This window comes from Pelophylax lessonae (assembly GCF_965119305.1).
Source record: "Pelophylax lessonae genome assembly, chromosome: 1".
Taxonomy (NCBI): Eukaryota; Metazoa; Chordata; class Amphibia; order Anura; family Ranidae; genus Pelophylax; species Pelophylax lessonae.
The window spans coordinates 102,735,850-103,312,565 of NC_138768.1; the positions used below are offsets into that span (position 1 = coordinate 102,735,850).

The window sequence follows — 576,716 nt, forward strand, 5'->3', positions numbered from 1 at the left end:
AAGAAAAAAAAAAACAGATGAAGTTTACAGTTCTTCATCAGTTGCTCATCAGCTTTTACATCCACGATCAATGCAAAAACAGACTGTTTGTCCGTTTACATCTTTTTTTTTTTTTTTTTTTTAACGGAACAAAAAATAGGGCTTTGATCCATTTCAAAAAGTGTATGTAAATGGATGATCATTAGTTTACATCCGTTTTCATAGAGATGCATGGATGTCCGTTTTTTATCCGTCAACGGATGGATGAAAAAAAACGGAAAAACAGTGCGTATTTGTGAAAGGGCCCTTAGGCCCCATGCACATTGGATGTTACAAAAACACCAGAAGCTGTAGGATGCCGCAATAAAAACACAAGTTTTGTTGCGTTTTGAAGAGTTTTTTTAGCAAAATGATACTCCCACAAAATCTTACGGCTCAAAAAACGCAGGCGCGTTTTTCAGCGTTTCAAAATTAGAGAGTCTTTAAAGCTCCTCTTTAAACACACTATATCTGGGGTTATTTTTCCAGCCAGAAAACAGCCGTGTAAAAAAAAAAAAACGCTAGTAACAGCCTATGTGTGCATGGACACATAGGATAACATGCTGGGGAGTTTACTGGCTGCAGAAAAAGATGCCTGAAGCCAAAAACAGCAGCTGTGAAAATGTCCAGTGTGTAGGAGGCCTTCCATTGGTGGTGATAAGTGGAAGGAATGGCTCCTTACAGGGGTAGCCAGAATGACACCCTTGCATTCATGCACCTGGCTCTACCAACAGTTGGTGAATGTGGAACTATTCAGGAAGCATCTGATGGAAGATAGCCATAGCTCGAGGAACCCCTCACCATCACTGCAGGAACCCTAGGGTTCCACAAAACCCTGTTTGGGAATGGCTGCTTTATAACAAATAGTGAGCTATAAAGAGTTATAGTTACAGTTAATACCAGAATATGATGGCCCAGAAAATGACTAACAAGTTCTAATAGAGGAAGAGTGATGTACTGTGGTGTCAGCTGTGAGCTATACAGAGGATGTGGTTTCTACCTACAGTACATTATTGACTGAAATCTCTGTCTCACATTCAAAGAAGAACCGAAGAAATACATTTCCTGTGAGCCCATCCACCTACAAGACAAAAGCTGAAGCCCAGAGACAACCAATTATATGGCAGTGTACGGTCAAAGGAGCCCCTCTCTGGTGAAACCAATAAATACGAATCACTGGCAACCTAAGGATTGTAATTTTATCTCTGAGGGATCCAGTGTGATTTATATATGATATGTAACACACACGCCTTCCGTTTATCTCAGAATTCTGAAGGACAATCCAGGACAACCAATAAGATAAAAGTCACACAATACATGGCAGTCACCACTTGCTTTCTTTTGGGTAAAACAAACAGGAGACATTCAATCCAGCAAATCAATATTACAGAATTTTATCAATATTAAATCTGAACTTCAGGCTGATATAAAAATGGGATTTTTGACTTACCGTAAAATCCAATTCACTGATGTTCATTGACGGACACAGCTCCTGATCATCTTAACCATTGGGTTATAATGCCCCCTACAGGAGTAGGACACTAGGCAGAAAAAGTCTGGCTACATCTATGGGCAGTCACAGGGGGTTATAAGTAGTGTCAGAAGAATTAAAACTTCCCAGAGGGATGGGTGCTGTGTCAGTCAATGAACATCAGAGAAATGGATTTTACGGCAAGTCATAAATCACATTTTCCCTTTCGTTCATTGACGGACACAGCTCCTGATCTTCTTAACCATTGGTATGTCCCAAAGCAGTGTTAAAACTTGAGGGGTGGGAACAGTGAAAAACAAATTCCCAAGGCTAACTATAGCCAACCAGGTAAACAGGAGCTTAACCAAAACTGGAGCTCACCTGGAAAAAACAATACACCCTCAAAGAGGACCAGGTCGTCCAAACAGCAGCCTACAAAAACCTTGCGGCCAAAGGAAGCATCCATAGATGCCAACACATCCACTTCATAGACCTTTGAGAAAGTGTGCACCGACGACCAGAAGGCTGCCTTGCAAATTGAGCGCCCAAAAAGGATGAACCTTGAATGGGAAAGGAGTAACCTGACCCTTAATGGAATAGACCTGAACCATAGTCCATCTGATCCATCGGGAAATGGTCACAGAAAGGACAACCCTTTCCTGACTTCCTAAAAGACTCCATAGCTGCCAGGTACACCCCAATTGCCCGGACCTTTTTTCTGCCTAGTATCCTACTACTGTAGGGGGCAATATAACCCAATAATTAAGAAGATTAGAAGCAGTGTCTGTCAATGAACGAATGAGAAAATACAAGTTTAATCCAGTTACGTTTAGGTCAAACTGGAACTTCCCTCAAAAAGTAAAGCCCAGCTGGTTCACTTCCTCCCCAGCCTGTAACTGAATTAAAGGTGATTGTTTGTTTTTGGACGGGGGACGGGGGTTTGTGATAGTGTTATAAAAAGATCAGTGGTTCTCAACTCCGGTCCTCAGGGCACACTAACAGGCCAGATTTTAGGTATTACCTTGGAGAGATGCAGACTAGAATACTGCAATCACTGAGCAGCAAATGATATCACCTGTGATGTATTTCAGTTATCTTGCAAACCTGGCCTGTTAGTGGGTCCCGAGCACTGGAGTTGAGAAACACTGCACTAGATGGAACTGAGGATTCTAGGAAATAAATACATTGTGGTAGGAAGAAATATTATGTAACAATTCTAGAAAACGCTGGAGGGAATTGGCAAAAAAAAAAAGAATCCTTTATTACCATTGGTTACATTTATTTGCCATTTCCCTCCAGTGTTCTCTAGCCACTTCCCGACTGCAATACGCATCTATGCGTTGCGGATTGCAAGTGGTTGACCCGGGTTATGGCTGAAGCTTTCTGCCACTAGATGGAACTGAGGATTATAGGAAATAAATACATTGTAGTAGGAAGAAATATAATGTAACAATTCTACAGAACGCTGTAGGGAATTGGCAAAAAAAGGATCCTGTAGTAGCAGTGTTTACATTTAGTTGCCATTTCCCTCCAGCGTTCTCTAGCCACTTCCCGACCACAATATGTATCTATGCGTTGCGGTTTGCAAGTGGTTTACCCGGGTTATGGCTGAAGCTATCTTCCACTAGACCAGTGGTTCTCAAATCCTGTCCTCAGGGCACACTAATAGGCCAGATTTTAGGTATTACCTTTGAGAGATGCAGACTAGAGTACTGCAATCACTGAGCAGCAAATGAGATCACCTGTGATTTATTTCAGTTATCTTGCAAACCTGGCCTGTTAGTGTGCCCTGAGGACCGGAGCTGAGAAACACTGAGTTAGATTACTGGCATCTCATCTGACATCACAAAGAAAATCTTAGGCTTGAATTGTAAATTACACCTTAAAGTAAAACTACTGTATAGGCAACCCCCCCCCCATTTTGGATAGAGTAAGGGAGGGTTATAAACCCTGTCTTTTTGATTAAATTAAGGGAATCTCTTGCCCCTCCCCCCCAAAAGGTCACCAGAACTAATGTCCCCATTGAAAGATTTCCCCTCTATTCCTGTTTTGGGGCCATTTTTTCGAGGGGGAATGGTAAACAGTACAAATAGAGGGGGGAATGGCTGACGCCTAGTAAGGAAAAACGTGTCGGAGGGGAGGCGCCACGCCATCACGCCACGTGGACCGCGCTGCAGGCGACCACATTTTGCTACAGGAACCTTGTCTTATCCATTCGATATCATGTAAGTGCAATATCGCATTTACAGTGCCTTGCGAAAGTATTCGGCCCCCTTGAACTTTGCAACCTTTTGCCACATTTCAGGCTTCAAACAAAGATATAAAACTAATTTTTTGTGAAGAATCAACAAGTGGGACACAATCATGAAGTGGAATGAAATTTATTGGATATTTCAAACTTTAACAAATAAAAAACTGATTAATTGTTAATACTTTTTAGCGCCACCTTTTGCTGCGATTACAGCTGTAAGTCGCTTGGGGTATGTCTCTATCAGTTTTGCACATCAAGAGACTGAAATTTTTGCCCATTCCTCCTTGCAAAACAGCTCCAGCTCAGTGAGGTTGGATGGAGAGCGTTTGTGAATAGCAATTTTTAAGTTCTTTCTAGAGATTCTTGATTGGATTCAGGTCTGGACTTTGACTTGGCCATTCTAACACCTGGATGTGTTTATTTGTGAACCATTCCATTGTAGATTTTGCTTTATGTTTTGGATCATTGTCTTGTTGGAAGACAAATCTCTGTCCCAGTCTCAGGTCTTTTGCAGACTCCATCAGGTTTTCTTCCAGAATGGTCCTGTATTTGGCTCCATTCATCTTCCCATCAATTTCAACCATCTTCCCTGTCCCTGCTGAAGAAAAGTGGGCCCAAACCATGATGCTGCCACCACCATGTTTGACAGTGGGGATGGTGTGTTCAGGGTGATGAGCTGTGTTGCTTTTACGCCAAACATAACGTTTTGCATTGTTGCCAAAAAGTTCGATTTTGGTTTCATCTGACCAGAGCACCTTCTTCCACATGTTTGGTGTGTCTCCCAGGTGGCTTGTGGCAAACTTTAAACGAAACTTTTTATGGATATATTTAAGAAATGGCTTTCTTCTTGCCACTCTTCCATAAAGGCCAGATTTGTGCAGTATACGACTGATTGTTGTCCTATGGACAGAGTCTCCCACCTCAGCTGTAGATCTCTGCAGTTCATCCAGAGTGATCATGGGCCTCTTGGCTGCATCTCTGATCAGTCTTCTCCTTGTATGAGCTGAAAGTTTAGAGGGACGGCCAGGTCTTCGTAGATTTGCAATTGTCTGATACTCCTTCCATTTCAATATTATCGCTTGCACAGTGCTCCTTGGGATGTTTAAAGCTTGGGAAATCTTTTTGTATCCAAATCCGGCTTTAAACTTCTCCAAAACAGTATCTCGGACCTGACTGGTCTGTTCCTTGTTCTTCATGATGCTCTCTGCGCTTTAAAACGGACCTCTGAGACTATCACAGTGCAGGTGCATTTATACAGAGACTTGATTACACACAGGTGGATTCTATTTATCATCATTAGTCATTTAGGTCAACATTGGATCATTCAGAGATCCTCACTGAACTTCTGGAGAGAGTTTGTTGCACTGAAAGTAAATGGGCTGAATAATTTTGCACGCCCAATTTTTCAGTTTTTTATTTGTTAAATTTGAAGTAAGGGAATAATAACCGCGCTAAAGGAACAAGTAAATTGGGACAGCAGCAACTTCAAGTGTGACCACACCCTAATAGATATTGTATAAATAAGTCGCGCTAAATATATTAGATGGAGATGTAAAGTCCATAAAAAGTCCAAAAATGTATTATTGATAAATTCCAGGATCAAGCTCCCTTGAGGGTATGTGCTTACCAGATGAAGGTAAGAGAAAGGCAGTCTCGCTGCGTGGAAACTTGTCACCTTGACAGTAGATCCAAGCCTCTATGATCAATCAACTCAGTGGACATAGGATCATGAAAAGCAAAAAATAACGCAATAGCGTCAAACCCAACAAACAAATTGTGACTGTCACCACAGGTGTGGGTAAATAAAGATTGTGATGTGAAATGACCTCCACCACAATAATAATAAAATAAATTAAGTCATGCAAAAATTAGGGAACTTAGGGTAAATACCCCTTACCAGAAAGGTTAAGGGTTGACGCCTTAAGTGATTAAATGTGTATCGGTTGGAGTAGCCTCTTACCAAACATAAAAGTAATAACACAGTGAAGAAAACGTTGAAAGAAATAATCGTGCTGAACCACCACCAGCTGGATTCGCCTCTTACCCTGGATAGATATAGGTTAGCCAAAGTGTACTATACAAATCCAGTGTACCACTCAGGAGCCCGCAATATCACACCTGTGAGAGAGAGTCTCACAGGTGTGATATTGCGGGCTCCTGAGTGGTACACTGGATTTGTATAGTACACTTTGGCTAACCTATATCTATCCAGGGTAAGAGGCGAATCCAGCTGGTGGTGGTTCAGCACGATTATTTCTTTCAACGTTTTCTTCACTGTGTTATTACTTTTATGTTTGGTAAGAGGCTACTCCAACCGATACACATTTAATCACTTAAGGCGTCAACCCTTAACCTTTCTGGTAAGGGGTATTTACCCTAAGTTCCCTAATTTTTGCATGACTTAATTTATTTTATTATTATTGTGGTGGAGGTCATTTCACATCACAATCTTTATTTACCCACACCTGTGGTGACAGTCACAATTTGTTTGTTGGGTTTGACGCTATTGCGTTATTTTTTGCTTTTCATGATCCTATGTCCACTGAGTTGATTGATCATAGAGGCTTGGATCTACTGTCAAGGTGACAAGTTTCCACGCAGCGAGACTGCCTTTCTCTTACCTTCATCTGGTAAGCACATACCCTCAAGGGAGCTTGATCCTGGAATTTATCAATAATACATTTTTGGACTTTACATCTCCATCTAATATATTTAGCGCGACTTATTTTATTTGTTAAAGTTTGAAATATCCAATAAATTTCGTTCCACTTCATGATTGTGTCCCACTTGTTGATTCTTCACAAAAAAATTACAGTTTTATATCTTTATGTTTGAAGCCTGAAATGTGGCAAAAGGTTTTATCACCACTGTGTGGTTCAGTATCACTATATGATTTATTGTGTTGGTTGTATACACTCCATTTCATTTTTTCACTGTTATTTTCACCTTTTCTAGTGCAGCTGCATATATTATTTAGGTTAGCACACCCTTATTAATTTTTTCAGCAATAAAAACCTGACAGGTATTCTAATCCCTCTCCACTTTGTTAAAAACTAAAAAAAAAAAAAATTTGCCTTTAGTTATACTTTAAAAGGAGATCTCACCTTTCCAGAAAAAAATAAATAAAATGCAGGTAAAAAATTGTGCATTTATTATTTTTTGTTGCAGAATCCTGGAAAACATTGCACCAGCAATAAGCAGATCACTGATGCCACGCAGGTGTCCTGCAGATCTGTTGCTGTATTTGTGTATTTTGCTGATGCATGCTGACAGGAAGAATAAATGAATTACCACAGCGCCGTGGTAGTTCGTTGAAAACTACAAGCCGACAGCCGCAAAGGCTGCTGGACCTTGTAGTTTTCCATTTACAGAACACTGTGAATGAGTGAACCGACCTGGAGGGCGGAGCCCCGCACAGTCACTTTTTTTTTTTTTTTAACCTTTTGATAGCTAGCAGGTGGAGAAGAACCCCCTCTAGCTGGCACAGCGGGGATCAGTGCATTCATAACATGTTACACCCCGAATATGGGTGTAACATGTTATGAAATGTAAACTTTCCTGAGAAAAGGAAAAATGAAAGCATTACATAGAGTACATATACAAATGAAAAGGTGTCAGCCCTATCTATCCTTCTATAGCTTTAAGAGTTTACATTGTGAGTCAGTGGCACAGGTTATACATGCACATAGGTGCGCACGCTATTTTCTGCTATACATTTCTATGGGCAAACACTGCTGCAGCCATGGATTCCGCACGCCACAATAACAGCAGTATTTTACTCTGTACATCCGTAGGCTGTCAATTACAGCCAAAGACAAGAGCCCTAAGTGACATATGTCCAATCACTTGAAATCCACCTTAATTCAGCTGTTCATTTGGCGAAGCCGAGGATTTGGCTTACTAAAGTCAAACAGACTGTGCACTCTGCAAGTGCAGTTCCTCCAGAGCTTAGTAAATGAGGGGAAGCTCTGGTGATTTCCATCATCCAATCATGTGCAAGCAAAAACACATTTTGTTTTTTCCTTTGCATGCGATTGGGTATTCTTTGCAAAGTGAAGCTTTGCAAGCTGGAGCAATTGCACTTGCAAAGTGCACAGTCCATTTGCCTTTAGTAAATCAAGCCCCGAGTTTCCCTGCATGCACTCCTTCTTTCAAACAGGCTGCAGTCATGTCAAAGGAGATGCCAATGTACAACCCAGGAAACCATTAAAAAAAAGGTTGGGCACAGCAAAGGGAAGGCACCTAAAAAAACATTGCAGCAACAGTAAAAATAAAAAACATGTGACACACATCGGGCAACCTACTCACTTGAAATGTACCAAAGAAGCTCCAGAACCTATTCAGGCATGGCTTTGGCACATTTGTTGCACGTCTATTAAGCATGCTTCAAAGGCCATTAGCAATTAAAAGGCACATTTGTAGTGCATTTCTGCAGGTTTCCTGAAATGTATGAAGAAATGCGCATTCCAGAAACACACGTGTGAATGCAGCTTTACTGTGTATTATAATTGTCTCTCTTAGGCCTCTTTCAGTCCCGGATCACACTGGTGCGATGTGGGAAACCCTGCGATTCAGTGCCGGTTCCTGCATTGCACCAGAATCGCGCAGTGGTTCACACTGAGATCTGCAAATCGCTGAAGGTGTCAATGTATAGTTAATGACACCCCCAGATTGGTTCGCAGGTCGCAGTGCGAACTGTGAAATGGTGCGGAAACTGAATCGCATGGGTGTTCACACTCATGCGATCCGGTTCCAGTGCACACCAAAAAAGGGTCCTACACCATTTTGGTGCAAATGCGATTTCAGTCAGTTTGTATGGCTAAAATCGCATCGCGCAGACATCGCATGTGATCTGAACAGCAATGCAGTGCAAATCACATGCAATGTCTGGCATCGCACTAGCGTGAACCGGCACTTACACTTGTATGACCTGAAAGCCACGTGACTTGAAGCAATGTCTTTGTAATCTTGAGGTCTATGGACCTCAAGTCGCATTAAAGTCGGACCAAAGTAGTGCAGGGACTACTTTGAAGTCGCACAAAAATGAATGGTTCTAACTGGAAATCATGGGGTACGACTTGTCATGCGACTTTGCAGTCTCAAGTCGCAGGAGAGGTCGCAAAAGTATGAAAGGGGCCTAAGTTTTTTTTTTTTTTTTTAGCTTTCCCCCCTCCTCCTTTCCAGTTCATTCAGCTCTGCAGGTAATATCAATTAGAGAGAGGCAGACCACAAGACCATATTATAATCTCCTTATAACCAATAGGGTAAATATATTTCAGCCAATTAGCACAAAGTTCAGTGAAGATAACAGCTATTTCACAACACAATATTTATTAACCACATTACTCAACAAAGACTTATTTCCAAGCTGCAGCGGCCATAAACTATCAGCAGATATTGCACATTGCTGTTCTAGATTAGAGCGCTAACCTACCTGTTTATAAACAGGACTTCTAATGACATGATTCACCATCAGAACTTCCTCCATGAACACACCCTGGTATCTACCAACAATATAAGGACTAAAAATAAAACAGAATATTTCTGGAATGGGTTCCTGGATTAGAAAAAAAATTGCGTGCTTCCTCCGATTCATTTCAGGAAACGTAAATAAAGTGAATATACTAATTGGCCTCATGCACACTGTAGGTAAAATAAAAATATATGAATGTTATATAGATTTTTGATGTTTTTTCTTCTGCCTCTAAACCCCTCTACAAGTACACACAGGCATTTACAGGATGGTAAAGGCAGACAAGAAACTCACTGCCAGGAGCAGCAGTACTTTTACCAAATAAAAAAAAAAAAAAAGCCTGGTGCACCTAAACGCATATATATATATATATATATATAATATATATATATATATATATATATATATATATATATATATATATATATATATATATATATATATATATATATATATATATATATATATATATATATATATATATATATATATATACACACACACACACACATACATACATACATACATATATATACACACATACACACAGGTCTTAACGCGCATAAGCGCTAGGCACGACAAGTGGTTGAGCGTTCATTCATTTCAATGGCCAGAATAAATTAAAGTGGTTGTAAACTCTTGTACTTTAAAAAGTTAGGTGCATAATCCACTAATTTTCATCGACTTACCTGAAAATGAAACCCTCCAGCAGCACGCTATTACTGCTGACAGGGCTTCCATCTTCACCGGCCTTCCTTCTGGGTTCACGGACTCTGGCCGTTTAAATGGCCGAGCCATAATGATGTCACTCCTGCACGTGTGTGGAAGTCACGGGCACAGCACAGAGCTCTGAAGTGACGACATGGGTATGCTGTGCCTTGACATGCCCCAGTGACGTCACCGGCTGGAGAAACGCTGAATATCTCCTAAACCAGGGGTCTTCAAACTATGGCCCTCCAGTTGTTCAGGAACTACAATTCCCATCATCCCTAGTCATGTCTGGGAATGTCTGAGTTTTACAATGCCTCATGGGACGTTTAGTTGCCCAACAGCTGGAGGGCCGTAGTTTGAGGATCCCTGTCCTAAACGGTTCACATTTAGGAGAGATTTCTTGCATCTGCAGGTAAACTTTGTTATAAGCTTACCTGTAGGTACAAGTGTTTAAGCAGTTTTAACTACCACTTTAATATTCCAGCCAATGAAATGAATGAACACCCAAGCGCTTGATGCACCTAAAACGCATTTGCAAAAACATGGCTTTAGGCTTTTCTGTAACGCTGCTTTTCTCCTGGCCTTCAGAAGAGCTGTGCTGTGTACACTCAGTATGTATGGGGCCTGAATGTCATTTTACTTTTTGAATAAGTAATTTACAGGTCAAACAACTAAAGAGTGTATCCTGTAAATGAGTAACTTACACTAAAGGGCAACTTCATTTATAGTTCTATTGATTACTTTGTCTAGTAATCAGTAGAAGATGGAGCTTCATAAATCAATAACTTTATTTATTACAGGTATTTACCACAGGATAATGTGCAGTAACCCATGACATACCCATACCACTCTGCTAAAGTCTGATTGGTTGCTAGAAGATAACCACTCTCTCCATTTAACACAACTAAAAAGGCTTCAGCGGATTCTACCACAGTATGTCATGGCAATCAATCAGCTCCTGATAGTAAAAGGTCAGACATCATGCTTTTGACATGGCAGGATTTCAGGCAACCTTGGACCTCTGAAGATGATATTTAGATTCTCGCATAGGCCCAATCCTGACAGGTTCTCTTCAAAGTGGACGGTTCTGTCTTTTTTCAAGTCCTCACCCCAATAAATCTGACAAATCACAATATACTGCACAAAATATAACGACAGCATCTTAAGAAAAGCTCCTCTATGTTTTATTATTAAAGTAAGGTTTCCATCTCTACATTGTGGTAACTCGTTATTTGTACTGCAGTGCCATTTATTGGTTTGTACTGATGACAATGGTCACCAGTACAAACAGAAGGGTTAATCTCGATAATGGAGACACAGCCACCAATAAACAAAAAAAAAAACCCACACGAGGGTCTAACCCTTCCAACCTCCATCCAAAACGAACTCCATCTATAAAAAACCCAATAGAATCTGATTGCCATGGAGAATCACAATATTTTTCCCATCAGACTCATTAAAACGCAAGGTCAACAGTCTGATAACCACCCAAACATCTTTATCAAGCATGCTTTTATGGCCTTGCATGGTTACCATTACTACACCTCACCGCCCCTTGGCTTAGTATTTCCAGTGTCTGCCCATTACAGTGCCATGGTATTTGGAAGGTTTCTCCTCCCAGTAGATGGGAACATCCAGGACAAGTGCAGTCTCAGTGCAGATATAACGCTCCTTTACAAATCATTTATAGATTTAATTATAGAGTGGGAGTCTCAGCAGACCTCAGGGCACTACACATGAAAAGACCTGCAAAGTCTGAAGAACGGGCTGCTCTATAATTGTGGCTATTAAACTCTCAGGCTGCCCGTAACCCTTCTGCTGCTGAGTGGCAGACAGATACCTAAAGCCCCGTACACACGTACCGATGGTCGGCTTACAAATGTTCCTCTTTTCTCCCCGGGATGTCGGTGTCTGCTGAAAAGTGCAAAGACAGCACAAGGACAGCACAAGAATTTTGTCCGCCGACTGCAGAAGTGATGTCATGTAATGGTTAACTTTCCCTGTGTTTTCTATTTTCTGAGCATGCCCAGTCTTGCAAATCTGCGGTCTGTCGGCCGAATTGTGTACTGACAGGCGAACAATCGTCCGTTCTGGTGTCGGCATACAAATATTTTCATGTTTGCACGAAAGACTTTTGTCCGCGGATTGTGCGCAGACATCTGTCGGAGGCACCATACTAACACGCGTACAATCGGCAGATCCTTCGTCCACCGACGTTTGTATGCCGACGATCGGTACGTGTGTACGGGCCTTTAGAAGCAAATAACAGGGGCCTAGTCAAGCAAATGTGCTTCCATGATGCACCTACTAAAAGCCACATTCCTGAGTGGAGCGTACTAAAAGGTCCAGGTTAGACACTATTCCTTTCCTACCTCAATATCGTATTGGACTGTTAAGCTTAGGCATCTTAAGACCCCTTTGTTTGACACTCTTGCCAACTTTGGGCCCGATCACACTTGTGTGTTGTGGTAAGCACTATACAATAGCAGCCAGTGCACCACATTACATATACCATGCGTTGTGGTGCTCTGCATTGCTAAAAGAGGTTGTGTGCATTTTTTTGTTCATTGGAAGACTATTCATACTGAATCAGCTAACACAACACCCACTAAGGCATCACAAGGGACTGTGGTAGTCTGAACAGGACTTTAGGCTGGGTTCACACTAGCTGCAGCCACGGCTCACAGCAGGGGGTCCTGTGCGTCCCAGTTCTCCGTTTCAGGTCCAAATTTTTGACTGAATTCGCACCTGAAATGGACCAGAAGATGCACAGGACCATTTTCCAGTGCGGATTTCAACGTCCCCCCCCCCCCCCAAGATGTGTGAACCAACTCCCATTGAGAGCTGGTCACAAGCTCCTGTCATGCTATTTGGATGTGGGGAAACCAGTGTGAACCCAAAATCAGTGTGAACCCAGCCTTAAAGCCACCTATAAAAAAAAAAAAAAAAAAAAAAAAAAAAAAAAGTCAGCAGCTACAAAAAGTGTAGCTGCTTACTTTTAAAAAACAGCCACTCACCTGTCCAGGGTCCAGTGGCGAGCGGCTTCACAGCCGGGTGCCCACTGCGCATGCGTGAGTTGCGTGGTGCATCCTGGATTGGTGGATGCAGTCTCCTGGGATCTGTCAGTGTCCCAGAAGACTGCAGGGGCGGGAGGAGGGAGGAGAACTTCCGTTCCCAAGCGCCAGAAGTGGGAGCAGGTACCTGTCAAAATCAGGCACCTGCTCCTCCCACTCCTCAAAAGTGCCAATTGTGCAAGAGGAGCGGTGGACAAGTCCTTAAAGCGGAACTTCCCCTTTTGAGTGGAGTTCCGCTTTAAAGGTCATATTCACACTTTTGTGTACACATTATTGCATTAAAATTCATGGTACAATAATACAGTTGGGTAGTCATTGATTTTCATTTCAATGGATATCTCAAGGCCACCATACAAGGCTTGATTTTCTCTCATTAAAAATCCGTCCCCAATTAATGCTAACAGTGTGGAAGAATCCTCACTGGTGGCTATTATTTTGTGGCTGCCTGAATACGCAGGTGCTGCAGGACAGCGACTGCATCTGACAGGATCTAGTTATTGTTTGGCTGACTAATGCGTGCAAGGCCACCCATGGCTTGAATTTATTTCGAGAAGTCTTTAGGAGCCTTAAGCCAAAGTTGGGCTTTGCATAGAAGAGTGCACTTTGCACTCATTCACACTAGAAGCTTTTGGGTGATAAAAACTACAGGTTGAGCCACACTTTTAACCCCCCAACCACTACCCCCTTTAGCTGCAAAGGCAGAGGAGTGTACACATACCACGGGCCATTATGCTTTGCAGGCGCAGCAGGAATTATAGACCTGGTCCCTTTTGGCGGATGTAGTGTCCGCCAAAAGCGACCCATTAGGTAGATGGGGCCACACTGCAAGGCCCCCGCAACCACATGCAATGCACACGGTTGCGGTGCGCTAGTGAGGGGAATCAAGGGGTTAAAGCAGGCAAGAAGTAGGGGATACAATGCCTCACCGCCTGTCAAATGTTCTTTAAAAAGAGCAATCTGAACGCAGATCACTCTTCAGAGACAAAAGATAGCATGAACAAGCCCTTATGCCTCGTACACACGCAACGACAGTTGGCCGTGAATTTTCGGCGATCGGCCGATTTTCGGCTTGTTAGTATGATGCTTCCGACAACCGACTGTGACTTTTCAGCCGAACAAAATCTGGTGTGCATGCTATAAAATTTTTGTTGGCCGTCAACAGAACGGCCGATTTTCCGTCAGTCAGTACAGATTTCGGCAGGCAAAAATGTGATGAGCAAGACTGGGCATGCTCAGAGAAGAAAAAACACACGGAAAGTAAACCAACACATGACATCACTTCTGAAGTAGATTTTTGTTGGCCGTTAAAATTTGTGTGCAGTCTAGAGCACATTTCAACCAACACAACAACACTGGACAAAAGACGGCCGATCGGTCGGCCGATAATTGTTGCGTGTGTATAAGGCTTTAGACTTTTAGGGGCCCAGCTCAAACAAGCACTTATAGGCACCTTTGTTAATCTCCTGATTGCAGTTCTGTATGTATCTGATATAACAGGCACAATTTAGTCCTTACCTAGTTGGGGGACCTTATTACACTACAGCACACTATAAGAACTATTACTTCTCAATGGTCAGTTATGGTGTTCTAGTGACCATAAACATGAAGATCTGATCATTTAGAAATGAGACGCTCAGACGATCCCCATGTGTCCTGACATGCACTTCCACCGGTCTCTACCAATTAGGAAATCCACCATTACTTCCCCAAAGGCAATACCACGCCACTTATGGCAACACAACAAAACAGAAAATCAGATTACTAACTTGCTTGACCGTTAGCATAGCCAACAATGGTCTGCAATGTGATTGACTGCATACCATACACAGTGAGACTACTACATTGTTTACATATGGCCAACTTTAGGTCACAGCACACCAAGATTCAAATAAGGCCGGCCATAGACGGTGCAAATTTATTTCCTGCAACTACGGGTTGCAGGAAAGAAATTTGCACAATTCCCCCATCAACACAGGACAATGCTGACAGCAGGGAATCCCTCCTGCCGAGCAATTGTCTGCTCCCAGCAGAATAACGAAAAGTGAATCCGGCAGGTGGGTTGTACCCAAGTTGATCGATCCATCAACTTGGTACATTCAGGCTGCCTACACATGGTTCGGATCTCGGCCACCCTCTATTGCCAGCCTTAAGGGCCATACACACTATAAGATTTTCTAAAGACTTTTTGCTTTAGACTTACCAAAACCATATAATATGAGGTCAAACCTCAACACTTTGAATTTGTATGCAATCTGGCAGGCCCTGCACTACATAGAAAAGGTAAATCTGAAGGAAATCTAACCACAAAAGTTGGATAGTGTGTATCCAGCTTTAGGCCTCTTTCACACAGCGGATATGATCAGGTTCACCTGTTAGGGCTCTTTCACACGGGCGGTCCGATCAGATCCGCCTGTCAGTTTTTTAGGCGGATCTGATCGGATGCCCCATTCAGCCCTATGGAGCAGCGGATGTCAGCGGTGACATGTCCGCTGACACCCGCTGCCATCCGCATCCGATCCTGTCCGTGAAATCCGGATGGATGGAAACCCTATTTTCCATCCGTCCTGGGGTTCGGATGAGAGCGGACAGGTGGTCCGCTCTCATCCGATCCCCCATAGAGAGCAGTGGGAGCTGTGACACCTCCCTCTCCGCTCTGCAAGCAGAGACGGAGCTGTCATCCGCCGGCTCAGCGGGGATCGCGGATCGATCCCCGCTAAGCAGCACAGATCTGCCTACGGAGGCAGGCCGTGTGAAAGAGCCCTTAGTTTTTCTCTTCTATGGAGCAGTGGATGTCAGGGGACACATGTCCGCTGACACCTGCCGCAATCCGATCTGATCCTGTCCGCCAAAAGCAAACGAATGGGGGACCTATTCCCGATCTGTCTGGCGGATGATATGGAAATGGACAGGCAGTCCGTTTCCATCCGATTGCTCCACAAAGGAGAGTGGGCTGTGTCCGTGTCCACTCTACATAACGGAGCAGACACAGACCTGTCATCCACCTGCTCAGGAGGGATCAGCAGACAGATCCCCCACTGAGCAAAAGGATCCCCCTTCACGGAGGGACCTTAGAATACACATGCCCTCATATATTTCGATAATTTTTGCTTATCCTGGATTTAAAAAAATAAATAAAAAGAAGAAGAAAGAATTTTTTTAAAAAAGAAAACCAAATGTAGCAAGCAAAACTGAAAACTAGTAAACTGCAATGTATTCTAATCTTGAATTTAGGCATACAGTTCATTAAAGCAATCTCTTACACCACATCATTCTTTTGCAATATTTTGTTAACTTTTTACACTATTTGGCAACTAGAAAAAAAAAAAAAACACCTTTTGTATCCACACGAACTTCACTTTTTTTAATTTCTTCAGTTACTTCCTGGTTTCCTGCCTAGGCAAATGATGTCATACACCCTAGGAGTCTTTAGGAGAGGTGGAGGGGTTTTCTCAGCTAAGCACACTCTCCTGCATGCAGAGCTTGAAAGCTAGAGCTAAGGGCAGGAAGCGCATGAATCATTTGCCCTAAAGCTGGCCATATATTATACAATTTTCCTTATTCAATTTCCTTTAGATTTACCTTGAACGATGTAGTGCAAGGGCTTGCCTGATTGCATATAAATTGAAAGGGTTTAGGTTTGACCTCATATGATTTTGGTAAATCTAAAGGCAAATTGTAAAATAGAATTGTATAATGTAATTGTATAATGTGTTTTTCAAAGAGATTTTTCACCAAAACAAAGCATGGAGACATGGATGGGGAAGTTTGCTATGAATAGTAAAAATAAATTAAATAGCGTTTTTGGTTTGATGTGGTCAGGTGCAGTGAAGATCTGCTTTGAGACCCTGTTACCAGCCTAAAACACTGCAGGCAGAAGGGAAGCGGGATAAACCTTTTTGCTGCCGCCAATGGTTGACTGTTGGCTGGCAAGTTAAAGCAATTGGGCAGCTTTAGAGCCAACTGATTGCTTCCATGTGCACCCTCCCCCACCAAGTTTCCCCGGCTCCTCTGTCCCTCCAGAAGATCTAGGATCCTCATGGCATGTGTTGCTGGGTAGACGGGAGAGAGACCAGTGAACTTCCATTTGCTGATCTCCCCTAGATAGGATGAACATGGAAGTGAAGGGCATTATGTCACGTCTGCATTCAGAGAAGGAGTGCAATCTGTGCTCCATTACCTTCAATTGAAAGCAGGTAAACCATCAGGGATCAACTAGACCCCTGATGTCTCATTAAGGCCCCTTTCACACTTGTGTGACCTTTTACCCAAATTTGGCTGGACTTAAAGCAATGCCCGTGTAATCTTAAGGTCTAAAGACCTTAAATTGCATCAGAGTCAGACCAGAGTAGCGCATAGACTACTTTGAAGAAGTCATTGCAACTTGAAGTTGCACAGATATGAACGGTACTCTTTGGAAATCATGGGGTAGGACTTGTCATGCGACTTTGCAGTCCCAAGTCACAAACGTGTGAAAGGGGCCTAAAGTAAATCTGACCAAACAAAATGGACTTTGGTCCCTTATGTGGTTAAAATAAAGTTAAGCCAGGAAAAAAATAAAATAAATAAAGTTACACTCAAGCACTAAACCCCCCCAAATAAAATTTAGAGCCGCGCAGCCCCCACCTACATGAAACATACACAAACCCGCTGGGTCACTTATATACAAAAAGCATTGACTGCTCTACACATTACATATGGCCACGCCCCCTGGCGTCACCTATGGAACATTTTGCACCCTAAAATAGAGCCTCAGGGGTGCACAATTTTAGGGCTTGACGTGTTTGGCATCCATTTACTCGGTGCAACCTCAGCTTTTATGTTACAAAAATAATATTTTAATGGAACATTTGTGCTTGATAAACTGTTATGTTAATATCTTTAAACATTTTTTTTTTTAAAGGAAGTTAATTAAAAGGAAAAGCTTTCTATACACCTTAGGAGTCTCTAAGGCACATTGGGGACACACGGTCATTGGGTCAAACTGAGGGGTCTGGCAAGCTTTGCAAGGTGCCAATGCCTGCCAAACATTGCTGGTGAGATCAAAAACAATGGCTGAGTCCTATCCAGAACTGCGTCTGCATGGAGTTTGCAAGTTCTCCCTGTACTTGTATGGGTTTCCTCCAGGTACCTGTGGTTGCAGGAAAGAAATTTGCTCTGTGTATGGCTGGCCATACACTATACAATTTTCTTGTTCAATCTCCTTTAGATGTACCTTAAACTATGTAGTGCAAGGGCCAGCCTGATTCCATACAAATTGAAAGTATTTAGATTTGACCTCAAGGAAAATTGATCAAAAGAATTGTATAGTGTATGACCAGCCTAAGTTATCTCCTGTCTAAATTGTCCCTAGTATATGTATGTGTGACTGTGAATGTGAGACTTTAAATGTAAGCTCCTTGGGGGTAGGGACTGATGTGAATGTAAAGTGCTGTGTAAATTGCTGGTGCTATATAAATAGTTGTAATAAATAAATAAAAGGGTATTGGAGCAAAGTGAAGAAAACGCATTCTGAATTGGAGGTGTGTACCAAACTGTTCACTTTTGTTACAAAGCAGGAATTGGACTTAAATGGCATTTGCAAATCTTCAATAGGCAGGCAGGGCGGTGATAACACAATTTCCGCCTCGTCCAATCAGAGAATACTTTGCATTCATTAAAAAATTGCCAAGTGCTCTCTGAATGGAGCCCATGCTGAGCGGCCGACCTCCTGTGTTCACAATGTAACAGGGCAGCCGTTCAGTACAGAACCTGGAAGTTAGTGGAGATCACTGGAATAGCAGTGTCTACTTCAGTGATTCCAAAAGGATCCCACAGGTATGGCACATACATAACTTACACGGATTCAGGCTGGGCCAATGTAACTATGTCCAAAATCCCATACCCAAACTTCAGCTTTAAAACTCAATCCGCTGCCTGTGTCCCCATCAAGGAAATTCAACCTCTCTTCCTGTCCTGGCGACGACACGTGGTCACCTACATCAAAGTGAAACCTCCTTAGGAACAGGTACAGCCAAATTATCGCTGTTTGTGTCCTATTGGGAAGATTTACTCCCACTTCCTTTACTGGTGACTACTTTGTCAGACATAGAATAGGGCAGAATCTTGCCAATAGGAACACAGACCGCTAGAAACACCTGACAGACGTTATTGATCGGGAGTTAAACACTACACTGTCTGTGCAAATCCCGTTGCATTGCTTGCAAATACTGCGCTTTGTACAGTCGCCTTAAATTGCGACATTACACAGCCATCAGGTAGTTAGATCCTCATCTCAGATTGGAGTCAATTATTTAAGATGGAGAATGGCCTGTGTGACTGCACACCCTGCCAGGAACCAACAAAGGATCAGAGGAGGAGGAGAATACAGGGGGGTTAGTATGTCATGGAGGGCATGCAAAGCAAAGGACTGAATCTGACACATATGGAACGGGAATATCAGGTTACATGCTCAGGAATGGGGGCCCCTGCAGGAAGCTGAAGAGGGCCCCCTGCCAGGATAGGGATAGAAGAAGGTGCATGCGGATAATGATGGCAGGAGACATACCCAGGATCACACACACTATGTCCAGAACCACAAAGGGGATCCTCCGCTTGTCAAACATTGTGCTTCCTCTGCTCTGCTACAGGTGACCAACGAATGAGACCAGTCACTGCTCCACACCTCTCATCTGATGGACAGTCCCAGCTGTGAGGAGCTCTGGATCAGGACAGCTCCAAGTGTAGGGATCAGATCTCAGAAGTATGACAGATCTCAGAAGTATGACAGCTCAAGATAATGGCAGTCCCAGATGTAGCGATATAACAGTCCCAGGTATGAGGATCTGAGGACTAGGTATCACAGGATTCTGACAGTCCCAGGTGTAGGGATCTCAGGATTCTGACAGTCCCAGGTGTATGTTGATGACTGGATTATTTCTGACAGTCCCAGGGATAAGGATCACAGTCCCAGGTGTAGGGATCGCAGGATTCTGACAATCCCAGGTGTAGGGATCGCAGGATTCTGACAGTCCCAGGTGTAGGGATCGCAGGATTCTGACAGTCCCAGGTGTAGGGATCGCAGGATTCTGACAGTCCCAGGTGTAGGGATCGCAGGATTCTGACAGTCCCAGGTGTAGGGATCTCAGGATTCTGACAGTCCCAGGTGTTGATGACCGGATTCTTTCTGACAGTTCCAGGGGTAAGGGTCACAGTCCCAAGTGTAGGGATCTCAGGATTGCATTGCAGCTGCTTGTAGATGCCAGAATGCAGGTTGGTTGATGTGCCAGTCCTGTCTCGCACACACACACCGTGGTAGGTCCTGAAGGGTGGGTGATCTTTGGCACAGGACAGTCCCAGATGAGCCCGGCAGCAGGTTGTGGTGGGGGTGTCTCTGACTGGCAGCCCAGACCCGTGTGATGATGGCAGGGTGCCCGGTCTGCAGATGACGGTCGGCACAGCCCTGTCTGCAGCCTGCTGCTCCTCTGCACCCGCATGGGGATCTCTGTTGTTATGTTTCTGGGCGGAGTGGGAGGGTCTGGGTGGATGACACCAGCTCTGGAATTACCATGAAAGCCAATGGGAATCCTCATCTGTAATGGGTGTTTAATGAGGGTGTGGCTCTAAAGATTGACCAATCATGAGTTCTCCTACCCGGATGTGACTGACAGCGATCGGACTATTAGACACAGGGGAGGAGGGCGGTATACAGTGGTGGGCGTGACACAAGAGGGCGTGGTTTTGCTGCTAGTCTAGTTGAAGAGAAAAAACGAAAACCCGCCCATACGCTACAGTGCGAATGTCGCATCGTGACGTCAAAGATATGCGGCGGAGATGTGTAGTACACGTGGGTGGCGTGTTCTCTGCACTCTTCATGCCATGAGAGGCGAATATCTCCGGCTGGGTCCTTCGTGTCAGATGGGCCATTCATGGTGACAGTCCATTCATGGGCACTGCTGATCGGATCGCTTGTCTGACTTTTAGAATGGCGCAGGGTGTGGTCCCATCAATGTGTGCAGTGTTGTGGTCACGTTTAGGTGCCCTCCCTTATCAGAAATGGCAGTGGAGGGAGGTTTACATGTCATAGTTGATGCTCCCACCTGTGGCAAAAAACAATGCTGCTGTACACAACCTATTCAAGGGATCGCCGCAAACACCCCACAACCGCATACAATGTTTGTAGATCTGTAAGCCACTTTCCTTTGACCGCCCTTAGAAATTCAGATTGTACCAATGTGTCATTTTGAATTTTTTGCCCATTTAGCGACCATAGCTGGTCTTTGACCAACCTTAACCCTATCAGATCTGGTTGGTATATGCCAGTGGTCCCGTTGCTTTTGCCAAACCCTCCCATTGTGCCCCATACCTCAGAATAATCCTTATTGGGGCCTCAGAGGTTGCCGGGGTGGATGGTTTGAGATTTAGAAGATTTCTTGTCTTTCTACCGTCTATTTTAGCCCTTCTAAGGATACGATGTGAGTATCCCCTCTCCCAAAATCTCCTATAGAGGTCATCTGCTTCACTTTTTGTCACTGATTGGTAATTTTTTAATAAAAAGATTTTTAGTATTAGATATCTTTGTCGGTTCTCTGCATACAACGACTTTTTCAGGGTGACTCCGTCCCCCTGAGTGTGCTTTTTCCTGTCCAGTTGTGGAGGTACCCCGTCCGCACAGGACGAATCGGTGCCATTACTCCTTTCATTAACTCTCCCACAGTGCTCTCATGGGCTGGGGCCGCAGCATTTTTATTATTTTCATCACTGGCACCGCTATGTTTGTGTGGGAAGCCAGCTGTGACTCCTTGTGGCTTCACAACCTCCTCCCTGCTGCGCATGAGCGAGCCGTGCTGCGCTTTGTGATTGGTCCCCTAACTTTCTAGGACCAGTGGCATGTCCCAAGAGGCTGCAGAGAGGGAGGTGAATTTCCGCTTGGATCACCTAGGCCAGTGATGGTGAACTTTGGCACCCCAGATGTTTTGGAACTACATTTCCCATGATGCTCATGCACTCTGCAATGTGGTTGAGAATCATGGGAAATGTAAGGTACCTGCTTTAACCACTTGAACTCCGCTCACGTTGCTGCTACTGCAGCAATGTGGCTCGTTATCGTCCAGCGACGTAGACCTACGTCGCTGGACTCCGCCCCTTCCCCAATCATCGGGGAATCAAGTTTGGAGATCCGCCCGCCTGTGTAAACGGAGCGGGCGGATCTCCTCAGTGACAGGGAGTGACAGATCGGAATGTTCAGCATAGCTGAACATCCGATCTGTCCATGACTTACTCAGTCCCCTCCCCCCCCCCCCACACGTCAGTAAGCACCAGGCATACATTAACCCCTCCCTCTCCAATAAAATTAACCCCTTCCCTGCTAGTGTCATTTTTACAGTAACAGTGCATATATATAGCACTGATTACTGCAGTAATGTCACTGGTACCCTAAAAAATGTCAGTCAAGGGTCCGATCTGTCTGTCCGCCGCAATGTCGCAGCCCCGCAAAAAAAAAGCAGATCGCCTCCATTACGCGTTAAAAAAAAAACACCAAAAATGACAGAAATCTTTCCCTTCGTAAACGCAATAACTTTTGCGCAAACCAATCAAAATACGCTTATTGTGATTTTTTTTTTTTACCAAACATAGGTAGCAGAAAACAAATTGGCCAAAAATTTAAAAAAATTTTGATTTTTACATTTTTTGGGGGGGGGAATTTCATATAAAAAAATGTTAAAAATATTGTTATTTTTTCAAAATAAACGCTCTTTTTTTGTTTATAGCGCAAAAAGTAAAAATCGCACAGGTGATCAAATACCACCAAAAGAAAGCTCTGTTTGTGGGAAAAAAAAGGACGTAAATTTTGTTTGGGTACGGCGTCGCACGACCGTGCAATTGTCAGTTAAATTTGCACAGCGCCGAATCGCAAAAAGTGGCCTGGACGTAAGACAGCAAAATCCTCCGGTGGTAAAGTGGTTAAAAAAAAAATGGGAAAGGATGAGGCAGAAAAGCAGAACTTCCCCTTTTGGGTAAAGTTTTGCTTTATAGTATCTGCTGTTGCTCTCAGACCCTCCAAATTCCTTTTTTATAGCTGTGATCCAACTTCCTGCTAGAGGGTGGCTAAGTTCATTCTCCATGGTCCCACTGAATGTATGAATGTAGCCACCCTTTCTTGTCTGCTACCAAGACAAGACGGACTATGGAATGTGTAGTGTGCATGGAGCAGAGCCCCACCAAGTACATGGGTGGACCACAAGTACTCCAGTCCTCATCAGGAGTCCTTCACCCCAGGGGATCAGTACCTAGGACCTAGTGCACACCCTGTGCACTTTTTTTTTCCACCTGATGTTTCAAGTGTGCACACTGCATCGCCAAGCTTAAAAAAAAAAATATATATATATATGACTGCAAGCGTAACATGCACTGTTCATTCCATATAATTGAGTGAGGAAAGCTCAGGAGCTCACAGAGTAAAAATACTATTTCATGACAAATAGATTATAGGAATATTAGGTAGCAGGTGTGTATAGATTAGTTTAGGAGAAAAAGGATATTATTCAGAATCAATTTATTTCAATCCTTTTAAAAAAATAAAAGGGTCTCTCAGATGTTCATAGTAGTAAGGCACATGAGTCAGCCATAACCAAGTATATTTGAAATCAAGCATCAGAGAAAATAGTTGTGACGGTTTTCACTGTCACTGGAAGAGAAAAACAGATACTTAATGGTTTGAATTGCTTCAGATGGGACAGTAATATTTGTCAGCAATATCTTCTTATAGAAATATGAAGATTTATCCCCACTTTACACTGGGAGACTAAAGGGCCATACACACTATAAGATTTTCTGAAGACTTTTTCCTTTAGACTTACCAAAACCATATAATATGAGGTCAAACCTAAACACTTTCAATTTGTATGCAATCTGGCAGGCCCTTGCACTACATAGAAAAGGTAAATCTAAAGGAAATCTAACCACAAAATTTGGATAGTGTGTATCCAGCTTAAAGCCCCGTACACGAGTCGAAATTTGGCCGGGAAATTTCGTCCGACGACCGATCTGCGGATTTTCGGCTTGTTAGTATGATGCTTCCGACAACTGTCTCTGACTTTTCGGCCGAAAAAATTCTGGTGTGCAGGCTATAACATTTTTGTCCTCTGTCAAAAGATGTCCGATTTTCATGCAGTCAGTACAGATTTCGACAGGGAAAAATCTAATGAGCAAGACTGGGCATGCTCAGAGAAGAAAGAACACAAAGAAAGCAAACCAACACATGACATCACTTCTGAAGTAGAATTCTGTCGATCAACAAAATTAGTGCGCCGTCTAGAGCACATTCCAACCAACAAAACACCACTCTGGACAAAAGATGGATGACCGGTCGGCGGAAATTCGTTGCGTGTGTACTAGGCTTTAGACTGTTATAGACCATTGCCATGAAGTCTGACTTCTAGATAATGTGTATTATGTGTACGTGTCTGTGAGAGAGACACAGACTGTCATTGGCAGACTTCCCTATTGTTTGTGTATTGGGAGGGAATGTGGATTGTGTCTGTCCCATTGTTAAATGTTAATTACCTCACATTGTTCTGTCCAGATGGCTAGATAATTAGTTCTTGTATACACTTTCATCTGCTTATGATACTGTAATCAGCCAGAGGGGAGGGATTGTGTACACTGTATGGGAATGACTGAGTGTAAAACCCTGTTTTTATTGGATTGTGAATGTCCTGTCCCCAACAAGGTCCACCTGGGTGGTAAACTTGTGGGGGGAAACTGTATAAAAGAGCAGCTTTTCCATTAAAGTTTGAGTTCTATTTCACCCTCAATCTAGAGTCCTGTCTCCTCAATGGGGAAGCTGCTACAAGGGATTGCTATGATCTTCATACTCCCTCGGATAATCACTAAGCTCTTGTAAGAGCTTGTTTCTGCTTCACTCTCTGGGGAAAGAGAGGTTCACCCACGGGAACCTGGAGCCTCGTCGAAGGTGGGTAGGAGACGGCGAGACCCCAACCAAGCTGCGGCGGTTCTTGGGGTCTGACATGGTTATGGTGTCTGGTGGAGTGCTTGGAGCCCTCGGGAAGCACTAGGAGCATCCGTCAACGGAGGTACCCAGGCCAGGGTTCCGGTTGATCAGTTACAATAGTTAACTTGTACACCAATAAGTCGACAAAGAAGAATGTTTGAGTAATGATCATCAGAGAACGTATTGTAGTAGTGGTAGATAAACTAAAGAGCAGAACAAGCCATAACATCTATACTGGTGGGCATAATAGAAGTGTTGCATCTAATATGATCTAAAATAGGCACAAACCATAAACATTACAGGGAAAAGAAGAAAGAGGGAAAAAAAAAAGGAATTCGGGGGTAGAAGCCAAAGAGGCCCAGTATGCATAGCTGAGGGCACAAGTCAGTGAGTAAAGGAGGAGAAAGAAGATTGCCAACTGCAGTAAGGGTGTAGAGTAAAAGAAAGTAAAGAGGGTTGTCCCAGGACCCGCTAGTCCATGGGAAAGTAGTTGATCCATAGACCTCATGCTTTTTCAAATTTCCTGGTGTTTTGGAGGGTGCAGGTGAACCTATCATTAACCATGATCCAATTCAATTTTTGTTTAATGTAATTGAGTGGAATCATAGGCTGCTTCCAATGTTTTGCAATGGCGATCCTGGCTGCTAAAGTCATATACAGAATCAACCTTGTGGATTTCTTTTGGACCTCAGGAGGTAATTTGTGAAATAAAGCTAGTTCAGGAGATCTACGACTGTTCACTTCCTTTACCGAAAGTACAAGGTTAAAGTGATACTAAAGTCTCCTTTTATTTTTGTTTAAAAATAAATGTTATACTTACCTGATCTGTGCAGTGGTTTTGCTGACGTTCCTGGCCCCTCCCACCTGTCGAGTGCCCCCACAGCAAGCAGCTTGCTATGGGGGCACCCGAGCCGCTGCTCTGTGTGTCCATTCAGACACGGAGCAATGGCTTGGCCCCGTCCCTTCTCTCTCCTCATTGGCTCACTGACTTTTACAACAGCAGGGGCCAATGTTACCCAAGTCTCTAGTGCAACATTGCTGGATCAAGATGGGACCCAGGTAAGTATTATCTTAATGCATACGCCAATAATGAGGTGCTATTGCTACTCCCATTGCACTGGTATTAAGCACCGAGCCTTCTAGTGCACACCAGTGGTTGTACACGTGACGTGATGAAACATGCAGGTGTAAATGAGCCTTTGTGCCATTAAATAATTGACCTAAACCAAAAACAAATTTATAAAATTGCAGTGTAACAATTCTTCGATATGGTGGCTGCATTATGTTTTCCTTTTTAGGCTTTTTTTGTTTTGATTTACTTTCACCTATTGGTCCGGCCAATAAATAGCAGTTAGAGGTTTGAGACAAACTGCTTACCACTGACATGAATGCTTATCATGAGCAGATTTTAATCATTTATCTATAACCTAAAGTCCAAAAAAAATTGGGACACTGTAAAATATATATAAAAACAGAATGCAATGATTTGGAAATCTCAAACATTATTATATTCATATTAGAAAATTGAAAACCTATCACATGTTTAAACTGAGAAAATATACCATTTTAATAAAAGAAAAATTAATTTTGAAATTAATGGCGGCACTACGTCTCAAGTTGGGACAGGGCCATATTTACCGTGGTGTAGCATCTAGGGCTGTGCATCTTCACTTACCTCACGATTCGATGCGATTACGATTATTAGGGTCGCGATTTGATACGATTCGATTCCACGATGCATCACGATTACTGCCCAGCCCACTGCCCAATGGTTTTCAAAACTTTATAAAAAAAACAAACAATCAAGCAGTCACAAATAAAAGAATCCTTTTTATTTTCATTTGCTTCAAAGGACACTTTCCTGGACCCTGTCATGGCCTGCAAGCCCCAACATATAGGAAGGTCTGAAAATGCAAACAGCAAAGCAGAGACAGACAACAACACTAGTATTTTACTAGAAGTAACAGTAAAATTAGTAAAAAACTGTAGTAGTGCAGTTTACTGCTTCATAAAAGAAAATATTAATATAAGCCAGGCCTACCACCATTTAAAGTACAACTAAAGGCCAAACTTTTTGGATTTTGGATAAAGTTTGGCCTATAGTTGTACTTTAAGGCAAGCCAAGATAGAAGAAGCCAGCCAGCCAAGCTAATATTCTTGTGAAAATGGTCATCATAAATTCCCACAAAACATTATATATAAATCCTTTTATGTGAATATGCATTGCAATAAATTCCAGGTGTGCCATAACCTGTCCTCTACAAAACAGAGCACTTCCTGACTAGTAGCAAACATCAAGGGTGAACCTGGCAATAGTGCACTGCTGCATAACTTCTATGTTCACCGTGATGTTTGTTTCCCTCTGCAACTGCCAGTCAACTCAAGTGAGTTGATGGATTGGCTGCTAGAGGGGAGTTACAAATATAAGCTTTAAGCTTATCAATTCACTTATGTCACTTTTATGTCACTTACTTTACAGAAAACGTTACCTGTCCTGCAGACAGTCTCTGTCTCTACCACGATTAAACCCAACTGAAGCCAAGCCAAAGCCACCATTAGAGGAAGGAAAACCCTTGACAGAGTAAATCATCAACTAAAGCTTAAACCTTGAGTAAATCTTCATGGGATCACAAAAAAACACACAACACGATTGTCTGCATCAGAATCATGAGAACTGAAGAAAGGTTTGGCATTGCCACACTGGTACAACTCAAGGCATATAGGTTAGGTCAGGTTTGTGTGTATTTGTGATCCAGTAAAGATTTAATCAAGGTTTTACGCTTCAATGTATGATTGATTTAATCTTTCAAGGATGTCCTTTCCTGTACCGTGGCTGCCTGGCTTGCCTTCAGTTGTCTAGATACACTTTTACCTTTAGTATTTGTTTGGTTGAGGGAACCCCCTACACTTGCTATTGCTACAGAGTACAACAGACCAGCAGACAGACATGCGTTGCAATAATTTCCAGGTGTGTGCCATAACCTGTCCTCTACAAAACAGAGCACTTCCTGACTAGTAGCAAATATCAAAGGTGAACCTGGCAATAGTGCACTGCTGCATAACTTCCATGTTCACCGTGATGTTTGTTTCCCCCTGCAACTGCCAGTCAACTCAAGTGAAGTGAGTTGATGGCTGCTAGAGGGGAGTTATACAAATATAAGCTTAAGCTTAAATAATTATCAATTCACTTATGTGAATGGACCATTTTTGAAAACAAGCCATTCTCCATCTCTCCAGTGCTAGAAAAGCTGTAAAAAATATAAAATGTTCCAGGTTCACTGCGATTGTGTTTGCCCCTGCCATTGCCAGTCAACTAAACACAGTGAGTGTGTGTGTGTGTGTGTGTGTCGTGACTACTCAAAAGCTTATACGCAGCCTCATCAGCATCAACTCAACACACACACACTCTAGTGCTGCGATGAAAGAATGTGGATATTCGTCGCACTCTGGCGAGAAGCCTGGAGAGCGTGGCCCCTTTCAGTGCCCGCTGACATGCAAGATTGAGTGTATGGGCAAAACATTTAACATGAGGAAATTTACCAACTTGAGCTGCAACTATCATGTTCGCCGCGTTGTCGGTCACAAGCACTACAGATTTATCAGACAGCTGCCATTCTTCCACAACATGAGACAGTAGCTCTGCCAGATGAGCACCTGTGTGAGACTCATAAATGGCTCTTGTTTGCAACACATGTGACAAGACCTGCCAGTCCCTAGTAACGTAATGTGCTGTTATTGTAACATAGGACTCCGTTGTGACTGACGTCCATGAATCACACGTTATTGTGACTCGACTGGCTTGGTTCATTGACGCAAGTACCTGAGCTTTGGTGTCGTGGTAGAGTGCAGGTATAACGTTTTCTGTAAAGTGCCTGCGTGATGGGATCTTATAACGTAGCTCTAGCGTCTTCACAAGGTAGCGAAACCCGGCGTTGTCCACAACTGAGTAAGGTTGTAGGTCCTTGGCGATGAAAGCTGCCACAGCTTTGGTTAGTTTCTTCCCTTTTTCTGAGTTGGGCGGATAAGTTGACAGTATGGCATCAATTCTTGGCTGATCTGGGTCTAGCAGTCTTTCCTTGGCAGTGGTGGCACTGCTGGTGGCGACAGGTGTTACTAACTCAGAGTGAAAACGGCTAACATGGTTTCTCAAGTTCGTAGTATTCCCTAGGTATTTAATTTTTGTGTGACAGGCTTTACATACGGCGTGTGTCTTGTCCAACTCACGCTTCCCTGTGTGTTCGTAAAATCCGAAATGTGCCCAGATGTTTGCTCTTAAAACGCTAGGTGCATTTTTTATCTCTCAATCTTCTTCTCCTTCTGCCATATTTACCACCATACTACCACGTATGTGACGGAGACGGATGACGTAAGTTGCCAAACTCTGTCAGTGTTTAAAAAAAAAATAAAAAAAAGAAACTTATAAACTAAGCCGCAACAAATCAACCAAGCAACATCTTTCATAAAATATGACTGTCTGTCTGTCTGTCAGACTCCCTTCCTTGCATGCACTGAGCCAAAACCCCCGGGGCCCCCCCTTACCCCACAGCTGCCTGTGACAGTGACACTGACAGAGACCCCCCTCCCCCCACAGCTGAGCTGACTGCAGCCTGACACACTGACAGAGACCTGGGTGGATGTCCCACACCTTCCCCAATCCCCCACAGCACTGACAAACACTGAGAGTGAGTGAGTCCCCCCCCCCTTGCCCAGACCCCCACACTGACAGAGACCTGGAAGTCCCACACCTTCACCAATCCCCCACAGCACTGACAAACACTTGAGTGAGAGTGAGTCCCCCCCCTTGCCCAGACCCCCACACTGACAGAGACCTGGATGTCCCCCACACCTTCCCCAATCCCCCACAGCACTGACAAACACTGAGTGAGTCCCCCCCTTGCCCAGACCCCCATAGCTGACTGACACTGACAGAGACCCCCAGGCCCCCACTGACACTGACTGACCCCCCTGGCTGCCAGACTGCCACAGCAGAACAGTACCCCCGGGCCCCGACCGACCGTCCCCTGTCCCAGGCCCCCCCATCACAGACATCCCCCAGAGATACAGACGAGAGACCCCCATGAATGATTACACAATTATTTGTTCGGACATACCTGCTGTGTGACTGTGTGGGTTGTTGTGCACTGCATTGCAGAGGAGGACAGGTGCTGTGCTGCTCTCTGGGCTCTGTGGCGGGCGGCTGGCGTCACTGGCAGTGGCGTGGCGGCTGGGCCTCCAGGGCCTGTCGGCTACGGTGAGGTGAGGTGAGGCTGGCGGCGCTGGCTGGCTGCGATGGGGACGCACTTGGGGCTCCTCGCTCCTGTGTGTGGACTCACTGGACTGGCGGCTTCTGGCTTGGATGGCTGGCTGGCTGGCTTCTAGGCCGCAGGTGGGACGCCGATACACGCGGGGGATGTCTTGCTGCGCCTCGGCCCGGGTCAAAGAGGCGGAAGGGGAGGGGCGGACCCTTTTTATTAAGCTCCCGCCACTAACCCACCAATCAGCTGCCGATCCTGCGATCTTGTGATTTTTTTTTTCCCTTGCGCGATAGGGCGTGGCCGCGGCTGATGACGTCATTTCGTATAATCGATTATGCCGGCAGCCCGCATCGATGCAGAATCGCGAAGGGTCGAATCGCGATGCATCGATCTTTCGATTATATTCCCCAGCCCTAGTAGCATCCTCTCTTCTTTTAACCACATTCAGTAAACTGAGAACTGAGGAACCCAGTTGCTGGAGTTTTTGGAGAGGAATGTTGTCCCAATCTTGCCTGATAGAGGATTATATTGCTCAACAGTACTGGTCTTCTTAGTTGAATTTTTGGTTTCAAGATTTGCAAAATATTTTCAATTGATGAAAGGTCTGGACTGCAGGCAGGCCAATTAACCACTTCTTGATCGGAAGGTTTTACACCCTTAATGAGCAGGCAATTTTTTGAAATTCAGCACTGCGTTACTTTAAAAGACAATTGTGCGGTCGTGCGACGTTGTACTCAAAATTAATGTCCTTTTTTCCCCAAAAAAGAGCTTTCTTTTGGTGGTATTTGATCAGCTGTGCGATTTTTATTTTTTGTGCTATAAACAAAAAAAGAGCAACAATTCTGAAAAAAAAAAAAAAAACAATATATTTTTCTTTCTGCTATTCCCAATAAAAAAAATGTAAAAATCTAATTTTTTTTCATCATTTTAGGCCAATTTGTATTCTGCTACATATTTGTGGTAAAAAAAAAATCCCAAGAAGTGTATTTTAAATGGTTTGCGCAAAAGTTATCGCGTCTACAAACTAGGGGAAAGATTTGTCATATTTTTTATTTTTTTACTAGTAAGGCCTCTTTCACATGGTCCGCCTCCGTAGGCGGATCCTTGTTGCTCAGCGGGGATCGATCCGCGATCCCCGCTGAGTCGGCGGATGACAGCTCCGTCTCCGCTTGCAGAGCGGAGAGGGAGGTGTCTCAGCCCCCGCTGCCCTCTATGGGGGATCGGATGAGAGCGGACCGCCTGTCCGCTCTCATCCGATCTGATGTGATTACTGAACGGATGGAAAAATAGGGTTTCCATCCGTCCAGATTTCACAGACAGGATCAGATACGGATGGCAGCGGGTGTCAGCGGAGGTGTCTCCTCTGACATCCGCTGCCCCATAGAGTTGCATGGAGGATCCGAACAGATCCGCCTAAAAAACTGACAGGCGGATCTGATCGGATCGCCTGTGTGAAAGAGCCCAAATGGTGGCGATCTGCGATTTTTAGCGGGACTGCGACTTTGCGGCGGACAGATCGGACCCCTGACATTTTTGGGGAGACCAGTGACACTACTGTAATCAGTGCTAAAAATATGCACTGTTATTGTAATAATGACTGGCAAGGAAGGGGTTAATCCAGGGGCGATCACAGGGTTAAATGTGGGCCTAGGTGGTGTCTTCTAACTGTGAGGGGGGTGGGCTTGTGGAATCAACACAGAGACCTGTGATCCTAAATAGGAGGATCACAGGCGCTCTGTGTTCATTCCAGAGAGAACGGTCAGCTTTGTTTACAACAACAGACTATCGTTCTCTCTCCACGGGGAGCGATCGCAGATGCCCGGCAGCCCCGTGGATCTCTTTCCCTGCTACCCAATGGGGAGGTGCGCTACAGAAAACATACCTATACATCGGTTCACGCAGCTGAGCCAGCCTGCTGCAGTATATCTGCCACGGGCGGTCGGCAAGTGGTTAAGCACCCGGACTCTTCTACTATGAAGCCATGCTGTTGTCGAAGATGCAGAATGCAGTTAACATTGTCTTGCTTTATCGTGCAAGGTCTTCCCTGGAAAAGACATAGTCTGGATGGGAGCATATGCTGCTCTAAAACCTGGATATATCTTTCAGCAATGATAGTTCCTTTCCAGATGTGAAATCTGCCAATTCCATATGCATTTATGTACCCCTATACCATGAGATACAGGCTTTTGAACTGAGCGCTGATAAAAAGCTTGAAGGTTCCTCTTCTCTGTAGCCCGGAGGACACGGCACCAAAGACTGCCATGAAGAATGTCAAATTTTGATTAGGCTGACCACAGAACAATTTTCCACTTTGCAACAGACCATTTTATATGAGCTATGCCCAGAGAAGATGGTGACATTTCTGGCTCATGTTTAGATATGGCTTCTTCTTTGCATGATAGAGCTTTACCTTGCATTTATGGATGGCACTGTGAACTGTGTTCACAGACAGTAATTATTGGAAGTGTTCCCGAGCCTATGCAGTGTTGTCCATCACAGAATCATGACTATTTTTAATGCAGTACTTTCTAAGGGCCCGAATCTCACTGGCATCAAATATTGCGTATCAGCACAGATTTCTCAAAATTTTCTGAATTTTGAATTTGATGAACTGTATAGTGTACTCTAGATGAAGATATATATTTAATGTCTTTGCAATGTTCTTCCAGCTCTTCCCTGTTAGTACCATTTACTTTGCCAGGTTTTTGTTGCTCTGTCCCAACTTTTTTTTTTAACTTAAATGTGTCACTGCCATAAATTTCAAGATTACCTTATTTTTTCTCTTAAATTGGTACATTTCATTAGTTTAAAGATTTGATATGTTTTCTATTGTAAATAAAATATAGATTTGAAATTTGCAAATTGTTGCACTCTGTTTTATATAGATTTTACACTGCGTTCCAACTTTTTTGGAATTTGGCTTGTAAAACATTTATCCCAAAAGAAAACTGCTGTAACTGCTGGTGTTTTGGCTTTTATTTATCAGTCAAATTAATTTATATCTGCTAGTACATTTAACACTACCCTCTCCCCAGATTGACAGTGCTACTGTCCAAATGTGTTTCCATTGCTCCCCCTTCCAGTGTGGGTACACCATAAGACAGGAAGTACAGTATCTCACAAAAGTGAATACACTCCTCACATTTTTTTAAAAAGTGTAGCTGCTGACTTAAAAAAACTCTCTCACCTTTACCACGATCCAGTGATGTGGCCACTCAAAGTCTTGGTTCTCTCCCTCGGCTCTCCCCAACACCGGCATCATTAGTGTGACCACCCGGCTGTGACATCTTGCAGCTTCACAGCCATGTGCGCACTGCCCATGTATGATTGTCGCGCTGCACGTCCTGAATGGCTGGGCAATCTTCTGGGAAATGTGACGTGTCCCAGAAGATTGCAGGGAGGGAGGGGGAGAGGAGAACTTCCGCTTGAGTTGCCAAGGCGGGAGAAGGTACCTGTCAAAACTACATACCCGCCCCCCCCTCAAAAAAAAAAAAATGACATGCCAGAAGTGGCATGTCAGGAGTCCTTAACCACTTGCCGACCGCCGCACGAATATTTACGGCGGCGGTCAGCCCCTCACAGGCAAAGCGACGTAGGGCTACGTCGCTAGCCTGTGAGGCTCTAGGGAGCCAGCACGCGGTCACGGACTCTCCCGCCGGGCACTCACGATCGTCCATTACACCGGGAGAAAGGCAGGCGGCTAATGTAAACAAAGCCGCCTGTCAGTCTCCCCTGTGTAAGAATGGAGATCAAACGGTTCTGCTATGTAGGACCGTTGATCACTGTTCTTACACATCAAGCCACAGCCAATCACAGTTAGAAACACGCCCCTAGGGACACACTTAACCCCTCCCTCTCAAAAAAGTTAACCCCTTCACTGCCAGTGTAATTTTTACAGTAACGGTGCATATGTATAGCACTGATTACTGTAGTAATGTCACTGGTAACCCCAAAAGTGCCAAAAATGTCAGTCAAGGGTCCGATCTGTCCGCACCAATGTCCCAGTCCCGCAAAAAAATTTGCAGATCGCCGCCATTACGCATTAAAAAAAAAAACAACAAAAATTACAAAAATCTTTCCCTTTGTTAGTAAACGCAATAACTTTTGCGCAAACTAATCAAAATACACTTTTTGCGATTTTTTTTTACCAAACATATGGTAAAAAATTAATTGGCCTAAAATGTTAAAAAAATTTGATTTTTACATTTTTTTGGGGGAATTTCATACAAAAAAATATGAAAAATATTGTTATTTTTGCAAAATTGACGCGCTTTTTTTGTTTATAGCGCATGATCAAAACATCCCACAGGTGATCAAATACCACCAAAAGAAAGCTCTGTTTGTGGGAAAAAAAGGGCGTCAAATTCTTTTAGGTACAGCGTCGCACGACCGCGCAATTGTCCGTTAAATTCACGCAGTGCCGAATCGCAAAATAGGCCCTGGTCAGGAAGGGGGGTAAAATCTCCCGGGGCTTTTGGGTGGAACTCTGCTTTAACTGTAAACTGGGCCTTTCATGTGCTTTATTTTTAAAAGCTGGCCAGTGCTTTCCTGCTGAACGCCGCCAAGTGCCTCATACCGAGGCATTGGCGGAGTTCCGCCTGCCCCACGCTCTCTGAATGGAAAAAGGAGGTCAACCTAGTGATGGAAGCCGAAAGACGTGTTCTCACGTCACAGGGTAGGGAGGAACGCTTTAAGGACACTTGGACGGGGTGGATGTATTACTCTGATGAGATCTCGGATGAACACACTCCTAATATTAGCGGCTGAACTCTAGGACTCCTACCTGGTCTTCTCCAGCCTGGGGCCCGCGCCCCCTGCCCGGACCTCCCTTTCCCTACCTGTTTTATCCTTCATGTTTGTCTTTTCCCCTATACTATCTCTCCCCCCCCCCCTTTTTTTTTTTTTTCCCTTTTTTTTTTCTTGTCTCTCTGAGGCCAGTAGTCAATTCTGCGGCTGTATAAACTGTAACACGGACGTTAATGTGTACAGATGCTGGAACTGTGTGTGGTGTCTGTCGGGCCCTCCGGCCTCCTCTGCGGGGATCCCTTTTTTTGGGCGGCACTGACAGACACAGCGCATCCTGGGGGTCCATAATTGTATTTGCTGTTTGGCCGATATTGGCACACGCTTTCACAATGACTGATTAATTGACCCCTATGGACTTTTTTTGTTTCACTAATGATGTCCGGACTGAACATAATGCCGATTGTGCCTTTTCTGTGTTTTTTTTCTCCTACATGCACTTATGCACTTCTTTGCTATTTTATATTTCTGTATGTTGTTTTGAATTTGTTAAATAAAGATTATTTAAAAAAAAAGCTGGCCAGTGCTGTGCTCACCTTCATTATAAAATTCTTATAAACGAACTCCATAACGTCACTGGAAAATAGGCATAATGACCTCCATCATGGGAAAACTAAAAGTTTCTTAACTAATTGCTCTTTGGTATTTCTGATATGCTGAGTAGTTATCAGGATAGATAAATTATGGCCTAATAAAGCTGTATTGTGAAATCTCATTACATCACACAGTTTGAGGGTGAGAAGAATGGCGCTAAGCACTTTTTTTTCATCTAAATTGACCACATAATATGAACCATATGTATGTTTTGATAAACAGCATTGTTGGATTCAACAACCATATACATGTGGAAGGCCTAAAAATAGGACCTGTCTGTGGCCTATCCTCAATTTGTCATAGCTGAGCGGGTCTAAACCCAGAAAAGCAAACTACTCAAATGTACCAAGAGAACCATTCCTTTTAGTGCTACATGTCAAGTCATGGGTGCCACCATCTAGGATGTGATGTAGGCAGCCGCAGTAGACTTCAGTCCTCCCTTGGCAGCTACATAAAAGGTTATGAGGGAGGAGGCAAAGATGCTGGGCCAGCACAGACAGTAGTTAGTCACTCCGAGAAGAGAAGAGGAGGGCAAGGTGGGGGTTGTGCTATAAAATTGTAATTTTCAGAAGAGTGAATTCCCTAGCAAATTCAGGGGCTTTTTTCAAATGCATAAAAATAATTTATGGAAATGAAAACTCTGCAAGTAATTATTTAAAATACTCGATTTTTCTGTGCTTTTACCTGTAGTTTAAATTGGTGGCATGTTCATTTTAAATTGATGCATGAGATTGTAGATCAGTTCTTTTCTTGACCACCTTTTTTTTATGGACTTCAGCTCCAATAAAGCTCACTTAAAAATATTAAACTCCAGTATTTAAATTAAAAAGCATGGGCAGCACAGTGGCTAAGTGGCTTGTACTTCGGCAGCACTAGGGTCATTGGTTCAAATCCTAACCACAGCACTACCTACCTGGAGTTTGCATGTTCTCCCTGTGCTTGCGTGGGTTTCCTCACACACTCCAAAGGCATGCTGGCACATGCTTCATCTTTAGAGACATTTTTCACCCCTCCTTCATGCACTGCAACACCCCAAACAAATTACGAACCACTCTTCAGCTTTTGAAAAAGTGCTTCCTTTGTTCCTGAAGGCCATACACAAACTGTCTGCAAAAACTCCAAATGGGAAACCTTCGTCAGACAATAGAAGTGCATTCCCTACACCAAAGACTCAAGCACGCCAGCTTGCTCAACCACCACACATGCGCAGTGTGCGGGAGATTGGATCTCAAATTATCTAAATCAATTGGATCTCAAATTATCTAAATCATCTAAATTGACCACATAATATGAACCAAATGTACGTTTTGATAAACAGCATTGTTGGATTCAACAACCATATACATGTGGAAGGCCTAAAAATAGAACCTGTCTGTGGCCTGTAACAGGACCTGCTACACAACCTGCCATTGCTGTAATGTTGGTATACCAAACCTTAGGGGAATGGACTAAGCCAATGTCCAGCTACTATCTTATGGACCCTTTTCTTTCAGAGCTCTTAGAGCTTAAGCTCACAGCCCTATATTATGGCAATGGTGGATTAGTCATCATCACTGTCTATCTTTTTTCCTGAATGAGTCACCTATTTGTGACTATGCAGAGAACTCTTTTGCTGAAATGTTGGTCTGCAGAACAACAATGTAAAAAGAACTTGTTACACATGCCCTTTTGATGGTTAATGCCTTTTTGTGAGTCTCCGGTCACCTTCATAAAGGAAGTCACTTGGTATAAAAATAGTAATTTGCCCCAGCAAAAGAAGCCTAAGCCTCTAAATGGTAAGACTCCTTCCAATCTGCCTCCAAGAAGGGTTTCTTTAGTTACTCCCAGGCTTCAACCTCCAAACTAGGAGCATTGTTTAATGGCAAAGCCAGGGCCCCTAAATCTCCCAAATCTACAGACAAGTATACTTCAGCATTAAGGGACATGCCCACTTTCCAAAGTGGGGAAACAGCTTAGCAGACCTCCACGCAGCTCTCTTGAACCAATGAGTTATTGCCATTATTCCAATAGCAGAAAGTTTTCAGGGTTTTTACTCTTTTCCACTTTTCTAAAATAAAAAGGGAGCATCTCCCATCTTGGATCTAAAGTTTTTAAAGCATTTGTTACCCTAAACCTAAAAAAAAAAAAAAAAAAAAAAAAATCATGAAAAAGATCATGTTCCCTATAAGCATGTTATACACAGTGCTTGTAACACCTAAAAAACCTGGCTGATCCTGCCAGTTTTTGCCCTCCTCCCTGTACACTGACCACGGTGTATCATGGCTGCTGAGCCCTGACACCGTGGTCAGTGTACGTATCTCCATCATCCGCAGCCCTGCACTGTCCTCCTCTCCTCCCTGCCTGTCTGCTTGTCAGTGCCCACCCTTTCCCCTCCTGCTGCTCTCATAATTATTTTAAAATTATCTAATCCCCTCTGTAATAGAACACTAACTGCCCCTGGTCCTGTGTGATAGAAAAAATATGCAATCTGTACCTAAATCCAAGTGGCTCCCGGTGATCACATGACCACTTGGGTCTCTCTGTCCGCTCTTCCCCTCCTTCCCAGCTGACGTCAGCTGCATTGCTCAAGCCCGCACACTGGAACGGTCAGCCGGGCAGAGGAGAGTCCTGAGGAGTCAGTTGAGCGCTGGGAGCCGCTCGGATTTTGGTGCCAATCTGCATATTTCTTCTATAACACAGGCACAGGAGCACTTAGTGTTCAATTACAGAGGGGATGATTTAATTTCATATAAGTGCCTTAACAACCACTTTAAATATTTTTGTGTTTAAAGATTTTGCATGGAATGCACCAGGTCCAAAACTCCTTCCTAGTCTACTCTGCAGAATTAAGATGCAGGACTATTTTGGTGATCCTCATAGATGCACACTGGCCCAGGTAAATGTGGTACTGTGAACTGATCAAACTTCTGGTAGACATATCTTCTGGCTCTCCTCTCACAAATGCCATCCCACTTCACAGTCACTGGCTTTAATGGCATGACAGTTGAAACCCAAGTCTCAAGAGACAGAATTTCTCTGATTTGGTAATTCCCAGGTTGTTAAAAACTAGGAAACCTACAACTCGTATAGTGTACATTCAGACATGGACAGACAAAATTTGCTTGGTGCAAGGAAAGATTTTACTCCAGGAAACAGTCCTTGGGAAGAATCCTAATCTTTGCCTTGAGTACCATCTTGGGACACATTTTAGCCCTTGTGATCCAAATCCAAAGTCTATTAGCCTCCCATACTCTGTTGCACAAGGACAATATGTTATTAAGGCCTACAGCCTCCTTCCCTCTTAATGTAGCTTCAACCTTTCACTTTCTTTCAGCCTCAAACAGAATATTGTTCTTCCACCTCTTATCCAGCTCTAGTGGATCAGAAGAAACTTTCCCTCCATTGCCTAGATTTAGTTTGTGCTGGGTGGGTTTACCTCTCAGGCACTACTTCCATTAGAAAGGCCTACTCTATTTTTGTCTTTCCTGATGGTCCCTGTAACAAGGGAACCAGCTTCTAGTTTTATCATTTCTGTCTGGGCACACTCTACTAGGTCCTCTTGGGCTTTTCAACATCAGGCAACTGTTTCCCGTATTTGCAATGCTGCCACCTAGTCTTCTGTTCAGCCGTTCTCAAATTTTTATGAGGTGGATTTTCAGGCATCATCTGATTCCAGCTGTGGGTGCAAAGTCTTTCAAGCAGCTCTTTGAGATGCAGGCTTCCTTCCCCCAATTCTATTTGGTTTGTTATGTGGGCCTGTTAGTGTTTTGGTACTGTTGTCAACCCCTCAGTTGGACTGGTTTTGAACATTCCTATTGTCTCTAAATTCGGATTCCTCTGTCCCGTATTGAATGAGAAAGGAACAGGATTTTTGTTCTTAACCACTTTCCAAACGGCCTATTGTGAAAACACGGCCGCAAAGTGGTTGTCTAGTTCTGGGAGGGCGTACATGGACGTCCTCCCAGAACCGCGCTGCCGCGCCCCCCCTGGGGCGAGCACACGGGAATGTCCGTTCTCGCCTGGTCCCGGGGACCTGATGCAACACGGATCGTGGTAAAGGGCCAATGAGAGCGGTCCTTTACCACGTGATTTCTCCGTCCAATGACGGAGCGATCACGTCACAACAAACCGGGGCATGTCCGGTTCATTTCTCTCCTCGGATGCTGTACACAGCAATCGGTACAGCGTGCGAGGAGAGGAGAGAAACTGCAGCTGCACGCCTCCTCTGCCTCAACTGTGCCCAATTAGTGCCCCATCAGTGCCTCATTCGTGCCCCATCAGTGCCTCAGCTGTGCCCCATTCATGCATCATCCATGCCCACCCATGCCACCTCAGTGCTCATCAATGCCACATCCATGCCCACCCATGCCACCTAAGTGCTCATCCATGCCACATCCATGCCTCATCTGTGTCTGCCCATGCTGTCTCAGTGCTCATCCATGCTCATCCATCCCACAAATGTGCCCACCCATGCCACCTCAGTGCTCATCCATGCCACATCCATCCCACATCTGTGCTCATCCGTGCCACTTCAGTGCTCATCCGTGCCACATCCATGACACTTCAGTGCTCATCCATGCCACGTCAGTGCTCATCCGTGCCACATCCATGCCACGTCAGTGCCACATCCGTGCCACATCAATGCCACATCAGTGCTCAGCCGTGCCACACCCATGCCACTTCAGTGCTCATCCGTGCGATGTCAGTGGTCATCTGTGCCACATCAATGCCACGTCAGTGCTCATCCATGCCACGTCAGTACTCATCCGTGCCACATCAATGCCACGTCAGTGCTCATCCGTGCCACATCCATGCCACGTCAGTGCTCATCCGTGCCACATCACTGCTCATCCGTGCCACATCAATGCCACATCCATGCCATGTCACTGCTCATCTGTGTCACATCCATGCCACGTCAGGGTGCTCATCTGTGCCTCATCCATGCCACGTCAGTGCTCATTCATGCCACATCAATGCCACGTCAGGGCTAATCCATGCCTCATCAGTGCCACATCCATCCCACGTCAGTGCTCATCAGTGCCACATCCATGCCACGTCAGTGCTCATCCGTGCCACATCAGTGCTCATCCGTGCCACGTCAGTGCTCTTCAGTGCCACATCCATGCCATGTCAGTGCTCATCAGTGCCGCATCCATGCCACTTCAGTGCTCATCAGTGCCACGTCAGTGCTCATCCGGGCCACATCCATGCCACATCAGTGCCACTACAATGCTTATCAGTGACCTACAGTGTCTCACAAAATTGTAATGTGAAGTCAGGAAATGACGGTGCTCCCTTCAGGTTGGGCCTCTGTATGGGGGCAGGCTGTGGAAAAGTGTCACATATGTGGTATCGCCATACTCAGGAGGAGTAGCAGAATGTATTTTGGGGTGTCATTTTTGCTATGTGCATGCTATGTGTAAGAAATGTCTTATAAATTGACAACTTTGTGTAAAAAAAAAAAAAAATGCGTTTTGGTTTTCTTTCCACATTTTCCAAAAACTTGTGGAAAAAAATGACATGTTCAAAAGACTCATTATGCCTCCTAGATCATGTGTTGGGGTGTTTTCTTTCCAAAATGGGGTCATGTTGTGGGTAATTCCATTGTCCAGGTGCTTCAGGACTTTCAAAAGTGTGATAAGTCGTCAGAAAATTATATGTGTAATTTTTGCTTCTAGAACACCTGACGGTGCTCCTTGGATGTTGGGCCTCTGTATGTGGTCAGGCTGTAGAAAGTGTCACACATGTGGTATCGCCATACTCAGGAGGAGTAGCAGAATGTATTTTGGGGTGTAGTTGCAAGTATGCCTGTACAGTGTGTTAGAAATAACTTTGTAATATGACCATTTTGTGAAAAATAATTTTTTTTAAAAAAAAATCTTCATTTTGCAAAGAATTGTGGGAAAAAATTACAACTTCAAAAAACTCACCATGCCTCTTACTAATTACCTTGGAATGTCTACTTTTCAAAAAGGGGTCATTTGGGGGGTATTTGTACTGTCCTGACTTGTTAGGGTCTCAAGAAATGAGATAGGCCGTCAGTACTTTAGGTGTGATCAATTTTCAATGATTGGCACCTTAGCTTGTAGACTCTATAACCTTCACAAAGACCAAAAAATGTATACTTATTTGGGTTATTTTTACTAAAGATATGTAGCAGTATAAATTTTAGTCAAAATTTATGAAGAAAAATGACAAAATTTGCAAAATTTTAAACCAAAACGAAGAAAAATGCATTTTTTTACAAAATTTCTGGTCTTTTTTCATTTATAGCGCAAAAAAATAAAAAACCCAATTATGATTAAATACCACCAAAAGAAAGCTCTGTTTGTGTGAAAAAAGGATGAAAATTTCATATGGGGACAGTGTTGCATAACTGAGTAATTGTCATTCAAAATGTGAGAGCACTGAAAGCTGAAAATTGGTCTGGTTAGGAAGGGGGTTTAAGTGCCCAGTGGGCAAGTGGTTAAAATACATCTAAAGGCAAAACCTTTTTCTTTGGTTTTCAAACGAGTGGGGATGGAATAGAAAACGTGTCCGTTTTTTTTCTCAGTCTGTGTCCCCGTTAGAGAGATTCACCCTCTCTATTTGTCCTGTTTACCATTGAAAGAATGAAAAATTATCATTGAAAGTGAAAATAAGAAAAAAAATTTAATATAGTGGAAATCTTCCAATGGGAACAGTAGTTCTGGTGAACTGAGGGTCTCCAAGAGATTCCCTCAATTTGCAGGGATTTTTTGCTCACTTCCTGTTGTGGCAATGGAACAGCAAATTAAGGTAAATCTCCGCAATTGGACAAAGATGGCAAAAATAAACCTTACAGGTGTTATAATCTTCCCTTACTCTATCCAAAATGAAAAAACAAAAGTTTTGCCTATAGTTCTACTTTAATGTTGTAACAACAAACTTCCTTTTACAGAAAGCACAAACAGCCTGGGGGGAGCTGAACCTGGGCTTGGTGTCCCTATGAATTAAAGTGAGATGATACAAATTAGGTGGTTGTATAAGTGTTTCTTTGTACAGTATTGCAGTATGAAGTTGTATAAAGATAGTGGACTTAACTTTAGACTTTAGACAATGCCCTTCCGTGTGCTCTATTTTTGAAAGCTGGCCAGCGCTGTTCTCACTTTCTTGATTATGTCATTATTTCAAAGTAACTCTTTCCATAACATCAGTGGAAAAAAAGCTGTATCTGTATTAATTTTCACAAAGGTAACAATTTCATTACTAATTGATCTTTGTTGTCTTGTATTTATGGTACAGTTATCAGGAAAGGTATGTTATGGCATGATAGAGTTGTATTGTGAAATCTTATTACATCACAGTTTAAAGGAGAAGTATGGCCAAAGCTTTTTTTGGTCATACTTCCCCTATGGATCACAGTACGTTATGCACTCATGACCCGATTTCAGCAGACAGCGAGCTAAAGCCCACTGTAGGCTGACGTAACTTAACTGAGTGTCGGAGGGGAGAGCAGAAAGCTGCTGACTGACAGTCACAGCTCTCTGCTCAGAGCGGAGGGGGAGAACTGAGCGATCAGTGGTGTTTGATCACTCAGTTCTCACTGCAGAGCCAGCAGGGGACACATGCTGTCTCTACCTAGGCAAGTGTAATTGTTTTTTTGTTTTTTTCAGAGGATAAGTTAACTTTAAAAAAAAAAAAAAAAAATTACCATTTTGTTGCAGGTAAAAAAAATGTGTATTTGCTATTTTATTTTTAAGAACCCGGAAAGCATTGCACCCACGATCGTCAAGTAGTTTCACACCAACAGGAAGACTCAATTAACTACCACAGCGTTCAACAGCGCCATGGTAGTTCATTGAAAACTACAAGCCAACAGTTCCAAAAGATGTCGGAACTTATAGTTCATTAATACACAGAGCTCTGTGTGTGAAGAGCCCTGCATGGCAGCACACTTTTCAAAAAGTGGCAGCTAGTACGGGGAATTTCTCCCCTTACTTCTGTCACAGGGAGAGAAGGCAGCGGGGATCAGCTGCAAGCAGTGGGAACATGTTACATTTGCTTTGGAGGCTTCCTGATGACGCCCTATGTGCGAAATGTATTGAGGCTGTGCCACTGCTAATACTTTCGTCACCTGATGTCAATTCCGGTAATTTTCTGCACGCTGACTCTAAATTACGAGCAGCGGTGTTGGGATTACATATGGAGGCTGTACATGCTGGTGATAAATGCAAGTAATTTTTTTATATATGCATTTATTCTGATTTTTAATAAAAAATACTATACTATGAGAGTATTATTTTATTCTGCTTGTGACTCTTTTTGGCTATGAGAGGATAATGGGGCTCATTTATCCACACACATTTAAGAGGCATTTGAGAAGCGAGTGAGGTCCTGTAGGGCCATATATATGGTTGGTGAATGTGCACGTGGTGGAGCACTGTTATAAGATTTCATTGCACAGGAGAATTTAAAGGCACAGTGTCTGGGACAATTTGGATATTAACTAGTGATGAATTAGAAGATGATGCATTTCATATGTTTATTGGAAGATTTAAACACTGTTATTATTATGATGTGTATATTCTGAATATATACAGTATCTCACAAAAGTGAGTACACCCCTCACATTTTTGTAAATAGTTTATTATATCTTTTTACTGTATGTGACAACTTTGCTACAATGTAAAGTAGTAAGTGTACAGCTTGTATAACAGTGTAAATTTGCTGTCCCCTCAAAATAACTCAACACACAGCCAATAATGTCTAAACCACTGGCAACAAAAGTGAGTACACCCCTAAGTCAAAATGTTCAAACTGGGCCCAAAGTGTCAATATTTTGTGTGGCCAGCATTATTTTCCAGCACTGCCTTAACCCTCTTTGGCATGGAGTTCATCAGAGCTTAACAGGTTGCCACTGGAGTCCTCTTACACTTCTCTAAGTTCTCTATGATGACATCATGGAGCTAGTGGATGTTAGAGACCTTGCGCTCCTCCACCTTCCGTTTGCGGATGCTCCACAGATGCTCAATAGGGTTTAGGTCTGGAGAGATGCTTGGCCAGTCCATCACCTTTATTCTCAGCTTCTTTAGCAAGACAGTGGTTGTCTTGGAGGTGTGTTTGTGGTCGTTATCATGTTGGAATACTGCCCTGCGGCCCAGTCTCTGAAGGGAGGGGATCATACTCTGCTTCAGTATGTCACAGTACATGTTGGCATTCATGGTTCCCTCAATGAACTGTAGCTCCCCAGTGTCGGCAGCACTCATGCAGCCCCAGACCATGACACTCCCACCACCATGCTTGACTGTAGGCAAGACACACATGTCTTTGTACTCCTCACCTGGTTGCCGCCACACATGCGTGACACCATCTGAACCAAATACGTTTATCTTGGTCTCATCAGACCAGAGGACATGGTTCCAGTAATCCATATCCTTAGTCTGTTTGTTTTCAGCAAACTGTTTGCGGGCTTTCTTGTGCATCATCTTTAGCAGAGGCTTCCTTCTGGGACGACAGCCATGCAGACCAATTTGATGCAGTGTATGGTCTAAACACTGACAGGATGACCCCCACCCCCTCAACCTCTGCAGTAAGGCTGGTAGCACTCATATGTCTATTTCCCAAAAACAACCTCTGGATACGACACTGAACACGTGCACTCAACGTCTTTGGTCGATCATGGCGAGGCCTGTTTTGAATGGAACCTGTTCTGTTAAACCGCTGTATGGTCTTGGCCACCGTGCTGCAGCTCAGTTTCAGGGTCTTGGCAATCTTCTTATAGCCTAGGCCATCTTTATGTAGAGCAATAATTCTTTTTTCAGATACTCAGAGAGTTCTTTGCCATGAGGTGCCATGCTGAACTTCCAGTGACCAGTATGAGAGAGTGAAAGCGATAACACCAAATTTAACACACCTTCTTCCCATTCACACCTGAGACCTTGTAACACTAATGAGGTACATGAAACCGGGGAGGGAATATGGCTAATTGGGCCCAATTTGGACATTTTCACTTAGGGGTGTAATGGCTGTGTGTTATTTTGAGGGGACAGCAAAATTACACTGTTATACAAGCTTTACACTCACTACTTTACATTGTAGCAAAGTGTAATTTATTCAGTGTTGTCACATGAAAAGATATAATAAAATATTTACATAAATGTGAGGGGTGTACTCACTTTTGTGAGCTACTGTAATACTGAGTGATGGGATTGAAGGGAAGGAGTAGTGCCTATCTTTATTGTTTGTATCACTTTAGAGTATATTTATCGATTTAAAAGTTTCCAAAATAGTTACATGGGCATGCTGTGAATAGCTCACAGTTGCTTGCATAAGTGTGCCCATCCTTTTGCATTAGGGTGTGCACCCCAAAGCTCAAACACATATGCCTTTCTCTGGAGCCTCAGCTGCACTGGAAAGTGAATGAGCGGGATAGTGCTCAGTACTGAGCGGCTTCCAATTCATTCACAAACAGTTTACTATGCTTCAGTTATGAATGAACCAGTGCTTTTTTTCAGCTGGAACTTGGTGGAACTCAGTTACACCCACCTCTGGCTCAGGTCATCTGCTTTCTGCTCAGCACTATTAATTGTACACACAGAAGTCCAGCTTTTGTGTTTACAAGTGACAGCTTGTTTCCAGACGGATCCCACATATCTGAACTCCTGAGCAGCTCCCACTTAATGCAGGATGGGGACAAGGGAGATGTAGGTACCCAGAGTGCAGTGCAGACGATGACACCCCCACGGATGATCTCCCTGCAAATGAAAAAGGTGGAGCCACCTACAGTGTGCAGGGAAGAACTAGAGCTAGCTTGGTGCTTCAGCTTAATACAACATAAGTAAGATGTGGAAGATGGTGGAGCTTTTAAGGGGGGGGGGGGGGGGTTGCATACAGAGGACAACCTGAAGGTGGGTGAAGGTGAGATGTGGATGGGGGATGCAGAGGTTAGCAGCTGTGGAAAAAGGCTTAACTGTTCACTCTGTGTACAGCGCACCCCTGAACCCTATACTCTGTGCATAATGCATTCCAGGTATTTAATGCTCCTTTAAGACTGCTACAGTGTGATGAGCTTCGAGCACCATATAAATGTAAGTGCAATACTTTGTTTTAATAAAGCACATATTTTATCCAACATTATTTGCACTATGGATACCTTTCTTTTCATCTATATGAGCCACCTCTGAGGACCAAGAGCACCGAGGCACCATTACATGAGAGGCATACCAGGACAACAAGCATATCACTTACCAGGCTTGATTGTGAGAAAACAAGGTGAGGCACCCACCTGAGGGGGGAGCACAAAGCATTGAGGTGAAATTGTACCTGTTCACTATCAGGAAACCTCCAGGCACTGGTGATTGGGATACACTTCGCACACAGGAGTATTTGATTTTGGACTCGCACACTTTGAGATTGGACACTTATTTAATGTGATACTATTACATTTATTTTTTGCACAATTGTCTTATTTAAATCCACCTTTTTGGGATACTTTTCAATGTATCAAATATGGAAATGATTAATTATTGATGTTCATTGTGTTATATTTCATTTTCACGATTGTCACAGCAACATAGCTTCTATGAGTATATTTATTACATAAAGTGTATAGTGCAAAAGTATACCTGCGCTGCTAACAAAACAAACTAATAAATAAATCTCAATAATTATTGTGTATAAATAATCTGTGTAAAGTGCTAGTGCTCAACTCAAAAATACACAATCCTATATCTTAAATACCAATCAATATAAAAATATACATAAATACAGATTTTATATACGTGAAACAAATGAATGTGAATAAAAATCCTTCAATTAAAGATGTGCTAAAATAGTGACAGTCTTTGTGCAAAGTATAAGTCCAAAGTGCTGCGTGCTCATACAACAAGTGCCGGTGCTCTCTCTACATGGGTAGGTGCTCCCCTCCTGGACCCCTACTCACCAGAAGCCAAATAATACACCGCCTTCAAAAAAATTTCCTTAGATAGGACGAGCCTTATTGGACCATCAACTCAATAGCTTTACTGTAGATCACATCATCCAGGTATTTGCTCAAAAAAGAAAGAAAAGAGATGCTGGCATCGTGAAGTATGTAACTACTTTATTCGATGCACACAATACAAGATACACTTACAATATGGCAAAGGTTCAAGCGCCTAAAAGTCATCCCACGGGTTGCCAATCCAAACGACTGTACTTACTCCCCGTGTCCCCGTAACTCAGAAGGTGGATGTATTCAGGTGCAGTACGTACTCGGACGAACGGCTTGACGCGTTTCGCTCCTCCCACAGAGCGTTATCAAAAGCTTTTGATAACGCTCTGTGTGAGGAGCGAAACGCGTCAAGCCGTTCGTCCGAGTACGTACTGCACCTGAATACATCCACCTTCTGAGTTACGGGGACACGGGGAGTAAGTACAGTCGTTTGGATTTGCAACCCGTGGGATGACTTTTAGGCGCTTGAACCTTTGCCATATTGTAAGTGTATCTTGTATTGTGTGCATCGAATAAAGTAGTTACATACTTCACGATGCCAGCATCTCTTTTCTTTCTTTTTTGAGCAAATACCTGGATGATGTGATCTACAGTAAAGCTATTGAGTTGATGGTCCAATAAGGCTCGTCCTATCTAAGGAAATTTTTTTGAAGGCGGTGTATTATTTGGCTTCTGGTGAGTAGGGGTCCAGGAGGGGAGCACCTACCCATGTAGAGAGAGCACCGGCACTTGTTGTATGAGCACGCAGCACTTTGGACTTATACTTTGCACAAAGACTGTCACTATTTTAGCACATCTTTAATTGAAGGATTTTTATTCACATTCATTTGTTTCACGCATATAAAATCTGTATTTATGTATATTTTTATATTGATTGGTATTTAAGATATAGGATTGTGTATTTTTGAGTTGAGCACTAGCACTTTACACAGATTATTTATACACAATAATTATTGAGATTTATTTATTAGTTTGTTTTGTTAGCAGCGCAGGTATACTTTTGCACTATACACTTTATGAAGGTACATCACCTTTTATACCAGCAGCAGCCTACTATACAGTGGTATCAGTATATTTATAATCCTCAGCGCTAGCCTGTAATCCATATTTATTACATAGTCAATTTAATACATCTGTTTTTCGCACATCCATCATTATAAATAGTGATCGTATAGACAATTGATTTTACAATCACTTCTTACATAGGATGCACAGTTTTGCGCAGCACAATCTTTATCATTGTTTCCTGGAGTAGTCAAATGTTCTAGCAATTCAAAGTGAATACAAATGCTTGATTTCATACAGCCATTGGGATAAACTATCTAGTAGTTTATATTATCTACAGTACCATCTCTGGAAGCTGGTGGACAGGAGAAACAATGGAAGTGCAGGTCTAATAGATACCTCATTGTTCAAAGTGTTTAGGAAGACAGTGGGCAGCTGATTAGACACAAAATTAACATACAGTGAGCCCTAAATCTGCTACAGTGAAGGAAAAAATATTTGATCCCCTGCTGCTTTTGTACGTTTGTAGACTGACAAAGAAATGATCAGTCTATAATTTTATTGGTAGTTTTATTTTTCAGTGAGAGACAGAAAAACACATTTCAAAAAAAGTTATAAATTGATTTGTATTTTATTGAGTGAAATAAGTATTTGACCCCTTCGCTAAACATGACTTAGTACTTGGTGGCAAAACCCTTGTTGGCAATCACAGAGGTCATACGTTTCTTGTAGTTGGCCACCAGGTTTGCACATATCCCTTTGCAAATCCTTTCCAAGTCATTATGGTTTCGAGGCTGACGTTTGGTAACTCGAACCTTCAGCTCCCTCCACATATTTTCTATGGGATTAAGGTCTGGAGACTGGCTAGGCCACTCCAGGATCTTAATGTGCTTCTTCTTGAGACACTCCTTTGTTGCTTCAGCTGTGTGTTTGGGTCATTGTCATTCTGGAATAGCCATCCAAGACCAGTGGCGGCTGGTGCTCAAAATGTTTGGGGGGGGGGGGGTGCAAACAGAAAAATGTAATAGGCATTGCTTTGCGGCAAAAAACGCTGTAAAAAATTGCGCGACTTTGAGGTCACAAAGTGTGAAAAGGGCCTTCAGTAATTAAGGTATAGTGTGCCCCCTTTCAATGCAGAGAGACCAGCGTGCCCCTTTCAATGTACAGTGACCAGCGTGCCCCCTTTCAATGCACAGTGACCAGCGTGCCCCCTTTCAATGCACAGTGACCAGCGTCCCCCCTTTCAATGCACAGTGACCAGCGTGCCCCCTTTTAATGCACAGTGACCAGCATGCCGCTTTCAATGCACAGTGACCAGCGTGCCCCCTTTCAATGCACAGTGACCAGTGTGCGCCCTTCAAAACAGTGACCAGCGTGCCCCTTCAATGCAGTGACCAGCGTACATGCCCCCTTCAATGCAGAGACCAGCGTACATGCCCCCTTCAATGCAGTGACCAGCGTACATGCCCTCTTCAATGCAGTGACCAGCGTACATGCCCCCTTCAATGCAGTGACCAGCGTACATGCCCCCTTTCAATGCAGTGACCAGCGTGCATGCCCCCTTCAATGCAGAGACCAGCGTACATGCCCCCTTCAATGCAGAGACCAGCGTACATGCCCCCTTCAATGCAGTGACCAGCGTACATGCCCCCTTCAATGCAGACACCAGCGTACATGCCCCCTTCAATGCAGTGACCAGCATACATGCCCCCTTTCAATGCAGTGACCAGTGTACATGCCCCCTTTCAATGCAGTGACCAGTGTACATGCCCCCTTCAATGCAGTGACCAGTGTACATGCCCCTTCAATGCAGAGATCAGCGTGCGTGCCCCTTCAATGCAATGAACAGTGTACATGCCCCCCTTCAATGCAGAGATCAGCGTACATGCCCCCTTCAATGCAGAGATCAGCGTACATGCCCCCTTCAATGCAATGAACAGCGTACATGCCCCCCTTCAATGCAGAGATCAGCGTACATGCCCCCTTCAATGCAGAGATCAGCGTACATGCCCCCTTACATAGTTACATAGTTAGTGAGGTTGAAAAAAGACATCAGTCCATCCAGTTCAACCTATGATGTGTGTGTGTGTTTGCTGTTAACCGTACATTGTATACCCCTGTATGTTGTGGTCTTTAAGGTGCCCATCTAATAGTTTTTTGAAACTATCAATGCTCCCTGCTGATACCACTGTTTGCAGAAGAGAATTCCACATCCTTACTGCTCTCACAGTGAAGAACCCCCTGCGTATTTTAAGGTTAAACCGCCTTTCCTCTAGTTTTAGTGAGTGGCCACGTGTCTTATTGTATTTCCTTTCTCTGAATAGGTTTTTCCATATGCTAGGGTTGCCAGTACAATATTTGTACATTGATTTCATATCCCCCCCTCAAGCGTCTCTTCTCCAGAGAGAATAAGTTCAGTGCTTGTAGTCTTTCCTCATAGCTGATGTCCTCCATTCCCCTAATTATTTTTGTTGCCCTTCTCTGGACTTTCTCCAGTTCCAGCACATCCTTCCTGAGGACCGGTGCCCAGAACTGGACAGCATACTCCAGATGTGGCCGGACCAGAGTCTCGTAGAGTGTGAGAATAATCTCTTTATTTCTGGAGTGAATCCCCTTTTTTATACATCCCAGTATTCTGTTGGCTTTGCTTGCAGCGGCTTGGCATTGCATGCCACTTCCAAGCCTGTTGTCTACCAGTACCCCCAGGTCCTTTTCCATCCTAGACTCACCCAGAGGTCCCCCCCCCCCCCCAGTGAGTATCTTGCTTTCTGGTTTCTGGCACCCAGGTGCATTACTTTACATTTTTCAACATCAAACCTCATCTGCCATTAGTAGCCTACCCCATAATTTTGTTCAGGTCCGCTTGTAAGGTTTCCACATCCTGCCCAGAAGATATTGGCCTGCTTAGTTTAGTATCATCCCCAAATACTGAGATTTTACTCGATATCCCCTCCTCTAGATCATTTATGAATAAATTAAACAGGATTGGCCCCAGGACAGAACCCTGGGGGACCTCGCTTTCCACACCCGCCCAATCTGAGTACTCCCCATTAATCACCACCCTTTGCAACCTCCCCTGGAGCCAGTTCTCTATCCAGGTACTCACCTTATGGTCCATACCTACCTTCCTTAGTTTGAACAGTAAGCGTTTGTGGGGAACGGTGTCAAAGGCCTTTGCGAAGTCCAGGTACACCACATCCACAGGCTTACCTTTATCTAGGTGGCAGCTCACTTCATCATAGAAGGTTAATAGATTGGTTTGGCAAGAACGATTTTTCATGAATCCATGCTGATTACTACTAATAATACCGTTTTCATTACTAAAGTCTTGTATGTGGTCCCTTAACATCCCCTCCAAAATCTTGCAGACTACTGATGTTAGGCTGACCGGCCTATAGTTACCCGGGATATATCTCGGCCCCTTTTTAAATATTGGTACCACGTTGGTTTTTTCCAATCAGCTGGCACCATACCCGTCTGTAAACTATCCTTAAAGATCAAGAATAATGGTCTGGCAATCACCTGGCTGAGCTCTTTAAGAACCCTCGGGTGCAAGCCATCCCGTCCCGGTGATTTATTTATGTTAAGTTTCTCTAGTTTAGTTCTAAGTCTATCTTCTGTTAGCCATGGCGGTATTTCCTGAGGTGTGTTGTTTAGTTTGGCCTTACAAGCTGGGTTAGTGTAGCCCCCCAATTCTTTTGTGAAGACTAAAGAGAAGAAATTATTTAACACTACCGCCTTTTCCCTCTCCTCTGTGGCCAAAACTCCCTTATAGTCTTTTATGGGGCCAATGTGTTCTGGTGTCGCTTTCTTACTGTTTATATACTTAAAGAATTTCTTGGGGTTTTTTTTTACTCTCTTCCGCTATATGTCTCTCGTGTTCTATTTTTGCCCCCCTGATTTCGTCTTTACATTTCTTATTACACTCTTTGTAATGCTTGAATGCTGCCAATGACCCCTCAGTCTTGTATTTTTTGAAGGCCTTTCCTTTAGCACTAATATGCATTTTTATGTTGGAGTTTAGCCACCCAGGGTTTAGTTATGCTCTTTTAAATTTATTTCAATGCAGAGTTCAGCGTGCGTTCCTCCTTTAATGCAATGAACATTGTGCCGTGCCCCCATCAATGCAGAGTTCAGCGTGCGTGCCCCCTTCAATGCAATGAACAGCGTACATGCCCCCTTCAATGCAATGAACAGCATACATGCCCCCTTCAATGCAGAGTTCAGCGTGCATGCCCCCTTCAATGCAATGAACATTGTGCCGTGCCCCCATCAATGCAGAGTTCAGCGTACATGCCCCCTTCAATGCAGAGTTCAGCGTGCGTGCCCCCTTCAATGCAGAGATCAGTGTACATGCCCCCTTCAATGCAATTAACAGCGTACATGCCCCTATCAATGCAGAGTTCAGCGTGCATGCCCCCTTCAATGCAATGAACATTGTGCCGTGCCCCCATCAATGCAGAGTTCAGCGTACATGCCCCCTTCAATGCAGAGTTCAGCGTGCATGCCCCCTTCAATGCAGAGATCAGTGTACATGCCCCCTTCAATGCAATTAACAGCGTGCATGCCCCCATCAATGCAGAGTTCAGCGTGCGTGCCCCCTTCAATGCAATGAACAGCGTACATGCCCCCTTCAATGCAATGAACAGCATACATGCCCCCTTCAATGCAGAGTTCAGTGTGCGTGCCCCCTTCAATGCAATGAACAGCATACATGTCCCCTTCAATGCAATGAACAGCATACATGCCCCCTTCAATGCAGAGTTTAGCTTGCGTGCCCCCTTCAATGCAGAGTTCAGCGTACATGCCCCCTTCAATACAATGAACATTGTGCCGTGCCCCCATCAATACACAGTTCAGCGTGCGCGCCCCCCCCCGAGAGCAGTGCACTTACCTGGAGCAGCCCGCCCGGGCGACGGCTTCTCTTGTCTTCAGTCCCAGACTCCCGGTGGACGGCTTCTTCTCACTCCGGCGGCGCGTCTTCTCTGGTCCTCCCACTCTCGCCTCCTCCTCAGCCAATGGCATGGGGTTTGCCATGCGACCAATCAGCCAGGAGGAGGATCGGTGTGACAATAGCGAATTTTAATTGCTCTGCACCCCTGGACCACCCTTTGCATCACCCTATGAGAGCCTCTGGCTCTAATCAGGTGATTTAAAAAAAACCCATTAAGCTCCATACGTCTGGCGCTCTGCATGCAGATTAGGGGGCCGGACGCATGGATGGGGGGTATACACCAGCCGCCACTGTCCAAGAACCATTTGCAATGCCCTGGCTGAGGGAAGGAAGTTTTCATCCAAGGCTTGAGGGTACATGGCCCCATCTATCATCCCTTTGATGCAATGAAGTTGTCCTTAGCAGAAAACACCCCCAAAGCATAATGTTCCCACCTCCATGTTTTACAGTGGGGATGGTGTTCTTGGGATCATAGGCAGCATTCCTCCTAATCCAAACACGACAAGTTGAATTGCTGTCAAAGAGCTCAATTTTGGTCTCATCTGACCACAACACTTTCAACAAGTTCTCCTCTGAATGATTCAGATGTTCATTAGCAAACTTCAGATGGGCCTGTACATGTGCTTTTTTGAGTGGGGGACCTTGCGGGCGCTGCAGGATTTCAGTCCTTCACAGCGTAGTGTGTTACCAATTGTTTTCTTAATGACTATTGTCAATGATCTCAAAGCAGCTGGAACCAGATTGTAGATGTAGTTCTGGGCTGATTCCTCACCATTCTCATGAACATTGAAACTCCACGAGGTGAGATCTTGCATGGAGCCCCAGACTGAGGGAGATTGACCATTTTGTGTTTCGTCTATTTGCGAATAATCACACCAACTGTTGTCATCCCAACACTAAGATGGTCTACAATCTTGTCCTTGACATCTTTGGACAGCTCTTTGGTCTTGGCTAGATTGGAATCTGATGGACTGATTGCTTCTGTGGACAGGTGTCTTTTATACAGGTAACAAGCTGACATTAGGAGCACTCCCTTTAAGAGAGTGCTCCTACTCTCAGCTCGTTACCTGTGTAGAAGACACCTGGGAGCCAGAAATAATGCTGATTGATAGGGGATCAAATACTTATTTCACTCATTAAAATGCAAATGAATTTATAACTTTTTTGAAATGTGTTTTTCTGGATATTTTTGTTGTTATTCAGTCTCTCACTGTTAAAATAAACCTACAATTAAAATTATAGACTGATCATTTCCTTGTCAGTGGGCAAAAGTACAAATTCAGCAGGGGGTCAAATATTTTTTTCCCTCACTGTAGCCGAGTTAGGGCCACTTTAGAAGATGGATATTTTGGCAGGTGACAAATTTAGCTTATGTTATAGCTACTTGAATTCACTCTATTGCTGGTTCAGGCAGCGAAGGAAAGATTCTATGAGATGATTTGAATTTTAGCAATTCAGTCAGTGGCAAGGTTTTATCACCAACAGAATTGCCCATCTGACAGGTCACACCACCATTAAATAAAGTCTCCATCCTGTTTTTTATCCTTGTAACTATTACTGCAGAAATGAGAACTGGGATTTTCTATCAGGGGAAGTGTGTCCCATCTTTGCAGACAGAGCTGTTATTGAACTGTACAGTGTGAACTACAGGGAGAGTTGTGCTTCCTCTTCCTCATATCCCTGAAATGAATAACATGTTCTACTGCAGGCAGCATGTCACATGCTTTACATTTGTGTTCCCATTGTAATGTGCTGTCTGTATGAATTGCAGAGAATTTTATGATCCCTCTGTGCGGTACTCCTAGTTCGCTCTCTTCTTTTACCAATTTCACCCGCAGCTCTCCTACAGTGGCCAAACAAGAGTAGAAAATAGAAAAGATGTAAGTGTATAATTTGAACATTAGTGGTGCCCATTTACCCGATGTAGCACCCTCCTAGATAGGTGCTAGGTAAAGGCATCTAATGCTCTTGCTGCTTATCAGGGGAGCCTGATCTTTAGTTAGGCCTGCTCTCTGTGCTCAGTGTGTATTCATCTAGTCTGGGGGAGTGTCCCCACTGTATCCAATAGGGAGGCCTGTTGGACAGTGGAGGAGACCTGGCCAATGATACACAAGTTTTTGTAACTGTCTCAGTGGGTTGGAGAGGTGCATTATGGGATTGGTGATAAAAGCGGGGAGCGCATGAGGCAGGGTGTCTTTGGTGGGAAGAAGAGTCCCAAGAGGAGGCAAACGACTGGTCACCTAGTGAACCGGGTGTGGAGCTGAGCTGCAGAGGATTCAGAGTGCTGACAGTGGAGTTGGTGGCAGAGTCTCTCAGGAAAAACAGTGTTGTGAGTACTCGGGAATTTGCCAAAGGGTTTTCCTAGGAAAGGGGACCACTCCAGAGAAGTCAGGGGATCAAGGAGCTAGCTCACACAGGAAGTTTAACAGTAAAGGTTGACCCTGAAGAATAGGAACAAAGGGGGTGCCAGGAAGGGCCCTGACGATTGTTCTGCAGTACAGTACAGTTTACCTCAGGAAGTTCATTCAATTCTTATTCACTGTTTATGACAAGGTGAAGCAGCGGCCTAGCCGTGACTAGCCAGCCTAGCCCAGACTAGCGTTATACAGTGCTACTCAGAATTAATCAGCATTAATCACTCGTCCTAGCTAATCGTGCATAGTTATACAAGTTGGAGTATCTCACTCATTCCCTTCTCCCATCCAAGTTCTCAATAAAAACACAAAAACCAAAGCTCCTAGAATATTTCCTGACTGAGCCAAAATTACTTGGAGAATGTTGAACTGTCATGTTGTTGCTAATGATAACCCAGGGGAACCCGTTACCAGCAGCTCCCAAGGGACTAGTTTTTTTTTTTTAAAGCCCGTGGTGTGTGAACACACTCAAGACTATCACCCGGTGCATAAAAAAGTGCACACTAGTAAACGTGAAGAAAACAAAAAGAGGAGGTTGGATCCTGACCTTGATCCTCCAGGGCGCAAGACTCCTGACAGGGACTGAGGTACTTCCAATGGTCTGCCTGGCCAAAACCAGGTAAACACCGTTCTCCAGGGGGACTGCCGAAACAGCCCGCCCCTAGTACTAGGTGGGGCTCCCCCGAAGGGAAGACCCCCATGAGAGAGGGCAAACTAAGCCAAAAGGCCATATCCATCCCCTCCCAAGACTTTCAAGGCTGGCCCGATGACCCACACCCTACTCGTCATGCAGGAAGAAACGGTGAAAGTGCAGTGACACTACAACAAAGAAAATACGGTGGCCCAGTCAGAGTCCTGACCTCAACCCAATTGAGATGCTGTGGCATGACCTCAAGAAAACGATTCACACCAGACATCCCAAGAATATTGCTGAACTGAAACAGTTCTGTAAAGAGGAATAGTCAAGAATTACTCCTGACCGTTGTGCATGTCTGATCTGCAACTACAGGAAATTTTGGTTGAAGTTATTGCTGCCAAAGGAGGTTCAACCAGTTATTAAATCCAAGGGTTCCCATACTTTTTCCACCTGCACTGTGAATGTTTACATGGTGTGTTCAATAAAAAATATGGCAACATTTCATTCTTTGTGTGTTATTAGTTTAAGCAGACTGTGATTGTCTATTGTTGTGACTTAGATGATGATCAGATCACATTTTATGACCAATTTGTGCAGAAATCCATATAATTCCAAAGGGTTCACATACTTTTTCTTACAGCTGTATATCTGAGTTACCGTTCAGACACTGTTGGAGTGCTCCTTTAAGAATTCAAGAGAAGGATTGGCTTTCCTCCGTAAATGGATGAATTGGATTGTGGAAGATGTAGTCTGGTGAGGAAGGTGAAGTGTTATATGGATGGCAGGCAGAGCTATACTCCCAGGGAGCTGTGGGACTCGTGGAGGATCATGGCAGAGTGAATATACTTCTGGGCGGGGCCAAGCGCGCGCTCTCTTGCTTCTGGGACTCGTGGAGGACGGATCAAGGGGAGAGAGCTGCCGGAGGACAGTCAGTGACGGAGGCCTGAGAGTGCAGCCTAGAGCGAGTGGAGCCCGTCCTCATCGGAGTGGATGCTGGTGGTCACAGGGAGGTGGCGGATCCAGATGAGCTAAGAGGAGAGCGGGTATCGCTGAACTGACTAACCGGAACAGTGAGAGCTGAGCATACCCAGTGATGCAGCATCGTGAGGAGAGGTCCTGCCTGGGGATCGGACAGTCACATGTGGACACTGCCGCTATGCAAGAGTGCCTAGTGACACCTGTAAATCGCAAGTATAACCTTGCATCCATAATACACTGACAGCAGTTAGGATTTTATAGACACTATTACACCTGGATTACAAATATAGCATAGAAGAGTGATAAAGAACTCCAACTGCCGGCAAAGATTTTGCAAGGCCGTGCTAGAGCAGGAACTTCACGTTTCATAATTCTTAAAGGGGAGTCCTTGACATATGATAGAACCTCATTAGTTAAGCATAAGATAACTCTAGGCCTGATTTTAGTAGAAGCAGAGTAAGGTTTATGACTATTACATTTGATCAAAGCTCTGACAGTTAAAGCTGATAATTACTTCAGTTACTCTCACTTATTTCTGTGTTACTTGTGAGTCAAGCATTTATTTCCTGCGGTGTCAGTCTTCGGGGCCCCTTTTTGCACTATTGAAGGTTTGGTGGAGTGACACAGCACTAATTGTTATTACAACATTTTATTTGTTCTTCCCCAGTTGTTTGATTTACCTTCTTATCCCAGTAAACAGATAAACTGGTATTTTGTGGTGTCAAGTGTATTCTTAAAGAATCCTCCAGAAAATGTCTGAACCTATAGTGCCTAGCGGGTTGGACGCTTTTCAGGGTCAGGTGAGTGCAGAGGATATCCCACTAACCAGCAGCCCTCAAGGGGGTCGTGCTACATATACAAAAAGTTTAAAAGAGATATGTGCGCTGTCTGCCTGCCCGACGCACAGGGGCCACTCCCCCGATTACCCTGGGGGGGGTTGGCCTCCCAGTGCCAAGCTTAGGTGTGTTAGCTTTCCACCATGCCTCGTTTTGAGCTCTGCCTTTTGTCCTGGCACTTGACTGCGTCAGCAGCATTGTGACACATGATGTCATCGCACCCAGGTGGGCAGGACAGTGGCGTAGCGTGGGGGGGGGGGCGTGGCCCCAGGCACAACATCTGGGGGGGGGCGCATCCCGCCCAAGTGTGTGTCACTTTGTCTTAATATTTAATTTTGGACTGACTGTCGCTCGCTTGCTGCGTTCCAGCCGCCATCTTCAGGCTCAGCGATGACCGGCGGACGCCCTGTGATTGGGCGAAGGTGGTCATGTGTGGCGGTGGGGCTGCCTGTGCCTGTCCAATGGTGTAGGGTGGGTGGTTGATGGCTTGTGGAGCCCCGCCTTGCCATCTTCGCTCCGGTCTAATCGTTGATATTTTCCTCCCCGTTGTGGCAGGCTAGTAGGACAGAACTGAGCAGATTGAAGAAAACAACGGTGGTGAGAGTCATTTTACTGGCCTGGGCGAGAGAGTGGACATGGTTTAGGGAGGAGGGGGCAGCCTGGAGCAGACAGAGAGCACTGCAATAACTTTACAAGCAGTATAGGAAAGGTGCCAGTGCGCCACATGTGGCTTGCAGCAAGCAAACATGCCTGAGACCCGCATCTGTGCATGCACAGGTAGGCTAAAGTTCTCACATGCCAAAAGCCCTGAGAGACAAGCAATGGTGCATTACATAGGCAGGATTTCTGCCTATGTAATGCAACATTGCTTGTCTCTCGGGCTTTTGGCATGTAAGAAGTTAGCCTGCGTGCACAGATGCGGGTCTCAGGCATGTTTGTTTGTTGCAAGCCACATGTGGCGCACTGGCGCCTTTCCTATACTGTTTGTAAAGTAACTGCCACACGAATAATCATTTAACCCCTTACATGTGGAATGCCCAGGCCTGAGGGACCTGCATTTCATTGCAGGATTCATAATTTAGCCCCTTGCATGCCAAATGCTCGGTGGGGACAAATGCAGGAACATCGCTTAACTCCTTACATGCTGAATGCTCAGCAGGACATAGCCATAATCACTGGACTCATTACATGCGTTCAGCATGTAGGGAGTTAATTTATTGTGCCTGTGTCCTGCCGAGAATTTGGCATGTAAGGAGTTAGGTGATGATCCTGCATTTGTCCCCACCAAGCATTTGGCATGTAAGGAGTTATGCGATGATCCTGCCAATGTTCCCACTATGTGTTCTGCATGTAAGGGGTTAAGTAATGTATTCATAGACCTGCTGAATATGTGGAGATTGTGTAATGCATTTTCACACTCAAAGTGTTTGAAAATAAACTTGTATAAGATGCTTTTTATTTAATTATATCAGTATTTTCATAACATGCAATACATGTGCTTAGGGGGTGAGGTTTTTTTCACTGTACTAGTGGAAGAGACTCGTAGAGTGCTAAAAGCCCATGGGTTAGGGGGAGCAAATTACTTACCTTGCCCCGGGTGCTGACAACCCACACTACGCTACTGGGGCAGGATGATGGATCACACCGCGTGCCTTCGGCCAGGAGGCTCTCCTGGGCCACCACCACTCATCTCTCTGTCACGCCTTGGCCACACTATTGGGCTCACACACTATTACAATTACACTATTGCACACTATTCATCTCTCTCCAATCCCTGCTTAACTATTGGTAGTTTTTCAATCCTCTGCTGCCCATGTATATATACTCCCTTTGTGGGAGTTTGTGCTGCTGTGTTCAAACCGGCATGTCAGTTTAATCACACTAATGCGATCACAGACATCGCATATGATTCGGAGCGCACTGCTCCTAAAATCACATGCGATGTCTGTGCGGTGCAAATTCAGCCATACAATTTGTATGGCTGAATTCGCACCGCAATCGCATTGAACTCGCACAGGACCCTTTTTTTGGTCCGCAGCAGAATCGGATCGCATAGTGGTTCACACCAGTGCGATCCGATTCATTTGTGAACTGTCAGATCGCACTGCGACATGCGACCTGATCTGGGGGTATCGTTAACTTTGAATTGACACCCACAGCGTATAACATATGGCAGTGTGAACTGCCTGTTTTGCAGATGCGATTCAGGAACACACAGTATATTCGCAGTGTTCCCGCATCGCAATAGTGTGAACCGGCCCCAACAGTCCTTTTTATACTCTAATGCAGCAGCACCTTTAAATATTCATCTTACTGTTGTTTTTTTACTTACAGTTCTGTAGGCACGGGGAACTACATATTTATTCCTGCATATCTTGATTGACTGACCATCAGAGAGAGAGCCTGGCCACTTTGGCACTAGTATACCCCTACACTTTCCAGTGTTCTTTGAAATGTAAGACCCTTAATATATTTCTCAAAACACTTGTCCGGATTTGGCCAAATTGAATATGGCCACATGATACAACACATATATTTGAATTTAGAACTGGTTTTGATCATTTATTTTTTTTTATACATCTTAATAGCATTTCACAATAAAACATGATGGTATTGTACGTGGTCCTCTGGAGAGATCTCAGCAGCTATGCCACTGTGACACGGCGATGGCAACAGTAAAAATTCCTGGCTTTTAACCACTTGCCGACCACCGCAAGTACATATACTGCGGCGGTCAGCCCCTCACAGGCAAAGTGACGTATGGGTACGTCACTAGCCTGTGAGGCTCTGGGGAGCGAGCACGCGCCGCCGGAGGCGTGCTCCCGCGTGGTCACGGACCCCCCCCCCCCACGCGGATGCCCGGGGGACCCGATGTCCGCCGGGCACTCACGATCGTCCGTGACAGCAGGAGAAAGGCAGGCGGCTGATGTAAACAAGCCGCCTGTCATTCTCCCCTGTGTAGGAACAGTGATCATACGGTTCTACTATGTAGGACCGTTGATCACTGTTCCTTCACCTCAAGCCACAGCCAATCACAATTAGAATCACGCCCCTAGGGACACACACCACCCCTCCCTCTCAAAAAAAGTTAACCCCTTCACTACCAGTGTCATTTTACAGTAACAGTGCATATGTATAGCACTGATTACTGTAGTAATGTCACTGGTAACCCCAAAAGTGTCAAAAATGTCAGTCAAGGGTCCGATCTGTCCGCCCCAATGTCGCAGTCCCGCAAAAAAAATCGCAGATCGCTGCAATTACGCGTTAAAAAAAAAAACAACAAAAATGACAAAATTCTTTCCCTTTGTTAGTAAACGCGATAACTTTTGCGCAAACCAATCAAAATACGCTTTTTGAGATTTTTTTTACCAAACATATGTAGCATAAAGCAAATTGGCCGAAAGTGTTAAAAGATTTTGATTTTTACATTTTTTTTGGGGAATTTCATATAAAAAAATTTGAAAAATATTGTTATTTTTGCAAAATTGACGCTCTTTTTGTGTTTATAGCGCATGATCAAAAAAAAAAAAAAAAAAATCGCACAGGTGATCAAATACCACCAAAAGAAAGCTCTGTTTTGGGAAAAAAAGGACGTCAAATTTGTTAAGGTACAGCGTCGCACGACCGCGCAATTGTCCGTTAAAGTCACGCATTGCCGAATTGCAAAATACCCCCTGGTCAGGAAGGGGGTAAAATCTTCCGGGGCTTAAGTGGTTAATATAGCTGCATCCTTGCTCTATATACAGTATCCTAAGTTGATGGGTTTGTAATATAATATTCCTTATTGTATGAGCCTTTAGAGGCTCAACTTTTGGTCTTCTTACACACAGTATAAGTGTGATTATGTATCTATATTATATTTACATTCCAGGCAGTTTTTCTGCAATATCCAGACAACTCTGAAGAAGAATCCTCGAAATGGGTCAGTGGCTCACTCTTCATCATAGTTGGATGAATCCTTTATCTGTTATCCATATTTGTATAGAAACCTCTTTGCAGCAAAACAGTATTTTTGTATATTTGTGTCTTTTAAACGTTTTGTAAAAATTATATTTTAATTAAGGTTTTCTCTTACAGGTCTGTGCCTATATAGTCCCAACAAAAAGAGGGGTTGTGCCTTTATTCCTACTACTGTATCCAAGGGATGATGGCACTACTAAACATTAGGTCACCTTTCCTTATTTAAAAAAAAAAAGAAATAAAATGAATAAATGATACTCACCTAGGTGGATGCAGCATCTGAACCTACACTGAGAACTGAGAGTGATATTGTCATTTGTTTGAAATGTCCTGGAAGATCAGAAGTGCAGAATGAATAGACTGATGTACACAATGAACTCTGCGTGAAGCAGGAACTATTTCACCATAGAGGCAATAAAACCATATATGATTAATAGCCGTTGTATTTACTCCAAGTAGAACAGTTACAAGTATCAAAGTATTCTGGATACCTTTAACATATGTCAAATGTGAATCTGCTGTACAACCTTTTTCTTGGCTTTGAAGCCTTGGATAAGACTTCTGTTTGTACAGAGAGTTCCCTACTTTGCCTTGAAGGGGTATGATCCACATCTGCATCCCATTTTTTGTTCTTTAGTGGTTATCTGCTGGACAGTACATGGTAAACAATGACAAGCCTCATGGTGAGGAATGAGACGTGCTGTAACAATAAACAGCATACACATGTGATCAGTGTCTCAATTACATTTTTAGATCATTTATTCATATCATATGCTGATCATGAGCAATATACAGCATTTATTTACTGATAAAACCAATAATTGTATGTATAGAGCTTTAAACTCTCAGAGCTGAGATGAAAACTGTAATGTTCTGCAAAAGGGCAGGCAAGTCCACGTACTGTCAAATACTGGTCCCCTAGACACTCTTAACCATTTGCCAACTGGGCTAATTCTGAAACTTCTCTCCTACATGTAAAAATCTACATTTTTGTTGTGCTAGAAAATTAAATAGAACTCCCAAACCTTATATATATATATATATATATATATATATATATAGTCAGGTCCATAAATATTGGGACATCGACACAATTTTAATCTTTTTGCCTTTATACACCACCACAATGGATTTGAAATGAAACAAAGATGTGCTTTAACTGCAGACTTTCAGCTTTAATTTGAGGGTATTTACATCCAAATCAGGTGAACCGTGTAGGAATTACCACAGTTTGTATATGTGCCTCCCACTTTTTAAGGGACCAAAAGTAATGGGACAATTGGCTGCTCAGCTGTTCCATGGCCAGGTGTGTGTTATTCCCTCATTATCCCATTTACAAGAAGCAGATAAAAGGTCCAGAGTTCATTTCAAGTGTGCTATTTGCATTTGGAATCTGTTGCTGTCAACTCTCAATATGAGATCCAAAGAGCTGTCACTATCAGTGAAGTAAGCCATCATTGGGCTGAAAAAACAAAACAAACCCATCAGAGAGATAGCTAAAACATTAGGTGTGGCCAAATCAACTGTTTGGAACATCCTTAAATAGAAAGAAAGCACCGGTGAGCTCAGCAACACCAAAAGATCCGGAAGACCAAGGAAAACAACTGTGGTGGATGACCGAAGAATTCTTTCCCTGGTGAAGAAAACACCCTTCACAACAGTTGGCCAGATCAAGAACACTCTCCAGGAGGTAGTGGTATGTGTGTCAAAGTCTACAATCAAGAGAAGACTTCATCAGAGTGAATACAGAGGGTTCAACACAAGATGTAAACCATTGGTGAGCCTCAAAAACAGGAAGGCCAGATTCGAGTTTGCCAAACAACATCTAAAAAAGCCTTCACAGTTCTGGAACAACACCCTATGGACAGATGAGGCCAAGATCAACTTGTACCAGAGTGATGGGAAGAGAAGAGTATGGAGAAGGAAAGGATCTGCTCATGATCCAAAGCATACCACCTCATCAATAAAGCATGGTGGTGGTAGTGTCATGGCATGGCCATGTATGGCTGCCAATGGAACTGGTTCTCTTGTATTTATTGATGATGTGACTGCTGACAAAAGCAGCAGGATGAATTCTGAAGTGTTTCGGGTAATATTATCTGCTAATATTCAGCCAAATGCTTCAGAACTCATTGGACGGCGCTTCACAGTGCAGATGGACAATGACCCGAAGCATACTGCGAAAGCAACCAAAGAGTTTTTTAAGGGGTAGAAGTGGAATGTTATACAATGGCCAAGTCAATCACCTGACCTGAATCTGACTGAGCATGCATTTCACTTGCTGAAGACAAAACTGAAGGGAAAATGCCCCAAGAACAAGCAGGATCTGAAGACAGTTGCAGTAGAGGCTGGCAGAGCATCACCAGGGATGAAACCCAGCGTCTGGTGATGTCTATGCGTTCCAGACTTCAGGCTGTAATTGACTGCAAGGTATTTGCAACCAAGTATTAAAAAGTGAAAGTTTGATTTATGATTGTTAATCTGTCCCATTACTTTTGGTCCCTTAAAAAGTGGGAGGCACATATACAAACTGTTGTAATTCTTACACTGTTCACCTGATTTGGATGTAAATACCCTCAAATTAAAGCTGAAAGTCTGCAGTTAAAGCACATCTTGTTTGTTTCATTTCAAATATATTGTGGTGGTGTATAGAGCCAAAAAGATTAGAACTGTGTCGATGTCCCAATATTTATGGACCTGACTGTATATATATATATATATATATATAAATGGATTTTTGTAAAATCTTACCGTAAAATCCTTTTCTCTTAGCTCATCGACAGACGTAGTCCTCGGTGATACACCACCTTCGGGTTATGTTACCTCCGCAGGAGCAGGACTAGACAGGAAATTAAAAAGCTCTGGCCACACCCTAGGGGCAGTCCCAGAGGGTATATCCTCTCTCTCTCTGCCTCAGCAAATCAGTTATGTGAAAAAGCAGTGCTTAGAGAATTTAACCCAACCCAACTCCAAAACAGAGGGGCGGGGACTACGTCTGTCGATGAGCTAAGAGAAAAGGATTTTACGGTAAGATTTTACAAAAATCCATTTTTCTCTAGCGCTCATCGACAGACGTAGTCCTCGGTGATACACCACCTTCGGGACGTCCCAGAGCAGTATCACAACTGAGGGGTGGGAAAATGGAAATCAAATCCCAATCTAGAAGGCCCAACCGGTGCCAACTAGAAGTTTACAATGCTCATCCTTAATGATGAGACTCAACAAAAAAAATTTTCAAACAGAAAAAAAAACTCTCGAGGTAGACCACCGGTCTCCTCAAATTGCGGCCTGCAAAACCTTGCGGCCAAATGAGGCATCCGCCGATGCCGTCACATCAATTTTATAGAATTTTGTAAAGGTATGTACCGACGACCAGGTGGCCGCCTTACATACCTGGACCACTGACGCCTGATGGCGAAAGGCCCAGGAAGTACTGAGCGCTCGAGTGGAGTGCGCCCTAACAGGGAACGGAGGACTCTGACCCTTAATAGAATAAGCCTGTACCACCGTTTGTCTAATCCATTTGGCAATGGTCGCGGCAGATGCAGGCAAACCCTTTCTGGGGCCATCCGTGATCACAAAAAGTGAATCCGTCTTACGGAATGATTCCGTAGCTTTCAGGTATACCCTGATTGCCCGAACCACATCTAAGGAATGCAACGCATGTTCCCGATGATGCTTGGGCTGAGGACACAAGGAAGGTAGTACAATATCTTCATTCAGATGAAAATCTGAAACCACCTTGGGAAGAAAAGATGGTTTAGGATGAAGTACTACCTTATCCCTATGAATCACTAGGTATGGTGACTGGCATGATAATGCAGCCAGTTCTGACACCCTGCGAGCAGAAGTAATAGCCACCAAGAAGGCCACCTTCTGGGATAAAGTAAGCAAGGGAATCTCCCTGATGTTTTCAAAGGGAGGTTTCTGTAGAACCGACAAAACCAAATTAAGATCCCAGGGCGGTAAGGGCGCGCGGACTGGAGGAGCCAGGTGCCGCACCCCCTGGATGAAATTCCGCACCAAGGATTTGGTAGCTAAAGGCTTCTGAAAGAAGATTGCTAATGCTGAAACTTGACCCTTGATGGTGCTCAAGGCTAGCTTCTGCTCAACCCCTTGTTGCAAAAAGGCCAATATTCGAGTTACCGAATAGGTACGTGGAGGAAATCCTAAAGATTCGCACCACGCAATATAAGTCTTCCATGTGTGATAATAGACTTTGCTGGAAGTCGCTTTCCTTGCTTTAATAAGGGTAGGAATGACTGAAGCTGACAAACCTCTGTCCTTCAGTACTTGGGTCTCAATGGCCAGGCCATTAAACCCAGCGACTGTAAAGCATGATGGTAATTTGGTCCTTGAGACCACAGACACTCCCTGAGACGAAGTTCCCACGGAACGTCTACGACTAACATGTCCAAGTCGGCCAGGCCGGCTAGAGGAGGCCAGCCTAGAATTTCTAGGACCACTGGCGCTGACTGGATCTGAACCAGGCGTCCCTAGAGGTATCTGGCCCCGACCATCCGAGAAAGTCTGGTCGTTTTCTGTTCCCACACATTTATCAGATACCTGATAGTTATCAGGAAAGGTGATCTTTTCTGGTTGAACCTCAGGGACCGAAGTCACCCGACTAGAGGCTACTTGGCCTATCTGGTCAACCAGATCCGATTCCTGTGAGGTATCGGGACTAATCTTAGGAAAAGGTAAAGGAAAAGATCTATTCAGGGAACGGTAATTACCGCTTCCTGTAGTACTTAAATGTTGGAAGGGAAGAATCGCACCGGTAGTAGTGGTTGATGCTCGATCTAATGTCCTGAATACCGGTGAAAACGTCCCCCCACCCTGAAACCGGGTGGGGGCGCACCTTCAGGCTGTGTACTCCTTTGCTTCGGGTTTGGCTGGGTTGGTCCTTTGCTTGTCCGACCAGCCCTTCTTGAACCCTCCTGGAGGAGTCTTGCCTTTCCCGCTAGTACCAGCCAGGCGCCCTTTATGGGCGGTAAAGAAAGGTCCTCGCTTGTTGCGAGGTCCCTTAGCTTTAGCAGCCTGTGGCAAAAAAGTGCTCTTGCCCCCAGTGGCATCCTTAATGATTTCATCTAGGTTGGCCCCAAATAGACGATTCCCCTGAAAGGGGAGATTTGTCAAGGTCTTCTTGGAACCTAGGTCAGCTGACCAGCATTTTAACCACAGCACACGTCTGAGGATCACCGCTGTCTTAGATGCATGCCCTAATAAGGGAGTAGTGTCCAAGGCTGCGTCACAGATAAACTGTAGCCCTTGTATAATCTGTTCCATCAAATCAGATGTCTCCTGGGGAATATCTTTTCCCCTAAGATCTTGGCGTACCATTTTCGCCCATTCCGTAAGTGTCTGGGAAACTAGACCAATAACAATTACTGGTCTAAATGCTGACCCTATCAGAGAGAAGATGGTGCGGGACTCTGCTTCCATCTTTCGATCCACCGGATCCTTAAAGGACGAAGTGTCCTCCACTGGAATAACCGTGGCTTTATTCAGCCTGGCAATAGGCGGATCCACGACTGGTGGTACCGTCCATTTCTTAATGATGGATTCCTCAAACGGATAGCGTCTAGCAATACGCTTGGAAATAGTAAAGGTACGTTTAGAATGCTCCCATTCTCCTTTAATCTGATTACCGAAACATTTAGGTACAGGAAAAGCCTTCATCGTCTTGATGGGCTTATTAGTACCAAAAGGAATCTCTGTTTCAGTTGCCTCTGCCGGTAAAGCCTCAAGTTTTAAGGTTTCCTGCACTGCCACAACTAGTGCGTCCACCAATGCTTCTTCCTGAATAATAGCAGGAGAAGAAGCATCCTCCTCACTGTCTGAGGGGGCTTTACCTGGGATAACAGCCCTTGCAGAGGAACCTGCAACTGCCGTGACCACCTCTGAATCTGAGTCAGAGGTGTCAGATGGTATAGGGGTAGGCGGGGGTCGCTTCCTTGACCCCCGTCCCTGACAGGCCGCCTCCACCCGAGCCACCATAGACTCCAAAATTGCTGTAAATGACTCTATACTCTGTGCACCGGCGGGTCCCGTGGCCCCCTCGAGGGAAACAGGTGGGGGAATATGTGTGGCAGGGTCCATGATAACTCCAGTTACTTCCTGGATAATATAATTCAAAAATAAAACGTTTTTTTTTTTTTTTCGACCCCCAGCGCCACAAAAGCCCCTTAGTGTTACCTGCTAGGGATCCCTATCGATCGAGAGAGAGAGAGAGATAGACCCCCAGGCTCACCACTTGATGCTCAGAGTTTAACTGCAACAGGTTACAGCGCTGTCTTAACAAACAGGAAGTCTTTTGGCTGGCTGCCCAGGAAGAAAGGAGGCGGCTCCGCCCCTCTGTACGCCTTCCGGCGCCTCCCCCAAGCTCCACGAGGTGTTTGGATCACCTCAAACATGGCCGCCCCCATGCTGGAGACACGAGGCTCCGCCAAAATGGCGGCTCGTGCGATCCAGCAAAAAAAATGGCGGCGGCCCGTACTGAATAGCGGTGTGCTGCAGGGCACACAACACTCTCACTGCATGGGGATATGGCGTGGTTGGCGGTACCGGCCCTGGCGGACCGCATGGCCGTTCGGGAGGCCTGCTAATAGCTGGAGATCTGATTAGGAAGGCAGTCTACATGTCCGTGGCTTCTGACTGGTAGGTAGCTTATTCTTAACCCATAAGATTCCCAGAATGCCACAGATTACATCTTTAAGACATGTATACAATTAGATTGTTAGCTCCCAAACCAAGCCTCCTGGCTTTTTTGCACACATAAAATCACACTCAAAATAGGAGGATCTGTGTCATGCTGTAGGATAGAAAGGGACTCTATCTTACCATACAGAGAGGGGCCCGCGTTCACCACAACACCCGTCAGGGGGAAAGGGGGAACATACTACTCACCATACCGGAACCAGGCGGGCACCAACTCCTGACAGTACCCCTCTCCACCGGGGCGGGAGGGCTGTCGACCGATACGGACGCCGTGACTCATGGTCTTTGGCGTTTCGGCGAGACATTTAACTCGCGTGGACAGTCCTTTAATGGGACTTTGTCGCGGCCGACCCAGCGCGGAGCTATGGCCTGCACGCGCTCGTAGGCTGAACTGGGGTGACCACCGGATCTCAACATCCAGCCCGTCGCCCAGTTCAGCTTTCTTGCTTGAAGATCTCACAGGAACACTGGAGAAAAAGCTGTCTAAAAAAAAAAAAAAATCCTTTAAGAAAAAAATTCTTGCCAGGACCCAAGATCCCAGCAAGGTGTCTAGGTCCTTACTCCTAACTAGACAGAAAATAACTGATTTGCTGAGGCAGAGAGAGAGAGGATATACCCTCTGGGACTGCCCCTAGGGTGTGGCCAGAGCTTTTTAATTTCCTGTCTAGTCCTGCTCCTGCGGAGGTTACATAACCCGAAGGTGGTGTATCACCGAGGACTACGTCTGTCGATGAGCGCTAGAGAAATTTTTTTTTTAGCAGAGACCCTAGAGAATAAAAAGGCGGTCATTGCTATATTTTTTGTCATACTGTATTTGTGCAGCAGTCTTTCAAACACCAATTTTATGGGAAAAAATATATACTTCAATGAATTAAAAAAAAAAAAAACTAAGCAGTAAAGTTAGCACAATTTTTTTGTATGATGTGAAAGATCATGTTATGCAGTGAATTGTGAGAGAATCGTGATCTTTATTTTAAGCAAAAAAATTGTAATTCTCAGTTTATCCAGAATCGTGCAGCTCTAGTTATAACCCATGTCATCTGTGTCCCTGTATTTTTGCCATCTGTGTCCCATAGCGGAGATTTCTCTTCATTTCCTGTCCCATAGCCAAACAGGAAGTGAGAGGAAATTACTGCAAATAAGGGGGGTTTCTTAGGGACCCCCAGGTCACCAGAACTAATGTTCCTATTGGAAGATTTCCCCTTTATTACTTTTCAGGGGACAACCCAAAATTTGGGATTTTCATTTAATTTTGTCAGAATGTTTATACTGCTCTGATATAACAGTGTCTATTTATACAAATAAGCAAAGATCTGTAAGTTAGGAGAATCTCAACTTATTTCTATAAATCATAAAAATGCAAGATCGTTTTAAGTGACACTAAACTGAAGATAGAGGATACAATTCTGTGCAAAAATATATATATTTATTAAATACTTCAGTGCAAAATAAATGTCAAAAATATAATTGGTGATTAACACAAAGTTTCAATAAAATGCAATAATATATCACAAAGGTAATATGAGAATAAAATCAAAGAATATTATCTCAGAATAATAAAATGATCATAACCAAAGACTTTTAAATATAAGTGACAGTCTACATAAAAGATGGCAACCAATATGACAGGTTTGACATGTGACTTCTCTCATCCAACAGATATTCAATTTCTATGTTTTAAATACAGTTGCATGGATCAACATTGTTGGACCATGCCTTAAAAAGTCCAGATTGTATTGATAAAATATGTTTCTATTTTCTTAACCTACCATAAAGAATACATCACAACTGAACCCTTTTACTAAAAGCCAGAATCAGCTTAAATCCCAAGATAAAAGAATTAAACCAATCATACTGCAGTTAGAATGATTTAACTTCAAATCTTGATGCTACAGATTAGGTGATGGGTCAGTTAAGTGCATCTAAATAAGGCAGATCAAATATCTATATGAAGAATAGGAACATACTTTACCAGCCAAATTCTATTGTCTGAGAAGTCACGTTGTCTTGGTTATAGGATCAATGGTCACCCATGAGTTTCAGAACTCCCTCACGATCTTTTCAGTCCTCAGCTCTCCCCCTCTCTTAGCCGACTAGGATTTTTAAACCCCCCCTGGAGTATGGGCGGGGATCTCATTACCATATAATCTCCACGTCACTAAAAGCATCTAATTACTATAATCAATTATTGGAAATTAAAATTAAACATCCACTAGGGGCAGTGTTGCATTACTTATTAAATTTTGTTTTAACATACGTCATAACATACAATGGCCTACTATTAAAAGTGACCTTGATGACCTGTTGACTAGTGAGAGCCCATTAAATCACTTGTCTGTGTCTTACACTGTCAATTAAGATGTCTGGCCTGTAGGATTTACAACACCTTGATCAGTCCAAGGTAATTCTTATATAAACACTCCTACCACATGCCTTGAAATGAAGTAATATGTTTTTAAGACGCACAAGTCCTTACACATCATAGAAAAGTATACTTATGTATATATATATATATATTATATATCTAATATTATATAAGTATCAAGTTCACACTTCTATATTAATAAGAATACAATGTACTATCGTTAATATACATCTTACATATGATGATGTTTTCTATAAAAACTTATATGGTTCATCTTTAAATGTCTGCTAGAATATACTGGGGTATTGTCCATTGTTATATACAGATAAGATAACAAGCCAGACTAGCCATGAGTGACTAGTACGATGTCTCGCCAATTGATTCTTATCTGATGAGATGTGTAAAGGGGTCTTATTTATGACTGCAGACTTACAAGGATTTTCTGTAGAACTTAAGACTATGTAAAGGCATCTTGTAAAAGAACATGAACTTCCCATGAACTCCTAACAAAATGGATCCTGTCTTGTTCAGAATCTTATATGCATAATATGGCATATACATGGCTTTTAAAATCATTTTTATTCTATTAGTTAATTACACCCAATAGTCCCGACATATCCCCCCCCTTTCTTCCCAGTAGGCAAGTGAGCAACTTAGGCATATCTGGGGAGAAAGCTTTTTAAGGAGTAGTAAAAGAAAAAAAAAAAATGTCTTGTTCTCTTTTTTTAAGAGAATAGCTCATATTGGGAATTGTTCATAACTTTTAAGTAAAGCGATAAAAAAAAATTGAGAAAGAAAAAAAAAAAAAATCAGTTCAAAATGTCAGTTCGTAGCGACTTTGCTAGTGTTAGCTATGTCACAAACTGTTCCTTGTTAGTCTCTTTGAATTCTGATCTCCTGGTAAAGAAACACAAATGTTCCTTGAAATCTGCAACATCAGCTTGTAAAGTCTTGATGGAGACAGAAGTTAACTGCTGCAATGGCATTGGCAACTACCATTCAAAGTGCAGTAAAACAATGTTTGCAATCAGGAATCTGAGAAATCTGTTTGGACGTTCAACCTTGGATATTGGTTGGATAATGAATGGTTTCAGCATGGCCTAGAGTGTCATACACCTAGACTGAGGTTTGCTCACATGTGCAATGCACCATTCTCACATCTCCTTCAACTGAAAACAGGAGGTAGTGCGATTCCTCTCAATGGATTTCCTCGGATCAAATGCACAAAGATCTGTAGAAACAAATCTTCCTCTCTTTCAACAAGAATCTGTGGTGTCTCGCAGCTTGATTCCTGAAGAGGGACCTGATGCAATGAGAGGTTCCGTCCTGAGCTGTGCTCTAGGGAGAGATCCATCCGATCGCGGTGTCTTTGGCAAACATCATCGTCTGTACCAATCAACGACCTGGCATGGAAGGTTAATCTCTTCCTATTGGATGAAACATACAGTATGAATATATATATTCCCCTCAATTGATATTTTTCAGAATCACGCAACAATAACGAAACTTTGCATGTAAAGATCTGTTAAGTGAGAGAAAATATCACAATGTCAAATCATTAAGTACATTAGGTTTCTTCTTCAGCCTCACTGTCCAGCATTCTCAGTTGGGACCTAGGATGACAAGCACGTAATTGATTGACATGAACCCATTTTTCTACAAAACCATCATTCTTGACAATTTTTATCTTGTAAGCCACAGGTGAGATCTTATCAATGATGGTGTATGGACCCTTCCATGAAGGAAGAAACTTCTTTTCCTTTACTCGATCCCGAGCAAAATTGTACAGATACACCTTATCACCTGTTTCATACTCCTTCTTGGTGGTTTTGAGATCATAATAAGTCTTGTTACTTACAGCTGCTTTCTCGAGGTTCCTCTGCGCAAAAGCAAAAGCATGTTGGAGATGTTGACGTAGGTGCTCCACATATTGATGTGTCGTGGCTGCATTGATCAGATTGTGATCTGATGTGCGATACAACAAATGTTGTGGAAGAATCATTTTCCTACCTGTCATCAGTTCAAAGGGCGACATCTTGGTGGCAGCGCTTGGTGTGGCTCTAATAGCCATGAGCACTAGAGGCAATTTTATGTCCCAGTCTTTACCTGATTCTTTGATGAATTTCTTAAGGATGTTGACAATGGACTGGTTATAGCGCTCCACTGCTCCACTAGATGCTGGACGGTATGCAATGTGCAACTTTCGTTTAACCCCCAAGATTTTCCATAGCTTAGACATTACCTCACTGGTGAAGTGCCGGCCCTGATCCGACTCGATCCTTAATGGCAGACCAAATCTGGAAAAGACATGGTTAACAAGCAAAGTGGCACATGTTTCAGCAGTGTTATTATGAGCTGGTAAACATTCTACCCATTTGGTGAAGAGACAAGTGACAGTCAACATATAACGGTTACCTCGGGACGACTTTGTGACAGGACCTATAAAGTCAATCTGGATATCAGACCATGGCAATGAGAAACCCTTTCTTTGAAGCGGGGCACGATGCGTAGGGCCTTGAGGTTGGAATTGAGCACAGACCAGACAACCCTGACAGTATGTTTGGACATCTTTCAACATATGAGGCCAGTAAGCATAATCACGTAGTAACTCATGAGTAATCTTTTCACCACGGTGACCTGCTGTGGGTGCGTCATGGGCATGTTGTAACATTAGGCCTCTAAATGTAGTGGGAACTACCCACTGTTGAAGACCATTCTTAGATGTCCTCATTAGTAAACCATCCTGAATTTTGAACTGAGATTTAGTTCTCACAAGTAATCGGAGATCTTCCTTTTGGGCATAATCTTCCTCCGATAGGGGGTTGTTAATAGGATCCTCAATGTGTTTATAAAAGATTCCAAGTATAGGATCATCTTTTTGGCTTTTAATTAGATCCTCACTTGTGGATTCTTGACTCCATTGTGCCACATTATTTGTAGTTTGAGCGTTAGCTCGTTGTCTAGTGACAGCTTCAATGTGTATCAGTCCTAATAAATGATCTATGTCCACATTTGTTCCATTTATGGCACCTTGTTTAGCAAGTTGATCGGCTAGATCATTACCTTCCTTGTCCATGTTCTGGGTTTTAGAATGACCTTTAGTTTTCTTCCAATAAATGGTTAGACCATTACTTTTGACTAATTCATCAATGGCACAGAATAGCTTGGCGTGTTTTACAGGTTTGTTATTGGACCGTGACATGTTATTTCTTTTCCAAGTAGGCAGGTATTCAACAAAACTATTACGTACATAATTGGAATCGGTGACTATAACAAATTCTGTGATGTTGTGCTCTATAGCAATTTGAACAGTTTTGTATACAGCTGCTAATTCGGCCACTTGGCTGCTCTTAGCACCAATGCTGTATCCCACTGAAATATCTGGAAATCCACTGGTCCAAGCGATTCCAATACCTGCTACTAGTTTTCTCTCCTCCCCTGTGGTGGTGTGATAAGCACAACCATCAATATACACACATGGAAGTAAAGGACAGTAATCCTCATCATATGCTTTGTAAGGGGAAGAGATTTGTTCCTCTAAGAAATCCTCTATTGGCTCCTCTTTATGAGAATGAGCCGCACAATCATGAAGTTCGGCAAGTCCTTGAGCTACTGGACTCTTTTTATTTTGTTTATACCGAATTTCTAATGGCCAACCTTGTAAAGATAACGTCCATGCAGTTATTCTGCTGTTGGACAAATTGCCATCTCTAATTTTGTCACTTTGTAAATATTGTAGTGGTTGGTGTGCCGTTTCAACAATAATTTTCTCACCCTGAATATAACTTCTGAAGTTTTGAAGGGCCCAGACTGTGGCTAATAGGGCTTTTTCACAGTCATTAAATTTTACCTCTACAGGTGACAGGGCCTTGCTGGCATATGCGATGACCTTGTTTAGTTTGTCTTGTTTTTGACACAATACAGCACTAATGCTGAGATTTGTAAAACCAGTTTCCAGGTAAAAGGGTTTACCCCCCTCTGGATATATGAGACATGGGGCTTGGGTGAGTCTCTTTTTAAGTTCAACCATGGATTGTTCCTGGTCTCCCCCCCATGTCCATGGTACATTCTTCTTGAGCAATGTCAACAATGGTTTACTGATTTCTGCATAATTATCAATAAACTTACGTGAATAGTTCATCATACCCAAAAATGATCTCAATTCACTGACATTGGTAGGTGTTTTAGATTTCAACACAGCATCTACCTTCTTCTTTTGAGGATTTAGGCCTTCGGAAGTGACCTCATGTCCTAAGAAGTTTACCTTGGTACGACACCACTGGGCTTTCTGTAATGAAATTTTAACACCTGCCTCTCTCAACTGGTTAAGCACATATCTAATCTCCTGGATATGCTGTTCAAAGGAGGTGCTTTTCAACAAAATGTCATCCACATATGTCAAATTTCCCCTTTCGGTAGCATCAGGCATCGCCTTATGCAAAAATACAGCAAATTCATGACCTGCATTTATATAACCAAATGGCATACGATTCCAGGTGAACTGTTCCTTGCCAAATGTAAATGCTAGTTTATATTGGTCTTCAGGACTTACCTTGATGGTCCAATAGCCTTGGGCACAATCCAGTGCAGTGAAAATTTTGGCTCCTTGCATTTGTGCCAAGCATTGGTCAATATATGGCACGGGCCAGCCGGACATATATACACGCTTATTGAGCTGTCTGAGATCAGCACACAAACGCCATTGACCATTCGGTTTGAGGATACCAAGGATAGGATTATTATAAGAACTGTGCACCGATCTTATAATGCCTCTCTCCTTGAGATTCCTTATTATTTCCGCTAGCGAATCGTAACAAGCTAGTGGAAGACGATATTGCTTGACATAAACGGGAGGTGCCTCTGGATCAGTTTGAATCCTAGCAATGTGGATATCTGTTTCACCACAATCATAGGAATCTTTGGCAAAGATGTCCTGACACTCCAGGAGAACTTCTTTTAATCTCTGGCGCTCTGAGTCATTAGAGCATCCATCAGCTAAGGAGACTTCCTGCTGGACCATTTCTAAAAACCCTGGAAAAGCTTCAGGTTGACCTATTTCATAGGCTTCTTCAAGTTTGTCAGTGAGGTCATGACTTGGCTTATTAGTCTCACCGATAGACACACTATATTCCTTTGCTTCCTGCTCATTAAGTGGATGATCAAAGGTAAGGGAAGATTCCTCCACCTGGCAGGTACTTCTTTCAGGATCAAAAGGATAAATTGAATTAATGGTGAACAATCCTTCAGGAGAAGAATTAAATGTTTGTTCGACCATCTGTTCCTCGGTGAGATATTGTTCAGGAATTAGGCCGATGACTACATTTTGAAATCCAAAAGTATAATAATCTGAATCTAAGGCCAGACAAATTACAGTGTCTTTTGACAAATGGATTTCATTGGGAGTACTGTTGTTGACAATTATTTGAGTTTTGGATTGGTGAATATTTACCATGGGGATAGGACTTACTGAAATTCCCAGTTGTTGCATCCTATTTGAGAGGCATATTAATGCATCAAGGTTCTTTAATTTTTGGCCTTTTGGTACCTGAACAGGTAATAGGAAATTATTGGAACCTGGAGGAATGACAACATTTTGTGGTACTAATACCTTTACTGCATATGGCAGTATCTGGGATGATCTGAGGGCCTCATATTCATTCATGAAAGCACATGGATCCTCTTTTAATCTAGTCCACAATATGGAATTCACCACATCCACGTGTATGGCAAACCGATGTAATATATCATTGCCAATGTACATTTGACACCTTGGCTCATTGAGTACCAGGAATAAATGAGTGGCTGTTTTACCCCCTATGGAAATAGATAACATGCATCTTGCAATGACATTGTGACTTTCAGAGTTATCATCCAATTCATGGACCCAGTTATCTTGAGGGTTAGGATACTTAATTACTTTAGGAGTGGCCACTTGTTTTAGCAGATCCCTACTAATGTAACTGTGTTCCTGGCGCAGATCCAGTTTAGCCCTTTTAGTTCTTCCCAGGTCATTAACCTGTAGGGAAAAGAACATGTCATCATTCACCCTTTCAATTCCTGCTAAGAATTGTGTATGATCACTAAACCCAGTAGGGACAGGATCTTCGGGATGAAGGTGAATGGTCAGAACATCACTTTCCAAGCAAACATTTTTAACTCTTTCAGGGGACACACATATGGTGTTATCCTCCCGTCCACCAACTGTACAGGTGGGAGTGGCTTGTAGGAATGAGATGTCTGGAATTTGGGAATTCCTGAAATGGATCTCAATGGAGTCCGGTCTTTCTTCAATTACATGGCAGTTACGTTTACTGCGATAGGACTGGGAGTGCTCATAATTAATCGGCATTTTTGCTTGGGACCAAATAACCTTATTAATGAAATCCACAATGGGATTCAATCTCTTAAGGAGATCCATGCCAATAATCAAACGATCATAGGGCAAATCAACTATCAATATGGGATGGCAAATTATTTTATTTCCCAAGTTGATGGGCAACCAAGCTTCTCCTCTGACCTTTAAAGCAGTGCCTGAAACACTTATGAGGTTAGCTTTAACACTTTTCAGCTTGTATTTCTCAGAAGATAAATCCTGGATTTGTTGAAAATATTTCTGAGATAATATAGTTGCATGGCTACCTGTATCTAATAAAGCCATTATTTGTGGTAAATCATTATGCAATTTAATTTCCAGATAATACCTGTCATCAATTTCCTGTAGTGAACACAAGTATTTAGAATGATCAGTGAAAAGAATGTCATGTTGTCTCTTACCCCTCGACCCCCCTTCCTTTTTCACACAGGATTGCGTGCCTGTCAGTTTCACAGAGGAAGTTTTGGAAGTCTGCAAAATAGAGTCACAGACAAGTCGCCCCTCCTCCTTGCCATCTGGCATTGGAAGGGTTAAATTCTTTTCAGGCATACAAACAACAGGTTCAATGATTTCACTTTTAGACATTGATACAGTACAGGTATTTACATGACTGGAAACTTCTGTTATTGGGGGTTGCTTTCTGCAGCATTCGGTCCTAAAAAAGGATTGTTGGATTTGTTACTGAGAAGCTGGGATATTTTGTCCATCTGTTCTGCCATAACTCCCACTTGGTTCTGCATCTGATCCATTCTATCATAGAGATTATTTCTATTTTTCCAGTGAACTCTGGTGGCTGGATTTTTGGGATTAGCAGTCTGAGACTTGTCAGAACCTTCTGATCCAGAACAATTATTTTGATTTTCTTCAGGGCCATTTTGATAATTCCTAAACTTCCCTCTCGGGTATCTTTTAAATGGAGGATTGCGTCTTTTTACCCATTGATGCTTTTTATCTGGTGCACTATCAACAACTGGACCCTTTTTATCATCTGGATGGGGTTTAGCCTTATTTAATTTGGGAGTATTGGGGTCTTTAACCACATCTGCATAACTCCTTTTTGGGGCTTCAAAGTGTCCCTCATCTCTTTTATTATGAACCTCAGAAATTTCATTATTCGGCTTTTTAAACCTCTTATCCTGAGTCTCCTCACTATTTTGCAATACAGCAAAAAGGGTTGTACTTTCTGATAGTAACCAATCTAGACCCCATTTGGGATTATATTCCCGGGCCAGAATAATTTTGATTTTATTTGGCAGAGCATCGTAGAACAATTGGATAAATTCAGGGTTTTCAAAGTGGGGCTTTTCCTCAGTCAGGCTATAGGCATTTTTGAGAATGGACAAAAATTCCCTAGGGCTTTGATTTGGCCGACATTTCAAAGTAAACATGGCCTTTCTAGCAGCTGTGGCTGTTTGATAGGGACCGAATTCAGTTTTCACTTCTGAAACAACTTCAGACCAGGTATTTTTGCCCATATCTCGTAGGGAATTAAAGAAAAACCTGTATTTTGATTCAAACACCCATGAAATGAATTGGATCTTCTGCCTGTCACTGTTTAAATTCAGGGTCAGCATAGCCTCCTCGTAGGCTTCCAAATGATTAATTATAGAAGGAGAACCTTTCTTGGTAAACAGACCTACTGTTTCTTTTAAGAATTTTATCACCTTTGGGCTATCACATACAGGCTGAGAAGTCCTTCTTTCACTTCTTTGAGACTGTTTATGAGATAAGGTTGAACTCGCTTTGGGAAGAGAATGTCTTTTGGGTCTAAAAATCTCTTCCTCAAATGTGTTATTGGAATCACTCTCAGAATCTGACATTTGAGTTTTTGTGGGATGTTTAAAAACATTATGTTCAGCAGAGGTTCGGCTCAAAAATTCAGGGACATTTTCTCCCTTCCAAATAGAAGGTGTAACCTTTTCACTGCTGGTATGTTTTTCCAGCACTGGATACAGATAAGCCGAATCCTCTAACTCCTGTTGCATTAATTCTTTAGCAAATTGCAACTGGTCACATTTGATTTCTAAAGCAGCCCTCTGTCTGTCACATGTTACCAATTCACTATGTTTTTGACTCAGTTCTTTTCTTAGGGAATCAATTATTTCTTTGGTCTGATTGCTTTGCTCCTGATGACCTGATATATGATCAACCAGTTTCTTATTTTCATCAACCAAATTTTTAACTTGATTTCTACAGTCACGAATTATTTGTTGTGATTGTTCCACAAGCTTAACCTGAGATCTCAGTTCATTTTGAATTTTGTTCAATTGAGCAGCTAATGCATCAATTGTGTAAAGAAATACTGGCCATGATCTATATATCAGTCCATCTTTATCTTTCTTATGTTTAGCAACAGCAATTTCACAAAGAAATGAAGCTACCCATGATCCTTCACTCCATATATCATTTACATATCCTGCAATTCCTCGTTTCATTTCAACTACCCAACTATTGAGTTCATCTTTAACATCCAATCTATCTTTGACATAAGACATCACATTAAATTTGACTGTTTCTCTAGTCTGTTCATTGTGCAGACCCATTTCTGATTCTGGTTCTGTTTCTGTGTCTGTGCCAAGGGGCAGTATTGCATCTGACACACCTACAGATTCAGCCATGTTCAATATTGTAACCAACAATAGCAACAATCAATTAATGTGAATGGCAATAAAATATATATTTTGCACAATTATAACCCCTATTTCACTAGGTACTTATCTCGCGCTCGGGCCTCCAATTATGTCAGAATGTTTATACTGCTCTGATATAACAGTGTCTATTTATACAAATAAGCAAAGATCTGTAAGTTAGGAGAATCTCAACTTATTTCTATAAATCATAAAAATGCAAGATCGTTTTAAGTGACACTAAACTGAAGATAGAGGATACAATTCTGTGCAAAAATATATATATTTATTAAATACTTCAGTGCAAAATAAATGTCAAAAATATAATTGGTGATTAACACAAAGTTTCAATAAAATGCAATAATATATCACAAAGGTAATATGAGAATAAAATCAAAGAATATTATCTCAGAATAATAAAATGATCATAACCAAAGACTTTTAAATATAAGTGACAGTCTACATAAAAGATGGCAACCAATATGACAGGTTTGACATGTGACTTCTCTCATCCAACAGATATTCAATTTCTATGTTTTAAATACAGTTGCATGGATCAACATTGTTGGACCATGCCTTAAAAAGTCCAGATTGTATTGATAAAATATGTTTCTATTTTCTTAACCTACCATAAAGAATACATCACAACTGAACCCTTTTACTAAAAGCCAGAATCAGCTTAAATCCCAAGATAAAAGAATTAAACCAATCATACTGCAGTTAGAATGATTTAACTTCAAATCTTGATGCTACAGATTAGGTGATGGGTCAGTTAAGTGCATCTAAATAAGGCAGATCAAATATCTATATGAAGAATAGGAACATACTTTACCAGCCAAATTCTATTGTCTGAGAAGTCACGTTGTCTTGGTTATAGGATCAATGGTCACCCATGAGTTTCAGAACTCCCTCACGATCTTTTCAGTCCTCAGCTCTCCCCCTCTCTTAGCCGACTAGGATTTTTAAACCCCCCCTGGAGTATGGGCGGGGATCTCATTACCATATAATCTCCACGTCACTAAAAGCATCTAATTACTATAATCAATTATTGGAAATTAAAATTAAACATCCACTAGGGGCAGTGTTGCATTACTTATTAAATTTTGTTTTAACATACGTCATAACATACAATGGCCTACTATTAAAAGTGACCTTGATGACCTGTTGACTAGTGAGAGCCCATTAAATCACTTGTCTGTGTCTTACACTGTCAATTAAGATGTCTGGCCTGTAGGATTTACAACACCTTGATCAGTCCAAGGTAATTCTTATATAAACACTCCTACCACATGCCTTGAAATGAAGTAATATGTTTTTAAGACGCACAAGTCCTTACACATCATAGAAAAGTATACTTATGTATATATATATATATATTATATATCTAATATTATATAAGTATCAAGTTCACACTTCTATATTAATAAGAATACAATGTACTATCGTTAATATACATCTTACATATGATGATGTTTTCTATAAAAACTTATATGGTTCATCTTTAAATGTCTGCTAGAATATACTGGGGTATTGTCCATTGTTATATACAGATAAGATAACAAGCCAGACTAGCCATGAGTGACTAGTACGATGTCTCGCCAATTGATTCTTATCTGATGAGATGTGTAAAGGGGTCTTATTTATGACTGCAGACTTACAAGGATTTTCTGTAGAACTTAAGACTATGTAAAGGCATCTTGTAAAAGAACATGAACTTCCCATGAACTCCTAACAAAATGGATCCTGTCTTGTTCAGAATCTTATATGCATAATATGGCATATACATGGCTTTTAAAATCATTTTTATTCTATTAGTTAATTACACCCAATAGTCCCGACAATTTCAATGATAATGGTAAACAGAACAAAGAGAGAGGTTAAATCTCCTTAATAGGGGCACAGACAGCAATAAAAACTGACAGGAGTTTTAATCCTCCACTCTATCCAAAAAAAAAAAAAAAAAGTTTTGCCTTTAGTTATGCTTTAAAGTGTGGGTTTAGCTACCTTTTAGTCAATTTGACCAGTTTAGTCAAATTATTTACCTGTATTGAAGGATGTCCAACATCCTGCAGGCTGAGGGATGCTGGTCCTCTCCCTGACTCTGAACTTCTGGAACTGCATGGGGTTAACAGCTTCGGGTTGAGGTGCAATGAAGATGATCTGATGGGGACCTGCCCCATCATCCATTGAGATAGGTTATTTTCTTGCTACACTTGGTCTGGCCTTAGGGCCGGGGTAGAAAAGGCCCGTAGTGTATGTGCCCCTGGGGTGGCAGCCCAGGGGTGCCTTAATTCTCACTGGTGAGGGGCAGCTCGCCTTGAGTTTTTCGGCACCATGGACACTGCACCTACGCACACTTTTTTAAGCACCTGCCTCTTGGGCAAGGCCTTTTGGCTTCGACCAGAGGAACTTTTATTCCGGCCGGAAGGCCTGCCCTTGTATTTTCACAAGGGCACTAATTCACCTCTCCACTTCCCCTCCCCCACCTTTTTGTTTGTGTGTGCCTTTTCTTTGTAGTTTGTCACTTTCTATCACCTTTTTTCACTTGCACGACTTGTAGGGTGTGGGTCCTCGGGCCCTACCTTGAGTCTTGGGAGGGGGTGGATATGGCCTTTTGGCTTGGTCCGCCCTCTCTCATGGGGTCTCCCTTCGGGGGAGCCCCACTTAGTACTCGGTGGGGGCTGTTTCGGCAGTCCCCCTGAAGAACGGGGTCAGTCTGGTTTCGGCCAGACAGACCATGAGTACCTTAAATCCCTGTCAGGAGTCTTGCGCCCCGGGGGATCGAGGTTCGGGTCCTACCTCTTCGGAGGGAAGACCATTTGTTTGCACACCCTGTGCACTTTTTGTGTTCCTCACGTTTGTGTGTGTGCACTTTTTTATTCACCGGGTGAAGTCTTGAGTGTGTTTCACACGCTACGGGCTTAAAAAAAAAAAAAAAAAAAAAAAGAGATAGGTTATTTTATTGCTTTCACTGCCTGTAACACCATCTGTGAATGAGAGAAATATAGAGTCTGGTGACTCACAGGATTCTTTCCCCCATTCACAGATTGTGTTACAGGAAGTTTTATTCAATGAAAAAACTTCAGTGGAGGTTGTTCGTCCGATCATTTAGTGCAGATCAGCCTGAAGCTGTTAACCTCTGCAGCACTAGATGTTTAGAGCCAGGAAGAGGACTGGCATTCGTACAGTGAATATTTCTACAGGATACAGCTGTCTCATGGGGCAACCATCATTGTAGGCAAGTGTTGTGACCAAAGCTGTGGAGATAATAAATGTTAGCTCGGCTTCAGCTTTAAACAGTTTAACTACACCATGTGCCACTTCTTCATCACCCTAAAAACTGTTTGCCCAGTTTGACATCTGAAGCCATCTTCGATTACATCTTTGCTCCACTACTTAGGCCGGCCATACACGATTCGAATCTCGGCCAGTTCAGCAAGATTCAAACTGGTAATGGGCAGGCTGAAAGTACCAAATTTTCTGATCGATCAACTTGGGTACAACCAGCCTGCCGGATTCTCTTGTGATTATTGCTAGTAACTGCTATAGCCGCTATCAACAATCACTGTCTTCTCCTGCACGGTCTGTCGAACCCGTGGTTGCAGGAAAGAAATTTACTCCATGTATGGTGGGCCTCAGTTACAGACCTGGTACAGCCATGTTGGTATTAGTTGTCCAACTCCTGATACCCACCATGCTTCTCCTAGATCTGGGACTTACCAAGTATTTAAATGGACCCTGTCAGCAGCCTGTATCTCCCACATCCCTTTTGTTAGATTACGGAAATGTCAGAAGCACATATCTGCACTGTAGAGTTGTGGCGCTTGGTTGCAGAGCGGTACAAGTCCTACTGCCTCTCTGCACAAACTTAGGAAGTTAGAGTGAGGCTTTCTGTTTAGGCCGGGCCCTCTGTTAATGTGTTACGGTTTTGTCTGGAGTTTGTAATCTGCACCCAGTTATTTATTTCTTTTTTTTTAATCAGGTAGTTTTTATTGAACACGGTTTTTGTTATTACAGGTAAAACAAACCTGACCAATTCCCTGTAACTCACTGTTCTCAGCCCAAACACCAGTCCCCAGTACAAAAAATAACAATAACATTTAACATGCATTCGCGACTGCTCATCTGTTCTCTGCAGCAGAGACTGAATGGTTGATGCATGTCATGTTCAGGCCTCACACATGGCATACACATTTGACAGAAGAAGAATGAGACATCATCATAGGAGGAACAAACAAACATGGTTTGCGTAACAAAATCCAGCTATTACAGTACTTACATAAAATGAGCAATAGGAGAGGAGCCCTCAGCCCCCACCAGAAAGCTGGTGAGTAAATAACAGGCGGCAAGATGATATATACTAATTATATATCATGGCATTAAAAATAATATGTCTATTAGGAACGAGCTGAAATTGGCATGTAAATAAGTGAATGGATTCCCTTCATACAGCAGGTAAAATAAGTATTTAACACATCACCATTTTTCTAGGTAAATATACCACTCAAAAATATTAAACGAACACTTTGAAAATACATCAGATCCTAACGGGGAAAAGTATCATGCTGGATATCTATATTGATATGGGCTGGGTTTCAGGAAAGAAAGGATGCCACATCGTTTGATGGAAATTAAAATTATTAACCTACAGAGGGCTGAATTCAAAGACACCCCGGAAAGTGAGTACAGGGCCCACTAGAGGACGTCGGGCCTTCAGGCAACCCTCATGAAGTTGATTTCTGATTTTTTGGTCAGAGACAGTCACACCAGTGGCCTGTTGGAGGTCATGTTGTAGGGTTTTGGCAGTACTCATCCTGTTCCTCCTTGCACAAGGTAGCAGATACTGGTCCTGCTGATGAGTTAAAGACCTTCTACGGCCCTGTCTAGCTCTCCTAGATTAACTGCCTGTCTCCTGGAATCTCCTTCATTTTCTTGAGACTGTGCTGGGAGACACAGCAAACCTTCTGGCAATGGCACATATTGATGTGCCATCCTGGAGGATTTGGACTGCCTGTGCAACCTCTATAGGGTCCAGGTATCGCCTCATGCTACCAGAAGTGACACTGACCCTAGCCAAATGCAAAACTAGTGAAAAACAGTCAGAAAAGAGGAGTTGGGGGGAAAAAAAGGTAATTGGCTCCACCTGTAAAACTGTTCCTGTTTTGGGGGCAGTCTCATTGTTGCCCATTTAGTGCACCTGTTGTTAATATCATTAACACCAAAGCAGCCAAAACTAATTAACAACCCCCTCGGTTACTTAACTGACCAGATCAATATCCCAGGAATTTAAGTGACCTGATGCTATACTCTGATTAAAAAGTGTTCCTTTAATTTTTTCTTTGAGCAGTGTATATTTCTAAAGGTGCTATTGACTTGAAATTTTCACCACATGTCGGTAAAAACCCATGTAATCCATACATACAAAGAAACCAAAACAAATGAGATCAGAAATTAGGCTATGTGTAATAAAATTGAATGACACAGGGAAAAAGTATTGCACACGTGAAAAAAAGGAAGTGCAAAAGGGCATGGTAAGCCAAAAAACTAGCTGAAATGAGTAATTAGAAAGTAATCCTGCCTCTTGTCAGTGCAAATGAAGATCAGCTGGTTCAACTTCTAAAAGGGTGTTTTATTACCAAGCAGTGGCGGCCCGTGCATAGGGGGCGCCAGGGCGCCACCCCCCCTAAAAAAAGGAAAGAAAAAAAATGGCAAAAAAAAAACAAAGTTATGGCAAAAAAAAAAAAAAAAAGACAAAAAAATCAATAAAGTTATGAAAAAAAAAAAAATCGGTTCGCCGGCCTATGTGGTGGGCTGGTGGCTAAAGGGGGGGGGGTGGGGTTATGACCCAGAAGAGGCGCCAATTGGCTGCCTTCTGGGGGCGTAACCTGGGCGCAGGAAACAGCGCTTGGCCACCCCCACCTTCGTGATATCCTGGCTGTGATTGGTCCAGTCTCCAGCCTGGACCAATCATCATCCAGGACATCTGACGTCGCAATGGGGGCTGTGCCGGGGCATGCGTCACGCACCGTCACCGCTTCCCGCCGCCCGGACCGATCGGAAGACAGAAGACTGAAGAGGACGAGACGAGCAGCGCCGTGGACGGTTCCCGGAATCCCGCCGCCGTCACAAGGTAAGTGATTGAAGCTGACCTGTGCCATGCCTGTGCCATCACCTGTGCCATGCCTATGCCATCACCTGTGCCATGCCTGTGCCATCACCTGTGCCATGCCTGTGCCATCACCTGTGCCATGCCTATATCATCACCTGTGCCATGCCTATACCATCACCTGTGCCATGCTTATACCATCACCTGTGCCATCACCTGTACCATGCCTGTACCATCACCTGTGCCATGCCTATACCATCACCTGTGCCATGCCTATACCATCACCTGTGCCATGCCTGTGCCATGCCATCACCTGTGCCATGTCTATACCATCACCTGTGCCATGCCTATACCGTCACCTGTGCCATGCCTATTCCGTCACCTGTGCCATGCCTATTCCGTCACCTGTGCCATGCCTATTCCGTCACCTGTGCCATGCCTGTACCATCACCTGTGCCATGCCTGTACCATCACCTGTGCCATGCCTGTACCATCACCTGTGCCATGCCTATACCATCAAATGTGCCATGTCTGTGCCATGCCTGTGCCATCACCTGTGCCATGCCTATACCATCACCTGTGCCATGCCTGTACCATCACCTGTGCCATGCCTATACCATCACCTGTGCCATGCATATACCATCACCTGTGCCATGCATATACCATCACCTGTGCCATGCCTATACCATCACCTGTGCCATCCCTATACCATCACCTGTGCCATGCCTGTACCATCACCTGTGCCATGCCTATACCATCACCTGTGATATGCCTGTACCATCACCTGTGCCATGCCTATACCATCACCTGTGCCATGCCTATACCATCACCTGTGCCATGCCTATACCATCACCTGTGCCATGCCTATACCATCACCTGTGCCATCCCTATACCATCACCTGTGCCATCCCTGTACAATCACCTGTGCCATGCCTATACCATCACCTGTGCCATGCCTATACCATCACCTGTGCCATGCCTATACCATGACCTCAAAGTCACGCAATTTTTTTACCGCGTTTTTTGCTGCGAAGCAATACCTATTACATTTTTCTTTTTGCGCCCCCCCAAAAATTTTGAGCACCAGCCGCCACTGTTACCAAGGTGTCACACAAGAAACATGTCATGATGGGTAAAAGCAAAGACCTCTCTCAAGACCTTTGCAACCTTACTTTTTTAAAACATACTAATGGCATTGGTTACAGAAGGATTTATAAACTTCTGAATGTTGCAGTGAGCACTGTTGGGGCCATAATCCAGAAGTGGAAAGAACATAATTTCACCATAAACTGGTTACGACCAGATGCTCCTCCCAAGATCTCTGACAGAGGAGTGAAAATAATCAGAAGAAGAGTTGTCCAAGAGCCAAGGACCACTTGTGGAGAGCTTCAGAAAGACCTAGAATTAGAAGGTACAGTTATTTCACAAAAATAAGTAATACACTCAACTGCCATGGCCTGTATGCATTCTCACCATGCAAGCAGGGCTGGCCCAAGACATTGTAATGCTGCCCCTCCCTAAAAAAAAAAAAAAAAATGTCACACCCTCCAAGAGGCCCCCACATTCTATAGGACTATGAAAGCAGTCAGAGGGGTGTGAGTGTGTACGAAGTGACAGCAGGAGCAGGACAGAGCAGTAGACACTGGGCAGATGAGCGCACCAGGCTTTCTACTGTCTATATGCCACAGTGCCCTGCAGGGCTGCAGGCATGGCACAGGAAAATGCAGTGCTGCGGGCATGGTACAGGAGAATGCAGTGCTGCGGGCATAATACAGAAGAATGCAGGGCTGCGGGCATGGTACAGAAGAATGCAGGGCTGCGGGCATGGTACAGAAGAATGCGGTGCTGCGGGCATGGTACAGGAGAATGCGGGGCTGCGGGCATGGTACAGAAGAATGCAGGGCTGTAGGCATGGTACAGGAGAATGCGGGGCTGTGGGCATGGTACAGGAGAATGAGGGGCTGCGGGCATGGTGCAGGAGAATGCGGGCATGGTGCAGGATAATGCGGGCATGGTACAGGAGAATGCGGGCATGGTACAGGAGAATGCAGGGCTGCGGGCATGGTGCATGAGAATGCAGGGCTGTGGGCATGGTGCAGGAGAATGTGGGCCTGTGGGCATGGTGCAAGCGAATACAGTGCTGCGGGCATGGTAGAGGAGAATGCGGGTCTGCGGGCATGGTAGAGGAGAATGCGGGTCTGAGGGCATGGTGGGCATGGTAGAGGAGAATGCAGGTCTGCGGGTATGGTAGAGTAGAATGCGGGTCTGCGGGCATGGTGCAAGAGAATGCAGTGCTGTGGGCATGGTAGAGGAGAATGCGGGTCTGCGGGCATACTACAGGAGATGCAGTGCTGTGGGCATGTACCATGCCAGCAGCACTGCATCTTCTGTAGTATGCCTGCAGCCTCGCATAATGGGAGGTAGTGTGGCTGTGGAGCGGTCTCATTTACCTGTTTCTAAAGGCGCCTTAGCATTTAAAAATGGCGCTGCCCGGGGCGCCAACACGTCACCGCGCATGCGCCGCTCGGGAAAGCCTGTACTTGTTCGGCTATTCCCGGAAATAGCGGAACGTTTACGGGCTTTCCAGAGCGGAGACGGCGCATGCGCATGTCAGGCCGGCCGCGGACCTTTTTTTTTTTTTAGCAATACCTGAAGAAGGGAAGAGAAGGCCGGAGGCCACCCCTCTCTAAGTGCCGCCTGGCTCCCATGGTCTCACCGGGACCCATGGTAGGGCAGGCCCTGCATGCAAGACTCCATTACTGAAGAAAAAGCATGTTGAAGTGTGTTTAAAGTTTGCTGCACAACAATTAGACAAGCCTCTGAAATACTGGGAGAATATAGTCTGGTCAGATGAGACAAAAATTTAACTCTTTGGATGCCATAATACACACCATGTTTGGAGGTCAAATGGCACTGCACATCACCCCAGAAACACCATACCAACAGTGAAGTTTGGAGGTGGGAACATCACAGTACTGGCAAACTTCATCTCATTAAAGTATGGATGAATGGAAAATGTACCGAGACATTCTTGATAAAAATCTGCTGCCATCAGGTGACAGAATGATATACTGTATATGCTGGCGTATAAGACGACTGGGCGTATAGGACGACCCCTAATTTCCCAGTTAAAACATAGGTTTTGGGCTATACTCACCGTATAAGACTACCCCCCTACCCCATGATGGGGTCTTGTCTAGCAGCCATTTACACCCACTAATCAGACAAGAGTATAAAATGTGAACCTTAAGAGGAAGAGGACTCCAGGTTTAGGACTACCAAGCTGGCCCAAAACGAACGTTCCTAATTTGTCAGCCCGCTGGATGTGCGGTAATACTGTATGTACCGTAGCTTCGGCTACGTACAGTATACTGTGCTGAGTCAATCACGCTGAGTGATGTATACTTTTAATGAATACAAAGCCTGCTCAGATTGGCGGAGTCAGAGAGGCGGGCTGATAATGTTACAACCTCTGACTCAGCCAACCCGAGCTGGCTTTGTATTTATTAATAGAATTGTATACTGTATACTGTATGTAAACCTGGAGTTCTCTAAGGTTCACATTTTATACTCGACGTATAAGAGGAACCCCCCCCACCATTTTTGGGGGATGTTTTAAGGTTAAAAACGCCAGCATATACAGTAGAGAAAAACGAGGGTGGACATTTCAGCAAGACAATCTCTGAACAAAAGCCCAAGAAAAGATAATAAAGCTGCTAGAATGGCCCAGCCAACTACCTCACTTGAATCCAATAGAAAATCTATGGAAAAAACTAAAGATCTGAGTTCATAGAAGAAGCCCACAAAAGATTTGAAAACTGTGTGGAAGAATGGGCCAAAATCGCACCTGAGCAATGCATATTGGTCAGGCAACGCACTGACACCTTTGCTGCCATTGTGCTATGTGCTGGGTGTTCAGAGTGACCCTGCGCCTTTAAGGAGGGGTGGGCTCCCTCCAGTCACCTGTCCTCCATCTATCTCATCAGAATGCATGTGCTTTCATTGTGGAGACTCTTTAAACGTAGAGTTAGGGACTGCAGATATCAGGGTGCCTTGGCGCGGCCTGCAGCTTACGCATGTATTTGCAAATGTGTGCAACTAAACCCCTGTTTTTAACGCATACTGTTAGACAGGTTAATTTGGCTGGTTGCTGGCTGGTTGGTAAGTAGTGACTGGAAATCTCTTTGCTTTTTTGATCTGCGTTTGCCCTTCCAGTGCTCCTTACTATTAAGACCAGTTATAGGTGGGGGAGGTGGCCACTTTTTGCAATATCGTATAACGTTTATATTGGTCAGGCAACGCACTGACACCTTCGCTGCCATTGTGCTATGTGCTGGGTGTTCAGAGTGACCCTGCGCCTTTAAGGAGGGGTGGGCTCCCTCCAGTCACCTGTCCTCCATCTATGTCATCAGAATGCATGTGCTTCCATTGTGGAGACTCTTTAAAGGTAGATTAAAGGACTGCAGATATCAGGGTGCCTGCCTGCAGGCAGCGCACGCATGTATTTGCAAATGTGTGCAACTAAACCCCTGTTTTTAACGCATACTGTTAGGTTAATTTGGCTGGTTGCTGGCTGGTTGGTAAGTAGTGACTGGAAATCTCTTTGCTTTTTTGAAATGCATGAGACTAGTTTCTCCATATAGGAGGTGTCTTGAAGCTGTCATTACCAACAAAGAATTTTGTACGAAGAATTACAGTATCTCACGAAAGTGAGTACACCCCTCACATTTTTGTAAATATTTTATTATATCTTTTCATGTGACAACACTGAAGAAATTACACTTTGCTACAATGTAAAGTAATGAATGTATAACTTGTATAACAGTGTAAAAATTGATTTTTGTAAGATCTTACCGTAAAATCCGTTTCTCTTAAGCTCATTGACAGACGCAGTCCTCCTTGATTAATATCAACTCGGGTTATACTGCCCTCTACAGGAGTAGGACTAGACAGGAAAGAAAACGTTCTGGCCACACCTTAGGGGCAGTCCCAGAGGGTATATCCTCTCACTTCCTGCTACAGGATATCAGTTATGTCACAAAGCAGTGTCAGAGAATTTAACCCAACCCAACTCAAAAACAGAGGGGCGGGTACTGCGTCTGTCAATGAGCTTAAGAGAAAAGGATTTTACGGTAAGATCTTACAAAAATCCATTTTTCTCTGTCGCTCATTGACAGACGCAGTCCTCCTTGATTAATATCAACTCGGGATGTCCCAAAGCAGTGCCACAAATGAGGGGTGGGATAACAGAAATCAAAATCCAGAAGGCCCAACTGGAGCCAACCAGAAGCATCTAGGACTCATCGAGCAAAAAGATGAGACCTAAGTGAAAAAACCCAACAAACCCTCGAGGTAGACCAACGGTCTCCTCAAATTGCGGCCTGCAGAACCTTGCGGCCAAAAGAGGCAACCAACGATGCCATCACATCAACTTTATAAAATTTTGTAAAGGTATGAACCGACGATCAAGTAGTCGCCTTGAAAACCTGGACCCCTGACGCCTGATGGTGGAAGGCCCAGGAAACGCTAAGCGCCCGAATAGAGTGCGCCTTAACAGGGAACGGGGGATCCCGCCCCTTAATAGAATAAGCCTTAATAGAATAAGCCTGTACCACCGTCTGTCTGATCCATCTAGACATGGTTGCAGCCGAAACAGGTAGCCCCCTTTCTAGGGTCATCCGTGATCACGAAAAGTGAATCCGTTTTACGAAACGAGTTCGTAGTAGTCAAATGTACTCTGATTGTCCGAACCACATCCAAGGAGTGTAATGCAAACTCCCAAGGATGGCTAGGCTTAGGACACAGGAAAGGTAACACAATATTCTCATTCAGATGAAACTCTGAAACCACTTTAGGAAGGAAGGATGGATTCAGACGAAGAACCACCTTATCCCTATGAACCACCAGATATGGGGAACAACAAGATAATGCGGCCAGTTCTGACACCCTGCGTGCAGAAGTAATGGCCACCAAGAAGGCCACCTTCTGGGATAATGTAAGCAAGAGAATCTCCCTGATATTTTCAAAGGGAGGTTTCTGAAGAACCAACAACACCAAATTAAGATCCCAGGGTGGTAAGGGCGCGCGCACTGGCGGAGCCAAGTGCCGCACCCCCTGGATGAAATTCCACACCAAGGAAAGAGTAGCCAGAGGCTTCTGGAAGAAGATTGCTAACGCTGCAACCTGACCCTTGATAGTGCTCAAGAAAAGTTTCTACTCAACCCCCTTTTGCAGAAAAGCCAAGATTCGGGTCACCGAATAGGTACGTGGGGAAAAACGATTCATACCACACAATATAAGCCTTCCATGTGCGATAATAGACTTTGCTGGAAGTCGCTTTCCTTGCTTTAATTAGAGTAGGAATAACTGAAGCTGCCAATCCTCTGTCCTTCAGTACCTGGGTCTCAATGGCCTGGCCGTTAAAGCCAGCGACTGTAAAGCACGATGGAAGATCGGTCCTTGAGACCGCAGATCCTCCCTGAGAAGAAGTCTCCAAGGAGCGTCCGCGACTAGTCTGCCCAAGTCGGCGTACCCGGCTTGACGAGGCCAGCTCGGAATTACCAGGGTAACTGGAGTTCCCTCCACCTCTATCCTGCGGAGAAATCTCAGCAGTAACTTGAGAGGGGGGAAGACTTACAGTAGCTGATACTGCCCCTACGGGGCGCTCAGCGCGTCTGCTGCGTCCGCTAGAGGATCGCGGGCGCGAGCCCTGTTGAGCCGACATGCCAACAGATCCATATCCGGGGTGCCCCAATGAAGGGACAGCTGGTGAAATACCTCTGGATGAAGAGACTATTCCTCTTAATCCAGAATCTGACGGCTGAGATAATCTGCCTGTCCACCCCCGGGATGAATATCGCGGAGAGAGCTGGAACAACTGTTCCGCCCAATAAAGAATGTTGGCCACTTCTATGGCCGCCAGGGCACTCTTGGTGCCCCTTGGTGATTGACATAAGTCATGACCGTGGCATAGTCCGATTGGATCCGAACCGGGCTGCCCTGGAGCTGCTCGGTCCAGTAAATCAGACAGTCTGATCGCTCTCAGTTCCAACACATTTATCGGTAACCTGGAATTTATCAGAAGAAATTACTTCCCCTGGCTGAGCATCGGAGACCGAAGCCACCAGACCAGAGCCTCCCTGGTCCGCTCGCTCAATCGGATCCGATTGTCCACTATTGGTGGTACCGTCCATCTTTATAATGAGGGATTTCTCAAACTGATAGTGCCTAGCAATGCGTTTGGAAATAGCAGGGGTTCGTTTTCGGACGACCCCATTTGGGCAAGGGAAACCCTTCGCCATTTTGGTAGGCTTGCTAGTACCAAAAAAGGAATATCAGTCTCAGCTACCTCTGCCGGTGTAACCTCAAGGTTTAAGGTTTCCCGGACAGACACAACTAGTGCCTCCACCAACGCTTCTTGTGCTATGGCGGAGGCAGAAGCGTCCTCCTCACTGTCTGAGGAGACCGTACCTGAGACAACAACCCCAGAAAAGGGGCTGCAATGACCAGCTCAGAATCCGTATCTGAAGTATCAGATGAAAAAGGGGTAGGCGGGGGTCGCTTTCTTGACCCCCGTCCCTGACAGGCTACCTCCACCCGGGATACCAAAGACTCCAAAACTGCTGATAATGCATCATCACAAGTGGAGTACTGGAGAGTCCTGCGGCCACCTCGAGGGGATCAGGTGGGGATACATGTGTGGCAGGGTTCATGATTAACAAGACACTTGCCAGCAAACACAAAAAATTAATTGCAAGAAAAAACATTTTTTTTTTTTACTTAGTCCCCCAGCGCAATAGCGCCCCTCAGTGCACCTGCTTGGACCCCTCAGAGAGAGAGAGAGAGACCCCAAGGCTCACCTGATGCACAGAAGTTTCATATCAACCTGCTTCCAGCACTGTCTGTTACAGACAGGAAGTCTTTGGCTTGCTTTCCAGGGCCAAGGAGGCGGCTCCGCCCCTTTACACGCCTTCCGGCGCCTCCCAATTACTCCTCGAGGTGTTTGATCACCTCAAACATGGCCGCCCCCATGCTGGAGACACGAGGCTACGCCAATATGGCGGCCTCGTGCGATCTGCAGGAAAATGGCGGCGGCCTGTGGAGGATAGCGGCGGCTTGAGCAAAGTAGCAGCGGCCTGCGGGAGTGTGCGCTCGGCCTGTGCGGCCTGCGGGAGTGTGCGCTCGGCCTGTGCGGCCTGCGAGAGGCTGTGCGGCCTGCGGAGGTGACCGGCTTTATGGAAGGATGGCGACCTGCGGATGCGGTAATCCAGGCATAGGCATCGGCCTGTATACACATTATGTCAGGTAGGATACCTCTATACCTTAATAGTAATGCCTTTTAGTAGTCTGCCACTGACTTCAGTCATCTCCCTTATAGTGTCATATAGTGACTATAGATAGTCAGCTCCCAAACCAAGCTCTTAAGATGGGGATCAATGACACCTGCTAGGATCACGTCCATCCATCCCAGAGAGGGGCCCGCGTCCACCAACAAACCCGACAGGGGGAGAGGGGGAACATTTTACTTACCATACCGGAACCAGGCGGGCGCCAACTCCTGACAGAACCCCTCTCCACCGGGGTGGGGGGGCTGTCGACCAATACGGACGCCGTGACTCAGTTTGCAACTGGTCATTGGCGTCCAGGCGAGACGTTTAACTCGCAGGGTCAGTCCCCGTCCAGTGGGACTATGTCGCGGCCGACCCAGCGCGGAGCTATGGCCTGCACGGGCTCGTAGGCTGAACGGGGGTGACCACTGGATCTCAACATCCAGCCCGTCGCCCAGTTTCAGCGTACTTGCTTGAAGATCTCACAGGAACACTGGAGAAAAAAAGCTGCCTAAAAAAGTATTTCTAAAAAATCTTGCCAGGACCAAAGATCCCAGCAAGGAACTTAGGTCCTTACTCCTAACTAGACAGAAAAAAAAACAAAAAAAAAAACACTGATATCCTGTAGCAGGAAGTGAGAGGATATACCCTCTGGGACTGCCCCTAAGGTGTGGCCAGAACATTTTCTTTCCTGTCTAGTCCTACTCCTGTAGAGGGCAGTATAACCCGAGTTGATATTAATCAAGGAGGACTGCGTCTGTCAATGAGCGACAGAGAAATTTGCTGTCCCCTCAAAATAACTCAAAATACAGCCATTAATGTGTATTCCACTGGCAACAAAAGTGAGTATACCCCTAAGTGAAATTGTCCAAATTGGGCCCAATTAGCCATTTTCCCTCCCAGATGTCATGTAACTTGTTAGTGTTACAAGGTCTGAGGTGTGAATAAGGAGCAGGTGTGTTACATGTTGGTGTTATCACTCTCACTCTCTCATACTGGTCACTGGAAGTTCAACATGGCACCTCATGGCTGCAGCACGTTGGCCATGACCATACGGCTGTTTACCAGGACAGGCTCCACTCAGAACAGGCCTCACCATGGTCAACCAACGAAGTTGAGTGCACGTGCTAAGCATCATATCCAGAGGTTTTCTTTAGGAAATAGATGTATGAGTGCTGCCAGCATTGCTGCAGAGGTTGAAGGGGTGGGGGTCAGCCTGTCAGTGCTCAGACCATACGCCGCACACTGCATCAAATTAGTCGGCATGGCTGTCATCCCAGAAGGAAGCCTCTTCTAAAGATGATGCACAAGAAAGCCCACAAACAGTTTGCTGTTTGCTGAAGACAAGCAGACTAAGGAGATGGATTACTGGAACCATGTCCTGTGGTCTGATGAGACCAACATAAACTTATTGGGTTCAGATGGTGTCAAGCGTGTGTCGCGGCAACCAGGTGAGGAGTACAAAGACAAGTGTTTCTTGCCTACTTCTAGATTGTAAGCTCTAACGAGCAGGGCCCTCTAGTTCCTCCTGTTTTGAACTGTATTGTAACTGTATTGTCTTCACTCACATTGTAAAGCGCTGCGCAAACTGTTGGCGCTATATAAATCCTGTATAATAATAATAACAATAATACAGTCAAGCATAGTGGTGGGAGTGTCATGGTCTGGGGCTGCATGTGTGCTGCCGGTACTGGGGAGCTACAGTTCATTGAGGGAACCATGAATGCCAACATGTACTGTGACATACTGAAGCAGAGCATGATACCCTCCCTTCACAGACTGGGCCACAGGGCTGTATTCCAACATGATAACGACCCCAAACACATCTCCAAGATGACCACTGCCTTGATAAAGAAGCTGAGGGTAAAGTTGATGGACTGGTCAAGCATGCCTCCAGACCTAAACCCTATAGAGCATCTGTGGGGCATCCTCAAACGGAAGGCGGAGGAGCGCAAGGTCTACAACATCCACCAGCTCCATGATGTCATCATGGAGGAGTGGAAGAGGACTCCAGAGGCAACCTATGAAGCTCTGGCGAACTCCATTCCCAAGAGGGTTAAGGCAGTGCTGGAAAATAATAGTGGCCACACAAAAAAATTGACACTTTGGGCCAAACTAGGACATTTTCAATCAGGGGTGTACTCACTTTTGTTGCCAGACGTTTAGACATTAATGGCTGTGTGTTGAGTTATTTTGTGAGATACTGTAAATAAACTTCAGTTAACGTGTTCAATACTTTTTCCCTGTGTCATTCCCTTTTATTACACATAACCTAATTTCTGAACATATTTGTTTTGGCTTCTTTGTATGTATGAATTACATGGGTTGTTACCGACATGTGGTGAAAATTTCATGTCAATAGCACCTTTGGAAATATATTTACTTAGACAAACTGTGACGTGTTCAATACTTATTTTACCCGCTGTATGTAAATAACAAGAGTTTAAACTTTTCCAGAAGAATCTAATTTAAATGTAAATGTCTATAAAAAATAAGAAAAAAAAAAAAAATAGAACTCTGCAATACAAGTCTCTATGAAAATGCTGCAAGTACAGAAAAATACTTGTTCATCTGCCAGAAAACCCAGAGAGCTCCTCTCTCTGCGCAGAAATCCAAAGCAGTTCTATCAGCCTTGGCCAGCTCTCTCTTATGGGCTACACCTCCCCTCTCAATCTCCATAATATTTGGAGGTGGTGTTCTGTAGTCCACACTGGATAACTCTATCTGACAACACTTGGGACTTTCGGTGCAGCAGAGGCAGGGTTTACAGGAGTTTAGGAGCTCACTGGATTTTTGTCAGGAACAACAGGTATTTTTCTGTACTTGCAGTGATTTACAGAGACTATATATGAGCAAATGTACATGTACTGCAAAGATGTACTAAATTAGATTTTTTTTTTTTTTTTTGCACAAACACTTAAAAAAGGCTTCTATAAATTTTGATGTCAGATTTCCTTTTAATTTGCTCATCTCCATGAAACTGGCATTTTGTTATGGTAATAATCTGAAATAACATCACAGATCATTAAAAGGAAATCCACCAGTCATCCAGTACCAATACTGCCAGCTAGTGAAATGACTCTCTTCCATTCATCCAGATGTGGCTTAAAGTGTAAGTACACTGCATCTGAGCACCACAATCCAAAAACGCTATTTGATTGATTTTTAATATTTAAAGCAAACTCGCCCATCTCTCCATGTCGTCATGCTTTTTTTTGCTGAGAAATCACTTTGAAAAACACCCCCTAGCATTTATGGGTGTAGACATCTTAAGGCAGATGATTCATGTAGCATTAACATTTACTTCCTCGAGTCCATCTGTCCTTAGCTCAGGCAGAAGGGTGTGCCCATCTCAGAAAACCCCACCTAGAGACTCCTAGGATGTAGGACATTATTTGCCTAGGCCTGGAAACCAGAAAGTAATTGAAAGTGTAAAAAAAATAAAAATAAAATAAAAAAGTTTAAAGCAAGTAATTACGATATACTTTTGTATCTTCTCGCTAATGCTAGCAGCATAGGGATTTAAAATAGTCAGTGTTGATTAAGAGTGAATTTCTGCTTTAATAAAGTAGAAAGGAATAGGAAAATTGAAGACTTAATCCATTCACAAAACAATACCTGGATACCTTTCATAAAACATGGCAACTCTGGCAAATATTCATATTCTTGGGGGAAGGGAAACGTCTGTTAGCTGGAGTTGAAGGAGTAAGGATTGCTTATACCAACAACTGTCACTACCTCTCTTTTACACTGATCATAACTAACATCTGTTCACCTCAGTGGCCCTTCAACTCCATCTCCACTTGGTCCAACTATGTTGAATATATTTAGAATACTTGATTTACATTAGTAATGTTCTGTGGTGATAAAGCAGATTATATATACTTGATGTGATAAAGATCTGAACCAACGTGGATTGTGCATACTTATGCAACATTGTCTTTGCACTTTCTACTGCTGTATTTGTGATTTTGTTGTTTCCTATAAATAAATTTGAAAAAACAATACTGCGGAATGAACTGCAATGTGTGACAGAGTGACCTCTGTCATCAGAAATTATTTACAAAACAACGTGCCATCTCTTCCATAGTGTTTTTTTGTGCTGGAACAGGACATGCTACATGGCTGCTGAGTTCATCTTCCAAAGAAGTGTCTGTAGAGATTGCAGCTGTTGATACAGATGTATAATTTACATGAGAAACTGTGCAACAAGGTTTCCAACACCTAGTATGATTATAAAGGTATGTATGACCGTAGAATACCACGTGAGCCGCTGGCTGCGATAGAGAGCGATCATGTGGATCAGACAAGGGTACACAAAGACAAACGCAAGACCACAAGCAGCTCCGGAAAACCTAGGAAGATAAAATCAGATCATCACCATGCTGTTCAAATGAAACTACAACATTATTTGCATTAGGAGGGAGGACTGCCGGTAGGATACGTCTTATCAGCAACTGGCTGGGAAAATCTCTCTTAATGTTGATCTATTCCCCCCCCCCCCCCAGAAGGGTCATCCAGGGATGTCTGGAGAGCTCAATGAGCACCACAGACAAATGATCAATCATAACTGGACCAGCATGGTCTGATGTCTGTGGGCAACATTACTGAAGGCTGGAAAAACCACAGGTGGCTTTTTTTGTCAATGCAAAAACACATATCCCTCGAATGATTGGGAGAGAAAAGTTTGTAAGATCAACTGTGGGTAAATGATGGGTAAAATTTTTTTTTAACATTGATGAGTTTGATTCTCCCTAAATGAGCTATCACTATATAGGAATGCAGTCAGCATCATTGCTAAATTACTGCAGAGTTAAGTGGGGTACACACAATGAGAAAATCGGAAGAAAAACTCCGTACAAAGCAAAATTGTTTGATTTTCGTATAGCGTGTACACAACTTTCGACATCTGATTCAGACTTTGCAAATAAAAATTTCCGAAGTGACGAACTCCAAAATGTTTGTCGTACGTGACAAGAACTAACAATTTTTGTTTAATGTGTACCATTTTCATACGTGAAGAAACAGATACGAAAGACTGTGGATGCTGTGGATGAAGAGAAACAAAAAAAATAAAAAAAAGACTGTCGTACGAGAATTTTCATACATCATTTCCTTCCTCGGTTCCAACTTGCTGTGAAACATCGAGAAAAAGCAGATGATCGTTCGCCCGATTTTCTTATAGTGTATACCCACCTTTAAACTGACTTGCTAAAATCAAAATGTAAAATATACTCTCTCCTGCAAAGAAGACATTTAGTAGTCCTCTTGCCTGTTGCTGGCACTGTAGGTAGATGCACTGTAAATGTCGGCTGAAGAATCTGCATAATCTGCCATGTCTGCAAGTGTCCGTTTCTTGGTTCCCCACTGTGTGAAGTGGCTTGACCAGTTCGCATTTATGTCACTGCAAGACACGGTAGTGATGTAAGGGCCAGTGGAAAGAACCACTGAGTGCAGCAGGGAACTAGAAATCTGACAGTCCTGAATATGTTGGTAGCCTATCCAGGACTGGACTAGTAGCAGAAGAGCTATATGTCTCCTTTAGAGGGAAGAATTAATTTTAGCTTTTGGATTTAGTGACAGAGATGCTTTAAAACTCCAGCTAAAACTAAAGGCTTTCTACAAGCATTGGATAGGGTGGGGAGGGTTTAGCACCTCTATGGGGTTTCTAATATGTCCGAATCAAGGGAGAAGAAGATGCATGTCACCGACACATCAAAATGCTCACCAATATTGCTAGTGATTCTTTATGTAATGAATATAAGCTGATAGCAATACATTTTGGGGTGTCCCACTGCCAGGCATCTTTTTCTGGGTTTGACTACAATGGAGCCAAGCATTGGTTCATTATGCACTGTATAGAGTGCACCTCAATATACAGTATATATGTTTCAATTGTGGAGATTCTCCCCCTCACTTCCTTTCCCAAAAACACAATAAGTGAAACAATGGTTACCAAGAAAAATATGGACATAAACATCAGGAAATGGTGTTCTTGGATATACAAATGGTACGCCACTTGTGCTTAGCCAAGTCATTTTATTTTTTACTTTGTGTGAATAATATATATACTCATACCTAATAATTCCCCCTATGTTGGGGTAGAATTTCGCCATGACAACTCCCACGGCAACAACGGCTATGTTGAGTCCCAAAACATGTAGAATACTAAAAAAGAATGTACAAATAAAAAATAGATATATAAAGACAGTTTTAAACATCTCAAGGTGTCTAGATAAAAGTATCTATTTACATTTTCTAATATGTAAAGGTCTGACGCCTAATACACTGTCCCATTATCTCCAGGTTTGCTTAACCATGTAGCAATTGCAGACCATTTGAAGAAACTCCTATATTTTCTTTATATCTTAGAAACATATGAATCTTTTGGAATGTGGGTACTCCAACATTTGGTAAAGAATTTAGACTCTGTTCATACACATCTATTTTCCTGCAGAAAAACTGCATCGGAAAAAGAAATGATTTTTATGCACTGTACTTTGCATTTAGGTTTTAAATATAGGACATGCTGCATTCTGTCGCTGTAGTAAATTTTCAAGAGCCATTCAGATAGACACATCATGTTCTACCATACAATATTGTACTGTGTTGTAATGCGTCCATTATGGTTTGGGGTGTTGCAAAACCCCTGATGATGTTAAGTATAACGAAACATGTTGGGAGGAAGTTAGCTGCCTGATGCTAGTGCCATACACGACTGGAGGTCGGCCATTTTATCGGTTGGAAACAAGTCCATGCCTTTTTACTAAATGTTTATGTTTTAAGGAGAATATGTGAGTACCCTGTATGCCTTTTATATTTGGTAATAAACTTGCATACGATGTTTGCGCAATGATCTCCTCTTTTTAATTTTTTTGGGGGATTATTTGGATTGAGTTTGATAATTATCGTTGGATTTATTGACTGGACAACAGAAGCACACAAGCCTTGATGTCTGCTTAGTACATAGATCTGGTAAGAGGCTGTGTTTTTATTTCCCCTTGGTGGTGGATCTATCTTCACTTCACAGTGTTTTGATTCCATCTCACTGAGGGATTACGTCTATGTTCCACACATCATCTCTTGTCTTTCACCAAGACATGCATAAGATATTTGCGCAATGATCGTTTGTTTTTTATTTTATTTTCAAAATACATCTTACTGTTGGAGTCGGTGGGATCCCTTTTGTCAGAACTGGTGCCCCATATCAACAAGCTCCTTATTTGGATGGCTGTTTTATTACTTTCATCTGGTAAGAGGCTGATTTTTTTGGGCTCCTTTCTCATGGTGGATCTTCTGAAGTCTTTTTCTTATAGTATTCATCATATTCCACTTGGGACTCTGTTCACTGGAGGACTCTGTTCACTGGAGGACTCTGTTCACTGGAGGACTCTGTTCACTGGAGGACTCTGTTCACTGGAGGACTCTGTTCACTGGAGGACTCTGTTCACTGGAGGACTCTGTTCACTGGAGGACTCTGTTCATGTTGTTATATTTTGAGCGCTGCTGTTTTTATTTTCCCTGGGGTGTTGCAGTGCCATTCATTTTAGCATTAAGTATATAGTGTAGCGCAACTTACAGACATTTACATAACACACACACAACCTCAATGTAGATTATTAATCAAAAATAGAAATGAAATAAACCAAAAAATTGTGAAAATTATAAAGTTGTGCTATAACAGTTCACAGATCTCCATAATCAGATCTCTATCTTAAAAATGTGTCAATCTTGTGAATTTAAAGAAACACACAAGTGCCTTGTATTATTATTCAAAACGTATCCTTCACCAGGTGAAAAACTTGCTCATGTCCAAAAATAGAGAAAAGCGAATATATTCTAGAACGCTCAGAATCCCAGCACATAGAAATCAGCTCTTCTCTCCTCTGCCCCTTTTTTCGGCTGGCTGCTTCTTACAACTCCTCCACACAGCTTATATATCCACAGCCAGATTATATAGAAAACATAAGGCACAGAAACATAGTGTATTGTACAGTGCTAAAAAACACATGTATTCCCCCACAGCAAATTAACGTACTAAAAACAGACTTGGACAATGTTCCAAAAGAAATGTTCATCAGTTGACTAATTTCTGGGCAATATAGAATATATGCGATTTACCCTATTTTTGGAGGTGAGCAGGTTTTTTACCTGATGAGTAAGCACGAAGCTTTGAATATTAACCACTTAAGCCCCGGAGGATTTGGCTGCTCAAAGACCAGGGCCTATTTTGCGATTTGGCACTGCGTGACTTTAACAGACAATTTCGCGGTCGTGCGGCACTGTACCCAAATGAAATTGACGCCCCTTTTTTTCCCACAAACAGAGCTTTCTTTTGGTAGTATTTGATCACCTGTGTGATTTTTACTTTTTGCGCTATAAACAAAAAAAGAGTGAAAATTTTGAAAAAATAATATTTTTCACATTTTTTTTATATGAAATTCCCCCCCCAAAAAATGTAAAAATCTAAATGTTTTAACATTTTAGGCCAATTTATTTTCTGCTACATATGTTTGGTAAAAAGTTATTGTGTCTACTAACTACAGGAAAGATTTATGTCATTTTTATTGTTTTTTTTTTTTACTAGTAATGGCGGCGATCTGCGATTTTTTTTGCGGGACTGCCACATTGGGGCTTGGCTTGTGATGTAACCACAGAGACATACGATCCTACATAGCATGATCGTATGATCTCTGCAGTTACACCAGGGAGAATGACAGGCGGCTTTGTTTACATTAGCCGCCTGCCTTTCTCCCTCTCCAGCAGGAGATCGTGAGTGACCGGGGGACATCGGAGCCGCCGATCACTCGCGCTGAGATGTTAGTTAACGAGCGGGGGCGAGCTCCCTAGAGGCTCGTGGGCGAGCAATGTAGCCCTACGTCATTTTGCCTGTAGGGGGCTGACTGCCGCAGTAAATAAGTCGTGCGGCGGGTCGGCAAGTGGTTAATGGAAGACACTTGGGTGTTTATTTCACTTCATGAAGATTGACATATTTATAACTGGATTTTTGACTTACCGTAAAATCCTTTTCTCTTAAGTTCATTGACGGACGCAGTTCTCTCTGATTCATATCAGTAGGGTAATACTGCCCCCTATAGGAGTAGGACACTAGGCAGAAAAAAGTTCTGGCTATGCCTATGGGCAGTCCTGGAGGGTACACCCTCTCTCTTCCTGCATAGGATGCCAGTTTTGTATCAAAGCAGTGTCAGAAAAGTAACACCAACCCAACTCAACACCAACCCAACCCAACCCAACTAGAGGGCGGGTACTGAGTCCATCAATTAACTTAAGAGAAAAGGATTTTACGGTAAGTAAAAAAAAATCCAGTTTTCTCTATCGTTCATTGATGGACGCAGTTCTCTCTGATTCATATCAGTAGGGACGTCCCAAAGCAGTGCCATAAAATGAGGGGTGGGAACAGCAGAAAAGAACATGTCCCCAAGGCCAAACATAGCCGACCAGGCAACATAGGACTCATCAGCACAAAAGATGAGGCCCACCTGAAAACAACAGTAAACACCCTCAAGGAAGGCCAAAAGCCCTCCAAACAGCAGCCAGCAAAAAAACCTTTCGGCCGATGCCAGCACATCCACCTTATAAAAACGTGGTAAAGGTGTGAACAGACTACCAGGTAGCCAACTTGCAACCTGGAGCACAGATGCCCACAAGACGAAAAGCCCAGGAAGCACTAGGCGCCCGACTAGAACGCGCTGAAAAAGGGAAAGGTAGGACATGACCCTTAATTTAATAAACCTGCAGCACCGTCTGTCCAATCCAACCCGGGAATAGACGCAGCAGAGGCAGGCAGTCCCGTTCACGGGCCATCCGTAAATACAAAGAGCGAGCCTGACTCACGAAAAGACTCAGTAGTCGCCAAGTACACCTTGAGTGCCCGCACTCTAAACAGAGTAAGCAATGCACATTCCTTAGGATGTGAGAGCTCAGGACACAAGATGGGAATACAATTTCCCTATGCAAGTGAACACCAGAAACCACCTTCAAAGGGAAGGAAGGATCCGGACGAAGTACCACTTGGCCCCATGATCAACATATAAGGAGAACGACAGGACAATGTCGCCAGTGCCGACACCTGCACGCAGAGGGATACTCTCGAATACTCGCAAACAGAGGGTCTAAAAGAACCGACTGCACCAAATCAAGGTCCCCAGTGGGTGACGGAGGTCGCACCGGAAGCACCAAGTGTGGCACCCCCTGGAAGAAGTCACGCACCAGGGCACAGGCGGCCAACGGCCTTCGAAAGAAATTTGCCAAAACCCAAACCTTGACAGTACTAAAGGCCAACTTGTGATCAACTCCCCATTGAAGGAAGCCAAGATCCGGGCCACTGAGTAAGAGCGAGGGGGAGCCAAGCAATATACGACTCTCGTATGATGAACAAAAATCACCCTAGAAGTTGCTTCCCACGCTCCAAGCAGGGTGGGAATCACTGAAGCAGCCAAACCCCCATCCTTCAGCACCTGGCATTCAACAGCCAAGTCGGCAAAGTCAGCAACCGCAAAGTCGGACGGGAGATGGGTCTGGAGACAATAACTCCTCCCTGAGAGGAATTCTCCAAGGAGCGTCTGTGGCCAGCCTGACCAGGCCGGCGTACCAAGGTCGGCGAGGCCCGTTCAGGGCCACGAGAAAGACTGGAATCCCTTCCGCCTCGATCCTGCAAAAAATTCTTGCCAGCAACTTGGGAGGAGGAAAGGCAGACCGCAGCTGAGACTGACCTTGGCCCATCCATGAGCACGCACACACGACCATGCCGGCGGCAGCCGTGCGTAGGTGACCATGCTAAACTCCACGGCATCGTTCAAGTTGAACCTAGCGAATGTTCTTGCCCACGACAGAACCCATGGTGCCACCATTGCACCCGCCAGAAGGTCCCAGGAGCGGGACACAAACCGCAGCACTATCCTGTAGATGCGACGCCAACAGGTCCACGTCTGGAGTGCCGCCAACGAAGGCACATCTGCATAAACACCTCCGGATGAAGGGACCATTCCCCTGCATCCAAGGCCTGTCGACTGAGGCAATCCACCCGCCAAGGTTTCCACACCTGAAAAGGGAACAGCGGAAGGGCTGGAACAAGGCACACTGGCCAAAGAAGAATTGACATATCCAAGGCCGCAAGGACACCCTTGGTGCCCCCTTGGTGAATGACATAAGCCACGATCGTGGCGTAGTCGATTGAACGTGCAACGGGCAGCTGCAGGCGTCCGATCCAGTGAACCAGGCAAAGCCGGATCGCTCTCAGCCCCAGGACATTGATCGGTAACCTGGATCCTCCAGGGACCATACTCCCGAAGCAGAGAACCTGCCGAGGACTCCTTCCCACCACAGGCTAGCATCCGCGGTGATAAGTGTTCAGGAAAAAGGGGAGGGAGAATTCCAGCTCAAGACTTCCTGGTCAGCCAGCTCAGCCGGATCCAAAAGTCCAGATAGTTTGGATTCTAGTCCCATTCGAGAAGGATTGCCTTCTGGGGGATCCCAAGGAAGGATTGAGCGAAAGAGAACGTCTCGAAAGATGGCACCATCAGTCCCAGAACTCGCATACTGGTCTGAAGGGACGACCATGTGCGGTTCATGAACCGCAGTCTAAAGTTCCAAGAGTCTTTTCCCCGGAGGGAGAAAACACCCTGACTAAGGGCGAGTCCAAAGTCAGGCCAAGATAGTCCAGTCTCATGGAAGGGACCATGGATGACTTCTGAAGGTTCAGAACCCACCTGAACTCCCCCAGAGTTCTCATGGTGACTTCCAAATCCGTTTGTCAGCAGAGTAGGAGACTCCACACGGAGAAGCAGATCGGCCAGGAACCCCAGACTGATACGCCCTGCTGCCTCAATGGCGCCAGGACCGGAGCCACACCTTTGTGAAGACCCCAGTAGCAGAAGCGAGACCCAAGGACAACGCCACAAACCGATAGAGATCCTTCCCCCACGGCAAAAAAAACAGGGAACCCGTAGCTGCCCAGAACATAACAGGATGTGAAGGTAGGCAGCTTGATGTCTATGGAGGCCAGGAATCCCCCTGATGCAGGGAAGCCACCGCCGTGCGAACCGATACCAACTTGAATTTTTGATTTGCACGGAAGCATCAAAGGACCAGTTGGCCTAGCTTGTTGAACCAGAGCCTGAACTGCCCCACGGAGCGCCAGTAAATTGGAAGGGAAAAAACCTTACCGGAAATAAACAGATCGGGACTCGATCTTGCAACTGGACCGCATGACCTCCTGAACCCAGCAGCCTGGGATCCGGGCAAGCCACAGGTCCTCGACCGGCAAGGACCTCCCCTCCACCCCCTAGATGGGCGAGGAAGCACCTTCAGGCAGTATAGGCCTAGTCCGCAGGTCTGGAAAAAAGCAATCTCATGTTCTCCAGACCAAGGTCATTTAGAACCACACGCGGAAGTCTGGAAGCACTTCGCCACATCGACCGTCCCCGAGGGACGAAGAAACTGTTTGCGAGCTGAAAGGGAAGAACCCCGACTGCGACGAAGGCCCTTACCCTTGTTAGCCTGTGGAAGAAAATACTCTTCCCCCCGTGAGACCCTTATTTAATGTCATCCATTGCAGTACCAAACCGGCGATCCCCCTGAACAAGGAGATCCATTAAGACCGTTGTAGAAGTTTGATCCGCAGACCAACACTACGGTCAAGTAGACGCTGGATAACCACAGCCAAAAACGACAAGGTGACCCATACAAGGGAGCCTCAACCAGCGCAGCATCGCAAACAAATTGGAGCCCCTGCACCAGCTGGTCCAACAGCTCCCCCAGGGCAAGAGCGACATGCCCCACACCAAGTCACAGCGGTGGAACTCCGCCCATCAGGCAGAGTCTGCGTGTCAAGGGAAAACATAAACACTGTTCCCAGTGCAGACTACGCCAGGGAGTACAGATCATAGGCCACAACCAACGCCATCCTATCCCCAAGTCCTTACAGGACGGGGATTCCTCCACTGGAACAACGGTAGTCCCATTCAGCTAGAGACCGTACGTCCACCAAAGGCGGAAAAGTCCTCTGTACCAGAGACTCCCCAAAAGGGCAACGTCTAACAGCCGCTTAGACACCCCATGGGAACGTCTCAGGACGGTCCCCTCCTACATGAGCAGCCAGCAAAAAGAGCAGCTCCAGATGGCATGTGAGTTCTTAGATGCCACTTGCGACCCCCAAATCGCAGGGTGTCACGCACCGAAACAGCCAGTGCATCCACCAGCGCCTGTCGCGGCAGGGGAGGTAGAAATGTCATCCTCATCATCCGAGGAGACAGGGTGCGAGGTAACAGACCCGGCAGAGTGGCCCCACGTCTGCGGCTGCTGAGCCAGACTCAGACTCCGAGACATCAGATGAGGCAGGGGTAGGCGGAGAAACGTCTCAGCGCATCTACCACCTTCACCCGGGCCCAAGTGCTTCCCGAACAGCCGAAAAGGCATCAACGGACAGTGGAGATCTGGGAGGCCCTGCGGCCTCCGTGAGGGGGTCAGGTGGGAACAAATGGCCAGTAGGGTCCATACTGAACCTGAGGAACCCGCCAGCAACTTTTAAAAAAAAAATTACAAAAATTTAATTTTTTTTAAAGCGGCCCCACAGTGCCCCCCGGAGGTCAGGCGCGCGCTAACAGACCCTCACAGAGAGGGAGAGACCACCCTCATGACACACTGTCCTCCAGGCAGGGGAGGACTGGGAAGGGGGGCAGGGTGGCAATTGCCCCCCGGGCCACTAAAAACTGGTAAAAAGGCCGCACTCAGGGCTGGAATAATGTAGGGGCCAGACACTGTATACAGCTGTCAGTCACCACTACACAATAATATATTTGCATAGCTGCAGCGGAGTGGTATGAGTGTGCAAAGTACGCTCCTGAATCCGGCTGGAACAATACTAACACAGTCACTTCCCTGTCAGGCAGAGTGATCTCTGCCTGACAGGAGCGTCCTAGGCCCCGCCTGGCGTGATGTCATGTATTTTTGTTAAAACTCCTTTGTTGCTATTAACCTTAAATTATGTTACCACATTGCATTGCGTTATGTGTCTTGCTTCATAACATCAATATCCATTATAAAACCAGGTGGCATGGATGGTGAGCTGATTCGATGGTTCAATGGGCCACTTGACTGGACTTGCCCCACAGGCCTAAGGCTGCCAGCCCTCCCCTGCCTCCAGGCACTCCCACCGGCCTCCACAGCAAAAATCTACTGAAAAATGGCTGAAAACGGGTGTACCAAGAGGGCCACTCCCATAGAAGCAGACAGAGGCTACAACAAAATGGCAGCCTCACGCGAGAATCGGGGCCCACAGGTGGACACCCCCAAACACCCATCAACAGCAGAAAACCACACCACCGGGAACACAGGCGGGCACCATCTTATGACAGGACCCCACACCACCGGAGTAGGGGGGCTGTGGGCCAAATAGGAATGCTGCAACATCAGCCTAGACCCTGTCGTGTGCGTCCTGGCGAAACGTTTAACTCGCGGGGCCAGTCCCCGTCCAGCGGGACTATGTCGCGGCCATCCCAGCGCGGAGCTAAGGCCTGCACGCGCTCGATGGCCAGACTGGGGTGACCACTGGATATGGGGGTCCAGTCTGCTGCCCAGCCCGGCATAATTGCTAGAAGATCTCACAGGAAAAATGATCGAGAAAAAAAGGCTAGCTAAAAAAAAAAAAATCGACATAAAAAAATTACTTCTATGTCAGGATCAGACATCCCAGCAAGGAACTAGGTCCTTACTCCTGACTAGGCAGATAAAAACTGGCATCCTATGCAGGAAGAGAGAGGGTGTACCCTCCGGGACTGCCCATAGGCGTAGCCAGAACTTTTTTCTGCCTAGTGTCCTACTCCTGTGGGGGGCAGTATTACCCTACTGATTTGAATCAGAGAGAACTGTGTCCGTCAATGAACAATAGAGAAATAGAGATTTGCTAACAGAGATCTGTGGCATTTTGGATTTCTGTGGACTGTTATAACACAACTTTATCATTTTCACTATTTTTTGGTTTATCTAATTCTTCTTTTTGAATAATAATCTAAATTGAGGTTGTGTGTGTTATGTATATGTCTGTAAATTGCGCTACACTATTTACGTATGTGATTAGTTTGTTACATGCGGTGGGTGAAATCACTGTTTAGTGTTTTAGCTGGCAACTTGGTGTAGAGAAAACGTTCTTACACTTATTAATAATATAATCGGTTTAGAAACGATTTGATTGCACTGATTGACCTATTTTCACTTGATTCATTTTACCATGCTTTGTGTTTTTTAAATTGCTGCATACCTGACTTTCAAGGTGCTCTACCAGCCCATTAAAAATGAATAGGATGCAGCACAACATAATGTACATAAACGCGTTGCATCAACACAGGTAGAATAATGCAAGGCATAGTCTTGAGGGCCCTTAAACCCAGCTTCAACAGTAAGAGATGTATGTGAATACTTAACTTCCCTGTGACCTGCACAACCTCACTTTGCTCTGGTTCAGAAATGTTTTTTTTTCTGCAGATGGTCAAAGGGTGTTTGACACTTTCATGGGTGTTGATCTCCTAGGTTCCCATATTGGATTCTCCCTCTTACCTACACATTACTATTGTTTCTTGTAATGGGTGGAGGTCAGAGAGAAGAAATAGTGAGAGCTGAGGGGGACACAGGAGACAGACACTTTCAAAAGAGTAAATTTTAACACAGAAATTAGCAGATCAGGGTGGCAATCAATGACACAGGCAGCGGGAAAGGTGAGTGTTCAAAGACTTCTTTCACTCATATTAACTAAAGTGATAGGTTTGCTTTAAGTACTCATTAAATTAACAAAAACATGTGTCATGCATGCAAGTAGATCTCTATACTAAGTGTTACTCCATCACCTTGCAAAATGCATAAAGACATTTTAAAAAGGAAAATCTAAAAGGCACAATAATGAAAAAAATGGTATAGAAATGTGCAAGAACATGGGTATAAAAGCCACATTACCATATGCATTTTTAAAATTATATTTATTACAGGTATAGCGCCTTAAATTTACACATCGCTTTACATATATATTGTAGGTCCCTAACTTACATTCATACACATACAGGAGCCAATTAACCTACCAGTATGTGTTTGGAGTATGGGAGGAAACCAGAGCACCCAGAGGAAACCCATGGAGGCACAGGGAGAACATGCAAACTCCAGGCAGGTAGTGTGGTGGTTGGCATTCTAACCGGTGACCCTAGTGCCACTAGCATTAAAAACACTTGTTCAACACATCTATACGGGCTGGATACATATTTGGCTTACTATTTTATCTGACAGTACAATGGCAGGAGCGAATACAAAAAGAACTTCAGGATCAGTGGAATGTAATTTCCAGATCTACCACACAGACAGCAGCATTCCTGTGAAAAAAGCTTACAGCAGGAGTCACATGTAAACATCTTACCCACCTTGGATAAGTGTCTCCAAAGATATGTCCCAGGAGTTGTACTCTGACCAGATACCCTAGCAGGGGGTACACTGTCATCATTTGAAATAGTAAGAATATTCTTGCAATGAATGACAGGATGTCATTGCTGGGAAAATTATCTAGAAAGTTCTACATGGGAAATAAAAAGATAAAGAAATTATAGGCTTACCTGGTGCAAATTAATATACCTTATATATATATATATATATATATATATATATATATATATATATATATATATATATATATATATATATTACTGAGACAAAGGGTTAGGGAAGAGAGGGCATAAAGTCCTTGTTGTTCTCACAGAATGACATTTAAAGAGTAACTCCACTTTTGTTGAGAAAATTAAAAAAAACATTCCCTTCTGGGTGATCTATGCACATTGCAAGGATTTTAACCACTTGCCGACTGACTAACGCCGATCTACGTCGGCAGTCAGCCCCTCACAGGCAAAGTGACGTAGGGCTACGTCACTAGCTTGTGAGGGTCTAGGGAGCGAGCGCGCGCCCCCGGAGGCGCGCTCCCGCGTGGTCACGGACCCCCCAGCGCGTGTGACCGGCGGACCCGATGTCCGCCGGTCACTCGGCGATCGGCGGGGGAGAGGGAGAATGTCAGGCAGCTTGTGTAAACAAGCCACCTGTCATTCTCCTTGCTGTTAAGACACTGATCACTCGGATCTAGTATGTAGATCCGTTGATCAGTGTCCTTACAGCTGAAGCCACAGCCAATCACAGTAGAAAGCACGCCCCTAGGGATACACACAGCCCCTCCCTCCCAAATAAAGTTAACCCCTTCACTACCAGTGTATTTTTACAGTAACAGTGCATATATATAGCACTGATTACTGTAGAAATGTCACTGGTAACCCCAAAAGTGTCAAAAATGTCAGTCAAGGGTCCGATCTGTCCGCCCCAATGTCGCAGTACCGCAAAAAAAAAAATCGCAGATCGCCGCCATTACACGTTAAAAAAAAAAACAACAAAAATGACAAAAATCTTTCCCTTTGTTAGTAAACGCGATAACTTTTGCGCAAACCAATCAAAATACGCTTTTTGCGATTTTTTTTACCAAACATAGGTAGCATAAAACAAATTGGCCGAAAAAGTTAAAAAATTTTGATTTTTACATTTTTTTTGGGGAATTTCATATAAAAAATGTGAAAAATATTGCTATTTTTGCAAAATTGACGCTCTTTTTTTGTTTATAGCGCGTGATCAAAAAATTGCACAGGTGATCAAATACCACCAAAAGAAAGCTCTGTTTGTGGGAAAAAAAGGACGCCAAATTTGTTTAGGTACAGCGTCGCACGACCGCGCAATTGTCCGTTAAAGTCACGCAGTGCTGAATCGCAAAATACCCCCTGGTCGGAATGGGGGTAAAATCTTCCGGGGCTTAAGTGGTTAACAAACTTTGTTGTAGATTCCTACCTTTTGTTGTTCTGAAGAAATAGCTGTTTGGTTGTCTGTGTCCATGTGCAAAGTGAATCTAATGGGAATGGTTTTAGAACTATCAATCAGCTGCTGCACCTGCAGGGCTCTAATGAGGAAAATGGCAGAGTCTGCATCCCTTTAAATGTGATTTCCCCTTGGAAGTACCTCATCAAAAATGGCATTTTAGTTGCAGTGATGCCAAAAATCTGACTTGTATTTTAGGTCTGCCATACATGGTTCGAATCTCAGCCAAGATTGGAATGGTTAACGGGCAGCCTAGATGTAACAAATTGATTGATCAATCAACTTGGGTACAACCGGCTTGCTAGCTTCTCCTACGATTATCGCTAGTGGCTGCTATAGCTACTAGCAATAAATACTGTCTTCCCCCGCTGGAAGCAGACAATAGCTTCGCAAGAGGCATTCCCCTGTCAGCACTGTCCGTGTTGATGTGGGAATCGTGCACATTTCATTCCAGCAACCCATGGTCGACCTTAGTGCAGACTACCAGGAAAATTAATAAGCCAATCACACAAGGAAAAAATTATATTTCAGCGGAGATTCTGTACAGTACACCATCGGTGTACAGAACACCTCCAGGTTGCCAAGAGGCATTGCATTTTATAGAAAATTACAGTGCTGCACATTAAAAAAGAAAGTCACATTTTTGATAACATTCAAATACAATATGACACGAGTCGTAATTGTATATGTTATATTTTATTTTTTATTTGCTGTTTTATTCTCTCACAAAAGTGCTATTACCCTTTAAGTGGCTCAGGCCTACTATTACCAATAGGCAGCCCTTTACTAAATGTGTCCTTATTTTAAAATACACTGAAAGCTGAAACTGCATCTTTGACAAAATTGTGTAAGAATGCTGACCCAGCATTGTGTAAGAATGCTGACCCATTCAAGTTATCAGAAATCAAATGCTAACATAAGGATAAACTGTGATTCCTGCTTAACTGAATAGCAAAACAAATCAATCATACATATAGCCAAAGCTTTCTAATCACTAATTAATCCAGATCCTTGTCTAAATCCTCCCCCAAATGCCAACTGAAATGTAGGATGCCAAAAGAACATGTTATGTACTGGGACAGAGCCGGTCCACGCTCATGTATGCCATATGGCATTCACGCTCATCAATGAACGTACAGATTTATTTTTAAGTAAGAAGGTGATTGGATTGGTGGATCATTGGTAGCACCACATGAAAGCTTCATCGTGAGACTACAAGATGTATGCAAAATGCGTTGAATAAAGCCAGCTTTATTTTGCTATGGAAATTTCAAACATATGGTGAATTATATATTATATATATATCTCTTGAGAGAATAAAATTGTGTGTGTGTTTTCCCAAAGGTAGCCACCTCACTTTGCGTATGAGGTCACTCACCCAAAGAAATCCATACAAATTCAAAACCGGTATAGAGGCACTCATAGATCTTGCAGAGGAGATAGATCAAAACAGTAGCATTTTATTCTTTGACGTTTTGATGAAGCACAGTCCATCTAGGACTGAGCTTCATCAAAACATTCACAATAAAACCTTGCTGTTTTGATCTATCTCCTCTTCAAAATCCATGAGTGCCTCTACACTTGTTTTGGATATATATGATACAAGCAGATGTGACTTATCAGAGGTTCCAATTTGATGGACATTGTTAAATACAAGGACAGATGAAATTGTGTGACATGGTGTTTAATTTGTTATACGTTACAGAATAAATAAGATAAACTTGTAACGAAAATCATTGTTCAGTGTTTCCAGTTATAGGTAGCACTGAGAGAGCCCACCAGAAAAACTTGTTCTGTTTAAAATCTGAACAGATATACTTGGTTTTACACCTACTTGTTGAATGCATTCTTTTGCCAATGGAGGAGAAGGAAATAAGCCAAATATCATGACACCTACAAACATATATGTTAATCCAACCAGGAGATAGGCAACTGAGAGGTCTCTGACCTGCAAGAAGAAAACAAATAATGTAATTCAATTATTCCCTATTTCCTACAATAACAACTGCAGCCCCTCCTCCCTCCTCTTAATTGGGGAATTCTCCCAACAATGCCATCCAACACTTACACTAATGTACTAATCTTTAAAAGCAAAGGCAACCATCCAAACAGGCCATGTTATGATCTGATTTATAGCACTTGCTGCTTAAAGCCAAACTCTGGAAAAACAACGTTTTTCTTTTAGTTTTTGACAGAGAGAGGAAGACTTTAAAGGGGTTGTAAAGTCAGAAGTTTTTTTTATCTTAATGCATTCTTATACTCACCTGAGATTCATCTAGATCCAGCGATGTTGCACGAGACACTCGGCTGTCCAGGACTCCCCTTCTCATTGGCTGAGACAGCAGTGCGGCACCATATGGGTCCTGCTGCTGTCAAACCAAGTCAGTGAGCCAATGAGCAGAGAAAGGGGCCGGGCCTGAGTCTGAATGGACACAGGGAACTGTGGCTTGGGTGCCCCAATAACAAGCTGCTTGCTGTGGGGCCACTCGACTGGAGGGGGGGGGGGGCAGGAACACAGAAGAGGGACCCAAGAAGAGGAGGATCTGGGCTGCTCTGTGCAAAACCATTACACAGAGCAGGTAAGTATGACATGTTTGTTATTTTTAACCAGAAAAAAAAAACCAAAAGAAAAAAAACAAGACTTTAGCATCGCTTTAACTGTCTGCCAGTTATTTATTTCAGTCTGTGACCCCAGTGGGGAATGTTCCCCTCATGTCATATCCCTTGATTCCTACGCAAGGGATGATGAGTGCTATAGTCATTGGAAAAGGAAAGCATGGACAGCAATAACAGCATTAGGACAAGTACTAAGCCTTCCCGTATCTACCAAAAATATGTTTTGCCTTGCATTTAGAAATATTTCTCATAACTTCTTCCAATAGAAAATAGGGCGAAAATCTCCCCAAAGAATAGCAATAAAAATCTCACAGTTCTAACTCTATAGCCAAAACAACAAAATTAGCTGAAATGGGTCTTTTAAAACAGAAAACCCATTGATTTACTGTCAAGGAGGTGTGACATCACTTGCTTCACTAGTCATGATTGGACGTAATTGTAATAATCAGTCTTCAAATATTATAACTCTGCCATATGACAGATTTCTTCTTGCCTTTAGAGTCAAACTTTTAATTTTGAGGGACAGAGGTCACCTGAAATCTGACATCATAAATTCAGAAGCTGGGAGTTTGGGAGGTGGGGAAAATCTAAAGCTGCCCCTCACAAGACGTTGATAGATAGGGCAAGTGAAGTTAAGTCTAGCAAATATAAATCTTTCATAAAATTGTACACTAAGACTGCTTTCACACTGATTTGCTGCAAAAAAACACGGCAAAAACTCATGTGCATTTTTTATTGCCTTTTTGCCACATTTTCCATTGCCTTCAATGTGACGGTGTGTTTTTTTTTTTCCAACTCCCCAAACCTAACAAAATCCTGAAAGCAGGATTTTTTTTCACTGCAACAAGAGTGCACTGCCCCAGCATGAACAAATTCATTGCTTTTAAAAGGGAAGCATTTTTCTTGAACTTTTCAGGCCCTTTTTTTTTTTTTCTAACGCAAAAGCACATGAAAAACTCCTCAGTGAGAAGCCTTGTAGTCGTTTATGTGAATATTCGGAATCATACTCAAGTCTAGTCTAGATTAATGCTCTGGTAACTGGTTTCTGGTGATTACCATCTTGTTTTTACATTTTTTAGGTTAGAAAACTTACATTATTTTCAGGGTTTTTGTTGTTCTTAAGCAGCGTGATGACACAGTTGTGAATGAAGAAAGCAAGTGTAAGGATTCCAGTTAATTGAGGAAACGACAACCTAAATTCTAAAGAACAAGGAATAAAATACAATAGTTAGAATTTAAGACTATTTACATGAATAGGAATAATTAAATAACTAGTTTATGCACTAATTCCCTTTAACTGGTAATATGACATGACTCCAGAGATATGGTAGTAAAAAAAAACAAAAAATGTTGGTAAAATAAAATAATGAATCGAACACTCATATAAATGGGAGGTTTTTAAAGGTTAGGAGCTATAAGTGGCCTCCGAAGTAGGGGTGGGGACAAGCACACAGTGGTTCCTACTGAAGCCAATGGATATAAAAAGTCTACATGCCCCTGTTAAAATGTCAGGTTTCCTCCACGGGTATTAGTGCTTTGAGAGATTGTGATGGCAAGACAGTTACCACTCAAGAGCTGATCATGACTGAACTGGTCAATTAATATTCCACCCTTTACCTCTCTAAACAATTCCACTCAGAGGACCAACTGGTACTATATGTGGATGCTGTCCCTTTGCCATTGCTTTCTTCGGTGGACCGAGACATGTTAGATGCACCACTGATGTTGGGGGAGTTGAGGGGAGTGACTAATCTGTTCCCTAACTCGAAGGCCCCTGGAGAGGATGGGTTGCCAAAAGAGATGTACAAGACCTTTTGGAATGAGATCTTACCTAAATTGCTACAGGTGTTTAATGATGTTTCTATTCCTAAACTTACAATCTCCAGGGGATAATGTGGGTGACAGAGCGTTGCTGTCGCTTGATGCTCATAAGCCCTTTAACAGCATTGAATGGAAGTACTTGTGGTCCGTAATGCGTAAATTTGGCTTTGGCGAAGTGTTTATCTCATGTATTCAATTAATTAGAAAAAACTGAATTTTTGTAAAATCATACCGTAAAATTCGTCCTCTGACAGTTGCCGCCCACTCATACAGTCTTCACTTATGGGTATTGACCTCTTATCCACAGGAGTAAGCTAGGCAGAAGATTTTGTTAAAAACACAAAACTTTGCATAGACACACCTACAAGGGGCTGTCCCTCTGGTCCAATACCCCCGGCTAGCCTCATTCCCAATTCAGTTTGGTAGCAAGCAGTATATAGTCCATGAACCCCAAAAGAGGGGTGGGGGTGGCAACTGTCAGAGGACTCAGAGAAAGGAATTTTACGGTAAGATTTTTCAAAAATTCAGTTTTCTCTTATGTCCTCTGACAGTCGCCGCCCACTCATACAGTCTTCACTTATGGGATGTCCCAAAGCAGTGTAGACATGAGGGGTGGGAAACGCAACCGTCTCAAGGTAACAAAGCACCCAAGGTCAGATAAAAGAACCTTATCTGAACCAGAAAGGTAACCCACTGGGTAACAGGAAAGCTCAACAGGAGCGAACAAACCCAGGAAGGTAAAATAACCAAGGGGGAAAAAACCCCCCACAGGAGGGGACAGGCTAAAAACACCATGTCTCCCCCAAAGTACTGCTGCACTCAGAACTTTGTGGCCAAAGGAGGCATCTGCCGATGCCGAAAACATCAAGTTAGTAAACTCTGTAAAGGTGTGCAGGGACGACCAGGTCGCCGCATTGCACATCCGGGACACCAACGCCTGATGGCGAAAGGCCCAAAACGCACCCTTCGCGCAGAAGAGTACGCCGTGACAGGGAAGGGCAGAACCCGATCCCTAGGCGAATATCCTGTACAATCGTCCGTCTGAACCAGACAGGAACGGTTGCCGCAGACGCAGCCATACCCTTCCGAAGCCCTCAGGAAGGACAAAAAAAGAGAATCCGACCTTCTGAAGGATTCAGTAGACGACAGGTAACCCTGATCGCCTTGACAACATCCAAGGAATGCAAGGCAAAACTCCGTAGGATGCGTAAGATTCGCACACAGCGAAAGCAAAACAATGTCCTCATGGAGATGAACATCAGACACCACCTTCGGAAGGAAGGACTGATGAGGTCGCAAGACCACCTAATCCCTATGAACCACCAGGTAAGGGGAGCGGCAAGATAAGACCACCAACTCCGACACACTGCAAGCAGATGTGATCGCCACCAGAAAGGCAACTTTCCGTGACAGTGCAAGCAGAGGTATCTCCCGGATGTTCTCAAAGGGAGGACGTTGCAAAACGACAGAACCAAAGTCAAGTCCCAAGGGGTTAAGGGCGCCCACCGAAGGGGCCAAATGACGCACCCCTTGAATAAAGGTGCGGATCAAGGAATTTGACGCCAAAGGGCGCTGGAAAGAATGGCCAGCGCAGATAACTGACCCTCAACAGCGCAAGACGTAGGTCCACACCGGATTGCAGGAAGGCTAACACCCTTGCCACCGAAAAGTAGCGAGGAAGGAAACCCTGCGATTCACACCAGGCGAAGCAAGCCTTCCAAGTACAATAAGAAAACTTACTGGACGAGGCATCCCTAGCTCTAAGCAAGGTAGGAGTGACCTCCGAGAGACCCCGATCTCTCAAGATCTGGCTTTTAACAGTCACGCCGTCAAGGCCAGCGACTGTAAAGCAGGATGGAAGAACAGACCGAGACAACAGATCGTCTCGTAAGGGGAGCCGCCAGGGAGGCTCGACGACCATTTGCATGATGTCCGCGTATCAAGACCGGCGTGGCCAGTCCGGGCCCCCAGGACCACCAATCTCGGTTCCGAGACCAACCTGCGAAGGAACCGTGACAACAACTGGATCGTGGGGAAGGCATAAATCAGGCGATACTGATTACAAGACACCACCAGCGCGTCCGAAGCGGCTGCCAGAGGATCGCGTGTACTTGCCACGAGCCTTCCCACCTTGTTGTTTAGAGGAGGCGCGCCATCGCGCACACAACATCTGAAACACCACCGGGTGTAGGGAGCATTCCCCCTGGTCTGGGGTCTGGCGACTCTGATAGTCGGCCTGCCAGTGTTCCATACCCAGAATGTGAACTGCCGAAAGCGCCAAGACCCGCATCTTGGCCCAAGGCCAAATCTCGGCCACTTCCTCGGCCGCCCGGGCACTCCTGGTGCCCCTTGGGGAGTGATGTACGCCACCGCAGTGATGTTGTCCGCCTGCACCTGCACAGGGTGGCCCTGAAGACGATCCCACCAACGGAGCAAACAGAGTCTGATCGTTCTCTGTTCCAAGGCATGTATCGGTAGGGAGGATTCCTCCTCCAACCAAGTGCCCTGGGCAGACAATTTTACCCAGAACGCCACTCCAGCCCGACAGGCTGGCGTCCATGGTGAGCACCTTCAATAACAACGGCCGGAAGGATTCCCCTCCTGCAGAGTCGGAGACTGGAGCCACCACAGAAGGTCCGGTCTGACCCAGTGACTCAAAGATATCCTCCTGTCCAAGCACTGAGGATGCCTGTCCCACCTGGCTAGGATCTCCACTTGCAGAGATTGCGTGTGGAACCGTGCAAACGGCATCGCCTCGAAGGCGGATACCATCAAGCCTAGGGACCGCATGCAGGTCCTGAGTGATGAGGATTCGTTGTCCCTGAGGGACCCGACCTCGGTCAGCAGAGTCTGGAGCATGTCCTCCGGCAGGAAAAACTCCTGCATGGGCGGAGTCCAGGACCATTCCCAGATAAGGGAGACGAACAGAAGGGAGCAAATCGACTTCTGAAGGTTGATGGCCAACCTGAACTCCTGGAGCGTCTGAACCGTGGTTGACTGATCGCGCAACAGAGTTAAACTGGAACTCGACCTTAACCAGAGATCGTCCAGATATCCAAGGATTGCGATCCCCTGCGCCCGCAACAGGGCCAGAACAGGAGCCAAAGCCTTGGTAAACACCCTTGGAGCCGAAGCGAGACCGAAAGGTAACGCCACAAACTGATAGCGCTCCTCCGCGATTGCGAATCGGAGGTACCTCTGATGACCCTCGAATATAAGGATGTGTAGAAACGCATCCTTGAGGTCGATTAAAGCCAGGAATCTCCGGGCTCAGAGAGGCCACCACCGATCAGAGGGATTCCATACGGAATTTTTTAACGCGCACAAAGAGGCTTAGAAACTTCAGGTCCAGAATCGGACGCACATTGCCCTCCTTTCAGGGCACCGTGAAAAGATTCTAGTAAAAACCCCCGAAAACCTGTCCCGATGTGACACCGGGACGATCACCCCCCGGGCGAGGACATCCTGAACCGCCCGTTGAAGACCGTGAAAACGATATGGAGTCAATGAAGATTTGAGGGAAAGAATCTGTCTACTGGGCACGATCGAATTTCGATATTGCACCCCGACCGAATGAGTTCCTGAACCCATCTGTCCTAAATGGCGGATGGGGCCGCCGTGCCAGAGTGGGCGGCTACAGACTTGTCCGCCCAAGGCTCCTTCTGCCCACCAGAGGCCTTGAAGGATTCGCCCTTGTGATGTATCTTAAAGGCACGAAAGGACTCCTGGTTAGGATTAAAGGAAGGGCCCCGCTTACCGCGGAAGAAACTTACCCTTGGACACATGGGGCAGCAGAGTGCTTTTACCCCCAGTGACCCCCTTCACCAACCCATCCAGGGAGTCCCCAAAAAGGCGATTCCCTGCATAAGGGATGTCAAACACCGTCTTCCTGGAAGTCTGGTCGCCGACCAGCTCGACAGCCACACAAGGCGACGGATTATCACTGCAATAGCAGAGAAGCTTAAGGCTAAAGGGGCCTCATGCAAGGCCGCATCACACAGGTATAAAACCGCCTGAACAATTCGGTCCACCGTCTCCAAAGTAGCAGGAGGGGCGGAATCAGCCACAAGGGTGCGTCAGAGCACCTCAGTCCACTCCACCACAGCCTGAGAGACCATTACTGAGGCGAACACGGGCTTCAGCAAGGAACCTGCCACCACATTGGAGTGGCGGGCAAGAGATTCCACCCGCCCATCCGCCGGGTCTCTAAGCACCGGATAAGACTCCATGGGCATCAGAGTGGTCTTGTGTAATCTGGATACCGTGTGGTCCACCTTAGGGGCCACAATCCAGTGCGAATCCATTGGAGATGCGAAGGGATAATGGTACTCAACCGCCCAGGTACCACAAAGTTGCGCTTCATTGTTCATTCACCATTGCATGAAAGTCGGCGTGACAGGAAAAAACCTGAACCGATCTCTGGGTTCTGCGGATCCCAAAGGATGACCGCGTACCCTGCTGGTGGGGCTCAACCTCCAAATGCAGCGTTACTTTGACAGAACTAATGAGCGCAGCCATAGCAGCGCGATCTCTGGCAGCCCTGACGGGGGAAAACTTCCCCCTCCTCCACTTCCCCTTCCACCTCCGACTGAGAGGACTGAGACCCCTCAGGGGGGTACCTGTCTGTGACAACCATATCAGAATCTGAATCAGAAGAAGCGAAGGCTGGACCTTTTTCTAAAAGACCGCTCAGACATCAGCAGATCCACCTTTGATGCTAAAGTCGCAAGTGCAGCGCTAGGAGAGCTCTGCTCAGAGGACCCAGGCGTACCTGAATCCTCCACCAGAGCTGGGGGGAATTTGCTGTCCTGGAAATCGATATCAAAATGGATGAAGGTTTTGAAGGCGCTGGCCCTTTAAGACGCAACCGCTGCGGACCGCACCGCGAGGTTCCGCAATAGAAAGAAATAGTGCTACAGGCAAACCGCAGGAAAGTGACTGCAAGCATGAAAAACGACCCAGGAGAAGTGAAAAGACCCCCAGAAGTGCATACATACAGACTCTACGCTAGCTGGAACGATCTGCAGTCTGAGGAAAGGAAGTGATGTCATCAGCTAGAAGACACAGACCAAGGGAAAATGGCTGCCCATGTAAAATAATGAGGAGGCTACAGGAAAATGGCCGCCGAACACACTGTGAAGAGGACTGTGCCACATCCAAGGTGGCACCGAAAGGCGCAAATTTGCTGCAGGGAGGAGTGCAGAAGCCCGTATATGAAGCTGAAATGCATGCCCACACCAAAAATGGCGGTCCGCGAATTGTCGCAGCGGGCCGCACGCACATGTCTGGTACCCCAAATTGTACACAAAAAGCACACATCGGGGAGAGGGACCCCCCGCGACCCCCCCACAGCGTGGCATAACCGCCATAGTGCCCTCAGGGACAGGGAGAGACCGGGAAGCACACCGACTGACAGGAGGGGAATAACACAGACATCAAAGACAGACTGCCATTCCCAACACAGAGGCCCCACAAATAGGGGGTTACTCACCGACCAGCGATAGTGTGGGTGCTGCCGTGAGACTGGAAGCCTCCCATCCCGGGTGGGGGTACCGTCAGCCGAATAGGACGCTAGCTACTAGCGGCGTACCGCAGTAGAGACATCCTAGCGAAGTGGCCACTTTGCGGGCTTTGTCCCTGAGGACAGGGACAGGTTGTTTGCGAGGCCTGGGCGTACGCATAGCCTGCTAAACGCTCGATGGCAGGCTGGGATTCCATATGGTTCTCTGTCCTGGGACACCAGGACAACCAGTCCGATTCCCAGCTCCGCAACGCTGTAGTCTTCCGAAGTCTGACTAAGCGCAGGAACAAATAAAAAGCTATTAGTGCAAAGAAAAAACACTTAGCAGAAAATAAAATGTAATAAAATAGAGAAAAGGCTGAGACTGTAGCCCCAGCACAGGGAAGCCTGCCTACTCCTATCTAGGCAAAAGACAAACTGAATTGGGAATGAGTCTAGCCGGGGGTATTGGACCAGAGGGACAGCTCCCTGTAGGTGTGTCTATGCAAAGTTTTGTGTTTTTAACAAAATCTTCTGCCTAGCTTACTCCTGTGGATAAGAGGTCAATATCCATAAATGAAGACTGTATGAGTGGGCGGCGACTGTCAGAGGACGTAAGAGAAAACGGAATTTTTGTAAAATCTTACCTGTAAAATTCCTTTCTCTGAGTCCTCCGACAGTCGCCGCCATCTTCATATTCGTCACAATGGGGTATTAGACTTTGCTCCGAAGGAGTAGCTAGGCAACAGAATATGTTAACATTAAAGATTTTAACATATCCCACCCACAGGGGGTGGTCCCCTCAGTCAATACCCTCCTACTTCCTGCATCCATATCTCAGTTTCAGTGGAATAGCAGTAGAGTATACAACCAAACCCCAAAAGAGGGGCGGGGGCGGCGACTGTCGGAGGACTCAGAGAAAGGAATTTTACAGGTAAGATTTTCCAAAAATTCAGTTTTCTCTTACGTCCTCCGACAGTCGCCGCCATCTTCATATTCGTCACAATGGGGACGTCCCAAAGCAGTGCAAACATGAGGGGTGGGAAACGCAGCCGCGCCGTAAGGCAACGCAGTCTCCACATCAAAGAAAGGCACCTTACCAAAGGAAGGAAACCAGCTGGGCAACATGAAAAAAACTTGCTCAACAGGAGCAACAACCCAGGAAAAGCAAATAACCCAGGGATAAAAAACATATCCCAAACAGCCAGGGGTCCAAAACAAGGGACCCTAAGGAACTGCCGCACTAAGAACCTTGCGGTCAAAGGAAGCATCTGCCGATGCCTGAACATCCACTCTGTAGAATTTTGTGAAAGTGTGTACGGTCGACCAGGTCGCCGCCTTACACACCTGGGCTACAGAAGCCCCATGACGACAGGCCCAAGACGTACTCAAAGATCTAGTAGAGTGCGCCTTCACAGGCATAGGGGGAACTTTTCCCTGCAAAGCATATGCCTGTTCAATGGTCTGTCTGATCCATTCGGCGATGGTAGAAGCCGACGCCGCCATGCCCTTCCGAGGACCTTCCGGAAGAACAAACAAAGAATCCGTCTTGCGAAAAGACTCATTCGATTTAAGGTAAACCCTTATCGCCCGAACAACATCCAAAGAGTGCAACCTCCCCTCCTTCGGATGTTTAGGCTTCGCGCAAAGCGAAGGCAAGACAATATCCTCATTGAGATGAAATTCCGAAATTCGCTTCGGAAGAAAAGAAGGATTAGGTCGCAAGACCACCTTATCCAAGTGAATGACCAGATACGGAGACTTGCAGGACAAAGCGCCAGCTCCGACACTCTGCGAGCCGAAGTGATCGCCACCAAAAAGGCGACCTTTTTGGACAACATAGCCAACGAGATCTCCCTGATCTGTTCAAAAGGAGCACGTTGTAACACAGATAGAACGAGATTCAAGTCCCAAGGAGGCAGAGGTTCCCTCCTAGGAGGGACCAGATGCCGCACCCCTTGAACAAAAGTGCCAACCAAGGAGTTAGAAGCCACGGGACGTTGAAAAAGAATGGCCAGCGCAGACACCTGACCTTTGATCGTAGCCAGCGCCAAACGCTGGTCGACACCCGTTTGAAGGAAGGACAACACTCGAGAAACCGAGTATGTGCGAGGCGAAAACCCCCTGGACTCACACCAGGCAAAATAGGCCTTCCAAGTACAGTAATAGACCTTCCCTGAGGAAGATTTCCTCGCGTTGATCAAAGTGTGAATGACCGCAGGGGAGAGACCCCTATCCTTCAGGACCTCGGTCTCAACAGCCAGGCCGTCAAAGCAAGCGACTGTAAAGCAGGATGGAATATCGGCCCTTGAGACAGGAGATCGTCTCGAAGAGGTAGACGCCATGGGGCGTCGATCGCCAGATTCACGAGGTCTGCGTACCAGGACCGGCGAGGCCAGTCCGGTGCCACAAGAATCACCGTGCCGCGTTCCGAGTGCAACCTGCGAAGGAACCTGGACAGCAACTGAATCGGTGGAAACGCATACATCAGTCTGTACTGATGCCACGGGACCACCAACGCGTCTGATGCGTCTGCCCGAGGGTCGCGCCTCCTTGCCACGAACCTTCTCACCTTGTTGTTCAGACGAGACGCGAACAGGTCCACATCTGGAAGACCCCACTTCGCGCACAACATCTGGAAGACAGCTGGGTGGAGAGGCCATTCCCCCTGATCCAGGGTCTGGCGACTCAGATAGTCCGCCTGCCAGTTCTCCACCCCCGGAATGTGAACTGCCGTTGTCGCCGGGACATGAGTCTCGGCCCAAGACAGAATGTCGGCCACTTCCCGAGCCGCTCGGGCACTCCTGGTGCCCCCTTGGTGGTTGATGTAGGCCACCGCCGTGGCATTGTCCGTCTGCACCCGAACCGGATAGCCCTGCAGCCGGTCCGTCCAGCGACGAAGGCAGAGATTTATCGCACGCAATTCCAGAATGTTGATCGGAAGGGAGGACTCCCCCTCCGACCAAGTTCCCTGGGCGGACAGAACGCCCAGAACACCACCCCAGCCCGACAGGCTGGCATCCGTGGTGATCACTGTCCATGAGATAGGACGAAAAGACTTGCCCCCCGATACCATCGGGGACTGGAGCCACCACAGAAGATCCCTTCTGGTGCGATGGCTCAACGAAATCTGAAGATCCAGAGATTGAGGTCGCCCGTCCCACCCGGACAGGATCTCCGCTTGGAGACCCCGCGTGTGAAACTGGGCGAAGGGAATCGCCTCGAAGGCCGAGACCATCAATCCAGACATCTCATGCACGTCCGCAGAGACGAGTGCGGAACGTCCCTGAGGGACCCGACTTCCTCTTGAAGAGTCCTGAGTTTGTCTTCCGGTAGGAAGACCTTCGCCTGGACCGAGTCCAGGATCATCCCCAGGTAGGGAAGACGAACCGACGGACTCAGCGTCGACTTTGGAAAATTTATCGTCCAACCAAACTCCTGCAGAGTTTGCATCGTGACGGACAGGTCCTTTTCCAGACCCTGGCTGGACGCAGACCGAACCAGAATGTCGTCCAGATACCCCAGGACAGAGATGCCCTGGGCTCTCAACAAAGCCAGAACCGGTGCAAGCACCTTGGTGAAAACCCGTGGAGCCGAGGCAAGACCAAAAGGTAACGCCATGAATTGGTAATGATCCTCCGCAATGGCGAATCGAAGGTACCTCTGGTGACCCTCGAAAATCGGGATGTGAAGGTACGCATCCTTCAAATCGATGGAGGCCATGAATTACCCCGTAACCAGGGCAGCCACCACCGACCGCAGGGATTCCATGCGGAACTTGCGAACCCGCAACAAAGCGGTTCAGAGCCTTCAAGTCCAGAATTGGACGAACCTTGCCCTCCTTCCTGGGCACGGTGAACAGATTCGAATAAAACCCCCGAAATCTGTCCCGATGAGGCACCGGAACCACCACTCCCTGAGCCCTCAGGTCCCGCACCGCTAGGTGCAGATCCCGCAAACGCTCCGGAGACAGTTGAAGATTCGAGGGAAAGAATCTGCTCTCCGGCCGAGAGAGAAACTCGATCTTGTAGCCAGATCGAACGATTTCCTGAACCCACCGGTCCCGCACGCGGGCCAGCCAGGGTTGAAGAAAACCGAGCAAGCGTCCCCCCACCCCAGAACTGGGTGAGGGCGCCCCTTCAGGCCGCATTGTTATGGGCAGCGGGTCCGGACTGACCGGACTTTTGTTTGCCAGACCACGGCTTCTTTTGGGAGCCTTGGCCCTCTAACGGTTTGCCCTTGTAGTGCGACCGAAAGGCACGAAAGGACCCCTGAGAAGGCCGAAAATTAGTATGCTTCTTACCAGGAGCCCCCTTAGCCTTGGGGAAGTGGGGCAAGAGAGTGCTCTTGCCCGTGATCCCCTTTATCAACGTATTCAAGGATTCCTCCAAAAAGGCGAGATCCATCATAAGGCAGATTGGCTAAGGTCTTGCGCGAAGACTGGTCCACAGACCAACACTTTAACCAAACCAGGCGGCGAGACAACACCGCCACGCTTTGTACACGTGCAGCCAATGGCACTAAATCCAAGTCCGCATCACACAGATACATGACACCCTGATGGATTTGATCCACCATATCCAATGTCGCCGGTGAGGCCGAATCAGCCACTAAGACGCGCCTAAGCACCTGCGTCCAACTTGCGACAGCCTGGGCTGCCATAAGAGAGGCAAACAGAGCTTTTAGCATCGAACCTGTAACAGAATAAGTATGACGGGCAAGAGACTCCATTCTCCTATCCGTGGCATCTCGGAACACCGGAGTATCCTCTGCGGGAATCGCAGTGGATTTATTCAAAACCGCAATCGCGTGATCCACTGGGGGTGGCCCACACCAGCGTTCATCAGTGGCAGGCGTGAAAGGATAACGCAGCCTGAACCTACTTGGCACAGCAAAAGGTTTGCGTAAATTGCGCCATTGTTCCTTAACAGTGCGCTGAAAATCATCAGTGCAGGGAAAGACCTGCGATGTCTTGCGTCTTTTCTGCGTCCCATAAGCCGCCAGGGCAGCAGGAGGACACAGTTCATCCTGCAAACACAGCGTTTGTTTTATAGAAGCAACCAATTCATCCATGATTGCAAGCTCTTCAGGCGAGCCAGGGGGAGAATTATCAACCCCTTCAACCTCAGCCTCCACCTCGGACCCCACAAGATCCAGGGAGGAACGGGACCCCGACAAGGAGACCCCAGCCATAGCAGCCCCATCACCCTCACCCTCAGAATCAGAGGAAACAGAAACTCTGGGTCTTTTAGTGGATTGAGCAGCCACCAGCATCTGCACCTGAGCAGCAAGGTTAGCCACCACTTCAGCTAAATCCCCCCCTGGGGGGGAAACCGCAGTCCCCTGGCTTCCCACCAAGGTGGCAGAAAATTTGCCCTTCTGAGAATCCATTGCCCCAAAAAAATATGCCGGAGAATAAAGGGTTAACTGCCCCTTTAACAAGCGCGGTGAGCGCAGCCCACCGCACACACACACAAGCACAATGAGACCCCCACAGGGATAAAAAACCGAACACAGGCAATGGAGATAGGAAGAATAGAGGATAAAACCTGAAGAGACCACTGCTGCTGCTGCCGCCTCGATCGGTGCACCCAGGAAAGAGGAAGTGATGAAATCAGGGCGCTCTATTAAAGCCTATGGAAGGCTACAAGAAAATGGCCGCCCGCAGTGAAAACGTGCGGCCGGAGCGATCGCAGTCAAAATGGCGCCGTTTGGCGCCGAAACCGCTGCTCCCCCACTACTGTGAGAACCGCAGTATAACACTACACATGTAAAAAAACATGGCGGATTGCCGCAGCGATCGCTGTATTGTGCCCAAACATGACAAAAACATGCCCCACAGCACACAGCCTGTCACACATCCCACAGTCTGACACAGACAGTGCCGCACAGCCCCCCCTTGCAGCCCACAGCGTGCAGCCAGAGCGATAGGGAGCTAAACAGTGTGAACAGAGGCAGGTTACACAGTCCCAGACTGACACCCCCCCAACAGACAGGTCCCCACATAGATACACTTACCTCCTAATGGCGTGGGGAACCCGCACAGGCAAACAAGCCGCTGCACATGTGGCAGGGAGAGTCGCATCCAGGACGCAAAAAATCGGGGTTAAGAAACCGCACAGCGTCCAGTGAGGTAGCCACCTCACCAATCATCCCTGCAGTCGTTCACTGTGCCAGGAGCGTTTCCTGGCTGAACGCTCAATGGCAGGCTGGGAAGCCACTGACCCACAACCTGCGACCAGGGGGATCAGCCCGAGACCCAGCCCGCACGAATCCTCTTCATCAGAAGAACTAACTAATGCTGACAAAAAAGAACAGCTAAGTAAAGAGAGAGAAAAAACTCAAACAAAAAATCAAAAAAGAAGAGAAAGGCTGAGGCAAAATGCCCCAGCATAGAGAGATCCAGCTACTCCTGACAAGCTAGACATTGAAACTGAGATATGGATGCAGGAAGTAGGAGGGTATTGACTGAGGGGACCACCCCCTGTGGGTGGGATATGTTAAAAGCTTTAATGTTAACATATTCTGTTGCCTAGCTACTCCTTCGGAGCAAAGTCTAATACCCAATTGTGACGAATATGAAGATGGTGGCGACTGTCGGAGGACGTAAGAGAAATCTATTTTCAGCACAGAGGCTGCTATGATAAATTCAGTAAACAATGGGCACCTTGGTTAGACACACGTGGTCTAGCACCAGTGGACTTGACTATGGACCGGCTGGTCATTGGTAGAGGGTAATTACAATTTGGTTTTAGAGGTTACCCTTGGGTAATGGGGTGTGGGGTTATGGGCATATTCATGCAAGTCGTGTATCTGGTAATGGTTATAATTTATTATGTTTCTATGGATCAAATACTTTTATGCTTTTTAATCTGTATGTTGTATTGTATTTTGACTGAGCTGGAGACTGTACTGCTGGCACAAATTTTCAATTCTTCATTAAATAAAATTTTATTTGAGATAAAAAAGGTCAGGTTGCTGTGGTGTAAAAAAAAATGAGACAAAGAAAAATTATTTCAGAACTTTTTCCACCTTTAATGTGACCTATAAACTGTTCAACTCAATTGAACAAACTGAAATGTTTTAGGTGGAGGGAAGTAAAAATAAAATAATGAAAATAATATGGTTGCAAAGGTGTGCACACCCTTAAACGAATACTTTGTTGAAGCAACTTTTGGGTATGAATTACTATCAGCATGGCACATCTTGATTTGGCAATATTTGCCCATCATTCTTTGCAAAAAACACTCCAAATCTGTCAGATTGCAAGGACATCTCCTGTGCACAGCCTTTTTAGATCACCCCACAGATATTTAATCAGATTCAGCTCTGGGCCATTCCAAAACTTTAATCATCTTCTGGTGAAGCCATTCTTTTGTTGATTTGGACGTATGCTTTGGGTCATTGTCATGCTGAAAGATCAAGTTCCTCTTCTTGTTTAGCTTTCTATCAGAAGCCTGAAGGTTTTGTGCCAATATTGACTGGTATTTGGAACTGTTCATAATTCCCTCTGCCTTGACTAAGGCCCCTGTTCCAGCTGAAGAAATACAGCCACCACCATACTTTACTGTGGGTATGATGTTCTTTTGGTAATGTGCTGTGTTCTTTTTGTGCCAAACATATCTTTTAGAATTATTGCCAAAATTATTGCCAAAAAGTTCAACCTAGGTTTTATTAGACCATAACACATTTTCCCACATGCTTTTGGGAGATTTCAATTGTGTTTTTGCAAAATGTATTTGCAAATTTACTTTTTTTCGTAAGAAAAGGCTTTCATCTTGCCACTCTACCCCATAGCCCAGACATATGAAGAATAGGGGAGATTGTTTTCATATGTACCATACAGCCAGTACTTGCCAGATATTCCTGCAGCTTCTTTAACCACTTGCCGACCGCCGCACGACTATCTACGGCGGCGGTCAGCCCCTCACAGGCAAAGTGACGTAGGTCTACGTCGCTCGCCTGTGAGGGTTTAGGGAGCGAGCGCGCGCCGCCGGAGGCGCGCTCCCGCTCCCGCGTGGTCACGGACCCCCCCGCGCGTGTGACCGGCGGACCCGATCGCCGCCGGCCACTCTGCGATCGGCGGGGGAGAGGGAGATAGTCAGGCAGCTTGTGTAAACAAGCTGCCTGTCATTCTCCTCTCTGTATGAGAGATGATCACATGGATCTACTATGTAGATCCATTGATCACTCTGCATACAGTTGAAGCCACAGCCAATCACAGTTAGAATCACGCCCCTAGGGACACACACAGCCCCTCCCTCTCAAATAAAGTTAACCCCTTCACTACCAGTGCATTTTTACAGTAACAGTGCATATATATAGCACTGATTACTGTAGAAATGTCACTGGTAACCCCAAAAGTGTCAAAAATGTCAGTCAAGGGTCCGATCTGTCCGCCGCAATGTCGCAGTACCGCAAAAAAAATCGCAGATCGCCGCCATTACGCGTTAAAAAAAAAAACAACAAAAATGACAGAAATCTTTCCCTTTGTTAGTAAACGCAATAACTTTTGCGCAAACCAATCAAAATACGCTTTTTGCGATTTTTTTTACCAAACATAGGTAGCATAAAACAAATTGGCCGAAAATATTAAAAAATTTTGATTTTTACATTTTTTTTTGGGGGAATTTCATATAAAAAAAAGGGAAAAATATTGCTATTTTTGCAAAATTTACGCTCTTTTTTTGTTTATAGCGCGTGATCAAAAAATCGCACAGGTGATCAAATACCACCAAAAGAAAGCTCTGTTTGTGGGAAAAAAAGGACGCCAAATTCGTTTCGGTACAGCGTCGCACGACCGCGCAATTGTCCTTAAAGTCACGCAGTGCCGAATCGCAAAATGCCCTCTGGTCGTTTAGCAGCCAAATCCTCCGGGGCTTAAGTGGTTAATGATGATGTAGGCCCCTTGGCAGCCTCCCTGACCAGTTTTCTTATCGTCTTTTCATCAATTTTGGGGATGACGTCCAGTTCTTGGTAATAGCACTGTTGTGCCATATTTTCTCCACTTGATGATGACTGTGTTCCATAGTATATCGAATGCCTTGGAAATTCTTTTGCACCCTTCTCCTGACTAATACCTTTTAACAATAAGATCGATCTGATGCTTTGGAAGATCTCTGCGGACCATGGCTTTTGCAGTACGATGCGACTAAGAAAATGTCAGGAAAGAGCTACTAGAATAGCTAAACTTTATTTGGGGTTAATTAGTGGCACTTTGAATGATGCACTGACTCCTATTTAACAGGAGTTTAAATGTGATTGCTTAATTCTGAACACAGCTACATTTTTACTTCCCTCCCTAAAAGATTTCAGTTTGTTTTCCAATTGAGTTGTACAGTTTACAGGTCACATTAAAGGTGGAAAAGTCCTGAAATGATTTATCTTTGTCCAATTATTTTTACATCACAGTAATCTGACATTTTAACAGGACTTTTGATATCTACTGTAAGTATTCAATCATATTACATATATCTTACAATCTTACCAGGAACAAAATATTTTTGTAGTTCATCCCACTGAAAATGAAAGTGGAATCCAATATGAGCAGCTTTATATGTAACTAGTGATACCAGGTATATTACAGATGCAGTGCCTATAATAAAAATAATTCAGGTTATACATTTCATTTGAACACACAATAAAACAACATCCTGATTTTCTTCCTAGCACACTGTTATAATGGTCAATGTCACAACTGTACAGCAGTGGGGTTCTGGATTCATGTCCTGGCAGTGTGTCTCTGCATGTATACTAATGCTGGACATACACTAGCCAAAAAATTGTTTGAAAATCTGTCATTTGTTCCGTTCATTCGTTTTTCGTCCAGTTAATGGGCAGAAATAGAAAATCAGTTTTCACTTTTCAGAGCTGAAAAATTGAAGGAACAGTTTGGAAAATTCCACAGGGCAAACGATAAATTGAAAGGTTACTGTGTTTCTTGCCCAAACGGTTTGCACTAGGTATAAGTGACAAAGCGAACGAAAAACTGATTAATTCATGTCCACTGAACAATTCATTGATCCAAATTTGGTCCTTACATAATGGAAAAATTGTTTGCGCTCACGGCCAAGTCTTCGTTATTTGAAAACGAGTTTGAATGATTTTTCGGATAGTGTATGGCCAGCATTGGGAAGCTCCATGTCCACCATCTTAAAATATACTGGAGGATTAATTAGTTCAGTCTAATTTTAATTTGATCAACAGTCATTTACCAATGGAGCCTGCCTGATTGGATACCAGATGGATAGATTGCTTAGGTAAATATTCAAATTATTGCTGAGAGATCTAGCTAAGATTACACAACCAATTGAAACCTGTATGGCCAGTTTTTTATGTCTCAGAAAATTCAGCAGTGTGATTTCCCTGCAGTAGTGTGTCTTCTTCGCTCACAAATCCTCTGCCACGATTATCTGGCCTCTCTGATTTATTTAGTGTAAATAATGAAGAATTCACAGAGGAAACATGGAACACCATTATTTTGCTTTTATATGGCCCTGGTAGATGTATTAGTGAGGATATCACCAATCTCCAAAATATATATCAGAATAATACTCAACCTGACAACAACCATGTTTAGCCCTCGTTCACATTAGAGGCGGGTTTGAAATTGTGCGTGTTCAGCGGAATGCACACAATTTCAAACCTGCAATTCATTACCAGTTCAGGGGCAATTTGAAAAACATCCGTGCGGGGACATGCACAGATGTCCATTGAAATCGCCCCCAAAGTCACCAAAAGTAGTGCAGTAACTACTGTTGGAAATGGGTGTGGCGCCGCAAAGTTGGCATCGCACCGATTCAGACGGTGCTGTTGCTGGCAATAGGCTACAATTTGACATGTCAAATCGCCCTGATGTGAACAGGGGGCTTAGGTTTTTTTTTAGGTCACTGATTAGAACAAGATTGTACACAGTATGACAGTCTACATGTGAGCAGTGAATTAAATATCAGTTAAAATGGATAAGAACAATGTGGTATAAGGAAAATGTTGCATAGAAGATATTAGCTACCAACAGATGATTTGGGCAATGTCTCATTTCAACAAGTGGGTCACAGGTAGACAAGTCTGTGGTAAGATTTGAGCTTATAGTATCAGGAAGAATATGGGGGGGGAAAGGAGAGTGTATGGCTCCTTTCAGATGGAGCAGAAGCGGGTGCGCCTGCTCAGTAGGGGATCTGTCCGCTGATCCCTGCTATGTAGAGCGCACACGGACACAGCTCGCTGTTCTCTGTGAGGCAGTTGGATGGAAATGGACTGCTTGTCCATTTCCATCCAATTGTGATCCGAAGTAATCAGATGGGGAACGGCACCCAATCCGTCTGTTTTTAGTGAATTGGATAGAATGCCGGCGGTCCGCTGACATCCGCCGTTCCATAGAGAATAGTTTGTCCAATCGGGTCGGCCTGAAAAACGGACAAGCATACCTATTCGGTCCGCTGGTGTAAAAGGGGCGTATAAAATATTGTTTTAGGAAAGTTTTACAGAGTTAGGAGTGGTGGAAGCGGGACAGGGAAGGGGAAAGGGAGATTGTAGAAAAAAGCAGAGAGAGAAGGAAAAATAAAAGTCAAAGGAGGTAAGGATGGGAAGGACATTAAAACTTTTCAGGTTTATACCTAAAACATTAAATTTGGCAAAAAAGGACGGCGAACGGAAGTTGAGAAGAGGCAGAAGTATGATGATCAGATAAAGTGGAACAGTATTTGTTTTATTCCAACACATTTGGAACAGTGTGAATCCTGTAGTATTTCCAAAAACAAAATCCACTGTTTCATTTGATGGTGTGGAGTCTCCATTATTTGGGCAAATGACTGTAGAGAAACAAAGAAAATGCACATCATACATCTTTATCTATCCAATATACTGTAAAATGAAATATCTCAAATGCAGACTGAAAATAAAATTAAAGTTATGGCTTTGTTAAATAATTATTTTCCATAGTTGGTGCAGAAGTGTTACATAAGCTTGTCCATGTGATATCCCATGTAGCCACGCCCCTCCACTTCCTGTTACCATCACCCAGCTAAGAGAGAAGTGCTCATTGGAGAAGCAGCCATCGTGCTAGACCCAGAAGCCGCTGCTGCCTAGGTTCCAGCTTGAAGCCTGACAGCTATACTTCCACCAAGAACTTCGCTAGTTGCGTGCCTGCCAAGCTCTGCAGGCTCAGGGTGAACCTTTGGAGATCTATATGGGTTTAGGACAAGCCTTGTTCTACTTTTAACTAGTGAGTGCATTTTTATTGTCTTTTATTCTTTTTAATTAATTGCTACACCTAGATGGAGGCGCCCTCTTGTGTTTGTTTTATACATCTATAGGGATAGCCAACACCTTCCTTGTTCTGGCCATATATGTTCGGATTTCTCTCCTTCGGCCCTGGGTCTAAATGAGTGAAGTAAGTGTGAATGGACAAATCTACACTACTAGCTATTGTATTCTGACAGCTCACACACACAGCTGTCAGCATACCTGAACAGTGTCTGTATCTGATTGCATGCAGGCGCTGTTCGACTGAGAATTTTTCTTTTTGCTCCCTCCAATAGGTGCCAACAAGGTCACCCACAAAAAATTTTGGCCAAATTCAGCAAGGATCAGTATTCCTGGTGCTTTTGAAGCACTTTTTCAGGCGTTTTATAGGCATTTTGCACGTTAATCAAGCTTCAGAGAAGGAAAGCAGTTTTAGAGGGGAAGAAGCACAAACATGGGTGCAAAAATTTATTAAACTGCGTTGATCGTATGCTTACAGGCACTCCCATTGCAGTGTATGGAGTCAAAAATGCCTGAATATTTGCCTCAAAAATAAGCTTATGTACTTTTTTGAGCATACGGCATAGAGCGACTGAGCCTGAAGTGAGAACAGAGACAATTATCAGGAATGTAAAGAATCACAATGTTTCTGTGTGACTTCAGTTACAGAACACTTTTCTAGTGCAGGGTCAGACAGTGGAAAAAAGTAATAAAATGACATTAAAAAACAAAAAACACTAAATTTAAAGCGTTTGTTACCCCCAACACTTCATATTTAAAGCATATGTAAAATAACTGGATTTTTGACTTACCGTAAAATCCTTCTCTCTTAGGTTCATTGACGGATGCAGTTCTCTCTTATTCATATCAGTAGGGTTATACTGCCCCCTACAGGAGTAGGACACTAGGCAGAAAAAAGTTCTGGCTACGCCTATGGGCAGTCCCGTACACCCTCTCTCTTCCTACATAGGATGTCAGTTTTGTATCAAAGCAGTGTCAGAAAGTAACACCAACCCAACTCAAAATAGAGGGGCGGGTCCTGCATCCGTCAATTAACTTAAGAGAAAAGGATTTTACGGTAAGTCAAAAATCCAGTTTTCTCTATTGTTCATTGATGGATGCAGTTCTCTCTGATTCATATCAGTGGGGAAGTCCCAAAGCAGTGCCATAAAATGAGGGGTGGGAACAGCAGAAAAGAACAAGTCCCCAAGGCCAAACACCGCCAACCAGGCAACATAGGACTCATCAGAACAAAAGATGAGGCCCACCTGAAAACAAACAGTAAACACCCTCAAGGAAGGCCAAAAGCCCTCCAAACAGCAGCCAGCAAAAAACCTTGCAGCCCAAAAGAGGCATCTGCAGATGCCAGCACATCCACCTCATAAAACGTAACAAAGGTCCGAACGACCAGGTAGCTGTCTTGCAACCGGAAGCACAGATGCCTGTATGGCAAAAAACCCAGAAAGCACTAGGCGCCCAAGTAGAAAGCGCCAAAACAGGGAAAGGGACCTGACCCATACATGAAGAAGCCTGCACCACCAACTGTCCGATTCACCTGGAAATAGTTGCAGCAGACACAGGCAGCCCTGTCCTTGGGCCATCCATGAGCACAGAGAGTGAACTTGACTACGGGAAGACTCAGTAGTCGCCAAGTACCCCTAAAGTGCCCGAACTCCATCCAGAGTATGCAGCGCACATTCCGTAGGATGAGGGGCTCAGGACACAAGATGGCAACACAATGGCCCCGTGTAAGTGAACGCTAGAAACAACCTTCAGAGGGAAGGACGGATCTGGACGAAGTACCACCTGGCCCCATGAACCAACAGATAGGAAGAATGACAGGACAATGTCGCCAGTGCCGACACCCCGTGTGCAGAGTGACAGCAATCAAGGCCACCTTCGGCAATAAGGTAAGCAGGGGATACCCTCCATACTCGCAAAGGAGGGTCTGGAAGAACCGACTGCACCAACCAAGGTCAACAGTTGGCGACGGAGGTCACACCGGAAGAAACAAGTGTTGCACCCTCTGGAAAAAGTTACGCACCAGGGAACGGGCGGCCAACGGAATGTGGAATAAAAATTATCAAAGCTAAAACCTGACCCTGGACAGTACTCAAAGCCAACTCAACCCAACCCCCCCGTTGAAGGAAGCCAAGATCCGGCCACTGAGCAAGAGCGAGGGGGAGCCAAGAAGACTCTCACCACGCAATACGCGACTTCTCATATCATGAAAAAAAAAATCATCATAGAAGACGCTGCCCACGCTTTACACAGGGTGGGAATCCCCGAAGCAGACAACCCCCCGTCCTGTGGCACCTGGCTTACAACAGCCAAGCCGACAAACCGTCGACCGTAAAGCCGGACGGGAGATTAGCCCCGGAGAGAAGAAACCCTCCCTGAGAGAAAGCCTCCAAGGAGCATCAGCGGCAAGCCTGACCAGGTCGGCATACCAAGCTCGGCAAGGCCAGTCCGGAGCCACGAGAATGACCGAAATCCCTGTCGCCTCGATCCTGCGAAGGATTCTTGGCAGCAACTGCAGAGGAGGAAAGGCAGACTGCCGCTGACACTGACCTCGGCCCATCCGCGAGCACTCTCGCATGATCATGCCGGCGTCAGCCTTGCACAGGTGACCACGTGTCACGGAACCATGAACCAGACGTACAACAACAGATAAGTGAAAATAAGAAAGCTTTATTGAAAAACAAGCTATAAAGCAAAAGTCCAAACGGGTGGCGAAACCGATGCAGAGTCTTTGCGAAGCCAGGGGTCAGGAACCAGGAGGGTAGTCAGACGAAGCCGGGATCAGGAACCAGCAGGGTAGTCAGACGAAGCCAGGATCAGGAACCAGCAGGGTAGTCAGACGAAGCCAGAATCAGGAACCAGCAGGGTAGTCAGACGAAGCCAGGAACAGGAACCAGAAGCAGCAGCAGTCTTAGAAGCATGTGAACACAGGAGGACCAAGCAGGGAACTGAAGCCACAGACCTCCTATATATATGAGCTAGGCATCCAGCTCCTCCCAGTGGGAAGGAGGAGCCGCAGGGTGGGAGGCTACAAGAAACCCAGAAACCAAGATGGCCGCCAGCACATGTCAAACGAAGGAGAACAGCAAGAAGGTAAGACCATGACAGTACCTCCCCCTCAAGGGCCCCTCCTCCGCGGAGTAAAGAACGGTTTCTGAGGGAAGCGTGCGTGGAAGGCTCGGAGCAAGGCAGGAGCATGGACATCTGCGGAGGGAACCCAGGAACGCTCCTCTGGACCATAACCACGCCAATGAACCAAAAACTGCACCCGACCGCGGACCAGGCGTGAGTCCAGGATATTGCTCACCTCATACTCCTCACGATTGCCCACTCGGACCGGACGAGGCCGAGGAACCGAGGAAGTGAAACGATAACACACCAGTGGCTTCAACAGGGAGACATGAAACACGTTGGAGATCCGCATGCCAGGAGGAAGCGCAAGGGCATAGGCTACCGGGTTTACCCTGCGAAGCACTCGGAAGGGACCAACAAAGCGAGGCGCCAGCTTGGGAGTGGGCACTCGAAGGTTGAGGTTGCGGGTGGACAACCATACACGGTCTCCAGCCTGGTAGGAAGGAGCAGGCGCTCGTCTGCCATCAGCCTGAAGTCTCTGGCGCTGCGCAGAGACCTCAAGGGACTTCAGGATCTGTACCCAAGAAGCACGTAGGACGGAAAGGTGATCCTCCACAGCCGGAATATCCTGGGGAGAGAATACCTCCGGTAACACGGCAGGATGGAACCCATAGTTGGCCATGAAGGGAGACGTCCCAGAGGAAGAGTTCACCGCCGTGTTCCTGGCAAACTCAGCCCAAGGCAGGAGGTCAACCCAATTGTCTTGGTGATCGGAGACATAGCAACGAAGGAATTGCTCCAAGGCCTGATTGGATCGTTCCGCGGCCCCATTGGACTGAGGGTGGTAGGCCGAGGAGAAGGAGAGATGAATCGCCAACTGGGAGCAAAAGGCGCGCCAGAACCTGGACACAAACTGACTCCCCCGATCCGACACAATCTCCTTGGGCAAACCGTGCAACCGGAAGACCTCCCTGGCAAAAATCGTGGCCAACTCCTGTGCAGAGGGTAACTTCTTGAGAGGAACACAGTGGCACATTTTGGAAAACCGATCCACAATCATGAGAATGACCGTATGGCCTCGGGATGCAGGTAGGTCCACAATGAAATACATCCCCAGGTGTGACCATGGGCGCTCCCCGGTGGCTAAGGGTTGCAGAAGGCCCAACGTAAGGTGCTGAGGGGACTTACTCTGGGCACAAACGGAGCATGCCGCTACATATGCGGCGATGTCGGAACGTAGGGAAGGCCACCAGAACAGACGTGAAACAGCCCAGGACAGCTGATTCTATCCAGGATGCCCCGCGGTCTTGGAGTTATGGTAGGTTCGCAACAACCGAGTGCGCAACTCCTCAGGCACAAAACATCTGCCGTTGGGTCTCCCAGAGGGAGCACCAGATTGAGCCGCCAAAATCTGCTCACCCAGGGGAGAGGTCAGGCTGGTGCGAATGGCGGCCAGGATCTGATTCGGAGGTATGACCGAAGTCGGAATCGACTCCTCTCTGGACAGGTCGGAGTACTGCCGTGATAAGGCATCCGCCCTGATGTTCTTGGAACCGGGTAGGTAGGAGACCACATAATTAAAACGTGACAAGAACAGAGCCCATCTGGCCTGACGTGGTGTCAATCTCTTGGCCTCAGAGAGGTAGGTCAGATTCTTGTGGTCCGTCAGGATGAGGACCGGAACCACCGAACCCTCAAGCAAGTGCCTCCATTCTTTAAGAGCCTGCACGATGGCCAATAACTCCCTGTCACCAATCTGGTAGTTGCACTCCGCGGAAGACAGTTTCCGGGAGTAAAACCCACAAGGAAGCAGAGGACCCTCAGGTGTTCTACGCTGAGACAGAAGGGCGCCTACTCCCGTCTCAGACGCGTCCACCTCGAGGACAAAGGGCAACCCAGGGTTGGGATGCGACAGAATCGGAGCCGACACAAAGGCGGACTTTAGAGCCTCAAAAGCTCGGATGGCCTCGGGCGGCCAGACCTGGGAATTACTGCCCTTCCTGGTCAGATCCGTGAGAGGCTTGGCTAGCATGGAAAAGTCCCTGATGAACTTCCGATAATAATTGGCGAAGCCCAAAAAGCGCTGCAGGGAGCGAAGACCACTGGGCTGGGGCCACTGTAAGACAGCCGAAACCTTCTCAGGATCCATGGAGAACCCCTCAGCGGAAATGATGTAACCTAAGAAGGTTACCTGGGATCGGTGAAATTCGCATTTCTCAAGCTTACCGAACAGCTTGTTCTCTCGTAACCGTTGCAACACTCGTTTGACATCCAGAATGTGGGTCTCCATGGACTCAGAATATACCAAGATGTCATCCAAATAGACCACCACACACTGCTGCAACAGGTCACGGAAAACATCGTTGATTAATTCCTGAAAGACTGCGGGCGCATTGCACAGCCCAAAGGGCATAACCAAGGATTCATAATGACCGGTCCTGGTGTTAAACGCGGTCTTCCACTCATCGCCCGCCTTGATCCTTACGAGGTTATATGCCGCCCTCAGGTCGAGTTTGGTAAAGACCGTGGCCCCTTTAAGGCGATCGAACAGCTCGGAAATCAAGGGTATCGGGTAAGCGTTCTTGATCGTGATGCGATTGAGACCCCTGTAATCGATGCAAGGCCTCAACTCACCGCCCTTCTTTTTCACAAAGAAAAATCCAGCCCCTGCCGGGGACGAGGATTTGCGAATGTGTCCGCGTGAAAGCGCCTCCCTCATGTACTCCTCCATGGCCTCATTCTCCGCTACCGACAGTGGATAGACTTTGCCACGAGGAGGAACGGCACCAGATTGTAACTCGATGGCACAATCGTATGGGCGGTGCGGAGGTAGGGCAACCGCGCGCACCTTATCGAATACATCCCGGTACTCCTCGTATTCAAGGGGCAACAGAGAGTCCGAGGAAGTACACAGCAACTTGACAGGCCCATGGATGCAACTAGCCCCACACTGCGGTGACCACGAGAGGATCTCGGCCGATCTCCAATCGAAAATCGGATTATGCTTCTGGAGCCAGGGGTACCCCAAGACCACCGAGTAGTGTGGAGACGAAATAACCTGGAAGCAGACCGACTCTCTGTGGAAGGCACCAATGGCTAACCCCACTGGAAGGGTCTCATGAGTCACGTGTGGCGGCAGAAGGGGTCTGCCGTCTATCGCCTCAAGAGCCAGAGGAGAACCTCGAGCCTGCAGAGGAATGGAATTGGCGGCAGCGAACACACTATCAATGAACAAACCACCAGCACCAGAGTCCACCAACGCCTGGGTCGTCACCGAGCCCCCGACCCAGGAGAGGACAACAGTGATCAGTGGTTTGTCAACACGGGAAACCGGGGACGAGGAGACTCCACCCAAGATCTGCCCCCGACAGGATCTCAGGTGCGAGCGTTTCCCGGACGGTTCGGACATGCCAACCGAAAATGCCCACCGAGACCACAGTACATGCATCGGCCCTCGCGTCTCCGGAGTACCCTCTCCCCCTCGGACAGGCGAGCAAACCCCAGCTGCATGGGTTCACCCCCAGACAAGTCATCCCCAGGAGGCGTGGGAGGAGAGAGAGGCACGGGTGGGACAGCAAAGGTAGGCGCCAATCTGTTAGGAGGCCTCCGCAGACTCTCCTTAAAGGAAGGTCTCTCCCTGAGTCTGGTGTCAATCAAAATCAGGAAAGAAATAAGAGACTCAAGCTCCACTGGTAGGTCCTTAGCTGCAACCTCATCCTTCAAGGCATCCGAGAGACCATGAGAGAAAGCAGCGACCAGAGCCTCATTATTCCAGCCCACCTCTGCTGCCAGGGTACGAAACTCAATGGCGTATTCAGCTACGGATCGTGAACCCTGTCTGATGGACATAAGGAGCTTCGCAGCAGAGGCAGCACGAGCCGGCACATCGAATACCTTCCGAAGAGAAGCAACAAAACCGGAAAACTCGGCAACCACCGGATTGTTGTTCTCCCATAAAGGGCTGGCCCAGGCCAAGGCCTTGTCCGAGAGCAGCGAGATTAAGAAGCCCACCTTTGATTTTCAGTAGGAAAGGCATGTGGCAGCAACTCGAAATAAATGCCCACCTGGTTAAGGAAACCTCGGCACTGAGTTGGCTCTCCCCCAAAGCGCTGTGGAAGGGGGGCAGAACCGGACATACCCCGAAACACCGCAGGCGCAACAACAGGTGTCGGGGTAGACTCTGGCGCAACAACCGGAGCAGCAGTAGGAGCGGGCCCAGGAGCGACAACCGACCCATCGGCAACGGGAGCGAAATGAGCCGTGCGTTCAAGCAGGGTTTGCAACGCCACGGCGAACTGACCCAACAGGTGATCCTGCTGATCAAGTCTGGCAACCAGCGTGGGTAGTGAGGATGGCCCTGTACCGTCAGAATTCATGGCCTGTGGTACCGTGCGTTCAAGCAGGGTTTGCAACGCCACGGCGAACCGACCCAACAGGTGATCCTGCTGATCAAGTCTGGCAACCAGCGTGGGTAGCGAGGATGGCCCTGTACCGTCAGAATTCATGGCTTGGTCCTAATGTCACGGAACCATGAACCAGACATACAACAACAGATAAGTGAAAATAAGAAAGCTTTATTGAAAAACAAGCTATAAAGCAAAAGTCCAAACGGGTGGCGAAACCGATGCAGAGTCTTTGCGAAGCCAGGGGTCAGGAACCAGGAGGGTAGTCAGACGAAGCCGGGATCAGGAACCAGCAGGGTAGTCAGACAAAGCCAGGATCAGGAACCAGCAGGGTAGTCAGACGAAGCCAGAATCAGGAACCAGCAGGGTAGTCAGACGAAGCCAGGAACAGGAACCAGAAGCAGCAGCAGTCTTAGAAGCATGTGAACACAGGAGGACCAAGCAGGGAACTGAAGCCACAGACCTCCTATATATATGAGCTAGGCATCCAGCTCCTCCCAGTGGGAAGGAGCCGCAGGGTGGGAGGCTACAAGAAACCCAGAAACCAAGATGGCCGCCAGCACATGTCAAACGAAGGAGAACAGCAAGAAGGTAAGACCATGACACCACGACAAACATCTCAGCATCGAACATGTTGAACCTAGCGAATGTTCTTGCCCATGACAGAACCCATGAGGCCACCATTGCACCCGCCAGAGGGTCCCGGGAGCGGGCCACGACCTCTGCACTATCCTGTAGATGCGATGCCAACAGGCCCACGTCCGGAGTGCCCGCAAACGAAGGCACAACTGCTGGAAGGACTCCGAATGACGGGACCAGTGCCCTGCATCCAGGGCCTGTCGACTGAGGCAAACCGCCTACCAATTGTGTTGTTCCCCCCTGGAAAGGGAACAGCAGAAAGAGCTGGAACAAGGCGCCCTGCCCAATGAAGAAACATCACTTCCAAGGCAGAAAGGACACTTTTGGTACCCCCATGGTGAATGACACAAGCCACGGTCGCGGCATAGTCAATTCAAAGTGCAGCGGACAGCTGCAGGTGCCTGATCCAGTGAACTAGGCAAAGCTGGATCGCTCTCAGCCCCAGGATAATAAGCGGTAACCTGGATCCTCCAGGGACCATACTCCCAAAGCAGAAAACCTGCTGAGGACTCCTCCCCACCCGGACAAGCTCACATCCGTGGTGACAATTGTCCAGTAGACGGGGAAGAAGGATTCCAGAGCAAGACTCCCCGGGCACCCGGCCCAGCCGGATCCGCAAGTCCAGAGAGTTTTGGATTCCAGTCGCCTTCGAGAAGGATTGCCTCCTGGGGGATCCCCAAGAGGGATTGAGCGAAAAGGACCGTCTTGAAAAACAACACCATCAGTCCCAGAACTCGCATGCAAGTCCAAAGGGAAGACCATGTGCGAAACAGCAAAAGTCGACCGCAGTCTAAAGTGCCAAGAGTTTTGACCCCGGAGGGAGAAACACCCGACCGAGGAGTCCAAAGTCAGACTCAGAAAGTCCAGTCTCATGGAAGCGACCAGGGATGATTTCTGAAGGTACAGAACCCACCTGAACTCCACCAGAGTTCTCACGGTGACAACCAACTCCGTCGTCAGCACCATAGGGGACTCCAAACGGAGAAGCAGAGCCACCAGGAAACCAGGGCCGATACACCCCGCTGCCGCAACAGTGAAAGAACTGGAGCCAACACCGTCGTGAAGACCCTAGCAGCATAAGCGAGACCAAAGGGTAACCACAAACCAAGAGATCCTTCCCCATGGCAAAAAACGGAGATCCGTAGCTGTCCAGAACATACCGGGACGTGAAGGTAGGCAGCTTGATGTCTATGGAGGCCAGGAAGCCCCCTGAGGTAGAGAGGCCACCACCGTGCGAACCAATACCAACTTGCATTTGTGATCTGCACGGAACCATCAAAGGACCAGTAGGTCCAGCTTGTTGGACCAGAGCCTAAACTGCCCCACAGAGCGCCTGTAAGCGATCCGGAAACAGCCTTACATAGGAAGGGAAAAACCTTACCGGAAATAAATGGATCGAAACTCGATCATGCAACTGGACCGCATGACCTCCTGAACCCAGTCAGCCTGGGATCCGGGCCAGTCGCAGGTCCTTGACCCCCTAGATGAGAGAGGAAGCACCTTAAGGCCGAGTAGGCCTTGCCCGCAGGTCTGGAAAAAACCAAACCCATGTACGCCAGACCAGGGTCGTCTGAAACCCACGCGGAAGTCTGAAAGGACTTTCCCACATCAACTGTCCCCGAGGGACGAAGAAACTGTTTGTGGGCCAAAAGGGGGGAACCCGACTGCGACGAAGGCCCTCACCCTTGACAGCCTGTGTCAACCAGGGCAGCGCCAAACAGGCGATCCCCCTGAAGAGGGAGATCCATTGAGACCTTCTTAGAAGTTTGATCCGCAGACCAACACTCCGGTCAAGTAGACTCCGGTCAACCACTGCCGAAAAGGACAAGGTGACTATACAAGGGAGCCTCGACCAGCGCAGCATCGCAAACAAAATGCAGCCCCTGTGCCGGCTGGTCCAACAGCTCCCCCAGGGTAAGAGGGACATGCCCCACACCAAGTCGCGGTGTTGGGACTCCGCCCATCAGGCAGTGTCTGCAGGGCCAGGGAGCACAGAGTGCAGGCCACAGCCCGCGCCATCCTATCCCCTAAGTCCTTAAAGGACAGGGATACCTCCACCGGAACAACGGAAGTCCCATTCAGCTAGAGACCGTACGTCCACCAAAGGCGGAAACAGTCCTCTGTACCAGAGACTCCCCCAAAAGGGGCAACGGCTAACGGCCGCTTAGACACCCCAGGGGAACGTCTCAGATGGTCCCCTCTTACATGAGCAGCCAGCAAAATGAGCAGCTCCGGGTGGCATGCAAGTGCCAGATGCCACCTGCGCCCTAGGCGCAGCCGCCGCTGTGACCCCCAAATTGCAGGGTCCTCATCATCTGAGGAGACAGGGCGCGAGGTAACAGACCCGGCAGGGAGGCCCATGTCAGACTCTGAAACATCAGATGAGGCAGGGGTAGGCGGAAAAAAGTCTCAGTGCACCTACCACCGCCCCCTGGGCCCAAATGCGTCCCTTACTGCCGAAAAGGCATAGACGGACAGTGGAGATCCGGAAGGCCCTGCGGCCTCCGTGAGGGGGTCAGGTGGAGAAAAATGGCCTGCAGGGTCCATACTGAACCTGAGGAAACCGCCAGCAACTTTTTTTAAAAGAATGAAAAAAAAATCACTTTTTTTTTTGGTAAACGGCCCCACAGCGCTACAGCACAGCACCCCCCTGAAGTCCGGTACGTGCTAACAGACCCCCACAGAGAGGGAGAGACCACCCTCAAGACTCACTGTCCTTCAGGCACTCCCACCGGCCTTCACAGCAAAAAATCGACAGCAAAATTGCCGAAAATGGGTGTACCAAGATGGCCGACTCCATAGAAGCAGAGGCTACAACAAAATGGTGGCCCCGCCCGAAAATCACGGTAATCGGGACCCACATGGGGACACCCCAAACGCCCATCAACTTCAGAAGAACCCCAGCAAGGCCCCCCCCCGCACCGTGGAGCTAGGGCCTGCACGCACTCGTTGGCCGGCTGGGGTGACCACTGGATCTCAACATCCAGCCCGTCGCCCGGATCCGGCATAATTGCTTGTAGATCTCACAGGGACAATCCGGAGAAAAAAACTAGCTAAAAAAAAATTATCTAAAAAGGCTAGGCCAGGACCAGAGATCCCAGCAAGGAACTTAGGTCCTTACTCCTGACTAGGCAGATTGAAACGGACATCCTATGTAGAAAGAGAGAGGGTGTACCCTCCAGGACTGCCCATAGGCGTAGCCAGAACTTTTTTCTGCCTACTGTCCTACAGGGGGCAGTATAACCCTACTGATATGAATCAGAGAGAACTGCATTCGTCAATGAACGATAGAGAAAAAGCATTTTAGAATGAGCTGACTAATTTTTATATAAATACAGCGCAAGTTATACTAAGGCAAAAATCAATGCGGTATTTACCCCTTTGTGAATTGACCACCTCCCCGTTCCCACATCAATCAGTTACAAACATATTTCCAATAGGATGTCACATCCTGCTACCTTTCATTATGTATCCAATATCCTTGGAAAGGCCTCCCCAGTAGTAGTAGAGTTACTGCAGACGAGTATTTTTATTCTATTTATTTTTTGTAGCCGAGTGCTGCATAAATAACAGTGATATAATAGCTGGAAAAAAGAGCAGCAGATGAGACCAGCATAGGCAGGCAGGAACCTGACCCTTCCAGATGTGCAGGACTCCAACCAAATTTGCTTTAGTCAGAGCCAGTAAAGTGCAGATATGCCCTCTACTGCCAAGAGATATAGGAAATTACCAGGTGGTTTTAACTCTCCAGCATCTACAAAAGCAGGAATGTCAGATTTTCATGGAGAGATCTACTTTTCACAATTTTAAAATAGCTTGTTGAGATGGTGGTACAGTATTTGATATCTAGATATAACTAGAGGAAGTAATGTTAACAGTTTCATCTTACCTTTATCACTACCATTTGTACTTAGTCCCATCTCCGTTACATTGACATGATTTACGTAATCTGAAACAGACAATCATCTTAAAACATTACAATTCACGTGAACTTAAAAAAAAGAAAAAACACATTTGTGTTGTTTCCCTATCTAATAAACGAAGGTGACTGAGCTGCAGGATTAGTGACAATCAAAAATAGCTATTTATCAGTAGCACATTCATGTCTATAATCTGAGGTTAACAATTTCGTCATTATTAGCTGTTCACAATTCATTTTTCTGTGGATATTTGAGCTGATTGACTGCATCTTCCTATTGAAGAATGAGGAACATTAAGACTAAAGCCCCGTACACACGTACGGATCGTCGTCATACAAACGTTCGTCTTTTCTCCCCGGGATGTCGGTGTCTGTTGAAAAGTGCAAAGACAGCACAAGGACAGCACAAGAATTTTGTCCGCAGACTTCAGCTGACTGCAGAAGTGATGTCATGTAATGGTTAACTTTCCCTGTGTTTTTTATTTTCTGAGCATGCCCAGTCTTGCAAATCTGCGGTCTGTCGGCTGATTTCTGTACTGACAGGCGAACAATCGTCCGTTCTGGTGTCCGCAGACAAAAATTTTCATGTTTGCAAGAAAGACTCTTGTCCGCGGATTGTGCGCAGACATCTGTCGGAGGCACCATACTAACACGCGTACAATCGGCAGATCTTTCGTCCGCCGACGTTTGTATGACGACGATCCGTACGTGTGTACGGGCCTTTAGGCTGACCATACAGGGAGCAAATGTATTTCCTGCCACTACAGACAGTATTGACGCGGGAATCCCTCCTGCTGGGCCGTGGTCTTCTCTGCTGGGAGAAGACAGCGATTATCGCTAGCGGCTATTGCAGCCTCTAGCAATAATTGCAATTCCAATCTCGCCAGGTTCCTGCTGAACTGGCCGAGATTCAAGCCGTGTATAGCTGGTCCTAAAGTGGATTTCAACTTTGGGGAATCTCCACTATATTCTGTTTAGTGTGTTATGTGTTCTCATTCACACAGCATGTCTAAACATTTTTTTTTTAAAGTATTTATTTTTTAGATGTTTCTCAGAAGAAAGTGTCATGGCTGACTGCAAGGTTTTTTTAAACCATGTTATGGCACTTTTCCACTGCAAGTACCGGCTAGTACCGGCTCGGCTCTACTCAGCCCTGCTTGGCCCGGTTTGCTTTTCCACTGCGGTACCGCATGGTATAGTGTTGGAACGGTTCGGTACGGTACGGTATAGGTTTGCTTTTCCACTAAAGTAGTACTAAAGTTAAGTGGGTGGGATAACAACGGGGTGGGTGTGATTCTCTGACCAATCAGTGGCTAGTAGTGACTGCATGCAAAGGATTGTGGGATATGGTACCAGTTTGGTACCTGTTGGAACCACAATCGAGTAGGTACTGTTTTTTCAGAGCCGTACCGTACCGTACCGTTCGGTTCCATGCAGTGGAAAAGCAAACCTATACCGTACCGTACCGAACCGTTCCGACCCTATACCATGCGGTACCGCAGTGGAAAAGCACAAAAGCGGGCCAAACCGGTACGGTTCCATGCAGTGGAAAAGCGCCATTAGAGTGAGCCTATCCCAAGCCTGTCTTCAGTAATATTCAATACATCAAGCCCAACTTCTACACCTTTAACCCTTTGTTAGGACCGACTGTACTCAAATCGAATTACTGATAGTGAAGATCAACCTGTACAGTACAGACTTAGTTAAATTATTACTAAAGGCAAAACATTTTTTTTTGTTTTGAATAGAATGGAGAGGGATTGGAATCCCTGAAAGGTTTTTATTGCTACAAAAGAACCAGGGCAATGTATGTGGAATCAAGGTGTGGGTCAGTCCCAAAAATGTACACAAAGAGAGAAAATAAGGGCCAACGGGACTTTAAGGAGACACACACCAAACATCAAAAATATATGATTTTATTACATGAAATATACATATAAAATTGAATCATGAAAAATCTTTACAATGTAAATTCATCAGTAGAAACAGAGCAAAAAATAAAGTATACATTTTTACAAAATATGACTTCAACAATCCCCAACATTCTGTGCTATGTCAGTATCAATCTCAATATACTCTGCTGTATCGATCTCAACGTGTTTCGCAAAATCTGTAGCTCGCTTCATCAGGAGAAACACAGATATGAGATGAGTAATCAATGCCATAATCAGGGTCCTCTCATATATCCAATAAATGTTCCAATAAATTCAGTCAACTGTTCCAATAGTTAGGATAATTGACAAGGAATGGAAAAAGCCCCTCCTCCTCTTAATAGTCCCTGGAATATGGAGTAATATGACACAGATGCAGATGACCGCACCGATAGAGTGCAGTTGGTTCATTTGTATCAGATCACCCCATTTTCCAGAGACTCAGAGTCCTAGGATTTCCTTCCATCTGGTGGCACCGTTTGCCCTTCCGCGATTTGGCTCCCCCTTACTCCCCAACTCCCGGGGGAAGAGTTGCTCCTTTGAGAGGAGGAGGGGCTTTTTCCATTCCTTGTCAATTATCCTAACTATTGGAACAGTTGACTGAATTTATTGGAACATTTATTGGATATGCGAGAGGACCCTGATTATGGCATTGATTACACATATCTGTGTTTCTCCTGATGAAGGGATTTCACGAAACGCGTTGAGATCAATACAGCACAGTATATTGAGACTGATACGGACATAGCACAGAATGTTGGAAATTGTTGAAGTCATATTTTGTATTAATTTATACTTCATTTTTTTGCTCTGTTTCTACTGATGAATTTACACTGTAAAGATTTTCCATGATTCAATTTTATATGTATATTTCATGTAATAAATTCATATATTTTTAATGTTTAGTGTGTGTCTAAAAAGTCCAATGGGCCCTTATTTTCTGTCTTTGTGTAGGTTTTTATTGCTGTTTGTGACCCAGTTTGGGAGATTTACCCTATTTGTCCTGTTTACCATTATTATCAAAAGTGTAAGATTAAAAGAAAATAATGAATTTTGGGTTGTCACAAGAACAGTGATAGAGAAGAAATCTTTCAATAGGACACTAGTTCTGGTACAACTCCCTCAGCATGAAGGGATTTCCTCTCACTTCCCTATTTGACCATGGGAAGAAGTGAAGGGAATAGAGATGGCAAAAAAAAAAAAAAAAAACCCTAAACAAAAAGAAAAAAAACAGGAGTTATAGTCCTCCCTTACTCTATCCAGAATGATAATTGCCTTTAGTTCTACTTTAATTATTGAAAATACAGGCACCCTCAGACAAAAACAAAACCAAAAAAGCACTATGTCGGATTTTTCCTTGCTGAAGGGTGCAGAATCAAGCATTCAAAAAAGGTAAGCTGCAATTCTTACACAATTTTTTTTTGTTAGGCTATGTGAATAGGTAAAAAAATATAAAGTATGTGTTATCCCAATTTAGTTGCAAATGGAAAATACACTTTACACATAAAACTGGAATGTCTGAAAAGAAAACCGCAGCATTGTCCAGTGTGACCAAACTGTTACTTTGACGTTTTTAAAGTGTGTAACAAAATAAAAAGCCAAAAGGTGATTGACTGAGAGGTCCCAGGACAGGTTAAAGGGTGGGGACATCTAAAAGGAGACACAGACAGCAATAAAAATGACAGGGGTTCCAAAGCTGTCCTATTCCATCCACAAAAACATTTTGGCTATACAGAAACTTTAATGGAATCACTCCCTAGCTGGCCTAAAAATGATGCTGCAACTGACTTGCGAGACAAAGGCATCTTACCATTCTGGCTAGGGAGGCAGTGACACAATAGCAAGAGTGAAGTGTCTGTGTGCAGGCTTTAATACAGGCCAAATCAGACTTCTACACTGTGGTAAGACAAGGTACATGCATCGCTGTAAACTGATGGCAAAAATATTGGCTGCGTGTTGCATTACAAAAGAATATTTGTATATGAATTTAGATATGTTGGGGTGCCTTGGCAGCCCATTCAAAATTATTGCAACGCAGGTTAACAGCAAAACACATGTTGACATGAATAAGTTATCACACCACACAAATAAAGACGGGCCGTTATACTTTGCGTGGATGGTGGAGGGGCCACTGTTCGATTTTGAATGATTACATCATCTGTAAGGCTAGCATGTAGTTTAGAACATTGAGAAGCAGCAATTTGTCTAAAATGGGCTTTTTAGATCCATTAATTTCATGTAACAATATGCTTTCTTCCAAAAAATGCAAAATACATCCAATATAAAAACAAAATGGCAACTAACTCCTCCTGTCTGGTGAATCTCTTCCCAACCCTACCCTACCTAACGTCCTTCCTACCATCTCCCTCCCCCCTTTTTCAGAATGGATTCCTAAATCTGGTTAATATTACTTTTATACATTATAAAATACAGTAAACCCCCCCCCCCTCCATCGCGGGGGGTTACGTTCCGGACCCATCCGCGAAAAGTGAAAATCCGCGAAATAGAAAAACCCTATTAAAATACGCTGTAGGCATGTTTTTTTTTACTGTCACTGTACTTTTAAAAGCTTTTTAAGGTCGTTAAACACACTTTTAAGACAATAGAAACTCATTTAAACACATAAAAGATACTGAGAGACAGAGCAAAAGCTATGGAAAAAACAAAAATATTTAATTTTCAATGATTTAATTAGTAAAATAACATTACAGAAAAAAACGCAATATACCAGGACCCCAAAAACTGAACCACGATGGAGCGGGGGTTTACTGTATTCCCAAATCAGTACTCATTTATATACCCTGAATAAAAGGGAATCTTCACAGACGCATTCAATTATTACTTACTATAAATAAATTTCCCAGTATTAAATAGAAAATTGGACATTAGCACCCAATAAACAATCATTGCTCCAACAAGTGACACCAAAGAAAACAGGAGGCTGGACCACCGTCCAAATGAGCCAAAATAATACTGGCAGACATCTGGAAACTCCCAAGTCGAGGTGTCAATAGAGGCTGCAGAACGAAAGAAAAACAGAAAATCATGTTAAGTAATTTAACTTGATATATGACTGGTTCAAATATCTCCAACCAGTGCTTGAGGAGTGATCTACGTCAAGCTTGGGATGGCTATACAGATCTTTCAGCAGACTGGAAAATCCTTATCAAAGATCTTACAACTGTTCTCATATTTCAACAAAAAAAGATTATCCTCTACTGGATCAAATGTAAAGAAAACTGTAGTACACGGGTGGAACTGTCACTGGTATCTAGTGTTTGATATGAAGATGGCAGATGTCCCTTCTTGGACAACATAACAAATGTTTTAACTTTAGTGTGTATATGTGATATTTGTACATTTATAAAAACGGTAAATATAGCTATTAAAAGGTCTCATACTGAACACTTGTTCTACATTCTATGAATACACAAAATTTACAAACCAATTAAAGCACAATCCAGCCAAAAATAATCAGATAAAAATGTATACCCCATTGAAAAATAAAATAACAAAACAATCTTTTGCCTCCATATTTACCTTCAATCTAGAAAATTCCCCACAGTACATTTATCTTCCTCTAGATGTCCTCAGTTTGATGGTCTGCATTATTCAACCCACTTCCTCAGAAACCAGGCTGTATAGGTCCTCCCCAGCCTATGACTGGGCAGTGGAAGAAGTGATTAGCTCATCTCTCTCTTTTACTTTGCTTTCTCCTCCTATTAGCATGCTTATCAGAACATATAGTGATTAACTGCTTCTTTTTCTTGACTTCCAATCCAGACTAGTGATGTCCGGTTCATGAACGAATCGTTCTTTTGAATCGATTCTTTTCAGTGAGCCGGATGACTCGGTTCTTCTTACTGAATGAGTCGGCAGGAAACGGTTCAGTATTCAGTGAAGGAGAGCTGAGAGCTGCTCTGGGCTGATGGTAATATGATCCTAGAGTGAGGAGCTCAGCTCCTCCCTCTAACCAATCAGCGTCTCCCAGGCCAGCACACTGAATAGCTGGCCAGAAACAAAGCCTGTAATGAACCGATCAGGGAGAAGAGTCGAATCATTTCCCTGATTGGTTCAGTGCAGCGGTTACTGAGTCTAAAGAATCGAAACCTATGAGTCGGTCTCTGTTAGCAGCACACAGTACACTAGAAGAACCGTTCATCACCAGCAGCACATACAGCTGTATAAATCAAAAGCAGGTTTCTGTGCATGTGAACTGCATTCTGATGGGCAAACTTCACAGTTAACATTGCCAGCTATCAGATTTGCACAGTTTTTACAGATTATGCACAGGAATAAAAATCTAATTTTATTACTGTGGCTGAAGTACCCGCACACAGTAATAAAATCTGATCGTTATTCCTGTGCATAATCTGTAAAAACTGTGCAAATCTGATAGCTGGCAATGTTAACTGTGAAGTTTGCCCATCAGAATGCAGTTCACATGCACAGAAACCTGCTTTTGATTTATACAGCTGTCACCTGAAGTCCTGAACATGATAATGCTGGCTAATCTGATAATGTGTATTGTGTCTGACATATACCGTAGGCATGAGAGAGCTCTGAGGAGCCAAGAAGGAGTTAAATAAAAAAAAAAAAAAACATCCCTAGAGAGCTGCCGAACCTATGAGTCACTCCTCTGATTCAGCTCATTTGTATAGAGTTGAGTCGGAGCTCCGGTTCACTGCTTGTCAGTAGACTCAGCAAGTGAACCGAAGATTCGATTCAATGAATCGGTTCATTTCAGTGAGTGAGTCGAAATGAACCGATTCACTTCAAAGAGTCGAACTTCCCATCACTATTCCAGACATGCAGTACATGAACTGCAAGAGGCTGATACCAGATCAAATTTAGGTACTTACACTGCTTGCATTTAAAGTGTAAGTCCACCCCAAAACTAAAATCCCTGCATCTATAGCCCTCCACGATCCAACACTAAGCTATCTAGCCTGGTAAAGAACAAATCGGTATACATGCCTTTTTTGAAGGGGATTTGATCCGGTCTTCAGCGGCTGAATTTCTGCAGAGGACACAGCCGACAACGGCTGTGAAATGAATGAGTAGTGACATCATCCATAGACTTACTATGTGGCTTCTGTTGTCGGATGTGTCCTCTGCACCCACCTCCACAGTGAAGCCACGGCTGACAGCTCAGCGTGGGATCGGGTCAGATCGACTTAAAAAAAGGTATGTATACTTTTTTATTTACAGGGCTAGATAGGTTAGTGTTAGATCGTGGAGGGCTATAGATGCAGGGATTTTAGTGTTAGGGTTGACTTCTACTTTAATTACGGGATGGTAGGCTTGCCAGCATGGCGGTTTAGTTACTTACGCCTACTACACATGAACAATGTTTGGCGGTAATTTCTGAATAAGATCCCAGCCTATAAGACCAGCCATCCTACAGTCATGCTTTTGGACTTTTGATTTTTGAACCTCAGGTAAACCTTTACGACAAAAAGAACTTCTGTACGCAAACATTTTTACTCTAAATTGTGACTGCGTTTTACACCTTTTGTGTACCAATACCTAAGATTTGTGACTGACCTAAACATTGTCCACAGCCTTTGGATTTGCATCCATCTATTGTCTACTTTTAATAGAAATATCACAATATTGAAATATCACACACATATATGTGATGGATACAGGTTCTGATGTGAAATAGCACTACGTGATTTGATGGACACATTACAAGATGTCCAATTAATCATAAGGATTATTGATACTGAAAATCTGCCATAGACTATTCTTTTATTGATGGGTTTGCACTGAGTGGAAGTTTCTTCTTATACTTTCTACAAGGAATATGAATGTACCCTGGGTTTAATTCCATCAACAATTGTGATGTGCATGCTATAGTCCTCTTTGCATAATTCTTTACCAATAATATTTAGCAGGAAAACTGGCTGTACGAGTACCTGCCCTGATGTGAGTCACCTAATACCTGCCCTGGGACCATAGCAGATTACCGTTAACTTTGTGGTACACCATTTTTTGCAATTATCTCAGACTGGACAGTTGTTTACTTTCACAGGCGAATATGTTCTCAATTAACTATCATACTTATTTCTATTAGCTGAATATGATTTGTGCTTGCACTATATCACTACACCTGGGAAGCACTGTTTTATTTTATATATCTATTTCCATTGCATTATTTTTTTAATACAGGAAAGCCAGTACATTGTTAGCTGTACAGCTCCAATCTACCTTGATGAAGGATTCTTCAGTCTCTTTTTTTTTATAGCTTAGTATATTTATATGTCCTGTTAACCAATTTGGTTACCTTGACAATGGAACACTTGTTCATTTTGTTAAATAACGTAATGCAACATTTTTACACAGGAATCTATATACAGTTTATATATATGTACAAGATAGCTGGTGGCGTGCCTCTGTATACAGTATGTACAAACCAGAATGTGGTCCATTGCACCTTCAGGGGAAGATGATTTTTCTATGGTTTTTAGCGTTCCTATATACACTCACCAGCCACTTGCTTGGTAACTCAAATTGCTAATTAGCCAATCACATGGCAGCAACTCAATGCATTTAGGCATATAGACGTGGTGAAGAGAACTTGCTGAAGTTTAAACCGAGCATTAGAATGGGGAAGAAAGGGGATTTAAGGGACTTTGATAATGGCATGGTTGTTGGTGCCAGACGGGCTGGTCTGAGTATTTCAAAAACTGTTGATTTTCAGGAACAACCATCTCTCGGGTTAACAGAGAATGGTCCAAGAAAGAGAAAAACTTCAGTGAGTGGCAGCTGTGTGGACGAAAATGCCTTGTTGATGTCAGAAGTCGAAGGAGAATGGGCAGACTGGTTCGAGATGATAGAAAGGCAATCAGTAAATCAAATAACCACTCGTTACAACAAAGGTATGTAGAATACCATCTCTGAATGCACAACACATCAAACCTTGAAGCAGATGATCTACAGCAGTGGTCCTCAACTCCGGTCCTCAGGGCCCACTAACAGGCCAGATTTTAAGTATTACCTTGGGGAGATGCAGACTAGAGTACTGCAATCACTGAGCAGCAAATGATATAACCTGGGATGTATTTCAGTTATCTTGCAAACCTGGCCTGTTAGTGGGCCCTGTAGGCCAGGGTTGAGGACCACTGATCTACAGCAGCAAACGACCACACCGGGTGCCACTGGAATTGGGTTGGAAAAATGTTGCCTAGTCTTAGGAGTCTAGATTTCAACTGTGACATTCAGATTGTAGGAGCAGAATTTGGCATAAACAACATGAAAGCATGGATCCATCCATTCTTGTATCAACGGTTCAGGCTGGTGGTGTAAAGGTGTGGGAGATATTTTCTTGGCATTAATTGGGCCCCACCGATTGAGCATTGTTTAAACGCCACGGTCTGAGTATTGTTGCTGACCATGTCCATCCCGTTATGACTACAGAGTATCCATCTTCTGATGGCTCCTTCAAGCAGGAAAACGCACCATGTCACAAAGCTTAAATCATCTCAAATTGGTTTCTTGAACATGACAATGAGATCACTGTACTCCAATGGCTTCCAAAGTTACCAGATCTCAATCCAATAGATTACCTTAGGGATGTGATGGAAAAGGAGATGTGCAGCTGACAAATCTGCAGCAACTGCATGATGCTATCATGTCAAAATGGATCAAAATCTCTGAGGAATTAAGGCAGTTCTGAAAGCAAAGAGATCCAACCTAGGACTAGCAATGTGTACCTTTTAAAGTCACCAGTAAGTGTATATTTAAATATATATTTATTTCAATGGTCACCCAATTTAGGTGTTCCTTTTCCCAATAATGAGATTGTTAGCTAAAGCTGAATTTCAGTAAAACTAAAAGCGCTCCCCCTTACGATGGGGATTTGCCCCACACTGGAGGGGTTAACTGCTTGTTTATGTATAGGGAGAGAGCAATTTTACTGACCTGATCCTGTGCTCTAGCGGTCTAAGGTCCTCTGATGCCATCAAGACCAATGCAGACCCACAGCCCTGCACCAGATGTGAGGACACCAAGTGTCAGTCTACCACTACAGTGTAGGAGGGTGCCGTCTGCCTAGGTAGCAGAGGATCACGCAAGTAAAAGTGCTTTCCCATCCTCTAAACAATAATGAGAAATTAAACCTGTCTTAGTGCACAGTCCTGCTGCAATGGAGGACTTTCAATTTTCCCAGAGTTGGGCTTTATATTTTGCGTGCTTATCGGCATTCGTATAAACCCTAAACATGTATGCTTTATATATTTTTTTTATTATTATTGAAACATTAGCTCAACAACAATTTTTGATTTTACAAAGATATGCTTGTTGCTCTATATTTTGACATAAAACATAATAATTACAGTGGGTATTGAAAATAATCACTCCCTTTAAAATAATCACATTTTGTTGCTTTGCAGCCTGAAATTAAAGGGGTTGTAAAGGAAGAAGGTTTTTTATCCTAATGCATTCTATGCATTAAGATAAAAAGCCTTCTGTGTCCAACAGCCCCAACTCTATCCAGCGATGTTCACGAGTCCCTCGGCCGTCAGGGACTCTCCCTCCTGATTGGCTGAGAGACAGTAGCAGTGTCATTGGCTCCCGCTGCTGTCAATCAAAGTCAGTTAGCCGAACAGAACAGGGATGGGGCGGGGCCCAACCACAGCATCCTTGTCTGAATGGACATGCAGAGCTGAAGCTCGGCTCGGATGCCCCCATAGCAAGCTGCTTTTCTGTGGGAGCACTCGACAGAAGGGAGGGGCCAAGAGCAGCAAAGAGGGACCTGAGAAGAGGAGGATCCGGGCTGCCCTGTGCAAATCCAACTGCAAAGAGCAGGAAAGTAGAACGTTTGTTATTTAAAAAAAAAAAAAAAAGCAACATTTTACCATATCTTTAAGACAGACACAGTTTTTGTTTTATCCAGTTGTATTTACTAGTGCAACTTATAACATCCAAGTGAAAGATATAACTCCAACATGTTAGAAAAAAAAAATCAAACACAGAATCACTGAGTATGAAAAAGGATCATCCCCTTGTGTCAGGATTTTGTTGAACCACCTTTTGCTTTAATTACAGCCTTTAGCTTCAACCACTGTGTGGTCATTTTCTCTGTGTGATTTGGGTCATTGTCATGTTAAAAGGTAAACCTTCTTCTCATTGAAAACTTTCTGGCAGAGGGCAGCAGGTTTTCCTCAAGAATTTGATGGTATTTTGCCTCATCCATTTTTTACTTCTATTCTGACAAGTGCTTCAGTACCTGCAGTAGAGAAACATCCCCATAATGGGACATTACCACCTCCATGCTTTCCTGTAGGAATGGTGTTATTTGAATGGATTTCCACCAGACGTATAGCTTGCTGTTGAGGCCAAATCATTCAATTTTAGCCTCATCTGGCCATAACACCTCTTTCCATGTGGCCTCAGAATCTTCAAGGTACGTTTTGGCAAAGCTCAGTCATGACAGCATGTGGCCTGCCTTGAGGAGTGACTTTTTTCTTGCACCCCTCCCATACAAGTCACATTTGTGGAGAATTTGTGATATTGTTGTCACATGCACACAATGACCACTCTTTGTCATCAATTCCTGCAACTGTTTCAGAGTTGCTGTAGGCCTCTTGGTAGCCTCTCTGACCAGTTTCCTCTTTCATCCAGTTTGGAGTGACGTCCTGATCCAGGGAGGGTCTGTGTTGTACCAAATACCTTCCACTTCTTAATAGACTTCACTGTACTTAGGCATTGATAAAGCCTTTGAATTTTTTTTGTATCTATCTCCTGACTTATGCCTGTCTACAACTTTATCCCGGAGATCTTTTGACAGTGCCTTGCCACCCATAGAGGATCATTTGCTTCAGTTGCACTACCAAGGAAGTTTTTTCATACTGAGCTAATCAAAATGACCACAACTGATCACAGTTGAAAGTCAAATGGCTTTGTGTGACACTGAGGTGGCAATTAACTACACCTGATTGAGTTTACAAGTCATTTTAAGGAGGGGGTGATCCTTTTTCCAACTCAGCGAGTCGGTTTTTTAATTTTATCTTTTTCTGACATGTTGGTGTTACAATTTATAACATCCAAGTGAAAGATAGGTGTCTGTCTTAATTTTAGGCTGCAAAGCAACAAAAAGTGATTATCTTAAAGGGGGGTGATTCTTTTCTATTCCCACTGTATCTCCCTGTGCATTATGGATCACTGGATTATTACATGATGGGTGTGTATCTATTAGGGATGCACCGAAATTTCGGCCGCCGATATTTTCGGCCGAAAATGCTACTATTTCATTTCGGCCGATAGGGGGTTAAAAAAGCCGAAAATGTATGGCCGCTGATCTGTGAAAGTAGTGAGTCATTGACTTCCCTGTCCGCCGTGATCTGATGCCGGTGCCTTCATTGTAATTTACAGCTTGCTTGCTAGACCAGTGGACGTCCCGGGGGAGAGGGACCCAGAATGCACAGTGACAGTTTAGGAGGATCTCATTCTCCTCCGCGCTGATTGCTGCATCGCTCCACCGCTCCACCCACCTCCTCCCTTCACATGGTGTTTGCTGTGGAGGAAGGTAATGTTATGTGCTGTGCGGTAAAAAAAAACTGTTTCTCCCCTTTTCTACTGCATAAATGTCAGTAGTAGAACGGATTCACAGCCTAGTGCAGTGCTCACCCCCTTCTAATTGCAGTGCACGAGTTAGTCAGTGAGTAAGTGTCAGTGAGTGACAGTCAGTGAGTGAGTGACAGTCAGTGACTGAGTGACAGTCAGTGACTGAGTGACAGTCAGTGAGTAAGTGTCAGTGAGTAAGTGTCAGTGAGTAAGTGTCAGTGAGTGACAGTGAGTGAGTGTCAGTGAGTGAGTGTCAGTGAGTAAGTGTCAGTGAGTAAGTGTCAGTGAGTAAGTGTCAGTGAGTGAGTGACAGTGAGTGACAGTCAGTGAGTGACAGTCAGTGAGTGTCAGTGACTAAGTGCCAGTGACTAAGTGTCAGTGAGTAAGTGTCAGTGAGTAAGTGTCAGTGAGTAAGTGTCAGTGAGTGAGTGACAGTCAGTGAGTGAGTGACAGTCAGTGAGTGAGTGACAGTCAGTGAGTGAGTGACAGTCAGTGAGTGAGTGTCAGTGAGTGAGTGTCAGTGAGTGAGTGTCAGTGAGTAAGTGTCAGTGAGTAAGTGTCAGTGAGTAAGTGTCAGTGAGTGTCAGTGAGTAAGTGTCAGTGAGTGTCAGTGAGTAAGTGTCAGTGAGTGACAGTCAGTAAGTGTCAGTGAGTGACAGTCAGTGAGTGACAGTCAGTGAGTGTCAGTGAGTAAGTGTCAGTGAGTAAGTGTCAGTGAGTGAGTGTGAGTGAGTGTCAGTCAGTGAGTGTCAGTTAGTCTGTCAGTTAGTCAGTGAGTGTCAGTGAGTGAGTGTCAGTCAGTGAGTGAGTGTCAGTCAGTCAGTATCAGTCAGTGAGTGTCAGTCAGTGAGTGAGTGTCAGTCAGTGAGTGAGTGTCAGTCAGTGAGTGTCAGTCAGTGAGTTTCAGTGTCAGTCAGTGAGTTTCAGTGTCAGTCAGTGAGTGTCAGTCAGTCAGTGAGTGAGTGTCAGTCAGTGAGTGAGTGTCAGTCAGTCAGTAAGTGTCAGTCAGTCAGTGAGTGTCAGTGAGTGTCAGTCAGTGAGTGTCAGTCAGTGAGTGTCAGTTAGTCAGTGAGTGTCAGTCAGTCAGTGAGTGTCAGTGAGTGTCAGTCAGTGAGTGTCAGTCAGTGAGTGTCAGTTAGTCAGTGAGTGTCAGTCAGTCAGTGAGTGAGTGTCAGTCAGTCAGTGAGTAAGTGTCAGTGAGTCAGTCAGTGAGTGAGTGTCAGTGAGTCAGTCAGTGAGTGAGTGTCAGTCAGTGTCAGTCAGTCAGTCAGTGTCAGATAACTTATTTAAAATCATTTGGGGAAAAAAGTCATTTTCGGTTTCGGTTTTCGGCCAAGGGCATCCTGAATTTTCGGTTTCGGCCCAGAATTTTCATTTCGGTGCATCCCTAGTATCTATATTTCCTAATTGAACCCTAATATATTCTGTATGAATATAAAAAACAAAAACATTTCTTTTGTATCAGCTGTATCACTTATTAATAAATCACACTATTAGAACTGGACCAGAGTTAGCCATTTAAAAAGCAAACCTATCCTTATAGATATATTTACTATTGGGTAAAAACTGATCTTATATCACCAAATAATACTATATAATAAAGTGATTAGCTCTAAATAAAGAGATATGTGATAGAAAATCTATTAAGGGTCAATTATAAAGGAAGTTTGTCCGGGTTGCAACATATATTCATTTTGCCATCATCTTCCCTTTGTTTATGCTATTTAGGTTAGAGTGATTGTAAAGGATCTTACCTGCTTTGTGCAATACTTTTGCACTGAGCAGGCCTGATCCTCTTCTGGGGTCCCCTGCTGGTGCTCTTGGCTCCTCCTGCCTTCCAAGTAATCCCCTAGCAAGCTGCATGCTAGAGAAGTACTTGCGCAGGCTCGATCCCAAGCCCCACTGTGTGCACCTATTGACACACACACGCACAGTTTGGATCGGGCACCCCCCCCCCCTTCTCCCTCATCACTGGATCTGATTGACAGCAGCAGGAGCCAATGAGTCCCTTGAGGAAGGAGAGAGAGAACAGCATGCATCTCTGCTTTCAGGCACAGCTCTGGGTTGAGCTTGGGCTCAGGTAGGTGTAGCACCCTCCTAGGTAGGTGCTCGAGAGTGAGTATAGTTTTTGGCTCTATCAGAAGAGCAGCAGGTAAATTCTATATTGCACTCTGCTTAACAGAGAGCAGGAACTGTGAGATAGGTCTGCTCAATGTGCTCAGTGTGTGATTCATGTGGCCTGGGGGGGGGGGGGGGGGGGGAGTCCCAACTGGTCCAATGGGGAGGCACATTGGACAGTGGAGGAAACCTGACCAATGTGAACACAGACTTTGATACAGCCCCAGTGATTGGCACAGACTGCTGTCTCGGTGCATTGTGGGGTGTAGTAAAAAAAGCCAAGGGCACATGTGCTTGGGGTCTTCGGCTGGTGAGCAGAGTCCAGGAAGGAGGGTTGCAGCTGCCTACCCTTCTGCAGCGGTTGGTGTATGGTCACAGGCAGTCAGCCTGGTGAGCCAGAAGTGAGGAGCTGAGCCCAGGTCCAGGAAGAGCTGACTAGGAGGAGTTGAGACACTGGAAAACCTGAAAAGCAGTATCATGAGTATAGGGAATCATGTCTAAGGGCCTGACCAGGAAGGGGGCCACTCCGGAGTAGTATAGTCAGAGGACAGGTGTCAGCTGGTGGATAGAAAGGGGGTGCTAGGCGAGTACCCCGAAGATAAGTGCTTCAAGAAGTTTACCTCAGATTCATCTAGTTGCAGGATGAAGCTGTGGCCTTGCTGTATTCTCAGATAGAAGTCCTCAGCATTGTGAATAGTTCAAGTACGGAGTACCCCACTCTTCCCTTCTCCCATCCCCATATAAAATAAAATGACAAAAACAACAACCCCTAGACTGATCATTGACTGAGCTGGAAAGTAAAGTGTTCAAATTCTGCATGCAGTTGCTATCGGTAACCCAGGGGGACCTAAAAGGTGAAAAATCCAGCAGCTCTCAAGGGGGCAGTGCTATATAGGTATTTGGAGGGGGGGGGGCTGCACCTAAAAGGTTTTTTACTTTAATGCAGACAATGCATTAATGTAAAAAACCTTCAGCCTTTACAACCACTTTAAAAGGCATAACGTGGTAACCCACTGGAGTTCTTCAGATTTTTTTTTTCTTTGCCATGTTCATGGATTATCCCCTGGACTAATAAGTTACAGTAAAATACAACGTTTGTCTCCCAGACCAAAGGTAAACATTTTGTGCTTGGCAAGGCGCGGGTGCGTGAAACATGTTGCCATAGTGAGAGGATCAATTTGAATCGGCTTGCCCTCCACGCTCCTCAGGCTGATGTCCGGTTTTCTGGCGCGGTGATTGATATCCCCACCGGTCACCCTGTTTACATCTGTTTCCTCAGTGCTTTCCGCAGACCCGGAACGCTGCCTTCATCCCTCCCTTCAGCTCTTATCCATCTACCGATCTGTCTCTTCAGTGACTTCTAGAGTTTCCCCTGTCCGGAGCTTCATCCCAGTCACTGCCGTTTCACCAGCATCCGTGGTCATCTCCCTCTGTGTGACAAGGAAGCAGACGCAGCCCCAGTGAGCAGCAAGGTTTTCCATCCAGGCGGCCAATATAAGGTTTTTATCTGTTGTTTTATCCCTGTTTATATTGGCAAAGAAAGACTGGATTTTTTATGATAATCATCGTGGGGCTTCTTGCGGTCATTGCACCATTTATCAGTGATCATTGACCATTGGGCTTTCTTCACTGACAGGCCTGATTCTAAGGCGCTCTTCTGTTTGTGTGTTATTGACTAAGTGACTCTCCTTCCCGTGGAGGTTTTTACGAGCAGCTAAGACATTCAAGGGGGCCTTGAGGGTCCAAAAAATGTTTAGGCCTTAGAGGCACTTTAATGGTATGAACATGAAAACTTAGGATGATGTCATTTGGTACCAATGATATTCATATATAAATATCAAAGACAATGGATGAAGTCACGTAAAGCATAATACTCACGTATTGTCCCTCGTGATTTCAAAACTCTATAGCAGCAGTAAAGTGTTAAAAGGCCCATCAAAAAGATTAGAACAACTCCAGAAGTGAATCCAGCCTGAAATATAGGGAAAAAAGATAATTTTTGACTTATCAATAAAATCTGTTACTTGGAGTATAGTACAAGGACACAGGATCCTTAGCCTTTAAGCATGGGTTATATACAGCTAACTTCAAGTGACTGAAGAATAACAGAATACAAAGCTACAGGGCAAAACACAGGAAATAACTAGCAGAAGCCACCCGGGAAGCACAAAGAGTGAATTCAATTAACTAAAGGAGGCTGTAAGAATAAATCATATACAGTACTTTGCAAAAGTTTTAGGCAGGTGTAAAACAAAAGGCTGTAAATTAAAGCGGTAGTATACTCTGCTTTTTTACTTTTACCTACAGGTAAGCCTATAATAAGGAAGTGTACAAACCCAAATAAAATCAAAATTTGGTGTGACTACCCTTTGCCTTCAAAACAGCATCAATTCCTCTAGGTACACTTGCACACAGTTTTTGAAGGGACTCGGAAGGTAGGTTGTTCCAAACATCCTGGGAGAACCAACCCCAGATCTTCTGTGGATGTAGGCTGCCTCAAATACTTTTGCTTCTTCCTGTAATCCCAGACCGACTCCATGATGATGAGATCAGGGTTCTTTTGGGATCCAAGCCCTCACTTCCAGGGCTCTTTGTTCTTTACACTGAAGATAGTACTTAATGACATTGGCTGCATGTTTGGGGTTGTTGCTGCAAAATAAATTTGGGGCCAATCAAATGCCTCCCTGATGGTATGGCAGGACAGATAAATATCTGTATTTCTTCGAATTGGCAACACCATTGATGATTGAACCAAATCTCCCACACCATTTGCAGAAATGCAGCCCCAAACTTGCTGGGAACCTCCGCAATGCTTTACTGTTGCCTGTAGACACTCATTGTACCACTCTCCAGCCCTTCGCGAACAAACAAACTTTTGCTACAGCTAAATAATTCAAATGTTGACTTATCAGTTCAGAGTACCTGCTGCCATTTTTCTGCACCCCAGTTCCTATGTTTTTCTTCAGGTGACATGGAAACAAGGCTAAGCGACTCAACTATGCAATAAAAACATAGGAACCTGTCCAGTGTGTTGTTAAACCTGGATGACAGAAGATCCATGTCTGGCTTCCCTCAATTCCCCAAATTCAAATAGAAACCCTGAACCATTCCTCATTCCGAGCTGGGGCGATGACCCACACCTTACAAGAGTATCTGCTAATTAGAAGAAAGAAGATCCGCCATCTTTGCAGGGAGAGAGGCAAATTTGAAAGCATGAAGTGGGGAGGAAGCAGAGTCTGAAACTCCAGTTTGTAGCCGAAGTAAGTAAAACTATAGACCGACAAACGTCCCCCTACTTTGACAAGTGGAGTGTCCCTATCACTGAGAAATGGGCCTGGAAAATTGTTAATGAATCTAATGGCAACGAAAACATTTCTGTTTGTTAAACTGCTTCCCAGTCGAGAAATATCATAACTAGTGTTATATGCATATATTTGTTAAAGATAATCCGGATCATCAACTGAAAATGGAGATATTGACTTGGTATTCAAATGAATGGTTGTTCCAAATTTGTCAAGCCACATTTGGATAAAAACTTGATAAATATCTACAGGTGTAAAGCCAGCTTTAGACTTGGAACTGGAAGCCCGAGAAAGACAAAAGGCACTTCTAGCCTGCGAAGTAGAAGATCTACTTGTGGAAGGGAGGAGAGTACTGTCCCCCATTGTGATCTCCCAGCTCACAAACTCTGTAGCTGCGGAGAGGAAAGGATGAAGATTTCTATGCGAGGCTATAGGTTTCTGAACCAAGTTAGGCATCCAATGAATGCAGTAGGCGGCTGCTGGTGCTGGCCTATAGAAGAGGATCCAAAGAAAGAAAAGTGGCGCTTGTGCAGTAAATCAGCTAAAATGGCTGCACAGGTGCAGATACACCAGGCTTTTGCCAAACCACCAGAAAGATTGGTGCCAAATTTAAATAGACAGCAGCCCTTCTACTCCATAGTTGCGACACATCATTTAAGTGTCAGCCCGTATTCCTACACTAGAAAAAAATCGGATGCTAGCTGGGAGTGGAAGGGGTTTTATTGAAGATGTTCCTGCAGCTTTCTTCTTTTACCAGTGTCCAATTATCTGAAAGTGGCTGCATATAATACATGGTTATGAGTAATTATCCTGTGTCCTGTACTATAAGACTAGGAAACAAGTTTTAGGACAGTGTGATTCTGAAATATAAGCCAGTTTCTGTGCCCTGCTCTACACATTTACAGCCACAGGCCAAACATTTTCATATCATATGTTTTGCAGTTCTTTTGGCCTGGGTTTAAACTACTCCATATACGATTAGAACTTCTTGCTGCCTTTAATACAGTTGACCACCTACTACCCTTAAAAAAAAAAAATTCTACCTTGCCCTCCAAGACTCTGATCTTTCCTGGGTCTCTTCCTGCCTATTTGACTGCTTGCCGACCATATAACTTGCATATACTGCGGCAAGATGGCTCAGCTGGGCAGGATAACGCACCTAGTACATGATCTTGCACTTCTTGGTCTGGGACGCGCATGCCACCACTGGCCTGCTGCTGCTGTGATTATACATAGTGGGAGCTGATTATACTGGTACTGCGGACTCGATGTCTGCCGGCACCTGCCGATCATTCACCACAGAGGCAGAACAGCAATCTCCCTTTGTTAATAAGGCAGTATGCCGTTCTGTCAATAGAGAAGGCATGGATCCTGTGTTCCTGCAAAACAGGAACATGGATCAATGCCTTTACCTAGTAAAAGTAGTAAAAATAATCTCTTTTACATATAGCTTAAATGATTGAAAAAACTATACATTTCTTTTAACCACTTGGATCATAAGTGCCATTTTAATATGGTACTGAGATTCAACATCTCCTACGGGTCCTAGCCTGGTTCGGCATTATAACCACCTGTTGTCAGTGACAGCTTGGGTCCAGTACTAAGCCAAGGAAATTAAACAACCACTCCATAGAAGCACTCTATAGCAGGGACTGTAAATACAATGCTTCTAACCTTGTATAGCATGTGAAGTGACAGACTGTAGGGTACAGACAGCTCTGTCTTGCTTGGCACTGAAGCAATATATTACTGTGGTGGTTCATTGCTGGCTGATTGCCATAGATTTTAATAGATGCGAGGGGAGGTTACATTGGTCAAGTCTTTATGGAACCCCCAATAAATAAAATTAAAAAAAAAGGATTTTTGTTTTACTGTAAAAATAACTTTTCTTGATCATTTTTTTCATTTGCATTAGGGGCTCAGGGTAAAATTAATTTTGAGACACTGAGTTATGTTGCTGTAGGCTGGACACTGGAAAACAAAGCTGTAAGCCAGCAGGGTATAACCCCACTCACCTCCATCATGCTCTAATTTTGTGGGAAAACCAAATGAAAGGGTGAATAGAAAGCCAGTTGGTGAACTGAATTGGCATGATACTGAATGAAGCACTCTCTCATTTAAAAGGTACACGAATGGGTCCTTGAGTCTAAGCGCTTGAATGATAAGCAAAAAAACCCACATAAAGATAGTGGAAAAGGAAGCAGGCTGTCCCTGCTGGACCTTCAGGAATGACAAAAAAAAGGAGTCAGTCAAACTAAAGGAAGCTGCAGCTGAAAGATAGAATTGAACAGTACATACCACATCCAGGCAATGGAGGTATATGTCAAATAAAGGAAAAAAAAAACAACTTAAGAAGAAAAGAGGCCTGAGGCCTTAAGGCAAGCTTGGCTCTTTGTAGCACAAGAAAGGATTCTACATAGGTTAAGGCTGCCAACTTAGAAACTCTCCTCGCAGAGGTGATGGCAATGGGGAAGGCAACATCGAGTGGTGCTTGTACATTCATTGTCGAAGGCAAAGAAGTCAACGCCCCAACCAGATATTAGCCAGAGGATCAGGAATACACTTGTCCCTTTTTAGCAGGGACAATACCTCTTAATCACTGAGTAGCTGTCTAAATAGCTGAAACAAAGGATTACAGGCAGAGCAGAATACACATACCATACAGCCTTCTCTTCTGGCAGGCACACTGCCGAGGGAGTCTTCAGAGACATGATTCTATGGTTGTATCAAGGCCCTGAATCTGTAAAGCACTCTGCAACTAACTCACTCAGTACACCAAGAGTGCCACAGCAAATCCGAGCAGTCTGCAAGTCAAAATATAGATTACCCAAAGTCATCCTTGTGGGGTTCCAGGTTCAGCCTCCATGACTAAGATTAGCCAATCCAGAAAGCTGCAAAACCAGCTCTACATCAACTGGAGAATTTTGATGGAAGAAAAGGGAATCTTGATAAAATGAATAAAAAAAAAAATGGATTTGTTTTTCTGAGGAGAGAAGTTGCTTGTTCTCCTTGGGCACTATAAAAAAAAAACCTGGGGCATTGATACCTGGCCATATTAAAGCTTTGTTTGCCAGCGTCCAATCTCTCTTAGGCAGCAGCATAAACCAGTGGCTCCAATTTATTTTTACCCTGTGTCCATTAAAGTACAATTAAGAAAAAAAGGTTTTTCAAAAATAAATGTATATATACAGTACAGTACTTCCTGACTACTGCAAGTATTTGACAGGTCAGATGGATGGAATACCTGTTTCCCCCTCTGCAATGCTGTGGTTCTTCCTACTTGTTTGTATGTCCTGTAGTGACCTAGAAGCTAGCAGTAGAATCCACAGCTTGCAGCAGGGGAGCAGGTATTCCACCCACCTGGAGGAGTGTTATACATGCAGTGGCCATGGACAGTAAAAAATGTCTCATTTTGGGACCTGGACCATCAGAAAAGGAGGTATATTTCCTATTCTTTTACACATAAAGTGACCCTATGCTAACAATTTATAATTAAATTGCTAATATAACCCTAATGCAAAACCAGAAAAACTTTTCTGTTAACAAAAAACAATGCTAATAATAAAGCCCTTTAAAAGCTATAATACTATTTAGAGAGTTAAAAAAAAGGTATGAAATTATTCCTCTGTCCACATGTTATAACTGTTAATGGCTAGCATAGACAAATAATAGGTTTGGTAAATGACTTAAAAGAAGGGCAACCAAAGTAATTCCAGGTGTCTGGCTTTGCAGATCAAATGATATCACAAGTATTGGGACGCCTGCCTTTACAAGCACATTAACTTTAATGGCATTCCAGTCTTAGTCCATAGGTTTCAATATTGAGTTGGCCCACCCTTTGCAGCTATAACAACTTTGAATCTCCTAGGAAGGCTGTCCACAAGGTTTAAGAGTGTGTCAATGGGAATGTTTGAACATTCTTCCAGAAGCCCATTTGTAAGACCAGGCACTGATGTTGGAGAGAAGGCCTGGCTCGCAGTCTTCGCTCCAATTTATCCCAAAGGTGTTCTATCAGGGTCTTGTCAGGATTCTGGCCAGTCAAGTTCCTCCACCTAAAACTCACTCATAAATGCCATCATGGACCTTGCTTTGTGCACTGGTGCGAAGTCATGTTGAAACAGGAAGGGGCCATTTAAAAAAAAAAAAAACATTTTAATGTATTGTCATACCCAGATAAGGAATCTAGTACTGGGGCTTCTCATCATACAGAGCTTTTGTTATTCTAATGGAGGAAGGTTTTTCATGTAAATGTAGGTATGTTTTTTGTTATTACCTGTTTTATGCCCCAGGGAATACTGAGTATTGATGTTCCCATCATGGTATTCCAGATCATAAATCTAAAAAAAAAAAATAATAATAATTATTGCTGAAGTTATAAAGACATTGCCATATAATGCCATTTACAGGGCTATAATATAAAGACTGACAGCAATAATTTTAGATACTTGGAACCTTCTATTTCCTTTCATAGAAGCAGAAGTAAAGCTGGCCATACACATTTTTTTTTTTATTCAAAAGAAAAAAAACAAAAAACAGATTGTATGTATGGAGGAATCCCACTGTGGAGACATTGTATTCCGACAGCGGCATATACTGTAGCTGCTGATCAATGAAAATTTTCCCTTCTGTCGAGAAAGGATGGCCACACAATGATCGAAATCCAGCTTGTCCTTGCTGAACCGGCCTATTTTTAAGCAGTGTATGGCCAGCTAAAGTCAATCAGTAAGGGTTAATAAAAATCATAAGCCCTAAAGTCAAGTGTCCTATTTCAAAAAAAGCCTTCAGTTAGCACCAGGGAGCCCTGCAAATAATTAGAACTTCACAAACAAAACTGTTGAACTGCATGGCCTAAATGCACAGATAATACCATCACTCCTTTTAGTACAGACAAATAGGTTGGGCTGCCTGATACTGGACCTTTTTTTTTTTTTTACAATCATTTTTTAAATGCCAAGTTTACAAACATACATTGTGACAATGCTGGAGTTCTTTTCTGAGTTGTCTCCACCAACTTTCAAAGCACTTCCAAAGGGACTGTAAACGTAAATCTCTTCAGGTGCAGGGATGACATGATCGGGAGCAATCTAAAAAAAATAAAAAACAAAACTTTAAATATAATATACAGCATCACAAAAATCAGGATCCATGCTGATGGGAATTTGTTCCCACCAGAACTCCTCTTCTCCTCGTATAAGTCAATGGGAATGCAAAAGCAGCTTAAATCAGGGTAAAGCAGCTTAGAAGGGGATGATTTCACTTCAGGTGGAGAAGTGTGAATGATCTTGATTACAAGCAGCATGTAACTAAAAAGGAAGCTGAATTTGTCCATCAACACTAACCCCAAGATTAAGAATTGGAGCTCATGCCATATAGAGTTGGTATCCTGGGCTCATAAGCCGCTGTCTGCACCAATACGAGATCCGCATTTTTCCTTATGTTTGTGTGGCTATCCTCTGATCACTTCACTTTTCCTTCAAAAAGCTTACAGGTAGGTCCCACCATGCATATGGGTGCTTGAATCACTTTGGTAAAGCCCAGAGCTGAGTTTTAGACGGTATCTGTTCTTTTATTTAAGAGGACAAGGACCCAAGGCTCATAGAGGACTCCGACCAGCACTAAGCAGACTAACCCAACAATATGCATTAGGAAGGCTGAGCCAGTGTTGTGTACAACAGAAAATACACATTATGAATGTACTTGCGCTTTCCACAGGGCCGAAAACCATAAATGATAAAGCAAAAACCATACATATATATTAAGGGAGATAACCAGGAACCAGTAAAAAAAAAACACAGTTGAAGTTATTTCCAATCAGACATGCTACGTCTGAATGAAATCCCAGACAGTGCCATACTGAAAGAGGATGAGGTGTCACTGCCTAAATCATTTACTTGTTTGAGTACATTTTCCTTCACTTTTTGTCCTGTAGACTCAACAGAAAGTAAGACAGCTTTCCTTTGTGAGGGAAATGCCCTCCCAAACAGCTGTCACAGGAACCAGTGTACCCATTGGATGATTTCCCCTCTTTAGATTCGTACTCACGTTCATTACCAGTGACAATGATAATCATAACAATCAAAGATATGTTCTAAACACCCCCAAACAAGTAAGAAAAAAATATATATTTTTGGGTATACTTTAAACCTCTCTTTGCCTTCGGTCACACAGAACGCGGCTTTGAAACTGTGCGACTTCACTTGAAGCCGCACAATTTCTAAACCACGTCAGTGCGACTTGGAAGACATCTGTGTGACTTCATGTCAAATGTCTATGCAAGTCGCACCCGAACTTGCAAAAAGTAATGCAAGAAATATTTTCAAAATCAGTGCAACTTCGATGAAGTCGGAGTCCCATCATTTTGGCCGTGAAAGGGGGCTTACAGTCCTAAGTTTATCATTAGGTCAATCTGAATGGGAGTAAAAACAACTTCTGACCAATGCTGATAAAATACAATAAGAATTTAGAGCCCAATTTCAAACAAAATATTTTCTTTTAAGCATAGAGGACAAAACTCAGGTTTTTATTGCTGTCCATGTCAATATTGGGGAAAATGTGAATCATTTGCTGTCCCTGACACTAGAAACAGAACAGAGCAGAAAAAGCATCAGCAGGACAGGTGGAAAACAACAGCAATAGAACACGAACAAACATGGCAGAATCACAAACTATATTGCAATATAATTAAACACAAAAACGTACCAAAGAAGGTTCTGAGGGAGGACCCAGCCTTGCATAGTAATGAATACGTTTGTTCATTGCTGAGGCGTGGGATGTAACTCTTGGAGGGTCATCATTGACGCTGGTAATGTAGGAACGGTCAATAAAAAAAGGCCTAGAAAATAAAAGAAATAACTTTTAAATCATTACAAAGTTTTAGCAAATAAAAGAAAGAAAATGTTATTAGTACAGTGGCTAGTGGTTAGCACTTCCGCATGGCTGCACTAGGGTCGTTGGTTCCAATCCCAACCACGGCACTACCTTCCTGGAGTTTGCATGTCCTTCCTGTGCGGGTTTCCTCTGGGTACTCCGGTTTCCTCCCACACTCCAAAGACATGTTGGTAGGTTAATTGGCTCCTGTCCAAATTTGCCCTAGTATGTGTATGTATGAATGTGGATAAGGGACCTTAGACTGTAACCTACTTGAGGGCAGGGACTAATGTGAATGTATGACATACAGTGGGTACGGAAAGTATTCAGACCCCCTTAAATTTTTCACTCTTTGTTATATTGCAGCCATTTGCTAAAATCATTTAAGTTCATTCTTCTTCCTCATGAATGTACACATAGCACCCCATACTGACAGAAAAACACAGAATTGTTGACATTGTTGCAGATTTATTAAAAAAGAAAAACTGAAATATCACATGGTCCTAAGTATTCAGACCCTTTGCTGTGACACTCATATACTCATATACTCAGGTGCTTCCCATTTCTTCTGATCATCCTTGAGATGGTTCTACACCTTCATTTGAGTCCAGCTGTGTTTGATTATACTGATTGGACTTGATTAGGAAAGCCACACACCTGTCTATATAAGACCTTCCAGATCACAATGCATGTCAGAGCAAATGAGAATCATGAGGTCAAAGGAACTGCCTGAAGAGCTCAGAGACAGAATTGTGGCAAGGCACAGATCTGGCCAAGGTTACAAAAAGATTTCTGCTGCACTTAAGGTTCCTAAGAGCACAGTGGCCTCCATAATCCTCAAATGGAAGACGTTTGGGACGACCAGAACCCTTCCTAGAGCTGGCCGTAAGGCCAAACTGAGCTATCGGGGGAGAAGAGCCTTGGTGAGAGAGGTAAAGAAGAAGCCAAAGATCACTGTGGCTGAGCTCCAGAGATGCAGTCAGGAGATGGGAGAAAGTTGTAGAAAGTCAACCATCACTGCAGCCCTCCACCAGTCGGGGCTTTATGGCAGAGTGGCCCGACGGAAGCCTCTCCTCAGTGTAAGACACATGAAAGCCTGCATGGAGTTTGCTAAAAAACACCTGAAGGACTCCAAGATGGTGAGAAATAAGATTCTCTGGTCTGATGAGACCAAAATAGAACTTTTTGGCCTTAATTCTAAGCGGTATGTGTGGAGAAAACCAGGCACTGCTCATCACCTGTCCAATACAGTCCCAACAGTGAAGCATGGTGGTGGCAGCATCATGCTGTGGGGGTGTTTTTCAGCTGCAGGGACAGGACGACTGGTTGCAATTGAGGGAAAGATGAATGCGGCCAAGTGCAGGGATATCCTGGACAAAAACCTTCTCCAGAGTGCTCTGGACCTCAGACTGGGCCGAAGGTTTACCTTCCAACAAGACAATGACCCTAAGCACACAGCTAAAATAATGAAGGAGTGGCTTCACAACAACGCCGTGACTGTTGAATGGACCAGCAAGAGCCCTGACTTAAACCCAATTGAGCATCTCTGGAGAGACCTAAAAATGGCTGTCCACCAACGTTTACCATCCAACCTGACAGAACTGGAGAGGATCTGAAAGGAGGAATGGCAGAGGATCCCCAAATCCAGGTGTGAAAGACTTGTTGCATCTTTCCCAAAAAGACTCCTGGTTGTATTAGATCAAAAGGGGGCTTCTACTAAATACTGAGCAAAGGGTCTGAATACTTAGGACCATGTGATATTTCAGTTTTTCTTTTTTAATAAATCTGCAACAATGTCAACAATTCTGTGTTTTTCTGTCAGTATGGGGTGCTATGTGTACATTCATGAGGAAGAAGAATGAACTTAAATAATTTCAGCAAATGGCTGCAATATAACAAAGAGTGAAAAATTTAAGGGGGTCTGAATACTTTCCGTACCCACTGTATATGTAAAGCGCTGCATAAAACTGTCGGCGCTATATAAGGAACTGTAATACATACAATTTTATATCAGACCCCAATATTTGTACACTTTAAAAATATGTGCACAAAAGGATGGGCTCTGCAGTATGAATCGCTGAAATTCTTGGTTTCAAAGAGCGGCACAACAAAAGACACAGCGCCCAAAAGCGAAGGCCATGAAGCTTCCTGAAAAGGTTGCCATTGGCCATACTGTTGCTGCACTGAGGGGAGAACATGTAACCAGCAACAGGAGACCTGCAGTCAACAGGCAAGCCATAGGTATAACTCAGTATAGTCCAGCAGAATGTCATTCCAGGGCAATTTTAAACAGGAGCTAATTAACCTACCAACATGTCTTTGGAGTGTAGTAGAAAATCAGACTACCCGGAGGAAGCCCATTCAGGTACAGAGAGAACATACAAACGCCATACAAATAGCGTCTTGAACTAAAATCCTGTTCTGAAAAGGCAGAAGAACTAGCCTTGCCCTTCATACAGCCCTTTTCTGGCAAACTAGCTCTCAGAAAAAAGGGGATTGGCAAATCACAACCATTATAGACACCCCCTAAAAATCTACATAATATGCAAACTTGGTGCAGAAAGGTGGCTCTGAAAATATTAAAGTGGAACTTCACTCTCTCAACCAACATTGACTATTTTAATATTTATGCTGCTTGCATTTAGTTTTTATTTGTCAAATGTCATCATTGAATATACAACCAAATGGCAAGTATATTCCCATTATACTTCTCAGGAGTCCTCAGGTGCGGTTTTCTTAGCCAAGCACACCCTCCTGGCTGCATGCCTGAGCTCAGGCCAGACACATTCCAGGAAGTAAATGCTACATGAATCATCTGCCCTTACACTGCTAGGGTGTGTTTTGTTTTTAAAGTGATTTCTCAGCAAAATAAAGCATGGAGACATGGATGGATGGCTGCATTTGCTTTAAATATTAAAAATAATTGAAATTGTTTTTTTGGGTTTGTAGTGTATAATTGTAGTGTAGTTCCAACTAAACACACATGGAAAGTTGTAACCACACTGGGTTGATTTCCATTCATGTCTATATAACTCACAGTGTCTCATGACACTATGATCTAGTACATGGTAGAGATCAGTCAGAGACCATATTTGTGGGTATAGAGAAGTTTACACCCCACTGGAGCGGGAGTGGCAAAACTAGGGAGGCATCCAAAATTGAGACTTAATAGATTTTTTTGCTCAAAAGCAATACCTATTATGAATTAAACATTGATTGGGATGTTAATGCATTTTTAGATAATGGTTGAATATTTCAATTTTTGTTTTCTGTTTGCTTTAATGATTGTTTTGCACCTAGCTACATGGTCACCTCAATGTATGCGGCAGTTTTTTATATATTCTTTTTAATTTATGGGTTAGTTTGATCAAGCCCAAATTTCTAACAGGAACTGAAATTATTCCTGGTGTGGCCTCATGGCCTGTGTCTTTCCTGGTATGGGAATGAGGTTGGATAGCACTGGAGAGGAGTTTAATTTCAATACTTTTGCTGTTGGGAGTGAGGCTTAGTTGCTGACTATGCCCGTAATGGTAAAATTTTTAAAGAGAGGCTTGGAAAACGTCGCCTGACATTGAGGTTCAAAATGAGGCTTGGTTGTTGCTAATGGGTAGTTAAGCAATGATGTGACACGGGGCCCATCCCCCGGAAGAAGTCCTATAGTGATGAAACACGTAGGGAAAGCAGCTTGGTCACGTCACTGCATCACCTGGAAGTGGAAGCAGACGCCAACTTCCCTGTCTGGGATTATTCACTGTGCATGAATCTTTCATAAATTGTGAGAAGCACTGGTTTTTAATAAAGGAAATGTCAAAGGGTTTTACACTAGCTAGTGTCTTTTTATCCATATGCATTACACCTTTTGGAGTCGGTGGTGTCTATCTTGAGATGTATGCTGAGACATTGTTCCTGTGATTGGTTGGAATCGGCTGGAGCATTTTTTTTTTTTTTTTTTTAAGCCCGTAGCGTGTGAAACACACTCAAAAGACTCCACCCGGTGCATAAAAAAGTGCACACACACAAAGTGAGAACACAAAAAAACACAGGGTGTGCGAAAACGTATGGTCTTCCCTCCGAAGAGGTAGGACCCGAAAACTCGATCCCCCGGGGCGCAAGACTCCTGACAGGGATTTAAGGTACTTGTGGTCAGTCGGCCGAAACCAAACTGACCCCGTTCTTCAGGGGGACTGCCGAAACAGCCCACCCCAAGTACTAAGTGGAGCTACCCCGAAGGGAGACCCCATGAGAGAAGGCGAACTAAGCCAAGATGCCATATCCACCCCCTCCCAAGACTCAAGGCTGGGCCCGAGGACCCACACCCTCCAGTCGTGCAAATAAAGAAAACAAAGGTGATAGTGCAGGTGACGGACTCCAAAGGAAAGGACAAACAAACAAAGAGGTGGGGAAGGGGAAGTGGGGAAAGTGCAATGGTGCCATGTGAGGAACCAAGGCAGGCCTTCCAGCCGGAATAAAAAATTCCTCTGGTGCAAGCCAAAAGGCCTGTCCCAAGAGGCAGGTGTGAAAAAGGTGTGCAGTGACCAAGGTGCCGAAAAAACTCACAGCGAGCTGCCCCTCACCAGTGAGAAATTAAGGCACCCCTGGGCTGCCACCCCATTTTTTCTCTTTAAAGCCCGTAGCGTGTGAAACACACTCAAAAGACTTCACGGTTCCATAAAAAAGTGCACACACACAAACGTGAGGAACACAAAAAGTGCACAGGGTGTGCGAACACAAATGGTCTTCCCTCCGAAGAGGTAGGACCCGAACCTCGATCCCCCGGGGCGCAAGACTCCTGACAGGGATTTAAGGTACTCATGGTCTGTCTGGTCGAAACCAGACCGACCCCATTCTTCAGGGGGACTGCCGAAACAGCCCCCACCGAGTACTAAGTGGGGCTCCCCCGAAGGGAGACCCCATGAGAGAGGGCGAACTAAGCCAAAAGGCCATATCCACCCCCTCCCAAGACTCAAGGCAGGGCCCGAGGACCCACACCCTACAAGTCGTGCAGTGAAAAAAGGTGATAGAAAGTGACAAACTACAAAGAAAAAGCACACACAAACAAAAAGGTGGGGAAGGGGAAGTGGAGAGGTGAATTAGTGCCCTTGTGAAAATACAAGGGCAGGCCTTCCGGCCGGAATAAAAATTCCTCTGGTCGAAGCCAAAAGGCCTTGCCCAAGAGGCAGGTGCTTAAAAAAGTGTGTAGGTGCAGTGACCATGGTGCCGAAAAACTCAAGGCGAGCTGCCCCTCACCAGTGAGAATTAAGGCACCCCTGGGCTGCCACCCCAGGGGCACATACACTACGAGCTTTTTCTATCTCAGCCCCCGGCCAGACCGAGTGTAGCCTATCCCCACCAGCAGACATCAGAACCTGGACAGCTTAGAGAGAGCTTACCTACCACTGGGGACAGGCCCTTTGCAAGGCCAGATCAAAACCCAGGAGAGAAAGCCCTCCCCTCGCCATCCTGTTCCTCAGCCCATTACATCCAGGAGCAGTTCCACCGGCCACCCAGTCAGACCGGCTTTCCTGCCCCCTTCAAACTGGTTAGGACAGTTCAACCCATTCGAATCAGAAGGCGGCGGGCCCCACATGCTTTCCCAGATGACCTTCTCCCCATACCTCAATGCTTAGAGCGCTCCGGGTTTTCGGTCACACTGGTACTAGCTAAGGCCCATACCAACTGATAAGAACAGATACTACACTTGATCTTAGCCAAAAGGCCGAGAAGCGGAATCGGCTGGAGCATTGCTACAGGGCAAAAGTCCCCAAAAGCTTGTTTGACCTGCCTGTTTTCAGGGGGTCCTTGAGCTCTGGTAAGAGGACATCTTATTTTAGTGTTGGTGATTGGCCTTTATAGGGAATTTCACCAATCTTCTATCTTAGCGGTTTGGATGGGTATATACACACACATTATATATATATATATATATATATATATATATATACACACACACACACACATATATATACACACATATATATATACACATACAGTGCCTTCACAAAAAATTACAGTTTTATATCTTTATGTTTGAAGCCTGAAATGTGGCAAAAGGTCGCAAAGTTTAAGGAGGCTGAATACTTTCGCAAGGCACTGTATATACATACACATACATACTTTTACTTATTTACTGTTATTTATTATATTCTAATTTATGATTTTGTGTTTCAAACTTTATCATACCTGAGATGTTATGTTATAAGAAGAACGCACAGTAAAAAAAAAAAAAATCATATGTAAATAGTTGGTTTGGGCTGCTCGTTCTTAAGAATTACATGCAAAATAATGGTACCGCTTTCAGTACCTAAAAATCAAACCGCCAGGGAGGTTAATTAATATTTCTGGTAGCACAACACGTTTTATGCATATGTCTATACAAATAGTAGCACTAAAATTTAAGAGGCCAGAAAGGGGCTTGAAAACCTGGTTGATCCTGTCAGTTCCTGTGACCCCCCTTGACTCTGCTGACCACGATAATCATGGCTGCTGAGCACTAATTACTTTGGGTCAGCTTACGTGCATCGTCATCAGGAGCTGTCGTCTCTTCTCCGACAGTCTCTCTCCCCTCCCTCCCTGTTGCCAATTAAAGCTCTTTGATCCCCACCCCTCCCTCCTATATTCAGCTGCATAACACAGCACATATTAAAGTGGGGTCCCCCAGGGTTCTGTCCTGGGACCATTCCTGTTTAATTTATTCATAAATTATCTAGAGGAGGGGATATCTAGTACAATCTCAGTATTTGCGGGTGATACTAAACTAAGCATGCCAATATCTTCTATGCAGGATGTGGAAACCTTACAAGCGGACCTTAACAAAATAATGGGGTGGGCAACTACATGGCAGATGAAGTTTAATGTTGAAAAATGTAAAGTGATGCACTTGGGTGCCAGAAACCAGAAAGCAAGCTACTCACTAGGGGGGGAACCTCTGGGTGAATCTAAGATGGAAAAGGACCTGGGGGTACTGGTAGACAACAGGCTTGGCAGTGGCATGCAATGCCAAGCCGCTGCAAGCAAAGTGAACAGAATACTGGGATGTATAAAAAAGGGGATTCACTCCAGAAATAAAGAGATTATTCTCCCTCTCTACAAGACTCTGGTCCGGCCACATCTGGAGTATGCTGTCCAGTTCTGGGCACCAGTCCTCAGGAAGGATGTGCTGGAACTGGAAAGAGAAGGGCAACAAAAATAATTAGGGGAATGGAGGACATCAGCTATGAGGAAAGACTACAAGCACTGAACCTATTCTCTCTGGAGAAGAGACGATTGAGGGGGGATATGATCTCAATGTACAAATACTGTACTGGTGACCCTAGCATAAGCAACAAACTATTCAGAGAAAGGGAATACAATAAGACACGTGGCCACTCACTAAAACTAGAGGAGAGGCGGTTTAACCTTAAAGTACGTAGGGGGTTCTTAACTGTCAGAGCAGTAAGGATGTGGAATTCTCTTCCGCAAACAGTTGTATCAGCAGGGAGCATCGATAGTTTCAAAAAACTATTAGATGGGCACCTTAAAGACCACAACATACAGGGGTATACAATGTACGGTTAACAGCAAACACGCACAAACACATCATAGATTGAACTGGATGGACTGATGTCTTTTTTCAACCTCACTACGTAATGTATCCCATGCAGATATGATGCCATTAACGAAAGTGTAAGTGTTTGTTAGAAATGAAAAGGCTAATACCGTTTATGACACTGCAGCTGTGCGGTCACGTGATCCCCGTGTGCTGGCCGGCCTCAATCTATGGAGTGAGGTGGGAGGGGTTGAGATTACCTCTGCTGGCTTCTAGTGGCATGAGCCTTTACTTGAAAAGGCAAAGCCTTACCCTTCAAGTCATAAGGCTTGGGTAATAAGCCAATGGATCCACCTCAAACTGGTCGACTTCTAAACTCAGACTAATGAAGTCTCAAACAACGAATTACCAAAAGAGGGCCCGGCAGTGTAACTTCAAGCTAATATATAATTTCAATATAATAATATTTAAAAAAAAAAAAAAAAGTCCACAAAACTCTAGACATAATACTTCCACCATTCACCAATAGCCGGTTCACACTGGTGCGATGCGAGAACCATGCAAATCCACTGCGGGTTCCCGGATCGCACCCGAATCACAGACAGTTGTTCACATTGCATATGAGAACTGTTGGAAGTGTCAATACAAAGTTAATGAGAACCCCAAATGAGTTTGCATATCGCAGTATGAACTTTAAATTCGGACAGGAATCGGATCGCATAGGTGTAAACACCAATGCGATCCAATTCTGGTGCAGACTTAAAAAAAAGGGTCCTGCACGACTTTGGTCCTGAATGCGATGCAAATTCAGCCATACAATCTGTATGGCTGAATTTGCATCACACAGACATCGCATGTGATTTCCATAGCAATGCAAATCACATGCGATGTTTGATATTGCTTTAGTGTGAACTGGCACTAAAAAAACAACCAATTTGACCATCAATTGCTCACGCGTACAAGAAAGTCCACAGAGAAGCATGGATCAATAAGGGAAAACTCCCTTAGTCACGTGGAGGTGTAGACTTTCCTCCTACCAGTTCCTTGGAAAAAAACACATACCCAACATACTTATTATATAAAAATTGCAATGTAGCACGATCAACAGTTGTACTAAATAAGGGAATCTGCAGTAGTAGCTCAGGCTGCAAACCAACTAAACTTATTGAAAAAAGAACTCACTTCTCAAGGTGGTATAGAAGCCTGATGACACACACCGGTGCACGCCCCGGCTCGCCTCCGTGGGAATTCAATGAGAGAAAAAGGAATTGGCAGCACTCCAGATGAGGTCAAAATCCAGATTTATTGACTGGACATCCAAACATGACAATAGTGACAAGGTAGACACTATACTGTGTGCTTAATCATTACTAAACTTATTGAACTATAAAATCAATAAATGTCACAGAATGCATGAAAGCTGGGTCATAGATCTCCATAATAGGTGGTTTCATAAAGTCAGATGGGACAAAGTTACCTAATTGTCCATAAGCTACATAGTTACATAGCTTGTGAGGTTGAAAAAAAGACATCGGTCCATCCAGTACAACCGATGGTGTGTGTGTTTGCTGTTAACCGTACATTGAATAACCCTATTGTGGTCTTTAAGGTGCCCATCTAATAGTTTTTTGAAACTATCGATGCTCCCTGCTGATACGGCTGCTTGTGGAAGAGAATTCCACATCCTTACTGCTCTGACAGTGAAGAACCCCTTACATATTTTAAGGTTAAACCGTTTCTCCTCTAGTTTTAGTGAGTGGCCACGTGTCTTATTGTATTCCCTTTCTCTAAAAAGTTTGTTCCTTATGCTAGGGTCATCACCAGTACAGTATCTGTACATTGATATCATATCCTCCCTCAATCGTCTCTTCTCCGGAGAGAATAAGTTCAGTGCTTGTAGTCTTTCCTCATAGCCGATGCCCTCCATTCCCCTAATTATTTTTGTTGCCCTTCTCTGGACTCTCTCCAGTTCCAGCACATCCTTCCTGAGGACCGGTGCCCAGAACTGGACAGCATACTCCAGATGTGGCTGGACCAGAGTCTTGTAGAGTGGGAGAATAATCTCTTTATTTCTGGAGTGAATCCAATTTTTTATACATGCCAGTATTCTGTTGGCTTTGCTTGCAGCGGCTTGGCATTGCATGCCACTGCCAAGCCTGTTGTCCACCAGTACCCCCAGGTCCTTTTCCATCCTAGACTCACCCAGAGGTTCCCCCCCCCCCCCCTAGTGAGTATCTTGCTTTCTGGTTTCTGGCACCCAGGTGCATTACTTTACATTTTTCAACATTAAACCTCATCTGCCATGTAGTTGCCCACCCCATTATTTTGTTCAGGTCCGCTTGTAAGGTTTCCACATCCTGCATAGAAGATATTGGCATGCTTAGTTTAGTATCATCTGAAAATACTGAGATTGTACTAAATAACCCCTCCTCTAGATCATTTATGAATAAATAAAACAGGATTGGTCCCAAGACAGAACCTGTGGGCCCCCCACTTTCCACACCTGAGTACTCCCCATTTATCACCACCCTCTGGACTCTCCCCTTGAGCCAGTTCTCTATCCAGGTACTCACCCTATAATCCATACCTACATTCCTTAGTTTTTACAGTAAGCGTTTGTGGGGAACGGTGTCAAATGCCTTTGCAAAGTCCAGATACACCACATCCACAGGCTTACCTTTATCTAGGTGGAAGCTCACTTCATCGTAGAAGGTTAACAGAATGGTTTGGCAAGAACGATTTTTTATGAAACCATGCTGATTACTACTAATAATACCGTTTTCATTACTAAAGTCTTGTATGTGGTCCCTTAACATCCCCTCCAAAATCTTGCAGACTACTGATGTTAGGCTGACCGGCCTATAGTTACCCGGGATATATCTCGGCCCTTTTTTAAAATCAGCTGGCACCATACCGGTCCGTAGACTGTCCTTAAAGATCAAGAATAATGGTCTGGCAATCACCTGGCTGAGCTCTTTAAGAACCATCGGGTACAAGCCATCCGGTCCCGGTGATTTATTTATGTCAAGTTTCTCTAGTTTAGTTCTAAGTCTATCCTCTGTTAGCCATGGGGGTACTTCCTGAGGTGTATTATTTAGTTTAGCATTACAATCTGGGTTAGTGTAGCCCCCCGATTCTTTTGTATAGACTGAAGCCATCCTGGTATATGTCTCAATCGGTAATCATGAAAAGTCCTGTGTCCAAGATATCAAATGCAGTCCACTTGGCTCACATACAGTCACCACAGTTAGGACAATAGGCAAGAGTAGCGGCAATGAAAAGGCAGGACCGAGGTAAGCCACATGCTCAACATAAGCAGCAGGAAAAAAACTAGCACAGCAGTTGAAGAAGTTGTAGAAGGCAGTTTCAAGTCCCGTAGTCTTACACCATGGCAAGACTGAGCACAGCAACAAGCCACAAGGCAAGTTCTACTGCATCAGCTAGGTCTCTCCCAGGCAAAGATTTCAAAGCAGACTGTGGTTTCAAGGTGTGCTGTTCAAGCTCTTTTAAAACGTACTAAGTACTCAAGGTCAAAAAACTAAGCACGCAACTAAATTTCATCAGTGCAAACAGTTACATCGGCCAAAAACATTTAGAATTCCCTGCACCCTTAAAACTCTGCGGGGATGCCTAAAGGGTATACAGTTCTGTGCAAAAGTTTCAGGCAGGTCTAAAGAAATACTGTAAAGTAAGAATGCTTTCAATTTTAATGGTTTCTTTTTTTTTTTTAATCAATTCTCAACGCAAGCTTACAGAAGAAAAATCAACGTTTTGGGTGACTACCCTTTGGCTTCAAACCGGCATTGATTCTTACACTTGCACACTCCGTACACCTGACTCTAATCCTACAAAATCCCTGACTTTGTGCAAGTGTACAATTAACCAATTATGCCAAGCAGGGGCAAATGATCATCAATATATACGTAGGTCATTAACTGGACACAGAAACGGCTGCGTAGGAGGCTTAAAACTGGGCGAACAACAGCTAAAGTCTGCAACTAAGGGGAAGTTGTAGAAGGCAGTGTCAAGTCCCGGAGTCATACACCATGGCAAGACTGAGCACAGCAACAAGCCACAAGGCAAGTTCTACTGCATCAGCTAGGTCTCTCCCAGGCAAAGATTTCAAAGCAGACTGTGGTTTCAAGGTGTGCTGTTCAAGCTCTTTTGAAGGTGCACAAAGAAACGAGCAACGTTGTGGATCGTAGACGCAGTGGTCGGCGGCAGGAACCTAACGCAGCAGATGAAAGACACATCGTTCTTACTTCCCTTGGACATCGGAAGTACTCCAGCAGTGCCATCAGCACACAGAACTGTCGGAATCCAGTGGGACCCAGGTATACCCAGCTACCGTTTGCAGAAGTCTGGCCAGAGGTAACCTTCATGGAAGAATTGCAGCCAAAAAGCCTTTGGTGTCGCCAACGGGTGACGACACGAACTATTGATTTGATTTGGATTTCTCTTCTGTTCATTTACTTTCCATTTTGTGAATTGATAAAAACGATTACCACTTCTATTTCTGAAAGCATTCTTACTCTACAGCATTTTATTCACACCTGCCTAAAACGTTTGCATAGTAGTATATATGGAGGGGAAGAGAAAAGAAATTAAAAAAAGCAAACACAAAAAGGAAAAAACAAAGACCCTGAGTACATCTCTCGAACACCCGTACATTCCTGAAGTCCAGCAGGGTAGAAATGGTTGGACAAATCTGTCCCATTTGCTACGCTCCCCTTAAAGAAGAAATCTTCGGTGATGACTTGCTTTGGTCTGGGATTTAAAGGCCATGATCGGGAATGATCTGGAGAGGCCGACAGGGGGAGAAGAGTAATTGTGAAGCCGCCTAATGCAAGCGTGTTGAAGGTGGAGAAGGAACCCCCATATGCTACATGCAGGGGGATGAACGGGCGTGTCCAAAAGAGGAACATGTTTGGCAGTGATGAGCTTTTAAGCATTGCTGCTTACAGAGTGGAATGGCGTAGGGGCCTGTAGCGGATACGAGTAGCCAGGAAAAGCCGTTGATAGGCAAAGCAATAGTGTAAAAAGGGTGGCGCGCTTAGAGCGTGTGGTAAAAAGGAGAGGGCTGCCTGTAAAAATATAGGAAAACAGCCGAGGTGTCGCCAAGCACAAAAAGTGTGCTGTTGAAAGCTGTCTTTAACCAGGAATAATCAGGGGAAAGCGCGAACGCAGTCCCCCACTACCACAAATTATGCAGTCGAGTTTCCCGCATTTGGGGAAATCGCAGGGGTCAGCACACCCGGAGTGCAATGGATGAGCCTCGCCCTGGGAGAACCACCTTCATGATCATGGTATCTCCCCTGCCAGGTAAGTATGAGTTGGAATTGACCAGCTACTGCTCCCCGGTCGGGGCACTCCTCCACCAAGTTATGGGGGCTTCCCGGACGTAGGATAAACTAGCCTTGTTCAACACTAGACCACAAGCCAGCCATGTCCCTCTCAAACAGTTAAGAGTCGTTAATCCACCCCTAATAGACAAGATGTCCCCCGACTGTCCCGATTCTACGAAAAGGAATATAAAAAAACCCCAAACAAACAATCTCAGCGCGCACTGCAGCAGCAGCATATATATTTGCATCATACTGGGAGGGCCCCTTAGGCACCCGGGCCGCAGAGCAGCGTCCTTCCACTAAACAAAGCTCGTAGCCTATTGCATATCAAAAGGGCACAGATACTACACTGTTCACAAGCCAGTCTGCTCTAACTCACTCACGAGCCAGTGATGTTACTCACTTGTGACAGTATGAAATGGCTGAACGCTTGTAAAACGTACTAAGTACTCAAGGTCAAAAAACTAAGCACGCAACTAAATTTCATCAGTGCAAACAGTTACATCGGCCAAAAACATTTAGAATTCCCTGCACCCTTAAAACTCTGCGGCGATGCCTAAAGGGTATACAGTTCTGTGCAAAAGTTTCAGGCAGGTCTAAAGAAATACGGTAAAGTAAGAATGCTTTAATTTTAATGGTTTCTTTTTTTTTTTTTAATCAATTCTCAACGCAAGCTTACAGAAGAAAAATCAACGTTTTGGGTGACTACCCTTTGGCTTCAAACCGGCATCGATTCTTACACTTGCACACTCCGTACACCTGACTCTAATCCTACAAAATCCCTGACTTTGTGCAAGTGTACAATTAACCAATTATGCCAAGCAGGGGCAAATGATTATCAATATATACGTAGGTCATTAACTGGACACAGAAACGGCTGCGTAGGAGGCTTAAAACCGGGGGCGAACAACAGCTAAAGTCTGCAACTAAGGGGAAGTTGTAGAAGGCAGTTTCAAGTCCCGGAGTCATACACCATGGCAAGACTGAGCACAGCAACAAGGCAAGTTCTACTGCATCAGCTAGGTCTCTCCCAGGCAAAGATTTCAAAGCAGACTGCGGTTTCAAGGTGTGCTGTTCAAGCTCTTTTGAAGGTGCACAAAGAAATGGGCAAAGTTGTGGATCGTAGACGCAGTGGTCGGCGGCAGGAACCTAACGCAGCAGATGAAAGACACATCGTTCTTACTTCCCTTGGACATCGGAAGTAGTCCTGCAGTCCCTTCAGCACACAGAACTGTCGGAATCCAGTGGGACCCAGTATAAACCCATCTAGCGTTCGCAGAAGTCTGGCCAGAGGTGACCTTCATGGAAGAATTGCAGCCAAAAAGCCTTTGGTGCCGCCAATAGGTGGCGACACAAAATATTGATTTGGATTTCTCTTCTGTTCATTTGCTTTCCATTTTGTGAATTGATAAAAACGATTAGCACTTCTATTTCTGAAAGCATTCTTACTCTACCGCATTTTTTCACACCTGCCTAAAACGTTTGCACGGCAGTATATATGGAGGGGAGGAAAAAAACTAAATAAAAAAAAAAAAAGCAAAAAACACAAAAAGCAAAAACAAAGACGCTGATTACATCTCTCAAACACCCGTACATTCCTGAAGTCAAGCAGGTTAGAAATGGTTGGACAAATCTGTCCAATTTGCTACGCTCCCCCTAAAGAGTAAACCTTCAGTGATGACTTGCTTCGGTCTGGGATTCCAAGGCCACGATCGGGAATGATCTGGAGAGGCCGACAGGGGGAGAAGAATAGTTGTGGAGCCGCCTAAGGCAAGCGTGTTGAAGGTGGAGAAGGAATCCCCCATATGCTACATGCAGGGGGATGATCGGGCGTGTCCAAAAGAGCCAAAATGTTTGGCAGTGATGAGTTTTTAAGCATTGCTGCTTACGGAGTGGAATGGCATAGGGGGCTGCAGCAGATATGAGTAGACAGGGAAAGCTGTTGATAGGCATTGCAAAGGGTGGCGATTGTAAAAGGAAGAGGGCTGCCTGTAAAACTATAGGGAAACAGACGAAGGTGTCATTGTTGCAAGCTGTCATTAACCAGGAATAATCAGGGGAAAGCGCGAACGCAGTCCCCCACTACCACAAATTATGCAGTCGAGTTTCCCGCATTTGGGGAAATCGCAGGGGTCAGCACACCCGGAGTGCAATGGATGAGCCTCGCCCTGGGAGAACCACCTTCATGATCATGGTATCTCCCCTGCCAGGTAAGTATGAGTTGGAATTGACCAGCTACTGCTCCCCGGTCGGGGCACGCCTCCACCAAGTTATGGGGGCCTCCCGGACGTGGGACAAACTAGCCTTGTTCAACGCTAGACCACAAGTCAGCCATGTCCCTCTAAAACAGTTAGGAGTCGTTAATCCGCCCCTAATAGACAAGATGTCCCTCAAATGTCTGTTTTTTTTATATTCCTTTTCGTAAAATCTAAACAATCCCAGCGTGCACTGCAGCAGCAGCACATATTTTTGCATACTGGGAGGGCCCTTAAGCACCCGGCGGCAGCGCAGCGTCCTTCCACTAAACAAAGCCCGAAGCCTATTGCATATCAAAGGGCACAGCCACTACACTATTCACAAGCCAGTCTGCTCTAACTCACTCACGAGCCAGGATGTTAACTCTCACTTGTGACAGAATGAAATGGCTGAACGTTTGTAAAACGTACTAAGTACTCAAGGTCAAAAAACTAAGCACGCAACTAAATTTCATCAGTGCAAACAGTTACATCGGCCAAAAACATTTAGAATTCCCTGCACCCTTAAAACTCTGCGGGGATGCCTAAAGGGTATACAGTTCTGTGCAAAAGTTTCAGGCAGGTCTAAAGAAATACTGTAAAGTAAGAATGCTTTCAATTTTAATGGTTTCTTTTTTTTTTTTAATCAATTCTCAACGCAAGCTTACAGAAGAAAAATCAACGTTTTGGGTGACTACCCTTTGGCTTCAAACCGGCATTGATTCTTACACTTGCACACTCCGTACACCTGACTCTAATCCTACAAAATCCCTGACTTTGTGCAAGTGTACAATTAACCAATTATGCCAAGCAGGGGCAAATGATCATCAATATATACGTAGGTCATTAACTGGACACAGAAACGGCTGCGTAGGAGGCTTAAAACTGGGTGAACAACAGCTAAAGTCTGCAACTAAGGGGAAGTTGTAGAAGGCAGTGTCAAGTCCCGGAGTCATACACCATGGCAAGACTGAGCACAGCAACAAGCCACAAGGCAAGTTCTACTGCATCAGCTAGGTCTCTCCCAGGCAAAGATTTCAAAGCAGACTGTGGTTTCAAGGTGTGCTGTTCAAGCTCTTTTGAAGGTGCACAAAGAAACGAGCAACGTTGTGGATCGTAGACGCAGTGGTCGGCGGCAGGAACCTAACGCAGCAGATGAAAGACACATCGTTCTTACTTCCCTTGGACATCGGAAGTACTCCAGCAGTGCCATCAGCACACAGAACTGTCGGAATCCAGTGGGACCCAGGTATACCCAGCTACCGTTTGCAGAAGTCTGGCCAGAGGTAACCTTCATGGAAGAATTGCAGCCAAAAAGCCTTTGGTGTCGCCAACGGGTGACGACACGAACTATTGATTTGATTTGGATTTCTCTTCTGTTCATTTACTTTCCATTTTGTGAATTGATAAAAACGATTACCACTTCTATTTCTGAAAGCATTCTTACTCTACAGCATTTTATTCACACCTGCCTAAAACGTTTGCATAGTAGTATATATGGAGGGGAAGAGAAAAGAAATTAAAAAAAGCAAACACAAAAAGGAAAAAACAAAGACCCTGAGTACATCTCTCGAACACCCGTACATTCCTGAAGTCCAGCAGGGTAGAAATGGTTGGACAAATCTGTCCCATTTGCTACGCTCCCCTTAAAGAAGAAATCTTCGGTGATGACTTGCTTTGGTCTGGGATTTAAAGGCCATGATCGGGAATGATCTGGAGAGGCCGACAGGGGGAGAAGAGTAATTGTGAAGCCGCCTAATGCAAGCGTGTTGAAGGTGGAGAAGGAACCCCCATATGCTACATGCAGGGGGATGAACGGGCGTGTCCAAAAGAGGAACATGTTTGGCAGTGATGAGCTTTTAAGCATTGCTGCTTACAGAGTGGAATGGCGTAGGGGCCTGTAGCGGATACGAGTAGCCAGGAAAAGCCGTTGATAGGCAAAGCAATAGTGTAAAATGGGTGGCGCGCTTAGAGCGTGTGGTAAAAAGGAGAGGGCTGCCTGTAAAAATATAGGAAAACAGCCGAGGTGTCGCCAAGCACAAAAAGTGTGCTGTTGAAAGCTGTCTTTAACCAGGAATAATCAGGGGAAAGCGCGAACGCAGTCCCCCACTACCACAAATTATGCAGTCGAGTTTCCCGCATTTGGGGAAATCGCAGGGGTCAGCACACCCGGAGTGCAATGGATGAGCCTCGCCCTGGGAGAACCACCTTCATGATCATGGTATCTCCCCTGCCAGGTAAGTATGAGTTGGAATTGACCAGCTACTGCTCCCCGGTCGGGGCACTCCTCCACCAAGTTATGGGGGCTTCCCGGACGTAGGATAAACTAGCCTTGTTCAACACTAGACCACAAGCCAGCCATGTCCCTCTCAAACAGTTAAGAGTCGTTAATCCACCCCTAATAGACAAGATGTCCCCCGACTGTCCCGATTCTACGAAAAGGAATATAAAAAAAACCCCAAACAAACAATCTCAGCGCGCACTGCAGCAGCAGCACATATATTTGCATCATACTGGGAGGGCCCCTTAGGCACCCGGGCCGCAGAGCAGCGTCCTTCCACTAAACAAAGCTCGTAGCCTATTGCATATCAAAAGGGCACAGATACTACACTGTTCACAAGCCAGTCTGCTCTAACTCACTCACGAGCCAGTGATGTTACTCACTTGTGACAGTATGAAATGGCTGAACGCTTGTAAAACGTACTAAGTACTCAAGGTCAAAAAACTAAGCACGCAACTAAATTTCATCAGTGCAAACAGTTACATCGGCCAAAAACATTTAGAATTCCCTGCACCCTTAAAACTCTGCGGCGATGCCTAAAGGGTATACAGTTCTGTGCAAAAGTTTCAGGCAGGTCTAAAGAAATACGGTAAAGTAAGAATGCTTTAATTTTAATGGTTTCTTTTTTTTTTTTTAATCAATTCTCAACGCAAGCTTACAGAAGAAAAATCAACGTTTTGGGTGACTACCCTTTGGCTTCAAACCGGCATCGATTCTTACACTTGCACACTCCGTACACCTGACTCTAATCCTACAAAATCCCTGACTTTGTGCAAGTGTACAATTAACCAATTATGCCAAGCAGGGGCAAATGATTATCAATATATACGTAGGTCATTAACTGGACACAGAAACGGCTGCGTAGGAGGCTTAAAACCGGGGGCGAACAACAGCTAAAGTCTGCAACTAAGGGGAAGTTGTAGAAGGCAGTTTCAAGTCCCGGAGTCATACACCATGGCAAGACTGAGCACAGCAACAAGGCAAGTTCTACTGCATCAGCTAGGTCTCTCCCAGGCAAAGATTTCAAAGCAGACTGCGGTTTCAAGGTGTGCTGTTCAAGCTCTTTTGAAGGTGCACAAAGAAATGGGCAAAGTTGTGGATCGTAGACGCAGTGGTCGGCGGCAGGAACCTAACGCAGCAGATGAAAGACACATCGTTCTTACTTCCCTTGGACATCGGAAGTAGTCCTGCAGTCCCTTCAGCACACAGAACTGTCGGAATCCAGTGGGACCCAGTATAAACCCATCTAGCGTTCGCAGAAGTCTGGCCAGAGGTGACCTTCATGGAAGAATTGCAGCCAAAAAGCCTTTGGTGCCGCCAATAGGTGGCGACACAAAATATTGATTTGGATTTCTCTTCTGTTCATTTGCTTTCCATTTTGTGAATTGATAAAAACGATTAGCACTTCTATTTCTGAAAGCATTCTTACTCTACCGCATTTTTTCACACCTGCCTAAAACGTTTGCACGGCAGTATATATGGAGGGGAGGAAAAAAACTAAATAAAAAAAAAAAAGCAAAAAACACAAAAAGCAAAAACAAAGACGCTGATTACATCTCTCAAACACCCGTACATTCCTGAAGTCAAGCAGGTTAGAAATGGTTGGACAAATCTGTCCAATTTGCTACGCTCCCCCTAAAGAGTAAACCTTCAGTGATGACTTGCTTCGGTCTGGGATTCCAAGGCCACGATCGGGAATGATCTGGAGAGGCCGACAGGGGGAGAAGAGTAGTTGTGGAGCCGCCTAAGGCAAGCGTGTTGAAGGTGGAGAAGGAATCCCCCATATGCTACATGCAGGGGGATGATCGGGCGTGTCCAAAAGAGCCAAAATGTTTGGCAGTGATGAGTTTTTAAGCATTGCTGCTTACGGAGTGGAATGGCATAGGGGGCTGCAGCAGATATGAGTAGACAGGGAAAGCTGTTGATAGGCATTGCAAAGGGTGGCGATTGTAAAAGGAAGAGGGCTGCCTGTAAAACTATAGGGAAACAGACGAAGGTGTCATTGTTGCAAGCTGTCATTAACCAGGAATAATCAGGGGAAAGCGCGAACGCAGTCCCCCACTACCACAAATTATGCAGTCAAGTTTCCCGCATTTGGGGAAATCGCAGGGGTCAGCACACCCGGAGTGCAATGGATGAGCCTCGCCCTGGGAGAACCACCTTCATGATCATGGTATCTCCCCTGCCAGGTAAGTATGAGTTGGAATTGACCAGCTACTGCTCCCCGGTCGGGGCACGCCTCCACCAAGTTATGGGGGCCTCCCGGACGTGGGACAAACTAGCCTTGTTCAACGCTAGACCACAAGTCAGCCATGTCCCTCTAAAACAGTTAGGAGTCGTTAATCCGCCCCTAATAGACAAGATGTCCCTCAAATGTCTGTTTTTTTTATATTCCTTTTCGTAAAATCTAAACAATCCCAGCGTGCACTGCAGCAGCAGCACATATTTTTGCATACTGGGAGGGCCCTTAAGCACCCGGCGGCAGCGCAGCGTCCTTCCACTAAACAAAGCCCGAAGCCTATTGCATATCAAAGGGCACAGCCACTACACTATTCACAAGCCAGTCTGCTCTAACTCACTCACGAGCCAGGATGTTAACTCTCACTTGTGACAGAATGAAATGGCTGAACGTTTGTAAAACGTACTAAGTACTCAAGGTCAAAAAACTAAGCACGCAACTAAATTTCATCAGTGCAAACAGTTACATCGGCCAAAAACATTTAGAATTCCCTGCACCCTTAAAACTCTGCGGGGATGCCTAAAGGGTATACAGTTCTGTGCAAAAGTTTCAGGCAGGTCTAAAGAAATACTGTAAAGTAAGAATGCTTTCAATTTTAATGGTTTCTTTTTTTTTTTTAATCAATTCTCAACGCAAGCTTACAGAAGAAAAATCAACGTTTTGGGTGACTACCCTTTGGCTTCAAACCGGCATTGATTCTTACACTTGCACACTCCGTACACCTGACTCTAATCCTACAAAATCCCTGACTTTGTGCAAGTGTACAATTAACCAATTATGCCAAGCAGGGGCAAATGATCATCAATATATACGTAGGTCATTAACTGGACACAGAAACGGCTGCGTAGGAGGCTTAAAACTGGGTGAACAACAGCTAAAGTCTGCAACTAAGGGGAAGTTGTAGAAGGCAGTGTCAAGTCCCGGAGTCATACACCATGGCAAGACTGAGCACAGCAACAAGCCACAAGGCAAGTTCTACTGCATCAGCTAGGTCTCTCCCAGGCAAAGATTTCAAAGCAGACTGTGGTTTCAAGGTGTGCTGTTCAAGCTCTTTTGAAGGTGCACAAAGAAACGAGCAACGTTGTGGATCGTAGACGCAGTGGTCGGCGGCAGGAACCTAACGCAGCAGATGAAAGACACATCGTTCTTACTTCCCTTGGACATCGGAAGTACTCCAGCAGTGCCATCAGCACACAGAACTGTCGGAATCCAGTGGGACCCAGGTATACCCAGCTACCGTTTGCAGAAGTCTGGCCAGAGGTAACCTTCATGGAAGAATTGCAGCCAAAAAGCCTTTGGTGTCGCCAACGGGTGACGACACGAACTATTGATTTGATTTGGATTTCTCTTCTGTTCATTTACTTTCCATTTTGTGAATTGATAAAAACGATTACCACTTCTATTTCTGAAAGCATTCTTACTCTACAGCATTTTATTCACACCTGCCTAAAACGTTTGCATAGTAGTATATATGGAGGGGAAGAGAAAAGAAATTAAAAAAAGCAAACACAAAAAGGAAAAAACAAAGACCCTGAGTACATCTCTCGAACACCCGTACATTCCTGAAGTCCAGCAGGGTAGAAATGGTTGGACAAATCTGTCCCATTTGCTACGCTCCCCTTAAAGAAGAAATCTTCGGTGATGACTTGCTTTGGTCTGGGATTTAAAGGCCATGATCGGGAATGATCTGGAGAGGCCGACAGGGGGAGAAGAGTAATTGTGAAGCCGCCTAATGCAAGCGTGTTGAAGGTGGAGAAGGAACCCCCATATGCTACATGCAGGGGGATGAACGGGCGTGTCCAAAAGAGGAACATGTTTGGCAGTGATGAGCTTTTAAGCATTGCTGCTTACAGAGTGGAATGGCGTAGGGGCCTGTAGCGGATACGAGTAGCCAGGAAAAGCCGTTGATAGGCAAAGCAATAGTGTAAAAAGGGTGGCGCGCTTAGAGCGTGTGGTAAAAAGGAGAGGGCTGCCTGTAAAAATATAGGAAAACAGCCGAGGTGTCGCCAAGCACAAAAAGTGTGCTGTTGAAAGCTGTCTTTAACCAGGAATAATCAGGGGAAAGCGCGAACGCAGTCCCCCACTACCACAAATTATGCAGTCGAGTTTCCCGCATTTGGGGAAATCGCAGGGGTCAGCACACCCGGAGTGCAATGGATGAGCCTCGCCCTGGGAGAACCACCTTCATGATCATGGTATCTCCCCTGCCAGGTAAGTATGAGTTGGAATTGACCAGCTACTGCTCCCCGGTCGGGGCACTCCTCCACCAAGTTATGGGGGCTTCCCGGACGTAGGATAAACTAGCCTTGTTCAACACTAGACCACAAGCCAGCCATGTCCCTCTCAAACAGTTAAGAGTCGTTAATCCACCCCTAATAGACAAGATGTCCCCCGACTGTCCCGATTCTACGAAAAGGAATATAAAAAAACCCCAAACAAACAATCTCAGCGCGCACTGCAGCAGCAGCATATATATTTGCATCATACTGGGAGGGCCCCTTAGGCACCCGGGCCGCAGAGCAGCGTCCTTCCACTAAACAAAGCTCGTAGCCTATTGCATATCAAAAGGGCACAGATACTACACTGTTCACAAGCCAGTCTGCTCTAACTCACTCACGAGCCAGTGATGTTACTCACTTGTGACAGTATGAAATGGCTGAACGCTTGTAAAACGTACTAAGTACTCAAGGTCAAAAAACTAAGCACGCAACTAAATTTCATCAGTGCAAACAGTTACATCGGCCAAAAACATTTAGAATTCCCTGCACCCTTAAAACTCTGCGGCGATGCCTAAAGGGTATACAGTTCTGTGCAAAAGTTTCAGGCAGGTCTAAAGAAATACGGTAAAGTAAGAATGCTTTAATTTTAATGGTTTCTTTTTTTTTTTTTAATCAATTCTCAACGCAAGCTTACAGAAGAAAAATCAACGTTTTGGGTGACTACCCTTTGGCTTCAAACCGGCATCGATTCTTACACTTGCACACTCCGTACACCTGACTCTAATCCTACAAAATCCCTGACTTTGTGCAAGTGTACAATTAACCAATTATGCCAAGCAGGGGCAAATGATTATCAATATATACGTAGGTCATTAACTGGACACAGAAACGGCTGCGTAGGAGGCTTAAAACCGGGGGCGAACAACAGCTAAAGTCTGCAACTAAGGGGAAGTTGTAGAAGGCAGTTTCAAGTCCCGGAGTCATACACCATGGCAAGACTGAGCACAGCAACAAGGCAAGTTCTACTGCATCAGCTAGGTCTCTCCCAGGCAAAGATTTCAAAGCAGACTGCGGTTTCAAGGTGTGCTGTTCAAGCTCTTTTGAAGGTGCACAAAGAAATGGGCAAAGTTGTGGATCGTAGACGCAGTGGTCGGCGGCAGGAACCTAACGCAGCAGATGAAAGACACATCGTTCTTACTTCCCTTGGACATCGGAAGTAGTCCTGCAGTCCCTTCAGCACACAGAACTGTCGGAATCCAGTGGGACCCAGTATAAACCCATCTAGCGTTCGCAGAAGTCTGGCCAGAGGTGACCTTCATGGAAGAATTGCAGCCAAAAAGCCTTTGGTGCCGCCAATAGGTGGCGACACAAAATATTGATTTGGATTTCTCTTCTGTTCATTTGCTTTCCATTTTGTGAATTGATAAAAACGATTAGCACTTCTATTTCTGAAAGCATTCTTACTCTACCGCATTTTTTCACACCTGCCTAAAACGTTTGCACGGCAGTATATATGGAGGGGAGGAAAAAAACTAAATAAAAAAAAAAAAAGCAAAAAACACAAAAAGCAAAAACAAAGACGCTGATTACATCTCTCAAACACCCGTACATTCCTGAAGTCAAGCAGGTTAGAAATGGTTGGACAAATCTGTCCAATTTGCTACGCTCCCCCTAAAGAGTAAACCTTCAGTGATGACTTGCTTCGGTCTGGGATTCCAAGGCCACGATCGGGAATGATCTGGAGAGGCCGACAGGGGGAGAAGAATAGTTGTGGAGCCGCCTAAGGCAAGCGTGTTGAAGGTGGAGAAGGAATCCCCCATATGCTACATGCAGGGGGATGATCGGGCGTGTCCAAAAGAGCCAAAATGTTTGGCAGTGATGAGTTTTTAAGCATTGCTGCTTACGGAGTGGAATGGCATAGGGGGCTGCAGCAGATATGAGTAGACAGGGAAAGCTGTTGATAGGCATTGCAAAGGGTGGCGATTGTAAAAGGAAGAGGGCTGCCTGTAAAACTATAGGGAAACAGACGAAGGTGTCATTGTTGCAAGCTGTCATTAACCAGGAATAATCAGGGGAAAGCGCGAACGCAGTCCCCCACTACCACAAATTATGCAGTCGAGTTTCCCGCATTTGGGGAAATCGCAGGGGTCAGCACACCCGGAGTGCAATGGATGAGCCTCGCCCTGGGAGAACCACCTTCATGATCATGGTATCTCCCCTGCCAGGTAAGTATGAGTTGGAATTGACCAGCTACTGCTCCCCGGTCGGGGCACGCCTCCACCAAGTTATGGGGGCCTCCCGGACGTGGGACAAACTAGCCTTGTTCAACGCTAGACCACAAGTCAGCCATGTCCCTCTAAAACAGTTAGGAGTCGTTAATCCGCCCCTAATAGACAAGATGTCCCTCAAATGTCTGTTTTTTTTATATTCCTTTTCGTAAAATCTAAACAATCCCAGCGTGCACTGCAGCAGCAGCACATATTTTTGCATACTGGGAGGGCCCTTAAGCACCCGGCGGCAGCGCAGCGTCCTTCCACTAAACAAAGCCCGAAGCCTATTGCATATCAAAGGGCACAGCCACTACACTATTCACAAGCCAGTCTGCTCTAACTCACTCACGAGCCAGGATGTTAACTCTCACTTGTGACAGAATGAAATGGCTGAACGTTTGTAAAACGTACTAAGTACTCAAGGTCAAAAAACTAAGCACGCAACTAAATTTCATCAGTGCAAACAGTTACATCGGCCAAAAACATTTAGAATTCCCTGCACCCTTAAAACTCTGCGGGGATGCCTAAAGGGTATACAGTTCTGTGCAAAAGTTTCAGGCAGGTCTAAAGAAATACTGTAAAGTAAGAATGCTTTCAATTTTAATGGTTTCTTTTTTTTTTTTAATCAATTCTCAACGCAAGCTTACAGAAGAAAAATCAACGTTTTGGGTGACTACCCTTTGGCTTCAAACCGGCATTGATTCTTACACTTGCACACTCCGTACACCTGACTCTAATCCTACAAAATCCCTGACTTTGTGCAAGTGTACAATTAACCAATTATGCCAAGCAGGGGCAAATGATCATCAATATATACGTAGGTCATTAACTGGACACAGAAACGGCTGCGTAGGAGGCTTAAAACTGGGTGAACAACAGCTAAAGTCTGCAACTAAGGGGAAGTTGTAGAAGGCAGTGTCAAGTCCCGGAGTCATACACCATGGCAAGACTGAGCACAGCAACAAGCCACAAGGCAAGTTCTACTGCATCAGCTAGGTCTCTCCCAGGCAAAGATTTCAAAGCAGACTGTGGTTTCAAGGTGTGCTGTTCAAGCTCTTTTGAAGGTGCACAAAGAAACGAGCAACGTTGTGGATCGTAGACGCAGTGGTCGGCGGCAGGAACCTAACGCAGCAGATGAAAGACACATCGTTCTTACTTCCCTTGGACATCGGAAGTACTCCAGCAGTGCCATCAGCACACAGAACTGTCGGAATCCAGTGGGACCCAGGTATACCCAGCTACCGTTTGCAGAAGTCTGGCCAGAGGTAACCTTCATGGAAGAATTGCAGCCAAAAAGCCTTTGGTGTCGCCAACGGGTGACGACACGAACTATTGATTTGATTTGGATTTCTCTTCTGTTCATTTACTTTCCATTTTGTGAATTGATAAAAACGATTACCACTTCTATTTCTGAAAGCATTCTTACTCTACAGCATTTTATTCACACCTGCCTAAAACGTTTGCATAGTAGTATATATGGAGGGGAAGAGAAAAGAAATTAAAAAAAGCAAACACAAAAAGGAAAAAACAAAGACCCTGAGTACATCTCTCGAACACCCGTACATTCCTGAAGTCCAGCAGGGTAGAAATGGTTGGACAAATCTGTCCCATTTGCTACGCTCCCCTTAAAGAAGAAATCTTCGGTGATGACTTGCTTTGGTCTGGGATTTAAAGGCCATGATCGGGAATGATCTGGAGAGGCCGACAGGGGGAGAAGAGTAATTGTGAAGCCGCCTAATGCAAGCGTGTTGAAGGTGGAGAAGGAACCCCCATATGCTACATGCAGGGGGATGAACGGGCGTGTCCAAAAGAGGAACATGTTTGGCAGTGATGAGCTTTTAAGCATTGCTGCTTACAGAGTGGAATGGCGTAGGGGCCTGTAGCGGATACGAGTAGCCAGGAAAAGCCGTTGATAGGCAAAGCAATAGTGTAAAATGGGTGGCGCGCTTAGAGCGTGTGGTAAAAAGGAGAGGGCTGCCTGTAAAAATATAGGAAAACAGCCGAGGTGTCGCCAAGCACAAAAAGTGTGCTGTTGAAAGCTGTCTTTAACCAGGAATAATCAGGGGAAAGCGCGAACGCAGTCCCCCACTACCACAAATTATGCAGTCGAGTTTCCCGCATTTGGGGAAATCGCAGGGGTCAGCACACCCGGAGTGCAATGGATGAGCCTCGCCCTGGGAGAACCACCTTCATGATCATGGTATCTCCCCTGCCAGGTAAGTATGAGTTGGAATTGACCAGCTACTGCTCCCCGGTCGGGGCACTCCTCCACCAAGTTATGGGGGCTTCCCGGACGTAGGATAAACTAGCCTTGTTCAACACTAGACCACAAGCCAGCCATGTCCCTCTCAAACAGTTAAGAGTCGTTAATCCACCCCTAATAGACAAGATGTCCCCCGACTGTCCCGATTCTACGAAAAGGAATATAAAAAAAACCCCAAACAAACAATCTCAGCGCGCACTGCAGCAGCAGCACATATATTTGCATCATACTGGGAGGGCCCCTTAGGCACCCGGGCCGCAGAGCAGCGTCCTTCCACTAAACAAAGCTCGTAGCCTATTGCATATCAAAAGGGCACAGATACTACACTGTTCACAAGCCAGTCTGCTCTAACTCACTCACGAGCCAGTGATGTTACTCACTTGTGACAGTATGAAATGGCTGAACGCTTGTAAAACGTACTAAGTACTCAAGGTCAAAAAACTAAGCACGCAACTAAATTTCATCAGTGCAAACAGTTACATCGGCCAAAAACATTTAGAATTCCCTGCACCCTTAAAACTCTGCGGCGATGCCTAAAGGGTATACAGTTCTGTGCAAAAGTTTCAGGCAGGTCTAAAGAAATACGGTAAAGTAAGAATGCTTTAATTTTAATGGTTTCTTTTTTTTTTTTTAATCAATTCTCAACGCAAGCTTACAGAAGAAAAATCAACGTTTTGGGTGACTACCCTTTGGCTTCAAACCGGCATCGATTCTTACACTTGCACACTCCGTACACCTGACTCTAATCCTACAAAATCCCTGACTTTGTGCAAGTGTACAATTAACCAATTATGCCAAGCAGGGGCAAATGATTATCAATATATACGTAGGTCATTAACTGGACACAGAAACGGCTGCGTAGGAGGCTTAAAACCGGGGGCGAACAACAGCTAAAGTCTGCAACTAAGGGGAAGTTGTAGAAGGCAGTTTCAAGTCCCGGAGTCATACACCATGGCAAGACTGAGCACAGCAACAAGGCAAGTTCTACTGCATCAGCTAGGTCTCTCCCAGGCAAAGATTTCAAAGCAGACTGCGGTTTCAAGGTGTGCTGTTCAAGCTCTTTTGAAGGTGCACAAAGAAATGGGCAAAGTTGTGGATCGTAGACGCAGTGGTCGGCGGCAGGAACCTAACGCAGCAGATGAAAGACACATCGTTCTTACTTCCCTTGGACATCGGAAGTAGTCCTGCAGTCCCTTCAGCACACAGAACTGTCGGAATCCAGTGGGACCCAGTATAAACCCATCTAGCGTTCGCAGAAGTCTGGCCAGAGGTGACCTTCATGGAAGAATTGCAGCCAAAAAGCCTTTGGTGCCGCCAATAGGTGGCGACACAAAATATTGATTTGGATTTCTCTTCTGTTCATTTGCTTTCCATTTTGTGAATTGATAAAAACGATTAGCACTTCTATTTCTGAAAGCATTCTTACTCTACCGCATTTTTTCACACCTGCCTAAAACGTTTGCACGGCAGTATATATGGAGGGGAGGAAAAAAACTAAATAAAAAAAAAAAAGCAAAAAACACAAAAAGCAAAAACAAAGACGCTGATTACATCTCTCAAACACCCGTACATTCCTGAAGTCAAGCAGGTTAGAAATGGTTGGACAAATCTGTCCAATTTGCTACGCTCCCCCTAAAGAGTAAACCTTCAGTGATGACTTGCTTCGGTCTGGGATTCCAAGGCCACGATCGGGAATGATCTGGAGAGGCCGACAGGGGGAGAAGAGTAGTTGTGGAGCCGCCTAAGGCAAGCGTGTTGAAGGTGGAGAAGGAATCCCCCATATGCTACATGCAGGGGGATGATCGGGCGTGTCCAAAAGAGCCAAAATGTTTGGCAGTGATGAGTTTTTAAGCATTGCTGCTTACGGAGTGGAATGGCATAGGGGGCTGCAGCAGATATGAGTAGACAGGGAAAGCTGTTGATAGGCATTGCAAAGGGTGGCGATTGTAAAAGGAAGAGGGCTGCCTGTAAAACTATAGGGAAACAGACGAAGGTGTCATTGTTGCAAGCTGTCATTAACCAGGAATAATCAGGGGAAAGCGCGAACGCAGTCCCCCACTACCACAAATTATGCAGTCAAGTTTCCCGCATTTGGGGAAATCGCAGGGGTCAGCACACCCGGAGTGCAATGGATGAGCCTCGCCCTGGGAGAACCACCTTCATGATCATGGTATCTCCCCTGCCAGGTAAGTATGAGTTGGAATTGACCAGCTACTGCTCCCCGGTCGGGGCACGCCTCCACCAAGTTATGGGGGCCTCCCGGACGTGGGACAAACTAGCCTTGTTCAACGCTAGACCACAAGTCAGCCATGTCCCTCTAAAACAGTTAGGAGTCGTTAATCCGCCCCTAATAGACAAGATGTCCCTCAAATGTCTGTTTTTTTTATATTCCTTTTCGTAAAATCTAAACAATCCCAGCGTGCACTGCAGCAGCAGCACATATTTTTGCATACTGGGAGGGCCCTTAAGCACCCGGCGGCAGCGCAGCGTCCTTCCACTAAACAAAGCCCGAAGCCTATTGCATATCAAAGGGCACAGCCACTACACTATTCACAAGCCAGTCTGCTCTAACTCACTCACGAGCCAGGATGTTAACTCTCACTTGTGACAGAATGAAATGGCTGAACGTTTGTAAAACGTACTAAGTACTCAAGGTCAAAAAACTAAGCACGCAACTAAATTTCATCAGTGCAAACAGTTACATCGGCCAAAAACATTTAGAATTCCCTGCACCCTTAAAACTCTGCGGGGATGCCTAAAGGGTATACAGTTCTGTGCAAAAGTTTCAGGCAGGTCTAAAGAAATACTGTAAAGTAAGAATGCTTTCAATTTTAATGGTTTCTTTTTTTTTTTTAATCAATTCTCAACGCAAGCTTACAGAAGAAAAATCAACGTTTTGGGTGACTACCCTTTGGCTTCAAACCGGCATTGATTCTTACACTTGCACACTCCGTACACCTGACTCTAATCCTACAAAATCCCTGACTTTGTGCAAGTGTACAATTAACCAATTATGCCAAGCAGGGGCAAATGATCATCAATATATACGTAGGTCATTAACTGGACACAGAAACGGCTGCGTAGGAGGCTTAAAACTGGGTGAACAACAGCTAAAGTCTGCAACTAAGGGGAAGTTGTAGAAGGCAGTGTCAAGTCCCGGAGTCATACACCATGGCAAGACTGAGCACAGCAACAAGCCACAAGGCAAGTTCTACTGCATCAGCTAGGTCTCTCCCAGGCAAAGATTTCAAAGCAGACTGTGGTTTCAAGGTGTGCTGTTCAAGCTCTTTTGAAGGTGCACAAAGAAACGAGCAACGTTGTGGATCGTAGACGCAGTGGTCGGCGGCAGGAACCTAACGCAGCAGATGAAAGACACATCGTTCTTACTTCCCTTGGACATCGGAAGTACTCCAGCAGTGCCATCAGCACACAGAACTGTCGGAATCCAGTGGGACCCAGGTATACCCAGCTACCGTTTGCAGAAGTCTGGCCAGAGGTAACCTTCATGGAAGAATTGCAGCCAAAAAGCCTTTGGTGTCGCCAACGGGTGACGACACGAACTATTGATTTGATTTGGATTTCTCTTCTGTTCATTTACTTTCCATTTTGTGAATTGATAAAAACGATTACCACTTCTATTTCTGAAAGCATTCTTACTCTACAGCATTTTATTCACACCTGCCTAAAACGTTTGCATAGTAGTATATATGGAGGGGAAGAGAAAAGAAATTAAAAAAAGCAAACACAAAAAGGAAAAAACAAAGACCCTGAGTACATCTCTCGAACACCCGTACATTCCTGAAGTCCAGCAGGGTAGAAATGGTTGGACAAATCTGTCCCATTTGCTACGCTCCCCTTAAAGAAGAAATCTTCGGTGATGACTTGCTTTGGTCTGGGATTTAAAGGCCATGATCGGGAATGATCTGGAGAGGCCGACAGGGGGAGAAGAGTAATTGTGAAGCCGCCTAATGCAAGCGTGTTGAAGGTGGAGAAGGAACCCCCATATGCTACATGCAGGGGGATGAACGGGCGTGTCCAAAAGAGGAACATGTTTGGCAGTGATGAGCTTTTAAGCATTGCTGCTTACAGAGTGGAATGGCGTAGGGGCCTGTAGCGGATACGAGTAGCCAGGAAAAGCCGTTGATAGGCAAAGCAATAGTGTAAAAAGGGTGGCGCGCTTAGAGCGTGTGGTAAAAAGGAGAGGGCTGCCTGTAAAAATATAGGAAAACAGCCGAGGTGTCGCCAAGCACAAAAAGTGTGCTGTTGAAAGCTGTCTTTAACCAGGAATAATCAGGGGAAAGCGCGAACGCAGTCCCCCACTACCACAAATTATGCAGTCGAGTTTCCCGCATTTGGGGAAATCGCAGGGGTCAGCACACCCGGAGTGCAATGGATGAGCCTCGCCCTGGGAGAACCACCTTCATGATCATGGTATCTCCCCTGCCAGGTAAGTATGAGTTGGAATTGACCAGCTACTGCTCCCCGGTCGGGGCACTCCTCCACCAAGTTATGGGGGCTTCCCGGACGTAGGATAAACTAGCCTTGTTCAACACTAGACCACAAGCCAGCCATGTCCCTCTCAAACAGTTAAGAGTCGTTAATCCACCCCTAATAGACAAGATGTCCCCCGACTGTCCCGATTCTACGAAAAGGAATATAAAAAAAACCCCAAACAAACAATCTCAGCGCGCACTGCAGCAGCAGCACATATATTTGCATCATACTGGGAGGGCCCCTTAGGCACCCGGGCCGCAGAGCAGCGTCCTTCCACTAAACAAAGCTCGTAGCCTATTGCATATCAAAAGGGCACAGATACTACACTGTTCACAAGCCAGTCTGCTCTAACTCACTCACGAGCCAGTGATGTTACTCACTTGTGACAGTATGAAATGGCTGAACGCTTGTAAAACGTACTAAGTACTCAAGGTCAAAAAACTAAGCACGCAACTAAATTTCATCAGTGCAAACAGTTACATCGGCCAAAAACATTTAGAATTCCCTGCACCCTTAAAACTCTGCGGCGATGCCTAAAGGGTATACAGTTCTGTGCAAAAGTTTCAGGCAGGTCTAAAGAAATACGGTAAAGTAAGAATGCTTTAATTTTAATGGTTTCTTTTTTTTTTTTTAATCAATTCTCAACGCAAGCTTACAGAAGAAAAATCAACGTTTTGGGTGACTACCCTTTGGCTTCAAACCGGCATCGATTCTTACACTTGCACACTCCGTACACCTGACTCTAATCCTACAAAATCCCTGACTTTGTGCAAGTGTACAATTAACCAATTATGCCAAGCAGGGGCAAATGATTATCAATATATACGTAGGTCATTAACTGGACACAGAAACGGCTGCGTAGGAGGCTTAAAACCGGGGGCGAACAACAGCTAAAGTCTGCAACTAAGGGGAAGTTGTAGAAGGCAGTTTCAAGTCCCGGAGTCATACACCATGGCAAGACTGAGCACAGCAACAAGGCAAGTTCTACTGCATCAGCTAGGTCTCTCCCAGGCAAAGATTTCAAAGCAGACTGCGGTTTCAAGGTGTGCTGTTCAAGCTCTTTTGAAGGTGCACAAAGAAATGGGCAAAGTTGTGGATCGTAGACGCAGTGGTCGGCGGCAGGAACCTAACGCAGCAGATGAAAGACACATCGTTCTTACTTCCCTTGGACATCGGAAGTAGTCCTGCAGTCCCTTCAGCACACAGAACTGTCGGAATCCAGTGGGACCCAGTATAAACCCATCTAGCGTTCGCAGAAGTCTGGCCAGAGGTGACCTTCATGGAAGAATTGCAGCCAAAAAGCCTTTGGTGCCGCCAATAGGTGGCGACACAAAATATTGATTTGGATTTCTCTTCTGTTCATTTGCTTTCCATTTTGTGAATTGATAAAAACGATTAGCACTTCTATTTCTGAAAGCATTCTTACTCTACCGCATTTTTTCACACCTGCCTAAAACGTTTGCACGGCAGTATATATGGAGGGGAGGAAAAAAACTAAATAAAAAAAAAAAAGCAAAAAACACAAAAAGCAAAAACAAAGACGCTGATTACATCTCTCAAACACCCGTACATTCCTGAAGTCAAGCAGGTTAGAAATGGTTGGACAAATCTGTCCAATTTGCTACGCTCCCCCTAAAGAGTAAACCTTCAGTGATGACTTGCTTCGGTCTGGGATTCCAAGGCCACGATCGGGAATGATCTGGAGAGGCCGACAGGGGGAGAAGAGTAGTTGTGGAGCCGCCTAAGGCAAGCGTGTTGAAGGTGGAGAAGGAATCCCCCATATGCTACATGCAGGGGGATGATCGGGCGTGTCCAAAAGAGCCAAAATGTTTGGCAGTGATGAGTTTTTAAGCATTGCTGCTTACGGAGTGGAATGGCATAGGGGGCTGCAGCAGATATGAGTAGACAGGGAAAGCTGTTGATAGGCATTGCAAAGGGTGGCGATTGTAAAAGGAAGAGGGCTGCCTGTAAAACTATAGGGAAACAGACGAAGGTGTCATTGTTGCAAGCTGTCATTAACCAGGAATAATCAGGGGAAAGCGCGAACGCAGTCCCCCACTACCACAAATTATGCAGTCGAGTTTCCCGCATTTGGGGAAATCGCAGGGGTCAGCACACCCGGAGTGCAATGGATGAGCCTCGCCCTGGGAGAACCACCTTCATGATCATGGTATCTCCCCTGCCAGGTAAGTATGAGTTGGAATTGACCAGCTACTGCTCCCCGGTCGGGGCACGCCTCCACCAAGTTATGGGGGCCTCCCGGACGTGGGACAAACTAGCCTTGTTCAACGCTAGACCACAAGTCAGCCATGTCCCTCTAAAACAGTTAGGAGTCGTTAATCCGCCCCTAATAGACAAGATGTCCCTCAAATGTCTGTTTTTTTTATATTCCTTTTCGTAAAATCTAAACAATCCCAGCGTGCACTGCAGCAGCAGCACATATTTTTGCATACTGGGAGGGCCCTTAAGCACCCGGCGGCAGCGCAGCGTCCTTCCACTAAACAAAGCCCGAAGCCTATTGCATATCAAAGGGCACAGCCACTACACTATTCACAAGCCAGTCTGCTCTAACTCACTCACGAGCCAGGATGTTAACTCTCACTTGTGACAGAATGAAATGGCTGAACGTTTGTAAAACGTACTAAGTACTCAAGGTCAAAAAACTAAGCACGCAACTAAATTTCATCAGTGCAAACAGTTACATCGGCCAAAAACATTTAGAATTCCCTGCACCCTTAAAACTCTGCGGGGATGCCTAAAGGGTATACAGTTCTGTGCAAAAGTTTCAGGCAGGTCTAAAGAAATACTGTAAAGTAAGAATGCTTTCAATTTTAATGGTTTCTTTTTTTTTTTTAATCAATTCTCAACGCAAGCTTACAGAAGAAAAATCAACGTTTTGGGTGACTACCCTTTGGCTTCAAACCGGCATTGATTCTTACACTTGCACACTCCGTACACCTGACTCTAATCCTACAAAATCCCTGACTTTGTGCAAGTGTACAATTAACCAATTATGCCAAGCAGGGGCAAATGATCATCAATATATACGTAGGTCATTAACTGGACACAGAAACGGCTGCGTAGGAGGCTTAAAACTGGGTGAACAACAGCTAAAGTCTGCAACTAAGGGGAAGTTGTAGAAGGCAGTGTCAAGTCCCGGAGTCATACACCATGGCAAGACTGAGCACAGCAACAAGCCACAAGGCAAGTTCTACTGCATCAGCTAGGTCTCTCCCAGGCAAAGATTTCAAAGCAGACTGTGGTTTCAAGGTGTGCTGTTCAAGCTCTTTTGAAGGTGCACAAAGAAACGAGCAACGTTGTGGATCGTAGACGCAGTGGTCGGCGGCAGGAACCTAACGCAGCAGATGAAAGACACATCGGTCTTACTTCCCTTGGACATCGGAAGTACTCCAGCAGTGCCATCAGCACACAGAACTGTCGGAATCCAGTGGGACCCAGGTATACCCAGCTACCGTTTGCAGAAGTCTGGCCAGAGGTAACCTTCATGGAAGAATTGCAGCCAAAAAGCCTTTGGTGTCGCCAACGGGTGACGACACGAACTATTGATTTGATTTGGATTTCTCTTCTGTTCATTTACTTTCCATTTTGTGAATTGATAAAAACGATTACCACTTCTATTTCTGAAAGCATTCTTACTCTACAGCATTTTATTCACACCTGCCTAAAACGTTTGCATAGTAGTATATATGGAGGGGAAGAGAAAAGAAATTAAAAAAAGCAAACACAAAAAGGAAAAAACAAAGACCCTGAGTACATCTCTCGAACACCCGTACATTCCTGAAGTCCAGCAGGGTAGAAATGGTTGGACAAATCTGTCCCATTTGCTACGCTCCCCTTAAAGAAGAAATCTTCGGTGATGACTTGCTTTGGTCTGGGATTTAAAGGCCATGATCGGGAATGATCTGGAGAGGCCGACAGGGGGAGAAGAGTAATTGTGAAGCCGCCTAATGCAAGCGTGTTGAAGGTGGAGAAGGAACCCCCATATGCTACATGCAGGGGGATGAACGGGCGTGTCCAAAAGAGGAACATGTTTGGCAGTGATGAGCTTTTAAGCATTGCTGCTTACAGAGTGGAATGGCGTAGGGGCCTGTAGCGGATACGAGTAGCCAGGAAAAGCCGTTGATAGGCAAAGCAATAGTGTAAAATGGGTGGCGCGCTTAGAGCGTGTGGTAAAAAGGAGAGGGCTGCCTGTAAAAATATAGGAAAACAGCCGAGGTGTCGCCAAGCACAAAAAGTGTGCTGTTGAAAGCTGTCTTTAACCAGGAATAATCAGGGGAAAGCGCGAACGCAGTCCCCCACTACCACAAATTATGCAGTCGAGTTTCCCGCATTTGGGGAAATCGCAGGGGTCAGCACACCCGGAGTGCAATGGATGAGCCTCGCCCTGGGAGAACCACCTTCATGATCATGGTATCTCCCCTGCCAGGTAAGTATGAGTTGGAATTGACCAGCTACTGCTCCCCGGTCGGGGCACTCCTCCACCAAGTTATGGGGGCTTCCCGGACGTAGGATAAACTAGCCTTGTTCAACACTAGACCACAAGCCAGCCATGTCCCTCTCAAACAGTTAAGAGTCGTTAATCCACCCCTAATAGACAAGATGTCCCCCGACTGTCCCGATTCTACGAAAAGGAATATAAAAAAAACCCCAAACAAACAATCTCAGCGCGCACTGCAGCAGCAGCACATATATTTGCATCATACTGGGAGGGCCCCTTAGGCACCCGGGCCGCAGAGCAGCGTCCTTCCACTAAACAAAGCTCGTAGCCTATTGCATATCAAAAGGGCACAGATACTACACTGTTCACAAGCCAGTCTGCTCTAACTCACTCACGAGCCAGTGATGTTACTCACTTGTGACAGTATGAAATGGCTGAACGCTTGTAAAACGTACTAAGTACTCAAGGTCAAAAAACTAAGCACGCAACTAAATTTCATCAGTGCAAACAGTTACATCGGCCAAAAACATTTAGAATTCCCTGCACCCTTAAAACTCTGCGGCGATGCCTAAAGGGTATACAGTTCTGTGCAAAAGTTTCAGGCAGGTCTAAAGAAATACGGTAAAGTAAGAATGCTTTAATTTTAATGGTTTCTTTTTTTTTTTTTAATCAATTCTCAACGCAAGCTTACAGAAGAAAAATCAACGTTTTGGGTGACTACCCTTTGGCTTCAAACCGGCATCGATTCTTACACTTGCACACTCCGTACACCTGACTCTAATCCTACAAAATCCCTGACTTTGTGCAAGTGTACAATTAACCAATTATGCCAAGCAGGGGCAAATGATTATCAATATATACGTAGGTCATTAACTGGACACAGAAACGGCTGCGTAGGAGGCTTAAAACCGGGGGCGAACAACAGCTAAAGTCTGCAACTAAGGGGAAGTTGTAGAAGGCAGTTTCAAGTCCCGGAGTCATACACCATGGCAAGACTGAGCACAGCAACAAGGCAAGTTCTACTGCATCAGCTAGGTCTCTCCCAGGCAAAGATTTCAAAGCAGACTGCGGTTTCAAGGTGTGCTGTTCAAGCTCTTTTGAAGGTGCACAAAGAAATGGGCAAAGTTGTGGATCGTAGACGCAGTGGTCGGCGGCAGGAACCTAACGCAGCAGATGAAAGACACATCGTTCTTACTTCCCTTGGACATCGGAAGTAGTCCTGCAGTCCCTTCAGCACACAGAACTGTCGGAATCCAGTGGGACCCAGTATAAACCCATCTAGCGTTCGCAGAAGTCTGGCCAGAGGTGACCTTCATGGAAGAATTGCAGCCAAAAAGCCTTTGGTGCCGCCAATAGGTGGCGACACAAAATATTGATTTGGATTTCTCTTCTGTTCATTTGCTTTCCATTTTGTGAATTGATAAAAACGATTAGCACTTCTATTTCTGAAAGCATTCTTACTCTACCGCATTTTTTCACACCTGCCTAAAACGTTTGCACGGCAGTATATATGGAGGGGAGGAAAAAAACTAAATAAAAAAAAAAAAGCAAAAAACACAAAAAGCAAAAACAAAGACGCTGATTACATCTCTCAAACACCCGTACATTCCTGAAGTCAAGCAGGTTAGAAATGGTTGGACAAATCTGTCCAATTTGCTACGCTCCCCCTAAAGAGTAAACCTTCAGTGATGACTTGCTTCGGTCTGGGATTCCAAGGCCACGATCGGGAATGATCTGGAGAGGCCGACAGGGGGAGAAGAGTAGTTGTGGAGCCGCCTAGGGCAAGCGTGTTGAAGGTGGAGAAGGAATCCCCCATATGCTACATGCAGGGGGATGATCGGGCGTGTCCAAAAGAGCCAAAATGTTTGGCAGTGATGAGTTTTTAAGCATTGCTGCTTACGGAGTGGAATGGCATAGGGGGCTGCAGCAGATATGAGTAGACAGGGAAAGCTGTTGATAGGCATTGCAAAGGGTGGCGATTGTAAAAGGAAGAGGGCTGCCTGTAAAACTATAGGGAAACAGACGAAGGTGTCATTGTTGCAAGCTGTCATTAACCAGGAATAATCAGGGGAAAGCGCGAACGCAGTCCCCCACTACCACAAATTATGCAGTCGAGTTTCCCGCATTTGGGGAAATCGCAGGGGTCAGCACACCCGGAGTGCAATGGATGAGCCTCGCCCTGGGAGAACCACCTTCATGATCATGGTATCTCCCCTGCCAGGTAAGTATGAGTTGGAATTGACCAGCTACTGCTCCCCGGTCGGGGCACGCCTCCACCAAGTTATGGGGGCCTCCCGGACGTGGGACAAACTAGCCTTGTTCAACGCTAGACCACAAGTCAGCCATGTCCCTCTAAAACAGTTAGGAGTCGTTAATCCGCCCCTAATAGACAAGATGTCCCTCAAATGTCTGTTTTTTTTATATTCCTTTTCGTAAAATCTAAACAATCCCAGCGTGCACTGCAGCAGCAGCACATATTTTTGCATACTGGGAGGGCCCTTAAGCACCCGGCGGCAGCGCAGCGTCCTTCCACTAAACAAAGCCCGAAGCCTATTGCATATCAAAGGGCACAGCCACTACACTATTCACAAGCCAGTCTGCTCTAACTCACTCACGAGCCAGGATGTTAACTCTCACTTGTGACAGAATGAAATGGCTGAACGTTTGTAAAACGTACTAAGTACTCAAGGTCAAAAAACTAAGCACGCAACTAAATTTCATCAGTGCAAACAGTTACATCGGCCAAAAACATTTAGAATTCCCTGCACCCTTAAAACTCTGCGGGGATGCCTAAAGGGTATACAGTTCTGTGCAAAAGTTTCAGGCAGGTCTAAAGAAATACTGTAAAGTAAGAATGCTTTCAATTTTAATGGTTTCTTTTTTTTTTTTAATCAATTCTCAACGCAAGCTTACAGAAGAAAAATCAACGTTTTGGGTGACTACCCTTTGGCTTCAAACCGGCATTGATTCTTACACTTGCACACTCCGTACACCTGACTCTAATCCTACAAAATCCCTGACTTTGTGCAAGTGTACAATTAACCAATTATGCCAAGCAGGGGCAAATGATCATCAATATATACGTAGGTCATTAACTGGACACAGAAACGGCTGCGTAGGAGGCTTAAAACTGGGTGAACAACAGCTAAAGTCTGCAACTAAGGGGAAGTTGTAGAAGGCAGTGTCAAGTCCCGGAGTCATACACCATGGCAAGACTGAGCACAGCAACAAGCCACAAGGCAAGTTCTACTGCATCAGCTAGGTCTCTCCCAGGCAAAGATTTCAAAGCAGACTGTGGTTTCAAGGTGTGCTGTTCAAGCTCTTTTGAAGGTGCACAAAGAAACGAGCAACGTTGTGGATCGTAGACGCAGTGGTCGGCGGCAGGAACCTAACGCAGCAGATGAAAGACACATCGGTCTTACTTCCCTTGGACATCGGAAGTACTCCAGCAGTGCCATCAGCACACAGAACTGTCGGAATCCAGTGGGACCCAGGTATACCCAGCTACCGTTTGCAGAAGTCTGGCCAGAGGTAACCTTCATGGAAGAATTGCAGCCAAAAAGCCTTTGGTGTCGCCAACGGGTGACGACACGAACTATTGATTTGATTTGGATTTCTCTTCTGTTCATTTACTTTCCATTTTGTGAATTGATAAAAACGATTACCACTTCTATTTCTGAAAGCATTCTTACTCTACAGCATTTTATTCACACCTGCCTAAAACGTTTGCATAGTAGTATATATGGAGGGGAAGAGAAAAGAAATTAAAAAAAGCAAACACAAAAAGGAAAAAACAAAGACCCTGAGTACATCTCTCGAACACCCGTACATTCCTGAAGTCCAGCAGGGTAGAAATGGTTGGACAAATCTGTCCCATTTGCTACGCTCCCCTTAAAGAAGAAATCTTCGGTGATGACTTGCTTTGGTCTGGGATTTAAAGGCCATGATCGGGAATGATCTGGAGAGGCCGACAGGGGGAGAAGAGTAATTGTGAAGCCGCCTAATGCAAGCGTGTTGAAGGTGGAGAAGGAACCCCCATATGCTACATGCAGGGGGATGAACGGGCGTGTCCAAAAGAGGAACATGTTTGGCAGTGATGAGCTTTTAAGCATTGCTGCTTACAGAGTGGAATGGCGTAGGGGCCTGTAGCGGATACGAGTAGCCAGGAAAAGCCGTTGATAGGCAAAGCAATAGTGTAAAATGGGTGGCGCGCTTAGAGCGTGTGGTAAAAAGGAGAGGGCTGCCTGTAAAAATATAGGAAAACAGCCGAGGTGTCGCCAAGCACAAAAAGTGTGCTGTTGAAAGCTGTCTTTAACCAGGAATAATCAGGGGAAAGCGCGAACGCAGTCCCCCACTACCACAAATTATGCAGTCGAGTTTCCCGCATTTGGGGAAATCGCAGGGGTCAGCACACCCGGAGTGCAATGGATGAGCCTCGCCCTGGGAGAACCACCTTCATGATCATGGTATCTCCCCTGCCAGGTAAGTATGAGTTGGAATTGACCAGCTACTGCTCCCCGGTCGGGGCACTCCTCCACCAAGTTATGGGGGCTTCCCGGACGTAGGATAAACTAGCCTTGTTCAACACTAGACCACAAGCCAGCCATGTCCCTCTCAAACAGTTAAGAGTCGTTAATCCACCCCTAATAGACAAGATGTCCCCCGACTGTCCCGATTCTACGAAAAGGAATATAAAAAAAACCCCAAACAAACAATCTCAGCGCGCACTGCAGCAGCAGCACATATATTTGCATCATACTGGGAGGGCCCCTTAGGCACCCGGGCCGCAGAGCAGCGTCCTTCCACTAAACAAAGCTCGTAGCCTATTGCATATCAAAAGGGCACAGATACTACACTGTTCACAAGCCAGTCTGCTCTAACTCACTCACGAGCCAGTGATGTTACTCACTTGTGACAGTATGAAATGGCTGAACGCTTGTAAAACGTACTAAGTACTCAAGGTCAAAAAACTAAGCACGCAACTAAATTTCATCAGTGCAAACAGTTACATCGGCCAAAAACATTTAGAATTCCCTGCACCCTTAAAACTCTGCGGCGATGCCTAAAGGGTATACAGTTCTGTGCAAAAGTTTCAGGCAGGTCTAAAGAAATACGGTAAAGTAAGAATGCTTTAATTTTAATGGTTTCTTTTTTTTTTTTTAATCAATTCTCAACGCAAGCTTACAGAAGAAAAATCAACGTTTTGGGTGACTACCCTTTGGCTTCAAACCGGCATCGATTCTTACACTTGCACACTCCGTACACCTGACTCTAATCCTACAAAATCCCTGACTTTGTGCAAGTGTACAATTAACCAATTATGCCAAGCAGGGGCAAATGATTATCAATATATACGTAGGTCATTAACTGGACACAGAAACGGCTGCGTAGGAGGCTTAAAACCGGGGGCGAACAACAGCTAAAGTCTGCAACTAAGGGGAAGTTGTAGAAGGCAGTTTCAAGTCCCGGAGTCATACACCATGGCAAGACTGAGCACAGCAACAAGGCAAGTTCTACTGCATCAGCTAGGTCTCTTCCAGGCAAAGATTTCAAAGCAGACTGCGGTTTCAAGGTGTGCTGTTCAAGCTCTTTTGAAGGTGCACAAAGAAATGGGCAAAGTTGTGGATCGTAGACGCAGTGGTCGGCGGCAGGAACCTAACGCAGCAGATGAAAGACACATCGTTCTTACTTCCCTTGGACATCGGAAGTAGTCCTGCAGTCCCTTCAGCACACAGAACTGTCGGAATCCAGTGGGACCCAGTATAAACCCATCTAGCGTTCGCAGAAGTCTGGCCAGAGGTGACCTTCATGGAAGAATTGCAGCCAAAAAGCCTTTGGTGCCGCCAATAGGTGGCGACACAAAATATTGATTTGGATTTCTCTTCTGTTCATTTGCTTTCCATTTTGTGAATTGATAAAAACGATTAGCACTTCTATTTCTGAAAGCATTCTTACTCTACCGCATTTTTTCACACCTGCCTAAAACGTTTGCACGGCAGTATATATGGAGGGGAGGAAAAAAACTAAATAAAAAAAAAAAAGCAAAAAACACAAAAAGCAAAAACAAAGACGCTGATTACATCTCTCAAACACCCGTACATTCCTGAAGTCAAGCAGGTTAGAAATGGTTGGACAAATCTGTCCAATTTGCTACGCTCCCCCTAAAGAGTAAACCTTCAGTGATGACTTGCTTCGGTCTGGGATTCCAAGGCCACGATCGGGAATGATCTGGAGAGGCCGACAGGGGGAGAAGAGTAGTTGTGGAGCCGCCTAAGGCAAGCGTGTTGAAGGTGGAGAAGGAATCCCCCATATGCTACATGCAGGGGGATGATCGGGCGTGTCCAAAAGAGCCAAAATGTTTGGCAGTGATGAGTTTTTAAGCATTGCTGCTTACGGAGTGGAATGGCATAGGGGGCTGCAGCAGATATGAGTAGACAGGGAAAGCTGTTGATAGGCATTGCAAAGGGTGGCGATTGTAAAAGGAAGAGGGCTGCCTGTAAAACTATAGGGAAACAGACGAAGGTGTCATTGTTGCAAGCTGTCATTAACCAGGAATAATCAGGGGAAAGCGCGAACGCAGTCCCCCACTACCACAAATTATGCAGTCGAGTTTCCCGCATTTGGGGAAATCGCAGGGGTCAGCACACCCGGAGTGCAATGGATGAGCCTCGCCCTGGGAGAACCACCTTCATGATCATGGTATCTCCCCTGCCAGGTAAGTATGAGTTGGAATTGACCAGCTACTGCTCCCCGGTCGGGGCACGCCTCCACCAAGTTATGGGGGCCTCCCGGACGTGGGACAAACTAGCCTTGTTCAACGCTAGACCACAAGTCAGCCATGTCCCTCTAAAACAGTTAGGAGTCGTTAATCCGCCCCTAATAGACAAGATGTCCCTCAAATGTCTGTTTTTTTTATATTCCTTTTCGTAAAATCTAAACAATCCCAGCGTGCACTGCAGCAGCAGCACATATTTTTGCATACTGGGAGGGCCCTTAAGCACCCGGCGGCAGCGCAGCGTCCTTCCACTAAACAAAGCCCGAAGCCTATTGCATATCAAAGGGCACAGCCACTACACTATTCACAAGCCAGTCTGCTCTAACTCACTCACGAGCCAGGATGTTAACTCTCACTTGTGACAGAATGAAATGGCTGAACGTTTGTAAAACGTACTAAGTACTCAAGGTCAAAAAACTAAGCACGCAACTAAATTTCATCAGTGCAAACAGTTACATCGGCCAAAAACATTTAGAATTCCCTGCACCCTTAAAACTCTGCGGGGATGCCTAAAGGGTATACAGTTCTGTGCAAAAGTTTCAGGCAGGTCTAAAGAAATACTGTAAAGTAAGAATGCTTTCAATTTTAATGGTTTCTTTTTTTTTTTTAATCAATTCTCAACGCAAGCTTACAGAAGAAAAATCAACGTTTTGGGTGACTACCCTTTGGCTTCAAACCGGCATTGATTCTTACACTTGCACACTCCGTACACCTGACTCTAATCCTACAAAATCCCTGACTTTGTGCAAGTGTACAATTAACCAATTATGCCAAGCAGGGGCAAATGATCATCAATATATACGTAGGTCATTAACTGGACACAGAAACGGCTGCGTAGGAGGCTTAAAACTGGGTGAACAACAGCTAAAGTCTGCAACTAAGGGGAAGTTGTAGAAGGCAGTGTCAAGTCCCGGAGTCATACACCATGGCAAGACTGAGCACAGCAACAAGCCACAAGGCAAGTTCTACTGCATCAGCTAGGTCTCTCCCAGGCAAAGATTTCAAAGCAGACTGTGGTTTCAAGGTGTGCTGTTCAAGCTCTTTTGAAGGTGCACAAAGAAACGAGCAACGTTGTGGATCGTAGACGCAGTGGTCGGCGGCAGGAACCTAACGCAGCAGATGAAAGACACATCGTTCTTACTTCCCTTGGACATCGGAAGTACTCCAGCAGTGCCATCAGCACACAGAACTGTCGGAATCCAGTGGGACCCAGGTATACCCAGCTACCGTTTGCAGAAGTCTGGCCAGAGGTAACCTTCATGGAAGAATTGCAGCCAAAAAGCCTTTGGTGTCGCCAACGGGTGACGACACGAACTATTGATTTGATTTGGATTTCTCTTCTGTTCATTTACTTTCCATTTTGTGAATTGATAAAAACGATTACCACTTCTATTTCTGAAAGCATTCTTACTCTACAGCATTTTATTCACACCTGCCTAAAACGTTTGCATAGTAGTATATATGGAGGGGAAGAGAAAAGAAATTAAAAAAAGCAAACACAAAAAGGAAAAAACAAAGACCCTGAGTACATCTCTCGAACACCCGTACATTCCTGAAGTCCAGCAGGGTAGAAATGGTTGGACAAATCTGTCCCATTTGCTACGCTCCCCTTAAAGAAGAAATCTTCGGTGATGACTTGCTTTGGTCTGGGATTTAAAGGCCATGATCGGGAATGATCTGGAGAGGCCGACAGGGGGAGAAGAGTAATTGTGAAGCCGCCTAATGCAAGCGTGTTGAAGGTGGAGAAGGAACCCCCATATGCTACATGCAGGGGGATGAACGGGCGTGTCCAAAAGAGGAACATGTTTGGCAGTGATGAGCTTTTAAGCATTGCTGCTTACAGAGTGGAATGGCGTAGGGGCCTGTAGCGGATACGAGTAGCCAGGAAAAGCCGTTGATAGGCAAAGCAATAGTGTAAAAAGGGTGGCGCGCTTAGAGCGTGTGGTAAAAAGGAGAGGGCTGCCTGTAAAAATATAGGAAAACAGCCGAGGTGTCGCCAAGCACAAAAAGTGTGCTGTTGAAAGCTGTCTTTAACCAGGAATAATCAGGGGAAAGCGCGAACGCAGTCCCCCACTACCACAAATTATGCAGTCGAGTTTCCCGCATTTGGGGAAATCGCAGGGGTCAGCACACCCGGAGTGCAATGGATGAGCCTCGCCCTGGGAGAACCACCTTCATGATCATGGTATCTCCCCTGCCAGGTAAGTATGAGTTGGAATTGACCAGCTACTGCTCCCCGGTCGGGGCACTCCTCCACCAAGTTATGGGGGCTTCCCGGACGTAGGATAAACTAGCCTTGTTCAACACTAGACCACAAGCCAGCCATGTCCCTCTCAAACAGTTAAGAGTCGTTAATCCACCCCTAATAGACAAGATGTCCCCCGACTGTCCCGATTCTACGAAAAGGAATATAAAAAAAACCCCAAACAAACAATCTCAGCGCGCACTGCAGCAGCAGCACATATATTTGCATCATACTGGGAGGGCCCCTTAGGCACCCGGGCCGCAGAGCAGCGTCCTTCCACTAAACAAAGCTCGTAGCCTATTGCATATCAAAAGGGCACAGATACTACACTGTTCACAAGCCAGTCTGCTCTAACTCACTCACGAGCCAGTGATGTTACTCACTTGTGACAGTATGAAATGGCTGAACGCTTGTAAAACGTACTAAGTACTCAAGGTCAAAAAACTAAGCACGCAACTAAATTTCATCAGTGCAAACAGTTACATCGGCCAAAAACATTTAGAATTCCCTGCACCCTTAAAACTCTGCGGCGATGCCTAAAGGGTATACAGTTCTGTGCAAAAGTTTCAGGCAGGTCTAAAGAAATACGGTAAAGTAAGAATGCTTTAATTTTAATGGTTTCTTTTTTTTTTTTTAATCAATTCTCAACGCAAGCTTACAGAAGAAAAATCAACGTTTTGGGTGACTACCCTTTGGCTTCAAACCGGCATCGATTCTTACACTTGCACACTCCGTACACCTGACTCTAATCCTACAAAATCCCTGACTTTGTGCAAGTGTACAATTAACCAATTATGCCAAGCAGGGGCAAATGATTATCAATATATACGTAGGTCATTAACTGGACACAGAAACGGCTGCGTAGGAGGCTTAAAACCGGGGGCGAACAACAGCTAAAGTCTGCAACTAAGGGGAAGTTGTAGAAGGCAGTTTCAAGTCCCGGAGTCATACACCATGGCAAGACTGAGCACAGCAACAAGGCAAGTTCTACTGCATCAGCTAGGTCTCTCCCAGGCAAAGATTTCAAAGCAGACTGCGGTTTCAAGGTGTGCTGTTCAAGCTCTTTTGAAGGTGCACAAAGAAATGGGCAAAGTTGTGGATCGTAGACGCAGTGGTCGGCGGCAGGAACCTAACGCAGCAGATGAAAGACACATCGTTCTTACTTCCCTTGGACATCGGAAGTAGTCCTGCAGTCCCTTCAGCACACAGAACTGTCGGAATCCAGTGGGACCCAGTATAAACCCATCTAGCGTTCGCAGAAGTCTGGCCAGAGGTGACCTTCATGGAAGAATTGCAGCCAAAAAGCCTTTGGTGCCGCCAATAGGTGGCGACACAAAATATTGATTTGGATTTCTCTTCTGTTCATTTGCTTTCCATTTTGTGAATTGATAAAAACGATTAGCACTTCTATTTCTGAAAGCATTCTTACTCTACCGCATTTTTTCACACCTGCCTAAAACGTTTGCACGGCAGTATATATGGAGGGGAGGAAAAAAACTAAATAAAAAAAAAAAAGCAAAAAACACAAAAAGCAAAAACAAAGACGCTGATTACATCTCTCAAACACCCGTACATTCCTGAAGTCAAGCAGGTTAGAAATGGTTGGACAAATCTGTCCAATTTGCTACGCTCCCCCTAAAGAGTAAACCTTCAGTGATGACTTGCTTCGGTCTGGGATTCCAAGGCCACGATCGGGAATGATCTGGAGAGGCCGACAGGGGGAGAAGAGTAGTTGTGGAGCCGCCTAAGGCAAGCGTGTTGAAGGTGGAGAAGGAATCCCCCATATGCTACATGCAGGGGGATGATCGGGCGTGTCCAAAAGAGCCAAAATGTTTGGCAGTGATGAGTTTTTAAGCATTGCTGCTTACGGAGTGGAATGGCATAGGGGGCTGCAGCAGATATGAGTAGACAGGGAAAGCTGTTGATAGGCATTGCAAAGGGTGGCGATTGTAAAAGGAAGAGGGCTGCCTGTAAAACTATAGGGAAACAGACGAAGGTGTCATTGTTGCAAGCTGTCATTAACCAGGAATAATCAGGGGAAAGCGCGAACGCAGTCCCCCACTACCACAAATTATGCAGTCGAGTTTCCCGCATTTGGGGAAATCGCAGGGGTCAGCACACCCGGAGTGCAATGGATGAGCCTCGCCCTGGGAGAACCACCTTCATGATCATGGTATCTCCCCTGCCAGGTAAGTATGAGTTGGAATTGACCAGCTACTGCTCCCCGGTCGGGGCACGCCTCCACCAAGTTATGGGGGCCTCCCGGACGTGGGACAAACTAGCCTTGTTCAACGCTAGACCACAAGTCAGCCATGTCCCTCTAAAACAGTTAGGAGTCGTTAATCCGCCCCTAATAGACAAGATGTCCCTCAAATGTCTGTTTTTTTTATATTCCTTTTCGTAAAATCTAAACAATCCCAGCGTGCACTGCAGCAGCAGCACATATTTTTGCATACTGGGAGGGCCCTTAAGCACCCGGCGGCAGCGCAGCGTCCTTCCACTAAACAAAGCCCGAAGCCTATTGCATATCAAAGGGCACAGCCACTACACTATTCACAAGCCAGTCTGCTCTAACTCACTCACGAGCCAGGATGTTAACTCTCACTTGTGACAGAATGAAATGGCTGAACGTTTGTAAAACGTACTAAGTACTCAAGGTCAAAAAACTAAGCACGCAACTAAATTTCATCAGTGCAAACAGTTACATCGGCCAAAAACATTTAGAATTCCCTGCACCCTTAAAACTCTGCGGGGATGCCTAAAGGGTATACAGTTCTGTGCAAAAGTTTCAGGCAGGTCTAAAGAAATACTGTAAAGTAAGAATGCTTTCAATTTTAATGGTTTCTTTTTTTTTTTTAATCAATTCTCAACGCAAGCTTACAGAAGAAAAATCAACGTTTTGGGTGACTACCCTTTGGCTTCAAACCGGCATTGATTCTTACACTTGCACACTCCGTACACCTGACTCTAATCCTACAAAATCCCTGACTTTGTGCAAGTGTACAATTAACCAATTATGCCAAGCAGGGGCAAATGATCATCAATATATACGTAGGTCATTAACTGGACACAGAAACGGCTGCGTAGGAGGCTTAAAACTGGGTGAACAACAGCTAAAGTCTGCAACTAAGGGGAAGTTGTAGAAGGCAGTGTCAAGTCCCGGAGTCATACACCATGGCAAGACTGAGCACAGCAACAAGCCACAAGGCAAGTTCTACTGCATCAGCTAGGTCTCTCCCAGGCAAAGATTTCAAAGCAGACTGTGGTTTCAAGGTGTGCTGTTCAAGCTCTTTTGAAGGTGCACAAAGAAACGAGCAACGTTGTGGATCGTAGACGCAGTGGTCGGCGGCAGGAACCTAACGCAGCAGATGAAAGACACATCGTTCTTACTTCCCTTGGACATCGGAAGTACTCCAGCAGTGCCATCAGCACACAGAACTGTCGGAATCCAGTGGGACCCAGGTATACCCAGCTACCGTTTGCAGAAGTCTGGCCAGAGGTAACCTTCATGGAAGAATTGCAGCCAAAAAGCCTTTGGTGTCGCCAACGGGTGACGACACGAACTATTGATTTGATTTGGATTTCTCTTCTGTTCATTTACTTTCCATTTTGTGAATTGATAAAAACGATTACCACTTCTATTTCTGAAAGCATTCTTACTCTACAGCATTTTATTCACACCTGCCTAAAACGTTTGCATAGTAGTATATATGGAGGGGAAGAGAAAAGAAATTAAAAAAAGCAAACACAAAAAGGAAAAAACAAAGACCCTGAGTACATCTCTCGAACACCCGTACATTCCTGAAGTCCAGCAGGGTAGAAATGGTTGGACAAATCTGTCCCATTTGCTACGCTCCCCTTAAAGAAGAAATCTTCGGTGATGACTTGCTTTGGTCTGGGATTTAAAGGCCATGATCGGGAATGATCTGGAGAGGCCGACAGGGGGAGAAGAGTAATTGTGAAGCCGCCTAATGCAAGCGTGTTGAAGGTGGAGAAGGAACCCCCATATGCTACATGCAGGGGGATGAACGGGCGTGTCCAAAAGAGGAACATGTTTGGCAGTGATGAGCTTTTAAGCATTGCTGCTTACAGAGTGGAATGGCGTAGGGGCCTGTAGCGGATACGAGTAGCCAGGAAAAGCCGTTGATAGGCAAAGCAATAGTGTAAAATGGGTGGCGCGCTTAGAGCGTGTGGTAAAAAGGAGAGGGCTGCCTGTAAAAATATAGGAAAACAGCCGAGGTGTCGCCAAGCACAAAAAGTGTGCTGTTGAAAGCTGTCTTTAACCAGGAATAATCAGGGGAAAGCGCGAACGCAGTCCCCCACTACCACAAATTATGCAGTCGAGTTTCCCGCATTTGGGGAAATCGCAGGGGTCAGCACACCCGGAGTGCAATGGATGAGCCTCGCCCTGGGAGAACCACCTTCATGATCATGGTATCTCCCCTGCCAGGTAAGTATGAGTTGGAATTGACCAGCTACTGCTCCCCGGTCGGGGCACTCCTCCACCAAGTTATGGGGGCTTCCCGGACGTAGGATAAACTAGCCTTGTTCAACACTAGACCACAAGCCAGCCATGTCCCTCTCAAACAGTTAAGAGTCGTTAATCCACCCCTAATAGACAAGATGTCCCCCGACTGTCCCGATTCTACGAAAAGGAATATAAAAAAAACCCCAAACAAACAATCTCAGCGCGCACTGCAGCAGCAGCACATATATTTGCATCATACTGGGAGGGCCCCTTAGGCACCCGGGCCGCAGAGCAGCGTCCTTCCACTAAACAAAGCTCGTAGCCTATTGCATATCAAAAGGGCACAGATACTACACTGTTCACAAGCCAGTCTGCTCTAACTCACTCACGAGCCAGTGATGTTACTCACTTGTGACAGTATGAAATGGCTGAACGCTTGTAAAACGTACTAAGTACTCAAGGTCAAAAAACTAAGCACGCAACTAAATTTCATCAGTGCAAACAGTTACATCGGCCAAAAACATTTAGAATTCCCTGCACCCTTAAAACTCTGCGGCGATGCCTAAAGGGTATACAGTTCTGTGCAAAAGTTTCAGGCAGGTCTAAAGAAATACGGTAAAGTAAGAATGCTTTAATTTTAATGGTTTCTTTTTTTTTTTTTAATCAATTCTCAACGCAAGCTTACAGAAGAAAAATCAACGTTTTGGGTGACTACCCTTTGGCTTCAAACCGGCATCGATTCTTACACTTGCACACTCCGTACACCTGACTCTAATCCTACAAAATCCCTGACTTTGTGCAAGTGTACAATTAACCAATTATGCCAAGCAGGGGCAAATGATTATCAATATATACGTAGGTCATTAACTGGACACAGAAACGGCTGCGTAGGAGGCTTAAAACCGGGGGCGAACAACAGCTAAAGTCTGCAACTAAGGGGAAGTTGTAGAAGGCAGTTTCAAGTCCCGGAGTCATACACCATGGCAAGACTGAGCACAGCAACAAGGCAAGTTCTACTGCATCAGCTAGGTCTCTCCCAGGCAAAGATTTCAAAGCAGACTGCGGTTTCAAGGTGTGCTGTTCAAGCTCTTTTGAAGGTGCACAAAGAAATGGGCAAAGTTGTGGATCGTAGACGCAGTGGTCGGCGGCAGGAACCTAACGCAGCAGATGAAAGACACATCGTTCTTACTTCCCTTGGACATCGGAAGTAGTCCTGCAGTCCCTTCAGCACACAGAACTGTCGGAATCCAGTGGGACCCAGTATAAACCCATCTAGCGTTCGCAGAAGTCTGGCCAGAGGTGACCTTCATGGAAGAATTGCAGCCAAAAAGCCTTTGGTGCCGCCAATAGGTGGCGACACAAAATATTGATTTGGATTTCTCTTCTGTTCATTTGCTTTCCATTTTGTGAATTGATAAAAACGATTAGCACTTCTATTTCTGAAAGCATTCTTACTCTACCGCATTTTTTCACACCTGCCTAAAACGTTTGCACGGCAGTATATATGGAGGGGAGGAAAAAAACTAAATAAAAAAAAAAAAGCAAAAAACACAAAAAGCAAAAACAAAGACGCTGATTACATCTCTCAAACACCCGTACATTCCTGAAGTCAAGCAGGTTAGAAATGGTTGGACAAATCTGTCCAATTTGCTACGCTCCCCCTAAAGAGTAAACCTTCAGTGATGACTTGCTTCGGTCTGGGATTCCAAGGCCACGATCGGGAATGATCTGGAGAGGCCGACAGGGGGAGAAGAGTAGTTGTGGAGCCGCCTAAGGCAAGCGTGTTGAAGGTGGAGAAGGAATCCCCCATATGCTACATGCAGGGGGATGATCGGGCGTGTCCAAAAGAGCCAAAATGTTTGGCAGTGATGAGTTTTTAAGCATTGCTGCTTACGGAGTGGAATGGCATAGGGGGCTGCAGCAGATATGAGTAGACAGGGAAAGCTGTTGATAGGCATTGCAAAGGGTGGCGATTGTAAAAGGAAGAGGGCTGCCTGTAAAACTATAGGGAAACAGACGAAGGTGTCATTGTTGCAAGCTGTCATTAACCAGGAATAATCAGGGGAAAGCGCGAACGCAGTCCCCCACTACCACAAATTATGCAGTCAAGTTTCCCGCATTTGGGGAAATCGCAGGGGTCAGCACACCCGGAGTGCAATGGATGAGCCTCGCCCTGGGAGAACCACCTTCATGATCATGGTATCTCCCCTGCCAGGTAAGTATGAGTTGGAATTGACCAGCTACTGCTCCCCGGTCGGGGCACGCCTCCACCAAGTTATGGGGGCCTCCCGGACGTGGGACAAACTAGCCTTGTTCAACGCTAGACCACAAGTCAGCCATGTCCCTCTAAAACAGTTAGGAGTCGTTAATCCGCCCCTAATAGACAAGATGTCCCTCAAATGTCTGTTTTTTTTATATTCCTTTTCGTAAAATCTAAACAATCCCAGCGTGCACTGCAGCAGCAGCACATATTTTTGCATACTGGGAGGGCCCTTAAGCACCCGGCGGCAGCGCAGCGTCCTTCCACTAAACAAAGCCCGAAGCCTATTGCATATCAAAGGGCACAGCCACTACACTATTCACAAGCCAGTCTGCTCTAACTCACTCACGAGCCAGGATGTTAACTCTCACTTGTGACAGAATGAAATGGCTGAACGTTTGTAAAACGTACTAAGTACTCAAGGTCAAAAAACTAAGCACGCAACTAAATTTCATCAGTGCAAACAGTTACATCGGCCAAAAACATTTAGAATTCCCTGCACCCTTAAAACTCTGCGGGGATGCCTAAAGGGTATACAGTTCTGTGCAAAAGTTTCAGGCAGGTCTAAAGAAATACTGTAAAGTAAGAATGCTTTCAATTTTAATGGTTTCTTTTTTTTTTTTAATCAATTCTCAACGCAAGCTTACAGAAGAAAAATCAACGTTTTGGGTGACTACCCTTTGGCTTCAAACCGGCATTGATTCTTACACTTGCACACTCCGTACACCTGACTCTAATCCTACAAAATCCCTGACTTTGTGCAAGTGTACAATTAACCAATTATGCCAAGCAGGGGCAAATGATCATCAATATATACGTAGGTCATTAACTGGACACAGAAACGGCTGCGTAGGAGGCTTAAAACTGGGTGAACAACAGCTAAAGTCTGCAACTAAGGGGAAGTTGTAGAAGGCAGTGTCAAGTCCCGGAGTCATACACCATGGCAAGACTGAGCACAGCAACAAGCCACAAGGCAAGTTCTACTGCATCAGCTAGGTCTCTCCCAGGCAAAGATTTCAAAGCAGACTGTGGTTTCAAGGTGTGCTGTTCAAGCTCTTTTGAAGGTGCACAAAGAAACGAGCAACGTTGTGGATCGTAGACGCAGTGGTCGGCGGCAGGAACCTAACGCAGCAGATGAAAGACACATCGTTCTTACTTCCCTTGGACATCGGAAGTACTCCAGCAGTGCCATCAGCACACAGAACTGTCGGAATCCAGTGGGACCCAGGTATACCCAGCTACCGTTTGCAGAAGTCTGGCCAGAGGTAACCTTCATGGAAGAATTGCAGCCAAAAAGCCTTTGGTGTCGCCAACGGGTGACGACACGAACTATTGATTTGATTTGGATTTCTCTTCTGTTCATTTACTTTCCATTTTGTGAATTGATAAAAACGATTACCACTTCTATTTCTGAAAGCATTCTTACTCTACAGCATTTTATTCACACCTGCCTAAAACGTTTGCATAGTAGTATATATGGAGGGGAAGAGAAAAGAAATTAAAAAAAGCAAACACAAAAAGGAAAAAACAAAGACCCTGAGTACATCTCTCGAACACCCGTACATTCCTGAAGTCCAGCAGGGTAGAAATGGTTGGACAAATCTGTCCCATTTGCTACGCTCCCCTTAAAGAAGAAATCTTCGGTGATGACTTGCTTTGGTCTGGGATTTAAAGGCCATGATCGGGAATGATCTGGAGAGGCCGACAGGGGGAGAAGAGTAATTGTGAAGCCGCCTAATGCAAGCGTGTTGAAGGTGGAGAAGGAACCCCCATATGCTACATGCAGGGGGATGAACGGGCGTGTCCAAAAGAGGAACATGTTTGGCAGTGATGAGCTTTTAAGCATTGCTGCTTACAGAGTGGAATGGCGTAGGGGCCTGTAGCGGATACGAGTAGCCAGGAAAAGCCGTTGATAGGCAAAGCAATAGTGTAAAAAGGGTGGCGCGCTTAGAGCGTGTGGTAAAAAGGAGAGGGCTGCCTGTAAAAATATAGGAAAACAGCCGAGGTGTCGCCAAGCACAAAAAGTGTGCTGTTGAAAGCTGTCTTTAACCAGGAATAATCAGGGGAAAGCGCGAACGCAGTCCCCCACTACCACAAATTATGCAGTCGAGTTTCCCGCATTTGGGGAAATCGCAGGGGTCAGCACACCCGGAGTGCAATGGATGAGCCTCGCCCTGGGAGAACCACCTTCATGATCATGGTATCTCCCCTGCCAGGTAAGTATGAGTTGGAATTGACCAGCTACTGCTCCCCGGTCGGGGCACTCCTCCACCAAGTTATGGGGGCTTCCCGGACGTAGGATAAACTAGCCTTGTTCAACACTAGACCACAAGCCAGCCATGTCCCTCTCAAACAGTTAAGAGTCGTTAATCCACCCCTAATAGACAAGATGTCCCCCGACTGTCCCGATTCTACGAAAAGGAATATAAAAAAAACCCCAAACAAACAATCTCAGCGCGCACTGCAGCAGCAGCACATATATTTGCATCATACTGGGAGGGCCCCTTAGGCACCCGGGCCGCAGAGCAGCGTCCTTCCACTAAACAAAGCTCGTAGCCTATTGCATATCAAAAGGGCACAGATACTACACTGTTCACAAGCCAGTCTGCTCTAACTCACTCACGAGCCAGTGATGTTACTCACTTGTGACAGTATGAAATGGCTGAACGCTTGTAAAACGTACTAAGTACTCAAGGTCAAAAAACTAAGCACGCAACTAAATTTCATCAGTGCAAACAGTTACATCGGCCAAAAACATTTAGAATTCCCTGCACCCTTAAAACTCTGCGGCGATGCCTAAAGGGTATACAGTTCTGTGCAAAAGTTTCAGGCAGGTCTAAAGAAATACGGTAAAGTAAGAATGCTTTAATTTTAATGGTTTCTTTTTTTTTTTTTAATCAATTCTCAACGCAAGCTTACAGAAGAAAAATCAACGTTTTGGGTGACTACCCTTTGGCTTCAAACCGGCATCGATTCTTACACTTGCACACTCCGTACACCTGACTCTAATCCTACAAAATCCCTGACTTTGTGCAAGTGTACAATTAACCAATTATGCCAAGCAGGGGCAAATGATTATCAATATATACGTAGGTCATTAACTGGACACAGAAACGGCTGCGTAGGAGGCTTAAAACCGGGGGCGAACAACAGCTAAAGTCTGCAACTAAGGGGAAGTTGTAGAAGGCAGTTTCAAGTCCCGGAGTCATACACCATGGCAAGACTGAGCACAGCAACAAGGCAAGTTCTACTGCATCAGCTAGGTCTCTCCCAGGCAAAGATTTCAAAGCAGACTGCGGTTTCAAGGTGTGCTGTTCAAGCTCTTTTGAAGGTGCACAAAGAAATGGGCAAAGTTGTGGATCGTAGACGCAGTGGTCGGCGGCAGGAACCTAACGCAGCAGATGAAAGACACATCGTTCTTACTTCCCTTGGACATCGGAAGTAGTCCTGCAGTCCCTTCAGCACACAGAACTGTCGGAATCCAGTGGGACCCAGTATAAACCCATCTAGCGTTCGCAGAAGTCTGGCCAGAGGTGACCTTCATGGAAGAATTGCAGCCAAAAAGCCTTTGGTGCCGCCAATAGGTGGCGACACAAAATATTGATTTGGATTTCTCTTCTGTTCATTTGCTTTCCATTTTGTGAATTGATAAAAACGATTAGCACTTCTATTTCTGAAAGCATTCTTACTCTACCGCATTTTTTCACACCTGCCTAAAACGTTTGCACGGCAGTATATATGGAGGGGAGGAAAAAAACTAAATAAAAAAAAAAAAGCAAAAAACACAAAAAGCAAAAACAAAGACGCTGATTACATCTCTCAAACACCCGTACATTCCTGAAGTCAAGCAGGTTAGAAATGGTTGGACAAATCTGTCCAATTTGCTACGCTCCCCCTAAAGAGTAAACCTTCAGTGATGACTTGCTTCGGTCTGGGATTCCAAGGCCACGATCGGGAATGATCTGGAGAGGCCGACAGGGGGAGAAGAGTAGTTGTGGAGCCGCCTAAGGCAAGCGTGTTGAAGGTGGAGAAGGAATCCCCCATATGCTACATGCAGGGGGATGATCGGGCGTGTCCAAAAGAGCCAAAATGTTTGGCAGTGATGAGTTTTTAAGCATTGCTGCTTACGGAGTGGAATGGCATAGGGGGCTGCAGCAGATATGAGTAGACAGGGAAAGCTGTTGATAGGCATTGCAAAGGGTGGCGATTGTAAAAGGAAGAGGGCTGCCTGTAAAACTATAGGGAAACAGACGAAGGTGTCATTGTTGCAAGCTGTCATTAACCAGGAATAATCAGGGGAAAGCGCGAACGCAGTCCCCCACTACCACAAATTATGCAGTCGAGTTTCCCGCATTTGGGGAAATCGCAGGGGTCAGCACACCCGGAGTGCAATGGATGAGCCTCGCCCTGGGAGAACCACCTTCATGATCATGGTATCTCCCCTGCCAGGTAAGTATGAGTTGGAATTGACCAGCTACTGCTCCCCGGTCGGGGCACGCCTCCACCAAGTTATGGGGGCCTCCCGGACGTGGGACAAACTAGCCTTGTTCAACGCTAGACCACAAGTCAGCCATGTCCCTCTAAAACAGTTAGGAGTCGTTAATCCGCCCCTAATAGACAAGATGTCCCTCAAATGTCTGTTTTTTTTATATTCCTTTTCGTAAAATCTAAACAATCCCAGCGTGCACTGCAGCAGCAGCACATATTTTTGCATACTGGGAGGGCCCTTAAGCACCCGGCGGCAGCGCAGCGTCCTTCCACTAAACAAAGCCCGAAGCCTATTGCATATCAAAGGGCACAGCCACTACACTATTCACAAGCCAGTCTGCTCTAACTCACTCACGAGCCAGGATGTTAACTCTCACTTGTGACAGAATGAAATGGCTGAACGTTTGTAAAACGTACTAAGTACTCAAGGTCAAAAAACTAAGCACGCAACTAAATTTCATCAGTGCAAACAGTTACATCGGCCAAAAACATTTAGAATTCCCTGCACCCTTAAAACTCTGCGGGGATGCCTAAAGGGTATACAGTTCTGTGCAAAAGTTTCAGGCAGGTCTAAAGAAATACTGTAAAGTAAGAATGCTTTCAATTTTAATGGTTTCTTTTTTTTTTTTAATCAATTCTCAACGCAAGCTTACAGAAGAAAAATCAACGTTTTGGGTGACTACCCTTTGGCTTCAAACCGGCATTGATTCTTACACTTGCACACTCCGTACACCTGACTCTAATCCTACAAAATCCCTGACTTTGTGCAAGTGTACAATTAACCAATTATGCCAAGCAGGGGCAAATGATCATCAATATATACGTAGGTCATTAACTGGACACAGAAACGGCTGCGTAGGAGGCTTAAAACTGGGTGAACAACAGCTAAAGTCTGCAACTAAGGGGAAGTTGTAGAAGGCAGTGTCAAGTCCCGGAGTCATACACCATGGCAAGACTGAGCACAGCAACAAGCCACAAGGCAAGTTCTACTGCATCAGCTAGGTCTCTCCCAGGCAAAGATTTCAAAGCAGACTGTGGTTTCAAGGTGTGCTGTTCAAGCTCTTTTGAAGGTGCACAAAGAAACGAGCAACGTTGTGGATCGTAGACGCAGTGGTCGGCGGCAGGAACCTAACGCAGCAGATGAAAGACACATCGGTCTTACTTCCCTTGGACATCGGAAGTACTCCAGCAGTGCCATCAGCACACAGAACTGTCGGAATCCAGTGGGACCCAGGTATACCCAGCTACCGTTTGCAGAAGTCTGGCCAGAGGTAACCTTCATGGAAGAATTGCAGCCAAAAAGCCTTTGGTGTCGCCAACGGGTGACGACACGAACTATTGATTTGATTTGGATTTCTCTTCTGTTCATTTACTTTCCATTTTGTGAATTGATAAAAACGATTACCACTTCTATTTCTGAAAGCATTCTTACTCTACAGCATTTTATTCACACCTGCCTAAAACGTTTGCATAGTAGTATATATGGAGGGGAAGAGAAAAGAAATTAAAAAAAGCAAACACAAAAAGGAAAAAACAAAGACCCTGAGTACATCTCTCGAACACCCGTACATTCCTGAAGTCCAGCAGGGTAGAAATGGTTGGACAAATCTGTCCCATTTGCTACGCTCCCCTTAAAGAAGAAATCTTCGGTGATGACTTGCTTTGGTCTGGGATTTAAAGGCCATGATCGGGAATGATCTGGAGAGGCCGACAGGGGGAGAAGAGTAATTGTGAAGCCGCCTAATGCAAGCGTGTTGAAGGTGGAGAAGGAACCCCCATATGCTACATGCAGGGGGATGAACGGGCGTGTCCAAAAGAGGAACATGTTTGGCAGTGATGAGCTTTTAAGCATTGCTGCTTACAGAGTGGAATGGCGTAGGGGCCTGTAGCGGATACGAGTAGCCAGGAAAAGCCGTTGATAGGCAAAGCAATAGTGTAAAATGGGTGGCGCGCTTAGAGCGTGTGGTAAAAAGGAGAGGGCTGCCTGTAAAAATATAGGAAAACAGCCGAGGTGTCGCCAAGCACAAAAAGTGTGCTGTTGAAAGCTGTCTTTAACCAGGAATAATCAGGGGAAAGCGCGAACGCAGTCCCCCACTACCACAAATTATGCAGTCGAGTTTCCCGCATTTGGGGAAATCGCAGGGGTCAGCACACCCGGAGTGCAATGGATGAGCCTCGCCCTGGGAGAACCACCTTCATGATCATGGTATCTCCCCTGCCAGGTAAGTATGAGTTGGAATTGACCAGCTACTGCTCCCCGGTCGGGGCACTCCTCCACCAAGTTATGGGGGCTTCCCGGACGTAGGATAAACTAGCCTTGTTCAACACTAGACCACAAGCCAGCCATGTCCCTCTCAAACAGTTAAGAGTCGTTAATCCACCCCTAATAGACAAGATGTCCCCCGACTGTCCCGATTCTACGAAAAGGAATATAAAAAAAACCCCAAACAAACAATCTCAGCGCGCACTGCAGCAGCAGCACATATATTTGCATCATACTGGGAGGGCCCCTTAGGCACCCGGGCCGCAGAGCAGCGTCCTTCCACTAAACAAAGCTCGTAGCCTATTGCATATCAAAAGGGCACAGATACTACACTGTTCACAAGCCAGTCTGCTCTAACTCACTCACGAGCCAGTGATGTTACTCACTTGTGACAGTATGAAATGGCTGAACGCTTGTAAAACGTACTAAGTACTCAAGGTCAAAAAACTAAGCACGCAACTAAATTTCATCAGTGCAAACAGTTACATCGGCCAAAAACATTTAGAATTCCCTGCACCCTTAAAACTCTGCGGCGATGCCTAAAGGGTATACAGTTCTGTGCAAAAGTTTCAGGCAGGTCTAAAGAAATACGGTAAAGTAAGAATGCTTTAATTTTAATGGTTTCTTTTTTTTTTTTTAATCAATTCTCAACGCAAGCTTACAGAAGAAAAATCAACGTTTTGGGTGACTACCCTTTGGCTTCAAACCGGCATCGATTCTTACACTTGCACACTCCGTACACCTGACTCTAATCCTACAAAATCCCTGACTTTGTGCAAGTGTACAATTAACCAATTATGCCAAGCAGGGGCAAATGATTATCAATATATACGTAGGTCATTAACTGGACACAGAAACGGCTGCGTAGGAGGCTTAAAACCGGGGGCGAACAACAGCTAAAGTCTGCAACTAAGGGGAAGTTGTAGAAGGCAGTTTCAAGTCCCGGAGTCATACACCATGGCAAGACTGAGCACAGCAACAAGGCAAGTTCTACTGCATCAGCTAGGTCTCTCCCAGGCAAAGATTTCAAAGCAGACTGCGGTTTCAAGGTGTGCTGTTCAAGCTCTTTTGAAGGTGCACAAAGAAATGGGCAAAGTTGTGGATCGTAGACGCAGTGGTCGGCGGCAGGAACCTAACGCAGCAGATGAAAGACACATCGTTCTTACTTCCCTTGGACATCGGAAGTAGTCCTGCAGTCCCTTCAGCACACAGAACTGTCGGAATCCAGTGGGACCCAGTATAAACCCATCTAGCGTTCGCAGAAGTCTGGCCAGAGGTGACCTTCATGGAAGAATTGCAGCCAAAAAGCCTTTGGTGCCGCCAATAGGTGGCGACACAAAATATTGATTTGGATTTCTCTTCTGTTCATTTGCTTTCCATTTTGTGAATTGATAAAAACGATTAGCACTTCTATTTCTGAAAGCATTCTTACTCTACCGCATTTTTTCACACCTGCCTAAAACGTTTGCACGGCAGTATATATGGAGGGGAGGAAAAAAACTAAATAAAAAAAAAAAAGCAAAAAACACAAAAAGCAAAAACAAAGACGCTGATTACATCTCTCAAACACCCGTACATTCCTGAAGTCAAGCAGGTTAGAAATGGTTGGACAAATCTGTCCAATTTGCTACGCTCCCCCTAAAGAGTAAACCTTCAGTGATGACTTGCTTCGGTCTGGGATTCCAAGGCCACGATCGGGAATGATCTGGAGAGGCCGACAGGGGGAGAAGAGTAGTTGTGGAGCCGCCTAAGGCAAGCGTGTTGAAGGTGGAGAAGGAATCCCCCATATGCTACATGCAGGGGGATGATCGGGCGTGTCCAAAAGAGCCAAAATGTTTGGCAGTGATGAGTTTTTAAGCATTGCTGCTTACGGAGTGGAATGGCATAGGGGGCTGCAGCAGATATGAGTAGACAGGGAAAGCTGTTGATAGGCATTGCAAAGGGTGGCGATTGTAAAAGGAAGAGGGCTGCCTGTAAAACTATAGGGAAACAGACGAAGGTGTCATTGTTGCAAGCTGTCATTAACCAGGAATAATCAGGGGAAAGCGCGAACGCAGTCCCCCACTACCACAAATTATGCAGTCGAGTTTCCCGCATTTGGGGAAATCGCAGGGGTCAGCACACCCGGAGTGCAATGGATGAGCCTCGCCCTGGGAGAACCACCTTCATGATCATGGTATCTCCCCTGCCAGGTAAGTATGAGTTGGAATTGACCAGCTACTGCTCCCCGGTCGGGGCACGCCTCCACCAAGTTATGGGGGCCTCCCGGACGTGGGACAAACTAGCCTTGTTCAACGCTAGACCACAAGTCAGCCATGTCCCTCTAAAACAGTTAGGAGTCGTTAATCCGCCCCTAATAGACAAGATGTCCCTCAAATGTCTGTTTTTTTTATATTCCTTTTCGTAAAATCTAAACAATCCCAGCGTGCACTGCAGCAGCAGCACATATTTTTGCATACTGGGAGGGCCCTTAAGCACCCGGCGGCAGCGCAGCGTCCTTCCACTAAACAAAGCCCGAAGCCTATTGCATATCAAAGGGCACAGCCACTACACTATTCACAAGCCAGTCTGCTCTAACTCACTCACGAGCCAGGATGTTAACTCTCACTTGTGACAGAATGAAATGGCTGAACGTTTGTAAAACGTACTAAGTACTCAAGGTCAAAAAACTAAGCACGCAACTAAATTTCATCAGTGCAAACAGTTACATCGGCCAAAAACATTTAGAATTCCCTGCACCCTTAAAACTCTGCGGGGATGCCTAAAGGGTATACAGTTCTGTGCAAAAGTTTCAGGCAGGTCTAAAGAAATACTGTAAAGTAAGAATGCTTTCAATTTTAATGGTTTCTTTTTTTTTTTTAATCAATTCTCAACGCAAGCTTACAGAAGAAAAATCAACGTTTTGGGTGACTACCCTTTGGCTTCAAACCGGCATTGATTCTTACACTTGCACACTCCGTACACCTGACTCTAATCCTACAAAATCCCTGACTTTGTGCAAGTGTACAATTAACCAATTATGCCAAGCAGGGGCAAATGATCATCAATATATACGTAGGTCATTAACTGGACACAGAAACGGCTGCGTAGGAGGCTTAAAACTGGGTGAACAACAGCTAAAGTCTGCAACTAAGGGGAAGTTGTAGAAGGCAGTGTCAAGTCCCGGAGTCATACACCATGGCAAGACTGAGCACAGCAACAAGCCACAAGGCAAGTTCTACTGCATCAGCTAGGTCTCTCCCAGGCAAAGATTTCAAAGCAGACTGTGGTTTCAAGGTGTGCTGTTCAAGCTCTTTTGAAGGTGCACAAAGAAACGAGCAACGTTGTGGATCGTAGACGCAGTGGTCGGCGGCAGGAACCTAACGCAGCAGATGAAAGACACATCGGTCTTACTTCCCTTGGACATCGGAAGTACTCCAGCAGTGCCATCAGCACACAGAACTGTCGGAATCCAGTGGGACCCAGGTATACCCAGCTACCGTTTGCAGAAGTCTGGCCAGAGGTAACCTTCATGGAAGAATTGCAGCCAAAAAGCCTTTGGTGTCGCCAACGGGTGACGACACGAACTATTGATTTGATTTGGATTTCTCTTCTGTTCATTTACTTTCCATTTTGTGAATTGATAAAAACGATTACCACTTCTATTTCTGAAAGCATTCTTACTCTACAGCATTTTATTCACACCTGCCTAAAACGTTTGCATAGTAGTATATATGGAGGGGAAGAGAAAAGAAATTAAAAAAAGCAAACACAAAAAGGAAAAAACAAAGACCCTGAGTACATCTCTCGAACACCCGTACATTCCTGAAGTCCAGCAGGGTAGAAATGGTTGGACAAATCTGTCCCATTTGCTACGCTCCCCTTAAAGAAGAAATCTTCGGTGATGACTTGCTTTGGTCTGGGATTTAAAGGCCATGATCGGGAATGATCTGGAGAGGCCGACAGGGGGAGAAGAGTAATTGTGAAGCCGCCTAATGCAAGCGTGTTGAAGGTGGAGAAGGAACCCCCATATGCTACATGCAGGGGGATGAACGGGCGTGTCCAAAAGAGGAACATGTTTGGCAGTGATGAGCTTTTAAGCATTGCTGCTTACAGAGTGGAATGGCGTAGGGGCCTGTAGCGGATACGAGTAGCCAGGAAAAGCCGTTGATAGGCAAAGCAATAGTGTAAAATGGGTGGCGCGCTTAGAGCGTGTGGTAAAAAGGAGAGGGCTGCCTGTAAAAATATAGGAAAACAGCCGAGGTGTCGCCAAGCACAAAAAGTGTGCTGTTGAAAGCTGTCTTTAACCAGGAATAATCAGGGGAAAGCGCGAACGCAGTCCCCCACTACCACAAATTATGCAGTCGAGTTTCCCGCATTTGGGGAAATCGCAGGGGTCAGCACACCCGGAGTGCAATGGATGAGCCTCGCCCTGGGAGAACCACCTTCATGATCATGGTATCTCCCCTGCCAGGTAAGTATGAGTTGGAATTGACCAGCTACTGCTCCCCGGTCGGGGCACTCCTCCACCAAGTTATGGGGGCTTCCCGGACGTAGGATAAACTAGCCTTGTTCAACACTAGACCACAAGCCAGCCATGTCCCTCTCAAACAGTTAAGAGTCGTTAATCCACCCCTAATAGACAAGATGTCCCCCGACTGTCCCGATTCTACGAAAAGGAATATAAAAAAAACCCCAAACAAACAATCTCAGCGCGCACTGCAGCAGCAGCACATATATTTGCATCATACTGGGAGGGCCCCTTAGGCACCCGGGCCGCAGAGCAGCGTCCTTCCACTAAACAAAGCTCGTAGCCTATTGCATATCAAAAGGGCACAGATACTACACTGTTCACAAGCCAGTCTGCTCTAACTCACTCACGAGCCAGTGATGTTACTCACTTGTGACAGTATGAAATGGCTGAACGCTTGTAAAACGTACTAAGTACTCAAGGTCAAAAAACTAAGCACGCAACTAAATTTCATCAGTGCAAACAGTTACATCGGCCAAAAACATTTAGAATTCCCTGCACCCTTAAAACTCTGCGGCGATGCCTAAAGGGTATACAGTTCTGTGCAAAAGTTTCAGGCAGGTCTAAAGAAATACGGTAAAGTAAGAATGCTTTAATTTTAATGGTTTCTTTTTTTTTTTTTAATCAATTCTCAACGCAAGCTTACAGAAGAAAAATCAACGTTTTGGGTGACTACCCTTTGGCTTCAAACCGGCATCGATTCTTACACTTGCACACTCCGTACACCTGACTCTAATCCTACAAAATCCCTGACTTTGTGCAAGTGTACAATTAACCAATTATGCCAAGCAGGGGCAAATGATTATCAATATATACGTAGGTCATTAACTGGACACAGAAACGGCTGCGTAGGAGGCTTAAAACCGGGGGCGAACAACAGCTAAAGTCTGCAACTAAGGGGAAGTTGTAGAAGGCAGTTTCAAGTCCCGGAGTCATACACCATGGCAAGACTGAGCACAGCAACAAGGCAAGTTCTACTGCATCAGCTAGGTCTCTTCCAGGCAAAGATTTCAAAGCAGACTGCGGTTTCAAGGTGTGCTGTTCAAGCTCTTTTGAAGGTGCACAAAGAAATGGGCAAAGTTGTGGATCGTAGACGCAGTGGTCGGCGGCAGGAACCTAACGCAGCAGATGAAAGACACATCGTTCTTACTTCCCTTGGACATCGGAAGTAGTCCTGCAGTCCCTTCAGCACACAGAACTGTCGGAATCCAGTGGGACCCAGTATAAACCCATCTAGCGTTCGCAGAAGTCTGGCCAGAGGTGACCTTCATGGAAGAATTGCAGCCAAAAAGCCTTTGGTGCCGCCAATAGGTGGCGACACAAAATATTGATTTGGATTTCTCTTCTGTTCATTTGCTTTCCATTTTGTGAATTGATAAAAACGATTAGCACTTCTATTTCTGAAAGCATTCTTACTCTACCGCATTTTTTCACACCTGCCTAAAACGTTTGCACGGCAGTATATATGGAGGGGAGGAAAAAAACTAAATAAAAAAAAAAAAGCAAAAAACACAAAAAGCAAAAACAAAGACGCTGATTACATCTCTCAAACACCCGTACATTCCTGAAGTCAAGCAGGTTAGAAATGGTTGGACAAATCTGTCCAATTTGCTACGCTCCCCCTAAAGAGTAAACCTTCAGTGATGACTTGCTTCGGTCTGGGATTCCAAGGCCACGATCGGGAATGATCTGGAGAGGCCGACAGGGGGAGAAGAGTAGTTGTGGAGCCGCCTAAGGCAAGCGTGTTGAAGGTGGAGAAGGAATCCCCCATATGCTACATGCAGGGGGATGATCGGGCGTGTCCAAAAGAGCCAAAATGTTTGGCAGTGATGAGTTTTTAAGCATTGCTGCTTACGGAGTGGAATGGCATAGGGGGCTGCAGCAGATATGAGTAGACAGGGAAAGCTGTTGATAGGCATTGCAAAGGGTGGCGATTGTAAAAGGAAGAGGGCTGCCTGTAAAACTATAGGGAAACAGACGAAGGTGTCATTGTTGCAAGCTGTCATTAACCAGGAATAATCAGGGGAAAGCGCGAACGCAGTCCCCCACTACCACAAATTATGCAGTCGAGTTTCCCGCATTTGGGGAAATCGCAGGGGTCAGCACACCCGGAGTGCAATGGATGAGCCTCGCCCTGGGAGAACCACCTTCATGATCATGGTATCTCCCCTGCCAGGTAAGTATGAGTTGGAATTGACCAGCTACTGCTCCCCGGTCGGGGCACGCCTCCACCAAGTTATGGGGGCCTCCCGGACGTGGGACAAACTAGCCTTGTTCAACGCTAGACCACAAGTCAGCCATGTCCCTCTAAAACAGTTAGGAGTCGTTAATCCGCCCCTAATAGACAAGATGTCCCTCAAATGTCTGTTTTTTTTATATTCCTTTTCGTAAAATCTAAACAATCCCAGCGTGCACTGCAGCAGCAGCACATATTTTTGCATACTGGGAGGGCCCTTAAGCACCCGGCGGCAGCGCAGCGTCCTTCCACTAAACAAAGCCCGAAGCCTATTGCATATCAAAGGGCACAGCCACTACACTATTCACAAGCCAGTCTGCTCTAACTCACTCACGAGCCAGGATGTTAACTCTCACTTGTGACAGAATGAAATGGCTGAACGTTTGTAAAACGTACTAAGTACTCAAGGTCAAAAAACTAAGCACGCAACTAAATTTCATCAGTGCAAACAGTTACATCGGCCAAAAACATTTAGAATTCCCTGCACCCTTAAAACTCTGCGGGGATGCCTAAAGGGTATACAGTTCTGTGCAAAAGTTTCAGGCAGGTCTAAAGAAATACTGTAAAGTAAGAATGCTTTCAATTTTAATGGTTTCTTTTTTTTTTTTAATCAATTCTCAACGCAAGCTTACAGAAGAAAAATCAACGTTTTGGGTGACTACCCTTTGGCTTCAAACCGGCATTGATTCTTACACTTGCACACTCCGTACACCTGACTCTAATCCTACAAAATCCCTGACTTTGTGCAAGTGTACAATTAACCAATTATGCCAAGCAGGGGCAAATGATCATCAATATATACGTAGGTCATTAACTGGACACAGAAACGGCTGCGTAGGAGGCTTAAAACTGGGTGAACAACAGCTAAAGTCTGCAACTAAGGGGAAGTTGTAGAAGGCAGTGTCAAGTCCCGGAGTCATACACCATGGCAAGACTGAGCACAGCAACAAGCCACAAGGCAAGTTCTACTGCATCAGCTAGGTCTCTCCCAGGCAAAGATTTCAAAGCAGACTGTGGTTTCAAGGTGTGCTGTTCAAGCTCTTTTGAAGGTGCACAAAGAAACGAGCAACGTTGTGGATCGTAGACGCAGTGGTCGGCGGCAGGAACCTAACGCAGCAGATGAAAGACACATCGTTCTTACTTCCCTTGGACATCGGAAGTACTCCAGCAGTGCCATCAGCACACAGAACTGTCGGAATCCAGTGGGACCCAGGTATACCCAGCTACCGTTTGCAGAAGTCTGGCCAGAGGTAACCTTCATGGAAGAATTGCAGCCAAAAAGCCTTTGGTGTCGCCAACGGGTGACGACACGAACTATTGATTTGATTTGGATTTCTCTTCTGTTCATTTACTTTCCATTTTGTGAATTGATAAAAACGATTACCACTTCTATTTCTGAAAGCATTCTTACTCTACAGCATTTTATTCACACCTGCCTAAAACGTTTGCATAGTAGTATATATGGAGGGGAAGAGAAAAGAAATTAAAAAAAGCAAACACAAAAAGGAAAAAACAAAGACCCTGAGTACATCTCTCGAACACCCGTACATTCCTGAAGTCCAGCAGGGTAGAAATGGTTGGACAAATCTGTCCCATTTGCTACGCTCCCCTTAAAGAAGAAATCTTCGGTGATGACTTGCTTTGGTCTGGGATTTAAAGGCCATGATCGGGAATGATCTGGAGAGGCCGACAGGGGGAGAAGAGTAATTGTGAAGCCGCCTAATGCAAGCGTGTTGAAGGTGGAGAAGGAACCCCCATATGCTACATGCAGGGGGATGAACGGGCGTGTCCAAAAGAGGAACATGTTTGGCAGTGATGAGCTTTTAAGCATTGCTGCTTACAGAGTGGAATGGCGTAGGGGCCTGTAGCGGATACGAGTAGCCAGGAAAAGCCGTTGATAGGCAAAGCAATAGTGTAAAAAGGGTGGCGCGCTTAGAGCGTGTGGTAAAAAGGAGAGGGCTGCCTGTAAAAATATAGGAAAACAGCCGAGGTGTCGCCAAGCACAAAAAGTGTGCTGTTGAAAGCTGTCTTTAACCAGGAATAATCAGGGGAAAGCGCGAACGCAGTCCCCCACTACCACAAATTATGCAGTCGAGTTTCCCGCATTTGGGGAAATCGCAGGGGTCAGCACACCCGGAGTGCAATGGATGAGCCTCGCCCTGGGAGAACCACCTTCATGATCATGGTATCTCCCCTGCCAGGTAAGTATGAGTTGGAATTGACCAGCTACTGCTCCCCGGTCGGGGCACTCCTCCACCAAGTTATGGGGGCTTCCCGGACGTAGGATAAACTAGCCTTGTTCAACACTAGACCACAAGCCAGCCATGTCCCTCTCAAACAGTTAAGAGTCGTTAATCCACCCCTAATAGACAAGATGTCCCCCGACTGTCCCGATTCTACGAAAAGGAATATAAAAAAAACCCCAAACAAACAATCTCAGCGCGCACTGCAGCAGCAGCACATATATTTGCATCATACTGGGAGGGCCCCTTAGGCACCCGGGCCGCAGAGCAGCGTCCTTCCACTAAACAAAGCTCGTAGCCTATTGCATATCAAAAGGGCACAGATACTACACTGTTCACAAGCCAGTCTGCTCTAACTCACTCACGAGCCAGTGATGTTACTCACTTGTGACAGTATGAAATGGCTGAACGCTTGTAAAACGTACTAAGTACTCAAGGTCAAAAAACTAAGCACGCAACTAAATTTCATCAGTGCAAACAGTTACATCGGCCAAAAACATTTAGAATTCCCTGCACCCTTAAAACTCTGCGGCGATGCCTAAAGGGTATACAGTTCTGTGCAAAAGTTTCAGGCAGGTCTAAAGAAATACGGTAAAGTAAGAATGCTTTAATTTTAATGGTTTCTTTTTTTTTTTTTAATCAATTCTCAACGCAAGCTTACAGAAGAAAAATCAACGTTTTGGGTGACTACCCTTTGGCTTCAAACCGGCATCGATTCTTACACTTGCACACTCCGTACACCTGACTCTAATCCTACAAAATCCCTGACTTTGTGCAAGTGTACAATTAACCAATTATGCCAAGCAGGGGCAAATGATTATCAATATATACGTAGGTCATTAACTGGACACAGAAACGGCTGCGTAGGAGGCTTAAAACCGGGGGCGAACAACAGCTAAAGTCTGCAACTAAGGGGAAGTTGTAGAAGGCAGTTTCAAGTCCCGGAGTCATACACCATGGCAAGACTGAGCACAGCAACAAGGCAAGTTCTACTGCATCAGCTAGGTCTCTCCCAGGCAAAGATTTCAAAGCAGACTGCGGTTTCAAGGTGTGCTGTTCAAGCTCTTTTGAAGGTGCACAAAGAAATGGGCAAAGTTGTGGATCGTAGACGCAGTGGTCGGCGGCAGGAACCTAACGCAGCAGATGAAAGACACATCGTTCTTACTTCCCTTGGACATCGGAAGTAGTCCTGCAGTCCCTTCAGCACACAGAACTGTCGGAATCCAGTGGGACCCAGTATAAACCCATCTAGCGTTCGCAGAAGTCTGGCCAGAGGTGACCTTCATGGAAGAATTGCAGCCAAAAAGCCTTTGGTGCCGCCAATAGGTGGCGACACAAAATATTGATTTGGATTTCTCTTCTGTTCATTTGCTTTCCATTTTGTGAATTGATAAAAACGATTAGCACTTCTATTTCTGAAAGCATTCTTACTCTACCGCATTTTTTCACACCTGCCTAAAACGTTTGCACGGCAGTATATATGGAGGGGAGGAAAAAAACTAAATAAAAAAAAAAAAGCAAAAAACACAAAAAGCAAAAACAAAGACGCTGATTACATCTCTCAAACACCCGTACATTCCTGAAGTCAAGCAGGTTAGAAATGGTTGGACAAATCTGTCCAATTTGCTACGCTCCCCCTAAAGAGTAAACCTTCAGTGATGACTTGCTTCGGTCTGGGATTCCAAGGCCACGATCGGGAATGATCTGGAGAGGCCGACAGGGGGAGAAGAGTAGTTGTGGAGCCGCCTAAGGCAAGCGTGTTGAAGGTGGAGAAGGAATCCCCCATATGCTACATGCAGGGGGATGATCGGGCGTGTCCAAAAGAGCCAAAATGTTTGGCAGTGATGAGTTTTTAAGCATTGCTGCTTACGGAGTGGAATGGCATAGGGGGCTGCAGCAGATATGAGTAGACAGGGAAAGCTGTTGATAGGCATTGCAAAGGGTGGCGATTGTAAAAGGAAGAGGGCTGCCTGTAAAACTATAGGGAAACAGACGAAGGTGTCATTGTTGCAAGCTGTCATTAACCAGGAATAATCAGGGGAAAGCGCGAACGCAGTCCCCCACTACCACAAATTATGCAGTCGAGTTTCCCGCATTTGGGGAAATCGCAGGGGTCAGCACACCCGGAGTGCAATGGATGAGCCTCGCCCTGGGAGAACCACCTTCATGATCATGGTATCTCCCCTGCCAGGTAAGTATGAGTTGGAATTGACCAGCTACTGCTCCCCGGTCGGGGCACGCCTCCACCAAGTTATGGGGGCCTCCCGGACGTGGGACAAACTAGCCTTGTTCAACGCTAGACCACAAGTCAGCCATGTCCCTCTAAAACAGTTAGGAGTCGTTAATCCGCCCCTAATAGACAAGATGTCCCTCAAATGTCTGTTTTTTTTATATTCCTTTTCGTAAAATCTAAACAATCCCAGCGTGCACTGCAGCAGCAGCACATATTTTTGCATACTGGGAGGGCCCTTAAGCACCCGGCGGCAGCGCAGCGTCCTTCCACTAAACAAAGCCCGAAGCCTATTGCATATCAAAGGGCACAGCCACTACACTATTCACAAGCCAGTCTGCTCTAACTCACTCACGAGCCAGGATGTTAACTCTCACTTGTGACAGAATGAAATGGCTGAACGTTTGTAAAACGTACTAAGTACTCAAGGTCAAAAAACTAAGCACGCAACTAAATTTCATCAGTGCAAACAGTTACATCGGCCAAAAACATTTAGAATTCCCTGCACCCTTAAAACTCTGCGGGGATGCCTAAAGGGTATACAGTTCTGTGCAAAAGTTTCAGGCAGGTCTAAAGAAATACTGTAAAGTAAGAATGCTTTCAATTTTAATGGTTTCTTTTTTTTTTTTAATCAATTCTCAACGCAAGCTTACAGAAGAAAAATCAACGTTTTGGGTGACTACCCTTTGGCTTCAAACCGGCATTGATTCTTACACTTGCACACTCCGTACACCTGACTCTAATCCTACAAAATCCCTGACTTTGTGCAAGTGTACAATTAACCAATTATGCCAAGCAGGGGCAAATGATCATCAATATATACGTAGGTCATTAACTGGACACAGAAACGGCTGCGTAGGAGGCTTAAAACTGGGTGAACAACAGCTAAAGTCTGCAACTAAGGGGAAGTTGTAGAAGGCAGTGTCAAGTCCCGGAGTCATACACCATGGCAAGACTGAGCACAGCAACAAGCCACAAGGCAAGTTCTACTGCATCAGCTAGGTCTCTCCCAGGCAAAGATTTCAAAGCAGACTGTGGTTTCAAGGTGTGCTGTTCAAGCTCTTTTGAAGGTGCACAAAGAAACGAGCAACGTTGTGGATCGTAGACGCAGTGGTCGGCGGCAGGAACCTAACGCAGCAGATGAAAGACACATCGGTCTTACTTCCCTTGGACATCGGAAGTACTCCAGCAGTGCCATCAGCACACAGAACTGTCGGAATCCAGTGGGACCCAGGTATACCCAGCTACCGTTTGCAGAAGTCTGGCCAGAGGTAACCTTCATGGAAGAATTGCAGCCAAAAAGCCTTTGGTGTCGCCAACGGGTGACGACACGAACTATTGATTTGATTTGGATTTCTCTTCTGTTCATTTACTTTCCATTTTGTGAATTGATAAAAACGATTACCACTTCTATTTCTGAAAGCATTCTTACTCTACAGCATTTTATTCACACCTGCCTAAAACGTTTGCATAGTAGTATATATGGAGGGGAAGAGAAAAGAAATTAAAAAAAGCAAACACAAAAAGGAAAAAACAAAGACCCTGAGTACATCTCTCGAACACCCGTACATTCCTGAAGTCCAGCAGGGTAGAAATGGTTGGACAAATCTGTCCCATTTGCTACGCTCCCCTTAAAGAAGAAATCTTCGGTGATGACTTGCTTTGGTCTGGGATTTAAAGGCCATGATCGGGAATGATCTGGAGAGGCCGACAGGGGGAGAAGAGTAATTGTGAAGCCGCCTAATGCAAGCGTGTTGAAGGTGGAGAAGGAACCCCCATATGCTACATGCAGGGGGATGAACGGGCGTGTCCAAAAGAGGAACATGTTTGGCAGTGATGAGCTTTTAAGCATTGCTGCTTACAGAGTGGAATGGCGTAGGGGCCTGTAGCGGATACGAGTAGCCAGGAAAAGCCGTTGATAGGCAAAGCAATAGTGTAAAATGGGTGGCGCGCTTAGAGCGTGTGGTAAAAAGGAGAGGGCTGCCTGTAAAAATATAGGAAAACAGCCGAGGTGTCGCCAAGCACAAAAAGTGTGCTGTTGAAAGCTGTCTTTAACCAGGAATAATCAGGGGAAAGCGCGAACGCAGTCCCCCACTACCACAAATTATGCAGTCGAGTTTCCCGCATTTGGGGAAATCGCAGGGGTCAGCACACCCGGAGTGCAATGGATGAGCCTCGCCCTGGGAGAACCACCTTCATGATCATGGTATCTCCCCTGCCAGGTAAGTATGAGTTGGAATTGACCAGCTACTGCTCCCCGGTCGGGGCACTCCTCCACCAAGTTATGGGGGCTTCCCGGACGTAGGATAAACTAGCCTTGTTCAACACTAGACCACAAGCCAGCCATGTCCCTCTCAAACAGTTAAGAGTCGTTAATCCACCCCTAATAGACAAGATGTCCCCCGACTGTCCCGATTCTACGAAAAGGAATATAAAAAAAACCCCAAACAAACAATCTCAGCGCGCACTGCAGCAGCAGCACATATATTTGCATCATACTGGGAGGGCCCCTTAGGCACCCGGGCCGCAGAGCAGCGTCCTTCCACTAAACAAAGCTCGTAGCCTATTGCATATCAAAAGGGCACAGATACTACACTGTTCACAAGCCAGTCTGCTCTAACTCACTCACGAGCCAGTGATGTTACTCACTTGTGACAGTATGAAATGGCTGAACGCTTGTAAAACGTACTAAGTACTCAAGGTCAAAAAACTAAGCACGCAACTAAATTTCATCAGTGCAAACAGTTACATCGGCCAAAAACATTTAGAATTCCCTGCACCCTTAAAACTCTGCGGCGATGCCTAAAGGGTATACAGTTCTGTGCAAAAGTTTCAGGCAGGTCTAAAGAAATACGGTAAAGTAAGAATGCTTTAATTTTAATGGTTTCTTTTTTTTTTTTTAATCAATTCTCAACGCAAGCTTACAGAAGAAAAATCAACGTTTTGGGTGACTACCCTTTGGCTTCAAACCGGCATCGATTCTTACACTTGCACACTCCGTACACCTGACTCTAATCCTACAAAATCCCTGACTTTGTGCAAGTGTACAATTAACCAATTATGCCAAGCAGGGGCAAATGATTATCAATATATACGTAGGTCATTAACTGGACACAGAAACGGCTGCGTAGGAGGCTTAAAACCGGGGGCGAACAACAGCTAAAGTCTGCAACTAAGGGGAAGTTGTAGAAGGCAGTTTCAAGTCCCGGAGTCATACACCATGGCAAGACTGAGCACAGCAACAAGGCAAGTTCTACTGCATCAGCTAGGTCTCTTCCAGGCAAAGATTTCAAAGCAGACTGCGGTTTCAAGGTGTGCTGTTCAAGCTCTTTTGAAGGTGCACAAAGAAATGGGCAAAGTTGTGGATCGTAGACGCAGTGGTCGGCGGCAGGAACCTAACGCAGCAGATGAAAGACACATCGTTCTTACTTCCCTTGGACATCGGAAGTAGTCCTGCAGTCCCTTCAGCACACAGAACTGTCGGAATCCAGTGGGACCCAGTATAAACCCATCTAGCGTTCGCAGAAGTCTGGCCAGAGGTGACCTTCATGGAAGAATTGCAGCCAAAAAGCCTTTGGTGCCGCCAATAGGTGGCGACACAAAATATTGATTTGGATTTCTCTTCTGTTCATTTGCTTTCCATTTTGTGAATTGATAAAAACGATTAGCACTTCTATTTCTGAAAGCATTCTTACTCTACCGCATTTTTTCACACCTGCCTAAAACGTTTGCACGGCAGTATATATGGAGGGGAGGAAAAAAACTAAATAAAAAAAAAAAAGCAAAAAACACAAAAAGCAAAAACAAAGACGCTGATTACATCTCTCAAACACCCGTACATTCCTGAAGTCAAGCAGGTTAGAAATGGTTGGACAAATCTGTCCAATTTGCTACGCTCCCCCTAAAGAGTAAACCTTCAGTGATGACTTGCTTCGGTCTGGGATTCCAAGGCCACGATCGGGAATGATCTGGAGAGGCCGACAGGGGGAGAAGAGTAGTTGTGGAGCCGCCTAAGGCAAGCGTGTTGAAGGTGGAGAAGGAATCCCCCATATGCTACATGCAGGGGGATGATCGGGCGTGTCCAAAAGAGCCAAAATGTTTGGCAGTGATGAGTTTTTAAGCATTGCTGCTTACGGAGTGGAATGGCATAGGGGGCTGCAGCAGATATGAGTAGACAGGGAAAGCTGTTGATAGGCATTGCAAAGGGTGGCGATTGTAAAAGGAAGAGGGCTGCCTGTAAAACTATAGGGAAACAGACGAAGGTGTCATTGTTGCAAGCTGTCATTAACCAGGAATAATCAGGGGAAAGCGCGAACGCAGTCCCCCACTACCACAAATTATGCAGTCGAGTTTCCCGCATTTGGGGAAATCGCAGGGGTCAGCACACCCGGAGTGCAATGGATGAGCCTCGCCCTGGGAGAACCACCTTCATGATCATGGTATCTCCCCTGCCAGGTAAGTATGAGTTGGAATTGACCAGCTACTGCTCCCCGGTCGGGGCACGCCTCCACCAAGTTATGGGGGCCTCCCGGACGTGGGACAAACTAGCCTTGTTCAACGCTAGACCACAAGTCAGCCATGTCCCTCTAAAACAGTTAGGAGTCGTTAATCCGCCCCTAATAGACAAGATGTCCCTCAAATGTCTGTTTTTTTTATATTCCTTTTCGTAAAATCTAAACAATCCCAGCGTGCACTGCAGCAGCAGCACATATTTTTGCATACTGGGAGGGCCCTTAAGCACCCGGCGGCAGCGCAGCGTCCTTCCACTAAACAAAGCCCGAAGCCTATTGCATATCAAAGGGCACAGCCACTACACTATTCACAAGCCAGTCTGCTCTAACTCACTCACGAGCCAGGATGTTAACTCTCACTTGTGACAGAATGAAATGGCTGAACGTTTGTAAAACGTACTAAGTACTCAAGGTCAAAAAACTAAGCACGCAACTAAATTTCATCAGTGCAAACAGTTACATCGGCCAAAAACATTTAGAATTCCCTGCACCCTTAAAACTCTGCGGGGATGCCTAAAGGGTATACAGTTCTGTGCAAAAGTTTCAGGCAGGTCTAAAGAAATACTGTAAAGTAAGAATGCTTTCAATTTTAATGGTTTCTTTTTTTTTTTTAATCAATTCTCAACGCAAGCTTACAGAAGAAAAATCAACGTTTTGGGTGACTACCCTTTGGCTTCAAACCGGCATTGATTCTTACACTTGCACACTCCGTACACCTGACTCTAATCCTACAAAATCCCTGACTTTGTGCAAGTGTACAATTAACCAATTATGCCAAGCAGGGGCAAATGATCATCAATATATACGTAGGTCATTAACTGGACACAGAAACGGCTGCGTAGGAGGCTTAAAACTGGGTGAACAACAGCTAAAGTCTGCAACTAAGGGGAAGTTGTAGAAGGCAGTGTCAAGTCCCGGAGTCATACACCATGGCAAGACTGAGCACAGCAACAAGCCACAAGGCAAGTTCTACTGCATCAGCTAGGTCTCTCCCAGGCAAAGATTTCAAAGCAGACTGTGGTTTCAAGGTGTGCTGTTCAAGCTCTTTTGAAGGTGCACAAAGAAACGAGCAACGTTGTGGATCGTAGACGCAGTGGTCGGCGGCAGGAACCTAACGCAGCAGATGAAAGACACATCGTTCTTACTTCCCTTGGACATCGGAAGTACTCCAGCAGTGCCATCAGCACACAGAACTGTCGGAATCCAGTGGGACCCAGGTATACCCAGCTACCGTTTGCAGAAGTCTGGCCAGAGGTAACCTTCATGGAAGAATTGCAGCCAAAAAGCCTTTGGTGTCGCCAACGGGTGACGACACGAACTATTGATTTGATTTGGATTTCTCTTCTGTTCATTTACTTTCCATTTTGTGAATTGATAAAAACGATTACCACTTCTATTTCTGAAAGCATTCTTACTCTACAGCATTTTATTCACACCTGCCTAAAACGTTTGCATAGTAGTATATATGGAGGGGAAGAGAAAAGAAATTAAAAAAAGCAAACACAAAAAGGAAAAAACAAAGACCCTGAGTACATCTCTCGAACACCCGTACATTCCTGAAGTCCAGCAGGGTAGAAATGGTTGGACAAATCTGTCCCATTTGCTACGCTCCCCTTAAAGAAGAAATCTTCGGTGATGACTTGCTTTGGTCTGGGATTTAAAGGCCATGATCGGGAATGATCTGGAGAGGCCGACAGGGGGAGAAGAGTAATTGTGAAGCCGCCTAATGCAAGCGTGTTGAAGGTGGAGAAGGAACCCCCATATGCTACATGCAGGGGGATGAACGGGCGTGTCCAAAAGAGGAACATGTTTGGCAGTGATGAGCTTTTAAGCATTGCTGCTTACAGAGTGGAATGGCGTAGGGGCCTGTAGCGGATACGAGTAGCCAGGAAAAGCCGTTGATAGGCAAAGCAATAGTGTAAAAAGGGTGGCGCGCTTAGAGCGTGTGGTAAAAAGGAGAGGGCTGCCTGTAAAAATATAGGAAAACAGCCGAGGTGTCGCCAAGCACAAAAAGTGTGCTGTTGAAAGCTGTCTTTAACCAGGAATAATCAGGGGAAAGCGCGAACGCAGTCCCCCACTACCACAAATTATGCAGTCGAGTTTCCCGCATTTGGGGAAATCGCAGGGGTCAGCACACCCGGAGTGCAATGGATGAGCCTCGCCCTGGGAGAACCACCTTCATGATCATGGTATCTCCCCTGCCAGGTAAGTATGAGTTGGAATTGACCAGCTACTGCTCCCCGGTCGGGGCACTCCTCCACCAAGTTATGGGGGCTTCCCGGACGTAGGATAAACTAGCCTTGTTCAACACTAGACCACAAGCCAGCCATGTCCCTCTCAAACAGTTAAGAGTCGTTAATCCACCCCTAATAGACAAGATGTCCCCCGACTGTCCCGATTCTACGAAAAGGAATATAAAAAAAACCCCAAACAAACAATCTCAGCGCGCACTGCAGCAGCAGCACATATATTTGCATCATACTGGGAGGGCCCCTTAGGCACCCGGGCCGCAGAGCAGCGTCCTTCCACTAAACAAAGCTCGTAGCCTATTGCATATCAAAAGGGCACAGATACTACACTGTTCACAAGCCAGTCTGCTCTAACTCACTCACGAGCCAGTGATGTTACTCACTTGTGACAGTATGAAATGGCTGAACGCTTGTAAAACGTACTAAGTACTCAAGGTCAAAAAACTAAGCACGCAACTAAATTTCATCAGTGCAAACAGTTACATCGGCCAAAAACATTTAGAATTCCCTGCACCCTTAAAACTCTGCGGCGATGCCTAAAGGGTATACAGTTCTGTGCAAAAGTTTCAGGCAGGTCTAAAGAAATACGGTAAAGTAAGAATGCTTTAATTTTAATGGTTTCTTTTTTTTTTTTTAATCAATTCTCAACGCAAGCTTACAGAAGAAAAATCAACGTTTTGGGTGACTACCCTTTGGCTTCAAACCGGCATCGATTCTTACACTTGCACACTCCGTACACCTGACTCTAATCCTACAAAATCCCTGACTTTGTGCAAGTGTACAATTAACCAATTATGCCAAGCAGGGGCAAATGATTATCAATATATACGTAGGTCATTAACTGGACACAGAAACGGCTGCGTAGGAGGCTTAAAACCGGGGGCGAACAACAGCTAAAGTCTGCAACTAAGGGGAAGTTGTAGAAGGCAGTTTCAAGTCCCGGAGTCATACACCATGGCAAGACTGAGCACAGCAACAAGGCAAGTTCTACTGCATCAGCTAGGTCTCTCCCAGGCAAAGATTTCAAAGCAGACTGCGGTTTCAAGGTGTGCTGTTCAAGCTCTTTTGAAGGTGCACAAAGAAATGGGCAAAGTTGTGGATCGTAGACGCAGTGGTCGGCGGCAGGAACCTAACGCAGCAGATGAAAGACACATCGTTCTTACTTCCCTTGGACATCGGAAGTAGTCCTGCAGTCCCTTCAGCACACAGAACTGTCGGAATCCAGTGGGACCCAGTATAAACCCATCTAGCGTTCGCAGAAGTCTGGCCAGAGGTGACCTTCATGGAAGAATTGCAGCCAAAAAGCCTTTGGTGCCGCCAATAGGTGGCGACACAAAATATTGATTTGGATTTCTCTTCTGTTCATTTGCTTTCCATTTTGTGAATTGATAAAAACGATTAGCACTTCTATTTCTGAAAGCATTCTTACTCTACCGCATTTTTTCACACCTGCCTAAAACGTTTGCACGGCAGTATATATGGAGGGGAGGAAAAAAACTAAATAAAAAAAAAAAAGCAAAAAACACAAAAAGCAAAAACAAAGACGCTGATTACATCTCTCAAACACCCGTACATTCCTGAAGTCAAGCAGGTTAGAAATGGTTGGACAAATCTGTCCAATTTGCTACGCTCCCCCTAAAGAGTAAACCTTCAGTGATGACTTGCTTCGGTCTGGGATTCCAAGGCCACGATCGGGAATGATCTGGAGAGGCCGACAGGGGGAGAAGAGTAGTTGTGGAGCCGCCTAAGGCAAGCGTGTTGAAGGTGGAGAAGGAATCCCCCATATGCTACATGCAGGGGGATGATCGGGCGTGTCCAAAAGAGCCAAAATGTTTGGCAGTGATGAGTTTTTAAGCATTGCTGCTTACGGAGTGGAATGGCATAGGGGGCTGCAGCAGATATGAGTAGACAGGGAAAGCTGTTGATAGGCATTGCAAAGGGTGGCGATTGTAAAAGGAAGAGGGCTGCCTGTAAAACTATAGGGAAACAGACGAAGGTGTCATTGTTGCAAGCTGTCATTAACCAGGAATAATCAGGGGAAAGCGCGAACGCAGTCCCCCACTACCACAAATTATGCAGTCGAGTTTCCCGCATTTGGGGAAATCGCAGGGGTCAGCACACCCGGAGTGCAATGGATGAGCCTCGCCCTGGGAGAACCACCTTCATGATCATGGTATCTCCCCTGCCAGGTAAGTATGAGTTGGAATTGACCAGCTACTGCTCCCCGGTCGGGGCACGCCTCCACCAAGTTATGGGGGCCTCCCGGACGTGGGACAAACTAGCCTTGTTCAACGCTAGACCACAAGTCAGCCATGTCCCTCTAAAACAGTTAGGAGTCGTTAATCCGCCCCTAATAGACAAGATGTCCCTCAAATGTCTGTTTTTTTTATATTCCTTTTCGTAAAATCTAAACAATCCCAGCGTGCACTGCAGCAGCAGCACATATTTTTGCATACTGGGAGGGCCCTTAAGCACCCGGCGGCAGCGCAGCGTCCTTCCACTAAACAAAGCCCGAAGCCTATTGCATATCAAAGGGCACAGCCACTACACTATTCACAAGCCAGTCTGCTCTAACTCACTCACGAGCCAGGATGTTAACTCTCACTTGTGACAGAATGAAATGGCTGAACGTTTGTAAAACGTACTAAGTACTCAAGGTCAAAAAACTAAGCACGCAACTAAATTTCATCAGTGCAAACAGTTACATCGGCCAAAAACATTTAGAATTCCCTGCACCCTTAAAACTCTGCGGGGATGCCTAAAGGGTATACAGTTCTGTGCAAAAGTTTCAGGCAGGTCTAAAGAAATACTGTAAAGTAAGAATGCTTTCAATTTTAATGGTTTCTTTTTTTTTTTTAATCAATTCTCAACGCAAGCTTACAGAAGAAAAATCAACGTTTTGGGTGACTACCCTTTGGCTTCAAACCGGCATTGATTCTTACACTTGCACACTCCGTACACCTGACTCTAATCCTACAAAATCCCTGACTTTGTGCAAGTGTACAATTAACCAATTATGCCAAGCAGGGGCAAATGATCATCAATATATACGTAGGTCATTAACTGGACACAGAAACGGCTGCGTAGGAGGCTTAAAACTGGGTGAACAACAGCTAAAGTCTGCAACTAAGGGGAAGTTGTAGAAGGCAGTGTCAAGTCCCGGAGTCATACACCATGGCAAGACTGAGCACAGCAACAAGCCACAAGGCAAGTTCTACTGCATCAGCTAGGTCTCTCCCAGGCAAAGATTTCAAAGCAGACTGTGGTTTCAAGGTGTGCTGTTCAAGCTCTTTTGAAGGTGCACAAAGAAACGAGCAACGTTGTGGATCGTAGACGCAGTGGTCGGCGGCAGGAACCTAACGCAGCAGATGAAAGACACATCGGTCTTACTTCCCTTGGACATCGGAAGTACTCCAGCAGTGCCATCAGCACACAGAACTGTCGGAATCCAGTGGGACCCAGGTATACCCAGCTACCGTTTGCAGAAGTCTGGCCAGAGGTAACCTTCATGGAAGAATTGCAGCCAAAAAGCCTTTGGTGTCGCCAACGGGTGACGACACGAACTATTGATTTGATTTGGATTTCTCTTCTGTTCATTTACTTTCCATTTTGTGAATTGATAAAAACGATTACCACTTCTATTTCTGAAAGCATTCTTACTCTACAGCATTTTATTCACACCTGCCTAAAACGTTTGCATAGTAGTATATATGGAGGGGAAGAGAAAAGAAATTAAAAAAAGCAAACACAAAAAGGAAAAAACAAAGACCCTGAGTACATCTCTCGAACACCCGTACATTCCTGAAGTCCAGCAGGGTAGAAATGGTTGGACAAATCTGTCCCATTTGCTACGCTCCCCTTAAAGAAGAAATCTTCGGTGATGACTTGCTTTGGTCTGGGATTTAAAGGCCATGATCGGGAATGATCTGGAGAGGCCGACAGGGGGAGAAGAGTAATTGTGAAGCCGCCTAATGCAAGCGTGTTGAAGGTGGAGAAGGAACCCCCATATGCTACATGCAGGGGGATGAACGGGCGTGTCCAAAAGAGGAACATGTTTGGCAGTGATGAGCTTTTAAGCATTGCTGCTTACAGAGTGGAATGGCGTAGGGGCCTGTAGCGGATACGAGTAGCCAGGAAAAGCCGTTGATAGGCAAAGCAATAGTGTAAAAAGGGTGGCGCGCTTAGAGCGTGTGGTAAAAAGGAGAGGGCTGCCTGTAAAAATATAGGAAAACAGCCGAGGTGTCGCCAAGCACAAAAAGTGTGCTGTTGAAAGCTGTCTTTAACCAGGAATAATCAGGGGAAAGCGCGAACGCAGTCCCCCACTACCACAAATTATGCAGTCGAGTTTCCCGCATTTGGGGAAATCGCAGGGGTCAGCACACCCGGAGTGCAATGGATGAGCCTCGCCCTGGGAGAACCACCTTCATGATCATGGTATCTCCCCTGCCAGGTAAGTATGAGTTGGAATTGACCAGCTACTGCTCCCCGGTCGGGGCACTCCTCCACCAAGTTATGGGGGCTTCCCGGACGTAGGATAAACTAGCCTTGTTCAACACTAGACCACAAGCCAGCCATGTCCCTCTCAAACAGTTAAGAGTCGTTAATCCACCCCTAATAGACAAGATGTCCCCCGACTGTCCCGATTCTACGAAAAGGAATATAAAAAAAACCCCAAACAAACAATCTCAGCGCGCACTGCAGCAGCAGCACATATATTTGCATCATACTGGGAGGGCCCCTTAGGCACCCGGGCCGCAGAGCAGCGTCCTTCCACTAAACAAAGCTCGTAGCCTATTGCATATCAAAAGGGCACAGATACTACACTGTTCACAAGCCAGTCTGCTCTAACTCACTCACGAGCCAGTGATGTTACTCACTTGTGACAGTATGAAATGGCTGAACGCTTGTAAAACGTACTAAGTACTCAAGGTCAAAAAACTAAGCACGCAACTAAATTTCATCAGTGCAAACAGTTACATCGGCCAAAAACATTTAGAATTCCCTGCACCCTTAAAACTCTGCGGCGATGCCTAAAGGGTATACAGTTCTGTGCAAAAGTTTCAGGCAGGTCTAAAGAAATACGGTAAAGTAAGAATGCTTTAATTTTAATGGTTTCTTTTTTTTTTTTTAATCAATTCTCAACGCAAGCTTACAGAAGAAAAATCAACGTTTTGGGTGACTACCCTTTGGCTTCAAACCGGCATCGATTCTTACACTTGCACACTCCGTACACCTGACTCTAATCCTACAAAATCCCTGACTTTGTGCAAGTGTACAATTAACCAATTATGCCAAGCAGGGGCAAATGATTATCAATATATACGTAGGTCATTAACTGGACACAGAAACGGCTGCGTAGGAGGCTTAAAACCGGGGGCGAACAACAGCTAAAGTCTGCAACTAAGGGGAAGTTGTAGAAGGCAGTTTCAAGTCCCGGAGTCATACACCATGGCAAGACTGAGCACAGCAACAAGGCAAGTTCTACTGCATCAGCTAGGTCTCTCCCAGGCAAAGATTTCAAAGCAGACTGCGGTTTCAAGGTGTGCTGTTCAAGCTCTTTTGAAGGTGCACAAAGAAATGGGCAAAGTTGTGGATCGTAGACGCAGTGGTCGGCGGCAGGAACCTAACGCAGCAGATGAAAGACACATCGTTCTTACTTCCCTTGGACATCGGAAGTAGTCCTGCAGTCCCTTCAGCACACAGAACTGTCGGAATCCAGTGGGACCCAGTATAAACCCATCTAGCGTTCGCAGAAGTCTGGCCAGAGGTGACCTTCATGGAAGAATTGCAGCCAAAAAGCCTTTGGTGCCGCCAATAGGTGGCGACACAAAATATTGATTTGGATTTCTCTTCTGTTCATTTGCTTTCCATTTTGTGAATTGATAAAAACGATTAGCACTTCTATTTCTGAAAGCATTCTTACTCTACCGCATTTTTTCACACCTGCCTAAAACGTTTGCACGGCAGTATATATGGAGGGGAGGAAAAAAACTAAATAAAAAAAAAAAAGCAAAAAACACAAAAAGCAAAAACAAAGACGCTGATTACATCTCTCAAACACCCGTACATTCCTGAAGTCAAGCAGGTTAGAAATGGTTGGACAAATCTGTCCAATTTGCTACGCTCCCCCTAAAGAGTAAACCTTCAGTGATGACTTGCTTCGGTCTGGGATTCCAAGGCCACGATCGGGAATGATCTGGAGAGGCCGACAGGGGGAGAAGAGTAGTTGTGGAGCCGCCTAAGGCAAGCGTGTTGAAGGTGGAGAAGGAATCCCCCATATGCTACATGCAGGGGGATGATCGGGCGTGTCCAAAAGAGCCAAAATGTTTGGCAGTGATGAGTTTTTAAGCATTGCTGCTTACGGAGTGGAATGGCATAGGGGGCTGCAGCAGATATGAGTAGACAGGGAAAGCTGTTGATAGGCATTGCAAAGGGTGGCGATTGTAAAAGGAAGAGGGCTGCCTGTAAAACTATAGGGAAACAGACGAAGGTGTCATTGTTGCAAGCTGTCATTAACCAGGAATAATCAGGGGAAAGCGCGAACGCAGTCCCCCACTACCACAAATTATGCAGTCGAGTTTCCCGCATTTGGGGAAATCGCAGGGGTCAGCACACCCGGAGTGCAATGGATGAGCCTCGCCCTGGGAGAACCACCTTCATGATCATGGTATCTCCCCTGCCAGGTAAGTATGAGTTGGAATTGACCAGCTACTGCTCCCCGGTCGGGGCACGCCTCCACCAAGTTATGGGGGCCTCCCGGACGTGGGACAAACTAGCCTTGTTCAACGCTAGACCACAAGTCAGCCATGTCCCTCTAAAACAGTTAGGAGTCGTTAATCCGCCCCTAATAGACAAGATGTCCCTCAAATGTCTGTTTTTTTTATATTCCTTTTCGTAAAATCTAAACAATCCCAGCGTGCACTGCAGCAGCAGCACATATTTTTGCATACTGGGAGGGCCCTTAAGCACCCGGCGGCAGCGCAGCGTCCTTCCACTAAACAAAGCCCGAAGCCTATTGCATATCAAAGGGCACAGCCACTACACTATTCACAAGCCAGTCTGCTCTAACTCACTCACGAGCCAGGATGTTAACTCTCACTTGTGACAGAATGAAATGGCTGAACGTTTGTAAAACGTACTAAGTACTCAAGGTCAAAAAACTAAGCACGCAACTAAATTTCATCAGTGCAAACAGTTACATCGGCCAAAAACATTTAGAATTCCCTGCACCCTTAAAACTCTGCGGGGATGCCTAAAGGGTATACAGTTCTGTGCAAAAGTTTCAGGCAGGTCTAAAGAAATACTGTAAAGTAAGAATGCTTTCAATTTTAATGGTTTCTTTTTTTTTTTTAATCAATTCTCAACGCAAGCTTACAGAAGAAAAATCAACGTTTTGGGTGACTACCCTTTGGCTTCAAACCGGCATTGATTCTTACACTTGCACACTCCGTACACCTGACTCTAATCCTACAAAATCCCTGACTTTGTGCAAGTGTACAATTAACCAATTATGCCAAGCAGGGGCAAATGATCATCAATATATACGTAGGTCATTAACTGGACACAGAAACGGCTGCGTAGGAGGCTTAAAACTGGGTGAACAACAGCTAAAGTCTGCAACTAAGGGGAAGTTGTAGAAGGCAGTGTCAAGTCCCGGAGTCATACACCATGGCAAGACTGAGCACAGCAACAAGCCACAAGGCAAGTTCTACTGCATCAGCTAGGTCTCTCCCAGGCAAAGATTTCAAAGCAGACTGTGGTTTCAAGGTGTGCTGTTCAAGCTCTTTTGAAGGTGCACAAAGAAACGAGCAACGTTGTGGATCGTAGACGCAGTGGTCGGCGGCAGGAACCTAACGCAGCAGATGAAAGACACATCGGTCTTACTTCCCTTGGACATCGGAAGTACTCCAGCAGTGCCATCAGCACACAGAACTGTCGGAATCCAGTGGGACCCAGGTATACCCAGCTACCGTTTGCAGAAGTCTGGCCAGAGGTAACCTTCATGGAAGAATTGCAGCCAAAAAGCCTTTGGTGTCGCCAACGGGTGACGACACGAACTATTGATTTGATTTGGATTTCTCTTCTGTTCATTTACTTTCCATTTTGTGAATTGATAAAAACGATTACCACTTCTATTTCTGAAAGCATTCTTACTCTACAGCATTTTATTCACACCTGCCTAAAACGTTTGCATAGTAGTATATATGGAGGGGAAGAGAAAAGAAATTAAAAAAAGCAAACACAAAAAGGAAAAAACAAAGACCCTGAGTACATCTCTCGAACACCCGTACATTCCTGAAGTCCAGCAGGGTAGAAATGGTTGGACAAATCTGTCCCATTTGCTACGCTCCCCTTAAAGAAGAAATCTTCGGTGATGACTTGCTTTGGTCTGGGATTTAAAGGCCATGATCGGGAATGATCTGGAGAGGCCGACAGGGGGAGAAGAGTAATTGTGAAGCCGCCTAATGCAAGCGTGTTGAAGGTGGAGAAGGAACCCCCATATGCTACATGCAGGGGGATGAACGGGCGTGTCCAAAAGAGGAACATGTTTGGCAGTGATGAGCTTTTAAGCATTGCTGCTTACAGAGTGGAATGGCGTAGGGGCCTGTAGCGGATACGAGTAGCCAGGAAAAGCCGTTGATAGGCAAAGCAATAGTGTAAAAAGGGTGGCGCGCTTAGAGCGTGTGGTAAAAAGGAGAGGGCTGCCTGTAAAAATATAGGAAAACAGCCGAGGTGTCGCCAAGCACAAAAAGTGTGCTGTTGAAAGCTGTCTTTAACCAGGAATAATCAGGGGAAAGCGCGAACGCAGTCCCCCACTACCACAAATTATGCAGTCGAGTTTCCCGCATTTGGGGAAATCGCAGGGGTCAGCACACCCGGAGTGCAATGGATGAGCCTCGCCCTGGGAGAACCACCTTCATGATCATGGTATCTCCCCTGCCAGGTAAGTATGAGTTGGAATTGACCAGCTACTGCTCCCCGGTCGGGGCACTCCTCCACCAAGTTATGGGGGCTTCCCGGACGTAGGATAAACTAGCCTTGTTCAACACTAGACCACAAGCCAGCCATGTCCCTCTCAAACAGTTAAGAGTCGTTAATCCACCCCTAATAGACAAGATGTCCCCCGACTGTCCCGATTCTACGAAAAGGAATATAAAAAAAACCCCAAACAAACAATCTCAGCGCGCACTGCAGCAGCAGCACATATATTTGCATCATACTGGGAGGGCCCCTTAGGCACCCGGGCCGCAGAGCAGCGTCCTTCCACTAAACAAAGCTCGTAGCCTATTGCATATCAAAAGGGCACAGATACTACACTGTTCACAAGCCAGTCTGCTCTAACTCACTCACGAGCCAGTGATGTTACTCACTTGTGACAGTATGAAATGGCTGAACGCTTGTAAAACGTACTAAGTACTCAAGGTCAAAAAACTAAGCACGCAACTAAATTTCATCAGTGCAAACAGTTACATCGGCCAAAAACATTTAGAATTCCCTGCACCCTTAAAACTCTGCGGCGATGCCTAAAGGGTATACAGTTCTGTGCAAAAGTTTCAGGCAGGTCTAAAGAAATACGGTAAAGTAAGAATGCTTTAATTTTAATGGTTTCTTTTTTTTTTTTTAATCAATTCTCAACGCAAGCTTACAGAAGAAAAATCAACGTTTTGGGTGACTACCCTTTGGCTTCAAACCGGCATCGATTCTTACACTTGCACACTCCGTACACCTGACTCTAATCCTACAAAATCCCTGACTTTGTGCAAGTGTACAATTAACCAATTATGCCAAGCAGGGGCAAATGATTATCAATATATACGTAGGTCATTAACTGGACACAGAAACGGCTGCGTAGGAGGCTTAAAACCGGGGGCGAACAACAGCTAAAGTCTGCAACTAAGGGGAAGTTGTAGAAGGCAGTTTCAAGTCCCGGAGTCATACACCATGGCAAGACTGAGCACAGCAACAAGGCAAGTTCTACTGCATCAGCTAGGTCTCTCCCAGGCAAAGATTTCAAAGCAGACTGCGGTTTCAAGGTGTGCTGTTCAAGCTCTTTTGAAGGTGCACAAAGAAATGGGCAAAGTTGTGGATCGTAGACGCAGTGGTCGGCGGCAGGAACCTAACGCAGCAGATGAAAGACACATCGTTCTTACTTCCCTTGGACATCGGAAGTAGTCCTGCAGTCCCTTCAGCACACAGAACTGTCGGAATCCAGTGGGACCCAGTATAAACCCATCTAGCGTTCGCAGAAGTCTGGCCAGAGGTGACCTTCATGGAAGAATTGCAGCCAAAAAGCCTTTGGTGCCGCCAATAGGTGGCGACACAAAATATTGATTTGGATTTCTCTTCTGTTCATTTGCTTTCCATTTTGTGAATTGATAAAAACGATTAGCACTTCTATTTCTGAAAGCATTCTTACTCTACCGCATTTTTTCACACCTGCCTAAAACGTTTGCACGGCAGTATATATGGAGGGGAGGAAAAAAACTAAATAAAAAAAAAAAAGCAAAAAACACAAAAAGCAAAAACAAAGACGCTGATTACATCTCTCAAACACCCGTACATTCCTGAAGTCAAGCAGGTTAGAAATGGTTGGACAAATCTGTCCAATTTGCTACGCTCCCCCTAAAGAGTAAACCTTCAGTGATGACTTGCTTCGGTCTGGGATTCCAAGGCCACGATCGGGAATGATCTGGAGAGGCCGACAGGGGGAGAAGAGTAGTTGTGGAGCCGCCTAAGGCAAGCGTGTTGAAGGTGGAGAAGGAATCCCCCATATGCTACATGCAGGGGGATGATCGGGCGTGTCCAAAAGAGCCAAAATGTTTGGCAGTGATGAGTTTTTAAGCATTGCTGCTTACGGAGTGGAATGGCATAGGGGGCTGCAGCAGATATGAGTAGACAGGGAAAGCTGTTGATAGGCATTGCAAAGGGTGGCGATTGTAAAAGGAAGAGGGCTGCCTGTAAAACTATAGGGAAACAGACGAAGGTGTCATTGTTGCAAGCTGTCATTAACCAGGAATAATCAGGGGAAAGCGCGAACGCAGTCCCCCACTACCACAAATTATGCAGTCGAGTTTCCCGCATTTGGGGAAATCGCAGGGGTCAGCACACCCGGAGTGCAATGGATGAGCCTCGCCCTGGGAGAACCACCTTCATGATCATGGTATCTCCCCTGCCAGGTAAGTATGAGTTGGAATTGACCAGCTACTGCTCCCCGGTCGGGGCACGCCTCCACCAAGTTATGGGGGCCTCCCGGACGTGGGACAAACTAGCCTTGTTCAACGCTAGACCACAAGTCAGCCATGTCCCTCTAAAACAGTTAGGAGTCGTTAATCCGCCCCTAATAGACAAGATGTCCCTCAAATGTCTGTTTTTTTTATATTCCTTTTCGTAAAATCTAAACAATCCCAGCGTGCACTGCAGCAGCAGCACATATTTTTGCATACTGGGAGGGCCCTTAAGCACCCGGCGGCAGCGCAGCGTCCTTCCACTAAACAAAGCCCGAAGCCTATTGCATATCAAAGGGCACAGCCACTACACTATTCACAAGCCAGTCTGCTCTAACTCACTCACGAGCCAGGATGTTAACTCTAACTTGTGACAGAATGAAATGGCTGAACGTTTGTAAAACGTACTAAGTACTCAAGGTCAAAAAACTAAGCACGCAACTAAATTTCATCAGTGCAAACAGTTACATCGGCCAAAAACATTTAGAATTCCCTGCACCCTTAAAACTCTGCGGGGATGCCTAAAGGGTATACAGTTCTGTGCAAAAGTTTCAGGCAGGTCTAAAGAAATACTGTAAAGTAAGAATGCTTTCAATTTTAATGGTTTCTTTTTTTTTTTTAATCAATTCTCAACGCAAGCTTACAGAAGAAAAATCAACGTTTTGGGTGACTACCCTTTGGCTTCAAACCGGCATTGATTCTTACACTTGCACACTCCGTACACCTGACTCTAATCCTACAAAATCCCTGACTTTGTGCAAGTGTACAATTAACCAATTATGCCAAGCAGGGGCAAATGATCATCAATATATACGTAGGTCATTAACTGGACACAGAAACGGCTGCGTAGGAGGCTTAAAACTGGGTGAACAACAGCTAAAGTCTGCAACTAAGGGGAAGTTGTAGAAGGCAGTGTCAAGTCCCGGAGTCATACACCATGGCAAGACTGAGCACAGCAACAAGCCACAAGGCAAGTTCTACTGCATCAGCTAGGTCTCTCCCAGGCAAAGATTTCAAAGCAGACTGTGGTTTCAAGGTGTGCTGTTCAAGCTCTTTTGAAGGTGCACAAAGAAACGAGCAACGTTGTGGATCGTAGACGCAGTGGTCGGCGGCAGGAACCTAACGCAGCAGATGAAAGACACATCGTTCTTACTTCCCTTGGACATCGGAAGTACTCCAGCAGTGCCATCAGCACACAGAACTGTCGGAATCCAGTGGGACCCAGGTATACCCAGCTACCGTTTGCAGAAGTCTGGCCAGAGGTAACCTTCATGGAAGAATTGCAGCCAAAAAGCCTTTGGTGTCGCCAACGGGTGACGACACGAACTATTGATTTGATTTGGATTTCTCTTCTGTTCATTTACTTTCCATTTTGTGAATTGATAAAAACGATTACCACTTCTATTTCTGAAAGCATTCTTACTCTACAGCATTTTATTCACACCTGCCTAAAACGTTTGCATAGTAGTATATATGGAGGGGAAGAGAAAAGAAATTAAAAAAAGCAAACACAAAAAGGAAAAAACAAAGACCCTGAGTACATCTCTCGAACACCCGTACATTCCTGAAGTCCAGCAGGGTAGAAATGGTTGGACAAATCTGTCCCATTTGCTACGCTCCCCTTAAAGAAGAAATCTTCGGTGATGACTTGCTTTGGTCTGGGATTTAAAGGCCATGATCGGGAATGATCTGGAGAGGCCGACAGGGGGAGAAGAGTAATTGTGAAGCCGCCTAATGCAAGCGTGTTGAAGGTGGAGAAGGAACCCCCATATGCTACATGCAGGGGGATGAACGGGCGTGTCCAAAAGAGGAACATGTTTGGCAGTGATGAGCTTTTAAGCATTGCTGCTTACAGAGTGGAATGGCGTAGGGGCCTGTAGCGGATACGAGTAGCCAGGAAAAGCCGTTGATAGGCAAAGCAATAGTGTAAAATGGGTGGCGCGCTTAGAGCGTGTGGTAAAAAGGAGAGGGCTGCCTGTAAAAATATAGGAAAACAGCCGAGGTGTCGCCAAGCACAAAAAGTGTGCTGTTGAAAGCTGTCTTTAACCAGGAATAATCAGGGGAAAGCGCGAACGCAGTCCCCCACTACCACAAATTATGCAGTCGAGTTTCCCGCATTTGGGGAAATCGCAGGGGTCAGAACACCCGGAGTGCAATGGATGAGCCTCGCCCTGGGAGAACCACCTTCATGATCATGGTATCTCCCCTGCCAGGTAAGTATGAGTTGGAATTGACCAGCTACTGCTCCCCGGTCGGGGCACTCCTCCACCAAGTTATGGGGGCTTCCCGGACGTAGGATAAACTAGCCTTGTTCAACACTAGACCACAAGCCAGCCATGTCCCTCTCAAACAGTTAAGAGTCGTTAATCCACCCCTAATAGACAAGATGTCCCCCGACTGTCCCGATTCTACGAAAAGGAATATAAAAAAAACCCCAAACAAACAATCTCAGCGCGCACTGCAGCAGCAGCACATATATTTGCATCATACTGGGAGGGCCCCTTAGGCACCCGGGCCGCAGAGCAGCGTCCTTCCACTAAACAAAGCTCGTAGCCTATTGCATATCAAAAGGGCACAGATACTACACTGTTCACAAGCCAGTCTGCTCTAACTCACTCACGAGCCAGTGATGTTACTCACTTGTGACAGTATGAAATGGCTGAACGCTTGTAAAACGTACTAAGTACTCAAGGTCAAAAAACTAAGCACGCAACTAAATTTCATCAGTGCAAACAGTTACATCGGCCAAAAACATTTAGAATTCCCTGCACCCTTAAAACTCTGCGGCGATGCCTAAAGGGTATACAGTTCTGTGCAAAAGTTTCAGGCAGGTCTAAAGAAATACGGTAAAGTAAGAATGCTTTAATTTTAATGGTTTCTTTTTTTTTTTTTAATCAATTCTCAACGCAAGCTTACAGAAGAAAAATCAACGTTTTGGGTGACTACCCTTTGGCTTCAAACCGGCATCGATTCTTACACTTGCACACTCCGTACACCTGACTCTAATCCTACAAAATCCCTGACTTTGTGCAAGTGTACAATTAACCAATTATGCCAAGCAGGGGCAAATGATTATCAATATATACGTAGGTCATTAACTGGACACAGAAACGGCTGCGTAGGAGGCTTAAAACCGGGGGCGAACAACAGCTAAAGTCTGCAACTAAGGGGAAGTTGTAGAAGGCAGTTTCAAGTCCCGGAGTCATACACCATGGCAAGACTGAGCACAGCAACAAGGCAAGTTCTACTGCATCAGCTAGGTCTCTCCCAGGCAAAGATTTCAAAGCAGACTGCGGTTTCAAGGTGTGCTGTTCAAGCTCTTTTGAAGGTGCACAAAGAAATGGGCAAAGTTGTGGATCGTAGACGCAGTGGTCGGCGGCAGGAACCTAACGCAGCAGATGAAAGACACATCGTTCTTACTTCCCTTGGACATCGGAAGTAGTCCTGCAGTCCCTTCAGCACACAGAACTGTCGGAATCCAGTGGGACCCAGTATAAACCCATCTAGCGTTCGCAGAAGTCTGGCCAGAGGTGACCTTCATGGAAGAATTGCAGCCAAAAAGCCTTTGGTGCCGCCAATAGGTGGCGACACAAAATATTGATTTGGATTTCTCTTCTGTTCATTTGCTTTCCATTTTGTGAATTGATAAAAACGATTAGCACTTCTATTTCTGAAAGCATTCTTACTCTACCGCATTTTTTCACACCTGCCTAAAACGTTTGCACGGCAGTATATATGGAGGGGAGGAAAAAAACTAAATAAAAAAAAAAAAGCAAAAAACACAAAAAGCAAAAACAAAGACGCTGATTACATCTCTCAAACACCCGTACATTCCTGAAGTCAAGCAGGTTAGAAATGGTTGGACAAATCTGTCCAATTTGCTACGCTCCCCCTAAAGAGTAAACCTTCAGTGATGACTTGCTTCGGTCTGGGATTCCAAGGCCACGATCGGGAATGATCTGGAGAGGCCGACAGGGGGAGAAGAGTAGTTGTGGAGCCGCCTAAGGCAAGCGTGTTGAAGGTGGAGAAGGAATCCCCCATATGCTACATGCAGGGGGATGATCGGGCGTGTCCAAAAGAGCCAAAATGTTTGGCAGTGATGAGTTTTTAAGCATTGCTGCTTACGGAGTGGAATGGCATAGGGGGCTGCAGCAGATATGAGTAGACAGGGAAAGCTGTTGATAGGCATTGCAAAGGGTGGCGATTGTAAAAGGAAGAGGGCTGCCTGTAAAACTATAGGGAAACAGACGAAGGTGTCATTGTTGCAAGCTGTCATTAACCAGGAATAATCAGGGGAAAGCGCGAACGCAGTCCCCCACTACCACAAATTATGCAGTCGAGTTTCCCGCATTTGGGGAAATCGCAGGGGTCAGCACACCCGGAGTGCAATGGATGAGCCTCGCCCTGGGAGAACCACCTTCATGATCATGGTATCTCCCCTGCCAGGTAAGTATGAGTTGGAATTGACCAGCTACTGCTCCCCGGTCGGGGCACGCCTCCACCAAGTTATGGGGGCCTCCCGGACGTGGGACAAACTAGCCTTGTTCAACGCTAGACCACAAGTCAGCCATGTCCCTCTAAAACAGTTAGGAGTCGTTAATCCGCCCCTAATAGACAAGATGTCCCTCAAATGTCTGTTTTTTTTATATTCCTTTTCGTAAAATCTAAACAATCCCAGCGTGCACTGCAGCAGCAGCACATATTTTTGCATACTGGGAGGGCCCTTAAGCACCCGGCGGCAGCGCAGCGTCCTTCCACTAAACAAAGCCCGAAGCCTATTGCATATCAAAGGGCACAGCCACTACACTATTCACAAGCCAGTCTGCTCTAACTCACTCACGAGCCAGGATGTTAACTCTCACTTGTGACAGAATGAAATGGCTGAACGTTTGTAAAACGTACTAAGTACTCAAGGTCAAAAAACTAAGCACGCAACTAAATTTCATCAGTGCAAACAGTTACATCGGCCAAAAACATTTAGAATTCCCTGCACCCTTAAAACTCTGCGGGGATGCCTAAAGGGTATACAGTTCTGTGCAAAAGTTTCAGGCAGGTCTAAAGAAATACTGTAAAGTAAGAATGCTTTCAATTTTAATGGTTTCTTTTTTTTTTTTAATCAATTCTCAACGCAAGCTTACAGAAGAAAAATCAACGTTTTGGGTGACTACCCTTTGGCTTCAAACCGGCATTGATTCTTACACTTGCACACTCCGTACACCTGACTCTAATCCTACAAAATCCCTGACTTTGTGCAAGTGTACAATTAACCAATTATGCCAAGCAGGGGCAAATGATCATCAATATATACGTAGGTCATTAACTGGACACAGAAACGGCTGCGTAGGAGGCTTAAAACTGGGTGAACAACAGCTAAAGTCTGCAACTAAGGGGAAGTTGTAGAAGGCAGTGTCAAGTCCCGGAGTCATACACCATGGCAAGACTGAGCACAGCAACAAGCCACAAGGCAAGTTCTACTGCATCAGCTAGGTCTCTCCCAGGCAAAGATTTCAAAGCAGACTGTGGTTTCAAGGTGTGCTGTTCAAGCTCTTTTGAAGGTGCACAAAGAAACGAGCAACGTTGTGGATCGTAGACGCAGTGGTCGGCGGCAGGAACCTAACGCAGCAGATGAAAGACACATCGTTCTTACTTCCCTTGGACATCGGAAGTACTCCAGCAGTGCCATCAGCACACAGAACTGTCGGAATCCAGTGGGACCCAGGTATACCCAGCTACCGTTTGCAGAAGTCTGGCCAGAGGTAACCTTCATGGAAGAATTGCAGCCAAAAAGCCTTTGGTGTCGCCAACGGGTGACGACACGAACTATTGATTTGATTTGGATTTCTCTTCTGTTCATTTACTTTCCATTTTGTGAATTGATAAAAACGATTACCACTTCTATTTCTGAAAGCATTCTTACTCTACAGCATTTTATTCACACCTGCCTAAAACGTTTGCATAGTAGTATATATGGAGGGGAAGAGAAAAGAAATTAAAAAAAGCAAACACAAAAAGGAAAAAACAAAGACCCTGAGTACATCTCTCGAACACCCGTACATTCCTGAAGTCCAGCAGGGTAGAAATGGTTGGACAAATCTGTCCCATTTGCTACGCTCCCCTTAAAGAAGAAATCTTCGGTGATGACTTGCTTTGGTCTGGGATTTAAAGGCCATGATCGGGAATGATCTGGAGAGGCCGACAGGGGGAGAAGAGTAATTGTGAAGCCGCCTAATGCAAGCGTGTTGAAGGTGGAGAAGGAACCCCCATATGCTACATGCAGGGGGATGAACGGGCGTGTCCAAAAGAGGAACATGTTTGGCAGTGATGAGCTTTTAAGCATTGCTGCTTACAGAGTGGAATGGCGTAGGGGCCTGTAGCGGATACGAGTAGCCAGGAAAAGCCGTTGATAGGCAAAGCAATAGTGTAAAAAGGGTGGCGCGCTTAGAGCGTGTGGTAAAAAGGAGAGGGCTGCCTGTAAAAATATAGGAAAACAGCCGAGGTGTCGCCAAGCACAAAAAGTGTGCTGTTGAAAGCTGTCTTTAACCAGGAATAATCAGGGGAAAGCGCGAACGCAGTCCCCCACTACCACAAATTATGCAGTCGAGTTTCCCGCATTTGGGGAAATCGCAGGGGTCAGCACACCCGGAGTGCAATGGATGAGCCTCGCCCTGGGAGAACCACCTTCATGATCATGGTATCTCCCCTGCCAGGTAAGTATGAGTTGGAATTGACCAGCTACTGCTCCCCGGTCGGGGCACTCCTCCACCAAGTTATGGGGGCTTCCCGGACGTAGGATAAACTAGCCTTGTTCAACACTAGACCACAAGCCAGCCATGTCCCTCTCAAACAGTTAAGAGTCGTTAATCCACCCCTAATAGACAAGATGTCCCCCGACTGTCCCGATTCTACGAAAAGGAATATAAAAAAAACCCCAAACAAACAATCTCAGCGCGCACTGCAGCAGCAGCACATATATTTGCATCATACTGGGAGGGCCCCTTAGGCACCCGGGCCGCAGAGCAGCGTCCTTCCACTAAACAAAGCTCGTAGCCTATTGCATATCAAAAGGGCACAGATACTACACTGTTCACAAGCCAGTCTGCTCTAACTCACTCACGAGCCAGTGATGTTACTCACTTGTGACAGTATGAAATGGCTGAACGCTTGTAAAACGTACTAAGTACTCAAGGTCAAAAAACTAAGCACGCAACTAAATTTCATCAGTGCAAACAGTTACATCGGCCAAAAACATTTAGAATTCCCTGCACCCTTAAAACTCTGCGGCGATGCCTAAAGGGTATACAGTTCTGTGCAAAAGTTTCAGGCAGGTCTAAAGAAATACGGTAAAGTAAGAATGCTTTAATTTTAATGGTTTCTTTTTTTTTTTTTAATCAATTCTCAACGCAAGCTTACAGAAGAAAAATCAACGTTTTGGGTGACTACCCTTTGGCTTCAAACCGGCATCGATTCTTACACTTGCACACTCCGTACACCTGACTCTAATCCTACAAAATCCCTGACTTTGTGCAAGTGTACAATTAACCAATTATGCCAAGCAGGGGCAAATGATTATCAATATATACGTAGGTCATTAACTGGACACAGAAACGGCTGCGTAGGAGGCTTAAAACCGGGGGCGAACAACAGCTAAAGTCTGCAACTAAGGGGAAGTTGTAGAAGGCAGTTTCAAGTCCCGGAGTCATACACCATGGCAAGACTGAGCACAGCAACAAGGCAAGTTCTACTGCATCAGCTAGGTCTCTCCCAGGCAAAGATTTCAAAGCAGACTGCGGTTTCAAGGTGTGCTGTTCAAGCTCTTTTGAAGGTGCACAAAGAAATGGGCAAAGTTGTGGATCGTAGACGCAGTGGTCGGCGGCAGGAACCTAACGCAGCAGATGAAAGACACATCGTTCTTACTTCCCTTGGACATCGGAAGTAGTCCTGCAGTCCCTTCAGCACACAGAACTGTCGGAATCCAGTGGGACCCAGTATAAACCCATCTAGCGTTCGCAGAAGTCTGGCCAGAGGTGACCTTCATGGAAGAATTGCAGCCAAAAAGCCTTTGGTGCCGCCAATAGGTGGCGACACAAAATATTGATTTGGATTTCTCTTCTGTTCATTTGCTTTCCATTTTGTGAATTGATAAAAACGATTAGCACTTCTATTTCTGAAAGCATTCTTACTCTACCGCATTTTTTCACACCTGCCTAAAACGTTTGCACGGCAGTATATATGGAGGGGAGGAAAAAAACTAAATAAAAAAAAAAAAAGCAAAAAACACAAAAAGCAAAAACAAAGACGCTGATTACATCTCTCAAACACCCGTACATTCCTGAAGTCAAGCAGGTTAGAAATGGTTGGACAAATCTGTCCAATTTGCTACGCTCCCCCTAAAGAGTAAACCTTCAGTGATGACTTGCTTCGGTCTGGGATTCCAAGGCCACGATCGGGAATGATCTGGAGAGGCCGACAGGGGGAGAAGAGTAGTTGTGGAGCCGCCTAAGGCAAGCGTGTTGAAGGTGGAGAAGGAATCCCCCATATGCTACATGCAGGGGGATGATCGGGCGTGTCCAAAAGAGCCAAAATGTTTGGCAGTGATGAGTTTTTAAGCATTGCTGCTTACGGAGTGGAATGGCATAGGGGGCTGCAGCAGATATGAGTAGACAGGGAAAGCTGTTGATAGGCATTGCAAAGGGTGGCGATTGTAAAAGGAAGAGGGCTGCCTGTAAAACTATAGGGAAACAGACGAAGGTGTCATTGTTGCAAGCTGTCATTAACCAGGAATAATCAGGGGAAAGCGCGAACGCAGTCCCCCACTACCACAAATTATGCAGTCGAGTTTCCTGCATTTGGGGAAATCGCAGGGGTCAGCACACCCGGAGTGCAATGGATGAGCCTCGCCCTGGGAGAACCACCTTCATGATCATGGTATCTCCCCTGCCAGGTAAGTATGAGTTGGAATTGACCAGCTACTGCTCCCCGGTCGGGGCACGCCTCCACCAAGTTATGGGGGCCTCCCGGACGTGGGACAAACTAGCCTTGTTCAACGCTAGACCACAAGTCAGCCATGTCCCTCTAAAACAGTTAGGAGTCGTTAATCCGCCCCTAATAGACAAGATGTCCCTCAAATGTCTGTTTTTTTTATATTCCTTTTCGTAAAATCTAAACAATCCCAGCGTGCACTGCAGCAGCAGCACATATTTTTGCATACTGGGAGGGCCCTTAAGCACCCGGCGGCAGCGCAGCGTCCTTCCACTAAACAAAGCCCGAAGCCTATTGCATATCAAAGGGCACAGCCACTACACTATTCACAAGCCAGTCTGCTCTAACTCACTCACGAGCCAGGATGTTAACTCTCACTTGTGACAGAATGAAATGGCTGAACGTTTGTAAAACGTACTAAGTACTCAAGGTCAAAAAACTAAGCACGCAACTAAATTTCATCAGTGCAAACAGTTACATCGGCCAAAAACATTTAGAATTCCCTGCACCCTTAAAACTCTGCGGGGATGCCTAAAGGGTATACAGTTCTGTGCAAAAGTTTCAGGCAGGTCTAAAGAAATACTGTAAAGTAAGAATGCTTTCAATTTTAATGGTTTCTTTTTTTTTTTTAATCAATTCTCAACGCAAGCTTACAGAAGAAAAATCAACGTTTTGGGTGACTACCCTTTGGCTTCAAACCGGCATTGATTCTTACACTTGCACACTCCGTACACCTGACTCTAATCCTACAAAATCCCTGACTTTGTGCAAGTGTACAATTAACCAATTATGCCAAGCAGGGGCAAATGATCATCAATATATACGTAGGTCATTAACTGGACACAGAAACGGCTGCGTAGGAGGCTTAAAACTGGGTGAACAACAGCTAAAGTCTGCAACTAAGGGGAAGTTGTAGAAGGCAGTGTCAAGTCCCGGAGTCATACACCATGGCAAGACTGAGCACAGCAACAAGCCACAAGGCAAGTTCTACTGCATCAGCTAGGTCTCTCCCAGGCAAAGATTTCAAAGCAGACTGTGGTTTCAAGGTGTGCTGTTCAAGCTCTTTTGAAGGTGCACAAAGAAACGAGCAACGTTGTGGATCGTAGACGCAGTGGTCGGCGGCAGGAACCTAACGCAGCAGATGAAAGACACATCGTTCTTACTTCCCTTGGACATCGGAAGTACTCCAGCAGTGCCATCAGCACACAGAACTGTCGGAATCCAGTGGGACCCAGGTATACCCAGCTACCGTTTGCAGAAGTCTGGCCAGAGGTAACCTTCATGGAAGAATTGCAGCCAAAAAGCCTTTGGTGTCGCCAACGGGTGACGACACGAACTATTGATTTGATTTGGATTTCTCTTCTGTTCATTTACTTTCCATTTTGTGAATTGATAAAAACGATTACCACTTCTATTTCTGAAAGCATTCTTACTCTACAGCATTTTATTCACACCTGCCTAAAACGTTTGCATAGTAGTATATATGGAGGGGAAGAGAAAAGAAATTAAAAAAAGCAAACACAAAAAGGAAAAAACAAAGACCCTGAGTACATCTCTCGAACACCCGTACATTCCTGAAGTCCAGCAGGGTAGAAATGGTTGGACAAATCTGTCCCATTTGCTACGCTCCCCTTAAAGAAGAAATCTTCGGTGATGACTTGCTTTGGTCTGGGATTTAAAGGCCATGATCGGGAATGATCTGGAGAGGCCGACAGGGGGAGAAGAGTAATTGTGAAGCCGCCTAATGCAAGCGTGTTGAAGGTGGAGAAGGAACCCCCATATGCTACATGCAGGGGGATGAACGGGCGTGTCCAAAAGAGGAACATGTTTGGCAGTGATGAGCTTTTAAGCATTGCTGCTTACAGAGTGGAATGGCGTAGGGGCCTGTAGCGGATACGAGTAGCCAGGAAAAGCCGTTGATAGGCAAAGCAATAGTGTAAAAAGGGTGGCGCGCTTAGAGCGTGTGGTAAAAAGGAGAGGGCTGCCTGTAAAAAATATAGGAAAACAGCCGAGGTGTCGCCAAGCACAAAAAGTGTGCTGTTGAAAGCTGTCTTTAACCAGGAATAATCAGGGGAAAGCGCGAACGCAGTCCCCCACTACCACAAATTATGCAGTCGAGTTTCCCGCATTTGGGGAAATCGCAGGGGTCAGCACACCCGGAGTGCAATGGATGAGCCTCGCCCTGGGAGAACCACCTTCATGATCATGGTATCTCCCCTGCCAGGTAAGTATGAGTTGGAATTGACCAGCTACTGCTCCCCGGTCGGGGCACTCCTCCACCAAGTTATGGGGGCTTCCCGGACGTAGGATAAACTAGCCTTGTTCAACACTAGACCACAAGCCAGCCATGTCCCTCTCAAACAGTTAAGAGTCGTTAATCCACCCCTAATAGACAAGATGTCCCCCGACTGTCCCGATTCTACGAAAAGGAATATAAAAAAAACCCCAAACAAACAATCTCAGCGCGCACTGCAGCAGCAGCACATATATTTGCATCATACTGGGAGGGCCCCTTAGGCACCCGGGCCGCAGAGCAGCGTCCTTCCACTAAACAAAGCTCGTAGCCTATTGCATATCAAAAGGGCACAGATACTACACTGTTCACAAGCCAGTCTGCTCTAACTCACTCACGAGCCAGTGATGTTACTCACTTGTGACAGTATGAAATGGCTGAACGCTTGTAAAACGTACTAAGTACTCAAGGTCAAAAAACTAAGCACGCAACTAAATTTCATCAGTGCAAACAGTTACATCGGCCAAAAACATTTAGAATTCCCTGCACCCTTAAAACTCTGCGGCGATGCCTAAAGGGTATACAGTTCTGTGCAAAAGTTTCAGGCAGGTCTAAAGAAACACGGTAAAGTAAGAATGCTTTAATTTTAATGGTTTCTTTTTTTTTTTTTAATCAATTCTCAACGCAAGCTTACAGAAGAAAAATCAACGTTTTGGGTGACTACCCTTTGGCTTCAAACCGGCATCGATTCTTACACTTGCACACTCCGTACACCTGACTCTAATCCTACAAAATCCCTGACTTTGTGCAAGTGTACAATTAACCAATTATGCCAAGCAGGGGCAAATGATTATCAATATATACGTAGGTCATTAACTGGACACAGAAACGGCTGCGTAGGAGGCTTAAAACTGGGCGAACAACAGCTAAAGTCTGCAACTAAGGGGAAGTTGTAGAAGGCAGTTTCAAGTCCCGGAGTCATACACCATGGCAAGACTGAGCACAGCAACAAGGCAAGTTCTACTGCATCAGCTAGGTCTCTCCCAGGCAAAGATTTCAAAGCAGACTGCGGTTTCAAGGTGTGCTGTTCAAGCTCTTTTGAAGGTGCACAAAGAAATGGGCAAAGTTGTGGATCGTAGACGCAGTGGTCGGCGGCAGGAACCTAACGCAGCAGATGAAAGACACATCGTTCTTACTTCCCTTGGACATCGGAAGTAGTCCTGCAGTCCCTTCAGCACACAGAACTGTCGGAATCCAGTGGGACCCAGTATAAACCCATCTAGCGTTCGCAGAAGTCTGGCCAGAGGTGACCTTCATGGAAGAATTGCAGCCAAAAAGCCTTTGGTGCCGCCAATAGGTGGCGACACAAAATATTGATTTGGATTTCTCTTCTGTTCATTTGCTTTCCATTTTGTGAATTGATAAAAACGATTAGCACTTCTATTTCTGAAAGCATTCTTACTCTACCGCATTTTTTCACACCTGCCTAAAACGTTTGCACGGCAGTATATATGGAGGGGAGAAAAAAAACTAAATAAAAAAAAAAAAGCAAAAAACACAAAAAGCAAAAACAAAGACGCTGATTACATCTCTCAAACACCCGTACATTCCTGAAGTCAAGCAGGTTAGAAATGGTTGGACAAATCTGTCCAATTTGCTACGCTCCCCCTAAAGAGTAAACCTTCAGTGATGACTTGCTTCGGTCTGGGATTCCAAGGCCACGATCGGGAATGATCTGGAGAGGCCGACAGGGGGAGAAGAGTAGTTGTGGAGCCGCCTAAGGCAAGCGTGTTGAAGGTGGAGAAGGAATCCCCCATATGCTACATGCAGGGGGATGATCGGGCGTGTCCAAAAGAGCCAAAATGTTTGGCAGTGATGAGTTTTTAAGCATTGCTGCTTACGGAGTGGAATGGCATAGGGGGCTGCAGCAGATATGAGTAGACAGGGAAAGCTGTTGATAGGCATTGCAAAGGGTGGCGATTGTAAAAGGAAGAGGGCTGCCTGTAAAACTATAGGGAAACAGACGAAGGTGTCATTGTTGCAAGCTGTCATTAACCAGGAATAAACAGGGGAAAGCGCGAACGCAGTCCCCCACTACCACAAATTATGCAGTCGAGTTTCCCGCATTTGGGGAAATCGCAGGGGTCAGCACACCCGGAGTGCAATGGATGAGCCTCGCCCTGGGAGAACCACCTTCATGATCATGGTATCTCCCCTGCCAGGTAAGTATGAGTTGGAATTGACCAGCTACTGCTCCCCGGTCGGGGCACGCCTCCACCAAGTTATGGGGGCCTCCCGGACGTGGGACAAACTAGCCTTGTTCAACGCTAGACCACAAGTCAGCCATGTCCCTCTAAAACAGTTAGGAGTCGTTAATCCGCCCCTAATAGACAAGATGTCCCTCAAATGTCTGTTTTTTTTATATTCCTTTTCGTAAAATCTAAACAATCCCAGCGTGCACTGCAGCAGCAGCACATATTTTTGCATACTGGGAGGGCCCTTAAGCACCCGGCGGCAGCGCAGCGTCCTTCCACTAAACAAAGCCCGAAGCCTATTGCATATCAAAGGGCACAGCCACTACACTATTCACAAGCCAGTCTGCTCTAACTCACTCACGAGCCAGGATGTTAACTCTCACTTGTGACAGAATGAAATGGCTGAACGTTTGTAAAACGTACTAAGTACTCAAGGTCAAAAAACTAAGCACGCAACTAAATTTCATCAGTGCAAACAGTTACATCGGCCAAAAACATTTAGAATTCCCTGCACCCTTAAAACTCTGCGGGGATGCCTAAAGGGTATACAGTTCTGTGCAAAAGTTTCAGGCAGGTCTAAAGAAATACTGTAAAGTAAGAATGCTTTCAATTTTAATGGTTTCTTTTTTTTTTTTAATCAATTCTCAACGCAAGCTTACAGAAGAAAAATCAACGTTTTGGGTGACTACCCTTTGGCTTCAAACCGGCATTGATTCTTACACTTGCACACTCCGTACACCTGACTCTAATCCTACAAAATCCCTGACTTTGTGCAAGTGTACAATTAACCAATTATGCCAAGCAGGGGCAAATGATCATCAATATATACGTAGGTCATTAACTGGACACAGAAACGGCTGCGTAGGAGGCTTAAAACTGGGTGAACAACAGCTAAAGTCTGCAACTAAGGGGAAGTTGTAGAAGGCAGTGTCAAGTCCCGGAGTCATACACCATGGCAAGACTGAGCACAGCAACAAGCCACAAGGCAAGTTCTACTGCATCAGCTAGGTCTCTCCCAGGCAAAGATTTCAAAGCAGACTGTGGTTTCAAGGTGTGCTGTTCAAGCTCTTTTGAAGGTGCACAAAGAAACGAGCAACGTTGTGGATCGTAGACGCAGTGGTCGGCGGCAGGAACCTAACGCAGCAGATGAAAGACACATCGTTCTTACTTCCCTTGGACATCGGAAGTACTCCAGCAGTGCCATCAGCACACAGAACTGTCGGAATCCAGTGGGACCCAGGTATACCCAGCTACCGTTTGCAGAAGTCTGGCCAGAGGTAACCTTCATGGAAGAATTGCAGCCAAAAAGCCTTTGGTGTCGCCAACGGGTGACGACACGAACTATTGATTTGATTTGGATTTCTCTTCTGTTCATTTACTTTCCATTTTGTGAATTGATAAAAACGATTACCACTTCTATTTCTGAAAGCATTCTTACTCTACAGCATTTTATTCACACCTGCCTAAAACGTTTGCATAGTAGTATATATGGAGGGGAAGAGAAAAGAAATTAAAAAAAGCAAACACAAAAAGGAAAAAACAAAGACCCTGAGTACATCTCTCGAACACCCGTACATTCCTGAAGTCCAGCAGGGTAGAAATGGTTGGACAAATCTGTCCCATTTGCTACGCTCCCCTTAAAGAAGAAATCTTCGGTGATGACTTGCTTTGGTCTGGGATTTAAAGGCCATGATCGGGAATGATCTGGAGAGGCCGACAGGGGGAGAAGAGTAATTGTGAAGCCGCCTAATGCAAGCGTGTTGAAGGTGGAGAAGGAACCCCCATATGCTACATGCAGGGGGATGAACGGGCGTGTCCAAAAGAGGAACATGTTTGGCAGTGATGAGCTTTTAAGCATTGCTGCTTACAGAGTGGAATGGCGTAGGGGCCTGTAGCGGATACGAGTAGCCAGGAAAAGCCGTTGATAGGCAAAGCAATAGTGTAAAAAGGGTGGCGCGCTTAGAGCGTGTGGTAAAAAGGAGAGGGCTGCCTGTAAAAATATAGGAAAACAGCCGAGGTGTCGCCAAGCACAAAAAGTGTGCTGTTGAAAGCTGTCTTTAACCAGGAATAATCAGGGGAAAGCGCGAACGCAGTCCCCCACTACCACAAATTATGCAGTCGAGTTTCCCGCATTTGGGGAAATCGCAGGGGTCAGCACACCCGGAGTGCAATGGATGAGCCTCGCCCTGGGAGAACCACCTTCATGATCATGGTATCTCCCCTGCCAGGTAAGTATGAGTTGGAATTGACCAGCTACTGCTCCCCGGTCGGGGCACTCCTCCACCAAGTTATGGGGGCTTCCCGGACGTAGGATAAACTAGCCTTGTTCAACACTAGACCACAAGCCAGCCATGTCCCTCTCAAACAGTTAAGAGTCGTTAATCCACCCCTAATAGACAAGATGTCCCCCGACTGTCCCGATTCTACGAAAAGGAATATAAAAAAAACCCCAAACAAACAATCTCAGCGCGCACTGCAGCAGCAGCACATATATTTGCATCATACTGGGAGGGCCCCTTAGGCACCCGGGCCGCAGAGCAGCGTCCTTCCACTAAACAAAGCTCGTAGCCTATTGCATATCAAAAGGGCACAGATACTACACTGTTCACAAGCCAGTCTGCTCTAACTCACTCACGAGCCAGTGATGTTACTCACTTGTGACAGTATGAAATGGCTGAACGCTTGTAAAACGTACTAAGTACTCAAGGTCAAAAAACTAAGCACGCAACTAAATTTCATCAGTGCAAACAGTTACATCGGCCAAAAACATTTAGAATTCCCTGCACCCTTAAAACTCTGCGGCGATGCCTAAAGGGTATACAGTTCTGTGCAAAAGTTTCAGGCAGGTCTAAAGAAATACGGTAAAGTAAGAATGCTTTAATTTTAATGGTTTCTTTTTTTTTTTTTTTAATCAATTCTCAACGCAAGCTTACAGAAGAAAAATCAACGTTTTGGGTGACTACCCTTTGGCTTCAAACCGGCATCGATTCTTACACTTGCACACTCCGTACACCTGACTCTAATCCTACAAAATCCCTGACTTTGTGCAAGTGTACAATTAACCAATTATGCCAAGCAGGGGCAAATGATTATCAATATATACGTAGGTCATTAACTGGACACAGAAACGGCTGCGTAGGAGGCTTAAAACCGGGGGCGAACAACAGCTAAAGTCTGCAACTAAGGGGAAGTTGTAGAAGGCAGTTTCAAGTCCCGGAGTCATACACCATGGCAAGACTGAGCACAGCAACAAGGCAAGTTCTACTGCATCAGCTAGGTCTCTCCCAGGCAAAGATTTCAAAGCAGACTGCGGTTTCAAGGTGTGCTGTTCAAGCTCTTTTGAAGGTGCACAAAGAAATGGGCAAAGTTGTGGATCGTAGACGCAGTGGTCGGCGGCAGGAACCTAACGCAGCAGATGAAAGACACATCGTTCTTACTTCCCTTGGACATCGGAAGTAGTCCTGCAGTCCCTTCAGCACACAGAACTGTCGGAATCCAGTGGGACCCAGTATAAACCCATCTAGCGTTCGCAGAAGTCTGGCCAGAGGTGACCTTCATGGAAGAATTGCAGCCAAAAAGCCTTTGGTGCCGCCAATAGGTGGCGACACAAAATATTGATTTGGATTTCTCTTCTGTTCATTTGCTTTCCATTTTGTGAATTGATAAAAACGATTAGCACTTCTATTTCTGAAAGCATTCTTACTCTACCGCATTTTTTCACACCTGCCTAAAACGTTTGCACGGCAGTATATATGGAGGGGAGGAAAAAAACTAAATAAAAAAAAAAAAAGCAAAAAACACAAAAAGCAAAAACAAAGACGCTGATTACATCTCTCAAACACCCGTACATTCCTGAAGTCAAGCAGGTTAGAAATGGTTGGACAAATCTGTCCAATTTGCTACGCTCCCCCTAAAGAGTAAACCTTCAGTGATGACTTGCTTCGGTCTGGGATTCCAAGGCCACGATCGGGAATGATCTGGAGAGGCCGACAGGGGGAGAAGAGTAGTTGTGGAGCCGCCTAAGGCAAGCGTGTTGAAGGTGGAGAAGGAATCCCCCATATGCTACATGCAGGGGGATGATCGGGCGTGTCCAAAAGAGCCAAAATGTTTGGCAGTGATGAGTTTTTAAGCATTGCTGCTTACGGAGTGGAATGGCATAGGGGGCTGCAGCAGATATGAGTAGACAGGGAAAGCTGTTGATAGGCATTGCAAAGGGTGGCGATTGTAAAAGGAAGAGGGCTGCCTGTAAAACTATAGGGAAACAGACGAAGGTGTCATTGTTGCAAGCTGTCATTAACCAGGAATAAACAGGGGAAAGCGCGAACGCAGTCCCCCACTACCACAAATTATGCAGTCGAGTTTCCCGCATTTGGGGAAATCGCAGGGGTCAGCACACCCGGAGTGCAATGGATGAGCCTCGCCCTGGGAGAACCACCTTCATGATCATGGTATCTCCCCTGCCAGGTAAGTATGAGTTGGAATTGACCAGCTACTGCTCCCCGGTCGGGGCACGCCTCCACCAAGTTATGGGGGCCTCCCGGACGTGGGACAAACTAGCCTTGTTCAACGCTAGACCACAAGTCAGCCATGTCCCTCTAAAACAGTTAGGAGTCGTTAATCCGCCCCTAATAGACAAGATGTCCCTCAAATGTCTGTTTTTTTTATATTCCTTTTCGTAAAATCTAAACAATCCCAGCGTGCACTGCAGCAGCAGCACATATTTTTGCATACTGGGAGGGCCCTTAAGCACCCGGCGGCAGCGCAGCGTCCTTCCACTAAACAAAGCCCGAAGCCTATTGCATATCAAAGGGCACAGCCACTACACTATTCACAAGCCAGTCTGCTCTAACTCACTCACGAGCCAGGATGTTAACTCTCACTTGTGACAGAATGAAATGGCTGAACGTTTGTAAAACGTACTAAGTACTCAAGGTCAAAAAACTAAGCACGCAACTAAATTTCATCAGTGCAAACAGTTACATCGGCCAAAAACATTTAGAATTCCCTGCACCCTTAAAACTCTGCGGGGATGCCTAAAGGGTATACAGTTCTGTGCAAAAGTTTCAGGCAGGTCTAAAGAAATACTGTAAAGTAAGAATGCTTTCAATTTTAATGGTTTCTTTTTTTTTTTTAATCAATTCTCAACGCAAGCTTACAGAAGAAAAATCAACGTTTTGGGTGACTACCCTTTGGCTTCAAACCGGCATTGATTCTTACACTTGCACACTCCGTACACCTGACTCTAATCCTACAAAATCCCTGACTTTGTGCAAGTGTACAATTAACCAATTATGCCAAGCAGGGGCAAATGATCATCAATATATACGTAGGTCATTAACTGGACACAGAAACGGCTGCGTAGGAGGCTTAAAACTGGGTGAACAACAGCTAAAGTCTGCAACTAAGGGGAAGTTGTAGAAGGCAGTGTCAAGTCCCGGAGTCATACACCATGGCAAGACTGAGCACAGCAACAAGCCACAAGGCAAGTTCTACTGCATCAGCTAGGTCTCTCCCAGGCAAAGATTTCAAAGCAGACTGTGGTTTCAAGGTGTGCTGTTCAAGCTCTTTTGAAGGTGCACAAAGAAACGAGCAACGTTGTGGATCGTAGACGCAGTGGTCGGCGGCAGGAACCTAACGCAGCAGATGAAAGACACATCGTTCTTACTTCCCTTGGACATCGGAAGTACTCCAGCAGTGCCATCAGCACACAGAACTGTCGGAATCCAGTGGGACCCAGGTATACCCAGCTACCGTTTGCAGAAGTCTGGCCAGAGGTAACCTTCATGGAAGAATTGCAGCCAAAAAGCCTTTGGTGTCGCCAACGGGTGACGACACGAACTATTGATTTGATTTGGATTTCTCTTCTGTTCATTTACTTTCCATTTTGTGAATTGATAAAAACGATTACCACTTCTATTTCTGAAAGCATTCTTACTCTACAGCATTTTATTCACACCTGCCTAAAACGTTTGCATAGTAGTATATATGGAGGGGAAGAGAAAAGAAATTAAAAAAAGCAAACACAAAAAGGAAAAAACAAAGACCCTGAGTACATCTCTCGAACACCCGTACATTCCTGAAGTCCAGCAGGGTAGAAATGGTTGGACAAATCTGTCCCATTTGCTACGCTCCCCTTAAAGAAGAAATCTTCGGTGATGACTTGCTTTGGTCTGGGATTTAAAGGCCATGATCGGGAATGATCTGGAGAGGCCGACAGGGGGAGAAGAGTAATTGTGAAGCCGCCTAATGCAAGCGTGTTGAAGGTGGAGAAGGAACCCCCATATGCTACATGCAGGGGGATGAACGGGCGTGTCCAAAAGAGGAACATGTTTGGCAGTGATGAGCTTTTAAGCATTGCTGCTTACAGAGTGGAATGGCGTAGGGGCCTGTAGCGGATACGAGTAGCCAGGAAAAGCCGTTGATAGGCAAAGCAATAGTGTAAAAAGGGTGGCGCGCTTAGAGCGTGTGGTAAAAAGGAGAGGGCTGCCTGTAAAAATATAGGAAAACAGCCGAGGTGTCGCCAAGCACAAAAAGTGTGCTGTTGAAAGCTGTCTTTAACCAGGAATAATCAGGGGAAAGCGCGAACGCAGTCCCCCACTACCACAAATTATGCAGTCGAGTTTCCCGCATTTGGGGAAATCGCAGGGGTCAGCACACCCGGAGTGCAATGGATGAGCCTCGCCCTGGGAGAACCACCTTCATGATCATGGTATCTCCCCTGCCAGGTAAGTATGAGTTGGAATTGACCAGCTACTGCTCCCCGGTCGGGGCACTCCTCCACCAAGTTATGGGGGCTTCCCGGACGTAGGATAAACTAGCCTTGTTCAACACTAGACCACAAGCCAGCCATGTCCCTCTCAAACAGTTAAGAGTCGTTAATCCACCCCTAATAGACAAGATGTCCCCCGACTGTCCCGATTCTACGAAAAGGAATATAAAAAAAACCCCAAACAAACAATCTCAGCGCGCACTGCAGCAGCAGCACATATATTTGCATCATACTGGGAGGGCCCCTTAGGCACCCGGGCCGCAGAGCAGCGTCCTTCCACTAAACAAAGCTCGTAGCCTATTGCATATCAAAAGGGCACAGATACTACACTGTTCACAAGCCAGTCTGCTCTAACTCACTCACGAGCCAGTGATGTTACTCACTTGTGACAGTATGAAATGGCTGAACGCTTGTAAAACGTACTAAGTACTCAAGGTCAAAAAACTAAGCACGCAACTAAATTTCATCAGTGCAAACAGTTACATCGGCCAAAAACATTTAGAATTCCCTGCACCCTTAAAACTCTGCGGCGATGCCTAAAGGGTATACAGTTCTGTGCAAAAGTTTCAGGCAGGTCTAAAGAAATACGGTAAAGTAAGAATGCTTTAATTTTAATGGTTTCTTTTTTTTTTTTTTTAATCAATTCTCAACGCAAGCTTACAGAAGAAAAATCAACGTTTTGGGTGACTACCCTTTGGCTTCAAACCGGCATCGATTCTTACACTTGCACACTCCGTACACCTGACTCTAATCCTACAAAATCCCTGACTTTGTGCAAGTGTACAATTAACCAATTATGCCAAGCAGGGGCAAATGATTATCAATATATACGTAGGTCATTAACTGGACACAGAAACGGCTGCGTAGGAGGCTTAAAACCGGGGGCGAACAACAGCTAAAGTCTGCAACTAAGGGGAAGTTGTAGAAGGCAGTTTCAAGTCCCGGAGTCATACACCATGGCAAGACTGAGCACAGCAACAAGGCAAGTTCTACTGCATCAGCTAGGTCTCTCCCAGGCAAAGATTTCAAAGCAGACTGCGGTTTCAAGGTGTGCTGTTCAAGCTCTTTTGAAGGTGCACAAAGAAATGGGCAAAGTTGTGGATCGTAGACGCAGTGGTCGGCGGCAGGAACCTAACGCAGCAGATGAAAGACACATCGTTCTTACTTCCCTTGGACATCGGAAGTAGTCCTGCAGTCCCTTCAGCACACAGAACTGTCGGAATCCAGTGGGACCCAGTATAAACCCATCTAGCGTTCGCAGAAGTCTGGCCAGAGGTGACCTTCATGGAAGAATTGCAGCCAAAAAGCCTTTGGTGCCGCCAATAGGTGGCGACACAAAATATTGATTTGGATTTCTCTTCTGTTCATTTGCTTTCCATTTTGTGAATTGATAAAAACGATTAGCACTTCTATTTCTGAAAGCATTCTTACTCTACCGCATTTTTTCACACCTGCCTAAAACGTTTGCACGGCAGTATATATGGAGGGGAGAAAAAAAACTAAATAAAAAAAAAAAAGCAAAAAACACAAAAAGCAAAAACAAAGACGCTGATTACATCTCTCAAACACCCGTACATTCCTGAAGTCAAGCAGGTTAGAAATGGTTGGACAAATCTGTCCAATTTGCTACGCTCCCCCTAAAGAGTAAACCTTCAGTGATGACTTGCTTCGGTCTGGGATTCCAAGGCCACGATCGGGAATGATCTGGAGAGGCCGACAGGGGGAGAAGAGTAGTTGTGGAGCCGCCTAAGGCAAGCGTGTTGAAGGTGGAGAAGGAATCCCCCATATGCTACATGCAGGGGGATGATCGGGCGTGTCCAAAAGAGCCAAAATGTTTGGCAGTGATGAGTTTTTAAGCATTGCTGCTTACGGAGTGGAATGGCATAGGGGGCTGCAGCAGATATGAGTAGACAGGGAAAGCTGTTGATAGGCATTGCAAAGGGTGGCGATTGTAAAAGGAAGAGGGCTGCCTGTAAAACTATAGGGAAACAGACGAAGGTGTCATTGTTGCAAGCTGTCATTAACCAGGAATAATCAGGGGAAAGCGCGAACGCAGTCCCCCACTACCACAAATTATGCAGTCGAGTTTCCCGCATTTGGAGAAATCGCAGGGGTCAGCACACCCGGAGTGCAATGGATGAGCCTCGCCCTGGGAGAACCACCTTCATGATCATGGTATCTCCCCTGCCAGGTAAGTATGAGTTGGAATTGACCAGCTACTGCTCCCCGGTCGGGGCACGCCTCCACCAAGTTATGGGGGCCTCCCGGACGTGGGACAAACTAGCCTTGTTCAACGCTAGACCACAAGTCAGCCATGTCCCTCTAAAACAGTTAGGAGTCGTTAATCCGCCCCTAATAGACAAGATGTCCCTCAAATGTCTGTTTTTTTTATATTCCTTTTCGTAAAATCTAAACAATCCCAGCGTGCACTGCAGCAGCAGCACATATTTTTGCATACTGGGAGGGCCCTTAAGCACCCGGCGGCAGCGCAGCGTCCTTCCACTAAACAAAGCCCGAAGCCTATTGCATATCAAAGGGCACAGCCACTACACTATTCACAAGCCAGTCTGCTCTAACTCACTCACGAGCCAGGATGTTAACTCTCACTTGTGACAGAATGAAATGGCTGAACGTTTGTAAAACGTACTAAGTACTCAAGGTCAAAAAACTAAGCACGCAACTAAATTTCATCAGTGCAAACAGTTACATCGGCCAAAAACATTTAGAATTCCCTGCACCCTTAAAACTCTGCGGGGATGCCTAAAGGGTATACAGTTCTGTGCAAAAGTTTCAGGCAGGTCTAAAGAAATACTGTAAAGTAAGAATGCTTTCAATTTTAATGGTTTCTTTTTTTTTTTTAATCAATTCTCAACGCAAGCTTACAGAAGAAAAATCAACGTTTTGGGTGACTACCCTTTGGCTTCAAACCGGCATTGATTCTTACACTTGCACACTCCGTACACCTGACTCTAATCCTACAAAATCCCTGACTTTGTGCAAGTGTACAATTAACCAATTATGCCAAGCAGGGGCAAATGATCATCAATATATACGTAGGTCATTAACTGGACACAGAAACGGCTGCGTAGGAGGCTTAAAACTGGGTGAACAACAGCTAAAGTCTGCAACTAAGGGGAAGTTGTAGAAGGCAGTGTCAAGTCCCGGAGTCATACACCATGGCAAGACTGAGCACAGCAACAAGCCACAAGGCAAGTTCTACTGCATCAGCTAGGTCTCTCCCAGGCAAAGATTTCAAAGCAGACTGTGGTTTCAAGGTGTGCTGTTCAAGCTCTTTTGAAGGTGCACAAAGAAACGAGCAACGTTGTGGATCGTAGACGCAGTGGTCGGCGGCAGGAACCTAACGCAGCAGATGAAAGACACATCGTTCTTACTTCCCTTGGACATCGGAAGTACTCCAGCAGTGCCATCAGCACACAGAACTGTCGGAATCCAGTGGGACCCAGGTATACCCAGCTACCGTTTGCAGAAGTCTGGCCAGAGGTAACCTTCATGGAAGAATTGCAGCCAAAAAGCCTTTGGTGTCGCCAACGGGTGACGACACGAACTATTGATTTGATTTGGATTTCTCTTCTGTTCATTTACTTTCCATTTTGTGAATTGATAAAAACGATTACCACTTCTATTTCTGAAAGCATTCTTACTCTACAGCATTTTATTCACACCTGCCTAAAACGTTTGCATAGTAGTATATATGGAGGGGAAGAGAAAAGAAATTAAAAAAAGCAAACACAAAAAGGAAAAAACAAAGACCCTGAGTACATCTCTCGAACACCCGTACATTCCTGAAGTCCAGCAGGGTAGAAATGGTTGGACAAATCTGTCCCATTTGCTACGCTCCCCTTAAAGAAGAAATCTTCGGTGATGACTTGCTTTGGTCTGGGATTTAAAGGCCATGATCGGGAATGATCTGGAGAGGCCGACAGGGGGAGAAGAGTAATTGTGAAGCCGCCTAATGCAAGCGTGTTGAAGGTGGAGAAGGAACCCCCCATATGCTACATGCAGGGGGATGAACGGGCGTGTCCAAAAGAGGAACATGTTTGGCAGTGATGAGCTTTTAAGCATTGCTGCTTACAGAGTGGAATGGCGTAGGGGCCTGTAGCGGATACGAGTAGCCAGGAAAAGCCGTTGATAGGCAAAGCAATAGTGTAAAAAGGGTGGCGCGCTTAGAGCGTGTGGTAAAAAGGAGAGGGCTGCCTGTAAAAATATAGGAAAACAGCCGAGGTGTCGCCAAGCACAAAAAGTGTGCTGTTGAAAGCTGTCTTTAACCAGGAATAATCAGGGGAAAGCGCGAACGCAGTCCCCCACTACCACAAATTATGCAGTCGAGTTTCCCGCATTTGGGGAAATCGCAGGGGTCAGCACACCCGGAGTGCAATGGATGAGCCTCGCCCTGGGAGAACCACCTTCATGATCATGGTATCTCCCCTGCCAGGTAAGTATGAGTTGGAATTGACCAGCTACTGCTCCCCGGTCGGGGCACTCCTCCACCAAGTTATGGGGGCTTCCCGGACGTAGGATAAACTAGCCTTGTTCAACACTAGACCACAAGCCAGCCATGTCCCTCTCAAACAGTTAAGAGTCGTTAATCCACCCCTAATAGACAAGATGTCCCCCGACTGTCCCGATTCTACGAAAAGGAATATAAAAAAAACCCCAAACAAACAATCTCAGCGCGCACTGCAGCAGCAGCACATATATTTGCATCATACTGGGAGGGCCCCTTAGGCACCCGGGCCGCAGAGCAGCGTCCTTCCACTAAACAAAGCTCGTAGCCTATTGCATATCAAAAGGGCACAGATACTACACTGTTCACAAGCCAGTCTGCTCTAACTCACTCACGAGCCAGTGATGTTACTCACTTGTGACAGTATGAAATGGCTGAACGCTTGTAAAACGTACTAAGTACTCAAGGTCAAAAAACTAAGCACGCAACTAAATTTCATCAGTGCAAACAGTTACATCGGCCAAAAACATTTAGAATTCCCTGCACCCTTAAAACTCTGCGGCGATGCCTAAAGGGTATACAGTTCTGTGCAAAAGTTTCAGGCAGGTCTAAAGAAATACGGTAAAGTAAGAATGCTTTAATTTTAATGGTTTCTTTTTTTTTTTTTTTAATCAATTCTCAACGCAAGCTTACAGAAGAAAAATCAACGTTTTGGGTGACTACCCTTTGGCTTCAAACCGGCATCGATTCTTACACTTGCACACTCCGTACACCTGACTCTAATCCTACAAAATCCCTGACTTTGTGCAAGTGTACAATTAACCAATTATGCCAAGCAGGGGCAAATGATTATCAATATATACGTAGGTCATTAACTGGACACAGAAACGGCTGCGTAGGAGGCTTAAAACCGGGGGCGAACAACAGCTAAAGTCTGCAACTAAGGGGAAGTTGTAGAAGGCAGTTTCAAGTCCCGGAGTCATACACCATGGCAAGACTGAGCACAGCAACAAGGCAAGTTCTACTGCATCAGCTAGGTCTCTCCCAGGCAAAGATTTCAAAGCAGACTGCGGTTTCAAGGTGTGCTGTTCAAGCTCTTTTGAAGGTGCACAAAGAAATGGGCAAAGTTGTGGATCGTAGACGCAGTGGTCGGCGGCAGGAACCTAACGCAGCAGATGAAAGACACATCGTTCTTACTTCCCTTGGACATCGGAAGTAGTCCTGCAGTCCCTTCAGCACACAGAACTGTCGGAATCCAGTGGGACCCAGTATAAACCCATCTAGCGTTCGCAGAAGTCTGGCCAGAGGTGACCTTCATGGAAGAATTGCAGCCAAAAAGCCTTTGGTGCCGCCAATAGGTGGCGACACAAAATATTGATTTGGATTTCTCTTCTGTTCATTTGCTTTCCATTTTGTGAATTGATAAAAACGATTAGCACTTCTATTTCTGAAAGCATTCTTACTCTACCGCATTTTTTCACACCTGCCTAAAACGTTTGCACGGCAGTATATATGGAGGGGAGAAAAAAAACTAAATAAAAAAAAAAAAGCAAAAAACACAAAAAGCAAAAACAAAGACGCTGATTACATCTCTCAAACACCCGTACATTCCTGAAGTCAAGCAGGTTAGAAATGGTTGGACAAATCTGTCCAATTTGCTACGCTCCCCCTAAAGAGTAAACCTTCAGTGATGACTTGCTTCGGTCTGGGATTCCAAGGCCACGATCGGGAATGATCTGGAGAGGCCGACAGGGGGAGAAGAGTAGTTGTGGAGCCGCCTAAGGCAAGCGTGTTGAAGGTGGAGAAGGAATCCCCCATATGCTACATGCAGGGGGATGATCGGGCGTGTCCAAAAGAGCCAAAATGTTTGGCAGTGATGAGTTTTTAAGCATTGCTGCTTACGGAGTGGAATGGCATAGGGGGCTGCAGCAGATATGAGTAGACAGGGAAAGCTGTTGATAGGCATTGCAAAGGGTGGCGATTGTAAAAGGAAGAGGGCTGCCTGTAAAACTATAGGGAAACAGACGAAGGTGTCATTGTTGCAAGCTGTCATTAACCAGGAATAATCAGGGGAAAGCGCGAACGCAGTCCCCCACTACCACAAATTATGCAGTCGAGTTTCCCGCATTTGGGGAAATCGCAGGGGTCAGCACACCCGGAGTGCAATGGATGAGCCTCGCCCTGGGAGAACCACCTTCATGATCATGGTATCTCCCCTGCCAGGTAAGTATGAGTTGGAATTGACCAGCTACTGCTCCCCGGTCGGGGCACGCCTCCACCAAGTTATGGGGGCCTCCCGGACGTGGGACAAACTAGCCTTGTTCAACGCTAGACCACAAGTCAGCCATGTCCCTCTAAAACAGTTAGGAGTCGTTAATCCGCCCCTAATAGACAAGATGTCCCTCAAATGTCTGTTTTTTTTTATATTCCTTTTCGTAAAATCTAAACAATCCCAGCGTGCACTGCAGCAGCAGCAGCACATATTTTTGCATACTGGGAGGGCCCTTAAGCACCCGGCGGCAGCGCAGCGTCCTTCCACTAAACAAAGCCCGAAGCCTATTGCATATCAAAGGGCACAGCCACTACACTATTCACAAGCCAGTCTGCTCTAACTCACTCACGAGCCAGGATGTTAACTCTCACTTGTGACAGAATGAAATGGCTGAACGTTTGTAAAACGTACTAAGTACTCAAGGTCAAAAAACTAAGCACGCAACTAAATTTCATCAGTGCAAACAGTTACATCGGCCAAAAACATTTAGAATTCCCTGCACCCTTAAAACTCTGCGGGGATGCCTAAAGGGTATACAGTTCTGTGCAAAAGTTTCAGGCAGGTCTAAAGAAATACTGTAAAGTAAGAATGCTTTCAATTTTAATGGTTTCTTTTTTTTTTTTAATCAATTCTCAACGCAAGCTTACAGAAGAAAAATCAACGTTTTGGGTGACTACCCTTTGGCTTCAAACCGGCATTGATTCTTACACTTGCACACTCCGTACACCTGACTCTAATCCTACAAAATCCCTGACTTTGTGCAAGTGTACAATTAACCAATTATGCCAAGCAGGGGCAAATGATCATCAATATATACGTAGGTCATTAACTGGACACAGAAACGGCTGCGTAGGAGGCTTAAAACTGGGTGAACAACAGCTAAAGTCTGCAACTAAGGGGAAGTTGTAGAAGGCAGTGTCAAGTCCCGGAGTCATACACCATGGCAAGACTGAGCACAGCAACAAGCCACAAGGCAAGTTCTACTGCATCAGCTAGGTCTCTCCCAGGCAAAGATTTCAAAGCAGACTGTGGTTTCAAGGTGTGCTGTTCAAGCTCTTTTGAAGGTGCACAAAGAAACGAGCAACGTTGTGGATCGTAGACGCAGTGGTCGGCGGCAGGAACCTAACGCAGCAGATGAAAGACACATCGTTCTTACTTCCCTTGGACATCGGAAGTACTCCAGCAGTGCCATCAGCACACAGAACTGTCGGAATCCAGTGGGACCCAGGTATACCCAGCTACCGTTTGCAGAAGTCTGGCCAGAGGTAACCTTCATGGAAGAATTGCAGCCAAAAAGCCTTTGGTGTCGCCAACGGGTGACGACACGAACTATTGATTTGATTTGGATTTCTCTTCTGTTCATTTACTTTCCATTTTGTGAATTGATAAAAACGATTACCACTTCTATTTCTGAAAGCATTCTTACTCTACAGCATTTTATTCACACCTGCCTAAAACGTTTGCATAGTAGTATATATGGAGGGGAAGAGAAAAGAAATTAAAAAAAGCAAACACAAAAAGGAAAAAACAAAGACCCTGAGTACATCTCTCGAACACCCGTACATTCCTGAAGTCCAGCAGGGTAGAAATGGTTGGACAAATCTGTCCCATTTGCTACGCTCCCCTTAAAGAAGAAATCTTCGGTGATGACTTGCTTTGGTCTGGGATTTAAAGGCCATGATCGGGAATGATCTGGAGAGGCCGACAGGGGGAGAAGAGTAATTGTGAAGCCGCCTAATGCAAGCGTGTTGAAGGTGGAGAAGGAACCCCCCATATGCTACATGCAGGGGGATGAACGGGCGTGTCCAAAAGAGGAACATGTTTGGCAGTGATGAGCTTTTAAGCATTGCTGCTTACAGAGTGGAATGGCGTAGGGGCCTGTAGCGGATACGAGTAGCCAGGAAAAGCCGTTGATAGGCAAAGCAATAGTGTAAAAAGGGTGGCGCGCTTAGAGCGTGTGGTAAAAAGGAGAGGGCTGCCTGTAAAAATATAGGAAAACAGCCGAGGTGTCACCAAGCACAAAAAGTGTGCTGTTGAAAGCTGTCTTTAACCAGGAATAATCAGGGGAAAGCGCGAACGCAGTCCCCCACTACCACAAATTATGCAGTCGAGTTTCCCGCATTTGGGGAAATCGCAGGGGTCAGCACACCCGGAGTGCAATGGATGAGCCTCGCCCTGGGAGAACCACCTTCATGATCATGGTATCTCCCCTGCCAGGTAAGTATGAGTTGGAATTGACCAGCTACTGCTCCCCGGTCGGGGCACTCCTCCACCAAGTTATGGGGGCTTCCCGGACGTAGGATAAACTAGCCTTGTTCAACACTAGACCACAAGCCAGCCATGTCCCTCTCAAACAGTTAAGAGTCGTTAATCCACCCCTAATAGACAAGATGTCCCCCGACTGTCCCGATTCTACGAAAAGGAATATAAAAAAAACCCCAAACAAACAATCTCAGCGCGCACTGCAGCAGCAGCACATATATTTGCATCATACTGGGAGGGCCCCTTAGGCACCCGGGCCGCAGAGCAGCGTCCTTCCACTAAACAAAGCTCGTAGCCTATTGCATATCAAAAGGGCACAGATACTACACTGTTCACAAGCCAGTCTGCTCTAACTCACTCACGAGCCAGTGATGTTACTCACTTGTGACAGTATGAAATGGCTGAACGCTTGTAAAACGTACTAAGTACTCAAGGTCAAAAAACTAAGCACGCAACTAAATTTCATCAGTGCAAACAGTTACATCGGCCAAAAACATTTAGAATTCCCTGCACCCTTAAAACTCTGCGGCGATGCCTAAAGGGTATACAGTTCTGTGCAAAAGTTTCAGGCAGGTCTAAAGAAATACGGTAAAGTAAGAATGCTTTAATTTTAATGGTTTCTTTTTTTTTTTTTTTAATCAATTCTCAACGCAAGCTTACAGAAGAAAAATCAACGTTTTGGGTGACTACCCTTTGGCTTCAAACCGGCATCGATTCTTACACTTGCACACTCCGTACACCTGACTCTAATCCTACAAAATCCCTGACTTTGTGCAAGTGTACAATTAACCAATTATGCCAAGCAGGGGCAAATGATTATCAATATATACGTAGGTCATTAACTGGACACAGAAACGGCTGCGTAGGAGGCTTAAAACCGGGGGCGAACAACAGCTAAAGTCTGCAACTAAGGGGAAGTTGTAGAAGGCAGTTTCAAGTCCCGGAGTCATACACCATGGCAAGACTGAGCACAGCAACAAGGCAAGTTCTACTGCATCAGCTAGGTCTCTCCCAGGCAAAGATTTCAAAGCAGACTGCGGTTTCAAGGTGTGCTGTTCAAGCTCTTTTGAAGGTGCACAAAGAAATGGGCAAAGTTGTGGATCGTAGACGCAGTGGTCGGCGGCAGGAACCTAACGCAGCAGATGAAAGACACATCGTTCTTACTTCCCTTGGACATCGGAAGTAGTCCTGCAGTCCCTTCAGCACACAGAACTGTCGGAATCCAGTGGGACCCAGTATAAACCCATCTAGCGTTCGCAGAAGTCTGGCCAGAGGTGACCTTCATGGAAGAATTGCAGCCAAAAAGCCTTTGGTGCCGCCAATAGGTGGCGACACAAAATATTGATTTGGATTTCTCTTCTGTTCATTTGCTTTCCATTTTGTGAATTGATAAAAACGATTAGCACTTCTATTTCTGAAAGCATTCTTACTCTACCGCATTTTTTCACACCTGCCTAAAACGTTTGCACGGCAGTATATATGGAGGGGAGGAAAAAAACTAAATAAAAAAAAAAAAAGCAAAAAACACAAAAAGCAAAAACAAAGACGCTGATTACATCTCTCAAACACCCGTACATTCCTGAAGTCAAGCAGGTTAGAAATGGTTGGACAAATCTGTCCAATTTGCTACGCTCCCCCTAAAGAGTAAACCTTCAGTGATGACTTGCTTCGGTCTGGGATTCCAAGGCCACGATCGGGAATGATCTGGAGAGGCCGACAGGGGGAGAAGAGTAGTTGTGGAGCCGCCTAAGGCAAGCGTGTTGAAGGTGGAGAAGGAATCCCCCATATGCTACATGCAGGGGGATGATCGGGCGTGTCCAAAAGAGCCAAAATGTTTGGCAGTGATGAGTTTTTAAGCATTGCTGCTTACGGAGTGGAATGGCATAGGGGGCTGCAGCAGATATGAGTAGACAGGGAAAGCTGTTGATAGGCATTGCAAAGGGTGGCGATTGTAAAAGGAAGAGGGCTGCCTGTAAAACTATAGGGAAACAGACGAAGGTGTCATTGTTGCAAGCTGTCATTAACCAGGAATAAACAGGGGAAAGCGCGAACGCAGTCCCCCACTACCACAAATTATGCAGTCGAGTTTCCCGCATTTGGGGAAATCGCAGGGGTCAGCACACCCGGAGTGCAATGGATGAGCCTCGCCCTGGGAGAACCACCTTCATGATCATGGTATCTCCCCTGCCAGGTAAGTATGAGTTGGAATTGACCAGCTACTGCTCCCCGGTCGGGGCACGCCTCCACCAAGTTATGGGGGCCTCCCGGACGTGGGACAAACTAGCCTTGTTCAACGCTAGACCACAAGTCAGCCATGTCCCTCTAAAACAGTTAGGAGTCGTTAATCCGCCCCTAATAGACAAGATGTCCCTCAAATGTCTGTTTTTTTTATATTCCTTTTCGTAAAATCTAAACAATCCCAGCGTGCACTGCAGCAGCAGCACATATTTTTGCATACTGGGAGGGCCCTTAAGCACCCGGCGGCAGCGCAGCGTCCTTCCACTAAACAAAGCCCGAAGCCTATTGCATATCAAAGGGCACAGCCACTACACTATTCACAAGCCAGTCTGCTCTAACTCACTCACGAGCCAGGATGTTAACTCTCACTTGTGACAGAATGAAATGGCTGAACGTTTGTAAAACGTACTAAGTACTCAAGGTCAAAAAACTAAGCACGCAACTAAATTTCATCAGTGCAAACAGTTACATCGGCCAAAAACATTTAGAATTCCCTGCACCCTTAAAACTCTGCGGGGATGCCTAAAGGGTATACAGTTCTGTGCAAAAGTTTCAGGCAGGTCTAAAGAAATACTGTAAAGTAAGAATGCTTTCAATTTTAATGGTTTCTTTTTTTTTTTTAATCAATTCTCAACGCAAGCTTACAGAAGAAAAATCAACGTTTTGGGTGACTACCCTTTGGCTTCAAACCGGCATTGATTCTTACACTTGCACACTCCGTACACCTGACTCTAATCCTACAAAATCCCTGACTTTGTGCAAGTGTACAATTAACCAATTATGCCAAGCAGGGGCAAATGATCATCAATATATACGTAGGTCATTAACTGGACACAGAAACGGCTGCGTAGGAGGCTTAAAACTGGGTGAACAACAGCTAAAGTCTGCAACTAAGGGGAAGTTGTAGAAGGCAGTGTCAAGTCCCGGAGTCATACACCATGGCAAGACTGAGCACAGCAACAAGCCACAAGGCAAGTTCTACTGCATCAGCTAGGTCTCTCCCAGGCAAAGATTTCAAAGCAGACTGTGGTTTCAAGGTGTGCTGTTCAAGCTCTTTTGAAGGTGCACAAAGAAACGAGCAACGTTGTGGATCGTAGACGCAGTGGTCGGCGGCAGGAACCTAACGCAGCAGATGAAAGACACATCGTTCTTACTTCCCTTGGACATCGGAAGTACTCCAGCAGTGCCATCAGCACACAGAACTGTCGGAATCCAGTGGGACCCAGGTATACCCAGCTACCGTTTGCAGAAGTCTGGCCAGAGGTAACCTTCATGGAAGAATTGCAGCCAAAAAGCCTTTGGTGTCGCCAACGGGTGACGACACGAACTATTGATTTGATTTGGATTTCTCTTCTGTTCATTTACTTTCCATTTTGTGAATTGATAAAAACGATTACCACTTCTATTTCTGAAAGCATTCTTACTCTACAGCATTTTATTCACACCTGCCTAAAACGTTTGCATAGTAGTATATATGGAGGGGAAGAGAAAAGAAATTAAAAAAAGCAAACACAAAAAGGAAAAAACAAAGACCCTGAGTACATCTCTCGAACACCCGTACATTCCTGAAGTCCAGCAGGGTAGAAATGGTTGGACAAATCTGTCCCATTTGCTACGCTCCCCTTAAAGAAGAAATCTTCGGTGATGACTTGCTTTGGTCTGGGATTTAAAGGCCATGATCGGGAATGATCTGGAGAGGCCGACAGGGGGAGAAGAGTAATTGTGAAGCCGCCTAATGCAAGCGTGTTGAAGGTGGAGAAGGAACCCCCATATGCTACATGCAGGGGGATGAACGGGCGTGTCCAAAAGAGGAACATGTTTGGCAGTGATGAGCTTTTAAGCATTGCTGCTTACAGAGTGGAATGGCGTAGGGGCCTGTAGCGGATACGAGTAGCCAGGAAAAGCCGTTGATAGGCAAAGCAATAGTGTAAAAAGGGTGGCGCGCTTAGAGCGTGTGGTAAAAAGGAGAGGGCTGCCTGTAAAAATATAGGAAAACAGCCGAGGTGTCGCCAAGCACAAAAAGTGTGCTGTTGAAAGCTGTCTTTAACCAGGAATAATCAGGGGAAAGCGCGAACGCAGTCCCCCACTACCACAAATTATGCAGTCGAGTTTCCCGCATTTGGGGAAATCGCAGGGGTCAGCACACCCGGAGTGCAATGGATGAGCCTCGCCCTGGGAGAACCACCTTCATGATCATGGTATCTCCCCTGCCAGGTAAGTATGAGTTGGAATTGACCAGCTACTGCTCCCCGGTCGGGGCACTCCTCCACCAAGTTATGGGGGCTTCCCGGACGTAGGATAAACTAGCCTTGTTCAACACTAGACCACAAGCCAGCCATGTCCCTCTCAAACAGTTAAGAGTCGTTAATCCACCCCTAATAGACAAGATGTCCCCCGACTGTCCCGATTCTACGAAAAGGAATATAAAAAAAACCCCAAACAAACAATCTCAGCGCGCACTGCAGCAGCAGCACATATATTTGCATCATACTGGGAGGGCCCCTTAGGCACCCGGGCCGCAGAGCAGCGTCCTTCCACTAAACAAAGCTCGTAGCCTATTGCATATCAAAAGGGCACAGATACTACACTGTTCACAAGCCAGTCTGCTCTAACTCACTCACGAGCCAGTGATGTTACTCACTTGTGACAGTATGAAATGGCTGAACGCTTGTAAAACGTACTAAGTACTCAAGGTCAAAAAACTAAGCACGCAACTAAATTTCATCAGTGCAAACAGTTACATCGGCCAAAAACATTTAGAATTCCCTGCACCCTTAAAACTCTGCGGCGATGCCTAAAGGGTATACAGTTCTGTGCAAAAGTTTCAGGCAGGTCTAAAGAAATACGGTAAAGTAAGAATGCTTTAATTTTAATGGTTTCTTTTTTTTTTTTTTTTAATCAATTCTCAACGCAAGCTTACAGAAGAAAAATCAACGTTTTGGGTGACTACCCTTTGGCTTCAAACCGGCATCGATTCTTACACTTGCACACTCCGTACACCTGACTCTAATCCTACAAAATCCCTGACTTTGTGCAAGTGTACAATTAACCAATTATGCCAAGCAGGGGCAAATGATTATCAATATATACGTAGGTCATTAACTGGACACAGAAACGGCTGCGTAGGAGGCTTAAAACCGGGGGCGAACAACAGCTAAAGTCTGCAACTAAGGGGAAGTTGTAGAAGGCAGTTTCAAGTCCCGGAGTCATACACCATGGCAAGACTGAGCACAGCAACAAGGCAAGTTCTACTGCATCAGCTAGGTCTCTCCCAGGCAAAGATTTCAAAGCAGACTGCGGTTTCAAGGTGTGCTGTTCAAGCTCTTTTGAAGGTGCACAAAGAAATGGGCAAAGTTGTGGATCGTAGACGCAGTGGTCGGCGGCAGGAACCTAACGCAGCAGATGAAAGACACATCGTTCTTACTTCCCTTGGACATCGGAAGTAGTCCTGCAGTCCCTTCAGCACACAGAACTGTCGGAATCCAGTGGGACCCAGTATAAACCCATCTAGCGTTCGCAGAAGTCTGGCCAGAGGTGACCTTCATGGAAGAATTGCAGCCAAAAAGCCTTTGGTGCCGCCAATAGGTGGCGACACAAAATATTGATTTGGATTTCTCTTCTGTTCATTTGCTTTCCATTTTGTGAATTGATAAAAACGATTAGCACTTCTATTTCTGAAAGCATTCTTACTCTACCGCATTTTTTCACACCTGCCTAAAACGTTTGCACGGCAGTATATATGGAGGGGAGAAAAAAAACTAAATAAAAAAAAAAAAGCAAAAAACACAAAAAGCAAAAACAAAGACGCTGATTACATCTCTCAAACACCCGTACATTCCTGAAGTCAAGCAGGTTAGAAATGGTTGGACAAATCTGTCCAATTTGCTACGCTCCCCCTAAAGAGTAAACCTTCAGTGATGACTTGCTTCGGTCTGGGATTCCAAGGCCACGATCGGGAATGATCTGGAGAGGCCGACAGGGGGAGAAGAGTAGTTGTGGAGCCGCCTAAGGCAAGCGTGTTGAAGGTGGAGAAGGAATCCCCCATATGCTACATGCAGGGGGATGATCGGGCGTGTCCAAAAGAGCCAAAATGTTTGGCAGTGATGAGTTTTTAAGCATTGCTGCTTACGGAGTGGAATGGCATAGGGGGCTGCAGCAGATATGAGTAGACAGGGAAAGCTGTTGATAGGCATTGCAAAGGGTGGCGATTGTAAAAGGAAGAGGGCTGCCTGTAAAACTATAGGGAAACAGACGAAGGTGTCATTGTTGCAAGCTGTCATTAACCAGGAATAATCAGGGGAAAGCGCGAACGCAGTCCCCCACTACCACAAATTATGCAGTCGAGTTTCCCGCATTTGGGGAAATCGCAGGGGTCAGCACACCCGGAGTGCAATGGATGAGCCTCGCCCTGGGAGAACCACCTTCATGATCATGGTATCTCCCCTGCCAGGTAAGTATGAGTTGGAATTGACCAGCTACTGCTCCCCGGTCGGGGCACGCCTCCACCAAGTTATGGGGGCCTCCCGGACGTGGGACAAACTAGCCTTGTTCAACGCTAGACCACAAGTCAGCCATGTCCCTCTAAAACAGTTAGGAGTCGTTAATCCGCCCCTAATAGACAAGATGTCCCTCAAATGTCTGTTTTTTTTATATTCCTTTTCGTAAAATCTAAACAATCCCAGCGTGCACTGCAGCAGCAGCACATATTTTTGCATACTGGGAGGGCCCTTAAGCACCCGGCGGCAGCGCAGCGTCCTTCCACTAAACAAAGCCCGAAGCCTATTGCATATCAAAGGGCACAGCCACTACACTATTCACAAGCCAGTCTGCTCTAACTCACTCACGAGCCAGGATGTTAACTCTCACTTGTGACAGAATGAAATGGCTGAACGTTTGTAAAACGTACTAAGTACTCAAGGTCAAAAAACTAAGCACGCAACTAAATTTCATCAGTGCAAACAGTTACATCGGCCAAAAACATTTAGAATTCCCTGCACCCTTAAAACTCTGCGGGGATGCCTAAAGGGTATACAGTTCTGTGCAAAAGTTTCAGGCAGGTCTAAAGAAATACTGTAAAGTAAGAATGCTTTCAATTTTAATGGTTTCTTTTTTTTTTTTAATCAATTCTCAACGCAAGCTTACAGAAGAAAAATCAACGTTTTGGGTGACTACCCTTTGGCTTCAAACCGGCATTGATTCTTACACTTGCACACTCCGTACACCTGACTCTAATCCTACAAAATCCCTGACTTTGTGCAAGTGTACAATTAACCAATTATGCCAAGCAGGGGCAAATGATCATCAATATATACGTAGGTCATTAACTGGACACAGAAACGGCTGCGTAGGAGGCTTAAAACTGGGTGAACAACAGCTAAAGTCTGCAACTAAGGGGAAGTTGTAGAAGGCAGTGTCAAGTCCCGGAGTCATACACCATGGCAAGACTGAGCACAGCAACAAGCCACAAGGCAAGTTCTACTGCATCAGCTAGGTCTCTCCCAGGCAAAGATTTCAAAGCAGACTGTGGTTTCAAGGTGTGCTGTTCAAGCTCTTTTGAAGGTGCACAAAGAAACGAGCAACGTTGTGGATCGTAGACGCAGTGGTCGGCGGCAGGAACCTAACGCAGCAGATGAAAGACACATCGTTCTTACTTCCCTTGGACATCGGAAGTACTCCAGCAGTGCCATCAGCACACAGAACTGTCGGAATCCAGTGGGACCCAGGTATACCCAGCTACCGTTTGCAGAAGTCTGGCCAGAGGTAACCTTCATGGAAGAATTGCAGCCAAAAAGCCTTTGGTGTCGCCAACGGGTGACGACACGAACTATTGATTTGATTTGGATTTCTCTTCTGTTCATTTACTTTCCATTTTGTGAATTGATAAAAACGATTACCACTTCTATTTCTGAAAGCATTCTTACTCTACAGCATTTTATTCACACCTGCCTAAAACGTTTGCATAGTAGTATATATGGAGGGGAAGAGAAAAGAAATTAAAAAAAGCAAACACAAAAAGGAAAAAACAAAGACCCTGAGTACATCTCTCGAACACCCGTACATTCCTGAAGTCCAGCAGGGTAGAAATGGTTGGACAAATCTGTCCCATTTGCTACGCTCCCCTTAAAGAAGAAATCTTCGGTGATGACTTGCTTTGGTCTGGGATTTAAAGGCCATGATCGGGAATGATCTGGAGAGGCCGACAGGGGGAGAAGAGTAATTGTGAAGCCGCCTAATGCAAGCGTGTTGAAGGTGGAGAAGGAACCCCCCATATGCTACATGCAGGGGGATGAACGGGCGTGTCCAAAAGAGGAACATGTTTGGCAGTGATGAGCTTTTAAGCATTGCTGCTTACAGAGTGGAATGGCGTAGGGGCCTGTAGCGGATACGAGTAGCCAGGAAAAGCCGTTGATAGGCAAAGCAATAGTGTAAAAAGGGTGGCGCGCTTAGAGCGTGTGGTAAAAAGGAGAGGGCTGCCTGTAAAAATATAGGAAAACAGCCGAGGTGTCGCCAAGCACAAAAAGTGTGCTGTTGAAAGCTGTCTTTAACCAGGAATAATCAGGGGAAAGCGCGAACGCAGTCCCCCACTACCACAAATTATGCAGTCGAGTTTCCCGCATTTGGGGAAATCGCAGGGGTCAGCACACCCGGAGTGCAATGGATGAGCCTCGCCCTGGGAGAACCACCTTCATGATCATGGTATCTCCCCTGCCAGGTAAGTATGAGTTGGAATTGACCAGCTACTGCTCCCCGGTCGGGGCACTCCTCCACCAAGTTATGGGGGCTTCCCGGACGTAGGATAAACTAGCCTTGTTCAACACTAGACCACAAGCCAGCCATGTCCCTCTCAAACAGTTAAGAGTCGTTAATCCACCCCTAATAGACAAGATGTCCCCCGACTGTCCCGATTCTACGAAAAGGAATATAAAAAAAACCCCAAACAAACAATCTCAGCGCGCACTGCAGCAGCAGCACATATATTTGCATCATACTGGGAGGGCCCCTTAGGCACCCGGGCCGCAGAGCAGCGTCCTTCCACTAAACAAAGCTCGTAGCCTATTGCATATCAAAAGGGCACAGATACTACACTGTTCACAAGCCAGTCTGCTCTAACTCACTCACGAGCCAGTGATGTTACTCACTTGTGACAGTATGAAATGGCTGAACGCTTGTAAAACGTACTAAGTACTCAAGGTCAAAAAACTAAGCACGCAACTAAATTTCATCAGTGCAAACAGTTACATCGGCCAAAAACATTTAGAATTCCCTGCACCCTTAAAACTCTGCGGCGATGCCTAAAGGGTATACAGTTCTGTGCAAAAGTTTCAGGCAGGTCTAAAGAAATACGGTAAAGTAAGAATGCTTTAATTTTAATGGTTTCTTTTTTTTTTTTTTTAATCAATTCTCAACGCAAGCTTACAGAAGAAAAATCAACGTTTTGGGTGACTACCCTTTGGCTTCAAACCGGCATCGATTCTTACACTTGCACACTCCGTACACCTGACTCTAATCCTACAAAATCCCTGACTTTGTGCAAGTGTACAATTAACCAATTATGCCAAGCAGGGGCAAATGATTATCAATATATACGTAGGTCATTAACTGGACACAGAAACGGCTGCGTAGGAGGCTTAAAACCGGGGGCGAACAACAGCTAAAGTCTGCAACTAAGGGGAAGTTGTAGAAGGCAGTTTCAAGTCCCGGAGTCATACACCATGGCAAGACTGAGCACAGCAACAAGGCAAGTTCTACTGCATCAGCTAGGTCTCTCCCAGGCAAAGATTTCAAAGCAGACTGCGGTTTCAAGGTGTGCTGTTCAAGCTCTTTTGAAGGTGCACAAAGAAATGGGCAAAGTTGTGGATCGTAGACGCAGTGGTCGGCGGCAGGAACCTAACGCAGCAGATGAAAGACACATCGTTCTTACTTCCCTTGGACATCGGAAGTAGTCCTGCAGTCCCTTCAGCACACAGAACTGTCGGAATCCAGTGGGACCCAGTATAAACCCATCTAGCGTTCGCAGAAGTCTGGCCAGAGGTGACCTTCATGGAAGAATTGCAGCCAAAAAGCCTTTGGTGCCGCCAATAGGTGGCGACACAAAATATTGATTTGGATTTCTCTTCTGTTCATTTGCTTTCCATTTTGTGAATTGATAAAAACGATTAGCACTTCTATTTCTGAAAGCATTCTTACTCTACCGCATTTTTTCACACCTGCCTAAAACGTTTGCACGGCAGTATATATGGAGGGGAGAAAAAAAACTAAATAAAAAAAAAAAAGCAAAAAACACAAAAAGCAAAAACAAAGACGCTGATTACATCTCTCAAACACCCGTACATTCCTGAAGTCAAGCAGGTTAGAAATGGTTGGACAAATCTGTCCAATTTGCTACGCTCCCCCTAAAGAGTAAACCTTCAGTGATGACTTGCTTCGGTCTGGGATTCCAAGGCCACGATCGGGAATGATCTGGAGAGGCCGACAGGGGGAGAAGAGTAGTTGTGGAGCCGCCTAAGGCAAGCGTGTTGAAGGTGGAGAAGGAATCCCCCATATGCTACATGCAGGGGGATGATCGGGCGTGTCCAAAAGAGCCAAAATGTTTGGCAGTGATGAGTTTTTAAGCATTGCTGCTTACGGAGTGGAATGGCATAGGGGGCTGCAGCAGATATGAGTAGACAGGGAAAGCTGTTGATAGGCATTGCAAAGGGTGGCGATTGTAAAAGGAAGAGGGCTGCCTGTAAAACTATAGGGAAACAGACGAAGGTGTCATTGTTGCAAGCTGTCATTAACCAGGAATAATCAGGGGAAAGCGCGAACGCAGTCCCCCACTACCACAAATTATGCAGTCGAGTTTCCCGCATTTGGGGAAATCGCAGGGGTCAGCACACCCGGAGTGCAATGGATGAGCCTCGCCCTGGGAGAACCACCTTCATGATCATGGTATCTCCCCTGCCAGGTAAGTATGAGTTGGAATTGACCAGCTACTGCTCCCCGGTCGGGGCACGCCTCCACCAAGTTATGGGGGCCTCCCGGACGTGGGACAAACTAGCCTTGTTCAACGCTAGACCACAAGTCAGCCATGTCCCTCTAAAACAGTTAGGAGTCGTTAATCCGCCCCTAATAGACAAGATGTCCCTCAAATGTCTGTTTTTTTTTATATTCCTTTTCGTAAAATCTAAACAATCCCAGCGTGCACTGCAGCAGCAGCAGCACATATTTTTGCATACTGGGAGGGCCCTTAAGCACCCGGCGGCAGCGCAGCGTCCTTCCACTAAACAAAGCCCGAAGCCTATTGCATATCAAAGGGCACAGCCACTACACTATTCACAAGCCAGTCTGCTCTAACTCACTCACGAGCCAGGATGTTAACTCTCACTTGTGACAGAATGAAATGGCTGAACGTTTGTAAAACGTACTAAGTACTCAAGGTCAAAAAACTAAGCACGCAACTAAATTTCATCAGTGCAAACAGTTACATCGGCCAAAAACATTTAGAATTCCCTGCACCCTTAAAACTCTGCGGGGATGCCTAAAGGGTATACAGTTCTGTGCAAAAGTTTCAGGCAGGTCTAAAGAAATACTGTAAAGTAAGAATGCTTTCAATTTTAATGGTTTCTTTTTTTTTTTTAATCAATTCTCAACGCAAGCTTACAGAAGAAAAATCAACGTTTTGGGTGACTACCCTTTGGCTTCAAACCGGCATTGATTCTTACACTTGCACACTCCGTACACCTGACTCTAATCCTACAAAATCCCTGACTTTGTGCAAGTGTACAATTAACCAATTATGCCAAGCAGGGGCAAATGATCATCAATATATACGTAGGTCATTAACTGGACACAGAAACGGCTGCGTAGGAGGCTTAAAACTGGGTGAACAACAGCTAAAGTCTGCAACTAAGGGGAAGTTGTAGAAGGCAGTGTCAAGTCCCGGAGTCATACACCATGGCAAGACTGAGCACAGCAACAAGCCACAAGGCAAGTTCTACTGCATCAGCTAGGTCTCTCCCAGGCAAAGATTTCAAAGCAGACTGTGGTTTCAAGGTGTGCTGTTCAAGCTCTTTTGAAGGTGCACAAAGAAACGAGCAACGTTGTGGATCGTAGACGCAGTGGTCGGCGGCAGGAACCTAACGCAGCAGATGAAAGACACATCGTTCTTACTTCCCTTGGACATCGGAAGTACTCCAGCAGTGCCATCAGCACACAGAACTGTCGGAATCCAGTGGGACCCAGGTATACCCAGCTACCGTTTGCAGAAGTCTGGCCAGAGGTAACCTTCATGGAAGAATTGCAGCCAAAAAGCCTTTGGTGTCGCCAACGGGTGACGACACGAACTATTGATTTGATTTGGATTTCTCTTCTGTTCATTTACTTTCCATTTTGTGAATTGATAAAAACGATTACCACTTCTATTTCTGAAAGCATTCTTACTCTACAGCATTTTATTCACACCTGCCTAAAACGTTTGCATAGTAGTATATATGGAGGGGAAGAGAAAAGAAATTAAAAAAAGCAAACACAAAAAGGAAAAAACAAAGACCCTGAGTACATCTCTCGAACACCCGTACATTCCTGAAGTCCAGCAGGGTAGAAATGGTTGGACAAATCTGTCCCATTTGCTACGCTCCCCTTAAAGAAGAAATCTTCGGTGATGACTTGCTTTGGTCTGGGATTTAAAGGCCATGATCGGGAATGATCTGGAGAGGCCGACAGGGGGAGAAGAGTAATTGTGAAGCCGCCTAATGCAAGCGTGTTGAAGGTGGAGAAGGAACCCCCCATATGCTACATGCAGGGGGATGAACGGGCGTGTCCAAAAGAGGAACATGTTTGGCAGTGATGAGCTTTTAAGCATTGCTGCTTACAGAGTGGAATGGCGTAGGGGCCTGTAGCGGATACGAGTAGCCAGGAAAAGCCGTTGATAGGCAAAGCAATAGTGTAAAAAGGGTGGCGCGCTTAGAGCGTGTGGTAAAAAGGAGAGGGCTGCCTGTAAAAATATAGGAAAACAGCCGAGGTGTCACCAAGCACAAAAAGTGTGCTGTTGAAAGCTGTCTTTAACCAGGAATAATCAGGGGAAAGCGCGAACGCAGTCCCCCACTACCACAAATTATGCAGTCGAGTTTCCCGCATTTGGGGAAATCGCAGGGGTCAGCACACCCGGAGTGCAATGGATGAGCCTCGCCCTGGGAGAACCACCTTCATGATCATGGTATCTCCCCTGCCAGGTAAGTATGAGTTGGAATTGACCAGCTACTGCTCCCCGGTCGGGGCACTCCTCCACCAAGTTATGGGGGCTTCCCGGACGTAGGATAAACTAGCCTTGTTCAACACTAGACCACAAGCCAGCCATGTCCCTCTCAAACAGTTAAGAGTCGTTAATCCACCCCTAATAGACAAGATGTCCCCCGACTGTCCCGATTCTACGAAAAGGAATATAAAAAAAACCCCAAACAAACAATCTCAGCGCGCACTGCAGCAGCAGCACATATATTTGCATCATACTGGGAGGGCCCCTTAGGCACCCGGGCCGCAGAGCAGCGTCCTTCCACTAAACAAAGCTCGTAGCCTATTGCATATCAAAAGGGCACAGATACTACACTGTTCACAAGCCAGTCTGCTCTAACTCACTCACGAGCCAGTGATGTTACTCACTTGTGACAGTATGAAATGGCTGAACGCTTGTAAAACGTACTAAGTACTCAAGGTCAAAAAACTAAGCACGCAACTAAATTTCATCAGTGCAAACAGTTACATCGGCCAAAAACATTTAGAATTCCCTGCACCCTTAAAACTCTGCGGCGATGCCTAAAGGGTATACAGTTCTGTGCAAAAGTTTCAGGCAGGTCTAAAGAAATACGGTAAAGTAAGAATGCTTTAATTTTAATGGTTTCTTTTTTTTTTTTTTTAATCAATTCTCAACGCAAGCTTACAGAAGAAAAATCAACGTTTTGGGTGACTACCCTTTGGCTTCAAACCGGCATCGATTCTTACACTTGCACACTCCGTACACCTGACTCTAATCCTACAAAATCCCTGACTTTGTGCAAGTGTACAATTAACCAATTATGCCAAGCAGGGGCAAATGATTATCAATATATACGTAGGTCATTAACTGGACACAGAAACGGCTGCGTAGGAGGCTTAAAACCGGGGGCGAACAACAGCTAAAGTCTGCAACTAAGGGGAAGTTGTAGAAGGCAGTTTCAAGTCCCGGAGTCATACACCATGGCAAGACTGAGCACAGCAACAAGGCAAGTTCTACTGCATCAGCTAGGTCTCTCCCAGGCAAAGATTTCAAAGCAGACTGCGGTTTCAAGGTGTGCTGTTCAAGCTCTTTTGAAGGTGCACAAAGAAATGGGCAAAGTTGTGGATCGTAGACGCAGTGGTCGGCGGCAGGAACCTAACGCAGCAGATGAAAGACACATCGTTCTTACTTCCCTTGGACATCGGAAGTAGTCCTGCAGTCCCTTCAGCACACAGAACTGTCGGAATCCAGTGGGACCCAGTATAAACCCATCTAGCGTTCGCAGAAGTCTGGCCAGAGGTGACCTTCATGGAAGAATTGCAGCCAAAAAGCCTTTGGTGCCGCCAATAGGTGGCGACACAAAATATTGATTTGGATTTCTCTTCTGTTCATTTGCTTTCCATTTTGTGAATTGATAAAAACGATTAGCACTTCTATTTCTGAAAGCATTCTTACTCTACCGCATTTTTTCACACCTGCCTAAAACGTTTGCACGGCAGTATATATGGAGGGGAGAAAAAAAACTAAATAAAAAAAAAAAAGCAAAAAACACAAAAAGCAAAAACAAAGACGCTGATTACATCTCTCAAACACCCGTACATTCCTGAAGTCAAGCAGGTTAGAAATGGTTGGACAAATCTGTCCAATTTGCTACGCTCCCCCTAAAGAGTAAACCTTCAGTGATGACTTGCTTCGGTCTGGGATTCCAAGGCCACGATCGGGAATGATCTGGAGAGGCCGACAGGGGGAGAAGAGTAGTTGTGGAGCCGCCTAAGGCAAGCGTGTTGAAGGTGGAGAAGGAATCCCCCATATGCTACATGCAGGGGGATGATCGGGCGTGTCCAAAAGAGCCAAAATGTTTGGCAGTGATGAGTTTTTAAGCATTGCTGCTTACGGAGTGGAATGGCATAGGGGGCTGCAGCAGATATGAGTAGACAGGGAAAGCTGTTGATAGGCATTGCAAAGGGTGGCGATTGTAAAAGGAAGAGGGCTGCCTGTAAAACTATAGGGAAACAGACGAAGGTGTCATTGTTGCAAGCTGTCATTAACCAGGAATAATCAGGGGAAAGCGCGAACGCAGTCCCCCACTACCACAAATTATGCAGTCGAGTTTCCCGCATTTGGGGAAATCGCAGGGGTCAGCACACCCGGAGTGCAATGGATGAGCCTCGCCCTGGGAGAACCACCTTCATGATCATGGTATCTCCCCTGCCAGGTAAGTATGAGTTGGAATTGACCAGCTACTGCTCCCCGGTCGGGGCACTCCTCCACCAAGTTATGGGGGCTTCCCGGACGTAGGATAAACTAGCCTTGTTCAACACTAGACCACAAGCCAGCCATGTCCCTCTCAAACAGTTAAGAGTCGTTAATCCACCCCTAATAGACAAGATGTCCCCCGACTGTCCCGATTCTACGAAAAGGAATATAAAAAAAACCCCAAACAAACAATCTCAGCGCGCACTGCAGCAGCAGCACATATATTTGCATCATACTGGGAGGGCCCCTTAGGCACCCGGGCCGCAGAGCAGCGTCCTTCCACTAAACAAAGCTCGTAGCCTATTGCATATCAAAAGGGCACAGATACTACACTGTTCACAAGCCAGTCTGCTCTAACTCACTCACGAGCCAGTGATGTTACTCACTTGTGACAGTATGAAATGGCTGAACGCTTGTAAAACGTACTAAGTACTCAAGGTCAAAAAACTAAGCACGCAACTAAATTTCATCAGTGCAAACAGTTACATCGGCCAAAAACATTTAGAATTCCCTGCACCCTTAAAACTCTGCGGCGATGCCTAAAGGGTATACAGTTCTGTGCAAAAGTTTCAGGCAGGTCTAAAGAAATACGGTAAAGTAAGAATGCTTTAATTTTAATGGTTTCTTTTTTTTTTTTTTTAATCAATTCTCAACGCAAGCTTACAGAAGAAAAATCAACGTTTTGGGTGACTACCCTTTGGCTTCAAACCGGCATCGATTCTTACACTTGCACACTCCGTACACCTGACTCTAATCCTACAAAATCCCTGACTTTGTGCAAGTGTACAATTAACCAATTATGCCAAGCAGGGGCAAATGATTATCAATATATACGTAGGTCATTAACTGGACACAGAAACGGCTGCGTAGGAGGCTTAAAACCGGGGGCGAACAACAGCTAAAGTCTGCAACTAAGGGGAAGTTGTAGAAGGCAGTTTCAAGTCCCGGAGTCATACACCATGGCAAGACTGAGCACAGCAACAAGGCAAGTTCTACTGCATCAGCTAGGTCTCTCCCAGGCAAAGATTTCAAAGCAGACTGCGGTTTCAAGGTGTGCTGTTCAAGCTCTTTTGAAGGTGCACAAAGAAATGGGCAAAGTTGTGGATCGTAGACGCAGTGGTCGGCGGCAGGAACCTAACGCAGCAGATGAAAGACACATCGTTCTTACTTCCCTTGGACATCGGAAGTAGTCCTGCAGTCCCTTCAGCACACAGAACTGTCGGAATCCAGTGGGACCCAGTATAAACCCATCTAGCGTTCGCAGAAGTCTGGCCAGAGGTGACCTTCATGGAAGAATTGCAGCCAAAAAGCCTTTGGTGCCGCCAATAGGTGGCGACACAAAATATTGATTTGGATTTCTCTTCTGTTCATTTGCTTTCCATTTTGTGAATTGATAAAAACGATTAGCACTTCTATTTCTGAAAGCATTCTTACTCTACCGCATTTTTTCACACCTGCCTAAAACGTTTGCACGGCAGTATATATGGAGGGGAGAAAAAAAACTAAATAAAAAAAAAAAAGCAAAAAACACAAAAAGCAAAAACAAAGACGCTGATTACATCTCTCAAACACCCGTACATTCCTGAAGTCAAGCAGGTTAGAAATGGTTGGACAAATCTGTCCAATTTGCTACGCTCCCCCTAAAGAGTAAACCTTCAGTGATGACTTGCTTCGGTCTGGGATTCCAAGGCCACGATCGGGAATGATCTGGAGAGGCCGACAGGGGGAGAAGAGTAGTTGTGGAGCCGCCTAAGGCAAGCGTGTTGAAGGTGGAGAAGGAATCCCCCATATGCTACATGCAGGGGGATGATCGGGCGTGTCCAAAAGAGCCAAAATGTTTGGCAGTGATGAGTTTTTAAGCATTGCTGCTTACGGAGTGGAATGGCATAGGGGGCTGCAGCAGATATGAGTAGACAGGGAAAGCTGTTGATAGGCATTGCAAAGGGTGGCGATTGTAAAAGGAAGAGGGCTGCCTGTAAAACTATAGGGAAACAGACGAAGGTGTCATTGTTGCAAGCTGTCATTAACCAGGAATAATCAGGGGAAAGCGCGAACGCAGTCCCCCACTACCACAAATTATGCAGTCGAGTTTCCCGCATTTGGGGAAATCGCAGGGGTCAGCACACCCGGAGTGCAATGGATGAGCCTCGCCCTGGGAGAACCACCTTCATGATCATGGTATCTCCCCTGCCAGGTAAGTATGAGTTGGAATTGACCAGCTACTGCTCCCCGGTCGGGGCACGCCTCCACCAAGTTATGGGGGCCTCCCGGACGTGGGACAAACTAGCCTTGTTCAACGCTAGACCACAAGTCAGCCATGTCCCTCTAAAACAGTTAGGAGTCGTTAATCCGCCCCTAATAGACAAGATGTCCCTCAAATGTCTGTTTTTTTTATATTCCTTTTCGTAAAATCTAAACAATCCCAGCGTGCACTGCAGCAGCAGCACATATTTTTGCATACTGGGAGGGCCCTTAAGCACCCGGCGGCAGCGCAGCGTCCTTCCACTAAACAAAGCCCGAAGCCTATTGCATATCAAAGGGCACAGCCACTACACTATTCACAAGCCAGTCTGCTCTAACTCACTCACGAGCCAGGATGTTAACTCTCACTTGTGACAGAATGAAATGGCTGAACGTTTGTAAAACGTACTAAGTACTCAAGGTCAAAAAACTAAGCACGCAACTAAATTTCATCAGTGCAAACAGTTACATCGGCCAAAAACATTTAGAATTCCCTGCACCCTTAAAACTCTGCGGGGATGCCTAAAGGGTATACAGTTCTGTGCAAAAGTTTCAGGCAGGTCTAAAGAAATACTGTAAAGTAAGAATGCTTTCAATTTTAATGGTTTCTTTTTTTTTTTTAATCAATTCTCAACGCAAGCTTACAGAAGAAAAATCAACGTTTTGGGTGACTACCCTTTGGCTTCAAACCGGCATTGATTCTTACACTTGCACACTCCGTACACCTGACTCTAATCCTACAAAATCCCTGACTTTGTGCAAGTGTACAATTAACCAATTATGCCAAGCAGGGGCAAATGATCATCAATATATACGTAGGTCATTAACTGGACACAGAAACGGCTGCGTAGGAGGCTTAAAACTGGGTGAACAACAGCTAAAGTCTGCAACTAAGGGGAAGTTGTAGAAGGCAGTGTCAAGTCCCGGAGTCATACACCATGGCAAGACTGAGCACAGCAACAAGCCACAAGGCAAGTTCTACTGCATCAGCTAGGTCTCTCCCAGGCAAAGATTTCAAAGCAGACTGTGGTTTCAAGGTGTGCTGTTCAAGCTCTTTTGAAGGTGCACAAAGAAACGAGCAACGTTGTGGATCGTAGACGCAGTGGTCGGCGGCAGGAACCTAACGCAGCAGATGAAAGACACATCGTTCTTACTTCCCTTGGACATCGGAAGTACTCCAGCAGTGCCATCAGCACACAGAACTGTCGGAATCCAGTGGGACCCAGGTATACCCAGCTACCGTTTGCAGAAGTCTGGCCAGAGGTAACCTTCATGGAAGAATTGCAGCCAAAAAGCCTTTGGTGTCGCCAACGGGTGACGACACGAACTATTGATTTGATTTGGATTTCTCTTCTGTTCATTTACTTTCCATTTTGTGAATTGATAAAAACGATTACCACTTCTATTTCTGAAAGCATTCTTACTCTACAGCATTTTATTCACACCTGCCTAAAACGTTTGCATAGTAGTATATATGGAGGGGAAGAGAAAAGAAATTAAAAAAAGCAAACACAAAAAGGAAAAAACAAAGACCCTGAGTACATCTCTCGAACACCCGTACATTCCTGAAGTCCAGCAGGGTAGAAATGGTTGGACAAATCTGTCCCATTTGCTACGCTCCCCTTAAAGAAGAAATCTTCGGTGATGACTTGCTTTGGTCTGGGATTTAAAGGCCATGATCGGGAATGATCTGGAGAGGCCGACAGGGGGAGAAGAGTAATTGTGAAGCCGCCTAATGCAAGCGTGTTGAAGGTGGAGAAGGAACCCCCCATATGCTACATGCAGGGGGATGAACGGGCGTGTCCAAAAGAGGAACATGTTTGGCAGTGATGAGCTTTTAAGCATTGCTGCTTACAGAGTGGAATGGCGTAGGGGCCTGTAGCGGATACGAGTAGCCAGGAAAAGCCGTTGATAGGCAAAGCAATAGTGTAAAAAGGGTGGCGCGCTTAGAGCGTGTGGTAAAAAGGAGAGGGCTGCCTGTAAAAATATAGGAAAACAGCCGAGGTGTCACCAAGCACAAAAAGTGTGCTGTTGAAAGCTGTCTTTAACCAGGAATAATCAGGGGAAAGCGCGAACGCAGTCCCCCACTACCACAAATTATGCAGTCGAGTTTCCCGCATTTGGGGAAATCGCAGGGGTCAGCACACCCGGAGTGCAATGGATGAGCCTCGCCCTGGGAGAACCACCTTCATGATCATGGTATCTCCCCTGCCAGGTAAGTATGAGTTGGAATTGACCAGCTACTGCTCCCCGGTCGGGGCACTCCTCCACCAAGTTATGGGGGCTTCCCGGACGTAGGATAAACTAGCCTTGTTCAACACTAGACCACAAGCCAGCCATGTCCCTCTCAAACAGTTAAGAGTCGTTAATCCACCCCTAATAGACAAGATGTCCCCCGACTGTCCCGATTCTACGAAAAGGAATATAAAAAAAACCCCAAACAAACAATCTCAGCGCGCACTGCAGCAGCAGCACATATATTTGCATCATACTGGGAGGGCCCCTTAGGCACCCGGGCCGCAGAGCAGCGTCCTTCCACTAAACAAAGCTCGTAGCCTATTGCATATCAAAAGGGCACAGATACTACACTGTTCACAAGCCAGTCTGCTCTAACTCACTCACGAGCCAGTGATGTTACTCACTTGTGACAGTATGAAATGGCTGAACGCTTGTAAAACGTACTAAGTACTCAAGGTCAAAAAACTAAGCACGCAACTAAATTTCATCAGTGCAAACAGTTACATCGGCCAAAAACATTTAGAATTCCCTGCACCCTTAAAACTCTGCGGCGATGCCTAAAGGGTATACAGTTCTGTGCAAAAGTTTCAGGCAGGTCTAAAGAAATACGGTAAAGTAAGAATGCTTTAATTTTAATGGTTTCTTTTTTTTTTTTTTTTAATCAATTCTCAACGCAAGCTTACAGAAGAAAAATCAACGTTTTGGGTGACTACCCTTTGGCTTCAAACCGGCATCGATTCTTACACTTGCACACTCCGTACACCTGACTCTAATCCTACAAAATCCCTGACTTTGTGCAAGTGTACAATTAACCAATTATGCCAAGCAGGGGCAAATGATTATCAATATATACGTAGGTCATTAACTGGACACAGAAACGGCTGCGTAGGAGGCTTAAAACCGGGGGCGAACAACAGCTAAAGTCTGCAACTAAGGGGAAGTTGTAGAAGGCAGTTTCAAGTCCCGGAGTCATACACCATGGCAAGACTGAGCACAGCAACAAGGCAAGTTCTACTGCATCAGCTAGGTCTCTCCCAGGCAAAGATTTCAAAGCAGACTGCGGTTTCAAGGTGTGCTGTTCAAGCTCTTTTGAAGGTGCACAAAGAAATGGGCAAAGTTGTGGATCGTAGACGCAGTGGTCGGCGGCAGGAACCTAACGCAGCAGATGAAAGACACATCGTTCTTACTTCCCTTGGACATCGGAAGTAGTCCTGCAGTCCCTTCAGCACACAGAACTGTCGGAATCCAGTGGGACCCAGTATAAACCCATCTAGCGTTCGCAGAAGTCTGGCCAGAGGTGACCTTCATGGAAGAATTGCAGCCAAAAAGCCTTTGGTGCCGCCAATAGGTGGCGACACAAAATATTGATTTGGATTTCTCTTCTGTTCATTTGCTTTCCATTTTGTGAATTGATAAAAACGATTAGCACTTCTATTTCTGAAAGCATTCTTACTCTACCGCATTTTTTCACACCTGCCTAAAACGTTTGCACGGCAGTATATATGGAGGGGAGAAAAAAAACTAAATAAAAAAAAAAAAGCAAAAAACACAAAAAGCAAAAACAAAGACGCTGATTACATCTCTCAAACACCCGTACATTCCTGAAGTCAAGCAGGTTAGAAATGGTTGGACAAATCTGTCCAATTTGCTACGCTCCCCCTAAAGAGTAAACCTTCAGTGATGACTTGCTTCGGTCTGGGATTCCAAGGCCACGATCGGGAATGATCTGGAGAGGCCGACAGGGGGAGAAGAGTAGTTGTGGAGCCGCCTAAGGCAAGCGTGTTGAAGGTGGAGAAGGAATCCCCCATATGCTACATGCAGGGGGATGATCGGGCGTGTCCAAAAGAGCCAAAATGTTTGGCAGTGATGAGTTTTTAAGCATTGCTGCTTACGGAGTGGAATGGCATAGGGGGCTGCAGCAGATATGAGTAGACAGGGAAAGCTGTTGATAGGCATTGCAAAGGGTGGCGATTGTAAAAGGAAGAGGGCTGCCTGTAAAACTATAGGGAAACAGACGAAGGTGTCATTGTTGCAAGCTGTCATTAACCAGGAATAATCAGGGGAAAGCGCGAACGCAGTCCCCCACTACCACAAATTATGCAGTCGAGTTTCCCGCATTTGGGGAAATCGCAGGGGTCAGCACACCCGGAGTGCAATGGATGAGCCTCGCCCTGGGAGAACCACCTTCATGATCATGGTATCTCCCCTGCCAGGTAAGTATGAGTTGGAATTGACCAGCTACTGCTCCCCGGTCGGGGCACTCCTCCACCAAGTTATGGGGGCTTCCCGGACGTAGGATAAACTAGCCTTGTTCAACACTAGACCACAAGCCAGCCATGTCCCTCTCAAACAGTTAAGAGTCGTTAATCCACCCCTAATAGACAAGATGTCCCCCGACTGTCCCGATTCTACGAAAAGGAATATAAAAAAAACCCCAAACAAACAATCTCAGCGCGCACTGCAGCAGCAGCACATATATTTGCATCATACTGGGAGGGCCCCTTAGGCACCCGGGCCGCAGAGCAGCGTCCTTCCACTAAACAAAGCTCGTAGCCTATTGCATATCAAAAGGGCACAGATACTACACTGTTCACAAGCCAGTCTGCTCTAACTCACTCACGAGCCAGTGATGTTACTCACTTGTGACAGTATGAAATGGCTGAACGCTTGTAAAACGTACTAAGTACTCAAGGTCAAAAAACTAAGCACGCAACTAAATTTCATCAGTGCAAACAGTTACATCGGCCAAAAACATTTAGAATTCCCTGCACCCTTAAAACTCTGCGGCGATGCCTAAAGGGTATACAGTTCTGTGCAAAAGTTTCAGGCAGGTCTAAAGAAATACGGTAAAGTAAGAATGCTTTAATTTTAATGGTTTCTTTTTTTTTTTTTTTAATCAATTCTCAACGCAAGCTTACAGAAGAAAAATCAACGTTTTGGGTGACTACCCTTTGGCTTCAAACCGGCATCGATTCTTACACTTGCACACTCCGTACACCTGACTCTAATCCTACAAAATCCCTGACTTTGTGCAAGTGTACAATTAACCAATTATGCCAAGCAGGGGCAAATGATTATCAATATATACGTAGGTCATTAACTGGACACAGAAACGGCTGCGTAGGAGGCTTAAAACCGGGGGCGAACAACAGCTAAAGTCTGCAACTAAGGGGAAGTTGTAGAAGGCAGTTTCAAGTCCCGGAGTCATACACCATGGCAAGACTGAGCACAGCAACAAGGCAAGTTCTACTGCATCAGCTAGGTCTCTCCCAGGCAAAGATTTCAAAGCAGACTGCGGTTTCAAGGTGTGCTGTTCAAGCTCTTTTGAAGGTGCACAAAGAAATGGGCAAAGTTGTGGATCGTAGACGCAGTGGTCGGCGGCAGGAACCTAACGCAGCAGATGAAAGACACATCGTTCTTACTTCCCTTGGACATCGGAAGTAGTCCTGCAGTCCCTTCAGCACACAGAACTGTCGGAATCCAGTGGGACCCAGTATAAACCCATCTAGCGTTCGCAGAAGTCTGGCCAGAGGTGACCTTCATGGAAGAATTGCAGCCAAAAAGCCTTTGGTGCCGCCAATAGGTGGCGACACAAAATATTGATTTGGATTTCTCTTCTGTTCATTTGCTTTCCATTTTGTGAATTGATAAAAACGATTAGCACTTCTATTTCTGAAAGCATTCTTACTCTACCGCATTTTTTCACACCTGCCTAAAACGTTTGCACGGCAGTATATATGGAGGGGAGGAAAAAAACTAAATAAAAAAAAAAAAAGCAAAAAACACAAAAAGCAAAAACAAAGACGCTGATTACATCTCTCAAACACCCGTACATTCCTGAAGTCAAGCAGGTTAGAAATGGTTGGACAAATCTGTCCAATTTGCTACGCTCCCCCTAAAGAGTAAACCTTCAGTGATGACTTGCTTCGGTCTGGGATTCCAAGGCCACGATCGGGAATGATCTGGAGAGGCCGACAGGGGGAGAAGAGTAGTTGTGGAGCCGCCTAAGGCAAGCGTGTTGAAGGTGGAGAAGGAATCCCCCATATGCTACATGCAGGGGGATGATCGGGCGTGTCCAAAAGAGCCAAAATGTTTGGCAGTGATGAGTTTTTAAGCATTGCTGCTTACGGAGTGGAATGGCATAGGGGGCTGCAGCAGATATGAGTAGACAGGGAAAGCTGTTGATAGGCATTGCAAAGGGTGGCGATTGTAAAAGGAAGAGGGCTGCCTGTAAAACTATAGGGAAACAGACGAAGGTGTCATTGTTGCAAGCTGTCATTAACCAGGAATAAACAGGGGAAAGCGCGAACGCAGTCCCCCACTACCACAAATTATGCAGTCGAGTTTCCCGCATTTGGGGAAATCGCAGGGGTCAGCACACCCGGAGTGCAATGGATGAGCCTCGCCCTGGGAGAACCACCTTCATGATCATGGTATCTCCCCTGCCAGGTAAGTATGAGTTGGAATTGACCAGCTACTGCTCCCCGGTCGGGGCACGCCTCCACCAAGTTATGGGGGCCTCCCGGACGTGGGACAAACTAGCCTTGTTCAACGCTAGACCACAAGTCAGCCATGTCCCTCTAAAACAGTTAGGAGTCGTTAATCCGCCCCTAATAGACAAGATGTCCCTCAAATGTCTGTTTTTTTTATATTCCTTTTCGTAAAATCTAAACAATCCCAGCGTGCACTGCAGCAGCAGCACATATTTTTGCATACTGGGAGGGCCCTTAAGCACCCGGCGGCAGCGCAGCGTCCTTCCACTAAACAAAGCCCGAAGCCTATTGCATATCAAAGGGCACAGCCACTACACTATTCACAAGCCAGTCTGCTCTAACTCACTCACGAGCCAGGATGTTAACTCTCACTTGTGACAGAATGAAATGGCTGAACGTTTGTAAAACGTACTAAGTACTCAAGGTCAAAAAACTAAGCACGCAACTAAATTTCATCAGTGCAAACAGTTACATCGGCCAAAAACATTTAGAATTCCCTGCACCCTTAAAACTCTGCGGGGATGCCTAAAGGGTATACAGTTCTGTGCAAAAGTTTCAGGCAGGTCTAAAGAAATACTGTAAAGTAAGAATGCTTTCAATTTTAATGGTTTCTTTTTTTTTTTTAATCAATTCTCAACGCAAGCTTACAGAAGAAAAATCAACGTTTTGGGTGACTACCCTTTGGCTTCAAACCGGCATTGATTCTTACACTTGCACACTCCGTACACCTGACTCTAATCCTACAAAATCCCTGACTTTGTGCAAGTGTACAATTAACCAATTATGCCAAGCAGGGGCAAATGATCATCAATATATACGTAGGTCATTAACTGGACACAGAAACGGCTGCGTAGGAGGCTTAAAACTGGGTGAACAACAGCTAAAGTCTGCAACTAAGGGGAAGTTGTAGAAGGCAGTGTCAAGTCCCGGAGTCATACACCATGGCAAGACTGAGCACAGCAACAAGCCACAAGGCAAGTTCTACTGCATCAGCTAGGTCTCTCCCAGGCAAAGATTTCAAAGCAGACTGTGGTTTCAAGGTGTGCTGTTCAAGCTCTTTTGAAGGTGCACAAAGAAACGAGCAACGTTGTGGATCGTAGACGCAGTGGTCGGCGGCAGGAACCTAACGCAGCAGATGAAAGACACATCGTTCTTACTTCCCTTGGACATCGGAAGTACTCCAGCAGTGCCATCAGCACACAGAACTGTCGGAATCCAGTGGGACCCAGGTATACCCAGCTACCGTTTGCAGAAGTCTGGCCAGAGGTAACCTTCATGGAAGAATTGCAGCCAAAAAGCCTTTGGTGTCGCCAACGGGTGACGACACGAACTATTGATTTGATTTGGATTTCTCTTCTGTTCATTTACTTTCCATTTTGTGAATTGATAAAAACGATTACCACTTCTATTTCTGAAAGCATTCTTACTCTACAGCATTTTATTCACACCTGCCTAAAACGTTTGCATAGTAGTATATATGGAGGGGAAGAGAAAAGAAATTAAAAAAAGCAAACACAAAAAGGAAAAAACAAAGACCCTGAGTACATCTCTCGAACACCCGTACATTCCTGAAGTCCAGCAGGGTAGAAATGGTTGGACAAATCTGTCCCATTTGCTACGCTCCCCTTAAAGAAGAAATCTTCGGTGATGACTTGCTTTGGTCTGGGATTTAAAGGCCATGATCGGGAATGATCTGGAGAGGCCGACAGGGGGAGAAGAGTAATTGTGAAGCCGCCTAATGCAAGCGTGTTGAAGGTGGAGAAGGAACCCCCATATGCTACATGCAGGGGGATGAACGGGCGTGTCCAAAAGAGGAACATGTTTGGCAGTGATGAGCTTTTAAGCATTGCTGCTTACAGAGTGGAATGGCGTAGGGGCCTGTAGCGGATACGAGTAGCCAGGAAAAGCCGTTGATAGGCAAAGCAATAGTGTAAAAAGGGTGGCGCGCTTAGAGCGTGTGGTAAAAAGGAGAGGGCTGCCTGTAAAAATATAGGAAAACAGCCGAGGTGTCGCCAAGCACAAAAAGTGTGCTGTTGAAAGCTGTCTTTAACCAGGAATAATCAGGGGAAAGCGCGAACGCAGTCCCCCACTACCACAAATTATGCAGTCGAGTTTCCCGCATTTGGGGAAATCGCAGGGGTCAGCACACCCGGAGTGCAATGGATGAGCCTCGCCCTGGGAGAACCACCTTCATTTCGTTTTCGTTTTTAAAAGCTTTATTAAACTAATAAATAATATACAGGTTCACATATCAACTTTACAACACTCTTTAACAGGTACATATTGCAAAAGGATACAGACTACACCTATCATGCAATACAATCTAGTTTTCCGTTAGTACATGAATTTTAAGATATAAACCATTTGTCTTGACACCAAAGTCTACTTTTGTTTGTAGAATTCTTCTCATCAAGCAACACATATAAACGCATTGAACTAAAACCCAAAGATACGCACTCATTAACTGTTACCTCATTAGAATTAAAGATTATCTTGTTTCGGACTTTCCACAGAGCTTCTTTGAAAGAGTTTATCATTTTCCATAAAATCTCAAATTTAGCCTGTGGTATATTTTCCACCTTGCCATAAAGAACCAAGTCATAGTTTAAATCTTTAATTCCCGCCACTTGTTCCAAAAGTGGTTTTACTTTCCTCCACAGCTCTTTGGCATAAAAGCAATCCCACAAAAAGTGCTTTACTGTCTCATCTAATCTACACAAGGACTTTGGACACTTAGCTGATGGTATCACACCTCTCTTGTGCTGAAAAGCCTTGGTAGGCAGGCATTCATGCACACAGGCCCATGCTAAATCTTTTTGACTATTAAGAAGCTGTTTATGACCAACTTTTGCCCAAATAGTTTTTACCTCATCTTCTGGCATTTGACTGATCGGAATCAAAGATTCAGCAGCATTAAAATGCAATCTCAATTTCAATTTATCACAAAGATCTTCTAGGGTTTTATCCTGAAGGTTAAAGTTAGAGATGATAGTTTGCAAAATGCTATAGAACCATGGGGGGTTAAAGCAAAACGGGCTCTTCAGAGATAAATTATACCAACCATGTTTCCGAAAAGTAAACCCTGCTGCATACCTCAGAAAAAACGACCAGATTGCTTCGGTATTATGGGCTTGAAGGCATAGAACCAGATATTTTGTATATAGGAAGCGCTTTACATTTGGCATGCCTTTCCCACCTTTTTCTGGTGGTTTCATCATGTATATTCTTTTTAACCTCTCCATTTTTGAACCCCAAACAAAGAGAAAACATGTTCGAACAACCTGAGTCAGGTGCAAATCTGTTGGAGGAAAGGTGAGAGCTGTATACAACAAAATAGGTAACAGAACCATTTTAAGTAGTAAGATCTTCCCTTCCATGGTTAACTGTCGCATCTGCCAGCCCATAACCTTTCTGTTTAACCTTTCCATAACCACATTCCATGACTCCTCTCCATCATTTTTAGAAGTAAGAATTGTGCCCAAGATTTTTAAGGATTCTTTCTTTTGTATTGGGCAATCTGGAGAGGGCTCCCAATTTCCAATTTCCATCATGCTGCTTTTCTTTAAATTTAATTTAAATCCAGAAGCGGCACAAAAATATTCTGTTCTTTTAATCGCCCTTTGAACAGATGTAGTGTTAGTGCAGAACATGGCAAGATCATCCATGTACCCAGTTATTTTCACCTGCAGTCCTCCACTCCCTGGCAAGTGAACTCCTCTGATCACCTTATCTTTTCTGATGGAGCATAAAAGTGGCTCAATGGCACAGACAAAGAGCAAAGGTGACAAAGGGCATCCCTGCTTGACACCACATTTTAAGCCAAAGCTTTCTGTCATGAAGCCATTAACTAGAACCTGACTGGTACACTTGTTATATAAAGACTTTAGGGAGGATAAAAAGCCCTCTGGAATACCCATTTTGCACAGTACATTAAATAGATACACATGAGATATGTGATCGAAAGCTTTTTCAAAGTCTAAAGACAGAATTGCCAGAGATTGCTTACATTCTTTTGTATACCAAATAGAGTCCCTTATAAGGTTGGTGATATGGTGTATTCTACGCCCAGGAATACCGCACACCTGGTTACTATGGATAACCTTGTCTATCACTCTTTTCAACCTGTTTGCCAGGATTTTAGCAAAGATTTTATAATCCAGGTTAAGGAGTGTTATAGGCCTCCAGTTCTTTAATTGGGTTTTATCGCCCTCTTTTGGCAGTAGAGTAATGACTCCTCTCCTCCAAGAGTGTGGCAGCTCTTTATACAGAAAACATTTGCTTAAAACATTTAGCAAGTCACTTTTCAAAATATCCCAAAACTGCAAGTAAAATTCAACAGGTAACCCATCCAGTCCGGGTATTTTACTTTTTTGAAAACTTTTAATGGTTTTTAAAAGCTCATCTTCAGTCAAAATCTCATTTAGGGACTCTGCATCCTCTTGGTTTAGGACCATAGTTATGTCTTGGAGTGTGTCATTCAGGAAATCGGTGTCAATGTTTTTGGTGTCATATAGGGACTGATAAAAGGTAGAGATTTTTCCCATTATGCCGCTCCTGGAATTCTCCCCCTCTATTTCTGTTATTATTTCCTTTGAAATGTTAATTTTCCTAAAGAAGTACTTGGTACATTTTTCATTCTGTTCTACATGTTTTACACGGCTTCTAAAAATGACTTCCTTTGCTTTTTCTTCTAGGCATTTTTTAATGTTCTCTTTTGTTGTAGAAATATTTTCAGCTACATCACAACCTAATGCTTTAAATTTATACAGAGTTTGTAGCTGGGTGTTTAGATTATTGAAAAAATCTCTTTTTTCTTTTGCCTTTTGAACCCCTAATTTAATGAAAAAACGTTTAATTCGCCCTTTTACTATATCCCACCATGTTAGAATGTCAGCAGCGTGTAACTTTTCTGTCTGCCATTCCTTAAATACTTTACTGAAATCCTTATATACTTCATCATCTTGTAGCAGGGAGGTGTTCAATTTCCAAAAGCCTCTTCCCACTTTTTGTTCAGCTGGGCTTGAAACCTTGAAAATCACCACCTTGTGGTCTGAAATAACATTCTCTTTATGGCAGCATGACAATGGCAACAAACACTTTGCAGCAAAAATATAATCAATTCTTGATCCAGCATCTTTACCTTGCCATGTAACCCTCTCAGTTAAGGGGATATTTTTATTTAGGGCCATGAAACTATCTTTAAACTTGAAATCATTTATCATTGTTTTTAAAAGGTTAGCTGATCTATCAGTCATTCTAATGCCTGGACCATATCTATCGGTGCCATTTATTGTACAGTTAAAATCACCTGCTACAAGCATTGGTTTAATATTTGCCATAAAGAGGTTCAAATTTTCAAGTAGTTCAATACGGTCTTTTGTATCTGGAGATGCATATACATTTAGAAGATCCCACTTAATACCATCAATAGAGACCGAAACAAACAGAACTCTCCCTGGAACAAGTTCCTGTATATGATGAATTTTTACTGGCCCTTTAAATAGAATAGCAACTCCTGCATTTTTATTTCCATTTGAGCCTGACCACACAGAAGGGCCATGAGTCCAGTCTTTTGCAAAAGTCTCATAATTGTTCATGTGTGGTATAGCACATTCTTGCAGAAAAAGCACACTTACATTAAAAGAGGCCAAAAAGTTAAACACAGTTATTCGTCTTAGTTGACTTTTTATGCAGCGTACGTTAAAGGATAAGCCTTCTAAAACAGCCATGGTAAAATAAAGTATAGATTCCTAACCAAGACTTACTCAGAAAATCATATTGTCCTCTGAAGGATCCATTCCCATCACTTTAGTCAATTGGTGGACCAAAACAGTGTTTAAGAAATCCTGCTTAGGAGATGCCAGACCAACTGGATTACTATGAATCTTATCATCAAACAATAGATCACCTGACATATTATTCGCTGGAAGGGGGCTGGGCTCCATTTTCTCTGAATCCTTTCCAGCATAGGATTTTACAACCTCTGCCCATGACTTCCCTTCAGATTGTATCTCCACCCTTGCTCCAATCGCAGCTGGCGATCCGGTTCGCAGTTTCTTGGCTTTTGAATTTACAGCTTGTTCTGTGTCTTCACCCACAGGGGACTTTTCTTTATCCAAAGCCTGCTTTCCTTCTCTGGATCTTCCAGATTGTTTTGTGATATATTTTAAACGCTGCTCCTTTCCCTTTTTTTCATCCGATGATATAGTATCCATTTTTTCCAAGACAGACTCTTCCTCCTCTGGCACAGGAACATGGTGTGATGTTGGACTTTCAGCTTTGACAGGTCTTTTTACTTCAGAAATGTCAAAAGTTAATTCAGCTGCAGGATTTTCCAAGTCAACAGCAGAGGGCGCTGGACCAGCTGAATTTTCCCGCTCAGATGATAATTTTACCTCAGGATTAGCTGCAGCAGCCTGCCTTGGCTTCTCTGGGTTGTTACGATGGGGACAGTTTGAATAAACATGTCCAGGACAAAGGCAGAAATTGCATCTTTTCACTTTAGGACATGCTAGAGTTTCATGCTCAAAAGAGTCACAATTCCTGCATCTATGTCTCTCTTTGCAAAGCTCAGTTGTGTGGCCATAGACATGGCATATGCGACAGAAACTGCCCATTCCATCAAAAAATAGATCCCCATTATGTTTTCCAATGCTAAAGCGAGCTGGGGGAAGAATGTCTTTTTTGAATGACACAAGATATTTCCTTTTTCCAGTCCACAACCCAAACTGGTTAGTAATTTTATGTAAAAATTTCACCTTATCACAAAACAGTGAAAGCCAGCTGGTAATGTCCTCCTGAGGTAAATTTGGGTTATACATTTTCACCACAAGCGTTTGTAAATTCTCTTCCTCATAATGTGGGGTCACCTTTACACAGTCCAATAAGTTATGATTGCAACACTGCTGCAATTTCCTCACAAAGTCTAGGCAGGTTCTCTTATTAACAAAGGTAACATCATAAACTCCTCTTACATGATAATCCTGTAGTGCAAGAATCTTATCTGGTGTTAGCTGGAACAGTCCAAACAGCAAATCTTTAACAATATATTCCAGGCCTCTTTCCTCTCTTTTCTGTGCTTCAAACTCCAGTCTGACAGAATTATTTACCCGCGCATAAGCCGGAATATTCATGTTTTTGGCCGCCGCCATTACAGAGCTTTACCTTTCTCCCTCAGCTGGACTGGAGGGCTGAGGTAAACTCAGCAAGAAAGTAAGCAGACTGTACACTTCAGGGAGATGTCCAACCACTGACAGCATGAGACAGTGAAACAAACTCACAGCCAGCAATACTATCCAAACAGCACGAGAACCACCTTCGTGATCATGGTATCTCCCCTGCCAGGTAAGTATGAGTTGGAATTGACCAGCTACTGCTCCCCGGTCGGGGCACTCCTCCACCAAGTTATGGGGGCTTCCCGGACGTAGGATAAACTAGCCTTGTTCAACACTAGACCACAAGCCAGCCATGTCCCTCTCAAACAGTTAAGAGTCGTTAATCCACCCCTAATAGACAAGATGTCCCCCGACTGTCCCGATTCTACGAAAAGGAATATAAAAAAAACCCCAAACAAACAATCTCAGCGCGCACTGCAGCAGCAGCACATATATTTGCATCATACTGGGAGGGCCCCTTAGGCACCCGGGCCGCAGAGCAGCGTCCTTCCACTAAACAAAGCTCGTAGCCTATTGCATATCAAAAGGGCACAGATACTACACTGTTCACAAGCCAGTCTGCTCTAACTCACTCACGAGCCAGTGATGTTACTCACTTGTGACAGTATGAAATGGCTGAACGCTTGTAAAACGTACTAAGTACTCAAGGTCAAAAAACTAAGCACGCAACTAAATTTCATCAGTGCAAACAGTTACATCGGCCAAAAACATTTAGAATTCCCTGCACCCTTAAAACTCTGCGGCGATGCCTAAAGGGTATACAGTTCTGTGCAAAAGTTTCAGGCAGGTCTAAAGAAATACGGTAAAGTAAGAATGCTTTAATTTTAATGGTTTCTTTTTTTTTTTTTTTAATCAATTCTCAACGCAAGCTTACAGAAGAAAAATCAACGTTTTGGGTGACTACCCTTTGGCTTCAAACCGGCATCGATTCTTACACTTGCACACTCCGTACACCTGACTCTAATCCTACAAAATCCCTGACTTTGTGCAAGTGTACAATTAACCAATTATGCCAAGCAGGGGCAAATGATTATCAATATATACGTAGGTCATTAACTGGACACAGAAACGGCTGCGTAGGAGGCTTAAAACCGGGGGCGAACAACAGCTAAAGTCTGCAACTAAGGGGAAGTTGTAGAAGGCAGTTTCAAGTCCCGGAGTCATACACCATGGCAAGACTGAGCACAGCAACAAGGCAAGTTCTACTGCATCAGCTAGGTCTCTCCCAGGCAAAGATTTCAAAGCAGACTGCGGTTTCAAGGTGTGCTGTTCAAGCTCTTTTGAAGGTGCACAAAGAAATGGGCAAAGTTGTGGATCGTAGACGCAGTGGTCGGCGGCAGGAACCTAACGCAGCAGATGAAAGACACATCGTTCTTACTTCCCTTGGACATCGGAAGTAGTCCTGCAGTCCCTTCAGCACACAGAACTGTCGGAATCCAGTGGGACCCAGTATAAACCCATCTAGCGTTCGCAGAAGTCTGGCCAGAGGTGACCTTCATGGAAGAATTGCAGCCAAAAAGCCTTTGGTGCCGCCAATAGGTGGCGACACAAAATATTGATTTGGATTTCTCTTCTGTTCATTTGCTTTCCATTTTGTGAATTGATAAAAACGATTAGCACTTCTATTTCTGAAAGCATTCTTACTCTACCGCATTTTTTCACACCTGCCTAAAACGTTTGCACGGCAGTATATATGGAGGGGAGAAAAAAAACTAAATAAAAAAAAAAAAGCAAAAAACACAAAAAGCAAAAACAAAGACGCTGATTACATCTCTCAAACACCCGTACATTCCTGAAGTCAAGCAGGTTAGAAATGGTTGGACAAATCTGTCCAATTTGCTACGCTCCCCCTAAAGAGTAAACCTTCAGTGATGACTTGCTTCGGTCTGGGATTCCAAGGCCACGATCGGGAATGATCTGGAGAGGCCGACAGGGGGAGAAGAGTAGTTGTGGAGCCGCCTAAGGCAAGCGTGTTGAAGGTGGAGAAGGAATCCCCCATATGCTACATGCAGGGGGATGATCGGGCGTGTCCAAAAGAGCCAAAATGTTTGGCAGTGATGAGTTTTTAAGCATTGCTGCTTACGGAGTGGAATGGCATAGGGGGCTGCAGCAGATATGAGTAGACAGGGAAAGCTGTTGATAGGCATTGCAAAGGGTGGCGATTGTAAAAGGAAGAGGGCTGCCTGTAAAACTATAGGGAAACAGACGAAGGTGTCATTGTTGCAAGCTGTCATTAACCAGGAATAATCAGGGGAAAGCGCGAACGCAGTCCCCCACTACCACAAATTATGCAGTCGAGTTTCCCGCATTTGGGGAAATCGCAGGGGTCAGCACACCCGGAGTGCAATGGATGAGCCTCGCCCTGGGAGAACCACCTTCATGATCATGGTATCTCCCCTGCCAGGTAAGTATGAGTTGGAATTGACCAGCTACTGCTCCCCGGTCGGGGCACGCCTCCACCAAGTTATGGGGGCCTCCCGGACGTGGGACAAACTAGCCTTGTTCAACGCTAGACCACAAGTCAGCCATGTCCCTCTAAAACAGTTAGGAGTCGTTAATCCGCCCCTAATAGACAAGATGTCCCTCAAATGTCTGTTTTTTTTATATTCCTTTTCGTAAAATCTAAACAATCCCAGCGTGCACTGCAGCAGCAGCACATATTTTTGCATACTGGGAGGGCCCTTAAGCACCCGGCGGCAGCGCAGCGTCCTTCCACTAAACAAAGCCCGAAGCCTATTGCATATCAAAGGGCACAGCCACTACACTATTCACAAGCCAGTCTGCTCTAACTCACTCACGAGCCAGGATGTTAACTCTCACTTGTGACAGAATGAAATGGCTGAACGTTTGTAAAACGTACTAAGTACTCAAGGTCAAAAAACTAAGCACGCAACTAAATTTCATCAGTGCAAACAGTTACATCGGCCAAAAACATTTAGAATTCCCTGCACCCTTAAAACTCTGCGGGGATGCCTAAAGGGTATACAGTTCTGTGCAAAAGTTTCAGGCAGGTCTAAAGAAATACTGTAAAGTAAGAATGCTTTCAATTTTAATGGTTTCTTTTTTTTTTTTAATCAATTCTCAACGCAAGCTTACAGAAGAAAAATCAACGTTTTGGGTGACTACCCTTTGGCTTCAAACCGGCATTGATTCTTACACTTGCACACTCCGTACACCTGACTCTAATCCTACAAAATCCCTGACTTTGTGCAAGTGTACAATTAACCAATTATGCCAAGCAGGGGCAAATGATCATCAATATATACGTAGGTCATTAACTGGACACAGAAACGGCTGCGTAGGAGGCTTAAAACTGGGTGAACAACAGCTAAAGTCTGCAACTAAGGGGAAGTTGTAGAAGGCAGTGTCAAGTCCCGGAGTCATACACCATGGCAAGACTGAGCACAGCAACAAGCCACAAGGCAAGTTCTACTGCATCAGCTAGGTCTCTCCCAGGCAAAGATTTCAAAGCAGACTGTGGTTTCAAGGTGTGCTGTTCAAGCTCTTTTGAAGGTGCACAAAGAAACGAGCAACGTTGTGGATCGTAGACGCAGTGGTCGGCGGCAGGAACCTAACGCAGCAGATGAAAGACACATCGTTCTTACTTCCCTTGGACATCGGAAGTACTCCAGCAGTGCCATCAGCACACAGAACTGTCGGAATCCAGTGGGACCCAGGTATACCCAGCTACCGTTTGCAGAAGTCTGGCCAGAGGTAACCTTCATGGAAGAATTGCAGCCAAAAAGCCTTTGGTGTCGCCAACGGGTGACGACACGAACTATTGATTTGATTTGGATTTCTCTTCTGTTCATTTACTTTCCATTTTGTGAATTGATAAAAACGATTACCACTTCTATTTCTGAAAGCATTCTTACTCTACAGCATTTTATTCACACCTGCCTAAAACGTTTGCATAGTAGTATATATGGAGGGGAAGAGAAAAGAAATTAAAAAAAGCAAACACAAAAAGGAAAAAACAAAGACCCTGAGTACATCTCTCGAACACCCGTACATTCCTGAAGTCCAGCAGGGTAGAAATGGTTGGACAAATCTGTCCCATTTGCTACGCTCCCCTTAAAGAAGAAATCTTCGGTGATGACTTGCTTTGGTCTGGGATTTAAAGGCCATGATCGGGAATGATCTGGAGAGGCCGACAGGGGGAGAAGAGTAATTGTGAAGCCGCCTAATGCAAGCGTGTTGAAGGTGGAGAAGGAACCCCCCATATGCTACATGCAGGGGGATGAACGGGCGTGTCCAAAAGAGGAACATGTTTGGCAGTGATGAGCTTTTAAGCATTGCTGCTTACAGAGTGGAATGGCGTAGGGGCCTGTAGCGGATACGAGTAGCCAGGAAAAGCCGTTGATAGGCAAAGCAATAGTGTAAAAAGGGTGGCGCGCTTAGAGCGTGTGGTAAAAAGGAGAGGGCTGCCTGTAAAAATATAGGAAAACAGCCGAGGTGTCGCCAAGCACAAAAAGTGTGCTGTTGAAAGCTGTCTTTAACCAGGAATAATCAGGGGAAAGCGCGAACGCAGTCCCCCACTACCACAAATTATGCAGTCGAGTTTCCCGCATTTGGGGAAATCGCAGGGGTCAGCACACCCGGAGTGCAATGGATGAGCCTCGCCCTGGGAGAACCACCTTCATGATCATGGTATCTCCCCTGCCAGGTAAGTATGAGTTGGAATTGACCAGCTACTGCTCCCCGGTCGGGGCACTCCTCCACCAAGTTATGGGGGCTTCCCGGACGTAGGATAAACTAGCCTTGTTCAACACTAGACCACAAGCCAGCCATGTCCCTCTCAAACAGTTAAGAGTCGTTAATCCACCCCTAATAGACAAGATGTCCCCCGACTGTCCCGATTCTACGAAAAGGAATATAAAAAAAACCCCAAACAAACAATCTCAGCGCGCACTGCAGCAGCAGCACATATATTTGCATCATACTGGGAGGGCCCCTTAGGCACCCGGGCCGCAGAGCAGCGTCCTTCCACTAAACAAAGCTCGTAGCCTATTGCATATCAAAAGGGCACAGATACTACACTGTTCACAAGCCAGTCTGCTCTAACTCACTCACGAGCCAGTGATGTTACTCACTTGTGACAGTATGAAATGGCTGAACGCTTGTAAAACGTACTAAGTACTCAAGGTCAAAAAACTAAGCACGCAACTAAATTTCATCAGTGCAAACAGTTACATCGGCCAAAAACATTTAGAATTCCCTGCACCCTTAAAACTCTGCGGCGATGCCTAAAGGGTATACAGTTCTGTGCAAAAGTTTCAGGCAGGTCTAAAGAAATACGGTAAAGTAAGAATGCTTTAATTTTAATGGTTTCTTTTTTTTTTTTTTTAATCAATTCTCAACGCAAGCTTACAGAAGAAAAATCAACGTTTTGGGTGACTACCCTTTGGCTTCAAACCGGCATCGATTCTTACACTTGCACACTCCGTACACCTGACTCTAATCCTACAAAATCCCTGACTTTGTGCAAGTGTACAATTAACCAATTATGCCAAGCAGGGGCAAATGATTATCAATATATACGTAGGTCATTAACTGGACACAGAAACGGCTGCGTAGGAGGCTTAAAACCGGGGGCGAACAACAGCTAAAGTCTGCAACTAAGGGGAAGTTGTAGAAGGCAGTTTCAAGTCCCGGAGTCATACACCATGGCAAGACTGAGCACAGCAACAAGGCAAGTTCTACTGCATCAGCTAGGTCTCTCCCAGGCAAAGATTTCAAAGCAGACTGCGGTTTCAAGGTGTGCTGTTCAAGCTCTTTTGAAGGTGCACAAAGAAATGGGCAAAGTTGTGGATCGTAGACGCAGTGGTCGGCGGCAGGAACCTAACGCAGCAGATGAAAGACACATCGTTCTTACTTCCCTTGGACATCGGAAGTAGTCCTGCAGTCCCTTCAGCACACAGAACTGTCGGAATCCAGTGGGACCCAGTATAAACCCATCTAGCGTTCGCAGAAGTCTGGCCAGAGGTGACCTTCATGGAAGAATTGCAGCCAAAAAGCCTTTGGTGCCGCCAATAGGTGGCGACACAAAATATTGATTTGGATTTCTCTTCTGTTCATTTGCTTTCCATTTTGTGAATTGATAAAAACGATTAGCACTTCTATTTCTGAAAGCATTCTTACTCTACCGCATTTTTTCACACCTGCCTAAAACGTTTGCACGGCAGTATATATGGAGGGGAGAAAAAAAACTAAATAAAAAAAAAAAAGCAAAAAACACAAAAAGCAAAAACAAAGACGCTGATTACATCTCTCAAACACCCGTACATTCCTGAAGTCAAGCAGGTTAGAAATGGTTGGACAAATCTGTCCAATTTGCTACGCTCCCCCTAAAGAGTAAACCTTCAGTGATGACTTGCTTCGGTCTGGGATTCCAAGGCCACGATCGGGAATGATCTGGAGAGGCCGACAGGGGGAGAAGAGTAGTTGTGGAGCCGCCTAAGGCAAGCGTGTTGAAGGTGGAGAAGGAATCCCCCATATGCTACATGCAGGGGGATGATCGGGCGTGTCCAAAAGAGCCAAAATGTTTGGCAGTGATGAGTTTTTAAGCATTGCTGCTTACGGAGTGGAATGGCATAGGGGGCTGCAGCAGATATGAGTAGACAGGGAAAGCTGTTGATAGGCATTGCAAAGGGTGGCGATTGTAAAAGGAAGAGGGCTGCCTGTAAAACTATAGGGAAACAGACGAAGGTGTCATTGTTGCAAGCTGTCATTAACCAGGAATAATCAGGGGAAAGCGCGAACGCAGTCCCCCACTACCACAAATTATGCAGTCGAGTTTCCCGCATTTGGGGAAATCGCAGGGGTCAGCACACCCGGAGTGCAATGGATGAGCCTCGCCCTGGGAGAACCACCTTCATGATCATGGTATCTCCCCTGCCAGGTAAGTATGAGTTGGAATTGACCAGCTACTGCTCCCCGGTCGGGGCACGCCTCCACCAAGTTATGGGGGCCTCCCGGACGTGGGACAAACTAGCCTTGTTCAACGCTAGACCACAAGTCAGCCATGTCCCTCTAAAACAGTTAGGAGTCGTTAATCCGCCCCTAATAGACAAGATGTCCCTCAAATGTCTGTTTTTTTTTATATTCCTTTTCGTAAAATCTAAACAATCCCAGCGTGCACTGCAGCAGCAGCAGCACATATTTTTGCATACTGGGAGGGCCCTTAAGCACCCGGCGGCAGCGCAGCGTCCTTCCACTAAACAAAGCCCGAAGCCTATTGCATATCAAAGGGCACAGCCACTACACTATTCACAAGCCAGTCTGCTCTAACTCACTCACGAGCCAGGATGTTAACTCTCACTTGTGACAGAATGAAATGGCTGAACGTTTGTAAAACGTACTAAGTACTCAAGGTCAAAAAACTAAGCACGCAACTAAATTTCATCAGTGCAAACAGTTACATCGGCCAAAAACATTTAGAATTCCCTGCACCCTTAAAACTCTGCGGGGATGCCTAAAGGGTATACAGTTCTGTGCAAAAGTTTCAGGCAGGTCTAAAGAAATACTGTAAAGTAAGAATGCTTTCAATTTTAATGGTTTCTTTTTTTTTTTTAATCAATTCTCAACGCAAGCTTACAGAAGAAAAATCAACGTTTTGGGTGACTACCCTTTGGCTTCAAACCGGCATTGATTCTTACACTTGCACACTCCGTACACCTGACTCTAATCCTACAAAATCCCTGACTTTGTGCAAGTGTACAATTAACCAATTATGCCAAGCAGGGGCAAATGATCATCAATATATACGTAGGTCATTAACTGGACACAGAAACGGCTGCGTAGGAGGCTTAAAACTGGGTGAACAACAGCTAAAGTCTGCAACTAAGGGGAAGTTGTAGAAGGCAGTGTCAAGTCCCGGAGTCATACACCATGGCAAGACTGAGCACAGCAACAAGCCACAAGGCAAGTTCTACTGCATCAGCTAGGTCTCTCCCAGGCAAAGATTTCAAAGCAGACTGTGGTTTCAAGGTGTGCTGTTCAAGCTCTTTTGAAGGTGCACAAAGAAACGAGCAACGTTGTGGATCGTAGACGCAGTGGTCGGCGGCAGGAACCTAACGCAGCAGATGAAAGACACATCGTTCTTACTTCCCTTGGACATCGGAAGTACTCCAGCAGTGCCATCAGCACACAGAACTGTCGGAATCCAGTGGGACCCAGGTATACCCAGCTACCGTTTGCAGAAGTCTGGCCAGAGGTAACCTTCATGGAAGAATTGCAGCCAAAAAGCCTTTGGTGTCGCCAACGGGTGACGACACGAACTATTGATTTGATTTGGATTTCTCTTCTGTTCATTTACTTTCCATTTTGTGAATTGATAAAAACGATTACCACTTCTATTTCTGAAAGCATTCTTACTCTACAGCATTTTATTCACACCTGCCTAAAACGTTTGCATAGTAGTATATATGGAGGGGAAGAGAAAAGAAATTAAAAAAAGCAAACACAAAAAGGAAAAAACAAAGACCCTGAGTACATCTCTCGAACACCCGTACATTCCTGAAGTCCAGCAGGGTAGAAATGGTTGGACAAATCTGTCCCATTTGCTACGCTCCCCTTAAAGAAGAAATCTTCGGTGATGACTTGCTTTGGTCTGGGATTTAAAGGCCATGATCGGGAATGATCTGGAGAGGCCGACAGGGGGAGAAGAGTAATTGTGAAGCCGCCTAATGCAAGCGTGTTGAAGGTGGAGAAGGAACCCCCCATATGCTACATGCAGGGGGATGAACGGGCGTGTCCAAAAGAGGAACATGTTTGGCAGTGATGAGCTTTTAAGCATTGCTGCTTACAGAGTGGAATGGCGTAGGGGCCTGTAGCGGATACGAGTAGCCAGGAAAAGCCGTTGATAGGCAAAGCAATAGTGTAAAAAGGGTGGCGCGCTTAGAGCGTGTGGTAAAAAGGAGAGGGCTGCCTGTAAAAATATAGGAAAACAGCCGAGGTGTCACCAAGCACAAAAAGTGTGCTGTTGAAAGCTGTCTTTAACCAGGAATAATCAGGGGAAAGCGCGAACGCAGTCCCCCACTACCACAAATTATGCAGTCGAGTTTCCCGCATTTGGGGAAATCGCAGGGGTCAGCACACCCGGAGTGCAATGGATGAGCCTCGCCCTGGGAGAACCACCTTCATGATCATGGTATCTCCCCTGCCAGGTAAGTATGAGTTGGAATTGACCAGCTACTGCTCCCCGGTCGGGGCACTCCTCCACCAAGTTATGGGGGCTTCCCGGACGTAGGATAAACTAGCCTTGTTCAACACTAGACCACAAGCCAGCCATGTCCCTCTCAAACAGTTAAGAGTCGTTAATCCACCCCTAATAGACAAGATGTCCCCCGACTGTCCCGATTCTACGAAAAGGAATATAAAAAAAACCCCAAACAAACAATCTCAGCGCGCACTGCAGCAGCAGCACATATATTTGCATCATACTGGGAGGGCCCCTTAGGCACCCGGGCCGCAGAGCAGCGTCCTTCCACTAAACAAAGCTCGTAGCCTATTGCATATCAAAAGGGCACAGATACTACACTGTTCACAAGCCAGTCTGCTCTAACTCACTCACGAGCCAGTGATGTTACTCACTTGTGACAGTATGAAATGGCTGAACGCTTGTAAAACGTACTAAGTACTCAAGGTCAAAAAACTAAGCACGCAACTAAATTTCATCAGTGCAAACAGTTACATCGGCCAAAAACATTTAGAATTCCCTGCACCCTTAAAACTCTGCGGCGATGCCTAAAGGGTATACAGTTCTGTGCAAAAGTTTCAGGCAGGTCTAAAGAAATACGGTAAAGTAAGAATGCTTTAATTTTAATGGTTTCTTTTTTTTTTTTTTTAATCAATTCTCAACGCAAGCTTACAGAAGAAAAATCAACGTTTTGGGTGACTACCCTTTGGCTTCAAACCGGCATCGATTCTTACACTTGCACACTCCGTACACCTGACTCTAATCCTACAAAATCCCTGACTTTGTGCAAGTGTACAATTAACCAATTATGCCAAGCAGGGGCAAATGATTATCAATATATACGTAGGTCATTAACTGGACACAGAAACGGCTGCGTAGGAGGCTTAAAACCGGGGGCGAACAACAGCTAAAGTCTGCAACTAAGGGGAAGTTGTAGAAGGCAGTTTCAAGTCCCGGAGTCATACACCATGGCAAGACTGAGCACAGCAACAAGGCAAGTTCTACTGCATCAGCTAGGTCTCTCCCAGGCAAAGATTTCAAAGCAGACTGCGGTTTCAAGGTGTGCTGTTCAAGCTCTTTTGAAGGTGCACAAAGAAATGGGCAAAGTTGTGGATCGTAGACGCAGTGGTCGGCGGCAGGAACCTAACGCAGCAGATGAAAGACACATCGTTCTTACTTCCCTTGGACATCGGAAGTAGTCCTGCAGTCCCTTCAGCACACAGAACTGTCGGAATCCAGTGGGACCCAGTATAAACCCATCTAGCGTTCGCAGAAGTCTGGCCAGAGGTGACCTTCATGGAAGAATTGCAGCCAAAAAGCCTTTGGTGCCGCCAATAGGTGGCGACACAAAATATTGATTTGGATTTCTCTTCTGTTCATTTGCTTTCCATTTTGTGAATTGATAAAAACGATTAGCACTTCTATTTCTGAAAGCATTCTTACTCTACCGCATTTTTTCACACCTGCCTAAAACGTTTGCACGGCAGTATATATGGAGGGGAGAAAAAAAACTAAATAAAAAAAAAAAAGCAAAAAACACAAAAAGCAAAAACAAAGACGCTGATTACATCTCTCAAACACCCGTACATTCCTGAAGTCAAGCAGGTTAGAAATGGTTGGACAAATCTGTCCAATTTGCTACGCTCCCCCTAAAGAGTAAACCTTCAGTGATGACTTGCTTCGGTCTGGGATTCCAAGGCCACGATCGGGAATGATCTGGAGAGGCCGACAGGGGGAGAAGAGTAGTTGTGGAGCCGCCTAAGGCAAGCGTGTTGAAGGTGGAGAAGGAATCCCCCATATGCTACATGCAGGGGGATGATCGGGCGTGTCCAAAAGAGCCAAAATGTTTGGCAGTGATGAGTTTTTAAGCATTGCTGCTTACGGAGTGGAATGGCATAGGGGGCTGCAGCAGATATGAGTAGACAGGGAAAGCTGTTGATAGGCATTGCAAAGGGTGGCGATTGTAAAAGGAAGAGGGCTGCCTGTAAAACTATAGGGAAACAGACGAAGGTGTCATTGTTGCAAGCTGTCATTAACCAGGAATAATCAGGGGAAAGCGCGAACGCAGTCCCCCACTACCACAAATTATGCAGTCGAGTTTCCCGCATTTGGGGAAATCGCAGGGGTCAGCACACCCGGAGTGCAATGGATGAGCCTCGCCCTGGGAGAACCACCTTCATGATCATGGTATCTCCCCTGCCAGGTAAGTATGAGTTGGAATTGACCAGCTACTGCTCCCCGGTCGGGGCACTCCTCCACCAAGTTATGGGGGCTTCCCGGACGTAGGATAAACTAGCCTTGTTCAACACTAGACCACAAGCCAGCCATGTCCCTCTCAAACAGTTAAGAGTCGTTAATCCACCCCTAATAGACAAGATGTCCCCCGACTGTCCCGATTCTACGAAAAGGAATATAAAAAAAACCCCAAACAAACAATCTCAGCGCGCACTGCAGCAGCAGCACATATATTTGCATCATACTGGGAGGGCCCCTTAGGCACCCGGGCCGCAGAGCAGCGTCCTTCCACTAAACAAAGCTCGTAGCCTATTGCATATCAAAAGGGCACAGATACTACACTGTTCACAAGCCAGTCTGCTCTAACTCACTCACGAGCCAGTGATGTTACTCACTTGTGACAGTATGAAATGGCTGAACGCTTGTAAAACGTACTAAGTACTCAAGGTCAAAAAACTAAGCACGCAACTAAATTTCATCAGTGCAAACAGTTACATCGGCCAAAAACATTTAGAATTCCCTGCACCCTTAAAACTCTGCGGCGATGCCTAAAGGGTATACAGTTCTGTGCAAAAGTTTCAGGCAGGTCTAAAGAAATACGGTAAAGTAAGAATGCTTTAATTTTAATGGTTTCTTTTTTTTTTTTTTTAATCAATTCTCAACGCAAGCTTACAGAAGAAAAATCAACGTTTTGGGTGACTACCCTTTGGCTTCAAACCGGCATCGATTCTTACACTTGCACACTCCGTACACCTGACTCTAATCCTACAAAATCCCTGACTTTGTGCAAGTGTACAATTAACCAATTATGCCAAGCAGGGGCAAATGATTATCAATATATACGTAGGTCATTAACTGGACACAGAAACGGCTGCGTAGGAGGCTTAAAACCGGGGGCGAACAACAGCTAAAGTCTGCAACTAAGGGGAAGTTGTAGAAGGCAGTTTCAAGTCCCGGAGTCATACACCATGGCAAGACTGAGCACAGCAACAAGGCAAGTTCTACTGCATCAGCTAGGTCTCTCCCAGGCAAAGATTTCAAAGCAGACTGCGGTTTCAAGGTGTGCTGTTCAAGCTCTTTTGAAGGTGCACAAAGAAATGGGCAAAGTTGTGGATCGTAGACGCAGTGGTCGGCGGCAGGAACCTAACGCAGCAGATGAAAGACACATCGTTCTTACTTCCCTTGGACATCGGAAGTAGTCCTGCAGTCCCTTCAGCACACAGAACTGTCGGAATCCAGTGGGACCCAGTATAAACCCATCTAGCGTTCGCAGAAGTCTGGCCAGAGGTGACCTTCATGGAAGAATTGCAGCCAAAAAGCCTTTGGTGCCGCCAATAGGTGGCGACACAAAATATTGATTTGGATTTCTCTTCTGTTCATTTGCTTTCCATTTTGTGAATTGATAAAAACGATTAGCACTTCTATTTCTGAAAGCATTCTTACTCTACCGCATTTTTTCACACCTGCCTAAAACGTTTGCACGGCAGTATATATGGAGGGGAGAAAAAAAACTAAATAAAAAAAAAAAAGCAAAAAACACAAAAAGCAAAAACAAAGACGCTGATTACATCTCTCAAACACCCGTACATTCCTGAAGTCAAGCAGGTTAGAAATGGTTGGACAAATCTGTCCAATTTGCTACGCTCCCCCTAAAGAGTAAACCTTCAGTGATGACTTGCTTCGGTCTGGGATTCCAAGGCCACGATCGGGAATGATCTGGAGAGGCCGACAGGGGGAGAAGAGTAGTTGTGGAGCCGCCTAAGGCAAGCGTGTTGAAGGTGGAGAAGGAATCCCCCATATGCTACATGCAGGGGGATGATCGGGCGTGTCCAAAAGAGCCAAAATGTTTGGCAGTGATGAGTTTTTAAGCATTGCTGCTTACGGAGTGGAATGGCATAGGGGGCTGCAGCAGATATGAGTAGACAGGGAAAGCTGTTGATAGGCATTGCAAAGGGTGGCGATTGTAAAAGGAAGAGGGCTGCCTGTAAAACTATAGGGAAACAGACGAAGGTGTCATTGTTGCAAGCTGTCATTAACCAGGAATAATCAGGGGAAAGCGCGAACGCAGTCCCCCACTACCACAAATTATGCAGTCGAGTTTCCCGCATTTGGGGAAATCGCAGGGGTCAGCACACCCGGAGTGCAATGGATGAGCCTCGCCCTGGGAGAACCACCTTCATGATCATGGTATCTCCCCTGCCAGGTAAGTATGAGTTGGAATTGACCAGCTACTGCTCCCCGGTCGGGGCACGCCTCCACCAAGTTATGGGGGCCTCCCGGACGTGGGACAAACTAGCCTTGTTCAACGCTAGACCACAAGTCAGCCATGTCCCTCTAAAACAGTTAGGAGTCGTTAATCCGCCCCTAATAGACAAGATGTCCCTCAAATGTCTGTTTTTTTTATATTCCTTTTCGTAAAATCTAAACAATCCCAGCGTGCACTGCAGCAGCAGCACATATTTTTGCATACTGGGAGGGCCCTTAAGCACCCGGCGGCAGCGCAGCGTCCTTCCACTAAACAAAGCCCGAAGCCTATTGCATATCAAAGGGCACAGCCACTACACTATTCACAAGCCAGTCTGCTCTAACTCACTCACGAGCCAGGATGTTAACTCTCACTTGTGACAGAATGAAATGGCTGAACGTTTGTAAAACGTACTAAGTACTCAAGGTCAAAAAACTAAGCACGCAACTAAATTTCATCAGTGCAAACAGTTACATCGGCCAAAAACATTTAGAATTCCCTGCACCCTTAAAACTCTGCGGGGATGCCTAAAGGGTATACAGTTCTGTGCAAAAGTTTCAGGCAGGTCTAAAGAAATACTGTAAAGTAAGAATGCTTTCAATTTTAATGGTTTCTTTTTTTTTTTTAATCAATTCTCAACGCAAGCTTACAGAAGAAAAATCAACGTTTTGGGTGACTACCCTTTGGCTTCAAACCGGCATTGATTCTTACACTTGCACACTCCGTACACCTGACTCTAATCCTACAAAATCCCTGACTTTGTGCAAGTGTACAATTAACCAATTATGCCAAGCAGGGGCAAATGATCATCAATATATACGTAGGTCATTAACTGGACACAGAAACGGCTGCGTAGGAGGCTTAAAACTGGGTGAACAACAGCTAAAGTCTGCAACTAAGGGGAAGTTGTAGAAGGCAGTGTCAAGTCCCGGAGTCATACACCATGGCAAGACTGAGCACAGCAACAAGCCACAAGGCAAGTTCTACTGCATCAGCTAGGTCTCTCCCAGGCAAAGATTTCAAAGCAGACTGTGGTTTCAAGGTGTGCTGTTCAAGCTCTTTTGAAGGTGCACAAAGAAACGAGCAACGTTGTGGATCGTAGACGCAGTGGTCGGCGGCAGGAACCTAACGCAGCAGATGAAAGACACATCGTTCTTACTTCCCTTGGACATCGGAAGTACTCCAGCAGTGCCATCAGCACACAGAACTGTCGGAATCCAGTGGGACCCAGGTATACCCAGCTACCGTTTGCAGAAGTCTGGCCAGAGGTAACCTTCATGGAAGAATTGCAGCCAAAAAGCCTTTGGTGTCGCCAACGGGTGACGACACGAACTATTGATTTGATTTGGATTTCTCTTCTGTTCATTTACTTTCCATTTTGTGAATTGATAAAAACGATTACCACTTCTATTTCTGAAAGCATTCTTACTCTACAGCATTTTATTCACACCTGCCTAAAACGTTTGCATAGTAGTATATATGGAGGGGAAGAGAAAAGAAATTAAAAAAAGCAAACACAAAAAGGAAAAAACAAAGACCCTGAGTACATCTCTCGAACACCCGTACATTCCTGAAGTCCAGCAGGGTAGAAATGGTTGGACAAATCTGTCCCATTTGCTACGCTCCCCTTAAAGAAGAAATCTTCGGTGATGACTTGCTTTGGTCTGGGATTTAAAGGCCATGATCGGGAATGATCTGGAGAGGCCGACAGGGGGAGAAGAGTAATTGTGAAGCCGCCTAATGCAAGCGTGTTGAAGGTGGAGAAGGAACCCCCCATATGCTACATGCAGGGGGATGAACGGGCGTGTCCAAAAGAGGAACATGTTTGGCAGTGATGAGCTTTTAAGCATTGCTGCTTACAGAGTGGAATGGCGTAGGGGCCTGTAGCGGATACGAGTAGCCAGGAAAAGCCGTTGATAGGCAAAGCAATAGTGTAAAAAGGGTGGCGCGCTTAGAGCGTGTGGTAAAAAGGAGAGGGCTGCCTGTAAAAATATAGGAAAACAGCCGAGGTGTCACCAAGCACAAAAAGTGTGCTGTTGAAAGCTGTCTTTAACCAGGAATAATCAGGGGAAAGCGCGAACGCAGTCCCCCACTACCACAAATTATGCAGTCGAGTTTCCCGCATTTGGGGAAATCGCAGGGGTCAGCACACCCGGAGTGCAATGGATGAGCCTCGCCCTGGGAGAACCACCTTCATGATCATGGTATCTCCCCTGCCAGGTAAGTATGAGTTGGAATTGACCAGCTACTGCTCCCCGGTCGGGGCACTCCTCCACCAAGTTATGGGGGCTTCCCGGACGTAGGATAAACTAGCCTTGTTCAACACTAGACCACAAGCCAGCCATGTCCCTCTCAAACAGTTAAGAGTCGTTAATCCACCCCTAATAGACAAGATGTCCCCCGACTGTCCCGATTCTACGAAAAGGAATATAAAAAAAACCCCAAACAAACAATCTCAGCGCGCACTGCAGCAGCAGCACATATATTTGCATCATACTGGGAGGGCCCCTTAGGCACCCGGGCCGCAGAGCAGCGTCCTTCCACTAAACAAAGCTCGTAGCCTATTGCATATCAAAAGGGCACAGATACTACACTGTTCACAAGCCAGTCTGCTCTAACTCACTCACGAGCCAGTGATGTTACTCACTTGTGACAGTATGAAATGGCTGAACGCTTGTAAAACGTACTAAGTACTCAAGGTCAAAAAACTAAGCACGCAACTAAATTTCATCAGTGCAAACAGTTACATCGGCCAAAAACATTTAGAATTCCCTGCACCCTTAAAACTCTGCGGCGATGCCTAAAGGGTATACAGTTCTGTGCAAAAGTTTCAGGCAGGTCTAAAGAAATACGGTAAAGTAAGAATGCTTTAATTTTAATGGTTTCTTTTTTTTTTTTTAATCAATTCTCAACGCAAGCTTACAGAAGAAAAATCAACGTTTTGGGTGACTACCCTTTGGCTTCAAACCGGCATCGATTCTTACACTTGCACACTCCGTACACCTGACTCTAATCCTACAAAATCCCTGACTTTGTGCAAGTGTACAATTAACCAATTATGCCAAGCAGGGGCAAATGATTATCAATATATACGTAGGTCATTAACTGGACACAGAAACGGCTGCGTAGGAGGCTTAAAACCGGGGGCGAACAACAGCTAAAGTCTGCAACTAAGGGGAAGTTGTAGAAGGCAGTTTCAAGTCCCGGAGTCATACACCATGGCAAGACTGAGCACAGCAACAAGGCAAGTTCTACTGCATCAGCTAGGTCTCTCCCAGGCAAAGATTTCAAAGCAGACTGCGGTTTCAAGGTGTGCTGTTCAAGCTCTTTTGAAGGTGCACAAAGAAATGGGCAAAGTTGTGGATCGTAGACGCAGTGGTCGGCGGCAGGAACCTAACGCAGCAGATGAAAGACACATCGTTCTTACTTCCCTTGGACATCGGAAGTAGTCCTGCAGTCCCTTCAGCACACAGAACTGTCGGAATCCAGTGGGACCCAGTATAAACCCATCTAGCGTTCGCAGAAGTCTGGCCAGAGGTGACCTTCATGGAAGAATTGCAGCCAAAAAGCCTTTGGTGCCGCCAATAGGTGGCGACACAAAATATTGATTTGGATTTCTCTTCTGTTCATTTGCTTTCCATTTTGTGAATTGATAAAAACGATTAGCACTTCTATTTCTGAAAGCATTCTTACTCTACCGCATTTTTTCACACCTGCCTAAAACGTTTGCACGGCAGTATATATGGAGGGGAGGAAAAAAACTAAATAAAAAAAAAAAAGCAAAAAACACAAAAAGCAAAAACAAAGACGCTGATTACATCTCTCAAACACCCGTACATTCCTGAAGTCAAGCAGGTTAGAAATGGTTGGACAAATCTGTCCAATTTGCTACGCTCCCCCTAAAGAGTAAACCTTCAGTGATGACTTGCTTCGGTCTGGGATTCCAAGGCCACGATCGGGAATGATCTGGAGAGGCCGACAGGGGGAGAAGAGTAGTTGTGGAGCCGCCTAAGGCAAGCGTGTTGAAGGTGGAGAAGGAATCCCCCATATGCTACATGCAGGGGGATGATCGGGCGTGTCCAAAAGAGCCAAAATGTTTGGCAGTGATGAGTTTTTAAGCATTGCTGCTTACGGAGTGGAATGGCATAGGGGGCTGCAGCAGATATGAGTAGACAGGGAAAGCTGTTGATAGGCATTGCAAAGGGTGGCGATTGTAAAAGGAAGAGGGCTGCCTGTAAAACTATAGGGAAACAGACGAAGGTGTCATTGATGCAAGCTGTCATTAACCAGGAATAATCAGGGGAAAGCGCGAACGCAGTCCCCCACTACCACAAATTATGCAGTCGAGTTTCCCGCATTTGGGGAAATCGCAGGGGTCAGCACACCCGGAGTGCAATGGATGAGCCTCGCCCTGGGAGAACCACCTTCATGATCATGGTATCTCCCCTGCCAGGTAAGTATGAGTTGGAATTGACCAGCTACTGCTCCCCGGTCGGGGCACGCCTCCACCAAGTTATGGGGGCCTCCCGGACGTGGGACAAACTAGCCTTGTTCAACGCTAGACCACAAGTCAGCCATGTCCCTCTAAAACAGTTAGGAGTCGTTAATCCGCCCCTAATAGACAAGATGTCCCTCAAATGTCTGTTTTTTTTATATTCCTTTTCGTAAAATCTAAACAATCCCAGCGTGCACTGCAGCAGCAGCACATATTTTTGCATACTGGGAGGGCCCTTAAGCACCCGGCGGCAGCGCAGCGTCCTTCCACTAAACAAAGCCCGAAGCCTATTGCATATCAAAGGGCACAGCCACTACACTATTCACAAGCCAGTCTGCTCTAACTCACTCACGAGCCAGGATGTTAACTCTCACTTGTGACAGAATGAAATGGCTGAACGTTTGTAAAACGTACTAAGTACTCAAGGTCAAAAAACTAAGCACGCAACTAAATTTCATCAGTGCAAACAGTTACATCGGCCAAAAACATTTAGAATTCCCTGCACCCTTAAAACTCTGCGGGGATGCCTAAAGGGTATACAGTTCTGTGCAAAAGTTTCAGGCAGGTCTAAAGAAATACTGTAAAGTAAGAATGCTTTCAATTTTAATGGTTTCTTTTTTTTTTTTAATCAATTCTCAACGCAAGCTTACAGAAGAAAAATCAACGTTTTGGGTGACTACCCTTTGGCTTCAAACCGGCATTGATTCTTACACTTGCACACTCCGTACACCTGACTCTAATCCTACAAAATCCCTGACTTTGTGCAAGTGTACAATTAACCAATTATGCCAAGCAGGGGCAAATGATCATCAATATATACGTAGGTCATTAACTGGACACAGAAACGGCTGCGTAGGAGGCTTAAAACTGGGTGAACAACAGCTAAAGTCTGCAACTAAGGGGAAGTTGTAGAAGGCAGTGTCAAGTCCCGGAGTCATACACCATGGCAAGACTGAGCACAGCAACAAGCCACAAGGCAAGTTCTACTGCATCAGCTAGGTCTCTCCCAGGCAAAGATTTCAAAGCAGACTGTGGTTTCAAGGTGTGCTGTTCAAGCTCTTTTGAAGGTGCACAAAGAAACGAGCAACGTTGTGGATCGTAGACGCAGTGGTCGGCGGCAGGAACCTAACGCAGCAGATGAAAGACACATCGTTCTTACTTCCCTTGGACATCGGAAGTACTCCAGCAGTGCCATCAGCACACAGAACTGTCGGAATCCAGTGGGACCCAGGTATACCCAGCTACCGTTTGCAGAAGTCTGGCCAGAGGTAACCTTCATGGAAGAATTGCAGCCAAAAAGCCTTTGGTGTCGCCAACGGGTGACGACACGAACTATTGATTTGATTTGGATTTCTCTTCTGTTCATTTACTTTCCATTTTGTGAATTGATAAAAACGATTACCACTTCTATTTCTGAAAGCATTCTTACTCTACAGCATTTTATTCACACCTGCCTAAAACGTTTGCATAGTAGTATATATGGAGGGGAAGAGAAAAGAAATTAAAAAAAGCAAACACAAAAAGGAAAAAACAAAGACCCTGAGTACATCTCTCGAACACCCGTACATTCCTGAAGTCCAGCAGGGTAGAAATGGTTGGACAAATCTGTCCCATTTGCTACGCTCCCCTTAAAGAAGAAATCTTCGGTGATGACTTGCTTTGGTCTGGGATTTAAAGGCCATGATCGGGAATGATCTGGAGAGGCCGACAGGGGGAGAAGAGTAATTGTGAAGCCGCCTAATGCAAGCGTGTTGAAGGTGGAGAAGGAACCCCCATATGCTACATGCAGGGGGATGAACGGGCGTGTCCAAAAGAGGAAAATGTTTGGCAGTGATGAGCTTTTAAGCATTGCTGCTTACAGAGTGGAATGGCGTAGGGGCCTGTAGCGGATACGAGTAGCCAGGAAAAGCCGTTGATAGGCAAAGCAATAGTGTAAAAAGGGTGGCGCGCTTAGAGCGTGTGGTAAAAAGGAGAGGGCTGCCTGTAAAAATATAGGAAAACAGCCGAGGTGTCGCCAAGCACAAAAAGTGTGCTGTTGAAAGCTGTCTTTAACCAGGAATAATCAGGGGAAAGCGCGAACGCAGTCCCCCACTACCACAAATTATGCAGTCGAGTTTCCCGCATTTGGGGAAATCGCAGGGGTCAGCACACCCGGAGTGCAATGGATGAGCCTCGCCCTGGGAGAACCACCTTCATGATCATGGTATCTCCCCTGCCAGGTAAGTATGAGTTGGAATTGACCAGCTACTGCTCCCCGGTCGGGGCACTCCTCCACCAAGTTATGGGGGCTTCCCGGACGTAGGATAAACTAGCCTTGTTCAACACTAGACCACAAGCCAGCCATGTCCCTCTCAAACAGTTAAGAGTCGTTAATCCACCCCTAATAGACAAGATGTCCCCCGACTGTCCCGATTCTACGAAAAGGAATATAAAAAAACCCCAAACAAACAATCTCAGCGCGCACTGCAGCAGCAGCACATATATTTGCATCATACTGGGAGGGCCCCTTAGGCACCCGGGCCGCAGAGCAGCGTCCTTCCACTAAACAAAGCTCGTAGCCTATTGCATATCAAAAGGGCACAGATACTACACTGTTCACAAGCCAGTCTGCTCTAACTCACTCACGAGCCAGTGATGTTACTCACTTGTGACAGTATGAAATGGCTGAACGCTTGTAAAACGTACTAAGTACTCAAGGTCAAAAAACTAAGCACGCAACTAAATTTCATCAGTGCAAACAGTTACATCGGCCAAAAACATTTAGAATTCCCTGCACCCTTAAAACTCTGCGGCGATGCCTAAAGGGTATACAGTTCTGTGCAAAAGTTTCAGGCAGGTCTAAAGAAATACGGTAAAGTAAGAATGCTTTAATTTTAATGGTTTCTTTTTTTTTTTTTAATCAATTCTCAACGCAAGCTTACAGAAGAAAAATCAACGTTTTGGGTGACTACCCTTTGGCTTCAAACCGGCATCGATTCTTACACTTGCACACTCCGTACACCTGACTCTAATCCTACAAAATCCCTGACTTTGTGCAAGTGTACAATTAACCAATTATGCCAAGCAGGGGCAAATGATTATCAATATATACGTAGGTCATTAACTGGACACAGAAACGGCTGCGTAGGAGGCTTAAAACCGGGGGCGAACAACAGCTAAAGTCTGCAACTAAGGGGAAGTTGTAGAAGGCAGTTTCAAGTCCCGGAGTCATACACCATGGCAAGACTGAGCACAGCAACAAGGCAAGTTCTACTGCATCAGCTAGGTCTCTCCCAGGCAAAGATTTCAAAGCAGACTGCGGTTTCAAGGTGTGCTGTTCAAGCTCTTTTGAAGGTGCACAAAGAAATGGGCAAAGTTGTGGATCGTAGACGCAGTGGTCGGCGGCAGGAACCTAACGCAGCAGATGAAAGACACATCGTTCTTACTTCCCTTGGACATCGGAAGTAGTCCTGCAGTCCCTTCAGCACACAGAACTGTCGGAATCCAGTGGGACCCAGTATAAACCCATCTAGCGTTCGCAGAAGTCTGGCCAGAGGTGACCTTCATGGAAGAATTGCAGCCAAAAAGCCTTTGGTGCCGCCAATAGGTGGCGACACAAAATATTGATTTGGATTTCTCTTCTGTTCATTTGCTTTCCATTTTGTGAATTGATAAAAACGATTAGCACTTCTATTTCTGAAAGCATTCTTACTCTACCGCATTTTTTCACACCTGCCTAAAACGTTTGCACGGCAGTATATATGGAGGGGAGGAAAAAAACTAAATAAAAAAAAAAAAAGCAAAAAACACAAAAAGCAAAAACAAAGACGCTGATTACATCTCTCAAACACCCGTACATTCCTGAAGTCAAGCAGGTTAGAAATGGTTGGACAAATCTGTCCAATTTGCTACGCTCCCCCTAAAGAGTAAACCTTCAGTGATGACTTGCTTCGGTCTGGGATTCCAAGGCCACGATCGGGAATGATCTGGAGAGGCCGACAGGGGGAGAAGAGTAGTTGTGGAGCCGCCTAAGGCAAGCGTGTTGAAGGTGGAGAAGGAATCCCCCATATGCTACATGCAGGGGGATGATCGGGCGTGTCCAAAAGAGCCAAAATGTTTGGCAGTGATGAGTTTTTAAGCATTGCTGCTTACGGAGTGGAATGGCATAGGGGGCTGCAGCAGATATGAGTAGACAGGGAAAGCTGTTGATAGGCATTGCAAAGGGTGGCGATTGTAAAAGGAAGAGGGCTGCCTGTAAAACTATAGGGAAACAGACGAAGGTGTCATTGTTGCAAGCTGTCATTAACCAGGAATAATCAGGGGAAAGCGCGAACGCAGTCCCCCACTACCACAAATTATGCAGTCGAGTTTCCCGCATTTGGGGAAATCGCAGGGGTCAGCACACCCGGAGTGCAATGGATGAGCCTCGCCCTGGGAGAACCACCTTCATGATCATAGTATCTCCCCTGCCAGGTAAGTATGAGTTGGAATTGACCAGCTACTGCTCCCCGGTCGGGGCACGCCTCCACCAAGTTATGGGGGCCTCCCGGACGTGGGACAAACTAGCCTTGTTCAACGCTAGACCACAAGTCAGCCATGTCCCTCTAAAACAGTTAGGAGTCGTTAATCCGCCCCTAATAGACAAGATGTCCCTCAAATGTCTGTTTTTTTTATATTCCTTTTCGTAAAATCTAAACAATCCCAGCGTGCACTGCAGCAGCAGCACATATTTTTGCATACTGGGAGGGCCCTTAAGCACCCGGCGGCAGCGCAGCGTCCTTCCACTAAACAAAGCCCGAAGCCTATTGCATATCAAAGGGCACAGCCACTACACTATTCACAAGCCAGTCTGCTCTAACTCACTCACGAGCCAGGATGTTAACTCTCACTTGTGACAGAATGAAATGGCTGAACGTTTGTAAAACGTACTAAGTACTCAAGGTCAAAAAACTAAGCACGCAACTAAATTTCATCAGTGCAAACAGTTACATCGGCCAAAAACATTTAGAATTCCCTGCACCCTTAAAACTCTGCGGGGATGCCTAAAGGGTATACAGTTCTGTGCAAAAGTTTCAGGCAGGTCTAAAGAAATACTGTAAAGTAAGAATGCTTTCAATTTTAATGGTTTCTTTTTTTTTTTTAATCAATTCTCAACGCAAGCTTACAGAAGAAAAATCAACGTTTTGGGTGACTACCCTTTGGCTTCAAACCGGCATTGATTCTTACACTTGCACACTCCGTACACCTGACTCTAATCCTACAAAATCCCTGACTTTGTGCAAGTGTACAATTAACCAATTATGCCAAGCAGGGGCAAATGATCATCAATATATACGTAGGTCATTAACTGGACACAGAAACGGCTGCGAAGGAGGCTTAAAACTGGGTGAACAACAGCTAAAGTCTGCAACTAAGGGGAAGTTGTAGAAGGCAGTGTCAAGTCCCGGAGTCATACACCATGGCAAGACTGAGCACAGCAACAAGCCACAAGGCAAGTTCTACTGCATCAGCTAGGTCTCTCCCAGGCAAAGATTTCAAAGCAGACTGTGGTTTCAAGGTGTGCTGTTCAAGCTCTTTTGAAGGTGCACAAAGAAACGAGCAACGTTGTGGATCGTAGACGCAGTGGTCGGCGGCAGGAACCTAACGCAGCAGATGAAAGACACATCGTTCTTACTTCCCTTGGACATCGGAAGTACTCCAGCAGTGCCATCAGCACACAGAACTGTCGGAATCCAGTGGGACCCAGGTATACCCAGCTACCGTTTGCAGAAGTCTGGCCAGAGGTAACCTTCATGGAAGAATTGCAGCCAAAAAGCCTTTGGTGTCGCCAACGGGTGACGACACGAACTATTGATTTGATTTGGATTTCTCTTCTGTTCATTTACTTTCCATTTTGTGAATTGATAAAAACGATTACCACTTCTATTTCTGAAAGCATTCTTACTCTACAGCATTTTATTCACACCTGCCTAAAACGTTTGCATAGTAGTATATATGGAGGGGAAGAGAAAAGAAATTAAAAAAAGCAAACACAAAAAGGAAAAAACAAAGACCCTGAGTACATCTCTCGAACACCCGTACATTCCTGAAGTCCAGCAGGGTAGAAATGGTTGGACAAATCTGTCCCATTTGCTACGCTCCCCTTAAAGAAGAAATCTTCGGTGATGACTTGCTTTGGTCTGGGATTTAAAGGCCATGATCGGGAATGATCTGGAGAGGCCGACAGGGGGAGAAGAGTAATTGTGAAGCCGCCTAATGCAAGCGTGTTGAAGGTGGAGAAGGAACCCCCATATGCTACATGCAGGGGGATGAACGGGCGTGTCCAAAAGAGGAACATGTTTGGCAGTGATGAGCTTTTAAGCATTGCTGCTTACAGAGTGGAATGGCGTAGGGGCCTGTAGCGGATACGAGTAGCCAGGAAAAGCCGTTGATAGGCAAAGCAATAGTGTAAAAAGGGTGGCGCGCTTAGAGCGTGTGGTAAAAAGGAGAGGGCTGCCTGTAAAAATATAGGAAAACAGCCGAGGTGTCGCCAAGCACAAAAAGTGTGCTGTTGAAAGCTGTCTTTAACCAGGAATAATCAGGGGAAAGCGCGAACGCAGTCCCCCACTACCACAAATTATGCAGTCGAGTTTCCCGCATTTGGGGAAATCGCAGGGGTCAGCACACCCGGAGTGCAATGGATGAGCCTCGCCCTGGGAGAACCACCTTCATGATCATGGTATCTCCCCTGCCAGGTAAGTATGAGTTGGAATTGACCAGCTACTGCTCCCCGGTCGGGGCACTCCTCCACCAAGTTATGGGGGCTTCCCGGACGTAGGATAAACTAGCCTTGTTCAACACTAGACCACAAGCCAGCCATGTCCCTCTCAAACAGTTAAGAGTCGTTAATCCACCCCTAATAGACAAGATGTCCCCCGACTGTCCCGATTCTACGAAAAGGAATATAAAAAAACCCCAAACAAACAATCTCAGCGCGCACTGCAGCAGCAGCACATATATTTGCATCATACTGGGAGGGCCCCTTAGGCACCCGGGCCGCAGAGCAGCGTCCTTCCACTAAACAAAGCTCGTAGCCTATTGCATATCAAAAGGGCACAGATACTACACTGTTCACAAGCCAGTCTGCTCTAACTCACTCACGAGCCAGTGATGTTACTCACTTGTGACAGTATGAAATGGCTGAACGCTTGTAAAACGTACTAAGTACTCAAGGTCAAAAAACTAAGCACGCAACTAAATTTCATCAGTGCAAACAGTTACATCGGCCAAAAACATTTAGAATTCCCTGCACCCTTAAAACTCTGCGGCGATGCCTAAAGGGTATACAGTTCTGTGCAAAAGTTTCAGGCAGGTCTAAAGAAATACGGTAAAGTAAGAATGCTTTAATTTTAATGGTTTCTTTTTTTTTTTTTAATCAATTCTCAACGCAAGCTTACAGAAGAAAAATCAACGTTTTGGGTGACTACCCTTTGGCTTCAAACCGGCATCGATTCTTACACTTGCACACTCCGTACACCTGACTCTAATCCTACAAAATCCCTGACTTTGTGCAAGTGTACAATTAACCAATTATGCCAAGCAGGGGCAAATGATTATCAATATATACGTAGGTCATTAACTGGACACAGAAACGGCTGCGTAGGAGGCTTAAAACCGGGGGCGAACAACAGCTAAAGTCTGCAACTAAGGGGAAGTTGTAGAAGGCAGTTTCAAGTCCCGGAGTCATACACCATGGCAAGACTGAGCACAGCAACAAGGCAAGTTCTACTGCATCAGCTAGGTCTCTCCCAGGCAAAGATTTCAAAGCAGACTGCGGTTTCAAGGTGTGCTGTTCAAGCTCTTTTGAAGGTGCACAAAGAAATGGGCAAAGTTGTGGATCGTAGACGCAGTGGTCGGCGGCAGGAACCTAACGCAGCAGATGAAAGACACATCGTTCTTACTTCCCTTGGACATCGGAAGTAGTCCTGCAGTCCCTTCAGCACACAGAACTGTCGGAATCCAGTGGGACCCAGTATAAACCCATCTAGCGTTCGCAGAAGTCTGGCCAGAGGTGACCTTCATGGAAGAATTGCAGCCAAAAAGCCTTTGGTGCCGCCAATAGGTGGCGACACAAAATATTGATTTGGATTTCTCTTCTGTTCATTTGCTTTCCATTTTGTGAATTGATAAAAACGATTAGCACTTCTATTTCTGAAAGCATTCTTACTCTACCGCATTTTTTCACACCTGCCTAAAACGTTTGCACGGCAGTATATATGGAGGGGAGGAAAAAAACTAAATAAAAAAAAAAAAAGCAAAAAACACAAAAAGCAAAAACAAAGACGCTGATTACATCTCTCAAACACCCGTACATTCCTGAAGTCAAGCAGGTTAGAAATGGTTGGACAAATCTGTCCAATTTGCTACGCTCCCCCTAAAGAGTAAACCTTCAGTGATGACTTGCTTCGGTCTGGGATTCCAAGGCCACGATCGGGAATGATCTGGAGAGGCCGACAGGGGGAGAAGAGTAGTTGTGGAGCCGCCTAAGGCAAGCGTGTTGAAGGTGGAGAAGGAATCCCCCATATGCTACATGCAGGGGGATGATCGGGCGTGTCCAAAAGAGCCAAAATGTTTGGCAGTGATGAGTTTTTAAGCATTGCTGCTTACGGAGTGGAATGGCATAGGGGGCTGCAGCAGATATGAGTAGACAGGGAAAGCTGTTGATAGGCATTGCAAAGGGTGGCGATTGTAAAAGGAAGAGGGCTGCCTGTAAAACTATAGGGAAACAGACGAAGGTGTCATTGTTGCAAGCTGTCATTAACCAGGAATAATCAGGGGAAAGCGCGAACGCAGTCCCCCACTACCACAAATTATGCAGTCGAGTTTCCCGCATTTGGGGAAATCGCAGGGGTCAGCACACCCGGAGTGCAATGGATGAGCCTCGCCCTGGGAGAACCACCTTCATGATCATGGTATCTCCCCTGCCAGGTAAGTATGAGTTGGAATTGACCAGCTACTGCTCCCCGGTCGGGGCACGCCTCCACCAAGTTATGGGGGCCTCCCGGACGTGGGACAAACTAGCCTTGTTCAACGCTAGACCACAAGTCAGCCATGTCCCTCTAAAACAGTTAGGAGTCGTTAATCCGCCCCTAATAGACAAGATGTCCCTCAAATGTCTGTTTTTTTTATATTCCTTTTCGTAAAATCTAAACAATCCCAGCGTGCACTGCAGCAGCAGCACATATTTTTGCATACTGGGAGGGCCCTTAAGCACCCGGCGGCAGCGCAGCGTCCTTCCACTAAACAAAGCCCGAAGCCTATTGCATATCAAAGGGCACAGCCACTACACTATTCACAAGCCAGTCTGCTCTAACTCACTCACGAGCCAGGATGTTAACTCTCACTTGTGACAGAATGAAATGGCTGAACGTTTGTAAAACGTACTAAGTACTCAAGGTCAAAAAACTAAGCACGCAACTAAATTTCATCAGTGCAAACAGTTACATCGGCCAAAAACATTTAGAATTCCCTGCACCCTTAAAACTCTGCGGGGATGCCTAAAGGGTATACAGTTCTGTGCAAAAGTTTCAGGCAGGTCTAAAGAAATACTGTAAAGTAAGAATGCTTTCAATTTTAATGGTTTCTTTTTTTTTTTTAATCAATTCTCAACGCAAGCTTACAGAAGAAAAATCAACGTTTTGGGTGACTACCCTTTGGCTTCAAACCGGCATTGATTCTTACACTTGCACACTCCGTACACCTGACTCTAATCCTACAAAATCCCTGACTTTGTGCAAGTGTACAATTAACCAATTATGCCAAGCAGGGGCAAATGATCATCAATATATACGTAGGTCATTAACTGGACACAGAAACGGCTGCGTAGGAGGCTTAAAACTGGGTGAACAACAGCTAAAGTCTGCAACTAAGGGGAAGTTGTAGAAGGCAGTGTCAAGTCCCGGAGTCATACACCATGGCAAGACTGAGCACAGCAACAAGCCACAAGGCAAGTTCTACTGCATCAGCTAGGTCTCTCCCAGGCAAAGATTTCAAAGCAGACTGTGGTTTCAAGGTGTGCTGTTCAAGCTCTTTTGAAGGTGCACAAAGAAACGAGCAACGTTGTGGATCGTAGACGCAGTGGTCGGCGGCAGGAACCTAACGCAGCAGATGAAAGACACATCGTTCTTACTTCCCTTGGACATCGGAAGTACTCCAGCAGTGCCATCAGCACACAGAACTGTCGGAATCCAGTGGGACCCAGGTATACCCAGCTACCGTTTGCAGAAGTCTGGCCAGAGGTAACCTTCATGGAAGAATTGCAGCCAAAAAGCCTTTGGTGTCGCCAACGGGTGACGACACGAACTATTGATTTGATTTGGATTTCTCTTCTGTTCATTTACTTTCCATTTTGTGAATTGATAAAAACGATTACCACTTCTATTTCTGAAAGCATTCTTACTCTACAGCATTTTATTCACACCTGCCTAAAACGTTTGCATAGTAGTATATATGGAGGGGAAGAGAAAAGAAATTAAAAAAAGCAAACACAAAAAGGAAAAAACAAAGACCCTGAGTACATCTCTCGAACACCAGTACATTCCTGAAGTCCAGCAGGGTAGAAATGGTTGGACAAATCTGTCCCATTTGCTACGCTCCCCTTAAAGAAGAAATCTTCGGTGATGACTTGCTTTGGTCTGGGATTTAAAGGCCATGATCGGGAATGATCTGGAGAGGCCGACAGGGGGAGAAGAGTAATTGTGAAGCCGCCTAATTGCAAGCGTGTTGAAGGTGGAGAAGGAACCCCCATATGCTACATGCAGGGGGATGAACGGGCGTGTCCAAAAGAGGAACATGTTTGGCAGTGATGAGCTTTTAAGCATTGCTGCTTACAGAGTGGAATGGCGTAGGGGCCTGTAGCGGATACGAGTAGCCAGGAAAAGCCGTTGATAGGCAAAGCAATAGTGTAAAAAGGGTGGCGCGCTTAGAGCGTGTGGTAAAAAGGAGAGGGCTGCCTGTAAAAATATAGGAAAACAGCCGAGGTGTTGCCAAGCACAAAAAGTGTGCTGTTGAAAGCTGTCTTTAACCAGGAATAATCAGGGGAAAGCGCGAACGCAGTCCCCCACTACCACAAATTATGCAGTCGAGTTTCCCGCATTTGGGGAAATCGCAGGGGTCAGCACACCCGGAGTGCAATGGATGAGCCTCGCCCTGGGAGAACCACCTTCATGATCATGGTATCTCCCCTGCCAGGTAAGTATGAGTTGGAATTGACCAGCTACTGCTCCCCGGTCGGGGCACGCCTCCACCAAGTTATGGGGGCCTCCCGGACGTGGGACAAACTAGCCTTGTTCAACGCTAGACCACAAGTCAGCCATGTCCCTCTAAAACAGTTAGGAGTCGTTAATCCGCCCCTAATAGACAAGATGTCCCTCAAATGTCTGTTTTTTTTATATTCCTTTTCGTAAAATCTAAACAATCCCAGCGTGCACTGCAGCAGCAGCACATATTTTTGCATACTGGGAGGGCCCTTAAGCACCCGGCGGCAGCGCAGCGTCCTTCCACTAAACAAAGCCCGAAGCCTATTGCATATCAAAGGGCACAGCCACTACACTATTCACAAGCCAGTCTGCTCTAACTCACTCACGAGCCAGGATGTTAACTCTCACTTGTGACAGAATGAAATGGCTGAACGTTTGTAAAACGTACTAAGTACTCAAGGTCAAAAAACTAAGCACGCAACTAAATTTCATCAGTGCAAACAGTTACATCGGCCAAAAACATTTAGAATTCCCTGCACCCTTAAAACTCTGCGGGGATGCCTAAAAGGTATACAGTTCTGTGCAAAAGTTTCAGGCAGGTCTAAAGAAATACTGTAAAGTAAGAATGCTTTCAATTTTAATGGTTTCTTTTTTTTTTTTAATCAATTCTCAACGCAAGCTTACAGAAGAAAAATCAACGTTTTGGGTGACTACCCTTTGGCTTCAAACCGGCATTGATTCTTACACTTGCACACTCCGTACACCTGACTCTAATCCTACAAAATCCCTGACTTTGTGCAAGTGTACAATTAACCAATTATGCCAAGCAGGGGCAAATGATCATCAATATATACGTAGGTCATTAACTGGACACAGAAACGGCTGCGTAGGAGGCTTAAAACTGGGTGAACAACAGCTAAAGTCTGCAACTAAGGGGAAGTTGTAGAAGGCAGTGTCAAGTCCCGGAGTCATACACCATGGCAAGACTGAGCACAGCAACAAGCCACAAGGCAAGTTCTACTGCATCAGCTAGGTCTCTCCCAGGCAAAGATTTCAAAGCAGACTGTGGTTTCAAGGTGTGCTGTTCAAGCTCTTTTGAAGGTGCACAAAGAAACGAGCAACGTTGTGGATCGTAGACGCAGTGGTCGGCGGCAGGAACCTAACGCAGCAGATGAAAGACACATCATTCTTACTTCCCTTGGACATCGGAAGTACTCCAGCAGTGCCATCAGCACACAGAACTGTCGGAATCCAGTGGGACCCAGGTATACCCAGCTACCGTTTGCAGAAGTCTGGCCAGAGGTAACCTTCATGGAAGAATTGCAGCCAAAAAGCCTTTGGTGTCGCCAACGGGTGACGACACGAACTATTGATTTGATTTGGATTTCTCTTCTGTTCATTTACTTTCCATTTTGTGAATTGATAAAAACGATTACCACTTCTATTTCTGAAAGCATTCTTACTCTACAGCATTTTATTCACACCTGCCTAAAACGTTTGCATAGTAGTATATATGGAGGGGAAGAGAAAAGAAATTAAAAAAAGCAAACACAAAAAGGAAAAAACAAAGACCCTGAGTACATCTCTCGAACACCCGTACATTCCTGAAGTCCAGCAGGGTAGAAATGGTTGGACAAATCTGTCCCATTTGCTACGCTCCCCTTAAAGAAGAAATCTTCGGTGATGACTTGCTTTGGTCTGGGATTTAAAGGCCATGATCGGGAATGATCTGGAGAGGCCGACAGGGGGAGAAGAGTAATTGTGAAGCCGCCTAATGCAAGCGTGTTGAAGGTGGAGAAGGAACCCCCATATGCTACATGCAGGGGGATGAACGGGCGTGTCCAAAAGAGGAACATGTTTGGCAGTGATGAGCTTTTAAGCATTGCTGCTTACAGAGTGGAATGGCGTAGGGGCCTGTAGCGGATACGAGTAGCCAGGAAAAGCCGTTGATAGGCAAAGCAATAGTGTAAAAAGGGTGGCGCGCTTAGAGCGTGTGGTAAAAAGGAGAGGGCTGCCTGTAAAAATATAGGAAAACAGCCGAGGTGTCGCCAAGCACAAAAAGTGTGCTGTTGAAAGCTGTCTTTAACCAGGAATAATCAGGGGAAAGCGCGAACGCAGTCCCCCACTACCACAAATTATGCAGTCGAGTTTCCCGCATTTGGGGAAATCGCAGGGGTCAGCACACCCGGAGTGCAATGGATGAGCCTCGCCCTGGGAGAACCACCTTCATGATCATGGTATCTCCCCTGCCAGGTAAGTATGAGTTGGAATTGACCAGCTACTGCTCCCCGGTCGGGGCACTCCTCCACCAAGTTATGGGGGCTTCCCGGACGTAGGATAAACTAGCCTTGTTCAACACTAGACCACAAGCCAGCCATGTCCCTCTCAAACAGTTAAGAGTCGTTAATCCACCCCTAATAGACAAGATGTCCCCCGACTGTCCCGATTCTACGAAAAGGAATATAAAAAAAACCCCAAACAAACAATCTCAGCGCGCACTGCAGCAGCAGCACATATATTTGCATCATACTGGGAGGGCCCCTTAGGCACCCGGGCCGCAGAGCAGCGTCCTTCCACTAAACAAAGCTCGTAGCCTATTGCATATCAAAAGGGCACAGATACTACACTGTTCACAAGCCAGTCTGCTCTAACTCACTCACGAGCCAGTGATGTTACTCACTTGTGACAGTATGAAATGGCTGAACGCTTGTAAAACGTACTAAGTACTCAAGGTCAAAAAACGAAGCACGCAACTAAATTTCATCAGTGCAAACAGTTACATCGGCCAAAAACATTTAGAATTCCCTGCACCCTTAAAACTCTGCGGCGATGCCTAAAGGGTATACAGTTCTGTGCAAAAGTTTCAGGCAGGTCTAAAGAAATACGGTAAAGTAAGAATGCTTTAATTTTAATGGTTTCTTTTTTTTTTTTTAATCAATTCTCAACGCAAGCTTACAGAAGAAAAATCAACGTTTTGGGTGACTACCCTTTGGCTTCAAACCGGCATCGATTCTTACACTTGCACACTCCGTACACCTGACTCTAATCCTACAAAATCCCTGACTTTGTGCAAGTGTACAATTAACCAATTATGCCAAGCAGGGGCAAATGATTATCAATATATACGTAGGTCATTAACTGGACACAGAAACGGCTGCGTAGGAGGCTTAAAACTGGGCGAACAACAGCTAAAGTCTGCAACTAAGGGGAAGTTGTAGAAGGCAGTTTCAAGTCCCGGAGTCATACACCATGGCAAGACTGAGCACAGCAACAAGGCAAGTTCTACTGCATCAGCTAGGTCTCTCCCAGGCAAAGATTTCAAAGCAGACTGCGGTTTCAAGGTGTGCTGTTCAAGCTCTTTTGAAGGTGCACAAAGAAATGGGCAAAGTTGTGGATCGTAGACGCAGTGGTCGGCGGCAGGAACCTAACGCAGCAGATGAAAGACACATCGTTCTTACTTCCCTTGGACATCGGAAGTAGTCCTGCAGTCCCTTCAGCACACAGAACTGTCGGAATCCAGTGGGACCCAGTATAAACCCATCTAGCGTTCGCAGAAGTCTGGCCAGAGGTGACCTTCATGGAAGAATTGCAGCCAAAAAGCCTTTGGTGCCGCCAATAGGTGGCGACACAAAATATTGATTTGGATTTCTCTTCTGTTCATTTGCTTTCCATTTTGTGAATTGATAAAAACGATTAGCACTTCTATTTCTGAAAGCATTCTTACTCTACCGCATTTTTTCACACCTGCCTAAAACGTTTGCACGGCAGTATATATGGAGGGGAGAAAAAAAACTAAATAAAAAAAAAAAAGCAAAAAACACAAAAAGCAAAAACAAAGACGCTGATTACATCTCTCAAACACCCGTACATTCCTGAAGTCAAGCAGGTTAGAAATGGTTGGACAAATCTGTCCAATTTGCTACGCTCCCCCTAAAGAGTAAACCTTCAGTGATGACTTGCTTCGGTCTGGGATTCCAAGGCCACGATCGGGAATGATCTGGAGAGGCCGACAGGGGGAGAAGAGTAGTTGTGGAGCCGCCTAAGGCAAGCGTGTTGAAGGTGGAGAAGGAATCCCCCATATGCTACATGCAGGGGGATGATCGGGCGTGTCCAAAAGAGCCAAAATGTTTGGCAGTGATGAGTTTTTAAGCATTGCTGCTTACGGAGTGGAATGGCATAGGGGGCTGCAGCAGATATGAGTAGACAGGGAAAGCTGTTGATAGGCATTGCAAAGGGTGGCGATTGTAAAAGGAAGAGGGCTGCCTGTAAAACTATAGGGAAACAGACGAAGGTGTCATTGTTGCAAGCTGTCATTAACCAGGAATAATCAGGGGAAAGCGCGAACGCAGTCCCCCACTACCACAAATTATGCAGTCGAGTTTCCCGCATTTGGGGAAATCGCAGGGGTCAGCACACCCGGAGTGCAATGGATGAGCCTCGCCCTGGGAGAACCACCTTCATGATCATGGTATCTCCCCTGCCAGGTAAGTATGAGTTGGAATTGACCAGCTACTGCTCCCCGGTCGGGGCACGCCTCCACCAAGTTATGGGGGCCTCCCGGACGTGGGACAAACTAGCCTTGTTCAACGCTAGACCACAAGTCAGCCATGTCCCTCTAAAACAGTTAGGAGTCGTTAATCCGCCCCTAATAGACAAGATGTCCCTCAAATGTCTGTTTTTTTTATATTCCTTTTCGTAAAATCTAAACAATCCCAGCGTGCACTGCAGCAGCAGCACATATTTTTGCATACTGGGAGGGCCCTTAAGCACCCGGCGGCAGCGCAGCGTCCTTCCACTAAACAAAGCCCGAAGCCTATTGCATATCAAAGGGCACAGCCACTACACTATTCACAAGCCAGTCTGCTCTAACTCACTCACGAGCCAGGATGTTAACTCTCACTTGTGACAGAATGAAATGGCTGAACGTTTGTAAAACGTACTAAGTACTCAAGGTCAAAAAACTAAGCACGCAACTAAATTTCATCAGTGCAAACAGTTACATCGGCCAAAAACATTTAGAATTCCCTGCACCCTTAAAACTCTGCGGGGATGCCTAAAGGGTATACAGTTCTGTGCAAAAGTTTCAGGCAGGTCTAAAGAAATACTGTAAAGTAAGAATGCTTTCAATTTTAATGGTTTCTTTTTTTTTTTTAATCAATTCTCAACGCAAGCTTACAGAAGAAAAATCAACGTTTTGGGTGACTACCCTTTGGCTTCAAACCGGCATTGATTCTTACACTTGCACACTCCGTACACCTGACTCTAATCCTACAAAATCCCTGACTTTGTGCAAGTGTACAATTAACCAATTATGCCAAGCAGGGGCAAATGATCATCAATATATACGTAGGTCATTAACTGGACACAGAAACGGCTGCGTAGGAGGCTTAAAACTGGGTGAACAACAGCTAAAGTCTGCAACTAAGGGGAAGTTGTAGAAGGCAGTGTCAAGTCCCGGAGTCATACACCATGGCAAGACTGAGCACAGCAACAAGCCACAAGGCAAGTTCTACTGCATCAGCTAGGTCTCTCCCAGGCAAAGATTTCAAAGCAGACTGTGGTTTCAAGGTGTGCTGTTCAAGCTCTTTTGAAGGTGCACAAAGAAACGAGCAACGTTGTGGATCGTAGACGCAGTGGTCGGCGGCAGGAACCTAACGCAGCAGATGAAAGACACATCGTTCTTACTTCCCTTGGACATCGGAAGTACTCCAGCAGTGCCATCAGCACACAGAACTGTCGGAATCCAGTGGGACCCAGGTATACCCAGCTACCGTTTGCAGAAGTCTGGCCAGAGGTAACCTTCATGGAAGAATTGCAGCCAAAAAGCCTTTGGTGTCGCCAACGGGTGACGACACGAACTATTGATTTGATTTGGATTTCTCTTCTGTTCATTTACTTTCCATTTTGTGAATTGATAAAAACGATTACCACTTCTATTTCTGAAAGCATTCTTACTCTACAGCATTTTATTCACACCTGCCTAAAACGTTTGCATAGTAGTATATATGGAGGGGAAGAGAAAAGAAATTAAAAAAAGCAAACACAAAAAGGAAAAAACAAAGACCCTGAGTACATCTCTCGAACACCCGTACATTCCTGAAGTCCAGCAGGGTAGAAATGGTTGGACAAATCTGTCCCATTTGCTACGCTCCCCTTAAAGAAGAAATCTTCGGTGATGACTTGCTTTGGTCTGGGATTTAAAGGCCATGATCGGGAATGATCTGGAGAGGCCGACAGGGGGAGAAGAGTAATTGTGAAGCCGCCTAATGCAAGCGTGTTGAAGGTGGAGAAGGAACCCCCCATATGCTACATGCAGGGGGATGAACGGGCGTGTCCAAAAGAGGAACATGTTTGGCAGTGATGAGCTTTTAAGCATTGCTGCTTACAGAGTGGAATGGCGTAGGGGCCTGTAGCGGATACGAGTAGCCAGGAAAAGCCGTTGATAGGCAAAGCAATAGTGTAAAAAGGGTGGCGCGCTTAGAGCGTGTGGTAAAAAGGAGAGGGCTGCCTGTAAAAATATAGGAAAACAGCCGAGGTGTCGCCAAGCACAAAAAGTGTGCTGTTGAAAGCTGTCTTTAACCAGGAATAATCAGGGGAAAGCGCGAACGCAGTCCCCCACTACCACAAATTATGCAGTCGAGTTTCCCGCATTTGGGGAAATCGCAGGGGTCAGCACACCCGGAGTGCAATGGATGAGCCTCGCCCTGGGAGAACCACCTTCATGATCATGGTATCTCCCCTGCCAGGTAAGTATGAGTTGGAATTGACCAGCTACTGCTCCCCGGTCGGGGCACTCCTCCACCAAGTTATGGGGGCTTCCCGGACGTAGGATAAACTAGCCTTGTTCAACACTAGACCACAAGCCAGCCATGTCCCTCTCAAACAGTTAAGAGTCGTTAATCCACCCCTAATAGACAAGATGTCCCCCGACTGTCCCGATTCTACGAAAAGGAATATAAAAAAAACCCCAAACAAACAATCTCAGCGCGCACTGCAGCAGCAGCACATATATTTGCATCATACTGGGAGGGCCCCTTAGGCACCCGGGCCGCAGAGCAGCGTCCTTCCACTAAACAAAGCTCGTAGCCTATTGCATATCAAAAGGGCACAGATACTACACTGTTCACAAGCCAGTCTGCTCTAACTCACTCACGAGCCAGTGATGTTACTCACTTGTGACAGTATGAAATGGCTGAACGCTTGTAAAACGTACTAAGTACTCAAGGTCAAAAAACTAAGCACGCAACTAAATTTCATCAGTGCAAACAGTTACATCGGCCAAAAACATTTAGAATTCCCTGCACCCTTAAAACTCTGCGGCGATGCCTAAAGGGTATACAGTTCTGTGCAAAAGTTTCAGGCAGGTCTAAAGAAATACGGTAAAGTAAGAATGCTTTAATTTTAATGGTTTCTTTTTTTTTTTTTAATCAATTCTCAACGCAAGCTTACAGAAGAAAAATCAACGTTTTGGGTGACTACCCTTTGGCTTCAAACCGGCATCGATTCTTACACTTGCACACTCCGTACACCTGACTCTAATCCTACAAAATCCCTGACTTTGTGCAAGTGTACAATTAACCAATTATGCCAAGCAGGGGCAAATGATTATCAATATATACGTAGGTCATTAACTGGACACAGAAACGGCTGCGTAGGAGGCTTAAAACTGGGCGAACAACAGCTAAAGTCTGCAACTAAGGGGAAGTTGTAGAAGGCAGTTTCAAGTCCCGGAGTCATACACCATGGCAAGACTGAGCACAGCAACAAGGCAAGTTCTACTGCATCAGCTAGGTCTCTCCCAGGCAAAGATTTCAAAGCAGACTGCGGTTTCAAGGTGTGCTGTTCAAGCTCTTTTGAAGGTGCACAAAGAAATGGGCAAAGTTGTGGATCGTAGACGCAGTGGTCGGCGGCAGGAACCTAACGCAGCAGATGAAAGACACATCGTTCTTACTTCCCTTGGACATCGGAAGTAGTCCTGCAGTCCCTTCAGCACACAGAACTGTCGGAATCCAGTGGGACCCAGTATAAACCCATCTAGCGTTCGCAGAAGTCTGGCCAGAGGTGACCTTCATGGAAGAATTGCAGCCAAAAAGCCTTTGGTGCCGCCAATAGGTGGCGACACAAAATATTGATTTGGATTTCTCTTCTGTTCATTTACTTTCCATTTTGTGAATTGATAAAAACGATTAGCACTTCTATTTCTGAAAGCATTCTTACTCTACCGCATTTTTTCACACCTGCCTAAAACGTTTGCACGGCAGTATATATGGAGGGGAGGAAAAAAACTAAATAAAAAAAAAAAAGCAAAAAAACACAAAAAGCAAAAACAAAGACGCTGATTACATCTCTCAAACACCCGTACATTCCTGAAGTCAAGCAGGTTAGAAATGGTTGGACAAATCTGTCCAATTTGCTACGCTCCCCCTAAAGAGTAAACCTTCAGTGATGACTTGCTTCGGTCTGGGATTCCAAGGCCACGATCGGGAATGATCTGGAGAGGCCGACAGGGGGAGAAGAGTAGTTGTGGAGCCGCCTAAGGCAAGCGTGTTGAAGGTGGAGAAGGAATCCCCCATATGCTACATGCAGGGGGATGATCGGGCGTGTCCAAAAGAGCCAAAATGTTTGGCAGTGATGAGTTTTTAAGCATTGCTGCTTACGGAGTGGAATGGCATAGGGGGCTGCAGCAGATATGAGTAGACAGGGAAAGCTGTTGATAGGCATTGCAAAGGGTGGCGATTGTAAAAGGAAGAGGGCTGCCTGTAAAACTATAGGGAAACAGACGAAGGTGTCATTGTTGCAAGCTGTCATTAACCAGGAATAATCAGGGGAAAGCGCGAACGCAGTCCCCCACTACCACAAATTATGCAGTCGAGTTTCCCGCATTTGGGGAAATCGCAGGGGTCAGCACACCCGGAGTGCAATGGATGAGCCTCGCCCTGGGAGAACCACCTTCATGATCATGGTATCTCCCCTGCCAGGTAAGTATGAGTTGGAATTGACCAGCTACTGCTCCCCGGTCGGGGCACGCCTCCACCAAGTTATGGGGGCCTCCCGGACGTGGGACAAACTAGCCTTGTTCAACGCTAGACCACAAGTCAGCCATGTCCCTCTAAAACAGTTAGGAGTCGTTAATCCGCCCCTAATAGACAAGATGTCCCTCAAATGTCTGTTTTTTTTATATTCCTTTTCGTAAAATCTAAACAATCCCAGCGTGCACTGCAGCAGCAGCACATATTTTTGCATACTGGGAGGGCCCTTAAGCACCCGGCGGCAGCGCAGCGTCCTTCCACTAAACAAAGCCCGAAGCCTATTGCATATCAAAGGGCACAGCCACTACGCTATTCACAAGCCAGTCTGCTCTAACTCACTCACGAGCCAGGATGTTAACTCTCACTTGTGACAGAATGAAATGGCTGAACGTTTGTAAAACGTACTAAGTACTCAAGGTCAAAAAACTAAGCACGCAACTAAATTTCATCAGTGCAAACAGTTACATCGGCCAAAAACATTTAGAATTCCCTGCACCCTTAAAACTCTGCGGGGATGCCTAAAGGGTATACAGTTCTGTGCAAAAGTTTCAGGCAGGTCTAAAGAAATACTGTAAAGTAAGAATGCTTTCAATTTTAATGGTTTCTTTTTTTTTTTTAATCAATTCTCAACGCAAGCTTACAGAAGAAAAATCAACGTTTTGGGTGACTACCCTTTGGCTTCAAACCGGCATTGATTCTTACACTTGCACACTCCCGTACACCTGACTCTAATCCTACAAAATCCCTGACTTTGTGCAAGTGTACAATTAACCAATTATGCCAAGCAGGGGCAAATGATCATCAATATATACGTAGGTCATTAACTGGACACAGAAACGGCTGCGTAGGAGGCTTAAAACTGGGTGAACAACAGCTAAAGTCTGCAACTAAGGGGAAGTTGTAGAAGGCAGTGTCAAGTCCCGGAGTCATACACCATGGCAAGACTGAGCACAGCAACAAGCCACAAGGCAAGTTCTACTGCATCAGCTAGGTCTCTCCCAGGCAAAGATTTCAAAGCAGACTGTGGTTTCAAGGTGTGCTGTTCAAGCTCTTTTGAAGGTGCACAAAGAAACGAGCAACGTTGTGGATCGTAGACGCAGTGGTCGGCGGCAGGAACCTAACGCAGCAGATGAAAGACACATCGTTCTTACTTCCCTTGGACATCGGAAGTACTCCAGCAGTGCCATCAGCACACAGAACTGTCGGAATCCAGTGGGACCCAGGTATACCCAGCTACCGTTTGCAGAAGTCTGGCCAGAGGTAACCTTCATGGAAGAATTGCAGCCAAAAAGCCTTTGGTGTCGCCAACGGGTGACGACACGAACTATTGATTTGATTTGGATTTCTCTTCTGTTCATTTACTTTCCATTTTGTGAATTGATAAAAACGATTACCACTTCTATTTCTGAAAGCATTCTTACTCTACAGCATTTTATTCACACCTGCCTAAAACGTTTGCATAGTAGTATATATGGAGGGGAAGAGAAAAGAAATTAAAAAAAGCAAACACAAAAAGGAAAAAACAAAGACCCTGAGTACATCTCTCGAACACCCGTACATTCCTGAAGTCCAGCAGGGTAGAAATGGTTGGACAAATCTGTCCCATTTGCTACGCTCCCCTTAAAGAAGAAATCTTCGGTGATGACTTGCTTTGGTCTGGGATTTAAAGGCCATGATCGGGAATGATCTGGAGAGGCCGACAGGGGGAGAAGAGTAATTGTGAAGCCGCCTAATGCAAGCGTGTTGAAGGTGGAGAAGGAACCCCCATATGCTACATGCAGGGGGATGAACGGGCGTGTCCAAAAGAGGAACATGTTTGGCAGTGATGAGCTTTTAAGCATTGCTGCTTACAGAGTGGAATGGCGTAGGGGCCTGTAGCGGATACGAGTAGCCAGGAAAAGCCGTTGATAGGCAAAGCAATAGTGTAAAAAGGGTGGCGCGCTTAGAGCGTGTGGTAAAAAGGAGAGGGCTGCCTGTAAAAATATAGGAAAACAGCCGAGGTGTCGCCAAGCACAAAAAGTGTGCTGTTGAAAGCTGTCTTTAACCAGGAATAATCAGGGGAAAGCGCGAACGCAGTCCCCCACTACCACAAATTATGCAGTCGAGTTTCCCGCATTTGGGGAAATCGCAGGGGTCAGCACACCCGGAGTGCAATGGATGAGCCTCGCCCTGGGAGAACCACCTTCATGATCATGGTATCTCCCCTGCCAGGTAAGTATGAGTTGGAATTGACCAGCTACTGCTCCCCGGTCGGGGCACTCCTCCACCAAGTTATGGGGGCTTCCCGGACGTAGGATAAACTAGCCTTGTTCAACACTAGACCACAAGCCAGCCATGTCCCTCTCAAACAGTTAAGAGTCGTTAATCCACCCCTAATAGACAAGATGTCCCCCGACTGTCCCGATTCTACGAAAAGGAATATAAAAAAAACCCCAAACAAACAATCTCAGCGCGCACTGCAGCAGCAGCACATATATTTGCATCATACTGGGAGGGCCCCTTAGGCACCCGGGCCGCAGAGCAGCGTCCTTCCACTAAACAAAGCTCGTAGCCTATTGCATATCAAAAGGGCACAGATACTACACTGTTCACAAGCCAGTCTGCTCTAACTCACTCACGAGCCAGTGATGTTACTCACTTGTGACAGTATGAAATGGCTGAACGCTTGTAAAACGTACTAAGTACTCAAGGTCAAAAAACTAAGCACGCAACTAAATTTCATCAGTGCAAACAGTTACATCGGCCAAAAACATTTAGAATTCCCTGCACCCTTAAAACTCTGCGGCGATGCCTAAAGGGTATACAGTTCTGTGCAAAAGTTTCAGGCAGGTCTAAAGAAATACGGTAAAGTAAGAATGCTTTAATTTTAATGGTTTCTTTTTTTTTTTTTAATCAATTCTCAACGCAAGCTTACAGAAGAAAAATCAACGTTTTGGGTGACTACCCTTTGGCTTCAAACCGGCATCGATTCTTACACTTGCACACTCCGTACACCTGACTCTAATCCTACAAAATCCCTGACTTTGTGCAAGTGTACAATTAACCAATTATGCCAAGCAGGGGCAAATGATTATCAATATATACGTAGGTCATTAACTGGACACAGAAACGGCTGCGTAGGAGGCTTAAAACTGGGCGAACAACAGCTAAAGTCTGCAACTAAGGGGAAGTTGTAGAAGGCAGTTTCAAGTCCCGGAGTCATACACCATGGCAAGACTGAGCACAGCAACAAGGCAAGTTCTACTGCATCAGCTAGGTCTCTCCCAGGCAAAGATTTCAAAGCAGACTGCGGTTTCAAGGTGTGCTGTTCAAGCTCTTTTGAAGGTGCACAAAGAAATGGGCAAAGTTGTGGATCGTAGACGCAGTGGTCGGCGGCAGGAACCTAACGCAGCAGATGAAAGACACATCGTTCTTACTTCCCTTGGACATCGGAAGTAGTCCTGCAGTCCCTTCAGCACACAGAACTGTCGGAATCCAGTGGGACCCAGTATAAACCCATCTAGCGTTCGCAGAAGTCTGGCCAGAGGTGACCTTCATGGAAGAATTGCAGCCAAAAAGCCTTTGGTGCCGCCAATAGGTGGCGACACAAAATATTGATTTGGATTTCTCTTCTGTTCATTTACTTTCCATTTTGTGAATTGATAAAAACGATTAGCACTTCTATTTCTGAAAGCATTCTTACTCTACCGCATTTTTTCACACCTGCCTAAAACGTTTGCACGGCAGTATATATGGAGGGGAGGAAAAAAACTAAATAAAAAAAAAAAAGCAAAAAAACACAAAAAGCAAAAACAAAGACGCTGATTACATCTCTCAAACACCCGTACATTCCTGAAGTCAAGCAGGTTAGAAATGGTTGGACAAATCTGTCCAATTTGCTACGCTCCCCCTAAAGAGTAAACCTTCAGTGATGACTTGCTTCGGTCTGGGATTCCAAGGCCACGATCGGGAATGATCTGGAGAGGCCGACAGGGGGAGAAGAGTAGTTGTGGAGCCGCCTAAGGCAAGCGTGTTGAAGGTGGAGAAGGAATCCCCCATATGCTACATGCAGGGGGATGATCGGGCGTGTCCAAAAGAGCCAAAATGTTTGGCAGTGATGAGTTTTTAAGCATTGCTGCTTACGGAGTGGAATGGCATAGGGGGCTGCAGCAGATATGAGTAGACAGGGAAAGCTGTTGATAGGCATTGCAAAGGGTGGCGATTGTAAAAGGAAGAGGGCTGCCTGTAAAACTATAGGGAAACAGACGAAGGTGTCATTGTTGCAAGCTGTCATTAACCAGGAATAATCAGGGGAAAGCGCGAACGCAGTCCCCCACTACCACAAATTATGCAGTCGAGTTTCCCGCATTTGGGGAAATCGCAGGGGTCAGCACACCCGGAGTGCAATGGATGAGCCTCGCCCTGGGAGAACCACCTTCATGATCATGGTATCTCCCCTGCCAGGTAAGTATGAGTTGGAATTGACCAGCTACTGCTCCCCGGTCGGGGCACGCCTCCACCAAGTTATGGGGGCCTCCCGGACGTGGGACAAACTAGCCTTGTTCAACGCTAGACCACAAGTCAGCCATGTCCCTCTAAAACAGTTAGGAGTCGTTAATCCGCCCCTAATAGACAAGATGTCCCTCAAATGTCTGTTTTTTTTATATTCCTTTTCGTAAAATCTAAACAATCCCAGCGTGCACTGCAGCAGCAGCACATATTTTTGCATACTGGGAGGGCCCTTAAGCACCCGGCGGCAGCGCAGCGTCCTTCCACTAAACAAAGCCCGAAGCCTATTGCATATCAAAGGGCACAGCCACTACGCTATTCACAAGCCAGTCTGCTCTAACTCACTCACGAGCCAGGATGTTAACTCTCACTTGTGACAGAATGAAATGGCTGAACGTTTGTAAAACGTACTAAGTACTCAAGGTCAAAAAACTAAGCACGCAACTAAATTTCATCAGTGCAAACAGTTACATCGGCCAAAAACATTTAGAATTCCCTGCACCCTTAAAACTCTGCGGGGATGCCTAAAGGGTATACAGTTCTGTGCAAAAGTTTCAGGCAGGTCTAAAGAAATACTGTAAAGTAAGAATGCTTTCAATTTTAATGGTTTCTTTTTTTTTTTTAATCAATTCTCAACGCAAGCTTACAGAAGAAAAATCAACGTTTTGGGTGACTACCCTTTGGCTTCAAACCGGCATTGATTCTTACACTTGCACACTCCCGTACACCTGACTCTAATCCTACAAAATCCCTGACTTTGTGCAAGTGTACAATTAACCAATTATGCCAAGCAGGGGCAAATGATCATCAATATATACGTAGGTCATTAACTGGACACAGAAACGGCTGCGTAGGAGGCTTAAAACTGGGTGAACAACAGCTAAAGTCTGCAACTAAGGGGAAGTTGTAGAAGGCAGTGTCAAGTCCCGGAGTCATACACCATGGCAAGACTGAGCACAGCAACAAGCCACAAGGCAAGTTCTACTGCATCAGCTAGGTCTCTCCCAGGCAAAGATTTCAAAGCAGACTGTGGTTTCAAGGTGTGCTGTTCAAGCTCTTTTGAAGGTGCACAAAGAAACGAGCAACGTTGTGGATCGTAGACGCAGTGGTCGGCGGCAGGAACCTAACGCAGCAGATGAAAGACACATCGTTCTTACTTCCCTTGGACATCGGAAGTACTCCAGCAGTGCCATCAGCACACAGAACTGTCGGAATCCAGTGGGACCCAGGTATACCCAGCTACCGTTTGCAGAAGTCTGGCCAGAGGTAACCTTCATGGAAGAATTGCAGCCAAAAAGCCTTTGGTGTCGCCAACGGGTGACGACACGAACTATTGATTTGATTTGGATTTCTCTTCTGTTCATTTACTTTCCATTTTGTGAATTGATAAAAACGATTACCACTTCTATTTCTGAAAGCATTCTTACTCTACAGCATTTTATTCACACCTGCCTAAAACGTTTGCATAGTAGTATATATGGAGGGGAAGAGAAAAGAAATTAAAAAAAGCAAACACAAAAAGGAAAAAACAAAGACCCTGAGTACATCTCTCGAACACCCGTACATTCCTGAAGTCCAGCAGGGTAGAAATGGTTGGACAAATCTGTCCCATTTGCTACGCTCCCCTTAAAGAAGAAATCTTCGGTGATGACTTGCTTTGGTCTGGGATTTAAAGGCCATGATCGGGAATGATCTGGAGAGGCCGACAGGGGGAGAAGAGTAATTGTGAAGCCGCCTAATGCAAGCGTGTTGAAGGTGGAGAAGGAACCCCCATATGCTACATGCAGGGGGATGAACGGGCGTGTCCAAAAGAGGAACATGTTTGGCAGTGATGAGCTTTTAAGCATTGCTGCTTACAGAGTGGAATGGCGTAGGGGCCTGTAGCGGATACGAGTAGCCAGGAAAAGCCGTTGATAGGCAAAGCAATAGTGTAAAAAGGGTGGCGCGCTTAGAGCGTGTGGTAAAAAGGAGAGGGCTGCCTGTAAAAAATATAGGAAAACAGCCGAGGTGTCGCCAAGCACAAAAAGTGTGCTGTTGAAAGCTGTCTTTAACCAGGAATAATCAGGGGAAAGCGCGAACGCAGTCCCCCACTACCACAAATTATGCAGTCGAGTTTCCCGCATTTGGGGAAATCGCAGGGGTCAGCACACCCGGAGTGCAATGGATGAGCCTCGCCCTGGGAGAACCACCTTCATGATCATGGTATCTCCCCTGCCAGGTAAGTATGAGTTGGAATTGACCAGCTACTGCTCCCCGGTCGGGGCACTCCTCCACCAAGTTATGGGGGCTTCCCGGACGTAGGATAAACTAGCCTTGTTCAACACTAGACCACAAGCCAGCCATGTCCCTCTCAAACAGTTAAGAGTCGTTAATCCACCCCTAATAGACAAGATGTCCCCCGACTGTCCCGATTCTACGAAAAGGAATATAAAAAAAACCCCAAACAAACAATCTCAGCGCGCACTGCAGCAGCAGCACATATATTTGCATCATACTGGGAGGGCCCCTTAGGCACCCGGGCCGCAGAGCAGCGTCCTTCCACTAAACAAAGCTCGTAGCCTATTGCATATCAAAAGGGCACAGATACTACACTGTTCACAAGCCAGTCTGCTCTAACTCACTCACGAGCCAGTGATGTTACTCACTTGTGACAGTATGAAATGGCTGAACGCTTGTAAAACATACTAAGTACTCAAGGTCAAAAAACTAAGCACGCAACTAAATTTCATCAGTGCAAACAGTTACATCGGCCAAAAACATTTAGAATTCCCTGCACCCTTAAAACTCTGCGGCGATGCCTAAAGGGTATACAGTTCTGTGCAAAAGTTTCAGGCAGGTCTAAAGAAATACGGTAAAGTAAGAATGCTTTAATTTTAATGGTTTCTTTTTTTTTTTTTAATCAATTCTCAACGCAAGCTTACAGAAGAAAAATCAACGTTTTGGGTGACTACCCTTTGGCTTCAAACCGGCATCGATTCTTACACTTGCACACTCCGTACACCTGACTCTAATCCTACAAAATCCCTGACTTTGTGCAAGTGTACAATTAACCAATTATGCCAAGCAGGGGCAAATGATTATCAATATATACGTAGGTCATTAACTGGACACAGAAACGGCTGCGTAGGAGGCTTAAAACTGGGCGAACAACAGTTAAAGTCTGCAACTAAGGGGAAGTTGTAGAAGGCAGTTTCAAGTCCCGGAGTCATACACCATGGCAAGACTGAGCACAGCAACAAGGCAAGTTCTACTGCATCAGCTAGGTCTCTCCCAGGCAAAGATTTCAAAGCAGACTGCGGTTTCAAGGTGTGCTGTTCAAGCTCTTTTGAAGGTGCACAAAGAAATGGGCAAAGTTGTGGATCGTAGACGCAGTGGTCGGCGGCAGGAACCTAACGCAGCAGATGAAAGACACATCGTTCTTACTTCCCTTGGACATCGGAAGTAGTCCTGCAGTCCCTTCAGCACACAGAACTGTCGGAATCCAGTGGGACCCAGTATAAACCCATCTAGCGTTCGCAGAAGTCTGGCCAGAGGTGACCTTCATGGAAGAATTGCAGCCAAAAAGCCTTTGGTGCCGCCAATAGGTGGCGACACAAAATATTGATTTGGATTTCTCTTCTGTTCATTTGCTTTCCATTTTGTGAATTGATAAAAACGATTAGCACTTCTATTTCTGAAAGCATTCTTACTCTACCGCATTTTTTCACACCTGCCTAAAACGTTTGCACGGCAGTATATATGGAGGGGAGGAAAAAAACTAAATAAAAAAAAAAAAGCAAAAAACACAAAAAGCAAAAACAAAGACGCTGATTACATCTCTCAAACACCCGTACATTCCTGAAGTCAAGCAGGTTAGAAATGGTTGGACAAATCTGTCCAATTTGCTACGCTCCCCCTAAAGAGTAAACCTTCAGTGATGACTTGCTTCGGTCTGGGATTCCAAGGCCACGATCGGGAATGATCTGGAGAGGCCGACAGGGGGAGAAGAGTAGTTGTGGAGCCGCCTAAGGCAAGCGTGTTGAAGGTGGAGAAGGAATCCCCCATATGCTACATGCAGGGGGATGATCGGGCGTGTCCAAAAGAGCCAAAATGTTTGGCAGTGATGAGTTTTTAAGCATTGCTGCTTACGGAGTGGAATGGCATAGGGGGCTGCAGCAGATATGAGTAGACAGGGAAAGCTGTTGATAGGCATTGCAAAGGGTGGCGATTGTAAAAGGAAGAGGGCTGCCTGTAAAACTATAGGGAAACAGACGAAGGTGTCATTGTTGCAAGCTGTCATTAACCAGGAATAATCAGGGGAAAGCGCGAACGCAGTCCCCCACTACCACAAATTATGCAGTCGAGTTTCCCGCATTTGGGGAAATCGCAGGGGTCAGCACACCCGGAGTGCAATGGATGAGCCTCGCCCTGGGAGAACCACCTTCATGATCATGGTATCTCCCCTGCCAGGTAAGTATGAGTTGGAATTGACCAGCTACTGCTCCCCGGTCGGGGCACGCCTCCACCAAGTTATGGGGGCCTCCCGGACGTGGGACAAACTAGCCTTGTTCAACGCTAGACCACAAGTCAGCCATGTCCCTCTAAAACAGTTAGGAGTCGTTAATCCGCCCCTAATAGACAAGATGTCCCTCAAATGTCTGTTTTTTTTATATTCCTTTTCGTAAAATCTAAACAATCCCAGCGTGCACTGCAGCAGCAGCACATATTTTTGCATACTGGGAGGGCCCTTAAGCACCCGGCGGCAGCGCAGCGTCCTTCCACTAAACAAAGCCCGAAGCCTATTGCATATCAAAGGGCACAGCCACTACACTATTCACAAGCCAGTCTGCTCTAACTCACTCACGAGCCAGGATGTTAACTCTCACTTGTGACAGAATGAAATGGCTGAACGTTTGTAAAACGTACTAAGTACTCAAGGTCAAAAAACTAAGCACGCAACTAAATTTCATCAGTGCAAACAGTTACATCGGCCAAAAACATTTAGAATTCCCTGCACCCTTAAAACTCTGCGGGGATGCCTAAAGGGTATACAGTTCTGTGCAAAAGTTTCAGGCAGGTCTAAAGAAATACTGTAAAGTAAGAATGCTTTCAATTTTAATGGTTTCTTTTTTTTTTTTAATCAATTCTCAACGCAAGCTTACAGAAGAAAAATCAACGTTTTGGGTGACTACCCTTTGGCTTCAAACCGGCATTGATTCTTACACTTGCACACTCCGTACACCTGACTCTAATCCTACAAAATCCCTGACTTTGTGCAAGTGTACAATTAACCAATTATGCCAAGCAGGGGCAAATGATCATCAATATATACGTAGGTCATTAACTGGACACAGAAACGGCTGCGTAGGAGGCTTAAAACTGGGTGAACAACAGCTAAAGTCTGCAACTAAGGGGAAGTTGTAGAAGGCAGTGTCAAGTCCCGGAGTCATACACCATGGCAAGACTGAGCACAGCAACAAGCCACAAGGCAAGTTCTACTGCATCAGCTAGGTCTCTCCCAGGCAAAGATTTCAAAGCAGACTGTGGTTTCAAGGTGTGCTGTTCAAGCTCTTTTGAAGGTGCACAAAGAAACGAGCAACGTTGTGGATCGTAGACGCAGTGGTCGGCGGCAGGAACCTAACGCAGCAGATGAAAGACACATCGTTCTTACTTCCCTTGGACATCGGAAGTACTCCAGCAGTGCCATCAGCACACAGAACTGTCGGAATCCAGTGGGACCCAGGTATACCCAGCTACCGTTTGCAGAAGTCTGGCCAGAGGTAACCTTCATGGAAGAATTGCAGCCAAAAAGCCTTTGGTGTCGCCAACGGGTGACGACACGAACTATTGATTTGATTTGGATTTCTCTTCTGTTCATTTACTTTCCATTTTGTGAATTGATAAAAACGATTACCACTTCTATTTCTGAAAGCATTCTTACTCTACAGCATTTTATTCACACCTGCCTAAAACGTTTGCATAGTAGTATATATGGAGGGGAAGAGAAAAGAAATTAAAAAAAGCAAACACAAAAAGGAAAAAACAAAGACCCTGAGTACATCTCTCGAACACCCGTACATTCCTGAAGTCCAGCAGGGTAGAAATGGTTGGACAAATCTGTCCCATTTGCTACGCTCCCCTTAAAGAAGAAATCTTCGGTGATGACTTGCTTTGGTCTGGGATTTAAAGGCCATGATCGGGAATGATCTGGAGAGGCCGACAGGGGGAGAAGAGTAATTGTGAAGCCGCCTAATGCAAGCGTGTTGAAGGTGGAGAAGGAACCCCCATATGCTACATGCAGGGGGATGAACGGGCGTGTCCAAAAGAGGAACATGTTTGGCAGTGATGAGCTTTTAAGCATTGCTGCTTACAGAGTGGAATGGCGTAGGGGCCTGTAGCGGATACGAGTAGCCAGGAAAAGCCGTTGATAGGCAAAGCAATAGTGTAAAAAGGGTGGCGCGCTTAGAGCGTGTGGTAAAAAGGAGAGGGCTGCCTGTAAAAATATAGGAAAACAGCCGAGGTGTCGCCAAGCACAAAAAGTGTGCTGTTGAAAGCTGTCTTTAACCAGGAATAATCAGGGGAAAGCGCGAACGCAGTCCCCCACTACCACAAATTATGCAGTCGAGTTTCCCGCATTTGGGGAAATCGCAGGGGTCAGCACACCCGGAGTGCAATGGATGAGCCTCGCCCTGGGAGAACCACCTTCATGATCATGGTATCTCCCCTGCCAGGTAAGTATGAGTTGGAATTGACCAGCTACTGCTCCCCGGTCGGGGCACTCCTCCACCAAGTTATGGGGGCTTCCCGGACGTAGGATAAACTAGCCTTGTTCAACACTAGACCACAAGCCAGCCATGTCCCTCTCAAACAGTTAAGAGTCGTTAATCCACCCCTAATAGACAAGATGTCCCCCGACTGTCCCGATTCTACGAAAAGGAATATAAAAAAAACCCCAAACAAACAATCTCAGCGCGCACTGCAGCAGCAGCACATATATTTGCATCATACTGGGAGGGCCCCTTAGGCACCCGGGCCGCAGAGCAGCGTCCTTCCACTAAACAAAGCTCGTAGCCTATTGCATATCAAAAGGGCACAGATACTACACTGTTCACAAGCCAGTCTGCTCTAACTCACTCACGAGCCAGTGATGTTACTCACTTGTGACAGTATGAAATGGCTGAACGCTTGTAAAACATACTAAGTACTCAAGGTCAAAAAACTAAGCACGCAACTAAATTTCATCAGTGCAAACAGTTACATCGGCCAAAAACATTTAGAATTCCCTGCACCCTTAAAACTCTGCGGCGATGCCTAAAGGGTATACAGTTCTGTGCAAAAGTTTCAGGCAGGTCTAAAGAAATACGGTAAAGTAAGAATGCTTTAATTTTAATGGTTTCTTTTTTTTTTTTTAATCAATTCTCAACGCAAGCTTACAGAAGAAAAATCAACGTTTTGGGTGACTACCCTTTGGCTTCAAACCGGCATCGATTCTTACACTTGCACACTCCGTACACCTGACTCTAATCCTACAAAATCCCTGACTTTGTGCAAGTGTACAATTAACCAATTATGCCAAGCAGGGGCAAATGATTATCAATATATACGTAGGTCATTAACTGGACACAGAAACGGCTGCGTAGGAGGCTTAAAACTGGGCGAACAACAGCTAAAGTCTGCAACTAAGGGGAAGTTGTAGAAGGCAGTTTCAAGTCCCGGAGTCATACACCATGGCAAGACTGAGCACAGCAACAAGGCAAGTTCTACTGCATCAGCTAGGTCTCTCCCAGGCAAAGATTTCAAAGCAGACTGCGGTTTCAAGGTGTGCTGTTCAAGCTCTTTTGAAGGTGCACAAAGAAATGGGCAAAGTTGTGGATCGTAGACGCAGTGGTCGGCGGCAGGAACCTAACGCAGCAGATGAAAGACACATCGTTCTTACTTCCCTTGGACATCGGAAGTAGTCCTGCAGTCCCTTCAGCACACAGAACTGTCGGAATCCAGTGGGACCCAGTATAAACCCATCTAGCGTTCGCAGAAGTCTGGCCAGAGGTGACCTTCATGGAAGAATTGCAGCCAAAAAGCCTTTGGTGCCGCCAATAGGTGGCGACACAAAATATTGATTTGGATTTCTCTTCTGTTCATTTACTTTCCATTTTGTGAATTGATAAAAACGATTAGCACTTCTATTTCTGAAAGCATTCTTACTCTACCGCATTTTTTCACACCTGCCTAAAACGTTTGCACGGCAGTATATATGGAGGGGAGGAAAAAAACGAAATAAAAAAAAAAAAAGCAAAAAACACAAAAAGCAAAAACAAAGACGCTGATTACATCTCTCAAACACCCGTACATTCCTGAAGTCAAGCAGGTTAGAAATGGTTGGACAAATCTGTCCAATTTGCTACGCTCCCCCTAAAGAGTAAACCTTCAGTGATGACTTGCTTCGGTCTGGGATTCCAAGGCCACGATCGGGAATGATCTGGAGAGGCCGACAGGGGGAGAAGAGTAGTTGTGGAGCCGCCTAAGGCAAGCGTGTTGAAGGTGGAGAAGGAATCCCCCATATGCTACATGCAGGGGGATGATCGGGCGTGTTCAAAAGAGCCAAAATGTTTGGCAGTGATGAGTTTTTAAGCATTGCTGCTTACGGAGTGGAATGGCATAGGGGGCTGCAGCAGATATGAGTAGACAGGGAAAGCTGTTGATAGGCATTGCAAAGGGTGGCGATTGTAAAAGGAAGAGGGCTGCCTGTAAAACTATAGGGAAACAGACGAAGGTGTCATTGTTGCAAGCTGTCATTAACCAGGAATAATCAGGGGAAAGCGCGAACGCAGTCCCCCACTACCACAAATTATGCAGTCGAGTTTCCCGCATTTGGGGAAATCGCAGGGGTCAGCACACCCGGAGTGCAATGGATGAGCCTCGCCCTGGGAGAACCACCTTCATGATCATGGTATCTCCCCTGCCAGGTAAGTATGAGTTGGAATTGACCAGCTACTGCTCCCCGGTCGGGGCACGCCTCCACCAAGTTATGGGGGCCTCCCGGACGTGGGACAAACTAGCCTTGTTCAACGCTAGACCACAAGTCAGCCATGTCCCTCTAAAACAGTTAGGAGTCGTTAATCCGCCCCTAATAGACAAGATGTCCCTCAAATGTCTGTTTTTTTTATATTCCTTTTCGTAAAATCTAAACAATCCCAGCGTGCACTGCAGCAGCAGCACATATTTTTGCATACTGGGAGGGCCCTTAAGCACCCGGCGGCAGCGCAGCGTCCTTCCACTAATCAAAGCCCGAAGCCTATTGCATATCAAAGGGCACAGCCACTACACTATTCACAAGCTAGTCTGCTCTAACTCACTCACGAGCCAGGATGTTAACTCTCACTTGTGACAGAATGAAATGGCTGAACGTTTGTAAAACGTACTAAGTACTCAAGGTCAAAAAACTAAGCACGCAACTAAATTTCATCAGTGCAAACAGTTACATCGGCCAAAAACATTTAGAATTCCCTGCACCCTTAAAACTCTGCGGGGATGCCTAAAGGGTATACAGTTCTGTGCAAAAGTTTCAGGCAGGTCTAAAGAAATACTGTAAAGTAAGAATGCTTTCAATTTTAATGGTTTCTTTTTTTTTTTAATCAATTCTCAACGCAAGCTTACAGAAGAAAAATCAACGTTTTGGGTGACTACCCTTTGGCTTCAAACCGGCATTGATTCTTACACTTGCACACTCCGTACACCTGACTCTAATCCTACAAAATCCCTGACTTTGTGCAAGTGTACAATTAACCAATTATGCCAAGCAGGGGCAAATGATCATCAATATATACGTAGGTCATTAACTGGACACAGAAACGGCTGCGTAGGAGGCTTAAAACTGGGCGAACAACAGCTAAAGTCTGCAACTAAGGGGAAGTTGTAGAAGGCAGTGTCAAGTCCCGGAGTCATACACCATGGCAAGACTGAGCACAGCAACAAGCCACAAGGCAAGTTCTACTGCATCAGCTAGGTCTCTCCCAGGCAAAGATTTCAAAGCAGACTGTGGTTTCAAGGTGTGCTGTTCAAGCTCTTTTGAAGGTGCACAAAGAAACGAGCAACGTTGTGGATCGTAGACGCAGTGGTCGGCGGCAGGAACCTAACGCAGCAGATGAAAGACACATCGTTCTTACTTCCCTTGGACATCGGAAGTACTCCAGCAGTGCCATCAGCACACAGAACTGTCGGAATCCAGTGGGACCCAGGTATACCCAGCTACCGTTTGCAGAAGTCTGGCCAGAGGTAACCTTCATGGAAGAATTGCAGCCAAAAAGCCTTTGGTGTCGCCAACGGGTGACGACACGAACTATTGATTTGATTTGGATTTCTCTTCTGTTCATTTACTTTCCATTTTGTGAATTGATAAAAACGATTACCACTTCTATTTCTGAAAGCATTCTTACTCTACAGCATTTTATTCACACCTGCCTAAAACGTTTGCATAGTAGTATATATGGAGGGGAAGAGAAAAGAAATTAAAAAAAGCAAACACAAAAAGGAAAAAACAAAGACCCTGAGTACATCTCTCGAACACCCGTACATTCCTGAAGTCCAGCAGGGTAGAAATGGTTGGACAAATCTGTCCCATTTGCTACGCTCCCCTTAAAGAAGAAATCTTCGGTGATGACTTGCTTTGGTCTGGGATTTAAAGGCCATGATCGGGAATGATCTGGAGAGGCCGACAGGGGGAGAAGAGTAATTGTGAAGCCGCCTAATGCAAGCGTGTTGAAGGTGGAGAAGGAACCCCCATATGCTACATGCAGGGGGATGAACGGGCGTGTCCAAAAGAGGAACATGTTTGGCAGTGATGAGCTTTTAAGCATTGCTGCTTACAGAGTGGAATGGCGTAGGGGCCTGTAGCGGATACGAGTAGCCAGGAAAAGCCGTTGATAGGCAAAGCAATAGTGTAAAAAGGGTGGCGCGCTTAGAGCGTGTGGTAAAAAGGAGAGGGCTGCCTGTAAAAAATATAGGAAAACAGCCGAGGTGTCGCCAAGCACAAAAAGTGTGCTGTTGAAAGCTGTCTTTAACCAGGAATAATCAGGGGAAAGCGCGAACGCAGTCCCCCACTACCACAAATTATGCAGTCGAGTTTCCCGCATTTGGGGAAATCGCAGGGGTCAGCACACCCGGAGTGCAATGGATGAGCCTCGCCCTGGGAGAACCACCTTCATGATCATGGTATCTCCCCTGCCAGGTAAGTATGAGTAAGAATTGACCAGCTACTGCTCCCCGGTCGGGGCACTCCTCCACCAAGTTATGGGGGCTTCCCGGACGTAGGATAAACTAGCCTTGTTCAACACTAGACCACAAGCCAGCCATGTCCCTCTCAAACAGTTAAGAGTCGTTAATCCACCCCTAATAGACAAGATGTCCCCCGACTGTCCCGATTCTACGAAAAGGAATATAAAAAAAACCCCAAACAAACAATCTCAGCGCGCACTGCAGCAGCAGCACATATATTTGCATCATACTGGGAGGGCCCCTTAGGCACCCGGGCCGCAGAGCAGCGTCCTTCCACTAAACAAAGCTCGTAGCCTATTGCATATCAAAAGGGCACAGATACTACACTGTTCACAAGCCAGTCTGCTCTAACTCACTCACGAGCCAGTGATGTTACTCACTTGTGACAGTATGAAATGGCTGAACGCTTGTAAAACGTACTAAGTACTCAAGGTCAAAAAACTAAGCACGCAACTAAATTTCATCAGTGCAAACAGTTACATCGGCCAAAAACATTTAGAATTCCCTGCACCCTTAAAACTCTGCGGCGATGCCTAAAGGGTATACAGTTCTGTGCAAAAGTTTCAGGCAGGTCTAAAGAAATACGGTAAAGTAAGAATGCTTTAATTTTAATGGTTTCTTTTTTTTTTTTTAATCAATTCTCAACGCAAGCTTACAGAAGAAAAATCAACGTTTTGGGTGACTACCCTTTGGCTTCAAACCGGCATCGATTCTTACACTTGCACACTCCGTACACCTGACTCTAATCCTACAAAATCCCTGACTTTGTGCAAGTGTACAATTAACCAATTATGCCAAGCAGGGGCAAATGATTATCAATATATACGTAGGTCATTAACTGGACACAGAAACGGCTGCGTAGGAGGCTTAAAACTGGGCGAACAACAGCTAAAGTCTGCAACTAAGGGGAAGTTGTAGAAGGCAGTTTCAAGTCCCGGAGTCATACACCATGGCAAGACTGAGCACAGCAACAAGGCAAGTTCTACTGCATCAGCTAGGTCTCTCCCAGGCAAAGATTTCAAAGCAGACTGCGGTTTCAAGGTGTGCTGTTCAAGCTCTTTTGAAGGTGCACAAAGAAATGGGCAAAGTTGTGGATCGTAGACGCAGTGGTCGGCGGCAGGAACCTAACGCAGCAGATGAAAGACACATCGTTCTTACTTCCCTTGGACATCGGAAGTAGTCCTGCAGTCCCTTCAGCACACAGAACTGTCGGAATCCAGTGGGACCCAGTATAAACCCATCTAGCGTTCGCAGAAGTCTGGCCAGAGGTGACCTTCATGGAAGAATTGCAGCCAAAAAGCCTTTGGTGCCGCCAATAGGTGGCGACACAAAATATTGATTTGATTTGGATTTCTCTTCTGTTCATTTACTTTCCATTTTGTGAATTGATAAAAACGATTAGCACTTCTATTTCTGAAAGCATTCTTACTCTACCGCATTTTTTCACACCTGCCTAAAACGTTTGCACGGCAGTATATATGGAGGGGAGGAAAAAAACTAAATAAAAAAAAAAAAGCAAAAAACACAAAAAGCAAAAACAAAGACGCTGATTACATCTCTCAAACACCCGTACATTCCTGAAGTCAAGCAGGTTAGAAATGGTTGGACAAATCTGTCCAATTTGCTACGCTCCCCCTAAAGAGTAAACCTTCAGTGATGACTTGCTTCGGTCTGGGATTCCAAGGCCACGATCGGGAATGATCTGGAGAGGCCGACAGGGGGAGAAGAGTAGTTGTGGAGCCGCCTAAGGCAAGCGTGTTGAAGGTGGAGAAGGAATCCCCCATATGCTACATGCAGGGGGATGATCGGGCGTGTCCAAAAGAGCCAAAATGTTTGGCAGTGATGAGTTTTTAAGCATTGCTGCTTACGGAGTGGAATGGCATAGGGGGCTGCAGCAGATATGAGTAGACAGGGAAAGCTGTTGATAGGCATTGCAAAGGGTGGCGATTGTAAAAGGAAGAGGGCTGCCTGTTAAACTATAGGGAAACAGACGAAGGAGTCATTGTTGCAAGCTGTCATTAACCAGGAATAATCAGGGGAAAGCGCGAACGCAGTCCCCCACTACCACAAATTATGCAGTCGAGTTTCCCGCATTTGGGGAAATCGCAGGGGTCAGCACACCCGGAGTGCAATGGATGAGCCTCGCCCTGGGAGAACCACCTTCATGATCATGGTATCTCCCCTGCCAGGTAAGTATGAGTTGGAATTGACCAGCTACTGCTCCCCGGTCGGGGCACGCCTCCACCAAGTTATGGGGGCCTCCCGGACGTGGGACAAACTAGCCTTGTTCAACGCTAGACCACAAGTCAGCCATGTCCCTCTAAAACAGTTAGGAGTCGTTAATCCGCCCCTAATAGACAAGATGTCCCTCAAATGTCTGTTTTTTTTATATTCCTTTTCGTAAAATGTAAACAATCCCAGCGTGCACTGCAGCAGCAGCACATATTTTTGCATACTGGGAGGGCCCTTAAGCACCCGGCGGCAGCGCAGCGTCCTTCCACTAAACAAAGCCCGAAGCCTATTGCATATCAAAGGGCACAGCCACTACACTATTCACAAGCCAGTCTGCTCTAACTCACTCACGAGCCAGGATGTTAACTCTCACTTGTGACAGAATGAAATGGCTGAACGTTTGTAAAACGTACTAAGTACTCAAGGTCAAAAAACTAAGCACGCAACTAAATTTCATCAGTGCAAACAGTTACATCGGCCAAAAACATTTAGAATTCCCTGCACCCTTAAAACTCTGCGGGGATGCCTAAAGGGTATACAGTTCTGTGCAAAAGTTTCAGGCAGGTCTAAAGAAATACTGTAAAGTAAGAATGCTTTCAATTTTAATGGTTTCTTTTTTTTTTTTAATCAATTCTCAACGCAAGCTTACAGAAGAAAAATCAACGTTTTGGGTGACTACCCTTTGGCTTCAAACCGGCATTGATTCTTACACTTGCACACTCCGTACACCTGACTCTAATCCTACAAAATCCCTGACTTTGTGCAAGTGTACAATTAACCAATTATGCCAAGCAGGGGCAAATGATCATCAATATATACGTAGGTCATTAACTGGACACAGAAACGGCTGCGTAGGAGGCTTAAAACTGGGTGAACAACAGCTAAAGTCTGCAACTAAGGGGAAGTTGTAGAAGGCAGTGTCAAGTCCCGGAGTCATACACCATGGCAAGACTGAGCACAGCAACAAGCCACAAGGCAAGTTCTACTGCATCAGCTAGGTCTCTCCCAGGCAAAGATTTCAAAGCAGACTGTGGTTTCAAGGTGTGCTGTTCAAGCTCTTTTGAAGGTGCACAAAGAAACGAGCAACGTTGTGGATCGTAGACGCAGTGGTCGGCGGCAGGAACCTAACGCAGCAGATGAAAGACACATCGTTCTTACTTCCCTTGGACATCGGAAGTACTCCAGCAGTGCCATCAGCACACAGAACTGTCGGAATCCAGTGGGACCCAGGTATACCCAGCTACCGTTTGCAGAAGTCTGGCCAGAGGTAACCTTCATGGAAGAATTGCAGCCAAAAAGCCTTTGGTGTCGCCAACGGGTGACGACACGAACTATTGATTTGATTTGGATTTCTCTTCTGTTCATTTACTTTCCATTTTGTGAATTGATAAAAACGATTACCACTTCTATTTCTGAAAGCATTCTTACTCTACAGCATTTTATTCACACCTGCCTAAAACTATTTGCATTGTAGTATATATGGAGGGGAAGAGAAAAGAAATTAAAAAAAGGAAACACAAAAAGGAAAAAACAAAGACCCTGAGTACATCTCTCGAACACCCGTACATTCCTGAAGTCCAGCAGGGTAGAAATGGTTGGACAAATCTGTCCCATTTGCTACGCTCCCCTTAAAGAAGAAATCTTCGGTGATGACTTGCTTTGGTCTGGGATTTAAAGGCCATGATCGGGAATGATCTGGAGAGGCCGACAGGGGGAGAAGAGTAATTGTGAAGCCGCCTAATGCAAGCGTGTTAAAGGTGGAGAAGGAACCCCCATATGCTACATGCAGGGGGATGAACGGGCGTGTCCAAAAGAGGAACATGTTTGGCAGTGATGAGCTTTTAAGCATTGCTGCTTACAGAGTGGAATGGCGTAGGGGCCTGTAGCGGATACGAGTAGCCAGGAAAAGCCGTTGATAGGCAAAGCAATAGTGTAAAAAGGGTGGCGCGCTTAGAGCGTGTTGTAAAAAGGAGAGGGCTGCCTGTAAAAATATAGGAAAACAGCCGAGGTGTCGCCAAGCACAAAAAGTGTGCTGTTGAAAGCTGTCTTTAACCAGGAATAATCAGGGGAAAGCGCGAACGCAGTCCCCCACTACCACAAATTATGCAGTCGAGTTTCCCGCATTTGGGGAAATCGCAGGGGTCAGCACACCCGGAGTGCAATGGATGAGCCTCGCCCTGGGAGAACCACCTTCATGATCATGGTATCTCCCCTGCCAGGTAAGTATGAGTTGGAATTGACCAGCTACTGCTCCCCGGTCGGGGCACTCCTCCACCAAGTTATGGGGGCTTCCCGGACGTAGGATAAACTAGCCTTGTTCAACACTAGACCACAAGCCAGCCATGTCCCTCTCAAACAGTTAAGAGTCGTTAATCCACCCCTAATAGACAAGATGTCCCCCGACTGTCCCGATTCTACGAAAAGGAATATAAAAAAAACCCCAAACAAACAATCTCAGCGCGCACTGCAGCAGCAGCACATATATTTGCATCATACTGGGAGGGCCCCTTAGGCACCCGGGCCGCAGAGCAGCGTCCTTCCACTAAACAAAGCTCGTAGCCTATTGCATATCAAAAGGGCACAGATACTACACTGTTCACAAGCCAGTCTGCTCTAACTCACTCACGAGCCAGTGATGTTACTCACTTGTGACAGTATGAAATGGCTGAACGCTTGTAAAACGTACTAAGTACTCAAGGACAAAAAACTAAGCACGCAACTAAATTTCATCAGTGCAAACAGTTACATCGGCCAAAAACATTTAGAATTCCCTGCACCCTTAAAACTCTGCGGCGATGCCTAAAGGGTATACAGTTCTGTGCAAAAGTTTCAGGCAGGTCTAAAGAAATACGGTAAAGTAAGAATGCTTTAATTTTAATGGTTTCTTTTTTTTTTTTTAATCAATTCTCAACGCAAGCTTACAGAAGAAAAATCAACGTTTTGGGTGACTACCCTTTGGCTTCAAACCGGCATCGATTCTTACACTTGCACACTCCGTACACCTGACTCTAATCCTACAAAATCCCTGACTTTGTGCAAGTGTACAATTAACCAATTATGCCAAGCAGGGGCAAATGATTATCAATATATACGTAGGTCATTAACTGGACACAGAAACGGCTGCGTAGGAGGCTTAAAACTGGGCGAACAACAGCTAAAGTCTGCAACTAAGGGGAAGTTGTAGAAGGCAGTTTCAAGTCCCGGAGTCATACACCATGGCAAGACTGAGCACAGCAACAAGGCAAGTTCTACTGCATCAGCTAGGTCTCTCCCAGGCAAAGATTTCAAAGCAGACTGCGGTTTCAAGGTGTGCTGTTCAAGCTCTTTTGAAGGTGCACAAAGAAATGGGCAAAGTTGTGGATCGTAGACGCAGTGGTCGGCGGCAGGAACCTAACGCAGCAGATGAAAGACACATCGTTCTTACTTCCCTTGGACATCGGAAGTAGTCCTGCAGTCCCTTCAGCACACAGAACTGTCGGAATCCAGTGGGACCCAGTATAAACCCATCTAGCGTTCGCAGAAGTCTGGCCAGAGGTGACCTTCATGGAAGAATTGCAGCCAAAAAGCCTTTGGTGCCGCCAATAGGTGGCGACACAAAATATTGATTTGGATTTCTCTTCTGTTCATTTACTTTCCATTTTGTGAATTGATAAAAACGATTAGCACTTCTATTTCTGAAAGCATTCTTACTCTACCGCATTTTTTCACACCTACCTAAAACGTTTGCACGGCAGTATATATGGAGGGGAGGAAAAAAACGAAATAAAAAAAAAAAAGCAAAAACAAAGACGCTGATTACATCTCTCAAACACCCGTACATTCCTGAAGTCAAGCAGGTTAGAAATGGTTGGACAAATCTGTCCAATTTGCTACGCTCCCCCTAAAGAGTAAACCTTCAGTGATGACTTGCTTCGGTCTGGGATTCCAAGGCCACGATCGGGAATGATCTGGAGAGGCCGACAGGGGGAGAAGAGTAGTTGTGGAGCCGCCTAAGGCAAGCGTGTTGAAGGTGGAGAAGGAATCCCCCATATGCTACATGCAGGGGGATGATCGGGCGTGTCCAAAAGAGCCAAAATGTTTGGCAGTGATGAGTTTTAAGCATTGCTGCTTACGGAGTGGAATGGCATAGGGGGCTGCAGCAGATATGAGTAGACAGGGAAAGCTGTTGATAGGCATTGCAAAGGGTGGCGATTGTAAAAGGAAGAGGGCTGCCTGTAAAACTATAGGGAAACAGACGAAGGTGTCATTGTTGCAAGCTGTCATTAACCAGGAATAATCAGGGGAAAGCGCGAACGCATTCCCCGACTACCACAAATTATGCAGTCGAGTTTCCCGCATTTGGGGAAATCGCAGGGGTCAGCACACCCGGAGTGCAATGGATGAGCCTCGCCCTGGGAGAACCACCTTCATGATCATGGTATCTCCCCTGCCAGGTAAGTATGAGTTGGAATTGACCAGCTACTGCTCCCCGGTCGGGGCACGCCTCCACCAAGTTATGGGGGCCTCCCGGACGTGGGACAAACTAGCCTTGTTCAACGCTAGACCACAAGTCAGCCATGTCCCTCTAAAACAGTTAGGAGTCGTTAATCCGCCCCTAATAGACAAGATGTCCCTCAAATGTCTGTTTTTTTTATATTCCTTTTCGTAAAATCTAAACAATCCCAGCGTGCACTGCAGCAGCAGCACATATTTTTGCATACTGGGAGGGCCCTTAAGCACCCGGCGGCAGCGCAGCGTCCTTCCACTAAACAAAGCCCGAAGCCTATTGCATATCAAAGGGCACAGCCACTACACTATTCACAAGCCAGTCTGCTCTAACTCACTCACGAGCCAGGATGTTAACTCTCACTTGTGACAGAATGAAATGGCTGAACGTTTGTAAAACGTACTAAGTACTCAAGGTCAAAAAACTAAGCACGCAACTAAATTTCATCAGTGCAAACAGTTACATCGGCCAAAAACATTTAGAATTCCCTGCACCCTTAAAACTCTGCGGGGATGCCTAAAGGGTATACAGTTCTGTGCAAAAGTTTCAGGCAGGTCTAAAGAAATACTGTAAAGTAAGAATGCTTTCAATTTTAATGGTTTCTTTTTTTTTTTTAATCAATTCTCAACGCAAGCTTACAGAAGAAAAATCAACGTTTTGGGTGACTACCCTTTGGCTTCAAACCGGCATTGATTCTTACACTTGCACACTCCCGTACACCTGACTCTAATCCTACAAAATCCCTGACTTTGTGCAAGTGTACAATTAACCAATTATGCCAAGCAGGGGCAAATGATCATCAATATATACGTAGGTCATTAACTGGACACAGAAACGGCTGCGTAGGAGGCTTAAAACTGGGTGAACAACAGCTAAAGTCTGCAACTAAGGGGAAGTTGTAGAAGGCAGTGTCAAGTCCCGGAGTCATACACCATGGCAAGACTGAGCACAGCAACAAGCCACAAGGCAAGTTCTACTGCATCAGCTAGGTCTCTCCCAGGCAAAGATTTCAAAGCAGACTGTGGTTTCAAGGTGTGCTGTTCAAGCTCTTTTGAAGGTGCACAAAGAAACGAGCAACGTTGTGGATCGTAGACGCAGTGGTCGGCGGCAGGAACCTAACGCAGCAGATGAAAGACACATCGTTCTTACTTCCCTTGGACATCGGAAGTACTCCAGCAGTGCCATCAGCACACAGAACTGTCGGAATCCAGTGGGACCCAGGTATACCCAGCTACCGTTTGCAGAAGTCTGGCCAGAGGTAACCTTCATGGAAGAATTGCAGCCAAAAAGCCTTTGGTGTCGCCAACGGGTGACGACACGAACTATTGATTTGATTTGGATTTCTCTTCTGTTCATTTACTTTCCATTTTGTGAATTGATAAAAACGATTACCACTTCTATTTCTGAAAGCATTCTTACTCTACAGCATTTTATTCACACCTGCCTAAAACTATTTGCATTGTAGTATATATGGAGGGGAAGAAAAAAGAAATTAAAAAAAGCAAACACAAAAAGGAAAAAACAAAGACCCTGAGTACATCTCTCGAACACCCGTACATTCCTGAAGTCCAGCAGGGTAGAAATGGTTGGACAAATCTGTCCCATTTGCTACGCTCCCCTTAAAGAAGAAATCTTCGGTGATGACTTGCTTTGGTCTGGGATTTAAAGGCCATGATCGGGAATGATCTGGAGAGGCCGACAGGGGGAGAAGAGTAATTGTGAAGCCGCCTAATGCAAGCGTGTTGAAGGTGGAGAAGGAACCCCCATATGCTACATGCAGGGGGATGAACGGGCGTGTCCAAAAGAGGAACATGTTTGGCAGTGATGAGCTTTTAAGCATTGCTGCTTACAGAGTGGAATGGTGTAGGGGCCTGTAGCGGATACGAGTAGCCAGGAAAAGCTGTTGATAGGCAAAGCAATAGTGTAAAAAGGGTGGCGCGCTTAGAGCGTGTTGTAAAAAGGAGAGGGCTGCCTGTAAAAATATAGGAAAACAGCCGAGGTGTCGCCAAGCACAAAAAGTGGGCTGTTGAAAGCTGTCTTTAACCAGGAATAATCAGGGGAAAGCGCGAACGCAGTCCCCCACTACCACAAATTATGCAGTCGAGTTTCCCGCATTTGGGGAAATCGCAGGGGTCAGCACACCCGGAGTGCAATGGATGAGCCTCGCCCTGGGAGAACCACCTTCATGATCATGGTATCTCCCCTGCCAGGTAAGTATGAGTTGGAATTGACCAGCTACTGCTCCCCGGTCGGGGCACTCCTCCACCAAGTTATGGGGGCTTCCCGGACGTAGGATAAACTAGCCTTGTTCAACACTAGACCACAAGCCAGCCATGTCCCTCTCAAACAGTTAAGAGTCGTTAATCCACCCCTAATAGACAAGATGTCCCCCGACTGTCCCGATTCTACGAAAAGGAATATAAAAAAAACCCCAAACAAACAATCTCAGCGCGCACTGCAGCAGCACATATATTTGCATCATACTGGGAGGGCCCCTTAGGCACCCGGGCCGCAGAGCAGCGTCCTTCCACTAAACAAAGCTCGTAGCCTATTGCATATCAAAAGGGCACAGATACTACACTGTTCACAAGCCAGTCTGCTCTAACTCACTCACGAGCCAGTGATGTTACTCACTTGTGACAGTATGAAATGGCTGAACGCTTGTAAAACGTACTAAGTACTCAAGGTCAAAAAACTAAGCACGCAACTAAATTTCATCAGTGCAAACAGTTACATCGGCCAAAAACATTTAGAATTCCCTGCACCCTTAAAACTCTGCGGCGATGCCTAAAGGGTATACAGTTCTGTGCAAAAGTTTCAGGCAGGTCTAAAGAAATACTGTAAAGTAAGAATGCTTTAATTTTAATGGTTTCTTTTTTTTTTTTAATCAATTCTCAACGCAAGCTTACAGAAGAAAAATCAACGTTTTGGGTGACTACCCTTTGGCTTCAAACCGGCATTGATTCTTACACTTGCACACTCCGTACACCTGACTCTAATCCTACAAAATCCCTGACTTTGTGCAAGTGTACAATTAACCAATTATGCCAAGCAGGGGCAAATGATTATCAATATATACGTAGGTCATTAACTGGACACAGAAACGGCTGCGTAGGAGGCTTAAAACTGGGCGAACAACAGCTAAAGTCTGCAACTAAGGGGAAGTTGTAGAAGGCAGTTTCAAGTCCCGGAGTCATACACCATGGCAAGACTGAGCACAGCAACAAGGCAAGTTCTACTGCATCAGCTAGGTCTCTCCCAGGCAAAGATTTCAAAGCAGACTGCGGTTTCAAGGTGTGCTGTTCAAGCTCTTTTGAAGGTGCACAAAGAAATGGGCAAAGTTGTGGATCGTAGACGCAGTGGTCGGCGGCAGGAACCTAACGCAGCAGATGAAAGACACATCGTTCTTACTTCCCTTGGACATCGGAAGTAGTCCTGCAGTCCCTTCAGCACACAGAACTGTCGGAATCCAGTGGGACCCAGTATAAACCCATCTAGCGTTCGCAGAAGTCTGGCCAGAGGTGACCTTCATGGAAGAATTGCAGCCAAAAAGCCTTTGGTGCCGCCAATAGGTGGCGACACAAAATATTGATTTGATTTGGATTTCTCTTCTGTTCATTTACTTTCCATTTTGTGAATTGATAAAAACGATTAGCACTTCTATTTCTGAAAGCATTCTTACTCTACCGCATTTTTTCACACCTGCCTAAAACGTTTGCACGGCAGTATATATGGAGGGGAGGAAAAAAACGAAATAAAAAAAAAAAAAGCAAAAAACACAAAAAGCAAAAACAAAGACGCTGATTACATCTCTCAAACACCCGTACATTCCTGAAGTCAAGCAGGTTAGAAATGGTTGGACAAATCTGTCCAATTTGCTACGCTCCCCCTAAAGAGTAAACCTTCAGTGATGACTTGCTTCGGTCTGGGATTCCAAGGCCACGATCGGGAATGATCTGTGGAGCCGCCTAAGGCAAGCGTGTTGAAGGTGGAGAAGGAATCCCCCATATGCTACATGCAGGGGGATGATCGGGCGTGTCCAAAAGAGCCAAAATGTTTGGCAGTGATGAGTTTTTAAGCATTGCTGCTTACGGAGTGGAATGGCATAGGGGGCTGCAGCAGATATGAGTAGACAGGGAAAGCTGTTGATAGGCATTGCAAAGGGTGGCGATTGTAAAAGGAAGAGGGCTGCCTGTAAAACTATAGGGAAACAGACGAAGGTGTCATTGTTGCAAGCTGTCATTAACCAGGAATAATCAGGGGAAAGCGCGAACGCAGTCCCCCACTACCACAAATTATGCAGTCGAGTTTCCCGCATTTGGGGAAATCGCAGGGGTCAGCACACCCGGAGTGCAATGGATGAGCCTCGCCCTGGGAGAACCACCTTCATGATCATGGTATCTCCCCTGCCAGGTAAGTATGAGTTGGAATTGACCAGCTACTGCTCCCCGGTCGGGGCACGCCTCCACCAAGTTATGGGGGCCTCCCGGACGTGGGACAAACTAGCCTTGTTCAACGCTAGACCACAAGTCAGCCATGTCCCTCTAAAACAGTTAGGAGTCGTTAATCCGCCCCTAATAGACAAGATGTCCCTCAAATGTCTGTTTTTTTTATATTCCTTTTCGTAAAATCTAAACAATCCCAGCGTGCACTGCAGCAGCAGCACATATTTTTGCATACTGGGAGGGCCCTTAAGCACCCGGCGGCAGCGCAGCGTCCTTCCACTAAACAAAGCCCGAAGCCTATTGCATATCAAAGGGCACAGCCACTACACTATTCACAAGCCAGTCTGCTCTAACTCACTCACGAGCCAGGATGTTAACTCTCACTTGTGACAGAATGAAATGGCTGAACGTTTGTAAAACGTACTAAGTACTCAAGGTCAAAAAACTAAGCACGCAACTAAATTTCATCAGTGCAAACAGTTACATCGGCCAAAAACATTTAGAATTCCCTGCACCCTTAAATCTCTGCGGCGATTCTTAAAAGGGTATACAGTTCTGTGCACAAGTTTCAGGCAGGTCTGAAGAAATACTGTAAAGTAAAAATGCTTTCAATTTTAATGGTTTCTTTTTTTTTAATTTTTTTATTTTTTATCAATTCTCACAGTAAGCGAACAGAAGAAAAATCTGCATCAAATCAATGTTTGGGGTTACTACCCTCTGGCTTCAAACCAGCATCGATTCTTACACTTGCACAAAGTCAGGGATTTTGTAATATTGGAGTCAGGTGTACGATTAACCAATTATACCAAGCAGGGGCAAATGATCATCAATATATACGTAGGTCATTAACTGGACACAGAAATGGCTGCGTAGGAGGCTTAAAACTGGACGAACAACAGCTAAAGTCTGCAACTAAGGGGAAGTTGTAGAAGGCAGTGTCAAGTCCCGGAGTCATACACCATGGCAAGACTGAGCACAGCAACAAGCCAAAAGGCAAGTTCTACTGCATCAGCTAGGTCTCTCCCAGGCAAAGATTTCAAAGCAGACTTTGGTTTCAAGGTGTGCTGTTCAAGCTCTTTTGAAGGTGCACAAAGAAACGAGCAACGTTGTGGATCCACAGAGCTTCTTTGAAAGAGTTTATCATTTTTCATAAAATCTCAAATTTAGCCTGTAATATATTGTCCACCTTGCCATAAAGAACCAACACCTAGTTTAAATTTTTAATTTCCGCCACTCGTTCCAGAAGTGGTTTTACTTTCCTCCAAAGCTCCTCAGGAGGACCTTGGACACTTAGCTGATGGCATCACACCTCTCTTGTGCTGAAAAGCCTTGGTAGGATGGCATTCATGCACACAGGCCTATGCTAAATCCTTTTGACTATTAAGGAGCTGTTTATGATTAACTTTTGCCCAAATAATTTTTACCTCATCTTCTGGCATTTGAATGATAGGAATCAAAGATTCAGCAGCATTAAAATGCAGTCTCAACTTCAATTTATACCAAAGATCTTCTAGGGTTTTATTATGAAGGTTAAAGTCAGAGATGATAGTTTGCAAAATGCTATAAAACCATGGGGTGTTAAGGCAAAACGGGCTTTTCGGAGATAAAAATCTACCAACCATGTTTCTGAAAAGTAAACCCTGCTGCATAACTCAGAAAAAACAACCAAATTGCTTCGGTATTATGGGCTTGAAGGCATAGAACCAAATATTTTGTATATAAAAAGCACTTTATATTTGGCATACCTTTCCCACCTTTTTCTGTTGGTTTCACCATGTATATTCTTTTTAACCTCTCCATTTTTTAACCCCAAACAAAGAGAAAACATGTTCGAACATCAGGTGCAAAACTCTTGGAGGAAAGGTGAGAGCTGAATATAATAGGTAACAGAACCATTTTAAGTAGTAAGATCTTCCCTTCAATGGTTAACTGTTGCATCTTCCAGCCCATAACCTTTCTGTTTAACCTTTCCATAACCACATTCCATGACTCCTGTCCGTCATTTTTAGAAGTAAAAATTGTGCCCAAGATTTTTAAGGATTCTTTCTTTTGTATTGGGCAATCTAGAGAGGGCTCCCAATTTACTATTTCCATCATGCTGCTTTTATTTAAATTTAATTTAAATCCAGAAGCGGCACAGAAATATATGTTCTTTTAGCCGCCCTTTGAACAGATGTAGTGTTAGTGCACACTATGGCAAGATCATCCATGTACCCAGTTATTTTCACCTGCAGTCCTCCACTCCCTGGCAAATGAACTCCTCTGATCACCTTATCTTTTCTGATGGAGCATAAAAGTGGCTCAATGGCACAGACAAAGAGCAAAGGTGACAAAGGGCATCCCTGCTTTTCACCACATTTTAAGCTAAAGCTTTCTGTAATGAAGCCATTGACTAGAACCTGACTGGTACATTTGTTAAATAAAGGATTTTAAGGAGGACAAAAAGCCCTCTGGAATACCCATTTTGCACAGTACATTAAATAGATACACATGAGCAGAGTTGTATAAAGTACTCGAAACCCATACTTGATTAAAAGTACAAGTGCTCGATCAAAAAGTGACTTGAGTAGAAGTGGAAGTGCTCATTCTAATGCCTGGACCATATCTATCGGTGCCATTTATTGTACAGTTAAAATTACCTGCTACAAGCATTGGTTTAATATTTGCCATAAAGAGGTTCAAAGTTTCAAACAGTTCAATATGGTCTTTTGTATCTGGAGATGCATATACATTTACAGCCGCAAGAAAAAGTATGTGAACCCTTTGGATTGATATGGATTTCTTCACAAATTGGTCATAAAATGTGATCTTGCTGTTCATCAGTCCACGGTAAGATAAATTGTCTCTAAATGGAGAGAGTTCAGCGCTGCTGCTACTCTCCCTAGGAGTGGCCGTCCTGTAAAGATGATTGCAAGAGCACAGCGCAGACTGCTCAATGAGGTGAAGAAGCGTCCTAGAGTGTCAGCTAAAGACTTACAAAAGACACTGGCAAATGCTAACATCCCTGTTAGCGAATCTACAATACATAAAACTCTAAACAAGAATGGATTTCATGGGAGGATATCGCAGAGGAAGCCACTGCTGTCCAAACAAAACACTGCTGCATGTTTACAGTTTGCACAAGAGCACCTGGATGTTCCCACAGCAGTACTGGCAAAATATTCTGTGGACAGATGAAACCAAAGTTGAGTTGTTTGGAAGAAACACACAACACTATGTGTGGCGAAAAAGAGGCACAGCACACCAACATCAAAACATCCTTCCAACTGTGCAGTATGGTGGTGGGACATCATGGTTTGGGGCTGCTTTGCTGCGCCAGGGCCTGGATGGATTACTATCATCTAAGTAAAAATGAATTCCCAAGTTGATCAAGAAATTTGCAGGAGAACTTAAGGCCACCTGTCTACCAGCTGAAGCTCAACAGAAGATAGGTGTTGCAACAGGACAATGACCCAAATCAAAGAAGTAAATCAACAACAGAATGGCTTAAACAGAAGAAAATACGCCTTCTGAAGTGGCCCAGCCAGAGTCCTGATCTCAACCCAATTGAGATGCTGTGGCATGACCTCAAGAAAGTTATTCACACCAGACAACCCAAGAATATTGTTGAACTGAAACAGTTCTGTAAAGAGGAATGGTCAAGAATTATTCCTGACCTTTGTGCACGTCTGATCTGCAACTACAGGAAACGTTTGGTTGAAGTTATTGCTGCCAAAGGAGGTTCAACCAGTTATTAAACCCAAGGGTTCACATACTTTTTCCACCTGCACTGTGAATGTTTACGTGGTGTGTTCAATAAAAACACAGCAACATTTCATTCTATGTGTATTAGTTTAAGCAGACTGTGATTGTCTATTGTTGTGACTTAGATGATGATCAGATCACATTTTATGACCAATTTGTGCAGAAAATCATATATTTCCAAAGGGTTCACATACTTTTTCTTGCAGCTGTAGAAGATCCCACTTAATACCATCAATAGAGACAGAAACAAACAGAACTCTCCCTGGCACAAGTTCCTGTATATGATGAATTTTTACTGGCCCTATAAATAGAATAGCAACTCCTGCATTTTTATTTCCATTTGAGCCTGACCACACAGAAGGGCCATGAGTCCAGTCTTTTGCAAAAGTCTCATAATTGTTCATGTGTGGTATAGCACATTCTTGCAGAAAAAGCACACTTACATTAAAAGAGGCCAAAAAGTTAAACACAGTTATTCGTCTTAGTTGACTTTTTATGCAGCGTACGTTAAAGGATAAGCCTTCTAAAATAGCCATGGTAAAATAAAGTATAGATTCCTAACCAAGACTTACTCAGAAAATCATATTGTCCTCTGAAGGATCCATTCCCATCACTTTACTCAATTGGTGGACCAAAGCAGTGTTTAAGAAATCCTGCTTAGGAGATGCCAGACCGACTGGATTACTATGAATCTTATCATCAAACAATAGATCGCCTGACATATTATTTGCTGGAAGGGGGCTGGGCTCCATTTTCTCTGAATCCTTTCCAGCATAGGATTTTACAACCTCTGCCCATGACTTCCCTTCAGATTGTATCTCCACCCTTGCTCCAATCGCAGCTGGCGATCCGGTTCGCAGTTTCTTGGCTTTTGAATTTACAGCTTGCTCTGTGTCTTCTCCAATCCTGCTTTCCTTCTCTGGATCTTCCAGATTGTTTTGTGATATATTTTAAATGTTGCTCCTTTCCCTTTTTTCCTTCCGATGATATAGTATCCATTTTTTCCAAGACAGACTCTTCCTCCTCTGGCACAGGAACATGGAGTGATGTTGGACTTTCAGCTTTGACAGGTCTTTTTACTTCAGAAATGTCAGAAGTTAATCCAGCTGCAGGATTTTCCAAGTCAACAGCAGAGGGCGCTGGACCAGCTGAATTTTCCTGCTCAAATGATAATTTTACCTCAAGATTAGCTGCAGCAGCCTGCCTTGGCTTCTCTGGGTTGTTACGATGGGGACAGTTTGAATAAACATGTCCAGGACAAAGGCAGAAATTGCATCTTTTCACTTTAGGACATGCTAGAGTTTCATGCTCAAAAGAGTCACAATTCCTGCATCTATGTCTCTCTTTGCAAAGCTCAGTTGTGTGGCCATAGACATGGCATATGCGACAGAAACTGCCCATTCCATCAAAAAATAGATCCCCATTATGTTTTCCAATGCTAAAACGAGCTGGGGAAAGAATGTCTTTTTTGAATGACACAAGATATTTCCTTTTTCCAGTCCACAACCCAAACTGGTTAGTAATTTTATGTAAAAATTTCACCTTATCACAAAACAGTGAAAGCCAGCTGGTAATGTCCTCCTGAGGTAAATTTGGGTTATACATCTTCACCACAAGCGTTTGTAAATTCTCTTCCTCATAATGTGGGGTCACCTTTACACAGTCCAATAAGTTATGATTGCAACATTGCTGCAATTTCCTCACAAAGTCAAGGCAGGTTCTCTTATTAACAAAGGTAACATCATAAACTCCTCTTACATGATAATCCTGTAGTGCAAGAATCTTATCTGGTGTTAGCTGGAACAGTCCAAACAGCAAATCTTTAAAGTTGTAAACCCACTTTAAAGTCTTTTACCTATAGGTAAGTCTATATTAAGGCTTACCTATAGGTGCTATTAATATCTCCTAAACATGCACCATTTAGGAGATATCTACATTGCATGCAGCCGATGACGTCATCGGCGCATGCGCTCTGGAGGAATGGCCATCGTGCCGTTCCTTCAGAGTCCTATGCGGTGAACGGTGGCCAATCAGATGGCCGGAGGACGCGAACAAGGAAGCAGGACGGCCGAACATGTCGGCCGTCCTGTCGCTGAGCGGGCGACACTGAGGGGGCTTCGTTTTAAGGTAAGTATTCCATAATGAGCTAGTATGCGATGCATACTAGCTCATTATACCTTTGTCTTTACAGGTATTTTTTTTTTCTCTTTTTATGAGTGTTTACTTCCTCTTTAACAATATATTCAAGACCTCTTTCCTCTCTTTTCCGTGCTTCAAACTCCAGTCTGACAGAATTATATACCAGCGCATGAGCCGCAATATTCACGTTTTTGGCCGCCGCCATTACAGAGCTTTACCTTTCTCCCTCAGCAGAACTGGAGGGCTGAGGTAAACTCAGCAGGAAAGTAAACAGCCTGTACACTTTAACCACTGACAGCATGAGACAGTCAAACAGACTCACAGCCAGAGGAAACACTCCACAGACACAGCACAGCCAGCAATACTATCCAAACAGCATGAAAACCACCTTCGTGATCATGGTATCTATCCTGCCAGGTAAGTATAAGTTGGAATTGACCAGCTAGCACTCCCCAGTCATGGCACACCTCTGTCAAGTCATGGAAGATTACCCAAACCTTTACAAGCTAGCCTTACCAAAGGTCTAAACACGCAAGTCACAACTTTATATACAGACAGGTAGTGGTAAGCCACCTTTAACTACTTCCTGCCTGCCATATAGCAGAATGATGGCCGCAAAGTGGTTAAGTTATCCTGACTGGGCGTCATATGACATCCAGCAGGATAAACCACTCGTGCGCACCCTAAGGGCGCACAGAGCGGCGATCGGTGGTGTGGTGGTAAAGAGCCTATGACGTAGCTTTCCTCCATTTGCGCTGACAAGGCACAAGTAAAGGAGAGCCGATCTTGGGCTCTCCTGACGGGGGGGGGGGGGGGGGGGTCTTTTGATTTATTGATTATCTGTGCAGACCCATCAGGGATGCCCACTAGAGCTCACCAGGGATGCCTACTAGAGCCCACTAGGGATACCAACCCGTGGCCACCAGGGATGCCAGTGTTAATTAAATATGCCAATCAGTGCCTATTAGGGATTCCAATCAGTGCCCATTAGTAATGCCGATTAGTGCTGACTATTAGTTCCATCTATCAGTGCCCATCAGTGTCACCCATCAGTTCCCATCATTGCCCATCAGTGCCTATCAGTGCCACCAACAGTGCCCATTAGTGCTGCCTATGAGTGCCCATCAATGTTGCATATCGTTGGACTTGCCTGCTGTACAACATAGAAATAAAATAAATACAGAAAGTTAAACAAAGCAAACTGCATTATATCACCATCGTAATAACACAGTGAACTTGCTGTGTCTCGGACCCAGGCAGGCATCAAACATGCAGTGCAAAAGTGGAAAGGATGTGGGGATGCACCATAACAGACACCAGTGAGAAGACACAAACAATCTATTCGTAGTGATGTAAGAGCATCCCCAGAAGTGCATTCAAAAAAAAAAAGAGACACACCATTAGAGGGAAGGAAAAAATATTGACACCAAATATAGGGCAACACATACCCCCAAATGGGATCCAAGAAGGAATTGGCGGGACAGACTGTAAACGCTAGTAAATAACTTAGAGTTCTACTTGATATTCAATTCAGGAAAAATAGGCCAATACCGCCCAGAAAAAATAATCTGTTGAAATCAGATAATATCTATTAAGGAATATATAGAATACCCAGATAAATTAACTAAATGGTATAGATTTAAGGTGGGATATTGATTATACCATATCTCCCAAAACTTGCGGATGGTAGAGTATATAAAAAAGAGGGTAAAATAGTTATACAGTAAACCCCCGCTCCATCGCGGTTCAGTTTTTGCGGTCCCGGTAAATCGCGCTATTTTAATTAGGACCCATTATTTGGAATATCGCGGTAATATTTAGCCATTTCGCGGTTATGTAGCGGTGAATCAGAGCGAGGCTGCGGTGGAACGCATGCCTCGCTCGTGGACCGCACCGAGCGCGGTGACGTTAGAGGGGGCGGTAACGCGATTTGGAGCATGTGCAGATGTGCTCCTTTGCCAACCACAAGCAAGAATGCCCGCAAGAATGCCACCTAAACGCCCATCATCTAAGGCTAAGGCTTCTGGTGAGCCAAAACAGAAGAGGAAGTTCCTTACAATTCAGGAGAAGGTGAAACTTCTTGATATGATAAATGAAGGACAGAGTTATGATGCTGTAGCCTGCCATTATGGTATGAATGAGTCAACGATTCGATACATCAAAAAGGATGACAAGAATATCAGGGCAACTGCTGCACTGTCCATCAACCAAGCTGCAAAAAGTTGTTTCTTCCCGCAATAAAAACATTGTTAGGATGGAAACTGCATTGGCCATTTGGATTCAAGATTGCAGAAAAAAAAGCATCACATTGGATGGTAACACCATCAGGACTCAAGCAAAGAAGCTGTACGACACTTTTGCCAATCAAGGAGGCTCTGAAGAAGGCTCTGCCGCAGCCGAACAGTCAGACAACGACAATCCTGATCAGCCTTCTACTTCTAGTACAGGTACATCTTCATCAGGAGATTTTTCTGCCAGCAAGGGGTAGTTTGACCGCTTCCAGAAACGCTATTAGTTGAAGAGTGTTTCATTGCAAGGTGAAGCTGCATCTGCCGTCAAAGAAGCTGCTGCAAGATACACCAATGAGACCTTCAAGAGTTTCATCGAGGAGGGTGGGTACCAACCAGAGCAAGTCTTTAATATGGATGAGACCGGCTTGTTTTGGAAGAGAATGCACAAACGGACCTACATCATGAAGCAGGAAGCCCGAGCCCCTGGATTCAAGGCTTATAAGGACAGAGTAACCTTGGTTATGTGTGGAAATGCTGCTGGGTTTATGATCAAGTCAGCCCTGATCTACAAGGCCAAGAACCCCAGAGCATTGAAGCATAAAAACAAGAACCAGCTACCAGTCCATTGGATGCATAACCCTAAGGCTTGGATGACTAAACGCCTCACAACTGAGTGGTTCCATAATTGTTTCATCCCAGCCGTCAAGGTCTACCTTGCCGAACTTGGCCTTGATTTTAAAGTGCTTCTGCTGATGGATAATGCAGGAGGCCACACCATGGATCTATTGTACGAAGGAGTGCAAGTTGAGTTCCTTCCACCCAACACCACTTCTTTAATTCAGCCTATGGACCAGGGTGTGATACGAGCATTCAAGGCGATGTACACTCGCAACTCCTTGAATCATCTTGTTGAATCCATGAACAATGATGATAATTTCAATTTGAAGAACTACTGGTGTAATTACACCATTGCAACTTGTCTGGAGAACATACAAAAGGCCCTCAAGGAGATGAAGAAGGAGACCCTGCATGCCTGTTGGAAGAAGCTTTGGCCAGAAATTATTCATGAATATGAAGGGTTCTCTCCTGACGAAGTTCATAATTCAGCTGTGGACAAATCAATTAGGCTGGCGAAGTTGCTAGGAGGTGAAGGTTTTCAGGATATGACCCAGGACGACATCAATGACCTAACTGAAACCCATTCAGCTCCACTAACCGATGAGGATCTGACAGAACTCACCAAGTCAGCGAGCGATGAGGAAGTGGAGGAACATGAGGGGGAGGAAGAAGATGAAGGCTTGTCAATTGAGCGCCTTGGCAGGGTCATGCCTACGGCCAATGACCTGAAACAGATGTTAGCTGAGTTGGATCCTGACATGGTTCGTTCACTGCAGTTCCAAAACAGCATTGATGGAGCCATTCAGGTGTACAAGAACCTCCTCGCCCAAAAGAAGAAACACGCCCAGCAACTGCCTATAACTGTGTTCTTCACAAAACAGAAGAAGGCCACATCCACCCCAAATACCTCCACAGGCACCTCTGATGTAGAAGTGGAGGTCATGGAGCAGCAAGAAGACGACCCACCTACACCAAAAGATGTGCCTGCTGAACCTGCGCCTTCAAAAGGACAGTAGCTGCTCTTATTTGCTGCTTATCGTCATCTTCTTTTCTGCTGAGTACAGTACAGTATGTGCCGTACTGTACAAATTGTACTCTTTTTACTACTGTACAGTATACAGTACTGTACTGTTAGCACAATAGTTTTGTGTTTTTACAATGCTCTTGCTCTCTCTATGTGTTTTTATTGCTTAAAAGTTTGTTTTTTAAAACCTTTAAATGCTATTAAAAAGTTAACAAAACATGCCTAGGGTGTATTTAAATAGGGTCTTTCTATTTCGCGTATTTTCACTTTGTGTCTGGCTCCCTCTTATGTGCACCCTAAGCAGGGAGTCAGAGCCATTGGGCGTTGACGTCACCCGCCCTGGCCGACGAGGTGCACATTCGCCAGTGATCGCAGTCGCGGAAGAGACAGGAAGTCTCTCCACGCTCGCAGGGGGAAGATGGGTCGCGCAAACCATCCGGGAGCCGTCCACACAGCAAAGTGGCCCCTAGTGAAGGAGCCCGGATGCCGCACTGGTAGAGACCAAAATCTAGAATCCACCAGTGCAGCCCTCCGGCAGCACATCCGTCCACCAAAATCACTGATGGGGGTGATCACCTATGCCAAGAGACGCAGTAAGGATAAACACATTATAGTGAAAATAATACATCAAGAGATTTATAAACGAACCTAATGTCATAAATTGTAGCACTGGGCATGGAGACTAAGCCATAACAGTATTCCCCATGACCAGTGTCAAATATAAATAATCCTGAAAATGTATTTACCAAAATACATTTATATCACCCAGTCATTGTGGAGGAACGGAACCAAATGAGGCTCTCTTAAGGAAAGCCTATAACAAGTGTTTTGGGTTATTGTCTTGCTGGAATTCCCATCCATGACCCATTTTCAATGTCCTGACTGAGGGAAGGAGGTTCTCACCTAAGATTTGATTGTACATGATCCCGTCTATCATCCCTTTGATGTGGTGAAGTTGTCTTTAGCTGTCTAAAGTTCTGATGCCTCCTGATGGGATAGGGCTACACTGGGTCTGGCCAGGGGCTGAGACCGAAAAAGCCTGTGGTGTACGTGCCCCTGGGGTGGCAGCCCAGGGGTGCCTTAATTCTCACTGGTGAGGGGCAGCTCACCTGAGTTTTTCGGCACCTTGGTCACTGCACCATCACACTTTTTCAGCACCTGCCTCTTGGGGCGGGCCTTTTGGCCAGCACCAGAGGAATTTTTTATTCCTGGCCGGGGGGCCTGCCAAGGTCCTGCACTTTGGCACTACCCAGCACTTCTCCATTTCCCCTTTCCCCACTCTTTTTTCTTTGTTGTGTGTCCACGTTTGTCCCTTTTTTTGGTTGAGCACTTGCACGACTTGTACGGCGTAGGTCCTCGGGCCTGCCCTGAACGTCTTGGGAGGGGGTGGATATGGCCTTCTGGCTTAGTTCGCCCTCTCTCATGGGGTCTCCCTTCGGGGGAGCCCCACCTAGTACTCGGGCGGGCTGTTTCGGCAGTCCCCCTGAAGAATGGGGTCTGCCCGGCTTCGGCTGGGTGGACCAAAGTGAGTACCTCAGTCCCTGTCAGAAGCTTCGCGCCCCGGGGGATCAGGGTCAGGGCCCTTCCTCTTCGGAGGAGGGCCATGTGTACGCCTTGTGCACTTTTTTGTGTGTCTCACGTTTGCGTGTGTGCACTTTATTATGCACCGGGTGTTAAGTCTTTTGAGTGTGTTTCACACACCACGGGCTTTAAAAAAAAAAAAAAAAGTTGTCCTGTCCCCTTTAGCAGAAAAACACCCCCCCAGCAAAGGCTTTCCACCTCCATGTTTGACAGTGGGGATTGTGTTCTTGGGGGTCATAGGCAGCATTCCTCCTCCTCCAAACACGGCAAGTTGAGTTGTTGCCAGAGAGCTCAATTTTGGTCTCATTTCACCACAGCACTTTCAACCAGTTCTCCTCTGAATTATTCAGATGTTCATTAGCAAACTTCAGAGGGGCAGGGACATATGCTTCCTTGAGCAGGGAGACCTTGCGGGCACTGCAGGACTTTAATCCATTACGACATAGTGTGTTACCAATTGTTTTCTTGGTGACTATGGTCCCAGCTGCCTTGAGATCACTGCAAAAATTCTACTGTGTAGTTCTGGGCTGATTCCTCACCATTCTCATGATCACTGAAACTCAATGAGGTATGATCTTGCATGGAGCCCCAGACCGAGGGAGATTGACAGTTATTTTGTGTTTCATCCATTTGTGAATACCAAGCTGCCTGGCGATTGTCTTGTAGCCCATTCCAGTCTTGTGTAGGTCTACAATCTTTTCCCCCGACATCTTTGGAAGGCTCTTTGGTCTTGGCCATGGCAGAGAGATTGGAATTTGATTGATTGATTGATTCTGTGGACAGGTGTCTTTTATACAGATAACAAGCTAAAATTAGGAGCACTCCCAATCTCAGCTCATTACCTGTATAGAAGACATCTGGGAGCCAGAAATCTTGCCGATTGATAAGGGATCTAATCCTTATTTTACTCATTAAAATACAAATCAATTTATAAGTTTTTGAAATGCATTTTTCTGTAGATTTTTTGTTAATATTCTCACTGTTAAAATAAACCTACCATTAAAATTATAGACGGATCATTTCTTTGTCAGTGGACAAATGCACAAAATCAGCAGGGGATCAAATACATTTTTCCCTCGCTGTATATAATATGAAGACTTCAATTAAAGATTTCTGAAACTTTATGTCAAGTCTTAAATTGTTGCACATTCTCTCAGCTGAAGACAAGCAAATCTTGGAATGAAATTCAAATAACACTGTACTTCTCAATGCAGTTCTCAAACAAGAGAAAACTGAATTTTTGTAAAATCTTACCTGTAAAATTCCTTTCTCTGAGTCCTCCGACAGTCGCCGCCTCTTCATATTCGTCACTAATGGGGGTTATTGACCTTTGCTCCGCAGGAGTAGCTAGGCAACAGAATATATTAATATCAAAGCTTTTAGCATATCCCACCCCCAGGGGGTGGTCCCCTCAGTCAATACCTCCCTGCTTCCTGCATTTCCAACTCAGTTTCAGTAGCATAGCAGTAGAGTACATAAACAAACCCCAAAAGAGGGGCGGGGGCGGCCAGGTTAGATTTTACAAAAATTCCGTTTTCTCTTACGTCCTCCGACAGTCGCGGCCTCTTCATATTCGTCACTAATGGGGACGTCCCATAGCAGTGTGGACATGAGGGGTGGGAAAAAAGCAGCCGCGCCTAAAGCAACGCAGTACCCACATCAGAGAAAGGAACCTTACCAAAGCAAGAGAACCAACTGGGCAACAGGAAAACATGCTCAACAGGAGCAACAACCCAGGAAAGAACAAGTAACCTAGGGGTAAAAACACCCCAACAACCAAGGGCCCAAACAAGGGACCCTAAGGCACCGCCGCACTAAGAACTTTACGGCCAAAGGAAGCATCTGCCGATGCCTGAACATCCACCTTGTAAAATTTTGAGAAGGTGTGAACGGACGACCAACGTACTCAGAGACCTGGTAGAGTGCGCCTTCACAGGAAAAGGAGGAACCTTCCCCTTCAAAGCATAGGCTTGCACAATCGTCTGTCTGATCCATTTGGCGATGGTCGCAGCTGACGCCGCCATGCCCTTCCGAGGTCCCTCAGGAAGGACAAAGAGAGAATCCGACTTGCGAAAGGATTTAGTCGATGACAGGTAAACCCTGATGGCCCTAACAACATCCAAGGAATGCAAAGCCACCTCCTTCGGATGCTTAGGCTTCGCGCAACAGAGACAACGAGATCTCCCTGATCTTTTCAAAAGGAGCATGTTGCAACACGGACAGAACAAGGTTCAAATCCCATGGAGGGAAAGGCTCCCTCCTAGGAGGGACCAAATGTCGCACCCCTTGAACAAAGGTGCTAACCAAAGAGTTAGACGCCACAGGGCGTTGAAAGAGAACGGCCAGCGCAGAAATCTGACCCTTAATCGTGGCCAACGCCAAACGCTGGTCCACGCCCGTTTGAAGGAAAGCCAACACTCTCGACACCGAGTACGAGCGAGGGGAATATCCCCTGGACTCACACCAGGCAAAGTATGCTTTCCAAGTACGGTAGTAAATTTTTCCCGAGGAGGCTTTTCTAGCCTTGATCAAAGTGGGAATGACCTCAGGGGAGAGACCCCTATCCTTCAGGACCTGGCTTTCAACAGCCAGGCCGTTAAAGCAAGCGACTGTAAAGCAGGATGGAATATCGGTCCTTGAGACAGGAGATCTTCCCGAAGTGGCAGACGCCACGGAGCGTCGACCACCAGATTCACGAGGTCTGCGTACCAAGACCGGCGAGGCCAGTCCGGTGCCACCAGAATCACCGCGTGCGGTTCCGAGGCTAACCTGCGAAGGAGCCTGGACAGCAGCTGAATCGGTGGAAAGGCATACATCAGACGATACTGATGCCAGGGCGCCACGAACGCATCTGAGGCGTCTGCCCGAGGATCGCGCGTTCTTGCCACGAACCTTTCCACCTTGTTGTTTAGACGAGACGCAAACAGATCCACATCTGGGGACCCCCACTTCGTGCACAACATCTGGAAGACATCCGGGTGGAGGGACCATTCTCCCTGGTCCAGGGTCTGGCGGCTCAGATAATCCGCCGGCCAGTTCTCCACCCCCGGAATGTGAACTGCAGATATCGCCGGGACGTGCATCTCGGCCCAAGACAGAATTTCGGCTACTTCCCGAGCCGCTCGGGCACTCCTGGTGCCCCCTTGGTGGTTGATGTAGGCCACCGCTGTGGCATTGTCCGTCTGTACCCGAACTGGACGGCCCTGAAGCCTGTCCGTCCAACGCAGAAGACAGAGATTTATCGCTCGCAATTCCAGAATGTTGATCGGAAGGGAGGATTCCTCCTCCGACCAAGGTCCCTGGGCGGACAGAACGCCCAGAACACCACCCCAGCCCGACAGGCTGGCACCCGTGGTGATCACCGTCCAAGACAAAGGACGAAAGGACTTGCCCCCGACACCGCCGGGGACTGGAGCCACCACAAAAGACCCCTGCGGGTGAGTTGGCTCAACGACAGCCGCAGATCCAGAGACTGCGGACGCCCATCCCACTTGGCCAGAACCTCCGCCTGAAGATGCCGCGTGTGAAACTGGGCGAAGGGAATCGCCTCGAAAGCCGAAACCATCAATCCCAGACACCTCATACACCTCCGGAGGGACGAGCACTGATTGTCCCTGAGGGACCTGACTTCGCACTGAAGTGTCCGAAGTTTGTCTTCCGGTAGGAAGACCTTCGCCTGAACAGAGTCCAGGATCATCCCCAAGTAGGGAAGACGAACCGACGGACACAGCGTCGACTTTGAAAGATTTATCGTCCAACCGAACTCCTGGAGAGTCTGCATCGTGATGGACAGGTCGTTCACTAGGCCCTGACTGGTCGCGGACCGAATTAGGATATCGTCCAGATATCCCAGGACAGAAATGCCCTGTGCTCTCAATAAAGCCAGAACCGGCGCAAGCACCTTGGTGAAAACCCGCGGAGCTGAAGCGAGACCAAAGGGCAACGCCACGAATTGGTAATGATCCTCCGCAATGGCGAATCGAAGGTACCTCTGGTGACCCTCGAAAATGGGGATGTGAAAGTAAGCATCCTTCAAGTCGATTGAGGCCATGAATTCCCCCGGAACCAGGGCAGCCACCACCAAGCGCAGGGATTCCATGCGGAACTCGCGAACCCGCACAAAGCGGTTCAGAGCTTTCAAGTCCAGAATCGGACGTACCTTGCCCTCCTTTCTGGGCACAGTGAACAGATTGGAATAGAACCCCCGAAATCTGTCCCGATGAGGCACCGGGACCACCACTCCCTGGGCCCGCAGGTCCCGCACCGCCAGGCGCAGATCCTGCAAGCGCTCCGGAGTCAACTGAAGGTTTGAGGGGAAAAATCTGCCCGCCGGCCGAGAGAGAAACTCGATCTTGTATCCAGATCGAACGATTTCCTGAACCCACCTGTCCCGAATGCGGTCCAGCCAGGGTTGAAGAAAACCGAGCAAACGTCCCCCCACCCCAGAACCGGGTGAGGGCGTACCTTCAGGCCGTATTGTTATGGACAGCAGACCCGGACTGACCAGACTTCTGCTTACCCGCCCACGGCTTCTTCTGGGAGCCTTGTCCCTTGAAGGGCTTGCCCTTATAGTGCGACAGAAAAGCACGAAAGGACCTCTGAGAGGCCCTAAACGATGTATTCTTCTTACCACGAACAAACTTAGTTTTGTGCGTTCGGGGTAAGAGAGTGCTCTTACCCCCAGAAATACCCTTTATCAGAGTATCCAATGATTCGCCAAAAAGGCGAGATCCCGCGTAGGGCAAATTAGCCAAAGTCTTGCAAGAAGATTGGTCAACAGACCAACATTTCAGCCACATCAGGCGACGGTTCAATACCGCCACACTAGAAAGGCGCGCAGCCAAGGGGACCATATCTAAGTCCGCATCACACAAAATACATGACACCCTGATGAATTTGATCCACCATAGCCAAAGTTGTCGGCGGGGCAGAATCAGCCACCAGGGTGTGCCTGAGCACCTGCGTCCAATCCGCAATAGCTTGGGCTGCCATAATGGAAGCAAAAATAGGCTTCAACATAGAACCAGCAACCGTATAAGCATGACGGGCCAGAGACTCCAATCTCCTGTCCGTCGGGTCCCGGAACACCGGGGTATCCTCAGCAGGGATCGCAGTGGATTTATTCAAAATCGCCACCGCATGATCCACTTGAGGCGGCACACACCATCGCTCATCAGTGGCGGGTGTAAATGGATAACGCAGCTTGAACCTATTCGGCACAGCAAAAGGCTTCTTTAAATTGCGCCATTGCTCATCAACAGCACGCTGAAATTCCGTAGAGCAAGGAAACACCTGCGATGTTTTGCGCCTTCTTTGCGTCCCATAAGAGGACATCAAAACTGGAGGACATGGTTCATCCTGTAAATGCAGCGTTTGCTTGATAGAAGCAACCAACTCATCCATGAGTGCAAGCTCTTCAGACGAGCCAGGGGGAGAATTATCAACCCCCTCCACCTCAGCCTCCCCGTCAGACCCCACAAGGTCTAGGGATGAGTGAGACCCTGAGAAGGGCACACCAGCCATAGCAGCCCCATCGCCCTCTGAATCAGAGGAAATAGACACCCTGGGCCGTTTTGTGGATCGATCAGCCACCAGCATCTGCACCTGAGCAGCTAAATTTGCCACAATAGTGGCCAGATCAGCCCCCTCGGGGGAAGCAGCAGCCCCTTGGCCCCCCACCAAGGTGGGAGGAAACTTGCAATCCTGAGAATCCATGCCCCAGCAATAGTAGTAAGAAAAGGGTACTGCCCCTTTAAGATCGCGGCGAGCGTAGCCCACCGCACCCACTGAATACACTGACCCCCACAGGGACAAGAAACTGGGCAAGGAATACAGGAAAAAAGGAAATATAAAAACCTGGAGAGATCACACAGGCTGCTGCACCGATCGCTGTCCCAGAGCAAAAGGAAGTGATGCAAGACTGACCGCCCCTATGAAGCCTATGCAAGGCTACACAAACATGGCCACTGAGGATTCTCCTGGGCAAACAGAAAAATGGCGCCGACATGTGGCCTGATCGATCGCCGCTAAAATGGCGGCGCTTGGCGCCAAAACGCCTTGTCTAACCACACAGGACCGGCCACCATGATTTCTGCCCAAAAAAATGGCGGATCGCCGCACAGCATGTCCCAAATCTGACTGCTCCATGTATTCACCCAGCAGAGCGGGAGAGCCCCCCCCCCTCACAGCCCACACACAGGCAGCAATTCCACACAGGAAACTGACAGGGAGCACAGCAGTCACACAGACATGCAGGGTCACACAGTCCCAGACTGACACCCAAACAGACAGGTCCCCACATAGAGTCACACTTACCAGTCCGGATGGCGTGGGGAGCCTGCTCCAGCGACCAAACCGCTGCACTGAGGACAGGGAGTGTCGCAAGCATGACGCAGTGGAATTGCGGTGCGAAACCGCAATGGCGTCCAGTGAGGTAGCCACCTCACCGATAGCATCCCTGCAGCGAACAGGGATGGGTCGTTCAATGTGCCAGGGCAAAACCTAAGCTGAACGCGCGATGGCAGGCTGGGAAGCCCCTGGCCCTGAGCCCTGGGATCCAGGGTGGCCAGACTGAGACCCAGCTCCGCACGATCATCTTCATCAGAAGAAGCTAACTAACGCTGAAAATAAACAGCTAGGTAAAAGAAAGAGAAAAAACTCCAAATAAAATCAAAGAGAGAAAAGAAGCTGAGACTAAGAGCCCCAGCACAGGAACAGCCCAACCTACTCCTGAGCTAAGCATTAGAAACTGAGTTGGAAATGCAGGAAGCAGGGAGGTATTGACTGAGGGGACCACCCCCTGGGGGTGGGATATGCTAAAAGCTTTGATATTAATATATTCTGTTGCCTAGCTACTCCTGCGGAGTAAAGGTCAATAACCCCATTATTGACGAATATGAAGAGGCGCCGACTGTCGGAGTACGTAAGAGAAATATGCATTTCTGCACCTAGGGGCACTGCAGAGGAAAGACTCCAGTTTAGTTTGCCTACAGCTAGGCAAACTACACCTCCTACAGTTGGGTAATTGTTGGGATACAGTAGATGATAGTTTCTGTCCTCTCAGGCATTAATTGGCGGGCAAATTAGTCAGAGAAATTAGTTTATCTTTTTTTAACCTTTAAATGCTCTCCACCATCACAGCATAATGTTTATTTATAGTCTATTCGATAATTTTTTTCCTTTCCACCTCTCAGTAAAATGGTGAGACCAATATCTAGAGTGTGGAAAATTTCCCCAGTGCAATTTCTCCTGAGACCAAAGCTGCAATTTGCAAAAAAGGTGCACCCCGCACTAAAAAAAAAAAAAAAAAAAACAGCCTTTTCCTAGCTCCCGCACGAAAAGGGTCCACGCCCGGCTTGCTCTACACTTTTAGTATAGTGTCAGTCTTATGGGGCAAATTGGGCCGGAGGGCAGAGTCCAGGAGGCAAATCAGTCTGGCAGCCCCATAAAGTGGTCACACTGCTACCTGCCAGTATAATAATACCTCTTGATGAGGACATTCAGACAGACCACAGGCCGCCGACCAAACCAAATATAACTGGCCTGATGGCCACCAATGCTAATAAGTGTGGCACTGCAGCCTAATGCTCCGTCTACCCTCCTCCTCCCACAGGTATGGCAGGCATCATGTCAATAATATAATTTCATTTCTTTAAACATCCTTGTCCTTGAGTGAACATATTGAATTGCATAATATACAATTAAGACTTTTAATTGTATATGATGGCAATAATATTTTGGACCTGCTCACCTCATATGCGCTATAGCAATATGTCACTGGATTAGTAAGATTACCCCTATTGTAGAAGATATTTGGACTTTGGTGTTATTTGCTGTTTGCAGCCACTGATTATTTCATTTATTTGTATAATGACTATGGACTTCCTAGTCATTATACAAATAAGTGAAATAATCCTATGATTACAATCAGTGGCTGCAAAAACTGATGAGGCCGCAGTGATATGCTGCACTGATGAGGCTCGCACTGATGAGCAGTAATGAGGCTCGCACTGATGAGCAGTAATGAGGCTCGCACTGATGAGCAGTAATGAGGCTCGCACTGATGAGCAGTAATGAGGCTCGCACTGATGAGCAGTAATGAGGCTCGCACTGATGAGCAGTAATGAGGCTCGCACTGATGAGCAGTAATGAGGCTCGCACTGATGAGCAGTAATGAGGCTCGCACTGATGAGCAGTAATGAGGCTCGCACTGATGAGCAGTAATGAGGCTCGCACTGATGAGCAGTAATGAGGCTCGCACTGATGAGCAGTAATGAGGCTCGCACTGATGAGCACCGATAGGGCTGCACTGATGAGCACCGATAGGGCTGCACTGATGAGCACCGATAGGGCTGCACTGATAAGCACCGATAAGGCTGCACTGATAAGCACTGATAAGCACTGATAAGGCTGCACTTGTGGTCTGTGGTTTACAGATGACAGGGCGGGTCAAAACAGGAAAGGGTGTGACCTTTACAGGAAGGGGTGGGTCATATTTAAATTAGGAGGTGCCCAAGTTTAGTCAGGCCTAGGGCAGCACAAAACCTAAATACACCACTGCATATGCTACAAGGATGACAAAGCACACCCTGGCATTACAGAGGTGCCCAAAGACATTAGAAAAACGACTTTTTTTTTGGTGTTAAGTGATGAGGACTAGAATGAAAGCGTGAGTAGCTTTACCCTCCAGAGCTCTCATTCCATAAACACTCTTTATGCTGCTTCTGGATGAACACACATTGTTTCTCCACCAGCAGCATCTTCAAGTAAGAAAGTGTTACAAACCACAGCCTCCCAAAAATACACAAGACAGTTCTTGTGTTTTTAATACATAATAACTATTTAAAAGCAAGGTTAGTTCATTTACTGAATAACCTGTACTTTTATATACTGCATTTCACAGTCCCAGTGTAACAAAAGGACTTTCAATTTGTAAAACTACTCCACACTGAATTTTTAGAAAAGCAGGGGATTAAATACTTTTTCCTTCACTGTAGTATGTATTTCATGGCAAAAGATATATTATTTGTCATTGTAAACGAACAAATTCCACATTTTTTTCAATTTTTCCAGACAAAAAACAAAAAGCAGCTCTTTTTCCAATTTCTCAGTTTTTTTTCTAGGCCTTCCCATTACTAAGCCAGTGGCCACAACAGATGCCTGCAGATGCCAAGGACTCATGATCAACAAGGCGTTATCGTTTGTGAGATGGATGCAACAACCAAACTTAGATTCAGATTCAAATTGCCTGTGTTTTCAATCTTTTAGAACTTAAAGTGATTGTAAAGGTTGTGTTTTTTATTTTATTTATTTTTTTTTAAATAAAAATGTTATATTTACCTGCTCTGTGCAAGGGTTTTGCACAGAGCAGCCCCAATCCTCCTCTTCTGGGGTGCCCGGCGTCGCTTCTGGCTCCTCCTCTTCATCGGGTGCCCCCAGGGACAGCTGCTTTCCATGGGGGCACCCGTGCGGGCATGCTCACCAGTACTGCTGCAGCTTCCATTGACACAGACAGCAGGACTCAGCCCCGTCCCTGCTCTCGTGTCAATGGATTTGACTGAGCCAATGGCTCCTTTTTTTTTTTTTTTTTTTTTAAGCCCGTAGCGTGTGAAACACACTCAAAAGACTTCACCCGGTGCATAAAAAAGTGCCAATGGCTCCTGCTGCTATTAATCTATCCAACGAGGACCTGAGACAGCAGCTGGAGCTGCTGGGCTCGTTCTCACGGCTGGAACGTTTGGGTTCAGGTAAGAGTAACGGGGGTCTGGGGGGCAGCTGCAACCAAGAAGGTTTTTCACCTTGTCTAGGCAAGGCAGGCAGCTCACGGCTTCCTTAACATCAAAAGCACTCTGCCACACTACTCCTCCCGAAAGCCCTCAGCTCTGATGCCAGCAGTGAGCTGGCTCCTGGAAGGAGTTATGCAAATATCAAATGCCTTCATGGGCTGGTGTCAGTCTGGGGGGTCCTAGACTGCCATAGGTAATGCCCACTTGTGATATTAAGCCTCCAAGGTCTGAAATCCAACAGATAAATTGGTGGGCAAAGGACAGAAGGGCTGGACAGAAATGATATAGATCAGGGGTCTTCAAACTATGGCCCTCCAGTTGTTCAGGAACTAGAATTCCCATCATGCCTAGTCATGTCTGTGAATGTCAGAGTTTTACAATGCCTCATGGGATGTGAAGTTCTGCAACAGCTGGAAGGCCGTAGTTTGAGGATCCCTTTTTTTTTTTTTTTTTTTTTTTATTAAAGCCCGTAGCGTGTGAAACACACTCAAAAGACTTCACCCGGTGCATAAAAAAGTGCACACACACAAACGTGAGGAACACAAAAAGTGCACAGGGTGTGCGAACATAAATGGTCTTCCCTCCGAAGAGGTAGGACCCGAACCTCGATCCCCCGGGGCGCAAGACTCCTGACAGGGATTTAAGGTACTCATGGTCTTTCTGGCCGAAACCAGACCGACCCCGTTCTTCAGGGGGACTGCCGAAACAGCCCCCACCGAGTACTAAGTGGGGCTCCCCCGAAGGGAGACCCCATGAGAGAGGGCGAACTAAGCCAAAAGGCCATATCCACCCCCTCCCAAGACTCAAGGCAGGGCCCGAGGACCCACACCCTACAAGTCGTGCAGTGAAAAAAGGTGATAGAAAGTGACAAACTACAAAGAAAAAGCACACACAAACAAAAAGGTGGGGAAGGGGAAGTGGAGAGGTGAATTAGTGCCCTTGTGAAAATACAAGGGTAGGCCTTCCGGCCGGAATAAAAATTCCTCTAGTCGAAGCCAAAAGGCCTTGCCCAAGAGGCAGGTGCTTAAAAAAGTGTGTAGGTGCAGTGACCATGGTGCCGAAAAACTCAAGGCGAGCTGCCCCTCACCAGTGAGAATTAAGGCACCCCTGGGCTGCCACCCCAGGGGCACATACACTACGGGCTTTTTCTACCCCGGCCCAATGGCCAGACCGAGTGTAGCCCTTACCTACCAGGAGGTTTGGAACGTGGACAGCTTAGAGAGAGCCTGCCTTCAACTGGGGACAAGCCTTTTGCAAGGCCAGATTCAACCCAGGAGGAAAGGCCCTCCCACCGCCATCCCAATTCCTCCCCAATTACATCCAGGAGCAATACTAACCGTCTTTTCCCAGCTTTCTTGCTCCCTTCAAACTGATAGGGTCGGACCCATTCAAATCAGGAAGGCATTGGAACCATCCGGCTTTCTCTGGTTTGGCCTACTCCGATCCTCCAGTTACGCCCAGAGCGCCCCGGTTAACTTCGGCCACCACCGATACTAACCTTCCGGTTCCATTCCAACACTGATAAGAACAGATTTTTTTTTTTTATTTTCCTTTAAAGCCCGTAGCGTGTGAAACGCACTCAAAAGACTTCACCCGGTGCATAAAAAAGTGCACACACAGAAACGTGAGGAACACAAAAAGTGCACAGGGTGTGCGAACAAATGGTCTTCCCTCCGAGGAGGTAGGACCCGAACCTCGATCCCCCGGGGCGCAAGACTCCTGACAGGGATTTGAGGTACTCATGGTCTGTCTGGCCGAAACCAGACTGACCCCGTTCTTCAGGGGGACTGCCGAAACAGCCCCCACCGAGTACTAAGTGGGGCTCCCCCGAAGGGAGACCCCATGAGAGAGGGCAGACCAAGCCAAAACGCCATATCCACCCCCTCCCAAGACTCAAGGCAGGGCCCGAGGACCCACACCCTACAAGTCGTGCAGGTGAAAAAAGGTGATAGAAAAGTGACAAACTACAAAGAAAAAGCACACACAAACAAAAAGGTGGGGAAGGGGAAGTGGAGAGGTGAATTAGTGCCTAAGTGAAAAACAAAGGCAGGCCTTCCGGCCGGAATAAAATTTCCTCTGGTCGAAGCCAAAATGCCTTGCCCAAGAGGCAGGTGCTTAAAAAAGTGTGCGTAGGTGCAGTGACCATGGTGCCGAAAAACTCAAGGCGAGCTGCCCCTCACCAGTGAGAATTAAGGCACCCCTGGGCTGCCACCCCAGGGGCACATACACTACGGGCTTTTTCTACCCCGGCCCTAAGGCCAGACCAAGTGTAGCCCTAACCTACCAGGAGGCATCAGAACTTTAGACAGCTTAGGGTGAGCCTGCCTTCAACTGGGGACAAGCCTTTTGCAAGGCCAGATTCAACCCAGGAGGAAAGGCCCTCCCACCGCCATCCGCTGTTCCTTACCAATCACATCCAGGAGCAGTACTAACTGGCCGCAGATCCAGTTTTCTCGCTCCCTTCAAACTGGTAGGGGCGGACCCATTCAAATCAGGCAGGCATTGGAACCCTCCGGCTTTCTCTGGTTTGGCCTACTCCGGTCCTCCAGTTACGCCCAGAGTGCCCCGGTTAACTTCGGCCACCACCGATACTAACCTTCAGGTTCCATTCCAACACTGATAAGAACAGATACTACACTTGATCTTAGCCAAAAGGCCGAGAAGCGGATCCCTGATCTAGATGATGATGGAAGTTTTACAGCCATTATAAAAGACAGGCTCTATCTGCTTTACTGCAACTTCTAATGCACACTGGGAGAAGCTCACAGTGCAGAGAAATCAGACTAAGCATTTTCAGTACAAGAGAGGAGTCTATACAACACTGAAGGAGGGGTTCAGCTTTAAAGCGATGTTAAACCTGAAAAAAAATGTATTCTATCGCAGCTTAAATGTATTCTCTTACAGCTTACCATTTCTTAGGACGTAGTCGCTGTGCTTGTTTTTTTCTGTATTTTCACCTGGTGATCCAGCCAGGATGTTTTTTCACCTTCCTTTAACACACCATGCTCTGCTAGTGAATCTAACACAACCCTCCCCCCCTAGACAGACAATGCTGCTGTCCAAGGCTGTCTCAATTGCTCCTCCATTCAAAGGGATTCTGCCCCCGATCCCGAATCATTGCAAATCGCAGGACGCCCGTGCAATTCTCGTGACTTGCAATTGCACCCCAAATGCGGCGCAATTTTCCAAACAAAATCGCGGGACGCTTGTCGCCCAAAAGAAGTTGTCAGGCAACAATATCGCACTGCGTTTTGGGTCACAGGAATCACGCGGGCTTCCTGCCCGCGATCTGGGGCGCCGATATTTGAACAGAGCCTTTAAGAATGTAAACCTACGATATATATATATATATATATATATATTTTTTTTTTTTTTTGCTTTTGGGTTTAAAGCAGTTCTAAAGGCTATTTTCTTATTTAAAAAACAAACATGTTGTACTTACCTGCTCTGTTTAAAAGGTATTGCACAGAGCAGTCCCTTAAAAAAATAGAAATCCATGCAGTCTCTTCTTGGGTTACCCACAGGTGCTCTCTTCTCTTGCTCTGCATGGGCCCCAATAGCTGTGTGTTATGGGGGCACTAGTGTGGTTACGCTGCCAAGCCAGGCTGTGTGCGTACATAGAAACACACAGTACAGCTCGGCCTCTCCTCACAGGATCTGACAGCAAGCCAAAGGCTCCCGCTGCTACCGAAGTCTTCTGTAAGCCCAGGAAGAGGAAAGATAGGAGATATAGCTGGGGAAGTAATCAATAAAAAGGGAAGGGGGTAGGGGGGGGTCACAACAAATAGTAAAACATTTGTTAGCTTAATGCAGGGAATGCATCATAGTAAAACACGTTTTAGCTTTGGAACCACTTCATTCCCTACAAAATAGAATCAGCACTGCCTGCATGAAGTACACTCCACATGACAAGCAGACAGCCATACCAAAGAAAACATTATTAGTATTCTAGTATTGCTTTTTGTCAACATTTCCTCTGCGGCTGTTATAAAGAAGCATTTTAGAGACCAAAAATATGTACCTCCTGACTTTCGCATCGGCAGAAGCAAAGTGATTCTGTGCACATTCGTCATATAGTGAAGAAATAATCAAAGGCTTCTCATCTCCATCCATACTGGGCTCTGCTTGAATCCTCCAATCCCACAAACCTACAAAACAATAGGAATAAATAAATAAAAAGAACAAAAATTAATAAAAAATTGCCGGCTCAATTTTTCACAACCAGAAATGACGCAATGCTAGAAGGAGATAGGAGCCATTCTTAATTTAGGCATTCAGTCTTTTCTCTGTAATCGGTAGAGAGTAGCAGTGGCAGGAACTACATTTCCCACCGCACATGCGCGAGAGCTGGAGGTGCTCTTCCGAATCACGGAAGAGAGTCCCAGCGGCCTTCAGATGCCCACAGTTAGGATGCCAGTGTTGTACATTTTGACATTAGAGTAAGTAAAAACACAAAAAACACAAAGGGTACACTTTTGAATATCGGCAGTTTGTAAAGCACGAGCGGAGTTATTTAGGGAAATAAAAAAAAAAATAAAAAGAAAACCTCTGGAACTCCGCTTTAAATCCTATTGAAAATCTTTGGAATGACTTGAAGACTGCAGTCCACAGTCACCATCAAATTTTACTGAACAGTTCTGCAAGGAAGAGTGGGCAAATATTGCAAAGTCAAGATGCGCAAAGTTAGTAGAGATAAATTCTAAAGACTAAAGGCTGTATTTAAAGCAAAAGTGGTTCAATAAAATACTGACACAAGGGGGGGGGGGTGATTCTTTTTCCAACTCCGTGATGACATTTTTTAATTTATCTATTATATATAATTATATATCTTTCATTTGGATGTTATAAGTTGCCCTGAGTAAATACAGCTGGATAAAACCGAAACATTGTCTTATTTCAGGCTGCAAAGCAACAAGATGCTATCATTTTAATAAGGGAGGCATTTCTTTTCTATACCCACTGTTTATTCTGAATTGAGGTGAAAAAAAAAAAAAAGCGTCAGAAATTCATAAAAAAAGCCCCAGAAGTCATCAAAAGCGCATTTTAATAAGCATGCAGAACTGCATCTGGAATGCAGAAATTGTGGTCTGAACCAGCCATTAGGGCGGCCAGACAAATTTCTCCAACAAAAAAAAAATTGCTCCAAAACCAAATAACAGGAAAAAATAGAGAGACAAATGCCCATTCTTGTCAATCCTCTATAAGCGCAATACCTTGGCTGACAGACAAAAGTTTGCAGTCCATGGCCATCTTCAAAGTAATTCTAGTACTAAATGACAAGAGTAGAACAAAGCAAGCAGCGATTATACAAGAGACGAGCGCCCTCTGGTGGGTATAGCTCCTCCTGTAAGGATGGGTTTACAAATGCACAGGATACCAGTGTCCATCATCCCTTTACTGCAAAGGTGCAAGCTGTCCAATGCCCTTATTCACACTGGAAATGACATACATGCACTTATAGGATATTTCTAAAGACATATAAAAGCACACTTGTGTTTGTAAAAATGCAGGTAAAAACCCATGTGCTTTTACCTGCATTTTTTTTTCATTTAATCATTTATATAATTTAGCTGCTCTTTTCTTTATGAAACCTTCCTCACAGGGTGGGGACATTGCTATTATTTTCTCCCTACACCACACATTTGTAGGTAAGATGTTTTTTTGGGAGTTATGGATACCTCTATTGTATTTTTACATATTTTTTCACTTTGCTGACTAATTCTTGTTTTTGCACATGGTTCTATGGTTGTTTACCTTTTTGTGTTTTTTTCCTTCAGTTTGTTCATTCTTCCATCATTAGCACTCCCTTTTCACCTCATGATCAGTCTGCACCTTTTTGGTGCCTATTTCACAATTTTTTCCAATACCTGGGAATTTTCCACGGTTCTGCTGCACACATCACCAGATATTTTCTCTGTCTTATGACATTAAGGGTTCTTTCATAGACGGAGTCCGCCAGGCGGACTCATTTTTTCTCAGCGAGGGATCGATCCGCCAATCCCTTGCTGAGCAGGAGGATGACAGCTGTGTCTCCATGCTGTGTGCGGAGACACAGCTGTCTGGTCCCCATTCATCTCTATGGGGGAATCGGATGGGAACGGACCATCTGTCCGTTATCATCCGATCCGTCAGATGGATGGAAAATAGGGTTTCCATCCGTCCAGTTTGGACCGATCGGATGTCAGCGGACATGTCTCCGCTGACATCTGATGCCCCATAGGGATCATGGGGCAACCGTTCAGATCCGCTTAAAAAACTGACAGGCGGATCTGAACGGACTCCATGTGTGAAAGGGGCCTTATAAATATTACATTTTAATATCCAATATCTTCTTTATCATATGGTCATTATGTGTGTCCACATTTTTTGGAACTGCCTTTGTTGTCCTGGCTTGCCCCCTAGCTGGGCCCCCCCCCCCCTTTTGGACTGGTTGACTTAGTCCCGCCTCAGCCCTGGGTTAGACGGTTGCTTTTTGGCACTGGCACTCTCATTTCCCTCCCAGTTACTGGATGTACCTTTGGTACTGACAAGTAAGTAACAAGACAATATATATATATATATATATATATATATATATATATATATATATATATTTATATTTTATTTATTTTTTTTGTGGGGAGTAACTTGTTATACTCTTGATTTTATATATATGAGATTTTTGTATTCCAATACAAGCCTACATTTACAGATATACATTTTTTTACATCAAGCTTCTGATGAGTGGACAGGGATCCACGAAACGCGTAGAGCCCATAGATGCGAAGACATATGATTTGGAGATTGACTATGTACCATTTTCTTTTTATGATTTTTTTTTAATTACTATAATATGAATTGTACTATTATATAAAACAAAAATATTCTCTCTCTCTCTCTATATATATATATGTATAATATCTGGAATATGGATTCTATGTATTTATGTCAATTATGAAATATGCATTTAATTATAACATTTGATTTTACATAATTTTGTAATTTAATAAGTGACCTGCCTCGTTTAAAGTCCCATGACCACTGTTCTATCTCTGGCTCTCTGCATGTACATTTTAGGGATGGAGGCTTGTCACTGTGTATACTTCAGATCATATTTTCTTTTTCTCTTTGTTCTGGAGGATGTTATATGACGTCCAGTCAGAACAATGAGACCCCGTTCACATAGGGGCGATGCTACTTGCTGGGGCGACCACAGCGTGCACCGCGTCCTCGGCGCGACATGCATGGACTTCATATCATTGAAATCTATGCAGGTTGCCTCCAGGTCGCCCCAAAGTAGTACAGGACCCTTTTTCTAAGTCGGATCGACTTGTGTCGCTCCTATTAGAACGGGTCCTGTGCTAATCTATGGCAGGAGATCCACTGCGACTTGTCAGGCGACCAAGTCGCCTGACAAGTCGCGCTAGTGTGAACCGGGTCTTAAACCTCTACCCGGCCTATTAGAGTAATAACGGCTGGGCGGGGGTTTCATTATTCTGACTGGACATAATATGATGTCCCTCATAACAAGCCACTCATGCGCAGAAGTGGTAAAACTGAAGAGTGCAAAATCTGGTGCAACTCTGCATTGAAACTAATCAAGACTCCAGGTTTTATTGCTAAAGCCTAATTGAACAACCTTAAGTTAGAAGCTTATTTGCTATAATGCACAGCTGCACCAGATTCTGAGTGCACCAATTTTAGTCCATCTACCCCACTGTGTGTTTACCTGCATTTAGGAAAGTTCAGTTTAGCAGCAATAAGATCTTGTTCATTCTATTTGCAGTGGCTTGCTATTTCCCACACTGTATAAGGGCAGGTCTAGTGTACTGCTAGAGCACATATAACATGATGGTTTTCTTTTTGCCCCGTTCACACAGAAACGCTGATGTGAAGTGTGAAAAACAGCAGCACGTCTGCATTTTTTTCACATTGAATCCAATGGCACTGAACAGCAGCAGAATGCCCTGCAAACTGCAGCCACTGGTCAGTGTATTCTGACAAGGGTGGGTGCCGCTGCCAGCATGCAATGCCTTAGTTAGGGGGGGAGGGAGGTTGGCGTAGCGAATTTCTCCATCCATCTTGTTTGTGTGGATGGAGCTTGGCTGAGCCATATGTAATGGGGAGTCTTCCCAATGAAGATAAATGTAAGAAGCATTCTTCCCAGTGACCATCCCACTAATATACCAGAAGCTGTAGATATAGTAATTATTACCATGGCTCCCTGAGACCAGAAAGTTATATCCAAGGGTTCCTTCATGTTAAAAAAATAGGGTGAGAAAAGCTAAAATAACAGTTTTGTTATTCTTTTTTATACAGGATTTATATTTATATGGCGCCAAAAGTGAGGGCAGACACCACAGTACAAGAGGAATCAGAGGGTCCAGCTCGTTAAAGTTTTTACAATCTAAGGGCTCTTTCATACGGAGCAGACCGCATTGCGATCCGCTCCGGCACTTTTTTTTTTTTTTTTTTTTTCACGGAGCGGATGACATTTGTGTCATTCGCTCCGTATGTCCGCATATCATCCCATCCGTTTGCGGATGATATACGGACATAATGTATGTCTATGGGCATTGCGGATGACACCGCTGACATCCAATTTTGCATCCGTTCCATTTTTTAAAGGGAACGAGAATAGGGTTCTGTTCCGTTCCAAAAAACGGAACAGAACTGAAAGGATGAAAATCAGATGTCAGCGGATGGTCATCCGCTGACATCCGCAATGCCATTGACATTCATTATGTCCGTATATCATCCGCAAAAAAATAGGATGATTTACGGACATGCGGAACGCCTGTGTGAAAGGGCCCTAAAAGGGGTTGAGGGGGTCTAGTGATACAAAAGACATTACCTTTCCAATGCTTTAAATATATTCATGAATACCTACTATAACAATATATTCCTGAATATTATTTTAATTAAATCAAAGATGGGAGGCTTTTTATTTTGGGCTCGCATAAACTTTAAAATTACCAGTGCTGTTGCTGTTCATTCTACTTTCCTTGTCACTACAGTTCCATTTTAGGCTGGGTTCACACTAGTGCGATGCCAAACATCACATGCTGTGCACATCACATGCGATGTCTGTGCAATGCCAATTCAGCCATACAAACTGTATGGCTGAAATCGCATCGCATTCACACCAAAATGGTGCAGGACCCTTTTTTTTCTCCGCATTGGAATCGGATCAAATGGGTGTACAGACCCATGCGATCTGATTCCTGTCAGATTTCACAGTTTGCACTGCAATCTGCAAAACCGATTTGGGGGTGTCATTAACTTGACCTGCAGCGGTTCACAGAGAGCAGTGACAAACGATGCGGGAACCAGCGCGATTCAAGTGTGAACCCAGTAGAAAATCCCTTGCAGTTTGTTTATGTTAGCAAAAGAAAAAAAAGTTAACTGTGATACTCTTATCTCCAAGTTTGTCTCCATAGTTTCCGTTTGGAGGACATCCTGAATGCTGTCAACAGAATGAGCTCCAGAAAGATTGTGGAATATTCTTCCACACACAGCAAAAAGGTTGCTGCAATACTAATTTACAGAAAACGCACAATTATAATACAGAAAAATCATATTTGTTTTCATGTGTAATGAAGCCTAATCAAATTTATCTATCAAAACGGTCTAGAGAGTTAAATAACATTGGTTTCAAAAGGTATAGTTACGGTATGTATTTTTTTTTTAATTGCTCTTTAGGTGTGGTTTCCTGCAAACATATCTTCAGCCAGAGATGAATGACAAAACGCTATATCTATGTTTAGGACGTGCCGCGTCCTTTCCGATGGAAAATGTAAGACTGAAACACTTTAAAAACACATCACAGTAAACACGCACAAAATTCAGAACTTTAGTTAAAAATGACAAGATAAAAAGAAATGGTCTATTAAAAGACCAAAGAACAAAACCACCTTTGGCTGCAATATTCACCTTCAATTCAGAGACTTCCCCTGCAGTACACTTCTTCTGCTGTTAGAGGTCCTCAGTTTGATGAGCCCACTTCCCCTGAGCCCAGGTCATCCTATACTCACCCCAACCTGTGACTAAACAGGAAAAGAAGAACCAGCACAGTGACAAGCACATCAATATGTCTCCGCTTTTTTTCCTACTGGCATGCGTCTTGTCAGCACAAAACTGATTGGCATTTTGTGCTCTCTCTTTGTTTCGCACTGCAGCTCTTCCACACAGGGACTAGAACAAGCTGATAACCAGATCAAATTCGGGTACTTACACTGCGTATATATTTAAAAAAACGCATTTACTCCTGGTTCACACCGGTGCGGCTTTGAAATCGCACTACCTCAGTGTCATTTTCAAAGCTTCACATCAGTGTGACTTGCACTGCCAATTTCATTGCAGCTTGTACCTTCATTTTAACCACTTGCCGACCAGGCTTTTTCTGGCACTTTATTATTACTACAAGTTTAAATCAGTATTTTTTTTGCTGGAAAATTACTTTTAACCCCCAAACATTAAACATTTATTTAGCAGGGACCCTAGGGAAGAAAATGGCGATTGCTGCAATTTTTTATGTCGCACAGTATTTGGGCAGCAGTTTTGCAAACACAGTTTAAAAAAAAAAAAAAAAAAAACACACAACAGAAAAGGTTACTGGGTTATGGGGGATATCTTCAGACATAACCCGGTACACTACTTGCAGACCACAACGTATATATCCGTATTGTGGTCGGCAAGTGATTAACAGAAGTCTATTCAAGTCCAAATAAAAAAAAAAATAAAAAAAAATAAATAAATAGGTAAAAAGTAGTGCAGGAACCTTTTTCAGAATTGCTGCGAGATAAGTCACGGTGATATGAACAATTCCACTGCTGGCATGGGAATGCGACTTGTCACACTGTAAAATCCATGACAAGTCGCGACGGTGTGAACGGGGGCTTATATGTATTACAGAGCTTCATTAACGTGTATTTTATATCTGCTAGAGTACAGTTCTAAAAAAGCTCATCAAAAACAACTTCTGTGCATGCAATTGTGTGCCACAGTCAAAGAGTAGTGAATATGTTCAGCAACGAGTGATATAAATGCATTCTCTTGTCACAAAGCGGTTTTCTATTCTTTTGAATATCTATAGAAAGAACAAAACCAAAATGTAGAAAATATTCTGTAGCAGATGGCCATGGCGACACAGCTCCAATAGGAAATTTTTCAACCCATACAGGCTCAAAAGTTTGCATGATTGCATCTGATTTTTTGATTTCCTGTGCAGACACCCCAGCAAGACAACATTGGTATGCTAAGTAGCATGCTGGAGTATCCAATTGAAAAAAAAAATGTTCATTTCATTTAGTGCTTATCAAGTAATCTAATCTAAGACCTTAAGGGCTCTTTCACACGGGCTTTCCGTGTGAAAGGTCCGCTGCGGGACTTTTTTTTTTTTTTTTTCACGGGGCGGATGACATTTCTGTCATCGGCTCTGTAGGTCCACATATCATCCCATCCGTTTGCGGATGATATACGGACATAATGTATGTCTATGGGGATTGCGGATGTCAGCGGATAACACCGCTGACATCCGATTTTCCTTCCTTTCCGTTTTTTGAACGGAACAAAAATAGGATTTTTTCAGTTCCAAAAAACGGAACAGAACTGACAGGAGGAAAATCGGATGTCAGTGGATGGTATTCCGCTGACATCCGCAATGCCATAGACTTACATTATGTCCGCAAATCACCCGCAAAAAAAATAGGATGATTTGCGGACATACGGAGCGCCCGTGTGAAAGGGCCCTAAGGCCCCTTTCACACGGAGCGGACCGTATTGCGATCCGCTCCAGCACTTTTTTTTTTTTCACGGACACGGGTGACATCTGCAATCCCATTGACATGCATTATGTCAGTATATCACCCAAAAAAGAAGGGGGTGATATACGGACATACGGAATGCCTGTGTGAAAGGGGCCTAAGGCCTCAAGCACACAACGTTTTTTACAGCTGCTGTTTTTGGCTTTAGACATTTTTTTCTACAGCCAGTAAACTCCCCAGCTTCTTATCCTATGTGTCTATGCACACACAAGCCTCGTACACACGCGTCGAAAATCGGCAGGGAATTTTCGTCCGACGACCGATATGCCGATTTTCGGCTTGTTAGTATGATGCTTCCGACAACCGACTCCGACTTTTCGGCCGAAAAAAATCTGGTGTGCAGGCTATAAAATTTTTGTCCGCCGTCAAAACACGGCCGATTTTCGTGCAGTCAGTACAGATTTCGACAGGGAAAAATCTTATGAGCAAGTCTGGGCATGCTTAAAGAAGAAAGAACACAAAGAAAGCAAACCAACACATGACATCACTTCTGAAGTAGAATTTTGTCGGGCGAGAAAATTCGTGTGCAGTCTAGGCACATTCCAACCAACAAAACACCACTCTGGACAAAAGACGGAAGATCGGTCGGCCGATAATCTTTGCTTGTGTACTAGGCTATAGGCTGTGAGTTTTTGGCAGAGGCATTTTCTGGCTGGAAAAAAAAAAAAACAGAACTAGTTGGTCTGGAGAGACGTTTTTCAGCTGTAAAAAAAACTCTACAAGGCTAAATTGCTGCGATTCTGCCCGCGATCCCGAACCATTGCAAGTCATGGAACGCCTGTGCGACTTCCTGTGACTTGCAATGGCACCCCAAACGCAGCACCATTTTGCCGCGACTGTCGCCCGACGAATCACATTAAAATCGTGCAAACAGAATCGCAGGATGCCTTCCGCCCAAAAAAAAAGTAACTTATTTTGTGAGACAGGCAACCCACAATTTTACTGCGATTCAACGGGCGACAATAGCTGCAAAATCGTGCCGTGTTTGGGGTGCCATTGCAAGTCACGGGAATCGCATTGGTGTCCCGCGACCTGCAATGGTTGGGGTTCGCGGGCAGAACTGCGGCAATTCTGCCTGCGATCCAAGACGCCTATATGTGAATGAAGCCTAACTCTGAGAAGGCTTAAAAATGCTGAAAAACGGCAAAAAACACTGAAAAACCCTCCTATTCTGTGATTATCAGCGTTTTTGAGCAATAAGCTTTTGTGGGAGTATAGTTTTGCTAAAAAAAATTCTACAGCTGAAAAACGCTACTGTAAAAAAGCTGAAAAACTCCTTCTACGGTTACAATTTTTTAGTGGCATTCTGATAACGTCCAGTGTGCATGAGGCCTTAAAATCACCTCTTCCTCTAAAGTTGGCCATATGTGGATTTTCAACCCATGTATGGTCACTGTGGTCTACCGATTGAGTTCTGTTCAACAGCCCGGTCGGGTTTTAGATGCTCGATCAGTGCTGCAGGCTATAGACTGCAGCGCTGATCTGTGTATTCTGGACGACGGGTAAGTCTCCCCGCTGTAAGAATACAATAACACAGTAGGGAGGATTCCTCCATCCACATCAGATGTAAGTATGGGGTAATCAAGTCCGTTTTTTTAATTCAACCAACTGGATGAATTAAATAAAACTCGAGAAACCCCAGGCGCCAGGTTGCCACTGCGACCAGAAGTTTTGGCCTGGTGCCGGAATGCTACATACACCCTGCGCGCGCCCCTCCACTTCTTGCCCATCTGCGGGCCCAGGACCAGCATGGCCCGGAAGCGACGTGTCACATCATTTCTGGGTCCCTGTGGACAGTTTCCTAGGCCATCAAGGCCAGGAAAGAATGTAATGCAGTGCAATGTGTATTGCATTACATTCAGTGGAGCACAGAGAAGACAAACCTGTTAGACCCTGTATGTCTCATTAAAGAGAACCGGTCACAAAAGAAAAAAAAAAATTATTACATAGGGGACTTTTTGTCACTATGTGATGGAAGAAAAAGTTAAAAAAAAAAAAAATTTTAATAATTGTAAAAAATTTTATCTTCACCCAAGCACATAAAATATTCCCACCCCCACATATACGCACATACAAACATACGCAGCAGAGCACCTAAGGGCCGGTTCACATTCCTGCGAGTGCGCCGATCGCATGTAATTCGGAGCGCACTGCTCCTTCATTACACGCGATCGGAGGTGCGGATGCGAATTCAGCCATACACTTTGTATGGCTGAATACGCATCAAACACGCACAGGACCCTTTTTTCCAGCCGCATCAGAATCGGATCGCACAGTGGTTCACACTTGTGCGATCCGATCCTGTGCGCACTGTCAGATCGCAGTGCAATATGCGATTAAACTGGGGGTGTCGTTAACATTTCATTGACAACCCCTGCGTATCGCATATGGCAGTGTGAACTGCCAGGAGTGCGTTTGCGATGAGGGAACAGGCTGCGAATTCGTGAAAGTGTGAACCGGGACTAAATGTAATTTGCGATGCACGTGCCATACATGCCGGAATGAGAGTGATAATTCTAGCACCAGAGACCTCCTCTGTAATGCTAAACTGATGACCTATAGCAGGGGTCTCCAAACTATGGCCCTCTAGTTATTCAGGAACTACAATTCCCATCATGCCAAGTCTTGTCTGTGAATGTCAGAAATTTGCAATGCCTCATGGGAAGTGTAGTTCCACAACTGCTGGGAGGGCCGTACTCCGGACCTATAGGGAGCTTTTAAAAACGTTGCCTATAGAAAATACAGGAGGTCATGTCTTGGAAGTACCTGCAGGCAGACCTGGGCAGAGGCTTTAAGGAAGTAAATCAGGTTAGAAAATTCTTTGCAATTTTCTCCTGATGAGCAATGCTGAAGCTATCTGCAATCTGAACAGGCTGAACAACTTCCGTTTAGAATCACAATACAGTTGAAATCCGTACTTTTGAAAACGGTTTACAACTCTACATAAAAATGTATACGCAGTTTAAAATGACAAGCCAATACTCAGATGCCAGCTGGATACTCACTATACAAGTTTTGATATTCAATTTCCTTTAGATTTACCTTCAACAATGTAGTGCAAGGGCCTGTCTGACCGCATATAAATTGAAAGTGTTTAGGTCTGACCTCATACTATATGGTTTTGGTAAATCTAAAGGAAAAAAATCTGAAGACAAATGTATAGTGTGTATCCAACTAAAGAGTTGTAAAGGCAGAAGGTTTTTTATTAGAAGCAAACCCCCCTCAGGCCACCCTAATACCTACCTGAGTCCCATCTCTGTCCAGCGATGTCCACGAGTGTCTCAGCCGTCCGAGATTCTCCCTCCTGATTGGCTGAGACACAGCAGAGGCTCCATTAGCTGCCACTGCTGTCAATCACAAGCCCCGTACACACGTACCGATCATCGGTCGAACGATCGGCCGTCTTTTGTCCAGGGCTGTCGTGTCTGTTGAAAACTGCAAAAGACTGCACACGAATTTTGTCGGCCAACAACAGCCGACTGCAGAAGTGATGTCATGTGATGGTTAACTTTCCTTGTCTTTTTTCTTTTCTGAGCATGCCCAGTCTTGCAAAGACTGGGCATGCTCAGAAAAGCTGTCTGTCAGCCGAAATCTGTACTGATTGGCGAACAATCGGCCGTTCTGGTGTTGGCCTACAAACATTTTAATGCCTGCAGGACAGATTCTGTTCGGCCGAAAATGCGCTGTCGGCTGTCGGAAGCTTCATATTAACAAGCCTACAATCAGCCGATCGGTCGGCGACGTGTGTACGGGGCTAAAGTCAGCAAGCCAATCAAGGGAGAGGGAGGGGGCGGGCTCTGTGTCTAAATGGACACAGGAAGCTGTGACACAGCTTAGGTGCCCCCATAGCAAGCTACTTGCTGTGAAGGCACTGAACAGGAGGGAGGGACAAGGGGAGCCAAAGAGGGACCCGAGAAGAGAAGGATCTGGTCTGCTCTGTGCAAAACCACTGCACAGAGCAGGTAAATATAACATTTTTTTTTCCCTCTGATTCCTCCTGTATCTAATTGTACTGTAATTGTACTGTCTGCCCTCAATTTGTAAAGCGCTGCACACAAACTGTTGGCACTATATAAATCCTATAAAATAATATACTAGTCCAAACCTTCCTAAGTTATGCCTTCAAGAAGCTGTCACTTCGAACAGCCAATAATATGCAGCATTCCCCACCTGCAGCTGTGTGTATACACCCCCGTGTCTATGTGTGGCTGTGGGGTGGAGATTGCTGGGACCGCTTATGGTTGGCAGTCTGTAGTGACAGCTTCCTGACGGGATAGCCGAGGTGGGTTTAGACATCTCTGGTGCCTCTAACTCAGTGCTTCTCAACCTTTTTTCATTCGAGTCACCCTTTAAAAATGATTGACAGTCTTGAGGTACCCCCATTCTAAAATGTAAAAAAACTATTTTGATAGCTTTACATAATTTAGCAACATCCACACATAGGAAACCCAACATTAGAGGTGATTTATTCTTCCAAAGCAAATACACTTTTACACACTGGTAATGACTAGTGTCCCAATGTTCCTCTTCTCCCTCAATTAGTCAGCTGTCACCCCAGTGCTGAGGGTGAGGGCACAGGAGAGTAAAACAAGGATGCTGTGGAGGCAACAAACAACCTCCATATTAACTGATGATGTCAATGTCTAGAAAATCGTATTTGTGCATATTGAAAACCCGTGGCTTTGTGTAACTAAAAGGCAGGCTTCATCCACTTGCTGGCTTGTATGCAATTTTTTATCAATTTTAGGCATTTTGCCAATGCACCCCTAAAGAAGCTTCAAGGCACCCTGGTTAAAAAAGACTGCTCTATTTGGTGAAAAGCATCAAGCCTAGATTGTAATATCTATGATATTTATTGCATACTGTGTATATATATATATATATCCATGACATAACAACAAGTTTACCCCTGAGGGACCATTTTACTGTCTGAAAATTTAGATTTGTTTTTTTTTTTTAAAGGTCCGATATTTTTTTTTCTGTATTTTGCAGAAAGCTACATGGACATCAACGCATATAAAATGCACGTAAGGGGCGCATTATATGAGGTATTATACATAACTAAAATGCAGAATACTGCATTCTAAATAACACATGCAAAATGCACCGGTGACAACAGTCCAGAAATTTCAAACAAAGGGTACAGACACTTTTCTTCCAATAAAGCACACAATTATTAGATTGTAAGCTCTCAGGAGCGGGGCCCTCCCACCCCTCTTGTATTGTATTGTAACTGTACTGTTTTACTTAGTATATAGTATAATGCCCTATGCAATCTTTTGGCATTATATTAATCCCGCATAATAATAATAGGCATACCTTATTCTTTAGAGTGTAAGCTCTTCAGGGCGGTATATCATTTGTACTATGTGATTGCTCTTCGTATATCATTCTGTATATCTCTGCACTTTGCGTAACATTACATGAGGTGGTGACAACATAAAAACAAAAAGACCATATTGTTTGCACAGATAAACTCCATCCATTACTGTGTCATATCTAGATGTATGCAGCCTGCAGGGAATAAATACAATAGCCCAATCCTCCATGCACTATGTGTCACATATAAAGGAGACTGCTGCCTGTACTACAGCTGTCAATACAGCACAATGTACATGGCTGAGCTCAGTGACATGTCACTACATCCAAATGCTTAAGCTTTTAAACACAGCCTGACCTATTATATGAAAAGAAAACATTAAAGTGACATAACGATTGAATTATGTACCGTTCACACTGTACGCTCACTTCTCTGCCCCAACTTGCACCCAGACTCTGCAACTTCCCTGTGATCTTCAAAACAGGATACAGCTGAACCAGCACAGGCGGGCCGACTCCGGGCCTCCGGGAATTGTAGTCCTTCGCTGGGCAGTTGATACAGTAAAGAGGGAGCTCTGAACTGCAAATCCCACAATGCAGCGCGAAGCCGCGTGAGCCTTGTTTGGTTGGCCGGGTGTATGAGTCAGGGAAGAAGTGTGAGCGCAGAGTGCTGAGTTCAGGGTTCTGGTCGAAGCAAAGAGCAAGGAAACTGCTGAGTGTGGGGGGTCACTTCTCCAAATAGAATGAATAAGTACTACTACAAAGAAAATTAAAGTGGATGTGACAGTTCACTGTATTTTTCTTACTTTGTCATAGTTACTGTTTTAAAGCGTTTATTACCCAAACATTTTATATGCCTGATAAGTGCCCACTGTTTTATGTACTTGCATGAGAAAGTATCTTGCTTTCTTTATGTGAAATCCCTGGAGTTCCTGCCAGTCCCTCTGATTTCCTATTACAAACTGACCACATTAAGCAGGAGAGCACACTTAACCCCCCTTCCCCAATAAAGTTAACCCCTTCCCTGCCAGTGTCATTTTTACAGTAACAGTGCATATTTATAGCACTGATTACTGTAGTAATGTCACTGGTAACCCCAAAAGTGTCAAGAATGTCAGTCAAGGGTCCGATCTGTCCGCCGCAATGTCGCAGTCCCGCAAAAAAATTCGCAGATCGCCGCCATTACTCGTTAAAAAAAATGACAAAAATCTTTCCCTTAGTTAGTAAACGCAATAACTTTTGCGCAAATCAAAATACGCTTATTGTGATTTTTTTTACCAAACATATGTAGCAGAAAACAAATTGGCCAAAAATGTTAAAAAATTTTGATTTTTACATTTTTTTGGGGGAATTTCATATAAAAAAGATGTGAAAAATATTGTTATTTTTGCAAAATTGTCGCTCTTTTTGTTTATAGCGCATGATCAAAAAATCGCACAGGTGATCAAATACCACCAAAAGAAAGCTCTGTTTGTGGGAAAAAAGGACGTCAAATTCGTTTAGGTACAGCGTCGCACGACCGCGCAATTGTCCCTTAAAGTCACGCAGTGCCGAATCGCAAAATAGGGCCTGGTCAGGAAGGGGGTAAAATCTCCCGGGGCTTAAGTGGTTAATAGCAAAAGGGACACTTTTTAGTTAAAAAGTGTAAGATCCGCTTTTCTGCCTCCCCCCCTCCGGTGTCACATTTGGCACTTTTCCTGGACAAATAAGTGTACTAATATTAAAAGTCAGCAGCTACAGTATTTGTAACTGATGACTTTTATTATTTTCTGAAGGAGGCTGGACCTCCTTTTTAAACTAATGCAAGGATGAAAGACTTATTACCAGCAGCCTGCTAAGTTAAAGCAGACCTCCACCTAAAAGGGGAAGTTCTGCTTGATTGCCTCCTCCCCCCCCCCTACTGCCACATTTGGTGCCTTTCGGGGGGGGGGGGGGGGGGCGTGCCTGGCTTGAAGGGAAACCTACCCCCACTGCCGGATGACTTCGCTGCTGCAAAAGTCACCCAGAAGTTCGCCCCCCCCACGGCCATTCAGTAGGACTTCACTGCCTGTTTCCCCTAAAAGAAATGGCAGGGCCGATTGAAAAAATTGGCTGGGGTGCCGACATCGCTGGATTCGTAGACAAGTAAGTGTCCTAATGTTAAAAGTCATCAGCTACAGTTTTTATAGCTGCTGACTTTTATTATTTTTTTTTTGTTTAGGGGCCCCTGGAGACACGCTTTAAAGTAGAACTGTGGACAAAACTTTTTTTTTTCCATTTTGGATAGAGCAAGGGAGGGTTATAACCCCTGTCAGATTTTTGTTTGCCATATATGCAGAGATTTCCTTCACTTCCTGACCCATAGCCAAACAGGAAGTGAGAGGAAATCCATGTAAATTAAGGGAATATATTGGGGTCCTCAGGTCACTAGAACTTGTGTCCCCACAGGAAGATTTCCCCTCTATTAATTTTCTGGGGACACCCCAAAATGTTGGATTTTCTTTTGCTTTCACTTTCAATGATAATGGTAAACAGGACAAATAGAGAGGATGAATCTCATTGACTGCTGAGAAGCATAGGCTCATTTATGACCAACTAATAAAACGATACCTTGACCCCAAAAAAGACAAAGAAGCTGATTACGTTGGAAATAGGGCAGGACCACAGCTTTACTGAACTTTGCAAAAGTAACAACATTCCAAATGTACCAAACAACAATGCCATTCACAGTTATACTGTGAGCACCCATAAAGCATAAACTCACATAGTCTAAAGCCCCGTACACACACGCAGATCGTCGTCATACAAACGTCTGCGGACGAAAGATCTGCCGATTGTACGCGTGTTAGTATGGTGCCTCCGACAGATGTCTGCACACAATCCGCGGACAAGAGTCTTTCTTGCAAACATGAAAATTTTTGTCTGCAGACACCAGAACGGACGATTGTTCGCCTGTCAGTACAGAAATCAGCCGACAGACCGCAGATTTGCAAGACTGGGCATGCTCAGAAAATAAAAAACACAGGGAAAGTTAACCATTACATGACATCACTTCTGCAGTCAGCTGACGTCTGCGGACAAAATTCTTGTGCTGTCCTTGTGCTGTCTTTGCACTTTTCAACAGACACCGACATCCCGGGGAGAAAAGACGAACATTTGTATGACGACGATCTGCGTGTGTGTACGGGGCTTAAGAGGCCTGTCCCTACCTTCAGTGCCAGACAGACCCCAGAATTTAACTTGAGGGCATAGCCCATAAAACAACATCAATTACTGGCAAGGTCAAAACTGCCAATAAAGCTGTGACAAAACATCACAATGGGGGGGGGGGCGATGGGGTCAGCTCTTCTGACAGCTGAATCTCCACAGAGCAGTTGGATGTGCCCCAGCGTAGCCTTTTCCTAGAGTTCGGGCTCCCCCCCAGTCATCTCAGGTCTTTGTAGCCAATCCTAAAGGAGCTACTTAACTTCTCTTTTAGATTCACACCCACAGTGACGCCATGCTTCCAGCAGTCATAGCTCCCTTTCTATAAAGGAGGTTCAAGGGGCCTTCATAATGGGAGCACAGGCAGCAATTCAAACTGACAAACGTTCTAATCCCTCTGAACTCTATCCACAACTAAAAAAAATAAGTTTTGCCTTTAGTTATACTTTAACCACTTAAGCCCCGGAAGATTTTACCCCCTTCCTGACCAGGGGTTTTTTTTGCGATTTTTTACTGCGTGACTTTAACGGACAATTTCGCGGTCGTGCGACGCTGTACCTAAACAAATTTCACATCCTTTTTTTCCCACAAACAAAGCTTTCTTTTGGTGGTATTTGATAACCTGTGCGATTTTTTGATCATGCGCTATAAACCAAAAAAAAAGCGTAATTTTTGCAAAAATAACAATATTTTTCACTTTTTTTTATATGAAATTCCCCCAAAAAATAATGTAAAAATCTAAATTTTTTAACATTTTCGGCCAATTTGTTTTATGCTACATATGTTTGGTAAAAAAAATTGCAAAAAGCGTATTTTGATTGGTTTGCGCAAAAGTTATCGCGTTTACTAACAAAGGGAAATTTTTTTGTCATTTTTGGTGTTTTTTTTTAACGAGTAATGGCGGCGATCTGCGATTTTTTTTTGCGGTACTGCGACATTGCGGCGGACAGATCGGACCCTTGACTGACATTTTTTACACTTTTGGGGGTACCAGTGACATTACTGCAGTAATCAGTGCTATATATTTGCACTGTTACTGCAAAAATGACACTGGCAGGGAAGGGGTTAACTGTATTGGACAGAGAGGGGTTAAGTATGTCCTAGGGGCGTGATTATAACTGTAGTGGGACAATGCTATTGGTGTAAAAACAAAGATCAACGGTTCTACATAGTAGAACCATCTGATCTGCATTTTTACACAGGGAGAATGACAGGCGGCTTGTTTACATAAGCCGCTCTGTCTTTCTCCCGCTGTACCGGCAATCGTAGTGTGACCGGCGGACATCGGGTCCGCCGGTCACACGCCCGCACTCCTCCCTGAACGAGCCGAGGCGGAGCGCGCGCCTGCTATTGGCTCTAATAGCAGTGACAGGCGAGTGACGTAGATCTACGTCACTCTGCCTGGCCGGGGCTGACTGCCGCAGTAAATATACTGTGCGCAGTCGGCAACCGGTTAAGGCCCCTTTCACACTTGCGGACCGTTCAAATCCGCCTGTCAGTTTTTCAGGCAGGTCTGAACGGATGCTCCATGCATCTCTATGGGGCATTGGATGTCAGCGGAGGCAAGTCCGCTGACATCCGATCCGATCCTGTCCATCAAATTCGGAACAATGGAAACCCTTTTTTCCATCCGTCTGGCAGATCGGATAGGTCAGTTCTCATCTGATTCCCCCATAGAGAAGAGCGGGGACCTGACAGCTCCATCTCTCCACACACAGCGCGGAGACAGAGCTGCAATCCGCCTGCTCCCCCCCGCTGAGAAAAACCGTCAAGCCAAAGGCACAGTGCACAAACAAAAGCACAGAAAGTGAAACAAAAAACTGAATGTAACTACAGGCCAAAAAGTTCACTCCAGGTTCAGTGGAACAGAGTTGGATGTCCAATTCTGCACAGTCCCACCCGCAAACCAAGGTAAAATGAGTTGTCTCCTATATGCCTGGTTCTCACCACTGAATTGTGGGCGATGTGGGCTAAAAAAAAGTACTGCATGCACTACTTTTTTCAGTGCAGTGAGAGACAATCCACCACTTCACACTACACAGTGGCCAAATTAACCACCTGCCATCCGCGCTACAGCCTATATACGGCTGCAGAGCGGACTTGAATTTTCGGGAGGCCGTTTTTATACGGCCTCCCAGAAGCAGGCTCCCCGCCAGCTCCCGCGAGCGCGCATCGGGGAAAATCTGTGTCAGCCGTGTCCCTTGGACACAGCCGATCACAGATCGTGGTGAATGGCCAATCACAGCGGCCATTCACCACGTGATCGCACCGTCCAATGAGAGATGATCTCATATGTAAACATATGAGATCATCTCTCATCGCCGGCGCTCCTTCCTCACACGGAGCCTGCAGTGTGAGGAAGGAGGGAGAGATGCACAGCGCCAGGGACACACAGGAATGTAATCAGGGCACCGATCACCAGTGCCCTGATTACTAAAGGTAAATAAAACATACACACAGTGCCCACATTGCCCGCCATCAGTGCCCCCCATCAATGCCCACAATCAGTGCACATAGTGCTGTCAGTCAGTGCCCATCAGTGCCTGCTCATCTAGGCACTGATGAGCACTGACTGGCAGCACTATGGGCACTGAGTGTGGGCACTGATGGTGCTGCCCATCAGTGCTCCTCAGTGCCGCCCATCAGTGCTCATCAGTGCCACCCGTCAGTGTCCATCAGTGCCATCCGCCAGTGCCCATCAGTGCCGCCTATCAGTGCCCATCAGTTCCGCCCGTCAGTGCCGCCTCTCAGTGCCCAGCAGTGCCACCTCTCAGTGCCACCTCTCAGTGCCCAGCAGTGCCACCTCTCAGTGCCTAGCAGTGCCGCCTATCAGTGCTCATCAGTGCCGCCTATCAGTGCTCATCAGTGCCGCCTATCAGTGCCGCCTATCAGTGCTCATCAGTGCGGCATATTAGTACCTCCTCATCAGTGCCCATAAGTGCCACCTCATCAGTGCCCATAAGTGCCACCTCATCAGTGCCCATCAGTACAGCCTATTAGTGCCCATCAGTGCCGCCTCATCAGCGCACATCAGTTAAGGAGAAAATTTTATTTTCAAAATTTACTCGCAGAAAATAAGAAAAACTTTTTTTTTTTTTCAAAATTTTCTGTCTTTTTTCTTTTTTTTTGTAAAAAATAAAAAACCCAGAGGTGATTAAATACCACCAAAAGAAAGCTCTATTTGTGTGAAAAAATGATAAAAATTTCATATGGGTACAGTGTAGCATGACCGCGCAATTGTCAGTCAAAGTGTGAGAGCGCTGAAAGCTGAAAATTGGTCTGGATGGGAAGGGTGTTTAAGTGCACAGTAGGCAAGTAGTTAACCTAATGAAATGTCTGTGTGACATTTTAATAAAGTTTGTTTAAAAACAAATTAACAGTGTGATGCACTGAGATCCCTCAAGACCACAACCAGCCACTGCATTGTAATTAGCTCTTAGGGTGTGCATTGGTCCGATCCAGAAAAGGAAGGACCCTTCCCTGACTCCCGCCAAGGAGCAAGACTCCCGATGGGGGCAAGGCAGACTCAGGTACATCCAAGCAAAAGACCTGGCCAGTACTGGGTGGGGGGTTCTCTTGAAAAGATCCAACCTAAGGCAAGGGAGGAAGGAACCTTATGGCTTCACACCCGCCACCAAGACTTCAGGGAAGGCTCAAAGACCAACACCCTACAAACTGAGTGAAGAAAGAAAAGCCAAAACAGTAAATTAGAGGAAATCCCTCAAAAGTGAGCAAATCCCTGATTGTCACTAAGGTCACCAGAACAAGTGTCCCCATTGGAAGATTTTCCCTCTATTCCTGTTCTAGTGACACCCCAGAATTTGGGATTTTTGTCCACCTTCATTCTTAGTGATAAAGGCAAACAGGACAAATAGAAAGGCTGGGTTTTCCTTAAGGGTGGGGATGCAAAGAGCAATTAAAACCTGACATGTTTTAATCCCTCTCCACTCTATCCAAAACAAAAAAAACTTTTTTATGTCCCTCCCTTCCTAAAATATTCAAAAGGCAGTATAATCTGTGCAATACTGTGTCCCATGGACACTTCAGATGCCATTCCCGTTTTGACCCCCCACTTTGTTTGCTAGGATGCTGGCATAGCAACCAATGACATTGTGGCCCCGAATTGTTACTGGGAAGCTGGCAGATGAGCCGCACAGCATCATTGATTGCTAGAACGAGGCTGCTGCCATTTGCACCATATCAACCAATGATGCTGGGCAGCCCAACCACCAGCGTTCTAGCAACCAGGTCTGCAATGCCTTGTGTATGCAGGCCAACAGTAGGCCTTGTTTACATGGGTTGAGGGCAGTAAAAACAGGTTAACTGCAGTTTAATTGACCTCAGAACTACATGTTAACATGGCCATCAGCAATGTTATTACTCACTCCATCAGCTCAGCAAAATGAATAACAGAGGCTGCATTCACCAGGCTGTACTGCCACCAATCCAAACTCATTTAGTGCCGGTTCACAGCCATACAGATTCGCATCACATTCGGACCAAAATTGCATAGGACCCTTTTTTTGATCGGCACCAGAATCGGGTCGCATAGGTGTTCACACTTATGCAATCTGATTCCTGTCCGAATCGACAGTTCGCACTGCGATATGCAAACTAATCTGGGGGTGTCGTTAACTTTGTATTGACACTCCCAGCAGTTTGCATATGGCAGTGTGAACTGCCTGCAAGTCGGGTGCGATGCGGGAACCCGCAGTGGATTTGTAGGGTTCCTGCATCGCACCAATGTGATCTGGCACTTAAGTGAATGGGAGCAAGTCTCAACCACTCTCATAGTTGCCAACATTTGAAAAAAATTTCCAGGGACACTTTGCAGCACAGCTATCAATTACTTACCACACCCACTTCCTCGAAGCTCCGCCCACTCCGCATAATTAATCTCCGCCTACTTATCAGATTATAGGGTCTACTTCATAAAGAGAGAATTACAGGAAATTGAAAAGAGAATTGAAAACTTGAGGCCAAAGTAGCAGAGTTGGAAATATTCTCCCATTCAGCTGCACTACTTCTGCCTAAAGATTAAAATTCTCATCACAATTCCCTGCAATTCTAAAGTGTGAAATGTGCTCAGGTGTGACCATACAAAAATGGAATATGGAAATATAAATAAAGTGCAAGGTGTAAATAAGTATGATTATACTATCTGGTATAATTAGGTTTTATCTTACTTATTTACACCTAATACTTTATTTAGATTTACATATTACATTTTTTGTATGGTCACACCTGAGCACATTTCACACTTTATTCACCTGTCTTTGAATTCAGCCCTCTGTAGGGTGATAATTTTCATTTACATAAAACAATGGGGCATCCTTTCCTTCCTAACACATTACCCAGTCCATACCAGTATAGATACTTACACATTACCCAGTCCATACCAGTATAGATCCTTACACATTACCCAGTCCATACCAGAATAGATCCTAACACATTACCCAGTCCATACCAGTATAGATCCTAACACATTACCCAGTCCATACCAGTATAGATCCTAACACATTACCCAGTCCATACCAGTATAAATCCTAACGCATTACCCAGTCCATATTATCCTAACACATACCAAGTCCATACCAGTATAGATATCCAGCATGAGATTTTTCCCATTGAGGATTGAGGTCTGTTTTCATTTTTTTGAGCAATATATATATATATGCACACACATACACGGATATGTACACACATTTATTTAGAGCTAGAAAACTATATATATGTATGAATTAACAGGTGTATAAATTATAACTATAAAAAAAACATTATTCATAGTAGTAATTAATGGAGTGTGAGGCCTCCAGCTTGTCGGAAGGTGCTCTGCCTCCCCCTGCTGGTGGATTTTGGAAAGTGCACCATGCTGACACCCTGCCTTCGGTGACACGTTAAATTTGTGACAGGCGGGAAGAGTGAGCAGGCACAGAGAGAGAGACAACCTGCTGCCAGAACTACAACTTTTTTTTTTTTTTTTGTGATTTACATTGTCCCTGATTAACAGGGACACTGTAAAATACCCGGGACAGGCTCCTATTTGCCGGGAATGCCGGCTGTTATCCCACTTTGCTGGACTGATAGCACATCTCTGCATATTATACAATGGGGTTGATTTGCTAAATTAGTTTAGTGTTCAGTTATAACATTGAAATTAGATGTAAAAAAGATGAGCTGGTCTGCTATGTGTAGGGCAGTAGCCGCAGTACAATTCATTGTATAAAGCTTTGCACTGTTTACTGTTTCCATTTTTGTTTTACTTTTTTAAAATGTCACAATGGGGCCGCGGCTGTGTCTTAGCCAATCAGGAGGGAGAGTCCCAGACGGTCGAAGAACTCGTTGACATCGCTGGACAGAGAAGGGCTCAGGTAAGTATTAGGGGGGCTAAGAGGAGGCTGCTACACACAGAAGGTTTTTTTTATCCTATTGCATAGAATGCATTAGGATAAAAAAAACCTTCTGACTTTACAACTCCTTTAAGCTTATAAAATGAAAGCTAGAAGCCAACTGGCTGCCAAGTACAACTGCTCCAGATTCTGGCTGCTCAGGTTTGGATAAATTCCCCTGACTGACTCAAAATATAAAGCCTTTTTCCACTTAAAACACACTAAAGCAGGCAATAATGCTAACATTAAACCAGTATAGAAGCGGGTTCTAACACTAGTGTTCACTGTGATTGGCTATCACAGAGATAATGTGATGAGGAGGTGGTCTTACCAGCCCCCAATTGTTACTCTGGGACCAGGAACTGTTGGTAACAGCTTGGTCCCCATGCTGGCCTGTGGAGCCGTTTAAATACACTTTAAAGCTTAATTTTAGATGGAAGTAGGGAAGAAGCCCTCCAAGATTCTATTTTTTTTTTTTTAATGTAGTCTTTATATATACATACACAAAACAGAAATGCATATGTAGCACCCTCATAGGTAGGTGCTAGGGAAAAGCATATATGTGGCCCTGTCAGCTTATCAGAGAGGCCTGATCGTTTAGTTAGGCTGTCGCATGTTTCCAGGTGTGATCTGTTGAGTCTGGGGAGTCTCCCCACTGTATCCAATGAGGGCTTTTGTTGGACAGTGGAGGAAACCTGGCCAATAGCACACCAGGGCTTATAGCTGTCTCAGTGGGCAGAGTTTGCCACAATGCACCCTGGGATAAGATATAAGTCTGAGGGGAGCATGTGACATGGGGTCTTTGGCGGGAAGCAGAGTCCCAGGAGGAGGCTGATGGTTGTCTCTCCTCCTGTCAGAGCAAGTGAGGGTGTCCTGGGCAGTCGGCCTAGAGGACCCGAGGTTGAGCTGGGCTGCAGGAAGGATCCAGAGCTGCTGGGCAGAGGTGTCCAGGAAAAACAGTGTTGTGAATACTCAAAACCCACCAGGGGTCTGCCTGAGAGAGGGGGCCACTCCAGAAGGCCAAAGGGATCGAGGAGCCAGCTAACCAGTAGTTGTGATTGAGAAAGGGGGTGCCAGTGTCTAAGCCCTGAAGATTAGTGAGAGAAAAAGGGCGCCGGTGCGGGCCCTGAAGTGTTCAGCAGTGCAGCAGTGTATTCAAATAGCTACCTCAGCAGGAGTGCTTAGGGGAAGCTTAAAAGAGGACTTCTTTAGTGAAAAAGCAGTCACAAGCAGTGGCGGCCCGTGCATAGGGGGCGCCAGAGCACCGCCCCCCCTAAAAAAAAAAGAAAAAAAATAGAAAAAAAAAAAGACAAAAAGAACAAATAAAGTTTTGGAAAAAAAAAAGAATCGTGTTCGCAGGCCTATGCGCTCGGCCTGGTGGCTATGGGGGGGGGGGGGGTTTACGACCCAGAAGAGGCGCCGATTGGCTGCCTTCTGGGGGCGTAACCTGGGCGCAGGAAAAAGCGCTGAGCCACCCCCACCTTCGTGATATCCTGGCTGTGATTGGTCCAGTCTCCAGCCTGGACCAATCATCATCCAGGACATCGCTAACTCGCAATGGGGGCGGTGCCGGTGCGTGCGTCAGTCACGCACCGTCACAGCCCGATCTCCTTCCCGGCGCCCGGACCGGAAGACAGAGGACTGAAGAGGAGGACGTCCACGGCGCTGCTCGTCTCGGTTCCCGGAATCCCGCAACCCGCCGCCGTCAGAAGGTAAGTGATTGAAGCCGACCTGTGCCCTCACCTGTGCCATGCCTATACCATCACCTATGCCATCACCTGTGCCATCACCTGTGCCATGCCTATGCCATCACCTGTGCCATGCCTATGCCATCACCTGTGCCATCACCTGTGCCATGCCTATGCCATCACCTGTGCCATGCCTATGCCATCACCTGTGCCATCACCTGTGCTATGCCTATGCCATCACCTGTGCCATGCCTATGCCATCACCTGTGCCATCACCTGTGCCATGCCTATGCCATCACCTGTGCCATGTCTATGCAATCACCTGTGCCATGCCTGTACCATGACCTCAAAGTCATGCAATTTTTTTACCGCGTTTTTTGCCGCGAAGCAATACCTATTACATTTTTCTTTTTGCGCCCCCCCCCCAAAAATTTTGAGCACCAGCTGCCACTGGTCACAAGTCAAGTCAGCGTTAACAGGCATCCAGCCAGCATTAACCAGCATCAAGTCAGCGCCAACAGACATCCGGCCAGCGTTAACCAGCGTCAAGTCAGCATTAACAGTATTGTTCAAGTGTCTCTGTTTAATGAGCCTAGTTTAGATCAAGAAGTATCCCACTCATCCCTTCTCCTTTCCAAGTTACCAAATAAATACAAAACCCAAAGATACTGGACTGGTCATTGTCTCAGTGCTCACACTTGGAGAAACATGCTTAAATGTGCTGTTGTTGCTAGCGGTAACCCAGGGGGACCCATATCCAGCAAAATGGCTGGGAATTGTGCTACATTTGGGGGCTCATCCGGGATTTCCCCCTAGGTTACTGGGTCAGTTGCCTGTGGCAACGGCCAAAAGAAAAATTCTAAATCTCCATTTTTGTGTCCGGAACTTTATTTCAAACCTCAAGCCAAGTGTGAGGTCAGCTCTGCAGGAGGTAGGGAGAGTGGGATGAAGATTGATGTGTACATGTGTCATGGTCTTACCTTCTTGCTGTTCTCCTTCGTTTGACATGTGCTGGCGGCCATCTTGGTTTCTGGGTTTCTTGTAGCCTCCCACCCTGCGGCTCCTCCTTCCCACTGGGAGGAGCTGGATGCCTAGCTCATATATATAGGAGGTCTGTGGCTTCAGTTCCTTGCTTGGTCCTCCTGTGTTCACATGCTTCTAAGACTGCTGCTGCTTCTGGTGCCTGATCCTGGCTTCGTCTGACTACCCTGCTGGTTCCTGATCCTGGCTTCATCTGACTACCCTGCTGGTTCCTGATCCTGGCTTCGTCTGACTACCCTGCTGGTTCCTGATCCTGTCTTCGTCAGACTACCCTGCTGGTTCCTGATCCTGTCTTCGTCTGACTACCCTGCTGGTTCCTGATCCCGGCTTCGTCTGACTACCGTCCTGGTTCCTGACCTCTGGCTTCACAAGGACTCTGCCTCGGTTTCGCCATCCGTTTGGACTTCTGCTTTACAGCTTGATTTTCAATAAAGCCTTCTTATTTTCACTTATCTGTTGTTGTACGTCTGGTTCATGGTTCCGTGACATTAGGACCAAGCCATGAATTCTGACGGTACAGGGCCATCCTCGCTACCCACGCTGGTTGCAAGACTTGATCAGCAGGATCACCTGTTGGGTCGGTTCGCCGTGGAGTTGCAAACCCTGCTTGAACACACGGCTCATTTCGCTCCCGTTGCCGATGGGTCGGTTGTCGCTCCTGGGCCCGCTCCTACTGCCGCTCCAGTTGTTGCGCCAGAGTCTACCCCGACACCTGTTGTTGCGCCTGCTGTGTTTCGGGGTATGACCGGTTCTGCCCCCCTTCCACAGCGCTTTGGGGGAGAGACAACTCAGTGCCGAGGTTTCCTTAACCAGGTGGGCATTTATTTCGAGTTGCTGCCACATGCCTTTCCTACTGAGAGATCAAAGGTGGGCTTCTTAATTTCGCTGCTCTCGGACAAGGCCTTGGCCTGGGCCAGCCCTTTATGGGAGAACAACAATCCGGTGGTTGCCGGGTTTTCCGGTTTTGTTGCTTCTCTTCGGAGGGTATTCGATGTGCCGGCTCGTGCTGCCTCTGCTGCGAAGCTCCTTATGTCCATCAGACAGGGTTCACGATCCGTAGCTGAATACGCCATTGAGTTTCGTACCCTGGCAGCAGAGGTGGGCTGGAATAATGAGGCTCTGGTCGCTGCTTTCTCTCATGGTCTCTCGGATGCCTTGAAGGATGAGGTTGCAGCTAAGGACCTACCAGTGGAGCTCGAGTCTCTTATTTCTTTCTTGATTTTGATTGACACCAGACTCAGGGAGAGACCTTCCTTTAAGGAGAGTCTGCGGAGGCCTCCTAACAGATTGGCGCCTACCTTTGCTGTCCCACCCGTGCCTCCCTCTCCTCCCACGCCTCCTGGGGATGACTTGGCTGGGGGTGAACCCATGCAGCTGGGCTTTGCTCGCCTGTCCGAGGGGGAGAGGGTACTCCAAAGACGCGAGGGTCGATGCATGTACTGTGGTCTCGGGGGGCATTTTCGGTTGGCATGTCCGAACCGTCCGGGAAACGCTCGCACCTGAGATCCTGTCGGGGGCAGATCTTGGGTGGAGTCTCCTCGTCCCCGGTTTCCCGTGTTGACAAACCACTGATCACTGTTGTGCTCTCCTGGGTCGGGGGCTCAGTGACGACCCAGGCGTTGGTGGACTCTGGTGCTGGTGGTTTGTTCATTGATAGTGTGTTCGCTGCCGCCAATTCCATTCCTCTGAAGGCCCGAGGTTCTCCACTGGCTCTTGAGGCGATAGACGGCAGACCCCTTCTGCCGCCACACGTGACTCATGAGACCCTTCCAGTGGGGTTAGCCATTGGTGCCTTCCACAGAGAGTCGGTCTGCTTCCAGGTTATTTCGTCTCCACACTACTCGGTGGTCTTGGGGTACCCCTGGCTCCAGAAGCATAATCCGACTTTCGATTGGAGATCGGCCGAGATCCTCTCGTGGTCACCGCAGTGTGGGGCTAGTTGCATCCATGGGCCTGTCAAGTTGCTGTGTACTTCCTCGGACTCTCTGTTGCCTCCTGAATACGAGGAGTACCGGGATGTATTCGATAAGGTGCGCGCGGTTGCCCTACCTCCGCACCGCCCATACGCATACGATTGTGCCATCGAGTTACAACCTGGTGCCGTTCCTCCTCGTGGCAAGGTCTATCCACTGTCGGTAGCGGAGAATGAGGCCATGGAGGAGTACATGAAGGAGGCGCTTTCACGCGGACACATTCGCAAATCCTCGTCCCCGGCAGGGGCTGGATTTTTCTTTGTGAAAAAGAAGGGCGGTGAGTTGAGGCCTTGCATCGATTACAGGGGTCTCAATCGCATCACGATCAAGAACGCTTACCCGATACCCTTGATTTCCGAGCTGTTCGATCGCCTTAAAGGGGCCACGGTCTTTACCAAACTCGACCTGAGGGCGGCATATAACCTCGTAAGGATCAAGGCGGGCGATGAGTGGAAGACCGCGTTTAACACCAGGACCGGTCATTATGAATCCTTGGTTATGCCCTTTGGGTTGTGCAATGCGCCCGCAGTCTTTCAGGAATTCATTAACGATGTTTTCCGTGACCTGTTGCAGCAGTGTGTGGTGGTCTATTTGGATGACATCTTGGTATATTCTGAATCCATGGAGACCCACATTCTGGATGTCAGACGAGTGTTGCAACGGTTACGAGAGAACAAGCTGTTCGGTAAGCTTGAGAAATGCGAATTTCACCGATCCCAGGTAACCTTCTTAGGTTACATCATTTCCGCTGAGGGGTTCTCCATGGATCCTGAGAAGGTTTCGGCTGTCTTACAGTGGCCCCAGCCCAGTGGTCTTCGCTCCCTGCAGCGCTTTTTGGGCTTCGCCAATTATTATCGGAAGTTCATCAGGGACTTTTCCATGCTAGCCAAGCCTCTCACGGATCTGACCAGGAAGGGCAGTAATTCCCAGGTCTGGCCGCTCGAGGCCATCCGAGCTTTTGAGGCTCTAAAGTCCGCCTTTGTGTCGGCTCCGATTCTGTCGCATCCCAACCCTGGGTTGCCCTTTGTCCTCGAGGTGGACGCGTCTGAGACGGGAGTAGGCGCCCTTCTGTCTCAGCGTAGAACACCAGAGGGTCCTCTGCTTCCTTGTGGGTTTTACTCCCGGAAACTGTCTTCCGCGGAGTGCAACTATCAGATTGGTGACAGGGAGTTATTGGCCATCGTGCAGGCCCTTAAAGAATGGAGGCACTTGCTCGAGGGTTCGGTGGTTCCGGTCCTCATCCTGACGGACCACAAGAATCTGACCTACCTTTCTGAGGCCAAGAGATTGACACCACGTCAGGCCAGATGGGCTCTGTTCTTGTCACGTTTTAATTACGTGGTCTCCTACCTACCCGGTTCCAAGAACATCAGGGCGGATGCCTTATCACGGCAGTACTCCGACCTGTCCAGGGAGGAGTCGATTCCGACTTCGGTCAAACCTCCGAATCAGATCCTGGCCGCCATTCGCACCAGCCTGACCTCTCCCCTGGGTGAGAAGATTTTGGCGGCTCAATCTGGTGCTCCCTCTGGGAGACCCAACGGCAGATGTTTTGTGCCTGAGGAGTTGCGCACTCGGTTGTTGCGAACCTACCATAACTCCAAGACCGCGGGGCATCCTGGAAAGAATCAGCTGTCCTGGGCTGTTTCACGTCTGTTCTGGTGGCCTTCCCTACGTTCCGACATCGCCGCATATGTAGCGGCATGCTCCGTTTGTGCCCAGAGTAAGTCCCCTCGGCACCTTCCGTTGGGCCTTCTGCAACCCATAGCCACCGGGGAGCGCCCATGGTCACACCTGGGGATGGATTTCATTGTGGACCTCCCTGCATCCCGAGGCCATACGGTCATTCTCATGATTGTGGATCGATTTTCCAAAATGTGCCACTGTGTTCCTCTCAAGAAGTTACCCTCTGCACAGGAGTTGGCCACGATTTTTGCCAGGGAGGTCTTCCGGTTGCACGGTCTGCCCAAGGAGATTGTGTCGGATCGGGGGAGTCAGTTTGTGTCCAGGTTCTGGCGCGCTTTTTGCTCCCAGTTGGGGATTCATCTCTCCTTCTCCTCGGGCCTACCACCCTCAGTCCAATGGGGCCGCAGAACGATCCAATCAGGCCTTGGAGCAATTCCTTCGTTGCTATGTCTCCGATCACCAAGACAATTGGGTTGACCTCCTGCCTTGGGCTGAGTTTGCCAGGAACACAGCGGTGAACTCTTCCTCTGGGACGTCTCCCTTCATGGCCAATTATGGGTTCCAACCTGCCGTGTTACCGGAGGTATTCTCTCCCCAGGATATTCCGGCTGTGGAGGATCACCTTTCCGTCCTACGTGCTTCTTGGGTACAGATCCAGAAGTCCCTTGAGGTCTCTGCGCAGCGCCAGAGACTCCAGGCTGATCGCAGACGAGCGCCTGCTCCTTCCTACCAGGCCGGAGACCGTGTATGGTTGTCCACCCGCAACCTCAACCTTCGAGTGCCCACTCCCAAGCTGGCGCCTCGCTTTGTTGGTCCCTTCCGAGTGCTTCGCAGGGTAAACCCGGTAGCCTATGCCCTTGCGCTTCCTCCTGGCATGCGGATCTCCAACGTGTTTCATGTCTCCCTGTTGAAGCCACTGGTGTGTAATCGTTTCACTTCCTCGGTTCCTCGGCCCCGTCCGGTCCAAGTGGGCAATCGTGAGGAGTATGAGGTGAGCAATATCCTGGACTCACGCCTGGTCCGCGGTCGGGTGCAGTTTTTGGTTCATTGGCGTGGTTATGGTCCAGAGGAGCGTTCCTGGGTTCCCTCCGCAGATGTCCATGCTCCTGCCTTGCTCCGAGCCTTCCACGCACGCTTCCCTCAGAAACCGTTCTTTACTCCGCGGAGGAGGGGCCCTTGAGGGGGAGGTACTGTCATGGTCTTACCTTCTTGCTGTTCTCCTTCGTTTGACATGTGCTGGCGGCCATCTTGGTTTCTGGGTTTCTTGTAGCCTCCCACCCTGCGGCTCCTCCTTCCCACTGGGAGGAGCTGGATGCCTAGCTCATATATATAGGAGGTCTGTGGCTTCAGTTCCTTGCTTGGTCCTCCTGTGTTCACATGCTTCTAAGACTGCTGCTGCTTCTGGTGCCTGATCCTGGCTTCGTCTGAATACCCTGCTGGTTCCTGATCCTGGCTTCGTCTGACTACCCTGCTGGTTCCTGATCCTGGCTTCGTCTGACTACCCTGCTGGTTCCTGATCCTGGCTTCGTCTGACTACCCTGCTGGTTCCTGATCCCGGCTTCGTCTGACTACCCTCCTGGTTCCTGACCTCTGGCTTCGCAAGGACTCTGCCTCGGTTTCGCCATCCGTTTGGACTTCTGCTTTACAGCTTGATTTTCAATAAAGCCTTCTTATTTTCACTTATCTGTTGTTGTACGCCTGGTTCATGGTTCCGTGACAACATGGAAGGTTGCCCGTGGTAACGGAAAAGTTCCAGTCAGTACTGCCAAATGGCGGGAACCTTCTATTTCAGTTATGAGATGTACTCTGCTATCAAGTATTGGAGAGCAGGGAAGAGATCTATGTTAGTGAATAAAAGCTGCAGCTGCTTAACAGAAGAAGGTCCAGGTGTGGACGAAGAAAATGGCGGCCAGGGGCACCTGGAGCAGGGTGCCAGGGGCCAAGTTTGTGTGCAGGCTATATGGACTGATGTTGACCGTGCATACGACAGCGGGACATTTGTTCTATACAGCAATTGCAGTGATACTGTGAAGATTGCAGTCGGCCATGCCGGGAGGGGCAGTGGGACTATCTTCGGAAGACAGTAGGGTGAGCCTTACTTGTACATGTGTCGGGGAGAGGACTGTTGACCGTGAATGTGACAGCGGGACAATTCTTTTGCCTGGCAAAGAGGGACAGCTGACTCCAGGAGAGAGAGGCGCAGCTGGGGCCCTGCTACAAGTAAGAAGAGTGGATGCATGTCTGGCGAGGGACATGGTCTGCTTTGCAGTAACTTCCCTGCGGGCTAGAGAGAGAGAGCATGGCATGGGAAAGGTTACTACACCGCGCGGGAAAGCGCGATCCACAAAGCACTGCCCAGCAGGAGGGGCCACCGCCAAATAAGGAGTATGGGTGGAGACATCGGTCGCGCCCAGCCAATCAGATGTGACTAAGGGAGTCTATATATTACCCACCCTTCGTATGGGACACAGGCATATGGATGGTGCCCGAGGGAGGACTGGCGCTGTGCACGGGAGGAGGCCTGGAGAACCTTGGCACGGTATGTCCTCAGTGTGCTCAAATTACAATGAAAGTACAAGCTTGGAGTCAGTGCGGGAATCTGCTACTGTGTGTGGAGAAGAGTGAAGGCTGGCCAGGCAGATGTGTGTGGCTTGTGAGTCGGGTCTTACTCGAGAAGTGACAGGCACGGAGTCCAGGTTCCTCCGCAGAGGTGGGAGGGGCATGATCAGAGTGCTGATGAAGTTGGAGGCCATACAGTCTGACAGTGGTCCAGCTTTGTCAGTAAGGGGGACTCAGTCACAGGGAAGAGGGTGCATTCCAGTCCAGCAGGACTGGAGGTGGTCAGAAGATGCACTGGAACCTACCGCAGCAGAGACAAGGTCTGCCCCTGTTCCTATTTTTCAGCAAAAATGGCCAGCGGCCATTAAGGCCTCAGCAACCTGTCTTGGCAGTGAGGAAGAGGCCAGGGTCATTAATGTGGGGTCTCCTAGCTTTCAGGATAAATATGGATCTATCGAAGAGGGAATAGATGACTGGAGGTCGGAGGAGGAAACAGAATGGAGCTGGAGTTCTGAGGCTGGGAGCAGTTTACCAGGTCCTGACATTACTACTGTGCCTGACAAGGAGACTCAGGAGTCAATTGAGAGAGGGGAGCTGGCCCAAAAAATTGGGGTTCTGTGAGGCCTACTCCACGAGGGTCCCAGATCTAACTCCACCCACGAACTATGCCTGGGATCGGGATCAGAATGAGGCAGACAACTCCCTGATTAGGAGAGAGGAGACCCCTTTTTCACTGCCTGGGAGAGGTAATAGGAAAACCGTCCCCAGGCTTTCAAGAATGCAGCGATGGATGCAGCGGAAAGTAGCTATGGAGTATGGCTATGATTATCCATAGGCTTCCAGAGAGCTCATGTTGAACATTGAGGCTAAGAGAGATTTCTGGTGTGATGAAGCCATTTGGGATTTTCTCTTTGTCCCCAAGCCCTTTCCGGACTCATCCAGGACTGACCTCAAGGAAAGGTTTGATGCTGTTAAGACACAGTGGCTGTATGGATGGTCTATCTACATTGACTGGGTAGAAGTTCGTCAGCCAGACGGGTCAGGCCAGGCTTGGTCCATCCGAGTACGGGACAGCCAGGGAGCCCTTGTCAGGGTCCCCCACCCAGAATATTATATTTAAAGTCCATTTCTACATGTAAGACTATAAAAGCAAGGCTGGCTAGCCATCAAAAATGAATAATGCTGAAGTTTGAAGTTTACATTACAGTTCAAGTTATTGCCTTCATTTGAAAAAAATGTGCTATAGTTACATAGGAATACATAAAAGGGTACAAACATTATAATGTGGTACAGTCATAGTTCGCAGCACAACAGTTGCACAACTGGAAACCTTTAAGTAGTACAGATGTATGCAATAAACTCACCCATAGTTTGTTAAATCCCAGAAGGTAGACAAGGTGACGAGTACATGTATAAGGAAAAGCCTTAAGGACAAGTCCAGGGTGGACTACAAAGCTGCATCTGCTACCACTTCAGTCACCCAGGCAGTCAAATGGGCATATAAACGTATGCATAAATCAAATATAAGGACAAGGAAGAAGCCCTCCAAAGTATTTTTTATGCTGTCTTTGTCCCATTGGGGAGATTCTCTTCACTTCCTGTGCCAGAGACATGATAGGAAGTTAGATAAAATCTCCCAAAGTGAAGGGAATGTTTATCTTGAGCCCCGTTCCCACGATCAGAATATGATACAAAAAATACCGCTTTTGAAGCAATCGTATAATAATCTGATCATTACTACACAGCTGTCGTACAAAATTCTCAGAAGAGACAAGCACAAATTTTTTTCTCGTGCAATACCAAATCATATGGTTTTAGTTTAAGCAGTAAAGTTTTCATCCAAAAATAAAATACAAATACATTACATCACTTTTTATTCTGTCGTACGAGAATTTTCGTATTTTAGTACCATTTTTATTTTCGATATGGAGACTAGCATCCCCCCCCCCAAAAAAAAAAAAAGGGACAATCATTGTCTGATAACCTCACCTTGTGTACTAGGCTTTAGATAGTTGTCCCTAAAACAGATGTTCCCATTGGAAGATTGCCCCTTCTCTCTTACATCTTCCCTTATTGCTCTTCAGGAAAGCACTCCAGCTAGAACTTGTTAGTCAGCTTTGGCTGTTAATGAGGAGAGGGATCCACTGGGTCTTTCAGCTAGATTGACCTGAGTGTGCCTTTCTCCTGTCCAGGGCCGTCTTTAATATGAATTGGACCCTGGGCAAACATTTTCTTGGTGCCCCCCCCGCCCATGCAATTTCAGAAAATATCAAATAACGCCCCAGCGTCATGGTTCCCATGACAGCGGCGGACGCTATACATCGGAGGGCGGACCGTCCCGCACACAGGCCGGCTACGTGGCGTGCCGTGATTGGCTACCTATGCGCAATGCTCTGCAATTACAATACTCTGCCCGCTTGTTTAAGGGGGAATCGGGACGCATCCTTGTGATCAGACCATTCAGCCGACCAGCACCTACTTATTACTACATTGAACCAAGGTATGTCAATTTGGATATTTTGTGATAACAATACTGATTTTGGATATTAGATGATGTTTATTATGTGCAATAGGCAGGAGAATTATGTCATCACAGGTGGGTGTCATCTTTATGCACTGTTTTCTATTGGTGGTATGTCTCTATATATCCTCTACTCACAATCTGCACTGTATCACATGCCTGACAAAGGGGTCCTGTGCGGCTCTGAAACATTGCACTATTTTTTGATGTGATCGTATCTTGAAATAACGTTTTTTGGACTGCTTTTGCAAGATCCTTGGTGTGCTGGCGAATATGTATTTACTTGATATTTCCCGGAATATCTCTCCAGAACCAAGAAGGCATGTTGGTCGTATTGACACTTCCTAAGAAGAAGCTTTACCTCAGAGATCTCCCCTGGATCTCCTCCATACGAGACAAGACGATCAAGCATCCTCCGCAAATGCTGGTAGGCAATATACATACCAAGCTGCTTCTTCTTACTTACTGTATGGCCTTGAATAGTCCAATCGCCCTTTGTTTCATAAGCTCCCACCACTCTGACTTACTGCTGCAAAAGTCCAGAATAGAAACCTGTGCCTGAAAAAAATCCTCAAAGGGTTGTCTTACCTCTACATCTTCCAGGAGAGCCGAATTCAGTTTCCAGGTACCCCTTCCCCTGGCTAGAGTGTCCGAGGCATTCAGAGTCACAGACAGCATATAGTGGTCAGAGAACTCCACCGCCCTCAACTCAGGAGCCGAGAAAGCAGAGTTCTCCTTTAAAAAAAACTTATCTATCCTACTCTGACTATTCCCTCTCTGTGAATCCCGTGCTGCCAGGGCAGTGCTTAATGTGCACATCTACCAGGCCTGCTTGTCTAACCATATCTCTAAGAAAAACGCTATCGTAACCCAGCCTGTCTATGGAGCTTCTCCTGTCTTCAGGCCTAATTATGGTGTTAAAGTCACCTCCAAAGACAACCTGCTGGGATGTGAAAAGGAAGGGCTTGATCTTTGTGAGGAGGCATTTCCTGTCCCATTTTGACTGCGGTCCATAGATATTGATCAGGTGCAGGTCCTGCCCCCTAACAGAGACGTCTAAGACCATGTATCTCCCCTTTTCTACCTCAATTACCCGCCGGCACGTTACCATATCGGTTTTAAAAAGAACCGCAACTCCACTGCAAGGCTCAGCCACAAGAGACCAAAAGGAGGAATCGCATCTCCACTCCCTTTTTGCTAGATGGACATCGGCCAAAGTATTGAGCCAGGTCTCTTGCAAAAATAAAATCTCATTATCAAACTCACTGAGCAAAAATAAGGCGACACCTTTATTGGAGCGGGAACTGCCATCAGGATGATTGGGGTAGTCGTTTCTTAACCTCTACCACACTCTCATCACCCGAAACAGCTCTCTTTACACTATGTGACTCCCCCTCATCCATAGATTATAAAGAAATAGATAAATCTGACACCAACTCCTCCCCTGATAAAACAGAAAATGTGTTGCTAAGAGAAACCTCTCATGGGTCTGACTGTAAGGAGGAAATGACTGCTTTACTGGTCTTCCTTTTTTTCTTTTTCTTCCTCCTTATCCTCTCCCACCCCTCATTATCTGAATCCTCCACAACAGAGGGTGAGACATGGGACATGTACAGCCCTCCCTCAACCCCATTGACCCCACCACCATCCAGCACCCCTGCACTCTCCTGCCCACGTTTGCGTTGCCGAGGGACAGGTACTAGAGGTGGAGTAGGCCGAGGGGGAAGATCCACTATACCCGCCCCCCCCCCCCAGCAGCTTCCGCTAGTCTGGAGGATCTACGCACAGTAGATGTAGGAACAACCAAAGGAGGGAAAGACTCAGGGACCACATCACTAGGGGAAACAGAATCTGACAGAGGAGGGGCAATAACAGTTTCCTCCCTAACTTCAGCTGCTTCATCTTCTTTATCAAGCCTCTGCAGCTCAGTCTCCAATCTTTGCAAGTTATGCAGTGCCTCTGGGCACTGGCTATATGGATGACCCAGCTGCTGGCACAAATTGCACCGAATCTGGGTGCATTCTCTGGCCAAATGGCCTAAATCCTGGCACAGTGAGCATTTCTTGTGGGTGCAGGATGATGCAAAGTGGCCTTTATCCCCACATTTATTAAACACCTTAGGCTGACCTTGGTAGAAAATGGTCAGCCTATCCCTACTGTGACAGGAAGTCAGGTAAATCTGTGGATGTAGTCACAGACAGGAGATACATTTCCACCTGGTTTAGAAAATTCACCAATTACTATAGGGTGTCGGCCGCAGAGATAGCCAGAACGGCTTAAGGAAGTTGAAAGGCCTTCATCTGTTCGGAATGAGGAAGTTAAGGCGTCTATAATTTGTCCAAAGGAAGTCCTATTGATTGCTGCCTCCTGACGCCGTGTGGGCTGGGGAGAGGAGGACAGTCAGATGTGTGCCTCCCGACGCTGTGAGAGCCTGGGAGAAGGATTGCTGCTTCCTGACGCTGTGTGGGCTGGGGAGAGGAGGACAGTCAGATGTGTGCCTCCCGACGCTGTGAGAGCCTGGGAGAAGGTGTGCCCCCTGAAGCTGTGTGGGCATGGGGAAGACCTCCTGGAGCGATGTGCGCTGAGGAGGGTAACAAGTGTGAAGACTACTCAAGGATCGTTTCTATGTGAAAAGAAACCAATGGACATTTCCTGTGTGAAGGGGAAATTAATTAAGTGTGAAGACTTCTCAAGGTGAGAAAATTAACTATTTCTATGTGGAAGAAATAAATGAACTGTTTGCTATGTGAAGAGACAAGCAAAGGAATGGTTGCTATGTGAAGAGACAAACAAAGGAATGTGTTCTATGTGAAGAGAAAAGGGACATGTTAAATGGACATTTGTTGTGTGAAGAGAAAAACATGGGCTATTGAGTGTCTGCTGTAGGATCAGCAAAGTTTGCCCAACAGTAGGTTGGAGACAGACTTCATTAGATAGGTTCCTGTGTGTGAGAAGTAGCCGCCCACAGTTGCAAGGATTTATTTTGTGTTTTATTTTATTTTGATATTTTTGACGCTTGCAGTCTGGTGAAGAAAATTGCAAGAATAAAACCTTACATTGCTGTTTTCAACCACTTCTCGGCTATCTCCCTGTGTAAACGCACCCCCCAAAGGGGTCATCCATACCCGCCACCGAGCTAATCTCCCACACTACCCACAAAGGCTGAGCAGGGAAGGTGCTGAACTACATTGCCCAGCACCCCCAATTTTAGTGACACTGTCCAGGCCCCTGTCCATATCCCATGCTCATCAAGGACCTTCCGCAGTGGAGTGAGGACCTCGCCATATCGGCGTAGCCATACTATTAAATCAGCCTCTGGTATGGACTCATTACGCACCAAGATTGTCACTGACTTTATCAAAGGCTGCCTTGAGATCACCTTTGGCACCAAACCACTCCACTGCTGAAGGCCCTTGTACCTCCTAATTCTCTCCCAGAAGAGATCCAAACTTTCAGGTTTTACAAAAGACAAATCAAATTCATAACTCCCCACCGGGCAAATCAAAGCAAAAATATCACAGGCTTTAAACCCCATTTCCAAAACCAACTCAGCCACCCTCCTCCTTACTGGTGGGGTTCCCTCCCCCTCCCACCTCAACTGAACCACATTCCTCCTCCTATACCCACTAACCAGCCCCCCACCAAACCTCCCTGAATTGTGACTATTAACAGAATTACCACCACCCACCCTGGTGCGACTCCCCAAAACTGAAGCATAGCTTCCTATATTCCTTGCAGCAGAAATCCATCAATTTGTTTTGAAACATCTGACACACACTTAACAGATAACGATTGTACAGATTCGGGATTGATCTGTACAATAAATGAACCTTTCCTCTGCTGAGCAGGAGGAGAAATGTCATTTTTATTTTTTATTTATTTTTCCCAGCAATATTTTCCCCTTCACCACCACCCATCACATTCATTGCTTTATGATTATTGTCATTTTTAATACTTGCTGGGATATTTGTTGTCTTCACAGCAGAATCCATAGTTTCTGCTGCACTGGTAATAGTTTCAGCTGTCATCTTCTCTTCCACTAGGACAGGGTTTTCAGCTGTAGAAATGGAATTCTGTTCTAATACAGCAACAGGTAAAACATTGCAGGTAACTTCCATGGCTGCTTCCACTCAAATTGCAGCACCATACTGATCCCCTCCCCCACCAGCAATCAGCTGGTCAATCAGCCCTGAAACACTGGGAAGCTCTGGTGAAGGTGAAACAGACTCCTTGGAGCTTGCAGCCATTTTGCTTCCAGAGGGACTACTGGTCTCATCAGGAGCAGCAAAATCCATGCCTGCGGTGTTAGATGCAGGTCCATCCATATTCCTCTGACGATCTGCTGACTCCTCTGTCAGGGATTTTCCCTGCATGTCTGCACTGGGTTTGTTCACAGCAGAATCTCCAATAGGTAGCTGTATGCAGAGCTCCTTCTTATCTGGGACACCACCCACCACAGCAGGTGGGGCAGACATGCTGGAAGGCAGCATGGTGTACTGGGATTTCTCCACCGATACTGTTTTTGCTGGCTTGTATCTCCTCTGCCATCCTCAGGGATTTCTGATGGATCATCAGTAAATGCAAACTTGTCTGCTCTCAGGGGGGACTCCATCTGCTGCATGAAGGTCAGGGCTCCATGTTCACTCTCAACCCCCTGGCTGGTTGCCACTGGCGATTCCCAGGCCTGACATGGGGGGAGAGGTGCAGAGGCAGATGGAGCCGGTTCATCCCTTACCTGAGGCTGCTGATCCACAGAACTTGCTGATGCTTGGCTGGCAAATCGCCTCTCATTGTCAAATTTTTCTTTAAACACTCCGCTTCTGTCTTTCAACTTTTCCAATAATAAAGATTGTTTCTTTACCTTATCTTCCAAATCCTGTAGCTCAGGCTTCATGGCTGTGCGATTTTTACTCCAGGCCTGGCAGTACTTGGCTCTGAAGGATTTATGTTCAGCCTTCAAAACTTTAAGTTTTTCTTCAGCTCTTTCAATCGCCCTAAAACGATTGATTATCTTCTGGCTGAAGACATCCGCATTCTCACCGGGGCCTGGACCCACAGACAGGTCCTTTACCTCCTCCTCACTAGGCCCCGTGTCATCAGGGGGATCCCTACCAGGGCCTCCCCCAGGATCAGGCATTGTTCCTGGGCCAAGCTAGCAGCTAAGGCCCAGGCTTGAAAAAGGCTGGTTCTTCACTGTGTCCTCCTCCTTCTTCCCACTGACCACCACTGTAAGGTGCATTCTTCCCACTGACCACCAATGTAAGGAACATTCTTTTCATTGACCGCCAATGTAAGGAACAATCTTCCCACTGACCACCAATGTAAGGAGCATTCTTCCCACTGACCGCTGATGTAAGGAGTAGTCTTCCCGCCAAAGTGTACAGATGTCAGTATTATGGGAAAAGCACTCAGATGTAACAGATATAAGTGCAGATATAAGTGTTATACTGTATATAGGGAATAGCATTCACTAAGTTATATTCCCTATATATAACACTGATCTCTGTAAACTGAGTGCTAGTACCTATAACACTGATATATGTACTACATTGAGTACTATTCCTTATACACTGCTCAAAAAAATGTAAGGAACACTGAAAACACAACAGATATCAAAAATCTCATGCTGGATATTTACACTGATATGGACTGGGTAATGTTTTAGGATCTATACTGGTTTGGACTGGCTAATGTGTTACGATCTATGCTGGTATGGACTGGGTAATGCATTAAGATCTATACTGGTATGGACTGGGTAATGTGTTAGGATCTATACTGGTTTGGACTGGGTAATATGTTAGGATCTATACTGGTTTGGACTGGGTAATGTGTTAGGATCTATGCTGGTATGGACTGCGTTATGTGTTAGGATCTATACTGGTATGGACTGGATAATATGTTAGGATCTATACTGGTATGGACTGGGTAATATGTTAGGAAGGAAAGGATGCCACATCGTTTGATGGAAATGAAAATTATCACCCTACAGAGGGCTGAATTCCAAGACACCCAGAAAATCAAAGTGAAAAACATATGCAGCAGATGAGTCCATTTTGCTGAAATTTCATTGCAGCAACTCAGAATGGTCCTCAGTGGTTTGTATGGCCCTCACATGCTTGTATGCATGCCTGACAACATCGGGGCATGCACCTAATGAGACAATGGATGGTGTCCTTGGGTATTTCCTCCCAGATCTGGACCAGGGCATCACTGAGCTACTGAACAAACTGAGGTGCAACCTGGTGGCATCGGATGGACCGAAACATAATGTCCCAGAGCAGTAGCGGCTGGTGTGTTGGGGCGCAGGAGCGCCACCCCCCCATCCATATGTCCGGCCCCCTAATCTGCATGCCGAACGCATGGAGTTCAATGGGGGTTTTTTTTTTTTAATCAGCTGGTCTGTCTGCATTGAAAGGGGGCATGCTGGTCTCTCTGCATTGAAAAGGGGCACTCTGGTCTCTCTGCATTGAAAGGGGGCACGCTGGTCACTCTGCATTGAAAGGGGGCACGCTGGTCACTCTGCATTGAAAGGGGCGGGGCACGCTGGTCACTCTGCATTGAAAGGGGCACGGCCCGCTGGTCACTCTGCATTGAAAGGGGCACGGCCCGCTGGTCACTCTGCATTGAAAGGGGGCACGATGGTCACTCTGCATTGAAGGGGGCACACTATACCTTAATTACTGAAGGTCCCTTTCACACTTTTGTGACCTCAAAGTCACGCAATTTTTCCAGCGTTTTTTGCCGCAAAGCAATGCGTATTACATTTTTCTGTTTGCGTCCCCCCAAAAATTTTGAGCACCAGCGCCACTGTCCCAGAGGTTTTCTATTGGATTTAGGTCAGGCGAGTGTGGAGGCCATTCAATGGTATCAATTCCTTCATCCTCCAGGAACTGTACCAGCGTAGGGTCTGACAATTGGTCAAAGGATTTCATCCTGATATCTAATGGCAGTCAGGGTGCCATTGTCTAGCCTGTAGAGGTCTGTGCGTCTCTCCATGGATATGCCTTCCCAGACTATCACTGACCCACCACCAAACCGGTCATGCTGAACGATGTTACAGGCAGCATAACGTTCTTCATGGCTTCTCCAGACCCTTTCATGTCTGTCACATGTGCTCTGGGTGAACCTGCTCTCATCTGTGAAAAGCACAGGGTGCCAGTGGCAGACCTGCCAATTCTGGTGTCCAATGGCAAATGCCAATCGAGCTCCACAGTGGCAAGCAAGTCGAGCCTTCAGGCCACCCACATGAAGTCTGTTTCTGATTGTTTGTTCAGAGACATTCATTGCCTGCTGGAGGTCATTTTGTAGGGCTCATCCTTTTCCTCTTTGCACAAAGGAGCAGATACCGGTCCTGCTGATGGGTTAAGGACTTTCTACGGCCCTGTCCAGCTCTCCTAGAGTAACTGCCTGTCTCTTGGAACCTCCTCCATGCTCCTGAGACTGTGCTGGGAGACACAGCAAACCTTCTGGCAATGGCACATATTAATGTGCCATCCTGGAGGAGTTGGACTGCCTGTGCAACCTCTATAGAGTCCAGGCATTGCGTCATGCTACCAGTAGTGACACTGACCCTAGCCAAATGCAAAACTAGTGAAAAAAAGTCAGAAAGGATGAGTAGGGAAAATAATTTCACTGGCCTCCACCTGTAAAACCATTCCTGTTTTGGAGGCTGTCTCATCGTTGCCCATCTTGTGCACCTGTTGGTATTTTCATTAACACCAAAGCAGCGGAAACTGATTAACAAGCCCCTCTTCTACTTAACCGACCAGATCAATATTCCAGGAGTTTAATTGACCTGATGCTATACTCTAATTAAAAAGTGTTCCTTTAATTTTTTTGAGCAGTGTATATAACATTGGTATCTGTACAAGAGTGGCACTGGGCAAGAAGGAACACCTCGCTGGTAATTATAGACACACACTAAACTGTGTGATCAGGGCAGCCATCAGAAATTTTGAGGGTCCTTACACAGCTTTAGGCCTGCCCCCCCCCCCCCCCTCCGGCCTGACTGCTAACATTCCCCAGGACCTGCCCACTGGCCATTCCCCCAAATCCACCCACTGGCCAGAGGTGTACACAACATTTGCAGTTTGGGGTGGTAAAACCCAATATTTGATCCCTATTTTACCCCCCCTCCACCACACCCTCTTTAACTGCAGTGGCCAGGAGTGTACACATGTAGTAGCCTCAGCAGGAATTATACACACTGTCACACAGGTGTAGCGCCTGCCAAGTGTGACCTATTCAAGTGAATGGGGCCACTCTGCAAAGGCCCTGCAACTGTGTGCATTGCATGCAGTTGCTGCATGCTAGTTTCATCAGATCAGGGGACTCTCCCATCAGATCAGGGGACTCTCCCATCAGATCAGGGGACTGATCTGATGGGAGGCAGAGACTGATGGTGGGTGGAGATACACAGATTGATCGGCATGTTGGAGAGACATATGTGGATCTAAGGAGACGGGGAAGATAATGTTCCTTCAGTTTCAAGCGTTTATTGAATTCCATCTGGTAAGAGGCCAACCCAGGTGTTTTCTCACGAGGTGGTTTTGGATCACTATGGGAATTGTTTTTTGTTCAGCTCACATGTTTTATAGTGGCTCATTACTTTTTTTCGTTCGGTAAGGAGAAATTTCACTTGGTGGTGGATTTCGTTTGGATTTGCAAGCGAGTTTATTTACCCTTCATCTTCAATTTAATATCATCACCTCATCAATGGACACTTATGAACTTTTGTGTTTATTTTTTATTTTTTCCAAAATTTGTGTTTATGCACCAGTTGATTTAAACTCACGGATCACTTTTGTGTCACTATATAAGTTATCTATTTTGATGTTTATTTATTCATTTTGTATTGTCACATAACTTTTAGTTATTTATCCCATTGTTTTGGGTCTTTACCTCATTGTTGTTTAGCGCACCCCCACACATATACAGAGCCCCATTATATACCATAACTAAAAAAAAAAAATAACAAAGTTAGGGTGCCAATATAATAGTACATTCCACTAAGGAGGCAAGTAGAGGTATGACTCCCAGCAATCGCATACCTAGGGAATAGGCAATACGGTATTCCAAAGATTCATAGAACTCAACAAATACAGTAATCAAATCAGTACCTAAGGTCAACCAGTGTATATATAATATGAGTCACAGGGCTAGGTCAAGGTTCAAGGGGGCTATCACAAGAACCCTCCTTTGTTCAATGTTAAGCCTGCCTGGGGGTAGAGAAAATGGCACAAACAAAATGCAGCGCCCCTGGAAAACCAAGAGGTGATAGGTTGGCCCATCATGTAGGTGTCTCACAGTGATAAACAAAATAGAATATAAGAAAAGGAAGAAGGGAAGAAAGACAGAATGGAAGCAAGAAAAGATAAAAGGTAGGGGAGCCGTAGAAGAGTGTGACCCCCCCCCCCCCAGAGTGTCCAGGGCAACTGTAGCTGAGTCTAAAAAATGGGAGGATGGGCACATTAATGGAAACTGATCTAACCAGTTGCCAGACGCATGAACATTTGTCCTGAGTGTTTGTGAGTATCATCGTGAGCTTTTTGTTTACCAAAGTCCCGTGCACCCCTGTTTTTATCCCCTCAAAAGGAGAGGTGTTCTCCACGCCTTCGCTATGGACTGTTTAGCAGCCATATAGTGTTTATTTTTCAAAGACTGCTTGCATCTCATTCTTTGGTAAAGGTCTGCGTACAGGGGAATTACTCACATAGATGTGTTTATATGTGCACCTGTCAACTGAGCCTGGTTCTGTCAGTTCTATAGAAAATGTATTTTAAACCTATCAACTATTCCTCTGTCTACTTTCACTTACAAGTAGGTGTTTCTCATTTTTCATCAGCTCGGCAAGGCTTCTGAGTTGGTAGCCTTGTCCTTTAAGGAATCTTTTCTTGTGCTTTCCAGAGAAAAGGTTGTCTTAAGGCCTAGGGCCCTTTCCTAAGGCCACCATAACATTATACTTGTACCCCTCTGTTATACTCCATACATTCAAAGGAAATCTCTCTTCATTGTTTACACTTGATAAGGGGAAGAGGGGGAGGGGGAAGAGGGGGTGGGAGGGAGGTAGAGGGGGAGGGAGAGATAGAGAGAAAGGGAGAGGGAATGAGAGAGAGAGAGGGGGGAGAGGGGGAGAGAAAGGGAGAGGGAGAGAGGGAGAGAGAGAGAGGGAGAGGGGGGGAGAGAGAGAGGGGGGAGAGAGAGGGAGAGAGAAAGAGAGGGGGAGAGGGAGAGAGAGAGTGAGAGAAAGAGAGGGAGGAGAGGGGAAGAGGGAGAAAGAGAGAGGGGGGAGGGGAAGAGAGAGAGGGAGAAGGGGAGAGAAAGGGAGAGGGACGGGGGAGAGAGAGAAAGGGAGAGGGAGAAATGGAGAGGGAGAGAGAGAGAGAAAGAGAGGGGGAGGGAGAGAAAGAGAGGGGGGAGAGAGAGAAAGAGAGGGGCAGAGAGAAAAGGAGAGGGAGAGAGAGGGGGGAGAGATAGAGAGAGAGGGAGTGAGAATGGGAGAATGGGAGAGGGAGAGAGGGAGGAGAGATAGAAAGAGAGGGGGGAGAGGGGAAGAGGGAGAGAGAGAAAGAGAGGGGGGAGAGAGAGAGAGAGAGGGGGGGGAGAGAAAGGGAGGGAGAAAGAGAGAGGGGGAGAGGGAGAGAGGGAGGGAGAGAAAGAGAGGGGGGAGAGGGGAGAGATAGAGAGAGAGAGAAAGAGAGGGGGGAGAGAGAAAGAGAGGGAGGAGACAAGGAGAGGGAGAAAGGGAGAGGGATAGAGAGAGAGAGTGGAAGAGAGGGGGGAGAGGAGTAAAGAGAGAGAGAAGAGAGGGGGAGAGAGAGAGAGAGGAGAGGGGGAGAGAGAGAGAAAGAGAGGGGGGAGAGGGGGAGAGGGAGAGAGAGAAAGGGAGAGGGAGAGAGAGAGAGAGAGAGAGAGAGAGAGAGGGGGAGGGAGAGAGAAAGAAGAGAGAGAGAAAAAAAATGGACCTCAAGATGCAAGTTTCTATCTGTTTGGTCCTGTTCTGAGGTCTCCTACTGCCTCAGTCAGGCAGTTTCCCTTCAGCAGCGGCCGCACACTGAAGATGCAGGGAGGAGGTGGGTGGAGCCACACAATCAGTAATAGGTGCCGAGGAGGACAAGGAAGATCCTCCTCTGCTCAGTATGCTGGGTCCTCTCATCGGCCTCACTTTCATCCTCGGGACGTCACTGGCTGCTAGACGCCGGGCGGCTGGCGATCCTAGCAACCAGTCTAGCGCACACTAAAGCGGCGGGCGGAGGAACGAACAGGTCTCGGAGCCGGCCACCAGGTAGATTAAACAGAGCTGCTGCAGCGGCGGCCTGGGGGGGGGGGATCAGATGTACACAATGTGCCCATGCAGGAAGACAGCCCTACTGGGCCCCCCCTGACTCCGGGCCCTCGGGCAGTGCCCGAGTACCCAAATGGTCAGTCCTCCCCTGATTTCCTGTTATTTTTGACTACTCATATTCATAATATAACTTGTTATCATACTTCAAGTTCTCGAGTCTCATTTCAGAGTGACCCTGAGGCATTTACCAAACCTTACCTCAGCCGTGTTAGCCCCCCCATATCAAAATTTTTGAACTTGGACAAAACATATGCAGTTGGTTAGATCTTTGTTAGATCTGGTTAGATCAATTGCTGTTTGCGTTAGATCTCACACAGAAGTAGAGATATACCCGTCATCAGCCCCCCCTTATTTAAAAAATTGACCAAACAATTAGCTATTTTGGAAGATATTTGTTAGATCCAGTATAATCAACTAGTTGTTTTATTAGATCTCACATAATTACAGACTTATTAAGTGATTAATAACTAGCCCCCCCACATGCAATTTTCAGGTAAAATTTGATTCAGGCTAATAGGCCTTCATTAGATCCGGTAAGATCAAGTGGTTTCAAAGTTAGATCTCATATAATTACAGAGATATTTCACATGGAAACAAAGATATTAGGTAGTATTAAATAGGGGGGCTAGCCCCCCCCCCACATGCAATTTTCTGGTAAAATTTCATTCAGACTAATAGGCCTTCACTAGATCCGGTAAGATCAAGTGGTTTTAACGTTAGATCTCATATAATTACAAAGATATTATGAATATTTGGTATTACACACAGTGGTGTAGTGGTTAGCACTTTCACCTAGCAGCAAGAGGGTCGCTGGTTTAAATCCCAACCATGACACTACCTGCCTGGAGTTTGAATGTTCTCCCTGTGCCTGCGTGGGTTTCCTCCGGGTACTTCAGTTTCCTCCCACACTCCAAAGACATGCTGGTAGGTTAATTGGATCATGTATTATTATTATTATTATTATTATTATTATTATTATACAGGATTTATATAGCGCCAACAGTTTGCGCAGCGCTTTACAATGTGAAGGAAGACAATACAGTTACAATACAGTTCAAAACAGGAGGAACTAGAGGGCCCTGCTCGTTAGAGCTTACAATCTAGAAGGGAGGGTCAAGTGAAACAAAAGGCAATAACCGTGGGGGATGGGTTGATGGAGAAAAGGAGGTACATTTGTTAGGGGTTGGTAGGATAGGCTTCTCTGAAAAGGAGGGTTTTCAGAGATCGCCTAAAAGCTAATAGAGTGGGGGATAATCGGACAGATAAGGGTAAGGAGTTCCATAGGATTGGAGAGGCTCTGGAAAAGTCCTGGAGGCGAGCATGGGAGGAGGTGATGAGTGAGCTAGAGAGCAGGAGGTTTTGAGAGGAACGAAGAGAGCGATTAGGTTGGTATTTTGAGATGAGGCTGGTGATGTAGCTGGGGGCTAGGCTGTGGATTGCTTTGTAAGATGTTGTAAGTATTTTGAATTTAATTCGTTGGGTGAGCGGAAGCCAGTGGAGGGCTTGACAGAGAGGAGCAGCGGACACTGAGCGATTGGTGAGGTGGATGAGTCTGGCGGCAGCATTCATGATGGATTGAAGGGGGGATAGCCTGTGTAAAGGTAAGCCAATGAGAAGGGAATTGCAGTAGTCGAGGCGCGAGATGACCAGGGAGTGAACTAGGAGTTTTGTTGTGTCTTTGGTTAGAAAGGGGCGTATTTTGGAGATGTTGCGGAGGCTGAGGCGGCAAGATTTGGACAGCGATTGGATGTGGGGTTTGAAGGAGAGTTCAGAGTCCAGGACAACACCTAAGACCTTGGCATGTGGGGATGGGCTGATGGTAATGCCATTGATATTGACGGAGAAATCAGGGGAAGGGGCACGAGGTGGAGGAAAAATTATAAGCTCGGTTTTGGATGGATTGAGTTTGAGGAAGTGGTGAGACATCCAGACCGATATATCTGATAGTAAATTAGTGATACGTGAGGAGATACGTGTAAAAATTCGGCCTTACTATGTGTATCTATGAATGTGAGTTAGGGACCTTAGATTGTACGCTCCTTGAGGGCAGGGACTGATGTGAATGTGCAATGTATATGTAAAGCGCTGCGTAAATTGACAGCGCTATAGAAGTACCTGGAAAAAATAAATTACATAAGGGGGGGCTAGCCCCCCCCCCCCCCAACATGCAATTTTCTGGTAAACTTTCATTCAGGCTAATAGGCCTTCGTTAGATCCGGTAAGATCAAGTGGTGTCAACGTTAGATCTCATATAATTACAGAGATATTTCACATGAAAACACAGATATCAGGTAGTATTAAATAGGGGGGTTAGCCTCCCCCCCCCCACATGCAATTTTCTGGTAAATTTTCATTCAGGCTAATAGTCCTTTATTAGAACCGGTAAGATCAAGTGGTTTTAATGTTAGATCTCATATAATTACAGAGATATTATGAATATTTGGTATTACATAAGGGGGGCTAGCCCCCCCCACATGCAATTTTCTGGTAAAATGTCATTCAGGCTAAAAGACCTTGATTAGATCCGGTAAGATCAAGTGGTTTTAGCGTTAGATCTCATATAATTACAGAGATATTGTGAATATTTGGTATTACATAAGGGGGGCTAGCCCCCCCACATGCAATTTTCTGGTAAAATTTCATTCAGGTTAATAGATTTTCGTTAGATCCGGTAAGATCAAGTGGTTTAAACGTTATATATCATATAATTACAGAGATATTTCACATGAAAACACAGATATTAGGTAGTATTAACCACTTTAATACAGGACACTTTCCTCCCTTCCTGCCAAGGCCAATTTTCCCCTTTTAGCGCTGTTGCATTTTGAATGACAATTGCGCGGTCATGCAACACTGTACCTACACCAAATTTATGTCCTTTTCCCCCCCACAAATAGAGCTTTCTTTTGGTGGTATTTGATCACCTCTGGGTTTTTTCCTTTTTGCTAAACAAATAAAAAAAGACCGAAAAGTTTAAAAAAAAAAAAAAAAAAAAAAAGTTTTTTTGTTTATGTTATACAATTTTGTAAATAAATACGTTTTTTCCTGCACTGATGAGACTGCACTGACAGGCACTGATGAGGAGGCACTGATGGGGTGGCACTGATGGGGTGGCACTGATAGGCGGCATTGATAGGCGGCACTGATATGCGGCACTGATAGGTAGCACAGATATGCAGCATTGGTGGGCACTGATAGGCGGCACTGCTAGGCACTGATAGGTGGAATTGATGGGCACTGATAGGTGGCACTGATGGGCAATGATAGGTGGCACTGACGGGCACTAATGGGCACTGATAGGTGGCACTGATGGGCACTGGTGGGCACTCATGGGCGGCACTGATCGGCACTGACGGGCGGCACTGATGGGCACTAATGGGCACTGATAGGCGGCACTGGTGGGCAATAATGGGCACTGGTGGGCGACACTGAAAAATGGCAATGATGGGCACTTGTGGGCAGCACTGATAGGGAGGGCACTGGTGGGCAGCACTGATGGGGAGGGCAATGGGGGGCTCCCTGAGCCCTGATTGCCATCCCTGGTGGCCATAGTGGGCATCCCTGGGGTCATAGTGGGCATCCCTGGGGTTATAGTGCCCCCCCCCCGAGGGTCTGCACTGGTAATCAATGATCTGATTACCAGTGCCGACCCCCCCCCCCCTGTCAGGGGAGCTGCCGATCGGCGCTCCTTTACTCGTGCCTGTCAGGCACGAACTAAGGAAAGCCGATCAACGGCTGTTCCTATTTACTATGTGACCAGCCGTGATTGGACACAGCTGATCACATGGTAAAGAGCTACATCAGTAGTCTCTTTACCGAGATCGGAGATGCAGGGTGTCAGGCTGACACCTCGCATCACCGATAGCCGCTCTGCGCCCCCCCGTGGGGTGCCCAGAGCTGTATTATCCTGCCGCCGTCATATGACGTCCGGTCAGGATAATACAACCACATTCCCGCCGTCAATTGCCTATAGGGTGGGCGGGAAGTGGTTAAATAGGGGGCTAGCCCCCCCCCCCATGCAATTTTGTTGTAAAATTTCATTCAGGCTAATAGGCCTTCGTTAGATCCGGTAAAATCAAGTGGTTTCAACGTTAGATCTCATATAATTACAGAAATATTATGAATATTTGGTATTACATAAGGGGGGGGCTAGTCCCCCCACATGCAATTTTCAGATAAAATTTAATTCAGGCTAATAGGCCTTCGTTAGATCCGGTAAAATCAAGTGGTTTCAACGTTAGATCTCATATAATTACAGAGATATTATGAATATTTGGTATTGCATAAGGGGGGGCTAGCCCCCCCACATGCAATTTTCTGGTAAAATTTCATTCAGGCTAATAGGCCTTTGTTAGATCTGGTAAGATCAAGTGGTTTCAACGTTAGATCTCATATAATTACAGAGATATTTCACATGAAAACACAGATATTAGGTAGTATTAACCACTTGCCGACTGCCGCACGACTATTTACGTCGGCAGTCAGCCCCTCACAGGCAGAGTAACGTAGATCTACGTCGCTAGCCTGTGAGTGTTTTGGGAGCGAGCGCTCCCGCCCGAGGCGCGCTCCCGCGCGGTCATGGACCCCCCCGCGCGTGTGCCCGGCGGACCCGATGTCCGCCGGGCACTCGCGATCGTGCGTGACAGCGGGAGAAAGGCAGGCGGCTACTGTAAACAAAGCCGACTGTCAGTTCTCCCTGTGTAAGAATGATGATCAAACGGTTCTACTATGTAGGACCGTTGATCACTGTTCTTACACATCAAGCCACAGCCAATCACAGTTAGAAGCACGCCCCTAGGACACACTTAACCCCTCCCTCTCCAATACAGTTAACTCCTTCACTGCCAGTGTCATTTTTACAGTAACAGTGCATATATATAGCACTGATTACTGTAGTAATGTCACTGGTAACCCCAAAAGTGTCAAAAATGTCAGTCAAGGGTCCGATCTCTCCGCCGCAATGTCGCAGTCCCACAAAAAAAATCGCAGATCGCCGCCATTACGCGCTAAAAAAAAAAAACAACAAAAATGACAAAAATCTTTCCCTTTGTTAGTAAACGCAATAACTTTTGCGCAAACCTATCAAAATACGCTTTTTGCATTTTTTTTTACCAAACATGTGGTAAAAAAAAAAAGGCATAAAAACGTTAAAAAATTTTGATTTTTACATTTTTTTTGGGGAATTTCATATAAAAAATGTGAAAAATATTGTTATTTTTGCAAAATTGACGCTCTTCTTTTGTTTATAGCGCATGATCAAAAAATTGCACAGGTGATCAAATACCACCAAAAGAAAGCTCTGTTTGTGGGAAAAAAAGGATGCCAAATTTGTTTAGGTACAGCGTCGCACGACCGCGCAATTGTCCGTTAAAATCACGCAGTGCCGAATCGCAAAATAGGCCCTGGTCAGGAAGGGGGTAAAATCTTCTGGGGCTTAAGTGGTTAAATAGGGGGGCTACACCCCCCCCCCACATGCAATTTTCTGGTAAAATTTCATTCAGGTTAATAGATTTTCATTAGATCCGGTAAGATCAAGTGGTTTTAATGTTAGATCTCGTATAACTACAGAGATATTATGAATATTTCGTATTACATAAGGGGGGGGGGATAGCCCCCCCACATGCAATTTTATGGTAAAATTTCATTCAGACTAATAGGCCTTCGTTAGATCTGGTAAGATCAAGTGGTTTCAATGTTAGATCTCATATAATTACTGAGATATTTCACACAAAAACACAGATATTAGGTAGTATTAAATAGGGGGGGGGGCTAGCCCCCCCCCCCTCCCCCACATGAAATTTTCTGGTAAAATGTAATTCAGGCTAATAGATCTTCATTAGATCAGGTAAGATCAAGTGGTTTCATTGTTGGATCTCATATATTTACAGAGATATTTCACATAAACAGAGATATGAGGTAATATTACATACAGCTGCAAGAAAAAGTATGTGAACCCTTTGGAATGATATGGATTTCTGCACAAATTGGTCATAATATGTGATCTGATCATCATCTAAGTCACAACAATAGACAATCACAGTCTGCTTAAACTAATAACACACAAAGAATGAAATGTTGCCATGTTTTTATTGAACACACCATGTAAACATTCACTGTGCAGGTGGAAAAAGTATGTGAACCCTTGGATTTAATAACTGGTTGAACCTCCTTTGGCAGCAATAACTTCAACCAAACGTTTCCTGTAGTTGCAGATCAGACGTGCACAACGGTCAGGAGTAATTCTTGACCAATACTCTTTACAGAACTGTTTCAGTTCAGCAATATTCTTGGGATGTCTGGTGTGAACCGCTTTCTTGAGGTCATGCCACAGCATCTCAATCGGGTAGAAGTCAGGACTCTGACTGGGCCACTTCAGAAGGCGTATTTTCTTCTGTTTAAGCCATTCTGTTGTTGATTTACTTCTATGCTTTGGGTCATTGTCCTGTTGCAATACCCATCTTCTGTTGAGCTTCAGCTGGTAGACAGATGACCTTAAGTTCTCCTGCAAAATGTCTTAGTAAACTTGGGAATTAATTTTTACTTCGATGATAGCAATCCGTTCAGGCCCTGACGCAGCAAAGCAGCCCCAAACCATGATGCCCCCACCACCATACTGCACAGTTGGAATGAGGTTTTGATGTTGGTGTGCTGTGCCTCTTTTTCACCACACATAGTGTTGTGTGTTTCTTCCAAACAACTCAACTTTGGTTTCATCTGTCCACAGAATATTTTGCCAGTACTGCTGTGGAACATCCAGGTGCTCTTGTGCAAACTGTAAGGCCTCATGCACACAGGGCATTTTTACAGCTGCTGTTAGGAGCGTCAGGCGTTTTTTTTTTTTTTTTGCAGCTTAAAAATGCCCCTCCATGTTATTCTATGGCCTCATGCACACACAGACGTTTTTGAGCTGTAAGTGGCATAGGAGTTTTTAAGCTGCAAGAGGAACCCACGGCCTGCGCGTTCTTAGGACCAGCGTTACAGCTGCAAAAACGCCTGACCCTGCTAAAGGCTGAAAAACGTTGCTTAACTTTGCTTATACAGTGTTAGGCCATTTTTTTTTTAATGTTCAAATCAATGGTTCCCTATGGGAGCCTATTGATTTGAATGGAAGGCGCATAGCAAGTCGGATCAGGACTTGCGCTCTGAGAACCATGAGGGGGAACTCCACGTCAAAATGGGAAAAAAAAAACGGCGTGGGGTTCACCCCCCAGGTTCCAAACCAGGCCCTTCGAGTCTGGTGTGGATTTAGGGGTGGGCCCCACGCCAGAAAAAAAACTGTGTGGGGTTCCCCTCAAATCCACACCAGGCCCTTATGCGAGCATGCAGCCCGGTAGGGCAGGAAGGGGGAGGGGACGAGCGAGCAGCCCACCCCCCACCATACCAGGCCCTCAACATGGGGGGTGTTGGTGCTTTGGGGCAGGGGGAGCTCTGCACCCCCCACCCCAAAGCACCTTGCCCCCATGTTGATGATGACAAGGGCCTCATCCCCACAACCCTGGCCGGTGGTTGTGGGGGTCTGCGGGCAGGGGGCTTATCTGTATCTGGAAGTCCCCTTTAACAAGGGGGGCCCCCCAGATCCCGAACCCCGTCCCTATGTGAATGGGTATGGGGTACACTGTACCCCTACCTATTCACACCATAAAAGGCAGTGTATGTAAATAACGACAGGAGACGTTTTGGAAAGTTTATTAAAAATCTTCATCCGGTCTTCTCCACTCTGGTCTTCTCCCCTCCGCTCTTCTGGTCTTCTTCCCACCCGCTTTTCTGGTCTTCTGCTCTTTTGCTGTCCGCTCTTCTGCTCTTTTGCCCTCGGCTCTTCTTCTTTCTCTGGTCCTACTCCGACAATGTCTCCGGCAACTATGCCGGTCTCCGGTCTCTGCAGCTTGTTATATAGCAATTGTGGGCATGGCCGCCCGGTGACATCATCAGGAGACCACGCCCCTTGATGGCACAGATGACGTCACAGACGTCATCGTTTCTCGGCTTTTTGGCTAAGATCAAGTGTAGTATCTGTTCTTATGAGTTGGTATGGACCTTGATGGTTAGTAGGGGCAGGGGCTGAAATGCACCAGGGCACCTAGAATCTGGGGGACTGGGAAGTAGGCACTGTCAGAGAAAGCCAGATGGGTCCATTACCTCCTGGTTTGAATGGGAACCACCCCTATCAGTTTGAAGGGAGCGAGAAAGCCAGCGTAGTTCCACCGGCTAGTACTGCTCCTGGATGTGATTGGTAAGGAATGGTGATGGTGGTGGGAGGGCTTTTCCTCCTTGGTTGAATCTAGCTTTGCAAAAGGCTTGTCCCCAGTTGAAGGCAGGCTCTCCCTAAGCTGTCTAAAGTTCCCGATGCCTCCTGGAAGGATGGGCTACACTGGGTTTGGCCGGAGGTCGAGACCGAAAAAAGTAATGTACGTGCCCCTGGGGTGGTGAGGGGCAGCTCGCCTTGAGTTTTTCGGCACCTTGGTCACTGCACCATACACACTTTTTTCACACCTGCCTCTTGGGACAGGCTTTTTAGCTCAGACCAGAGGAATCTTTTATTCCGGCCGGAAGGCCTGCCATTGTATTTCACATTGGCACCTATGCCCTTCATACATATACTGCGGCGGTCAGCCCTGGCCAGGCAAAGTGACGTATTGTGAAAAATATTGTTATTTTTGCAAAATTGTCGCTCTTTTTTTGTTTATAGCGCATGATCAAAAAATCGCACAGGTGATCAAATACCACCAAAAAAAGGACGTCAAATTCGTTTAGGTACAGCGTCGCACGACCGCGCAATTGTCCGTTAAAGTCACGCAGTGCCGAATTGCAAAATAGGGCCTGGTCAGGAAGGGGGTAAAATCTTCCGGGGCTTAAGTGGTTAATATGTGCCCCCTGGTGTGAATGAGCCCTTGCGGAATCAGAAATGCTGTGGGCTGAGGCTGCATTCACATGTCACATGCGTTGCCCGTGATTTGCAATAGCACCCCAAACGCTGAGCGATGTTTCTGCGATTTCCACCTGCCGAACATCGGGACGCATTACGCCCAAAAAAGTACAAGAGCTTCTTTGGAGCGTATTGCATCCCGCGATTTTTTTTGCGCAATGTTACCGCGATTCGGCAGGTGCAAATCGCGGCAACATCGCTCAGCGTTTGGGGCGCTATTGCAAATCACGGGCAATGCACAGGCGTCCCGCGATTTGCAATAATCTCCGGATCGCGGGCAGAATCGCAGCGATTCTGCCCGCGATCCATACGCTGACATGTGAATGCAGCCTTAATAAAGGAGAATGAAGAAATGTAACCAATTCCTCAATCAATGCTAACAGCACAGATGGACCATTCCCCCTTGCCAGGCTACTGTATTCTGAGCTAACACCCATTGGTGCTCGTCTAGCTGACAATTTTCCATCATACATTGCTCGAATTTTTGCCAATTTGAAAGAGATCAGTCAAATTTTTAAGAGTGTATAGGCAGCTTTAAAGAATGTGAGTAGGCTCTAACCACTTGTTATCAGTGCAGTCTCTGTACATAAAGTCTGTATTAAGCAATAAATAACTATCACTTCCTTATCACAAGCAGGAAAAACACAGATGGACACTTAAATTGTCTTGTTTTCTTATCCAGCAGACAGAGATTTGATTTAAACCTCTACCCTTCTCCAGAAGATCACAGGTTTGTCAGGAGCCGGAATAAATTAAAGGACAGCTGCACCTTGTTATCAGAAATCTTTACCCCCCACCTTCAACACAAACTTTGCAAAGGATTATCTAGCAATGGACATCAGACAGTTTAACACACAAGTACAATTCCATTGTTGAACGATCTTTACATGTTTATGCACAACCATATCTATCCCAGCTTTCTGGGCTTTAACCTCCCTGGCGGTATGATTCTTTTGGATTTTAGGTGCTGAAAGCGGCACCATTATTTTGCATGTAATTCTTGTGAATGAGCAGCCCAAACCAACTGTATACATTTATTATATATATATATATATATATATATATATATATATATATATATATATATATATATATATATGTATACATATATTATGTATACATATATATATATATTATGTATATATATATATATATATATATATATATATATACACGTGTGTGTATATATATATATATATACATATATTTACATAAAAAGTACAGTAAAACTGCCTGCAGGAAAGGGCACTGGGGGGCAATGTAATGTGATTTTTTTTTTATTTTGAACGGTATCAGTGTGTTTGGTGTGTTTTACATTTGAATTTGCCGCCGGTTCCACCCCCCGGCGGACGTCACGTCGCCGGAGACGGATGCCGGGGCTCGCAGACGATCGGGAGAGAGCTCCGCCGCCGCATACCGCTCGCAGTCTTCGCTGGATACTGGAGAAAAGGTAAGTAAAACCTCTTCCAGCATCCAGCGATCTTCCTAGCGCTACCCCGAGTGTGACTCGGGGTTACCTCTTTTGGCTCTAAAATCGAACCCCGAGTCACACTCGGGAATACCGCTAGGAAGGTTAAAAGGGACACTTTTTTTATTAAGAAAAATTATTATTTTTTTTTTTAAAAGTACAGCAATTAGGCCGCATACAAACTGGCTGATTAGCTGTGGCCAGTTATAGGTAGCCAAAACGCTGCAAAAATTCTGATCCTAGACGCACACTGACTGACAGATGAGCTAATATATGCAAACACGGTTGGCGCCAGTTATAGATTTGTACGATGAGCATATATTGACAGCTGCAATTGTTTAGGCCCCTTTCACACTTGTGCGACTTGAAAGTCGCACGATTTTACCGCGATTTTGTTGCCGTGATTTTACAGCGATTTTGATGCGATTTTGACTGGACTTGAAGCAATGTCTATGTCTTTGGACCTCAAAACGCATTAAAATCTGGCCAAAGTAGTGCAGGAACTACTTTGAAGTTGCTGCAACTTTAAGTTGCGCATATATGAATGGGTATCGTTGGAAAACATGGCAAACAACATGTCGTGCAACTCTGATGTCCAAAGTTGCATGACAAGTTGCACAAGTGTGAAAGGGGCCTTACACACAGTGCATGAAGGCGGCATTTGCAACTGACAACAAGAATCTATTGTCTACACTGTGAATGTAGCCCTATACAGAGAACACACAGTAATATAAAATATTACATTACGGTGTTTACAGTAAGTTGGTGGAATTCTCACAGCACATCATAAGCCTGGCAATTACACAAAAGGGATACTTTTGAACACAAATGACAACCCCTACAAAAAAAAAAAAAACTATCAGTGTATGGCCAGCATTAAACCAGCCATAGACGGTTCAAATCTCAACCAGTTCAGCAGGGACTTGCTGAGATTCAAACCATGTATGAGCAGGCTGATCAATCAATCGATTTGGATACAACCAGCCTGTCAGATTTTTGATGTGATTATTGCAAAAGGGAATTGAGCGATTTTCTTTACTGCAATGAAAAGTGCACTGTCTATGGCCAGCTTTAGACAGTTTTGTGAGTATAAGTGCCACCATTGAAAGATTTGCCCTCAATTCCTGTTCTGATGGCAACTCATTGCTTTTTATGTAGCCCATTGACATGTGTTTCGGTAAAGCAGGCAAGTGGACTGCCTACATACCACAATGTAGATAAAACTGGACCTGCAGCAAAGTTAATGCAATGCGGATGCCTTACTGGCATTTGTTGGGGGGGCCCTTTGCAATAAATATCACACACAATGGCATGCGTTACCATACGTTGTGTTAACTGGTGCTAAAATGCACATGGTAATAAGTGCATAATGAAGCCAGCTTCAGCCCCGTTCACACCAGTGTGACTTGTCATACAGTTTGACAGTTCCAAATCGTATGACAAGTTGCACCATATTGTCACACCGATTTGAAAAAAAAGGTTCCTGCACTATTGTTTGCGATTTCAGGTGCGACTTGCATAGACATCTGTACATGAAGCCACACAGATGTCAGGCAAGTCACACCTGAAATCTTACTGACCTGCGGCTTTGAAATTGTGCTACTGAATTTGCATTCAGTGTGAACAGGGGCTAAATAGGAACAAAATACATTTTACTCCTGACTGCGAGAAGGCAGGAGAGCAGGAGAAACAGAAGAGGGCAGAGGAGACGTGGAATGGGGTTGATTTACTAAAGGCAAATAGACGGTGAGCTTTGCAAGTGCATTTCTTGCTGAGCTTAGTAAATGAGGGTAAGCTTGGCTGACTTCCATCATCCAAATGCCTTTCATTTTTTTTTTCCTTTCCTTGCATGTGATTGGGTAATATTTGCAAAGTGAAGCTTCACCTCTGAAACAACTGTACTTGCAAAGTGCACAGTCTATTTGCCTTTAGTAAATCCACCCTATTTCTTATCCTGTGATAGAATAAAACATACTTGCCTGCTTGCAGTCTTCAGCAGCATTTAAACTGAGCTGCGCATGCACAGCTCAGCTAAAGCTGACACTACACTATACAATTTTCTTATTTAGGTTTCTTTAGATTTCCCTTCAACTATGTAGTGCAAGGGCCTTCCTGACTGCATACAAATTTTAAGTGTTTAGTAGGCCTGACCTCATAAGAAAATTGTATAATGTATGGCCAGTCACGGTCCCTGTGTGCTGGGATGACTGACTCTTGTGCATGCATGCTATGCTGGCCAATGGAGATGCCTGAAGAGCGACATCTGGGGAGAAAATGCCAGCGCCGGCAAGGGACCCGGAACATTAGAGAGAAGGAAAGTATATTGCTATTAGTTCCCCTTTAGTCTGGGTTCACACTTATGCGAATTGGATGAGGGTTTAACCACATCCAATTCGCGTGACAGGAGAGTGTGATCGGCTCTCGATGGAGCGGGTTCACACAGCTCTGGGGCGCCTGCGGTCTGCATTTGGAAAGGGTCCTGTGCTTCTTTGCTTCTGATTCAGGTGTGAATTCAGGCAAAAATTCAGATCTGATTTGCATCTGAATTGGTAAACAGGGACGCACCAGACCCCCTGCTGTGAACTGCAGCCGCAGCATATGTGAACTGAGCCTTACCTTGGGTTTACACTGGTGTGAACACAGACATTGCATGTGCTTTGCACCGCATTGGTGTGCAGATCACATATGATGTCTGTGCGATGCAAATTCAGCCATACAAACTGTATGGCTGAAATCGCATTTGCACCAAAATGTTGCAGGACTCTTTTTTGGTCCACACTGGAATTGGATTGCATGGTCACATCCATGTGATTAGATTCCTGTCCCATTTGACAGTTTGCACAGTGATCTGTGAACTGAACTGTGGGCAATTAACTTTCTATTAGGGTATATTAAAGGTACAGCACTACTTTGTGCCTAGCAGCAATCACTGTGCAAAAAGGCAAAATAGTAAAGTGCATGCAATAATCAAAGTGCCAAAGTGTAAGATAAATCAAACAGTGCACAACACAAATAATTCTCTCATAAGGTGCAATTAAGTGTCCATATGAAGTGTCTCAGTCCATTCATATAGCTTCCTCCTCCCTGTGCAAAAATTGGCTGAAGAGGGTGCTTGAAAGTGCTTAGTGCTTCCACCACCACCTACAGGCCCCTTTCACACAGGCGCACCACCCGACGGAGTCTGTTCTGCTCAGCGGGGGATCGATCCATGACAGCTCCATCTCTGTTCTGTGTGCAGAGACAGAGCTGTCAGATTCCCGCTGTCCTCTATGGGGAGATCGGATGAGAACAGACCGCCTGTCCGTTCTCATCCGATCCCATCCGATCCGATCCTCCACACGGATGGAAAATAGGGTTTCCATGCGTGCGGATTTCACGGACAGGATCAGATCAGATTGCAGCGGGTGTCTCCGCTGACACCCGCTGTCCCATAGGGATGCATGGAGCATCCGATCAGGTCCGCCTGAAAAACTGACAGGCGGATGGGATCGCCTGTGTGAAAGGGGCCAAAGATAGCCTCTCACCTTAGAATTAGACCCGTGTTTTACCACCAGGTCTAAGTAAGCTGCTCCCCTGAGGGGCAAAGGTCACTCCAATATACAGGTAAAGCTGGATACACACTATCCAACTTTTGTCGTTAGATTTCCTTCAGATTTTACCTTTTCTATATAGTGCAAGGGCCTGCCAGATTGCATACAAATTGAAAGTGTTTAGGTTTGACCTAATATTATATGGTTTTGGTAAATCTAAATAAAAAAGTCTTCAGAAAATCTTAAAGTGTGCATGGCCCTTAACTCTCCTTGAAACCTCTTAATGGACTCGGCAAATTTTCACCTCGTGAAAGGGAAAAATTCCACGCTAAGGTTAATAAACAGGCTGCTGCCTCCCTATAAATATAACCTATGGTTATATAAAATATTGTTAAAAATAGAAGTGTAGATGGCACTGCCTAGGGAGGTGAACTGGTCAGTATCTGGCAGTATTAAAATGTGATACAGTAAGTGTGTGAGTTTAAGTGCTGGTTCACACTAATGCGATCACAGACATCGCATATGATTCGGAGCGCACTGCTCCTAAAATCACATGCGATGTCTGTGCGGTGCAAATTCAGCCATACAGTTTATGTGGCGGAGTTTGCATTGCATTTGGACCAAAATGGTGCAGGACCCTTTTTTTTGTTCACACCCGTGCAAAACGATTCCTGTACCATTTCACAGTTTGCATTGCGATCTGCGAACCAGTCTGGGGGTGTCATTAACTTTACATTGACACCTGCAGCAGTTCGCAGAGGGCAGTGTAAATTGCCTGCAAGTGACTTGCGATGCGGGAACCCACGCTGGAATCGCGCTGTTTCTCGCATTTCACAAGTGTGAACCCAGCCTTAAGGCCCGTACACACGTACCGATCGTCGGCAGACAAGCGTCGGCCGACGACCGATCTGCCGATTGTACGCTTGTTAGTATGATGCCTCCGACAGCCGTCAGCGCACATTCTGCCGACAAGAATCTGTCATGCAAGCATTAAAATTTTTGTATGCCGACACCAGAGCGGCCGATTGTTCGCCAGTCAGTACAGAATTCGGCCGACAGACCGCAGATTTGCAAGGCTGGGCATGCTCAGAAAAGAAAAAACACAGGGAAAGTTAACCATTACATGACATCACTTCTGCAGTCGGTGGACAAAATTCTTGTGCTGTCTTTGCACTTTTCAACAGACACCGACAGCCCGGGGACAAAAGACGGCCGATCGTTCGCCGACGATCGGTACGTGTGTACGGGGCTTTAGGTTCTCTGTCTTTTGGCTAAGATCAGGTGTAGTATCTGTTCTTATCACTGATCCAGTGGGGGTGCTGTGCTATCATCTGTCCTAACAAAGGTTGGGTGGTGGCTATGCAAACCTACTGGAGTGATGGGGACCTGGAAGGTTAGTAGTGGCAGGAAGGGAAACCAGAGCGCCCATAGGTAATTAGGGCCGGGAGTAAAATCTCCCTGGGAAGCTGGAAGGGTCCATTACCTCCTGGTTTGAGTGGTCTACCTTGTTTGGGCTGGAAAGACAGAGGATCCATGGTGTCTGTGCCCCCTGGGAGTGGATTCTCTTAGAAACACTTGGGTGTGGAACCCCACGGTGTGAATGGATCACATGGTTAAAGTCACTAAATTACTTTCTACACTGCGCCTCTATGGGCTGGGCCTTCTAGCTAAGATCGGGGCAATTTTTGTCTACCGGCTTCACGGCCCAGCCAGTGCATTGACATGCACGGCCACTTTATTAATTCTATTTATTTTTCTCCCACGTTTGTCACCTTTCACTTTTGTGTGTGTTTTCCACTGGATGAAGGGTGTGAGTCATTAGGCTTACCCTGGCGTCTAAGGGGAGAGCTTCTCTTACCTAGTATTCAGGGTCGGCTGGCCTAGAAGAACAAGGTCTGCCAGGCCTTCTGGCTAGGCAGACCATATAAACCATGGGTGTCCAACATTTTGGCTTCTCTGGGCCACATTGAGTGTAGAGAAATTTTCTAGGGCCGCATATTAAATATATACTATAGTTAAGGTATATAAGTAATAAAATGCCGCCGCGCCCTTTCCGTGCCCCCAGCACTTCCCATGCCACCGCGCCCCCCGCACTAATTTAACACAACTAGAGGATGATCAAATTAAATGGAATCAGTATACAGAGGTTTACTTCTTCTGAGCAATAATAAAGGAACACTCTAACCACTTCAGTGATTTGAAGTGGTCATGGTGGTAGGAGTCAGAAACACTGCACATGCTCGCCTACCGTTAGTTGGAAGCCGCTGTGGCTGTGCCCCCGACCCAACTTCCTTCCTCCCCAGCAAAAAAAAAATTGTCTGGGGGCAGTGGACCGCGTTTCCTGAGGTTCCGGGCCACATGCGGCCCTCAGGCCGCAGGTTGGACATGCCTGATATAAACCCATGTCCCTGTCAGGAGCCTCGCCCGGGGGTCAGGGTAGAGGTTTTACTCCTTCGGGGGCTGGGCTAAAGCACACCCTTAAGTGTACTTTCTTAAGTGTAATTCACATGCACGTTTTTTGTTCACTAACGGGTTATTTTCGTTCTAGGTTTTGCACCACCGTGGACTAAAAAAAAATAAAAATATGCGAGTTGGATGCGTTACAAACTGCATCCAATTGGCATTATACGTGAATGTGACCAGCTCTCAATAGACCGCACATATGTCAACCCACACTTAGTGGTACAAATTATCATCTGAAAGCCAAAATCCTTCATTTCATCTCCAAAATGTATTTTTTGGGTATATAGATGAAAAAGAAACCCATTTTATCACTCCCCTGTCATTCCTTCATATCAGCCACGTGATTTATCTACCCTGCCCAGCAGAAATCCAACAACCTAACCATAGCAACACCCCCCCCCACACCCAGCAAGGCGGGAAAGTGCAAAGCTGTGATTGGGCAAGGACTGCGGGTGCCACCCCTTTATCCAAGTCTACTTTACTGGGCTAGAGTAAGCTGTCCCGCCCCTTACACGCGTCGCTGGATGCTCTTCGGCTGTGGCTGACAGTCCCTGGCGGTGTCTGAGAGGAGAAGACGTATGACTGGTGAGTGCGGAGCGCCGGGCTATGTGGGTGCCATATATTTGTCTGCTTCTACTTAACTTTATTATTTAGAGCACCTAGGGGGGAATTTACATTACAGTATGCACGGTTCCCAGTGAGCGCTGGTGTGGGGTCATATTTCGGGGCTGTCATGGGCCGGGACTAGCCGCTAATGGCGGTTCAGTTGGGTTTGGCCGGAGTTACAAACCGTTGGCTGCCTCGTGGCTCTCCGTTCTATCACATCGTATGGAAACCTCACCTTCCATAATAACGGTTCTCTGTAGTGAGCGGGAATCACCTGTCAGGATGTCATCCGGGGATTAGTGAAGTCTTCATTGCAGAACTTTCTATACATGCATATAAGCATATTCTACTTTTTTCCTGCAACGCACTGGTGTGACCTATGCCATTGGAAACCCTATATCATACTATCCATGCATGTGGTGAGAACTGGTCCTAAAACGATGACTTTATACAGCGGTGATAATAATGTGAATGGAGCCTAAAGAGGGGTTTTTTATCAGCCACTGGGAGGTCTCCTGATTTTCCCCATATAGACACCCAATATGAACCCGAATCAAAGCTGCTGCATGTATAGAAAGCTCTGCAATGAAGACTTCACTTATCCCCGGATAACATCCTGACAGGTGAATTTTTCTGCATTGAGATGTACTGCAGTAAATCAAAATTGCACTTAAAAGCCCCGAAAACCACTGAAACGCACATGCATACATGTCCCCATCTAGGTTAAGTTCACACCATAGAAACGCAGTCTGAGTGTATTCAGGATGCTTTTTTGCATGCACGTTTTTGAGGCCTTTCAGTGCAATTTTTTTTGAGGCCTTTCAGTGCAATTTTTTTTGAGGCCTTTCAGTGCAATTTTTTTTGAGGCCTTTCAGTGCAATTTTTTTTGAGGCCTTTCAGTGCAATTTTTTTTGAGGCCTTTCAGTGCAATTTTTTTTGAGGCCTTTCAGTGCAATTTTTTTTGAGGCCTTTCAGTGCAATTTTTTTTGAGGCCTTTCAGTGCAATTTTTTTTTTTGAGGCCTTTCAGTGCAATTTTTTTTTTTGAGGCCTTTCAGTGCAATTTTTTTTTTTGAGGCCTTTCAGTGCAATTTTTTTTTTTTGAGGCCTTTCAGTGCAATTTTTTTTTTTGAGGCCTTTCAGTGCAATTTTTTTTTTGAGGCCTTTCAGTGCAATTTTTTTGAGGCCTTTCAGTGCAATTTTTTTTTTTGAGGCCTTTCAGTGCAATTTTTTTTTTTGAGGCCTTTCAGTGCAATTTTTTTTTTTGAGGCCTTTCAGTGCAATTTTTTTTTTGAGGCCTTTCAGTGCAATTTTTTTTTTTTGAGGCCTTTCAGTGCAATTTTTTTTTTTGAGGCCTTTCAGTTCAATTTTTTTTTTGAGGCCTTTCAGTGCCATTTTTTTTTTTGAGGCCTTTCAGTGCAATTTTTTTTTTTTGAGGCCTTTCAGTGCAATTTTTTTTTTTGAGGCCTTTCAGTGCAATTTTTTTTGAGGCCTTTCAGTGCAATTTTTTTTGAGGCCTTTCAGTGCAATTTTTTTTGAGGCCTTTCAGTGCAATTTTTTTTTTTGAGGCCTTTCAGTGCAATTTTTTTTTTTGAGGCCTTTCAGTGCAATTTTTTTTTTGAGGCCTTTCAGTGCAATTTTTTTTTTTTTGAGGCCTTTCAGTGCAATTTTTTTTTTGAGGCCTTTCAGTGCAATTTTTTTTTGAGGCCTTTCAGTGCAATTTTTTTGAGGCCTTTCAGTGCAATTTTTTTTTTTGAGGCCTTTCAGTGCAATTTTTTTTTTTGAGGCCTTTCAGTGCAATTTTTTTTTGAGGCCTTTCAGTGCAATTTTTTTTTTGAGGCCTTTCAGTGCAATTTTTTTTTTTTGAGGCCTTTCAGTGCAATTTTTTTTTTTGAGGCCTTTCAGTTCAATTTTTTTTTTTGAGGCCTTTCAGTGCCATTTTTTTTTTTGAGGCCTTTCAGTGCAATTTTTTTTTTTTGAGGCCTTTCAGTGCAATTTTTTTTTGAGGCCTTTCAGTGCAATTTTTTTTTGAGGCCTTTCAGTGCAATTTTTTTTTTTTAGGCCTTTCAGTGCTTAATTTTTTTTGAGGCCTTTCAGTGCTATTTTATTTTGAGGCCTTTCAGTGCTATTTTTTTTTTTTTTTGAGGCCTTTCTATTTTATTTTTTTTGAGGCAGTCAGGGGAATTCTTTCTCAACCCTAAGGCTCCGTTTCCACTGCTGCGGCTACAGAGTTGTGCTACTTCTAGCGCGACTCTGTAGTGTTACTTGTTCACGGCTTTCAGTGAGACTTGTCCCTCATAGAAGGAAGTTGCACTGAAGTCGGCCCAAAAGTAGTGCACAAACTACTTTTACAGTCGCCACAACTCAAGTCGCGGCAGTGAGAACGGGCCAAATAGAAATGAATGACTTTTGACTTGCTGTGCGACTTGACATGTGTCAAGTCGCAACAGTGGAAGCGGAGCCTTAAAGCGGAGTTCCACCCTGGGAATACTTTTTTCTCTTACATCCTCCGACAGTCGCCGCCACTTCATAATCTTCACTAATGGGGGTAATTGACCTTTTCTCTGCAGGAGTAGCTAGGCAACAAGATTTGTTAATATCAAAGCTTTTAGCATATCACACCCCTAGGGGGTGGTCCCCTCAGTCAATACCTCCCTGCTTCCTGCATTCTCAACTCAGTTTCGAATGCCTAGCTTAGGAGTAGCTGGCTGGTCCTGTGCTGGGGCTTTCAGTCTCAGCCTTCTATCCTCTTTTTGATTTTATTTTGAGTATTTTTCTCTTTCTTTTACTTAGCTGTTCTTTTTCTCAGCATTAGTTTAGTTTCTTCACATGAAGATGATCATGCGGAGCTGGGTCTCGGACTGGCCGCCCTGGATCCCAGGGTTCAGGGCCAGGGGCTTCCCAGCCTGCCATCGAGCGTTCAGCTCAGGTTTTCCCTGGCATATTGAACGACCCATCCCTGTTAGCTGCAGGGATGCTGCCTGTGAGGTGGCTACCTCACTGGACGCCATTTGCGGTTTCGCACCGCAGTTCCACTGCGTCCTGGCTGCGACACTCCCTGTCCTCAGTGCAGCGGTTTGGTCGCTGGAGAAGGCTCCCCACGCCATCCGGACTGGTAAGTGCAATTCTATGTGGGGACCTGTCTGTTTTGGGTGTCAGTCTGTGTGACCCTGCATGTCTGTATGTGCTGAGCTCCCTGTCAGATTCCTGTGTGGAATAGCTGCCTTTCTGTGGGCTGCGGGGGGGCTCTCCCGCTCTGCTATGTGAGAGTATGGGGCGGACTGGGCTTAGACATGCTGTGCGGCGGCCGCTACTGCGGTCCGCCATTTTTTTGCGGCAAATTGTGGTGACCGGTGTTCTAAAATTTTGTCGGACCCGTGAAAAAATCGGACCTCGTCACTTCCGGTGACAGAGCGTCACAAAACAGTTGATAGGAGTCGTCCGTGCGCATGCGCAGAAGACATTTTTCGAGGTTTGGCAAAATTATAACAGAGAACGGACAGCTGATTGTGAGAAGGCGGGGCTGATGTGCGACGGGACGGAGGCACATATGCAGAGCTGGCGGAGGAGGCGGGACGGAGGTGCGGCCGTGTAATATATGCAGGACTTAAGCGACTCCCTGTTTTATTATCTTTAGTAATTATCGTATTATTTATCCTTCGGATTTCATGACATTTAGTATTTCTATAATGCAAAATAAGAAATACTAAATGTAATGAAATCCTAAGGGTAAATAATACGATAATTAGTAAAGATAATAAAACAGGAGTCGCTAAAGTCCTGCATTTATTACACGGTCGCACCTCCGTCCCGCCTCCTCTATTCAGCTCTGCAGATGACGCGGCGGTGTCTTCCGTCCCACCTCAGCCCCGCCTCCTCTCATTCAACTGGTCGCTCTGTGTTATAAGTTTACCAAACCAAGATAATGTCTGGTGCGCATGCGCACTTGAGACTCCCATAACCGGAAGTGACGAGGTCCGATTTTTTCACGGGTCCGACAAAATTTTACAACACCGGCCCTGTGTGGTATGGTGCGGTGTTTTGGCGCCAAACGCCGCCATTTTGGCGGCGATCGATCATACAGCCACATGTCGGCGCCATTTTCTCATTGCCTAAAATGCCTCAGCCGAGCGGCCATGTTTGTGTAGTCTGCATAGGCTTTATAGGACGGTCAGTCATTGCATCACTTCCTTTTGCTCTGGAACAGTGATCGGTGGCAGCAGCCTGTGTGGTCTCCAGGTTTTTACCTTTCCTTTTCCTGTATTTCCTTGCTCAGTGTCCTTATCCCTGTGGGGGTCGGTACATACAGTAGTGTGCGCTGGGCTACGCTCGCCGCAGTCTTAAAGGGGCAGTCCTCCTTTTTTCAATTAGTGCTGGGGCATGGATTCTCAGGATTGCAAGTTTCCTCCCACCTTGGTGGGGGGCCAAGGGGCTGCTGCATCCCCCGAGGGGGCTGATCTGGCTGCTATTGTGGCGAACTTGGCTTCTCAGGTGCAGATGCTAATGGCTGATCGATCCGCAAAACGGCCCAGATTGTCTATTTCCTCTGATTCAGAGGGCGATGGGGCTGCTATGGCTGCAGTGCCCTTCTCAGGGTCTCGTTCATCTCTGGACCTTGGGGGGTCTGAGGTAGAAGGGGTTGATAATTCTCCCCCTGGCTCGCCTGAAGAGCTTGCACTCATGGATGAGTTGGTTGCTTCTATCAAGGAAACACTGCGTTTGCAGGATGAACCGTGTCCTCCTGCTTTGATGTCCTCTTATGGGACGCAAAGGAAACGCAAAACAGCGCAGGTTTTTCCCTGCCCTGCGGAATTTCAGCGTGCTGTTGATGAGCAATGGCGCAATTTAAAGAAGCCCTTTACTGTGCCCAGTAAGTTCAAGCTGCGTTATCCATTTACACCCACCACTGATGAGCGTTGGTGTGTGCCGCCTCAGGTGGATCACGCGGTGGCGGTTTTGAATAAATCTATTGCGATCCCTGCTGAGGATACCCTGGTGTTCCGGGATCCTACGGACAGGAGATTGGAGTCTCTTGCCCGTCATGCTTATACGGTTGCTGGTTCTATGCTGAAGCCTATTTTTGCTTCCATTTTGGCGGCCCAGGCTATTGCGTATTGGGCGCAGGTGCTCAGGCGCACCCTGGTGGCTGACTCTGCTCCACCGACATTGGCTATGGTGGATCAAATTCATCAGGGTGTCATGTATTTGTGTGATGCGGACTTGGATTTAGTCCCTTTGGCTGCACGCCACTCGAGTGTGGCGGTATTGAACCGTCGCCTGATATGGCTGAAATGTTGGTCGGTTGACCAATCATCTCGCAAGACTTTAGCTAATTTGCCCTACGCGGGATCTCGCCTTTTTGGCGAGTCTTTGGATACTCTGATAAAGGGAATTTCCGGGGGTAAGAGCACTCTTACCCCAAACTCACAAGAATAAGTTTGTTCGCGGTAAAAAGAATACCTCATTTAGGCCCTCTCAGGGGTCCTTTCGTGCCTTTCGGTCGCAATATAAGGGCAAGCCCTTCAAGGGCCAAGGCTCCCAGAAGAAGCCGTGGGCAGGTAAGCAGAAGTCCGGCCAGTCCGGATCCGCTGCCCATGCCAATTCGGCCTGAAGGGGCGCCCTCACCCGGTTCTGGGGTGGGGGGATGTTTGCTCGGTTTTCTTCAACCCTGGCTGGCCCGCATTCGGGACAGGTGGGTTCAGGAAATCGTTCGATCTGGATACAAGATCGAGTTTCTCTCGGCCGGTGAGCAGATTTTTTCCCTCAAATCTTCAGCTGTCTCCGGAGCGCTTTCAGGATCTGCACCTGGCGGTGCGGGACCTGCGGGCCCAGGGAGTGGTGGTTCCGGTGCCTCATCGGGACAGATTTCGGGGGTTCTATTCCAATCTGTTCACTGTGCCCAGAAAGGAGGGCAAGGTACGTCCGATTTTGGACTTGAAAGCTCTGAACCGCTTTGTGCGGGTTCGCAAGTTCCGCATGGAATACCTGCGATCGGTGGTGGCTGCCCTGGTTCCGGGGGAATTCATGGCCTCCATCGACTTGAAGGATGCGTACCTTCACATCCCCGTTTTCGAGGGTCACCAGAGGTACCTTCGATTCGCCATTGCTGAGGATCATTACCAATTCGTGGCGTTACCCTTCGGTCTAGCTTCGGCTCCGCGGGTTTTCACCAAGGTGCTTGCGCCGGTCCTGGCTTTACTGAGAGCCCAGGGCATCTCTGTCTTGGGGTATCTGGACGATATCTTGATTTGGTCAGCGACCAGTCAGGGCCTGGTGAACGACCTGTCCATCACGATGCAGACTCTGCAGGAGTTCGGTTGGACGATAAATTTTCCGAAGTCGACGCTGTGTCCGTCGGTTCGTCTTCCCTACCTGGGGATGATCCTGGACTCTGTTCAAGCGAAGGTCTTCCTGCCGGAAGACAAGCTCCGGACACTTCAGGACGAAGTCAGGTCCCTCAGGGACAATCGGTGCTCGTCCCTCCGGACGGGTATGCTCCCCCAAATTTTTTGCCTGTTTATTTTGTGTTCGGTCTGACCAGACTATCGAGGTTGAGCAGCCCTCCCCACCCCCCCCACACACACCTGTACTTAATTAGTGTCCACCATCAAGTGGATATAGGAGGAGTCCCCTGTAGTGCATTTGCACATTTTTCCCAGCAAGGAGTATTATCTCCAAGGGTTAGAAAGGCTGGATTCATCTCTTTTTCATGGATAGTGTAGGACCCACTGATAATGGGGTACTACTCAAGTAGTGGGCTTGAGCACGATATGGCCATATGTTGGGACCAAACCCCCATTTTTATTTATGGACTCTCTTCAGATTTGGTAGTAATTTCCTTTGCATTTGCGCGCTATTCTTTTTTAATATACACGTCTTTTGGTTCATAGCTGCAGCAGCTTTGGAAATGCATGGGTATGCTCCCCCAAATTTTTTGCCTGTTTATGAGGTGTCTGGGATTGATGGTCTCGGCTTTCGAGGCGATTCCCTTCGCCCAGTTTCACACACGGGATCTTCAGGCGGAGATCCTGGCCAAGTGGGACGGGCGTCCGCAATCTCTGGATCTGCGGATTTCGTTGAGCCGCCTCACCCGAAGGGGTCTTTTGTGGTGGCTCCAGTCCCCGGCGGTGTCGGGGGGCAAGTCCTTTCGTCCTTTGCCGTGGACGGTGATCACCACGGATGCCAGCCTGTTGGGCTGGGGTGGTGTTCTAGGCGTTCTGTCCGCCCAGGGAACTTGGTCGGAGGAGGAATCCTCCCTTCCGATCAACATTCTGGAATTGCGAGCGATAAATCTCTGCCTTCTGCGTTGGACGGACAGGCTTCAGGGCCGTCCGGTTCGGGTGCAGACGGACAATGCCACAGCGGTGGCCTACATCAACCACCAAGGGGGCATCAGGAGTGCCCGAGCGGCTCGGGAAGTAGCCGACATTCTGTCTTGGGCCGAGACGCACGTCCCGGCGATATCTGCAGTTCCCATTCCGGGGGTGGAAAACTGGCAGGCGGATTATCTGAGTCGCCAGACCCTGGACCAGGGGGAATGGTCCCTTCACCCGGATGTCTTTCAGATGTTGTGTGCGAAGTGGGGCTCCCCAGATGTGGACCTGTTCGCGTCTCGTCTAAACAACAAGGTGGAAAGGTTCGTGGCAAGGACGCGCGATCCTCGGGCAGACGCCTCAGACGCGTTAGTGGCGCCCTGGCATCAGTATCGTCTGATGTATGCCTTTCCACCGATTCAGCTGCTGTCCAGGCTCCTTCGCAGGTTGGCCTCGGAACCGCACACGGTGATTCTGGTGGCACCAGACTGGCCTCGCCGGTCTTGGTACGCAGACCTCGTGAATCTGGTGGTCGACGCTCCGTGGCGCCTGCCTCTTCGAGAAGACCTTCTGTCTCAAGGACCGATATTCCATCCTGCTTTACAGTCGCTGGCTTTAACGGCTTGGCTGTTAAAAGCCACGTCCTGAAGGATAGGGGTTTCTCCCCTGCGGTCATTCCCACTTTGATCAAGGCTAGAAAAGCCTCTTCGGGGAAGATTTACTACCGTACTTGGAAGGCGTATTTTGCCTGGTGTGAGTCCAGGGGGTATTCCCCTCGCTCATACTCTGTATCGAGAGTGTTGGCTTTCCTTCAAACGGGCGTGGACCAGCGTTTGGCGTTGGCCACGATTAAGGGTCAGATTTCTGCGCTGGCCGTTCTCTTTCAACGCCCTTTGGCGTCTAATTCTTTGGTTAGCACCTTTGTTCAAGGGGTGCGACACTTGGCCCCTCCTCGGAGGGACCCTTTACCTCCATGGGACTTGAACCTTGTTCTGTCCGTGTTGCAGCATGCTCCCTTTGAAAAGATCAGGGAGATCTCGTTGTCTCTGTTGTCCAAGAAGGTTGCTTTTTTGGTGGCGATCACTTCGGCTCGCAGGGTGTCGGAGCTGGTGGCCCTGTCCTGCTGCTCTCCCTACTTGGTGATTTCACTTGGATAAGGTGGTCTTACGACCTAACCCTTTTCTTCCGAAGAGGATCTCGGAATTTCACCTCAATGAGGACATTGTCTTGCCTTCGCTTTGCGCGAAGCCTAAGCATCCAAAGGAGGTGGCTTTGCATTCCTTGGATGTTCGGGCGATCAGAGTTTACCTGTCATCGACGAAATCCTTTCGCAAGTCGGATTCTCTTTGTCCTTCCAGAGGGTCCTCGGCGGACGGGCATGGCGGCGTCGGCTGCGACCATCGCCTAATGGATCAGACAGACGATTGTGCAAGCCTATGCTTTGAAGGGGAAGGTTCCTCCTTTCCCTGTGAAGGCGCACTCTACTAGGTCTCTGAGTACGTCTTGGGCCTATCGTCATCAGGCTTCTCCAAGTAGACGTCTATCGATGAAACCGGTAGGGCGGAGTCTTCAACGTCATTACGTCATTTCCGGAGCCAGAGCCGTGGAACGCGGAAGCTTCCCGGCGTACACCACCACTGATCGAGGACAGCCTGATTCTTCCCTGTGAGTTACTATACGTTTCTTCTATACACATTTGCGATATGGTACCAGGGGGTTCCCCTCTCTGTGTTTTTCTTTGAGGACCACACTTCGGAAAATCAGAGGGAGTGTAGGAGCCCCTAGACGATATCCACCATAGAAAAGACTCACCAGGTTGTATATAGGGTGCGACACCTAGCGGCCACGCAGGTATCTGCAACCCAGATTTCTTCTTTTTTACCCGCAAATTGCTTGCATTGAATGGCTTCTAAATCTCTTTTTCACTTTTGTTCACTAAAGCACAGAGGTTTTAGATCTCTTTATTGTGCACAATCACTTTTAAACCTGTTTTTTAAACAGGTCACTCCTTTAATGAAAAATAAAAAATCACCGTCTTGTCTTTAGTTTTGTCTTTTTTTCTACATCAGCACTCTGCACTTTATTTGCATTTTTAAAGGCACAGAGTATGTACTCTCACTAAAACTGTTTTTTGAAAAACCATAAGTCACATGTGCACTTTATAAATTATACCTTATTAAGAATAGCACATTCAGCACTTTTAATTTTATATATACATTTTACATATATTCCCTATGTTTTTTATACCACTATTTATAACATTTACTCACCAAATGGATTTATGCTTTTAACACGGTAGCGCCGTTCACAACCCCGCTTGCACACTTTTCATCAGGCTTCTGTGGCCCAGGTGTGTAAGGCGGCGACTTGGTCGTCCGTTCACACCTTCTCAAAATTTTGCAAGGTGGATGTTCAGGCATCGGCAGATGCTTCCTTTGGCCATAAAGTTCTTAGTGCGGCAGTGCCTTAGGGTCCCTTGTTTGGGTCCTTGGCTGTTGGGGTGTTTTTCCCTTAGGTTACTTGTTCCTCCTGGGATGTTGCTCCTGTTGAGCACGTTTTTCCTGTTGCCCAGTTCTCTTACTTTGGTAAGGTTCTTTTTTCTGATGTGGGTACTGCGTTGCTTTAGGCGCGGCTGCGTTTTTCCCACCCCTCATGTCTACACTGCTCTGGGACGTCCCCATTAGTGAAGATTATGAAGTGGCGGCGACTGTCGGAGGACTCAGAGAAAGGAATTTTACGGTAAGATTTTACAAAAATTCTGTTTTTTTTATAAAAATTCCCCCGGGACAGTCATGGCTAGTACATTCCACAATGGCTAGCCTCTGATCTGTCCCGGGTTGCACTTACCTTTTAGGAAAAATACTTGCCTTGAAAAAGTATTGTCCAGCGCTGCTATCTCAGGTTTGGGCATCTTGAAGCCGATCCTCTTCTGCGTCCTCTTCTGTCTTCTTCGGTCCCACGATGCACTGCACTGGCCCCGCCGTCACTTCCGGTGCAGTGCATCCGGCATGCCCAGAAGCTGTTTAGAAGGGAATGACGCGCGCACCCCGGAACTGACGTCGGGGCCGGTGCAGGCGCATTGATTCCTGGGAGCGATGACGTTCAGCTCCCAGGAATCATTGCAAAGCCAGGAAGTGACGACGGGCCATGGCCACCAAAGGGGAGGTAGAGGAAGTAAGGCGAGTATATTTTCTTCTCTACAAAGTAAGTAAAAAAAAAAAAAAATGCGATTATCCATTTGTTTTTTAGGTGACCCGGAGCGAGAAGATGGAGGTAAGTATCATTTTAGGGTGGAACTCCACTTTAATAAAGGATGTGTTCCAGTGCGTTTAACCACATTCTAGTCCAGTGCAGAAAAAAATGCAGCATGTTTTAATTTTTCTGAAACTAATGCATTGGAACGGAGGCCACTGGTGTAAGCTATGCCACTGAAAACCATATAGCCTATCAAAGGGTTTTTGATGCAGAAAAAAAAAAACACTGGACTGTACATGTGGTGTGAACTGGCCCTCAAGGTTAAAGCGGAGTTACACCCATTTTAATAAGTTTAGATGTACGTAATCCCCTTTAAAAATACTTTAACCAATGGAAACTTTTTTCTCTTACGTCCTCCGACAGTCGACGTCTCTTCATATTCGTCACAATGGGGTATTAGACTTTGCTCCGAAAGAGTAGCTAGGCAACAGAATATGTTAACATTAAAGCTTTTAACATATCCCACCCTCAAGGGGTGGTCCCCTCAGTCAATACCCTCCTACTTCCTGCAACCATATATCAGTTTCAATGTCTAGCTTGTCAGGAGTGGCTGGCTCTCTCTGTGCTGGGGCTTTGTGCCCCAGACTTTCTTTTTTGATTTTTTGTTTGAGTTTTCTCTCTACCTTTACTTAGCTGTTCTTTTTGTCAGCATTAGTTCTTCTGATGAAGAGGATCATGCGGGCTGGGTCTCGGGCTGATCCCCCTGGTCGCAGGTCAGTGGCTTCCCAGCCTGCCATCGAGCGTTCAGCCAGGTAACGCTCCTGGCACAGTGAACGACCCATCCCTGTTCGGTGCAGGGATGATTGGTGAGGTGGCTACCTCACTGGACGCTGTGCGGTTTCTTAACCCTCATTTTGTGCGTCTTGTATGCGACTCTCCCTGCCTCGTGTGCAGCGGCTTGTTCGCCTGTGCGGGTCCCCCACGCCATTGTGAGGTAAGTGTATCTATGTGGGGACCTGTCTGTCTGGGGGGGGGGGGGGGTGTCAGTCTGGGACTGTGTAACCTGCCTCTGTTCTCACTGTTTCTCTCCCTATCACTCGGCTGCATGCTGTGGGCTGCAAGGGGGGGGGGGGCTTCTGGGAAGAAGCATGCTAATTTTCGGCCCCCTCAGGGGTCCTTTCGTGCCTTTCGGTCGCACTACAAGGGCAAACCGTTCAAAGGTCAAGGCTCTCAGAAGAAGCCCTGGTCTGGTAAACAGAAGTCCGGTCAATCCGGATCCGCAGCCCATAACAGTGCGGCCTGAAGGGGCGCCTTCACCCAGTTTTGGGGTGGGGGGATGGTTGCTAGGTTTTCTTCAACCCTGGTTGGCCCGCGTGCGGGACAGATGGGTTCAGGAGATCGTTCGATCTGGTTACAAGATCGAGTTTCTTTCTCGGCCGGAGAGCAGATTTTTTCCCTCAAATCTTAAGCTGTCTCCGGAGCGTTTACGGGACCTGCACCTGGCGGTGCGGGACCTGCGGGCTCAGGGAGTGGTGGTTCCGGTGCCTCATCGGGACAGATTTCGGGGGTTTTATTCCAATCTGTTCACCGTGCCCAGGAAGGAGGGCAAGGTTCGTTCAATTCTGGACTTGAAGGCTCTGAACCGCTCTGTGCGGGTTCGCAAGTTCCGCATGGAATCCCTGCGGTCGGTGGTGGCTGCCCTGGTTCCAGGGGAATTCATGGCCTCCATCGATTTTGAAGGATGCGTATCTTCACATCCCCATTTTCGAGGGTCACCAGCGGTACCTTCGATTCGCCATTGCGGAGGATCACTACCAGTTCGTGGCGTTGCCTTTTGGTCTCGCCTCGGCTCCACGGGTTTTCACCAAGGTGCTGGCATTATTGAGAGTCCAGGGCATTTCTGTCCTGGGGTATCTGGACGACATTCTGGTTCGGTCTGCGACCAGCCAGGGTCTGGAGAAGGACCTGTCTGTCACGATGCAAACTGCAGGAGTTTGGTTGGACGATAAATTTTCCAAAGTCGACACTGAGTCCGTCGGCTCGTCTTCCCTACCTGGGAATGATCCTGGACTCGGTGCAGGCGAAGGTCTTCCTGCCGGAAGACAAACTCGGAACTCTTCAGGAGGAAGTCAGGTCCCTCAGGGACGTTCCGCTCTCGTCTCTGCGGACGTGCATGAGATGTCTGGGATTGATGGTCTCGGCCTTCGAGGCGATTCCCTTCGCCCAGTTTCACACGCGGGGTCTCCAAGCGGAGATCCTGTCCATGTGGGATGGGCGACCTCAATCTCTGGATCTTCAAATCTCGTTGAGTCATCGCACCAGAAGAGACCTTCTGTGGTGGCTCCAGTCCCCGATGGTGTCCGGGGGCAAGTCGTTTCGTCCTATCTCGTGGACGGTGATCACCACGGATGCCAGCCTGTCGGGCTGGGGTGGTGTTCTGGGCGTTCTGTCCGCCCAGGGAACTTGGTCGGAGGGGGAGTCCTCCCTTCCGATCAACATTCTGGAATTGCGTGCGATAAATCTGTCTTCATCGCTGGACGGACTGGCTGCAGGGCTGCCCGGTTCGGGTGCAGACGGACAATGCCACGGCGGTGGCCTACATCAACCACCAAGGGGGCACCAGGAGTGCCCGAGCGGCTCGAGAAGTGGCCGACATTCTGACTTGGGCCGAGACTCATGTCCCGGCGATAACGGCGGTGCACATTCCGGGGGTGGAGAACTGGCAGGCGGACTATCTGAGTCGCCAGACCCTGGATCAGGAGGAATGGTCTCTCCACCCGGCTGTCTTCCAGATGTTGTGCGCGAAGTGGGGTCTTCCAGATGTGGACCTGTTCGCGTCTCGTCAACAAGGTTCGTGGCAAGGACGCGCGACCCTCGGGCAGACGCGTCGGACGCTTTAGTGGCCCCGTGGCATCAGTACAAGCTGATGTATGCGTTTCCACCGATTCAGTTGCTGTCCAGGTTCCTTCGCAGGTTGCACTCGGAACGCAGCACGGTGATTCTTGTGGCACCGGACTGGCCTCGACGGTCCTGGTACGCAGACCTCGTGAATCTGGCGGTCGACGCCCCGTGGCGTCTGCCTCTTCGAGACGATCTCCTGTCTCAAGGACCGATATACCATCCTGCTTTACAGTCGCTGGCTTTGACGGCCTGGCTGTTGAGAGACCGAGGTCCTGAAGGAGCAGGGTCTCTCCCCGGAGGTCGTTCATACCTTGATCAACGCGAGGAAGTCTTCCTCGGGGAAGGTTTACTACCGTACTTGGAAGGCCTATTTTGCCTGGTGTGAGTCCAGGGGGTTTTCACCCCGCACGTACTCGGTTTCCCGAGTGCTGTCCTTCCTTCAAACAGGTGTCGATCAGCGTTTGGCGCTGGCTACGATATAGGGTCAGGTGTCTGCGGTTTTATCTGTGTTACAACGTGCTCCTTTTGAACAGATCAGGGAGATCTTGTTGTCTATGTTGTCCAAAAAGGTCGCCTTTTTGGTTGCCATCACTTCGGTTTGCAGAGTGTCGGAGCTGGCGGCTTTGTCCTGCAAGTCTCCGTATCTGGTTGTTCATTTGGATAAGGTGGTCTTGCGACCTAATCCTTCTTTTCTTCCGAAGCGAGTTTCGGAATTCCATCTTAATGAGGATATTGTCTTGCCTTCGCTGTGCGCGAAGCCTAAACATCCGAAGGAGGTGAGTCTACATTCTTTGGATGTTCGGGCGATAAGGGTTTACCTTAAATCGACTGAGTCTTTACGAAAGACGGCCTCTTTGTTTGTTCTTCCAAAGGGTCCTCGGAAGGGCATGGCGGCGTCGGCCTCTACCATCGCCAAATCGATCAGGCAGACCATTGAACAGGCATATGCTTTGCGGGGGAAGGTTCCCCCTGTGCCTGTGAACGCGCACTCTACTAGATCTCTGAGTACGTCTTGGGCCTGTCGTCATGGGGCTTCTGTAGCCCAGGTGTGTAAGGCGGCGACCTGGTCGACCGTGCACACTTTCACAAAATTCTACAAGGTAGATGTTCAGGCATCGGCGGATGCTTCCTTTGGCCGCAAGGTTCTTAGTGCGGCGGTTCCCTAGGGTCCCTTGTTGGGACCTCTGGCTGTTGGGATAGGTTTTTATCCCCTGGTTCTTTGTGTTTTCCTGGGTTGTTGCTCCTGTTCAATTTTTTTCCTGTTGCCCAGCTGGTTTCCTTCCTTTGGTAAGGTTCCTTTCTTTGATGCGGAGACTGCGTTGCCTTACGGCGCGGATGCGTTTCCCACCCCTCATGTTTGCACTGCTTTGGGACATCCCCATTGTGACGAATATGAAGAGGCGGCGACTGTCGGAGGACGTAAGAGAAAACGGAATTTTTGTAAAATCTTACCTGTAAAATTCCTTTCTCGGAGTCCTCCAACAGTCGCCGCCCCCGCCCCTCTTTGGGGTTTGGTTGTATACTCTACTGCTATTCCACTGAAACTATGGTTGCAGGAAGTAGGAGGGTATTGACTGAGGGGACCACCCCTTGAGGGTGGGATATGTTAAAAGCTTTAATGTTAACATATTCTGTTGCCTAGCTACTCCTTCGGAGCAAAGTCTAATACCCCATTGTGACGAATATGAAGAGGCGGCGACTGTCGGAGGACTCAGAGAAAGGAATTTTACAGGTAAGATTTTACAAAAATTCCGTTTTTTTTTTTTTGCAGGGGAATACCTTTTTTCTTCATCTGCCCTTCTGGGGTCCGGCCTCCTATAGGTGATTATTTTACTCATGTATCCCAGCAGCCCTTGCGAATCGCCTAGTGACAATCTTGCATTATTACCCCGTGGGGCAGGTCACGGCCTAAATACACACAGTACAGCTCAGCTCCTGGTTGATACTGCGAGATTTCTGGAATGGAATACATCCCAGCACACACTGCGAAACGCCGAATTACGTCATCGCCGATCGGACCCGGAAGTGAGGAGAGGAGGAATAAAGCAGAAATTAAGATATTGGCAAAAAAAAAAAAAAAGTTTCCTTTGGTAAAAGTCGTTTTAAAGGGGATTACATAGATCTAAAGTTAGGAAAATGGGTGGAACTCCACTTTAAGAGATTTTTTATTTTTAAACCTGTGTGCAAAAAAAAAACAGCATTACATAGAAACATAGAATGTGTCGGCAGATAAGAACCATTTGGCCCATCTAGTCTGCCCAATATATCTGAATCCTATGAATAGTCCCTGGCCCTATCTTATATGAAGGATAGCCTTATGCCTATCCCATGCATGCTTAAAATCCTTCACTGTATTTGCAGCTACCACTTCTGCAGGAAGGTTATTCCATGCATCCACTACTCTCTCAGTAAAGTAATACTTCCTCATATTACTTTTAAACCTTTGCCCCTCTAATTTAAAACTGTGTCCTCTTGTGGTATTTTTTCTTCTTTTAAATATGCTCTCCTCCTTTACCGAGTTGATTCCCTTTATGTATTTAAGTTTCTATCATATCCCCTCTGTCTCTTCTTTCTTCCAAGCTATACATGTTAAGGTCCTTTAACCTTTCCTGGTAAGTTCTTTCCTGCAATCCATGTACTAGTTTAGTAGCTCTTCTCTGAACTCTCTCTAGAGTATCTATATCCTTCTGGAGATATGGCCTGCAGTACTGCGCACAATACTCCAAGTGAGGTCTCACCAGTGTTCTGTACAGCGGCATAAGCACTTCTCTCTTTCTACTGCCTATACCTCTCCCTATACATCCAAGCATTCTGCTGGCATTTCGTGCTGCTCTATTACATTGTCTTCACACCTTTAAGTCTTCTGAAATAATTACTCCTAAATCCGTTTCCTTTAGATACTGAGGTCAGGAATGTCAAATATTCTATATTCTGCCCTTGGGTTTTTGCGCCCCAGGTGCGTTATCTTGCACTTATCCACATTAAATTTTAGTTGCCAGAGTTCTGACCATTCTATTAGTTTTCCTAAATCCTTTTCCATTTGGCGTTTCCCTCCAGGAACATCAACCCTGTTACATATCTTTGTGTCATCAGCAAAAAGACAAACCTTACCATCGAGGCCTTTTGCAATATTACTTATGAAGATATTAAACAAAATTGGTCCCAGTACAGATCCCTGAGGTACCCCACTGGTAACATGACCTTGTTCTGAATGTTCTCCATTGACTACAACCCTCTGCAGTAAGGAGAATTGTCTACAGATCTGACAGCATCCGAATCTCCAAAGAGTGGAACATGAAATAAATGCAAAACAATTCATGCACTGAACCAAGTCTGCCATTTTAAAGAGGAGAAAAAAAAAAAAAAAAGAAAATTTGTAAATTTAAGTCAAACAAATCTTACCTTTTTTTTTTCCACCTTCCAGCCTACCTCCTGACTATCTCCTGCAATATCTCTTCACTGTACTTAAAATGTTGTACTTGAATGGAGTACTTGTAGCTAATGAATTAGGCCAGCTAATGAGTGTATATATATATATATATATATATATATATATATATATATATATATATATATATATACTCCTTCACAGCTCCTCCCCCAGCAAGAAATGTAACACCTTAATGAGCTGGTCTCATTAGCAAATGCACAATAGCAGACACCTGACCAAATTCCTTTCCTCTTCTCAAGCAATGGTCAGCAAAAAGAAACACAGATGAGTTGGTTGCAAACTCCAAGCCAATCTCTTTCAGTATCTCTTCAATCTCTTCAGTCTCCTGCAATATCTCTTCACTGTACTTAAAATGTTGTACTTGCAATGGAGTACTTGCAGCTAATGAACACGGGACTTTGAAACCTCTCCTAAAAGCTGGAACTTGACAGCTAGTAACCGACGGTTAAAAGCATCAGTTTTATAGTAGCTGGCTTTTGCTGTCTAAAGCGGGCCATACACATAAAGAATCCTTTGATCTCCCATATATGCCAAACCACGCAGATGGGCGAATTTTTTCTGCTGGCATTTGTATAAAAAGGCTTCATGTACACACTGCTGCTGATAAACAGACATTTAGGTGCATTTGGGTGTTTTTTTTTCAGCAGCCCTTGAACTCTCCTGTTACCTCATCTGTCCATGTACATACACTGAGTTGTTTATAGTCATTTAGAGGCAGTTGATTTTAGTGGCAATTTTTTAAGCCAAAAATTGCATTCAGGATGGAACTTTATTGGCATTTAAACGCCAAATGCTTGTAACAGCATGCAAACGTGTCTAAATGTGATAACTCGTGTTAAGCATTTTGTTTATAGGCGTTTTCAATGGGGATGAATTTCTGAGAGTTTACATGTAAAGTCTCTTTTAAATGCAAACGCTCATAAAGGCGGCGTGCATACACGGCAAAATTGATGCTTTTAACCGTCGGTTACTAGCTGTCAAGTTCCAGCTTTTAGGAGAGGTTGTCAAAGTCCCGTGTACATGAAGCCTTATTGTATTAAAGCTTGCGGTCACTGAGCAGCTTTTCCAGGTGGTATTGGCAGGGCCACCTATAGCTCAGATTTAGGCTAATTCACAGTAATGGCCAGCAAAGTGTGGTAAGCTTAAGAATATGATTTTTTTTTAGTTGAATAGACTATTGTTTTTTTGTTTTCAGCACGTTTCTTGTGGAAAAACAAGATCCTCCTTTAACATTTACGATGTCTGGTCAGGAAGATTGGGAGAGTGAAATTGATAACCCGCCTGCCTGTGTTCCGAACTTGAGCAACTCGGTATGTGTGTTTTTTATTTTTTTTTATCATATTTTGGCTTTTTTCTGTTGCAGTGTTATTGAATGTTCAAGTGGTTGTAGAGGCTCAAGGTTTTTTGCCTTCATGCATTCTGTGTGTGAAGGTAATCACCTGTGTGAAGCGGCCTTCCTAATACTTACTGAACCCCATCTCGATCCAGCAATGTGCACGAGCGCTCCTGGGTCTCTTCCTCATTTGCTGAAACGTCAGCAGGAGCCATTGGGCATGTCTGTCACAGCCAGTGAGTCCATGAGGCCAAGAACAAAAAAGATGTTGGGTGCTTGTGCCGAGGGATGTGTCCCCAATTAGGTGAAAAAAAGGGGGAGAGGGGGCAGCCTACATAGGTAGTCAGGACTTCTAGGTAGTACAATGTTCCGGTGCTATCGCAGAGGGCAGCGCTGACAGGCAGAAGCAGAGATCCCGCTGACAAGAAAAACGGGCGCCGCTGAGTGTAGCAGTAAAGATTTATTGCATAACATTAATAAAAACTCGCATGGAGGCAGATACTTGTCCTCATAGCTCCCGAATCCCTTCCTGTATGTGGCGCTTCCGCCCTCAGGCCGACCAGCAGCCGGGAGATGACGACACCAGGGGAGGCCAATAGGAGGACCCGGATCAAGCTTAGACAGCGGTGAATTCCCAAAAAAAAAATTAAATTTTAAAATAAACTTTTCTCTTACGTTCTCCGACAGTCGCCGCCTCTTCATATTCGTCACAATGGGGTAATTGACCTTTGCTCCGTAGGAGTAGGTAGGCAACAGAATATGTCAATATTAAGGCTTTTAACATATCCCACCCCCAGGGGGTGGTCCCCTCAGTCAATACCCTCCTACTTCCTGTATCCATACCTCAGTTTCAATGTCTAGCTTGTCAGGAGTAGCTGGATGTCTCTATGCTGGGGCATTTTGTCTCAGCCTTTTCTTTTTTTGAATTTGAGTTTTTCTCTCTTTACTTAGCTGTTATTTTTGTCGGCATTAGTTAGTTCTTCTGACGAAGAGGATCGTGCGGGCTGGGTCTCGGGCTGACCCCCCTGGTCGCAGGTTGTGGGTCAGTGGCTTCCCAGCCTGCCATCGAGCGTTGTCAGGTATTTTTCCTGGCACAATGAACGACCCATCCCTGTTCGCTGCAGGGATGCTATGGTGAGGTGGCTACCTCACTGGACGCCTTGCGGTATCGCTCCGCAGTTCTCCTGCGTCCTGGCTGCGACTCTCCCTGTCCCATGTGCAGTGGCTTGATCGCTTGTGCGGGTTCCCCACGCCATTTAGGAGGTAAGTGTATCTGTGTGGGGACCTGTCTGTTTGGGGGGTGTCAGTCTGGGACTGTGTAACCCTGCCCCTGTTCACACTGTTGGACTCCCTATCTGTCTTAGCTGCACTCTGTGGAATGCAAGGAGGGGGGCTATACTGCACTGTCTGTGTCAGAATGTGTGCTGTCTTTTACTGTGTGACAGGATGTGTGCTGCGGGGCATGATGTGGATCATGTTGTGCATACTTGAGGCGACCGCTGCTGCGGTCCGCCATTGTTTTTACTATACTGCATGTGTACTGGTGTTTCACTGTGGGCGGGAGCGGCGTTTTCGACGCCATTTTGGCGGCGATCGCTCCGGCCTCATGCTGGCACTGCAGGCGGCCATTTTCTTGTAGCCCTCCATAGGCTTTAATAGAGCGCCCTGTATTGCATCACTTCCTCTACTCCTGGGCGTACCGATCGAGGCAGCAGCGGTGGTCTCTGCAGGTTTTATCCTCTGTCCTGAATCCTTGCCTGAGTTTGTGCTTTTCCCTGTGGGGGTCGGCTTGTGCTGGTGTGTGAGTGCGGTGGGCTGCGCTGACCGCGATTTTAAAGGGGCAGTTACCCTTTATTCTCCTGCAAATTTTTTTGGGGGCATGGATTCTCAGGAAAGCAAATTTCCTCTCACTTTGGTGGGAGGCCAAGGGGCTGCTGTTTCCCCCCCAGGGGGTGATTTGGCTGCTGTTGTGGCTAACCTTGCTGCTCAGGTGCAAATGCTGGTGGCTGCTCAATCCACTAAACGGCCCAGAGTTTCAATTTCCTCTGATTCCGAGGGTGATGGGGCTGCTATGGCTGGGGTCTCCTTATCGGGGGTCCTGTTCCTCCCTGGATCTTGTGGGATCAGAAGTGGGGCTGAGGTGGAAGGGGTTGATAATTCTCCCCCTGGCTCGTCTGAAGAGCTTGCACTCATGGATGAATTGGTTGCTTCTATCAAACAAAAACTGCGTTTGCAGGATGAGCCATGTCCTCCTGCTGTTTTAGCGTTATCCTTTCACGCCCGCTACTGATGAACGTTGGTGTGTGCCACCTCCGGTGGATCACGCGGTAGCGCTTTTGAATGTCTACTGCGATTCCTGCTGAGGATACGCCGGTGTTCCGGGATGCCACGGACAGGAGGCTGGAGTCTCTTACCCGTCATACTTATTCGGTTACCGGTTCTATGCTCAAAGCTATTTTTGCTTCACTTATGGCAGCTCAGGCTGTCGCAAATTGGACGCAGGTGCTTAGGTGCGTCCTGGTGGCTGACTGCCCCTCCAGAGACGTTGGCTATGGTGGATCAAATCCATCAGGGTGTCATGTATTTGTGTGATGCGGACTTGGATATAGTACCGTTGGCTGCACGTGTGCACAGTGTGGCGGTGTTGTCACGCCGACTGATTTGGCTGAAGTGTTGGTCTGTGGACCAGTCTTCGCAAGACCTTGGCTAATCTACCCTATAACGGATCTCGCCTTTTTGGCGATTCCTTGGATACACTGATTAAAGGAATCACGGGTGGTAAGAGCACGCTCTTGCCCCAATTCCACAAGGCTAAGGCGGCTCCTGGTAAGAAGACCGCTTCTTTTCGGCCCTCTCAGGGTTCCTTTCGTGCCTTTCGGTCGCACTATAAGGGCAAGCCGTTCAAAGGCCAAGGCTCCCAGAAGAAGCCGTGGACAGGTAAGCAGAAGTCCGGCCAGTCCGGATCCGCTGCCCACAACAGTGCGGCCTGAAGGGGCGCCCTCACTCGGTTCTGGGGTGGGGGGACGCTTGTTCGGTTTTCTTCAACCCTGGCTGGCCCGTGTTCGGGACAGGTGGGTTCAGGAAATCGTTCGATCTGGCTACAAGATCGAGTTTCTCTCTCGGCCAGAGCAGATTTTTTCCCTCAAATCTTCAACTGTCTCCGGAGCGTTTGCGGGATCTGCACCTGGCGGTGCGGGACCTGCGGGCTCAGGGAGTAGTAGTTCGCAAGTTCCGCATGGAATCCCTGCGGTCGGTGGTGGCTGCCCTGGTTCCGGGGGAATTCATGGCCTCCATCGATTTGAAGCATGCGTATCTTCACATCCCCATTTTCAAGGGTCACCAGAGGTACCTTCGATTCGCCATTGCGGAGGATCATTACCAATTTGTGGCGCTGCCTTTTGGGCTCGCTTCGGCTCCACGGGTGTTCACCAAGGTGCTTGCACCGGTTCTGGCTTTGTTGAGAGCCCAGGGCATCTCTGTCCTGGGGTATCTGGACGACATTTTGGTTCGGTCTGTGACCAACCAGAGTCTGGTGTCAGACCTGTCCGTCACGATGCAGACTCTGCAGGAGTTTGGTTGGACGATAAACTTTCCAAAATCGACGCTGTGCCCATCGGTTCGTCTTCCCTACCTGGGGATGATTCTGGACTCTGTCCAGGCGAAGGTCTTCCTGCCGGAAGACAAACTCGGGTCTCTTCAGGAAGAGGTCAGGTCCCTCAGGGACGTTCCGTGCTCGTCCATCCGGACGTGCATGCGCTGTTTGGGCTTGATGGTCTCAGCTTTCGAGGCGATTCCCTTCGCCCAGTTTCACACGCAGCTTCACTGACCAGCTTCACTTTTCAGTTTTCAGTTTCACTTTTCAGTTTCACTGACCAGCAGCCGGGAGATGACGACACCAGGGGAGGCCAATAGGAGGACCCGGATCAAGCTTAGACAGCGGTGAATTCCCAAAAAAAAAAATAAAAATTAAAAATAAACATTTTCTCAAGTCACCCTCCAGGACTGCCCATGAGATCTAGGGCTCCTCCTACAAGGATAGGAAACACATTCCAATCAAAAGGTGGTCCCTTGGTCCTCACCTTCAGTATTAGTGTTTCCTCCGGACAGGGGGTAACATGTTCCTGGAACTGAAGCTCCTGGTTTCCTGGACTGTCCTTGAAGACTTGGATAAAAGATGCATCTTCTTCTGCCCAAGTGCGGTACCCCTTAGTGTCGCAATAGGGGCGGGCTGACCGCTGTCTCCTGTTCTCGTGGTCCACACGGGCAGGACCGTGGATGTCATTGGATTGCAGGGGGAGTCATCTTCCGTTCCTGGCGGCGCCCTTGGAGCAGCACACGCTGTGTACCCGTGACGCCGCCGATTCAGCAGGGAGAGCTGCCTGCGAGATTTGAATTTGGCACCACGAACAGAGGGCGGAACTCCTGCGTTCCACCCTGGCCCCAGGAAGTGGCACACGTCCTTTCCGGCACAGTGACGCACATCCGCGGGCGTCGGAAACAGTAGTTCCGGTTTCCAAGGCGCAAACAGGAGATATCTGGGTGACCGGTGTGAGGTGAAGACCCAGCATACGCTGTGGACCACCAAACAGAGCACGATGGATTCCACGGCAGCATCTGCTCAGTAGGTAGAAGCAGGCTCTGGCATCGGCACCTCCCAGGTAAGCGATAGGGGCTTTTTCCCTTTCCGCAATGTCAGTTCTGCCAACAAATCACATATCACCATTATTACTATTAAAACAAAAATGACAAATCTTTCCCGTAGTTAGTAGACACGATAACTTTGGCGCAAACCAATAAAAATAGGCTTATTGCGATTTTTTTTTTTTTTTTTTTTTAGACTTACCGCTAACTCCTTTTCTGACATTTTTTACACTTTTGGGGGGACCAGTGACATTACTACAGTAATGAGTGCTAAAAATATGCACTGTTACTGTAATAATGACACTGGCAGGGATCAAGGGGTTAAATGTGAGCCTAGGGGAGTGATTCTAACTTTATGGGGGTTGGGCTTTTGAAATGATCAGAGACCTGTGATCTTATATAGGATCACAGGCACTCTGTGATCATTCCAGATAGAACGATCAGCTGTTTATAAACAGCTGACCGTGCTTCTCTCTCAGCAGGGAGCAATCGCTGGTGGCAGGTGGCAATCTGAGCCGCCTGCCCCGTGCATCAGTGTCCCGGCTGACAAATGAGGGGTCGGACCGATGTAGAGCTACGTCGGTTCACGCAGGAGGGGCATACAGGAAATAAAACTGCTGCGGGCGGTCCGGAAGCTGTTAGAGGTAGTATTTGATCACCTGTGCGATTTTTATTTTTTTCTGCCTAGTCCGGAGTAGGGACCTAGATCCTTGCTGTGATCTCTGGTCCTGGCATATAAAGTTTTTTTTTTTTTTTTTTATATGTAGAATTTTGTTAGCCTTTTGTTTCTCCTGAACTTTCCTTCCTGTGAGATCTTAAAGCAATTATGCCGGGCTGTGCGACAGACTGGACCCCCATATCCAGTGGTCACCCCAGTCTGGCCAGCGAGCGTGTGCCGGCCTTAGCTCCATGCTGGGTCGGCCGCGACCTAGTCCCACTAGACGGGGACTGGCCCCGCGAGTTAAACATCTCGCCAGGACGCACACAACAGGGTCTAGGCTGATGTCACAGCGTTCCTATTTGGCCGAAAGCCCCCGTGCTCCGGTGGTGTGGGGTCCTGTCAAGAGATGGCGCCCGTCTGTGTTGCCGGTATGGTGAGTAAATGTCCCCCCCTTCCCCTGGCGGATTTTGGGGAATCCCAATGTTTGGACCCTCGCACTCCTGGGTTTCCCTCTGTCCTATTGTGACCCCCCTCTTGGTCTGCAGATCAAACTTCTAAGAAGGTCTTAATGGATTCTCCCTTTTCAGGGGGATCCCCTTTTTGGCGCTGCCCTGGATGACACAGGCTGTCAGGGGGGAGGGCCTTCTTCGCAGTCGGGGTTCCTCTTTTGGCTCGCAAACAGTTCCTTCGTCCCTCGGGGACAGTCGATGTGGCGAAGTCCTTCCTGACTTCCGCATGGGTTCCAGACGACCCTGGTCTGGCGTACATGGGTTTGGTTTTTTCCAGACATGCTGACAAGGCCTAAGTGGCCTGAAGACGCTTCCTCTCCCATCTAGGGGGTCGAGGACCCGCGGCTGGCCCGGATCCCAGGCTGACTGGGTTCAGGTCATGCGGTCCAGTTGCAAGATAGTTTTTATCCGGTTATTTCCGGTAAGGTGTTTTCCCTTTCAATGTGCGGCTGTCTCTGGATCGCTTACTGGCGCTCTGTGGGGCAGTTCAGGCTCTGGTTCAACAAGCTGGACCTACTGGTCTTTTGTTGGTTCCGTGCAGATCACAAATTCTTGGTATTGGTTCGCAAGGTGGTGGCTTCTCTACATCAGGGGGCTTCCTGGCCTCCATAGACATCAAGCTGCCTACCTTCACGTCCTGTTATCTTCTGGACAGCTACGGGTTCTCTGTTTTTTGCAGTGGGGAAGGATCTTTTGGTTTGTGGCGTTAACCCTTTGGTCTTGCTTATGCCGCTAGGGTCTTCACGACGGTGTTGGCTCCGGTCCTGGCGCTGTTGCAGCAGCAGGGGGAATCGGCTCTGGTTTCCTGGCTGCCCTGCTTTTCAGTTTGGAGTCCGCTACGGTGCTGACAACGAAGTTGGTTGTCACCGTGGGAACTCTGGAATCCTTCCTCCCCGTCTACTGGACAATTGTCACCACGGATGCAAGCTTGTCCGGGTGGGGAGGAGTCCTCAGCAGGTTTTCTGCTTCGAGAGTATGGTCCCTGGAGGATCCATGTTACCGCTCATTGTCCTGGGGCTGAGGGCGTTCCAGCTTAGTCTAGTTCACTGGATCGGTCACCTGCAGCTTTCCGGTGCACTTTCAATTGAATACGCCGTGACCGTGGCTTGTCATTCACCATGGGGGCATCATAAGTGTCCTTGCTGCCTTGGAAGTGATGTTTCATCGTTTGGCAGAGCGCCTTGTTCCGTTTCTATCCGCTGTTCCCTTTCCAGGGGGGGAACAACACAATTGGTAGGAGGTTTGCCTCAGTCGACTGGCCCTGGATGCAGATCAATGGTCCCTTCATCCGTAGTCGTTCCAGCACTCTTGCCTTCGTTTGGGGTCACTCCGGACATGGGCCTGTTGGCATCGCATCTACAGGATAGTGCAGAGGTTGTTCCCCGCTCCCCTCTGGCGGGTGCAATGGTGGCCTCATTGGTTCGGTCATGGGCAAGAACATTCGCTAGCTTCTACATGTTCAATGCTGAGATGTTTGGAGTGTTCACCTGTGCAAGGCTGACGCTGGCATGGTGGTGCGAGAGTGCTCGCGGATGGGCCGAGGTCAGTGTCAGCTGCTGTCTGCCTTTCCTCCTCTCCTGTTGTTGCCAAGAATCCTTCGCAGGATCGAGATGGCGGTATTTCGGTCATTCTCGTGGCTCCGGGACTTGCCTATCCGAGCTTGGTACGCCGACCTGGTCAGGCTTGCCGCTGATGCTCCTTGGGTTTTCTTCTCTCTGGGGCCGATCTCCCGTCTGGCTTTACGTTTGACGGCTTGCGGACTTGGCTGTTGCAAGTCAGGTGTCAAAGGACAGGGGGTGGTCTGCTTCGGTGATTCCCACCCTGCGTAAAGCGTGGGAAGCGTCTTCTATGATGATTTTTTTCATCATATGAGAAAGTCGCGTGTTGAGTGGTGTGAGTCTTCTTGGGCTCGCTCTTGCTCAATGGCCGGATCTTGGCTTCCTTCAACGGGGGGATTGATCAAAAGTTGGCCTTGAGTACTGTCAAGGGTCAGGTTTCGGCTTTGATTCTTTTTCCACAGGCCTTTGGCTGCCCGTTACCTGGTGCGTAACTTTTTCCAGGGGGTGCGACAACTTTGTTCTTCCGGTGCGACAACTTTGTTCTTCCGGTGCTACCTCCGTTAACTTGGGACCTTGGTTGGTGTGTTGGTTCTTCCAGACCCTCCTTTGCGAGTATCGTGGGTATCCCCTGCATTCCTTATTGTAGAAGGTGTCCTTGGTTGCTGTCACTCTGCACACGGGGTGTCAAGCACTGGCGACATTGGCCTGTCATTCTCCCTATCTGTTGGTTCATGGGGCCAGGTGGTACTTTGTCCGGATCCGTCCTTCCCTCCGAAGACTGTTTCTATTAACTTGCACGGGGCCATTGTGTTGCCATCTTGTGTCCTGAGTCCCCTCATCCTGCAGAATGTGCGCTGCATACTCTGGATGAAGTTCGGCACTCGAGGGGTACTTGGCGACTACGGAGTCTTCCTGTAGTCAGGTTTGCTCTGTTCTCACGGATGGCCCAAGGACAGGGCTGCCTGTGTCTGCTGCCACTATTTCCAGGTGAATCGGACAGTCGGTGGTGCAGGCTTCTTTATTTAGGGGTCAGGTCCTACGTTTCCCTATTTCGGCGCGTTCTACTTTGGCGCCTAGTGCTTCCTGGGCTTTTTGCTATACAGGCATCTGTGCTTCAGGTTGCAGGACCACTACCTGGTCGTTTGTTCACACCTTTGCTACGTTTTATGAGATGGATGTGCTGGCATCTGCAGATGCCTCTTTTCGGCCGCAAGGTTTTTTGCTGGCGGCTGTTTGGAGGGCTTTTGGCCTTCCTTGAGGGTGTTACTGTTTGTTTTCAGGTTGGCCTCATCTTTTGTTCTGATGAGTCCTATTTTGCCTGGTTGGCTGTTATTGGCCTTGGGGACTCTTTTCTGCTGTTCCCACCCCTCATTTTATGGCACTGCTTTGGGACGTCCCTACTGATATAAATCAGAGAGAAGTGTCCGTCAATGAATAAGAGAACTGGATTTTTTACTTACCGTAAAATCCTTTTCTCAAGTTCATTGACGGACACAGTACCCGTCCCTCTATTTTGAGTTGGGTTGGTGTTACTTTCTGACACTGCTTTGATACAAAACTGACATCCTATGCAGGAAGAGAGAGGGTGTACCCTCCGGGACTGCCCATAGGCATAGCCAGAACTTTTTCCTGCCTAGTGTCCATACTCCTGTAGGGGGCAGTATAACCGTACTGTTTTGAATCAGAGAACTGCGTCGTCAATGAACTTAAGATAGAGATTTTACGGTAAGTCAAAAATCCAGTTTTTTGTAAGAACATACCGTAAAATGCTTTTCTCCGAGTCCTCTGACAGTCGCAGCCCCCGCCCCTCTATTTTTAGGGTTGGTTGTTTTCCTGTACTGCTTGCTACGAAACTGATTGGCAGCACTGAATAGCTGAGGGTAATGTTGAGGGACAGCCCCCCTAAAGCTGTCTTTAACTTTTTTTTTTTTAATCAAGTTTTCACTACCTAGCCTGCTCCTGCCGTGGATGCCATTACCCAATAGAGAAGAACATATGGAAGGGCTGCGACTAATTTTACGGTTCTTGCAAAAAATTCAATATTATTTTTTTTGCTTATATTGCAAAAAAAACCCAGTGGTGAATAAATGCCACCAAAAGAAAGCTTTGCGTGACCAAAATGATTAAAATGTTATTTGGTTACAGTGTAGCATGACTAATTCCTCAAAGTGCGAGATAACTGAAAGCTGAAAATTTGCCTGGGAGGGAAGGGGGGTGAAAGTGCCCAGTATTGAGGTGGTTAAATTGTATGTGAAAAATTGTTCCCAGGTCACCGTAAACAGAACGAGGAGGAACCAGGCTAGATTCTCGACCAACGAGAGAGCACCTTATAGCCTGCTTCCTCAAGGAAACAATCATAATGTCTTTATGAATTCTCAGATCAGTCAACAAACTCTCGGTGTTCTCAGTGGAGACTCCTCCCCACAGTTGTTGCAGGAAAGAGAATCGCTCCGTCTAAGGCTGGCATAAGTTCCAGAAGATAATTTTCAGCCAGACCCCTGTTAACGTGTTAATTAAAAAGTGATTATGGTTTTTAAGGTCTAAAACGAATCGTGTACACTGACATTCAATTTTTCTTTTTTCTATCCTTCAAGGAGCCAGCGTTCAAGGCGAGCAATCAAAATTATTTTTCATGTAAGTATAAAAGCATGTTTGGTCAGTGTGCTTTTGTTAAACATCAGCATTGTAATAAACGTTCAACCGCTAATTTTGGCAATCCAATATAAACCTAATAAACAAAAAATATATATATATATCTTTTCCATCTTTAAGTGCCAGTTCACACTAGTGCGACATTGCATGTGATTCCACCTCATTGTTGTGCAGATCAAATGTGATTTCTGCAATGTGATTTCAGCCATACAAACTGGCTGAAATCGCCTTACTTTCGCACAAAATGGTACAGAAACCTTTTTTGGTTCGCACTGGAATAGGATTGTATGGGTGTTCACACCCATGTGATAAGATTCCTGCACCCTTTCACAGTTTGCATTATCTGCAAACCAATCTGGGGGTGTCATTATTTTACATTATCATCCCCAGCCATTTGCAGATCTGTGTGAATCACTGTGCTATTCTGGTGCAATGTGGGAACCAGCACTGAATCCCTGGGTTTCCCGCATCGCGCCAGTGTGATCCACGACTTAACCTGTATGCTGGCCATTATTTTTTTCCACAACCTCTAGATTGCTTGCATGCTTTGTAGCTTCTCTGCTCATTTCTTTGGTTTACTTTCGATTTTGAAGGACTTCAAATCCCATGATTTCTGCCTGCAGAAAGTGTTTATGCACTCTGCTTCCAGAAATTCCTCCCCTCAGCACATCTGTAGTTCAGAAGGCAGGCTCTGTGAAATGGGTTAACACAGCTGTGCATTTTTACAGGGCGTAGTGAATGTCACAGAATTCAAGGAACTAAATGTGTGGGATTCATAAGGTAAGTTTTTTTTTTTTCCAGTCTGTCCAGGACAGCACAGGTGATATAGGCTCCACCTCGGGAGACAGGAAACACAAAGGATCAGGTGACTAAAGGAGCGGACACCCAGCATCTTCTCCAGTCTTTTGGGTTTCCTCCCTGCAGGAGGAGGCAGATGTAGAGCTCGGCCGGAACCTTTCCAGGTCAGAGGATCATGAGGCGATCGGCGGATGGGGCCCCCGGGGCCCGGCGAGGCTGTGACGGGCACTTCTCCTCCTGGAGCCCGGGAGGGCTAAGCCTGCTGCCTGCAGCGGTGGGGAATCTTCCTCGCCAGTCCTGGTTCCAGGTGTAGGGCAGTGGGCGCATGCGCAGGCCTTGAATTCCGACCTATCGAGCGCAGGAGAAGGGCGGATCTTCTGGCGCATCACTTCCGGTTCCGGCTCTCACAGCGGTGATGACGCTGTAACCATGGTGGTTTATTTAAATTACTGAACCGCTCTGAATGACTGCTGAGGCTTCCCTGTTTAAAACTCAGCAGCACGATGCTAGTGGAGGAAGAAGCTCTTCTCATGGAGACAGCGGGACTACGTGGTGGTGGCGCCACCCCAGCTCAGGTAGGTGGTCACAGGGGTGGGTTAACGTACAAGGCTGGGGGAGGGGGAGAGAGTCTGAAGGGGCTCCTATGAGTGCTGTGGATTAGGGCTGCACGATATTGAAAAAAAATTACGTTGCAATATTTTTTTTCCCAACGATATATATTGCGATATTGAGAGCCATCAATCCAGGCTAAAGTCAACAATTCGCATTCCATGATGATAATAATTTCACTAATAAGGAAGCTTAATTACAAGTGACAAAAAGGTCACTTAATATTTTATTCCAAAATTAGAACATTTCTTGTAAACACAAAAGCAGAACACATTTTTAAATAAAACAGCAGGGTTTCTTTAGTAGTGATGAATGTTGTGAATGTTGGCTGTGACTGAGCGGTGAGCGCCGTGAGCAGCGGCACAGCAAACCAATCGTGTGCATTAACCCCATACGGGGTTAATGTAGGGCAGTAGTGCAGCCTTCTGATTGTACAATACAGGGTTAATGTAGGGAAGTATCACAGGTTAAGAAGACCGTGTGGAAGGCAGAGAAGTCGGGACTCACGGTGAGTAGAACCTGATATCTGTCCCGACATGTTCAGACATGTAGAGCCTGATATCTGTCCCGACATGTTCAGTCTGCCCTGGAGCTAGTTCTCCTGACTGAGCAGTGAGCGCAGTGATCAGCGGCACAGCAAACCAATCACACGTGCCTGCACACGTGATTGGTTTGCTGTGCCGCTGCTCACCGCTCAGTCAGGAGAACTAGCTCCAGGGCAGACTGTGAACATGTTGGGACGGATGTCGGGATGTGTTCTTCTACTCACTGTGAGTCCCGACTTCTCTGCCTTCCACACTGTATTCTTAACCTGTGATACTTCCCTAAACCATCGCATGTTCCGGCGATGTGACTATCGCTCATGAAAACCGAATATCGTTCAGCCCTACTGTGGATCTTCCTTACTTTTTATGTGTCTCTCCCCCTCAAAAGCTGGGTCCGGGCTAAAGAGCTTAGAAACTCTGGCAGGGGGAGTGGATGGCAGTTAAAAAGGTTCAACCTCATCCTTTTTTTTGTTTTGGGGTCTGACCTTTTTCCCCCTCTTATGTTTCAGGCTCAGCCCAAAGAATCAGGGAAACCGGCGGGGAGGACCACTAAATTTAAGGAGGGCTGGAGCAAACCTCTCTGTAAACCTTGCATAGACAAATTGGTCTATAAGGAATCAACAGCATTTAAGGACTTAATCGCAGGTGTTCAGAAGGAAATGAAGGCCATTAAATCCATGTTGTCTAACATTGAAGCCCCCAAACAGCCAACAGAAGCAACCCTTGTTTCAGCCCCATAGGAGGGTAGAGAAACAGAGGAAGAGGAATCGGATTCCCTTGAGGAGTTTAGCGATGCAGCTTCTTCCAGGAAGGCCCTTGAGCTAGGGACAAAATCTCCTAGGTTTAAGCTGTCGCTAGAAGAAATTGATGCTTTGCTAGGGGTGATTTATGAGATCTTGGAGATAGAGGAACAGGTCATTTTGTCCTTGGTTGACAAGATGTACCAAACCCTAAAAGAAACCCAATCTAGGGTTTTTCCGGTGAATAGCACATTGTAGGACTCCATTAAAAAGGAGTGGATTGAACCTGAAAGGAAGCTATTTTTTTCCAAAAAGTGGGTCCTTAAGGAGCTCATGGACAAAAGAAAAGAGATTCTCCTTAAAAGATCATGGGAGGCGGTTATGGCTACTTTAAAGCCAGCTATGGCCACAACAGTGGTGGCCCGGAATTTAGTGGTCTGGTTTGACCAACTTAAGGCCCATTTAGGAGGGACTTCCCAAAAGGGAGATTTTGGGTTCCCTGCCTATGTCCAAAGTGGCCGGGTATATGGCAGACGCTTCAGCAGAATCTATCGGCTAGAACAGCCCTGGTGACTCAGCCTCAAAAATAACATTGCAGTATTCCCTTTGAAGGTTACCTTCTGTTCGGGCCAGACCTGGAAAAGGTCTTTGATCGAACAGCAAATAGGAAGAAGGCCTTCCCGTCAAAAGTCAAAAAAGCTCGAACTGCGTTTTTTCGTCCCCAAAGATCACAAGGACAGACCTCTATGATGCCAGCAACTAAAAAAACAGTAGGGGAGAGGGAACAAAAAAGGATATTTTTTTTTCCTATAAAAAACAAAACAACCCGTAAACCCCTGTGAGGGGGTCACGGTGGGACGAAGGTTGGGTCAATTCCTCCCACAGTGTGAAAAGGTGACCCAAAACGGGTTCATATGGAGGATCATCAGGGAGGGTTATCAAATCTAGTTCAGGGGTACTACGCCCGCAAGAACATTCCTGACCTCCCCTGCCAGGGATCCCCAAAAGGCATCGCCACTACCGTCGTAAGTTGGCTAACTAATGGACCAGAGGGTCCTTGTTCCAGTGCCCCAAGAAGAAACTAATTTGGGTTTCTATTCGCTCGTCTTTGTAGTAATAAAAACCGTTAGGGAAGTTTTGGCTTATCCTGAACTTAAAGCCTCTGAACAGATGGGTCACCTACAGGATGTTCCGGATGGAAACCATCTTCACGGTGTAGGCGATGCTTCCCTGGATCTAAGGAATGCCTATTTGCATATCCCGTCACAAGGAATCTCAGTCTCTTGAGAAAAGCAATAAGGTGGGGGAGTGCAGTTCGCTATCTACAATTCAGCGCCCTACCATTTGTTTTGACTGACCTCTTCTCCCAGAATTTTTACCAAAGTTCTGGTGGAAGCACTGGCTCCCTTGAGATTAAAGGGGATCTCGGTCATCCCTTATCTGGACGACCTTTTATTTTTTGTCCACTCCTTTCCTCAGTTGCAGGAAGATATACGGGTAGCCACTCTTAGAGGACCTGGGTTGGTTAATCAACCGGGAAAAATCGAACCTGATGGCTGCACAAGACCTGTGCTATCTGGGATACAGGATAAACTCAGTGGAACAAAAGATTCTCCTCACTAGGGAAAAGGTGAAGGTGACTGCAGTCGCATTACAAAACAATCAACCATTGTCCATCAGGACGGCCAAGTCAGGCCTAGGGTTCTTGGCGGCAACAGTCCCAGCCGTTCCTTGGGTGAGGGCCCACTCCCTGTGTCTCCAAGCAAACATGTTGAGTTTGGGATGGGAGACTGCATTCCTTGGATGACACCATCCATCTATCCCTAAAAGCCAAGCAGTCGCTTCGGTGGTGGAGGAAAGAGGAGAACCTCTGGGTGTGTCTTCAGTGGTCCTTCCCAATATCTGTCCGTATTACTACGGACGCCAGTACTTGGGGGGTGGGGAGCCCACTGGGAAACAAAGATTGCCCAAGGAGCCTGATCCAGGATGGAATCTTTGAAGTCAGCAAACTGGAGAGAGATGCGGGCAATTTGGGAAGCCCTAAATGCATTTGCCAAGGATTTGAGCAGCCACCATATACAGGTCCGCTCGGACAGTTTGGTGGCAGTCGCGTATGTCAACAAACAAGGTGGGACACTTTGCCTGTCCTTTATGCAACTGACAGCGAACCTCTTTTCTTGGGCAGAAGCGAATCTGAGCTCTATTTCCGCAGTCCACCTCAGGGGAGGGGACAACGGGATGGCAGACTTTTTAAGTTGCCATCAGGTGCTGGAATCAGAGTGGTCTGTAAACAAGGAAGTCTCCCAGTTAGTGACCCAGAGGTGGGGCCTTCCGGACATAGATCTGTTCGCCAGCAGGGCAATCAAAAAAGTTCCAAGGTATTTCTCCTCAGAGGCAGGGAAGCCATAGGAGTAGATGCCTTGGCTCAGTAGTGGACTTTTCACCTGAGCTATGCCTTTCCCCCATTCAAGCTTATTTCTCTGATAGAACACCACCTCAATCCTGGTAGTCCCGTTTTGACCAAACAGGCCTTGGTTTTCGTCCTTGCGTCTGGCAGTGGGCCCTCTCCTCATGTTGCCCGAGAGGGAGGACCTCCTGTCCTAGGGACTGTTTCAATTAACAAAAGTTCAGAGAATGAAATTGGCGGCCTTGTGTCTGAAAAAAGTCTTTTGAAGTCCAAAGGTATTTTGAGTAAAGTGGTCCGCACGATTCTTGCTAGTAGGAAGAAAGTCACCCAGGAAATTTATTTTACATTTTGGAAGTTTTGTTCTTGACTGGATACCAGAAACTGGGAGGTTGGGGTTCCAGCCATCCTAGATTTCCTGCAGGACAGGGCAGACAAAGGTCTGGCCGTTGGCACCTTAAAGGTGCAAGTGGCGGCATGATCTGTTTCTGGAGAAATCCTTTGCCTTAAAACCTTTTTGTAGTTTGGTTCTTAAGGGATATTCCAGAACGAGACCAGTACCATTTAGAGTTCTTCCTAAATGGGACTTATCGATAGTACTGCAGGGCTGGATAAAACTTTCGCAGGATGTAGACCTGTCATTGAAGTATACTACCCTTAAGACGGCCTTCCTGGTGGCAATTTCGACAGCCAGTCGCATTAGTGAGTTACAGGCGCTTTTAGTCAAGGAACCTTTTCTCCAAATTTTTGAGGACAGGTTGGTGGTACGTACGGATCCAGGATTCCTACCTAATGTGGCCTCCATGTTCCACAGGGCCCCGGAGATTGTTACACCTTCCTTCTCTTCATCCCCTACCAATCCTAAGGAAGCAGAATTTCATATTTTAGATGTAAGGGCCTGTGTGTTAACGCTATTTAGAGTTGTCCAAGAGCTTTAGGAAATCAAATGCTCTGTATTGCATTTCTAGAAAAATAGGGGGCAGCAAGCTTCAAAAAACACAATTGCCAGGCGAATTAAACAGGCGATAGTGGAAGCCTATAAAGGTTTAGGTAGAGTGCCCTTTTTTGGCTCACTCCATGTGGGCGTTAATCTGCCTCTGGGGCGGAGCGAGCCTGGGCAACACCAGAACAAATTTGCCGAGCAGCCACGTGGTCTAGCTTCTCGACATTCTTCAAGCACTACAGACTGGACCTTCTCTCTGCGCAGGACCAAGTGTTATTATGTGTAAGTGTGCATACACCCCAATCATTGTAGTAGCCTGCACCTATACATATCTAGATCCTGAGAGATCTTTACACAAGAGGTAGTTCAATCCGCAATACACATTTATTGAAAGGGTTACATTATATATACAGTGGGTACGGAAAGTATTCAGACCCCCTTAAATTTTTCACTCTGTTATATTGCAGCCATTTGCTAAAATCATTTAAGTTCATTCTTCTTCCTCATGAATGCACACCTAGCACCCCATACTGACAGAAAAACACAGAATTGTTGACATTGTTGCAGATTTATTAAAAAAGAAAAACTGAAATATCACATGGTCCTAAGTATTCAGACCCTTTGCTGTGACACTCATATATTTAACTCAGGTGCTTTCCATTTCTTCTGATCATCCTTGAGATGGTTCTACACCTTCATTTGAGTCCAGCTGTGTTTGATTATACTGATTGGACTTGATTAGGAAAGCCACACACCTGTCTATATAAGACCTTCCAGATCACAATGCATGTCAGAGCAAATGAGAATCATGAGGTCAAAGGAACTGCCTGAAGAGCTCAGAGACAGAATTGTGGCAAGGCACAGATCTGGCCAAGGTTACAAAAAGATTTCTGCTGCACTTAAGGTTCCTAAGAGCACAGTGGCCTCCATAATCCTCAAATGGAAGACGTTTGGGACGACCAGAACCCTTCCTAGAGCTGGCCGTCTGGCCAAACTGAGCTATCGGGGGAGAAGAGCCTTGGTGAGAGAGGTAAAGAATAACCCAAAGATCACTGTGGCTGAGCTCCAGAGATGCAGTCAGGAGATGGGAGAAAGTTGTAGAAAGTCAACCATCACTGCAGCCCTCCACCAGTCGGGGCTTTATGGCAGAGTGGCCCGACGGAAGCCTCTCCTCAGTGTAAGACACATGAAAGCCCGCATGGAGTTTGCTAAAAAAAACACCTGAAGGACTCCAAGATGGTGAGAAATAAGATTCTCTGGTCTGATGAGACCAAAATAGAACTTTTTGGCCTTAATTCTAAGCGGTATGTGTGGAGAAAACCAGGCACTGCTCATCATCTGTCCAATACAGTCCCAACAGTGAAGCATGGTGGTGGCAGCATCATGCTGTGGGGGTGTTTTTCAGCTGCAGGGACAGGACGACTGGTTGCAATCGAGGGAAAGATGAATGCGGCCAAGTACAGGGATATCCTGGACAAAAACCTTCTCCAGAGTGCTCTGGACCTCAGACTGGGCCGAAGGTTTACCTTCCAACAAGACAATGACCCTAAGCACACAGCTAAAATAACGAAGGAGTGGCTTCACAACAACTCCGTGACTGTTCTTGAATGGCCCAGCCAGAGCCCTGACTTAAACCCAATTGAGCATCTCTGGAGAGACCTAAACATGGATGTCCACCAACGTTTACCATCCAACCTGACAGAACTGGAGAGGATCTGCAAGGAGGAATGGCAGAGGATCCCCAAATCCAGGTGTGAAAGACTTGTTGCATCTTTCCCAAAAAGACTCCTGGCTGTATTAGATCAAAAGGGGGCTTCTACTAAATACTGAGCAAAGGGTCTGAATACTTAGGACCATGTGATATTTTAGTTTTTCTTTTTTAATTAATCTGCAACAATGTCAACAATTCTGTGTTTTTCTGTCAGTATGGGGTGCTATGTGTACATTCATGAGGAAGAAGAATGAACTTAAATGATTTTAGCAAATGGCTGCAATAGAAGAGTGAAAAATTTTAAGGGGGTCTGAATATTTTTTGTACCCACTGTATGTGTGTGTATGTGTGTATAATATATATATATATATATATATATATATATATATATATATATATATCTCACACACACACATAACACACTTAAATAACACACTAAACAGTATTTACAACACATTATTAGTATAGATCCTCTGACTTACATGATATTTGCAAATTACTCAATAGCCATATTTACAATACAATGTATGTATAAGCAGGGACTCAGTTTACCTTTCCACTTCAGGTTGGGACATGATGCCTGTCCATAGTTACTATCCCCATGAGTTTCATCCTAGTCTGCTTGCAAGAGAACTTCCGCTCTTCCCACCTTCACTAATATAGAACTATATCGCCTTGCTCGGAGCCATTCTCATTGGTGTAGCAATCATAACCTTCTCCTCCCTCTGGGCATATCTTATTCAGGATTTGACAATTTCCCCATCCCCTATATTTAGCATAACCCAGCCTCTCGATAGCCCTCCTCTCTGGGGTGGGATTAATCATGCTAGGTCATCTCCTGGGCCAAATTGTCCATCCTTGGACAGACAGCCACCTTCATTACATATCTAAAGAGACAGTCTTTAAAGTAGAGGGCGAGATAAAGGAATGACCTGTCGTGGACGATTATCAATTATTTTCTGGCCCAGGAACATAATTACGGGGTTGTACTAAAGTTTATCAGTGTAAATGGCAGACCCCTTCTAGGTAGCCCGGGCATGCATTTCAAACATGCTTATCCATTTGAAATCAATACTCAATATCTCGTACATATATATTTACACCAATCTATATACAGTCTCTAATGGAGATTTATACATATCTCCTCATCAGGCAAAACTCTAATGGAGATTACACAAACTCCTCATAAGGCAACAGTCCTTATGGCGGTAGTCACACCCTAAATTTTGTAAGTTCTCGTTGATCCTCTCCTATGCTGTCCTGGACGGACTGGAGAAAAACCAGAGTTAGACTTACTGGTAACTCTGTTTCTAGGAGTTGTCCAGGTCAGCAGGGATTCCCTCCCTATATGCTGTTATAACCGTGGGTTAGTGCTGGTCTTTTTTCAGAAGCCATGTCTGGGGAGTTGTCGGATAAAGACTGGGGAAGATGGTGGGTGTCCGCCCCTTTATTCACCTGATCCTTTGTTTCCTGTCTCCGGAGGTGGAGCCTATATCTCCTGTGCTGTCCTGGACTCCTAGAAACAGTTACCGGTAAGTCTTACTCTGGTTTTTCAAACTAAAGTACATTTAGATTAACAGATTCCAGCTAGAAATAATTGCAATACAATGTGGAAAGAGTGGTCACTCCCCAAATTATTTTTTGATAGTCATCCACCAAATCTTGCTGATTTATTCAGCTTGAACTTTCAAAGGCCCATGTTTCAAAGAAAATTTTTTTTGAGGGGGGAATAACAATTTTACACAAAAAGCACATTAACATTCGAAAATGAAATGAGTTCTAGGGGATAAGCATGGGAAAAAGTTCATTAGCCGATATCACAATAGTTTAAGCGGGTGCTAGCTAATCATTGTTTTATAAACGAGACAAAGGTAAAGGCCAGGTTGCCACCTGGACATCTGGAAGACTGTGTACTGACACCTTTCAAAAGGATTCCACCATGGATTGCTGTTAAGAGTTTAGCAGAAACATACAACCATGTTAGAGACCTAAGGATTTTCTCAGTGCTATTATAGCAAGGTGTTGTAGTGCCAGGATTTCAGTCTGCCTTACTGGAGCCCAATATAATACGTCTACTTGTGCCAGGTGTACCTAAATTTGGTTTTAATTAATACATGACTATATTTTGGATTTGCTGTTTTTTTTAACATGGCTATTTTTTTTTTTCAATTAAGCTAACAATGCTTTCAATCGAACAACCGAGCAAGGTTTTGGCAACCGAAAAGGTATTAATAATTTGTCAATGCTGTTTCATTTAACCGAAAATTGTCTGTATACAGGTGTCATAAGAAAGGAACCTTGGTGTACCTAGAGTACTGTTGAATTGTGGTTTAAAGCACACAATACAGTGGTAACAGTGCGAGTGTTAAAATGGCAACAATTTTTAATGTGTAAGAGCTGCCAGCTGGCTGAGATATTGATCACCGCAATAGAGTACCAATGTGCTGCGCTGCAATTGTAAATAACAAAAAAAATATTGGCGGATACAATTTTTAATTAAAAATGGCAAGCCAAGTGTCGAAGTGAAAAGTCCCCGAGGTGATGAAATGTCTAAAATGTCTAGAATATTAGAAAGTTCAGGCATAAGGGTGAAACGGATTAATCTTCAAACGACACCTCTTGCAAAGTGCTCCACAGCCACCACATAGGCTCAAATCTGCTTATCAAAAAGATATCACTCTAAATTTGTGAAGATTTATGATCATGCTCGTACCGATTTCAGACTCTGCAATTCCATCAATTTGCAGGCAATCTCTTTATAGAGGTTGTAAACCTCAGAATTGTTTTTTTTTTTTTTTTTTTTTTAAAAAACCTGAAAGACAAAGCCATAATGAGCTAGTTTCCATCGCATACTAGCTCATAATGAAATATTTACCTTCGAACTAAGCCCCCACAGTGCCGCCCGCTCACTGCTAACTCGGCAGACATTTTAAGCCGTCTTGGTTTGCGTCCTCCGGCCATCTAGCTGGAGGAGCTATGACATCACTCCCACGCATGCATGTTGGAGCCACTGTTCACAGTACTGGGCTCTGAAGGAATGGCACAGGTGGTCGTTCCTTCAGAGCGCGTGCGCAGATGAAGTCATCGGTTAATGCAATATAATTATCTCCTAAACGTTTCAAGTTTAGAAGATATTTACAGTACCTATTGATGAGCCTTATTATAGGCTTACCTATAGGCAAAGGTCATTAAGGGGGGTTTACAACCTCTTTAATCTAATTCCTCCAGGAGAGACGCAAAAGTGTAAATCGGCATCCTTCATCAGTGCATGCAGGTAAGTAGTCAAAAAGGAATTTCAGAAACTCCACATATGTGGAGTGATATTCACGTGAATTGGGTGATATTCACATGAATGGGGGGTGTAACTGGAGCATTTTGCCCCCCCCCCCCCCCCCCCCGTGGATCCAATATTTGGCAATCGCCACCCCCCCCCCCCCCACAGAATTGCAGCTTGCGAAGCTTGTCGCTCAAAGAGCAGAAGATGCTTTTGGGCGACAGTGTTGCGTGTTGTGCTTTGCCGCAATTGCATAACGATTTATCAAGCACCAAAATCGATAGGATATCATTGTGGCAGGTAAGGGCAGTATAGGGTATTATGTTGGCATGTTAAGGCTGTATATAGTGACAGTGCTCAGTTACAGCATGCCTGGAGATGAAGATTCTCAGGGCTCCTGTGATCTTTCCTCTCATTTTTCCTCCTGCTGCGCGATCAGCAAGTGAATGAGCCTTTGGGAGAAGTGGAGGAGGCATCCACACCCCAGTTTCCAGCCCTTAACTCCGGCTGCCTTGGGAGATATTGAAGATCCCCGAGGTACAGCCTGACCTGATTGGATGACTGGATAGACACAGGCAGCCGTTCTCTTGGCACCTCTGGGCTCCCTGCTAACCAGATGGACTTAGCCAAGCAGCACATATGATGTTTAAAATGGTGGGAAAGTGCAGGGACGCCAGCTCATGACGGCTCTGCTGCAATCTCTTCCCTGAATCATTCCACACATCCCGGGTGGCACCCTTAACAGCCTGACATCCCCGCCCAAAGTGTGACAACTGGGGCGGCCTGCCCTTTCGTTGGTATGCCAGTGACATGTCACTTTAATAAAAGATTAAAATGCACCCACAACGAATAAGGGACAATCAGCACTGTTGACCTCAAACGCTGTGAACATCACTTCTGGTAAAATGTGATGAGGTCACAACAGGCTTCCGTACTATTCGCTTTGTCACAAAAGGCGGCATCCTCGACTTGTGTTTTTAATTAGGTTCTCTCCTTTGGGTGGACCAATCCGTTCATTTCCTTTCTTTCAGCCCTCTTGCTGATCGAAAGTCAATGGCCAGGTTAAAAGTAGACAGCAGTAATGAATCCATCTTGGTGTCAATGGCAACAATACCAAACCCTAGTATTGGTGTCTGTGACGGCAATCGTAAGCCTTAGCATCTGTGTCAGCAATAGTAACCCCTCCCCTCTTTATTGTGGACAGTGGCAGCAATAACAAACTCCACCCCCAAGTTATGGAGAGTGATAAACACACTTTTGAAGTGTTTGGATTTCAGGTTCAGCTCCTCTGTTTCTCTGATAATTTTCATTCACTGACCTTCCAAAAATGTATTCCTTTACATCTAAACCTATCCTTGGTCTGTGTATTTAGATTATAAGCTTTTCTAAGACAGACGTTTAAATTGTTATAAAGTGCGGTGTATTGTTGTTTTTCTAACGTAAAATATTTAATTTTAATTTTAGCAAGCGATGACTGCAATCAGAATTTCGAATTTTCAGAAAGAGGGTTTGGAAAGCAAAGAGGTACTTGCTAAGTTATTTTCAGTCCACAAATACGTGGTTAAATGTTCAGTTTTTTACCTTTTGCTGATGGTACATGTGATGGTCAGGTTCGCATTGGTAATTTTCAGCACTGAATTTTTTTTTTTTTTTTTTGTGACCTTCGTTTTCATACTCCAAACAATCTTTATTTTGTTAACTCTCACTAATGCTACAGTGCTCTATCAGATAATGGAAGCAAAGGTAAAAGCGCAATAGCGTAAAACCTTACAAACTAAATTGGACACCACAGTGTTCGTGAAAAATGAATTCAATTGTGTGAATGAATAAACCTCCACCAATAAAAATAATCACTGATAACAGTGAATAAAAAACATGCAAAAATAAATTATAAAAATATGATGGGTACCCCTTACCAAAAGTGATAAAGGTAAACACCAAAATTGATAAACGTGTTATAGCTGAAGTCGCCTCTTACCGGACAACATTAATTGAATAGCCAATAAAGAAAGACAAAAGTGTAAGGTTTGCGTGTTGAACCACCACCTTATATAGCTAGATTCGCCTCTTACCATATGAGATAAGGGTTAAAGCAAACGTGCAGATCACAATTCAGTGTGAACCCGGAGCCAATAATAAGATATACCAATAGGGGTCGCCTCTTACCAAATACAAATAATGTTGAGCCTGTATGGTGATCAAGCATCCAAGGACCCGACCCTTACTCTGGGGTGCTGTTTTCCTCAATAGCGGAGGTATTGCAAGTGTTCACCCACGTAAAGAAAAGAGGCTCCCATAGCGTAAAACCATTAAAAATTTATTCACAAGTAAAATCAGAAAAACTTACAGCAAGACCAGGAATGAGGAGCAATGTTTGTCAGCCGCCGGCCGGACGGCTTCGCTCGCCCGCACTCTCCGGTCGCAATCCGATGACGTCAGTACGCCGTGACCTGACGTCGTTTCGTCACAGATGACGTTTTCAACGTCGTCGGGTCACGGCGTACTGACGTCATCGGATTGCGACCGGAGAGTGCGGGCGAGCGAAGCCGTCCGGCCGGCGGCTGACAAACATTGCTCCTCATTCCTGGTCTTGCTGTAAGTTTTTCTGATTTTACTTGTGAATAAATTTTTAATGGTTTTACGCTATGGGAGCCTCTTTTCTTTACGTGGGTGAACACTTGCAATACCTCCGCTATTGAGGAAAACAGCACCCCAGAGTAAGGGTCGGGTCCTTGGATGCTTGATCACCATACAGGCTCAACATTATTTGTATTTGGTAAGAGGCGACCCCTATTGGTATATCTTATTATTGGCTCCGGGTTCACACTGAATTGTGATCTGCACGTTTGCTTTAACCCTTATCTCGTATGGTAAGAGGCGAATCTAGCTATATAAGGTGGTGGTTCAACACGCAAACCTTACACTTTTGTCTTTCTTTATTGGCTATTCAATTAATGTCTGGTAAGAGGCGACTTCAGCTATAACACGTTTATCAATTTTGGTGTTTACCTCCACCATATTTTTATAATTTATTTTTGCATGTTTTTTATTCACTGTTATCAGTGATTATTTTTATTGGTGGAGGTTTATTCATTCACACAATTGAATTCATTTTTCACGAACACTGTGGTGTCCAATTTAGTTTGTAAGGTTTTACGCTATTGCGCTTTTACCTTTACTTCCATGATCCTATGACCATTGAGCTAACCGTTCACGTGGACCTGGATCTACTATCAAGGTGACAAGTTTATCCAAAGAAACTGCCTTTACCTTACCTCAATCTGGTAAGCATATACCCTTTGGGGTTCCTGGTCCCGGATTACATCTTTACTTTATGCTTGGACTGTATGGACTTTATATCTCCATTGATCATATTATAGCGCGACTTATTTTTACAATATTCTACAGGGTGTGGTCACACTAGAAGTTGCTGCTGTTCATTGTATTTTTCCTTTAGCGCGGTTAATACTTTTACACTCTATCAGATAAAATGGAGTCTTTAATGCCTTTCCCTATTTTCCTCCGCCAATCCAATGTGTTCATTTTTTCTCCCTAAATCTAAAGTGCGTCTGATCTTAAGTTTTTTTTTTTTTTTTTTTTAACGCATTTTATTTGTTTTAAAGTGCTGTGAAGTAAATTAATGCTGTACTAAAAAGATGTATAGGGAGGAGTCTAAGATGGCGCCGGGAGCAGACGTGTGCTAACTGAGCTCCCGACTCCGGCGTGTATCCTTATAGCTCACCTAGGTTGACTCCCTGGTGTTCGGCTGCATGCACCCTCTGTCGGTATCCAGACTCAGGTGGAAGGCGGGCTATCCATCGGTGGATGTACCGGCTATTGCGGGCTGTGAGCTGGCTGTTTCCTGGTGTCCTGGCAGTTCGTGCTGGGCGGCTCGTGTCCTCTCCGCCCTCATTCGTGCCTGCTCTGAGGTACTGGACGCCGGAAGACGCGGTTTTGGCGAAGACCGCGGCTGACAAGATCGACTGGAGCGGTGTGAGCTGCCGCGGTGTACGGGCTGCATGTCCACTAGAAGGCTGGTGTGCTGGACGACATCCTGTGGATCCGCTGCTTGGTGCCGTACTGTGGAAGTATAGAGGAGCAGACTTGGCTAGTAGTAGTCATCGGACTGCTTGCACTGGCCGGTTTTCCTATGCCCCCGGAGGACGTTAATAAAGCAGTGAGTAATGCTCAAGCTGGATATAGTCCCCTCTTCACTTATTTAAACGGCTCCCTTTCTGCTTTTTTCCACAACTTAAGTGCACTCCACATCATATTTCCAGCCTCCCACATCAAACGTCTTCTATTTTTTTTTTTTTTTTGGCACAGTACAGGACTATATAGTAAACTACTAATTACATAAAGTTAAGCAAGAGTTAAAAATATCGTACGCAATAAAATTAATAAAGCAGATTGGATGGGCCTAAACCTCCCGAACTTTCCAGTTATATTATACTAAGGAAGGGGAGAGGAGGGGGGAAAGAGACTGGGACGTTTGAGTACTCTTTTTCTCCCTTTTGCCCCCCTTTTACCCCCCACCCCTTTTTTTTTTTTTTTTTTTTTTGGGGGAGGAATGCCCAAAAATAAAGGTGGTGTACAGACACGCCGTGCAGTTGTGACATCACCGTCTAAGTCTACGGTAACTATGGCGTCTCAGACCGAACAGACAACAGTGATCAGGAAAGTAGAACTGCCTGCAAGTTTAGAGACACTCATGCATGCCATAGTAGACTGTAAGACAGCCCTGACCTCTAAAATTGATTGTGTACAATCAGATATTGGACTTATCCGTAAAGATATGGACAATTTCCGAGATAGTTACCGAGATGGAAATGCGGGTTTCAGAAGTAGAAGACACACAGGTTATAACTCGGATGTTCAGCTGCTCAAAGCCAGGGTTAAGCAGCTGGAAATACGAGCAGAAGATGCAGAAAACCGCAATCGTAGGAATAACTTACGGATTATAGGTCTTCCGGAGGGGTCCGAGGGTGTAAACCCGGTGACCTTTTATTGAGCACTTCCGTCCATCCTTCCAGAAGCTAAATTCTCTGCTTTTTTTTCAGTGGTACATGCACATCGGATACCAGTGAAGCGAGGGCCTCCTGGCGCCCCTCCCCGCACCTTTATTCTGAGGTTCCTTCATTATGGTGACCGGGACACTGTTTTACGAGCAGCCCGCTCTCAGGGAGAAGTGAAATACGAGGGTGGTAAACTTTTTATTTTTCCAGATTATTCTGTTGAAACACAGCGTCAGAGGAAGTCATTTGATCAAGCCCGTTCTAAGTTAAGAGAAAGGGGGTTGAAATACAGTACTCTGTTCCCAGCTAAATTGCGGGTTCAAGATGGTGAACATGTGCGTTTCTTTTCTTCCCCAAAAGAGGTTTTATCCTGGCTTGAGACATATAAGACTGAACCTGAATTTTTTTTTATTTCCTCTTGGTCTGTCAAGTTTGCTTTCCCAAATTTTACACGACAGTTGGGTGAATCAAGATAGAAGTATTTTTGTCCTTTTTGAACTCCGGAGTCTTCTCCCCTCCCCCCCCCCCCTTTTTTTTTTTTATCTAAAGGGGGGGGGGGGTAATATAGCGCCTTTTTTGACACCTACCCTCTAGGGTGGACTATGAGGTCCGCGGTGGGTGGGATACAAACCCTCTCCAATTTTGGGGAGAGGGGTGGGGTGGGGGGGATGGGGATGTTTGAACATTACTCTGTTATTGTATTGTATTTTTCAGTTGTTTTTCCTTTTTTTTTTTTTTTTTTTAGTGTTTTGAGCATTGGCACACAAATTTATACAAAAATTGCTAGTCAGAATGCAGATGAATATTGAATGCACCAGCCTCCACTCGGGTCGTGGGGAATACTGTAATATTTATGGTTTATTATGTTTTATACACTGTTTTATGAGCGGATATGGAATCTTTAAGGGTAATTTCTTGGAACACTTGAGGTTTGAATTCCCCGCAGAAACGCTCCTTAGTGTTCCAATATTTAAAAGCGTTTAATCCCCATATATGTGTCCTGCAGGAGACCCACTTGTTGGGTACTCAAACGCTGGCTCTCAAGAAACCATGGGTTGGGCATCATTACCACTCTACGTTTTCTACGTATGCTCGTGGAGTCAGCGTTCTTATCCACAAGTCTCTCCCGTTTAGACTAATGGGTCTTTCCCTGGACCCGGATGGACGATTTGTTTTGCTCAATCTGCAGATATCATCTTTTAGTTTATTGCTGGTAGGGTTATATATACCCCCGCCGGCTTCAGTCAGGCTGTTACATAAAATTTTTAAAGAAATTGCAAAATATGAGAATGATAACATACTTATTGTGGGTGATTTTAATATGGTTCCAGACCCGAACATGGACAGAATGACTTGAGATTCTTCCACCAGATCGGATCTTGCTGAATGGGCTGAGACCTATGGCGTTGGCATCATCCCCATTCTAGGGAATATACTTGCCACTCCGCCACCTATAAATCCTTTTCTCGAATTGATTTAATGTTTGCAGGTGGGCCATTACTATCTCGGGTGCGGGAGATTCGGGTTCTTCCTCGTGGGATCTCCGACCATGCTCCACTTCTCTTAAATATGGAATTATCTGGTAACCCCTCTCATAGACTGGCGATTATCCAGATATTGGATCTCTGATTCTGATATAAACCCTTTAGTCGCGCCCCAGATAGCGGCCTTTTGGGAGATAAATCCGGTCACGTCATCAGTGGCTATGGTCTGGGGCGCCTTTAAGGTTTGCACCCGGGGGTATTATCAGTCAGCTATTGGGAAGATCTAACGATATAGGCGAACAAATCTATTGCAAAAAGAAAAGGAAGCTAGAGATATGGAAAATTTGTATATTCAAACTAGAGATCCCACTCATTATACACGATTTCAATCCTTGACTAGGGAGGTAATGGGAATACGTACAGCTCTTACACAGAAAAAACTGCTTTCTCAATCCCAACGTATTTTCGTACAAGGAGAGTATAACGGTAAAATGCTGGTGCAAATTTCTAGTGAACAGACAAGTGGGTATAGTATAGCACATATTCAGGATCAATCAGGTACTCTTCATTCTAATCCAGAAACTATTAATTATAACTTCACTGATTATTATCGGGCCCTATATAATACTAGGGTCAATTATTCAGGAGATGAACTCGATTATTATTTGCAGGCAGTGGACTTTCCAGTCTTAACTGATAGAGATGGGGCCAAATTAGACGCCCCTATTACTCTTTTGGAGATCCAGGAAGTGGTGGCCTCCCTACAACCTGATAAAACACCAGGACCGGATGGAATTCCTGTCGAATTTTATAAGGCCCATATGGACCTTTTGGGCCCGCATTTATTAGCCACTCTTCTAGGATCTCTAAATGACGGGGAACTCCCTAAAACAATGAGCGAAGCGGTTATCGTTGTGATCCCTAAACCAGGGAAGGACCCATCATTATGTTCATCATATAGACCTATCTCTTTATTAAATGTTGATGGGAAGATCCTTTCAAAGGTCTTGGCCACTCGACTTAATAGTGTTATTATAGGCTTGATCCATCCGGACCAAACTGGATTTATACCTGAACGGGGCACTGATGTCAATATCCGGAGATTGTTTACACATATGGCCTTGGCGTCGGGGGGAGGGAGCAGGTGTGGTCGCCTCCCTCGACGCTGAGAAAGCATTCGATTCTGTTGAGTAGCCATTTCTTTGGAGGATCCTAGCTAGCTTCGGGTTTGGCCCTAATTTTGTCTCATGGATTAAGCTTCTCTATGGGAATCCTACGGTAGAGTCCGTACTAATGCATCACTGTCGGATAAATTCCCTCTACTGAGGGGTACCCGACAGGGATGTCCGTTCTCCCCGGCCTTGTTTGCCTTGGCTTTGGAGCCGCTCGCGATTATGTTGCGAGCGGACCCACAAGTCCGAGGCATTAAGGTGGGGGTCATTGAAGAGAAGTTGTCTTTATATGCAGACGACACCTTGATCTACTTGGCGGATGCTTCCACTTCATTACATAGGGCCCTACAATTATTCAACATCTTTGGTCGTTTTTCAGGTATAAGTATTAATTGGTCTAAGTCCGTCCTCTTTCCATTACACCCATCGATACCTTTAATTGATACTCAGACACCGTTGAAATGGGTACAGGATATGGTGTACTTAGGCATCAAAGTGGGTCCAACATTGGATGTGTACCAGCAAAATAACATTGACCCTTTAGTTTCACAATTGAATAAAAAGTGTGCGTCCTGGCGCATGCTTCCCTTGTCCCCGGTTGGCAGAATTAACTTAATAAAAATGAACTATCTTCCGAAATTTCTGTATTTTTTTCGTAACTCCCCCATTGATATGACTAGAACCTTTTTTTCGAGATTAGATAGTATTGTAACAACTTTTGTATGGGCCGGGTGTACTCCACGAGTCGCAAGGCGCATGCTATATCTTCCTCTTGCAAGAGGAGGTTTAGCGTTTCCTAACTTTAAGTTGTATTTTTGGGCGGCTGTTCTGGTGACGGTCCGGTGGTGGTTCTCCCAGCCCAAAACTAACTCCGCAGTTACACTAGAAGCAGCACTACTGGGTTCATATGCGGCCCTTAGTAATCTTGTTTTCCGGGGTGAACAGGCACATCCCCAAATACTCAGTCTGATGAAGACGGTCCTGCGGATATGGACTCGGGCGCGGGTGATATATAACACACCTCTACATATATCCCCCCCACACTCCGTTGTGGGGTAATCCTAATCTAATACATCTGTATCATCTTCCTGATCCACAGGTATGGGCTGCTAGAGGGATTGTGACTATGAAGCATGTTATTAAAGATGGAAGACTTCAAGGCTAATGTTCTTCAGTCTATCCACTCATTGCCTTCCACCATGGGTTTTAGTTACCGCCAGCTTAGTCATGCTATGCGGGCTCAGTTCCAAGGCCCTGTTGTCCTGGAATCAGACCCTTTGGAGAAAATGCTAACTTTTAAGGTAATTGGGAAAACTCTCTCTGCTATATATTCTATACTCAACAGATCATAGTCAGTCCCCTGAGAAAACTTATAATAAATGGAAGGAGGACATTCCAGATCTGACTATTGAAGAGTGGGAGGATTCGGTTAATAATTATATCCCCTCAATGATAGCGGCTAGGGACAGATTCATACAACTCAAATTCTAACATAGAGCATACTATACGCCGCAACGTCTTGCTAGGATACATCCCATGAAGGATCCCTCGTGCACCAGATGTGGGCATGAAATTGGTACATTCTTACACGTTTGGTCGTGCCCTGAGCTGGCAACCTTTTGGAAAGAAGTGACGGAGACTATTGGGGACATTTTTGACATTATGATTTCTTTGGACCCAAAGGTAACTTTATTGAGTAACCTTACAGAACTGGCTGGGGACAAATATGCTAAAATGTGCATTATATATACCCTGTTTTATGCCAGGAGAGAAATCCTTTTGCGATGGAAGTTACCCGAACCTCCCACCCGATCAACCTGGATAGCTGCCGTTACGAAGACACTTCCATTCTACCGTTTCACATACGGTAGTAGGCACTGCCCAAAAAAATTTGATATAGTGTGGTCAGTCTGGATTGATGCTGTAGGTGTGCCAATGTCACCTGTTCCATAATGACATAAGTAGGTACTTATTAATTAATTTGATGATTTTTTTTTTTTTTTCTCCTGCTCCTAAACTGGTTTATTGATATTCCCCTTCCCTTCCTCTCCCTAAGATTTTTTTTTTTTTTTGTATGTATATTATTTCTTGTGCAGAGTAATGTATTGTAGTTGGAATATCTGTGTTTATATGTTTAACAATAAAATAAAAATTTAACTGTTAAAAAAAAAATGTATATAGGCAGCACTAGGGCCTTTAGTCTGAATTCCAATCAATACACTAGGTGCATGGAGGATTTTCACCCATAGTCGAACGACATGCTGGTAGGTTAATAAGCCCATGTATGAAATTGGCATGTTAAAGAAGTAATTGAAAGTATGTGTGAGAGATTAGGATCTTATAAGCGCCTTGAAGGAAGTGATGGATGTTAATATACAGAACATTAACAACCCTGTACTAAAGCAGTGCTCCATAAAACATAAGTACTAGGTTATATTGTCTTCAAGAGTAAAGCACCATACACACGTTCTGATCAGTCGTCTTTTGTCCAGGGCTGTCGTGTCTGTTGAAAACTGCAAAAGACTGCACACGAATTTTGCCGGCCAACAGCCGACTGCAGAAGTGATGTCGTGATGGTTAACTTTCCTTGTGTTTTTTTCTTTTCTGAGCATGCCCAGTCTTGCTAATCGGCTGTCTGTGGGCCGAAATCTGTACTGACTGGCGAACAATCGGCCGTTCTGGTGTTGGCCAACAAAAATTTTAATGACTGCACAACAGATTCTGTTCGGCCGAAAATGCGCTGTCGGAAGCATCATACTAACAAGCCTACAATCGGCCGATTGGTCGTCGGATGAATATTTACGGCCGACAATCGGTACGTGTGTACGGGGCTTAAGACTAGGCAGAACAAAAAACTTGGCAATGCCCATGGGCTGTCAGCTGCTATATAACCCCCCCCCCCCTCTCTGCTCTAGGTATTAAATGTGACAGGTTTACCTATGAGGAATGACAACAGTTCTTTCTGGTCGCCTAACGTTTTGCAGTATGCTACTCTTTCGAGGAGTCCCTTTTTAAAAAGTGGACTAGTCCACCAGTGGGGGACCCTCCTGTTTTCCAGGTTGAATAAAGCAACCATGATACCAGTAGAGGAATCCCTGTCCTTTAAAGTGGTTGTAAAGCCACTTTAATGACTTTTACCTATAGGTAAGCCTATATTAAGGCTTAGCTATAGGTGCTGTAAATAGTAAATATCTCCTAAACTTGCACTGTTCAGGAGATATTTACAGTGCATGCAGCCGATGATGTCATCGGTGCATGCGCTCTGAAGAAACGGCCGCCTGTGCCATTTTTTTCAGAGCCCTGAGCCGTGACTTGCGGGGGTGACATCACGTGGCTCCGGGCCAGTAATACAGCTTCAGTCCATAGTCCCGGAAGAAGATGGATGCGCCCGGCAGCAGGGACAAATGGGGCTTCGTTGCAGGGAAGTCAGATGTGCTAGTGTGCGATGCAGGGAAAAAAAGGTTTTGTAGCGTTTAAAGATGAAGTTATAGACCAACCTGAAAGGAAAGCGGAGGCTGTGGCACAAAGCATGATTACTATGGCTGGTTCGACATCGCGATCAGTCTTGGTCTCAGCTCTGGTGTCTCAGACCCTAACTGAATAGGCCAAGCTTTTGTGCGAGGGCCTGGGGGGGTTGAGCAGGTTTCCCGTTGCTTATGTTTTAGTAAACCAGTTGGTCCATGGGGTGCGGTTTATTTGTGATACAGCTCTTGTGCTGTCCAATCTTTGTTTCAGTGGTGGCGATTAGGCGTGTGTGGCTTAAGAATTGGTCTGCAGACCAAGCCTCCAAGAATTAAAACAAAAAGAAATTGGGACTTTAAATGAAACGTGGCTGCAATCAGAGGAAATATATAATGAATGTATCAATGGGCTGACATAGGTATTGCATATGTGTACATGAAATCCATAACGGCATAAACGTATAATGTCACATTTTAATTGATAAATACACATGTTAACATCACAACATAATGACAATGGTACATCATTACTGGTTGATAACATTTAATAAATACTTATAAATCATAATATATTTGGTGTGTATATATATATATATATATATATATATATATAGCATCAAACCGAAATTACATTGATACACCATTACTGGTAGATGACATTAAGAAATGCAAATAGGTCAGCCCATTACAGCAAGCATGATACGATTGCACATAATGTCAATGGTGTCCTATTGGATATTGTGGACTAGCACCAGCATTTACGATAAATTAGGGTTAAAATTAATTGCAATACATAAAGATACACATGGTAATCATGACGTGGCATTCTAAACAGCTTTACGCGTTTCATGGTTGTAACCAATCAGGAGCAGTAGCGAAGTATAATTATATGCGTGCTGTAGAGTAACTTTATAGTGTGTGTAAGGTATAAAAACGCAGTATCCTATATGATTCAATCAGAGATGATGCCCAAAAGATAGTCACAGTGGAGTGATTATAAGTGACGTAATAAATTAAAAAATATATTTAAAAAATGTATATATGAAAAATGGATGGAAGGCTAAGACCAGAAGTCTTGGGCTGGGGAAAAAAATACACGAAAAAAGAAATTAATCAACAAGTGAAGACAAATGAGCGTGTAAAAAATATATATGATACCTTGTAAGATAGGTAGCACAGCTCCTAATAAAAATAGTGCTTGGTCTCAGAGTAAGGTGCTAAAAGAGTGTATTAACCATAATGGGTCTTGTAGTGACCCACATCTAAGGAGCCTCCCCAACGTCACGCGGGCATCTGTGAGAGGGGAGGGGAATAGACGCCTGTACCAGTGGTATTGGCGTCAAAACCACTCCTTAACAGTGCCGTGAATGGAAAACCACACAGCGGTGCTCATCAGCAGTGATGTCACACGCACCATGTGCGAGGCGTGGCGTCGATGCACGCCGGGTGTCCATCCTGACCTCCTGTCCCAGAGGGAAGAGGAGGAGGGGAAAGCCCCAGGTGCGCATCGCTGCTCCCGTAAATGAAAAGGCATCCCAGCACCCGACAACAGAACAACCCACCAGGGTGGCTCAGTGAATTTGCATATCACATATAGTAAAATGTTAAATCCCCTAAAAATCCCCTAATTTCCCTTCCTCCTGATGGTGGCATCCCTGAGTCCAGGGGATATCCTGGCTTCTATCGACCTCAAGGATGCGTATCTACACATCACTATTTATAAGGGTCATCAGAGGTACCTCCGATTCGCAATAGCGGAGCACTATCAGTTTGTGGCGTTGCCTTTCGGCCTCGCTTTGGCTCCAAGGGTTTTTACCAAGTTTTGGCTCCTTTTCTAGCCTTGTTGCGGGTACAGGGGATTGCCATCCTTGGTTATCTGGACGATCTATTAAGGTCGAGCTCCAGTGCCACTCTGCTGCGCGATCTGTCGATCAGTTCAGACGCTCCAGGAGTTCGGGTGGACCATCAATTTTCAGAAGTCGACATTGTCCCCTTCTGTTCGTCTCCCTTACCTGTGGATGATTCTGGACTCCTCCCAGGCTAAGGTCTTTCTTCCAGAGGACAAGCTCCCGATCCTGCAGGACGAGGTCAGGTCCCTCAGGGACAACGAGTTCTCCTCAATTCAGACCTGCATGCCGTCCCTGGGCCTGATGGTGTCGGCTTTTGAGGCGATCCCATTTTCACAGTTTCACACGAGATCTCTTCAAGCAGAGATTCTGGTCCGGTGGGACAGACATCCTCAGTCTTTGGAAAGGATGATTTCTCTTACGTCCTCCGACAGTTGCCGCCTCTTCATATTCGTCACATATGGGGTATTAGACTTTGCTCCGAAGGAGTAGCTAGGCAACAGAATATGTTAACATTAAAGCTTTTAACATCCCACCCTCAAGGGGTGGTCCCCTCAGTCAATACCCTCCTACTTCCTGCAACCATATCTCAGTTTTAATGTCTAGCTTGTCAGGAGTGGCTGGCTTTCTCTGTGCTGGGGCTTTCTGCCCCAGACTCTTTCTTCTTTTTTGAATTTTTGTTTGAGTTTTCTCTCTACCTTTACCTAGCTGTTATTTTATCAGCGTTAGTTCTTCTGATGAAGAGGATCATGCGGGCTGGGTCTCGGGCTGATCCCCCTGGTCGCAGGTCGTGGGTCAGTGGCTTCCCAGCCTGCCATCGAGCGTTCAGCCAGGTAACGCTCCTGGCACAGTGAACGACCCATCCCTGTTCGGTGCAGGGATGATTGGTGAGGTGGCTACCTCACTGGACGCTGTGCGGTTTCTTAACCCCCATTCTGTGCGTCTTGTATGCGACTCTCCCTGCCTCATGTGCAGCGGCTTGTTCGCCTGTGCGGGTCCCCCACGCCATTGTGAGGTAAGTGTATTTATGTGGGGACCTGTCTGTCTGGGAGGGTGTCAGTCTGGGACTGTGTAACCTGCCTCTATTCACACTGTTTGTCTCCCTATCTCTCGGCTGCATGCTGTGGGCTGCAAGGGGGGGGGGGGGGAGCTGTGTGACACTGTGTGTCAGCCTTGTCAGTGTGAGAAGCTGTGTGCTGTGGGGCATGTTTTGTGGCATGTTTGGGCATTATACAGCGATCGCTGCGGCGATCTGACATGTGTTCTTATACATGGATGACATGTGTGCATTACTGTGCTGTGGAGCAGCGGTTTCGGCGCCAAACGGCGCCATTTTGCCTACACTCGCTCCGGCCGCATGTTCTACATGCATGGCGGCCATTTTCTAGTAGCCTCCCATAGGCTTTCATAGAGCGCCCTGGCAGCATCACTTCCTCTTCTCCAGGAACACCGATCGAGGCAGCGGCGAGGGTCTCCTCAGGTTTTATCCTTCTGTTCTTGCTATCCATTGCCTGTGTTAAGTTTAAATATTCCCTGTGGGGGTCTCATTGTGCTTGTGTGTGGTGCGGTGGGCTGCGCTCGCCGCGCTTGCTTAAAGGGGCAGTTAACCCTTTATTATCCGGCATTTGTTACAGGGGCAATGGATTCTCAGGAGGGCAAATTTCCTACCGCCTTGGTGGAAAGCCAGGGGACCGCTGTTTCCCCCCCAGGGGGGGATTTAGCCACTATTGTGGCTGGCCTTGCTGCTCAGGTGCAGATGCTGGTGGCTGCTCAATCTACTAAGAGGCCCAGAGTTGCTCTTTCCTCTGATTCTGAGGGTGAAGGTGATGGGGCTGTTATGGCGGGGGCCTCCTTATCGGGGTCCCGCTCCTCCCTGGATCTAGTGGGGTCCGAGGTGGAGGCTGAAGTTGAAGGGGTTGATAATTCTCCCCCTGGCTCGCCTGAAGAGCTTGCAATCATGGATGAATTGATTGCTTCCATAAAGCAAACGCTGCGTTTGCAGGATGAAGTATGTCCCCCCGCTGCCTTGGCGGCTTATGGGACGCAGAGAAAACGCAGGATGCCGCAGGTTTTTCCCTGCAATGATGATTTTCAGCGCGCTGTTAAGGACCAATGGCGCAATCTGCGCAAACCTTTTGCTGTACCAAGTAGGTTCAAGCTGCGTTATCCTTTCTCGCCTTCCACTGATGAAAGGTGGAGTGTGCCTCCCCCAGTGGATCACGCAATTGCGGTTTTAAACAAATCCACTGCGATTCCTGCAGAGGATTCCCCTGTGTTCCGTGATGCCACGGATAGGAGATTGGAGTCTCTTGCCCGTCATACTTATTCTGTTACGGGTTCTATGCTTAAGGCTCTGTTTGCTTCTCTCATGGCGGCCCAGGCGATCGCAAGTTGGACGCAGATGCTTAGGCGCGTCCTAGTGGCCGATTCGGCCTCGCCGGCGACCCTGGATATGGTGGATCAAATCCACCAGGGTGTCATGTATCTGTGTGATGCGGACCTGGACCTGGTTCCGTTGGCTGCACGTGTGCACAGCGTGGCGGTGTTGTCTCGCCGCCTGGTTTGGTTGAAATGTTGGTCGGTGGACCAGTCCTCACGTAAGACCTTAGCCAATCTGCCTTATGATGGGTCTCGCCTTTTTGGGGAGTCCTTGGATGTGTTGATTAAGGGGATCACCGGTGGTAAGAGCACTCTCTTGCCCCATTTCCCCAAGGCTAAGGGGGCTTCTGGGAAGAAGCATGCTAATTTTCGGCCCCCTCAGGGGTCCTTTCGTGCCTTTCGGCCGCACTACAAGGGCAAGCCGTTCAAAGGTCAAGGCTCTCAGAAGAAGCCCTGGTCTGGTAAGCAGAAGTCCGGTCAATCCGGATCCGCAGCCCATAACAGTGCGGCCTGAAGGGGCGCCCTCACCCAGTTTTGGGGTGGGGGGACGCTTGCTCGGTTTTCTTCAGCCCTGGTTGGCCCGTGTGCGGGACAGATGGGTTCAGGAGATCGTTCGATCTGGTTACAAGATCGAGTTTCTCTCTCGGCCGGAGAGCAGATTTTTTCCCTCAAATCTTCAACTGTCTCCAGAGCGTTTGCGGGACCTACACCTGGCGGTGCGGGACCTGAGGGCTCAGGGAGTGGTAGTTCCGGTGCCTCATCGGGACAGATTTCGGGGGTTTTATTCCAATCTGTTCACCGTGCCCAGAAAGGAGGGCAAGGTTCGTCCAATTCTGGACTTGAAGGCTCTGAACCGCTCTGTGCGGGTTCGCAAGTTCCGCATGGAATCCCTGCGGTCGGTGGTGGCTGCCCTGGTTCCGGGGGAATTCATGGCCTCCATCGATTTGAAGGATGCGTATCTTCACATCCCCATTTTCGAGGGTCACCAGAGGTACCTTCGATTTGCCATTGCGGAGGATCACTACCAGTTAGTGGCGTTGCCTTTTGGTCTCGCCTCGGCTCCGCGGGTCTTCACCAAGGTGCTTGCACCGATTCTGGCATTGTTGAGGGCCCAGGGCATTTCTGTCCTGGGGTATCTGGACGACATTCTGGTTCGGTCTGCGACCAGCCAGGGTCTGGAGAAGGACCTGTCTGTCACGCTGCAAACTCTGCAGGAGTTTGGTTGGACGATAAATTATCCAAAGTCGACGCTGAGTCCGTCGGTTCGTCTTCCCTACCTGGGAATGATTCTGGACTCGGTACAGGCGAAGGTCTTCCTTCCGGAAGACAAACTCAGGACTCTCCAGGAGGAAGTCAGGTCCCTCAGGGACGTTCCGCACTCGTCTGTAAGGACGTGCATGAGATGTCTGGGATTGATGGTCTCGGCTTTCGAGGCGATTCCCTTCGCCCAGTTTCGCACGCGGGGTCTCCAAGCGGAGATCCTGTCCGTGTGGGACGGGCGTCCTCCGTCTCTGGATCTTCCAATCTCGTTGAGTCATCGCACCAGAAGAGCCCTTCTGTGGTGGCTCCAGTCCCCGATGGTGTCCGGGGGCAAGTCGTTTCGTCCTATCTCGTGGACGGTAATCACCACGGATGCCAGCCTGTCGGGCTGGGGTGGTGTTCTGGGCGTTCTGTCCGCCCAGGGGACTTGGTCGGAGGGGGAGTCCTCCCTTCCGATCAACATTCTGGAATTGCGTGCGATAAATCTGTCTTCATCGCTGGACGGACCGGCTGCGGGGCTGCCCGGTTCGGGTGCAGACGGACAATGCCACGGCGGTGGCCTACATCAACCACCAAGGGGGCACCAGGAGTGCCCGAGCGGCTCGAGAAGTGGCCGACATTCTGACTTGGGCCGAGACTCATGTCCCGGCGATAACGGCGGTTCACATTCCGGGGGTGGAGAACTGGCAGGCGGACTATCTGAGTCGCCAGACCCTGGATCAGGGGGAGTGGTCTCTCCACCCGACTGTCTTCCAGATGTTGTGCGCGAAGTGGGGTCTTCCAGATGTGGACCTGTTCGCGTCTCGTCTCAACAACAAGGTGAGAAGGTTCGTGGCAAGGACGCGCGACCCTCGGGCAGACGCGTCGGACGCGTTAGTGGCCCCGTGGCATCAGTACAGGCTGATGTACGCGTTTCCACCGCTTCAGTTGCTGTCCAGGTTCCTTCGCAGGTTACACTCAGAACGCAGCACGGTGATTCTTGTGGCACCGGACTGGCCTCGCCGGTCCTGGTACGCAGACCTCGTGAATCTGGCGGTCGACGCCCCGTGGCGTCTGCCTCTTCGAGACGATCTCCTGTCTCAAGGACCGATATACCATCCTGCTTTACAGTCGCTGGCTTTGACGGCCTGGCTGTTGAGACCGAGGTCCTGAGGGAGAAGGGTCTCTCCCCAGAGGTCGTTCATACTTTGATCAACGTGAGGAAGTCTTCCTCGGGTAAGGTTTATTACCGTACTTGGAAGGCCTATTTTGCCTGGTGTGAGTCCAGGGGATTTTCTCCCTGCACTTACTCGGTTTCCCGAGTGCTGTCCTTCCTTCAAACGGGTGTCGATCAGCGTTTGGCGCTGGCTACGATCAAGGGTCAGGTGTCTGCGCTGGCCGTTCTGTTTCAACGTCCCGTGGCTTCCAACTCCTTGGTTGGCACTTTTGTTCAGGGTGTGCGGCATCTGGTTCCTCCTAGGAGGGATCCTTTGCCCCCTTGGGACTTGAATCTCGTTCTGTCTGTGTTGCAACGTGCTCCTTTTGAACAGATCAGGGAAATCTCGTTGTCTATGTTGTCCAAAAAGGTCGCCTTTTTGGTGGCGATCACTTCAGCTCGCAGAGTGTCGGAGCTGGCAGCTTTGTCCTGCAAGTCTCCGTATCTGGTTGTTCATTTGGATAAGGTGGTCTTGCGACCTAATCCTTCTTTTCTTCCGAAGAGAGTTTCGGAATTCCATCTTAATGAGGATATTGTCTTGCCTTCGCTGTGCGCGAAGCCTAAACATCCAAAGGAGGTGAGATTACACTCTCTAGATGTTGTTCGGGCGATAAGGGTTTACCTTAAATCGACTGAGTCTTTTCGAAAGACAGATTCCTTGTTTGTTCTTCCAGAGGGTCCTCGGAAGGGCATGGCGGCGTCGGCCTCTACCATCGCCAAATGGATCAGGCAGACCATTGAACAGGCCTATGCTTTGCAGGGGAAGGTTCCCCCTGTACCTGTGAAGGCGCACTCTACTAGATCTCTGAGTACGTCTTGGGCCTGTCGTCATGGGGCTTCTGTAGCCCAGGTGTGTAAGGCGGCGACTTGGTCGACCGTGCACACTTTCACAAAATTCTACAAAGTAGATGTTCAGGCATCGGCGGATGCTTCCTTTGGCCGCAAGGTTCTTAGTGCGGCAATTCCCTAGGGTCCCTTGTTGGGGACCTCTGGCTGTTGGGATAAGTTTTGTATCCCCTGGTTATTTGTCTTTTCCTGGGTTGTTGCTCCTGTTGAGCACTTGTTTTTCCTGTTGCCCAGCTGGTTTCCTTCCTTTGGTAAGGTTCCTTTCTTTGATGTGGAGACTGCGTTGCCTTTTCGGCGCGGATGCGTTTCCCACCCCTCATGTTTGCACTGCTTTGGGACGTCCCCATATGTGACGAATATGAAGAGGCGGCGACTGTCGGAGGACGTAAGAGAAAACGTAATTTTTGTAAAATCTTACCTGTAAAATTCCTTTCTCTGAGTCCTCCGACAGTCGCGGCCCCCGCCCCTCTTTTGGGGTTTGGTTGTATACTCTACTGCTCTTCCACTGAAACTGAGATATGGTTGCAGGAAGTAGGAGGGTATTGACTGAGGGGACCACCCCTTGAGGGTGGGATATGTTAAAAGCTTTAATGTTAACATTCTGTTGCCTAGCTACTCCTTCGGAGCAAAGTCTAATACCCCATATGTGACGAATATGAAGAGGCGGCGACTGTCGGAGGACTCAGAGAAAGGAATTTTGCAGGTAAGATTTTACAAAAATTCCGTTTTCTTTGAGCCCCCAAGTCAGATCTGATATCATGTCTCCAGCTCTGAATGAAAAAAGTCCTTTTGTCCGTTGCTATGGACTGTGGTCACCACAGACGCCAGCCTGTCGGGCTGGGGTGGATTTCTGGGCAAGTTGTCTGCCCAGGGCACTTGGTCGGAGGGGGAATCCTCCCTGCCGATGTCTTGGAACTGCGGGCAATCAGGCTCTGTTTGCTCCGTTGGTCGGATCGACTTCGGGGCTGCCCAGTGCGTGTCCAGACGGACAACGTAACTGTGATGGCTTAAATCAATCACCAAGGTTGCACCAGGAGTGCCCGGGCGGCCAAGGAAGTGGCCGAGATTCTGTCCTGGGCCTAGACGCAGGTCCCGGCGGTTCACATTCCAGGCGTGGAGAACTTGCAGGCGGACTATCTTAGTCGCCAGACCCTGGACCAGGGGAATGGTCCCCTCCACCCAGAGGTGTTTTGGATGCGCGTTGGGGATCCCTGTACGTGGATCTGTTCGCGTCTCGTCTCAAAAACAAGGTGGGAAGGTTCGTGGCACGAACACGAGACGCTCTGGCGGTCGCCTCGGACGCGTTGGTGGTGCCTTGGCATCGGTATCGGCTGATTTATGCTTTTCCCCCTATTCAGTTGTCAAGATTTCCTTCGCAGGTTGGTCTGTGATTCTGGTGGCCCCAGACTGGCAGCACCGGTCTTGGTTCGCGGACATCATGCAACTGGTCGTCGAACCTCCCTGGCGGCTCCCGCTAAGACGATCTTCTGTCTCAGGCCGATCTTCCATCCTGCTTCACAGTTGCTGGCTTTGACGGCGTGGCTGTTGAAAGTCAGGTCTTGAGAGACGGGTCTCTCGTCGGCGGTCATCCTACCTTGCTTAAGGCCAGGAAGGTCTCCTCAGGTAATATTTATTATCGTACCTGGAAGGCTTATTTAGCCTGGTGCGAGTTGCATAGGTTCCATCTACGCTCCTTTTCGGTGGCGAGAGTGTTGGCTTTCCTGCAAACCGGTGTGGAACAGCGTCTTGCGCTGACCACTATTAAGGGCCAGTTGTCTGCGCTGGCCATTCTTTCAGCGCCCCTTGGCGTAGAATTCCTTGATCCACACCTTCATTCAAGGGGTGCGTCATCTGGCTCCCCCCCTAGGAGGGCACCCTTGCCACCTTGGGACTTGAATTTGGTTCTCTGTTTTGCAACGTCCTCCCTTTGAGAACATCTGGGAGATTCCTCTGCCAATGCTGTCAAGGAAAGTTGTCTTTCTGGTGGCGATCACATCTGCTCGCAGAGTGTCGGAGTTGGCTGCCCTGTCTTGCAGCTTCCCCTATCTTCATGGGGATAAAGTGGTCTTGCGACCTCATCAGTCCTTTCTTCCGAAGGTGGTTTCAGACTTCCATCTCAACGAGGACATTGTCTTACCTTCGCTGTGTGCGAAGCCTAAGCATCCTAAGAGTTTGCCTTGCATTCCTTGGATTTGGTCCGGGCGATCAGGGTTTACCGGTCTACTGAATCCTTCAGAACAGAAAGTCGGATTGTCTTTTTGTCCTTTCTGAGGGACCTCGGAAGGGTACGGCTGCGTCTGCGGCAACCATTTTAAAATGGATCAGGCAGACAATTGTGCAGGCCTATTCAATTGGGGATCAGGTTCCACCTTTCCCTGTCACTTCACACTCTACTAGAGCGGTTAGTGCGCCTTGGGTCTTCCGCCATCAGGCGTCGGTGACTCGGGTGTGCAAATCGGCGACCTGGTCGTCCGTGCACACTTTTAGAAAATTTTACAAACTTGATGTCTTGGCATCAGATGATGCCTCTTTTGGCCGTCAAGTTTTGAGTGCGGCAGTGCCTTAGGGGAGACGGGGTAGTTTTGGCCTGTCTCCTGTTGGGGGTTTTCCCTTTTTTTGGTTTTGTTTTCCTGGGCTTTCGCTCTCCTGGGCTTTCGCTCCTGTTGAGTTTTCTTGTTGCCAAGTGTTTACCTTTCTGGTACAGAAAAGGTTCTTTTCTCTGACCTGGGTGCTGCGTTGCCTTTTTTGACAGTTGTGTTTTCCCACCCCTCACATCTACACTGCTTTAGGACGTCCCAGACGTGCAGATTGTATGAGTGGGCGGCGACTGTCAGAGGACGTAAGAGAAAATAGAATTTCTCTTACGTCCGACAGTCGCCGCCACTTCATAATCTTCACTAATGGGGTAATTGACCTTTGCTCCGCAGGAGTAGCTAGGCAACAAGATTTTTTAATATCAAAGCTTTTAGCACATCACACCCCTAGGGGGTGGTCCCCTCAGTCAATACCTCCCTGCTTCCTGCATTCTCAACTCAGTTTCTAATGCCTAGCTTAGGAGTAGCTAGCTGATCCTGTGCTGGGGCTTTCAGTCTCAGCCTTCTATCCTCCTTTTTGATTTTATTTTGAGTATTTTTCTCTTTCTTTTACTTGGCTGTTCTTTTTCTCAGCATTAGTTTAGTTTCTTCGGATGAAGATGATCATGCGGAGCTGGGTCCTCGGACTGGCCGCCCTGGATCCCAGGGTTCAGGGCCAGGGGCTTCCCAGCCTGCCATCGAGCGTTCAGCTCAGGTTTTCCCTGGCATATTGAACGACCCATCCCTGTTCGCTGCAGAGATGCTGCCTGTGAGGTGGCTACCTCACCGGACGCCATTTGCGGTTTTGCACCGCAGTTCCACTGCGTCCTGGCTGCGACACTCCGTCAGTGCAGCGGTTTGGTCGCTGGAGAAGGCTCCCCACGCCATCCGGACTGGTAAGTGCATTTCTATGTGGGGACCTGTCTGTTTTGGGTGTCAGTCTGTGACTGTGTGACCCTGCATGTCCGTGTATGTGCTGAGCTCCCTGTCGGATTCCTGTGTGGAATAGCTGCCTTTCTGTGGGCTGCGGGGGGGTGGGGGCTCTCCTGCTCTGCTATGTGAGAGTATGGGGCAGACTGGACTTGGACATGCTGTGCTGCGGCCGCTACTGCGGTCCACCATTTTTTTTGCGGCAAAATTATGGTGACCGGCCCTGTGTGGTATGGCGCGGTGTTTTGGCGCCAAACGCCTCCATTTTGGCGGCGATCGATCATACAGCCGCATGTCGGCGCCTTTTTCTCATTGCCTAAAATGCCTCAGCCGAGCGGCCATGTTTGTGTAGCCTGCATAGGCTTTATAGGGCGGTCAGTCATTGCATCACTTCCTTTTGCTCTGGAACAGCAATCGGTGGCAGCAGCCTGTGTGGTCTCTCCAGTTTTTTACCTTTCTTTTTCCTGTATTTCCTTGCTCAGTGTCCTTATCCCTGTGGGGGTCGGGGCATACATTAGTGTGCGGTGGGCTACGCTCGCCGCGGGCTTAAAGGGGCAGTCCTCCTTTTTTCAATTAGTGCTGGGGCATGGATTCTCAGGATTGCAAGTTTCCTCCCACCTTGGTGGGGGGCCAAGGGGCTGCTGCATCCCCCGAGGGGGCTGATCTGGCCGCTATTGTAGCGAACTTGGCTTCTCAGGTGCAGATGCTAATGGCTGATCGATCCGCAAAACGGCCCAGATTGTCTATTTCCTCTGATTCAGAGGGCGATGGGGCTGCGATGGCTGGCGTGCCCTTCTCAGGGTCTCGCTCATCTCTGGATCTTGGGGGGGTCTGAAGGGGAGGCTGAGGTAGATGGGGTTGATAATTCTCCCCCTGGCTCGCCTGAAGAGCTTGCACTCATGGATGAGTTGATTACTTCTATCAAGGAAACACTGCATCTGCAGGATGAACCGTGTCCTCCTGCTTTGATGTCCTCTTATGGGACGCAAAGGAAACGCAAATCAGCGCAGGCTTTTCCCTGCCCTGCGGAATTTCAGCGTGCTGTTGATGAGCAATGGCGCAATTTAAAGAAGCCTTTTACTGTGCCCAGTAGGTTTAAGCTGCGTTATCCATTTACACCCACCACTGATGAGCGTTGGTGTGTGCCGCCTGAGGTGGATCACACGGTGGCGGTTTTGAATAAATCTACTGAGATCCCTGCTGAGGATACCCCGGTGTTCCGGGACCCTACGGACAGGAGATTGGAGTCTCTGGCATGTCATTCTTATACGGTTGCTGGTTCTATGCTGAAGCCTATTTTTGCTTTCATTATGGCAGCCCAAGCTATTGCGGATTGGACGCAGGTGCTCAGGCGCACCCTGGTGGCTGACTCTGCTCTACCGACTACATTGGCTATGGTGGATCAAATTCATCAGGGTGTCATGTATTTGTGTGATGCGGACTTGGATTTAGTCCCTTTGGCTGCACGCCTCTCGAGTGTGGCGGTATTGAACCGTCGCCTGATATGGCTGAAATGTTGGTCGGTTGACCAATCATCTCGCAAGACTTTAGCTAATTTGCCCTACGCGGGATCTCGCCTTTTTGGCGAGTCTTTGGATACTCTGATAAAGGGAATTTCCGGGGGTAAGAGCACTCTTACCCCAAACTCACAAGAATAAGTTTGTTCGCGGTATGAAGAATACCTCTTTTAGGCCCTCTCAGGTGTCCTTTCGTGCCTTTCGGTCGCAATATAAGGGCAAGCCCTTCAAGGGCCAAGGCTCCCAGAAGAAGCCGTGGACAGGTAAGCAGAAGTCCGGCCAGTCCGGATCCGCTGCCCATGCCAATTCGGCCTGAAGGGGCGCCCTCACCCGGTTCTGGGGTGGGGGGACGTTTGCTCGGTTTTCTTCAACCCTGGCTGGCCCGCATTCGGGACAGGTGGGTTCAGGAAATCGTTCGATCTGGATACAAGATCGAGTTTCTCTCTCGGCCGGCGAGCAGATTTTTTCCCTCAAATCTTCAGCGGTCTCCGGAGCGCTTTCAGGATCTGCACCTGGTGGTGTGGGACCTGCGGGCCCAGGGAGTGGTGGTTCCGGTGCCTCATCGGGACAGATTTCGGGGTTCTATTCCAATCTGTTCACTGTGCCCAGAAAGGAGGGCAAGGTACGTCCGATTTTGGACTTGAAAGCTCTGAACCGCTTTGTGCGGGTTCGCAAGTTCCGCATGGAATACCTGCGATCGGTGGTGGCTGCCCTGGTTCCGGGGGAATTCATGGCCTCCATCGACTTGAAGGATGCGTACCTTCACATCCCCCTTTTCGAGGGTCACCAGAGGTACCTTCGATTCGCCATTGCGGAGGATCATTACCAATTTGTGGCGTTACCCTTTGGTCTCGCTTCGGCTCCGCGCTTTTTCTCCAAGGTGCTTGCGCCGGTCCTGACTTTACTGAGAGCCCAGGGCATCTCTGTCTTGGGGTATCTGGACGATATCTTGATTTGGTCTGCGACCAGTCAGGGCCTGGTGAACGACCTGTCCATCACGATGCAGACTCTGCAGGAGTTCGGTTGGACGATAAATTTTCCGAAGTCGACGCTGTGTCCGTCGGTTCGTCTTCCTACCTGGGGATGATCCTGGACTCTGTTCAAGCGAAGGTCTTCCTGCCGGAAGACAAGCTCCGGACACTTCAGGACGAAGTCAGGTCCCTCAGGGACAATCGGTGCTCGTCCCTACGGACGGGTATGAGGTGTCTGGGATTGATGGTCTCGGCTTTCGAGGCGATTCCCTTCGCCCAGTTTCACACACGGGATCTTCAGGTGGAGATCCTGGCATCCGCAATCTCTGGATCTGCGGATTTCGTTGAGCCGCCTCACCCGAAGGTCTATTGTGGTTGCTCCAGTCCCCGGCGGTGTCGGGGGTAGGTCCTTTTCGTCCTTTATCGTGGACGGTGGTCACCACGGATGCCAGCCTGTCGGGCTGGGGTGGTGTTCTAGGCGTTCTGTCCGCTCAGGGAACTTGGTCGGAGGAGGAATCCTCCCTTCCGATCAACATTCTGGAATTGCGAGCGATAAATCTCTGCCTTCTGCGTTGGACGGACAGGCTTCAGGGCCGTCCTGTTTGGGTGCAGACGGACAATGCCACAGCGGTGGCCTACATCAACCACCAAGGGGGCACCAGGAGTGCCCGAGCGGCTCGGGAAGTAGCCGACATTCTGTCCTGGGCCGAGACGCACGTCCCGGCGATATCTGCAGTTCACATTCCGGGGGTGGAAAACTGGCAGGCGGATTATCGGAGTCGCCAGACCCTGGACCAGGGGAATGGTCCCTTCACCCGGATGTCTTTCAGATGTTGTGCGCGAAGTGGGGCTCCCCAGATTTGGACCTGTTCGCTTCTCGTCTAAACAACAAGGTGGAAAGGTTTGTGGCAAGGACGCGCGATCCTCGGGCAGACGCCTCAGACGAGTTAGTGGCGCCCTGGCATCAGTATCGTCTGTATGCCTTTCCACCGATTCAGCTGCTGTCCAGGCTCCTTCGCAGGTTAGCCTCGGAACCGCACACGGTGATTCTGGTGGCGCCGGACTGGCCTCGCCGGTCTTGGTACGCAGACCTCTTAAATCTGGCGGTCGACGCTCCGTGGCGTCTGCTTCTTCGAGAAGATCTTCTGTCTCAAGGACCGATATTCCATCCTGCTTTACAGTCGGTGGCTTTAACGGCTTGGCTGTTAAAAGCCAGGTCCTGAAGGATAGGGTTCTCTCCCCTGCGGTCATTCCCACTTTGATCAAGGCTAGAAAAGCCTCTTCGGGAAAAATTTACTACCGTACTTGGAAAGCATACTTTGCCTGGTGTGAGTCCAGGGGGTACTCCCCTCGCTCATACTCTGTATCGAGAGTGTTGGCTTTCCTTCAAACGGGCGTGGACCAGCGTTTGGCGTTGGCCACGATTAGGGTCAGATTTCTGCACTGGCCGTTCTTTCAACGTCCTGTGGCGTCTAGTTCTTTGGTTAGCACCTTTGTTCAAGGGGTGCGACACTTGGCCCCTCCTCGGAGGGACCCTTTACCTCCATGGGACTTGAACCTTGTTCTGTCCGTGTTGCAGCATGCTACCTTTGAAAAGATGAGGGAGATCTCGTTGTCTCTGTTGTCCAAGAAGGTTGCCTTTTTGGTGGCGATCACTTCGGCTCGCAGGGTGTCGGAGCTGACGGCCCTGTCCTGCAGCTCTCCCTACTTGGTGATTCACTTGGATAAGGTGGTCTTGCGACCTAACCCTTTTCTTCCGAAGAGGATCTCGGAATTTCACCTCAATGAGGACATTGTCTTGCCTTCGCTTTGCGGGAAGCCTAAGCATCCGAAGGAGGTGGCTTTGCATTCCTTGGATGTTCGGGCGATCAGGGTTTACCTGTCATCGACGAAATCCTTTCGCAAGTCGGATTCTCTATTTGTCCTTCCAGAGGGTCCTCGGAAGGGTATGGCGGCGTCGGCTGCGACCATCGCCAAATGGATCAGACAGATGATTGTGCAAGCCTATTCTTTGAAGGGAAAGGTTCCTCCTTTGCCTGTGAAGGCGCACTCTACCAGATCTCAGAGTACGTCTTGGGCCTATCGTCATCAGGCTTCTGTGGTCCAGGTGTGTGGCGACTTGTCGTCCGTTCACACCTCCAAATTTTACAAAGTGGATGTTCAGGCATCGGCAGATGCTTCCTTTGGCCGTAAAGTTCTTAGTGCGGCAGTGCCTTAGGGTCCCTTGTTTGGGTCCTTGGCTGTTGGGGTGTTTTTTCCCCTTAGGTTACTTGTTCTTCCTGGGATGTTGCTCCTGTTGAGCATGTGTTTCCTGTTGCCCAGTTGGTTCTCTTACTTTGGTAAGGTTCCTTTCTCTGATGTGGGTACTGCGTTGCTTTAGGCGCGGCTGCGTTTTTTCCCACTCCTCATGTCTACACTGCTCTGGGACGTCCCCATTAGTGAATATTATGAAGTGGCGGCGACTGTCGGAGGACGTTAGAGAAAACGGAATTTTTGTAAAATCTTACCGTAAAATTCCTTTCTGAGTCCTCCGACAGTCGCCGCCCCTGCCCCTCTTTTGGGGTTTATGTACTCTACTGCTATGCTACTGAAACTGAGTTGAGAATGCAGGGAGGTATTGACTGAGGGGACCACCCCCTAGGGGTGTGATATGCTAAAAGCTTTGATATTAACAAATCTTGTTGCCTAGCTACTCCTGCGGAGCAAAGGTCAATTACCCCATTAGTGAAGATTATGAAGTTGCGACGACTGTCGGAGGACTCAGAGAAAGGAATTTTACGGTAAGATTTTACAAAAATTCAGTTTTTTGTAAACTTAACTTTAAAATTGTTTTCTGAGTCCCTTGACAGTCGCCACCCCCGCCCCTCTTTTGGGGTTTGTGGATCTCTATACTGCTTGCTACCAAACTGAATTGGGTATGAGGCTAGCTGGGGGTATTGGACCAGAGGGACAGCCCCCTGTAGGTGTGTCTATACCAAGTTTTTGTGAATATTCTGACAATCTTCTGCCTAGCTTACTCCTGTGGAGAAGGCTAATACCCAGACGTGCAGATTGTATGAGTGGGCGGCGACTGTCGGACTTTTAACGCTAAGTTCTTACAAAAATTCTATTTCTGTTTGTTTTCAGTTGGACCTCATCTAGTTTCTCTTTGGTGTCTTGTGTTGCCTGGTTGGCCATGTTGGCTTTGGGACTGTTTTTATTTTTTATTTTTTTCTCTCGTTCTGGCTCCCACCTCTCATTTTGGTACTGCTTTGGGACGTCTGAGTCGCCGCGTACCCCTTGGCTGGTAGCGCCCCCTTTCCGGGTGGGAGTTAGTCTGCTCGGAGTGGCGTCCACATGATTCGTGGTATGGTAAGAGTCCCCCCCCCCCCCATTTCTCTTTCCGTCTCCGGGCGGACGCGGGCTACTTCAATGTAATAGTCGGACCCTGGGGTATCCCTCGGTTCCCCTGGCGCCTCGGATATACAAGGCCCCCCCCCTACTATTACAAGTTCCTACCTTTGGTGGGGGGGGGGGGGGGGATATGTTGCAGCTGCTGCGGTGGTTCTGTGGGGGGGTTTCTGGTGCGGTCCCCTCCTGAGGACATTCAGGTGCCTTTTTTCGGCTTACCCCCCTGGAGGGTCCTGGAAATCGCATGGCACGCCGTGGGGGCTGACACTTTTCTGTAGATTTGCCCTGCATTAATGTCCGAATCCCTCATTGCAACGTATGGGCAGCCATTTTCTACATCTTCCCCATAGGAATGTATGGGGTGGCTATTTTTTGTGGTCTACGGTGCTGGACAGCATAGGCAAGGCATCATACACTCGTTTCTTTTTGCTGTACAGATTGTTCCTGTAAGCCTCTTGAGCGGTTTGGTAACTTTTTTGGGGGTCTCTTGTGGGTTTCCTCAAACACGCTGACTGTTAGGCTGGGATTTGCTGTACCGCCAGTGCCGCGGTGCGATCGCTTTTTCGCTTATCTCCTCTGACAGTCGCGGCCCACACATTCATTCATTCTGCACGTGTGGGTATTGGCCTTATCCGCAGGAGTAAGCTAGGCAGAAGATTTTTAGAATAATCACACAACCTTGTATAGACACACCTACAGGGGGCTCTCCTTCTGGTCAGTACCCGCAGCTAGCCTCATTCCCAATTCAGTTTTCTGCTGCCTAGCTCAGGAGTAGGCTGGGTTTCTTTGGCTGAGACTTGGGTCTCAGCTTTTTTCTTTTGAGGTTTTCTCTCTAAAAAAGTGTTTATTTAAAACATAGCTTTTTATTTTCTCCTTCGCTTAGTCAGACTTTAGAAGACTACAGCGTTTGCAGAGCTGGGCCTCGCACTGGTTGTTCTAGAATCTTACGGACTCCCAGCCTGCCATCGAGCGTTAGCAGGTTATTGATACGCCCAGGCCCTGCAAACGACAGTGTCCCTGGCATCAGGGATGAGCCTGCGAAGTTGCTATCTTCGCTGGGATTTCTCAACTGCGTTGCGTCCGTGTGTTTCTAGCGTCCCCTTCGGCTGACGGCACCCCAACTCAGGGTGGGAGGTTTACTGTCGCAGAGCGGTGCCCATGTTCGTTGGACCGGTGAGTACTATTACTACCCCTCTGTCTCTGGACCATGTTGGGGTGTGTATGTGGGCCCTCTGTTAGGGGATGACAGTTCAGGTATGGGTTCTGTGATATCCCCGTCATGGCTGTAGGTGCGGCTCCTGTGTGTCCCTTCCCTGTCCCTGCGGGGGTGCTATCGCGTTTTGACCGCTGTATGGGGGTGCAGGGGTCTCCTACTCCCCAGGGATGCTTTGAGGGGGCCAGTGCTTGTGTTTTGGGGGCCGCAAATAGCGCTGCTCGCGCGGCCGCCCTTTTGGGTGAGGGCAGGCTGTTCGGCCTCAGTGTGGGCAGCAGCCATTTTCTGTCATCATTTTTGGTGCCGTTCGGGCGCCATCTTCAGTGTGGTTATGAGTAAGCGACTAATAATGTCGTGAAACGCGCTTGTACACTGTCTGTCCATTTTTATTTGAGGAATAAAGGAAAAACTTTTTTGATTTCATCAAAACCGCAACATGAGTGCGGTCTCACATTTTAAACCTCTCACGCTTCTGGATGACGGATCCGACTTGCACCAGGTCTGAGACATACACCTGAGCGGCTCCACTCTTTTGTCTCTCGCCATCTTCAGTGTGGGCATGATGTCCTTTGTGGGCAGCGGCCATTTTCCCAGGGCTTTTCTCCCCATTGACTTCTATGGGCAACCCTTTTCTTGTGGCTCAGGGCTGGCTTTGCCTCTAGGGGTGTGAGGTGACTTCCTCCTTTCCTTCAGCTTCTCAGCAGCGCGGGCAAGTAGAACACCGTGGGGGGGCATTTTACAGTTTTTTTGGCCTGGATTCCTGCTAGCACTCATTTTTACGGATTCCTGTAGCAAGTGACAGGGTCTCCATTTGCGGTGCAGGTTTGCGGGGGGGGGGGGGGCGCGGGAATCGCCAATTTTAAAGGGCCAGCGTCATTTAATTTATTGCTTTTATGGAGTCCCAGGATAGCAAATTCCCCACAGACCTGGCAGGTGGCTCAGTTACTCCTGAATCCGCTTCCATAGCCTCTCTATCTGCTGCACTTGTGACTTTAGCGTCAAAAGTGGATTTGCTTATGTCTGACCGGGTTTCTAAAAATCGGCCTATGCCCTCTGTCTTCTGATTCAGAGCCAGATATGGATGCCACGGATAAACGTCCCCCCTGAAGGGTTTCCTGTCTTTCGGATGTGGAGGAGTTTTCGTCCTCTGGGTCAGTGCGGGACCGCGCTGCGGTGGACGCGCTTATCAGCTCTGTTAAGGAAACTTTTAATTTGGTTGATGAGCCCCCCCATGTCGGGTAAGCGTGTTTCCTTTGGGACCCGCAAAGCCCAAAAATTGGGTCAGGTTTTTCATTGTCCTGAAGAGTTTCACGAAACAGTGAATGACCAATGGCGCCGTATCAAACATGTTTGTGGTGCCCAAGAGGTTTCAGTACAGTTATCCCTTTGCGGATCCGGTGGATTCTCGCTGGACTGTGGCTCCTAAGGTGGACCACACTGTGTCCAGGTTAAATAAAGCCACCTAAATGCCCGTGGAGGATTCCCCGGTGTTTAAAGACCTGGCGGATAGGCGGGTGGAGACACTTTAACGCCACATCTGGTAGCGGGTTCCTTGCTAAAGCCCATGTTCGCTTCGGTAATGGTCTCAGGCTGTTGCAGAGTGGGCCACGACGCTTAGGCGCACTCTAATTGCTGAATCCGCCTCTTCTGCTGCGCTGGAGATGGTGGATCAAATGGCCCAGGCTGTGCTGTACCTGTGACGCGGCTTTGGATGAGGCCCCCTTAATCGCACGGCTGTTGGTTGCAATCCGCCGCATTACTTGGTTGAAAAGCTGGTTGGCCGACCAATCTTCCAATAAGACAGTGTCTGACATCCCTTATGCGGGGAGTCGTCTTTTTGGGGACTCTCTGAACTGATCAAAGCGCTCACTGGGGGTAAGAGCACTCTTTTTTACCCCAGGTGGCTAGGGGAAAATCGTCCCGCGCCATGCGGGATCTCTTTTAAACCTAACCAGGGGTCCTTTCGTGCCTACAGGACAAGGGGAAGTCCCTCAAGGCATCTGGTGGCCAGAAGAAGCCATGGGCATTTAAGTCCAAAGGCGGCCACAGCTACCAAGTCCGCCTTGTCCTGAAGGGATGCCCTCACCAGTCTCAGGGGTGGGGGGACATTTGCGTTGTTTTCCTGAGCCCTGGCTGTCCAAGGTTCAGGACAGGTGGGTTCAAAAATTCATTCACTCAGGGTACAAGATCGAATTTCGGTCTCACCCCGCAGACAGGTTCTTTCCCTCAAATCTTCATTTGACTCCCGATCGTTTCCAGGACCTCTGCCGTGCGGTTCAGGACCTCCTCACCCACGGGGTGGTCATCCCGGTTCCACAGCGGGACAGGTTTCTGGCTTTTTACTCCAATCTGTTCAGTGGCCAGAAAGGAGAGCAAGGTGTGCGATTCTGGACTTGAAGTTCCTAAACCGCTTTGTGCGGGTTCAGAAGTTTCGGATGGAGTCCCTCCGGTCAGTGGTGGCATCCCTGAGTCCAGGGGATTTCTTGGCTTCCATCGATCTCAAGGATGCGTATCTGCATATCGTATCTACGAGGTTCATCAGAGGTTCTAACGATTCGCAAACGCGGAATAATATTCAGTTCGTGGTGTTGCCTTTCGGCCTCGCTTCGGCTCCAAGTGTTGGCTCCTATTCTAGCCTTGTTAAGGGTACAGGGGATTGCAATCCTTGGTTATCTGGACGATCTCCTATTAAGGTCGAGTTCCAATGGCACCCTTTTGCGCGATCTGTCAATCACGATTCAGACGCTCCAGGATTTCAGGTGGACCATCAATTTTCAGAAGTCGACTTTGTCCCCTTTGGTTCGTCTCCCCTATCTGGGGATGATTCTGGACTCCGCCCAGGCGAAGGTCTTCTTTCCGGAGGACAAGCTCTGGATTCTGCAGGCCGAGGTCACGTCCCTCAGGGACAACAAGCTCTCCTCGCTTCGTACCTGCATGCGGTCCCTGGGCCTGATAGTGTCGGCTTTCGAGGCGATCCCATTTGCACAGTTTCACACGAGATCTATTCAAGCAGAGATTCTGGTCAAGTGGGACAGACATCCTCAGTATTTGGAAAGGAGGATTTCTTTGAGTCCCTAAGTGAGATCGGATCTCTTGTGGTGGCTCCAGTCTCTGGCTCTGTCATGGGCCGAAACGCACATTCCGGCGGTTCACATTCCAGGTGTGGAGAACTTGGAGGCGGACTATCCGAGTCGCCACACCCTGGACCAGGGGGAATAGTACCTACACCCAGAGGTGTTTCAGATGTTGTGTGCACAGTGGGGATCCCCGGATGTGGATCTGTTCGCGTCTCGTCTCAACAAAAAGGTGGAAAGGTTTCGTGGCTTGAATGCACGACCCTCTGGCGGACGCCTCGGACGCGTTGGTGGTGCCTTGACATCGGGATTGACTGATTTATGCATTTCCCCCCATTTCAGCTGTTCAGAAGCCTCCACAGGTTGGTCTCGGATCCGAGGTTGGTGATTCTGGTGGCCACAGACTGGCCGCGTCGGTCTTGGTACGCGGACATCATGCAAATGGTCATCGAGCCTCCCTGGCGGCTTTCCGTTCAAGTTGATCTTCTGTCTCAAGGGCCTATCTTCCATCCTGCTTTACAGTCGCTGGCTTTGACGGCGTGGCTGTTGAATGCCAAGTCTTGAGTCGGAGGTCTCTCGGCAGTCATTCCTACCTTAAGGCCGGGAAGGCCTCCTCTGGTAAGATTTATTATCGTACCTGGAAGGCTTATTTCGACTGGTGTGAGTTGCAGGGGTTCCATCCCTGCTCCTTTTCGGTGGCGAGGGTGTTGGCTTTCCTGCAAACTGGTGTGGATCAGCGTCTTGCGCTGACCACGATTAAGGGCCAGTTGTCTGCGCTGGCCATTCTGTTTAAGCACCCCTTGGTGTCAAATTCCTTGACTCACCTTTATTCAAGGGGTGCTTCATCTGGCTCCCCCTAGGAGGGCACCCTTGCCCCCTTGGGACCGAAATTTGGTTTTGTCAGTTTTACGTCGTCCTTTTGAGAACATCCGACGGATTCCTCTGCCTGTGCTGTCACGGAAAGTTGCCTTTCTGGTAGGGATCACATCTGCTCGCAGAGTGTCAGAGTTGGCGGCCCGCTCCCCTTATCTGGTTGTTCATAGGGATAAAGTGGTCTTGCGACCTCATCAGTCCTTTCTTCCGAAGGTGGTTTCAGACTTCCACGTCAATGAGGGCGTTGTGTTGCCTTCGCTGTATGCGAATCGTAAGCATCCTAGGGAGTTTAGTTTGCTTTATATTCCTTGGATGTGGTCCGGGCGATCAGGGTCTACATGTCGTCTACTGAATCCTTTCTGCGATTGTGGCTAGCCTTGCGACTCAGGTGCAATTGCTGATGGCTGCTCTATCCTCAAAAAGGCCCAGAGTTTTAAATTTCCTCTGATCAGAGGGTGTTGGTGATGGGGCTGCTGTTGCTGGGGTCTCCTTGTCGGGGTCCCGTTCCTCCCTGGACCTTGTAGGGTCATAAATGGAGGCTGAGGTTGAGGGGGTTGATATTTCTCCCCCTGGCTCGTCTGAAGAGCTTGCACTCATGGATGAATTGGTTGCTTCTATCAAGCAAACACTGCGTTTACAGGATGAACCTTGTCCTCCTGCTGCCTTGGCGGCTTATGGGACGCAGAAAAGACGCAAAACATCGCAGGTATTTCCCTGCACTGATGATTTTCAATGCGCTGTAAAGGAACATTGGCGTAATATACGCAAGCCTTTTGCTATACCAAGTAGGTTTAAGCTGCGCTATCCTTTTACGCCCGCTACTGATGAGCGTTGGTGTGTCCCACCTCCGGTGGATCACGCGATAGCGGTTCTGAATAAGCCCACTGCGATTCCTGCTGAGGATATCCCGGTGTTCCGGGATGCCACGGACAAACGGACGGAGTCCCTTGCCCGTCATGCCTATTCTATTATGGGTTCTATGCTGAAAGCTTTATTTGCTTCACTTATGGCGGCCCAGGCTGTCGCGAGCTGGACGCAGGTGCTTAATCGCGTCCTGGTGGCTGATTCTGCCCTCCAGGCGACTTTGGATATGGTGGATCAAATCCACCAGGGTGTCATGTATTTGTGTGATGCGGACCTGGATATGGTTCCGTTGGCTGCACGTGTACATGGTGTGGCAGTATTGTCTCGCCGTTTTGGTTTGGTTGAAGTGTTGGTCGGTGGACCAATCTTCGCGTAAGACCTTGGCTAATCTGCCCTATGATGGTTCTCGCCTTTTTTGGTGAGTCCCTAGATACGTTAATTAGGGGGATCATGGGTGGTAAGAGCACGCTCTTACCCTAATCCCACAAGGCTAAGACGGCTCCTGGTAAGAAGCCGTGGACTGGTAAGCAAAAGTCCGGCCAGTCCGGTTCAGCGGCCCACAACAGTGCGGCCTGAAGGGGCGCCCTCACCCGACTCTGGGGTGGGGGGACGCTTGCTAGGTTTCCTTCAGCCATGGCTGTCGCGGGTTCGGGACAGGTGGGTTCAGGAAATCGTTCGATCTGGCTACGAGATCGAGTTTCTCTATAGGCCGGAGCGCAGATTTTTTCCCTCAAATCTTCTACTGTCCCCGGAGCGTTTGCGGGATCTGCATCTAGCGGTGCAGGACCTGAGGGCTCAGGGAGTGGTGGTCCCGGTGCCTCATCGGGACAGGTTTCGGGGGTTCTATTCCGATCTGTTCACCGTGCCCGGGAAGGAGGGCAAGGTACATCCGATTCTGGACTTAAAGGCGCTGAACCGCTTTGTGCGGGTGCGCAAGTTCCGCATGGAATCTCTGCGGTCGGTGGTGGCTGCCCTGGTTCCAGGGGAGTTCATGGCTTCCATCGACTTGAAGGATGCGTATCTTCACATCCCGAATTTCGAGGGTCACCAGAGGTACCTTCGATTCGCCATAGCGGAGGATCACTACCAATTTGTGGCGTTGCCCTTTGGTCTCGCCTCGGCTCCACGGGTGTTCACCAAGGTGCGGGCACCGGTTTTGGCTTTGTTGAGAGCCCAGGGCGTCTCTGTCCTAGGGTATCTGGATGATATTCTGGTTCGGTCTGCGACCAGCCAGGGTCTGGAGAAGGCTCTGTCTGTTACGATGCAGTCTCTGCAGGAGTTTGGTTGGACGATAACTTTTCCAAAGTCAACACTGTGCCCATCGGTTCGTCTCCCTTACCTGGGAATGGTTCTGGACTCTGTCCAGGCGAAGGTCTTCCTACCGGACGACTAACTCAGGACTCTTCAGGAAGTCAGGTCCCTCAGGGACGCTCCGTCCTCGTCCACTCGGACGTGCATGAGATGTCTGGGATTGATGGTCTCGGCTTTCGAGACGATTCCCTTCGCCCAGTTTCACACGCGGGGTCTCCAAGCGGAGATCCTGTCCTGGTGGGACGGGCGACCGCGATCTCTGGATCCGGATTTCGTTGGACCATCGCACCAGAAGGGTTCTTCTGTGGTGGCTCCTGTCCCCGCCGGTGTCAGGGGGCAAGTCCTTTCGTCCCCTCTCATGGACGGTGGTCACCATGGATGCCAGCCTGTCGGGCTGGGGTGGTGTTCTGGGCGTTCTGTCCGCCCAGGGAACTTGGTCGGAGGGGGAATCCTCCCTTCCGGTCAGCATTCTGGAATTGCGTGCGATGATTCTCTGCCTTCAACGTTGGCCGGACAGGCTGCAGGGCTGTCCGGTTCGGGTGCAGACGGACATTGCCACGGCGGTGGCTTACGTCATTTGCCTAGGGAACACCAAGAGGGCCCGGGTGGCTCGGGAAGTGGCCGACATTCTGTCTTGGGCCGAGACGCATGTCCCGGCGATATCGGCGGTTCACATTCCAGGGGTTGGAGAACTGGCGGGCGGATTATCTGATGCCGCCAGTCCCTGGACCAAGGGGAATGGCCCCTCTTTCCGGGTGTTCTCCAGATGTTGTGCGCGACGTGGGGTCTTCCGGAGGTGGACCTGTTCGCGTCTCGTCTGTACAGCAAGGTGTACAGGTTCGTGGCAAGGCCACGCGATCCTCGGGCAGACGCGTCAGATGCGTTGGTAGCTCCGTGGCATCAGTACCGACTGATGTATGAGTTTTCACCGTTTCAATTGCTGCCCAGGTTCCTTCGCAGGTTGGTCTCGGAACCAAAACACGGTGATTCTTGTGACACCGGACTGGCCTCGCCGGTCCTGGTACGCAGACCTCGTGCATTTGGCGGTCGACGCCCCGTGGCGTCTGCCTCTTCGGGAGGATCTCCGGTCTCAAGGGCTGATATTTCATCCTGCTTTGCAGTCGCTGGCTTTCCTGGCCTGGCTGTTGAAACCGAGGCCCTGAGGGATAGGGGTCTCTCCCCTGAGGTCATTCACACTTTGATCGACGCGAGGAATTTTTCCTCGGGGTAGGTCTTTTACCGTATTTCGGAGGCCTATTTTGCCTGGTGTGAGTTCAGGGGGTCTTCACCTCGCCCGTGGTCGGTGTCTGGGGTGTTGTCCTTCCTTCGAAAGGGTGTTGACAGCGTTTGGCGCTGGCTATGATCAAGGGTCAGGTGTCTGCGATGGCCGTTCTTTTTTCAACGTCCTATGGCATCTATCTCCTTGATTGGCACTTTTGTTCGGGGGCATCTGGTCCCTCCTAGGAGGGTGTCTCTGCCTCCTTGGGACTGGAATCTTGTTCTGTCCGTGTTACAACATGGTTCTTTTTTGAACGGATCGGGTAGATCTCGTTGTCTATGTTGTCCTAGAAGGTCACCTTTTTTGGTGACGATCAATTCGGCTCGCAGAGTGTCGGAGCTGGCAGCCTGTCCTGCCATTGTCCGTATCTGGTCACTCACTTGGTTAAGGTGGTCTTGCGACCTAACCCTTCTTTTTTTCCGAAGAGGGTTTCGGAATTTCACCTCAATGAGGACTTGTCTTGCCTTCGCCTTGCGCGAAGTCTAAACATTCGGAGGAGGTGGTGTTGCACTACTTGGATGCTGTTCATGGCGATTAGGGTTTACCTGAATTCGTCTGAATCTTTTCACAAGTCAGATTCTTTGTTTGTCCTTCCGGGGGTCCTCGGAAGGGCGTGGCGGCGTCGGCTTCTGCCGTCGCCAATTGGTTCAGACAGGCCGTTGAACAGGCCTATGCTTTGCGGGGTAATGTTTCCCTTATGCCTGTGAGGGCGCACTCTACCAGATCTCTGAGTACGTCTTGGGCCTGTCGTCATGGGGTTTCTGTGGCCCAGGTGTGTAGGGCGGCGACTTGGTCGACCGTGCACACCTTCACTCTGTTCCACAGAGTGGATGTTCAAGCATCGGCAGATGCTTCCTTTGGCCGCATGGTGCCGGCGGTCCCTTAGGGTCCCTGGTTTTTGGTCCTTTGGGCTGTTTGGGATTTCTTTGTATCCCTGGGTTATTTGTTTTTTTCCTGGGTTATTGCTCCCGTTGAGCAAATTTTTTCTCGTGTTGCCCAGCTGGTTTCCTTCCTTTGGTAAGGTTACTTTCTTGATGTGGAGACTGCGTTGCCTTTAGGCGCGGCTGTGTTTCCCACCCCTCATGTCTGCACTGCTTTGGGACGTCCCCATTGTGACGAATATGAAGATGGCGGCGACTGTCGGAGGACGTAAGAGAAAACGGAATTTTTGTAAAATCTTACCTGTAAAATTCCTTTCTCTGAGTCCTCCGACAGTCGCTGCCCCGCCCCTCTTGAGGTTTAGGTACTCTACTGCTATTCCACTGAAACTGAAGCAGGAAACAGGAAGCAGGAGGGCATAGACTGAGGGGACCACCCCCTGGGGTGGGGATATGTTAAAAGCTTTAATATTGACATATTCTGTTGCCTAGCTACTCCTACGGAGCAAAGTCTAATACCCCATTGTGACGAATATGAAGATGGCGGCGACTGTCGGAGGACTCAGAGAAAGGAATTTTACAGGTAAGATTTTACAAAAATTCCGTTATTTTAAAGTGACCCTACATCTTTTTAAATTTAGTGAACATGGAGTTCCAAGATAAAATATCACCTATGGATTCCCTCAGTGCGACTGCGGAACCTTCTGGGTCGCAGCCCCTGTCAGGTCTTAATGTCAGGTCTTAACATCAGTTTTGTAAAGCCTAGTAACTAGTCAATGGTGGATTTAGTGTTAAAAAGTAACACTAGCCGTAAGCGCCTTTTGCCCCCTCTGTTGTACCTTTAGATTCAAAGGCAGGTTTGGCCGCCGCAGAAGCACCCCACTCCTCTGTCATCTCATTCTGATGGCAGAGGACATGTCCTCGTCAGCCACTGCACGGGAAAGCTCCTTAGTGGAAGCACTTTGTGTACAGTGTCAGGAACCCAGGTGTCTTAAGGCACCCACAAATCCCAGAAATTGGGCAAAGTGTTCCCCTGTCCGGAACTTTTCGACCATATTAATGAACAGTGGGCGTGCATTAAGCACTTTAGTGGTGCCCATGCAGCGTTTTAAACGCCTTTATGCTTTCACGGATAAGGTTTCCATTCGGTGGATTGTGCCAACGAAGATGGTGTGACCACCCTGGTTTAGCAGACGTCACTGAATGGGTTAAGTTACCTTAAAGTTGCTTTGGAAAAGGAAGAGCTCTCCCCGGGCTGATTGAGCTCTTGGATCAAATGGTTCTAGCCCTTCTGTATATATGCGATGCGTCACTAAATGCGGCTCCCTTGGTAGCCAATGTGTCCGTGGTGGGGACACTACGGACCAGGCTTCCAAAAATGCTTTTTCTGACTCTCCCTTTACAGGGGAGAGGTTGTTTGGATCCTCCCTGGATGGGTTGATCAAAGGCCTTACTGATGGGATGAGTGCTCTCCTCCCTCAATCCTCTTAAGGGGGTAAGGCACCACAGACGGGGGCCTTCTTTTACTGCCCATAGGCGGCAAGAAAATGGAAAGCCATTCAGGTCTTCTGGGAGTTCCAAGAATACGTGTTCAGGCAAACTGAAGACACACCAATCTGGATCTGCGGACAAATCCTCGTCTGCATGGAGGGGCACCCTCGCCTGATTTTTCCGTTCTAATGGACTTCTTGTTTCAGGACAAATGGGTTCACGAACTGATCCGATCGGGGTAATTGAATACCGGTTTCGACTGTTGGAAAGGTTCTTCTCATCTAATCTGCGCCTATCTCCAGACCGTGTAAGGGATCTCCGAGAGGCGGAAAAAGATCTGTTGCAAAGGGTGATTGCGCCGGTTCCCTCTCAGGAACATTTTCATGGGTTTTATTCAAACCTGTTTACTGTGCCCATGAAGGAAAGCAAAGTGCGTCAAATCCTGGACCCCTCAACGCTTTGATCAGCTTGTGTTGGTATAGAGGTTTAGAATGGAGTCCATTCGCACGGAAGTGGCGTCGGTACACCAGGGAGACTTTGGCCTCCATAGATATCAAGGGAGCATACCTAACATCCGTATCTTCGCTGGACACCAGCTTTTCCTCTGCTTCGCTATAGAAGAGGAGCATTATCAATTTTGTGGCGTTACCTTTAGCCTCTGCCCCAAGGGTCTTCAAGGTGCTAGCTCCGGTGTTGGCATTACTGCGCGCCAACGGGTGATTTCTGTCCTAGGGTACCTGGACGATCTCCTTTTGAGTGGACTCACTCATTGCTGTTGGACGACTTGACTGTCACTGTCAAACCACTGCAAGAGTTCAGCTGGAACATAGATATAAAAAAATCCGCCCTGATACCTTCAATGAGACTGGATTATCTGGACCTTACTCTGGACTCCACTTTGGCGAGGGTCTTTCTTCTCCGTATAAGTTGCAAAAATTGCAGGGGGTGATCCAGTTGTTAGCAAACAATCTGTCCTCTCTGTGGACTTGCATGCCTGCCTTGGGTCTGATGGTATCAACAATTGAGGCGGATGTTTGCTCCGTTCCACACGAGACCCTTACAAAAGATTCTCGTAAAATGGAGCAAGGATCCACAATCCTTGTATACTGTGATCAGTTTGTCGCCACACAGTCTGCTCTTCTGTGGTGGTTTCACTGGTCAGCACTTCGCGAAGGCAAGTCCTTCCTGCCGTTGTATTGGATGGTGGTTACCACGGATGCCAGCCTGTCTGGCTGGGGAGGAGTGCTGGGGAAACTCTGCACCCAGGGTTTTTGCACGGTGGAAGGGTCCAAGTTTCCGATATCTTTGAGCGCAGAGCGATAAAGCTCCAAGTCATTGGACGGTTCATCTGCAAGGTTGCCTGGTCCGGATTCAATCCGAGAATGCCGTGGCGTACATCAATCAAGGGGATACCAAGAGTGTCTTGGCGGCCCGTGAGGTGGCCGAGATTCTGAAATGGGCGGAAAAGTTTGTCTGAGCCATTTCTGCTGTGCACATCCCAGGGGTGGAGAACTGCTAGGTGGATTACCTGAGTCGTCAGGTGTTGGATCAGGGGGGAGTGGTCCCTGCACCTGGAGGTGTTCCACCTCGTGTGTCCTGTGGGGGGCTCCCGATGTCAACCGGTTTGCTTTTTGACTCAAGAAGGTTCAGAGGTTTGTGGCCAGGTCAAGGGATCCTCTGGCCGACGCCACAGACTCCTTGATGGCTCCTTTGGGTCAGTATCGTCTGATTTATGCGTTACCTCTGTTGAAACTCCTGCCGAAACTGCTGCGCAGAAAAGAGGTGGAAGGGACTCCTGTCATTCTAGTGGCCTCACACTTTTCTCATCGGTCTTGTTATGCAGACCTGGTAAGGTTGGTCGCCGATGCTCCTTGGAGGTTTCCTCTCAGGGAAGATCTGCTGTCTATAGGGCTGGTCTTCCATCTTGCTTTATAGTCCCTGGCTTTAACGGTGTGGCTGTTGAAAGCCAGGTATTGAAGGATAGAGGTCTTTCTGACTCTGATTCCAACACTGAAGGCCAGGAAATCTACTTTCAGGAAGACCTACCATTGTACGTGGAAATTATACATTTCATGGTATGAATCATTGAAAGTGCACCCTCGCTTGTTTTCGGTAGCTAGTGTTTTGAGTTTTCTTCAAAAAGGGGTTGAACAGCGTTTGGCTTTGGGCACTATCAAAGGCCAAGTGTCGGTTTTGGCTTTGTTTTTTCAACGCCGTTTAGCTACACATGTCCTGATTTGCACTTTTATTCAGGGGGTGCGTCATACGACGCCTCAGAGACAATCCTTACCTCCGTGGGATCTGAATTTGGTGTTGTCGATTCCTGAAAATCCTCTTGAGAATGTTGGTGAGATTCCCCTGCTTACATTTATCTCAGAAGGTTGCACTTTTGGTGGCTATCACTTCTGCCTGCAGGATGCCTTAACTAGCTGCGTTGTCTTGCCGTTCACCTTATCTGGTGGTCCACAGCAATAAAGTGGTACTTCGACCTAATCAGTTTCTTCCTAAGGTGGTTTCTGATTTCCATTGTGCTGCCTTCACTCTGTCCTTTGCCCAAGCATCCCAAGGAAATTGCTTTGCATTCTCTGGATGTGGTTTGGGCAATAAGGGCTTACCTGCCTGTTACGGAGTCATTCAGGAAATCGGACTCCGAAGGACCTCGTAAAGGATTGGCTGCGTCTGCTGCGACCATTTCCAAATGGATCAGGTGGACTGTGGTTCAGGCTTATTCACTAAAGGGTCAGTTTACTCCTTTCCCGATTAAGGCGTATTCTAGGAGTTCCTCTTGGGTTTTTCGCAATCAGGCGTCAGTGATGGAAGTTTGCAAGGCAACTTTGGTAACAAGTGCATATTTTTAAAAAATTCTACAAGGTAGATGTGTTTGCATCTTCAGATGCCTCTTTTGGCCGCAAGGTTTTGGAGGCTGCTGTTAAAGAAAACTTTTTTCTCTTTGGTGTGTGTTTTTTAGGTGAGAATAACGTTTGCATTTTCTCACCCTTCATAATACTGCTTTGGGATGTTCAATGGCTAAGAAGATATGAAGCTGCATCTGTCAATGAACGATAGAGGGAACTGGATTTTTGACTTACCATAAATTCCTTTTCTCTGAAGTTAATTGACAGGCGCAGCATCCGCCCCTCAGTGGAATGGGGTTGCCTTCTAATAAACACTACTTGCAACAAAACTGAGGGCTTTAGCAGTGTGTGTGGGGTTATGCCTGCAGGGACAGGCTTGTATGCGTAGTGAAAGCTTTTTTCTGCCTAGTGTGCTGTTCCTGATAGGAGGAGCAAAACTTAATGTCTAAAAAGATATGAAGCTGCGTCTGTCAGTGTACTTCAGAGAAAAGGATTTTACGGTAGGTCAAAAATCCATTTTTTTCCCCTCTGACAGTCCAATGTGTTCAATATTTGCTTAAATCTAGCTAGTGTTTTATCTTTCATATTATATGCTTTTCTAATGCATTTGATAAATTTGTACTATAAAGTGCTGTGAAGTAAATTGGTGTACTGAAAATATGTATGTATATGGGCCGCAGTAGGGTTTTTGGTATAAAATCCAATCAAGACACTAGGCACATGGATTTGGCATGTTGTCCCTGTGGTTGTGTGGGTTTTCTATCCACAGTCCAAACACATGCTGGCAGGATAATTGGCATGTGAAGAAAGTATGCGGAAGTATGCATGCAAAACCGAGATTTTGTAAGCACCTTGAAAGAAGTGATTGATGTGTGTGTTGATGCTACATATTTACCTCTAATAGGTTTTTCAATTTTAGCAGGGAGTGACGCCAATCAAAATTTTGAATCTTCAGAAAGAGGGTTTGGAAACCGAAGAGGTACTTGTTGATCATATTTTTATTCATTCATGTATTATAAAAAATTGTTGAATTTTGTTAACTTTGCCTTTTACTGATTGTATGTTAGGTCTAGGTGCTGACTAATTGGCATTAGCATTTCTTTCTCTTCTATTAAAGGAAACAAAGTCCTGTTCAATAAGGTTAAAATGTCTACAGGATTGGACCCTGGCAAACAAAAAAAATCTTTATACCTGCCGATAATGCCTTCTCTACCTTGCATACTTCATCTTTTCTTCAAGATTTTGTTGATGCTTCAGCTGATCTTTTGAAATCTATTCTGATTTTTATCAGCCTAGATTTTAAGTGCTCTAGTTGGGACTACGCGGGACTTGCAAGGGTAGCTGATAGGTGACCTTTGGGCACTGGGTTCTGTATTGGGTGCTTTTCAAATACTTTTGTGGTAACAGCCCATAATGCTTTTCCAGTCATGACTCAGCATTGCTGCAGTACTTGACCTGTCACAGAAGACTCACGGAGTAGGTTGATTAGGTAGAGCATTGGGAGTTTCCCTTAATATTTTTACAGCTGGGTTCCACTTTAAATTTCTCACTACTACAGATTTTACAGCGCAAGGGGCTCATGATGAGAAGTTGTTTGGTGCAAGCTGCTAGCTTTCCTGCCATTCAAAGTAGAAGTATCCTGCTGCTCCTGCTTTGCAAGAGTGATGTGAAGAGCTGTTGTGTCTGGTTTGTTTCCACAACCCATTTACAGTGTAAAAAATAACCGTGAAGTTGGCCCCAACCCCAAAAGGGTACATATATCACAAAATAGAGAAAGTATGGGTTTTAAGGGCCTATTTGAAAAAGGAAAACCAAGAATCCATGATTCATAAAAAATAGAACATTTTATTTATTTTGATCATAAAAGTGTATTGTAGTATATGAGGGATTTTTAGAAGAAAATAAATAAATCCCCCATATATTTACCAAAAAACATTAAAAACCACAGCACAGAAATATACCCCTGATAGGTGACTAATACATGCTTCAAGCTGATGCTGGTGCAAGAAGTCTTTGTTTATATACGGTTTGAGGGTCCCAATGAGCAAACGAGTTTCGCATCGGGCCAAAGAGGCCGAGCAATACCGATATTTCTTGCTGTATGTAGAAGTATTGTTAGTGGGCAGGATATATATGCTTCTGTATTGGTAAATGTCTTATAAACACAAGACTGGTGGTCTAGACCAGTCTGACTATTGATCCTTTAGTATAGGTCCCCCGTGTTGTAGTCATGGTCTTTATTGCCCTCTACATAAACAGGATATGAGAAGGTTTCTAATAAGTATCCTTCATCGTTGTGACATGGTATCGCTAGTTTGCGGACCCAAACCTTCCGGGAGATAATGAGCCGCTTGTCCTGCCTACCGTTAGAAACCCTCATGTCCTGTCTCCATAATCCCCCTCAGACTACATAAGAGCACATTATTGCACTGTGCAGCACCTCTGGGAAAGGTTCATCCACTAAATTTGGAGCCCAAAGATTGGGTTAGAGAATCATGCCTTTAAAACTAATTCAAGAAGCCAGAATGCAGCGTCACTCCTGACTGGTTTAAAATCACCAAGAGGGGATATTTATGTAGAGGGCAGTAAAGACCACGACTACAACATGGGGGACCTATACTAAATCAAGGATCAATAGTCAGACTGGTCTACACCCACAGTCTTGTGTTTATAAGACATTTACTAATACAGAAGCCCTATACAGGTCCCTCTCAGAAAATTTGCATATTTTGATAAAGTTCATTATTTTCTGTAATGTACTGATAAACAGACTTTCATAAATTTTAGATTCATTACACACAACTGAAGTAGTGCAAGCCTTTTATTGTTTTAATATTGATGATTTTGGCATACAGCTCATGAAAACCCCAAATTCCTATGTCAAAAAATTAGCATATCATGAAAAGGTTCTCTAAACGAGCTATTAACCTAATCATCTGAATCAACTAATTAACTCTAAACACCTGCAAAAGATTCCTGAGGCTTTTAAAAACTCCCAGCCTGGTTTATTACTCAGAATCGCAATCATGGGTTAGACTGCCGACCTGACTGCTGTCCAGAAGGCCATCATTGACACCCTCAAGCAAGAGGGTAAGACACAGAAATTTCTGAACGAATAGGCTGTTCCCTGAGAGCTGTATCAAGGCACCTTAGTGGGAAGTCTGGGAAGGAAAAAGTGTGGCAGAAAACGCTGCACATCGAGAAGAGGTGACCGGACCCTGAGGAAGACTGGGGAGAGGGAAATGCCAAAATGCCTGAAGTCCAGTATCAAGTACCCACAGTCAGTGATGGTCTGGGGTGCCATGTCAGCTGCTGGTGTTGGTCCACTGTGTTTTATCAAGGGCAGGGTCAATGCAGCTAGCTATCAGATTTTGGAGCACTTCATGCTTCCATCTGCTGAAAAGCTTTATGGAGATGATTTCATTTTTCAGCACGACCTGGCACCTGCTCAGTGCCAAAACCACTGGTAAATGGTTTACTGACCATGGTATTACTGTGCTCAATTGGCCTGCCAACTCTCCTGACCTGAACCCCTTAGAGAATCTGTGGGATGTTGTGAAGAGAAAGTTGAGAGACGCAAGACCCAACACTCTGGATGAGCTCAAGGCCGCTATCGAAGCATCCTGGGCCTCCATAACACCTCAGCAGTGCCACAGGCTGATTGCCTCCATGCCACGCCGCATTGAAGCAGTCCTTTCTGCAAAAGGATTCCCGACCAAGTATTGAGTGCATAACTGAACATAATTTTTTGAAGGTTGACTTTTTTTGTATTAAAAACTTTTTTTATTGGTTGGATGAAATATGCTAATTTCTCTAACGTCCTCCGACAGTCGCCGCCTCTTCATATTCGTCACTAATGGGGTTATTGACCTTTGCTCCGTAGGAGTAGCTAGGTAACAGAATATATTAATATCAAAGCTTTTAGCATATCCCACCCCCAGGGGGTGGTCCCCTCAGTCAATACCTCCCTGCTTCCTACACACCAACTCAGTTTCATATGCCTAGCTCAGGAGTATGCAGGCTGTTACTGTGCTGGGGCTCTTAGTCTCAGCCACTTTTCTCTTTTTTGATTTTATTTGAAGTTTTTTTCTCTTTCCTTTACTTAGCTGTTTGTTTTCAGCGTTAGTTCTTCTTATGAAGATGATCGTGCGGCGCTGGGTCTGTCTGGCCACCCTGGATCCCAGGGCCAGGGGCTTCCCAGCCTGCCATCGAGCGTTCAGCTTAGGTTTTGCCCTGGCGCATTGAACGACCCATCCGTGTTCGCTGCAGGGATGCTATCGGTGAGGTGGCTACCTCACTGGACGCCATTGCGGTTTCGCACCACAACTCCACTGCGTCATGCTTGCGACACTCCCTGTCCTCAGTACTGCGGTTAAGGGGTTGATAATTCTCCCCCTGGCTCGTCTGAAGAGCTTGCACTCATGGGTGAGTTGGTTGCTTTTATCAAGCAAACGCTGCATTTGCAGGATGAACCATGTCCTCCTGCTTTGATGTCCTCTTATGGGACGCAGAGGAAACGCAAAACATCGCAGGTTTTTCCTTGCTCTATGGAATTTCAGCGCGTGGTTGATGAGCAATGGCGCAATTTAAAAAAGCCTTTTGCTGTGCCGAGTAGGTTCAAGCTACATTATCCCTTAACACCGGCTACTGATGAGCGTTGGTGTGTGCCGCCTCGGGTGGATCACGCGGTGGTGATTTTGAATAAATCAACTGCGATCCCTGCTGAGGATACCCCGGTGTTCCGGGACCCGACGGACAGGAGATTGGAATCTCTGGCCCGTCATGCCTATACGGTTGCTGGTTCTATGCTGAAGCCTATTTTTGCTTCCATTATGGCAGCCCAGGCTTTTGCGGATTGGACGCAGGTGCTCAAGCGCACTCTGGTGGCTGACTCTGCTCCGCCGACAACTTTGGCTATGGTGGATCAGATTCATCAGGGTGTCATGTATTTGTGTGATGCGGACTTGGATTTAGTCCCTTTGGCGGTGCGCCTCTCTAGTGTGGCAGTCTTGAACCGTCGCCTGATATGGTTGAAATGTTGGTTGGTTGACCAATCTTCTCGCAAGACTGGCAAATTTGCCTTACGCGGGATCTCGCCTTTTTGGCGAATCTTTGGATACTCTGATAAAGGGTATTTCTGGGGTTAAGAGCACTCTCTTGCCCTAATCTCACAAGAATAAGTTTGTTCGCGGTAAGAATGCCTCGTTTAGGCCCTCTCGTGCCTTTCGGTCGCACTATAAGGGCAAGCCTTTCAAAGGCCAAGGCTCACAGAAGAAGCCGTGGGCGGGTAAGCAGAAGTCCGGCCAGTCCGGATCCGCTGCCCATAACAATGCCGCCTGAAGGGACGCCCTCACCCGGTTCTGGGGTGGAGGGACGTTTGCTCGGTTTTCTTCAACCCTGGCTGTACCGCGTTCGGGACAGGTGGGTTCAGGAAATCGTTCGGTCTGGATACAAGATAGTCTCTCTCGGCCGGCGGGCAGATTTTTCCCCTCAAACCTTCAGCTGCCTCCGGAGCGCTTGCAGGATCTGCACCTGGCGGTTCGGGACCTGCGGGCCCAGGGAGTGGTGGTTCCCGTGCCTCATCAGGACAGATTTATTCCAATCTGTTCACTGTGCCCAGAAAGGAGGGCAAAGTTCGTCCGATTCTGGACTTGAAAGCTCTGAACCGCTTTGTGCGGGTTCGCAAGTTTCGCATGGAATCCCTGCACTCGGTGGTGGCTGCCCTGGTTACGGGGGAATTCATGGCCTCCATCGACTTGAAGGATGCGTACCTACACATGCCCATTTTCGAGGGTCACCAGAGGTACCTTCGATTTGCCATTGCGCAGGATCACTATCAATTCGTGGCGTTACCCTTCGGTCTCGCTTCGGCTCCGCGGGTTTTCACCAAGGTACTTGCGCCGGTTCTGGCCTTATTGAGGGCCCAGGGCATTTCTGTCCTGGGGTATCTGGACGATATCCTGATTCGGTCCGCGACCAGTCAGGGCCTGGTGAACGACCTGTCCGTCACGATGCCTACTCTGCAGTAATTCGGCTGGACGATAAATTTTCCAAAATCGACGTTGTCCGTCGGTTCGTCTTCCCTACCTGGGGATGATTCTGGACTCTGTTCAGGCGAAGGTCTTCCTGCTGGAAGACAAGCTTCGGACGCTTCAGTGCGAAGTCGGGTCCCTCAGGGACCATCAGTGCTCGTCCCTCCGGACGTGTATGAGGTGTCTGGGGTTGATGGTTTCAGCCTTCGAGGCGATCCCCTTCGCCCAGTTTCCCACGCGGGAGCTTCAGGCGGAGGTCCTGGCCAAGTGGGACGGGCGTCCGTAATCTCTGGATCTGCGGCTGTCGTTAAGCCATCTCACCCGAAGTGGTCTTTTGTGGTGGCTCCAGTCCCCGGCGGTGTCGGGGCAAGTCCTTTCATCCTATGTCGTGGACGGTGATCACCACGGATGCCAGCCTGTCGGGCTGGGGTGGTGGTCTGGGCGTTCTGTCCGCCTAGGGAACTTGGTCGGAGGAGGAATCCTCCCTTCCGATCAACATTCTGGAATTGCGAGCGATAAATCTCTGCCTTCTGCGTTGGACGGACAGGCTTCAGGGCCGTCCAGTTCGGGTGCAGACGGACAATGCCACAGCGGTGGCCTACATCAACCACCAAGGGGGCACCAGGAGTGCCCGGGCGGCTCGGGAAGTAGCCCGACATTCTGTCTTGGGCCGATACGCACGTCCCGGCAATCTCTGCAGTTCACATTCCGGGGGTGGAAAACTGGCAGGCGGTTTATCTGAGCCGCCAGACCCTGGACCAGAGGGAATGGTCCCTTCACCCCAATGTCTTCCAGCTGTTGTGCGCGAAGTGGGGCTCCACAGATGTGGACCTGTTTGCGTCTCGTCTAAACCACAAGGTGGAAAGGTTCGTGGCAAGGACGCGCGATCCTCGGGCAGACGCCTCGGACGCGTTAGTGACGCCCTGGCATCGGTATCGCCTGATGTACGCCTTTCCACAGATTCAGCTGCTGTCCAGGTTCCTTCGCAGGTTGGCCTCGGATTCGAAAACGGTGATTCTGGTGGCACCGGACTGGCCTCGCCAGTCTTGGTACGCAGACCTCGTGAATCTGGCGGTCGACGCTCCGTGGCGTCTGCCTCTTCGAGAAGACCTTCTGTCTCAAGGACCGATATGATTGCTTCCTGGAATTCTCGGGGAAGGATCCAGTTCGTCCTGGCGCCCTGTATAGGACAAAGGCGTTCAGCTTAGCCAATTGGAATAAACAGACACTTTTTTTGTACCAGCGTCTGGCTTTACGAGTAACTAAATACGTTGCCAAAAGCTGGTCGTTAAGGTCCACCCCTCCCATAATAAGGTTGTAGTCGTGGACAGAGGGGTTTCTCCATAACGCCAGTGGACAGAGGGGTTTCTCCATAACGTCAGTTGCCGTAGGAATTTGGTTTTTCGTGTTTGTGTGAAGGGAGGACAGAACGAAAACATCCGTGTATCCCTCCACTTCACTGCAAGCAATTTGTCCATTTTCAAGCAGGCTCTCTCCCCCCAACTAAGACAGGAATTTACAAGCCGTTGGGGGAAGCCCCGGCGATTAGGACGCACGGTGCCACATGAGCCAATTTGTAATTCAAGAATGTGACTAAATAGTGGCACGCTTGTGTAGAAGTTGTCCACGTATTAATGGTACCCCTTTCCGGATAAGGGTGACACCAAGTCCCAAACTATCTTGCCGCTGCTCCCTATGCAGTCTGGACAGTCTGGGAATCCACAGTGCTAACTTTTCCCTCAACTAACCGTATAGCCTGTGGCCCTGCCACAGGGCTTGTACAGCTTGACCCTGTATCTGGCACGCTTGATGGGGAGGTACTGTTTTATAGCAAGGCGGACAGTAAACTTAATTGGGGACTCGTCAATGCAGACAACTTGTTCGGGCGTAAACAAGGCTGCAAACCACAGTATGAAGTGGTCTGAGGGGCTGAATTTTGTGGAACCGATCATATTCGGGGTCTCCCTAAGAACAACGGATTTCATTGTGGTTGAAATGCTTAAATAGCAGAATTTGCTGTATCTCGCCCTGGACATGGAGGCACATGCGCATATGGTGAAGTGGGCTAGTGGACCAATATAGCCGCAATTCACTCTGGTTATGCCCATGTGGAGGGAAAGGCCCAGAAAGATTTTAAAATCGTTAACCGTTATAGGTTTCCAGCCGAACGGTCTGGCAAGGGGCGAATTTGGGTTGGCGGCGATAAATTGTGCATATAAATTTGATTGATCCACAATAGATCTGAAAAGATCTTCTGTGAAGAACAGCTCAATAAAATTCAGGGGCGTAAAACCAGCTGTCTCCACGTGGATTCCAGGTTGGGCAGTGAATGGGGAAGTACTGGTGCTGTAGTTACATAGTTACATAGTTAGGTTGAAAAAAGACATCAGTCCATCCAGTTCAACCTATGTGTGTGTGTCCGCTTTTAACCGTACATTGTATACCCCTGTATGTTGTGGTCTTTAAGGTGTCCATCTAATAGTTTTTTGAAACTATCAATGCTCCCTGCTGATACCACTGCTTGTGGAAGAGAATTCCACATCCTTACCGCTCTTACAGTGAAGAACCCCTTACGCACTTTAAGGTTAAACCGCCTTTCCTCTAGTTTTAGTGAGTGGCCACGTGTCTTATTGTATCTCCTTTCTTTGAATAGTTTGTTCCTTATGCTAGGGTCACCAGTACAGTATTTGTACATTGATATCATATCCCCCCTCAATCGTCTCTTCTCCAGAGAGAACAAGTTCAGTGCTTGTAGTCTTTCCTCATTAGTGATGTCCTCCATTCCCCTAATTATTTTTGTTGCCCTTCTCTGGACTTTCTCCAGTTCCAGCACATCCTTCCTGAGGACTGGTGCCCAGAACTGGACAGCATACTCCAGATGTGACCGGACCAGAGTCTTGTAGAGTGGGAGAATAATCTCTTTATTTCTGGAGTGAATCCCCTTTTTTATACAACCCAGTATTCTGTTGGCTTTGCTTGCAGCGGCTTGGCATTGCATGCCACTGCCAAGCTTGTTGTCTACCAGTACCCCCAAGTCCTTTTCCATCCTAGGCTTACCCAGAGGTTCCCCCCCTAGTGAGTAGCTTGGTTTCTGGCCCCCAAGTGCATTACTTTACATATTTCAACATTAAATCTCATCTGCCATGTAGTTGCCCACCCCGTTATTTTGTTCAGGTCCGCTTGTAAGGTTTCCACATCCTGCATAGAAGATATTGGCATGCTTAGTTTAGTATCATCTGCAAATACGGAGATTTTACTCGATATCCCCTCCTCTAGATCATTTATGAATAAATTAAACAGGATTGGTCCCAGGACAGAACCCTGGGGGACCCCACTTTCCACACCCGCCCAATCCAAGTACTCCCCATTAATCACCACCCTCTGTACTCTCCCCTGGAGCCAGTTCTCTATCCAGGTACTCACCTTATGGTCCATACCTACCTTCCTTAGTTTGTACAGTAAGCGTTTGTGGGGAACGGTGTCAAAGGCCTTTGCAAAGTCCAGATACACCACATCCACAGGCTTTCCTTTATCTAGGTGGCAGCTCACTTCATCGTAGAAGGTTAATTGATTGGTTTGGCACGAACGATTTTTCATGAATCCATGCGGATTACTACTAATGATAGTTTTCATTACTAAAGTCTTGTATGTGGTCCCTTAACATCCCCTCCAAAATTTTGCAGACTACTGAAGTTAGGCTGACCGGCCTATAGTTACCCGGGATATATCTCGGCCCTTTTTTAAATATTGGTACCACGTTGGCTTTTTTCTAATCAGCTGGCACCATACCCGTCTGTAAACTATCCTTAAAGATCAAGAATAATGGTCTGGCAATCACCTGGCTGAGCTCATTAAGAACCCTCGGGTGCAAGCCATCCGGTCCCGGGGATTTATTTATGTTAAGTTTCTCTAGTTTAGCTCTAAGTCTATCTTCTGTTAGCCATGGCGGCACTTCCTGGGGTGTATTATTTAATTCGGCCTTACAAGCTGGGTTAGTGTAGCCCCCCCGATTCTTTTGTGAAGACTGAAGAGAAGAAATTATTTAACACTTCTGCCTTTTCTCTGTCCTCACTGTAGAATCAGTAGGTTGCCAATTGGGATATGCCAGCGCATCAGGGAGGGCACTATGGGCTCTACGGGCCTGTTTTTGAATACGCGGTGGCTGCGGGCCACTACTCGTGCTAGCCACCGCACCAGCTTCAACTGCACTTATGGGACTCTCCACGTCACCAAGTGTTAATGCAGTGCTGGTTGTACTAGGTTCAGGATGTACTAGGCCGCTGGTGCTTGCCAGGCCACCAGAAGGATGAGCGGCACTAGTACCGACACTCTGCTCCATACGAGCACCCTGAGATTCCTGCATCTCAACTCCAGAATGGGGTCGGGAACGCCTGGGTCTAATAGGGACCCATCCGTCGACGGAGCTATCTGTCAGGGAGCCGCTGCTGTCATCAGGTTCTTATACTGACCCTGATTCTGCCAGTGAGGCTTCCCCATCGCTCTCATCTGACGTGGTCAGTATACTGTAAGCCTCTGCACTACTGTACCAATGTTTAGTCATTTTAGTTAACTAAATTTACCAGTACAGTAGTGTGACTCACAGGTAATAAAAGCACCTGGCTGTCGGACTATTTTCAACTGTTACCAAAAAAAAAAAAACTGCTAGTGCTAGCAGGGATCAGGCCTGACTCTAACACAGCGGTTTTGTGTGTTGTGTTTTTTTGTAAGTGACCGTAATCTATTGATTACTACACTTACCTGTGTGGGGTGGGCTGGGCTTAGGGGTAAAATGCAGGTGCTGTTAGGAATCGGTGCTGATCGTGCAAACACTGCGTTTTGGGAACCCTAAACTATGGGGACGCTAGTATAGTTCTGATCGGATATTGATCTGTTCAAACACTATACTAGTAATGGAAGTGTGTGTGTGGGGTAATCAAGGGGTTATTTCTAACTATGCGCCAAGGATCTGCGCTTTTTTAGACTGACGCGAACACTAGCTAATGTCATCTGTGTCACTAGTAATAGTGATCCGAAAACTGTACACTAAAAGTGACACTGTGACAGGGCAATCACACTAATACAAAATACAGTAAAACAGTATATTACATGTGTATTAGTGTGCAATGTGACATGGGGGAAGGGGTTAACTATGTGATCAGGGGGTGAAACCTTTAATGGGAGGGGGTGGCGGGTATCCTAAGGATAAAAGGAACGACCTCAAGCGCTAAACCTTTTCATAAGTCACACTTATAGGGGTATATAGAAAATGCTATGTACTGTATACAGTATGTGTTGTGACGGGGTATAGGGTTGATCAGGGGGTTAAATCTTTATGGGGGGGGGTGGCGGGTACCCTAAACCTACTTGGGTCAGAAAACTAAGTCACTAGCGCTAACTCATGTCACGATCGTACTAATGCCAAATAAAGCAAAACAGTATATTACGTTTGTATTAGTGTGCAATGTGACTGGGGGGGATCAAGGGGTTAAATCTTTATGGGGGGCTGGCGGGTATTTTAAGTGTAAGCGCTACACCTGGTCACAAATTACACCTATACGGGTATATAGGAAAATGCTATATTCTGTATACAGTGTGTTGTGACAGGGGGTGTAGGGGTTAACTGGGGGGGGGGGGGACGATCGGGGGTTAAATCTGCCTATCTAAGTGGGTGTGCTTGGTGCAGTACTCGGTTAGATGTGCTCTCTCCTCTCGATAAATCCAAAAAGGATCATGGGAGACGAAAGCAGGTCTTTTCTGAGCCTTTGTTTACATTACACAGACTCGGCATGGAATCAGATTGGGCAGGACCGATCTCAACAGGTCCAGGCCAAAAATCATTGGCCTGGGAGCGTGCACCAGACCGGCGGAAATCGGCTACGTAGTACTATGTCACTTTTCCTGCACGGGGCTGACTGCTGCAGTAAATAGTCGTGCGGCGGTCGGCAAGTGGTTAAAGGGCCAGCGCCATAAAATTTCTAAGTGTTTTTTTATGGAGTCCCTGGACTGGAAATTCCCCCCAGCTCTGGTGGAGGGTTCAGGTACTCCTGAATCCTCTGCGATGGGCTTCATTACTGCTGTACTTGCGACATTGGCGTCCTAAAGTTGATCTGTTGATGTCTGAGCGGGCTTCTAAGAAAAGAACCAGGCCTTCTAATTTTTCTGATTCAGAGCTAGTTATGGTTGCCATGGACAGTGTAACCCCTGAGGGGTCTCAGTCCACTCAGTTGGAAGGGGTGGAGGAGGAGGGGCAGGACTCCCCCTCCGGGTCGGCCAGGGAACGTGCTGCGATGTCTGCGCTCATTAGTTCTTTTAAAGATACGCTACATTTGGAGAATGAGCCCCACCTGCCGGGTAAGCGGTCTTCCTTTGGGACCCGCAGAACCCAGAAGTCGGTTCAGGTATTTGCCTGTCCCGCCAAGTTTCACGAAATAGTGAACGAGCAATGGCGCTATTTACAACGCAATTTTGTGGTGCCTAAGCAGTTTCAGTACCGTTATCCTTTTGCGTCTCCGACGGATTCGCGCTGGACTGTGGCCCCTAAGGTGGACCACACGGTATCTAGGTTAAACAAGGCCACTCTGATTCCCTCGGAGGATTCTCCGATGTTTAGGGACCCGGCGGGTAGACGGGTGGAATCTCTTACCCGCCACTCCTATATGGTGGCGGGTTCCATGCTGAAACCGTGTTCGCCTCAGTTATGGTCTCTCAGGTTGGGGTGGAGTGGACTAAGGTGCTCAGACGAACCCTTGTGGCTGATTCCGCCCCTCCTCCTACTCTGGAGATGGTGGACCAAATTATTCAGGCTGTTTTATACCTGTGTGACGCGGCCTTGGATGAGGCCCCTTTAGTCTCACGCTTATCTGCAGTCGCAGTGATCCGTTGCATTGTGTGGTTGAAAAGCTGGTCAGCTGACTAGACTTTCAGGAAGACGGTATCTGACATCTCTTATGCAAGGAATCACCTTTTTGGGGACTCCCTTTACGAGTTGGTTAAGGGGGTCACTGGGGTAAAAGCACATTGCTGCCACACGTGTTAAAGGGTAAGTTTATCTGCGGTAAGCGGGGCCCTTCCTTTAAACCTAACCAGGGGTTTTTTGTGCCTTTAAAGCACAAGACACGGGCAAATCCTTCAAGGCCTCTGGTGGTCAGAAGAAGCCTTGGGCGGGCAAGTCAAAAGCCGCCCACTCTAACACGGCGATTCAGTCCGCCTGCACCCAATGGTGTGCACTCACCCGTTTTAGGGGGTGGGGGGGGGGGATGTCTGCGCTGTTTTCCCGAACCTTGGCTGGCCAAAATTCAGGACAGGTGGGTTCAGGAACTCATTCGGTCAGGGTACAAGATCGAATTTCGTTCACGCCCAGCAGACCGATTCTTTCCCTCAAATCTTCATTTGACCCCAGATCGTTTCCAAGATCTCCAACGGGCGGTTCAGGATATCCTCGCCCAGGGGATGATCGTCCCGTGCCACATCGGGACAGATTTCGCGGTTTTTACTCTAATCTGTTCACTGTGCCCAGAAAGGAGGGCAAGGTGCGTTGAATTCTGGACTTAGTTTCTGAACCGCTTTCTGCGGGTTCAGCATGGAATCCCTTCGATCGGTGGTGGCCTCCCTGAGTCCAGGAGATTTCCTGGCTTCCATCGACCTCAAGGATGAGTATTTGCACATCCCCCATCTACGAAGGTCGTTAGAGGTACCTCCGATCCGTTCGTGGCGTTGCATTTTGGTCTTGCTTTGGCTCCGAGGGTGTTTACCAAAGTATTTGGCTCCTGTTCTGGCCCTGTTGCAGGCGCAGGGGATCGCGATCCTTGGATATCTGGACGATCTGTTAAGGTCGAGCTCCAGTGCCACTCCGTTTCACGATCTGTCAATCACAGTTCAGATGCTCCAGGAATCGGGTGGACCATCAATTTTCTGAAGTCGACATTGTCTCCTTCTGTTCGCCTCCCTTACCTGGGGATGGTTCTGGACTCAGGCAAGGCGAAAGTCTTCCTGCCGGAGGACAAATTCCGGACTCTACAGAACGAGGTCAGGTCCCTCAGGGGCAACGATTCCTCCTCGCTCAGGATCTGCATGCGGTCCCTGGGGTTGATGGTGTCAGCCTTCGAGGCGATATCGTTTGCACAGTTGCACACACGATCTCTGCAAGCGGAGATTCTGGCCAGGTGGGACAGGCATCCTCGGTCCTTGGACAGGAGGATATCTTTGAGCCACCAAGTCAGAGCGGACCTTCTGTGGTGGCTCCAGTCTCCGGCTCTAACGGAGGGAAAATCCTTCCGGCCATTATGGACTGTGATCATGGACGCCAGCCTGTCGTGCTGGGGTGGCGTTCTGGGCAATTTTTCTGCCCAGGGCACTTGGTCGGAGGAGGAATTCCTCTCTGCCGAAAAATGTGTTGGAACTGAGAGCGATCAAACTGTTTTCTACGTTGGTTGGATCATCTTAAGGGCCGCCCTGTGCGGTTGCAGAAGGACAACGCAACTGCGGTGGCGTACATCAATCACCAAGGGGGCACCAGGAGTGCCCGGGCGGCCAAGGAAGTGGCAGAGATTCTGTCTTGGGCCGAGATTCGGGTCTCGGCGCTTTCGGCAGTTCACATTCCGGGTGTGGAAAATGGGCAGGCCGACTAGGAGTCGCCAGACCCTGGACCAGGGGGAATGGTCCCTACACCCGGAGGCGTTTCTGATGCTGTGTGCGCGAAGGGGATCCCCGGACGTGGATCTGTTCGCGTCTCGTCTAACTATTTGCCTACCGCCGCAAGTAAATATACTGCGGCGGTCAGCCCCGGCCAGGCAAAGTGACGTATATATACGTCACTAGCCTGTCACCGGCTTGAGAGCCAATAGCGCGGTTCGTTCACTAAGGAGTCCGTGCGTGTGACCGGCGGACCCGATGTCCGCCGGTCACTCGCCGATCCTCTAGAGCGGGAGAAAGGCAGGTGGCTAATGTAAACAAGCCGCCTGTCATTCTACCCTGTGTAAAAATGGAGATCAGACGGTTCTACTATATAGAACAGTTGATCTGTTTTTACAATAGTAGACCTGTCCCATCACAGTTAGAAACAAGCCCCTAGGACACACTTGACCCCTCCCTCTCCAATAGTTAACCCCTTCCTGCCAGTGTCATTTTTACAGTAACCGTGCATATGTATAGCACTGATCACTGCAGTAATGTCACTGGTAACCCCAAGTGTCAAAAATATCAGTCAAGGGTCCGATCTGTCCGCCGCAATGTCGCAGTCCCGCAAAAAAAATTGCAGATCGCCGCCATTACGCGTTAAAAAAAAAACCGCCAAAAATTACAAAAATCTTTCCCTTTGTTAGTAAACGCGATAACTTTTGCGCAAACCAATCAAAATACGCTTTTTGCAATTTTTTTTACCAAACCTATGTAGCCTAAAACAAATTGGCCGAAAATGTTAAATTTTGATTTTGACTTTTTTTGGGCAATTTCATATAAAAAAATGTGAAAAATGGTTATTTTTGCAAAATTTATGCTCTTTTTTTTTTTGTTTATAGCGCATGAACAAAAAATCGCACAGGTGATCAAATACCACCAAAAGAAAGTTCTGTTTGTGGGGCAAAATAGGATGTTGAATTCATTTAGGTACAGCGTCGCACGACCGCGCAATTGTCCGTTAAAGTCACGCAGTAAAAAATCGCAAAAAAATTCCTGGTCAGGAAGGTTGTCAAATCTTCCGGGGCTTAAGTGGCTAAACAACAAGGTGGTAAGGTTCGTGGCAAAAACACGACCCTCTGGCAGATGCCACGGATGCTTTGGTAGTGCCTTGGAATCAGTATCACCTGATTTATGCCTCCCCCCCCCCCCCCCCCCCCCCCGATTCAGTTGTTCAGGTTCCTTCGCAGGTTGGTCTCAGAACCGAAATTGGTGATTCTAGTGGCCCTGGACTGGCCGCGCCTATCTCGGTACGCGGACATCATGCAACTGGTCATTGAGCCTCTCTGGCGGCTCCCGTTGCGAGACGATCTGCTGTCTCAGGGGCCGATCTTCCATCCTGCCTTAGTCACTGGCTTTAACGCCGTGGCGGTTGAGAGCCAGGTCTTGAGAGATCGGGGTCTCTCGTCGGCGGTCATTCCTACCCTGCTCAAGGCTAGGAAGGCCTCGCCTGGTATAATTTTTTACCGTACCTGGAATGCTTATTTCGCCTGGTGTAAATTGCAGGGTTTCCATCCTCGCTCCTTTTCTGTGGCGAGGGTGTTTGCCTTCCTGCAATCTGGTGTGGACCAACGTCTTGCGCTGACCACTATTAAGGACCTGTTGTCTGCACTGGCAGTGCTTTTCCAGCACCCTTTTGGCGTCAAATTCCTTAATCCGCACCTTTATTGAAGGGGTGCGTCATCTGGCTCCCCCCTAGGAGGGCGCCCTTGCCTCCTTGGGACCTAAATTTGGTTCTGTCAGTTTTGCAACGTCCTCCATTTGAGAACATTAGGGAGATCCCTCTGCCTGCGAGGTAACGAAAAGTTGCTTTTCTGGTGGCGATCACATCTGCTCGCAGAGTGTCAGAGTTGGCGGCTATGTCTTGTCCGTTCCCCCTACCTGGTTCATAGGGATAAAGTCGTCTTTCGACCTCACCAATCTTTCCTTCCAAAGGTGTGGTGTCCGATTTTCATCTTAACAAGGACATTGTCTTGCCTTCGCTGTGTGCTAATCCTAAGGAGTTTGCTTTGCATTCCTTGGATGTAGTCCGGGCGATCAGGGTTTACCTGTCGTCTACCGAATCCTTCAGAAAGTAGGATTCTCTTTTTTTTCCTTCCTGAAGGACCTTGGAAGGGTATGGCTGCGTCTGCGGCAACCATTTCTAAATGTATCAGACAGACGATCGTTCAGGCCTATTCGCTTAGGGACCGGGTTCCGCCCTTCCCTATCACAGCGCACTACCAGAGCGGTGAGTGCTTCTTTGGCCTTCCGCCATCAGGCGTCGGTGGCCCAGGTGTGCAAAGCGGCGACCTGGTCATCAGTGCACACCTTTACAAAATTTTTCAAACTTGATGTTTTGGCTTCAGCAGATGCCTCCTTTGGCCGCAAAGTGCTGTGTGAGGCAGTGCCTTAGGGGTGACATGGCGGTTTAGCCTGTCCCCACCTGTTGGGGTTGTTTCCCTCTTGGTTATTTTGCTTTCCTGGGTTTGTTCGCTCCTGTTGAGCTTTCCTGTAACCCAGTGTTACCTTTCTGGTTCAGGTAAGGTTCTTTTCTCTGACCTGGGTGCTGCATTGCCTTTGAGACGGTTGCGTTTCCCACCCCCCATCTCTATACTGCTTTGGGACATCCCATAAGTGAAGACTGTATGAGTGGGCGGCGACTGTCAGAAGATGTAAGAGAAAATAGAATATTTTGTAAGAACTTACCATAAAATTCTTTGCTCTGAGTCCTCTGACAGCCGCTGCCCCCCACCCCTGTTTTTGGGGTTCATGGACTATAAACTGATTGCTACCAAACTGAATTGGGAATGCTGCTAGCAGGGGGGGTATTGGACCAGAGGGACAGCCCCCTATAGATAGGTGTGTCCTATGCAAAGCTTTTTGTGAATGTTTCTAACAATCTTCTGCCTTGCTACTCCTGTGGATAAGGGGTCAATACCCATAAGTGAAGACTGTATGAGTGGGCGGCGACTGTCGGAGGATTCGGAGAGAAAAATTTTTACGGTAGTCTTACAAAAATTCTATTTTATCACATTTTTGTTGGAAAGTGGCAAGATCTAATTTTCATATAGCCCCTAGAGTAGTAAAAGCCTCTGCCGATTTGCAAGCAGGTCCTGGATTCTTTTGATAATGACATTTAGTAATCTTGTAATAGTTGAACATATTAAGTTTAAATTTTGACTGTACTAATAAGCTATCTTCTCCTCAATAGGCAAAGGTCGAGGTGGATTTGGTACATTCGGCAAAGGTATATTTAAATCTTTAGCATTTTTAAAGTGATATGTTTTTTTTTTTTTTTTCCCCCCCCTCAATCAGATAATTTTTATTAAAGAAAAATTGACAATACAACGAGATGGGTACAATAATCAAAACTCACACGTATATATAGACCAGCATAACAGATTTATGTACATCCATCAATACATATATATGTGATCATTATTTATCTCTATACAGAAATACATTCATCTCGTCACATGCACATACTCTAGTATATAACTATTTTTTCCATTTTATTTCCTAACTACATTCTTAACACAAGCGCCCCCCCCCCCCCCCAAAAAAAAAAAAAAAAATGAAAATTTCCAGCCTCCTTCTCTTTTTGCCTCAGTATTTACTATCCATTTCACCTCTTTCTCGGCCAAGACCGGTATTCTCGGCATGAATATAGTTTTCTCCTAACATATTACATTGGTCTACCTCTAGGGCCTCTGAAAGTCAGTTGTTCTCTAAACTTGGACATGCCTCCAAAAATTGTAAAGGGGGGGGGGGGTTGGAGAACCAGCGCTATGGATGAGAACTGCCAGGCAGTAAAATATAAGGTTGCAGCCACCAACCGAACCCCTAAGAAACTTGGGGGCAGAAATAAAGTGTGGGGGGTGAATAGTTGGAAAACGGCGCTACCTAACGCATGTGCATCTTTGCACATGCGTTGGGTAGCGCCGTTTTCTAACTATTCACCCCCACATGCCTCCAAAAATAATGGCGGCCAGCTGTGCCGTGGTCCAACCCCGGAATGGCTAGCCATTGTTCCCAAGTACGATCAAATTTCCTACAACTGCCTCTGTTTGTATGTCAGCTATTCACGAAGTAGTGTCATATTCACCTCCGCAATCCACTCGGAATGACTGGGGGGAGAAGGAGGGCCACTTCCTTGCAACAAGATTTCTGTATAAAAAAAAAAAAGCACTCCAAGATTTGCCGTCTGTATATATGGAGAATATTCCTTCGCATTTAAGCAAAACCTGACAGACCTATTTTTGGTTCATAAGGGAGTAATAGTAATCCATGTATTATTAATAGTTAATATTGTTTTCCAGTATCGGGTAAGTTTGGGGAATTTCCATAACATGAATAAACCTACCATTATGAATCTTCCACCGAGGGCATAACCGAGAATCCCTCCTCTAACATTTATATAAACGAGTAGGGGTGTGGTATGTACGATGCACAATAAATGTGTAAGCCTCTGTGTGGATGAGAGGGAGACCTTAGTCACATTCTCTACAATATTGCACCATTCCTTATTAGATATTGGACCAATATCCTCCTCCCATCCCTTCCTACATGTTAAAGACATCACATTGGAAACTTGATTCAGAAAGGAGTTACATAAAAGTGAGTACACCCTCTTTTAATAGGTTTTCCCAGAAGCCTATAGGATATGAACGGATTGGACAAACTCCAGAGAGAAACCTTAGCCTGTGCAGATATGGCATGTCTTAACTGTAAATATTGAAAGAACAGAACATTTGGATGTCCAAATTCCTTTCGAAGTGATTGAAAATCCTTCAATGTTTTTCCCTCATATAATTGTGCAATATTTCGCAATCCGTATTCAGACCACATAGAAAAACCTTCCAATTTTGTAATTCAACATTAAATTAAGTTATTATGAAAGAGCTGAGAATATCTCCTATATCCCTCATATTTAAAGTGTTGCTATGTTTTAATCCACAATCTATTTAGTAGGAGCAATGTAGGACATGCTGTGAATTTCCCCATTTCTCCTGCCTCCAGGCACTCCACTACATCTTTATTAGACAAATTGGAGGATATAATCTCACGGTTTGGCTCCCAACACTCAATATTTCCCCAGCCTGATAAATGTTGAAGCTGAGCGGCCATATAGTAAAAATAAGAATTAGGGACTGCAAGACCTCCGACCTCTTTTACTTCCTGAAGCTTTTCCAGTTTAATGTGGGGAGTTTTTTTTCCTCCAAATCAACATATGAAATAAGGTATTGCACCTCCTAAAAATGTATGTGTTTTTTTTTTTTTTTTTGTTTAAATTAAAAACATGTTATGTTTACCTGCTCTGTAAAGTGGTTTTGCACAGAGCAGCTCAGATCCTCTTCTCGTTTTTCTCACCGGCTTCCTTACTGTTGAATGCACCTGAGCTTAGCCGCTGTGTCCATGCAGACACGGACCCATAGCTCATCCTCTCGCCCTCTCTCTCCCCCATTGGCTCACTGACAGCAGTGGGAATCGATGCGGAGGGAGAGTCCCAGACATCCAAGCTGTCGTGCACATCACTGGATTGGGATTGGGCTCTGGTAAGTATTAGGGGGGCTGCTGCACACAGGTAGAGCTGCAACAAACGATTATTTCTCTTGCGTCCTCTGACAGTCGCAGCCTCTAAGTCATAACTATTGGGTATTGACTTCCGCTCCGCAGGAGTAGCTAGGCGTAAGTCTTAGTCAAAAGAACATAGGCATTTGCATATACACACCCATGGGGGCTGTCCCACTGGTCAATACCCCCCTGCAGTGACCACTCCCAACTCAGTTTCTTTCTGCCTAGCGTCAGGAGTAGTTAGGCTTCCCTGTGCTGGGGCTACAGTCTCAGCCTTTCTAATCTTCTTTATTTAATTTTTCTTTGAAAATGTCAGTTTTCTCCTTTCACCCTTCCTGGACGGCCTACATATGAGAGATTGTGGCTCCGCCTCACAGGAAACACAACTTATTTGCAGCTGTTAAAAAGGTCCCACCCATCCTTGAGCTTCAGTTCAGTTGTTTCCAACCTCACATCGGAACATTTTTTTTTTTTTTTGACCTGAAGGCACCGGACTGTCTGATAGGTAACCCTGGAAGGCAGGTACGGACGGCCTAATGGCAGGTTCCTCCCTATCTGCATCCTGGAAACAGGAACTTGCAGGTCGCCAAACATGCCAGGTAGTCGGTTTACCTTAAACAGAAGGTCCCTCAATACCTGAAGTCCTGTTGTCTCTACAGGAAAAGTCTCCTCGATTGCTCCTCTAGGCGGTAAGGATTTAAAATTTCCCGCCAAGGAGTGCGCCGCAAGCCTTGCTGTGAAGACCGGAAGTTCTGGGCGGAAGAGTAGGAGCAAGCGATACCCGGAAGAGGCGCAGCGTGGAGGAGACGCCGGGTCCATGTGAATTCATGACAGAATCTCTGGCTACGAAGGGGCAGAAACACCCCAAAGAGACATGGATGTACGCACTTCACATAGAGGAGAAAGCAGTAGCGCAGGTGGCGACAGGATCGGGTAAGTGACTAACACCGGTGGCGGGCCGACTGCTGTCTATGGGAGACAGGCAGGCCTTGCCCTTTCCTGAACTGAGTAGCCGCAGTGGTAGACTAGAAAATGTCGGTTTTCACATTGGTGTGTTCTTTTTTTCTTCTTGTGTTTATACACAGGTCTTCCACCGGCACAGGAGGCCCCTGCCAAACCCCCTTCTAACACCAAAACTAGCATGACTAGAAAATGTGGGAATTGTGGGGATAGATGGTCTAAGTCTTAAAGCCCTTATGCCATACTTGTATTAATAAGTTAGCAGGGCAAGAAGCCTCAATTCTCATGAAGGATTTTCTCAAATCAATGCAAGAGGAAATGTTAGCTACTATTCAGTCATTTAGGACTACAGCAGCTATCCCTCAGGCCCCAACACAGACAGAGGAAGTATCCAAGGATAGATTGTCCTCCCAGGATAGTGGGTGGTCAAAAGGACCCTCGTCTCTCTGGTCAGGATCACAAACCATTCCCTTATCACAGGTCAGGGAAAAGGAGGATCCAGGGGAAGACACTAGTTACATGGGATTTCCATCCAGTTCGGATAAGGACTCAGTGACAGTGAGGAGGAAAGGGATAATTTCAAAAGAAACAAAAGCCTCTTTCCTTTGGAATGTATGGAGAGTCTCCTTAAGGTGGTGCATGCCACTGAAGGAATCCCTACCCCAGTAAAGGAGTCTTCCAGTAAAGACAAAGTTTACAATGGCTTGGAAAGAGCCCAGTACAGAACGATTCCCATTCACCAATCGTTAAAAGACATGATTCACCAGGAATGGAAATTTCCTATGCATGCCTTATCCAGACCAAATAGCTGGAAAAGAAGGTATCCCTTTGAGGAACAGGAATTGGAGGTATTTTCAAAAAGTCCGAAACTGCACGCTCCTCTGGCCCAGCTATCAAGGGGGACAGATTTGTCCTTTGAAAATTCTGGTCACATTAGGGATGCCATTGATCGCAGGATCGAATCCCTACTCAAGAAGGCTTGGGCCTCTAACTCATATAATATGACTACGGCTCAAGCTAATACCTGTATGGCCAGAAATGCAGACTTTTGGATCAAGGAATAGTCTAAACATGTCTCTACAATGGAGGGATCACAAGACCTTCTAGATTCCTTATCTGTGATTGGGAAAGCAGTGTCCTACTTGGCAGACTCAGCAGTAGAGTCAATAGTGGCCTCTGCAAAAACAGCAGCGCTAGTGAATTCTGCTAGAAGAGCAGTTTGGGTCAAAGCATGGGAAGGTGATATGGCTTCCAAAGTAAGGCTTTGCGCATTACCCTTGGAGGGATCATTTCTGTTCGGTTCAGGACTGGATGTTGCTTTATCCAGATCCGCAGAGAAGGGGAAAAAATTCCCCATTAAGGAGGACAAAATGGGAAGGTATTCCTTTCGGAACTTCCAGGACAAAAAAATCAAAAAAGGCCTTTCAGGGGACAGACCAGGAGAGGGGGTCCCGCAAGGGGAAAACAAGGAACCAATTTACTGTTCCTTAAACCTGGAGCCAAGT

General features: G+C 46.1%; 2 protein-coding genes and 1 long non-coding RNA gene across 4 annotated transcripts in view; 1 reads left to right on the forward strand and 2 right to left on the reverse strand.

The window, feature by feature from the left end:
* The window catches only part of PLPP1 (phospholipid phosphatase 1), a 151,251-nt gene extending 131,534 nt beyond the window's left edge, over positions 1-19,717 (reverse strand). For both annotated transcript variants that reach the window (XM_082255233.1, XM_082255232.1), the window contains exon 1: positions 19,543-19,717. In XM_082255233.1, the coding sequence (XP_082111359.1) occupies positions 19,543-19,600 (58 nt within the window). In that variant the 5' untranslated portion in view covers positions 19,601-19,717. The remainder of the gene's footprint in view (positions 1-19,542) is intronic.
* A 48-nt stretch (positions 19,718-19,765) lies between these two features.
* On the forward strand, positions 19,766-20,213 carry LOC309553811. The gene is made up of 3 exons (XR_014225197.1): positions 19,766-19,949; positions 20,044-20,139; positions 20,174-20,213. It is a non-coding gene; the product is annotated as an uncharacterized lncRNA (long non-coding RNA).
* Positions 20,214-98,384: 78,171 nt separating this feature from the next.
* On the reverse strand, positions 98,385-410,521 carry SLC38A9 (solute carrier family 38 member 9). The gene is made up of 14 exons (XM_082255219.1): positions 410,400-410,521; positions 171,628-171,760; positions 169,897-170,012; positions 169,202-169,265; positions 163,505-163,598; positions 151,786-151,956; positions 146,979-147,038; positions 134,327-134,521; positions 132,199-132,306; positions 116,484-116,590; positions 114,609-114,722; positions 111,295-111,443; positions 100,952-101,041; positions 98,385-99,228 (listed from the first exon to the last, which is right to left on the reverse strand). The coding sequence occupies exons 1-14, from the start codon at positions 410,489-410,491 to the stop codon at positions 99,063-99,065; spliced, it is 1,659 nt and encodes a 552-aa protein (XP_082111345.1). The 5' UTR covers positions 410,492-410,521; the 3' UTR covers positions 98,385-99,062.
* Positions 410,522-576,716: the final 166,195 nt, after the last annotated feature.

What these genes read in the sequence shown, in the direction of transcription:
- SLC38A9 (XM_082255219.1), bottom strand. Translation starts at nt 410,491, where the DNA reads ATGGATGGAGATGAGAAGCCTTTGATTATTTCTTCACTATATGACGAA. An exon ending in GCCGATGCGAAAGTCAGGAG is followed by an intron (nt 171,761 to 410,399) that starts GTACATATTTTT and finishes TTTATTTTCTAG; the next exon opens with GCCTTTTTTTATTGACCGTT. An exon ending in CTCCCTCAGAACCTTCTTTG is followed by an intron (nt 170,013 to 171,627) that starts GTACGTTTTTGT and finishes TATTTTTTTTAG; the next exon opens with ATTGCTCCCGATCATGTCAT.